The 576,716-nt window shown below is 45.2% G+C and overlaps 1 protein-coding gene across 1 annotated transcript; it reads right to left on the minus strand.

Annotated features, from left to right (window-relative positions):
* Positions 1-29,650: 29,650 nt before the first annotated feature.
* TACR3 (tachykinin receptor 3) lies at positions 29,651-327,057 on the minus strand. Its single transcript, XM_073639389.1, has 5 exons — positions 326,177-327,057; positions 137,859-138,044; positions 123,442-123,592; positions 37,220-37,416; positions 29,651-32,371 (listed from the first exon to the last, which is right to left on the minus strand). The coding sequence occupies exons 1-5, from the start codon at positions 326,617-326,619 to the stop codon at positions 32,050-32,052; spliced, it is 1,299 nt and encodes a 432-aa protein (XP_073495490.1). The 5' UTR covers positions 326,620-327,057; the 3' UTR covers positions 29,651-32,049.
* Between the last annotated feature and the right edge of the window lie 249,659 nt (positions 327,058-576,716).

A 576,716-nucleotide genomic window follows, 5' to 3' on the forward strand; every position in this document is an offset into this window, starting at 1 on the left:
GAAGGTTGAATGAGAAGATGTGGGTGTTTGTTGTGGCACAATTTCAGCTTGCCCACGGCCTCGGCCTCTGCATGCACCATCACCATCATGTCCAGTTCCCCGTTCCTTGCCACGTGCCTTGCCCATTTTAAATGGAGGACAATATTTTCCACGCTCACTACAAATGACTGAATTTGGAGCGAACTTATATGTGATCCGTGTGACGGAGAAAACACAGTTTTAAATACCTGGCCTGTGGGTAACTATTTTGAACAGCAAACTGGTGTCAATAGCTTCACTGACACACTGAAAATTTTTTTTAATGGAGGCCAGAAATGGCAGTATTTTCTGAAAACGCACATGTGATCCGTGTGACAGAGAATACACAGCCTTAAAGACCTGGCCTGTAGGTAACTATTTTGAACAGCAAACTGGTGTCAATAGCTTCACTGACACACTGAATTTTTTTTTTTTAATGGAGGACAGAAATGCTAGTATTTTCAGCGCAATTATATGTGATCCGCGAGACGGACAAACCACAGTTTTAAATAGCTGTATTTTTAGCGCTGTTATATGGAAATGACCTGGCTGTATTCTGCAGTGCCAACAAAGCAAATGGCGCAGAAAAACGGTGTTCTCTGGATTGCTTTTTAAGCAAATAATGAGGATTAAGATCCAAAAAAAAATGATTCCTGGCCCCTGAGACCTGGGCCTATTTCTAGAAATATCTAACAGCAGCAGCAGACAAAACTGGAATGGAGCCTCTTGTGCTAGTTGCACTGCATTCTGCTATATACTCTGCCTGCCTATATACACTGCCTGCCTGATATCTCTGCAGATGGATTAGTCCTCAGAAGGACTGTTTGTTGAGATGGATATGTGTCTCTAATATAGTTTGGTACACCTACACTAACTAGAAACAAGCAAATCTTTCCCTAGCTCAGCAGCACCTCTCCCTACACTGTCAGATTCTGGAGTGACTGTGACGACGAGCATAGCGGCGCCAGGTCTGATATAAACCTGATGACGCTGTGCGGCCAGCCAATCACTGTGATGACACAACCAACATGGCTGCGGCATTACAGTGAGTGGCAGACAATTCCTGCATGTTCATTGGCTCTGTAAAGAGTGCCAAACATGCAGGGAGACGACCCGAGCTCCCGCCGAGCAATGCTGGAAATACTCGGCGAGGGCCGAACACCTTGAGCATTGAGATGCTGGGCGAGCACCGAGCAGTAGCGAGCATGCTCGCTCATCACTAATGTTTAATAAATGCACTCAATACTTGGTTGGGGCTCCTTTTGCATCAATTACTGCATCAATGCAGAGTTGCATGGAGGCAATCAGCCTGTGGCACTGCTGAGGTGTTATGGAAGCCCAGGTTGCTTTGATAGCAGCCTTCATCTCGTCTGCATTGTTGGGTCTAGTGTCTCCCATCTTTCTCTTGACAATACCCCATAGATTCTCTATAGGGTTAAGGTCAGACGAGATTGCTGGCCAATCAAGCACACTGATACTGTTGTTTTTAAACCAGGTATTGTTTTTTTTGACAGTGCCGACAGGTGCCAAGTCCTGCTGGAGATTCATATTTCCATCTCCAAAAAGCTTGTCGGCAGAGGGAAGCATGAAGTGCTCTAAAATTTCCTGGTAGACGGCTGTGCTGACTTTGGTCTTGATTAGTGTTGAGCGAGCACTAAAATGCTCGGGTGCTCGAAGCTCAGGCTGAGCTCACCGTCATACTCGTGTGCTCGACCCGAGCAACGAGCCCAATGTTAGTCTATGGGAGACCCGAGCATTTTTGCGGCAGCACCCCCGGCAGACTGTAGAAAGCCTAAAAAGTGCCAAAAACGATAGTGACAGTGCTCAAAAGACATGGGAACAGCATGGGCATCGCCCCAGGAAGCATTTCTGACCCCCTGGTCACTGCTGTCAACAACATGGTCATTGGTATTAAGCCACTTTAACGGGCTCACAATAAAATGTTCAAAAACGAAACTGAAACTGATTCTTCTGTGAAATATGTTAAGGAACTTCCTTTCCAGGGTAAAGACTTGTGTATAAGGTAAAATAAATAACCAAAAATAAAAATACTCCTCCACACCTTGGGCTATGTTCACAAGTAGCATTTTTTATGCGTTTTTGCACTTTTGTATTGCTTTCAGCCGTGACAAATGCATTCACCGGGAAATGTCATTTTAACATTTTACAATCTTATCTGGCCATGTGCTGTGTGACACATGCATACAGTGCTGAAAAGACTTGGGAACAGCATGGGGAAGACCCCTGGAAGCATCTCTGACACACAGGTCACTGCCTAAAAGTGTGCCCATCAGAAGTGATCCTTTCCGCATCAGAAGATGCAGACTTGCAAATATCACCATGCAAGTCCTTGTCCCAGGGCAGTGTTCAATTGTACCTCCTCCATTTCTTGCAATGCAAGCACAAGTATGCAGCCTGCCACCCACCCACCCCCAGGCTGCAATACCATACTGCTAGCTTGCTTGCACTTGAAATGGGGCCTTTTAGTTTGGAGGAGGCCGAAGCTGGCCACTACCTCATGGCTGCTTCAGCAGCAAGGTATCCACACTCGGTCCCCAGCCGCCAGGGGGCGGCCGGGTGTCCATACTCGGTCCCGCGCTTCCCCGCTGTTGTGTGTCCACACACGGTCCCCAGCCACCTGGGGGCGGCCGGGTGTCCATAAACGGTCCCCAGCAGCCCTTATTTCTCCTTGAAACTTCCCCCACACTTTTCTTAGCCTGGCTTGCTTTAGGGCAGCATTGGACGAGCCCACCAGAGAACCAGACTGCTCCGGTGGGCCCTGGCTTCTCCATCAGGGGAGTTGAGAGTGCCAAGGTGAGGAGCATGATGATGATGATAGAAGTTAGCATCTGCTTTGTTTTCTTGGAATGCAAGCGCATGTACGTAGTAGCGGCTAGGCCTGAGGTGGTCAGTGTTTTGGCGCATATCCTACCTCCTCCGAGGATTGCTGGATGTTTACCTTCTACTATCCCAGTTCTATGACTCCCGTTAAAACAAAGCTTCAGGTGATGAATGATGGATGAGGTGGTGGTAAAGGAGAAAGAGCAAGAGGAACAGGAACCATTCACATCAATATCAGGCCTGTCAACCACACATGTCTTGAAGGATATGTTTCTGTACTAAAAGGATCGGTTCGGCTACACAGTTAAAGGGCTTGCAGTGAGTGCAATGCCTAACAAAAATTTCGAGGCACTCCAATGCCCCTTGGAAGTGACATGGAGGTCAGAGGGACTTAACTTAACCGTTTTTTCCATTTATAGCAACTGGGTCTCCTGTGCACTGTTGGCCTAAGCAGTGAATGGAAGGCTTTCCAAAAATTATGAGGAACTGCAATGCCCCTTGAAACAGACGTGGATTACAGCATACTAAAAACCTTCTACCCATTATTGGGGAGTGGGTCTCCCTTAGTGTTCGCTTATGCATTGAAAAGCAAAAGCTGACTAAAATTGGAGGAAATGCAATGCCCGTTGGAAGAATAGTGGAGGTCGCAGTGGAATAAAAAGACAATATCAATGCCCCTTGGAAAAGTGGTGGAGGTCGCAGTAGCTTAACAAGACGGTTTTAATGCCCCTTGGAAGAATGGTGGAGGTCGCAGTAGCTTAACAAGATGGTTTTAATGCCCCTTGGAAAAGTGGTGGAGGTCGCAGTAGCTTAACAAGATGGTTTTAATGCCTCTTGGAAGAGACGTGGAGGTTGCAGTAGCTTAGCAAGACGGTTTTAATGCCCCTTGGAAGAGACGTGGAGGTCGCAGTGGATTAAAAAGACAATATCAATGCACCTGGGAAAAGTGTTGGAGGTTGCAGTAGCTTAACAAGATGGTTTTAATGCCCCTATGTAAGAATGGTGGAGGTCGCAGTGGAATAAAAAGACAATATCAATGCCCCTAGGAAAAGGGGTGGAGGTCTCAGTAGCTTAACAACACGGTTTTAATGCCCCTTGGAAGAGACGTGGAGGTCGCAGTGGAATAAAAATACAATATCAATGCCCCTGGGAAAAGTGGTGGATGTCACAGTAGCTTAACAAGACAGTTTTAATGCCCCTTGGAAGAGACGTGGAGGTCGCAGTGGAATAAAAATACAATATCAATGCCTCTGGGAAAAGTGGTGGAGTTCACAGTAGCTTAACAAGACGGTTTTAATGCCCCTTGGAAGAGACGTGGAGGTTGCAGTAGCTTAACAAGACGGTTTTAATGACCCTAGGAAGAGACGTGGAGGTCGCAGTAGCTTAATAAGACGGTTTTAATGCCCCTTGGAAGAATGGTAGAGGTCGCAGTAGCTTAACAAGACGGTTTTAATGCACCTGGGAAGAGTGGTGGAGGTCGCAGTAGCTTAACAAGACAGTTTTAATGTCCCTTGGAAGAGACGTGGAGGTTGCAGTAGCTTAACAGGACGGTTTTAATACCCCTTGGAAGAATGGTGTAGGTCGCAGTGGAATAAAAAAGACAATATCAATGCCCCTGGGAAAAGTGGTGGAGGTCGCAGTAGCTTAACAAGATGGTTTTAAGCCACATGGAAGAGACGTGGAGGTTGCAGTAGCTTAACAAGATGGTTTAAATGCCCCTTGGAAGAGCCATGCAGTACAGCATCTTAAAAACATTATTCCCATTATTCGGGAGTGGGTCTCCCATAGTCTTTGCCTATGCCTTCCAAGCAAAAGCTGCCAAAAAATAGGATGGAGGAACTTGCAATGCTGGAAAACAAGAGCCACAGCATCTTAAAAATATTTTTCCCATTATTGGGGAGTGGGTTTCCCATAGTCTTTGCCTATGCCTTCCAAGCAAAAGCTGCCAAAAATTAGGATGGAGGAACTTGCAATGCTGGCAACACGGACCAAGGTCACCCTGATGGTATAGTGGTGGTGGAGGCTGAGGATAAGGAGTAGAGCAAAATGCAGCCAAAATGAGGAAGCGTATACCCATGTGTGGGTGTGAAGCGGTGCATGGGAATACACCTCCTGAAATAACAAAGTGGATTTGACTTTATACTACTCTGCTGTCATTTGGTGGTGATGAGAAGTCTGGCCCAATCCAGCTCTTGTTCATTTAGATAAGGGTCAGCTTGTCAGCATTGTCAGTTGACAGGCGAGTGCGCTTATCTGTTATAATTCCCCCAGCGGCACTAATAACACGCTAGCGGCAGGACAGGCCACGACCTCCAAGGCGTACAGACTGAGTTCATTCCAAGTGTCCAGCTTGGATACCCAATAATTAAAAGGCACAGAGGAATAATGAGGATGCTGGTACAGTCGGCAAGGTATTCCCTCACCATCTTTTGAAACTTTCCACTCCTTGTGAGAGTACATCGCGCCTCAGGGCCTGTAAGCTGGGCGGGTCTCAGAAAACTGTCCCAGAACGTTGACAGTGTTCTGCTGCCTCTGCTGGATTGGAGTTGCATCTCTCTTGCCTGTACGCCTTGGTTGGGAAACGAACTGTGACCTCTGCCACTAGCATGTTCAGATGGGAATTTTTTTAACAGTTCAGCAGCAAGGGACTTCTGGTACTGCCCCAGTTTTGTAGATCTCTCCACCTCAGGAATAAGAGAGTGAAAGTTCTCCTTGTAGCGGGGGTCACCAACCAGTAATGACTGTCACCCAAAATTTTGACAACGCGTGGGTGACAGTTAAGGCAGCGTAACATAAAGTCAGCCATGCGTGCCAGACTGGTAATGCGCAAGACTTCTGTGTCCTCGCAAGATGACGACTGACCATGCTCTCCTCCTCCTCCTCCCTGTCCTCAGGCCACCCACACTGAACCGACAGTATGACAGTTGTACTGGTACGACCGTCTACAGCGCATGATACCAACTCCTGTTCTTCCTCCTCCTCTCCCTCATTGTCCCCCAATGCACGTTTGGATGAGATGAGGCTGGGCTGTGTGTAATCGCCCCCTCTACGGCTTCTTGATCCATTTCATCATACTCTGGCTGCAATGCCTCCTCTTTAATTCTCTGCAGAGAGCGTTGCAAAAGACAGACAAGTGGGATGCTGACGCTAATGATGGTGTCATCGCCTCTCACCATCTTGGTGGACTCCTCAAAGTTTGTCAGGGTGGTACATATGTCAGACATTCAGGTCCACTCCTGAGGTCTTATGTGTGAATTCTGACCTGAATATCGACTGCCTTGTTGCAGCTGGTACTCCACAACTGCTCTCTTCTGCTCACAAATCCTTTGCAACATGTGGAGGGTAGAGTTCCAACGTGTGGGGACATTACACACCAGTCGGTGTGCTGGAAGCTGCAAACGCTGCTGCAACACAGCAAGGGTGGTCGAAGCTGTAGCCGACTTGTGAAAATGAGCTGACAGGTGGCGTACTTTTACGAGCTGATCTCCTAACTCAGGGTACAATTTAAGAAACCGCTGAACCACAAGATTAAGCACATGAGCCAGGCATGGTACGTGTGTGATCTCGCCTTGCCTCAGAGCCGTCACCAGGTTACGGCCATTGTCATCCACGACCATGCCTGGATGTAGGTTCAGCGGTCTCAGCCACAGATCTGCCTGCTCTTTCACAGCTGTCCACAACTCACAAGCAGTGTGAGGTTTATCACCTAAGCTTATGAGTTTCAGCACAGCCTGTTGCTGCTTGGCTGAGGCAGTACTGCAGTGCTTCCAGCTTGTAGCTGATGTGGTTATATCTGAGATGGAGGCTGAACATGAGGAGGAGGAGGAGGAGGATGCGCAGGAGCTGTACACTGTGGGGGCAACTCTGACTGACATACGGCCCGCAATCCTCGGTGTGGGGAGGATGTGTTCCGTCCCAAGGTCCGACTGGGTCCCGGCTTCCACTATGTTTACCCAGTGTGCCGTCAGGGAGATGTACTGTCCCTGGCCACAAGCACTTGCCCACGTGTCCGTTGTCAGGTGGACTCTCCCAGTAACTGCTGAGGGAACGGCAGATGTTTGACACGTGCTTGTGTAGTGCGGGGATTGCACACCGGGCAAAATAGTGTCGGCTGGGGACCGAGTACCGAGGGACGGCCACCGCCATAACGTTGCGGAAGCACTCCATCTCCACCAGCCTAAAAAGCAGCATTTCCAACACAAGTAGTCGTGAAATTTGCGAATTTAGGACTGTGGCCTGTGGGGCATTGGCTGCGAATTTGCGCTTTCATTCAAAGCTCTGGCATATGGACAATTGAACGCTGCGGTGGGATGTGGACGTTGATGCCGTTTCTTGAGAAACTGCCATAACAAGTGAAGACTGAGAGGAGGGGGCATCTTTGCATGCAGTATGGACAGGGCATTGCCTTGCACGCACAACAGGGGGTTCTATCACATGCACAACAGCAGAAGAAGCAGTGGTGACACCCGCTGACACTGGTCATGGTCCCTGGGGTTCACCCCACAAAGTCGGGTGCTTTGCTGCCATGTGCCTGATCGTGCTGGTGGTGGTCAGGCTGGTAGTTTTGTCGCCCCTGCTGATGCTGGCATGGCAGGTGAAACAAATGGACTTTTTGGGTTTATCAGCAGAGTCTTTAAAAAAATTCCAGACTTTGGAAGACCTATCAGTTGTACTGGCAACGTCCCTCGTGTTGGTGTTACGGGGAACAGTTGCCCGCCTTCTGTGTGCGGCCACCACACTGCTTCTTCCTGCTTGTTGGGGTACTCTGCCTCCCTCCCCTTGTGTGCTGCTGGCCTCGCTCTGCGTGTCCTCCTGCCACGTTGGGTCAGTTACTAGATGATCCACCACCTCCTCCTCTTCCACTTGCGCACCACGATCCTCCTCCTCACTTCGTGGCAATTGTGTCTCGTCATCGTTCACCTCTTGTGACAAATTGCGAGCGTCGATTTCCTCTGGCTGTGGCGGTTCAAATATTTGGGCATCGCTTCATGGGATCTCCTCTTCCACCACTTCAAGCGAAGCAGGCGAGGGGCACAAATATGGAAATGGACCAGTGAACAGCTCTTCAGAGTGTCCAAGTGTGGGATCAGTTGCTGTCTGACGACACTCGGCATGGTGGGAGGATGGAGCATCAGGGTGAGGAGGAGTATGCGGTCGAGACTCATGGCTACTAAAACTTGACCGTGTGGAAGACAGACCGGAGGTGGTGGTGCCCAGGTAACTGGAAGTATTATCTGCTATCAATTAATAACCTGTTCACACTGATGAGTTCGCAATACTGGTGTTGTAGTGTGCTTCCCTAGTAACTTGGTCAAGAAGTGGGAGCGAGAAGATGTGGCTGTTGGTTGTGGCACATTTTCAACTTGGCCACGGACCAGTCTTCTACACGCACCATCACCAGAACGTCCAGTTCCACGTCCCTTGCCATGCGCCTTGCCCTTTGTAAATGAAGTAAAATAGCTTACACTCGCACTATCAATGGAAAAAGGGTAATGAAAAGAAGATTAGAACCATGGAAGAGGAAACCCACAGTTCTATTTGTCTGGCCTACACCAGAATCTTTTAAACAGATATATTTGTGACTGAACAGACAGGGAGACTCTATTACTGTTTTTTTTTAACGTAAGACAGGCCATAAGCTGGATAATACAGAGATTTAAACCGTGGAACTGCAAAACCACAGTTCTAATTTACTGATTTATACCAGACTTTTTTAAATAGATATATTTGGGGCTGAACAGTCAGCGACACACTCAATCTGTTTTTTTTATGTAAAAAGGGTCCAAAAGTGGATAATACAGAGATTTGACCCTTGGAACTGCAAAACCACAGTTAAAGTTATGTGGCGTACACCAGAATCTTTCAAACAGATATATTTGTGTCTGAACACTCAGGGAGACTCTATTACAGTTTTTTTTTACAGCAAAAAATGCCAAAAGCAGGATAATACAGAGATTTAACCCGTGGAACTGCAAAACCCCAGTTATAGTTATGTGGCATACACCAGACTCTTTTAAACAGATATATTGGTGTCTGAACACTCAGGGAGACACTATTACAGTTTTTTTTATTAAGGCAAAAAATTCCAAAAACAGGATAATACAGAGATTTGACCCGTGGAACTGCAAAACCGCAGTTCTATTTTTCTGGCCTACACCAGATGCTTTTAAACAGATATATTGTTGTCTGAACAGTCAGTGAGACACTATTACTGTTTTTTTTTATGGCAAAAAATGCCAAAAGCAGGATAATACAGAAATGTGACCTGTGGAACTGCAAAACCACAGTTATATTTATGTGGCGTACACCAGAATCTTTTAAACAGATATATTGGTGTCTGACCAGTCAGGGAGACACTATTATGGGTTTTTTTACGGCAAAAAATGCCCAAAACAGGATAATACAGAGATTTGACCGGTGGAACTGCAAAACCACATTTATAGTTATGTGGCATATACCAGAATCTTTTAAACAGATATATTGGTGTCTGACCACTCAGGCAGACACTATTACAGTTTTTTTTTTAGCGCAAAAAATGCCAAAAACAGGATAATACAGAGATTTGACCCGTGGAACTGAAAAACCACAGTTCTCTTTTTCTTACCTACACCAGACTCTTTTAAACAGATATATTGGTGTCTGAACAGTCAGGGATAGAGATGAGCGTTGTTCTACTCGAACTGTTCGCCAATCTCAAATTCGAGCTGTTTTGGGCGGTGTTCGAGCCGGTCGGCGAACACGAACAATTTGAGAAAAATTCGGCTGTTCGAGGTTATGTTCGATAACTGTTCGTGCACCAAAATCATAACTGGATTTTTTCTCAGTAATGATGAAAATTAATGTTAATACGCAGTTTGAGTTTACAGCGGGGCGGGGGGAGGGGCAGGGGATGGATCTCTGCAGGAACAATGAAGATCTCCATTTTTTTTTCTCTTTCCCGCATTTGCAGTGGGGAGGTGCAATCTGTCAGCCTATCAGCAGCGCACACACGGAGCGAAGTGCTTTTTTTCACACAAGCAAGGGCATGTGTGATTGGCAGTGTATGTCACATGTCCTTGCCCTATAAGACCAAGCCATTTTCCCCGTCGCCACCATTTTCTCACTGCTGCAGCTGCGTGTTAGATGGCACCGCTGTTGCTGTGTGCGCTATACCTTGTTAATTTCAAGCCAATTTTCGCACAAATATACAGATAGCTTGGGAGTAGGGAATAGTTGTGATTGCAGTCCTTTTAAGGACTAGGTTACAGCATTTCCTACGACTTTTATCAGGCAGGTCTGTGCTCTTAAATAGATAGATTGTGGGAGTAAAGACTAATTGTAATTGGAGTCCTTTTCAGGACTAGGTTACATCAGTTCCTATCAGTTTTTGCCAGGCAGGTCTGTGCCAGTGCTGTTCAAGTTTTTTTCACAGCATTTGGCTGAATCTAGCAAAGCTAATCCTTTTTGGCCTATTGCAGAGTGTGTTAGTCAGTGGAGTAGCCTATCTGTGTTGCAAGATATACCACCTGTGTATAGAATACCAATTTTTTTACTGCACCTAGTGAAGTAAAATCTTTTGGGCATAGCATCATTCTATTAGTCCATCTATACTGACCTCCATCAGGTTGCAAACTGAATATAATTTTTTTCTGCATCTAGCTCTGAAAAAATATTTGGGCTTCTAGCAGTGTGTGGGACTTGGTCTATTAGTCCATCTATACTGACCTCCATCAGGTTGCAAATTAAAAATAATTTTTTTCTTCATTTAGCTCTGAAAAAATATTTGGGCTTCTAGCAGCGTGTGGGACTTGTTCTATTAGTCCATCTATACTGACCTCCAACAGGTTGCAAATTAAAAATAATTTTTTTCTGCATCTAGCTCTGAAAAAATATTTGGGCTTCTAGCAGTGTGTGGGACTTGGTCTATTAGTCCATCTATACTGACCTCCATCAGGTTGCAAATTAAAAATAATTTTTTTCTGCATCTAGCTCTGAAAAAATATTTGGGCTTCTAGCAGTGTGTGGGACTTGGTCTATTAGTCCATCTATACTGACCTCCATCAGGTTGCAAATTGAATAAAAAAATTTTCTGCATCTAGCTCTGAAAAAATATTTGGGCTTCTAGCGGTGTGTGGGACTTGGTCTATTAGTCCATCTATACTGACCTCCATCAGGTTGCAAATTAAAAATAATTTTTTTCTTCATTTAGCTCTGAAAAAATATTTGGGCTTCTAGCAGTGTGTGGGACTTGTTCTATTAGTCCTTCTATACTGACCTCCAGCAGGGTGCAAATTGAATATAATTTTTTTCTGCATCTAGCTCTGAAAAAATATTTGGGCTTCTAGCGGTGTGTGGGACTTGGTCTATTAGTCCATCTATACTGACCTCCATCAGGTTGCAAATTAAAAATAATTTTTTTCTGCATCTGGCTCTGAAAAAATATTTGGGCTTCTAGCAGTGTGTGGGACTTGGTCTATTAGTCCATCTATACTGACCTCCATCAGGTTGCAAATTAAAAATAATTTTTTTCTGCATCTAGCTCTGAAAAAATATTTGGGCTTCTAGCAGTGTGTGGGACTTGGTCTATTAGTCCATCTATACTGACCTCCATCAGGTTGCAAATTGAATAAAAAAATTTTCTGCATCTAGCTCTGAAAAAATATTTGGGCTTCTAGCGGTGTGTGGGACTTGGTCTATTAGTCCATCTATACTGACCTCCATCAGGTTGCAAATTAAAAATAATTTTTTTCTGCATCTAACCCAGCCAATAGTTTTGGCCTAATACCACAGTTTGGCCACTCAGCTCTGCTCGGTTACCATCCATTGTTTTTTTGTGCAAACAACTCCAGAGTTGTGAATTAGTTAACCACCAAAATGAGTGGAAAAAGGCCTGCTGCTGGTGGAAAGGGGAATAGGCGTGTTGGGAAGGGGAAAAAAGGTTGTGTCCGTGGGGTAGGTGCAGAAGAAAGACCATCTTCCAGCCAAACTAAAATGTCTACTTCTTTTAGCGGACAATGTGATAAGATCCCTTTCTTACGGCCACGCCAATCGCTACAAATTCCAGATGAGGCACAAAAACAGCAGGTGCTTCAACGGATATCAAGTGCTCCTTTAAGTGGGCTCTCCTCCACATCAACTTCAACATCACAAATACTCCAGTCCTCAAAGGTGTCACCCAAATCGCACTTGCTTCCTCACAGCTCCCAAATCTCCAGCTGCCCGTCTGAGTATGAGGTAGAACAGATGGTTGAGTCTGCAGAGCTGTTTACTCATACTATAGCCTGGGAATCAGAGGTCGACTCCAGCGCTTCTGTGAATCCAGACGAGGAAATGATCTGCACTGATGCCCAGAATCTTTATGAGTCGGATCCAGGACCAGACGCAGAAGGTTCTGACCATAATGTAGACCCTCATTCCCAAACTGTAACTCCTGTTGGTGGAGACAATGAGGAAGACGATGATAAGACTCAAATACCTGATTGGAGCGACAACTTTAGTTTTTTGTCAGGGCAGGAACAGGTTGGCTCTGAGGACGACGGATGTGATAACGCACAGGGTGATGATGATGAGGTCGGAGATCCCACTTACTGTCAACCCCCAGTCAGCCAAGAGATGAGGTCAGCAGAGGAGGTGGAGGAAGATGCTAGTGACGACGAGGTCAGGTTGCGCCTTCCTGGACAGAGACGTAGTACTGGAAGCACGTCAACAACTGCATCCTCAAACACAACTCTGCCTCTCACCACAAGTCGTGGTGGCTCTTCAGGTCGCATGGGTGCTAAGCCTTGCATAGCCTGGGCATTTTTTCAGATCGATAAAGATGACCCAACTCGTGTTATCTGTAACATTTGTCAGCAAAAGCTAAGTAGAGGCCAAAAAATACATAGTTTGAGTACTTCATGCATGAACCGGCACATGGACATGAAGCATAAGTTGCAGTGGGAAGCTCAGTGTGCTACAATGCGGTCTAGCCGGCCGGGCCAACCACTGTCTGCCATATCTTGTGCATCCGCGGCCTCTTCATCCTCTGTGACTGGGGGGACAGCAGTCACACCTGTTTTGGGGCGCAGACCTGCCACCTCTTTACCCGCAACAGCCAGCGTGATTGGCAGGTCATCATTTTCTTTGGAGGTGGTAACACCAGCTGGTCTTGAGCGCTGTCCGACATCGATAGCACCACCTTTGGATCAAGGCAACCTAACATGTCCGCCTGCATCTTCCTCACAGACCGGCAGTTTGCCGGGGACACCCTTATCAACCCCGTCTAAGCACAATAGCCAGCCCTCGGTCCCTCAGATGTGGACAAGTAAAAGACCATTTCCTCCTAGCCATGAGAAAGCTAAGAGGTTGAATTTCACCATCTGCAAGCTCTTGGCTACAGAAATGCTGCCTTTCCGCCTGGTGGACACAGAGGATTTTCGAGACCTTATGTCCGTCGCAGTGCCCCAGTACCAGATGCCCAGTCGGCACTACTTCTCAAAGAAAGGTGTGCCTGCGCTCCACCAGCATGTCGCACACAACATCACCGCTTCTTTGAGAAACTCTGTGTGTGACAGGGTGCATTTCACCACAGACACTTGGACGAGTAGGCATGGACAGGGGCGTTACATGTCGCTGACTGGGCACTGGGTAACTATGGTGACAGCAGGACAAGGGGCTGCTGTCCAAGTCTTGCCGTCCTCACGAGTTGTGCGTCAATCCTCTTTATGTCATTTTTCCTCCACTGCTTCTGCCTCCTCAACCTCCTCTCAGTCTTCCACCTGCACCCAAAGCCTGTCTGGTCATGCCACAAGCTTTCTAACTGCGCAGAAGGGATCCTGCACACCTCCTTACTATGCTGGCAGTAGGGCTCAACGTCATCAGGCGGTTTTTACATTGAAATGTCTGGGAAATGTGAGTCACACAGCTGAGGAGTTGTGGTCAGCTCTGGAGAACCAATTTCATGAATGGTTGTCTCCACTGGACCTGAAACCAGGGAAGGCCGTGTGCGACAATGCTGCAAACCTGGGTGCGGCCCTTCGCCGGGGCAATGTCACACACGTGCCTTGTATGGCTCACGTGTTGAACCTGGTTGTCCAGCAATTTTTAGCCCACTATCCCAGACTAGATGGCCTTCTGCAGAGGGCACGGTCGCTGTGTGCTCACTTCCGCCGTTCGCATCCCGCAGCTCAGCGACTTACATCTCTACAGAAGTCGTTGGGCCTGCCACTTCACCGGCTAAAATGCGATGTGCCTACCCGGTGGAATTCAACTCTGCACATGTTGCAGCGACTGTAACAGCACCGACAAGCCCTGGTGCAATACGTTCTGACGTATAGCCTGGGCCAACGAGATTCAGAGGTGGGGCAAATCACGCTGGAGGAGTGGTCTCAGATCAGGGACCTATGCACCCTTCTGCACAGTTTTGAAATGGCGACGAAGATGTTTAGTGCTGACGATGCCATTATCAGCATGACTATTCCGGTGATTTACATGCTGGAGCACATGTTAAACAGAATTCGGAGTCAGGTGGTGGCACAAGAGGAGGTGGAGGAAGTAGAGGAGGAGGAGTTGTATGCGGAAGGGCTAACATCTGCAAGGTCCAGACGGTCGGCAGCACCAAGGCGGCAGGCATGTGAGGGTGGGGGAGATGATTTTACCAGGGCGCATGGTAGCAGCCAAACTAGTGAGGAAGGTGTAGGAGCCCAGGAAGAAGTGGAGGACGAACTGATGGAAGACTCATCAGATGAGGGAGACCTTGATCACATTTCTGTTGTGCGAGGTTGGGGGGAGAGGACAGAGGAAGGAAGCATGATTGCTACCTCGCCACCAACACAACAGGGACTTGGTGCTCCTGGATGCGCAACACACATGAGTGCCTTCTTGCTGCACTACCTGCAACATGACCCTCGAATTGTGAGAATTAGAAATAATCCTGACTACTGGGTTGCCACACTGTTAGATCCCCGGTACAAAAGTAAATTTGCAGAAATTATTCCTGCCATAGAAAGGGATGCACGCATGCAGGAGTATCAGCAGAGACTGTTGCAGAATCTTACATGTGCTTTTCCACAAAATACCAGTGGTGCACGTAGTGAATCTCACAGTTCCAACTTGACAACCATGGGACCGTCAAGTGTTCAGCACTCAAACCGTAACAGAACCACAGTATCTGCTGGTAACATCAATTTTGCGGAATCATTTCACCACTTTGTTAGCCCATCCTTTGCAAGGCCACAGGAGACAAGAAGTCTGACACATAGTCAACGCCTAGAGACGATGGTACAGGAGTATCTCCAAGTAAACATTGAAGCCACGACTGTGTCACTGGACCCTTGCTCTTTTTGGGCTTCCAATCTTTATAAATGGCCGGAGCTAGCCACTTACGCCTTGGAGATCTTGTCATGCCCCGCAGCCAGCGTTCTGTCTGAACGTGTGTTCAGCGCTGCTGGTGGTGTGCTGACAGATAAGCGCACGCGGCTCTCCACTGATAATGTAGACAGACTCACGTTCATAAAGATGAACAAATCATGGATCCGAAACGACTTTTCTACCCCTGTGTCATCCTGGGGAGAGTAAAAGCTTGATGATTGGTTAAAATCACCCTACCAACCGTTTTAAGCTTTCAAATTACTAATCATGTTTATCTGTATCTTGACTGGAAAATAATTTGGGCTTTGTAGCAGTGTGCAGCACTGATCCTATTAGGCCATCTATAATAAGCTTCACCAGATTTAAAATTAAAAATAATTTTTAGCTGCATCTAGCCCGGAAAATAATTTTGGGGCTCCGAGATGCGCAAGACACATAAGTGCCTTCTTGCTGCACTACCTGCAGCATGACCCTCATATTGTCAGAATTCGAAGTAATCATGACTACTGGGTTGCCACACTCTTAGATCCCCCAAACTTTTCGATCAACCTTTTCATTTTAATAAAGACCAAAAAAATGGTCATTTTTGAAATTATAAGCATTAGCAGGTTGTTAGAAACTGAAATCAAACAGTTTTCAACTCAAAACTTTATTCTAGGTGATGTTACATTTTCACATAGGACCCCTTGTTCGAAAGGAGCTTCTGAACTCTCTCGTCCATTGAATTTGTCAGGTTTTGGATGGTTTCTGCTTCAATTGTTTTGCATGAGGACAGAATACCCTCCCAGAGCTGTTGCTTAGATGTGAACTGCCTCCCGCCATCATAGACACTCCTTTTAATGATGCTCCAAAGGTTCTGAATGGGGTAGAGGTCAGGGGAGCATGGGGGTCACACCATAAGTTTGTCCCCTTTTATGCCCATATCAGCCAGAGATGCAGATGTTTTATGTGCAGCATGAGATGGTGCATTATCATGCAGAAAAATGATTTTGCTGTGAAATACACAGTTCTTCTTCTTGAACCATGGCAGGAAGTGCTGTTTGAGAAAATCCACATACATTATGGAGTTCATCTTTAGCGCCTTCAGGGATACTAAAGGGGCCGACAATCTCTCTCCCCATGATTCCAGCCCAAAACATTACTCCACCTCCTCCTTGTTGGCGCTGTAGCCGTGTTTGCGTGGGGTGTCCATCAACCAGCCATCCTCCACTCCATTCATCTGGACCATCGAGCGCTGCACGGCACTCATCCGTGAACAAAACAGTTTTGAAATCAGTCTTCATGTAATGTTTGGCCCACTGGAGCCGTTTCTGCTTGTGTGAAGTGGATAGAGGAGGTCGACAGGATGGCATATGCACAGCTGCAAACCTCTGAAGGACCCTGCATCTTGTTGTTCGGGGGACGTTGGAGGCACAAGCAGCTTCAAAAACTTGTCTGCTGCTATGACAAGGCTTTTTTGCCGCTGCTGTTTCAACCTGACGTAATTGCCTGTAGGAAAGAGTCCTCAATTTGCCCTTATCAGCACGCACACGTGTGTACTGTGAATCAGCTACATACTTCTTGATTGCCAAGACACTTCATCCTGATCATCGCACAATGTTGATTGTAGTCATGCCTTGACCTAAACACTCCACAATTTGTTGCTTCTCAGCAGCCGACACATCCTTTTTCTTTCCCATTTTGGCAGAAAATGTAGGCTGCTTAATAATGTGAGAGAGCCTTCTTAAGTAGTCTTGCCTTTCATTGGACACACCTGCCAAACTAATTAGCACAGGTGTCTGCAATTGCTTACAGTGATATAAAGAGCCCTGACACACATCACCATCAATGAGTTTAACTGACAAACAAACAAATTCTTCCTTTATCACTCCTAAACACTTTTTGCATAATAATTTGGAACGCGGTGTACATGTGCTTTTCCACAAAACACCAGTGGTTCACGTAGTGAATCTCACAGTTCTAACTTGCCAACCGTGGTCTGTATGGAATTGTTCAATAAAGGGCCCAAAATTAAGATAACATAGATGGGAGAGGTCTCTATGAATAGGAATTCCTAAGTATTTGATACCCTGTGAGGGCCAGGCAAAGGGAAAGTTGGACTGGATGGAATCCTATATGGATTTAGGGAGGGAGACATCGAGGGCCTCAGACTTCGCTGCATTGATTTTAAAATTTTACCATGTAACAAAGTGATCTATTTCAGCCATAACAGCAGGGATGGATATATGTGATTGAGTGATATATACTAGGACATCATCAGCAAATAGAGAGCACTTGTACTCGGTGCCTCCCACCTCAATCCACCTAATATTGGGGTTATGGCGAATTGATGAGAGCAGGTGCTCCGTCACTAGGATGTATAAGAGAGGGGACAGAGGACATCCCTGCCTTGTCCCATTGGTGATTGTGAAAGGTGATGAAAATGTTCTGACGCACCCCCTGGGCCTTGGGACACCCGGAGCCGGACCCTTTTTGGTGGATGCTGGTGGTTGTAGTCTTCGTGGCGGCGATCCGGTTCCGTGGCTCAGGGCGGTCAAACCAGTGGCGGAACTATTTATGTGGTTTTGATGTTTAAATGTCCGACTACGCCACCCGTGGATTGCGGTCAGAGTGAACCGCCGCTACAGGGCAGACCGCTAAGGCTGGTGTTGTGGGTGCAGCAGAGCGTAGCATAACTCCCCACGGGAGGAGTATAGCCTCAGGGCAGTGTATGCGGAGGATGGGGGTGATGGTGCAGGGCAGCAGCAGTAACGACACGGAGTCAGTGATGCAGTTCAGGGCCTTTACTCACAGTTCTTATTATCCAGACCACGTCTGCAGGTAACGGCTGCCCACGTCGTACTGTGCTCACCAGGTGAGGGGCTCAGACAACTCCCAGATAACTTTGGAGCGCTTCACAGGACCCCCTTTGTGTGTCCTTTGTCTGGCCTTTCTTACCAAGACTTCTGTCCGGCTGCCTCGGGCCTCCTCTTGGTAAACTTGGCGCCAGTTTCCCTGACCCTATGTGGTGCCTTCCTAGCGGGTGGAGCAAGGGGCTGCGCCACATAAAATGTCAGAGCCTCCGGTTTCTAGCTGAGGGTCGTTTCCTGCCTCCACTAGTTCGGGGACCGGTCTCCCCCTTTGGCCTGACCCCTCCACGCAGGTGGATTCGGGCGTGCGGTGGCGACTCGCCCATCCGCACCCCTGGGATCCCTTCATTCCTCGTTCCTGGAGCCTTCTCCGCTCCTCTTCCTTCCTTCTCCCTCTTGCAGGCCTGGGCCTCTGTTACTAGGCCCGCCTCCGGAGCAGAGCTCATGCAGAGCCCCTGCTCCCTGCCACTTCTGCTCAGACTTCTCTGCACTGAACTAAGATGGTGCCCACCTTTTATACTCCCTTCTCAATGCACCCAGGAACTGCTTCCTCCCTGCTCCTGCACTGCAGGGTTCCCCTTCCTCAGTGTTCCCTCCCCCCACTCCAGCCAGGGACAGGGACTGTCGTGCCCATCTCAGGGGCATATTGGTCGCCCTGCCCCACGGCAATGTGGTGTAATGCATGCAGGTGTCGGGTCCTGATCCACACTCCATCCTTATCTGAGAGTGAGATATCACACCTCTGGGTGAGGTGCAATACGTCTGTAGCAACCGAGCCCTCGGTGCTACAGTTCCATTTATCTTCAGCCTAGGTGACGTATTTTGATACAGGGCCGTGATTTTGGCTATAAAAGGGTCCCCTAGACCCCTACCCCAAGCTTTTTAAGAGAATCATATATGGCGTGCCAGGAGACTCTATGGAATGCTTTCTCAGCATCCAACGAGAGTATCTACTTACAAATTTTTAACTGCATCTAGCCCAGGAAATACTTTGTGCCTAGTAGCAGTGTCTGCTAGTCAGCGGATTATCCCGGCTGTTAAGCAAGCTACACCACCTGTAGTTTGGACACTTAATTTTTTCAAAGGAAATGCTTCGGGACCACGGGATACTTAGTGAAGAGCATCAGGAGGCACCCCAAGGCATAGGGGCTGGGACTGGCACTAGGATGCCTTGCGGTGGACAGCCGAGCTCGATCCTTATAAAAGCTTTTTAACTGCAGCAGCTTTAGTGGACGCTACTGGAGCTGGAATTACGCGGCTGCTGGCATGAGACTTGCCCTCCAATAGATCCTTGTAAATGGATTTAAAGTGTATTCATTCAAATTAGAGGGACAATTTAAATTAAAAAGCTTAGAGCTGCCTCCACCACACGGGGGCTCTCTCGACCCACCAGCAGACAGGCACCAGTATTGGGAGAGGGGGGCTGGCCGTCAGGGTTCACCGCGGCTCTGGCACAAACCCGGCGACACGGAGGTGGCACGGGCAGGAGCGGACTGGCCGTCTCGGCTTCTCACTTTTTGGATTTTAGAAGGGCATGACATGCCTATATCTGTGTCTCCCCCTCCTTTTACTCCTCCACCTCTTTTCTTTTCGCATGACTATATGTACTTGTCACTTTTCCATGTGTTAGTTGTGTCTTCTGAGCAGTTTGTCAGCTTTTGGACACCTTTGAAGGTGTTTTCTATGTGTTTCTATGTGTTTTTGTTTGCCTGCCATTGGTTTTAACAGTGTTCGAAGGTGTTCGACGAACAGTTCGACGAACAGTTCGGCGAACACAAGGGTGTTCGACGAACCGAACCGAACTCGAACACTACGGGGGTGGCTCAACACTAGTCAGGGAGACACTATTACTGTTTTTTTTACGGCAAAAAATGCCAAAAACAGGATAATACAGAGATTTGACCCGTGGAACTGCAAAACCACAGTTATAGTTATGTGGAGTACACCAGATTCTTTTAAACAGATATATTGGTGTCTGACCAGTCTGGAAGACACTATTATAGTTTTTTTTACGAAAAAAAATGCCAAAAACAGGATAATACAGAGATTTGACCCATGGAACTGCAAAACCACAGTTATAGTTATGTGGCGTACACCAGAATCTTTTAAACAGATATATTGGTGTCTGACCAGTCAGGGAGACACTATTATAGTTTTTTTTTTACAGCAAAAAATGCCCAAAACAGGATAATACAGAGATTTGACCCGTGGAACTGCAAAACCACAGTTCTATTTTTCTGGCCTACACAAGACTCTTTTAAACAGATATATTCGTGTCTGAACAGTCACAGACACACTCAATTTTTTTTGGGGGGGGGAATACCAAAAGGTTAATAAGACGCGTATTTGGACAGTCTGACTGAGGAAAAAAAAAATACAGGATTTAGATGAAAAAAAAATTATTTTTTCCTGGCCGCTGAGACCAGGGTGATAAGTCTAGCAATTTAACCAACAGGAGCACACAGGACTGTAATGCTGCGTTTCCTGGTATAACCACTGCGTCTCCTAAACAGCCTGCCTGCCTGATATCTGGGATGGATATTAGTCCTGAGAAGGACTGTTTGTTTGATTTGGCAGGTTTTAGAGACCCTATACTGCCTATTTCGCACTATATATCTTTCCCTAACTCAGCACCACTGACCCTACAGTGGCTGATCCGGAGCGACTGTGTCCAAGATGGCGGCGCCCGGTTTTAAATACTCGAGGTGACGCTGTGTTGCCAGCCAATCACTGTAATGCCCACAAACAACATGGCTGCGGCATTACAGTGACTGGCTGGCAATCCCTGCATGTTCATTGGCTCTGTAAAGAGCGCCAAACATGCAGGGCGGAGACCCGAGCTCCCGCCCGAGTAACCCGGAAATGCTCGGTGCTCACCGAAATGCTCGGGCGAGTAACGAGCAGTGTCGAGCATGCTCGCTCAACACTAGTCTTGATAAAACACAGTGGACCTACACCAACAGATGACATGGCTCTCCAAACCATCAGTGATTGTGAAAACTTCACACTAGACCTCAGGCAGCTGGATTGTATGCCTCTCCACTCTTCCTCCAGACTCTCGGACATTGATTTCCAAATGAAATGTAAAATTTACTTTCATCTGAAAATAACACCTTGGACCACTGAGCAAGAGTCCAGGTCTTATTCTTCGTGGCCCAGGTAAGACGCTTCTGGCGTTATCTATTGGTCATGAATGGCTTGACACAAAGAATGCGACACTTGTAGCCCATGTCCTGGATACGTCTCTGTGTGCTGGCTCTTGAAGCAATGACTCCAGCAGCAGTCCACTCTTTGTGAACCTCCCCCAAATTTTTGAATGGTCTTTTCTTAACAATCATTTCAAGGCTGCGGTTATCCCGGTTGCTTTCCACTCAACTTTCCTTTAATATGCTTGGATACAGCACTCTGTTTACAGCCAGCTTCTTTAGCAATGACATTTTGTGGATTACCCTCCTTGTGGAGTGTGTCAATGACTGCCTTCAGGACATCTGTCAAGTCAGTAGTCTCCCCCATGATTGTGGAGCCTACTGAAACAGACTAATGGACCTTTTTAAACACTTAGGAAGCCTTTGCAGGTGTTTTATGTTAATTATTCTGATTTACGGAGATAATGACTTTTGTGTTTTCATTGACTGTAAGCCATAATCATCAACATTAACAGAAATAAACACTTGAAATAGATCACTCTGTTTGTAATGGCTCTATATAATATACGAGTTTTACTTTTTGTATTGAAAAACTGAAATAAATTAACATTTTGATGATATTCTAATCTTGTGAGCAGCACCTGTATAGTTCAGCTCAGTTTTTTGGTTTTGCTGTAATCTCTTGTATTTTGTACAAACAGGGGTTGTGACTCCCCTTTCTGAGCTAAGTATTTAATCTGTATAGTTTCCCCAGGATGGGAGTCTCAGTCGGTCCCTGTCCCACTCTGCCCTTATTTACATTGCTGTCATATGATACATGGTAAGATTTTAATATTAAAGACAAGTTGGGACCGTCTCAATGGGTACACCTTGTCGTGGTGTGATGACTTTTATGCTTTTTGGATCAAAATAGCATCAACTAAGTACCCAATGTTATTTACATGTACTATTACTTTTTACTTATTTACTTGCTGTAGGGTATATGCTCATTTTTGTTTTTTTCTCATTTTTTTTTCTGTGAAATGGTCACAGTGCTCTTACACTTTGCACTGATACAAGCTTAGAGTCCAGCTCAGTTTTTTGGTTTTGGAGAAAATTAAGTTATGTTCTCTCTGCAGCCGCTCGCTTTCAGACATCAGGTCAGTATAGGGGGCTGTAACAGTCACAGCTTACAATACAGTCAGTGCGCTCTAATTATTTTCCCTGCCACCTGACTGACAGTCACACCTGCTGCAGAGCTCTCTAATAAAGTGAGTAGCTACAGCGCACTCACAGTATAGTGAGTGGTGACTGTAACAGCTTTTTGCACCGCCCTGATGATTGGAAGTGAGCAGCTGCAGGGAAAATATAACTTAATTTTCTCCCTGTAGCTGTGATTCCAATAAGCCTACCAAACATGAATTAAATACTATTTACCGGCAGATTACCTCTATATCTACAGGAAAATAGTGGATTTGGAGGTTACAGGTTTTCCTTAAGGCTGGATTTACACATTATGATTTACAGTAGTGGGTTAAGTTGCTTGATCAACAGAAGTTGATGAAAAAGAGAAAATATTTCAGACTTTTCTTCCCTACTTTGAAACCATTCCTGGCTGTGAATAAAATAAGCTGTATTAGAAACTTCACCAAAAATCAATGGTTTTCACATTGCATATGTTTATGGTGTAGGGATTCATGCTCTCAGGTAGGCATTAGGTGGCGTACACACATGCAATGCGGTTTGGTCCAAACATGTGCAGGTGTATAGCTTTCATAAAACTCCTCACGTGTGTACAAACAGAAAGTGACAGATGACCTTTATAAGGATCACCCAGGACGTAAACAGCCAAAACAATATAATATGAAAAATAAAAAAATTATACAATGATACATATGTAAGACAATATATTGATAATAAAATGTATCCTCTATTGTAATATAGAATATATGTGCCAAATGCTGTATATAAAAATCTGAGAGTGCCTCTAAAATGTTCCCTCAGATTGTTCCCTTTATTGATGGTGTTTTCAATGCATTCATTGAGGCCCTCAGGTGTTAAGGTTGATAATTTGAAGATCCAGTAGGATTCCCTATTAATGAGTTTTTTCAATTGATTTGGAATTTTTACTGCTATCTGTTCAATGATGATAACTTGTAAACTACTCGGATCTTTTTGTTCTGCTAAGAAATGCCTTGACAAGCTATGATTGCTTATGCCATTATGTATATTATATCTGTGTTTCTTCATCCTTTTGAGAACTGGTTGTATAGTTCAACCAACATATTGAACGTTGCAGTCACATTACAATAAATAAACCACATAACTCATATTGCAATTCAAAATATTTAGTTATATGAAAAATTTGTCCTAGAATTAAATTCGACGCAACCATGTATTATAGTATTGCAACAAAGACATTTGGCTCCCCACAACAGAAGGACCCCATGGTTGCTGTTGGGGAAATGGATCCTTGAGTGGAACTGTTAGGGGATTTAATTGATTTAATCCTATAGAGGCACTGTGGTTTTTCAAATTCATGTTCCTACAAAAAATGATATCTGAAAAAAAAAAAAAATTTCTTAATATTGGCCAATATTTTGACAAAACATTTCTTATATTTTTAAGATCTGCGCATGCTCAAGTGGCCATTTTGCCTAAGCACAGCGCAGGGCTATGTATGGGATAGTGAACCCCGCCTCCGCTCACCACCGACTTCAGAGGATGGGGCCTCAGCATCGCCCCGTCACCACCGGGGCTGCAGCATTGCCCTGCTACCGCCGCCACCACCACTGCCACCATCGCCTTGAATCAGCGATACTTCTGGGGATGGGGCAGACTCCTGCCTCAGCCCATTCACCGCCAATCTCCAGTATGTGTGACCCCCACTCCATCACCGCTGCCCCCAGGAAAAAAGGATTATAAGGAGCACCATTTTATTTAAAGAAAAACCTTTTTTTCCTATTTTGCACCCCAAGATTTGGGGTGCGTCTTATAATTGGCAAAATACGATATATGCTGATGAGATATATAAACTACTGATGCAATATTTTGAAATATACTATTTGAATATATTCATTTTAAATACTAATATACAGTATAGTAAGCAATTTCCATTATGGTAAATAGCCCGAGCATATGACTATACAGTATATAATGTATCAATTGATAGATACTACTATATAGCACCCCAGTCACCAATGTCTTTCACCAGTGACCACATTTTCTAACCTCATTATTTGTTTTTAATTTATTGAAGTAAAATATTGTAATTTTATTGTGCTTTTCCTTACTCCTTTTTCTCCTGTTTTGTTTATGCATAATGGAGTGGCGAAGCTAATACATATTTTCAAACATGCAAATCTGGTACTACATAGAGAACAAAATCGAATTACGCCTGATCCGCTCATTTCTATTAATGGCATAAGATAGGGACACTCTGTGTTCATTAAAACATATTGCTTTCCTATTTCAATTTATTATTTGAATGTTATTAAAATACAATATAGAAAATATTAAATGTAGGTTTACTTCATCATATAACACATTTTCCTTATAGAAGTAATTCTAGCAAATGTTCCTAGAAAAACAATATATTGTGTACACTGAATGTAGAAGGCTCCAATCCTCCTTTAGTGGTGGCTGGAGAAAGCCAGAATATTACCCTTAAGGCTAAGTTCCCACGAGTATTTGGTGCATTTTTCTTGTTTGCAGATTTTTAGATTTTAAATAAGTTAGGTTCCTTTTAGTTTTTCTTTCATTGTATTTTTAATGCTTTTTTACATGTGTTTTTATCTCGTGTTTTTACTCGTTTTTGACTGTTTTTGGAACATCATGTTTTAAATAAAACTTCTTTGTTTTGGAATTTTCCTGTTATGTAGTTTAATAAAACTTTATTAATACAGTCATGTGTAAATTGCATTTTTGTGAGTTTTTAGTGTGTTTCTGCTGTGTAAACGCACTAAAAATGCATGTCCACTTTTTATGTTTAGATAAAAAATTATTCTATGAGGCCACACACATGTCCGCGTTTGATCTGATATTCGAATTGCACTCGGTCATGCAAGTCAATGAGTGCATAGAAATCATTGGACTACACTCGGATGACAACTGAGTGCAATCCGATTGCCACACACTGACACAATGGAGAAGATGGAGAAATTTTGTTCTCCGTCTTCTCCTCACAGTGTGCTCTGATTCTCTTATCCAAGAGAATTGGATCCCACTATACTGTCACTGATCAAACTTTGATCAGAGATTGATCGGTGTGTTATTCACTTAGTCATCCCAATTCTCTCGGATGAGAGAATCTATGGTCATCTGCACCTGCCCTAATACTGTCAGTGATGATTGGACAATGTCTTACTGTGTAATGACATGCCCTCAAGTGGAAATGCCCACTTATCAATTTATTTATACATTTCTAGGAGGAATAACTGAGCAACAGCACAACACCAAGTAATGAACAGATGCCTAACAGCAGTAAATGGTTTAGAAAATTGCTTTTTTGGGGGTCACATTTTGTAGCATACTCGTTTATTCATAGAGTACAGTAACATAATAGTCAAGATAAAAAATGTAGTGCAACCTATATAGTATAGAGTCACAGAGTTCATTTTCATTTAGTTACTCACGTGGTTAAAATTGTTGGTACCCCTCGTTTAATGAAAGAAAAACCCACAATGGTCACAGAAATAACTTGAATCTGACAAAAGTAATAATAAATTAAAAATCTATGACAATGAACAAATGAAAGTCAGGCATTGCTTTTTAACCCTGCTTCCACAGAATTTAAAAAAAAATTAAACTCATGAAATAGGCCTGGACAGAAATGATTCAAGTTATTTCTGTGACCATTGTGGGTTTTTCTTTCATTAAACGAGGGGTATCAACAATTTTGACCACGTGTGTATATACTATTCTTTTTCTATTTTTTAGTGGTACTTAAAGAATTTACGTAAGTGTTTAATAAGTTCTCACAAAACACATTCATACATATTCATCTTTAATTGTGAGGGCGACTACTATCCTAACTATATTCTATGATTGTCTTTGATCAGGAGACATCTGGATTTATGTTTGTTTGTTTTCATCTTCTTTTGAAGTCAGCCTTGCTGTTCTAAATGTGACGGGAATACGACTTCTTCAATCCAATACACATAATTAAATTGACAATTATTTGCTCTCATGAACATTTTGTTCTTTATTTCATTATATCACATTGTTATTAAATGGCACAATATATTCTAAAGCCAATGAACATGTCTGAGTATAGGCTTAGTTACAAATCATATAAAACTTTAACACTAAAATATATAAAAATGCGCTTGCAAATAAAATGCATATAAAACATTAAAATTATAAAGTACACAATGCATTATTTTTGGTGCTTAATCTGAAAAAAATAGCAGATGAATAAAATACACAAACTCGATATTTCTTCTTAACACATAAAATCAAACAGTTCTATACCACTGTATATTCATCAGCAAATATTTGCAAAACATTACAAAGTATACATTTTCTGATGATGTGTCTTTGATATCTAATATTATGAAATATATAACAATGTGCTGTCAGAATTCTTTTTTTTACTATTGATTTATTAAAATGTTTCCATGCTCTTGAAGGCTGATATTGACATTAGAAAATTAAGGAAATAAGCAAGAAAAATGTATGCACCTTTTATTACAATTTGAATATGATTTTCGGGCTGTTGGATTTGCGGTTTAGATAATATTTAGTTACAATTGTACAAATTCATATCACATCTTAAGAAGAAATTGGAAAGAGTTCAGCATGAATGAGCACGAGCTTTTGATTTTACAGAATTTGGAATTTACAAAATGCCAATATACATAAGTATATTCTTTGCACTAAAGCTGAAAGGCAGTTGCTAAAATCTGACAGCAATTTCAAACTAAATTGCCTTTAAAAATACCTTTATGAATGAAGCTAGCTAAGTACAGAGCGGAATTTGATTCAGTTCATGTCACAGTACTCTGTCAAGGGATATGTATTTCTTTGGATCAGTCATCACGTTCTCCTTCCACTTAATAGTATCCTTTGTATATTTTATACTTCTTTTTTCCTTTTCTGATAGTTGGCCATATGAATAAAGAGAAAAGCTATTCAGCTGTTCTACAGGTTTTGTTTGAAATGACATAAAATTTATTGTGAAAACTCAATGTTCTGTTGGGCAATTAATGACAGTTAAAATTACAACTTTATTTTGAATATAACGATTAAATTAGAAGTCTCTCTTCTGGCAGCCCAGATTGTCCAAAATTGTTAAAGCACTGGCATCTTTTTGGTTAAAAAATTTTGTATGGAATGTTGGAACCTGCTCCATTACAGACATATAGAATATATCAGACATATAGAAGACGTTGAGCATGGTATATCAAAATTGTGTCATGTTAGTTATTTAGCTTCCATGATTAGAGATGAGCAGATCTGACAAAATTTGAATTCATCAAATTGTGCAGGTTTCACCAGTAATTTCGATTTACAGCAAAGTTATTCTCTGCAAATTGAATGTTCCCTATTATGCTATCGGATCTCTCTAAACCCCAGAGCATAATAAATGTAAGAGGTAAAAAGATAAAAAAAAAACATACTGACCTCACCGCTCACCTCTCTGACTGCCCCTATCTCTTCCTGCCCACTCTCTATTTTTCTATGCCTCCGTCACTCCACATCTCCGACCCTGTGTTCACTCTACGCCTTGACTTCTGGCCGCAGCTAAGCCCTGGAGGTCATTGAGCATGCACGGTGTCTTCCTGCTTGCAGTGGGAAGTCCAAGCCCACAAAGAACACCAAGTTGGAGATGTGGAGAAATGGAGGTGTGGAGAATTGGGTGGACAGTGGAAAGGGAGCAGCGGGGGCAGCGGAAGAGAAAAGCAATTAAGGTTTTTTATAACCTTTTATCGGTCTTCCACTGTTCAGCTCAAATGCTCATTTTGCTGAATTTGTTCAGAGCAAATTACAAAAAAATCTATATTTTCCAGGATACTGATTTTTTGTTAAATTCAAGTAGAATTCAATTCCTCTCATATAAATATGCCCATCTCTATCCAGGATAAAATCATACAGGGTGATAATGTGATCCATGGCCTGATATATTATCATCTGTCTTATAAGGAACCTGTTATGATTGATGCTGTGTGAACCACAGTCAATATGAATCAAACCTGTCAGTATGAATCAAAGACTTCCTCCTTCAATACTAACATGTATGCTATATATGAATGAAAATGGGGATAGGGATGAAGTGATCAGTAGCATTTCCTCATACGCTAGATTGACTGAACTTTCCCTATGCACACATAAAATTAAACTTAGGGAAGAAATTGTCATTCTAGAAGTATGTGACAGGTCCGAGACTAAGATATTAATGACCTACCTTCACCAATCAGCTGTAGCTATATCCCATGGCTGCTGGAAGTTTATAGTGTATGGAGCCAAAACACCATAGCTCAATACACCGCATAGTGGCCATTCTGGGGGTACTGCAGCTCAGCTACTATTTATTTAATTGGTACTCTACTTATATTGATGACCTAACGTAAGTTTGTTCATTAATATCTTAGTCCTGGACAACTCCTTTCACCACGAAAATTCTCTTTGGGACATTATATAGTTCAGAACTCAAATTCTGTATGTTAACTGTAGCGTTTCTTGTGCCAGAATTTGTGCTGATCTCTCATACTGTTTAATATTTCCTTTTTTGCAAGTGCAGTTGAAAAATGGGAGTTTAAAAGAAAATAAATTCTTCATTAGTGCAAAATAAAGTATTTTCCAGTAAATGAACCTGAAAAGAAACTGAATTGCGTTACCAGAAACTGGAGAACAAAAAACAGGGCACTGTGTCTGGTAAAATGTAGAGGTGGTAGCATATTTTACATTTTGATAGCATATGATAACGATATGCCATCAATTACCTCCAAAAACCTTTGAAAAAGACTTATAATAAGTCAGAACTGAAAAGGGAAAATTGTAAAACAATTATAACAATGTAATATTCTGAACTAGAGAATTTTTTGTTAGCATATTAAATAGAAATGAGCATAAGAAAATCAGTGAAATTGTTATTTCTGGCCTACAATATTTTTCTAAGTCCTTTCTGGGAAAGCAACGTGAAACGCGAGTCAGAGGTGCTACTGGGAGAGACGCTGCATGGTAACAAGAGTTGTTCTTATTTGATAGTTTAAGTGTTTTTTCTAAACTTCTTCCATATTGAAAGCCTGCAAGTGAACATGCATTACTACTTTTTAGCATGTATTACTACCACAACCTAGTGGTTTCTATGCTTAAGGGATTTTTATATAGTATATTGTACGCTCCTCTAATATGGTGGTTTACATTGCACTAAGCATTTTTATTAGTTGTGAGATTATTATTTTTGTACTTTTCAGAAGAATGAAGCTTCTGTATGCAGCTTATCTATTATGTTTACGGGATTATGTATGCATCTGCAATTATTTTGTGGAGAAGGTTATGATATACAGTATATGCACTATGCTTATCTTGACTCATGTAGTTACGTATACACTTGTAATCACTTGACAACACTGCAGTATACCATCAGATCTTATTTTTTTTCTACATCATGTGTGTTTTCCCTGATTTTGATATCTTTTTATTAAGATTGTATTTTGACATTATGAATTAATAAAGACTATTTTTGATGATAAACTGAAATGGAGTCTTGTTCTATGTACTGTACTTCTATACTGCTTTATATGGAATATATTTTAATTGGTAATAAAGACTCTCATTACTTTTTTGGCCAATACGGTTAACTACAACATTGATAACTTATTCTTTGAATGGGCCATCAATATTAGACAAATGAGGGTCCAACACCCAGCCCCCTACAGTGATTAGTTGTTTGCAGCTCTAGTAGCCAAATGTCATAAGTGTACAGAATTGGAACAGAACAGCTCCATGCAGTATGTAGTGATCTTTCTCAGGTGCTGCAGCTTAGCTTCTATTCATGTGAATAGGAGCTGAGCTACAGTACCAGAGACTGGCCATTACACAGTGAACGGAGCTGAGCTGTTCTAGTTTTGTACATTATGCACATCCAGCCATCTTAGTAACTGTAAACAGATGATCTGTAAGGGTTCTGGGTGTCGTACCCCGACCGTTCTGATATTGATGACCTATCGTGTGGATAGGTTATTAATAACGTAAGCTAGGAAATCCCCTTTAAAAAATATATATATATTATATATGAGAGAAAAGGGTGCACTTCGATGTGAAATCAGTAGAAATGTGTGCTTATATGTTGCAAATATATTTTAGTTATGGCTCTTGCAAGTGAATAATCTAGATTATAAGCTGTAAAAATTACCTATATATAAGTTGTATGAAATCCGCTCTTTCCTTCAAATTTGATATTTAAACTTCCTGACACTTTTAAATTAAGCAATTGTACTAATAACAAGAGTAAGATTCAAAAAATTCAATAATTAAATAGTAGCTAAAAAAGTGATTTTTGTGTGCATTTAATATATGTAAGCTGGTGTAACACTCTGTTTTAATTAAATTGATGATATTAATGTTATTTCTAAAATTTGTGTTGTAATATTTTATTATTCAGTCTACAAATGGTATTAAAAAATAACAGTCACAAGGCATGCCGTAAATTTCACTATCAATGCACGTAACAGCACAAAATAGTACACAAGCAGAGAATATGCCATTACATTCACCAAATGACACTTGATGTGTTTAAAAAGTGAGAAGTGACTCACAAGGATCCATTTTCCAAATTGAAACACCAGGCTAAATATGCATGAAGTTAACAAAGCAAACCGATCTTTACAGCTAAATCTCTTAGTATTAAAGGGAACTAGTCTGGTGGTTTTCCCTACATAACCTGTTGCCACCACTTTATAGCCCTGTGTAGCAATGTCCCTAAAAACCCCGTTGCCCTGCATACCCCAATGTACTTTACATTTGTCCTGCACTGTATGCTACTGGAAAGCGAGTGGTCTAATGTGCATCATCTGACCATGTTTAGTACCCCCTCTGCCTTTTGATTGAGTTTAATGATGTCTCTTACATAAGCCACACAGCTCCTATAAATCCTGTGGTTCGGTCTGCCCTGAACCCCCTCATTCTCATGTACAATAGTTGGGCTATGTGTATAACTTATGAGAAGTCATTTATGCCAATCAGAGGAGAAGGAGCAGTGATTGCAGGTAAAGAGGGGATGATGACAATGGTCCAGACTGTACCATTGGACTGTTAGATGCCCATTAGCATACAGTGTGGGACAATATTAAAATATATTTTATGAGGCTTTTGGGCAACTTGGTTTGTAAAATGTGTTATGGAGGGTTGCAACAGTGGACTAAAAGGTGATGGCAACAAATTTTATAGGACAAACTTAGTGGCAAGTTCCCTTTAAATATAATAGCTTTTTTGGAATGCTTATTTCAATAAAAGCTATTCTTACAAGTGGATTAATAATTGGCTGAAAATTAATTTTTAATTTCAGTATTTAGTAGAGATGAGCGAATATAATCGATTGAAAAATCCTTATAGTCACCTTACCTCTCACCTTCGTCCTGACCTAATGTGAGAGGCTTGGGAATTTAAGGGTGATGGTGGTGATAAGAAAATGAGCCAAAGACCTGATAAGTGGGGGGGGGGCTGGAGAGGTTAGCAGTGAGGTGAGTATAAGGATTCTTTTTGTTAAAAAAATCTTACATTTATCATGCTCTGGGGTCTGTAATGACCCTAAATCATAATAAGGGATATTAAATTCACAGAGGAAAAATTCTCTGAGAATCAAATTTCCTGAGAAAATCCACACCAACAGGCAAATTTGAATTTTGCTTGATCCGCTCATCTTTAGTATTTATTTAATTTATAATTTATGAATAGCAATCTACTGAGGTACAAGGTGAACTAATAAAAGTGGAGTTTGTTGAGACATCTGTAGAATTTTTTCGGGAACAACCATTTAAAGTCGAGTCACTAGAAGTAACTCTTTTTTTGTGACTGTGAGTAGATCTAGTGTTTTCACCATCATTTGGATCAAACACAACGGTCATACTGGATTCCATTCTGGATACTGTGTATAGACTGCTCTGTCTTGTTGGGTGAAACCTGGTGGATTTGAGTTCCAGTTCATCATAACTAGATACTTCGATAAATGGACACCATCGGAATGCTCTTTTGAAACCCGCACGAAATCTGTAAAAAAAATAAAACAGGACATAAAGGGAAAAAGTGAAATGGAGATATTACATATTTGGATTTTAGAAGACCAGTAATTTTAGGTTGTTTTCAGACCAAATATAGAAATTATGATCTCAGTTTAGCATAGCCACATATCGTCTGTGTGTTGCAGTTATGGCATGTACTTAAATATCACCCAAGAAAAAAATACAACTCATATCTCCAAACAGTGACAAATTATATATATTTAAATATACAAGCATATTTTATAATGAACATGCACATATACATAAATGATTTTTCACAATCAGTTTTAACACTTCAAACTTTCATATCTTCCAACTGTCCCAGATCCTTGCAGGACAGTCAACAATTTGAGGGTATGTTTCACTGTCCCAAGAGGTTGGGGATATGTTCCTACTTCAACTGTTGTTAGAAATGTGTGTTACAGTTGAATACAATGGTAGAGCAGGGAACGATCACATACCAGTTCAGTTTATGTAGAGAAGTTCTGCATGGATTGTTGGGTCACAAGGCATTTTCAGGTCACATGACTGGCAGCAGAGACAAACTGAGTCAGAGGAGCAGGACACACAGTCAAATAAAATGCTTGCGTGGGTGTATCATATTGTTTTGGGTTCACACTGGTGGAGACGGTGAAGGGGCATCATAATGTGTGTGGGTCATCATAATGTGTGGGGGCATCATACTGTGTGGGGCAATGTACTGTGGGAAGCATTATACTGTTTTTTGTGGTTGTGGGGGCATCATACTGTGCATGGGGGCTATGGGGACATTATTATTTGGAGGGCTGTGAAGGAAATATACTATATATGGGGGCATTATGCTTTGTGTGGGTGATTGTGGGAGCATAATATGTGTTTGAAGCTGTGAGGGTGTCATACTATGTGGAGAGCTGTGGGGCATTAAAATGTGTGGGGGCTCTGTGAGCCATCATACTGTGTGGTGGACATTGAGGGCACTATACTATGTGGGGAAATTTATTGTGAAGACATAATTTTGTGTAGGGGATGTACTGTTGAAGCATCATACTGTGTGAAGAGCTATGGGGCAGAGTATCATATTGTGTGTGGGGAAGCTGAGGGGGCATCTTTCTTTGTGAGAAACTGTGGGGGTATCATATTATGTGGGGTAATCTACTGTGATGATATCAAAGTGTGTGTGATGGGTGCGGTGGGGGGATCATATTATGTGGAGGAATAAACTCTGTGTGTATCATACAGGTAGTATGTGTGATGGATGGTGTGAGGGCATCATTCTGTGTGGTGGACTGGGGGACCATGAATGGGATACCATACTATGTGGGAACACTATTTAAACTTTACTAGGAACAATACTTCAGTATGGGCATATATAATGATTAAAGAAGTTTTCCAATACTTGGACAACCCCTTCTGAGTCCTTGTGCTTCCCCCCACTAAAATATTAACACTTTTACTCACCTCTAATGCCAGCACATGCTCTGCGGGTGCTCACGTGACATTGTTATGTCATGCTATCCCTGCTGCTAATCAACACTGGCTTGACTCTCCTCTCCTATGGATGTAATTTGATCAGCTGAAAGAAAGCCTTCAACTTATTGACTGGGACAAAGTTCTTAATCAAAGGAATACGAATAGTAAATGGGAAACCTTCAAAAGAATTCTGAATACTCAGTGCGAGAGGTATATACCGTATGGGAATAAAAGGGCCAGAAATAAGAGGAAACCAATATGGTTGAACAAGAACGTAAAAGGGGCGTTAAATAGCAAAAAAGAGGCATTCAAGAGATTAAAACAGGAAAACAGTAAGGAGGCACTAATGTGTTACAAGGAAAAAACGAGAACCTGTAAAAAACAAATAAAAATAGCGAAGGAGGAAACAGAGAAACGTATTGCTAGGGAAAGTAGATCAAATCCCAAACTGTTCTTTACGTATATAAATAGTAAAAGGATTAAATCGGATAATATTGGACCGATAAAAAGTGAGGAAGGCAAAATCATAGAGAAAGATGAGGATAAAGCTAATCTATTAAATAATTTTTTTTCGACAACTTTCACAAAGGAAATCGAACTAACAGGAGAAATGAGAAGTGACAAGCTTAATCCTCCACTAAGTATGACAAATCTAACCCAAGCTGGGGTACAGAAACGCCTCAGTAACATTAAAATAAACAAATCACCAGGACCTGATGGCATACACCCACGGGTACTAAGGGAACTAAGTAATGTGATAGACAGACCGTTATATCTTATATTTAAGGACTCTGTTGAGACTGGGTCTGTGCCACTTGATTGGCAACAGGCGAATGTAGTGCCAATATTCAAAAAGGGAGGGAAAAGTGACGCCGGAAACTATCGGCCGGTGAGTCTGACGTCCGTTGTGGGCAAAATTTTTGAAAGCTTCATTAAAGAGGCAATTACGGAGCATCTTGATGCTAATAATCTTTTAATCCCGAACCAACATGGATTCATGAGGAATCGCTCCTGCCAAACAAACCTGATTGACTTCTACGAGGAGGTTAGCTCTCGAGTAGATCAGGGGGAACCAGTGGATGTCGTGTATCTCGACTTCTCAAAAGCGTTCGATAGCGTGCCACATAATAGGTTGGTATACAAAATGAGAATGATGGGGCTGGGGGAAAATGTCTGCAAGTGGGTAGCTAACTGGCTAAAGGATAGAAGGCAGAGGGTGGTTATAAATGGAATATACTCAGATTGGGTAAGCGTCACTAGTGGGGTACCACAGGGGTCTGTACTAGGCCCAATGTTATTTAATATCTTTATTAACGACATAGTCAACGGGATAAATAGTAAAATATCAATATTTGCAGATGACACAAAGTTATGTAAAACAATTAATACAAAAGAGGACAGTGCAGACCTACAGAGGGATTTGGATAAGCTGGGTAGGTGGAGCATTAAATGGCAAATGAGGTTTAACGAGGAGAAATGTAAGGTTATACATATGGGAAGGAAAAATGGAAGTCACCAGTACTCACTGAATGGGAAATCATTGGGGAATTCAGAGATGGAGAAGGACTTGGGCATCTTGATTGATAGCAAACTAAATTGGAGTGCCCAAAGTCAGGCCGCTGCTGTAAGGGCAAACAGGGTAATGGGATGTATAAGAAGAGGTATAGCTGCAAAGGATGAGAACATTGTTCTTCCACTGTACAAAGCACTGGTCAGACCACACTTGGAATACTGTGCTCAGTTATGGGCCCCAATATATAGAAAGGATATAAATGAGCTTGAAAAGGTACAAAGGAGGGCAACAAAATTAATAAAGGGAATGGAGGGACTGCAATACCCAGAGAGGTTGGCAAAACAAGGACTATTCAGCCTGGAAAAGAGAAGGTTGAGGGGGGACATAATAAATGTGTACAAATATGTTAGGGGACAGTATAGAGATCTTGCCCGGGATTTGTTCAAAAGGAGGGATATTACGGTAACAAGAGGGCACTCACTAAGACTGGAAGAGAAAAGGTTTCAACACCAGCATAGGAAGGGGTTCTTTACGGTAAGAGCAGTGAGAATATGGAATTCACTGAGTGAGGAGACGGTAATATCGGATTCACTACACCAGTTCAAGCGGGGACTGGATGCATTTCTAGATACCAGGCAGATTTCAGCATATACTTAAAAATAAAATAAAATAGTAGGTTGATACAGGGATTTATTCTGACTGCTGGTTTCAGAGTCGGGAGGGAATTTTTCCTCAGGTGAAGATTGGCTAAATCATTTGGGGTTTTTGCCCTCCTCTGGATCAACTTTAGCAATTACAGAACTAACAGGTCGAACTTGATGGACGCAAGTCTTTATTCGGCTTTACAAACTATGTTAATTGACATCTAGAGGAAGTGAGAGGGTAGCAGCAGCTTTCACTTCCTCCAGATGTATTTATTTTTCTGAAGGGGGGAGATTAAAGCCAGCATTCGATGACTAAAAATGTCACGGAAGCACGGGAGAGCCAGTGTTGACACCATGGGAACGGCGCTGGCACCAGAGGTTCTGGATTCAGAAAGAGTTGTCCGAGAAGTGAACAACTTCTTAAACATTATATGTGCCCATACAGAAGTGTTGTTTCTATTGAACCTCAATAGGATTCCCACATAGTATGGTATCCCTTTTATGGTCCCACAGTCCCCCACACAGAATGATGCCCACACATCACCCACTACATCCACTAGGATATCCACAGAGTATATTCCCCCGCATAATATGATATCCCTACAGCCCCTTTAAGATACTGGCTTAGCATAAAATAAAAATTGTTATGTATATCACATTATGTTTCCAACTTTCTTATCTTTTAAAGTTAGAAGGATTGTACTTGTGCATGTTTTATTCCATTATAAAGCAGAGCTTTTGTGTACTGAGATTCTTTTAACGCAGTTTAAGAATGTGTTCTGATGACCTTATATATGCGATTCGTCTTTTTATAACTGAATAAATGAGTTTACAATTTCTTTTCTTGGTCACATTAAGCAGATTGCAATCAAATAAGCTCAGACATATCTCTAAAAATAAAGTCCAAATGAAAATTGTGATTTCTAAATAAATGTAAGAAAGATGCAGCTAAGTTCCACATGTAACCTATGGGTTAAAATAAAATAGTGTGCCATGTCTCAGCTTATGATGGCTATGAATCACATGAGACATATTATTTCAGATCATTGGCTCTAAATGCTTCTAACACTAACTATAAGACAGAAATCACAGTCTGGAAATTTTCCAAAGAATTTTCCCCTCCCTATAGAGCAGCTTTTGCTGCCTGATTTCATTCTTGATGGGTGATTGTCATATCAGACTCACTAATTGATAGATCTAAGCACAAGGTCTTCACACATTTTTTTCTTACCTTTTATTTAGACAGCAATATATTATGGGGTTGTACATCGTTGAACTCATTGCCAGCCAAAAAATGGCCAAGTAAATTTGTTGAATATATTTCCATCTTTCCACTTTGATATCGAGTGCAGTTACGATAAAGAATATGTGATAGGGAAGCCAACAAATTGCAAAGGTCACCACCACCACGATCATCATTTTTACTACCTGCAAAATTAAAGAACATCGCCAGCATTACCAACGTATTCTGTCAGACATTGATAAACATTTTATCATAAATAATTTATCATCGATAAACATTTGACAAATATGCACCCTGTTGCAATGTGAATACACCTTTTCTTGGTGCTCAGATTTTAGCAATGTAGTCTTCTATTTATTTATATATCAGCCTATCTTAACAAAAAGTACTCTGGGGGTGGTGACCTTATGATTCCCTGCAACAAAAGGCACATATCCTTATGGAGGTCAAAGACTGATAATGAGGGTAGGGATTTAATTAAACCCCATGTCAAGTCCATTTTCAACCCAGTGTGTCCACATCTTGGATCAGAAACTTTGGATAAGCAAGATGATAATTGTTTCAGCTGAGGAAATTAATTGTCCGAATATGTATGGGTGAAAATATATTGTGTCTTGCCTAGTGGATATTTTGCATAAATGCTTCTTTATCATATAAGAAATAGTGTTGAGCGAGTATGTTCTGTTCCGAGTATGCTCGGGCCGAGCTCCGAGTAGTTACAGCTGCTCGGTGATATTCTTGAATCGCTCCCGTGTGCATGATTTGCAACTGTTTGACAGTGAAATTACATGTGAGGAATGTCTATTTCTTACACATTCCTCACATGTAATAAAGCTGTCAAACAGTCGCAAATCATGCACACGGGAGCAATTCAAGCATATCACTGAGCAGCTGCAAATACTCGGTGCTCGGCCCAAGCATACTCGGCGAAAGGGTTAATAGAACATACTCGCTCAACACTAATAAGAAATTAATATATTTACATAGAGTAATTACAGACAGGTGTTATTCAATCTTGGAGCCATTGATTGTTTCTCCTTACACTTTACATTAGAATTAAAGGGAATTAAGACTAATTTCAAACCAGTGACATGGCTCTATTGTTTAAGATGTTAACATATTCTGATGTGGTTCCGACAGTGGAAATGGTTTTATGCACTTTACGCAATCAGATATTGGCTGTAAGACTCTTTTTTACATTGTAGATGTTGTCCAAGCATGAAAAGTGTCAATGTATTTCTCAAAAGTTTATACTTTTGACCCTGAAAAAATATAATATCTGTACTGTTCTTTATATGAGTTTTATTGATTTTAGTCTTCATAATGATTATTGTTATGACAGACTGATATAAGGCAATTTGCTCTGTACCTGTCTGACCATGTAGATGTACATTTATTATGTTATGTCACTAAACATTTTTGAATAAAAAAAAACTTGAATTACCTGTTGATCAGTGAGGCTCTGGATCCTGAGACCACCACCAAGAGAGCATTATACTGTGTGCCCAATTATTAGGCAAGTGAAGCACTCTTGAAATTGCTAAGATAATGGTGCGTGATCACAGCACCATCAAAAGTTTTGTTGCAAATAGACAATAGGGTCGCAAAAAACGTGTTGAGATAAAAGAAGCACATTAACGTCAAAGATTTGAGGAGAATCAAATGTGAAGTAACTGGAAATGCATTATCCTCCAGTGCTGTCATATTTCGGAACTGCAACTTCCCTGGCATGCCCAGAAGTACAAGGTGTTCAGTGTTCAGATACATGGCCGAGGTAAGGAAGGCTGAACCCAACCACCAGTCAAAAAGATACATAAGTTGAAACCTTAAGAATGGGCCAATACATTTCTGAAGACAGATTTTTCAAAGGTTTTATGGATGATAAGATAAGAGTGACTCTTGATGGACCCGAAAGATGGGTTCATGCCTGGATCAGTAACGGATACAGATCGCTACATCGATTCAGAATCTAACATGGTGGAGGTGGGCTACTGCTATGGGCTGGTATTATTAATGATGAGCTAGCTGAACCTTTTTGGATTGAAGATGGATTCAATATCAACACCCAAATCTACTTCCAGCTTTAAGAAGACACTTCCTTCAAGCAATAGTACAAGAAAAAGTCTGCATCTTTCAGTAAAATCATGATTTCTATTCAGGAAAATGTTCTATTGCATGCATTAAAGTACTCTACTTGCTATTTGTCTAGCCAATTAACACCTTAAAGATTAAATAATAATTATTTGGCCCCCTTTCTCACCTCACCAAAACTTTACTGAGAATAGTACACCTCTCTAAATAGTGTCTGGGAGGCTGCAGTAGGAGCTTGATTGACAGCTGACACTAACAGACTCCATTGGATGGCTTATAACTGTTTGAGAAAGAAAGAGTGCCTACAAGTGCTTCTCACTAAATTAGAATATCATCAAAAAGTTAATTTATTTCAGTTCTTCTATGCAAAAAGTAAAACTCATATATTATATAGAGTCATTACAAACAGAGTGATCTATTTCAAGTGTTTATTTCTGTTAATGTTGATGATTATGGCTTACAGCCAATGAAAACACAAAAGTCATTATCTCAGTAAATTAGAATAATTAACAAAAAACACATACAGGCTTCCGATGCATTTAAAAAGGTCCCTTAGTCTGTTTCAGTAGGCTCCACAATCATGGGGAAGACTGCTGACTAGACAGATATCCAGAAGGCAGTCATTGACACACTCCACAAGCAACGTAAGCCATTAAAGGTCATTGGTAAAAAAGCTGGCTGTTCACAGAGTGCTGTCTCCAACCATATTAATGGACAGTTGAGTGGAAGGAAAAAGTGTGGTAGAAAAAGGTGCACAAGCAATTGGGATAACCGAAGCTTTGAAAGGATTGTTAAGAAAAGGCCATTCAAAAATTTGGGGGAGATTCACAAAGAGTGGACTGCTGCTGGAGTCATTTCTTCAAGAGCCACCACATACAGACGTATCCACGACATGGGCTTCAAGTGTCGCATTCCTTGTGTCAAGACACTCATGACCAATAGACAATGCCAGAAGCATCTTACCTGGGCCAAGGAGAAAAAGACCTGGACTGTTGTTCAGTGGCCCAAGGTGTTGTTTTCAGATGAAAGTAAATTTTGCATTTCATTTGGAAATCAAGGCCCCAGAGTCTGGAGGAAGAGAGGAGAGGCCACAATCCAAGCTGCTTGAGGTCAAGTGTGAAGTTTCCACAATCAGTAATGGTTTTGGGATCCATGTCACCTGTTGGTGTAGGTCCACTGTGTTTTATCAAGACCAAAGTCAGCACAGCCATCTACCAGGAAATGTTAGATCACTTCATGCTTCCCTCTGCCAACAAGCACCTTGGAGATGGAAATTCCAATCTCCAGGAGGACTTGACACCTGTCCACACTGCCAAAAGTACCAATACCTGGTTTAAAAACAACAGTATTACTGTGCTTGATTGGCTAGCAAACTAACCTGAACTTAACCCTATAGAGAATCTATGGGGTATTGTCAAGAGGAACATGAGAGACACCAGACCCAACAATGCAGATGAGCTGAAGGCTGCTATCCAAGCAACCTGGGCTTCCATAACACCTCAGCAGTGCAACAGGCTGATCACCTCCATGCCACGCCGCATTGATGCAGTAATTGATACAAAGGGAGCCCTGACCAAGTATTGAGTGCATTTACTGAACATACATTTAAGTAGGCCAACATTTCGGATTTTAAAAACATTTTTCAAGCTGTTGTTATAAAGTATTCTAATTTGCTGCGGTAATGACTTTTGTGCTTTCATTGGCTGTAAGCCATAATCTTCAACATTAACAGAAATAAACACTTGAAATAGATCACTCTGCTTGTAATGAATCTATATAATATGAGTTTCACTTTTTGTATTGAAGAACTGAAATAAATTAACTTTTTGATATTCTAATTTAGTGAGAAGCACTTGTATAATGGTCACTGATATTTTTCTTTTTTAAATGTCAGAAATGCATTTTTGTACACTTTGAGTTGTTTGATTATTATTCTCACTTGAAAAGATGAAAATAAGCAAATGAGATGGGAAAATTTACATTTTTTATTTAGTTGCATAATAATTCTGCACACTAATAGTTGTCCAATAATTCTACACACAGATATTCTCCTAAGAAAGACAAGACCTCACTTTTACTTTCTTAAATATTGAGGTTTCAGGTTTATTAACCTTTTGGATTGACCAACAGCACTATAGTTGTTCAATAAGAAAATTAATCATGAAAAATACAAATTGCCTAATAATTTTGCACACAGTGTAGACCCCTAAGAAGTGCACACCGCAGCAGGGCAAATGAATTTGAAATTGCTCTTAATAGTGATATATTTTATACAGATTTTTAAACAAGCCATTCTTCTTCACGTTTAAAACAGCAAATTTGTTGCTTTGATTAATAGCTAGTTGTGCCTAAAACATGCAATTAATATTCATATTTCCTGTTTTTTGAATCTCACAGGTTACATGCTTACATTCCAGGTTTTAATTAAGTATTTTTGGATGTTGGCGTTGGTTGTTTCCTTTTGTTTATGCAGTGCCTAGCAAGCAGCCATGCGACTAACTAGGTGCAGGTGAGATGAATATTCCTCTTTTTCCAAACCTGTCGCTGCGTCCAAAAAAAGGGATAATTTTTGGACATTAGCACTGTTTGGTATAAAAATGCATTTTTGTTATCAGTTATGTCATTATATTAATGAAACGTATTTACCTACTATTATTACCACTTATTTGTCAATAATAAAACTAATGTTCTTAAAAAAATAGCCATTGTTTCTTTATTTCCCAAACAGAAAACCTTTTGCTAATCCCAAAATAGGAGCAATATTGGAAGACATTAAAAATCTACTGCTACTGGTTCAAAACAGAGATACTTTTTGGGCCACTATTTGCCAAAAATGCGATGGCTTCTTATATGTAGACTGCCTGTTTATAAACTGTTATGCACATGCATTGGCTCGACAGGGCTCTATGCCCTTTCCCTCTGGTCGCTGTCCTCTGCTGTGCTCCACATTGGGTTTCAGACCCTTGTGTCTAAATATTAAACCAGAAGTGTGAGCTACACAACTGTGTTTGGACTCTGATTTTACCCAAGTCTTCAGTTACTGTTGTCTACTTTGACATCCGTGAACTCTGTAACAGATCCCTTGCTATACGCTTCTTGAACTATTATTGAAGTCTGTCTGCAATACCTGCACCTGCTGCTGTTTAACCTGCTAAAAGCTGTCAACTTCCTGAATTGCTATTAAAGGCCGTTCGCATTACCTAAACCTGCGTGTCTGTTTTTGACCTGCCGTCTGCCTACTTCTGCCATCCTCAATCTGTGGCATCTAGCCTGTCCTGCATTGCCAGATTGTCTGTTCGCATTGATAACTATCTGAGTACTCATCAAACCACAAGTCTGACAGCCTGCTGTGCCGATACCCGGGGTCTATGTCTCCACCCTGACCTCCACCTTTGTGCATCCACCTTACCAGGCAAGCCTAACATAAACACTTGCACGGCAGTCATCTGCCCCCAAAAAAGGATAGTTTTTCAATGATTTTAACATTTTAAAAAACCATAACAATCTGTCAGTGCACTATGCTATGCAATAGTCTATTGGTTGGTTGGAAAGTGTTACACACATCTTTTTCAGGCAATCACAGGCTTTGTAGTATGTGCAATTCAATAGAACCTTTGAGAAAAATTTGACAAAGTGATCATATTCAAACTTAAAAAGATTTTTTAATCTCTATTAGATAGTTTATATATGAATCATATAATGGGTGCATACACATACTCAAAAAGTTTATACGGTAAATAAATCACACCATTGTTAAAATCTTTTATATTGCATTCAGATAAATAGTGCATACTGTGACTAGATAAATAGTATAAATAGTAAAGTGTCAGATAATGGCGAGAGGTTTATGGACACAAATCACTGTATAGGGACATGTTACTGAACATTTGCTATTGCATTTAAGTTGGATTTAAATTGTAAATTGAATCAGAATTTTGATGTATGATATTTTCACAACTTCCAATATAGTAATGCAGCAAAAATGCACAATAAATTCGACAAGCTGAAAACTTTTGCTTTTTTTGCAGTTCAAAAATAGGCATGGCTAGCCTGTGTCTAAATTGAAGACATATTTATATATTTATAAAAAAATGAAATAGGATTTTTCTCAAAAATGTTGGTGCCAACTGATAGGTGGTTTAAACTTAGAATAAGCATAAAAAGCATGAACAGCAGGACACACTTAAGTTTTGCAAATTTTATGACTCTCATCTAAGTTTGCCCTGTCTAAAATGTTAACAGTTTTAGTAAATGTCTCTCAGTGAATGTTGTATTCAGTATCCTTCGTGCCTATGGCTCTGGTGACAACATTTTAGTTGGTCTCATGAGAGTCTATGCCAGGTTACCTCTAGATATGTTTAGAGTGAAATAATGAAATTAAATAGAATAAGCATTCTTCTATTCACAGTGCTTGTATTGCATATATTGAATGGTTTCTGATCATTGAACAAAATGTAAAATTAAACATTGAGAATCTGAGTAATCATGTAAGACAGATTTTTAATTATTACAGAATTTATTTAAGCACTTCTTTTACTCATATAAATAACTACTGCTATGATATTGTGTTATTCTTTGTGGAATTAATTTAATATATATACAGCATTAAGTTTCTGTGTGAGTATTATAACAGAAACTCTGTTATGTATAAGTCCTAAATTTGAATTTAACCTCATTGTTCTCCATTAATTTAAAATTAGGCCATGTTCACACAACATATATACTTTTTCATCCAGATATGCAGAGGAAAAATCTACAGAATACTACAATTGCATGAAAGTTGATAACTAGTAATGAGCAAGCATGCTCGTTTAACCCTTTCACCGAGCATGTTTGGGTGCTTACCGAGTATCTTCGGCGTGCCCGTATATTATGTTCGAGTCCCTACGTCTGCATGATTTACAGCTGCAAGACAGCCTCAACACCTGTGAGGATTCCCTAACAAACAGAAAATCCCTGCATGTGTTCAGGCTGTCTTACAGCTGTAAATCATGCAGACGAAGGGACTCGAACACAATATACGAGCACACCGAAGATACTCGGTAAGCACCCGAGCATGCTCAGTGAAAGGGTTGAACGAGCAAGCTCGCTCATCAATATTGGTAACATTTTAACAGATATCATCCATATGCTGAAGGAAAAATCAGGGCAAGAAACTAATATGCTGTACAGATTAAAAACCTGCAGTTTATCAATTTATGATGCAGATTATTGCACATTTTCCCCATTTAGTTAAATGGGAAAGTCAAAATAAAATTAACAACAAATCCACGCATTACCTACTGATAGGCAGTACAGTTTGAAACTTGGGAAGAAAACCCCCACTAAACTCACTTCCCTGGTACTTTCAAGGCTCCTTTGCATGATCCCCTGCATGTCTCTGTAAAATTGGCCTCTAGGGATCACATCTTGTCCCATGTGACTGCTACAGCTAATTACAGGCTACAGCAGTCACATGGGATGAGATGTCATTTTAGAATGCTGAGATATACAGAGATCAGCAGAGAGCCAGCCGAGAATTTTATTATTTCTTTTTTTATCTTGCGACCTGACTCAAACTGTAGGTATCGCTGTCAGAGGTAACATCATCCAGCTGATGTGCCATATATTTTATAACACCCTCAGCTTCCTACCCACTAATGTGATCGACAGAGGTCAATTATGGCATGCATTTGGTAATGCTGCTGCACAGACAGCTGGCGCCAGTGGTGGTGGTGGAGATGGTGCTTCTACAGTGGTATGGGCTTATATATTTTTTTACACTATCCATTGTCATTGCCACTTTTTCTTTTACCATGCATCTACCATGCAGCAGTGAAATAGATGAGTATAGTAGTCATAATACAGAGATTCAATTGAAAAGGGAAGAGAGCTAGGAAAGGTGCAAGTAGCAGCAGTGACAAACTCAGTGTGATTGATTCGTTTTATGGTGTAGCTGGCTTCTGTCCTGCTGTATTTGTATTACAATTGCACATTTTCTTGTCATAAATGTGGTGCTAAGTTTTTGCATTTCTGCTGCAATCCTTTCTGTGAAGAGGGGAATAATCATTTAAAAAAAAAAAAAAGAAAATTCCCCTTAATCCAGATATTTAACTGTGACTATCTCCCTCACCAATTATTTGAGTTGCAAATAATATTTTTTGCACATCTGTTTTACTACTCAAAGTTTACACATGTGCATGCCATACTTATACAGTGCCCTATTGCAGGCGCCAACTTTATTGCCATGTACCTAGCATTTCTTATCAGGTTATTTTTACGTAAATGATTGAACTTTGTTAAAGAATAGAAAAAAAAGTTTTTAAAAAACGTAGACATTTAACTGTTTATGCATGTTTTTATACACCTTACACAGCTATTCAAGGGCGCTTTCACAAGCAGTATAAAATATAGCCAAGACCAAGGAACACCATTTTATGCTTGTACTGTGTAGGGATAGGAGCTTGTTTAATGCACAGCATTAATGAACACAGCATAGGAATAGGAAAAGGTTTCATGCAATTGTGGTGCCAGATTGAAAATGGGAGTCATAGTTTCAGTCTGTGATTACAAAATCCAAGGTTCAAGTGATATACAGTAAGCTGTTGTAGCGTCTCATCATCACTATTCAGTGTGTTACTATGAATTATTATATCTATGATTTACAGCAGCAATAGCTGTCCCACTTAGGCCACGTGCAGACGTTGAGTATTTGGTGAGATTTTTACTTCACCAGGAGGGAACAGTCAAAGGAAAAGTATAATAGAAACACGTCACCACTTCTGTATTTATCACCCACTCCTGGTTTTGGCTTACAAATACTGATGAAAAAAACTCACCAAATACTGTGTGCACGTGGTCATACAAAGTGTTTTTCCAACTAGATCCAAATTCCAAATTTAAGGTTTGGTTTTGTTTGTAAATGCAAATATGATCCCTGTATTTTGAGGCTCTCAATTTTTTTCTTTTTTTTTTTAAGAGAAAGCTCCCTACTCTTGAAACTCAAACATAAGTGTTTCCAGGAAAGTATGCACTTTGATTAAAACCATTTTTGAACCCACTACTTTGCTCCAACAGTCTAATATTAGATGCACACATGAATCACATCAATACAGTGGTCAGTTGTTGGTGCTTGCTATTGGGTCATGATTCTACATACATTTTTGGGTCCCATCCTATTTTGTAAAGACATGTGGTTTTTTTTTGCCAGTAATATAAAAGTTCTATCATTTTTTTTGCAATACCTGTTTTATTTGTCTACTCTAGATGGTCTACACTCCAAGACCATCCTGATGTTGTTACCACACATTCGCTACCAGTCAAAATCCTACGTGTAGCAACTTCACAGCCTACCATTTTAGATTTCATTAAATTACTTTTCCTTTTAGTTGAAAGGGGGAATTTGTCATTATAAAAAAAAAGTTTAGAAACAAATTAAACGTTATACTGATGTCCAAAATGTATGCTAGACCTAAACCTGGCAGGGGAAGTGCTGGCAGCAACAGTCTCAGTCACAGCAGGATGATGTAAACTCTGACAACAACACTAACAGCTGAAGTCAGCATTTTTCTGAGTCCACCTTCTCCACGAACACAGCAGTTAATGTTCTCCATGGTGAAATTTCCAATCCTTTTATGACACCTGTTTATATTCTGTCCCAAAGAAACCTAACCACAGCACCCTGGAGGCTAAGCGGCATACTACACCAAAAAAACTTCCAGTTGGTATCTTGGAAAGCATGAACAGTCAGCCTTTGTTGTCAGAAGTCACGGTGCCCGAGGAGATGGACAACACAATTCTAATGCCAATCTGTGAGCTGAGGTGTGCAAGGTGCTCTGGCCATTCCACAAACAAAGGCACCTGTCAGCTAAATCATAGATGACAATGAAAATGTTGTTGATGATGATTCTATGTAAGACAAAACCTTTGAATCAGACAGGGGTGATAAGGAATTGAAGTCAGATGAGGAGGTTGCTGGCCTTAATGATACAAATCCCAAATGACATAAGTTAAAAACATCCGATGGGGTCAAATCAACTTTTATTTTGGTAAGCTCTGGAGCAGGTAACGAGGCTCTAAAGCACCTGAAAGGTCTGGTTGTAATAGTGGTGAATCATACATGTAGGCTTCTCATGTGTGAGAATTCCTTCCCATGTAGCCATAGGGCCAACCTATTGCATTGTGCAGGCTATGCTGTTAGAAAATTAACCTGGTACATCCAGGTACACATCAAATAGGAACTATATCACTCTGGCAGCATGTGAAACGGAATCACCTGTTCATGTGGAGAAAGCAAACTAACCAGCAAGATGAGCAAGACTCAGGCTGTTTTCCTTCCTCTCCTTTTGATCACCTTTCTGGTAACCAGTCTGCACCCACAAGTAGTGGCTTGTCTTTACCATCAGACAAATTATCATTCTCACCTACTGCTTTCCATACACTTCCACCTCTACCTCCAGCGCACGATTAGTTCTCCTTTTGTATACCAAAATTTTTAATATTTGCCAAATGCCAGTATAATCAGAGAGAGAGAGAATGTTTTAAGGCATTTTTATTACTTACTGCAAAGTTAAAAGTTTACATAGACTAAGATTACTATGCCTTTAAACAATTATGGACTGCCCATATGATGATGTCATGTGTTTGGAAGCTTTTGTTTTTTGGCAACATCTGAGTTAGAGACACACCTGTGGATGTATTTTTAATGCACACCTGCAACACACTGTTTCTATGTGTAGCATCATGGGAAAGTCTAAAGATATCAGCCAAGATATCAGGAAGAGAATTGTGAACTTGAACAAGTCTGGCTCATCTTTGGGTACTATTTCCAGATACCTGAAGGTGCCTCCTTCATCTGTACAAACAATTATACACAAGTACAAACAAGATGGGAACGTCCAGCCATCATGCTGCTCAGGAAGGAGATGGGTTCTGTGTCCAAGAGATGAACGTGCTTTGGTCCGACGTGCATATCAACCCAAGGACAAATGCAAAAGACCTTGTGAAGATGATGGCGAAGCTGGTAAGATTGTGTCAATATCCACAGGAAGAAGCCATTACTCCAAAAGAAACATAAAAACGCCAGATTAATGTTTGCAAATGCACACAGGAACAAAGACCTTAATTATGGAGACATGTCCTGTGGTCTGATGAAACTAAATTGCACTCTTTGGGCATAATGACCATCATTACATTTGGATGAAAAAGGGAAAAGCTTGGAAGCCTAAAAGCACAATCCCAACTGTGAAACACGAGGTGACAGTATCATGTTGTGGAGTTGTTTTGCTGCAGGAGGGACTGGTGCACTTCACAAAATAGATGGCATCATGAGAAAAGAAGATTACGTGGCAATACTGAAGCAACATCTCAAGACATCAGCCAGGAAGTTAAAGCTTTTTAGGAAATGGGTCTTCCAAATGGACAATGACCCAAAACATACTGCCAAAAAGGTAACAAAGTGGCTTAAGGATAACAAAGTCAATGTTTGGAGTGGCCATCACACAGCCCTGATCTCAATCCTATTGAAAATTTATGGGCAAAGTTGAAAAGCCTGGTGCAATCAAGGCGACCTACAAACCTGGATCAGTTTCATCAGTTTTGTCTGGAGGAATGGGCCCAAATTTTGACCAACTATTGTGAGAAGCTTGTGGAAGGATATCCCAAACGTTTGACCCAAGTCATTGAGTTTAAGGGCAATGATACCAAATACTAATGAAATGTATGCAAACTTTTGACTTTGCAGTAAGAAATAAAAATGCCTTAAAACATTCTCTCTCTCTCATTATTCTGGAATTTGGCAAATATTAAAAATTATGGCAATACTAATTGACCTAAAACGGGAAAGGTTTATTCTGATTTTATGTCAGATATTGAGAAAAACATGCATATGTTACTTTTTATATAGTGTATGTAAACTTCTGGTTTCAACTGTATATTAAGCTTAAGAATGCTTACAAATCTTAACGGTGAGAAAACAAGTTAACAAAACAGTCTTCCTTTAAAAGAGCTCCATGACAAGATCTAGAATGTAATTAAATGTATACAGAGATTAAATAGGCTCAGAGGAAGTAAGAAGAACTATATTGAAAAATACTTCATTATTGTTTCGGTTGGTCACATCTAAGTCATGAATGTAAAAGTAGGATTTTCATTTGCACAGATCACTTCTTCACATTACTGCTAGCAGCAGAAATATCATTTTACAGAAATAAAGTTTGCAAAGCAGGACAGGACAGATAATCCCTGTGTTATGGCTCGGTTTAGAGATTAGAACCAGTGACCTTTTGCTTCGTGATCAGTTCTTCTGCCTGTTGAGCTATAGCTCTTTTACTTCCCTGTCCAAATGTTTATTGTTCCTTTCTCCTGCTTCTCCCTTCTTGGTTTGCTCCTTTCCTGGTGATTTCCATTTTCCCATTGTATTCTTGCAGTAAGTTGATTTGCTTTCTCTCCCAGCACCTTTTCCTTTTATCTCTGTGAAGTTCTTTGGAGGACTTACTGGTTCCTTTTATTTTTGGTACTACTTAACCTTCACTCCTACATCTCATTTGATTGTGTCTTAGTTTCTCACGTTGGGTTCTTGTATCTCTCCTCATACTTTCCTTTCCCCTTGTTGGTAGTGTGTTGTGGCCTCCCCTCTGGTTCCTCAAGAGGTACGAGAAACCCCTTAACGGCCTTTTGGGGAGCTAGGTGCAATAAGAGTGCAGCTCCGCCCGATGGCTGAAACAGACAGGAAAGGCAGACATCGATGTAGTTGTCACTCATTTATTTTACTTGCATATATAGCACCATTAATTTAAAAAGTAGTTTAAAGACATCATAATTTCTGTTCCCATTGGGACTCACAATCTAAATTCCCTATCAATTTGTCTTTGGATTGTGAGAGGCAACCAGAGTACTTGAAGAAAACCCACACAAACACAGAGGGAATATACAAACTTCTTGCATATGTTGTCCTTGACAAGATACTCATAATGTATATAGGGTGTGGAGGCCATCATGCTGTATATACGTAGCTCTGGAGACCATCTTACTCTATATAAGGGGCTGTGTGGACCTTGTACTGCATATTGGGGGCTGTTGGGAAGTCATATTGTATATATGTGAGCAGAGATCAGCCGAGCTCCCAAAACAGAAGTCAATTTTGGGGGTGGGCCTGGTTCTTGTTTACCACCTTCTCTCCTTGCATTATGCACTGACAGTGTGCTCTCTGGCAGCCTCATCACTTCTCATCAGAGCCGTTGAAGCAGCTCACAGTCACTATGCATTGAAAAGAATATCGCACAGTGACAAGGGGGCTTGTACTGCGCATACGTTGGAATTGACAACCGACACATGCTCAGTAGAGTGGAGACTAGCCCTGCCCTTGAAACAGATGTCACTGGTGATGCTTTGCTTCAGGGTGGGAAGAGAGATTGCAGCCTCTGCCCCTTGATGACTTCCCGTTTGAGTATCCCAGCATGAACTGGGGGTTCTCAAAGGAAATATCAAAAAAAAGGAAGTAGGTAAAAAAATAAAGCCGTTCGATTAGAAAGAGAAGGTAGGGACTTTTTAATTAAAGTATATTAGAAAAGCAATTATATTATTACATTAAATAGACAGATATTTAGGATTAAGATCAATGTTATGAAAAAGAAAAGTCCAGCTAACTCACCACCAGGTGCACAGATCACAGAGTTTGTGTGTGATGAGATTAAATAAAAAAAAATCCAGCTCCTACTATCCAAATAAAATAATGAATGGTTTTATTGAATGATCCACAAAAACATGAACAAGACACAAGGTGTAGATATATAACGCATTTCAGATCAATTGTGATCCTTCTTCATGGCATGAAACATACACAGGCAATGACGTTTAAATATACACTAACCCTCATCTTCATTGGATGTCAAAACCACATGGAACAATTAAGGTGTGGATTTAATATGCAAACCAATGAAGGGGGTGTGCACACATTATACAAAATGAGAAACAATTAAAATACAATGTAGTAGTAAAAAAAAAAATGTATATTAACAATGAAAAAAAGATGCAATTAATAATGTAATATGAGATCTTTTGATTTAAACCATGGGGTGTACATGTATTAAGAGAGAATATCCAAAATGCTTCTCTATTGAGAAGCTTACTTTTGAGATCACCACTTCTCAAAGGTGGATTAACCCTTTCTATGCTCTGAAAAGAAACCTCTAAGATATTCCTGCTATTAGCATTAACAACATCAAAAGGATAACTTCGGATAACTTCTGATGTGCATTTTTAAAGAGGAAGTAGTACATTATTGAAGTATTGAAGATGGCATTCTCTCCCGGAGATCAAATAAACAATAAAGGTGGTATTACATATTCCCATGCTGATTTCTCCCTTCCTCTGCTCTTACGTACACATGGTATGTTTTTCAACCAACAACTACTACCCCCACTCTTATTTATGACCTTGTTTACTTGGCCCTTGAATATCCTGCATCTGGCTCAGTTCTAATCAGCTGACCAAGATGAGCACACACCACTCCCCTCTGGTTCACACCTGAATGCATTCTGTAGCAAATATATTGTGAGCAAAGAGTCTGATATAGACTTGTCTGCAGTACATGAATTATACCTTAATTGAACCTGAAGGGAACTGAAGGTAACTGGATACTTGGACACTGTAAACAATGTTTGTGTTTGTTTTCACTCTCACTCCCTTAATCCTTCACTTTATACAACCACCCCTAATCCCTACACCTAGTAAGGAACTGGTCATCTCTCCCTCCATCCTCCCCATTCATCTCACCTCCTCCTCAGAACTATTCCTCAACATTTAATCCTTTGTCTCCAAACACAGACAGCCACCTCACGCTCTCTCCTGCTCCCACCTACTAACACTTTCTCTGTTCCTCTTCACTGCTGGCAATATCTCCCCAAATCCTGGACCTCCTCACCACATCCTGACAGTCACCTCCACCTCCTATCCACGATCTATCACAAACTCTCACAACCCTTCTAACCTTATACACATCCGCCTAGCTCCCGCTTACCTAGTCTCACTAACAGGAGCTCTATGGAATGCTCGCTCCGTCTGCAACAAACCTTTCTACATCCATGATCTTTTCATCACTAACAAACTTTCCTTCCTCGGCATCACCGAAACCTGGCTCATCCCCTCTGACACAACCTCTCCAGCTGCACTTTCGTACGGTGGATTCCACCTTTCCCACACCCCCACCCCATTGGCAAGCATGGTGGAGGGGTAGGTTTTCTCCTGTCAGATAACTGTGTCTTCACCCAATCCCACTGCCACCCTCCATTACTCTCCCCTCTTTTGAGGTGCACTGTGTGCGCATGTACTCCCCCTCCAACCTCCAACTGGCTCTCAGTTACTGCCCTCCAGAACCAAGCAACCACCTTCCTAGACCATTTCACCACTTGGCTACTTCATTTTCCTTTCTGTTGACATCCCCACTATCATCATAGGCGACTTCAACATTCCCATCGACACTTCCCTCTCAGCTTCTTTCCCTCACTTCCTCCTTCAGCCTTGCTCAATGGTCTTCCGCAGCCACTCACAAAGATGGCTACACTCTGGACATCATCTTCACCCGCCTCTGTTCCCTATCTAACCTCTCTAACTCACCTCTCCCTCTTTCTGAACACAAACTACTTACATTCTCTACCCTCTCCTCTCCAGGGCCACAATCCCCAACCCACAAACTTGCACACCCTCGCAGAAATCTTAAACACCTTTAAATACTCTCACTCTTTGAATCCCTTCTCCCTCTTATAGACATTAGTTCCTTACATGATGCAAATGTTTCTGCCACTTTATACAACACCACAACAGCTGCAGCTCTCAATCCAGTCGCCCCCTCACACATACCAAAGTTCGAACAATCAACAGGCAACCCTGGCACACCAGCCTAACCAAAGAACTGCAACGGGCCTCCAGGGCTGCTGAGGGTAGATGTAAAAGGTCCTACTCCAATGAGCCCTTCATCGCATTCAAAAAGTCCCTCACTAACTTCAAGTCCACACTCACTGCAGCAAAACAAACATACTTCTCATCTCTCATATCCTTCCTATCTCACACCCCTAAATAGCTATTCAACACCTTCAATTCTCTCCTCCGTCCCCCAGCGCCTCCTCCCTCTCCTCTCATCTTAGCCGAAGACTTTGCCTCATTCTTCAAGCAGAAGATTGACACCATCAGACAAAGCTTTTGCCTAAAGTCCCCCCAGCCCCTCCTCACACCTACTTAATCCTTCTCCAAAACCAGCTTCTCCACCATTACGGAAGATCAACTTTCCTCTTTACTCTCCAAATCACACCACACCACCTGTGAACTTGACCCCATCCCGTCCCACCTCATCCCCAACCTTACCACTATCCTCATCCCAACCCTAACCCACCTTTTCAACCTGTCACTAACAACTGGTGTCTTCCCCTCATGCTTCAAACGTGCCTTGATCACACCCATCCTCAAAAATCCCTCCCTTGACCCATCCACTCTGACTAGCTAACGCCCCATATCACTTCTCCCTTATGCGTCAGAACTACTGGAACAGCATGTCCACTCTGAACTCTCCTCCTACCTCTCCTCCTGCTCTCTCTTTGACCGCCTCCAATCTGGCTTCCAATCGCACCATTCTACTGAAACTGCCCTGACTAAAGTCACCAACAACCTACTGACCGCTAAATCCAAGCGACACTACTCTGTCCTCCTCCTCCTAGACCTGTCATCTGCCTTCGTCACAGTGGACCATTCCCTCTTACTACAGACTCTCTCATCTCTCGGCATCACAGACTTAGCCCTATCTTGGATCTCTTCATACCTAACAGACAGGACATTCAGTATCTCCCACTCACACACCACCTCCTCATCTCTCCCCCTATCTGTCGGTGTCCCCCAAGGTTCAGTTCTAGGACCCCTGCTCTTCTCTATCTACACCTTTGGCCTAGGATGGCTCACAGAGTCTCACAACTTTCAGTATCACTTCTATGCTGACGACACACAGATCTACCTCTCTGGACCCGATATCACCTCCCTACTAACCAAAATCCCACAATATATGCCGCTATTTCGTCCTTCTTCTCTGCTAGATTTCAAAAACTTAACATGGATAAAACAGAATTCATCATTTTTCCACCATCTCATTCAACCCCCCATCTGACCTATCAACGTCAATGGCTGCTCACTCTCCCTAGTCCCGCAAGCTTGCTGCGTTGGGGTAACCCTGGACTCTGATCTCTCCTTCAAACTACATATTCAAGCCCTTTCCACTTCCTGCTGACTCCAACTCAAAAACATCTCCCGGATCCGAACATTCCACAACCTTGAATCTGCAAAAACACTAGTGCATGCCCTCATCATTTCCCGCCTCGACTACTGTAACCTCCTACTCTGTGGCCTCCCTTCCAACACTCTCACACCCCCCCAATCTATCCTAAACTCTGCTTCATGACTAATCCACCTATCCCATCTCTATTCCCCGGCCTCTCCTTTCTGTCAATCCCTTCACTGGCTCCCCATTGCTCAGAGACTCCAGTTCAAAGCCCTAACCACAGCATATAAAGCCATCCACAACCTGTCTCCTCCATACATCTGTCACCAAGTCCCCCAGTACATACCTGCATGCAACCTCCAATCCTCACAAGATCTCCTGCTCTACTCCCCTCTTATCTCCTCTTCCCACAATCGCATACAAGATTTCTCCCATGCATCCCCCCTACTTTGGAATTCTCTACCCCAACATATCAGACTCTCGCCTTCTATGGAAACCTTCAAAAGGAACCTGAAGACTCACCTCTTCCATTAAGCCTACACCTGCAGTAACCATCGCTGCACCATACTGCTGCATGACCAGCTCTACCCTCACCTATTGTATCCTCACAAATCCCTTGTAGTCTGTGAGCCCTCGCGGGCAGGGTCCTCGCGCCTTCTGTGCCAGTCACCTTCACGTTTTGTTCAAGTTTTTTGTAATTATTTTTGTATGTATCCCCTTTCACATGTAAAGCGCCATGGAATAAATGGCGCTATAATAATAAATAATAATAATATATTATTTTATGTGAAAATTAGAAAAGATGAAAAACGTTAGAACATTTGTAAAAACCAACAACAAATACATTTAGTTTGACAACATTTGTATGTGCCTTTTTGCTGCAACCAGATACTTTCAGATCTGAACAGAAAGGTGAAATTTTTTGCCCTATTGTGTTTGTTTTTTGCCACACACCTGTGTCCATGTCTGTCCACAACTTTGGCCAGTTCTTTATATAGAAAAAGAATATATTTTTGAATGATATCGCATATTTTGCGGTATTGCAAACTATAATGAGTGGAAAACACAATGGTGGTCATTTTTACCTGTTTGACAACTGAAGTGTTTTTATTGTATAAAAGATTATCTTTATTTTTGGCTGCTGCAATACCATGCACTCTACAGAGTTTCCACCCAGGATAACCTTGTAATGTCAAACGTTCTGTAATATTAGTGGCCTCGAGAGTAAAGGACTCAACAGTAGAGTAATTTCTTTTCGCTCTAATCATCTCACCCACCAGAACACTCTTAATGGTGTGGGCTGGGTGACATTAGGATGTGTGTAAAGTGGAATTTCTGTCAGTCTCCTGCAGAAAGTGCAGGAAGAAATGTCCCCAGGAAACAAATCACAGCTCAAAGTCAAAGTCCAAAAAGTTAGTCTGCTTTTGCTTAATATGGCTGACAAATTTTAGTCCAGAGGTACTAGAATTAATGATTGTCAAAAAGGCTGCCAAATTGATGTTCCATATGAATAACAAGTTTCAATATAGTGGCCATACCAGACAACCCCAATACTTCCCCCATTTTTGCCAAACAAAAAGCATTTTCCCAATAGGTCATATAAATATTGGCCAAATATGGAGAAAACTTCACCCCATCGATGTGCTTCGAGTCTGTAAAAAATTATTGTCATCAAAAAAAAAAAGTTGTGTTTAGGTAGAAAAAAAATTGGAGAATAAACAAATTCCTTGAGGTCTGTACCATAGGTACTATATGTTTGAAAAAAACATTTAAGGCCTGTCATAGTCATGTCATGTTCCATGACAGTATAAAACGACACCACCTCTGCTGTAAGCCACATCAAAGATGATTACCATTTTATATCAAGCAAAGCCCTGAGCACAGAGATAGTAACATGTATGCATCCAGGAGTATGAACAATAAGGTTGGAGGAGGCTGTCAATCCAGGAGCAGAGGTCTTCATTTAGGGAGCCAATGCCAGTGGCTCCCTAAATGAGGCAGAGAATGGAAGATCATAGTAATAAGGTGGGTGTTATAAATGAAATTCGCTTGTTTGCAGAAAAGAATTCCTATGTTAACACCCTTCTACATTAAAATGGACAATTCAATGCCAAATATAAGTAGTAACATCAGATAGAAAATTAATATTGACCATTTTATAAAAATCACAAGCAAGGACAACCACTGCCCTCCCTTGTCGTCTTGTCTGAGGATAAGATCTGGGAAATCCACTAACTGTTTCAATGCAGTTTTTTCTTTAGCAGTTAAATCACAATGTGGCTTATCCAGACCCCTACTTTCAGACAGGATGATCAATTCAGACTCAACAAATTTCTGGAAGCAGTCAAGGGAGGTGCAACGGGACTCCAAAGGGTAAAGAAAATGGAGTAGATGTGAAAAAATGGAGTGATACCTCTATGGGAAATTCACAGGGAGATAGTTACGTTGTAAAACATGAAATCCATAATTTGATGTAAAATTTCAAATAGGTTGTGTGTTTTGCGGTCAATAACTGCTTCCTGTCTCAGTCAATGTAGTTAAAAATTTTGAAAAAAAAATGCACTTGATGTTCCTTAGCAAATATAATAAATATTAAGGGAATATCAGGCACTAAATTAAAACATTATGTGTAAGGACTCAAGAGAAATTCTGGGAAGTTTACGGTGATAGGAAAGTAATGGTCCAGCAAGCTAGAACTTATTATAAGGTAAGAGAGTCAGTCTGATGGTAAAATGAAATGAGTTTGTTGCTATTAGATTAGGCAGAGCAACAAAACTTGTTGGAGCTATCATTCTGAGCGAGTTATTTTTAAAGCAGGTTATTACTGTATCTATTAAAACAGCAATTCTCGTTTAAAAAATGCACCTTCTCATTTGGAAGTTATTTTATGAAGCCCACACCTGGTAGGAGAATAAGATTTCTACTGAGCTACACTGTTCAAAGTCTACAATAGTAAAGTGGCAAATGAAATGTGGTTCACTTGCACTCCTACCTAGTCTTTATTTATGCAGAAGGACCATTTAAATTGACTTTCCTGCATACTTTCCAACTCTACAGAAATCTCTGGAAGGAAAACCTACTGGACTCCAGGTGGATTATGCAAATCTCCCAGGCACATAGTCAATCCTCAAAAATAACAACATTTCCTGATGGCTTCTTTACTAGAAGGGGTGTAAAAGAGGTTTAATAGGTCATTGGAGAAGTCTGGGTGAAGGCAATAATAGGCATGGTGAGGTCAGAAGGTGTGTGACCTGAAAAGGGAGCGTGTTTATGATGGGACAATATTGCATACTGTGTACTCTATTGCCAAGATGGGCTTGCCAGAAAAGTTTCAAATTTGTTATACAGACTTCCCCAAAAATATTAAAATACAGTAAACAAGACAAGCACAGTAACTTTCAATAGGACCTAGTTAAGAGTTGCAGTGAATGCTCTGGGGGCAATATTTTTTAAAATGACTTTTCTTGGACATCCACATTCAGCCATGCTAATCTATAGAATATGTGAAAATCTAGAAGTAGAGTTGAGCAAAAATATTTACAGGACCTTGGTCCAACAGGCAAATGAGTAGCTCATGGCCACAGAACGAGATTCCTGCGAACATCCTCATAATGCGGTAAAACGATGACATTGCACTGGAACTACTAAACAGAAGAAGGGATGCCAAAAAAAAATGAAATAGGTTTGCAGGGCTTTGGTCCAGTGACCATGGACTACTAACATGTCCATTGGACCAGGGTCTAGTGAATCTTTTTGCTCAACTCTAGCTCGAATATGCAACCAATGAGTGTGAATCAGTGCATCACAATAAGGACAACTATTGAGGGCCTGTAAGCCATTTACTCAAGTTTACACTGATTGGCACCTCCTTGAAGTACAATAAAGGAGAACTTGTGCCTGTACATTTACAGAACAGTTTTTTCACTTGTGCTACATTTACTACTGTAAATTGCTATACACCTGTGTCAGGATAAGATGCACTTTTGGATATCTGTAAGAATATTTCATTTTTTCTGCATTTTCAGTGTATTGCATGGGGCCCTAACGTTCTGTTTTTTTATATGTAAGGATATGCGTTATCCTAATTTATTATTTAGTTATTTTTCTTTCATTTCAATCTTTTTCCATTTTCAGTTAAATTTTCAAAGGCTACAGAACCAATTATTAATTTTCAAAATAGTTATGGTCTCAGTTGAGAATATTTTTAAGTTTGATCAATGGTCGTCTTGGAACAAATTAATAATATATCTTTTTGACCACTGTATATTTTCTACAAAAAAGTATCATAGAAACTTATAACATATAATTACAAAGCATACAAAAACTGACAGATTCTTCTTAAACTAATTGGAAACTTTAATCTCAAAAGCACAGGACCTTTACATATAACACTCAGTCAGTGACGGCACAAGCTTGAATCCCTTGCACATGGGACTGAAAACCAATTTAATTAAATAGCATATTACAGGAGTTCAAGAAGAGAAGTTCTATCTCCGTTTGCTGTCAAGTGTTTTGTAAGACACATAAAGAGTTTAAAAAAATAGAATGTGCAACTAATACTAATACTAATTTTGTAATGGCGGAGTAGGTAATTTTAATGTACAATATGTAGCTGGGCTACATTCCTAAATTGGAATGGTATTTCAGTACAACTACAATACCAGTCAAATTTTTGGACACACATGTTCATGCAATGGTTTCAGACTAAATGCAGCAAGGGAGTAAATATACAAGAGTGAAACAGACAAGAATTTTTTACCTGGAATAGCTTTTCAATAGTCTTGAAGGCATTTTTCCAGAGGTGCAGAGCACTTCTTGGCTGCTTTGCCTTCACTCTGTGGTCCAACTCATCTCAAACCTTCTCAATTGGGTTGAGATCAGGTGATTGCAGAGGCCTTGTAATCTAATGTAACCTGATGCAGCACTTCATTCTTCTTCTTCTACTTCTTGCTCACACACCATTTACCTCGGTGGTGTATTTTATGCCATTTCTACAGCTACAGCACAAATGGTGGTTCGCACAGGCAGCATGGTAGCTCAGTGCTGGGGTCTGGGGTTCAAATCCCACCAAGGGCAACATCTGCAAGGAGTTTGTATGTTCTCTCTGTGTTTGTGTGGGTTTCCTTCGGGTTCTCCGTTTTCCTCCCACACTACAAAGACATACTGATAGGGAATCTAGATTGTGAGCCACAGTGGGGACAGTTTTGATAATGTCTGTAAAGCGCTATGGAATTAATGACGCTATTTAAGTGAGTAAAATAAACAAATAAATGGTCCCACTGAGTACAACCCAAATAGGATAATATGACATTACAGAATGTGGTGGCAACCATGGTGTGTAAGTGTGCTTTAATTTGGAATAAATCACTTACAGTGACACCAGCAAAGCACTTCCACACCATCACATCTCCTCCTCCATACTTCACAATGGATACTAAACATGTAAAAACCATCTGCTCATCTTTCATGCATCTCATAAATGGCAGTTGGTATCAAAGATATCAAATATGGATTCAGCGATAACTATACAGATTTACACTGATCTAATGTTCAGTACTTGTGTTGTCTGGTCCAATCAAGTCTCTTCTTATCTGTGGTCTCCAGTCCTGGCTTCTTTTTAGCAATTCAAACAAAAAAATATGCGGCTTGCAATCTACTCTCGACAGATAATGTTGAGACGTTTCTGATACTTGATGTCAGTGCATCATTAATGAGGGCTGTTATCTGAGGTGCTGTCATTTTGTTTTTTTCTGACACCAGAAACTGTGATGAATTTATCCTTTGCAGCAGAGGTAATTCTTGGTCTTACTTTCCTAGGGTAGTCCTCATTAAAGCCAATTTCATCACATCGATTGATGGTTTTTATGACTGTACTTGAGGATACTTTCAAGGATCCATCAATTTTCCAAATCGACTGACCTCCATGTCTTAAAGTAATGATGTACTATTGTCTCTCTTTATGAAGTTGAGTGGTTTTGTTAAATTCTGACTTAGAAACCTTGTGGAACAGGGCTCAGTACTGTATGGAACTGTATGCCAACACTGATTCTGCAAAACACACCCAATGACACACCTGAAAACCAGTGATTCCACAAATGAACTCTTGACAAGAAATTCAAGGTGATTACCTGATAAATCTGCATGACAGAATGAAAAGGTAACACCAGACACTAAAGGCTCAGTTATTCATTCAGATTGTAGGTGTAAAAGATGTTATTCTCTGAGTTTACTACCCAAATATCCACAAAATAATATCACATAGAAAACCACTCTTGTGTTCATTTTCTTCCCATGCTCTTTCACCTGTTGACAAGCTGAAAGCACTCAACAGTAATAGGCATAACATAAATGGAACCTGAGCAACTGTACATGGGCAGTGTATTAAATTTTGTTTTTCTAAACAACTTGCCTCAAACTCGTAGGAAGCCAGTATTGCTGACAGATTCCTTTAAAAAATGTTACCATTAACTGTAAAAAAAAACATAATTATAAGAACCTACACAAACTTGTCCAACTTCAAGTAAAAGCACTGACACAGAAAATTGATTTCACTGACAATGGAAAAAAATTGTCTTATTTTATTTCCAGGAATTTACAAATGATTGGTAACACTGCTAGAGGGTCTAGTAGGAAAAGTGGCCGACTACTGCCTTTAAAGGGGTTTTCTCCTGAACAAAAGTTAATTTTAATCAATAGATCTTGGAATGATAATAAGTTCTGCAATTGAATGTAATTATGATAGAATGTATCCTAGGGTACTGAAGGAGATAATAGAGGAAATTATTGAACCACTCTCTATAATCTTGGAGAATTCTTGGAGAACAGGAAAAGTCCCAGAAGACTGGAGAAGAGTGAATATTGTCCCTATCTTCAAAAAGGGAAAGAAGGGGGATGCCCTTGAAGGCCTGTGAGCCGTACTTCTATATCAGGAAAGATCTTTGAACAAATCATTAAACAACATGTACGCAAGTACCTTTATGAGAATGAAGTGATTAACCAGAGCCAGCATGGGTTTGTAACAAATAAGTCATATCAAACTAACTTAATTTCCTTCTATGACAGAATCATTGACTGGGAGGATCAGCGAAAAGCAGTAGATATAGTATATCTTGACTTTAGAAAAGCATTTGACAAAGTATCTCATACTGTACTATACCAAAAAATGACCAACTATGGAATGGACAAGGCAACTGTTAGGTGGATTCATAACTGGCTGAGTGATCGGACTCAAAGAGTGGTCATAAATGGTTGCACATCCAGTTGGAATAATGTTTCAAGTGGGGTACCACATGGCTCTGTCATGGGCCCTGTGTTGTTCAAAATCTTTATCAATGATTTAGATGAAAGAATTGGGGGTAAACAGATTAAATTCGCTGATGACACAAAGCTAGGAAGGATAGCTAACACTAGAGAAGACAGAGAGAGGATTCAAAAAGATCTAAACAAACTGGATCTGTGGGCAGCAAGTAGCAGAATGGTTTTTAACAAGAAGAAATGCAAAGTCCTATATCTGGGAAGAAAAATGAAAAAAGCATATACACAATGGGAGGAATAGAGCTAAGCAACTGCACGTGTGAAAAATACTTGGGTATACTAATAGATCACAGACTGAACATGAGTCAACAGTGTAATGCAGCAGCAAAAATGGCAAACACAATTCTTGGTTGCATTAACAGAAGCATACAGTCTAGATCCCGTGAAGTAAGTATCACCCTCTACTTCTCTTTGGTTAGACCTCATCTGGAATACTGTGTCCACTTTTGGGCACCACATCTTAAAAAAGACATGAATAAACTGGAGCAAGTTCAGAGAAGAGCTACCAGAATGGTGACCAATCTACAAACAATGTCCTATGAGGAATGGCTAAAGGATCTGGGAATGTTTAGCTTTCAAAAGAAAAGACTGAGAGGAGACTTAATATCTCAAGGGATGTCACAGTGTACAGGGATCAGCTTTATTTTCACTTGCACATGAAAACACGAGAAGCAATGCAATGATACTGAATGGGAGAAGAAACAGATTAGATATTAAAAAAAAAAATTGACAGTGAGGGTAATTAACGAGTGGAACAGGCTTCCACGAGAGGCGGTGAGTTCTCCTTCAATGGAAATCTTCAAATAGAGGCTGGACAGACATCTGTCTGAGATTGATTAGTGAATCCTGCATTGGGCAGGGGGTTGGACCAGATGACCCTGGAGGTCTCTTCCAACTCTAACATTCTATGAGTCTATTTAAATAAAATGTTCCTGTGCTGAGATAATCTTATAAATGTTCTCCTGCTGTGTACTGTGTAATGTCTGTGTCTGACCGTGTACGGAACATGGCCTGATCATACCATATCTCCTGGGCAGGGGAGGAAGAAAGAGAGTATACCGACATGTCAGCGGGGTTGCAGCTGATTCTTTCCTTGAAGTAAAAACAGGCAAGGTAATGTTTTACCTCACAGAAAGAATCAGCTGTGATCCCCAGCTGCAATATCTGTATACTCTTTTGCTTCCTCCCCTGGCCAGGAGCTGTGGTATGATTAGACTGTGTTCTATACATGGTCAGACACAGCCATTACACAGTACACAGCAGAGGCAAATTTATAAGATTATCTCAGCACAGGAACATTTTATTTAAACACATCCAATTGTGGAAGTTATTATTATTTCAAGATCTATTGATTAAAATGAACTTTTGTTTGTGGGAAAATCCCTTTAAGGAGGTTGGCCACTACCCTAACTTAGTTACAGCTTTTGTCATAAATGCAGTAAGAAAAATGTCCCTAAAAAACTCACATACCCTTTCTGCAAATGTGAATGTTATTTTACATCTTTCTGCTTCATTTCCTGAGCTCTGGAACCAGCTTTGATGTTCACAGTCTTCATTTCCTCTTCAAAATCCTCTACACCATTCTGACTACATTTTAGATCAGATTTTGTGATGAGCTGCAAGCCATAAGTGAGCACACCCCCTGTAACTCTGCCCAAACACTTCCCACTCCATTCCCAGCTCCATCTTGCTGCCCCTACATCGTCTAAGCACAACCTTCTCTACAGGACAATGATGCAGGAAAATAAACCACTGTGCATACAAGTAACACATCAAAAGCACCAGACATAAGGTTGGAAATAAATTTTATCCGCTACCCTTTCTCATTCTACCCAAGTAATCATGTTCTTCAGTAATGGGAAAGATGTACAGGGATAGGGCTAAGTATGCATATATATGGTATATACAGGGGGTGAAATAAGTATTGAACACGTCACCAATTTTCGAAGTAATTATATTTCTAAAGGTGCTACTGACATGAAATTCTCACCAGACATCGGTAACAATCCATCCAATCTACAAAGGCACAGACACTGGTTTTACTCATGAGATGTTTCTTGTGTGGCACCTTGATAATGAGACACCTTTTTGTGGGACATCAGTTGAACCAGCTGATATTATTTGTCACTAAGTGGCAGGATTGCTTTCTAATTACTGACAGATTTCAGCTAGTGTCATGACTTTCCATGGCTTTTTGCAACGTTCTTTCATCATATGTTCAATACTTTTTCCCTGTGTCATTTCTCATTATTACACATAACTTAATTTATGGACATCTATTGTTTGATTACTTTGCCTGTGTGGATTGGAAGAGTTGTTACCGACATCTGGTGAGAATTTCATGTAAGTAATTTATAAAAATAGTTACTTAGAAAATTGTTAACATGCTCAATACTTACTTCATCCACAATATATATATACTGTACAGACCAAAAGTTTGGACACACCTTCTCATTTAAAGATTTTTCTGTATTATCCTGACTATGAAAATTGTACATTCACACTGAAGGCATCAAAGCTATGAATTAACACATGTGGAATTATATACTTAACAAAAAAGTGTGAAACAACTGAAAATATGTCTTATATTCTAGGTTCTTCAAAATAGCCACCTTTTGCTTTGATGACTGCTTTGCACACTCTTAGCATTCTCTTGATGAGCTTCAAGAGGTAGTCACCGGAAATGGTCTTCCAACAATCTTTAAGGAGTTCCCAGAGATGCTTAGCACTTGTTGGCCCTTTTGCCTTCACTCTGCGGTCCAGCTCACCCCAAACCATCTCGATTTGGTTCAGGTCTGGTGACTGTGGAGGCCAGGTCATCTGGCGTAGCACCCCATCACTCTCCTTCTTGGTCAAATAACCCTTACACAGCCTGGAGGTGTATTTGGGGTCATTGCCCTGTTGAAAAATAAATGATGGTCCAACTAGACGCAAACCGGATGGAATAGCATGCCGCTGCAAGATGCTGTGGTAGCCATGCTGGTTCAGTATGCCTTCAATTTTTAATAAATCCCCAACAGTGTCACCAACAAAGCACCCCCACACCATCACACCTCCTCCTCCATGCTTCACGGTGGGAACCAGGCATGTAGAGTCCATCCGTTCACCTTTTCTGCGTCGCACAAAGACACGGTGGTTGGAACCAAAGATCTCAAATTTGGACTCATCAGACCAAAGCACAGATTTCCATTGGTCTAATGTCCATTCCTTGTGTTCTTTAGCACAAACAAGTCTCTTCTGCTTGTTGCCTGTCCTTAGCAGTGGTTTCCTAGCAGCTATTTTACTATGAAGGACTGCTGCACAAAGTGTCCTCGTAACAGTTGTTGTAGAGATGTGTCTGCAGCTAGAACTCTGTGTGGCATTGACCTGGTCTCTAATCTGAGCTGCAGTTAACCTGCGATTTCTGAGGCTGGTGACTCGGATAAACTTATCTTCAGAAGCAGAGGTGACTCTTGGTCTTCCTTTCCTGGGGCGGTCCTCATGTGAGCCAGTTTCTTTGTAGCCCTTGATGGTTTTGGCAACTGCACTTGGGGACACTTTTAAAGTTTGCCCAATTTTTCGGACTCACTGACCTTCATTTCTTAAAGTAATGATGGCCACTCATTTCTTTACTTAGCTGCTTTTTTCTTTCAATAATACAAATTCTAGCAGTTTATTCAGTATGACTATCAGCTGTATATCCACCTGACTTCTGCACAACACAACTGATGGTCCCAACCCCATTTATAAGGCAAGAAATCCCACTTATTAAACCTGACAGGGCACACCTGTGAAGTGAAAACCATTTCCGGTGACTACCTCTTGAAGCTCATTAAGAGAATGCCAAGAGTGTGCAAAGCAGTCATCAAAGCAAAAGGTGGCTACTTTGAAAAACCTAGAATATAAGACATATTTTCAGTTGTTTCACACTTTTTTGTTAAGTCTATAATTCCACATGTGTTAATTCACAGTTTTGATGCCTTCAGTGTGAATGTCCAATTTTCATAGTCAGGAAAATACAGAAAAATCTTTAAATGAGGTGTGTCCAAACTATTGGTCTGTACTGTATATATATAAATATATATATATATATACTGTGCATTGTGAAAGTATTTGGCCCCCTTGAACTTTTCTACCTTTTGCCACATGTCAGACCTGCCTGGTGTGTTGCTTGGTCTTCATGATGCTCTCTGCCCTTGAAACAGAACCCTGAGACTATCACAGAGCAGGTGCATTTATACGGAGACTTGATTACACACAGGTGGATTCTATTTATCATTACCAGTCACTTAGGACAATATTGGATCATTCAGAGATCCTCACTGAACTTCTGGAGTGAGTTTGCTGCACTGAAAGTAAAGGGGCCGAATAATATTGCACCCCCCACTTTTCAGATTTTAATTTGTTAAAAAAGTATAAAGTATCCAATAAATTTCGTTCCACTTCACGATTGGGTCAAGTTCAAGGGTGCCAAATACTTTCACAATGCACTGTATATATACAGTACAGACCAAAAGTTTGGACACACCTTCTCATTTAAAGTTTTTTATGTATTTTCATGACTATGAAAATTGTACATTCACACTGAAGTCATCAAAACTATGAATTAACACATGTGGAATTATATACTTAACAAAAAAGTGTGAAACAACTGAAAATATATCTTATATTCTAGGTTCTTCAAAGTAGCCACCTTTTGCTTTGATGACTGCTTTGCACACTCTTGGCATTCTCTTGATGAGCTTCAAGAGGTAGTCACCTGAAATGGTCTTCCAACAATCTTGAAGGAGTTCCCAGAGATGCTTAGCACTTGTTGGCCCTTTTGCCTTCACTCTGCAGTCCAGCTCACCCCAAGAGGTAGTCACCGGAAATGGTTTTCACTTCACAGGTGTGCCCTGTCAGGTTTAATAAGAGGGATTTCTTGCCTTATAAATGGGGTTGGGACCATCAGTTGTGTTGTGCAGAAGTCAGGTGGATACACAGCTGATAGTCATACTGAATAGACTGTTAGAATTTGTATTATGGAAAGAAAAAAGCAGCTAAGTAAAGAAAATGAGTGGCCATCATTACTTTAAGAAATGAAGGTCAGTCAGTCTGAAAAATTGGGAAAACTTTGAAAGTGTCCCCAAGTGCAGTTGCAAAAACCATCAAGCGCTACAAAGAAACTGGCTCACATGAGGACCGCCCCAGGAAAGGAAGACCAAGAGTCACCTCTGCTTCTGAGGATAAGTTTATCCGAGTCACCAGCCTCAGAAATCGCAGGTTAACAGCAGCTCAGATTAGAGACCAGGTCAATGCCACACAGAGTTCTAGCAGCAGACACATCACTTCAAGAACTGTTAAGAGGAGACTTTGTACAGCAGGCCTTGATGGTAAAATAGCTGCTAGTAAACCACTGCTAAGTAGAGTTGAGCCACCCCCGTAGTGTTCGAGTTCGGTTCGTCGAACACCCGTATGTTCGCCAAACTGTTCGTCGAACTGTTCGTCGAACACCATCGAACACCGTTAAAACCAATGGCAGCCAAACAAAAACACATAGAAAACAACTTCAAAGGTGTACAAAACCTGACAAACTGCTCAGAAGACACAACTAACACATGGAAAAGTGACAAGCACATATAGTCATGCGAAAAGAGGTGGAGGAGTAAAAGGAGGGGGAGACACAGATATAGGCATGTCATGTCCTTCTAAAACCAAAAAAGTGCGAAGCTGACATGGCCAGTCCGTTCCTGCCCGTGCGACCTCTGTGTCGCCGGGTTTGTGCCAGAGCTGCGGTGGACCCTGACGGCCAGCCCCCCTCTCCCAATACTGGTGCCTGTCCGCTGGTGGGTCGAGCGAGCCCCCCTGTGGTGGAGGCAGGTGTAAGCTTTTTACTTTAAATTGTCTCTGTAATTTGAATGAGTACACTTTAAATCCTTTTGCAAGGATCTATTGGAGGGCAAGTCTGATGCCAGCAGCCGCGGGAATTCCAGCTCCAGTAGCGTCCACTAAAGCTGCTGTAGTTAAAAAGCTTTTATAAGGATCGAGCTTGGCGGTCCACCGCAAGGCGTCCTACCGCCAGTACCAGCCCCTGTGCCTTGGGGTGCCTCCCCAATGCTCTTCACTGAGTGTCCCAGGGGCCCGAAGCATTTCCTTTGAAAAAATTAAGTGTCCAAACTACAGGTGGTGTAGCTTGCTTAACAGGTGGGATAATCCGCTGACTAGCAGACACTGCTACTAGGTCCAAAGTATTTCCTGGGCTAGATGCAGTTAAAAATTTGTAATTAGATCTACAGGCGGTGGCTACTCCGCTGACTAGCAGACACTGCTACTAGGCCCAAAGTATTGCCTGGGCTAGATGCAGTTAAAATTTTTTAATTAGATACTCTCGTTGGATGCTGAGAAAGCATTCCATAGAGTCTCCTGGCACGCCATATATTATTCTCTTAAAAAGCTTGGGGTAGGGGTTTAGGGGACCCTTTTATAGTCAAAATCATGGCCCTGTATCGCAATTCGTCAGCTAGGCTGAAGATAAATGGAACATTTTCATCACCTTTCATAATCACCAATGGGACAAGGCAGGGATGTCCTCTGTCCCCTCTCTTATACATTCTAGTGATGGAGCACCTGCTCTCATCAATTCGCGATAACCCCAATATTAGGTGGATTGAGGTGGGAGGCACCGAGTACAAGTGCTCTGCATTTGCTGATGATGTCCTAGTATATATCACTCAATCACATATATCCATCCCTGCTGTTATGGCTGAAATAGATCACTTTGTTAAATGGTCAAATTTTAAAATCAATGCAGCGAAGTCTGAGGCCCTCGATGTCTCCTTCCCCAAATCCATGCAGGATTCCATCCAGTCCAACTTTCCCTTTGCCTGGCCCTCACAGGGTATCAAATACTTAGGAATTCGTATTCATAGAGACCTCTCCCGTCTATTTTATCTTAATTTTGGGCCCTTTATTGAACAACTCCATAAAGATCTTACTTCTTGGATGGTGAAGGATTTTTCCTGGTTTGGCAGAATAAGTATACTAAAAATGAACGTCCTACCTAAACTCTTATACCTCTTCCAAACCATTCCCGTGGTAATTCCCTCAAATTTTTGGAAAAGACTACGCAGTAGCTTTTAGTCTCACCAGGATGACACAAGTGGGGCAGATGGTGGTTGTCCCGGCCCGCTAGGCCGCATTGTAGCACAGTGAACTTCGCACTGCAACTTATGCTTCATATCCATGTGACGGTTCATGCATGAAGTACTCAAACTATGTATTTTTTGGCCTCTACTTAGCTTTTGTTGACAAATGTTACAGATAACACGAGTTGGGTCATCCTTAGCAATCTGAAAAAATGCACAGGCTATGCAAGGTTTAGAGCCCATGCGACTCTGCTACTAGGAATACTATCAAATGATTGGCTGGGTTAGATGCAGAGTGTCTGGGTTTGGTTGGGGGTCCCCACAGTCTGCCTAGGCTATATGCAGTTAAAAATTCTCATTAGATACACAGGCGGTGCAGCTTGCTTCGCAGCTGGGCTAATACGCCCAAAGTATTGGTAGACTCTATACTAAATAAGGAAGGATTCACTGACTGTGGTGGCCCCTCCATGGGACGTGGCGATTGGTGGAGATTTGGTGGATGATTATAGGAGAAAGCTCCTTAATAGAGAAAGTTGGTGGATTTATACTTTAAATACACATGTACCAGCGGGTTTAAACTTCAGACATGATTTGATGTATTATTATGAGTGATCATTTACAGATTATTATTATATATACGTTCCTTTTTTCTTCTTTTCTTTTTGATTATTTTCATTTATATGCATTGTTTCTATGCTATACGATTTTAACAAGGTACAGTGGTGGCCAAAAGTATTGGCACCCCTGCAATTCTGTCAGATAATACTCAGTTTCTTCCTGAAAATGATTGCAATCTCAAATTCTTTGGTATTATTATCTTCATTTAATTTGTCTTCATTGAAAAAAACACAAAAAGAATTGTCCTAAAGCCAAATTGGATATAATTCCACACCAAACCTAAAAAAGGGGGTGGACAAAAGTATTGGCACTGTTTGAAAAATCATGTGATGCTTCTCTAATTCGTGTAATTAACAGCACCTGTTTCTTACCTGTGGCACCTAACAGGTGTTGGCAATAACTAAATCACACTTGCAGCCAGTTAACATAGATTAAAGTTGACTCAACCTCTGTCCTGTGTCCTTGTGTGTACCACATTGAGCATGGAGAAAAGAAAGAAGACCAAAGAACTGTCTGAGGAGTTGAGAAACCAAATTGTGAGGAAGCATGAGCAATCTCAAGGCTACAAGTCCATCTCCAATGACCTGAATGTTCCTGTGTCTTCCGTGCGCAGTGTTATCAAGAAGTTTTAAAGCCCATGGCACTGTGGCTAACCTCCCTAGATGTGGACGGAAAAGAAAAATTGACGAGAGATTTCAACGCAAGATTGTGCGGATGGTGGATAAAGAACCTCGATTAACATCCAAACAAGTTCAAGCTGCCCTGCAGTCCGAGGGTACAACAGTATCAACCCGTACTATCTGTCGGCGTCTGAATGAAAAGGGACTGTATGGTAGGATACCCAGGAAGACTCCACTTCTTACCCCGAGACATAAAAAAGCCAGGCTGGAGTTTGCCAAAACTTACCTGAGAAAGCCTAAAACGTTTTGGAAGAATGTTCTCTGGTCAGATGAGACAAAAGTAGAGTTTTTTGGGAAAAAGCATAAACATAGAGTGTACAGGAACAAAAAAGAGGCATTCAATGAAAAGAACACTGTCCCTACAGTCAAACATGGCGGAGGTTCCCTGATGTTTTGGGGTTGCTTTGGTGCCTCTGGCACTGGACTGCTTGACCGTCTGCATGGCATTATGAAGTCTGAAGACTACCAACAAATTTTGCAGCATAATGTAGGGCCCAGTGTGAGAAAGCTGGGTCTTCCTCAGAGGTCATGGGTCTTCCAGCAGGACAATGACCCAAAACACACTTCCAAAAGCACTATAAAATGGTTTGAGAGAAAGCACTGGAGACTTCTAAGGTGGCCAGCAATGAGTCCAGACCTGAATCCCATAGAACACCTGTGGAGAGATCTCAAAATGGCAGTTTGGAGAAGGCACCCTTCAAATATCAGGGACCTGGAGCAGTTTGCCAAAGAAGAATGGTCTACAATTCCAGCAGAGCATTGTAAGAAATTCATTGATGGTTACCGGAAGCGGTTGTTCGCAGTTATTTTGGCTAAAGGTTGTGCAACCAAGTATTAGGCTGAGGGTGCCAATACTTTTGTCTTGCCCATTTTTGGAATTTTGTGTGAAATGATCAATGATTTGATTTTTGCTTCATTCTCTTTTGTGTTTTTTCCTTGCAAGCAAATTAAATGAAGATATTAATACCAAAGAATTTGTGATTGCAATCATTTTCAGGAAGAAACTGAGTATTATCTGACAGAATTGCAGGGGTGCCAATACTTTTGGCCACCACTGTATGTGTGTTTAAATTTCTGATTAACTCAGCCTTGAACAGGTGCATAGCAGGACATGACATATAAATACCACTTCCTTGCTGTTTTTTTGGTATGCAATGATTAAGAACTCGTATATATATTGTGCAGAAAGAAGGGTGAAAGTCCGCCCAGGCGGGAGGAAATTGGAGTTTCATAACACATATTTGAACTGGAGAGGTATTAGAGGCCTGCAATGGCCACAGGTACTAATGGAGGTAATCAAGGTAGGGAGAGAGGCAAGAGGTCCGGTCATCTTAGTTATACAGGCCGGGAGAAACGACATAGCTTATCACAAGAGCGCATAACTAATGGCAATAATAAAACTAGACACTGAGCGCTTCAGTGGATTTTTCACAAAACTAACTATGTATGGTCAGAGATTGTGCCGAGAACGGTATGGCAAGGTGCGTGAGACATCACGGCCATTGAATGGACAAGGCAGGTAATAAATATTCGGATGGCAAAATTTATAAGAGACAGAGGCTGTGTAGTGATACGACACCGATGACTGGAAGGAGATAAAGCAGGCCTCATACGGCCCGACGGTGTTCACTTAATGGATATTGGACTGGACATATTACTGTCAGGACTCCAGGACGGAGTGGAACAAGCGTTAAGAGTGATGGATGGGGGTCGGAATCCTGCATACGAGTAAGCAGGATCCTCCGTGGCCTGGAAATAGAAAGGACATGTTGGAGAGTTACACTTGTTGGCCAACTTGATGTTGTGGAGACTGGAGACACAGGGCATGCTGCAACAAGCTGAATTATTTTAGAAATAAAATGCATTTCTAATGGAATGAGTATAAAGAGTTAATAAAGCTGTGACCGATCCTCACCCATCCAATTGTAAGAGTTACATGATTGTATTGTCAATGAAAGGGGGGCGTTAGGGGGCTGAGCGTCTGGGTTTGGTTAGGGGTCCCCACAGTCTGCCTAGGTTAGATGCATTTAAAAATCATTATTAGATACACAGGCAATGCAGCTTGCTTCGCAGCTGGGTTACTACGCTGACTAGCAGACACTGAAGCTTTGGAGCAGACTTCTGAGTAAACAACTCTTCAGACTCAACCATCTGTGTTACCCCAAGCCATAGTGTATGTATTTTCTTACAGTTAAAGGGGGGGGGGGAGACCCGACCCACCTCTAATTGACGATGGCAGCGTCACGTAAAACAAAGCAAGGGGACTCAAAAAAGAGTCTCCATTTTTTCCCAAAATTTGTGGCACAGACACCACTTAAGTGGCATCAATTGCCCCAGAGTTGCTTAAAACGGTTGGTTAGAATGAGTACCACACACTGCTACTATGCCCAAAATTATTTTCCAGACAAGATGCAGCTAAAACTTATTAGTAATTTGCAAGCTGGTGGATCTTAGTATAGATGGCATAATAGAATGAGTACCGCACACTGCTACAGGCCCAAAATTATTTTCCAGGCAAGATGCAGCTAAAAATTATTAGTAATTTGCAAGCTGGTGGAGCTTAGTATAGATGGCATAATAGAATGAGTACCGCACACTGCTATAGTCCCAAAATTATTTTCCAGACAAGATGCAGCTAAAAATTATTAGTAATTTGCAATCTGGTGGAGCTTAGTATAGATGGCATAATAGAATGAGTACCGCACACTGCTACAGGCCCAAAATTATTTTCCAGACAAGATGCAGCTAAAAATTATTAGTAATTTGAAAGATTAAAATGGTTGGTGAGGTGATTTTATGAAATCCTCAAGCTTTTACTATCCCCAGGATGACAAAGGGGTAGAAAAGTCCTTGCGGATCCATGATTTGTTCATCTTTATGAACGTGAGTCTGTCTACATTCTCAGTGGACAGCCGCGTGCGCTTATCTGTCAGCACACCACCAGCAGCGCTGAACACACATTCAGAGAGAAAGCTGGCTGTGGGGCATGACAAGATCTCCATGGCGTAAGTGGCGAGCTCCGGCCATTTATCCTGATTGGAAGCCAAAAAGAGCAAGGGTCCAGTGACACAGTCATGGCTTCGATGTTTACTTGGAGATACTCCTGTACCATCGTCTCTAGGCGTTGACTATGTGTCAGATTTTTTGTCTCCTGTGGCCTTGCAAAGGATGGGCTAAAAAAGCTGTGAAATGATTCCGCAAAATTGCTGTTACCAGCAGATACTGTGTTTCTGTTACGGTTTGAGTGCTGAACACTCGACAGTCCCACGGTTGGCAAGTTAGAACTGTGAGATTCACTATGTGCACCACTGGTGTTTTGTGGAAAAGCACATGTAAGATTCTGCAACAGTCTCTGCTGATACTCCTGCATGCTTGAATCACTTTCTATGGCAGGAATTATTTCGGCAAATTTACTTTTGTACCGGGGATCCAAGAGTGTGGCAACCCAGTAGTCAGGATTATTTCGAATTCTGACAATTCGAGGGTCATGTTGCAGGTAGTGCAGCAAGAAGGCACTCATGTGTTTTGCGCATCCAGGAGCAACAAGTCCCTGTTGTGTTGGTGGCAAGGTAACAATCATGCTTCCTTCCTCTGCCCTCTCCCCCCAACCTCGCACAACAGAAATGTGATCAAGGTCTCCCTCATCTGATGAGTCTTCCATCAGTTCGTCCTCCACTTCTTCCTGGGCTCCTGCACCTTCCTCACTAGTTTGGCTGCTACCATGCACCCTGATAAATCCATCTCCCCCACCCTCACATGCCTGCCACCTTGGTGCTGCCGACCGTCTGGACCTTGCAGATGTTAGCACTTCCGCATACAACTCCTCCTCCTCTACTTCCTCCACCTCCTCTTGTCGCACCACCTGACTCCGAATTCTGTTTAACATGTGCTCCAGCATGTAAATCACCGGAATAGTCATGCTGATAATGGCATCGTCAGCACTAAACATCTTCGTCGCCATTTCAAAACTGTGCAGAAGGGTGCATAGGTCCCTGATCTGAGACCACTCCTCCAGCGTGATTTGCCCCACCTCAGGATCCCGTTGGCCCAGGCTATACGTCAGAACGTATTGCACCAGGGCTTGTCGGTGCTGCCACAGTCGCTGCAACATGTGCAGAGTTGAATTCCACCGGGTAGGCACATCGCATTTTAGCCGGTGAAGTGGCAGGCCCAACGACTTCTGTAGAGATGTAAGTCGCTGAGCTGCGGGATGCGAATGGCGGAAGTGAGCACACAGCGACCGTGCCCTCTGCAGAAGGCCATCTAGTCCGGGACAGTGGCCTAAAAATTGCTGGACAACCAGGTTCAACATTTGAGCCATACAAGGCACGTGTGTGACATTGCCCCGGCGAAGGGCCGCACTGAGGTTTGCAGCATTGTCGCACACGGCCTTCCCTGGTTTCAGGTCCAGTGAAGACAACCATTCATGAAACTGGATCTCCAGAGCTGACCACAACTCCTCAGCTGTGTGACTCACATTTCCCAGACATTTCAATGTAAAAACCGTCTGATGACGTTGAGCCCTGCTGCCAGCATAGTAAGGAGGTGTGCAGGATCCCTTCTGCGCAGTTAGAAAGCGTGTGGCATGACCAGACAGGCTTTGGGTGCAGGTGGAGGACCGAGAGGAGGTTGAGGAGGCAGAAGCAGTGGAGGAACTTCGAGATAAAGAGGATTGACGCACAACTCGTGGGGACGGCAAGACTTGGACAGCAGCCCCTTGTCCTGCTGTCACCATAGTTACCCAGTGCCCAGTCTGCGACATGTAACGCCCCTGTCCATGCCTACTCGTCCAAGTGTCTGTGGTGAAATGCACCCTGTCACACAAAGAGTTTCTCAAAGAAGCAGTGATGTTGTGTGCGACATGCTGGTGGAGCGCAGGCACACCTTTCTATGAGAAGTAGCGCCGACTGGGCATCTGGTACTGGGGCACTGCGACGGACATAAGGTCTCGAAAATCCTCTGAGTCCACCAGGCAGAAAGGCAGCATTTCTGTAGCCAAGAGCTTGCAGATGGTGAAATTCAACCTCTTAGCTTTCTCATGGCTAGGAGGAAATGGTATTTTACTTGTCCACATCTGAGGGACCGAGGGCTGGCTGTTGTGCTTAGACGGAGTTGAGAAGGGTGTCCCCGGCAAACTGCCGGTCTGTGAGGAGGATGCAGAAAAACAACGTGGCACTCAGAAGACTCATGGGTTCTTTTAGTGATTTTTAATAAAGTAATGTAGTAAATAACAAATAAACAGACGTTTCGGTCACAATAGACCTTCATCGGTGTACTACAAAAGCAAAAAAATATAATAGTGAGTACCACATAGAAATATGCAATTCATATAACATAGGTTTGACAGAATGAGATCAAAATTCAATTGGTCATGGATAATGTACATACAGAAAATACAACATCGGGAAAAAATAATAATATAGTAGAGGATCTGGGGAAAGGGGATGGGAAGGAGAACTAGGTTAGGAGGGAAAGGGAAAAATAAAAAGTGACATACCGGTTTTATTAAAGGCGTGATGCATTTGGGCCGCTGTCTGTAGAAATTTGTAAACTAAGGGAACACATATAAAAAAATTTTTAAAAAATTTTTTTGTAAAAAATTTTTTTTAAAGGTCTAGAACAATGTAAGATGTGTGATGACACTTAGTATAATCGGTGGCTATGAGGTTAGAGATACCCCGATAGGTGCTATGGGATGAAGAACAATGAAGAGCACATAAAGTGTGAGGGCAGGGGATGAAAAAAACGTACCCGTTGCTTGCGGTAGGTACTTAAAGGTAATTGCCTGGTCGGTGCCGTAGGCTGTATAGAGGATGGAGTAAATAAATTAATATCTATGGGATATAGGGGCATTAAGTATAGTAGGAGCCAAAAAAGAAAAAAGAAAAAAAAAGAAAAACATACCCGTAGGAGAAAATGAATAACCAGAGGCAGTAGCCCGCTAGGAAGTTGTATGCTAAGGGAAAGAAAAAGGGCACATTAAATGAAGCCCCAATAAGTATTAAGGATAAGGGGACCAGTGTAGGAAGCGTACCTGAATTGTAAAGGACGCAGGACGCGGTATCCACCGTTTGTCCAGAAGCATGTGGCAGGATAAGGCACCAGGGGGCTTTAAATAGGGGATAGGAGGGGTGAAAGGTAAATAGGAACCAATCATTGGTGGTAGTGGTGTGGGAACGCGCTTTACTAGCTTCTGGGATAGGACCTGAAAACCGGAAGTAGCGTCAAATGACGTTATTCAGGTCCTGTAAGGAAAAAAACGGTCACGTGACCGGAAGTGACGTGTGTATGCGTTCCACACAGTGTTCTATGCGTTCCACTGAGCAAGGGGAGCGCTGTAATACTTCTAACAGTGCTGTAGAGCAGAGGAGGCCCACTATTAGATGTGTGGTTGCGTTCCACACAGGTACCATGCGTTCCACAGAGCGGTGGGAACGCTATATTACTTGTGACGGCATAGTAGAACAAGGGAAAGCCAGGATAGGAGTCCAGGAAGGATGGGGATCAGGAGGAGGGATGCCATATTAGGATGGGATCTGGAGAAACAGATAAAGACAGCATAAGTTATTTAGGCAGAAAACACGGTGTATATCATAAAAACCACAATAGAGTGTAGTCATATCATCAGGACCCCCCAAGTAACAAATAAAAGAGGTTCCAACAAATATACCTGTGGTCTTGGTAGTGAATACATGTATATATGTAATCCGTGTTGTGTGGCAAGAATCAGTCAAAGTGGAAGAACTTTATTTAGTTAGGAGGCACACACCCATAAACACACATATACATTTATATATATCCACATGCGCATATGCACACCCATACTGAGGTGGCTCTAGTCGTTTAGGTAAAGGAGCTGAGATCGTATTCCTTATTTAAGCCCCTTGGGGATAACGACTGTAACTCGTGGATCCAAAAAGCCTCTCTATATTTAAGAAGGCGAATATGGTCGCCTCCCCGTCTGGGAGGGGGTACGTGTTCAATCACTTGGAATTTAAGCTGTGCCACTGAATGGCCAGCTGATGCAAAATGTGATGGAACCGGAAGAAGAAGGTTTTTACAACGTATGGTCGATTTGTGTTTCGAGATCCTATCTTTAACACACTGGGTGGTTTCCCCCACGTAAATGAGACCACAAGGACATTTAAGGATGTAAACAACATAGGAGGAGTTGCAGGTAAAGTAGTCCTTAATTTTGTACTGTTTCCCCGAGTGTGGGTGGTAAAACGTGTCGCCTCGGATGATATTGTTGCATTGGTAGCATTGAAGACATGGGAATGTCCCGTTTTTGGGTGTGGACAGAGATCTTTGTCTAGGTTTAGTGATGGGGGTGCCTACGTCGGAATGGACGAGGCGGTCACGGATGTTAGTGGGTCTCTTGTAGCATGGTAAAAATGGAGCTTTGAACTCTTGAACTGTGGGATAGGCTGTTTGGAGTATGTTCCAATGTTGTCGTATTTTCTTGTGTATTATCGAGACTACAGGATGGTAGGTATGGACAAACGGTATACGGTTATTGGTGGAAGGTCTGGGTCTGTTGATGGGTTCTAGGGCTCGAGATAATGTATCAGGTGAGTAACCTCTGTTGAGGAACTTCTCTTTCATCTCGGTGATCCTGATGTCCCGTGTGGTAGGATTGCTAACAATTCGTTCAACGCGGTGGAATTGGGACTTGGGCACCGAGGTGAAGATGGATTTGGGGTGGAGGCTGGTATAATGTAAGAGGCCGTTTCTGTCTGTGGGTTTAACATAAAGGTCCGATGAGAGGTGTCCCAGATTATCTTTTAAAATGGTAGTGTCGAGGAAGTTTATGGATTCCCTGCTAGAGGAAATGGTGAACCGTAGGCCCTCCCAGGATGAGTTAAGGGTCTCAAAGAATCGTGATAGGGTTTCAATGGGTCCCGCCCAGATGCAAAAAATGTCATCAATATAGCGTTTCCACATCCTGGAATAGGTTTGGAAGAGTGGGTTCGTATATACCACCTCTTCTTCAAACGATGACATGAATCAGTTTGCATACGGTGGGGCTACATTGGATCCCATGGCGGTACCCTGTTTCTGTAAGTAGAAGGTATCCTGGAAGAGGAAGAAGTTTTTGGACAGGACCAAACGTAAAAGGTCTAGACAGAGGTGACTAATTTCAGGTGGTGTTTGGGACAACTCCAATAGATTTTTGACGCAAATGATACCCTTTTCATGTGGGATCGAGGTATATAAGTTGTTTACATCTAAAGTGACCAGTAGGGAGTCTGGGTGGACCTATTTGATTTCTCTAATAATGGTAAGAAAAGCTCCTGTATCTAGAATAAAGGATGCAGTTTGTTTAACCAGAGGGGTCAGAACTTTCTCCAGAAAAATGGCTAATGGTGAAAGAATAGAATCAGTGGCGGCGACGATGGGACGTCCCGGGGGATTATCCATGTTCTTGTGTATTTTAGGTAGTATATAGAACACTGGAGTAATTGGGAATTTGTTAGTTAAAAACTCACAGGTTTTGATATCTATCGTCCCGATGTTGTATTTTCTGTATGTACATTATCCATGACCAATTGAATTTTGATCTTATTCTGTCAAACCTATGTTATATGAATTGCATATTTCTATGTGGTACTCACTATTATATTTTTTTGCTTTTGTAGTACACCGATGAAGGTCTATTGTGACCGAAACGTCTGTTTATTTGTTATTTACTACATTACTTTATTAAAAATCACTAAAAGAACCCATGAGTCTTCTGAGTGCCAGGTTGTTTTTCTGTATCTATACGGGCTTGTAACCCTACCTGGGCACCACCACCACTCCAGGAGTGCGGTAGTTTCTTTTTTATATATTTGGTTTCTATATACCAGCACCCTGTGGTGTCATGACAACCAACACCTTCTTCTACAACGCCGAGGAAACTTCCAATATCATCTCCAACTCCAATTTTTCTTGTGACTTTCTGAAAATACCGCCCAGGGAAACAAGAAGCAGGGATTGGGAGAAGGAACTACGCCATTGCACCAATCTTGAATTACACTGTGCGACTCTTTCTGAATACGTTCGAGTTCAACGTATTCCAAGGGGACTTAGGGTCCCATTACGCCCCACTCTTTTTAGCAACCACTACTGTCTAAAATTTGAACGTATTTTGAACAAATGCTCGTTTGATTTGATGACCCTAACAATTGAATCTTTACAGAAGGAAATAGTCATATCGAAGGAACAAATCTCTAACATTGAATCCCAACTGACATCTACGACCTCCGCGGAAGAGTTAAGCTCCTTAAAGATCAAGGTGAACCAGAACCTTGAACAGCATCGTCGAGATACAGAAAACAGGAAAAGGCTGAAATTTATCCGTGATACGGAGGACTACCAGAAAAATCGAGTTTACAAATGGCGCGACTTTTCTACCATAAAACATGGACCGGGGTATCCTGGACGCTCCTCAACCGATCTATCCTCCTCCGGCTCGGAGACGGACAGACGGGATCAACCTTCCACCTCTACCCATCATTTTTTAGGTTACCGGAAGAAATACAACAGAAGAGGAGGAGGACGAGGAGAGGCGGCACCAACAGGAGGGGACAGGAACTTCACCAGAGTCACACGTTCCCAGGTACGACCCCATTGGTTGTGAACATTTCTTCTCGATCGCTTAGTATAGCGGAACTAATGGTATTACAAAAAGGCCTGTCCTTTTGCCCATCATATAAATGTAATACATTTGTCTTAGAAATGGAATTGCAGAGGTTCTTTAGGTCCATCAGACTGAAGACACATTTCTCCCAGACAACTATTACGGACACCACTATACCCACTAACAACTCCGTTAGCATCACAGCAACCAGTTTAGGCTTGAGAAACAAAAGCACATATCGACCCCCTCAACATTATCACGCAGCAGAGACCTTTATCGATTTTATTAATCAATCCTTTCTAAAACTACGGTCGGACATTGACCTGGGCCGGTTACACTACCACCAGAATCTATCTTCTTTGGATAGACAGGCACTCAAAACACTTCAGTCCGACCCCTCAATTACCATAAAACCGGCAGACAAGGGGGGAGCGATAGTGGTGATGGACACATCCTTCTACCTGGGTGAGATCCAGAGACAACTGAATGACAGCTCAGTTTATCAGAAGCTCTCACATGATCCAACTTCCACGATCAGGGGGGCCATTTCCGAAACATTGAAACGCCATTCCCTAAACGGGACGATAGATATCAAAACCTGTGAGTTTTTAACTAACAAATTCCCAATTACTCCAGTGTTCTATATACTACCTAAAATACACAAGAACATGGATAATCCCCCGGGACGTCCCATCGTCGCCGCCACTGATTCTATTCTTTCACCATTAGCCATTTTTCTGGAGAAAGTTCTGACCCCTCTGGTTAAACAAACTGCATCCTTTATTCTAGATACAGGAGCTTTTCTTACCATTATTAGAGAAATCAAACAGGTCCACCCAGACTCCCTACTGGTCACTTTAGATGTAAACAACTTATATACCTCGATCCCACATGAAAAGGGTATCATTTGCGTCAAAAATCTATTGGAGTTGTCCCAAACACCACCTGAAATTAGTCACCTCTGTCTAGACCTTTTACGTTTGGTCCTGTCCAAAAACTTCTTCCTCTTCCAGGATACCTTCTACTTACAGAAACAGGGTACCGCCATGGGATCCAATGTAGCCCCACCGTATGCAAACGGCTTCATGTCATCGTTTGAAGAAGAGGTGGTATATACGAACCCACTCTTCCAAACCTATTCCAGGATGTGGAAACGCTATATTGATGACATTTTGTGCATCTGGGCGGGACCCATTGAAACCCTATCACGATTCTTTGAGACCCTTAACTCATCCTGGGAGGGCCTACGGTTCACCATTTCCTCTAGCAGGGAATCCATAAACTTCCTCGACACTACCATTTTAAAAGATAATCTGGGACACCTCTCATCGGACCTTTATGTTAAACCCACAGACAGAAACGGCCTCTTACATTATACCAGCCTCCACCCCAAATCCATCTTCACCTCGGTGCCCAAGCCCCAATTCCACCGCGTTGAACGAATTGTTAGCAATCCTACCACACGGGACATCAGGATCACCGAGATGAAAGAGAAGTTCCTCAACAGAGGTTACTCACCTGATACATTATCTCGAGCCCTAGAACCCATCAACAGACCCAGACCTTCCACCAATAACCGTATACCGTTTGTCCATACCTACCATCCTGTAGTCTCGATAATACACAAGAAAATACGACAACATTGGAACATACTCCAAACAGCCTATCCCACAGTTCAAGAGTTCAAAGCTCCATTTTTACCATGCTACAAGAGACCCACTAACATCCGTGACCGCCTCGTCCATTCCGACGTAGGCACCCCCATCACTAAACCTAGACAAAGATTTCTGTCCACACCCAAAAACGGGACATTCCCATGTCTTCAATGCTACCAATGCAACAATATCATCCGAGGCGACACGTTTTACCACCCACACTCGGGGAAACAGTACAAAATTAAGGACTACTTTACCTGCAACTCCTCCTATGTTGTTTACATCCTTAAATGTCCTTGTGGTCTCATTTACGTGGGGGAAACCACCCAGTGTGTTAAAGATAGGATCTCGAAACACAAATCGACCATACGTTGTAAAAACCTTCTTCTTCCGGTTCCATCACATTTTGCATCAGCTGGCCATTCAGTGGCACAGCTTAAATTCCAAGTGATTGAACACGTACCCCCTCCCAGACGGGGAGGCGACCGTATTCGCCTTCTTAAATATAGAGAGGCTTTTTGGATCCATGAGTTACAGTCGTTATCCCCAAGGGGCTTAAATAAGGAATACGATCTCAGCTCCTTTACCTAAACGACTAGAGCCACCTCAGTATGCGTGTGCATATGCGCATGTGGATATATAAATGTATATGTGTGTTTATGGGTGTGTGCCTCCTAACTAAATAAAGTTCTTCCACTTTGACTGATTCTTGCCACACAACACGGATTACATATATACATGTATTCACTACCAAGACCACAGGTATATTTGTTGGAACCTCTTTTATTTGTTACTTGGGGGGTCCTGATGATATGACTACACTCTATTGTGGTTTTTATGATATACACCGTGTTTTCTGCCTAAATAACTTATGCTGTCATTATCTGTTTCTCCAGATCCCATCCTAATATGGCATCCCTCCTCCTGATCCCCATCCTTCCTGGACTCCTATCCTGGCTTTCCCTTGTTCTACTATGCCGTCACAAGTAATATAGCGTTCCCACCGCTCTGTGGAACGCATGGTACCTGTGTGGAACGCAACCACACATCTATTAGTGGGCCTCCTCTGCTCTACAGCACTGTTAGAAGTATTACAGCGCTCCCCTCGCTCAGTGGAACGCATAGAACACTATGTGGAACGCATACACACGTCACTTCCGGTCACGTGACCGTTTTTTTCCTTACAGGACCTGAATAACGTCATTTGACGCTACTTCCGGTTTTCAGGTCCTATCCCAGAAGCTAGTAAAGCGCGTTCCCACACCACTACCACCAATGATTGGTTCCTATTTACCTTTCACCCCTCCTATCCCCTATTTAAAGCCCCCTGGTGCCTTATCCTGCCACATGCTTCTGGACAAACGGTGGATACCGCGTCCTGCGTCCTTTACAATTCAGGTACGCTTCCTACACTGGTCCCCTTATCCTTAATACTTATTGGGGCTTCATTTAATGTGCCCTTTTTCTTTCCCTTAGCATTCAACTTCCTAGTGGGCTACTGCCTCTGGTTATTCATTTTCTCCTACGGGTATGTTTTTCTTTTTTTTTTCTTTTTTCTTTTTTGGCTCCTACTATACTTAATGCCCCTATATCCCATAGATATTAATTTATTTACTCCATCCTCTATACAGCCTACGGCACCGACCAGGCCATTACCTTTAAGTACCTACCGCAAGCAACGGGTACGTTTTTTTCATCCCCTGCCCTCACACTTTATGTGCTCTTCATTGTTCTTCATCCCATAGCACCTATCGGGGTATCTCTAACCTCATAGCCACCGATTATACTAAGTGTCATCACACATCTTACATTGTTCTAGACCTTTAAAAAAAAAATTTTTTTTAATTTTTTTATATGTGTTCCCTTAGTTTACAAATTTCTACAGACAGCGGCCCAAATGCATCACGCCTTTAATAAAACCGGTATGTCACTTTTTATTTTTCCCTTTCCCTCCTAACTTAGTTCTCCTTCCCATCCCCTTTCCCCAGATCCTCTACTATATTATTATTTTTTCCCGATGTTGTATTTTCTGTATGTACATTATCCATGACCAATTGAATTTTGATCTCATTCTGTCAAACCTATGTTATATGAATTGCATATTTCTATGTGGTACTCACTATTATATTTTTTTGCTTTTGTAGTACACCGATGAAGGTCTATTGTGACCGAAACGTCTGTTTATTTGTTATTTACTACATTACTTTATTAAAAATCACTAAAAGAACCCATGAGTCTTCTGAGTGCCAGGTTGTTTTTCTGTATCTATACGGGCTTGTAACCCTACCTGGGAACCACCACCACTCCAGGAGTGCGGTAGTTTCTTTTTTATATGTGAGGAGGATGCAGGCGGACATGTTAGGATGCCTTGATCCAAAGGTGGTGCTCTCGATGTCAGAGAGCGCTCAACACCAGCTGGTGTTTCCACCTCCAAAGAAAATGATGACCTGCCAATCACGCTGGCTGTTGCGGGTAAAGAGGTGGCAGGTCTGCGTCCCAAAACAGGTGTGACTGCTGTCACCCCAGTCACAGAGGATGAAGAGGCCGCGGATGCACAAGATGGGGCAGAGGGTGGTTGGCCCGGCCAGCTAGGCCGCATTGTAGCACAGTGAGCTTCCCACTGCAACTTATGCTTCATATCCATGTGACGATTCATGCATGAAGTACTCAAACTATGGATTTTTTGGCCTCTACTTAGCTTTTGGTGATAAATGTTACAGATAACACGAGTTGGGTCATCCTTATCGATCTGAAAAAATGCCCAGGCTATGCAAGGCTTAGCACCCATGCGACCTGAAGAGCCACCACGACTCGTGGTCAGAGGCAGAGTTGTGTTTGAGGATGCAGTTGTTGACGTGCTTCCAATACTACACCTCTGTCCAGGAAGGCGCAACCTGACCTCGTCGTCACTAGCATCCTCCTCCACCGCCTCTGCTGACCTCATCTCTTGGCTGACTGTGGGTTGACAGTAACTGGGATCTGCAACCTCGTCATCATCACCCTGTGTGTTCTCACACCCGTCGTCCTCAGAGCCAACCTCTTCATGCCCTGACAAAAAACTCAAGTTGTCGCTCCAATCAGGTATTTGAGTCTCATCATCGTCTTCCTCATTGTCTCCACCAACGGGAGTTACAGTTTGGGAATGAGGGTCTACATTATCGTCAGAACCTTCCGCGTTTGGTCCTGGATTCGACTCATAAAGATTCTGGGCATCAGTGCAGATCATTTCCTCGTCTGGATTCACAGAAGCTCTGGAGCCGACCTCTGATTCCCAGGCTATAGTATGAGTAAACAGCTCTGCAGACTCAACCATCTGTTCTACCCCATACTCAGACGGGCAGCTGGAGACTTGGGAGCTGTGAGGAAGCAAGTGCGATTGGGGTGACACCTCTGAGGACTGGAGTATTTGTGATGTTGAAGTTGAGGTGGAGGAGAGCCCACTTAAAGGAGCACTTTATATCCGTTGAAGCACCTGCTGTTTTTGTGCCTCATCTGGAATTTGTAGCGATTGGCGTGGCTGTAAGAAAGGGATCGTATCACATTGTCCTCTAAAAGAAGTAGACTTCTTAGTTTGGCTGGAAGATGGTCTTTCTTCTGCAGATGTTACTGTTGCTTTAACACCTACCCCACGGACACAACCTTTTTTTCCCTTCCCAACACGCCTATTCCCCTTTCCACCAGCAGCAGGCCTTTTTCCACTCATTTTGGTGGTTAACTAATTGACAACTCTGGAGTTGTTTGCACAAAAATCGATGGATGGGAACCGAGCAGAGCTGAGTGGCCAAACTGTGGTATTAGCCCAAAAGGATTGGCTGGGTTAGATGCAGTAAAACAATTTTATTACATACACAGGTGGTGGAGCTTAGTATAGATGGACTAATAGAATGAGTCCCACACACTGCTGCAAGCCCAAAATTATTTTCTGAGCTAGAAGCAGATAAAAATTATTTGTAATTTGCAAGCTGGTGGAGCTTAGTATAGATGGACTAATAGAATAAGTCCCACACACTGCTACAAGCCCAAAATTATTTTCCGAGCTAGATGCAGATAAAAATTATTTGTAATTTGCAAGCTGGTGGAGCTTAGTATAGATGGACTAATAGAATGAGTCCCACACACTGCTACAAGCCCCAAATTATTTTCAGAGCTAGATGCAGCTAAAAATTATTTGTAATTTGCAAGCTGGTGGAGCTTAGTATAGATGGCCTAATAGAATGAGTACCACACACTGCTACTATGCCCAAAATTATTTTCCAGACAAGATGCAGCTAAAAATTATTAGTAATTTGCAAGCTGGTGGAGCTTAGTATAGATGGCCTAATAGAATGAGTCTCACACACTGCTACTATGCCCAAAATTATTTTCAAGACAAGATGCAGCTAAAAATTATTTGTAATTTGAAAGCTGGTGGAGCTTAGTGTAGACGGCCTAATAGAATGAGTACCACACACTGCTACTATGCCCAAAATTATTTTCCAGACAAGATGCAGCTAAAAATTATTTGTAATTTGCAAGCTGGTGGAGCTTAGTATAAACGGCCTAATAGAATGAGTACCACACACTGCTACTAGCCCAAAATTATTTTCCGAGCTAGATGCAGAAAAAAATTATTTGTAATTTGCTAGCTGGTGGAGCTTAGTATAGATGGACTAATAGAATAAGTCCCACACACTCCTACAAGTCGAAAATTATTTCCGAGCTAGATGCAGCTATCAATTATTTGTAATTTGCAAGCTGGTGGAGCTTAGTATAGATGACCTAATAGAATGAGTACCACACACTGCTACTATGCCCAAAATTATTTTCCAGACAAGATGCAGCTAAAAATTATTTGTAATTTTTAAGCTGGTGGAGCTTAGTATAGATGGACTAATAGAATAAGTCCCACACACTGCTACAAGGCCAAAATTATTTTCCGAGCTAGATGCAGATAAAAATTAAAAGTAATTTGCAAGCTGGTGGAGCTTAGTATAGATGGCCTAATAGAATGATGCTATGCCCAAAAGGTTTTACTTGGCTAGGTGCAGTAAAAAAAATTGTATTCTATACACAGGTGGTGTAGCTTGCAACACAGATCCTCTACTCCACTGACTAACACACACTGCAAGAGGCCAAAAAGGATTTGCTTAGCTAGATTTAGCCAAATGCTGTGAAAAACACTTGCACAGCACTGGCACAGACCTGCCTGGCAAAAAGTCCTAGGAAATGCTGTAACCTAGTCCTCAAAAGGACTGCAAATACAACTAGTCCCTACTCCCAAGCTGTCCATTTAAGAGCACAGACCTGCCTGCTAAAAGTCGTAGGAAATGCTGTAACCTAGTCCTCAAAAGGACTGCAATTACAAATAGACCCTACTCCCTACCTATCTATTTAAGAGCACAGACCTGCCTGCTAAAAGTCGTAGGAATTGCTGTAACCTAGTCCTCAAAAGGACTGCAATCACAACTACTCCCTACTCCCAAGCTATTTGTATATTTCTGAGAAAATTGGCTTGAAATTAACACTGAAAATATAGCGCACACAGCAACAGCGGTGCCGTCTAACACGCAGCTGCAGCAGTGAGAAAATGGTGGCAACGGGGAAAATGGCTGGGTCTTATAGGGCCAGGATATGTGACATACACAGCCAATGACACATGCCCTTGCTTGTGTGAAAAAAAGCAGTTCGCTCCGTGTGTGCGCTGCTGATAGGCTGACAGATTGCACCTCCCCACTGTAAATGCGGGAAAGAGAAAAAAAAATGGAGATCTTCATTATTTATGCAGAGATCCATCCCCTGCCCCTCCCCCCGCCCTGCTGTACACTCAAACTGCGTATTAACATTGATTATCAGCATTACTGTGAAAAAATCCAGTTATGATTTTGGTGCACGAACAGTTATCGAACATAACCTCGAACATTCAGATTTTTTTTAAATCGTTCGTGTTAGCCGAACGGCTCGAACACCGCTCAAAACAGCTCGAATTTGAGATTGGCGAACAGTTCGAGTCGAACACCGCTCATCTCTACTGCTAAGGACAGGCAACAAGCAGAAGAGACTTGTTTGGGCTAAAGAACACAAGGAATGGACATTAGACCAGTGGAAATCTGTGCTTTGGTCTGATGAGTCCAAATTTGAGATCTTTGGTTCCATCCACCGTGTCTTTGTGTGACGCAGAAAAGGTGAACGGATGGACTCTACATGCCTGGTTTCCATCGTGAAGCATGGAGGAGGAGGTGTGATGGTGTGGGGGTGCTTTGCTGGTGACACTGTTGGGGATTTATTAAAAATTTAAGGCATACTGAACCAGCATGGCTACCACAGCATCTTGCAGCGACATGCTATTCCATCCGGTTTGCGTTTAGTTGGACCATCATTTATTTTTCAACAGGACAATGATCCCAAACACACCTCCAGGCTGTGTAAGGGCTATTTGACCTAGAGGGAGAGTGATGGGGTGCTACGCCAGATGACCGGTCCTCCACAGTCACCAGACCTGAACCCAATCGAGATGGTTTGGGGTGAGCTGGACAGCAGAGTGAAGGCAAAAGGGCCAATAAGTGCTAAGCATCTCTGGGAACTCCTTCAAGATTGTTGGAAGACCATTTCCGGTGACTACCTCTTGAAGCTCATCAAGAGAATGCCAAGAGTGTGCAAAGCAGTCATCAAAGCAAAAGGTGGCTACTTTGAAGAGCCTAGAATATGACATATTTTCAGTTGTTTCACACTTTTTTGTTAAGTATATAATTCCACATGTGTTAATTCATAGTTTTGATGCCTTCAGTGTGAATGTACAATTTTCAAAGTCATGAAAATACAGAAAAATCTTTAAATGAGAAGGTGTGTCCAAACTTTTGGTCTGTACTGTATTTATATACTGTATATATATAGACATTATAGAGGGTACACTGCAAAGTGGATATATATTACACAGGGTATACAGTAAGGTGCGTGGATATGAATATATATACTCTGCTGAATACCTACAGATAGGAGAGAAACCTCTGGAAAAAGATATGTCAGAAAGATGGGTAGATTTGAGAGAGCAAGGCATTTACAAAATAACCCATATGTTGCATCTAGTTCACATGAAAGGGTGATATAAAGTAGTGGCTAACCTCTTTAAATAATAAAAAAGTGGTTATACAGCTTACCAGAACATTCACAAGGGAATATGCAATAAAATGATCCTGTTGAAAGCTCAAAACATAATGAATTAATGGCAGATACATTTAAAATCAAACCTACTCATTAAATTTGTGTTATACAGCAAGATAGGTATAAAAACCCCAACTAAAACGCATCAATAGCACAGCACAATACTAGAGCTAAAATACAACGATATAGAAGTATGGTTGTAATTTTTCTGCAGGATTCCAATTAGCACATTTCTACATTGGGAGGTGGACAAAAAGTGTCAAATTAAAACAGTAATCTTGATCATCCAAGAACATTATTCCAAAATGTTATGTTGAAGTTGGTTTGTATGCCCTTTTCTAGCAGAAACAAAGATATAAAGAAAATATTTTCTTTTTATTATCATTTTCCCTTTTATCAGATTTATAGAGCAAGAGTAGAAATACTCAGACAAAAGCGCTACTCAAAATAAAAACAAGATCAAACTCAATTTATTTTATTGTATCTGGAGTATCTGAGCCTTTTTTTACATGTTCAGTAGTGTCTCACTACTTCATAGCCTAATAAATGATGAAAGCAAGTAAATGTGCAGCACTCACAGAATAGATATTCAGTCTTCTCAGCACCAACTGCTTACACATTGGAACGATTCGTGATCAGACATAAAACATCATCATGGTATTGACCACTTTAAAAGGCTGATGATGTCTGAAAGGAAGTATAAATAGTTCACATATTTTACTTAATTCATGTTGCTGCATCGTTTGTATTATCCAGAAGAAGGGAAAACTATAGTCATTGTGAATAGATAGAGTGAAGATACTTACCTGGGTCCTAGAGGATTCCTCTTCTTAATGCATTATGAGAACATAGTAAAAGTACAAAAAGAATGTAGCAAGTCTGTAAATAGTGTAATTGCATGGAAGGGATATTTCTTGGTACATAGGTTCATAATTACAAAATGAGTATTGTTTGAAATGCAAATGTCACTTTTGGAATACAATCTTTATCCCTAAGCAATAAAGAGGAGACAACAATCAGCAACCAATGGTCATTGTTGACACCAGACACTTGGACCCTCCTGGATAGCAGGTGTTGGGGAACTGAACCCCAAACTGCAAATGAAAAAGACAGGAATATATATAGAAATGAGAACTATATTAATGGAAACCAGTAATAATGCACCATATTCCTTAGAGTGGATCTGTCACCAGGTTTACAATACAAACAACACAATTTATTAAATAGATCTCTATGTCTTGATGAGACTGGTGTACTTTGGAAGTCTATTTCAGAATAGCTGTATTATCCTGATAATGTAGCATGCTATGAGTAAAGAGAATGCATAAAAATTCAAAAGCCTTAATAGCAAAGGATTAATCCCCCCCCCCACCCCATGGATTACCAGCTGCCTTTTAAATGACCTGGTAGATTCCCAAGATTGTGGTGCAGAGATCCAAATGAGTGTGAAAGGGGCTCTGTTGTTTAACCAGTTAGATGCCATGGTTGCTATTCACCACTGCAACCAGTCATTCTGTCCCTGCAGCTGAAAAACACCCCCATAGCATGATGCAGCCACCACCTTATTTCACTGTTGGGATTATATTGGGCAGGTGATGAGCAGTGCCTGGTTTTCTCCACATATATCGCTTAGAATTATGAGCCAAAAATTCTATCTTTGTCTCATCAGGCCAGAAAATCCTATTCCCGATAGTCTGGGAGTCCTTCATGTGTTTTTGAGCAAACTCTATGCAGGCTTTCATATGTCTTGCACTGAGGAGAGGCTTCCGTCGGGCCACACTGCCATAAAGGCCCGACTGGTGGAGGGCTGCAGTGATAGTTGACTTTGTGGAACTTTTTCCCATCTTCCTACAGCATCTCTGGAACTTAGCCATAGTGATCTTGGGGTTCTTCTTTACCTCTCTCACTAAGGCTCTTCTCCCATGATTGATCAGTTTGGCTGGACTGCCAAGTATAGGAAGACTTCTGGTGGTCCAAAACTTCTTCCATTCAAGGATTAGGGAAGCCACTGTGCTCTTAGGAACCTTGAGTAATGCAGAAATTCTTTTGTACCCTTGGCCAGATCGGTGCCTTGCCATAATTCTGTCCCTGAGCTCCTTGGGCAGTTCCTTTGAGCTCATGATTCTCATTTGGTTTGACATGCACTGTGAGCGGTGAGGTCTTATACAGACAGGTGTGTGCCTTTCCAAATCAAGTCCTATCAGTTTAATTAAACACAGCTGGACTCCAATGAAGGAGTAGAACCATCTCAAGGAGGATTGCAAGGAAATGGACAGCATGTGACTTAAATATGAGTGTCTGAATAGTTATGACCATGTGATATTTCAATTTTTCTTTTTTAATAAATTAGCAAAAATGTCTACATTTCTGTTTTTTTTCAGTCAAGATGGGGTGTAGAGTATACTTTAATGAGAAAAAAATGAACTTTTTTAGAATTTACCAAATGGCTGCAATGAACCAAAGAGTGAAAAAAAGGGGTCTGAATACTTTCCGTACCCACTGTATGTTAAATAACAAATTTAGTTAAATTCATCTCTAGTTATAAAATGCTTATCATAATATCAGGATTATACAGTCATTCTGACATGGATTCTCAAAGTAATTTCACCAACATCATCAGGTCTGAGATATCAATTCAATCATATGTGAAGTTTATTTTGTGATATCAAATGACAGATACACTTTAGTTTCATTTAATTAGGAATCAAAAGTGATGAGCCACTCAATATAGGGGGGTAAACTATTATTAAAACCATGACATAAAAACTATTCTATAGAGGAATCAAGTATAAAAAAAGTGTATAAAAATATATAAAGTGAAAAACACAAATTGCAATTTGCTATTGTGCATTTCTAAAGATGTTACATACCTGAAGAGTGTTCCTGAATATTGTAACAACTGCAAAATGACAGTGCTAATGTCTTAAACATGCTTTGTGAGAACTACTGTACATTATGAAACACTCTAGACAAACCTAATATACTGTGCTATGTGTATTGCAGGGATTTAGGGGATTTTGTGTGAATCGGAGAGTCAAAGAAAACAAAATGTCTGCCATGCCCATTCAAGACATGCAGTAGACTTACCACAGCGGGTGGATATACTTATTCTCTTTAATATTTAGATAGCAGAAACCTAGGGTAGACAATTGGAAAACATGCCAAAATTATCACAGTGGCTCATACTGGATATTACATTTGCTTAGACATTATTGGTTGGCTTTATTTATGTCAAAATGTTGGATAATACTGTATTGTTGCTCCTTCTTGGTAAGCCACAATTCTTTTTGAGTAGCCGTGCTCACGTGCCAAATAAGGCACAAATAGTGCCTAAAACACACAATAAATGAAGGACAGGGCATGTACATCAGGGTTTTTTTTCGCTCAAATTGAGCCAAAATTCTCTCATATTTATCTTAGCAAATTTCCTTGAGTATACCTATAAAAATGCTTACAATGAAAGATAGTAATTCCATTCATGGACGCTTTTTACACAAGAGCTCCAGTGTTTGCAGATTTTGTGCTCTCTACATTCACTGTTAAAATATGTTTTCTACAATTCAACAGCTAGTTGCTCTAGAAGCTGGTTTCAGTGATAAAAAATTACAATACAATTAGAGATGCGCAAATAGTTTGTATCTAAGATGTGCCAGATTCAACAAATTTACCCCTAAAGGCTGCGTGCCCACTATGCATTTTTCATGCGCTTCTGCTGCGAAATTTCCGCAGCGGAAACGCATCAAAAACGCATGGTAATCTGCACCCCATGGAATCCGCAGCGTTTCGGCAGCGCTCATAAATCCGCAGCATGTTCATTAATTTTGCGGAAGCGCAGCGGATGCGCCGCCATTGACTTGCATTGAGACGCATAGAATCCGTGTCTGTACATTTGTACACGCGGATTATATGCGTTTCAATGTGCGTATGGTACCCAGTTCTGGAGGAGAAAAGACTCTCATCCAGACCTGGGTACCATTGTACCTGTAAAAAAAATAATAAAATAATAAATAAAGTTTATATTCACCTGTCCGGCGGCCCCTGCAGCGCTTCTCCTTCCAGGACCCGAGATGACGTTGCGGTCATGTGACCGCAGGCTATCTCGCGAGAGCCCGGCAACCAGGAAGAAGCCAGGACGAGCGCGACAGCACACGCGCCAGGGCATCGGGGGGTAAGTATAGCTTTATTTTTTTATTTTTACGGTCACACTGTATAAATCCATGCCTTTTGCATGGATTTATACAGTGTGACCTAGTTGTCAAGCACTTTCCAAGTGATGCTATCGCCTGGAAAGTGCTTGTCAGTCCGCATGCGGATACTCATGCGTTAACGCATGTGAATCTGCATGTGAATCCGCATGTATTCTGCAGGAAAAACGCATGCACAATCTGCATGAGTTTTTTCTGCCAGAGAGATGCAGAAATGCTGCAGAAATTTTCTGCTTCATTTCTGCATCATGGGAACATAGCCAAAAACTGATTCATGTTAAGTAAATTTGTTGCAAATCTCAATTCTGTAAAACCTCTAATTGTCCCAAAAAAAGATGTGTATAACACTACTTAGTCTTCGATTAAAGTATGGAACCCCTTTTTAGCTCTTTAGCACAAACACAGCCTTATTACTGTCCAAGTGACCTAAATCTATCTAGCTAGAGCAGATCTGTCAAATTAAATGCCCGTGGGCCGAATCCGGCCCACCATGTCATTGTCTGTAGCCCGCAAGGTCAGAGCACAGAAGGACCAGCTCTCCACTTTCCCCTGTATGGAGAACCAGTTGGAGCAGTGTTGAAGTCTGCACTGTAGCTCAAAATCTAAGATGGCACCTGTCCCCTATGCCGCCTCCACCCCCTCTACGAAGGAATGGCTGCCTTCTTAGTTTACAAAGCCAGTGCTTAGCAGAGGGGGCAGTGCCGGCTCAGGGAGCTGATGCCATCTTGGAATCTGACAATATGCAGTGAGCGGTAAAAATAGGGGGCGCTGACAGCACAAGGAATGGGTGCCATCTTTGTGAGTGAACAATGCGTGCAGTGATAGCAGTCAGCCTGCATAAATGGTGAATGTAATGATGGTAGTCAGCCTGCACAAATAGTGAACGCAGTGATAGCAATCAGCCAGCACAAATAATGAATGATGTGAACGCAGTTAGCCAGCTAAAATATTGAATACAGTGAACTCACTCAGCCGAAATGTTTTTGTGGTTCGATATTTGAATCAGAGCAGACACAGTCATTACTTAGCATAGAGAACAGTCCGTCTTGGACTCTGAAGTCTGGCACAGCTCTCTTAGCACCATTACCCAGAAACAGCTCTCTTATCCCTACTACCCAGGGACAGCTCTCTTAAAGCATCACTCCCATGTATTTTTTTTCTTCAGTGCTGGAGTGGTGCTTTAAGTGTAAGCCCCTTGCCCTTGGTGATATACTCACCCTCCAGCGTCTTCCCCAGTTTTCAGCACCGTGCCATCTTATGAGCGCAGCTTCTGACTGGCCAGAAGTCAGAAGCTCCACTCACAAGCTCTCAATACAAGTCTATGAGAGGCAGGACGAGGCCAGATCGAGGCTCCCATAGACTTGTATTGAAAAGTGACCTGAGGTGCGCTCCACCAGAGATTATTGAATACATTTGATGAGTATCTAACTTGAGTCGAATTTCCTGTAATTTGCAGGTTCTGACGAATTTAAACAATGAGCAAGTCGATTTGCTCAACAGCATTCACCATTTTATATATTGTAGTAAATTGCATAGTTGATTGCATAGTCACTTTTCAGTTCCATTGTAAAAAGTCACTTTAAGGGCTCACTCACACTAGCGTATAACACAGCCGAGTGCTCTCTCATGTTTTATCGAACAGTACTCAGCCCAATGTTAGTGCAGATCTGCAATTTTTTCTCATGTCAATTTGGCACATGAAAACAATTGCAGCATGCTGCAAGTGCATTGAATAATTGGATCACAGGCACCCATACAAGTCTATGGGTGCATGTGAAACATTGGACTGTACTCGGATGTCATCCGAGTGCAGTCCGATGTTCGTGCAAGGAGACAATGGAAAAGATGGAGAAACTAAGCTGTACTTCTTCTACGCACCTGTGCTGTGATTCTCTCATGCAAGAGAAACGGATCACAGTAAGATGACACTTGGTTCTAACTCTGACTGAGTTTGAACCGGGTGTCATTAGCATAATCGGCCCTATTCTCTCGGGTGAGAGAATCTACGGCAGTGTGAGCAAGCCCTAAATGTTTAACCAGTCACAGGAGCACATTCAGTGTAAAGTTACATTGCTTGAATGATAGCTTTCTGTTCTGACATTGTTGGTGGTCAAGTGGTTCGCCCTTGAATAATAGATGTAGGATCTCTTACAAATAACATGATTAAACCTTGATGCTCTAGAGTAATCTCAGCTCCATTTCAATGGTTGACATGAAAATGTTTCATCTATTACCTAGATAAATGACAGTGACAGCGGCTTTCAGGGTAAATTGGTAGTTCATTCAGTGAAAAGTGAAAGCCCTTAAAACAAAGTTAATCGTGTAAGATTTACACTCAGAAAAGTCAATAAACTGTACGTTAGAATTCTGTGGATAGTCAATTCTGAAAGACAGATCTTCGGGAATTTTATTGTGGCAAATGTGAAACTTAACTTTCGTGAAAGAAAATGTATGGAAAATTAAATGTGGTACCTCCACATTTCTACTCAGAGATAACCTACCTATGCGGAAAACCATATTATAGTACATCTGTTGTTGCTAGTCATTTTCTTTCTATGTCAGCCATGTATGTTGCACAAGCATCTGGATAGTCTGTAGAATACAGCTTTGTGTTATTTGTTTAGATTTTCAGCTTACACAAGAATTATCAGCATTCTGACATTGTCAGGGAATTAACTTTTTATTTGGGCATACAACCATTATCTGCACCATCACATCATGGAGGATACAGAAAAGGACTGCCATTAACAGAAGTGAGAGGTTATTCAATGCAGTTTAGAGGAACTTTACACTTTATAGAGGATCTTTCACCAAACTTTTAATGTTGAACTGGACACATGATGTAATAGTGGTTGCAAAATGGAATAACATTTCTTTTTCTTTTTCTCTTTAATGTTGTCTCTCTGTTGAGGAGATATTAGTAATCAAACTATTTACCACCTAAAGAGTTAACTTTTGTTAAGTCCAAGTGGGTGTTATCAGATAGATTTCACTGGGGCCATGTAGTTGTCAACCTGTACACTCAGGGGAAGGAAGAAAACGGCCCCTCACCACCATAGTTTAGAGCCGGTTTCTCAGTGTGTGAGATGTAATAACACTATGTCTACTGTGAGAGCAGTGAGAGCTGGCTGTCATTACATCTCAAACAGAAGCAGTCCTGGGTTAGATATAATGAGACCCTGCTCTGCTCTAACTGGAGAGCGATTACAAGTTGACTGTTGCAAGTTACATCAGACATACAGTAAGTGTGATTACTGACACATCTTTGGACAGGCAGTGTGGGGAAGGGCAGTATAGCAGAAGTGACCATGCTATGAAAGGAGAAGAGCTGATAAATGACTTTGTAATGTGACACAGCTAAACTCAGCAGTGCTGCCCTGCTACCCAATAAGGACTTTATCTGTGTTAGTCTTCTGTGCTTTCTTATCATGCAGGAGGTTAAGATAAGAGGTCAGGGCTATCTGTCACATTTCTCACACACTGAGAAACCTGCTTTAAGCTATTGTGGGACATGTTCTTTTTCTGCTGGGTTGCTGCTTGCTTATGATTGGTCAGCATCATACAGGGATAAACGCCTCCAGTGAAAACTATCTGAAAAAATCCACTTGGTTGCTAACATCTCTGCAACAGTGATACAGAAAATAGATTAAAAAAAACAAACATTTTATTCAGCTCTGCAGCTACATTTACATTGTGTGTTCTGTATATTTAACAGTTCAACTTGAAAAAATTGGTGAAATGTCATTTTTAAAAAACTCTAGCAGTGAAAATAATGCCATCGGCTGTCTGCTTAATGCAACTCTAGTATTAGTCTGCAGCTGTTGCTATTACTCCAACATTTTTTACTGGCACAAGCAAATTGTTTGGCCATAAGGTCAATCAGTGGATTTGCTGCAGTATAGTTTTGGATATTCCATATAGAAGCCATGCCATAAATCTATAACTATGCGCGTACAGTGGAAAAAAAATCTGCCAATATTAGAGGATATGCTCAGGATATTAAAATCCTTAACATGCCCTCTTGGAGTCAAGCTCTGGAGTTAGCAATGGAGAGTTGTCTATCAGACACCCCCATTACTAACCCAGTAATCAATAATAAAAACACGCACACAGAAAAAATAGTTTATTTAAAAAAGCACTCCACCACACTTTCCCTGGTTCTCCAATTTATAAAAAAAAATGCAGATCTGGCGTAGTCCATGGAATCAGCTGTAGTCCACTGTATCCGCCATAGTTCATAAATGGATAACTGAAAAGCATAAGGAGAGAGAAATAAAGCCAAGACACTGTCCTTCGTTTACCAATTTATCAGACAACAAAAAGTTCCCACACAGGTCTGATGTAGTCCTTGGGCTCCCACGATTTTTTTTTCTTTCAATAGATTTTCATTTATTTTTCCAAAAAAAAGAAAAGAAAAAACAAAAACAATTTTTTTTAACAACAATAACAAAATCTGCATGTGGCTTATCACTTCTATCGTTTAAGTATATCTTGTCTTAATATTTTACTATACTTAAGACTTATTATTTATTGTAATTGGAGAGACAGACAGGGGAAGGGAAAGAAGGACAACAGCAAATTTAATAAGGAGGGGGGATTAGAAGGGTAAAGGGATATATCCAAATCTAGCAGTTCCCATGATTTTTGACAAATCACAGCTGTCATCAACCCCTATTACCATTACCCCGATTTCCATCGCACCAGGGAAACAAGGAAGAGCTGGGCAAAGCGCCAGAATTTGGGCATGTAATGTGATGCGCCACTTCTGGGGTGGCTGTGGGCTTGTATTTTTAGGCTGGGAAGGGCCCAATAACCATGGACCTTCCTAGCCTGATAATATAAGCCCACAGCTGTCTGCTTATCTATCTACTAGATGGAGGCCCGATGCTATTGCATCGAGAGAGCAGTAATGTCACGATGGGGGCAGGCTTTGCAGCATTAAGAATCTGTCCCCCCCCGTGTGCTCACCCACCTATCCACTCTCTCTTTCCACCATGTGATGACTTCTTCCATCTGTGCTCTCTTCTGTGACCTGTCTACCCCATGTGCTCTCCCCTTTGTCTGCTCTCTCTCTCCACCCCTGTCCTGTCTTCTTCCCTCATGTGTTCTCTCATTTGAGCTGTCTCCCCGCGCACTAAATCAGACCGCCACCATCTTTGTGCAGGCAGATAGCGGCGGTCACATTAAAATTGCGCATGCGCTCCTCCTGTACAAAGATGACGGCGGTCAGTAAATAATTTGGCTGATCCCGGCGGCGCCATGTGTGGTGTGTATGGCGTGTTCGCGATGGTGTTCCGCTGGTGGTACCGGTGCAAGAGGCTGGTACCACCAGTGGTTTCCATATTGAGACACCCACCACTTTGGTGTCCCAATATGGTGGTCAACGAACTTCTGCCGCTTGGAATTCTGGGATCCAGACACATCTGGATGGAACAGGATGTGAAGATATTACAAGGTAAGTATATTATAGATCAGGGTTCCCCAACTCCAGTCCTCAAGGCCCACCAACAGGTCATGTTTTCAGGATTTCCTTAGTATTGCACAGGTGATGGAATTATTGCCTGTGCAGGTGATGCAATTATCACCTGTGTAATACTAAGGAAATCCTGAAAACATGACCTGTTGGTGGGCCTTGAGGACTGGAGTTGGGGAACCCTGTTATAGATCATCTATCTATTCAGAGGGTTCTGGCTGTGAATTTACTGTACTTGGCTGATGTCATTTCATGGTTCTTTTTGAGATGTGTGTGAGAACAAAATCAGACGACAAACACATGCTCCAGGTGCCATCCATTTTTTTTCTAACACCCATTGACTTGCGTTGGCGAGTCTCGGCCGTTCGACATGGCCATATGCAGCATGTTGTGATTTTTTTCCTCAGCCTGATTCCATCTGGAAAAAAACTTGCAGATGAACACTGTCTCGTTTAATAACATTGGTGTGACTGCAATGTGATTTTTTATCATATTGCACTCTGTGATCTTTTGCGCAGATGTGAGCGAACCCTAAGAGAGATGAAGGTCTAGGACAGTTTAGCATAATGTATTTTATTATTTTCCAACTTTGCAAAGAATCTAGTAAAATGTTGGTTAGATGGAAATCATTTCACCTACACATACCAATCAAATCTCAAAAAGTTTGGATTCACCAGAAGTTAATTCCTGTAAAAGTATGAATTACACCTGGTCTATATAGAAACTGTTTGGAATGCAATTTGCTGATTACAACATTGGAGACACAGCTGCAGTAAACAGTGTGTTGCATCTAATCTTGAGGTTGGCAGGTGTCACTCAATAGTTAAATTAAGTAATGCTACAAATAGTCTCAGTGTAATTCTGGTCTAGTTGGGAATTGAGTATTTCTATTTTGTGGGGAATACAAATATTTAACAAGAGAGGTGCTAAAGGGACCCAACAGATCCCCCATGCCCTCCATCCCACCATTATTTGTATATTTGTTGCTAAATTCCATGCCTAAACAGCCCTTTATAGTGGTTACATGTTAAAAAAAAAAGTTTTTATAGACTGCTTTTTATACGCCAATCAGCCTTTTGACTAATTAATGGGGCGTTTGTTTGGCCAGACAAATCGTCCAACTCAGCATGTTATAACACCCTGGTGGGCATGATAACATGATTTGCAAAAACCGGCTTCATCGCCAGCTCTATGCAAATCTGACACATACGTTTGACTTTCTTCACCCACGTCATTTCACCTCTGAAGCTGGGTGTAGGCTTCTCGGCCTAAGAAGCACACTGCGCATGTCCAGATGTGAGGAAGACACTAACCTGTTAAATGCCGCTGTCAATCTTTGACAGCGGCATTTAACATGTACCGGCAGGGAATGTGTCATTCTACCCACCCATCGATGAGCCCGTGACATGATCTTGGGCAGCCGGTGGGTTATCAAGATAGCAGGGGATCTGCTGATGACCCAGTTTCCTGTCATTACTATAACACTGTGAAAGATAGCATTTAGCTGGCATTCATAGGAGACTGTGATTTTAGTTGTACATAGCAGTGCTGATGCGCTGCTATGTATAGTACAAGCAATCACACAATTGGAGCTTCAAGTCCCCTAAAAGGACTATTAAATACAGTAAAAAGTGATATTCAGTGCTTGCGATAAGGACTGGATGGGTGACAGTGCGGAGTGCAGGGGTCTGAGAGGTGAATGGTAAGTTGAGTACTTTTTTTTTCATTTTTAACCATTTAGTGACCAATAGACATCTTTTTACTGACCTGAGATATAAGAGACCATTGTTCCCCGACAGGTGACAATCCTGTAACTGTCACATGTACACTATAGCTGTCAACTTGCTGCATCAGCCACGATTATTGTTTGTACCGACCATGGAAATTTAACCACGTAGATTAGATTGTAGTCAATAGTGACTAAAGAATCTAAATAGTTAACACAGTGTGGGGGCTTCCTCTTTAACCTCATTGGCTCATCGGATCTTGATTGTGTGGTCCTGATGTTTGCCTTGGCAGTTCATGGGCAAATAACGGCCTTAGAGTCTGCCGGCTATAGTGGCCTGTTCAGAAATCATCAAAATTTAGGTGGTAAAAATAAACTTTTTCATTCTTGTAATGCCACTTTCCATTATTTCCTGAAAATAACCAGAAGGGTTAATGAACTACCTGAAAGCAGTTTTAAATACGTTAAGGCGTGCAGTTTTTAAAATGGTATGACTTTTGGGTGTTTTCCAAAATATAGGACCCCCAAAGTCACTTCAAATATGAACTGGTCCCTATAAAAATACGTTTTGTAAATTTCCATGAAAAAATGAAAAATTACTGCCACATTTTTAAACCTTCTAAAATGTTAACAAAATAAAACAATGCTTTACAAATGGTGCTGATGTAAAGCAGACATGAGGGAAATGTTATTTATAAATGTTTTTGTGTGGTATAACTATTGGGATTAAAGGGATAGTCAATCAAAGTTTGAAAATTGCAATTTTTAAAACATTTTTGTCAAATTTCTGATATTTATATAAATAAACGCAAAACATATCAATCTAAATTTACCATTATTATAAAGTATCATGTGTCACAAAAAACAATCTCAAAATCAATGGGATATGATGAAGCATTCCGGAGTTATTACCACATAAATTAACACTAATCAGATTTAAAAAAAATTGGTTCAGTCACTAAGGGGCTAAACTTTTGATGGCTCTTTACTGTTCACCAGAATGGTGGTCAGGAGCCGCCATTTTGCAGAATCTGCACAGAAGCGAATTACAAAAAATCCACATTTTGAGGAATGCAGATTTTTGTTATGTTCCATTAGAATTTGATTCCTCTTAAATATCAAAAAATTTAATTACAAAAGTCCACATTTTGGCAACTGCTGATTTTTGTAATATTCCAGTAGAATATTCCTCTTGCTCATTCTAGTACTGACTATTTTAGACTATTAACAATGTACTAAGTAGAGATGGGCGAACCCAAACAATAAAGTTCGGGGTCCATACCAAATATCTACTGTTTGGGCACTGATCCCGAACACGGACTTCACCAGGTAGTCCGTGTTACTGTTCGGGTTTGGCACCCCTAACACCGAATATCGAGTGTTCCTCACGCTGTCATCTGCATGAAAGTGCGAGAAACACCGGTGGCTCTGAGATTAATACCACCACTACCACACCCATCAGCCTACGTCTGCTGTCGCAGATAAGAGAGTGGGGTCCCCCCCATTTTTGACAACCAGTCAAGCTAAAGCAGACAACTGGGGGCTGGTATTCTCAGGCTGGTAAGTGGCCATGGATATTGGCCCCTCCAGCTTAAAGATAGCAGTACGCAGCCACCCCAGAAAAGTCGCATCTATTAGCTGCATCAATTCTGGCTCTTTGCCCAGCTCTCCCCACTGGTCTGTGGTGATGGCAAGTGGGGTAATATTTGTGGGATTGATGGTGCCTTTGTATTGTCCGGTGACATCAACCCCACATGATCTATAAGATGCTTCTCCATTACTATTCCTATAGTTACATTGTAAATTGTGGCATCGGCGTCTCCGCCTCCTGCCCGGCAGAGATGCTGATCCACTTACTGCCGCGGCCCCGGTTCGGCGTCCTCCACCTCCCAATCTATCTCCTTCGCCGCGCACAGATCACCGGGCACAGTACTTAGGGTGCGAGCGCTCCTTACCTCTTAAATAGGCCGCATGCGCCGTCCTGAAATGTCCCCTGCCAATGACTGGAGGATTTCTGATATTTAAGGCACCTCCTCTAAAATGGATGTGCCCGTGCAAAGTTGTTGTTGGTGTTCTTACACTCTCTCCAGCTCTCAGATACCAGTGTTGCCCGCCAGCCTGTCTATCATGCGACCCCACCAGCCTGTCTATCAGCCGTGCCTGCCAGCCTGTCTATCTGCCATGCCCACCAGCCTGTCTATCTGCCATACAAACACAGTTATATTCACCTAACGCCCTTTCTATTCATGCCCTTGTCTCTTGTAAGAAAACAAAAATAAAAATCAACAATACCCCTCACCTGTCCGAAGTTCTGTTCCATGCCGTAATACATGTCTGCGATAAATAGATGCGCCTTTTCTGGGGTGGTTGCTATTTTTAGGCTGGGGGGAGCTATATCCATGGCCCCTTAACAGCCTGAGAATGCCACCCCCAGCTGTCTGCTTTAGCTTGGCTGATTGTCAAAAATGGGGGGGGCCCACGCCATTGTTTTTTTATTTATTATTTATTTAAATAATTTTAAAAAATGGCATGGGGGCCCCTCTATTCTTGATATCCAACCTTGCTAAAGCTGACAGCTGAGGGTTGCAGCCGCAGTTGTCAGGTTTGCCTGGCTGGTTATCAAAAATACAGGGGAACCCACGCCATTTTTTTAAATGTATCTATTTTTTTATTTATATATTTATAGCGCAGGTGTCAGTAGCTGAATATGCACATCAGCTGCGCCTGCAGGCGTAGGCTGATAGGTGTAGTAGTCCCATCTACAGATGCATGTGACTGGAGGTAAACTTTTTACCTCCGTTCACATCTGCGGACTCACGCTGTCATCTAACAGTGTGGGAACCGCAGTCCTCTGATCGGTGGTATTAATCTTACCGCCGATCAGATGATGCAGTGTTTGCCGGTGCTGTTATGAACATGACAGCGTGGCAAACACCTGATGTTAGGGCCCCCCATTATCACGCTGTCATCTGACAGCATGGGAACTGCTCTCTAATCGGTGGTAATGATCATACTGCTGATTAGAAGCATTGTTTGTCGTGCTGTCAGCCAAGCTTTTAATAAACTGTTTGGCGTTTGGCTGAACCCGCCGCACCCGAACAGTCAGGGGTTCGCCCATCACTACTACTACGTTTATTTAGAAGGGTTGCACTAAAACAAACATTGAATGTTGTTGTAAAGTGATTTGTTTAGTTGTGAAATGAAAGGAAAAGTAAATATCTCAGGCTGTGGGATTTTAATATTCCTGCTATTTTATAAGAAAGGGCCAGTGTGAATTCTGTAATTTTTGTATACAGTCTTGCAATATAAACAAAAACGCTCCTTTATAAAGAAGCTCAGGAGTCTTGTGAAAGCATTATCACAGTGGGCGACTATATATGCTTTTCTGCATTATGTTTGAATTGGGACCATTTGCTTATGTTGTTAGAGCTGTTGTTAGAACTTACTTTACAGAATACTGTTTTTTGCTCTTTCTATTGTTGGCATTTATGGTTTAGACTAAAAAATGCTATTAATGTATTGAGTGAAAAAAGTTAATTTACTTTCATTGATAAATCTAGCAAATAACGCTTAGAAACTATTTGTGAAAAGCATTAAAACAGTTTTCTGAATGAGATTTAAGTATACTAATTATCGCTTAATGAGGCAGACAAACAACAAGTAAATTGTCTGAAACAGACAAACACGTTAGTATTTAATTGCTATAGTTTTGAGTGCTCTGTTAGAATTGAATTGCTAAACAGCCTTAGATTTTGAACAGTCCCAAATCTAGTCCTTATAATTTAAATTGGATTTCAGTTATCAAAGGAAACACAAGCAAGCATTGAAATTCATTTACAGTTTACAATGTCATTGAACAATTTTATTTTTCAAATCTGAGGATTGGGAAAGCATTTACCTATTTTTTTCACTTAATGATGATGTCCAGTAGTTTGTTCAGCATTATATTGAAGGGATTTACTGCACAACAATTATACATTTTTAAAGCATGACTGAATGCATGAGTTGGCTACTTCATTTACTACTAATTTTGTGCACTCATTTCCAAATGCATATGACTAGGGATGAGCGAACCCGAATTGTAAAGCTCAGGAGTCGAACCCCAAACCCAGACTTCTTATTGTACATGGACGTGTTACTGTTCAGGTTGATAAGCCTAATAACGCTTGTTGAAAGGCTGCAGCACAGTCATTCAACAAGCTTTAAGCTGTGGGCACTTTCAAGTATTGGCATTGCTGTGATTGGCCAGCACAGCACGTGACCCAGCATGATGTTGTGAAATAAATAAATAATTTTAAAACACAACGTGCTGTCCCCCCTATTTTTATAACCAGCTAAGGGAAATAAGAAAGCTGTGAGCTAGTCTTCATATGCTGGGAAGGGGCCTATATCCATGTACCTTCCTAGCCTATTAATATCAGCCCCAAGCTGTCTGCTTTGCCTTAGCTGGTTATTAAAAATAGGAGGGACCCCATATAATTTTTTTAAGGTCTTCCATTTTTAATAACCAGTTAAGGCAAAGCATAAAGCTGGGGGCTGATAGTTATAGGCTGGGAAGCTCCATGGATATTGGCCCTTTCCCAGCATCATAAGACCAGCTCACAGCTGTCTGCTTTCCCTTGGCAGGTTATAAAAATAGGGGGGACCTCACGTAATTTTTTTCATTTATTTATTCATTTATTTCTTAAAAACTACAGTAAAACACGCAAGGCACTGCTCCACTCCTCCTCTTAGACCTTCACCTCCTTGATCAAGTTAATTTTTTTTTTATTCTATGTAATTTAAGCCATTTTTCAATCCACATTTGTTTGCAGGGCTATTGTCCTGCTATTACCCCCATTTTGCTTCCTTTTGCAGCCCCCTAGCCCTAATTATGACCATTTTACAGCCATTTTACCACACCAAAGTCATTGACTTATATGGGGTTCGGGTCCTGGGTCAAGTTGAACTCAAGTTCAGTTGAACCCGCTGAATCCAAATTTCCACGGGTCCGCTCATCCCTACATATGACACATTTATCAGTTTAAAACTACCATATTTGGTGTTTTTTTCAAGAATTGGTTCATACACTTCTGGCAGCAAAATTTGCTTATTATACTGTAGAGAGTTTTCAACATTTTGCGAAATTTCCTTTTCATTATAAAATAATTCTCTTTTTTTCGGCAACCCAACAAAATGATGACTTGAAACATTTCACTTGCTTTTAAGTTACTGAAGAAGCAAAATCTCACGAACAGTCCAGGAACTAAGTCTTTGAGAAATAAATTGCTACTCTTAAATAGCAGTCTGTATGGCGATGATGAATTCCGAGGTCAATACATTATAATCTTCAGTATCTTTGAAGCCATGTTATTAGAACACTTCTAAGGACTAAGGCCTTTCAGATAGTAAACCTATCTTACGAAAACTTTACACAGCAAACTCATAAATATATTCGATATTTCCATTTACAGTTCTAAGTGGAAATCTGTTTAGAAGTTCACACTTGATAATTAGAAAAAATAATGAAAATTGAGAGTCCTCTACAGTAACTGATAGCTATTAATGACTAGCTCAACAGGTGATGACAAATAGCAGCTTTCAAAAATTCTTTAGTCTCTGCATCTGGCATGGTGTAACACAAAATCTAAAGAATCATGTATTTATAAACAACAGGACACAGGCATAATGCAGTAAATAAGATGTTGTGCAAAACTGTGGAGAGGGATGAAACCAGTTGTGGCAGTAAATATTGGTGCAGTTCATACATAAACACGTGGTCAAAATTGTTGGTACCCCTCGTTTAATGAAAGAAAAACCCACAATGGTCACAGAAATAACTTGAATCTGACAAAAGTAATAATAAATTAAAAATCTATGAAAATGAACAAATGAAAGTCAGTCATTGCTTTTCAACCCTGCTTCCACAGAATTAAAAAAATAATTAAACTCATGAAATAGGCCTGGACAGAAATGATGGTACTCTTAACTAAATATTTTGTTGAACAACCTTTTGAGGCAATTACTGCAATCAAACGATTCCTGTAACTGTCAATGAGACTTCTGCACCTCTCGACAGGTATTTTGGCCCACTCCTCATGAGCAAACTGCTTCAGTTGTCTCATGTTTGAAGGTTGCCTTTTCCAGACGGCATGTTTCAGCTCTTTCCAAAGATGCTCAATAAGATTTAGATCAGGGCTCATAAAAGGCCACTTCAGAATAGTCCAATGTTTTCCTCTTAGACATTCTTGGGTGCTTTTAGCTGTGTGTTTTGGGTCATTATCCTGTTGCAAGACCCATGACCTGCGACTGAGACCAAGCTTTCTGACAACGGGCAGCACATTTCTCTCTAGAATCCCTTGATAGTCTTGAGATTTCATTGTTCCCTGCACAGATTCAAGATACCCTGTGCCAGATGCAGCAAAGCAGCCCCAGAGCATAACAGAGCCTCCTCCATGTTTCACAGCAGGGACAGTGTTGTTTTCTTGATATGCTTCATTTTTCCATCTGTGAACATAGAGCTGATGTGCCTTGCCAAAAAATTCCATTTTTTGTCTCATCTGTCCATAGAACATTCTCCCAGAAGCTTTGTGGCTTGTCAACATGTAGTTTGGCAAATTCCAGTCAGGCTTTTTTATGATTTTTTTTCAACAATGGTAATCTCCTTGGTCATCTCCCATGAACTCCACTTTGGATCAAACAAAGAGGGATGGTGCGATCTGACACTGATGTTCCTTGAGCTTGAAGTTCACCTTTAATCTCTTTAGAAGTTATCCTGGGGTCTTTTGTTACCGTTCGTATTATCTGTCTCTTTGATTTGTCATTAATTTTCTTCCTGCGGCCATGTCCAGGGAGGATGGCTACAGTCCCATGGATCTTAAATTTCTGAATAATATGTGCAACTGTAGTCACAGGAACATCAAGCTACTTGGAGATGGGCTTATAACCTTTACCTTTAACATGTTTGTCTATAATTTTCTTTCTAATCTCCTGAGACAACTCTTTCCTTTGCTTCCTCTGGTCCATGTTGAGTGTGGTACACACCATGTCACCAAAGAGCACAGTGAGTATCTGTAGCTCTATATACAGGCCCACTGACTGATTACAAGATTGTAAACACCTGTGATGCTAATTAGTGGACACAACTTGATTTAACATGTCCCTTTTGTCACATTATTTTCAGGGGTACCATCATTTCTGTCCAGGCCTATTTCATGAGTTTAATTTTTTTTTTTAATTCTGTGGAAGAAGGGTTGAAAACAATGACTGACTTTCATTTGTTCATTTCCATAGATTTTTAATTTATTATTATTTTTGTCAGATTCAAGTTATTTCTGTGACCATTGTGGGTTTTTCTTTCATTAAACGAGGGGTACCAACAATTTTGACCACATATGTATGGAGTGTGAAAGTTTTATTGTCCACTGATTGAGGTTTGGTCCAGGATTGTGACGCCCTTACAAGGTGTAGTCCATGTTTGTGATGACCTAAAAGAGGTCTGAGGGGCACATTTCTTATGACAAATGCATGTGACACATCCATTCCTGCTCTGAGTTTGTCATAGTTTGTCCCTCCAGACTCTTCTGTCTTTCTGGGATTTATACATAAGTTGCTTTTCAATACTATTATTTTTATGTCCATGATGTTATCATCACAGCTACAAAAATGTTTTCCATTGATCTTCTGATCTTTTCTGTGTTTTTTTAATTACTGTGCCAATTAGAATATTTTTTTATTTTAAGTTTTTGCTCTATTTAACCTACATATAGGCCCTCAACAAGACATTTATTATACACACTCAAAGGGAATCCGTCATCAAGTTTTTGCCACGTAATCTGATAGCAGCATAATGTGGGGACCCTGATTCCAGTGGTGTCACTTACTGGATTGCTTAGCAGGAGATTATTACTGGAGGACTAGTAAACCTGCTGCCATGTAGTTCTCCATACTCATGAGCTCTGTATAACCCTGCCTCCACCACTGATTGGCAGCGTTCTTCCTATACACAGAATGCTGTTAATGAATGGCGTGAGTGGGGTTTTACAGATCTCAGCATTAAAATAGCTTGTTCATCTGCAGGAGTTGAAACAGTGACTTTATCATGACTTTATAATGACTATATATAACTCAGTAAGTTATATATTACTGTAATCAGGGTGTCTGCTCGTGATTCATGCTGCTCTCAAGGGAGCAAAATCCTAGGGACAGATTCCCTGCAAAGAGAATCTGTCAGCAGGATATCACACCCAAAGCTATGCATACACGCATGTAAATTTTTGGACTTTATTTCTTCGTTATTGAGAAATCAGTGTTTGAATTGATAAACAAATGAGGCTGTAGACCTGAGGCCTCTGTCAATCTTGAATTGATATGCAAATGAGGCTGGAGACCTGAGGCCTCTGTCAATCTCTATTTCCAACCGAGCATTGCCTCCTCCTGCTTGACTGACAGCTCATTTGGCGGAAGTCTTCCACCATAGAGGCTGTCAGTCAAGCACAAGGAGGTGGCACTGGGTTGGGATTAGAGTTGGAGTAACAGAGGATTCAGATCTACCTATAGCCATTTGCATATCAATTCAAATGCTGAAAGATACTGCTGGATTTTTCTTTGAAAGAGCTACATGCCTATGTAAATAGTTTGGAGCCTGAAATTCTGCCATCTAATTTCTCTTAAGTGGAAAAAGACTATATTGGGTGTTGTAAAGTTACTTGGAATTTTGTAGTCCTGATATGTGTTGGGACTTTAGAATTTCCATCTTGTCCATGGTCATGATATATGGACAGGTTTTACTTTTTTATGATTGCAGGGAATCATTCCTTTTGTTGATGAGGATTGGGAGCATTTGACAAAATGACAACAAATGTTTCTTATATTAGGGGGCTGCCTAAAACACAGCACAGAGGAGACTGGAAATATGAATTTCAAGCGTGCATATTTTTATGATAATGGTTGTAGTTCCTTGCAGCTCCCCTTATCACCTCTAGATGTGGACTGTAGGTCCACAGATACCTGTGGCTTATTGTTTTGTTTTGTATTGTAGTAGATGATTTCTTGGTATTTTGGTGGCTCTAGCAAATTGGCTTTCAATTGATCTCATATGGTAGCTCTGATTCATAAATGTCTTTCTGAGGCAGCTCAGGTATTAATCTCTATCTTTGAGGTTGGAACATATACAGATATAATTAATAGCTTGACTTTTTATGCATTTGGGATGAAAATTGACCCATATTAAGTATGTTGTGCTGTGAGTGAGCTTCTAGTACAGTGATGGATTTATTTTATTGTTCTGTATCTTTATAATGGTGTCTAAAAAATTTAGTTCAGTCAAGGAGTACATAAGTAGTTGAGTATCAGTAGGATAGTGGGATGAAACTGGTGGTATTCATGGAATATCTTTAACTGTTAATAATGTTGAATAAAACAAATGTCTATCAAGTTCAACAAAGGATAGGAAAGGAAAAAGAGAAGGGGCACATGTACAACCACAACGCATAATACAATCTGCCTCAAAAGAGTCAATCTTTACCTCCTGATCATATTTTTCGATCCACTGGACCAAACATTCAAGTAATTTTGTTATTGTTTTCTAAAAAGCTTTCAAGCCTTTTTGAAACCACTAATTTCAGATTATAAAAATATCATGTAACAATAATAGACCAGATGCCTGGTGAGGATAAGAAAGAAAAGTCACATTCAAGCGTGGCCATGAAAAGATTTGCAAATTGTGGTGATATTATATTTTTTATCGCTGTACCAGTGTGCTGTAAATAAATGTTACCAAATGCAAAGTAATCATGGGTAAGAATGAATTTAATAAGCTTTAACACAGATTCTGTGCCAATTCCTGTATTTTCCAAAAATACTCTGCAGGACTCGAATCCATCCTGGTGTAGTATATTAGAAAACAAAGATTATACATCCATGGTGGCTAGCATGGTTCCTTTTGGAAGATGACCTAATTCTGATATTTTTTTCAATAGGTCAGTTATCTCCTGAATGTAACTGGGTGTATCCTTTACCCAGGGCTTAAGAACACCTATCCAGAAATTTGCTCAGTAAGGGTACCTGCCTATACATAAAATTATAAGAATCTTCTGGATTTCCAGATTTGTGGATTTTTGTAAGTATGTAAAATTTCCCTATTACTGGACTGTCTGGTATAAGGTAATCAGCTGTTATCGACTTGTTAGGAAGACGAGTCTATGTTTTAGCTACTTGAGGAATTCCTGTGCAGGGTCATACCCCAATTTTGATTAGTGGGGTGTTTCCTTCAATTGTCTGCTTGCTTCCTCTATGAAATATGTGTTCATAATGACTTTTTCAGTACTCTTTGCTAGTTTAACGATGATTCCCTTATTGCTTTTGAAAGACTCTATGACCCTTCTCACCTGGGTACGGATGTTGGTTGGCTGTTTGCTTATTTGTATCTAGTATGGTGAATTTTACCAGGTATTTAAAGGACTACATAGATTTATCCAAATGGAAGTTGCATCCATTTTAGATGTCCAGTCTAACTTTTGTTTGGCTTCCCACTTTCTTCTGTCATGGTGGGTTCTAATTCTTCTGTGTCATGAAAATATTCCTTCAGGCATAGCCTGCTGAAGTGATTTTGTATGTCACAGCTGAGTTCGCTTTTATCTAGGGCTTTTGAAGACTAAATGAAAGTCCACTAGGAGGCATTAGTGATGAGCGAGCACTAAAATGCTCGGGTACTCGTTGCTCGGGTCGAGCAAATTGGAATACTCGGGAGCGCGACCCGAGCAACGAACCCATTGTAAGTCTATGGGAAACTCAAGCATTTTTCAGGCGGCTCCCCCCGGCGGTCCGCAGAGGGCCTAAAAATTGTCCAAATCGATGGGAACAGTGCTCAAATGACATAGGAACAGAATGGGGAAGATGCCTGGAAGCATCTCTGACTCCCAGATCACTGCTGTCTACAACGTGGTCAGAGTATTACGCCACTTTTACGGACTCACAATAAAATATATAAAAAACGAAACCAAAATGGATTTTCCTGGGAAATATGTTAAGGAACATCCTTTCCAGGGAAATGACTTGTATATAAGGCAAAATAAATAACCAAAAACAAAAATACTCCTCCATAACTTGGGCTATGTTCACAAGTAGCGTTTTTGATGCGTTTTTTGCAATTTTGCGTTGCTTTCAACCAAGACAAATGCATTCACGAGGAAATTTCATTTTAACATTTTACAACCTTATCTGGCCATGTGGTGTGTGACACATCATCAGAAACATGCATACAGCATCTCTGACTCCCAGGTCACTGCCTAAAAGTGTGTCCATCATAAGTGTTCCTTGGCGCATGCGAAGATGCCTCCCGCCATGCACCTGTCATTGCAGACTTGCAACAATCACCGTCCACGTCCATGTCCCACTGCAGCGTTCAGTTGTCTCTACCCCATTCCTTGGAATGCAAGCGCAAGTATGCAGGCAGCCACACACCCACCCACAGGCTGCAATACTATACTGCCAAATTTTTGACAGCTACTAGCACTTGAAATGTGGCTTTTTAGGCTCGTGGAGGTGGAAGCTTTTCATAACCTCATGCCGGCTGCGGTCGGGTGTCCATACTCGGTCCCCAGCCGCCACTATATTTCCCAGTATCGCCTCCACCTTACACAAGCATGGGTCCCACAACATTACCCGTGCCCTCCCCAGTGCACTTACTGGGAAGGACCGCCTAACCACAAACACGTGGACAGGTGAACATGGCCAGGGATGGTACGGAGCCAGTCCACAACTTATTTTGCTGAGCATTGTATTTAGCTCGGTGAAAGGACTGGCAGAGAGGGAAACCGTATCTACCTTGCATGTCATTTCTCCCAGGAAGTCCTGTAATTGAGCTTGTTGCAGAAGCAATGGCAGCCCGTCCAAAATCAACTCGCACTTGTCGGTAGTGCTTTGATACACACACATCTTTCTTTGCTCATTTAATTTCTTGAATACAGAGTAGGACAATGGCCTGATCTGTAATGCGTTTTGAGAAATAACTTGATAAGCATGGCCGATCCACATTAAAAAAGCAGCCAGAGAGTGTCTGGGAACTTTCCCCCACACTTTTCTTAACCAGGGCTGCTTTGCGGCAGGGTTGGACGAGCCCACCAGAGAACCAGAGACTCCTCCAGCGTGCCCTGGCTTCTCCTTCAGGAGAATTCATAGTGCCGAGGTGAGGCCATGATGATGATAGAGGCCACCATCTGCTTAGTTTTCTCTCACTTGGAATGCAAGTGCAAGTATGCAGCCAGCCACCCACCCACCCACAGGCCGCAACACTAAACTGCCAGATTTCTGGGCAGCTCTTTGGACTTAAAATATGGCCTTTTGAGCACGTGGAGGCGGAAACTTTTCACAACCTCATGCCGGCGGCGGCCGGGTGTCCTTACTCGGTCCCAAGCCGCCACTATATTTACCGGTATCGCCTCCGCCACAAGCACGGGTCCCACAACATTACCCGTACCCTCCCCATTGCACTTATTGGGAAGAACCGCCTTATCACAAACACGTGGACAGGTGAATGTGGCCAGGGACTGTAAGGAGCCAGTCCACAAATTTTTTTGCTGAGAGCTGTATTTAGCCCAGTGAAAGGACTGGCATAGAGGGAAACTGTATCTACACTGTGTGTCATTTCTCCCAGGAAGTCCTCTAATGCTGCTTGCACTTGCAATGTGGCCTGAACATTACTGCTGGTACTTTTCTGTGGGAATTTGCTTGCCTCCTACCAGCCTGGAATATTTCCAGCAAACTATGGTACGACGCCATGGTATTAGCACTGCCCCCAGTACCAGCAGCGAAGCCATCCCCAATTTCCTTCTCAGGAATTTTATTTGGTAGACTGAGTGGCTGCCCAACTACATTTTCTCACAAAGGAGTTGAAGATAGAGTGGCAGTAGGTGCAAGCTTCTCCAGCCTGTTAGATATTAGAGGGTGAACGGCAGCACATTGGATCAGTGGTTAGCACTGAAGCCTTGCAGCGCTGGGATCCTGGATTCAAATCCCAGCAAGGACAACATCTGCAAGGACTTTGTATGTTCTCCCCGTGTTTGCGTGTGTTTCCTCATCAGTAAAAATAGAGTGTCCGGGAACCTTCCCACACACTTTTCTTAGCAAGGACTGCTTCTTGGCAGGGTTGAACGTCCCACCAAAGAATCCTATGGTGTGCCTTGGCTTCTACCTCAGGAGAGTTCATGATTGCGCTAACTTTGCAGCTGCTATGGGGCTCTTGAGCGAGTGAGAAAGGTTATCCCTCAGAATCAAATCCTCTGGTAGGCACAATGATTTTCAATCTGAAACAGCTTCTCAGTGGGAGTTGTATTTCACCGCAGCCATATTCTTTAGCTCGGTGAAAGAAATGGCAAAGAGGGAAACCGTATCTACCCCGGCTGTCATTTCTCCGTCACCAGGTTCCGCCCATTGTCACACACGACCATGCCTGACTGTATGTTCAGCGGTGAGAGCCACAGATCAGGCTGCTGTGTTACAGCATTCAACAACTCTGCAGCGCTGGGCGGTTTGTCAATTAAGCATTAAGCATGTTATCTTCAGCATAGCCTGTTGCCGCTTGGCCAAGGCAGTGCTGCAGTGCTGTCAGCTTGTGACTGATGTAGTCATTTCGGAGATGGAGGAGGAGGTGCATGAGCTGAACAATGTGATTACATTGAGGCTAAATTGGTGACACTGTTTTTTATACTAAAGAAAGATCCTATTGTTTTGTTTTTTTTACGTTATTTTTTAAGACAAATGCATTCACCGGGAAATGTCATTTTAACATTTTATAACCTTATCTGGCAATCTGGTGTGTGACACATCATCAGACACATCCTGTTTTATTTATGATGGAGGGACTCTGAAAGTCATAAAGCCTATTTTTATAGGGCCATCAGACGGCCCTTACTATTCTTAAAAGGCCAGCAGTGGGCACTTGCTATTGTTAGAGAGCCATCAGCCGGCTATGCTTTGTTGTTCCCATTATTAACAAGTGAGTCTCCTATACTGTTATTGCATATCCAGAGACTGCAAGGGCAGCCAAAAATTTGGACGCAACCCAATACCCCTTTGAAGAGACATAGAGGAGGGTCTCAGTAAAAAAAATGTTCCCATTATAAAGGAGCGGCTCTCCAATAGTGGTAATGCCCATGCTGTGACTGCAAGGGCTGCCAAAATTTTGGAAAAAACCCACTAAGAATTTAAAGACACAGAGCAGGGCCACAGTAACGACAAATTCCCATTAGAAAGGAGAGAGTCTGCTATACAGTTATAGAGTATGCAGTGAGTCCCACGGCTGACCAAATTTAGGAAAAACCCCACTAAGAATTTAAAGATACATAGAGCAGGGCCAAAGTAACAAGGTATGACATGTTCTCATTAGAAAGGAGAGGGTCTGCTATACAGTTATAGGGTATGCAGTGAGTCTAACGGCTGACCAATTTTAGGAAAAACACCACTACGAATTTAAAGACGCAAAGAGCAGGGCCACAGTAACAAGGTACAACATGTTCCCATTAGAAAGGAGATGGTCTGCTATAAAGTTATAGGGTATGCAGTGAGTCCAATAGCTGACCAAATTTAGGAAAAACCCCACTAAGAAAATAAAGACACATAGAGCAGGGCCACAGTAACGACAAATTCCCATTAGAAAGGAGAGAGTCTGTTATACAGTTATAGGGTATGCAGTGAGTTCAACGGCTGACCAATTTTAGGAAAAATCCCACTAAGAATTTAAAGATACACGGAGCAGGGCCACAGTGACAAGGTACGACATGTTCCCATTAGAAAGGAGAGAGTCTGCTATACAGTTTTAGGGTATGTAGTGAGTCCAAGGGCTGACCAATTTTAGGAAAAACCCTACTAAGAATTTAAAGACATGTAGAGCAGGGCCAGGGTAACGACAAATTAACATTAGAAAGGAGAGAGTCTCCCATAGTGTTGGCCTGTGCAGTGAATGCAAGGGCAGTCAAAAATTTGGAGGCACTTCAATGACCCTTGGAAGAGACGTGGAGGAAGGCCTCATAAAAAAATGTTCCTATTAGAAATGAGCGGGCCTCCTATACTTGTAATGCCCATGCACTAAGTGTATGAGCTGACAAACATTTACCCCTGGGGGGTATACATGAGCATACTGTATAAAAAATTTTTTTTACGGCCATCATAAATACCCTTTAAAAAAATTATGTGGGTGTTGCATCACGGACCACAGTCTCCCTGGTGATATGGTGGTGGAGGATGAGGAGAAGGAGGAGGACAAGAGCAAATAGACAAAATCAGGAAGCGTATACCCATGTGTGGGTGTGAAAAGGTGCATGAGATTACACCTCCCAAGAAAAGACACTGGATTTGAGTTTATGTTATGCTGCTATCATTCGGTGGTGTTGAGAAGTCTGGCCCAATCCAGCCCTTGTTCATTTTTATAAGAGTCAGTCTGTCAGCATTTTCAGTTGACAGGCGGATGCGCTTATCAGTTATAATTCCACCAGCGGCACTAAAACCCGCTCTGATAAAATGATGGTGTCAGGGCAGGCCAGGACCTCCAAGGCGTAGAGAGCCAGTTCATTCCACATATCCAGCTTGGATACCAAATAGTTATAAGGCACAGAGGAATCACGAGGACATTGGTACGGTTGGCAAGGTACTCCCTCAGCATCTTCCCAAACTTTGCACTCCTTGTGAGAGTACCCCGTGCCTCAGGGCCTGTGCGATGGGAGGGTCTGAGAAAACTCTCCCAGAACTTTGACAGTGTTCCTCTGCCTCTGCTGGATTGAAGTTGTGTCTCTCTCGCCTGTACTCCTTGGTTGTCCAACGAAGTGTGCCCTCTGCCGCCAGTGTTTACAGATGGGAATTTTTTTAATAGTTCCGCAACAAGGGCCTTCTGGTACAGCCCCATTTTTGTAGACCTGTCCGCCTCAGGAATAAGAGATATAAAGTTCTCCTTGTAGCTTGGGTCTAGAAGTGTCACCAACCAGTAATGACTGTCACCCAAAATTTTGAGAATGTGAAGGTCATGGGAAAGGCAGCGTAACATAAACTCAGCCATGCGTGCCAGACTACTAACAGGCAAGACTTCCGTGTCCTCACCAAGAGGATGACTATCCTCCTCCTCCTCCTCTCTGTCCTCTGGCCATCCACGCTGAACAGATGGTTTGACAGTTGTGCAGGTAGTACCGTCTATAGTGCATGAAACTAGCTCCTGTCCTTCCTTCTCCTCCTCCTCTTCCTCATTGTCACCCAATCCACATTGGGATAAGATGAGGCTTGGCTGTGTGTAATCACCCTGTACGGTTCCTTGCTCCATCTCTTGCATCCTCTTTAATTGTGAGCAGAGAGCGTTTCAGAAGATAGAGAAGCGGGATGGTGATGCTAATTATGGCGTCATCACCGCTCACCATCTTGGTGGAGTCCTCAAAGTTTTGGAGGATGGTACATACAGTTATATGAAAAAGTTTGGGCACCCCTATTAATCTTAAGCTTAATGTTTTATAAAAATTGGTGTTTTTGCAACAGCTATTTCAGTTTGATATATGTAATAACTGTTGGACACTGTAATGTTTCTGCCTTGAAATGAGGTTTATTGTACTAACAGAAAATGTGCAATCTGCATTCAAACAAAATTTGACAGGTGCATAAGTGTGGGCACCTCACCAGAAAAGTGACATTAATATTTAGTAGATCCTCCTTTTGCAAAAATAACAGCCTCTAGTCGCTTCCTGTAGCTTTTAATGATTTCCTGGATCCTGGATGAAGGTATTTTTGACCATTCCTCTTTACAAAACAATTCTAGTTCAGTTAAGTTTGATGGTCGCCGAGCATGGACAGCCCTCTTCAAATGATCCCACAGATGTTCAATGATATTCAGGTCTAGGGACTGGGATGGCCATTCCAGAACATTGTAAATTGTTCCTCTGCATGAATGCCTGAGTAGATTTGGAGCGGTGTTTTGGATCATTGTCTTGCTGAAAGATCCATCCCCTGCGTAACTTCAACTTTGTCACTGATTCTTGAACATTATTGTCAAGAATTTGCTGATAATGAGTGGAATCCATGCGTCCCTCAACTTTAACAAGATTCCCAGTGCCAGCATTGGCCACACAGCCCCAAAGCATGATGGAACCTCCACCAAATTTTACTGTGGGTAGCAAGTGTTTTTCTTGGAATGCTGTGTTTTTTTGCCGCCATGCATAACGCCTTTTTGTATGACCAAGCAACTCAATCTTGGTTTCATCAGTCCACAGGACCTTCTTCCAAAAAGAAATTGGCTTCTCCAAATGTGCTTTTGCATACCTCAGCCGACTCTGTTTGTGGCATGCTTGCAGAAACGGCTTCTTTCGCATCACTCTCCCATACAGCTTCTCCTTGTGCAAAGTGCGTTGTATAGTTGACCGATGCACAGTGACACCATCTGCAACAAGTTGATGCTGCAGCTCTCTGGAGGTGGTCTGAGGATTGTCCTTGACTGATCTCACCATTCTTTTTCTCTGCCTTTCTGATGTTTTTCTTGGCCTGCCACTTCTGGCCTTAACAAGAACTGTCCCTGTGTTCTTCCATTTCCTTACTATGTTCCTCACAGTGAAAACTGACAGGTTATATTGCTGAGACAGCTTTTTGTATCCTTCCCCTGAACAACTATGTTGAATAATCTTTGTTTTCAGATCATTTGACAGTTGTTTTGAGGAGCCCATGATGTCACTCTTCAGAGGAGATTCAAACAGGAGAACAACTTGCAAGTGGCCACTTTAAGTAGCTTTTCTCATGATTGCATACACCTGGCTATGAAGTTCAAAGCTCAATGAGGTTACAAAACCAAAAAAAGTGCTTTAGTAAGTCAGTAAAAAGTAGGTAGGAGTATTTAAAACAAGAAAATGATAAGGGTGCCCATACTTATGCACCTGTCAAATTTTGTTTGAATGCAGATTACACATTTTCTGTTAGTACAATAAACCTCATTTCAAGGCAGAAACATTACTGTGTCCAACAGTTATTACATATATCAAACTGAAATAGCTGTTGCAAAAACACCAATTTTTATAAAACATTAAGCTTAAGATTAATAGGGGTGCCCAAACTTTTTCATATAACTGTATGTCTGACATCCATGTCCACTCCTGAGTTGTTATGTGTAGAGTCTGAACTGAATACCGACGGACTTGTTTATGCTGGTACTCAACAACTGCCCTCTTCTGCTCACAAATCCTTCTTAACATCTGCAGTGTAGAGTTCCAAGGCGTGGGGACATCACACACCAGTCTGTGAACCGGAAGCTGCAAACACTGCTGAAACACTGCAAGGGTGGCGGAAGCTGTAGCTGACTTTCTAAAATGGGCACACAGGTGGCGTACTTTAACAAGCAGATCCGGCAGCTCCGGGTAGGATTTGAGAAACCGCTGAACCACAAGGTTAAACACATGGCCAGGCATGGTACGTGTGTGAGCTCGGCCCGCCTCAGAGCCGCTACCAGGTTCCGGCCATTGTCGCACACGACCATGCCTGGCTGTAGGTTCAGTTGTGTGAGCCAGAAATCTGCCTGCTCTTTCAGAGCTGTCCACAACTCTTCAGCATTGTGCGTTTTTTCACCTAAGCATATTAGCTTCAGCACAGCCTGTTGCCGCTTGGCTGAGGCAGTGCTGCAGTGCTTCCAGCTTGTGACTGATGTCATTTCGGAGATGGAGGCTGAAGAGGAGGAGGAGGCTGAGGAGGATGAGTTGCAGGAGCTGTAGACCGTGGGGGAAACCCTGATTGACCAAGGGCCCGCAATCCTTGGCGTCGGGAGGACGTGTTCTATCCCAAGGTCTGACTGGGCCTGGCTTCCACTATGTTAACCCAGTGTGCCGTCAGCGAGATGTACAGTCTCTGCCCAGAAGCACTTGTCCACGTGTCCATGGTTAGTTGGACTTTACCGGTAACTGCATTGTTGAGAGCACGGCTAATGTTTTGGGACACGTGCTTGTGTATTGCGGGGATGGCACACTGGGAGAAATAGTGGCGGCTGGGGACTGAGTACCGAGGGACAGCCGCCGCCATCAGGTTGCGGAATGCTTCCATCTCCAAAAGCCTAAAATGCAACATTTCAAGCGCAAGCAGTCGTGAAATGTGAGAATTTAGTAGAGTGGCCTGTGGGGCGTTGGCTGCATATTTGCACTTGAAAAGGACTGGGGTATAGACAACTGAACGCTTCCTGATGCTGCTACTTGAGATTGTGCAACGACAGGTGCAGGGCAGGAGGCCTCTTTGCATGCACCATGGACAGGGGATTGGCTTGCATGCACAACAGTGGAAGAAGCATTGGTGCCACCCGCATACACTGTTCCTGGACCCTGGGATTCGGCCCACAAAGTCGGGTGCTTTGCTGCCATGTGCCTGATCATGCTGGTGGTGGTAAGGCTGGTCGTTTTGCCGCCCCTGCTGATGCTGGCCTGGCAGGTGGTGCAAATTGCCTTTTTGGGGTTATCAGCAGAGTCTTTAAAAAACAACCAGACTCGGGAAGACCTAACAGTTGTACTGGCAACTTCCTTCGTGTTGGTGTTATGGGGAACGGTTGCCTGCCTTCTGTCTGCGGCCACCACACTGCTACTTCCTGCCTGTTGGTGTGCTCTGCCTCCCTCCCATTGTGTGCTGCTGTCCTCGCTCTGCATGTCCTCCTGCCAGGATGGGTCAGTTACTATATCATCCACCACCTCGTCTTCCACTTCCGCACCCTGGTCCTACTCTTGACTTTCTGGCAATTTTGTCTCATCATCGTCCACCTCTTGTGAAACTTTCCCACCGTCACCTTCGTGTGACCGTGGTTGCTCAAATATTTGGGCACCGCTACACGCAATCTCCTCTTGCCCCGCTTCAAGTGGACCGGTCGGGAGGCCCGAATCTATAAATGGAAAAGTGAATAGCTCCAAGTGTGGGATCAGTTGTCTCTGGGTACTCGGCATGGTGGGAGGAAGGAGGATGAGGGAGAGGAATATGCGGTCCAGACTCACGGCTACTGAGACTTGACCGCGTGTAAGACAGGGTGGTGGTGGTGGTGGCTAAGTGACTGGAAGTATTATCAGCTATCCAACCAACAACCTTTTGACACTGCTCTGGGTTCAATAGTTTTGTGCTGCGGTCCCCTAGAAATTGGGACAGGAAGGTCAGGTGAGAAGATGTGGGTGTTTGTTGTGGCACAATTTCGGCTTGCCCACAGCCTTGTCTTCGGCCTCTGCATGCACCATTACATCCAGTTCTCCGTCCCTTGCCACGTGCCTTGTCCATTTTAAATGGAGGACAGTTTCTTCCACACTCACTACAAATGACTGAGTTTGGAGCGAACTTATATGTGATCCGTGTGATGGAGAAAACAGAGTTTTAAATACCTGGCCTGTAGGTAAGTAGTTTGAACAGCAAACTGCGGTGAATGGCTTCACTGACACACTAAAGGAAAATTTCAATGGAGGCCAGAAATGGCAGTATTTTCTGACAACATATATGTGATCCTTGTGATGGAGTAAACAAAGTTTTAAATACCAGGCCTGTAGGTAAGTAGTTTGAACAGAAAACTGCAGTGAATTGCTTCACTGACACACTAAAGGAAATTTTTAATGGAGGCCAGAAATGGTAGTATTTTCTAACAACGTATATGTGATCCGTTTGACGGAGAAAACATAGTTTTAATTAGCTGGATTTCTAGCGCTCTAATATGGAAAGGACCTTGCTCTATTCTGCAGTGCCAACAAGCAAATGGCGCAGAAAAAATTGTGTTCTCTGGATTGCTTTTTAAGCAAATAATGAGGATTAAGATCCAAAGAAAATTATTCCTGGCCCCTGAGACCTGGGTCTTTGTATAGAAATATCTAACAGCAGCTGAAGGCAGAATTGGAATGGAGCCTCTTTTGCTATATGCACTGCAGTCTGCTATATACACTGCCTGCCTATACACCCTGCCTGCCTGATATCTCTGCAGATGGATTAGTCCTCAAAAGGACTGTTTGTTAAGATGGATAAGTGTAATTTACGGTTTTTCTCCCTACACTACCTAATACACAAGCAAATCTGTCCCTGACGCAGCAGCACCTCTCCCTACACAAGCAAATGGCGCAGAAAAATGGTGTTCTTTGGATTGCTTTTTAAGCAAATAATGAGGATTAAGATCCAAAGAAAAGTATTCCTGGCCCCTGAGACCTGGGCTTCTGTATAGAAATATCTAACAGCAGCAGAAGGCAGAATTGGAATGGAGCCTCTTTTGCTATATGCACTGCAGTCTGCTATATACAATGCCTGCCTATACACCCTGCCTGCCTGATATCTCTGCAGATGGATTAGTCCTCAAAAGGACTGTTTGTTAAGATGGATAAGTGTAATTTACGGTTTTTCTCCCTACACTACCTAATACACAAGCAAATCTGTCCCTGACGCAGCAGCACCTCTCCCTACACAAGCAAATGGCGCAGAAAAATGGTGTTCTTTGGATTGCTTTTTACACTGCCTGATCCGGAGTGACTGTGACGAGCATGGCGGCGCCAGGTCTGATACAGACCTGATGACGCTGTGCGGCCAGCCAATCACTGTAATGCTCACAACCAACATGACTACTGCATTACAGTGCATGGCAGGCAATCATTGCATGTTCATTGGCTCTCTAAAGAGCGCCAAACATGCAGGGAGGGGACCCGAGTTCCCGCCCGAGCAACCCGGAAATACTCAGCGAGCGCCGAGCATCTCGAGCAGTGAGATGCTTGGGCGAGCACCGAGCAGTAGCGAGCATGCTCGCTCATCACTAGGAGGCATATCAAGTCCTGCTTTCTTGGGTTCATAAGCTGAGAGTTTGATGACACAAAAGTTTTTGTGTTTAAAAGGGAGTAGCTGTCCACATTATTACGTTTTGGCTTTGTTTTCGAATTGTTTGTATTGAGTCCTGAATCGAGACACAATCCATAGAGTCTCTTTTCCTTGTTATAGATTAGAAAGGTCAGTAGTTTGCAGTAATATTGTTATAATTTCGTTTTGTGCTTTCTATAAGTGCGTTCCTTAGTGTTCCAAACTCCACTTTGACTTTACTCTTGATGATGCAGAAAACATGCAAAAGGTGGTTCCTTAGTCTTTCATAAGCCCTGTTACACTGGTTTTGTGCATAACAAGTATTGTAAGTATGCATATTAAAATCCTTTAAAAATAAATTTTCCCTTTTTGAATTCGGATAAGAAAAAAAAAAGTTGCCGTACAAAAGTACATGTTTCTTACAAAGTTTTCTATGAAGATGCAGGGAAATCTGGTATCCTTCATTTTGTTACAGGATTATATTTAACTTTGTATGGTTGTATTGTGTTAATCAGAAGATAAAAAAAATAATTAGCAAAAAAAAAAAAATTGAAAACTATTTTTTCTGTCTAATGGTTAAAAATATAAAAAGATTTTAAATACATTTTCCCAGTAACACTTGATAGTGGGGTTACCTTTTGCACTTTTCCAACTGATGTGAGTCCCGGTGCCTGCTTGTGATCCATTTGGCTCGGTGACAGCTGTCAGAATATCCAAGACAGCATCCGTAATGAAAATAATACAAGTGAGTAAACTAATAATCAGTATGCAGTTTTCATAGAATATAGGATGTTCTGTATCGGATACTTTCACAGCTGACAATAAAAGGGTCCCACAATGCAAAAAGTGTCAGGACTTTCTTTAAAAAAAGAAACTTAAGCCTTTATTGCTCTTCCGGAAATAATGGAATATCGAATGGTGACTGTAGAAGGAGACAGTTCACAAACATATGCAGACACAAAACCTGTAGTACAGTTGTCATTCCATCATACTGCAATAATGTTCTAAGTGTCATCAGAACATGAAACAGAAATCAGTATTCAGTACAACTGCCAATGTCTGATGGCAGGGGACTGGAGTTTTTTTTATTATTCTCATAATTTAGGGTATTCCCAGGCAGTCCTGTTGCCACTGAAGGGCGAGTAGTTGCCTTCTAGAGGCCATTCTAATCTTTGTATCTCTTAGTATCTCATTTAGGTAAAATAGCCAAGTAAACAGAAATTAAAATGGAGACTGAATATGCAGACATGTAACCAAACCCTGGGCAATTTCTTCCTATTGAGACATAAAACATTTTCAACATCAATCAACAGCAAAGTGCTTATTACAATGAATTGTCGTGTTTGTAAACTGAAGCAAGAGTCTTGCCTCAGGGATTAAAACTGATGCTTCATTTATTAGTCTGCAGCCTTTTGATATATTAACCATCGTATTACATTTCTCCTTCATACTATGTATCAAAATAAAATTTCTAAACAATATGATATAAACATAATTTTTCTATTATGCAAAAGTTGTCTTTTTTTAAATAAAAGAGCACAAACAAAATAGGATAGAAGAAAAACAAACATTACCTTTCTTTTTGCTCTAAGTTGTTCATGATATTTGTCAGATGTGTCTCCAGGTATTTCTCCTCCCCACAGCGTAATTCCAACAATTGTGTACGTTATGCCCATGACAAGTAATGGGAAGCAATACACAAACAGTACAACAATGATCTGGTACCTAAAATGTAGAAAACAAGCAAAAGAGTAGTCATTTGTTTATTATTTCCTAATAAAAGGATAAACTCAGCTCCTATGCCACCTCAAATGATTATGATAGATGGTCTACTGATTACTGTTTGAGAAACAAGTAGAAAATCATATCATATGACAAACTTTATCTACTATTTTACCTTTAGCATTCATTACTAGGCTTACTATTTCCTTAAAGGGAATCTGTCAGCAGGTTTTTGCTATGTAATCTGAAGACAGCATAAGGTAGGGGTTAAACACAGATTTCAGCAATGTTTCTCTTATCAAGCTTGAGGTTTTGCTTGCTTACAATGATTGTTGCTGTGACTAGCTGGTCTTGTGAGCCTTGGTCCAACATGCCCCCTCCTGTGACAGGCACCTCACTGTCTATGGACATTGTATATGGAGAGCATGGTGTCGGCAGGGTTAGCTTTCTCAGTTCTGCTTCATTGCTAAATCTAAAAACTATGTGTTAAAACGGCTGCACCCAGTAACCAAAGTGATACATCGTTAGATTCAGCTTCTCTTTGCCTACCTACTCAGTATTAAACATTCTCCAAGCCATGTTCCAAATAGCATTAGAAAGGCAACAGGCTAAATATTTTATTAATTATGAACAGAGTTGTGTGGATCATTTTATCTCTGAGTTTGCCAGCTTTGACAATTTTTTTCTAAGAAATTAGATATTTGGGACTCTCACTACTGAAAACCACTAATATCACTTAATGGTGAAAGAGGTCTATCCCTAAGTGGAATAAACTGTGTGCTATTACCTCCTCTTTCTCCATTGTATAACCTTATTTTTTTATATTGCCTATGATAGCATATGAGATGTGATAATTATAGGGCATGATGGGGAACCCCGAAAAGGCTGCACTAGACACTATTATCCCTCTCTCTGAGTCTTCTATAGCATGTGAAATGGTAGTGGGCATTTTTTTTATGATTCTAATGAATCAAATCACAGAGGTTTAAATTTGCAGTGATCCTCTGTTGATCGATCTGCTCATCATTGATGATGAAATATGGAGGAAAAAAAATTCTTGTGTTAAGAAAAGACATTACTCATTTTAGAACTTTTAAAGAAAATATACTACATATACAAAACTATTATATATTTATGTGGGAATAAAAACATGGTATGACCAACAATTGTTGCTTCTCCAGTAAGCCAGGGTTTGGTCTAAATCTATATGGGAAGATGGCTTCAAATAGAAAATAATTCATTCTATAGAACAGTAATGCCATGTTGTAGCGTCGGCGTCTCTGCCTCCTGCTAGGCAGGGACGCTGTTCCCCTCACCTCTCCGCTCCGTGCCCGGCGTCTTCCTCCCGCTCTGCTGGCAGCGCGCGCTGCTTCCCGGCCACGGTGCTTAGGGCGCGCGCGCGCTCCCCCTCTTTTAAAGGGGCCACGCGCGCCGTCCTAAGGAGTCCTCGGCCAATGGCCGGAGGACTTCACCATATATAAGGCACCTCCTCCAAAATGGAGGTGCCCGAGCAATGTTGTTGCAAAGCCTTCACTCTGCTTCAGCCCTCAGGTCCCGTTACCAGTTACCTGCCAGTCACCTGCCAGATTCCTGCTTGTTACCTGCCAGTCACCTGCCAGATTCCTGCCTGTTACCTGCCAGTCACCAGCCAGATTCCTGCTTGATACCTGCCTGATATCCGCTTACCTGCTTGCAAGCCTGCGGTCCGACGGTCTGCCTTCCGACACCTGTCAGTCTGTCTATGGACCAGCCTGCCCGCTCACCTGGGAGCGCTCACCTGCTACCTGCCTGTTAGCCTACCTGGAGGCTCTACTGTCACTTGCCGTGACCTCCTGCCTGTCCAGAGACTCTTGCCCGCTCACCTGGGAGCGCTCACCTGCTACCTGCCTGCTAGCCTACCTGGAGGCTCTGCCGTCACTAGCCGTGACCACCTGCCCGTCCAGAGACTCTTGCCCGCTCACCTGGGAGCGCTCACCTGCTACCTGCCTGCTAGCCTATCTGGAGGCTCTGCCGTCACTTGCCGTGACCACCTGCCCGTCCAGAGTCTCTTGCCCGCTCACCTGGGAGCGTCCACCTGCTACCTGTCTGCTAGTCTACCTGGAGGCTCTGCCGTCACTTGCCGTGACCACCTGCCTGTCCAGAGACTCTTACCCGCTCACCTGGGAGCATCCACCTGCTACCTGTCTGCTAGTCTACCTGGAGGTTCTGCCGTCACTTGCCGTGACCACCTGCCTGTCCAGAGACTCTCGCCCACTCACCTGGGAGCGCTCAACAGCCACCTGCCTGCTGTCCTTCTACCCAGAGACTGTCCCTGTCACTTGCCGTGACTACCTGCCCTTCTACCCAGAGACTGTCCCTGTCACTTGCCGTGACTACCTGCCCTTCTACCCAGAGACTGTCCCTGTCACTTGCCGTGACTACCTGCCCGTCTTCCCTGGGAGCCACCCGCTTCCTTAAAAGGACCGCCCCCTTGTATAGTTGCTCAGAGGTTCCACCTCCCAGACCCGTTACAGTTTGCTCGGGCCATGGAATCCGGTGGCACCCAAGCTCCCTCGCTCTCGGACCTATGTCATGAACTTTCCCGTCAGAGGTCCCAACAGGAGTCCATCCTGAGTCACCTGCATAGTGTTAACTCCCGCCTGGACACTTTGACTACCTCTTCGGGAGCGGCCTCCACTCGCACACTTACTACCCCGGCACCGCCGCAGCCCATCAACACCATGGCATCTCTTCCCGGTCCCCGCCTCTCCGCTCCTCCTCATTTTGGCGGAGATCCCAGCCAGGCATGGGGCTTCATTAACCAGTGCACTCTGCACTTCGAACTGTTGACACACCAGTTTTCCACCGACCAAGCCAGAGTAGCCTTTATCATGTCCCATCTCAAGAGAGAGGCACTGGCTTGGCTAAATCCTCTATGGGAGAGAGGAGACCCCCTGGTGTCCAACCTGCCAGCCTTTCTCACGGCCTTCCGGAAAGTCTTCGACGAACCAGGACGGAAGACCTCATCCGCATCATCTCTGCTACGCCTCCGTCAAGGAAATCTCACCGTGGGCCAATATGCCATACGGTTCCGTACCCTTGCTTCGGAGCTGGCCTGGGATAACGACGCCCTGGTGTCTGTTTTTTGGGAGGGTCTGTCCGGCCGTATTAAAGATGAACTCGCCGGTCGGGACATTCCTACCACTCTCGACGACTTAATAACCCTTGCCACCCGGATTGACATCCGGTTCCAGGAGCGCGCCAAAGAGGTCACCCGTGAGAGGAGGTTTCCACGTCTAGCTCCTACCTTCCAGAAATCCGTCATTTCTCCCGTTACTCCCCCGGCGCACTCTCCCGAGCCTATGCAGGTCGACCAGACCAAGATGGTCAAAACCCGTCAAGAGTTACGCCGAGCCGAGGGGAGCTGCTTCTACTTTGGCAGTAAGGAGCACTGGATCCGTTCCTGCCCGGAGAGGTCGGGAAACGCCTGTGTCTAGGATCGCTCAGAGATGTCGTCCTAGACAAGAGTAAACCCTCTCCATCTCTGTTGCTGTCGGTCTCTATCATCTGTGGGGAGAACCGTTATTTTGAACTTGCCCAACTTGACTCTGGAGCTGCCGGAAATCTCATTTCTCAGTCCCTGGTAGAGAAATACCGCATTCCCACCAAATCTCTAGCTGTACCCTTATCTGTTGCTGCCGTGGATGGGGGCCTCTTACCACATCCCATCCAACTCATCACCGAATCCATAACCCTGCAGGTGGGAATGCTGCACTCAGAGAGCATCATCTTTCATGTTCTGCCTGGACTCTCTCACGCCCTCTTACTAGGCCTACCTTGGCTTCAGAAACATGCACCCGTGCTTGATTGGCAGACCGGAGAAGTCCTTCGCTGGGGACAGGACTGCCATAAGACTTGTTTAGTTCCCGTCCATCCTGTCCGTCCTTCTCCTACTCCAGCCAACCTACCTGGTCTTCCGGTTCCTTATTGGTCTTATGCGGATGTCTTTAATAAAAAGGAGGCAGAGACATTACCCCCTCATAGACCATGCGACTGCCCAATCGACCTGATGCCCAGCGCCACTCCTCCCCGTGGGCGCATTTACCCTTTGTCCGCTGCTGAGACCCGGTCCATGTCTGAATATATTGAGGAGAATCAGGCCCGGGGATTCATCCGGAAATCTACCTCCCCGGCGGGAGCAGGCTTCTTCTTCGTCAAAAAGAAGGACGGCTCACTCCGTCCCTGTATAGACTATAGAGGCCTTAACCAGATCACGGTGAAGAATAAATACCCCCTTCCGCTTATTCCGGAATTATTTGACCGTCTGAGGGGGGCTAGAATCTTCACCAAGCTGGACCTCCGTGGGGCGTATAACCTGGTCCGTATCCGTCAGGGGGATGAATGGAAAACGGCATTCAACACCCGGGACGGCCACTATGAATACCTGGTAATGCCTTTCGGTCTCTGTAACGCTCCTGCCGTCTTTCAAGAGTTGGTCAATGACATCTTCCGGGACCTTCTCTACTCCTGCGTAGTGGTGTACCTGGAAGACATCTTGGTCTTTTCTCCGGATCTCCTCACACACCGGAGGGACGTTCGTCAGGTCCTGCTCAGGCTCAGGCAGAACCACCTCTACGCTAAATATGAGAAGTGCCTCTTTGAGCAGACCTCGCTTCCGTTTCTGGGCTACATAATCTCTCAGACCGGCCTACGAATGGATCCTGAGAAACTGTCTGCCATCCAGTAGTGGCCTCGACCAGAGGGGTTGAAAGCTATTCAGCGGTTCCTGGGTTTCGCCAACTACTACCGCCTCTTCATACCGCACTTCTCTTTCCGGACAGCCCCAATCTCTGCGCTCACCCGTAAGGGTACTAATCCCAGAGAATGGCCGCCCGAAGCAGAGGAGGCCTTTCTTTCCTTAAAACAGGCTTTCTATTCCGCCCCGGTGCTGCATCGTCCAGACAGCAACAAACAATTCTTCCTGGAAGTTGACGCCTCCTCCTCTGGAGCCGGAGTGGTACTTACCCAAAAGTCGCCTTCCGGAAGAATGGTAACCTGCGGCTTCTTCCCCAAACTCTTCTCCTCTTCTGAGCGCAATTATTCTATTGGAGACCGAGAATTGTTAGCCATTAAGCTGGCACTGAAGGAGTGGCGTTACCTGCTCGAGGGGGCTCTTCACCCGGTAATAATTTACACGGACCACAAGAACTTGGCTTACCTTCAGAGCGCCCAGAGACTTAACCCGCGCCAAGCCCGGTGATCCTTGTTTTTTGCCCGCTTTGATTTCGTTCTTCATTTTCGCCCGGCAGACAAAAACATCAAAGCTGACGCCTTGTCCCGATCCTTCCTGGTGTCTGATCTAGAGGAGGAACCTAAGCACATCATTGATCCCGCCAGAGTAATGCAAGTGGCCCCCGTGAATCTAAATCGTCTCCCTCCCGGTAAGACGCTCGTAACAGTACCTGATCGGAAGAAGGTCCTACACTGGGGTCACTCGTCTAAGCTAGCTGGCCACGCCGGTCAGAAAAAGACCCTCCAGCTCATTACCCGGCATTACTGGTGGCCTACCCTGCACGAGGATGTATTAGACTTTGTTTCAGCCTGTGTGTCCTGCGCCCGCAACAAAGTTCCGAGACACCTGCCAGCCGGTCGCCTTCTTCCTCTTCCAGTACCTGCTGCCCCGTGGCAGCATATAGCTATGGACTTTATAACGTATCCCCCTGTCTCTGCCAGTTGTACGGTCATTTGGGTGGTCGCTGATCGCTTTTCCAAGATGGCGCACTTCATTCCCCTGCCGGGCCTCCCGTCTGCACCAGAACTGGCTAAAGACTTTATCCGCCACATCTTCCGTCTCCATGGCCTGCCCCTCCACATCGTGTCGGATCGTGGGGTTCAGTTCACCTCACGCTTCTGGAGAGCCACATGTAAGTTGCTTGACGTCACTCTGGACTTCTCCTCCGCTTACCACCCACAGTCCAATGGTCAAGTGGAGCGGATCAATCAGAACCTGACCAGTTACCTCCGGCACTTCGTTAATGCCCACCATTCAGACTGGGTGGATCTCCTACCATGGGTCGAGTTCTCTTACAATAATCACGAGAGCGAATCTTCCTCCAAATCCCCGTTTTTTGTAGTCTTCGGTCAGCATCCTCGGATCCCATTTCCCGTCTCCACCTCGGTGGACAATTCGTCTGCGGAATCTCTCATTAGCAAATTCTCCTCCATTTGGGAGAGTTACCGATCCGCACTCCTTCAGTCGTCCGAGGGGATGAAAAAACACGCTGACAAAAAACGCCTGGATCCTCCACAATTCCGTCCTGGAGATAAAGTCTGGCTCTCGTCCAAGTATGTCCGGCTCAAGATTCCCTCCTACAAGTTAGGGCCTCGGTTCATCGGCCCACTGGAAGTTATCAAACAAATCAATCCGGTGGCCTATAAATTGAAACTCCCAGCCAACTTACGGATCCCTAACTCCTTCCATGTATCTCTCCTCAAACCCGTGGTACTTAACTCTTTTTCCAAGTCTACAGGTACGCCTCCTGCTCCGGTTTCCGCTGAGAACGAGTTTGAGGTAAAGAACATTCTGGCCACCAAAAGGGTAAGAGGAAAGACCTTTTTTCTGGTAGATTGGAAGGGGTTTGGTCCTGAGGAGAGAACGTGGGAGCCCCGGGAGAACATCCATGCCCCTCTCATCCTTGATAAATTTCTCTCTGGCCTAAAAAAGGGGGGGCCTAAAGGGGGGGTACTGTAGCGTCGGCATCCCTGCCTCCTGCTAGGCAGGGACGCTGTTCCCCTCACCTCTCCGCTCCGTGCCTGGCGTCTTCCTCCCGCTCTGCTGGCAGCGCGCGCTGCTTCCCGGCCACGGTGCTTAGGGCGCGCGCGCGCTCCCCCTCTCTAAAAGGGGCTGCGCGCGCCGTCCTTGGGAGTCCTCGGCCAATGGCCGGAGGACTTCACCATATATAAGGCACCTTCTCCAAAATGGAGGAGCCCGAGCAATGTTGTTGCAAAGCCTTCACTCTGCTTCAGCCCTCAGGTCCCGTTACCAGTTACCTGCCTGTCACCTGCCAGATTCCTGCTTGTTACCTGCCAGTCACCTGCCAGATTCCTGCCTGTTACCTGCCAGTCACCAACCAGATTCCTGCTTGATACCTGCCTGATATCCGCTTACCTGCTTGCAAGCCTGCGGTCCGACGGTCTGCCTTCCGACACCTGTCAGTCTGTCTATGGACCAGCCTGCCCGCTCACCTGGGAGCGCTCACCTGCTACCTGCCTGCTAGCCTACCTGGAGGCTCTGCTGTCACTTGCCGTGACCTCCTGCCTGTCCAGAGACTCTTGCCCGCTCACCTGGGAGCGCTCACCTGCTACCTGCCTGCTAGCCTACCTGGAGGCTCTGCCGTCACTTGCCGTGACCAACTGCCCATCCAGAGACTCTTGTCCGCTCACCTGGGAGTGCTCACCTGCTACCTGCCTGCTAGCCTACCTGGAGGCTCTGCCGTCACTTGCGGTGACCACCTGCCCGTCCAGAGACTCTTGCCTGCTCACCTGGGAGCGTCCACCTGCTACCTGTCTGCTAGTCTACCTGGAGGCTCTGCCGTCACTTGCCGTGACCACCTGCCTGTCCAGAGACTCTTACCCGCTCACCTGGGAGCATCCACCTGCTACCTGTTTGCTAGTCTACCTGGAGGTTCTGCCGTCACTTGCCGTGACCACCTGCCTGTCCAGAGACTCTCGCCCGCTCACCTGGGAGCACTCACCAGCCACCTGCCTGCTGTCCTTCTACCCAGAGACTGTCCCTGTCACTTGCCGTGACTACCTGCCCTTCTACCCAGAGACTGTCCCTGTCTCTTGCCGTGACTACCTGCCCTTCTACCCAGAGACTGTCCCTGTCACTTGCCGTGACTACCTGCCCGCCTTCCCTGGGAGCCACCCGCTTCCTTACAAGGACCGCCCCCTTGTATAGTTGCTCAGAGGTTCCACCTCCCAGACCCGTTACACATGTCCTCTGGTGTCTATAGCTATGAATATTATTTCTTATAAGACAGGCACACATTCCATGTTATTGAAACTGAATAATAGTGTCTTTAAAAATATCTCCCTATTGTGTGGGTTAAATCCTAGCTCAGCAGGTCTTGATTAGAATGCACCTGCAGTGTTTTATATATAAACAGGATGTGAACTATCGATGGGAGGTCCAGCCAGGGCAGATTCTGCTCAGCATCGCCATTGGTCCCAACGCCTAGCTAGTGCACGAGATGTACAAGCTGTCTCTTGGGTCTTTGTTCCTAGAAGCGTTAAGCATAGGTTGCGGAGAGGAACAGGGCTGCTACAGCCTAAGTCCAGGGTGCACTGAACTGAACATGCCCGTGACATGGCAGACCGTGATTGGTTGTTTAGTGTCTGCTGATCCGGTGACCTGGTACTGCCGCGGGTGACGTCATCAGTAGTGCAACCAATAATGCGACTGTGGGCAGGGCTTAGTCTTTATATAGCCCGAGCACAAGCATGGTGGTGCCCTCTGACCATTCCGTTTAGGTTGTATTTTTGGACGCTTGCCTGTTTGGGCTCAACGTGCTCCCTAGCTTCTCTCTCCGTGACCTACCGATGCCAGAGTTCGCTCGGCTGATTAGCACAGGTCGCTTAGGCAGGCTCCACGTGCTCCCTAGCTGCTCTCTCCGTGACCTGCCGATGCCAGAGTTCGCTCGGCTGATTAGCACAGGTCGCTTAGGCAGGCTTAGATATGCTTAGGCAGGTAGTTCCCGTGTGGCAATCTGGCTCCGGCACGGGGGTTGCTATACACCCGAGCAGACTGCGGGTTTCGTATCCCCGGCACCGCCTGTTAACCATTTGGAGAGTTACTCCGCAGGACGGTCACACACCGACTGGGAGTACATACACCCCAGCGTGAGTCACACACACTTCTTAGCGCCTGTTGCGTGGTCTCTGTGCAGTCAACAGAGCTACGGCTATGTTAAATGTCGCAGATCTCCCGTGCAGTTAACGGAGATAGTGCGAATCCTTTCCCGTTCCGTGGTGTAGTAACACTGGAGGGAGTTATACTTTAGTTGGTTGTTTTTCATTCTTACCCGGTGGGTGTTCGGCCGCAGTCTTCTAGGCTGCATCGCGGACCCCAGGGTCGGTTGCTTTCCATTTTAATAAAGTTGTTGCAACCATCCCCTTAACACTGTGTGCCTGTGTGAACGCTGCCAACTGTCAAAGAACTAAATCTCCATGCTATGTTGATGGTGAAATTGCCTTTATTCCACTAGCAAGAGAAAGATTCTTGACACTTAGTCATCGGTGGAAAAAAAATCTTTCTGTTGTCCTTGAATACATTGTACACATGTATTTACCTCTGCATTCTTTCAGGGGTTACAGTGTCTTGTGAAAGTATTCACCCCATTGGCATTTTTTGTGTTTTGCTACCTCACAACCTGGAATTTAGCTTTTTTTTTAAGGTTTGCATAATTTCATGTAAAACATACCTACAACTGTGAACAATTGGTTTTATTTTTAATGTGAAGGAAACAACATATAGGACAAAATAACTGAAAATGTCAGTGTGCATAACTATTCACCCCCTTAAAGTCAGTACTTTGTAGAGCCTCCTTTTGTGGGAATTACAGCTGAAAGTTGCTTTGGATAAATCTCTATGAGCTTTCCACATCTTGCCACTAGGATTTTTGCCCTATCCTCAAGGCAAAACTGCTCCAGCTCCTTCAAGTTAGATTGTTTCCTCTGGTGACAAACAATCTTCAAGTCTAACCACACTTGGTGGTCTTAATTGGATTAAGGTCTGGGCTTTGACTAGGTCACTCCAAAACATTTACACATTTCCCCTTAAACCACTCGACTGTTGCTTTAGCAGTATGCTTTGGGTCATTGTCTTGTTGAAAGGCTAACCTCCATCCCAGTTGCAAATCACTAACAGACTGAAAAAGGTTTTGCTCAAGAATATCCCTGTATTTTGCACCATCCATCTTCCCCTTGACTCGGCCCATTTTCCCTGCATCTGCTGTCAAAAAACATCCCTACATCATGATGCTGCCACCACCATGTTTCACTGTGGGATGGTGTTCTTGGGGTGATGAGCTGTGTTGGTTTGGCACCAGACATAGCGTTTACCTTAGTGGCCAAACAGTTCAATTTTAGTCTCATCTGACCACAACCCCTTCCTCCATACATTTGGGGAGTCTCCCACATGTCTTTTGGCAAACTCGCACTATTGTAGTTGTATGGACAGATACTCCAGTCTCTTCTTGGTAATTCTGCAGTTCCTTCATAGTTACCTTTGGTCTTTGTGCTGCCTCTCTGCTTAATGCCCTCCTTGCCGGGGCTGAGAATTTTGTTGGGCAGCCCTCCCTTGGCAGGTCTGTTGTGGTATCGTGTTCTTTCCATTTGATGATAATGGATTTGATGGTGCTCTGGGGGATCATCATAGATTGGGATTAGTGATGAGTGAGCATGCTCGTTATTCAAGATTTATGAGCATGCTCGGGTGTTTTCCGAGTATCTTTGGCGTGCTCAGGTGTTATGTTTGAGTCACACCGTGTGCATGATTTGCGACTTTTTGACAGCTTTAATACAGTGCTGGCCAAAAGTATTGGCACCCCTGCAATTCTGTCAGATAATACTCAGTTTCTTCCTGAAAATGATTGCAATCACAAATTCTTTGGTATTGGCCAGCACTGTACATGTGAGGAATGCCTGTCTCTTAGGCATTCTTCACATGTATTAAAGCTGTCAAACAGTCACAAATCATGTACACAGAGTGACTCAAACATAACACCCGAGCACGCTAAAGATACTCGGCGAGCACCCGAGCATGCTCGCCGAAAGGGTTAACAGAACAAGCTCGCTCATCACTAATTGGGATATTTTTTATAACCCAACCCTGACTTGTATTTTTCAACAACATTTGTCCCTTACTTGTTTGGAGATCTCCTTGGTCTTCATGATGTTGTTTGGTTAGTGGTGCCTTTTGCAGCCTCTGTGGCCTTTCAGAAAAGGTGTGTATATACTGACAGACCATGGGACACTGAGATTGCACACAGGTGGACTTCTTTTCATTAAGCATGTGACTAATGAAGGTAATTGGTTGCACCAGAAATTTTTAGGGGCTTCATAGCAAAAGGGGTGAATACATAGAGTATGTGTGATGAGTAATGGGGGAGGTGTCAGGTGTTGCCGAGATGCCAGCTGGTATATGTAGTTCCACTGGCAGTGGATTTTAATGTCACAGTAGCTGAATTGGGTCGCTGGACCACTAAACACTTCCCTCATGTTCTCAACAATTGTCAATAGCGGGAGGTGGCACTTATGGAGATGGTATAAGACCCCCTGGGGGCACTCCTGAAGTAGTGATGTCTGGGTGCAGGAGTTAGAGCACCCAAGATGTTCATGCAATTTCAAGCAGCCAGACACAAGTGTGAACTTGTAAATGTAACACTTTACTGAAGGGGAAAACAGGGTACAGTCTCTCTCACTTAAAGTGGTATTAGTTCACAGTATATGTTACACTATATATTGTGCATATGAAAGAAGGTGTCTTCTCCTTATGAAACATGCAAAGTTAGGGCCTCTCAGGGCAGCTGGAGCACAGTTCTTTTCACTAGCTATTGGAGGAAATATTATGCACAGTCCAAGTAATGCTACACTGATGGAGGGACGTTCACTAGTTGGCTCTCCACCGCGACACACTAGTAGTGTTGAAGTACTTATGGTTTAGGCCCTACCATTCCCTATTACAGGTGTTAGGTCGGACACAGTTGGTGGCGTGGCAGATAAATGGATCTGGTCTCTGGCGGAAAGCACATTGGATAACCGGCATGCAGGAGAGCACTTACTCAGCCGTATCTCTCCCAATTGTGTGAGGCTTCACTCCTTTGTGGAGGCAAGTATGTGGGGAATGATGTTCTATCAGTATGGACTGTGGCAATGGAGATTCCTTCCTCTGCCTTGACTAGGCAGGAACAGACTAAACTGTTTTTTAACAGCTTACAGTAAGGGTGTTAGAATTGAGCTAGGTACCTCCTCCCAGTTGTTTCTATGGCAGCTTGTTGTGAGAAAATTAATCACCTAACTTTCATACGCATACATTGACCAGTAGATGGCATCAAAGTACAATTGACAATGCATTTATGAATTCTCAGAGTATGCACATTACAGCACTCAGTGTATTACATCTCCTAACTCACAGTGTGTCAAGACTCAAACCCAGCAGCTCTTGTGCACCAGGCAGCAGTTCTTCCTTCTGAGCTATTCAGCTCACTGGACAGTTCCTTGCTAACCCAGATACAAGTAACTGTGTTGTTCCTTAGTGACTCCACCCTGTGTTGTTCCCGATTGGCTTCATCCTGTGGTTTCCTGATTGAACATCCTATATAAACCTGGCCTGGCACCTCCTTCCTTGCGAGATTATAGAGCTCCCAGCCTTTAGTCAAGCTCTCCTTTCACCTGCTGCTTCATCCAAGACTATACTGCTGCTCCCGTTTACCGACCTCTGGCTCATTCCTTACTATGCAACCTGCTTATCCTTCAAACTATACTGCTGCTCCCATGTACCGACCTCTGGTTATTCCTGCTTCCTGACTACGCAACCTGCTAATCTTCAAACTATACTGCTGCTCCTGTGTACCGACCTTTGGTTATTCCTGACTATGCTACCTGCCGGTGCTGCTCCTAGTGGTTGCAATACCGCTACTCCAACCCAAGTCAGTTCATAACACAGTGGCAAACTGGAACAAATTCACTGCCACACGACAACTGTTTCACTCAGCAGCAGTATACCGGGTACTGGGATGCCACTTATGCACATGACAATTTTTTGTTGTTTGATCCCAAAAATTTAATTTATGCCTTTATTATTCTCACTTCACTTCACCAACTTAGACTATTTAGTGCTGCTGATGCATCACAAACAAATCAGATTACAAAAATATTTAAACACTGGTTGTAATGTAAAAATCCAAAGGGGGTGAATACTTTCACAAGCCACTGTAGCAGAAGAGAGAAGTACATATGGAAGAGAATAAAAGTGTCCCACTACAGAGAGTGAGAAGAATTTCTGATGATTGGATAAGCAAAGTGCATGATCATGATTGAGCAAATCTGGAGAGAGCAAGGAGAAGAGTGCCATGCTAGTGAGGTCTGAGAAAGCAAAGGCCATGAGGTTGGAAGGTGCCAGGCTCCTGATAGAAATTTTACCCAAGAACTCTACAGAAAAAAAGGACAACCCGTTTGGAAAAGAATATGGCCTGACTGTGAGTAGTGTGTCACCTTTTGGCATGGTGTAAAATTATAGAACAACACTAAGCTGTGAGTGGCACAAAATCAAAGGAAGCGCTATGTTAGATGTGCTATTGGCTGAGGGGAAAGTCTGTTTGGACTACCATTCCTGTCTTCTATAAATATGTTTTGAAATGTTCAAGCTTCCTGCCTCTCAGGGTCAGTTCAAGATAAGTAACTCAATGTGTAGACTAAGTTAAATGTAGCAGAATTCTGGAATAATAAAACTAATATATGTCGCGAATCCAAATTATTATGTAGTTTAGACACTACCTTGCTCAACATGGTTTACAATTAAAGGAACATAGCTTAAGATGCACCATTGTGCTCTCAAATTGTAGAGTAAGCTATTGTAGTTTATTGGTGTACAGATAGGCTAGCAAGTCTAAAGATATTACACATTTATCAAAGAAAAGGAGCCACTGTAATAAATGTGGCACATTTCAAGAATATCCAGTCTAAGTTAACACTATCTAAAAATTAGACAGTTTTAGTAAATCTTGTAAGAGGGTTTAAAGTATAACAATGAACTAGACAAAGATATACTTTGAAATGGTCATAGAGGCATCTATAATATTCAATAATAGAAAATTGGAAGGGTACAATAGTTCAGTTCTTATCTTATTGATGAATCAGACCAAACTGTGGCACTGTGTGTGAATAGTTATGCAGACATTATGCACTGAAATAACCTATCATTGTTATTTAGCTTGTATTTTGCAATAATAAAGTGGAAATTCATTCTACTAGCTGATAATGGATAACCCTAATTTTCTATAAAAATGTTTTGAGAGTGACAAGTTAATAAGTTCTATATTTTTGTTGTGCATGTCATTTTTTTTAAATTATAAGTACTGTGAAAAAAAGATTGCAGTTCCGCTTAACATTAATTAAAGAATAAATTACATTTCTATTTGCTTGTCAGTTACTCTGGTGAGAGATATTTCAACTTAATTAAACAAATCTAATATTTTTTGTTAGAACAGAAAATTAAAAGCATACGTACGTTAATTTTTTCCCGAACCCTGGCCAAACAAGTAAACATAGTGTCCTTCTTGGTGTCACTTTGATTTCTGAATAAAGGCACTGAGGAAAAGCCAGCACAAATGCAAATACCCAGATACTTCCAATGACCACTTTAGTCGAAGTAGCAGATAGACGTGGCTTCAGTGGATTAATAATAGCCATATATCTATAATAGAAGCATATTAAACAATAATTGTCAAAATTTTCTAATAAAATAAATAACATTTTCTGTTTATCAGCAAAAATCCACTTGTATTAAAAAATAATAAAAAATAATAATTACTTGTATATACATATGCATTTACTTTACATGGAAAGTAACTACTTTGAAACTCAGTATCTATCTAAAAGCCTTTGATTTATACAACTATTTTTCGATGGAAGCGCCGTGCCATCTTGCTGATGGTAAGGCTTCTTGTTGATCCCACTGCACCATGCATGCAGCTAATGCACATGCGAAATCAAAAGAAACAGAAAGCACGCTGGTGTTAGGACATTGTTTTACTTCTTTAGGGCAGGTGCAGATGACTGTAGATTTTCTCATCCGAGAGAATTGGGCCGCTTATGCATATGACACTCTAATAAAACTCTGAGTTTGATCAGAGTGTGAGCATTGAGTGCTACGATTCGCTCGTAAAAGGAGAAGATGGAGAAAAAAAATTCTCCATCTTCTTTATTGTGTCAGTTCACGGAGATCGGACTGCAATGAGATGTCATCTGAGTGCAGTCTGATGCTTCCACGCACTCATTGACTTGCACGGGCATGCAGCAATTTTTTCCTTGGCTATACTCTGTCCAAAGTAAAAATCAGACATCTGCATGGTCCTATAGACTAACGAAATTGCGGTCCTCTGCACGTGCCCTTGGAAGAATTTTGCCTCCTGCTCTGCAGCGCTTCCCTGTCCATGCATGTCATGCTGCTCTCTGCTAAAATCGGAGTGTTCTCACACTGATTAGAGCTAGTGTGAATGTGATATAGAGTGAAGTGCTGTGGAGTGGCAGGGAATACTCTTCTAATAAAGTAAAACTATGTCCTAACAGACAATATCACTTATGCCACACCACAGAACCTGATTTATTTGCTATAAGCAGCAAAATCAGGGCAGATAGGTCACTTCTGTGCTGTAAAGTGACATAGTGTCACAAGGCATGCTGAGAGCTTGCTGTGACTTTTAACAGTTAGTTGCATTTGCATACCATACACTCCTTTTGCATGATACGCAAATACCTTTACCTGACAATTTTTTAATCAATTGTATTTAGACAACTGTCTAAAGTACACTAGTGTTCAAAATAATACCAGTGTGTTCAAAAACGTGAGTTAAGCACAACATTTTTATACTAGTTTTTATTTCCATGCACTGGGAACATTGCACACTGTTTTCTACTTCAAAACATGAAGAGAAATGTATATAATTCTTAACTACTTTACAGAAAATAACAAAAAATAAACATTGGGCTTTTCTAAAAAATAGCAGTGTCTGCATTTGTCTTTACAAACTCACAATACGTACTCTTTTTTGAGGATTTAGCATTCCTGTGAATAACTAACCTAATATTTAGTTGTAAAATGTAGTTGTATACCCACAGTTTTTTAGAACTGCTTCACATCTAGAGTCAACCAAATTCTGGCACCTGTCAACTGTTATTCCAGCCCAGGATGCTTTGACTACATCCCACAATTTGCTGGCATTTGTTGGCTTTGCCTCAGAAACTGCATTTTTGATGTCACCCCACAAGTGTTGTATCGGATTAAGGTTCGGAATTGGGCTGGCCACTCCATAACCTCAATTTTGTTGGACTGGAACCAAGATTTTGCTCATTTACTGGTGTGTTTAGGGTCATTGTCTTGTAGAAACACCCATTTCAAGGGCATATTCTCATCAGCGTAAGGCAGCATGACCTCTTAAAGTATTTTAATATATACAAACTGGTCCATGATCCCTGGTATGCGGTAAATAGGTCCAGCACCATAGTGAGAGAAACATGCCCATATCATGATGCTTGCACCACCATGCATCACTGTCTTCAGAATGTACTGTGGCTTGAATGCAGAGTTTGGGCGTCGTTTGACGAACTATCTGCGGCCATTGGACCCAAAAAGAACAATTTTACTTTCATCAGTCCACAAAATGTTTCTCCATTTCTCTTTAGGCCAGTTGATGTGTTCTTTGGCAAATTGTATCCGCTTCAGTACATGTCTTTTCTTAACAGTGGGACTTTGCGGGGACTTCTTGCTAAGAGATTAGCTTCAGACAGGCGTCTTCTAACTGTCACAGCACTCACAGGTAACTTGAGACTGTCTTTGATCATTCTGGAGCTCATCATTGGCTGAGCCTTTGCCATTGTGGCTATTCTTCGATCCATTCGAATAGTATTCTTCCATTTCCTTCCACGTCTCTTTGGATTGCTTTCCATTTTAAAGCATTGGAGATCATTTTAGCTGAATAGCCTATCATTGTCTGCACTTCATTATAAGTTTTACCCTCTCCAATGAACTTTTAAATAAAAGTACGCTGTTCTCCGGAAAAATGTCTTGAACGACCCATATTCCTCAGGCTTTCAAGGAGAAATGCACGTACAATATGTGCTGGTTTCATCCTTAAATAACGGCCACCTGATTCACACTTGCTTCTTCACACAATGATTGACCTCACTAATTGAACTTCACACTGCTATTATTTTGAACACACCCCCTTTCAATTAATTATTCAAATACACAGACAAAAAAACATGCAGATCATGAATGCTTTGTCTGTTGGTTTTCTTAGATTCTATTGCACCAACTGGTAAATTGTTTGACATGTGGTAATATAATTTATACCAAAAACAGTGATTAATCTAGTTATTCATATTGGACTACTATTATTTTGAACACTACTGTAAGTATTTATTTTTATGTGTAATATATTAAAACAATATAAAGAGTTGGGATTGTTATAAGTACTCTTTAAGGGGTTAATCCCACCATAGCAATCATAGTTCTGGGGCTTAAAATCATAAAATAAATAAATTTGTCAAATGCAGTCAATTTCCAATTTTCGAGTTCTCAAAAGCAATCAATTTCAGAAACTGCTAGCTGCTCCAGATATCACCATGTCAGAGGTTTTGGCCTACTTAGTTGTCTATAGCTACAGCCTGTAGTTCAAGTTGCACATACTCAGTAGATATCTGCTATTCTATTTTGCTTACTTTGCAATGAGACAGCATATGGATGTTTGCACAATCCTCAGAAGAGATGCGCGAACCTTTCAAGGTTCGGTTATGATAGGTGAACTTCCCGATGTTCATGAAACAGTTCATTGAACATACTCGAACCCCAATGAATTCAATAAGAGGCAAAACCAAACGCAACACTTGACAACACTTTCAAATGGGCCCAAAAGCTGCCAAAACAGCTCAAATTAGGGGTAGACACCAGGAAAAGTGGCAATCAATTGACCCTCAGTGCAAATTTTATAATGGCACAGCAGCAGTCAGTCATGGATCATGCATGAGGTATCAGGGTCTGGGCCTGCATTCACACCTTTGAATTTAAGTTCAAATTAAAACGAGGTGGGTGAAGGACCAGTGTAGGGCTTATGTGCTGGGAGGTCTGATACCACATGCAACACCTCAAGCTGCTTTTATGCTCGGCCACACTCAAGTGGCACAAATATCAGTTTTGTAGACTACTATTGGTAGAAAGGATAGTAACACACTGGTCAACAAATTTTAACTTTTTTTCTGTTTCCTGTTTTAAAATATGTTATCTTTATGTATTTTGAGGTGCTGATTTCAGAAATGTAATTAGAATTTCTGTAGCACATACCATTTCCGAGATATTTTCATTTTACTATTATAATGATAAGGACTGTACATAGTGCATAAAAAATTGGCACTTATATTAGACTTTTTATTTCAGAAGTGTATTTTTGGTAGAAATATCCAATGAATTCATAATATGGACTCTCTTTATTATAATATACAGCACTTAAGCACTGTCCAATCATGCATTGCATTAGTTGTCACTCTCAGGCATGCCCAGACACAACTGTCAGACTTTGGTCTATTTCCAAGTAGCATTATACAACCCCTGGTAAAAATTATGGAATCACCGGGCTCGGAGGATGTTCATTCAGTTGTTTAATGTTGTTGAAAAAAAGCAGATCACAGACATGGCACAAAACTAAAGTCATTTCAAATGGCAACTTTAGGGCTTTAAGAAACACTAAAAGAAATCAAGATTAAAAATGTGGTACTCAGTAAGGGTAAATTTTTTCAGACCAAGCAGAGGGAAAAAATTATGGAATCACTCAATTCTGAGGAAAAAATTATGCAATCATGAAAAACAAACACACAAAAGAACACTCCAATACATCACTAGTATTTTGTTGCACCACCTTTGGCTTTAATAACAGCTTGCAGTCTCTGAGGCATGGACTTAATGAGTGACAAACAATACTCTTCATCAATCTGGCTCAAACTTTCTCTGATTCCTTAGAAATTGGGAGAACAGCTGAGTAGAATGGCATAGAAAAACTTTATTGTATAAATATTAAAAGACAGTACATCACTTCAGTAACAATGACATATAGATAGGACAAGCGGACATATAATCCCTCATATTGCATATAAATAAGTCTAAAGAGAAGGTTCACCCCGAGGATCAGGACATGGTGCTAAAATTAAGACAGGGAGAGGGACATGTAGTTGAAATAATTAGGAATCACTCCCATGTGGGTTGTATACTCCCAAAAGTCCCAAAAATCATGTTGCACCAGACTCAACCGGATAGAGAGGGACCCCAGACCAGCAAAAGGTGGTGCAGGGATAGGACGCAGAGTTAGAAAAAGCCTCGACGCATGTTTCGCCAATGTTAGGACCTGGCTTTCTCAAGATTCTCTGATTGCTGTTGCCAGATCACCTTTGCAGGTTGGAGCCTTGTCATGGACCATTTTCTTCAACTTCCACCAAAGATTTGCAATTGGATTGAGATCCGGACTATTTTCATGTCAATGTAGCAGAGCTAAAGCCATCCTGGGAACCATGGAAAGGTAAGGATGAGGATGGTTTATTATTTTACTTTTATTGCAGGAGATCGTTGGCTTCAGCTGAAATGGGCGATACGGTAAGTAGAGTTTAATTTAGAACATTAAAGAATTGTGTGTTTATTGCAATTAAAGGATTTTATTCTGGATGTTGGTGTTTTTTTTAACTTTCACTATGGGGTTAGTAATGGGGGCATCTTATAGATGCCTCTCCATTACTAACCTGGGCTTGATGTCAGCTGGCACTATAAGCTGACTTCAACCCCAGCCCTATTACCCCACTGCCACTGCTACAGGGCAGTGGGAAGAGCGAGGCTAAGTGCCAGAATTGGCACATCCTATGGATGGATGCGCCATTTCTGGGGCGGCTGACGGCTGGTGTTTCTAGCCAGGGAGGGGGCCAATATTCATGGCCCCCAGCTGTCTGCCTAGCCTTTGCTAGCTATTAAAATAGGGGGGACCCCACGTAATTTTTTTTTGGGGTCCCCCATTTTAATAGCTAGTAAAGGCTAGGTATTCAGCTGGGGGCTGATATTAAAAGCCTGGGAAGCTCCATGGGTATTACCCCCTTCCCAGGCTTCAAACATCTGCCCCAGCCGTCTGCTTAACCTCCGCTAGAGACTAAAATTACGGGGAACCCCATGCCAATTTTTTTTTTAATAAATCCTTTATTTTAACACTAAATGACAAGTACAGTAACCAACACTGTCACTGTACTTATTATATATGTGACTGACATGTTTCTATCTATCTAATCTATGTGTGATGCTCTATTCTTTCTGTTCTAAATTGTCGGGTACCGGTGTATGCCACTGATGAATTGTCGGCCGGCATTTTTAAAGAGACGGGTGCATGAAAATCAGAAGGCACTAGTGTGTTCTGAGTGCCCTGCTATGTTTTTCATGCACCCTCCAATATACACTGCCTGCCTGTCTGCCTATATATTCTGCCTGCCTGATGTTTAATTGAACACTTTTCCCATCGATTTGGGAAATTTTTGACCTTCTGCAGACCGCCGGGGGGGGACCGCCAGAAAAATGCTCGAGTTTCCCATAGACTTGGGCTCGTTGCTCGGGTCGAGCACCCGAGTATTCCAATGTGCTCGACCCGAGCTTCGAGTACCCGAGCATTTTCGTGCTCGCTCATCACTAGTCTTCATGTATTTCTTCTGTTTTGCAGAAAATTTCATAAGGAGCAAAACTGTTTAATAAGTAATGAGTTGCAGAATGTCACGTCAATGTCGCAATAGCAGTGACCTCTTTTGTTATGTATGTGGAGATTATACCCTTTAAGCCCAGAAAAGGAGTATAACTGCAGTTGTTAAGAAGACGTATGAGTTATATTTTGGATGCAAAATTGGTGACCAAGACAGAGCATGGTCTCCTCATATATGCTGCTTATCTTGCGCTACGAGTTTGAGGTCTAGGCTGAAGGGTGTGCGACCATTAATGCCGTTTGCCATTCCAATGATCTGGAGGGATCAGAAGGACCATATAACCAATTGTTACTTCTGCATGATGAACGTATCCGGTTTTTCTTCTAAGAACAAGAGGTCTATTGAATATCCCAACCTTGCTTCTGCAATTAGACCAGTGGCACACGATGAAAGTCTGCCAGTTCCAAAACCATCGCCGGTGTAGAGAATAGAAGATGACGATGAAATGACGGTTGATTCATTAGAGATGGAAGCTGCTGCTGATTCATCTTTCTAACCATTAATATCAACTGCTCCATGTTTAATATCTCAAGCAAGACTCAACGATCTGGTCAGAGATTTGGGTTTATCAAAGAGTCAGGCAGAACTTCTTGGATCAAGGCTGCAAGGGTGGAATCTGTTGCAGCCAGGAACAGAAATTTCAGTATTTCGCAGTCGTCATGAAGATTTGACCAAATATTTCAGTCAAGCTGACAGTCTCACTTTTTGCAGTGATATTACTGGATTGTTTTCTGTCCTTGGAGTTGACCATGACCCAAGGGAATGGCGACTGTTCATTGATTCATCGGTCTTAAGTTTCAAGGCTGTCTTGCTAAACAATGGCAATATCTACCCTTCGATACCTATCAAAGAACAGGTTGAAAGTCTTCTTCAGGCTTACAAATCAATGAAGTGCAACATGTCACTTAAAATATATTTCCTTCATTCACACATTGACTTTTTCCCACTAATCCTCAGCACTGTAAGTGATGAACATGCTGCCTTGGAGTCTCCACATTTCAAAAAATTATTCCACACACCACTAAAGTGGCATCAATTTCCCTAGAGTAGAAATAGTATAATGGGGCTCTGACACCCCTTCCACTACAGGCAACCCATCAGATGGAGACCCAACTTGGAGTCTCCACATTTAAAAAACTTGTTAGTAACGTCAGCAGCAATAGCAACAGCAGGTACAGAAGTCTCGACAAAGGTGTCACAGACTGCAATAACGCAAGATCAATGCAGCACACTAAAAAATACAGCATCGCCTAGTCTGTCCAGTCTGCGACTGGGTACAAAAGTCCTTGGAGATCCATGACTTGTTCATCTTGATGAAAGTTAGGCGGTCTACACTTTCAGGGGACAGCCGGATGCCCTTATCTGTCAGGACACCACCAGCAGCGCTGAAGACACATTCTGAGAGAACGCTGGCTGCCGGGCATGACAAAACATCCAAAGCGTTAGAGGCGAGCTCAGGCCACTCTTCCATATTTGAAGATCAAAATGCAGAAGGGTACAAATCCCCCCCTAATGGCATTGATATTGAGCTTGAGTTACTCCTGCACCATCCTCTCCAGTCGCTCACCACGTGTCAGACTTGTACTCTGTTCTGCTGGTGCACAGGCTGATCTAAAAAATGTGGGAAATGACTCACAGAAATAGCTTCTGCCACTTACACTGCTGCAAGGCTGTTAATGTTTTTGCGTTAAAGACTCAATGCTCCCCGGGTTAGAAGTCTACAACTGCGGTGCACACTGTGTGCCTCACTACTGTATTGGGGAAAACAACTCTAAAGATTTTCTACAAATGTGTTGAGATACTCCAGCATGCGTGTGCCTCTTTCCAGAGAGGGAAGCATCTGGAAAAATTTAATCTTGTATTGATGTTATCAGAGTGGCAACCCAGTAGTCAAAACAATTTCTAATCCTAACAATACAGGCTTCATGTTCTAGATAGTGCAGCAAGAAGGTGCTCATGTGTCGGGCGCTCCCATAAGGTCCAAGTCCATGGTGTGTTGGTGACGGGGTAACACTTAAGCTTCCTCCTCTTCCTCTGGGACCACCACTTCCTCCTGCAGACTACTCAAAGTGTGTTCCAGCATGTAGATGACCTGAATAGTGATGCTGATGATGGCATCGTCAGCGCTAACCATCTTAGTAACCATTTTAAAGCTGTGCAGATGGGTGAAGAGTAGAGATGAGCGGTGTTTGACTCAAACTGTTCGCCAATCTCAAATTCGAGCTGTTTTGAGCGGTGTTCGAGCCATTCGGCGAACACGAACGATTTGAAAAAAATCCGTCTGTTCGATGTTATGTTCGATAACTGTTCGTGCACCAAAATCATAACTGGATTTTTTCACAGTAATGCTGATAATCAATGTTAATACGCAGTTAGAGCGTACAGCGGGGCGGGGGGAGGGGCAGGGGATGGATCTCTGCATAAATAATGAAGATCTCCATTTTTTTTTCTCTTTCCTGCATTTACAGTGGGGAGGTGCAATCTGTCAGCCTATCAGCAGCGCACACACGGAGCGAACTGCTTTTTTTCACACAAACAAGGGCATGTGTCATTGGCTGTGTATGTCACATGTCCTTGCCCTATAAGACCCAGCCATTTTCCCCGTCGCCACCATTTTCTCACTACTACAGCTGCATGTTAGACGGCACTGCTGTTGCTGTGTGCGCTATACTTTCAGTGTTAATTTCAAGCCAATTTTCTCAGAAAATACAGATAGCTTGGGAGTAGGGAATAGTTGTGATTGCAGTCCTTTTGATGACTAGGTTACAGCATTTCCTACGACTTTTAGCAGGCAGGTCTGTGCTCTTAAATAGACAGCTTGGAAGTAGGGAATAGTTGTAATTGCAGTCCTTTTGAGGACTAGGTTACAGCGTTTCCTAGGACTTTTTGCCAGGCAGGTCTGTGCCAGTGCTGTGCAAGTGTTTTTCACAGCATTTGGCTAAATCTAGCTAAGCAAATCCTTTTTGGCCTCTTGCAGTGTGTGTTAGTCAGTGGAGTAGCGTATCTGTGTTGCAAGCTACACCACCTGTGTATAGAATACAATTTTTTTTACTGCACCTAGCCAAGTAAAACCTTTTGGGCATAGCATCATTCTATTAGGCCATCTATACTAAGCTCCACAAGCTTGCAAATTACTAATAATTTTTATATGCATCTAGCTCGGAAAATAATTTTGGGCTTGTAGCAGTTTGTGGGACTTATTCTATTAGGCCATCTATACTAAGCTCCACCAGCTTTGAAATTAATAATAATTTTTAGCTGCATCTTGCCTGTAAAATAATTTTGGGCATTTTAGCAGTGTGTGGTACTCATTCTATTAGGCCATCTATACTAAGCTCCACCAGCTTTCAAATTACTAATAATTTTTAGCTACATCTTGCCTGGAAAATAATTTTGGGCATAATAGCAGTGTGTGATACTCATTGTATTAGGCCATCTATACCAAGCTCCACCAGCTTTGAAATTAATAATAATTTTTAGCTGCATCTTGCCTGTAAAATAATTTTGGGCATATTAGCAGTGTGTGGTACGCATTCTATTAGGCCATCTATACTAAGCTCCACCAGCTTTCAAATTACTAATAACTTTTAGCTGCATCTTGCCTGGAAAATAATTTTGGGCATAGTAGCAGTGTGTGGTACTCATTGTATTAGGCCATCTATACCAAGCTCCACCAGCTTTGAAATTAATAATAATTTTTAGCTGCATCTTGCCTGTAAAATAATATTGGGCATAGTAGCAGTGTGTGGTACTCATTCTATTAGGCCATCTATACTAAGCTCCACCAGCTTTCAAATTATTAATAATTTTTAGCTGCATCTTGCCTGGAAAATAATTTTGAGCACAGTAGCAGTGTGTGGTACTCATTGTATTAGGCCATCTATACCAAGCTCCACCAGCTTTGAAATTAATAATAATTTCTAGCTGCATCTTGCCTGTAAAAAAATTTGGGCATATTAGCAGTGTGTGGTACTCATTCTATTAGGCCATCTATACTAAGCTCCACCAGCTTTCAAATTACTAATAACTTTAAGCTGCATCTTGCCTGGAAAATAATTTTGGGCATAGTAGTAGTGTGGTACTCATTGTATTAGGCCATCTATACCAAGCTCCACCAGCTTTGAAATTAATAATAATTTTTAGCTGCATCTTGCCTGTAAAATAATTTTGGGCATATTAGCAGTGTGTGGTACTCATTCTATTAGGCCATCTATACTAAGCTCCACCAGCTTTCAAATTACTAATAATTTTTAGCTGCATCTTGCCTGGAAAATAATTTTGGGCATAGTAGCAGTGTGTGGTACTCATTGTATTAGGCCATCTATACCAAGCTCCACCAGCTTTGAAATTAATAATAATTTTTAGCTGCATCTTGCCTGAAAAATAATTTTGGGCATATTAGCAGTGTGTGGTACTCATTCTATTAGGCCATCTATACTAATCTCCACCAGCTTTCAAATTGCTAATAATTTTTAGCTGCATCTTGCCTGGAAAATAATTTTGGGCATAGTAGCAGTGTGTGGTACGCATTGTATTAGGCCATCTATACCAAGCTCCACCAGCTTTGAAATTAATAATAATTTTTAGCTGCATCTTGCCTGTAAAATATTTTTGGACATAGTAGTAGTGTGTGGTACTCATTGTATTAGGCCATCTATACCAATCTCCACCAGCTTTGAAATTAATAATAATTTTTAGCTGCATCTTGCCTGTAAAATAATTTTGGTCATAGTAGCAGGGTGTGGTACTCATTCTATTAGGCCATCTATACTAAGCTCCACCAGCTTTCAAATTACTAATAATTTTTAGCTGCATCTTGCCTGGAAAATAATTTTGGGCATAGTAGCAGTGTGTGGTACTCATTGTATTAGGCCATCTATACCAAGCTCCACCAGCTTTGAAATTAACAATAATTTTTAGCTGCATCTTGCTGTAAAATAATTTTGGGCATATTAGCAGTGTGTGGTACTCATTCTATTAGGCCATCTATACTAATCTCCACCAGCTTTCAAATTACTAATAATTTTTAGCTGCATCTTGCCTGGAAAATAATTTTGTGCATAGTAGTAGTGTGTGGTACTCATTGTATTAGGCCATCTATACCAAGCTCCACCAGCTTTGAAATTAATAATAATTTTTAGCTGCATCTTGCCTGTAAAATAATTTTGGGCATATTAGCAGTGTGTGGTACTCATTCTATTAGGCCATCTAAACTAAGCTCCACCAGCTTTCAAATTGCTAATAATTTTTAGCTGCATCTTGCCTGCAAAATAATTTTGGGCATAGTAGCCGTGTGTGGTACTCATTGTATTAGGCCATCTATTCCAAGCTCCACCAGCTTTGAAATTAATAATAATTTTTAGCTGCATCTAGCCTGGAAAATAATTTTTCTTCCCAATAGTGGTAGCAATAGAAATATGGGGCGCGCACCTGGCTAACAAAAATATACGCTTCATATCAAAAAACACCAGCCTAGCGCACTGCATTAATAAGATGGCATCATCGTCTCTCCCAGTGCTAGGCCTACTACTCCGGCTAGCATTCCTGTGCCTAAAACACAATGTATGGGTCCACGCTAGCCACGATGCTGAGGGGTCTAAAGCTGCTGCTAACGCTTTATCACAATTCAATTGGCAAATTTTCACAGAGCTCCTCCCCAAGCCCACCCATAGGGCAACAGTTGCCCACCCTCCCTATGGGATCTAGTGGCGAATAGTTGATGCCATTAATCAGAGCGTCAGTTGCCCCGTCGACGTGGCAAGCATACGGTAAGGCATGGGAAGAGTGGACACGACTAGTAGCAGGCAGACGCGTTGACCAATCTGAACAAGCCTGATTACAAGTCACCATAGAATTTCTCCACCAGATAATGATGAGGGGCATATCAGGGGCGTCAGCGCAGCGGTATCTGACCGCAGTAGCATTTCACATCCAACTACTGAATTGGGGAGATGTGACAAAGAGATTCATCATCAGACAATCCATAAAAGAGTGGAAAAGGGGTCAGCCAAGTCAGGAGTGTAGACGTCCCGTCCCGTGTCACTAAAACTGATTTCTCACCTCATATCCCTAACACCATTAACATGACACTCACAATTTGAAGCAACACTATTGTCTCCTGCATTTGCGATCGCCTTTTTCGGGGCGCTATGCATAAGCGAATTAGTCCCTCAATCCAAAATTACCACCAGTGGAGGCTTATTACACCAGGACGTAGTCATAGCCAATAATGCAATACGTTTACGCATACGCCAATCGAAAACGGTTCCAGCGGGCAGGGGCACTTGGGTACTTCTACAACCCACAAACGGTACACTGAGTCGGGTAACAATACTAAAAACTTATATAACCATCAGATCACAAAGTAATTTCTTCCTATCACACATTGATGGAATGCCATTATCAAGTTACCAGTTCCAAGCTATATTTCATAAATGCATAACATCGGCAGGGAACCACCCCAAAGATTATGGGACACACTCATTCCGCATAGGCGCGGCCACGGAAGCAGCAACAGCAGGACTGTCAGAAACGGAAGTTCAGAGGATAGGGAGATGGCGATCCACGTGTTTGGCGAGATACATAAGACCGGACTTGTTATCCTAACGTGGTTTGTTTCTTTTACAGGTGACGCTAAGCCAACAGTGTGGGTGATAGGCCACTCGCATATATATTGGGCAGAAAAAAGGGCGAAAGTCCACCCAGGCGGGAGGAAATTAGAGTTTCATAACACATATTTCAACTGGAGAGGTATTAGAGGCCTGCTATGGTCACAGGTACTAATGGAGTTAATCAAGTTAGGGAGAGAGGCAAGAGGTCCGGTCATCTTAGCTATACAGGCCGGGGGAAACGACCTAGGTCATCACAAGAGCGCATAACTAATGGTAATAATTAAACTAGACACTGAGCGCTTCAGAGAATTTTTCACAAAACTAACTATAGTGTGGTCAGAGATTGTGCCGATAGGTGCGCGAGACATCACGGCCATCGAACGGACAAGGCGGGTAATAAATATTCGGATGGCAAAATTTAGAAGAGACAGAGGCGGTGTAGTGATACAACACCAACAACTGGAAGGAGATAAAGCAGGCCTCATACGGCCCGACTATGTTCAATTAATGGATATTGGACTGGACATATTCCTGTCAGGACTCCAGGACGGAGTGGAACAAGCGTTAAGAGTGATAGATGGGGGTCAGAGTCCTGCATACGAGTACGCAGGATCCTCCGTGGCCTGGAAATAGAAAGGACATGTTGGAGAGTTACACTTGTTGGCCAACTTGCCGGTGTGGAGACCCAGGGCATGCTGCAACAAGCTGAATTATTTTAGAAATAAAATGCCTTTCTAATGGAATGAGTATAAAGAGTTAATAAAGCTGTGACCGATCCTCACTCATCCAGTTGTAAGAGTTACATTATTGTATTGTCAAGGAAAGAGGAGCGGTAGGGGGGCTGAGCGTCTGGGTTTGGTTGGGGGTCCCCACAGTCTGCCTAGGCTAGATGCATTTAAAAATTCTTATTAGATACACAGGCGGTGCAGCTTGCTTCGCAGCTGGTCTACTACGCCCAAAGTATTGCCTAAGCTACATACAGTTAAAAATTCTATGCTGACTATCAGACACTGAAGCTTTGGAGCAGACCTCTGAGTAAACTGCTCTTCAGACTCAACCATCTGTGTTACCCCAAGCCATAGTGTATGTAGTTTCTTACAGTTAAAAGGGGGGGGAGGGGCGACCCAACCCACCTGGAATTAACGATGCCAACGTCACGTAAAACACAGCAAGGGGACTCCAAAAAGAGTCTCCATTTTTTCCAAAAATTGTGGCACAGACACCACTTAAGTGGCATCAATTGCCCCAGAGTAGCTTAAAACGGTTGGTGAGGCGATTTTACCAAATCCTCAAGCTTTTAGTCTCCCCAGGATGACACAGGGATAGAAAAGTCCTTTCGGATCAATGATTTGTTCATCTTTATGAACGTGAGTCTGTCTACATTCTCAGTGGACAGCCGCTTGAGCTTATCTGTCAGCACACCACCAGCAGCGCTGAACACACATTCAGAGAGAACGCAGGCTGCAGGGCATGACAAGATCTCCATGGCGTGAGTGGCGAGCTCCGGACATTTTTACAGATTGGAATCCCAAAATGAGCAAGGGTCCAGTGACACAGTCATGGCTTCGATGTTCACTTGGAGATACTCCTGTACCATCCTCTCTAGGCGTTGACTATGTGTCAGACTTCTTATCTCCTGTGGCCTTGCAAAGGATAGTCTAAAAAAGTGGTGAAACGATTCCACAAAATTGCTGTTACCAGCAGATACTGTGTAACTGTTACGGTTTGAGTGATGAAGACTCGACAGTCCCACGGTTGGCAAGTTAGAACTGTGAGATTCACTACGTGCACCACTGGTGTTTTGTGGAAAAGCACATGTAAGATTCTGCAACAGCCTCTGCTGATACTCCTCCATGCGTGAATCCCTTTCTATGGCAGGAATTATTTCGGCAAATTTACTTTTGTATCGGGGATCTAAGAGTGTGGCAACCGAGTAGTCGGGATTACTTTGAATTCTGACAATCCAAGGGTCATGTTGCAGGTAGTGCAGCAAGAAGGCACTCATGTGTCTTGCGCATCAAGGAGGACCAAGTCCTTGTTGTGTTGGTAGCGAGGTAAGAATCATGCTTCCTTCCTCTGCCTTCTCCCCCCAACCTCACACAACAGAAATGTGATCAAGGTCTCCCTCATCTGATGAGTCTTACATGCCCATCGCCAGTTCGTTCTCCACTTCTTCCTCGGCTCCTGCACCTTCCTCAAGAGTTTGGCTGCTACCATGCGCCAAGGCTCAACTAGAAACCGGAGGCTGCAGCATTTCATGTACTGCAGGCCAAAGTCCACACCAGTCTCACTAAGAAGGTAGCCACATAGGACCCAGGGGACGGAACACACGTCGCCCGCCAAGGCCCGAGGATACCGGATAGAAGTGTCACTGGGTGTGAGGTGCAGGGAGAAGGCCAGAGAAAGGACACACATAAGGGGGTCCTGATATGTACTCCAGAGCTAACGGGGGTGGACTGAGCCCCTCACTGAGTACGCACAGCACGACGGGGGAGATTGCTCTGGTACCTCTAATTTGAACTGCAACATCTGTGAGTAAAGATCTTGGGAATGCATCACACGGACTCTGTGTTCATTACTGACTCCCTGCATTACAACCACCATCATCCACCCACACTGCCCTGAAGCTACACTCTTCCTGTGGGGAGTAATAATACCATTGCTGCAAAACCACCAGCTTCAGAGGACTGTTCCGCAGCGGCGGCCCCCTTGGCCGCACTCCACAGGTGGCGTAGTCAGACATTATAAAACCCATATATACAAATTACCCTTGGATTGACAACCCTGGGTCCAGGACCGGGTCACCGCCACAATGACTAGTTACATAGTTACATAGTTACATAGTTTATAAGGCCGAAAAAAAACAAGCGTCCATCCAGTTCAGCCTATTTCTTGTGCATTGCAGCTATTCCGCAGCGTTGATCCAGGGGAAGGCAACAAAAAAACATGCGGTTTAGGCCAATTTACATCATTGAGGAAAAATTCACTTCCCGACACCAATCTGGCAGTCAGATTAAATCCCTGGATTAATTAACTAAGCATAAGATGTAATTTTATTGTTCTCAAGAAAGGCGTCCAGGCCTCTCTTGAACTCTTTAAGTGAGTTGGACATCACCACTTCCTCTCCCAGAGAGTTCCAGAGTCTCACGGCTCTGACCGTAAAGAATCCCCTTCTATGCTGGTGCAGGAACCTCCTTTCCTCCAGACGCATAGTGTGCCCCCTCGTCTTTGTCACCATCCTTGGTATAAACAGGTCATGGGAGAGATCTCTGTACTGCCCCCTGATGTATTTATACATGTTTATGAGGTCTCCCCTAAGCCTTCTCTTTTCCAATGTAAATAGGCCTAATTTTGACAACCTCTCTGGGTATTCTAGTCCCTCCATTCCCTTTATTACCTTAGTCGCCCTCCTTTGTATCCTCTCTAGCTCCAATATGTCTTTCCTGAGCACCGGAGCCCAGAACTGTGCACAATATTCTAAGTGCGGCCTTACCAGCGCTTTATACAGAGGAAGAACAATGTTCTCATCATATGCCCCTATTCCTCTTCTGATGCATGCCATGACTCTATTTGCCTTCGCAGTTGCTGCCTGACACTGGGCACTCCAATTTAATTTGCTATTAACCAAGACGCCCAGGTCCTTCTCCATGTCAGATTTCCCCAACGGTTTCCCATTTAATATGTGTGGGTGACTGCTGTTTTTCTTTCCCATGTGCATGACCTTACATTTATCGGCATTGAACCCCATTTGCCATTTTTTGGCCCAACTCCCCAATTTATCTAAATCCTCCTGTAGCTGTGCCCTGTCCTCATCTGTATTAACTACTTTACAAAGTTTAGTATCATCTGCAAATATTGCTATTTTACTATGCAACCCTTCCAGTAGATCATTAATAAATATATTAAATAATATAGGGCCCAAGACAGACCCTTGAGGCACCACGCTAGTAACCCTGACACACCCTGAGCTTACTCCATTCATAACCACCCTCTGCTTTCTATCACTCAGCCAGCTATTTACCCACTTGCACACATTATCCCCCAGACCAAGCATTCTCATTTTATATACCAACCTTTTGTGTGGCACGGTATCAAACGCTTTGGAGAAGTCAAGGTATACAACATCCACTGACTCTCCCCACTCCAGCTGTGAGCTCACCTCCTCGTAGAAGGCGATCAGGTTTGTTTGGCAGGAGCGATCCCTCATGAATCCATGTTGATATGGAGTTAGACAGTTATTATCATTAAGATATTCTACAATAGCATCTCTAAGAAATCCTTCAAACAATTTACCCACAACAGACGTTAAGCTGACTGGTCTATAGTTCCCAGGGTCACTTTTAGACCCCCTTTTGAATATTGATACCACATTTGCTTGGCGCCAGTCTAGTGGGACAGTCCCTGTCCATAAAGAGGTCCCTGATCTGAGACCACTCCTGCAGCGTGATTTGCCCCACCTCTGGATCTCGTTGGCCCAGGCTATACGTCAGAACGTATTGCACCAGGGCATGTCGGTGCTGCCACAGTCGCTGCAACATGTGCAGAGTTGAATTCCACCGTGTCGGCATATCGCATTTCAGCCGGTGAACTGGCAGGCCCAACGACTTCTGTAGAGATATAAGTCATTGAGCTGTGGGATGCGAACGGCGGAAGTGAGCACACAGCGACCGTGCCCTCTGCAGAAGGCCATCTAGTCCACGATAGTGGGCTAAAAATTGCTGGAAAACCAGGTTCAACATGTGAGCCATGCAAGGCACGTGTGTAACATTGCCCCGGCGAAGGGCCACACCCAGGTTTGCAGCATTGTCGCACACGGCCTTCCCTGGTTGCAGGTCCAGTGGAGACAACCATTCATGAGACTGGGTCTCCAGAGCTGACCACAACTCCTCAGCTGTGTGACTCACATTTCCCAGACATTTCAAAGTAAACACCGCCTGATGCCGTTGAGCCCTGCTGCCAGCATAGTAAGGAGGTGTGCAGGATTCCTTCTGCGCAGTTAGAAAGCGGGTGGCATTACCAGACAGGTTTAGGGTGCAGGTGGAGGACCGAGAGGAGGTAGAGGAGGCAGAAGCAGTAGAGGAACTTCTAGATAAAGAGGATTGACGTACAACTCGTGCGGACGGCAAGACTTGGACAGCAGCCCCTTGTCCTGCTGTCACCATAGTTACCCAGTGCCCAGTCAGCGACATGTAATCCCCCTGTCCATGCCTACTCGTCCAAGTGTCTGTGGTGAAATGCACCATATCACACACAGAGTTTCTCAAAGAAGCGGTGATGTTGTGTGCGACATGCTGGTGTAGCTCAGCCACACCTTTCTTTGAGAAGTAGTGCCCACTGGGCATCTGGTACTGGGGCACTGCGACGGACATAAGGTCTCGAAAATCCTCTGTGTCAACCAGGTGGAAAGGCAGCATTTCTGTGGCCAACAGCTTTCAGATGGTGAAATTCAACCTCTTAGCTTTGTCATGGCTAGGAGGAAATGGTCTTTTACTTGTCCACATCTGAGGGACCGAGGGCTGGCTGTTGTGCTTAGACGGGGTTGAGTAGGGTGTCCCCGGCAAACTGCCAGTCTGTGAGGAAGATGCAGGCGGAAAAGTTAGGTTGCCTTGATTCAAAGGTGGTGGTCTCGATGTCGGAGAGCGCTCAGCACCAGCTGGTGTTTCCACTTCCAAATGAAATGATGACCTGCCAATCACACTGGCTGTTGCGGGTAAAGAGGTGGCAGGTCTGCGTCCAAAAACATGTGTGACTGCTGTCCCCCCAGTCACAGAGGATGAAGAGACCGCGGATGCACAAGATGGGGCAGATGGTGGTTGGAGCTTCCCACTGCAACTTATGCTTCATATCCATGTGACGGTTCATGCATGAAGTACTCAAACTATGGATTTTTTGGCCTCTACTTAGATTTTGGTGACAAATATTACTGATAACACGAGTTGGGTCATCCTTATCGATCTGAAAAAATGCCCAGGGTATGCAAGGCTTAGAGCCCATGCAACCTGAGAGCCAGCACGACTTGTGGTCAGAGGCAGAGTTGTGGTTGAGGATGCCGATGTTGACGTGCTTCCAGTACTCCGTCTCTGTCCAGGAAGGCGCAACCTAACCTCGTCGTCAATAGCATATGTGACACCCAGCTGCGCTTGGTATCACAGATCCTAGAAGAGTGCATTGATGGAATCCTCCACTAGAGGCCCCCATAAACATTCACACATCTCCACCTTCCACCTCAGACCAGCAGAGGGAGCCCGTTAGGGATATAAATAGGGAAGGTGGAGCTAGGCAGTTCACCTCCTCTGAAGAGTTCCTGCAGTTGAGAAGCCTAAGAGAGGTCAGTCTTCAGTGGAGCTCAGTCTAGTCTAGAGAACTCAGTTAATAGTTCAGCAGTGGAGCACGAGGCTCCTGTTAGCTAGATTCAGGGAGCCCAGTTAGAGCTTAAGGTGTTCCGGCGCCATAAGATCTGTGAAGCGCGGCAAGTTGCCGTTAGTGTGTTTAGCCTAGTGAGGGCCCAAGTAGGCCAAAGGCGAGTGGAGAGTTAGTACATAGGGGGCAGAGGAGCTTAACCAGCTCACCCCGAAGCATTTACCGGACACCGGATCCGAGCTTACCGGGATCTCTATGACCCAGTAAGGCATAACCGGAATCCCTGGAGAACTACAAGTCCCAGGATCGCTAAGGTGCTGATACGTAACAGAGCCAGGAGAAGCTTAGGCCCCGCATACTGGGAGCGTGAACTCCAAGACAAGGCCCTACCACAAGGTCAGCCAGCGCAGGACAGAGACAAAGTTAGGCCTAGCTCCAGGCAGGTCAGAAACTTACTACGCAGAGGCAAGAAACAGGAGGCCCTACACCCGCTCATTGGGGAGGATCCTGATATGCACCCTTCACCCTACAGTGCTCCGGGATGTGCCTGAATTTCCACCAGTAAAAGGTACTAAAGTGACAACCGTGTCCGTTCCCGTTCTTGCTCTGACCCAGCTGGGTCTCGCCTGTCCTGCATTGCCCCTGCATACGCTTTTCTAAGGCCTAGTTCCACCTGTGGGGAGCTATACCATCGAGCTGCCTTATCACCGGCCTCAGTGGACTGCTGTAGCGCTGGTGCTTCTCACCAGATACCACAGGTGGCATCACGAACTCTTATAAAATTACCAATTATCCACCCTTTTAAAGAGTGACCCCAGGGTACGGGCCCGGGAGCTGACCACCGCGACATCCCCAAGGCCAGGCAAAGGCCCGCGTACCGAGTCATCCCCATCCCCTGGGCTAGTCACATCTTCCTCCACCTCCTCTGCTGACCTCATCGACTGGCTGACTGTGGGTTGACAGTAAGTGGGATCTCCAACCTCGTCATAATCACCCTGTGTGTTCTCACACCAGTCGTCCTCAGAGCCAATCTCTTCCTGCCCTGACCGAAAAGTCAAGTTGTCGCTCCAATCAGGTATTTGAGTCTCATCATCGTCTTCATCATTGTCTCCACCAACAGGAGTTACAGTTTGGGAACGAGGGTCTACATTATGCTCAGAACCTTCTTCATCTGGTCCTGGATCCGACTCATAAAGATTCTGGGCATCAGTGCAGATCATTTCCTCATCTGGATTAACAGAAGCTTTGGAGCAGACCTCCGTTTCCCAGGCTATAGTATGAGTAAACAGCTGTGCAGACTCAACCATCTGTGTTACCCCATACTCAGACGGGTAACTGGAGACTTGGGAGCTGTGAGGAAGCAAGTGCGATTGGAGTGACACCTCTGAGGACTGGAGTATTTGTGATGTTGAAGTTGAGGTGGAGGAGAGCCCACTTGAAGGAGCACTTGATATCCGTTGAAGCACCTGCTGTTTTTGTGCCTCATCTGGAATTTGTAGCGATGGGCGTGTCCGTAAGAAAGGGATCGTGTCACATTGTCCACGAAAAGAAGTAGACATCTTAGTTTGGCTGGAAGATGGTCTTTCATCTGCAGATGTTACTCCCCCCCCACCACGGGGGGGCTCGACCCACCAGCGGACAGGCACCAGTGGTGGGAGAGGGGGGCTTGCCGTCAGGGTCCACCGCGGCTCTGGCACAAATCCGGCGACACGGAGGTCGCACGGGCAGGAACGTACTGGCCTTGTCGGCTTCGCACTCCAGCGTAGTCCCTCTGCCCGCTCGCGACTGTAACCTCAAAGTGTTGCGCAAGCGGCTTTTATTCCCAGGGCTGTTCCCCGCCCAGCAGGAACGTGGGGGAGCTCAGGTCGGCCTTCCACTGTACTCCCTTACCTCCCTCGCCCTCTTTCCTTCTTCTGTTCTCCATCTAACCCCTCGGCTCTGTGGTGTCCGCTCTCCCTCCAGCTCTCTCCTTCTCACAGGTGGACTACCGCGTGTATTCACACTATGGCGAATCTTTTGGGCCCAGGCATAAGAAGTTGTCAAGGTAATGGATAATATGTGCCCCCTTAGAAACGTCCATTACAACCCATTCGAGGAAGCAACTAAACGCCTCAAATAGTGACCAGGATCTGGACCACCCCATGGGCAAACAGCGATCTATATAGTATGCTCCTTCCTAGAAGCAGCCCAATAGGTGGACACTATTCGGAGGCACAGGTAGTAAGTAACCGGAGCGCCGCATCAATGTCTGTTTTGGCCATTAGGGTGACCCTTCCCAACTTCTTGATCTGCCTGATTGCCTTGTCAAAGGATGTACAGTATATACTACTGTACTTGGTTCCACGTCGATGTTGTCGTTTACGGACCTGCCCCTTGGATATGACAAATGGTGGATTAGTCCGAATGTATTGGGTTCCATTTTTGGCACAACTCACAACGGGGATACCACTACATCTTGTAAGGAAAGTGTTCTGAATGGAACCGCCATTCTACCTAAAGATATTTATTTTTTTAATTTTCTTGTCACGACGTCTGGGTGTTGGTAGGCTGATTTTAGATTTTTACTCCAGCCTTTCTTGATTTTAGAAGGGCATGTCATGCCTATATCTGTGTCTCCCCCTCCTTTTACTCCTCCACCTCTTTTCTTTTCGCATGACTATATGTACTTGTCACTTTTCCATGTGTTAGTTGTGTCTTCTGAGCAGTTTTTCAGCTTTTGGACACCTTTGAAGTGTTTTCTATGTGTTTTCCATGTGTTTCTATGTGTTTTTGTTTGCCTGCCATTGGTTTTAATGGTGTTCGAAGGTGTTCGACGAACAGTTCGACTAACAGTTCGGCGAACATACGGGTGTTCGACTAACCAAACTTGAACACTACGGGGGTGGCTCAACACTAGTGAAGAGGTCCTTTATCTGCGCCCACTCCTCAAGTGTGATTTGCACCACTTCTGTACTGCGTTGGCCCAGGCTATGCAAAATGAGATACTGCATCAGGGCTCATCACTGCTGCCACAGTTGCTACAACATGTGCAGAGAGGAATTCCACTGTGTCAGCACATTCTATATCAACCAGTTGACTGGTAGGCCGAAAGACCTCTGTAGCAATGCAAGCCAATAACCCGCGGGGTGTGAACGGCAAAAGTGAGCACACAACTACCATGCTTCCTGCAGCAGCACATCCAGGCCAGGATAGTGGCAGAGGAATTTCTGTATTACTAGGTTGAGAACGTGAGCCATGCAAGACGCATGTGTAAGGTTGCCCCGACATAGGGCCGCAGCCAGGTTCGCACGTTATCGCACACGGCCTTCCCTAGCTCCTGGTTCAGTAGAGACAGCCACTGCTCAAACTTAGCCTGGATAACTGTCCACAGTTTTGTGACTGCAATCTCCAAGACATATTCATTTTAACACTGCCTGATTGCGGTGAGCCCTGGCTGCACAGTATAGAGGTGGGGAGGATTCTCTCTGCACTGTTGTAACTTGTGTCTCATTAAGGCAGAGGTTGATGATGCAGTTGGAGGCCCTAGAGGAGGTGGAGGAGGCAGAAGCAGTGAAGGAAGTGATCAATACAGAGGTTTTTCCTGCAAGCCTTGGGGATTCCAAGACATGTGGAGTAGCCCCTTCCCCGTCAGCCCCCACAGCCACCTGAGTCACCCAATGCCCAGTCAGCGATATGTAATGCCCCTGGCCATGCTCGCTTGCACAGGTGTCAGTGGTGAAATGCACCCTGGAAGACATAGATTTTTTTCAAGGAACGAGTAATGTTGTCTGCAACATGCTGGTGGTGCGCAGGCACAGTTTTCTTAGAGAAGTAATGGCAACTGGGCAACTGGTACTGGGGGACAGCCACGGCCATCATCTTTCAGAAACCATCTGTATCCACCAGGCGGAAAAGCAGCATTTCCTTGGCCAACAGATAGGAGATGGTGGAGTTCAAGCTCTTAGCTATGGCATGTGTAAGAGGAAACAATATTTTATGTGACCATAACTGCGGGACCAAGGGTTAGCTGCTGTGCTGAGTGTTATGATCTGCAACATGAACTAAGGAAAGATAAGGGAAAACTGTCCCTACAGGAAAACTAAGCTGAATCCCTATGATGTAGCAGGCTGCCTGTTCCTAGCGAACAGACCCGCCTTATTCCTCGGCTAGTCTGAACGAAGACATATAGCATTAGGGGAGGGGTCACTAAAAGAACTAAGAACTGGAACAAAAAATGGGACACCTCCTAAACAGAGAAGTTGTTGCAGAACACAAAAAGACAAACAGACAAAAAGGTACTAGAGGTCCCAGAAGGACAAAACAAACTGACAGAAAGGCAGAGAAGCACCTAGCTAGAGAAACAGTCAAACACTGAAGTCCAGCAAAGCCAAAAGGGCGGAGCTGGAATATAAAGGCAGATGGTCACGTGACCGCAAAACACAAGAAGGAAAAAACAAACAGGAGGGTTCTAACACCGGGAACCTTCCCACACACTTTTCTTAGCCAGGGCTGCTTCTCGACAGGGTTGGACGAGCCCTGGCTTCTCCTTCAGGAGAGTTCATAGTGCCGAGGTGAGGCCATGATGATGATAGAGGCAACCATCTGCTTAGTTTTCTGTTACTTGGAATGCAAGTGCAAGTATGCAGCCAGACACCCACCCACAGGCCGCAACACTAAACTGCCAGTTTCATGGGCAGCTGCTTGCACTTGAAATATGGCCTTTTAGGCTCGTGGAGCCGGAAGCTTTTCACAACCTCATGTCGGTGGCAGCCGGGTGTCCATACTCGGTCCCCAGCAACCACTATTTCTCCCGGTATCGTCTTCACTAGAGATGAGCGTTGTTCTACTCGAACTGTTCGCCAATCTCAAATTCGAGCTGTTTTGGGCGGTGTTCGAGCCGGTCGGCGAACACGAACAATTTGAGAAAAATTCGGCTGTTCGAGGTTATGTTCGATAACTGTTCGTGCACCAAAATCATAACTGGATTTTTTCTCAGTAATGATGAAAATTAATGTTAATACGCAGTTTGAGTGTACAGCGGGGCGGGGGGAGGGGCAGGGGATGGATCTCTGCAGGAACAATGAAGATCTCCATTTTTTTTTCTCTTTCCCGCATTTGCAGTGGGGAGGTGCAATCTGTCAGCCTATCAGCAGCGCACACACGGAGCGAAGTGCTTTTTTTCACACAAGCAAGGGCATGTGTGATTGGCAGTGTATGTCACATGTCCTTGCCCTATAAGACCAAGCCATTTTCCCCGTCGCCACCATTTTCTCACTGCTGCAGCTGCGTGTTAGACGGCACCGCTGTTGCTGTGTGCGCTATACCTTGTTAATTTCAAGCCAATTTTCGCACAAATATACAGATAGCTTGGGAGTAGGGAATAGTTGTGATTGCAGTCCTTTTAAGGACTAGGTTACAGCATTTCCTACGACTTTTATCAGGCAGGTCTGTGCTCTTAAATAGATAGATTGTGGGAGTAAAGACTAATTGTAATTGGAGTCCTTTTCAGGACTAGGTTACATCAGTTCCTATCAGTTTTTGCCAGGCAGGTCTGTGCCAGTGCTGTGCAAGTTTTTTTCACAGCATTTGGCTGAATCTAGCAAAGCTAATCCTTTTTGGCCTATTGCAGAGTGTGTTAGTCAGTGGAGTAGCCTATCTGTGTTGCAAGATATACCACCTGTGTATAGAATACCAATTTTTTTACTGCACCTAGTGAAGTAAAATCTTTTGGGCATAGCATCATTCTATTAGTCCATCTATACTGACCTCCATCAGGTTGCAAACTGAATATAATTTTTTTCTGCATCTAGCTCTGAAAAAATATTTGGGCTTCTAGCAGTGTGTGGGACTTGGTCTATTAGTCCATCTATACTGACCTCCATCAGGTTGCAAATTAAAAATAATTTTTTTCTTCATTTAGCTCTGAAAAAATATTTGGGCTTCTAGCAGTGTGTGGGACTTGTTCTATTAGTCCTTCTATACTGACCTCCAGCAGGTTGCAAATTGAATATAATTTTTTTCTGCATCTAGCTCTGAAAAAATATTTGGGCTTCTAGCGGTGTGTGGGACTTGGTCTATTAGTCCATCTATACTGACCTCCATCAGGTTGCAAATTAAAAATAATTTTTTTCTGCATCTAGCTCTGAAAAAATATTTGGGCTTCTAGCAGTGTGTGGGACTTGGTCTATTAGTCCATCTATACTGACCTCCATCAGGTTGCAAATTAAAAATAATTTTTTTCTTCATTTATCTCTGAAAAAATATTTGGGCTTCTAGCAGCGTGTGGGACTTGATCTATTAGTCCATCTATACTGACCTCCATCAGGTTGCAAATTAAAAATAATTTTTTTCTGCATCTAGCTCTGAAAAAATATTTGGGCTTCTAGCAGTGTGTGGGACTTGGTCTATTAGTCCATCTATACTGACCTCCATCAGGTTGCAAATTAAAAATAATTTTTTTCTGCATCTAGCTCTGAAAAAATATTTGGGCTTCTAGCAGTGTGTGGGACTTGGTCTATTAGTCCATCTATACTGACCTCCATCAGGTTGCAAATTGAATAAAAAAATTTTCTGCATCTAGCTCTGAAAAAATATTTGGGCTTCTAGCGGTGTGTGGGACTTGGTCTATTAGTCCATCTATACTGACCTCCATCAGGTTGCAAATTAAAAATAATTTTTTTCTGCATCTAGCTCTGAAAAAATATTTGGGCTTCTAGCAGTGTGTGGGACTTGGTCTATTAGTCCATCTATACTGACCTCCATCAGGTTGCAAATTAAAAATAATTTTTTTCTTCATTTAGCTCTGAAAAATTATTTGGGCTTCTAGCAGTGTGTGGGACTTGTTCTATTAGTCCTTCTATACTGACGTCCAGCAGGTTGCAAATTGAATATAATTTTTTTCTGCATCTAGCTCTGAAAAAATATTTGGGCTTCTAGCGGTGTGTGGGACTTGGTCTATTAGTCCATCTATACTGACCTCCATCAGGTTGCAAATTAAAAATAATTTTTTTCTGCATCTAGCTCTGAAAAAATATTTGGGCTTCTAGCAGTGTGTGGGACTTGGTCTATTAGTCCATCTATACTGACCTCCATCAGGTTGCAAATTAAAAATATTTTTTTTCTGCATCTAGCTCTGAAAAAATATTTGGGCTTCTAGCAGTGTGTGGGACTTGGTCTATTAGTCCATCTATACTGACCTCCATCAGGTTGCAAATTAAAAATAATTTTTTCTTCATTTAGCTCTGAAAAAATATTTGGGCTTCTAGCAGTGTGTGGGACTTGTTCTATTAGTCCTTCTATACTGACCTCCAGCAGGTTGCAAATTGAATATAATTTTTTTCTGCATCTAGCTCTGAAAAAATATTTGGGCTTCTAGCGGTGTGTGGGACTTGGTCTATTAGTCCATCTATACTGACCTCCATCAGGTTGCAAATTAAAAATAATTTTTTTCTGCATCTAGCTCTGAAAAAATATTTGGGCTTCTAGCGGTGTGTGGGACTTGGTCTATTAGTCCATCTATACTGACCTCCATCAGGTTGCAAATTAAAAATAATTTTTTTCTGCATCTAGCTCTGAAAAAATATTTGGGCTTCTAGCAGTGTGTGGGACTTGGTCTATTAGTCCATCTATACTGACCTCCATCAGGTTGCAAATTGAATAAAAAAAATTTCTGCATCTAGCTCTGAAAAAATATTTGGGCTTCTAGCGGTGTGTGGGACTTGGTCTATTAGTCCATCTATACTGACCTCCATCAGGTTGCAAATTAAAAATAATTTTTTTCTGCATCTAACCCAGCCAATAGTTTTGGCCTAATACCACAGTTTGGCCACTCAGCTCTGCTCGGTTACCATCCATTGTTTTTTTGTGCAAACAACTCCAGAGTTGTGAATTAGTTAACCACCAAAATGAGTGGAAAAAGGCCTGCTGCTGGTGGAAAGGGGAATAGGCGTGTTGGGAAGGGGAAAAAAGGTTGTGTCCGTGGGGTAGGTGCAGAAGAAAGACCATCTTCCAGCCAAACTAAAATGTCTACTTCTTTTAGCGGACAATGTGATAAGATCCCTTTCTTACGGCCACGCAAATCGCTACAAATTCCAGATGAGGCACAAAAACAGCAGGTGCTTCAACGGATATCAAGTGCTCCTTTAAGTGGGCTCTCCTCCACATCAACTTCAACATCACAAATACTCCAGTCCTCAAAGGTGTCACCCAAATCGCACTTGCTTCCTCACAGCTCCCAAATCTCCAGCTGCCCGTCTGAGTATGAGGTAGAACAGATGGTTGAGTCTGCAGAGCTGTTTATTCATACTATAGCCTGGGAATCAGAGGTCGACTCCAGCGCTTCTGTGAATCCAGACGAGGAAATGATCTGCACTGATGCCCAGAATCTTTATGAGTCGGATCCAGGACCAGACGCAGAAGGTTCTGACCATAATGTAGACCCTCATTCCCAAACTGTAACTCCTGTTGGTGGAGACAATGAGGAAGACGATGATAAGACTCAAATACCTGATTGGAGCGACAACTTTAGTTTTTTGTCAGGGCAGGAACAGGTTGGCTCTGAGGACGACGGGTGTGATAACGCACAGGGTGATGATGATGAGGTCGGAGATCCCACTTACTGTCAACCACAGTCAGCCAAGAGATGAGGTCAGCAGAGGAGGTGGAGGAAGATGCTAGTGACGACGAGGTCAGGTTGCGCCTTCCTGGACAGAGACGTAGTACTGGAAGCACGTCAACAACTGCATCCTCAAACACAACTCTGCCTCTCACCACAAGTCGTGGTGGCTCTTCAGGTCGCATGGGTGCTAAGCCTTGCATAGCCTGGGCATTTTTTCAGATCGATAAAGATGACCCAACTCGTGTTATCTGTAACATTTGTCAGCAAAAGCTAAGTAGAGGCCAAAAAATACATAGTTTGAGTACTTCATGCATGAACCGGCACATGGACATGAAGCATAAGTTGCAGTGGGAAGCTCAGTGTGCTACAATGCGGTCTAGCCGGCCGGGCCAACCACCGTCTGCCATATCTTGTGCATCCGCGGCCTCTTCATCCTCTGTGACTGGGGGGACAGCAGTCACACCTGTTTTGGGGCGCAGACCTGCCACCTCTTTACCCGCAACAGCCAGCGTGATTGGCAGGTCATCATTTTCTTTGGAGGTGGTAACACCAGCTGGTCTTGAGCGCTGTCCGACATCGATAGCACCACCTTTGGATCAAGGCAACCTAACATGTCCGCCTGCATCTTCCTCACAGACCGGCAGTTTGCCGGGGACACCCTTATCAACCCCGTCTAAGCACAATAGCCAGCCCTCGGTCCCTCAGATGTGGACAAGTAAAAGACCATTTCCTCCTAGCCATGAGAAAGCTAAGAGGTTGAATTTCACCATCTGCAAGCTCTTGGCTACAGAAATGCTGCCTTTCCGCCTGGTGGACACAGAGGATTTTCGAGACCTTATGTCCGTCGCAGTGCCCCAGTACCAGATGCCCAGTCGGCACTACTTCTCAAAGAAAGGTGTGCCTGCGCTCCACCAGCATGTCGCACACAACATCACCGCTTCTTTGAGAAACTCTGTGTGTGACAGGGTGCATTTCACCACAGACACTTGGACGAGTAGGCATGGACAGGGGCGTTACATGTCGCTGACTGGGCACTGGGTAACTATGGTGACAGCAGGACAAGGGGCTGCTGTCCAAGTCTTGCCGTCCCCACGAGTTGTGCGTCAATCCTCTTTATGTCATTTTTCCTCCACTGCTTCTGCCTCCTCAACCTCCTCTCGGTCTTCCACCTGCACCCAAAGCCTGTCTGGTCATGCCACAAGCTTTCTAACTGCGCAGAAGGGATCCTGCACACCTCCTTACTATGCTGGCAGTAGGGCTCAACGTCATCAGGCGGTTTTTACATTGAAATGTCTGGGAAATGTGAGTCACACAGCTGAGGAGTTGTGGTCAGCTCTGGAGAACCAATTTCATGAATGGTTGTCTCCACTGGACCTGAAACCAGGGAAGGCCGTGTGCGACAATGCTGCAAACCTGGGTGCGGCCCTTCGCCGGGGCAATGTCACACACGTGCCTTGTATGGCTCACGTGTTGAACCTGGTTGTCCAGCAATTTTTAGCCCACTATCCCAGACTAGATGGCCTTCTGCAGAGGGCACGGTCGCTGTGTGCTCACTTCCGCCGTTCGCATCCCGCAACTCAGCGACTTACATCTCTACAGAAGTCGTTGGGCCTGCCACTTCACCGGCTAAAATGCGATGTGCCTACCCGGTGGAATTCAACTCTGCACATGTTGCAGCGACTGTGGCAGCACCGACAAGCCCTGGTGCAATACGTTCTGACGTATAGCCTGGGCCAACGAGATTCAGAGGTGGGGCAAATCACGCTGGAGGAGTGGTCTCAGATCAGGGACCTATGCACCCTTCTGCACAGTTTTGAAATGGCGACGAAGATGTTTAGTGCTGACGATGCCATTATCAGCATGACTATTCCGGTGATTTACATGCTGGAGCACATGTTAAACAGAATTCGGAGTCAGGTGGTGGCACAAGAGGAGGTGGAGGAAGTAGAGGAGGAGGAGTTGTATGCGGAAGGGCTAACATCTGCAAGGTCCAGACGGTCGGCAGCACCAAGGCGGCAGGCATGTGAGGGTGGGGGAGATGATTTTACCAGGGCGCATGGTAGCAGCCAAACTAGTGAGGAAGGTGCAGGAGCCCAGGAAGAAGTGGAGGACGAACTGATGGAAGACTCATCAGATGAGGGAGACCTTGATCACATTTCTGTTGTGCGAGGTTGGGGGGAGAGGACAGAGGAAGGAAGCATGATTGCTACCTCGCCACCAACACAACAGGGACTTGGTGCTCCTGGATGCGCAACACACATGAGTGCCTTCTTGCTGCACTACCTGCAACATGACCCTCGAATTGTGAGAATTAGAAATAATCCTGACTACTGGGTTGCCACACTGTTAGATCCCCGGTACAAAAGTAAATTTGCAGAAATTATTCCTGCCATAGAAAGGGATGCACGCATGCAGGAGTATCAGCAGAGACTGTTGCAGAATCTTACATGTGCTTTTCCACAAAATACCAGTGGTGCACGTAGTGAATCTCACAGTTCCAACTTGCCAACCGTGGGACCGTCAAGTGTTCAGCACTCAAACCGTAACAGAACCACAGTATCTGCTGGTAACATCAATTTTGCGGAATCATTTCACCACTTTTTTAGCCCATCCTTTGCAAGGCCACAGGAGACAAGAAGTCTGACACATAGTCAACGCCTAGAGACGATGGTACAGGAGTATCTCCAAGTAAACATTGAAGCCACGACTGTGTCACTGGACCCTTGCTCTTTTTGGGCTTCCAATCTGGATAAATGGCCGGAGCTAGCCACTTACGCCTTGGAGATCTTGTCATGCCCCGCAGCCAGCGTTCTGTCTGAACGTGTGTTCAGCGCTGCTGGTGGTGTGCTGACAGATAAGCGCACGCGGCTCTCCACTGATAATGTAGACAGACTCACGTTCATAAAGATGAACAAATCATGGATCCGAAACGACTTTTCTACCCCTGTGTCATCCTGGGGAGAGTAAAAGCTTGATGATTGGTTAAAATCACCCTACCAACCGTTTTAAGCTTTCAAATTACTAATCATGTTTATCTGTATCTTGACTGGAAAATAATTTGGGCTTTGTAGCAGTGTGCAGCACTGATCCTATTAGGCCATCTATAATAAGCTTCACCAGATTTAAAATTAAAAATAATTTTTAGCTGCATCTAGCCCGGAAAATAATTTTGGGGCTCCGAGATGCGCAAGACACATAAGTGCCTTCTTGCTGCACTACCTGCAGCATGACCCTCATATTGTCAGAATTCGAAGTAATCATGACTACTGGGTTGCCACACTCTTAGATCCCCCAAACTTTTCGATCAACCTTTTCATTTTAATAAAGACCAAAAAAATGGTCATTTTTGAAATTATAAGCATTAGCAGGTTGTTAGAAACTGAAATCAAACAGTTTTCAACTAAAAACTTTATTCTAGGTGATGTTACATTTTCACATAGGACCCCTTGTTCGAAAGGAGCTTCTGAACTCTCTCGTCCATTGAATTTGTCAGGTTTTGGATGGTTTCTGCTTCAATTGTTTTGCATGAGGACAGAATACCCTCCCAGAGCTGTTGCTTAGATGTGAACTGCCTCCCGCCATCATAGACACTCCTTTTAATGATGCTCCAAAGGTTCTGAATGGGGTAGAGGTCAGGGGAGCATGGGGGTCACACCATAAGTTTGTCCCCTTTTATGCCCATATCAGCCAGAGATGCAGATGTTTTATGTGCAGCATGAGATGGTGCATTATCATGCAGAAAAATGATCTTGCTGTGAAATACACGGTTCTTCTTCTTGAACCATGGCAGGAAGTGCTGTTTGAGAAAATCCACATACATTATGGAGTTCATCTTTAGCGCCTTCAGGGATCCTAAAGGGGCCGACAATCTCTCTCCCCATGATTCCAGCCCAAAACATTACTCCACCTCCTCCTTGTTGGCGCTGTAGCCGTGTTTGCGTGGGGTGTCCATCAACCAGCCATCCTCCACTCCATTCATCTGGACCATCGAGCGCTGCACGGCACTCATCCGTGAACAAAACAGTTTTGAAATCAGTCTTCATGTAATGTTTGGCCCACTGGAGCCGTTTCTGCTTGTGTGAAGTGGATAGAGGAGGTCGACAGGATGGCATATGCACAGCTGCAAACCTCTGAAGGACCCTGCATCTTGTTGTTCGGGGGACGTTGGAGGCACAAGCAGCTTCAAAAACTTGTCTGCTGCTATGACAAGGCTTTTTTGCCGCTGCTGTTTCAACCTGACGTAATTGCCTGTAGGAAAGAGTCCTCAATTTGCCCTTATCAGCACGCACATGTGTGTACTGTGAATCAGCTACATACTTCTTGATTGCCAAGACACTTCATCCTGATCATCGCACAATGTTGATTGTAGTCATGCCTTGACCTAAACACTCCACAATTTGTTGCTTCTCAGCAGCCGACACATCCTTTTTCTTTCCCATTTTGGCAGAAAATGTAGGCTGCTTAATAATGTGAGAGAGCCTTCTTAAGTAGTCTTGCCTTTCATTGGACACACCTGCCAAACTAATTAGCACAGGTGTCTGCAATTGCTTACAGTGATATAAAGAGCCCTGACACACATCACCATCAATGAGTTTAACTGACAAACAAACAAATTCTTCCCTTATCACTCCTAAACACTTTTTGTATAATAATTTGGAACGCAGTGTACATGTGCTTTTCCACAAAACACCAGTGGTTCACGTAGTGAATCTTACAGTTCTAACTTGCCAACCGTGGTCTGTATGGAATTGTTCAATAAAGGGCCCAAAATTAAGATAACATAGATGGGAGAGGTCTCTATGAATAGGAATTCCTAAGTATTTGATACCCTGTGAGGGCCAGGCAAAGGGAAAGTTGGACTGGATGGAATCCTATATGGATTTAGGGAGGGAGACATTGAGGGCCTCAGACTTCGCTGCATTGATTTTAAAATTTTACCATGTAACAAAGTGATCTATTTCAGCCATAACAGCAGGGATGGATATATGTGATTGAGTGATATATACTAGGACATCATCAGCAAATAGAGAGCACTTGTACTCGGTGCCTCCCACCTCAATCCACCTAATATTGGGGTTATGGCGAATTGATGAGAGCAGGTGCTCCGTCACTAGGATGTATAAGAGAGGGGACAGAGGACATCCCTGCCTTGTCCCATTGGTGATTGTGAAAGGTGATGAAAATGTTCTGACGCACCCCCTGGGCCTTGGGACACCCGGAGCCGGACCCTTTTTGGTGGATGCTGGTGGTTGTAGTCTTCGTGGCGGCGATCCGGTTCCGTGGCTCAGGGCGGTCAAACCAGTGGCGGAACTATTTATGTGGTTTTGATGTTTAAATGTCTGACTACGCCACCCGTGGATTGCGGTCAGAGTGAACCGCCGCTACAGGGCAGACCGCTAAGGCTGGTGTTGTGGGTGCAGCAGAGCGTAGCATAACTCCCCACGGGAGGAGTATAGCCTCAGGGCAGTGTATGCGGAGGATGGGGGTGATGGTGCAGGGCAGCAGCAGTAACGACACGGAGTCAGTGATGCAGTTCAGGGCCTTTACTCACAGTTCTTATTATCCAGACCACGTCTGCAGGTAACGGCTGCCCACGTCGTACTGTGCTCACCAGGTGAGGGGCTCAGACAACTCCCAGATAACTTTGGAGCGCTTCACAGGACCCCCTTTGTGTGTCCTTTGTCTGGCCTTTCTTACCAACACTTCTGTCCGGCTGCCTCGGGCCTCCTCTTGGTAAACTTGGCGCCAGTTTCCCTGACCCTATGTGGTGCCTTCCTAGCGGGTGGAGCAAGGGGCTGCGCCACATAAAATGTCAGAGCCTCCGGTTTCTAGCTGAGGGTCGTTTCCTGCCTTCACTAGTTCGGGGACCGGTCTCCCCCTTTGGCCTGACCCCTCCACGCAGGTGGATTCGGGCGTGCGGTGGCGACTCGCCCGTCCGCACCCCTGGGATCCCTTCATTCCTCATTCCTGGAGCCTTCTCCGCTCCTCTTCCTTCCTTCTCCCTCTTGCAGGCCTGGGCCTCTGTTACTAGGCCCGCCTCCGGAGCAGAGCTCATGCAGAGCCCCTGCTCCCTGCCACTTCTGCTCAGACTTCTCTGCACTGAACTAAGATGGTGCCCACCTTTTATACTCCCTTCTCAATGCACCCAGGAACTGCTTCCTCCCTGCTCCTGCACTGCAGGGTTCCCCTTCCTCAGTGTTCCCTCCCCCCACTCCAGCCAGGGACAGGGACTGTCGTGCCCATCTCAGGGGCATATTGGTCGCCCTGCCCCACGGCAATGTGGTGTAATGCATGCAGGTGTCGGGTCCTGATCCACACTCCATCCTTATCTGAGAGTGAGATATCACACCTCTGGGTGAGGTGCAATACGTCTGTAGCAACCGAGCCCTCGGTGCTACAGTTCCATTTATCTTCAGCCTAGGTGACGTATTGTGATACAGGGCCGTGATTTTGGCTATAAAAGGGTCCCCTAGACCCCTACCCCAAGCTTTTTAAGAGAATCATATATGGCGTGCCAGGAGACTCTATGGAATGCTTTCTCAGCATCCAACGAGAGTATCTACTTACAAATTTTTAACTGCATCTAGCCCAGGAAATACTTTGTGCCTAGTAGCAGTGTCTTCTAGTCAGCGGATTATCCCGGCTGTTAAGCAAGCTACACCACCTGTAGTTTGGACACTTAATTTTTTCAAAGGAAATGCTTCGGGACCACGGGATACTTAGTGAAGAGCATCAGGAGGCACCCCAAGGCATAGGGGCTGGGACTGGCACTAGGATGCCTTGCGGTGGACAGCCGAGCTCGATCCTTATAAAAGCTTTTTAACTGCAGCAGCTTTAGTGGACGCTACTGGAGCTGGAATTACGCGGCTGCTGGCATGAGACTTGCCCTCCAATAGATCCTTGTAAATGGATTTAAAGTGTATTCATTCAAATTAGAGGGACAATTTAAATTAAAAAGCTTAGAGCTGCCTCCACCACAGGGGGGCTCTCTCGACCCACCAGCGGACAGGCACCAGTATTGGGAGAGGGGGGCTGGCCGTCAGGGTTCACCGTGGCTCTGGCACAAACCCGGCGACACGGAGGTGGCACGGGCAGGAGCGGACTGGCCGTCTCGGCTTCTCACTTTTTGGATTTTAGAAGGGCATGACATGCCTATATCTGTGTCTCCCCCTCCTTTTACTCCTCCACCTCTTTTCTTTTCGCATGACTATATGTACTTGTCACTTTTCCATGTGTTAGTTGTGTCTTCTGAGCAGTTTGTCAGCTTTTGGACACCTTTGAAGTTGTTTTCTATGTGTTTCTATGTGTTTTTGTTTGCCTGCCATTGGTTTTAACGGTGTTCGAAGGTGTTCGACGAACAGTTCGACGAACAGTTCGGCGAACACACGGGTGTTCGACGAACCGAACCGAACTCGAACACTACGGGGGTGGCTCAACACTAGTCTTCACCTTCCACAAGCATGGGTCCAACAACATTACCTGTGCCCTCCCCAGGGCACTTACTGGGAAGGACCGCCTAACGACAAACACGTGGACAGTTGAATGTGGCCAGGGATGGTACGGAGCCAGTCCACAGCTTTTTTTGCTGAGAGTTGTTTTTAGCTCGGTAAAAGGACTGGCATAGAGGGAAATAGTATTTACCCTGGGTGTCATTTCTCCCAGGAAGTCCTCTAATGCAGCTTGTTGCAGAAGCAATGGCAGCCCATTCAACATCAACTCGCACTTGTCGGTGGTGCTTTGACACACACACATCTTTCTTTGCGCATTTAATTTAATGAATACAGAGTTGGACAATGGCCTGATCTGCAAGGCGGTTTAAGAAACAACATGCATAAGCATGTCCGATCCACATTAAAAAAGGAGCCATGGAGTGTCCGGGAACCTTCCCCCCACACTTTTCTTAGCCAGGGCTGCTTCTCGGCAGGGATGGACGGGCCCACCAGAGACCCGGAGATTCCTCCGGTGGGCCCTGGCTTCTACTTCAGGAGAGTTCATAGTGCCGAGGTGAGGCCATGATGATGATAGAGACCACCATCTGCTTAGTTTTCTGTTACTTGGAATGCAAGCGCAAGCATGCAGCCAGCCACCCACGCACCCACAGGCCGCAACACTAAACTGCCTGATTTCTGGGCAGCTGCTTGCACTTGAAATATGGCCTTTTAGGCTCGTGGAGGCGGAAGCTTTTCACAACCTCATGCCAGCGGCGGTCGGGTGTCCATACTGGTTCCCCTGCCGTCACTATTTCTCCCAGTATTGTCTCCGCCTTCCACAAGCACGGGTCCCACCATATTACCCGTGCCATCCCCAGTGCACTTACTGGGAAGGACCGCCTACCTTTAAACACGTGGACAGCTGAATGCGGCCAAGGATCGTACGGAGCCAGTCCACAGCTTTTTTTGCTGAGAGTTGTATTTAGCTCGGAGAAAGGACTGGCATAGAGGGAAACCGTATATACTACGGCTGTCATTTCTCCATCACCAGGTTCCGCCCATTGTCACACACGACCATGCCTGGCTGTATGTTCAGCGGTGAGAGCCACAGATCAGGCTGCTGTATTACAGCTTTCAACAACTCTGCAGCGCTGGGCAGTTTGGCAATTAAACATTAAGCATGTTATCTTCAGCACAGCCTGTTGCCGCTTGGCCAAGGCAGTTCAGCAGTGCTGTCATCTTGTGACTGATGTGGTCATTTCGGAGATGGAGGAGGAGGTGCAGGAGCTGAACAATGTGATTACATTGAGATTAAATTGGTGACGCTGTTTTTTAAACTAAAAAAAGATCCTATTGTTTTGGTTTTTTTACGTTATTTTTTAAGACAAATGCATTTTTTTGGAAATGTCATTTTAACATTTTACAACCTTATATGGCAATGTGGTGTGTGACACATCATCAGACACATCCTGTTTTATTTATGATGGAGGGACTCTGAAAGTCATAAAGCCTATTTTTATAGGGACATCAGATGGCCCTTACTATTCTTAAAAGGCCAGCAGTCGGCCCTTGCTATTGTTAGAGAGCCATAAGTCGGCAATGCTTTGATGTTCCCATTATTAACAAGTGGGTCTCCTATACTGTTATTGCGTATCCAATGACTGCAATGGCTGCCAAAAATTTGCATGCAACCCAATACCCCTTTGAAGAGACATAGAGGAGGGTCTTAGTAAAAAAAATGTTCAAATTATAAAGGAGCAGGTCTCCTATTGTGGTAATGCCCATGCTGTGACTGCAAGGGCTGCCAAAATTTGGGAAAACCCCACTAAGAATTTAAAGACACATAGAGCAGGGCCACATTAACGACAAATTCCATGTAGAAAGGAGAGAGTCTGCTATATAGTTATAGGGTATCCAGTGAGTCCAATGGCTGACCAATTTTAGGAAAAACCCCACTAAGAATTTAAAGACACATAGAGCAGGGCCACAGTAGCGACAAATTCCATTTAGAGATGAGAGAGTCTGCTGTACAGTTATAGGGTATGCAGTCAGTCCAACGGCTGACCAATTTTAGGAAAAACCCCACTAAGAATTTAAAGACACACAGAGCAGGGCCACAGTAACAAGTAAGACATGTTTCCATTAGAAAGGAAAGGGTCTGCTATACAGTTTTAGGGTATGCAGTGAGTGCAACGGCTGAACAGTTTTAGGAAAAACCCCACTAAGAATTTAAAGACACATAGAGCAGGGCCACAGTAACGACAAATTCCATTTAGAAAGGAGAGAGTCTGCTATGCAGTTATAGGGTATGCAGTAAGTCCAATGGCTAACCAGTTTTAGGAAAAACCCCACTAAGAATTTAAAGACACATAGAGCAGGGCCACAGTAACAAGTACGACATGTTCCCATTAGAAAGAAGGGGGTCTGCTATACAGTTATAGGGTATGCAGTGAGTCCAACGGCTGACCAATTTTAGGGAAAAACCCACTAAGAATTAAAAGACACATAGAGCAGGGCCACAGTAATGACAAATTCCATTTAGAAAGGAGAGAGTCTGCTATACAGTTATAGAGTATGCAGTAAGTCCAACAGCTGACCAATTTTAGGAAAAACCCCAATAAGAATTTAAAGACACACAGAGCAGGGCCACAGTAACAAGTACGACATGTTCCCATTAGAAAGGAGAGGGTCTGCTATACAGTTATAGGGTATGCAGTGAGTCCAACGGCTGACCAAATTTAGGAAAAACCCCACTAAGAAATTAAAGACACATAGAGTAGTGCCACAGTAACGACAAATTCCCATTAGAAAGTAGAGAGTCTCCCATAGTGTTGGCCTATGCAGTGAATGCAAGGGCTGCCAAAAATTTGGAGGCACCTCAATGCCCCTTGGAAGAGATGTGGAGGAGGGCCTCATAAAAAACTGTTCCCATTAGAAAGGAGCGGGCCTCCTATACTTGTAGTGACCATGCACTAAGTGTATAGGCTGACAAACATTTACCCCTGGGGGGTATATATGAACATACTGTATAAAAAAATTTTTTTACGGGCATCATAAACACCCTTTAAAAAAATTATGTGGGTGATGCATCACGGACCACGGTCACCCTGGTGATATGGTGGTGGAGGAGGAGGAGAAGGAGGAGGACAAGAGCAGCTGCTATCATTCGGTGGTGTTGAGAAGTCTGGCCCAATCCAGCCCTTGTTCATTTTTATAAGAGTCAGCCTGTCAGCATTTTCAGCTGACAGGCGGATGCACTTATCAGTTATAATTCCACCAGCGGCACTAAAAACTCACTCTGATAAAACGCTGGCGGCAGGGCAGGCCAGGACCTCCAAGGCATAGTCAGTTCATTCCACATATCCAGCTTGGATACCCAATAATTATAAGGCACAGCGGAATCACAGAGGACGTTGGTACGGTCGACAAGGTAGTCCCTCAGCATCTTCCCAAATTTTGCACTCCTTGTGAGAGTACCCTGCGCCTCAGGGCCTGTGCGATGGGAGGGTCTGAGAAAACTCTCCCAGAACTTTGACAGTGTTACCCTGCCTCTGCTGGATTGAAGTTGTGTCTCTCTCACCTGTACTCCTTGGTTGTCCAACGAAGTGTGCCCTCTGCCGCCAGCGTTTTCAGATGGAAGTTTTTTTTAATAGTTCCACAACAAGGACCTTCTGGTACAGCCCCATTTTTGTAGACCTGTCCGCCTCAGAAATAAGAGATATAAAATTCTCCTTGTAGCGTGGGTCTATAAATGTCACCAAAGAGTAATGACTGTCACCCAAAATTTTGAGAACGCGAGGGTCATGGGAAAGGCAGCGTAACATAAACTCAGCCATGAGTGCCAGACTACTAACAGGCAAGACTTCCATGTCCTCACCAAGAGGATGACTGACCATGCTCTCCTCCTCCTCCTCCTCTCTGTCCTCTGGCCATCCACGCTGAACAGACGGTATGACAGCAGTGCAGGTAGTACCGTCTATAGTGCATGAAACTAGCTCCTGTCCTTCCTCCTCCTCTTCCTCATTGTCACCCAATCCACATTGGGATGAGATGAGGCTTGGCTGTGTGTAATCACCCTGTATGGTTCCCTGCTCCATCTCATCGTGCTCTGCCTGCAATGCATCATCTTTGATTGTGAGCAGAGAGCATTTCAGAAGACAGAGAAGTGGGATGGTGACTCTAATTATGGCGTCATCACCGCACACCATCTTGGTGGAGTCCTCAAAGTTTTGGAGGATGGTACATATGTCTGACATCCATGTCCACTCCTGAGGTCTTATGTGTGGAGTCTGAACTGAATACCAACGGCCTTGTTGATGCTGGTACTCAACAACTGCCCTCTACTGCTCACAAATCCTTCCCAACATCTGCAGTGTAGAATTCCAATGCGTGGGGACATCACACACCAGTCTGTGAGCCGGAAGCTGCAAAGGCCTCTGAAACTCCGCAAGGGCGGCGGAAGCTGTAGCTGACTTTCTAAGATAGGCACACAGGCGGCGTACTTTAACAAGCAGACCCGGCAGCTCCGGGTAGGATTTGAGAAACGGCTGAACCACTAGGTTAAGCACATGGGCCAGGCATGGTACGTGTGTGAGCTCGCCTCGCCTCAGAGCCGCCATGAGGTTTCGGCCATTGTCATACACGACCATGCCTGGCTGTAGGTTCAGCGGTATGAGCCACAGATCTGCCTGCTCTTTCAGAGCTGGCCACAACTCTTCAGTATTGTGCGGTTTGTCACCTCAGCATATTAGCTTCAGCACAGCCTGTTGCCGCTTGGCCGAGGCAGTGCTGCAGTGCTTCCAGCTTGTGATTGATGTTGTCATTTCAGAGATGGAGGCTGAAGAGGAGGAGGAGGCTGAGGAGGATGAGGTGCAGGAGCTGAAGACAGTGGGGGCAACCCTGATTGACCTAGGGCCCGCAATCCTTGGCGTCGGCAGGACGTGTTCCGTCCCAAGGTCCGACTGGGTCCCGGCTTCCATTATGTTAACCCAGTGTGCCATCAGCAAGATGTACCGTCGCTGCCCACAAGTACTTGTCCACGTGTCCGTGGTTAGGTGGACTTTCCCAGTAACTGCGTTGTTGAGGGCACGGCTAATGTTTCGGGACACGTGCTTGTGTAATGCGGGGACGGCACACCTGGAGAAATAGTGGCGGCTGGGGACCGAGTACCGAGGGACGGCTGCCACCATCAGGTTGCAGAATTGTTATGTTCTGCTACCAGAGCTAAGGAAAGAGAGGAGATCTGTCCCTACGATAGAACTCAGCTGAATCCCTACGATGTAACAGGGAACCTGATCCTGCGATCAGACCTGCTAAAGTCCTAAGCTAGTCTGTACGGAGACCTATAGATGTGGGGAAGGAATCCCTACAAGTACTAAGGACTGGGAGGAAAATGGGACACCTCCTAACAGAAATAGTAGCAGACAGACGAACAAACAAAATATATAGAACATAGAGGTCCGTAGACCAAGCAAACTAACAGAGATAGATACAGAGCACAGGCTAGCTAGAAAGTAGTTATACAATGAAGTCCAGCAAAGCCAGAAGGGCGGAGCAGGATTAAATAGGCCACCAAGGTCATGTGACCAGCAAAGGAAAAAACCTAAGAGCAAGGTTCTAACAGTACCCCCCCTTCTAAGAGGATCCTCCGGATCCCCTAGGACCAGGCTTATCAGGAAATCTCCTGTGAAACGCTCTGATAAGTCTGGACGCGGAAACATCATCTGACCTCACCCAAGAGTTATCCTCGGGTCCGAAACCTTTCCAGGCCACAAGATACTGCAAACTACCTCTATACCGTCTAGAGTTAAGGATGCGAGAAATTTCATATTCCCCGTCCTCCACCACCGGAGGAACAGAGGCAGAGGCGTCACCATCCGACACAACAGCTTTTTTTAACAGAGAGACATGAAATACCGGATTAATTCTCCAGGAGGTAGGAACCTCCAACCTAACAGCAGATTGGTTGACAACCTGAAGCACCTTAAAGGGCCCTACAAACTTGGGACCCAATTTCTTAGAAGGAATCCTCAACAGCAGATTCCTAGAGGACAACCAAACCATGTCACCAACAGCGAACAAAACCTCCTGTCGTTTCCTATCAAAGTAGTCTTTAGATTTTCTGTTGGCCTCCTGAAGATTACCACGCACATCCGTCCAAACTCTCTCCAAATCACCGGAAAAATTCTCCTCCTCAGGCAAGGCAGATCCCAACTTGGAGAACGACCCAAACGACGGATGTCTCCCAGAACAACAAAAAAAAGGCGAACAACCAGCAGAAGAAGATGTATGATTGTTCAGAGCAAATTCAGCAAGTGGCAGAAACTCAGACAACCCCTCTTGATTGTCTGCCACAAAACAACGCAAGAACTGCTCAACATCCTGGTTTTTCCTTTCTGTCTGGCCATTAGATTCAGGATGATATCCGGACGAGAATGACAAATGAACTCCCAACCTGTCACAAAAGGCACGCCAAAAACGAGCCACGAACTGAGGACCCCTATCAGAAACAATGTCAGTAGGAACGCCATGAAGTCTGACAATTTCCTTGACAAAGGCCTTAGCGAGAGTTTTAGCGCAGGGCAGTTTGACGAAGGGAACCAAGTGACACATCTTGCTAAAACGACCACCCAGATGACAGTAAAACCCTCAGAGGGGGGAAGGTCAGTTATAAAGTCCATAGCCAAATGTGTCCAAGGAGCACTGGGAACCTCCAAAGGACAAAGCAACCCCGCAGCAGGAGTATGTGAGGACTTAGATCTAGCACATATAGTACATTGACGCACCCACTTAATGACTTCCTTCTGCCATCCAAGCCACCAAAAACTGCGACCCACCAGTCTCTTGGTCTCAGAGATTCCGGGATGACCTGCCAACCGAGATTCGTGACACTCAACAAACAAATCTCTCCTAAAGGTCCCAGGCACAAACAACCTCCCATGAGGAGTGTTAGATGGGGCATTCTCCTGTGCTTTAAGAATCTCATCTTCCAAAACGGAGTCCAAAGCAGCTATCACAACACCTTCTTGTAAAATGTTCTCCTCTTTCTCAGCACCGACTATGGGAGAAAAACTGCGAGACAAGGCATCCGCCTTAACATTCTTAGTACCAGGGATGTAAGTAACGGAGAAATTAAACCGCGAGAAAAACAGTGCCCACCTAGCCTGACGGGCATTCAGGCGCTTGGCAGCATCAAGATATATCAGATTTTTATGATCCGTAAGAACCTGAATGGGAAATTCCGCACCTTCCAAGAAGTGGCGCCAGTGTTCAAATGCGAGTTTAATAGCCAATAACTCCCGATTACCAATATCGTAATTCAGTTCAGTCTCCGAAAAATTTTTTGAAAAAAAGGCACAGGGATGTAATCCATCCCCGTTATCCTGAGACAATACTGCGCCAACCCCCACAGAGGAAGCATCAACCTCAACCAAAAACGGCTTAGTCACATCAGGCTGCATAAGGATGGGAGCAGAGGTGAACCTCTCCTTGAGATACACAAAAGCTTCAATGGCCTCAGAAGACCACTGAACCGCATCAGCACCTTTCCTGGTGAGATCGGTCAGAGGTTTGACAATACTAGAATTTTTTTTTATGAATTTTCTGTAATAATTGGCGAAACCTAAAAACCTCTGTATCAATTTCAAACCAATAGGCCAAGGCCATTCCTGTACAGCTTGAACTTTAACCGGGTCCATCTCAAAACCTTCGCTGGAGATAATGTAACCCAAAAAACTAATTCTCTGTACAGCGAACTCACATTTCTCCAGCTTAGCAAAAAGCGAATTGTCCATTAATAACTGTAATACCTCACGTACGCTCCGCCAATGAGACTCCAGATCCGGCGAATAAATCAAAATGTCATCCAAATACACAACCACATTTTTGCCGATCAAAGGTCTAAGGATGTCATTAATAAGATTCTGGAAAAATGCAGGAGCATTAGTAAGACCAAAAGGCATAACCAGATTCTCAAAATGACCCACAGGAGTGTTAAAAGCAGTCTTCCATTCGTCACCCTCCTTCATGCGCAACAGATTGTATGCCCCCTTAAGGTCAATATTAGAGAACCACTTGGCCCCCATTAACTGGTTAAACAGATCAGGAATCAATGGCAGTGGGTAAGGATTGAGTACAGTAATTTTGTTAATCTCACGAAAATCCAGACAAGGACGTAAACCGCCGTCCTTTTTTTTTACAAAAAAAAATCCAACCGCCACAGGAGACTTAGAGGGCCTAATGTGACCGGCGGCCAAACTTGTCTGTATGTATTCCTCCAAAGCCTTCCTCTCAGGAATAGTAAGGTTAAATAAACGACTTTTAGGAAGAGTCGCTCCAGGGACAAATTCAATAGAACAATCATAGTCTCTATTGGGAGGCAAAACCTGCGATTCCTTCTCAGAAAAAACTCTCCAAAAATCCTGAATAGGAACAGGCAATTCTCCCCTATCCAAAGCTGCAATACGCCCGTTACAACACTTGTCATAACATTTATGGCTCCAGGATTTAATTTCACTGGTAGACCAATCCAGTACAGGATTGTGAAATTTTAACCAGGGCAATCCCAATATTACTGGAGAAGGCAAGTTATTCAAAACTACCAAATCTAATTTCTCATGGTGAACACCATTAATAGTGAGAGGAAATTCACAGACCTTGAGAGTAATATTCTTCAAAGGGGAACCATCCACAGAAACCACAGCAATGGGGGATGATAAAGGTTCGGGTTTTAAATTGAGTCTTTCCAAGAATCCCCCATCAATTACATTCAGAGTAGACCCACAATCAACAAACACCCGAAATTCCATTAATTTTTCCTGAGCAATCGTGGAAGCAGCTAAAAATACACCCTTGGAATTTAAACAGGCAATACGGGCATGACTGACCATTTTTTTTTCTTTCTTCATACGAAGCTCACAGCCTTTAATCAAATGACCAGATTTTCCGCAATAGAAACACAAGCCTTCAGAAAATCTACGGTCTTTTTCTTGAGAGCGAGGTGCCACCGATCCAATCTCCATCGGTTCACCACTGTTAGTACACACATTCTCATAACCAGAAACTGACATAGCAGAGGATTTGCTCTCATTAACCCTTGCACGCAGTCTCCTATCCACCCGTATAGCTAATTGCATAGCCTGTTGCAAATCTTCAGGTGTAGGATAAGCAATTAGCAGGTCTTTAACCCTTTCATTGAGCCCAGCAAGAAATAGACTTTTCAGAGCAGAATCGTTCCACCCTGTTTGAGTAGACCAACGACGGAAATGAGTACAATATTTTTCCACATTACCTGATCCCTGTTTCAAACGTCTCAACTCAGTCTCAGCTGATGCGACACGGTCAGGATCATCATATAATAGTCCCAAAGCAGAAAAAAAACTTTCCACTGATCTGAAGCATGTATCACTAGGTTGCAAAGAAAAGGCCCACTCCTGAGGCTCTTTGCGCAAAAGTGACATTATGAACCCTATGCGCTGGGATTCATCCCCAGAGGACTTGGGTCTCAAACGAAAATACAATAAGCAAGCATTTTTAAATGAAAAAAATTCTCGGTGTTCACCAAAAAATAAATCCGGCAAACATACCTTAGGCTCCAAGAAATGTGCTCCAGGACAGTTACTCACGTGCTGACGGAGCTCGGCCACCTCCAGAGAGAGTCCCTGCAGGCGATGAGCCAAATCCTGAACCGACACCATGATGGAACAGAAAAATCTTTCCTTAGAGAATTTGCAGGCTGGACTTACTGTTATGTTCTGCTACCAGAGCTAAGGAAAGAGAGGAGATCTGTCCCTACGATAGAACTCAGCTGAATCCCTACGATGTAACAGGGAACCTGATCCTGCGATCAGACCTGCTAAAGTCCTAAGCTAGTCTGTACGGAGACCTATAGATGTGGGGAAGGAATCCCTACAAGTACTAAGGACTGGGAGGAAAATGGGACACCTCCTAACAGAAATAGTAGCAGACAGACGAACAAACAAAATATATAGAACATAGAGGTCCGTAGACCAAGCAAACTAACAGAGATAGATACAGAGCACAGGCTAGCTAGAAAGTAGTTATACAATGAAGTCCAGCAAAGCCAGAAGGGCGGAGCAGGATTAAATAGGCCAACAAGGTCATGTGACCAGCAAAGGAAAAAACCTAAGAGCAAGGTTCTAACAAGAATACTTCCATTTCCACAAGCCTAAAAGGCAACATTTCGAGCGCAAGCAGTCATGACCTAATAGTTGTACTGGCAACTTCCTTCGTGTTGGTGTTACGGGGAACGGTTGCTTACCTTCTGTCTGCGGCCACCACACTGCTTCTTCCTGCCTGTTGAGGTGCTCTGCCTCCCTCCCCCTGTGTGCTGCTGTCCTCGCTCTGCATGTTCTCCTGCCAGGAGAATATGTGATTACAATCATTTTCAGGAAGAAACTGAGTATTATCTGACAGAATTGCAGGGGTGCCAATACTTTTGGCCACCACTGTAAATGGAAAAGTGAACAGCTCTTCAGAGTGTCCAAGTGTGGGATCAGTTGTCTCTGGGCACTCAGCATGGTGGGAGGAAGGAGGATCAGGGTGAGGAATATGTGGTCCAGACTCACGGCTACTGAGACTTGACCATGTGGAAGACAGGGTGGTGGTGGTGGTGGCTAAGTTACTGGAAGCATTATCCGCTATCCAACCAACAACCTTTTGACACTGCTTTGGGTTCAATAGTGGTGTGCTGTGGTCCCCTAGAAATTGGGACAGGAAGGTCAGGCGAGAAGATGTGGGTGTTTGTTGTGGCAAAATTTCTGCTTGCCCACGGCCTTGTCCTCGGCCTCTGCATGCACCATTACCATCATGTCCAGTTCCCTGTCCTTTGCCATGTGCCTTGCCCATTTTAAATGGAGGACAGTATCTTGCACGCACATTACAAATGACTGAGTTTGGAGCGAACTTATATGTGATCCGTGTGACGGAGAAAACAGAGTTTTAAATACCTGGCCTCTAGGTAAGTAGTTTGAACAGCAAACTTCTGTGAATTGCTTCACTGACACACTGAAAGAAATTTTTAATGGAGGCCAGAAATGGCAGTATTTTCTGACAACATATATGTGAACCGTTTGACGGAGAAAACACAGTTTTAAATAGCTGGATTTCTAGCGCTGTAATATGGAAAGCACCTGGCTGTATTCTGCAGTACCAACAAGCAAATGACGCAGAAAAAAGGTGTTCTCTGGATTTCTTTTTAAGCAAATAATGAGGATTAATATCCAAAAAAGTATTCCTGGCCCCTGAGACCTGGGCCCTTGTATAGAAATATCTAACAGCAGCAGAAGGCAGAATTGGAATGGAGCCTCTTGTGCTATATGCACTGCAGTCTGCTATGCCTGCCTGCATATATACACTGCCTGCCTGATATCTCTGCAGATGGATTAGTTAGTCCTCAAAAGGACTGTTTGTTAAGATGGATATGTGTAATGAACGTTTTTTCTCTCTACACTACTTAATAAACAAGCAAATCTCTCCCTGATGCATCAGCACCTCTCCCTACACTGTCTGATTCCGGAGTGACTGTGACGAGCAAGGCGGCGCCAGGTCTGATATAGACCTGATGACCCTGTGCGGCCAGCCAATCACTGTAATGCCACAACCAACATGGCTACAGCATTACAGTGAGTGGCAGGCAATCCCTGCATGTTGATTGGCACTCTAAAGAGCACCAAACATGCAGGGAGGGGACCCGAGCTTCCACTGAGCAACCCCGGAAATACTTGGCAAGCGCCGAGCATCTCGAGCAGTGAGATGCTCGGGCGAGCACAGAGCAGTAGCGTGCATGCTCGCTCATCACTAACTAGTAGTGTTGAGCGAGTATGTTCTATTAACCCTTTCGCTGAGTATGCTCGGGCCGAGCTCCGAGTATTTACAGCTGCTCGATGATATGGTTGAATCGCTCCCGTGTGCATGATTTGCAACTGTTTGACAGCTTTATTACATGTGAGGAATGTCTATTTCTTGCAGCATACTCGGAACAGAACATACTCGCTCAACACTACTAACTAGCAATAGTCAAAACCACTTTAAGGGTCAATGTGTAAATATTAGAATTATGTTGCACATAACACATCTGCATCTCTAGCTGCTATGGGCATAAAAGGGGACAAACTTATGGTGCGGCACCCATGCTCCCCTGACCTCAACCCCATTGAGAACCTCTGGAGCATCATCAAAAGGAGTGTCTATGATGGTGGGAGGGAGTTCACATCTAAGCAACAGCTCTGGGAGGGTATTCTGTCCTCATGCAAAACAATTAAAGCAGAAACCATCCAAAACCTGACAAATTCAATGGACAAGAGAGTTCAGAAGCTCCTTTCGAACAAGGGGTCCTATGTGCAAATGTAACATCACCTAGAATAAACTTTTGAGTTGAAAACTGCTTGTTTTCAGTTTGTAATATCCTGCTAATGCTTATAATTTCAAAAATGACCATTTTTTTGTTCTTTATTAAAATGAAAAGGTTGAAACTCTGCTGTGCATAATAATTTGGAACATGCATTTTGAGTGCAGTTTGAGTTTTTTATTTTTTAAAAAATATACTGTTATCATAGGCAGTTTATACAAAAACCTTTCAATTGTACTCTAATAGTTATTTGACTGGAAAATTACAATGACTGCCATTCATATAGGTAATTTGGGAAAATCTGAGAAAATATTATTTGCATAATAATTTGGAACACAGTGTATAGATATATCTATTCTCTCTATTCTATTCTGATGGGTCACACTGTGAATTTACTGTACTAAGCTGATAAATTGCCGAGTTTTCTAGGAGATGGCGGCATAAAAATCAAATGGCACATGCATGGTTTGTGTGCAGTGAGATTTTTTTCTCCCACCCATTGGCTTTCATTGGTGAGTCACAGCCGACGTACGCAGTCACTCACAGCAAGCTGCAATTTTTTTTTCAGTCCGATCTGAACTGAAAAAAAAATCACAGATGAGCAGGGAAACAATGAATAACATCTGATTTTATCTGATTGCACTCATTCATTTTTCATGCAGATGAGTATGAGCCACCACACAGTATAAACAGGAACAATGGCCACCACACAGTATGAACACCCAGTGAAAGGAGCTGAAAAACTCACCTTTGTCATGTTGTCAGTGTGACGCGGTGGGTTTGGACCCAATGTGCAACTGTCTGAGCTTACCCTGGAGGGGCATAACTAAGTGACTACCTGGTCTTCACTAGAGCTTCTGATAGTGAGGATAGGCTTGGACTGTTAGGGTAGTCACCAGGTGCCACACCAGGATAGTCCCCAGACCTGTAGCTGCTGACCAAAGGGTCAGAGGCACAATATGAAGCACAGAGGGCAAAGACAGATATGTAATCAGCTAGCCCAACATCATTGAGTCGGTAGCTGGAGAGACAAATCAATAATGCACCTAGACAGGTTACTAGGAAGGAACTGCAGCAAGGAACCTAAGTTCAGGCAACCTGTGAAGTAAGAAGCTGCCTAATAGGCTGCCGGCGATGAAAAATTATGCTGAGAAGTGGTAAAAAATACCGAACTTTTAAATTCCTATTTTGCATGTTTTCTCTCAGAAAGTAAATGTAACATAATTGATCTTCACTGTAGTATTGGAGGAATAGAAGATTGAAAACTATCTATAAACAGAGAGATAGTGAGGGAATACTTAGCTAGCATAAATTAATTCAAGTCTCCAAGTCCAGATGAATTGCGTACTGAAGGAGATAGCAAAGGAAATTATTGAACCAATCTCCATAATGTTTGAAAATTCTTGGAGAACAGGAGAAGTCCCAGAAGAATGGAGAAGAGCAAATGTTGTCTCTATGTTCAAAAAGGAGAAGAAGGTGGGCCAAAGGAAGTATAGGCCTGTGAGCCTTACTTCAACACCAAGAAAGATCTTTGAACAAATTATTAAACAACATGTATGCAAATACCTTTATGAGCATGAAGTAATTAACCAGAGCCAGCATGGGTTTGTAACTAATAAGTCATGTCAGACTAACTGTATTTCCTTCTATGACAGAATCACTGACTGGGTGGATCAGGGAAACGCAGTAGATAGAGTATATCTTGACTTTAGCAAAGCATTTGACAAAGTATCTCACACCATCCTTTTTGAAGAAATCACCAACTATGGAATGGACAAGGCAACTGTTAGGTGGATTCATAACTGGCTTAGTGATCAAACCCAAAGAGTGGTCATAAATGGTTGCATATCCAGTTGAAAAAATGTCTCAAGTGGGGTGCCATGAGACTCTGTCCTGGGCCCTGTGTTGTTCAACATCTTTATCGATGATTTAGATGAAGGAATTGAGGATAGACTGATTAAAATTGCTGGTGACACAAAGCTAGGAGGGATAGCTAATGCTAGAGAAGAGAGAGAGGATTCAAAAAGATCTAAATAAACTGGAGCAGTGGGCAGCAACTAATAGAATGGTTTTTAACAGGGAGAAATGCAAAGTCCTACATCTGGGCAAGAAAAATTAACCCTGCTGTTCTGTTCGGTCAAAAATGACTGAATTTGAAATTTGATATTTTTTTAAATATTCATTATGCGGTTCTGAAACTTGTGGTTAATTGACATTTCCTCATTTGAGGGGTTCTTACTATGGGTATTTTTTTTTTTGCTCACTTTTTGTTCCACGTTTCTTTTTACACTTGTACTGTTCGGTCAAAAATGACCGATCGCCTTTTATGCAAATCTCCATCCATTTTTAGAGTAAAATAAAGGAGTTATAATCTCATTTTGGACTATATATTGCATCTACTACTATTTATCAATTTATCTACGTCCTTTTGGTCTGTGCAGATTTACACATACATACATTTTCAAATTTCGATACAGCAGATGGAATCGCTTCCAGTATAGTTATGTGCAATTTTTTTTCGCTGTATCTTATTTACCCTGCTGTTCATATAGAAATAGTTCAATTCAGTTGCAAACATTTCACATTGTAAATGTGTAGTAGAGGCAAGATAGCATTTAAGAGAATTCTTACAGGATGCTTCAAAGATGGAGAGAGATTGCCATCTGCTGGTCAGGCACAGTCAAGCGGAACCAAGATGTGCAAGGGAAGTTGAAGGGGGAGCAGATTTAGACGCTGGACCCAGTGAGGTGACTTCCAGGAAGGAGTTCCTGGGTATAGAAGGCAAGCGCGCCAAGCCTGAGGTAGTTTTTGGCGCCAAGCAGCAGAGAGGAACAGACGTGCTCCCTACATGCTGAGAAGCCCAGTGTGGCAGGCCTAAGCCAGAGGCCTGTGAGGTGCCACAGCTGCACACCTGTGGATGAGCTCCGAATCCCTCACAGATGTGCCCCGAGTGCTGTGCCTACTGAGGAGAGTCAGAACCTGCTTGCAGTGCTGAGTGAGTTTGCAGAACCCGACGTCGCCCGCCGACAGACGAAGTCTTGACCCCCCTATCCACGGCTTGAGAGGCTGCCTCCAACGGCCAGGAAGAGAGGAGTTGGGAGATGGCTGCGCCAGGAAAGTCACACCAGTGAAAGCAGAGGAGCTGCATACGTGAACAGGGCCGTCACTTCTACTGTTCACTCACGGTACCGGGGCGGGACCAGTTGGGTTTAGGTACTTAGGTTAGGAGGGGAACGGTTGGGGCAGAAGAAGCTAACTGTGATTTAATTGACTTTGTCCACAAAAGCCTTTCGGCCTAGCAGGAATAACCAGTGACCCCTGCTAGGGCCATATACAGAGTTAAAGAACTGACGTGGTGATTCCCATGATTGGGTGCACCACACTACCTTGAGAGACTTCGCATTTTATTACTATTTCAAATTACCGTTCATTACCCCTGTTGCCATTCCTTGTTTAGAATACCTGTTATATCTACATATAAACTGTTTATATTCATCTCTGCCTGTCCTCGCCTTGTGTCTCTGTGTGCTGCATTCCGGTACCTGCATTACAAATGAAAGGATTTTCTTATTTTCAACAGTAGTTTCGTACATTCCCAAAAAACACAAAAAGGTCATTCTGATGAGCACAATGCACCATGATAGTGCAATCTGTAATCGAGACGACAGAAAGCCGGACATGATTTTACATTACAATGCCACAAAAGGGGCTGTTGATACTCTAGATCAACTCATAGGCACTTACACCTGTAAATGCAAAACAAATCGGTGGCCAATGGTTGTTTTTTACAACATTCTTGATGTGTCGGCATACAATGCATTCGTGTTATGGCGTGAAATACACCAAAATTGGAACAAAAATAAAGTATATAAAAAAAGAATTTTTATAGAGGAGTTGGGAAAATCTCTGGATAGTCCATATATCGAAGAAAGAAATGTAACACCCAGAGATAATGGAGCGGCAGCCGTTGTCCACAGGATCCAACAGCATGCTAAAGAAAGTGAACCAACGGCTTCCACCGGCACTGCTATGATACCCACAGCCTCCACCAGCAACGCAACCAGCCTAAAATGGAAACAATGTGCCTTCTGTCCAACATCAAGTAATCACAAAACAAATGTGATATGTTGCAGTTGTGCAAAGTACTTATGCAAAAGACATGTAAATTATTCTTGTGACGAAAGCAAACAGTAAATTTAGCACCGTGAACCTTATTTACCATTTTATATAGAAAAAACTGAACTTTCTATTTTTTTTCGACAAAAAATTTATTTACATACAGCTTGATGTTATTAGTTATAGTTTACAGTTATATAAAGAACATTTTTTTTATGTGCAAATGTGCAATATGCATGAATATTGCAATAAGGCCATGTAACATTTTTTGATACAAAAAAAATAATAATTAAAATTTTGATTTAATTTTTCATTTGTTTATAAACAACCATGTTCACATACAGTCTAATAATGCAACAGGTATTCAAATAAAACACTTAAATTAGCTTAAATTCAAGACTTTAATAGGTCCGGTCAAAAATGACCGGAACATTATAAGTGTATAGTAGACCCGACCAGAGCAGCAGGGTTAAAAAAGCATATATAGAATGGGAGGAATAGAGCTAAGCAACAGTGCATGTGAAAAAGACTTGAGTATACTAATAGACCACAGACTGAAAATGAGTCAACAGTGCAGCAGCAAAAAAAGACAAACACAGTTCTGGGTTGCATTAAAAGAAGCATACAGTCTAGATCACATGAAGTAATTATCCCCCTCTTCACCTCTTCGGTCATACCTCATCTGGAATACTTTGTCCAGTTCTGGGAACCACATCTTAAAAAAGACATGAAGAAACTACAACAAGTTCAGAGCAAAGCGACCAGAATGGTGACCGGTCTGGAAACAGGAAGGGTTAGATAATTTGGGAATGTTTAGCTTGCAGCTTGCATAAGAGAAGACTGAGAGGAGACTTAATAGTGGTCTACAAATATCTCAAGGGCTGTCACACTGTAGAGGGATCAGCTTTAATCTCATTTGCACAAAGAAAGACTAGAAGCAATGGGATAAAACTGAATGGGAGAAGATACAGATTAGATATTAGAAAATAACTTTTTGATAGTGAGTGAGATTAACGAGTGGAACAGGCTACCACAAGAGGTGGTGAGTTCTCCTTCAATGGAAGTGTTCAAAAAGAGGCTGAGATGATTTAGTGAATCCTTCATTGAGAATGGGGTTGGAATAGATGACTCTGGAGGTCCCTTACAACTCTACCTTTCCATGTTTCTATGTTAATATATCACCTGCTAGCAGGGGATAAGACAGGGAAGTACAACTCTGCAGGACACAACGGGTTAAATTACTGCAGCGTTTTGCCAAGCCTCCCTATATCTAGGTGGAGACTCGCCTGCAATAGGAGGATGAAGCAGTGCTGGAAATGCGGCAAGAGGCAGCTCAGTGAAATAGCTTGACACTGGGAAGTGCAGAGCGGCAAATTCAGTGATTAGGATGACACCCACTAACCATGCGAGTCATCGGTGGAACATTCAGACAGTGAACTGACTGCAAAAATAGGCTGAACCCCTCTTGCAGTCTCCTGCTAATTAAAACGCCTGGACTAAATGGGAGGAGTGCTAGTTCAAGTAACACAACAAAGAGGGAAAACACAATGCAATATACCATAGCTGTAGAGAAAGACATGGAGTGCACATCCAAAAATCAAACATTGATCCAATGCCGCTAGGCAAAAATTTACACAACTGAACAGGAGGTTTTTAGTTTAATATTCTGATGAGATTGTATGAAACTATTAAGGCAAGGAAATCTATTAAGGCCAGGGACCCACTGTGAGGTTCGCCGTGACGTGGCATTGAGGTTAATACAGTCTGATCAGAATATTAAACTAAGAACCTCATGTTCAGTTTTGTATATTTTTGCCTATCAGCATTAGATCACTGTATGATTTTTGGACATGCGATCCATGACTTTCTTTACAGCTATGGTATACTGACTCAAAGTGCATTTTTACTGCATGATTATTGTGAAACAATCATTCCTAAGAATGCTCATTTCACAATAATAATACAGTTTAAACAGACTGCCAATCACCCAATGAATAAGAAAATTGCTTGCTCATCAGGTAAAATAATATTTTAGTTTGCCAAAAAGATCATCATTCCTGGCAGCACATCAACGTTTAAACACGACCTGCACTGCCAAGAACAATTGCAGCTTATTCACACTGAATGATCTATTACTAAATGCTCAGTGCACATCTGAAGAGTGGTCTGCCTGTGTAAATGACTGGTGATCAGCAAACAAGTATCTGATCAGTGGTTGTTTAGTGCCCGTAGTGTAAAGAATTTGCACACTCTGGTACTGACAGGATATACATTCCGAGATTTATGTTTTGATTTTCATGATCCTTTGTGTATATAGTGGAGTATTTGTCCCATGCACAGTCTAAAAGTGAAGAATGAGATATGTCCTAAGACAAGATATAGCTCCCAACCATACCAGATTCAGCTGGACTGTCCCAATTGGAGGGCTCAGCCCCAATGTCTAATACTCATCTCTCTCCAACGTCTTCACCGCTCCGTGGCTCCTCCTCAGGAACGATCTCTCTGCACTGACATAAATTAAATTATAAAATTCACTTCTTCTCTTGTGATGAGATCTCCCCAGGACTCAAGCTTGCATCTCCATGTTCTCAGGAAGTAGCTCTAGCCATGAGCCACAGCCCACAATGATACAGATAGGAGAATTTGGTAATGTTGAGATGTAGTGCAGGCAGTGAAGCTAGAAACAGATTATACATGTACATTGTATACAGCAGTGCATTTTTTTGCACTTGTATACTGAGGTGGTGAAAAAGTCAGAGTTTTTTATTTCTATAAAACTACTAAAAATAATAAAAAAAAATTCCACTTTTTCTTTTTTGGGAGTCTCCCCAGGTTTCAAACCCACAACCTTCAACATTACAGGCAGATTCTAAAGCAACTGAGAGAGCAGCATACTCTGGTGTTGTTACTGTGATAATTTTGTGTACTTGATCTTTATTGAAGGCTCTAATTCCACAGGCAGATTATACATTCAGTGAAGGAAATAATTATTTGATCCCTTGCTGTTTTTGTAAGTTTGCCCACTGACAAAAACATGAACAGTTTATAATTTTAAGGGTAAATTAATTTTAACATTGAGAGATAGAATATCCAAAAAAAAAATCAAGAAAATTGTATAAATTAGATACATTTATTTGCATTTTGCAGTGAGAAATAAGTATTTGATTCCTCTTGCACCTACACTTAAAACTTGGTGGCAAAACCCTTGTTGGCAAGCACAGAAGTCAGACATTTTTTGTAGTTGATGATGAGGTTTGCGCACATGTCAGGAGGAATTTTGGTCCACTCCTCTTTGCAGATCATCTCTAAATTATTCAGATTTTGAGGCTGTCGCTTGGCAACTCGGAGCTTCAAATCCCTCTATAGGTTTTCTATGGGATTACGGTCTGGAAACTGGCTAGGCCACTCCATGACCTTACTGTGCTTCTTTTTAAGCCACTACTTTGTTGCCCTGGCTGTATGTTTTGGGTCATTGTCTTGCTGGAAGGCAAAGTCACGACCCATTTTTAATGTCCTGGCGGAGGAAAGGAGGTTGTCACTCAGGATTTTACAGTACATGGCTCCAACCATTCTCCCATTGATGTGTTGAAGTAGTTCTGTGCCCTTAGCAAAGAAAAACACTCAAAACATAATGTTTCCACCTCCATGCTTAACAATGGGAATGGTGTTCTTTGGGTCATAGGCAGCATTTCTCTTCCTCCAACCACAGCGAGTTGAGTTAATGCTAAAGAGGTCAACTTTTGGCTCATCTGACCACAGCACCTTCTCCCAATAACTCACAGAATCATCCAGGTGTTCATTGTCAAACTTCAGATGGGCCTGCACATGTGCCTTCTTGAGCAGGGGGACCTTGCGGGCACTGCAGGATTTTAAACCTTTAAGGCGTAATGTGTTACCAATGGTTTTCTTGGTGACTGTGGTCTCAGCTGCCTTGAGATCATTAACAAGTTCCCCCCATGTAGTTTTAGGCTGATCTCTCACCTTCCTCATGATCAAGGATACCCCACTAGGTGAGCTTTTTCTCGTGGTGTTCCAGATCAATGTCGATTGACAGTCATTTTGTATTTCTTCCATTTTCATACTATTGCATCAACGGTTGTCTCCATCTCACCCAGCATCTTACTTATGGTTTTGTAGCCCATTCCAGCTTTGTGCAGGTCTATGACATCCTTAGAAAGCTCTTTGGTCTTGCCCATGTTGTAGAGGTTAGAATCTGACTGACTGATTGAGTCTGTGGATAGGAGTCTTTTATACAGGTGATTATGTAAGACAGCTGTCTTTAATGCAGGTAACAAGCTGATTAAGAGTGGCTAACTGGTCTGTAGGAGCCAGAAGTCATAGTGGTTTGTGGGGATCAAATACTTATTTCTCACTGCAAAATACAAATAAATTTATCAAATTTATACAATGTGATTTTCTTGATTTTTTTTTATATTCTATCTCTCAATGTTAAAATTAACCTACCCTTAAAATTATAGACTGTCCATGTCTTTGTCAGTGGGCAAACTTACAAAAACAGCAAAGGATCAAATAATTATTCCCTTCAGGGTCCGTGCCCATGATGCGTTTTTCAAGCATTTATGTTGCGGAATTTTTGCAGCGTAAACGCTTGTGAAATGCTTGGTAATCCGTCCCCCATGGTCCCCAATGAAATTCCGCAATTTCAATGCCCATGCTGCAGAATTTTCCGCAGCGTTTTTGATGTGCGGAAAATTCCACAGCATGTCCATTATTTGTGCCTTCTTCAATGCATTAGAAAATGCAAGGCAATTCCACATGTGCAAAATGCTTCAAAAACTCGCGAAAAATGCGTGTCAAATTTCGCACGCATTTTTCCGGGCAAGGAGATGCAGAAATGAAGCAGAAATTTTCTGCTTCATTTCTGCATCGTGGGCACATAGCCTTACTGCAGATAAATCTGTACATAGCAGTGTATTTTTATGTGTCTGTATTCTAGAGGAAGAATTAAAGAGTAGAGATGAGCGTTGTTCTACTCGAACTGTTCGCCAATCTCAAATTCGAGCTGTTTTGGGCGGTGTTCGAGCCGTTCGGCGAACACGAACAATTTGATAAAAATTCGGCTGTTCGAGGTTATGTTCGATAACTGTTCGTGCACCAAAATCATAACTGGATTTTTTCTCAGTAATGATGAAAATTAATGTTAATACACAGTTTGAGTGTACAGCGGGGTGGGGGGAGGGGCAGGGGATGGATCTCTGCAGGAACAATGAAGATCTCCATTTTTTTTTCTCTTTCCCGCATTTGCAGTGGGGAGGTGCAATCTGTCAGCCTATCAGCAGCGCACACACGGAGCGAAGTGCTTTTTTTCACACAAGCAAGGGCATGTGTCATTGGCAGTGTATGTCACATGTCCTTGCCCTATAAGACCAAGCCATTTTCCCCGTCGCCACCATTTTCTCACTGCTGCAGCTGCGTGTTAGACGGCACCGCTGTTGCTGTGTGCGCTATACCTTGTTAATTTCAAGCCAATTTTCGCACAAATATACAGATAGCTTGGGAGTAGGGAATAGTTGTGATTGCAGTCCTTTTAAGGACTAGGTTACAGCATTTCCTACGACTTTTATCAGGGAGGTCTGTGCTCTTAAATAGATAGGTTGTGGGAGTAAAGACTAATTGTAATTGGAGTCCTTTTCAGGACTAGGTTACATCAGTTCCTATCAGTTTTTGCCAGGCAGGTCTGTGCCAGTGCTGTGCAAGTTTTTTTCACAGCATTTGGCTGAATCTAGCAAAGCTAATCCTTTTTGGCCTATTGCAGAGTGTGTTAGTCAGTGGAGTAGCCTATCTGTGCTGCAAGATATACCACCTGTGTATAGAATACCAATTTTTTTACTGCACCTAGTGAAGTAAAATCTTTTGGGCATAGCATCATACTATTAGTCCATCTATACTGACCTCCATCAGGTTGCAAATTAAAACTAATTTTTATCTGCATCTACAGTACCTCTGAAAAAATATTTGGGCTTCTAGCTGTGTGTGGGACTTGTTGTATTAGTCCATCTATACTGACCTCCATCAGGTTGCAAACTGAATATATTTTTTTCTGCATCTACCTCTGAAAAAATATTGGGCTTCTAGCTGTGTGTGGGACTTGTTGTATTAGTCCATCTATACTGACCTCCATCAGGTTGCAAACTGAATATATTTTTTTCTGCATCTACCTCTGAAAAAATATTGGGCTTCTAGCTGTGTGTGGGTCTTGTTCTATTAATCCATCTATACAGACCTCCATCAGGTTGCAAACTGAATATAATTTTTTTCTGCATCTACCTCTGAAAAAATATTTGGCCTTGTAGCAGTGTGTCGGACTTTCTCTATTAGTCCATCTATACTGACCTCCATCAGGTTGCAAACTGAATATATTTTTTTCTGCATCTAACCCAGCCAATAGTTTTGGCCTAATACCACAGTTTGGCCACTCAGCTCTGCTCGGTTACCATCCATTGTTTTTTTGTGCAAACAACTCCAGAGTTGTGAATTAGTTAACCACCAAAATGAGTGGAAAAAGGCCTGCTGCTGGTGGAAAGGGGAATAGGCGTGTTGGGAAGGGGAAAAAAGGTTGTGTCCGTGGGGTAGGTGTTAAAGCAACAGTAACATCTGCAGAAGAAAGACCATCTTCCAGCCAAACTAAAATGTCTACTTCTTTTAGCGGACAATGTGATAAGATCCCTTTCTTACGGCCACGCCAATCGCTACAAATTCCAGATGAGGCACAAAAACAGCAGGTGCTTCAACGGATATCAAGTGCTCCTTTAAGTGGGCTCTCCTCCACATCAACTTCAACATCACAAATACTCCAGTCCTCAAAGGTGTCACCCAAATCGCACTTGCTTCCTCACAGCTCCCAAATCTCCAGCTGCCCGTCTGAGTATGAGGTAGAACAGATGGTTGAGTCTGCAGAGCTGTTTACTCATACTATAGCCTGGGAATCAGAGGTCGACTCCAGCGCTTCTGTGAATCCACACGAGGAAATGATCTGCACTGATGCCCAGAATCTTTATGAGTCGGATCCAGGACCAGACGCAGAAGGTTCTGACCATAATGTAGACCCTCATTCCCAAACTGTAACTCCTGTTGGTGGAGACAATGAGGAAGACGATGATAAGACTCAAATACCTGATTGGAGCGACAACTTTAGTTTTTTGTCAGGGCAGGAACAGGTTGGCTCTGAGGACGACGGGTGTGATAACACACAGGGTGATGATGATGAGGTTGGAGATCCCACTTACTGTCAACCCACAGTCAGCCAAGAGATGAGGTCAGCAGAGGAGGTGGAGGAAGATGCTAGTGACGACGAGGTCAGGTTGCGCCTTCCTGGACAGAGATGTAGTACTGGAAGCACGTCAACAACTGCATCCTCAAACACAACTCTGCCTCTCACCACAAGTCGTGGTGGCTCTTCAGGTCGCATGGGTGCTAAGCCTTGCATAGCCTGGGCATTTTTTCAGATCGATAAAGATGACCCAACTCGTGTTATCTGTAACATTTGTCAGCAAAAGCAAAGTAGAGGCCAAAAAATACATAGTTTGAGTACTTCATGCATGAACCGGCACATGGACATGAAGCATAAGTTGCAGTGGGAAGCTCAGTGTGCTACAATGCGGCCTAGCCGGCCGGGCCAACCACCGTCTGCCATATCTTGTGCATCCGCGGCCTCTTCATCCTCTGTGACTGGGGGGACAGCAGTCACACCTGTTTTGGGGCGCAGACCTGCCACCTCTTTACCCGCAACAGCCAGCGTGATTGGCAGGTCATAATTTTCTTTGGAGGTGGTAACAGCAGCTGGTGTTGAGCGCTGTCCGACATCGATAGCACCACCTTTGGATCAAGGCAACCTAACATGTCCGCCTGCATCTTCCTCACAGACCGGCAGTTTGCCGGGGACACCCTTATCAACCCCGTCTAAGCACAATAGCCAGCCCTCGGTCCCTCAGATGTGGACAAGTAAAAGACCATTTCCTCCTAGCCATGAGAAAGCTAAGAGGTTGAATTTCACCATCTGCAAGCTCTTGGCTACAGAAGTGCTGCCTTTCCGCCTGGTGGACACAGAGGATTTTCGAGACCTTATGTCCGTCGCAGTGCCCCAGTACCAGATGCCCAGTCGGCACTACTTCTCAAAGAAAGGTGTGCCTGCGCTCCACCAGCATGTCGCACACAACATCACCGCTTCTTTGAGAAACTCTGTGTGTGACAGGGTGCATTTCACCACAGACACTTGGACGAGTAGGCATGGACAGGGGCGTTACATGTCGCTGACTGGGCACTGGGTAACTATGGTGACAGCAGGACAAGGGGCTGCTGTCCAAGTCTTGCCGTCCCCACGAGTTGTGCGTCAATCCTCTTTATGTCAAAGTTCCTCCACTGCTTCTGCCTCCTCAACCTCCTCTCGGTCTTCCACCTGCACCCAAAGCCTGTCTGGTCATGCCACAAGCTTTCTAACTGCGCAGAAGGGATCCTGCACACCTCCTTACTATGCTGGCAGTAGGGCTCAACGTCATCAGGCGGTTTTTACATTGAAATGTCTGGGAAATGTGAGTCACACAGCTGAGGAGTTGTGGTCAGCTCTGGAGAACCAATTTCATGAATGGTTGTCTCCACTGGACCTGAAACCAGGGAAGGCCGTGTGCGACAATGCTGCAAACCTGGGTGCGGCCCTTCGCCGGGGCAATGTCACACACGTGCCTTGTATGGCTCACGTGTTGAACCTGGTTGTCCAGAAATTTTTAGCCCACTATCCCAGACTTGATGGCCTTCTGCAGAGGGCACGGTCGCTGTGTGCTCACTTCCGCCGTTCGCATCCCGCAGCTCAGCGACTTACATCTCTACAGAAGCCACTTCACCGGCTAAAATGCGATGTGCCTACCCGGTGGAATTCAACTCTGCACATGTTGCAGCGACTGTGGCAGCACCGACAAGCCCTGGTGCAATACGTTCTGACGTATAGCCTGGGCCAACGAGATTCAGAGGTGGGGCAAATCACGCTGGAGGAGTGGTCTCAGATCAGGGACCTATGCACCCTTCTGCACAGTTTTGAAATGGCGACGAAGATGTTTAGTGCTGACGATGCCATTATCAGCATGACTATTCCGGTGATTTACATGCTGGAGCACATGTTAAACAGAATTCGGAGTCAGGTGGTGGCACAAGAGGAGGTGGAGGAAGTAGAGGAGGAGGAGTTGTATGCGGAAGGGCTAACATCTGCAAGGTCCAGACGGTCGGCAGCACCAAAGCGGCAGGCATGTGAGGGTGGGGGAGATGGTTTTACCAGGGCGCATGGTAGCAGCCAAACTAGTGAGGAAGGTGCAGGAGCCCAGGAAGAAGTGGAGGACGAACTGATGGAAGACTCATCAGATGAGGGAGACCTTGATCACATTTCTGTTGTGCGAGGTTGGGGGGAGAGGACAGAGGAAGGAAGCATGATTGTTACCTCGCCACCAACACAACAGGGACTTGGTGCTCCTGGATGCGCAACACACATGAGTGCCTTCTTGCTGCACTACCTGCAACATGACCCTCGAATTGTGAGAATTAGAAATAATCCTGACTACTGGGTTGCCACACTGTTAGATCCCCGGTACAAAAGTAAATTTGCAGAAATTATTCCTGCCATAGAAAGGGATGCACGCATGCAGGAGTATCAGCAGAGACTGTTGCAGAATCTTACATGTGCTTTTCCACAAAATACCAGTGGTGCACGTAGTGAATCTCACAGTTCCAACTTGCCAACCGTGGGACCGTCAAGTGTTCAACACTCAAACCGTAACAGAACCACAGTATCTGCTGGTAACATCAATTTTGCGGAATCATTTCACCACTTTTTTAGCCCATCCTTTGCAAGGCCACAGGAGACAAGAAGTCTGACACATAGTCAACGCCTAGAGACGATGGTACAGGAGTATCTCCAAGTAAACATTGAAGCCACGACTGTGTCACTGGACCCTTGCTCTTTTTGGGCTTCCAATCTGGATAAATGGCCGGAGCTAGCCACTTACGCCTTGGAGATCTTGTCATGCCCCGCAGCCAGCGTTCTGTCTGAACGTGTGTTCAGCGCTGCTGGTGGTGTGCTGACAGATAAGCGCACGCGGCTCTCCACTGATAATGTAGACAGACTCACGTTCATAAAGATGAACAAATCATGGATCCGAAACGACTTTTCTACCCCTGTGTCATCCTGGGGAGAGTAAAAGCTTGATGATTGTTTAAAATCACCCTACCAACCGTTTTAAGCTTTCAAATTACTAATCATGTTTATCTGTATCTTGACTGGAAAATAATTTGGGCTTTGTAGCAGTGTGCAGCACTGATCCTATTAGGCCATCTATAATAAGCTCCACCAGATTTAAAATTAAAAATAATTTTTAGCTGCATCTAGCCCGGAAAATAATTTTGGGGCTCCGAGATGCGCAAGACACATAAGTGCCTTCTTGCTGCACTACCTGCAGCATGACCCTCATATTGTCAGAATTCGAAGTAATCATGACTACTGGGTTGCCACACTCTTAGATCCCCCAAACTTTTCGATCAACCTTTTCATTTTAATAAAGACCAAAAAAATGGTCATTTTTGAAATTATAAGCATTAGCAGGTTGTTAGAAACTGAAATCAAACAGTTTTCAACTCAAAACTTTATTCTAGGTGATGTTACATTTTCACATAGGACCCCTTGTTCGAAAGGAGCTTCTGAACTCTCTCGTCCATTGAATTTGTCAGGTTTTGGATGGTTTCTGCTTCAATTGTTTTGCATGAGGACAGAATACCCTCCCAGAGCTGTTGCTTAGATGTGAACTGCCTCCCGCCATCATAGACACTCCTTTTAATGATGCTCCAAAGGTTCTGAATGGGGTAGAGGTCAGGGGAGCATGGGGGTCACACCATAAGTTTGTCCCCTTTTATGCCCATATCAGCCAGAGATGCAGATGTTTTATGTGCAGCATGAGATGGTGCATTATCATGCAGAAAAATGATCTTGCTGTGAAATACACGGTTCTTCTTCTTGAACCATGGCAGGAAGTGCTGTTTGAGAAAATCCACATACATTATGGAGTTCATCTTTAGCGCCTTCAGGGATCCTAAAGGGGCCGACAATCTCTCTCCCCATGATTCCAGCCCAAAACATTACTCCACCTCCTCCTTGTTGGCGCTGTAGCCATGTTTGCGTGGGGTGTCCATCAACCAGCCATCCTCCACTCCATCCATCTGGACCATCGAGCGCTGCACGGCACTCATCCGTGAATAAAACAGTTTTGAAATCAGTCTTCATGTAATGTTTGGCCCACTGGAGCCGTTTCTGCTTGTGTGAAGTGGATAGAGGAGGTCGACAGGATGGCGTATGCACAGCTGCAAACCTCTGAAGGACCCTGCATCTTGTTGTTCGGGGGACGTTGGAGGCACAAGCAGCTTCAAAAACTTGTCTGCTGCTATGACAAGGCTTTTTTGCCGCTGCTCTTTCAACCTGACGTAATTGCCTGTAGGAAAGAGTCCTCAATTTGCCCTTATCAGCACGCACACGTGTGTACTGTGAATCAGCTACATACTTCTTGATTGCCAAGACACTTCATCCTGATCATCGCACAATGTTGATTGTAGTCATGCCTTGACCTAAACACTCCACAATTTGTTGCTTCTCAGCAGCCGACACATCCTTTTTCTTTCCCATTTTGGCAGAAAATGTAGGCTGCTGAATAATGTGAGAGAGCCTTCTTAAGTAGTCTTGCCTTTCATTGGACACACCTGCCAAACTAATTAGCACTGGTGTCTGCAATTGCTTACAGTGATATAAAGAGCCCTGACACACATCACCATCAATGAGTTTAACTGACAAACAAACAAATTCTTCCCTTATCACTCCTAAACACTTTTTGCATAATAATTTGGAACACAGTGTACATGTGCTTTTCCACAAAACACCAGTGGTTCACGTAGTGAATCTTACAGTTCTAACTTGCCAACCGTGGTCTGTATGGAGTTGTTCAATAAAGGGCCCAAAATTAAGATAACATAGATGGGAGAGGTATCTATGAATAGGAATTCCTAAGTATTTGATACCCTGTGAGGGCCAGGCAAAGGGAAAGTTGGACTGGATGGAATCCTATATGGATTTGGGGAGGGAGACATCGAGGGCCTCAGACTTCGCTGCATTGATTTTAAAATTTGACCATGTAACAAAGTGATCTATTTCAGCCATAACAGCATGGATGGATATATGTGATTGAGTGATATATACTAGGACATCATCAGCAAATAGAGAGCACTTGTACTCGGTGCCTCCCACCTCAATCCACCTAATATTGGGGTTATGGCGAATTGATGAGAGCAGGTGCTCCGTCACTAGGATGTATAAGAGAGGGGACAGAGAACATCCCTGCCTTGTCCCATTGGTGATTGTGAAAGGTGATGAAAATGTTCTGACGCGCCCCCTGGGCCTTGGGACACCCGGAGCCGGACCCTTTTTGGTGGATGCTGGTGGTTGTAGTCTCCGTGGCGGCAACCTGGTTCCGTGGCTCAGGGCGGTCAAACCAGTGGCGGAACTATTTATGTGGTTTTGATGTTTAAATGTCCGACTACGCCACCCGTGGATTGCGGTCAGAGTGAACCGCCGCTCCAGGGCAGACCGCTGAGGCTGGTGTTGTGGGTGCAGCAGAGCGTAGCATAACTCCCCACGGGAGGAGTATAGCCTCAGGGCAGTGTATGCGGAGGATGGGGGTGATGGTGCAGGGCAGCAGCAGTAATGACACAGAGTCAGTGATGCAGTCCAGGGCCTTTACTCACAGTTCTTATTATCCAGACCACGTCTGCAGGTAACGGCTGCTCACGTCGTACTGTGCTCACCAGGTGAGGGGCTCAGACAACTCCCAGATAACTTTGGAGCGCTTCACAGGACCCCCTTTGTGTGTCCTTTGTCTGGCCTTTCTTACCAACCCTTCTGTCCGGCTGCCTCGGGCCTCCTCTTGGTAAACTTGGCGCCAATTTCCCTGACCCTATGTGGTGCCTTCCTAGCGGGTGTAGCGAGGGGCTGCGCCACATAAAATGTCACAGCCTCCTGTTTCTAGCTGAGGGTCGTTTCCTGCCTCCACTAGTTTCGGGGACCGGTCTCCCCCTTTGGCCTGACCCCTCCACGCAGGTGGATTCTGGCGTGCGGTGGCGACTCGCCCGTCCGCACCCCTGAGATCCCTTCGTTCCTCGTTCCTGGAGCCTTCTCCGCTCCTCTTCCTTCCTTCTCCCTCTTCCAGGCCTGGGCCTCTGTTACTAGGCCCGCCTCCGGAGCAGAGCTCATGCAGAGCCCCTGCTCCCTGCCACTTCTGCTCAGACTTCTCTGCACTGAACTAAGATGGTGCCCACCTTTTATACTCCCTTCTCAATGCACCCAGGAACTGCTTCCTCCCTGCTCCTGCACTACAGGGTTCCCCTTCCTCAGTGTTCCCTCCCCCCACTCCAGCCAGGGACAGGGACTGTCGTGCCCATCTCAGGGGCATATTGGTCGCCCTGCCCCACGGCAATGTGGTGTAATGCATGCAGGTGTCGGGTCCTGATCCACACTACATCCTTACCTGAGAGTGAGATATCACACCTCTGGGTGAGGTGCAATACCTCTGTAGCAACCGAGCCCTCAGGGTGCTACAGTTCCATTTATCTTCAGCCTAGGTGACGTATTGCGATACAGGGCCGTGATTTTGGCTATAAAAGGGTCCCCTAGACCCCTACCCCAAGCTTTTTAAGAGAATCATATATGGCGTGCCAGGAGACTCTATGGAATGCTTTCTCAGCATCTAACGAGAGTATCTAATTACAAATTTTTAACTGCATCTAGCCCAGGAAATACTTTGTGCCTAGTAGCAGGGTCTGCTAGTCAGCGGATTATCCCGGCTGTTAAGCAAGCTACACCACCTGTAGTTTGGACACTTCATTTTTTCAAAGGAAATGCTTCGGGACCACGGGATACTCAGTGAAGAGCATCAGGAGGCACCCCAAGGCATAGGGGCTGGGACTGGCAGTAGGATGCCTTGCGGTGGACAGCCGAGCTCGATCCTTATAAAAGCTTTTTAACTGCAGCAGCTTTAGTGGACGCTACTGGAGCTGGAATTACGCGGCTGCTGGCATGAGACTTGCCCTCCAATAGATCCTTGTAAATGGATTTAAAGTGTATTCATTCAAATTAGAGAGACAATTTAAATTAAAAAGCTTAGAGCTGCCTCCACCACAGGGGGGCTCGCTCGACCCACCAGCGGACAGGCACCAGTATTGGGAGAGGGGGGCTGGCCATCAGGGTTCACCGCGGCTCTGGCACAAACCCGGCGACACGGAGGTGGCACGGGCAGGAGCGTACTGGCCGTGTCGGCTTCTCACTTTTTGGATTTTAGAAGGGCATGACATGCCTATATCTGTGTCTCCCCTCCTTTTACTCCTCCACCTCTTTTATTTTCGCATGACTATATGTACTTGTCACTTTTCCATGTGTTAGTTATGTCTTCTGAGCAGTTTGTCAGCTTTTGGACACCTTTGAAGGTGTTTTCTATGTGTTTCTATGTGTTTTGTTTGCCTGCCATTGGTTTTAACGGTGTTCGAAGGTGTTCGACGAACAGTTCGACGAACAGTTCGGCGAACACACGGGTGTTCGACGAACCGAACCGAACTCGAACACTACGGGGGTGGCTCAACACTATTAAAGAGCTATTTTTTCTTCCTATACAATCACTAAAAATGAATGAAAAACAATTACAATAATGTCAGTTTTAATTAGCTTTTTAAAAAAATAATAAACATCACAAATCAGCAAATAACATTGACATATTTGGTGTCCCTGTGATCATAACGACCCACGCACCACAGCAATCATATTATTTACTGGGATTGGTAAATAGAGTAAAAAAAATTGTATGATTGATATTTTTTCTCTATTTCATCCATAAAAAATTTAAATAAATAAAATTTAAAATAAAACTGTAATGCTGAGGCCGTGTTCACACGTAACATAAATGCTGCATTTTCTTCAGGTGTCTGCACCACATGACGCAAAAACAATCTTCTCTCATTATTGCGTTTTTGTTGCATTTCTTTTATGCCTTTTTCCTTTGATGCATTTTTGGTGCAGATGTGGATCCGCGTTTTTAATGATTTTTAATACTTCAAAAAAGCTTTGGTTCTGGACTTAAAAATGGAATAGTCTTTTTTTCTTTGTGTTTTTTTTTAGGTCCAAGTTAAGTTTGTATGGAAAAAAAGCACCCAAACCCCATAGTTCAGTAGTTCCTTTAGATGCCCCAAGGGTGGAGATTTCATGAACTTTGCTTGAACATTTAGGACGTGATCAAATGTAGCGTAAATCTTGTGTTTTTCCTGCTGCTCTTTTTGCACAGAAATTCTGTTGTGTTTATCTGTTCAAGCAAAGTGGATATGACTTCATGAAAACTGCGTCCTTTGTGCTTCTAATGATGCTGCTGAACTGTGTGGTTTTAGGGATTTTTTTCTCTAGCGGCTTCTATGTGGAGCCTAAAAAAAAATGCATGACATCCCCTCCTGCCAGAGTAGAAATAACAGGTAAAGGCATGGCATTGGGCTGTGACCAGGGGCCAAAATTTGCTGTGGCACACCAATTGGTCCTTATTTCTATTCTACAAAAGTTGGGAGGTATGCTTAAGGCAGTGATTTTGCTATTCTTTAATATTTAATGTTTACTATAATTAGAAAAACTAAATATAATAAAAATAGTTTTAGTTAAAAGTATTGATACAAGAGGAAATGTAATTAATAGTGTTGAGCGAGTATGTTCTATTAACCCTTTCGCTGAGTATGCTCGGGCCGAGCTCCGAGTATTTACAGCTGCTCGGTGATATGGTTAAATCGCTCCTGTGTGCATGATTTGCAACTGTTTGACAGCTTTATTACATGTGAGGAATGTCTATTTCTTACACATTCCTCACATGTAATAAAGCTGTCAAACAGTTGCAAATCATGCACACGGGAGCGATTTAACCATATCACCGAGCAGCTGTAAATACTCGGACAGAACATACTCGCTCAACCCTAGTAATTAACAGTATATTCTGGTCAGTATAGAATATTTTTCTCTTTCTCTTGCTTATAATGTCCAGTACATTTTATTGTCAGGAGCTCTGACAGTGGTATACCATGAAGGTGAAAGGTGGTAGGAGTGTACAGGATGACTAATTCCTTCTTAGGTTTACAATAATCGTAGGAGACTTGATTACGCCAGAGCTGTGACCTCAGCTCATCTCCAAGTGACACTGAAGCTAATGGGACAACTGGCAAACAAGCTTCTTCTCCCAGAGAAAGATCACACTAGAAGTCCTTTTTCATCTCAATAAATAAAACAAATAAAGACTAAATACTGAAGATATATCATTTGAGGTGTATTGTTGGATACATACCTATACACTGTAAAATGAGCATTTATTGTTTTTTGTCCATGTTGTGCAGTGTTATTTTACATTCACAGTAAATAAAACATGCCCCACACATGCATAGCACAATTTCAGATTTATATTTTTAAAAATAATTAGAAAACCATGTATAACTTCCTTTACACTTCACAAATACTTGCTACTTTGTGTTGGTATATCGCATAAAATCCCAATAAAATAAATTTAAAGTTTGGGGTGTAACGTGAATAAATCTGGAAAAGTTCACGGGGTATCAATACTTTTTCAAGGCACTGTAGGTCATAGGAATTTGAATAAAATGATAAATTTATATCCAATGTCGTATTCCAGAAAAATCCACCTTTCTATATGCAAATGCACTGTTTCTTTGTTTTATGTTACTGAGTTCACCTACTTATACAGTACAGACCAAAAGTTTGGACACACCTTCTCATTTAAAGATTTTTCTGTATTTTCATGACTATGAAAATTGTACATTCACACTGAAGGCATCAAAACTATGAATTAACACATGTGGAATTATATAATTAACAAAAAAGTGTGAAACAACTGAAAATATGTCTTATATTCTAGGTTCTTCAAAGTAGCCACCTTTTGCTTTGATGACTGCTTTGCACACTCTTGGGATTCTCTTGATGAGCTTCAAGAGGTAGTCACCGAAAATGGTTTTCACATCACAGGTGTGCCTTCTCAGGTTTAATAAGTGGGATTTCTTGCCTTATAAATGGGGTTGGGACCATCAGTTGTGTTGTGCAGAAGTCTGGTGGATATACAGCTGATAGTCCTACTGAATAGACTGTTAGAATTTGTATTATGGCAAGAAAAAAGCAGCTAAAGAAAAACAAGTGGCCATCATTACTTTAAGAAATGAAGGTCAGTCAGTCCGAAAAATTGGGCAAACTTTGAAGGTGTCCCCAAGTGCAGTTGCAAAAACCATCAAGCGCTACAAAGAAACTGGCTCACATGAGGACCGCCCCAGGAAAAGAAGACCAAGAGTAACGTCTGCTTCTGAGGATAAATTTATCCGAGTCACCAGCCTCAGAAATTGCAGGTTAACAGCAGCTCAGATTAGAGACCAGGTCAATGCCACACAGAGTTCTAGCAGCAGACCCATCTCTACAACAACTGTTAAGAGGAGACTTTGTGCAGCAGGCCTTCATGGTAAAATAGCTGCTAGGAAACCACTGCTAAGGACAGGCAACAAGCAGAAGAGACTTGATTGGGCTAAAGAACACAAGGAATGGACATTAGACCAGTGAAAATCTGTGCTTTGGTCTGATGAGTCCAAATTTGAGATCTTTGGTTTCAACCACCGTGTCTTTGTTCGACGCAGAAAAGGTGAACGGATGGACTCTACATGCCTGGTCCCCACCGTGAAGCATGGAGGAGGAGGTGTGATGGTGTGGGGTGCTTTGCTGGTGACACTTTGGGGGATTTATTCAAAATTGATGGCATACTGGACCAGCATGGCTACCACAGCATCTTGCAGCGGCATGCTATTCCATCCGGTTTGCGTTTAGTTGGACCATCATTTTTTTTTCAACAGGACAATGACCCCAAACACACGTCCAGGCTGTGTAATGGCTATTTGACCAAGAAGGAGAGTGATGGGGTGCTACACCAGATGAACTGGCCTCCACAGTCACCAGACCTGAACCCAATCGAGATGGTTTGGGGTGAGCTGGACCGCAGAGTGAAGGCAAAAGGGCCAACAAGTGCTAAGCATCTCTGGGAACTTCTTCAAGATTGTTGGAAGACCATTTCCGGTGACTACCTCTTGAAGCTCATCAAGAGACTGCCAAGAGTGTGCAAAGCAGTCATCAAAGCAAAAGGTGGCTACTTTGAAGAACCTAGAATATGAGACATATTTTTAGTTGTTTCACACTTTTTTGTTAATTATATAATTCCACATGTGTTAATTCATATTTTTGATGCCTTCAGTGTGAATGTACAATTTTCATAGTCAAGAAAATACAGAAAAATCTTTAAATGAGAAGGTGTGTCCAAACTTTTGGTCTGTACTGTATATATATGTTCTCCCAGTCTATGAAGTTTTATTTTATATATCAATCTATTTCGCAACATACTGTATCAAATGCTTTTAAAATCAAGATACATGACATCCATTGACTCATTCTAGTTCTTACCTTTGAACTTATTTATCTATTTTACCTGCTTATATAGCACCATTAATTCCTCAGCACTTTACAGACATTATTAGCACTGTCCCCATTGGGGCTCACAATCTAAATTCCCTATCAGTATGTCTTTGGAGTGTGGGAGGAAACAGGAGAAACCAGAGGAAACCCACGCAAACACGGGGAGAACATACAAACTACTTTCGAATGTACCAGGACTCCAGTGCTGCAAGGCTACAGTGCTAACCACTGAGCCACCATGCTGCCCATCCTCATCAAAGCTGATTTGGTTAGTTTGACCTGACCAATTCCTTATAAACACATGTTAATGCTGAGTCATGATGTTATTTTTAGTGAGATCCTCCAGGATAGCATCTCTTTGAAAATCCTCAAAGATTTTGTCCATAATATAAGGTTCCTGGCCCTATGGATTCAAGATTTAGTTTTGACACCTTTTGGAATACTGACACCCCATTTGCTGCATGCCAATCCTGTGGAACAGATCCTGTCATTATGATATTTTGATATATTACAGATAATAACCTATCACGGTACTCAACTCCAGCACAATTGGGAGTGTAGATCATTTGGATTTTAATCGATCTTAATCCTATTACATTTTTTCTGATGTAGTCCATAAAAGTAATGTGAGTAGTGATTAATTGCTATGCTGTAAAATAGGCACATTTTTGATTTCACCACAACAGTCAATTTAACATCATATTGTGCTTTCAAAGAATAAGCATGCATTTTCTGGCCAAAACTGTGACTGCATTACAACACGAAATGTCATTTTATAATGTAGTTCAAATCATGTCTTAAAAAAAAAAAATCAAAATGTATAATAAGATAGCAAACACTTTTCAAGACTCTCCACCTGTGCGTATTAGCATAGCCATTACTAGTCTTGTAGCTCAAGCCTTAAAGAGGTTGTACACTACTGTAACTCAGTTACCAGTTTTGCCATAAATGCTTAAGGGAATCTACAATCACTCTGAGCCCTTGGCAGATGTGCACTTCACCAACATTACAATGATCCAAAACACACATCTGTTGCATTTCTGAAGAGAAACAGGTTTAAAGTGATTCAGTGGCCAAGTATATCTCCTGATCTGAACCCAACTGAAACACTTATGGGGAATTCAGAAGGGGCAAGTTGAGCATCACACTCCATCCAGCATCCAGGCTATAAAAGAGGTCATTCTTGAAGAATTGGAAAAGATAGAGGTTGCAATATCTCACCACTTGTTCATTCACTTGTTGTTCATTCCATGCCTAGAAGACTTGGTACTGTCCTTAAAAATAATGAAGCTCATTCAAAAAACTAGATGTATTAGTTTTGATGTGAGGTGTATTCATTTTTGCATCAACTAGTTTGAGTAAAGCTTAAGATTTTGTAATGAAAGTTATAGTATTAACCTTACTTTCGTATTATGGGTTAAAACATGTTCAAAGAAACTCAGCCTTGTCAAAATTTTGGAAATTATTCTTTCACTAAGTGAGATACTGATCAAAATATTACTTTTCAAAGGGGGTGTACTCATTTATGCTGAGCACTATTAATACATACTGTGGTTGCATTATTACATTGCTTATCAGTTGAAAAAAACATAAATGTCCATCAAAATTATTACAAGATAATCATTGTCCCTTTCACTGTACTTCAATTACTGCAAGATAAAATTCCTGGAATTCAACCATTTCACTTAGTTGAAAGAAACTTGATCTGTTTGTGTGAACTCTTAAAAAATGAGTCAAATTATTAATCAAGTAAGAGGCTTTTTACTATTCATTTGAGAGTTCCTATCTCGCGGAGAGCACAACTCACTGATTATTAGAAAATTATTTCCCAGATTTTAAAATCATTTTGCCACTTAGAAAGCCAATACTACTGACCGCAATTTGAACAAATGGATTTTATATGTATTTGATTTCTTTTTACCAATTAGTCTTGTTTTAACTTAGATATTAATTTAACTCTTTCATTAAAACAAGCTGTATTTTCTTCACAAACAATTGGCAGTTATATAGATTAATATACAGTGTGGGGTATAATTTAATATTAAACTAATATATTGTATAATGCTGAGATGCTGTCATTGTTTACACAGACACATTGACATATCCGTAGTCAAACGCATTATATGGGTATGACGCGCCCCCTGGGCCGTAGGGTATCCGGTGCCGGGCCGGTGGATGCTGGGGAATGTCACAGTGGCGGTGACCCGGTCCGTGACCCAGGGCGGTCAATAAAAGGGGTTATGGATAGGGGATTTATAGTTTTTAAAGCGTTTGTGACGCCACCTGTGGAATGCGGCTAAAGGGAGCCGCCGCTGCGGAGCAGTCCTCTGAAGCTGGTGTTACTGCCGCAGGGATGGTGTGGCTCTCCACAGGAAGAGCTAGCTCCAGGGCAGTGTAGATGATGTTGCAGGTTGTGCTGGGCGTTGTAGTGCAGGGTTGATGGCGCAGCAAGAATCACAGAGACAAGGAAGTGCAGTCTCAGGGTCTTTACTGGTGCTGATTAAACAAGCCGGGACTAGGGTACTGGCTAGAAGTGGAAGTCCGGGCAGCCTGGAAGCAAGTAAAGAATCCTCCTTGCCAGGTGAAGTTGGAGGCCTTTCATTTCCACTAAACTCTTTGGCCCTGAGTGCGGCGTTTCTGTGCTCACCCGTATGGCAGGCAGCTCGAGCCTTGCTGGCGCGTCGCTCCAACGTGGCGGTGCTGGACCCTGCGGTGCTGCTGAGCCTCCGAGCGTCTAATGGGGCCAGGAGACCTGCAATCTCCTGCCCTCCGGTTTCTGCGGCTGGGCCTTCAGTGCCCCACAGCCTCGGACTCCGGTGTCCGGTTCTTCAGTGCTGGTGCTTCTTTTGGAGTGAGCTGCCGTGCAGCTCCAGTCCCCAGCTCCTCTCTCCTCGACTTCCTCTCTTCAACTCCTCACACTAAGACTTACTAACCCCGCCCCCAGATCCCAGTTGCCAAGGGGAGGTGCTCCCCTTGCTGGTCTGGAGCCAGGAAAGTGTTGCATGTTTAGTATACCTGACTAGGGAATCCCTGCTTGCTTCCAGGCATGGCATTACCTCTTTTGAGGGAGGCAATGCCACTGTGGCAACCGGATCCCTGGGGTGCCACATTCCCCCCTAGTTAACTTCAGTACTCCCGGACTGAGGATACTTTTCAAAATTAACAAATAGCAATAACAGTTCACATTACAAGATTATGAATTTAACATTTCTTGAACGTTACTGGTTATCAAAACATTATAAAACACTGTTATTAACATTCTTCAACAGGTTACAGTACATTCTGTAACCGGGTGTCCATTCTTCTTTAATAAGGTGCAATTTTGAGCAACATGAGGGACCCGTCCGAAAACCCTCAACGTAGGCCCTGGGCGTGGCTGCAGGGCATAGATGATTTAGGTGTTGGACCACGTCTTCGGCCACGCCAAACGAGTTTTTGTTCTGAGGTCATTTGTTGTAACCATAAAACCAATAAGGGGCACTCTAATAAGTGCAACTATTTACAATGGAAAGTTCTTTGGTTATTCACCGTCCATAACCTACAAGTCTTTATACCCTTACCGGGTAACTAAATGCACACATGACCAACTTTTGCAATTCACTTTGAAAACACAACTTTTCTGCTTTACCCTTACCCCTTACGGGTAACTATATACAGCATACATTTTAGTTCTCTTATGCTTTAATTCTTTACATTTTAGTTTCTCCAATGGGCAGGGAGCTGACCTTTTGTACTCCTGGTCGATCTACGTAGTTACATAGTTACATAGTTTATAAGGCCGAAAAAAGACAAGTGTCCATCCAGTTCAGCCTATTTCTTGTGCACTGCAGCTATTCCGCAGCGTTGATCCAGGGGAAGGCAAAAAAAAACCATGCAGTATAGGCCAATTTACATCATTGAGGAAAAATTCACTGGCAGTCAGATTAAATCCCTGGATTAATTAACTATCACTAAGCATAAGATTTAATTTTATTGTTCTCAAGAAAGGCGTCCAGGCCTCTCTTGAACTCATTAAGTGGGTTGGACATCACCACTTCCTCTCCCAGAGAGTTCCAGAGTCTCATGGCTCTGACCATAAAGAATCCCCTTCTATGCTGGTGCAGGAACCTCCTTTCCTCCAGACGCATAGTGTGCCCCCTCGTCTTTGTCACCATCCTTGGTATAAACAGGTCATGGGAGAGATCTCTGTGCTGCCCCCTGATGTATTTATACATGTTTATGAGGTCTCCCCTAAGCCTTCTCTTTTCCAACGTAAATAGGCCTAATTTTGACAACCTCTCTGGGTATTCTAGACCCTCCATTCCCTTTATTACCTTAGTCGCCCTCCTTTGTACCCTCTCTAGCTCCAATATGTCTTTCCTGAGCTCCGGAGCCCAGAACTGTGCACAATATTCTAAGTGCGGCCATACCAGTGCTTTATACAGAGGAAGAACAATGTTCTCATCATATGCCCCTATTCCTCTTCTGATGTATGCCATGACTCTATTTGCCTTCGCAGCTGCTGCCTGACACTGGGCACTCCAATTTAATTTGCTGTTAAACAAGACGCCCAGGTCCTTCTCCATGTCAGATTTCCCCAACGGTTTCCCATTTAATATGTATGGGTGACTGCTGTTTTTCTTTCCCATGTGCATGACCTTACATTTATCGGCATTGAACCCCATTTGCCATTTTTTGGCCCAACTCCCCAATTTATCTAAATCCTCCTGTAGCTGTGCCCTATCCTCATCTGTATTAACTACTTTACAAAGTTTAGTATCATCATTTAGTATCATCTGGTACACTGGTAGTTACTGCTCTACCCTGGTCCCTTGTGTCTACCCGTGGTGTGGTGGGTACAGTGTGAACTACTCTACGGGTAGTCAGAGGTAACACTGGTAGGCTGGGTAATTTCCTACGAACTTTTTGGCTTACCATGGGTACAACAGGTTCACTGCTAGCAGAGGGTTGATTCTCCTGGTCTGCTGATGATGAAACTTCTGTCTCTGAGGCCGACTGGTCTTCCAGCTGTTCTGGGACTTCTGCAGCTTCCAGTGAGGCCGCTTGGAGAAAGGTAAGGATTGGTGCTACAATTGCATTGTTTACCTGCGTCCACGACCGGTGAAATTCTCCGAGTACTGTTTGAACCACTTCCTCCACTCCTTCTGTGGGATGAGAGTTGTCTTGATCTTCTTCTGTGTGTTTCAACTGTTCAGGACATATCTTCAAGTGATCTCTTGAGACTGCCGCTGAAGTTTCCCTTCCATCTTTGCTGATGAGGCACACTTTGGTGTTGTCGTAATTCGAGGATAGGACGGTGTATGGCTCAACCTCCCACTGGTCATCTAATTTATGGAGTCGTCTCTTTCTCTTAAGTACCTGCTCTCCAGGTGACAAGGGAACGGCAGGTGCGTGCTGATTGTAAGTCTTATCTTGCTTCTGTCTTGCTTGGGACAAACTTCTTTCAACACACTCTTGCACCTTGCGATATTGTTGCTGCCGCTCGGTATGTCCAAGTCAATGGGTAGCTTACCAGGTCTTGCTTTCATCAGGTAAGCGGGTGTACAGTTTGTGGAGTACACCGGGATGTGGTTATACAGGTCCACCAAATCTGGTAACTTCTCTGGCCACAGGCTACGTTCTTCAAGGGGCAACGTCTTCAACAGGTCTATTACCACCTGGTTCATCTTCTCACACAACCCGTTGGTCTGGGGATGATACGGCGTCGTCCTGATTTTCTTGCAGCCGTACAAGTTACAGAATTCCTGGAACACCTCTGTTTCAAAGGCTGGACCTTGGTCGGTAAGCACCCATTCAGGGTAACCATGCGGGCGACAAAAGTGCTGTTGGAATGCTTTGGCTGCCGTCTGAGCCGTCTGGTCTTTCACTGGGACTACTACCAGGAACCGGGAGTAGTGGTCTACTATAGTTAGAGCGTAGGCATAGCCTGACCTGCTTGGGGCTAGCTTCACGTGGTCCAAGGCTACCAGTTTTAGTGGCTGTTTGGTGATGATGGGCTGCAGGGGAGCCCTCTGGCTGTCACGGTCTTTTAGTCTCAGGTTGCATGGACCACATTCTCGACACCATCTCTCGATTGCCTTCCTCATGCCAACCCAGTAGAATCACTCACGAAGCAGGACTTCCAACTTCTTCCACCCAAAGTGTCCTGCTTCATCGTGGTATGTTTCTAAGACCATTGACGCATCCCGCCTCGGGACTACCACCTGCCAGACCAGTTCATGTGTCCGGGAGTTGATGCTTCTTCGACACAGCTTTCCTTCGTAGATGAACAGTTTGCCCTTCTCCTTCCACAACTGTTAGGTCTCTTGTGGAGCATCTGGATCAGGGTACGAGTGAGCTTGCGTCAGCAACTCCTTGACTAGGCGGACAGCCGGGTCGCTATCCTGCGTCTCTGCCCATCCATGGTGGGGCAATGGGTTGAACGTGGCCTCTCTGTTGACGGAGCACTTGTCCCTCACACGGTGGGAGCACTGAGTCACCCCATGACGATGGAAAGCGGGTATGTCTATCTCTTCCAGCTCTTCTGGGTCTTCTCCCCCATCTGGCAAGTTGGGCATCCTGGACAGCACATCAGCATTTGCATTTTTATGTCCCGCCCGATACTTGATGGTGAACTCATATTTAGACAGTCGGGCCATCCATCATTGCTCTAGGGCACCAAGCTTCGCAGTCTCCAAGTGCGTCAGAGGGTTATTATCTGTGAAGACTGTAAATTTGGAGGAGGCGAGATAGTGCTTGAAGTGCTCTGTTACAGCCCAGACTATGGCGAGAAACTCCAATTTGAAGGAACTGTAGTTGTCGGGGTTCCTTTCCGTGGGCCGGAGCTTCCTGCTGGCGTATGCAATTACTCACTCTCTGCCTTGCTGTACCTGGGACAGCACCGCTCCCAATCCCACGTTGCTGGCATCTGTATGGAGTATAAACGGTTGGCCATAATCGGGGTAGGCCAGGACTTCGTCTCCGGTCAGAGCCATCTTCAGTCGGGTGAAGGATTCGTCTTCTGGTTTACCCCATTTGAACGGAGGTTTCGGGTTCTTGGCCTTCTTGGACTGGCCTACCAGGAGATCCTGCATGGGTGCTGCTATCTTGGTGAAGCCCTTGATAAATCTTCTGTAGTAGCCTACCAGCCCGAGGAACTGCCGCACTTCCTTGATAGTGGAGGGTCTTGGCCAGTCCTTGATTACGGTGACTTTTTCAGGGTCTGGCGCTACACCTTCGGCGCTTACCACTTGACCTAGGTACTGCACCTTGGGCTTCAACAGGTGGCATTTTGATGGCTTTACCTTCAGGCCAAAACCAGATAGGGCTTCAAACACCTCGGCCAGGTGCTCCAGGTGGTCTTCATATGTCTTCAAGTAGACAATTACGTCGTCCAGGTACAGCAGGACAGTTTCGAAGTTCTTGTGTCCTAGGCATCACTCCATTAACCGCTGGAAGGTTCCTGGGGCGTTGCAGAGCCCGAATGGCATGCAGTTGAACTCGCTGAGGCCCATTGGTGTTGTAAACGTGGTGTTTTCTTTGTGCGCCTCTGCCACAGGAACCTGCCAGTACCCACTGGTGATATCCAAAGTGGAGAAATAATTAGCAGATCTTAATGCAGCTAGTGACTCCTCAATTCTGGGTAATGGGTAGGCATCCTTATGTGTAATGCGGTTAATATGCCTGTAGTCAACACACATCCTCATTGTACCATCCTTCTTTCTCACGAGAACTAATGGAGCTGCCCAAGGGCTACAACTATCTATGATCACTCCAGCCTCCTTCATCTCCCGTAACATTCCCTTGGCACATTGATAGTGAGCTGAAGGTACAGGCCGGTACCTCTCTTTAATGGGTGGATGATCTCCCGTGGGTATATGATGTTGAACCCCTTTTACCTGCCCAAAGTCTAATGGGTGTTTACTGAAGACCCGCTCATACTCTTGGACCACCCGGTATACTCCATGCTTTTGGTGCAAAGGGGTGGAGTCAGTGCCCACTTGTAACTTCTGACACCAATCCTCCATCTGCCCCTTGGAGCCATTATCCTCCGCCAGTTTGGATGGAGGCAAGGGTTCCATTGTCTTTATTGAGTTGTTACTGAGAGTGAATAACTTAGCAAGGGTAGCATACCGGGGTAAATGGACCTCTTTCTCCCCACAATTCAGGATGCGGATCGGCACTCTCCCCTTGCGGACATCGACTACCCCCCTGGTCAAGATGGTGGGCCTACTGTCAGAGTATACGGGTTCTACCAGGGCTTGATAATCTTGACCCCTGAGACCAATTGCTGCCCGACACCATATCAACATTTCGTTCCTAGGGGGCATTGCAATGGGGAATGGATCACTCATCCTGACACTGCCAATTTCTCCACCAGACAGTTCTATCTGTTGTCTTTTCATCAGGGCTCTGATTTCTTTCTGTAGAACCCGCTGCTGACTGGAACTGGCAGTCTCTGCGACCTGTTGTAACAAAACAATAATTTCTCCAAGACAAATTTCTATCACATTAGTGCATAAGGTTATCATGGGATGACTTTCTCAGCGATCAATATCAACAATAATCATTCCTTGTGATGGCAATTCTACTTTGCCAACTTTTATGGTCACCTCTTTATACCCCACCTGAGGCAAGGGCTGACCATTGCTGGCATAGATACTAAGATGTTCATCTGGACGGCGGGTAATGTCTGAATCAGTCCAGTATTGCTTATAAAGGATATATGGCATCGTGGTCACCTGGGACCCAGTGTCCAGCAGTGCATTCATTGAGATGCCATTTAGCACGACAGGTAGGACCGGTCGTCCACCCACGTACTTGTCTCGCCAGCTTTGTGGGCCTTTTCGCCTTCTCCTGGAGGTTGGCCCTCTGCCCCAGGTGTTGCTCGTTTAAATTGCAGAATCTTGCGTAGTGTCCCGCCTTTTGACAGCGGCGGCAGATGGGTTGTCCGTCCTGGTCGCAGCGATTGCTGTTCCTCCCTCTGATCGGTGGAATTCTCTTCAGTCACTGCCATGGGACGTCATTTGGACTGGAAGCCAGCTGGATCTTTTTCTTGGGGGACACTTGAATGGCCTGCACGGTTTTGGTTAACGCAGCCACATTTTTGGTCAGCTCCTGGACCTAAAGGCGCAGGTCTGCAGGCGGGTCATTGTCCAGAGTCTGCGCGTTAGCCCCAACAGGTTCTGGGGAAAAGGATGCCACCTCCTGGTGGTAGGTGATAGCTGGGCGCCGGCGGGATGCAGCGCCTCCTGGTGTTGATTCCCGCAGCACCTGGATGGCTCTGTCTTTAAATTGCGCAAAGTCCAGATCAGGGTTTTGCAGAGCCATAATGCGCAGCTGTGTCCTGTGAGCCCTGGACAGGAGCCCCTCAATAAACTGCTCAGTTGGCAATCTGTCCTCATCATGCACACTGTCAGGGTCTACCTGTTTTATGGCCCGCAGGTTTAGAGCATAGTCCCGTACACTGTCCTGCACCGTTTGTTTGTGTTTGAACCCTCCTGTTAGTTTATGCTATCTTGTGTTTTGCGGTCACGTGACCAGCTGCCTATATATTCCAGCTCTGCCCTTCTGGCATTGCTGGACTTCAGTGTTTTTTGCCTGTCTCTCTAGCCAGGTGCTTCGGTGCCTATCTCTGTCTAGTTTGCTTGGTCCTCTGGGACCTCTAGTACTTTTTGTCAGTTTGTCTTTTTGCTCTGCAACAACTTCTGTTAGGAGGCGTCCCGTTTTTGTCCCAGTCCTTAGTTCTTTTAGGGACCCCTCCCTTTATTCTATAGGTCTCCGTTCAGACTAGCCGAGGACGAAGGCGGGTCTGTTCACAAGGAACAGGCTGCCCGCTTCATCGTAGGGATTCAGCTTAGTCTTACTGTAGGGACAGCTTTTCCCATTCTTTCCTTAGTTTATGTTGCAGATCATAACAGTTTGCACCCGTAAAACTTCATTTTAATTTCTGCTGCAGTGCGGGTGTCAAAGGTATCCTTCAATCGGGCCAGTATTTCTTTTACAGTGCCTTTATCTCTGCCTGGCCAGGACTTCACTTCTCTCTGGGCTGCACTGATTAGCTGGCCTACGAGGATGTTGACTTTTTGCTCCTCAGACAGGGGGTATACTTTAAGCAAACTGCGCAATCTTTCCTCAAAGTCATTCAGGGTGTGCGACTCCCCTGAGTACTGGGGCAACCACGCCGCCCCCGGTATATATGGCATTGATAACGGCATCACAGTGGCAGCGACCGCGCCTGCGGCCGAACCCTCCTCCATCTTGGGCATCTTCCTTCCCCCTAGTGAACCTCAGCAAGGTCCTGGGTGTCTCCTGACGTAGCAGTATGCTGCTCTGCAGGCGGAAGGATCTCTTACCCGGCTGTTCCGGATCGGGGCTTCTTTCTTCCCTCTCGGCAAACCACATCATAACACCGTTCAATAAAGTCTATGGCACACAGGACCCGGTTATACCGGGCTTCGTGAATCCTGTTCATGACGCCGAGTTGATGCGCCCCCCCCTGGGCCGTGGGGTACCTGGTGCTGGGCCGGTGGATGCTGGGGAATGTCACAGTGGCGGTGACCCGGTCCGTGACCCAGGGCGGTCAATAAAAGGGGTTATGGATAGGGGATTTATAGTTTTTATAGAGTTTGTGACGCCACCTGTGGAATGCGGCTAAAGGGAGCCGCCACTGCGGAGCAGTCCTCTGAAGCTGGTGTTACTGCCGCAGGGATGGTGTGGCTCTCCACAGGAAGAGCTAGCTCCAGGGCAGTGTAGATGATGTTGCAGGTTGTGCTGGGCATTGTAGTGCAGGGGTTGATGGCGCAGCAAGAAGCACAGAGACAAGGAAATGCAGTCCCAGGGTCTTTACTGGTGCTGATTAAACAAGCCGGGACTAGGGTACTGGCTAGAAGTGGAAGTCCGGGCAACCTGGAAGCAAGTAAAAAATCCTCCTTGCCAGGTGAAGTTGGAGGCCTTCCCTTTCCACTAAACTCTTTGGCCCTGCTACTTGTAGTGGTGCGGTTGCCCTCATCCCTGAGTGTGGCATTTCTGTGCTCACCCGTATGGCAGGCAGCTCGGGCCTTGCTGGCGCGTCGCTTCAACGTGGCGGTGCTGGACCCGGCAGTGCTGCTGAGCCTCTGGGCGTCTAATGGGGCCAGGAGACCTGCAATCTCCTGCCCTCCAGTTTCTGCGGTTGGGCCTTCAGTGCCCCACAGCCTCGGACTCCGGTGTCCTGTTCTTCTGTGCGGTACTGCTGGTGTGAGCTGCCGCGCAGCTCCAGTCCCCAACTCCTCTCTCCTCGACGTCTTCGCTTCAACTCTCCACACTAAGACTAGCTAACCCCGCCCCCAGATCCCAGTTGCCAAGAGGAGGTGCTCCCCTTGCTGGTCTGGAGCCAGGAAAGTGTTGCATGTTTAGTATACCTGACTAGGGAATCCCTGCTTGCTTCCAGGCATGGCATTACCTCTTTTGAGGGAGGCAATGCCACTGTGGCAACTGGATCCCTGGGGTGCCACAGGTATACAGACATCAAAGAGAGATTTCTGTCACTCAAAGCACCCCCTTTTTATAAATCCTAATGGACTCACAGAGTAACTGTCATTTAAATTTTCACTTCATAAACAATAATGTACATGAAAATAAGAAACTTTATAATATCTTATCAGAGAAATCTGCATTTTCTCCTCTTGGACTAATGATTCATTTTCAAAATTCTCAATTTCCTGGTTAAATCTGTCTTTAGTGAATACAGACTTTCTCAATACTGAGATAAGAGATGACGGCTGCTACTAAGAAGATTCTATTCTATTCTACATAGAATCCTATTAGTAGCAACTGTCATGTCCTATCGCAGTTATGTAACAATCACTGTCTTCATTGAATACAGATTTTACCCATGACTTGAGAATTTTGAGAGCGAATAATCAGTCTAGGCGGAGAAGAAAGCTAATTTCTTTGATAAGCTATACCACAGTTTCTTATTTTCAAGTGTACTATTGACTTATGCAATAAGAATTATAACAACGGTTACGTTTTAACTAGTGTTGAGCGAGTATGTTCTGTCCGAGTATGCTCGGGCCAAGCTCCAAGTATTTACAACTGCTCGGTGATAAGGTTAAATCGCTCCTGTGTGCATGATTTGCAACTGTTTGACAGCTTTATTACATGTGAGGAATGTGTAAGAAATAGACATTCCTCACATGTAATAAAGCTGTCAAACAGTTGCAAATCATGCACACGGGAGCGATTTAATCTTATCACCGAGCAGCTGTAAATACTCGGAGCTCGGCCCGAGCATACTCGGCAAAAGGGTTAATAGAACATACTCGCTCAATGTTAGTTTTAACCCATTCACCCCTGAGACTGTTTTCTCCCTCCTGACTAGGCCAAATTTTACAATTCTGACCAGTGTCACTTTATGCGGTGTGACAATACAGCATTTAATCTTAATTATCCATGCATAAATTCAGTAGGCCTAGAGGCATATGCTATTATCTTTATGTTGACTTTTGAATTTATGTGTTTTTCTTTGGTCAAGAAGGACAGAATATTATTTGTATAAGCCTGAATGTTGACACTTGAGTTTTTATTTACTGCAACTTATTGTCTGCTAACTTTGCAAGATAGGGACTCAGGGTCTTTGAGCAATGGATGTTTGCTAAATATGTTGATTTCCATTGTATAAGTCCATGTGGCTTGTTGACCTGCAGAGCAATGGAGGACAAACTATGCAAATTGATTAAATGCTCAAACAAAGAGACATGAGCCCCTGCCACCTTCCCTCCTGCCCTGTGGATGATCACCTGAGCAACAGATGTAAGTATAAAAAGGGATTTCAATCATTCTCAAGAGGAATCAGAGTGAATTGCCAGTGCAACAGCTAGGATAACATAGATACACCAAGAAGGACACAGATTTGCATTCTACAGGATGCCAGCTTAAGGAACCACGGCCCTGGCTGGAGGAATGTACATCTGCTCCATTGACTATCAAAGAACCCATGGATACATTTGGGGAAACCAGGTTGGCACCCTCCAGTCTCCTGGTCCCATGGAGATGTTTGGGGTAGCCAGGTTGGGACCCTCGAGTCACCTGGACCCCATGGATACACTCAGAGAAGCCAAGTTGGAACCCTCCAGTCACCTGATTCCATAGATATGTTCCGAGAAGCCAGGTTGGGACCCCCGGGTCTCCTGGCCATGTACTTCAATGGACTGTCAGCTTCCTAAGCTTGTGATTGCCTCCTCTCTGTGAGTGCCCACCAAAAGCGGGGTGCCACTGGTGGGGTTAGTCAGCCCTGGAAGCCCCAAAGTCACAGCTACTCTAATCCCAGTGAGGCTGTGGAAGGTTGAGACTCTGTAATTTGCACCATCTTGGGTATTTTGCTGGGACTGTTCTATATGTTTATTTTCTGTTTGGTAGTTCAATAAAGTATTGCCACACTGTTTTAACCTGTATTGTCTGAGTAGTATTATGCCCACGGGAGTCCCCAAAGTCTTCACATTTTGGTGGCAACAGTGGGATATTACTCAGTCCGGAGGATCCGGGGGAGCTGCAGGGGACTGTTGTTCGCAGACACCATCCAAGGGCTCCGTAACCAGGGAGACATATAGACAGACCCAGCAGACCATAGGTGAGGCATACACAGAATATTCTGGATGCTACCTTTTCCAACCCCACCAACTCTGCCCTGGGAAGAGGACCAGAGTGGATGTATAACAGCAACAAGAAACGGCAACTACAGGAGCTGTGCCAGCTTAGATGGATTGAATCCCAGGCCACCGACACCCGATTGGGTTTAATCCAGGAACCACAGGATGCAGAGGACGCTATGTGTGGATGCAATGGAAATGAGTCAGTTCTCTTTAATTATGTGTGGAGTTTACTCACAAGGAAGACATGGAATATGCTCTGAGGAAACTGGATGATACAATATTGTGTTCTCATGAAGGTGAGACATTTTGCATCAGTGTCTGAGCTTAATGACATGCTGATGGACTGTCCACAATAAGTGAAGAAGGGTTATTAGAATCCTATCACGTCAGGCTAATTAATATGGGGGAGCAATGTTATGACACAGCATTTAATCTTAATTATTCAGACGTAAATTCAGCAGGTCTGGAAAATGTGCTATTATCTTTATGTTGACTCTTGAATTCCTGTGTTTTTCTTTGATTGGTCAAGAAGGACAGGCTATTATTTATTTAAGCCTGTATGTTGACACTTGAGTTGATATTTACTGCACCTTATTGTCTTCTAACTTTGCAAGACAGGGACTCAGGGTCTTTGAACAATTGATTTTTGCTAAATATGTTGATTTCCATTGTATACGTCCTTGTGACTTGTTGATCTGCAGAGTAATGGAGGACAAACTATGCAAACTGATTAAATGCTCAAAAACTGAGACTTGAGTCCCTGCCACCTTCCACCCTGCCCTGTGGATGATGACCTGAGCCACAGATGTAAATATAAAAAGGGATTTCAATCATCCTGCAAGAGGAATCAGAGTGAATTGCCAGAGAAAATAAACAGTACAATTTGTTACTCAATTTACACGAATACCCAATCTACACACCTACAATTAATTTATCTAGGGGTGCAGTGAGCATGTGTACACCACATGTGCCTCACAGAATTTTATACCATTGGGGGCTGAAGAAAGAATAATTAAATTTTTACTACTAAAATGTTGCTTTAGCCCCAAGTTTTTAATTTTTATAAGGGCTATTAGGAAAAATGGACCTCAAAGTTTGTTGTACAATTTCTCTAGAGTGTGTCAATACCCTACATGTAATCAGGAAACACTTTTCAGGCACAGTCTAAAGCTTAGTAGGAAAGAAGCTCTATATTACAGTGCAAATTTTGTTGTTATGATTGCGGATGCCATGACTAGTGTTGAGCCACCCCCGTAGTGTTCGGGTTCGGTTCGGTTCGTCGAACACCGGGATGCTCGAGGAACTGTTCGTCGAACTGTTCGTCGAACACCTTAGAACACCGTCGAACACCGTTAAAACCAATGGCAGGCAAACAAAAACACATAGGAACACATAGAAAACACCTTCAAAGGTGTCCAAAAGCTGACAAACTGCTCAGAAGACGCTTTCTTTAAAAAAGCCGGCCGGCAATTCAGCAGCGGCATACACCGGTACCCAACTATTTAGACATGAAGGAATAGAGCATCACACATAGATTAGATAGATAGAAACATGTCAGTCACATATATATGAAGTACAGTGACAGTGTTGCTTACTGTACTTGTCATTTAGTGTAAAGGATTTATTAAAAAATATAATAGTGTTTTCGTGCACCGTCTCTTTAAAAAAGCCGGCCGGCAATTCAGCAGCGGTACCCGACAATTTATAACAGACAGAATAGAGCTTCACACATAGATTAGATAGATAGAAACATGTCAGTCACATATATATGAAGTACTGTGACAGTGTTGCTTACTGTACTTGTCATTTACTGCAAAGAATTTATTTAAAAAAATAATAGTGTTTTCATGCACCGTCTCTTTAAAAAAGCCGGCTGGCAATTCAGCATCTGTACCCGACAATTTAGAATAGAAGGAATAGAGAATCACACATAGATTAGATAGATAGAAACATGTAAGCCACATATATACGAAGTACAGTGACAGTGTTGCTTACTGTACTTGTCATTTAGTGTAAAGGATTTATTAAAAAATATAATAGTGTTTTCGTGCACCGTCTCTTTAAAAAAGCCGGCCGGCAATTCAGCAGCGGTACCCGACAATTTATAACAGACAGAATAGAGCTTCACACATAGATTAGATAGATAGAAATATGTCAGTCACATATATATGAAGTACTGTGACAGTGTTGCTTACTGTACTTGTCATTTACTGCAAAGGATTTATTAAAAAAAATAATAGTGTTTTCATGCACCGTCTCTTTAAAAAAGCCGGCCGGCAATTCAGCATCTGTACCCGACAATTTATAACAGACAGAATAGAGCTTCACACATAGATTAGATAGATAGAAACATGTCAGTCACATATATAATAAGTACAGTGACAGTGTTGGTTACTGTACTTGTCATTTAGTATTAAAATAAAGGATTTATTATTAAAAAAAATTGGCGTGGGGTTCCCCGTAATTTTAGTCTCTAGCGGAGGTTAAGCAGACAGCTGGGGCAGATGTTTGAAGCCTGGGAAGGGGGTAATACCCACGGAGCTTCCCAGGCTACTAATATCAGCCCCCAGCTGAATACCTAGCCTTTACTAGCTATTAAAATGGAGGACCCCCCCAAAAAAATGACGTGGGGTCCCCCCTAATTTAATAGCTAGCAAAGGCTAGGCAGACAGCTGGGGGCTGATATTAATAGCCCAGGAAGGGAGCCATGAATATTGGCCCCCTCCCAGGCTAGAAACACCAGCCCTCAGCCGCCCCAGAAATGGCGCATCCAACACTATTATTTTTTTTGATAAATCCTTTACACTAAATGACAAGTACAGTAAGCAACACTGTCACTGTGCTTCTTATATGTGTGACTGACATGTTTCTATCTATCTAATCTATGTGTGATTCTCTATTCTTTCTGTTCTAAATTGTCGGGTACCGGTGTATGCCGCTGCTGAATTGCCGGCTTTTCATGTTTCACTGTGAGCACTGTTCCCATCGATTTGGGCAATCACTGTAATGCCACAACCACCATGGCTGTGGCATTACAGTGAGTGGCAGACAATCCCTGCATGATTGGTGCTCTAAATAGCGCCAGACATGCAGGACACGCTTTTGGTGCACGAACAGTTATCGAACATAACCTCGAACAGCCGAATTTTTTGCAAATCGTTCGGGTTCGTCGAACAACTCGAACACCGCCCGAAACAGCTCGAATTTGAGATTGGCGAACAGTTCTAGTCGAACACCGCTCATCTCTAGCCATGACCCATTGGAAGAGGTCCTGAGCTTCCACAACAGTAGAACTCCCCTTATAAGTGACCCCATTTTACAAGCTACTTCTCTCAATGAATTCATCTAAGGGTGCAGTGATAATATTGACACCATGAGTGTGCCACAGAATTTTATACCTTTGGGCAGTGAAGAAAAAATAATTACATTTTTACCACAAAAATTTAGTTTTAGCGCCAAATTTTACATTTTTAAATGGGGAAATATGGGTAAAAATGGCAACAACATTTGTAAAACAATTTCTGCTGAATGTGGCGATACCCATATGTGGCTGTGCAGTACTGCTTAGCCACATGGTGAGACTTCAGAGGGAAGGAGTGCTATTTTACTCTTGGAGAACAAATTATCATAGAATAATTTGTGGACTCCATACACAGAGCCCATAAGTGCCAGAAGAGCATAAACCCCTCTCAAGTGACCCCATTTTAGAAATTACACCCCTCTAGGAATTTATCTACAGGTGTAGTGACGATTTTGACTCCATGGGTGTTTTCCTGAAACAAGCAGCAGTCAATGTTTCCGAGTGAAAATTGCAAATCTGCCAGTGTAGTCCCCAGTAAATTTTAGAACCCAGTACATTGTAGTGCCTGTATATTATATTCAGCTCATGGTTCTGGAGACATGCATGTGTAAATTATGTGGGCTCTCAATGCTACAGAAATGACAACATGTGAATGCTAAATGTGGTTTAGGCCCACTGTGGGGCTCAGAAGGCAGAGGGGCATTTGAATTTGGGAGAGCAAAGATTGGCAAGGGGCCATTGTGCTTTTTCAGAGCTTTTTTGCTACCAGTAACATGGAAGCCCCCTATATTTTCATTGACAGATCACGGAATTTAACCGCTTCCCGACTGCCCACTGTACATAAACGTCGGCGCTGCCTGGGCTCTGTGCTCAGCCTGTTATCCTTATGATAATGCAAAATTAGAGGATGAAAAACATTTTTTGTGGGAAAAATGTGAAAATTTTATTTTTACGGCTCAATATTATAAACTTCTGTGAAGCACCTGGGAGTGCAAGGTGCTCACCACACATCTAGATAAGTTCCCTAAGGGGTCTAGTTTCCAAAATGGTGTCATTTGTGGTGGTTTCCACTGCTTAGGCACATTAGGGGCTCCCCAAATGCGACATGGTGTCCGCTAATTATTCAAACAAATTTTACATTCAAAAAGTCAAATGGTGCTCCTTCCCTTCCGAACACTGCAGTGTACCCAAATAGTTATTTTCCCCCACATATGGGGTATTGGCATACTCAGGAAAAATTGCACAGCAAATTTCATGGTGCAACGTCTCCTGTTACCCTTATGATAATGCAAAATTAAGGGATGAAAAATGTTTTTGTGGAAAAAATGTGAAAATTTTATTTTTATGGCTCAATATTATAAACTTCTGTGAAGCACCTGGGAGTGCAAGGTGCTCACCACACATCTAGATAAGTTCCATAAGGGGTATAGTTTCCAAAATGGTGTCACTTGTGGGGAGTTTCCACTGTTAGGCACATCAGGGGCTACCAAATGCAACATGGCGTCAGCGAATTATTCAAGCAAATTTTACATTCAAAAAGTCAAATGGCGCTCCTTCCCTTCCAAACCCTGCCGTGCGCCCAAACAGTGGTTTTCCTCCACATATGGGGTATTGGCGTGTTCCGGAGAAATTGCACAACAAATTTCATGGTGCAATTTATCCTATTACCCTTATGATAATGCAAAATTAAGGGATGAAAAATGTTTTTGTGGAAAAAATGTGAAAATTTTATTTTTATGGCTCAATATTATAAACTTCTGTGAAGCACCTGGGGGTGCAAGGTCCTCACCACACATCTAGATAAGTTCCCTAAGGAGTCTAGTTTCCAAAATGGTGTCATTTGTGGGGGGTTTCCACTGTTTAAGCACATCAGGGGCTCCCCAAATGCAACATGGCGTCCGCTAATTATTCAAGCAAATTTTACATTCAAAAAATCAAATGGCGCTCCTTCCCTTCCGAACCCTGCAGTGCGCCCAAACAGTGGTTTTCCCTCACATATGGGGTATCAACGCGCTAATGAGAAATTGCACTACAAATTGAAGATTCCATTTTTTCCAGTTACCCTTGTGAAAATAAAAAAATTGGGTCTAAAGTAACATTTTTGTGAAAAAAAGTTAAATGTTCATTGTTTTCTTCCACATTCCAAAAATTCCCGTGAAACACCTGAAGGGTTAATAAACTTTTTGAATTTGGTTTTGAGCACCTTGAGGGGTGCAGTTTTTAGAATGGTGTCACTTTTGGGTATTTTCTGTCATAAAGGCCCCTCAAAGTCACTTCAAATAAGATGTGGTCCATAAAAAAATGATTTTGTCAATTTTATTGGAAAAATAAGAAATCGCTGGTCAACTTTTAACCTTTATAGCTTCCTAAGAAAAAAAAATTTGGTTCCAAAATTGTGCTGATGTAAAGTAGACATGTGGGAAATGTTATTTATTACCTATTTTGTGTGACATATCTCTCTGATTTAAGGGCATGAAAATTCAAAGTTTGAAAATTGCAAAATTTTCAAAATTTTTGCCAAATTTCTGATTTTTTCACAAATAAACAAAAGTGATATCGAAGAAATTTCACCACTATTATGAAGTACAATATGTCACGAAAAAAAAATCTGAGAATCAGGGGAATCCATTGAAGAGTTCCAGAGTAATTACTTCATAAAGTGACAGTGGTCAGAATTGAAAAAATTGGCCTGGTCACGAAGGCAAAAACAGGCTCTGGCGCGAAGTGGTTAATGGAATTAGTTTTTTTTGTGGATTGAGTTAAAGCTTTTATTGGGAAGAATCTCTGAATTACTGGATTCAAATTACACCCCTGATGGATCCATTCACTATAGAGTCAGTCTGGCCTCTGTTCAGTGGAGTCCTTCTTTTCAGAGGCGCACAAAACTGTTGCTGATTGCGCTTTTAAACCAGCTGAAAAAGACCGACACCTCTTGATCATAGGCCTAACAGAGACCACAGTGTCTCCATTTGTCTCATTATAGGTAATCTTCCACTATCTGAATTATGTATTTCAGAGATTTACACGGAAACCCCAGTGTAAGTGTAGAGCACAGGATCAATGTGAGATGACCCTTACTGTGATCTTTGGGAGGCAGAATGCGCAATTTTTTTACGCCGTTCCTCCTGCGGTATAAGTGATAAGGCTGCTTTGTTCTTCAGGTCGGTACGATTACAGTGATATCAGATTTATATAGTTTTTTTATGTGTGGCTCTTATCACACACTAAAATATGCTTTTTTTTGCAAAAAAAAGTTTTTGCAGCATCACATTTTGAGAGATATGATTTTTATATATTTTTGCTGACAGAGTCATTTGAGTGCTTGTTTTTTGCGGGACGAGTTGGTGTTTTTATTGGTACCATTTTCGGGCACATAACATTTTTTGATCGCTTTCTGCTTCCAATCTTTGGGAGGCAGAATGAAAATTAAACAGCAATTCAGGAATTGTTGTTTTTTTTTTTTTTAATCCGTTCACCATGTGGTAAAATTGATAAGGTAGATTTATTCTTCGGGTCGGTACGTTTACAGCGGTACCACATTAATATAATTGTTTTATGTTTTGCTGCTTTTACACAATAAAAACAATTTTATAGAAAAAAGAATTGTTTCTGCATCGCTAATATATTCTGAGAGCTAGAACTTTTTTATTTCTTCATTGATGGAGCTGAATTGCAGCTTGTTTTTTTCGAAACAAGATGACATTTTTAGTTATACCATTTTTATTTACATTCGATTCCGTTTTAGTCCACTATTTTAGCAGTATGATGAAAAAGCTTAGTTTTTTCCACGTTTTATATAATTTTTTTATGAATCTTACTGAAGGGGTTAAACAGTGTGACAGTTTTATAGGTCAGGTAATTCTGGGCGTGGTGATATCAAACGTGTATTATTTTTATTTATTTTTTTACATAAATATGGTTACTTTTTTTCATTTTTTGCTTATTTATATTCTGAGTTTTGTAAAAATGTTTTTACCATTTTTTTTAAACTTTTTTACTTAGTTACTCTACGAGAGTTTAACGTTTATTACTCTGATCTCTGGTATAATGCATTGCAATGTACCAGCATCCCGACGCATTATACCTGTTAGTGCTGCACTGACAGATTGCCTTTTAGACCATGCCCCAGGCATGGTCTAAATAGGCCTCCATAGGTGGCCGACCTGGAAGTCGTCATGATGACCTTGGGTTTCCATGGCAACAATCAGGCCCTCGCGATGAAGTTGCGTGGTGCCGATTGCATGGGAGAGGTAGCCCCCTCCCTCTGTTAGTGTTCTAAATGTTGCAATTGCTATCGATCGCTGTATGTAGGGGGTCTAGTGGCCCGGGGTGGTGCGGACACTGCACTTGGCCGTGACAGCCAGAGCTCGGCTATTACTTATGCTGAGCTGCCGGCGGTGATTGTCTGGGCACAGCTCCTGTGCCCTCATGATCACCATGAAGTGAATTTTTGGCATCTTGCTGGAACCCCTTTCCGACCATGACGCATACCTAGGGTTAAACCGTCCTTGAATCAAATGGTGGACTACTCAGATGACTGGTCATTGGTGTCTGGTTATGCCATGGCTATCTCCATGAAAATCAATGAGACGATCCTTTTGAACAAATGATTCCCGCAATCAAAACCAGTTTAAACTGCACCCTCAATCCAGCAATAATAACACTACTTAAGAAACTACTATCACTGAAAGGGTTATCTCAATTCACTTTTACTATCTTACATAATATGGAGACAAGACATACAAATGAAATAAACATGGCACACAGTGAAATGTATGGGATCATATTGAAGAGTTTAAAAAGGAAAAAAACAGGGATTTCTGTATCCAATAAAACAGCACAACACCCAAATCAGTTATGCCCTTTATATGAATCAGATGGCCCTATGCCATGCCTGAAAAGGATTTGTACCAATCAACCTTGCTGTTAAAACCCTACATCAACAGAAAAACTCAGGCCTATTATGGCTAAAACACTTTACCTATACTTTTCTTCTGGCAGCTGCCTTTAGTGGTGAGGAATCATCATGGGAAAAAAGTACACAACAGCTAGGATAAGAGATACATGTGGTTAGACAAAATGGTCTAACTATCAGGAATAACAAAAGTTAAAAAAAAATTCTAATGTTTTTTTCCAGCACTATTTCAGTAGTCACAATGACTCAATGACAAGGGAAATAAACACAAGTTACTATTCTAATGTGATCTAAATCATATACTGAATATAAAGGGGTTTGGATACAATTTACATGTAAGTGTTCAGCCATAATAGCATATTCATCATGGTGTGCAGTTCAGGATCATTTTCTGCTACATAAACAAGGGATTAAATTGCTTCATCAGACGTAATATAGCTATTTTGGAGTTTTTGTATGAGACCTTCTGCTATTAAATATAATTATAGTGCGTACAGTAAGTCTACCTTTATTAGTTGTATTCAGGTGTTACTGTCATATGTCAGCTATTGAGACTAATTATTAGGAGATATTTTAGAATTATAGTGTATTTATTATTTCTGTCTTCATACTATAATTTATTTACAATATCTACCTACCCATCTTTTCAGTAGCACAGGAAAGCATGAATAAAATTCTTAATTTCTGTCATTTTTCACATTAATTAAGCTATAATTAAGTTATATATAGCAATTTTATTATTTAATTCAAAACATCATTCCTTGCGTAATATACTGAATGCTGTAGGAGAGCTGTAGCACCTGTCATTAGATTAGTAGGTTTAAAAACATCAGATATTCCTATGGAGGAAATTATGACAGTAGGCTTCTTCTAAATCCATTAAGACTAGGTTGAAATGGTGTCTCTTAAAAACCCTAAATTTAAGGGATTGTTTGATTTAAAACTGTCTTATTAAGCATTCTGAGTTAATGGAGGGAAATGGAGTTGGATGGCTGCTAGAATGTCCTTCCAGTCATACCCAAGACCTTAAGCTTAGGAGGGCCTTAAAGAACTCTTTGGACCATTTGAGAATACTAATACTATTAAAGATCAGTGATAGTGGGGGACCCGTTGGAAAGTTTGCAATGGGGCCCATGAGTTTCAAGTTACACCACTAAGCATTAGACGATTAGTTCGCTGGTTTTAATGAACACCAGGTAATACTTAATTTTCTATGTGGTGATGATGTACTGCAGTTAAACTGTACCTGTTGTTTCAGGTGCCTTTTCAGAATTAAATATTGTCAATAAATGAGAAATAGCAGAAATTTTTGACCATTATTTTACTTGTACTTACATTTATCACCAGACTTTTCCCTCTGAATGCTGTATTTCCAATTTTATCAGATGCTATGATGTCTCAGATACACAGCACACACAAAGAAGGTCTAACTCCCCTAACACAGAAGCAGCAAGGTCAGCATGAGGACATTATATATAATTGCAATCAAAATTATTCAATCCCCATTGTAAAATATGTTTATTAGCAAAATTTACTTTTTGCAATAAACCAATCAAACAAGAACAATTTAAATAGTTCAACACAACTGATATAACCAGTGGTTTCTCCAAATACACATGTGATTATCAATGGGTTACATTCAGCCTAAGACTAACCCACAGGTGAACAGGTGATTTCCCTATTGGGCCCCTGTCAAGCAGTGGGACCACTATCACTTATATGAGAAATAGTTGGTGCAGAGAGATGAACAAGAGAGACTAAGTAACTGTAAGCGAGCACCACCCTCTGCTGGAACAAACTGAAAGTGAAAGTTAAAACAAAGAATTGTATTAGCAGGAACCAAATGGTGCTAGGAGATTTGCAGGGGGAGTGACTTTGTGTGCTGGACCTGATCAGGTGACTCAGAGGGTTTCCTGGGTATAAAACCCCTGTGTGCCAGATTGCAGGGGGCTTGTGGCGGCAAGAGAGTGCCAGGTGCGGATGTGAACGGGAGAAGACGCTGCAGCCAGAGATTTGGCGCCAGTCTGCAGAGTGGAGTAGATGTGCTCCAGAGGTGCTGCAAAGCCCAGCGTGACAAGCCTCAGCCAGAGGCTTGCATCCCCAGAGTGCCAGACGCCGCTTGATAAGGTCCGGACAGGTCCAGGTCCTTCACAGAAGTGCCCCAAGTTCTGCGCATGTTGGCCAGAGATAGAACCTGCGCTCTGCACTGATTAAGTTCCCGGAACACGATGTCACCTGTCAAGAGCTGAGGTCTGGACCCGCTTACCCCAAGCCTGAAAGACTACCATCAACGGTCAAGCTGAGAAGAGCTGAGAGAAGACTGTGACAGGAGAGATGTGCCAGCAGTAGCAGAGGAACCGTGCAAGTGAACAGGGCCGTTACTTCCAACTTCCACCTAAGGTAATGGGGACAGTTGGGATTAGGACTTCAGGTTGGGAGGGGGCCGGTTGGTTCGTGGGAGGCTAAACGGGATCTAATAGACTTTATCCTGAAGAGACTTGCGGGCTAGCTGGAAGAACCAGTGACCCCCCCTAGGGCTATATAATGAGAACTCGCATGTGACTCCCATGACTGGGTGCATCACATTTCTGAAAAGTACTTTACTGTAACTTACTGAAAAGACTGTTAATTGTTATTCCAAGTTATTGTTGATTCCATTGTTACTACTAACCCCTTTTAAATACTTGTTATATCTACAGTGGGTACGGAAAGTATTCAGACCATCCACCATCCATCCTGATGGAACTGGAGAGGATCTGCAAGGAAGAATGGCAGAGGATCCCCAAATCCAGGTGTGAAAAACTTGTTGCATCATTCCCAAGAAGACTCATGGCTGTACTAGCTCAAAAGGGTGCTTCTACTCAAAACTGAGCAAAGGGTCTGAATACTTATGACTATGTGATATTTCAATTTTTCTTTTTTAATAAATTTGCAAAAATTTCTACATTTCTGCTTTTTTTCAGTCAAGATGGGGTGCAGATTGTACTTTAATGAGAAAACAATGTAATTTTTAGAATTTACCAAATGGTTGCAATGAAACAAAGAGTGAAAAATTTAAAGGGGTCTGAATACTTTCTGTACCCACTGTATAAAGTGGTTGAATCAATCCCTGACTGCATCTGTCTCGTGGTTTCTATGCGTTGCATTCCGGCACCTGTGTTACCTTGGCACAATAGACTTGATTCTCTATGTACAGACAAAGGCAGAATCTAATCATTCATTTTAAGAAACTACAGTTTATTATTATATAGAAGCATAGGTAAATTTGTGAATTAAGTTAATGTGGCACCCCAGGGGTATGGTTTTCCACAGTAATGTAATGTTATGTCTGAGAGCAGGTGGGAGGTCCTTTGGTCAGGGATCCTGTGCATGCCACACCTCCTGCCCAGTCTTGGGAGGGGAAGAACTTCCCCTGTATAAACCCGGGGCTGAGGCAGGGTGAGTCAGACAAGGAGAGTGGAGACAAGAAGCAGCATAGGAAACAGCAGAGTTACAAGGAGTCAGGGGCTGGCAGCTGCAGAGCTCGCCCTGACTAAGAAGATTCTTTACCGGACCCGGAGTCCGAGGCTGTGGGGACTAACTCCTACCCAGCAGCAGAATCCGTCAGGCAGGGGATTTCAGGCCCTCTGGCCCAGAAGCCCGAAGGCACGGTCACACGCGTGGGACCAGCACCGCCATCGTGGAGCGGAAGCCATTAGAAGGCCCCGAGTCACCGGCCATACGGGTGAGCACCACACGGTACACTCAGGGACATGGGCTACTTACATCAGCTTCTAGCAAGGTAGCCAGAAGAGTACAGTCAGTTTGGGAGGCCTACAACTACGCCTGGCCAGGGGAGATCCCATCTGCTCAAAGACTGACCAGGCCCCGTTTGCTAGCAAGTACTCCGGGAGGGTCTGTCGTTGTTACCAGTAAAGACCCAGAACTACACCGTACCGTCTCTGAGTGGTTCCTGCTACCCCCATCATCCACGTCGGCTGCCCTGAGGCCATACCCCTCCCGTTGGGGGTTATACTATCACGCTACACAATCCTACCACCGGCCTCAGCGGTCTGCCCTGCAGCAGCAGCTTCCTGGCTGCACTCAACGGGTGGCGTAGTCATCAACTATTTACTACTAATAGACTGCCGTCTAGTTTGACTCCCTGGGCACGGACCGGGTCACCGCCACGAGACTACAACCCTCCACTGATCCGGCTCCGGGTAGGCTCCCGCGTGCGCAACGCAGCGCGACACAGGCCCAGGGGCGCGTCAACTTTGGCGTAGTCGGCAGGATTTCGTGCCCGCAACCACCGGGTACTGCGTGCCTGAAAAGCAAAGACTGTTCAAACTTACCAGTGGTGAAGGTTTCCCGCCATCCGGCGCCATTTTCTACCTTCTTCCCGCCATCCGCGAAGTTTTCCCGCCATCCGGCGCCATCTTCGACCTTCTTCCCGCCATCCGTGGAGTTTTCCCGCCATTGGACGCCATCTTGAGGACGCCGCGCGGGAAGAAGAGGGGCGTGGACTCCGAAAGCGCGCGAGAACTGAAGCCCCGCCTCACGTCCGGACGTTGCGTAAGGTCCTGGAAGGAGCCCAGCAGACGCCGACGTCACAGGAGCGCGACGGAAGGTCCTCAACCCTGACGATCCACTGCGGAGCCGCGGCCTACGGAAGAGGATCATCGCAAGGTAGGCCACGGTCCACTAGGGGGGAGGAAGATGTCGGATACGGAGGAGAGCTTCACTGCCTCAACCCCCGCCAGCGCTACCGCTGCTGCAGTTATGCCCTTCACCATGCCCTATATCCCGGGAGCAGCTTGGCTACCCCAGTACTCAGGGGAGTCACATACCCTGCATGACTTTAGAGAAAAGCTGGATAGCCTCTTCCAGGTGTACCCCCTCACAGAAGAGCAAAAAGTGAGCATCCTGGTGGCCCAACTAACCGGGGCAGCCAAAAGGGAAGTAAAATCCTGGCCACCTGGGAGGAAGACTGTCGCAGGGATACTAACCCGGCTGAAGGACACCTTTGATACCCGCACCTCAGCCGAGATTAAGCTTAGATTCTACGGGTGCAAGCAGCGAGCGCATGAGAGTATAAGGGACTATGCACTAAACCTACAAGAGGCCCTGAGGGCCATAAAGCAGACCGACCCTGATGGGGTGGGAAACGAGGACAGGCTATTGACTGAACAATTTATAGAGGGTTTATATTGCAATGCCCACCGAACCCAGTTGCGGGCAATGGCCTTACAGGATCCCCATCTGGACTTTGCACAGTTCAAGGATAGAGCTATCCGGGTGCTCCGAGAACCAGCACCGGGTGGCGTTGTTACCCACAGGCGCCCAGCTATCACTTACCACCAGGAGGCGGCGCCCTTGTCGGCAGGGCCTGTGGGAGCTGATGCGCAGGCTTTGGACAATGACCCGGCTCCAGACCTACACCATCAGGTCCAAGAGCTAGCTAAGAGCGTTGCTGCGCTAACCCGAACTGTGCAGTCTTTACAGGTTTCCACCCCAGGGAAGATCCAGCTGGCATCCGGACCGGAGGACATCCCGTGGCGTCGACCAAGAAGGACCCCACCGGCCAGAGGAAGACCCAGTGACCGATACAGCGAGGACGGACGACCCATCTGCCGCCGCTGCAATCAACCCGGACATATGGAAAGGTACTGTTCTTTAAACGGGCACAACCTGGGGTAGAGGGCCAACCCCCAGGAAAAAGATCACCAGGCCCATCGAACTGGCGCGACAGATATGTGGGAGGACGTCCAGTCTTGCCTGTGGTACTGGATGGCATTCCCATGAGTGCCCTACTGGATACCGGGTCACAGGTCACCACCATCCCGTACGTGCTCTTCAAGCAGTACTGGAATGACTCGGATATTACCCGCTACCCTGACGACGACTTGAGTATCATCGCCAGCAATGGCCAGCCCGTGCCACAGATCGGATTTAAAGAGGTGACCCTCAAAATCGGTAGAGTCGAACTGGCCGCACAGGGACTGCTCATTGTAGATATTGATAAACATGAAAGTCACCCAAAAATAACTCTAGGAACTAACGTAATTGAAAATTGTCTTGCAGAGGTGATTTTCCTTTTACAGCAGGTTGCCAAGAACGCCAGCTCCGGCGAGCAGCGGGTGCTCCAGAAAGAGATCCGGGCACTGATGCAACGGCAACAAGTGGAACTCTCCGGCGGTGAGATTGGTAGCGTAAGAATGTGTGACCCTTTTCCTATTGCCATGCCCCCAAAAAGTGAAATGATGATTTGGTGCCGGGCAGCTATTGGTCTGAGAGGTAGAGATTACCAGGCAATGGTAGAACCAGTTTACTCAGACAGTAGGTCCACCATTTTGACAGCACGGGGGGTGGTCAATGTACGCCATGGGAGGGTGCCCATTCGCATAATAAATATCGGGGAGAGGGAAGTGTACCTGCCCCGGTATGCCACGCTAGCCAAATTATATACCACTAATCAAAATTCTATACAATCTGTGGAACCCTTGCCTCCATCTCACCCGGAGGAAGGTAACGGCTCTAAGAAAGACATGGAGGACTGGTGTCAGCAACTACATTTGGGTACTGATTCCACTCCCTCACATCAGAAACAAGGAGTCTATCGGGTGGTTCAAGAGTATGAGAGAGTGTTTAGTAAACACCCGTTAGACTTCGGGCGAGTCAAGGGGGTAGAACACCGCATCCCCATGGGAGATCATCCTCCCATAAAAGAGAGGTATCGACCCGTACCCCCTGCACATTACCAACACGCCAAGGGGATGCTTAGAGACATGAAGGAGGCTGGGGTAATCCGGGATAGCTGTAGCCCCTGGGCAGCCCCACTAGTTTTAGTCAAAAAGAAAGACAACACCATGAGGATGTGTGTAGATTACCGGAAAATCAACCGTATCACACACAAGGATGCGTACCCCTTACCAAGGATAGAGGAGTCATTGGCTGCTTTAAGATCTGCTAACTTCTTCTCTACCTTGGATCTCACTAGCGGGTACTGGCAGGTTCCTGTAGCAGAGGCGGACCGGGAGAAGACCGCATTCACCACCCCGATGGGACTTAGCGAGTTCACCTGCATGCCGTTCGGACTCTGCAACGCCCCAGGAACCTTCCAACGATTAATGGAGTGCTGTCTGGGCCACAGAAACTTCGAGACGGTCCTGTTGTACCTGGACGATGTCATCGTATACTCCAAAACTTATGAGGACCACCTGAAACACCTGGCGGAGGTGTTCGAAGCTCTGGCGAGTTACGGCCTAAAGGTGAAACCCTCCAAGTGTCACCTCCTGAAACCAAAGGTGCAATACCTGGGACACGTGGTGAGCGCTGACGGAGTGGCTCCCGACCCCGATAAGATCACCGCAATTAAGGGATGGCCAAGCCCCTCCAGCGTAAAAGAAGTGCGACAGTTCCTAGGGTTGGTAGGCTACTACCGAAGGTTTATTCCCGGTTTCACCAAAAAGGCAGCGCCTATGCAGGACCTCCTGATAGGCCAGTCCCGAAAGGCCAAGAACCAGAAGCCGCCCTTCAAATGGGAAGAGCTAGAAGAAGAGTCCTTCCGCCAGCTGAAGATGGCCCTCACGGGGGATGAAATCTTGGCGTACCCGGACTATAGCCAGCCCTTCATCCTCTACACCGACGCCAGTAACATCGGGCTAGGAGCCGTACTGTCCCAGATTCAGCAGGGGAGAGAACGAGTAATCTCCTATGCCAGCCGAAAACTGCGACCCACCGAAAGGAACCCCGAGAATTACAGCTCATTTAAGCTAGAGTTCCTGGCCGTGGTATGGGCAGTCACCGAGCGCTTTAGGCATTACCTCGCTTCTTCCCGGTTCACCGTATACACGGATAACAACCCGTTGACACACCTGGACACGGCAAGACTCGGTGCCCTGGAGCAGAGGTGGATGGCCCGTCTGTCCAACTACGAGTTCACAATCAAATACCGGGCAGGACGCTCCAATACTAACGCGGATGCCCTGTCCAGGATGCCCAACCTGCAGGACGAAGGAGAAGATCCGGAGGGACTGGAAGAAGTTGAACTCCCTGCGTTCCACCGTCATGGGACTATCCAGTATTCCCACCGGGTAAGGGGTAAGCAGGCTGCTACGTTGAACCCCTTACCCCACTACAACTGGGCGGAAACGCAAGACAGCGACCCTGCCGTCCGACTGGTGAAGGAGATGCTGACTCGGCCGGAGGCTCGCCTTGAACCAGACGCTCCGGAGGAAGCCAAACAACTATGGGCGGAGAAGAGTCGACTATTCCTTTACAAGGGGAAGTTGTGCCGCAGAATGGTCAACTCCCGGACGCATGAACTACTCTGGCAAGTAGTGGTGCCACGAAGAGACGCAGCCATGGTGATGGAGGCATACCAAGACGGAGCTGGACATTTCGGGTGGAAAAAGCTGGAGTTCCTGCTGCGCGAGCGGTTCCACTGGGTAGGCATGAGGGGAACCATCGAGAAGTGGTGCAGAGACTGTGGCCCGTGCAATCTGAGAAGGAAGGACCGGGCCAGCCAGAAGACTCCCCTGCAGTCCATCGTCACCCGGCAACCGTTGGAACTGGTAGCCTTGGATCATGTAAAACTGACCCCAAGCAGAAGTGGCTACGTCTACGCGTTAACCATCGTGGATCATTACTCCCGGTTCTTGGTTGTCGTCCCCGTCAAGGACTTAACGGCTCAAACAGCAGCTAGAGCCTTCCAGCAGCACTTCTGCCGTCCACACGGGTACCCGGACCAAGTGCTGACGGACCAGGGACCTGCCTTTGAAGCGGAGGTCTTCCAGGAATTCTGCAATCTGTATGGCTGCCGGAAGATAAGGACGACACCCTACCATCCGCAAACTAATGGACTTTGTGAAAAAATGAACCAGGTGGTAATGGATCTTCTAAAAACATTGCCCCTGGAAGAACGCAGTCTGTGGCCTGAGAAGTTGCCCGATCTGGTGGACCTATACAACCACATCCCGGTAGGTTCCACCAACTGTACCCCGGCTTACCTAATGAGGGCGAGACCTGGTAAGTTACCTGTTGACCTGGAAATGGGAGTCCTGACACCTGAGGACACTTCACCAGAAACAGACTGGGACACAGAGAGGCAGCAGCAGTACCGGAGAGTACAAGAGAGCGTGGAGCGAAGTCTCTGTCAGGCTAGGGAAAGACAAGAGAAGACTTACAACCAGTATGCTCCCGCTGTTCCCCTGGTACCCGGAGAGCAGGTCTTGAAGAGGAAAAGACGGCTCCACAAGTTGGATGATCAGTGGGAGAAGGACCCGTACACCGTACTGCCCTCAAGCCACGAGAACCCGAAGGTCTGTACCATCAGTAAAGACGGAGGGGAAACCACAGCCATTGTATCCCGGGACCACCTGAAGAAGTGTCCCGAACAACTGAGGAACCCTGAAGAGGAACAAGAAGACCATCGACCCGTGGGAGAAAGGGAAGATATGGTTAGTACCGTGCTCGGGGACTTCCCTCGGTCTTGGACTCAAGTCAATGGTGCAGTTGTGGTACCCGTACTCACCTTCCTCCAACCATCATCCCAAGAACCTACAGAGCAACGGGTAGAGCTGGAAGAACAGCCGGTCCAGGAGGCAGAAGACTCCACACGAGTAGAACAGGAGAATCAACCCTCTGCTTATAGTGAGCCTGCCGTACCCCTAGTGAGACAAAGAGCCGGTAGACAGCTGCCCAGTTTACCCTTGACAGCTCCTACACCCTGTAGTTCAGGGCCAGACAGTCAGCTCCGTAGGTCCACTAGGGCCACTAGAGGCCAGTTACCCGCACGCTGGAGAATTTGAAGTGTAAAAATAGTTTTATTTATGTTTATCTGTGTATTGTTGCTTGTGTATAATTTTGTGTTTCCAGTTGTTTTTAGGAGACATTGGTGGATTTACCGGGAATCCTTGTATATAGTTGGAGCGTAACCCAGGATGGACTAGAGACTGTTAAGGACTCGGGGTAGGACAGACCCCTACCTGGTTACGTCTCCCTGTGTTGGTGAAATGGACACCTTTGCTTTTCTTCAAAGACTGCATCCGGTTGCGGACACGCCGTAACCATCTTATGTGTTTTTCTTATAGTATTGTTATTGTTATACTTTGTTATGTTTTTCTAAATGTGTTTAGTCCCGGAGTACTAAATTTCACTAGGGGGGAATGTGGCACCCCAGGGGTCTGGTTTTCCACAGTAATGTAATGTTATGTCTGAGAGCAGGTGGGAGGTCCTTTGGTCAGGGATCCTGTGCATGCCACACCTCCTGCCCAGTCTTGGGAGGGGAAGAACTTCCCCTGTATAAACCCGGGGCTGAGGCAGGGTGAGTCAGACAATGAGAGTGGAGACAAGAAGCAGCATAGGAAACAGCAGAGTTACAAGGAGTCAGGGGCTGGCAGCTGCAGAGCTCGCCCTGACTAAGAAGATTCTTTACCGGACCCGGAGTCCGAGGCTGTGGGGACTAACTCCTACCCAGCAGCAGAATCCGTCAGGCAGGGGATTTCAGGTCCTCTGGCCCAGAAGCCCGAAGGCACGGTCACACGCGTGGGACCAGCACCGCCATCGTGGAGCGGAAGCCATTAGAAGGCCCCGAGTCACCGGCCATACGGGTGAGCACCACACGGTACACTCAGGGACGTGGGCTACTTACATCAGCTTCTAGCAAGGTAGCCAGAAGAGTACAGTCAGTTTGGGAGGCCTACAACTACGCCTGGCCAGGGGAGATCCCATCTGCTCAAAGACTGACCAGGCCCCGTTTGCTAGCAAGTACTCCGGGAGGGTCTGTCGTTGTTACCAGTAAAGACCCTGAACTACACCGTACCGTCTCTGAGTGGTTCCTGCTACCCCCATCATCCACGTCGGCTGCCCTGAGGCCATACCCCTCCCGTTGGGGGTTATACTATCACGCTGCACAATCCTACCACCGGCCTCAGCGGTCTGCCCTGCAGCAGCAGCTTCCTGGCTGCACTCAACGGGTGGCGTAGTCATCAACTATTTACTACTAATAGACTGCCGTCTAGTTTGACTCCCTGGGCACGGACCGGGTCACCGCCACGAGACTACAACCCTCCACTGATCCGGCTCCGGGTAGGCTCCCGCGTGCGCAACGCAGCGCGACACAGGCCCAGGGGCGCGTCATTAACATTTGAAGATTGCTCAACAGTAGTACCCCAGAGTCAATGTTGGTTGGTCCTTGGCACCCCAGTCCAATGTTGGCTCCATTAGGTGAATCACGGGTGATTAACACAAAACTCAGCAAATATAGGGTGTCCCTGTGGATAGTGTATGCGATGTTATCCTTGAATTCATCCAGGGTATGTGGATTGTTGGCACACACTTTCTTTTTTAAATTTCCCTACAGATAAAAATTGCATGTGGACAAGTCCGGGGAACATGGTGGGCATAACTCTTGATCATAATTCAGTCCTCTGTACACAGTTCATGAACCCATGCCAGTGAGGTAGGGCATGTTGCCCCATCTTGTTGAAAAAGCAAGTTATTTGTTTCTTCTGTTGTTAGTTGAACGCCAAATGGGCCAAAGATATCCTGGTAGCCCACAGTATTCACAGTTGATTTGAAAAAAATTGTACCAACTATTATTCCTGACATCATGCAACAAATGGCAATTTTCTGGTCTTGCAGAGTTTTAACAGTGAAATGGGGATTTTTAGTGGACCAGTATCTTGTACATGTTTAACTTTGTTGGGCTCTTTCAGTTCCTGCACACATGCTATTCAGTACAGTTTGAGGTTCAGACATTTCAGCACTCACTAACATGTTGTTCACGATACACCTATTTGCTGAGATAGCATCTGCTGCTGAATTTCATGCATGAATTTCGCCGACCTGATTGATGGAGGAAATGGTTTCTTCATGTTTGCAACAAAGCCAGTTTGATTTTTAGAATTTCCAAACCAAACTCTGAATGCAACTGGTCGACCCCTGGGTACTTGTCAGTGAATACTTCTTGCATTTCCTTAATCGATATGCTTTGTACATAGCCTCCCACTATCAATATTCACAGCTCCAGGGAGGACACCATATTTCTGATACAATGTGCACAGAAGGACTGAACAGGAAGGCAAAATAAAATCGGGATCCTGCACACAGGGCGACACCATATTGCCTGACATAGAGCAACAGGCTATACCATCATTCAAAGGGCATGGAACTGGTATTGGAGATGGCCTATTCTTCCATGGGCTACCCTGTACTTGGACTTGCTAGGGGTTTGTTGACTGTGACATTTCATTTCATGTGGGAAGTTTGACAAATTCCAGAGAGTAGTCCAAAAACTGAAGAGAAAAGATCATTGCCTTGCACAAACAAGAAAAATAATATAAAATGATAGCAAAAGTTTTCAATGTTCCCAGAGATACAACAGGAATTATCGTTCACAAGTTCATAGGTAAAGGAACATTGACTATAATACACTCCCTGGACATGGCAAAAAGAGGAAGGTATCACTTACTGCCACCAGATTCTAAACAAGACAGGCAGTCAAAAAAAACCTCAATTGAGTGAAAACCAAATGCACTGTAAGGCACATACAAAACACATGCCAAAATTCCAAGACTCACACCTTCACTGAATCAAAAGCACAAGAAAGGCTGGCTCTAATACACTCAAAACCATAGAAATAAGCCACATACGTTTTTGGATTCTGTTCTGTGGACAGATGAAACAAAAGTGGAACTTTTTGGTCCTATGGATCAGCGGTATGCCTAGAGGAGGAAAAATGAAGCAGATGCTGAAATTAATTCCTGCCTGCAATGAAGCAGCACAGTGGCTCAGTGATGCTCTACAACTGCTTTGCTTCCTATGGCACTGGAAACCTGCAGTCATCTGTTTACTGCAACAGAGAGGGGCCAAAAGACCGCAGCATCTGGTTTCACATACTCCTGCACTGATCAGAATCACTTCTCGTTCATATTAAACGGTGCAGGTTTCTGTTAGCAGTGCAGGGGTTATACTGTTCAGCTTGAAGTCTCTGAAGCTTCTCAGCTTGAATGATCTCAGTTTTTCAGTATTGGACACTCCCCTCTCCTATATATACACTCCTCTGGCAATCTGGATTGCCAGTGTTAAGTCTTGTACTGCCTTGTGAGTAGTGGAGGAGTCGGTTGTTGGTAGAGGAGTGTTTATCTGTGACTGTTGCTTGGTGTTTCGACTGTGTGCAAATCCTCATCATCTCCTATTTAGTTTCACATCTTTTTGTCCCCAGTGTTCCTGTTTGTCCATATTTGCATAATAGGAATTTTCGTTTTACCCTATACATCTTTCCTTGTTTGTCTGGTTTGTGTATATACATACAGTATTCCTCCCCCACTTCCTTGTGTAGGGGACAGATAGAGAGCTGATTCAGCTAGGTACGTAGCCCCTGAATCTTCACCATCAGAAGTAATCTGTGGAGAAGGAATAGCTAGGGCGCCTCTAGCGCTAGGGACAGGAAGGAGCCCTTGGCCCCGGGTTATCTGACAACAGAATCATGGCAGTAACACTGGCCCTTACTATTTTTTGATCCATCATGGATCCTATTACTGCTCTAGCTGGGCAACTGCAGTCTGGAGGTGGCAGATCTTTGCTCTGTAGTTTTGCAGCAGCTGTACACATTTGGTTTGGGGACTGCGACTCTCAAACAATCCCTGTTGGAGACCAAGGTTGCTTTACGGGACAGGTTCTCTGGGGGGCGTGACAAGTTTGTTGCTTTTAGGTAGGCCTGTAAACTTTACTTTAAATTGAGTCCTTACTTTTGTTTGGAACTGAGGAGCAATGGGTGGGAATCGTAATTTCGCTCCTTTAGGGTGACCCTCAAGCCTGGACATTTTCTTTCCATTGGACTCTCAGTTTCTATGGACAGTTGAGGAATTTTTTCAGGCGCTGGGTCCCATATACGATGATCCTGACTACGTTGCCTTAGCTGAGTCTACACTACGTCAGTTTTGGCAGGGAGACCGGCCGGCGGAGGAGTATTACTCCGAGTTTCAGAGGTGGTTCACTAAATGGATGACTCCGCACTCCGTAGCCAGTTCTATCAAGGATTATCGGTAAGGGTAAAGGATGCCTTTGCCCTGCATGAGGCTTTAGTCTCCCTTGAGGTGTTATATAATGTGTTATGGTACAGCATATACGTCATGCAAAGTGTTAATGTACATTGTGAGAAGTGTATAGTGGAACGTAAGCATAGGACTAGCTTTAGGATAGCATAAGTACGGTTTATAAAGTAAGTGGTTTAGGAACAGCATAGGGCATAGGATAAGAACAATAGGTTTAGTCTATATGATAGGAAATAGTTAATGATAGAACTAGCCCAGTGGATGGAAACTAGTGCTAATAAAAAGGGGCACTTCCTGATGCGTGGTTAGAGAAGTGCACTGTCAAGGTCAAGTTCAAGTGTAGTGGGCAGCGAGGGGCAGAATGGGCCAATTGTTTGAGGCAGTGGGAGGTCGTACTGAGATTCATGATGGACTTTCCTGTAATGGGTCAGGTACCAAGGAGCGGACCAGGTCTTCTGACATTTTGAAGTCAGTGGATGTGGAATTACATGGCGGACAGGTGGCTGGTCCCGGGTGCACTGCTAAAGGGGGCAGAAAATCCCTGAGTCTGATGGAGTCAGAGGGCTTAGGGGTAGTCCAGGACAAATGAGTGGTAGGGGCTAAAGATGTACTGTACTAAGGAAAGAAGAAACATGAATTGCCTGTTGTAAAGAACTTGGTGTCTCCTGAATTGTGTGTGGCGGCTCCTGATGACAGAAGCCTGGAAGCAGCGGAGGCCTGCGGCCTATATGTGAGTGTGATGCACCCAACACTTGGCAGCACACTGGGACATCATTTATCTGTAAAGTGCCAGAGCGTAACCGGACAGCAACTCGGTCATGACTATTGCTCTCGCGCACTTTACACAATCTGCAGTGAGATTATGTTAAAGGGAATCTGTCACCCCCTGGCACTTATCTGACCTCTAATATGGACATGCAGGTGATAGAAATGTGAATCTATACTTACCTGTATGTCTCATAATAGAGGTCTTGTTGCAGTGAAATGTCTTTTTATTCTTTCAAGTTTTTGATGCTTGCAGGCAGAGGGATAGGAAGAAATCCCCACCTCCTGTTTGAATTATAATTTTCCCCCCTCCCCTGCACGTCACAGTGCCCTGTGACGTGCAGTTTCATAGGCAAATCCCGCGCCTGCGCTTTGTTCAGGCATGTTGTGCGCAGGCGCTGGCGAGTCACTGTGATTTCCGCTCCAGTGACCTCCGATGTGCACAACACTTTTCAGGCGCTTTCCTCCCGAGATTGTTTCCCTGCCTAGAACCAGCCTCTTAAGCTTGGAGTCAGAAGAACTTAATGCGTCATTTGCATATATATTAAAATGTTAATTACTAGGGAATGCAGCAACAGATATAAAAAATATAAACGTGTTGATGGATATACATTGCAAAGACTTTAATGCCCGTATGTGGGCGGAAAAGGATGATCTTACTGACAGATTTCCTTTAGCATTCACAAAAAATGATTTAATCCAAAGCAAAATGAGAGGCAAAAATGTAGCAGCAAACACAGACACGGTTCAGAGCATCCTATAAATCTCCTACATACAGTATATGTCAATGCCCAGGATTTGGTATTGTCTGTCAGTACATTGTAGAAATGTAAACTGAACACACAGAAATCTGAAAAATAATCTCTAAATACAGGAATGTTTCATTTTCAATCTATAGAACAATCTTTAGTGTTTTATAGATGCCATTACCCTCAACTAAATAAATGAAACATTTTATAGAACAGTAGATAAAACTCTACAAATGAAACAAATTATTTTTGTTTCAAGAAAAGAAAGTTTAGATGTATAAATCAGTCAGTCATAACTAATATGTACTTGAAAATACTGCCAAAATTGACTTTCCAAAGTATCTAAAAAAAGATGAAAAGGAATGCCAACATATTTCCCTGAATCTAAAAAGACTTCTAAGGTATCTCTAAGATGTAGTTTGCCATCCATAAAGAAACTTCCTACTGCGTTTTTTTCTATCTTTCATTTAATTGGAGTGCTAAGGGACTACATGGCATACAGGGAGCTTTCCAAACCAAGAAGCTTCTATTCATTACTGAAAACTGACAGGCATGTCATTGAAGGAAAGTGTACTTTTGTATCAGCACCAATACTTTAGGTTATTCCCTAAGCTTTAATGCTGCATCCTCTCCACTGCACCCATGTTGAACAACACTCAGATGACAGGGAACGCCTAGAGAATTCATTCTTTCCTTTGATATGATAATTTAACAGAAGGCTAATGCTCAACCAATCTTGAAGATATTAATCTTAGTCTGAAGGCTTTTCTGGCAGCAACAATTTTGTTTCACGTTCATTTGCACTTTTGTAAACTAACCAAAGTACAGATCGATTTATTTCATATTTTTAAATATTTTTTTAAGGACTTGTTGAATTTTAAATTACATTATGATGTTTTTTTCCAAATCAAAAGTTTACAATCAAATTGAAAATCAATTACCCGGAAAATAAATCCACATAGTTTGCAACTGATGTTAAAATTATTCAAGAGTTATTCCCCACGAATAAAGTTTTTCCGTAGCCATAAGATAGGGGGTAACTTGCTGATTACTTGGGTCCTGATTTTTGGATCCCCCAGTAATCCCAAGGGCTCTGGGTCTCAAAGAATGGGGCTCTGCAGCACTGTCCTGAATGGAGCAGAGGTATGCAGGCACATCATTCACTCTATTTGTTGTCTATTGGACTGCCACTCTTGAGTTTCCAAAGCCCTGATCTTTGGCTTGCTGGGATTTCCAGTGTTAGGACCCTCGGAGATAACCAAGCTCTTACTTATCCTATACATCAAGAAAGTGTGCAAAAAAATATATATTATTATTTTTCAAAATGCACACTTTGAGAGGTGAGACAGACAAGCAGGTACAGGCGGGTGCAGCTGGTAGACAGCCAGGCAGGTACAGGTGGCAATGACTGGTGTATAGACAGGCTGGCGCTGGTGGACAAGGCCAATAGACAGACAGGCAGGTGGGCACGGCTGATAGACAGGCAAGTATACAGAATAGGAACACTGGAACCTGAGAACTAGCAAGCGTGTTAGTAACAGACGTACAACATTGCTCAGGCACCTCCCATGGAGGTGCCTTAAATAATAAGTGTCTCCCAGCCATTGGCTGGGGACACTTTAGGATGGCACGCGCTGTCCCTTTTAAGAGGGTGGGACAGCGCACACGCGTGCCAAAAGCACGGTGCCCAGGGAACTGCGCGTACTGCGCACATCCCAGGCATCAGCAGCAAAATCAGGAAGTGCAGGACTGGGACCACGGTGGTGAATGAGTCGGCTTCTCTGTGAATAGAGGCAGAAGGCAGAGGCGCCGGCATTACAGAATGATAAAAAAAGTGTTATTGAGGTTCTGTACTACAGTATATTATAGATCAGTCGATTCAGTCTGTAAAGATGTGCGGTTGTGGATTTTAATAATCACCTAGGCAGGTTATCGATGCAATTAGTTTTATTCCTTCCGACCACGGTGAACAGCAATTCCAGGAAAATGTCCAACAGGCAATTTAGTCCTCAAATTCCCAATCTAGGTTCAGTAGTTCCACTGGCTTTGTATAAGGCCATACTGACTGTCTCCATCCTCTTCCTTCCATCCTTCCACCCAACTCTCCTAAAACACGTCTGTCCTTTCTTCCACTGGGCTCAGTCCCCTCCCAGGTCAGAAGTGATCACACCCTCCCCCTTAAACATTCACTGTTTGCTAAACAATGATGAATATTCTAGAAGCCTTCATCTGAGACTGCATGTAAGACCCCCTGTGGGAACGGCTCCACTGTGTCTACAATCTACACACACATAACGAGATTATTGGCTATTGGAACAATGGTTAGATACTCCTGAGATACAGATTAGTGGAATGCTGGAAATTTTAAAAGTGAATCTAGTGCACACACTGACAAGTTAGCAGAACTATATAAAACATAACAAGTAAATCACTAATAAAACACAATAATAATACTAACAAAAATGGTTGTCCGTTGCTGGAAAAGTATCATAGTCTTTAGAAAATGGGCAGCTCCTCACACAGTCACACAGACTCTGCAGGTTCTGCAACTGCCTATCGAATATTTGGATTTTTATTATTCACAGTCTGAGTCTGCCACTGCCATTTTCAAAGTGCTTCAGTACTACAGCAGTACGCTACAATCAGATTTTGGCTTTTTCTCTGTGTAAGCTCTGACCTTCTATCCCTAGGCTGCAAAATTCTAAACGGGCAGCTGCTTTCCCTGCCCACATCTATTGTCTTTCTGATAGTCCCACCTGATTGGCTGTGCTAGACCATGTGATGTGATTGCTGAAAAGCATTATGGAGAAGCCTGCACAGCCACAACTGATGACATGAGCCCTCTGTCTGGCTGATGAAATCTTTAATGTGTGGAATGGTGCTGGGTATTTTTTTCTTGCAAGTGTTGCAAATCAAATCACAAATTGTTTGATTGTGCCGAAACCTGAGAACTTAAGGAAATTTGACTTGAAATCAATTTGCAGCAGATCAATATGCTCAACTCTAGTTTTAATATATGATGATACAGTGGTGGCCAAAAGTATTGGCACCCCTACAATTCTGTCAGATAATACTCAGTATCTTCCTGAAAATGATTGCAATCACAAATTCTTTGGTATTATTTGCTTCATTTAATTTGCTTGCAAGGAAAAAACACAAAAGAGAATGAAGCAAAAATCAAATCATTGATCATTTCACATAAAACTCCAAAAATGGGCAAGACAAAAGTATTGGCACCATCAGCCTAATACTTGGTTGCACAACCTTTAGCCAAGATAACTGCGAACAACCGCTTCCGGTAACCATCAATGAGTTTCTTACAATGCTCTGCTGGAATTGTAGACCATTCTTCTTTGGCAAACTGCTCCAGGTCCCTGATATTTGAAGGGTGCCTTCTCCAAACTGCCATTTTGAGATCTCTCCACGGGTGTTCTATGGGATTCAGGTCTGGACTCATTGCTGGCCACTTTAGAAGTCTCCAGTGCTTTCTCTAAAACCATTTTATAGTGCTTTTGGAAGTGTGTTTTGGGTCATTGTCCTGCTGGAAGACCCATGACCTCTGAGGGAGACCCAGCTTTCTCACACTGGGCCCTACATTATGCTGCAAAATTTGTTGGTAGTCTTAAGACTTCATAATGCCATGCACACGGTCAAGCAGTGCAGTGCCAGAGGCAGCAAAGCAACCCCAAAACATCAGGGAACCTCCGCCATGTTTGACTGTAGGGACCGTGTTCTTTTCTTTGAATGCCTCTTTTTTTTCCTGTACACTATATGTTGATGCTTTTTGCCAAAAAGCTCTACTTTTGTCTCATCTGACCAGAGAACATTCTTCAAAAACGTTTGAGGCTTTCTCAGGTAAGTTTTGGCAAACTCCAGCCTGGCTTTTTATGTCTCGGGGTAAGAAATGGGGTCTTCCTGGGTACCCTACCATACAGTCCCTTTTCATTCAGATGCCGATGGATAGAACGGGTTGACACTGTTGTACCCTCGGACTGCAGGGCAGCTTGAACTTGTTTGGATGTTAGTCGAGGTTCTTTATCCACCATCCGCACAATCTTGCGTTGAAATCTCTCGTCAATTTTTCTTTTCCGTCCACATCTAGGGAGGTTAGCCACAGTGCCATGGGCTTTAAACTTCTTGATGACACTGCGCACGGAAGACACAGGAACATTCAGGTCTTTGGAGATGGACTTGTAGCCTTGAGATTGCTCATGCTTCCTCATAATTTGGTTTCTCAAGTCCTCAGACAGTTCTTTGGTCTTCTTTCTTTTCTCCATGCTCAATGTGGTACACACAAGGACACAGGACAGAGGTTGAGTCAACTTTAATCCATGTTAACTGGCTGCAAGTGTGATTTAGTTATTGCCAACACCTGTTAGGTGTAACAGGTAAGTTACAGGTGCTGTTAATTACACGAATTAGAGAAGCATCACATGATTTTTCAAACAGTGCCAATACTTTTGTCCACCCCCTTTTTAGGTTTGGTGTGGAATTGTATCCAATTTGGCTTTAGGACAATTCTTTTTGTGTTTTTTCATTGAAGACAAATTAAATGAAGATAATAATACCAAAGAATTTGTGATTGCAATCATTTTCAGGAAGAAACTGAGTATTATCTGACAGAATTGTCGGGGTGCCAATACTTTTGGCCACCACTGTAGATACTAAGTGTGTATTCCCACATCACGACAGTGAGGACATTGGGTGTTTCACTTCAGTTAGTGTTTCACCATTTTTTAAGTGCAACTTTACTAAAGAGGAAAGTGCTGTAGCTACCAACTGGACAAGCTATGGAAGAACTAATAGTTGGCAAGCATCTTGATCCCCAAAATTCCCTCAAATACACACAAATTAGAGTCATTGCTATCATTCCCACAGACTGAGATTTTATTCCCAACACGTTTGCGCAGGTTATAGTGAGTCAGGGGAATTGCATTAATGTGGCGATATTGGATTTAATCTTACCTTGGTTAAATGTAATAGCACAACTGTCTGTTCTGGTTATAGTATAATTCATGGAAGGGCAAAATGCAATAATGCCGTGGAGTCTTTTAGCAGTAAAGCAAGTGCAGCTGAAAATGTTGAAACAATAATTCTCCATTTGCTAGAGTCAGTCAATAAACACAACTACATTGAAGTGGCTACTAGACCTATTTCATTTTATTATTTTTATTGTTAATAAAACTATTAAGATGGATTGTAGAGCTTACAATGCCCACTCATAAATTAATTGAAAAGTTCTATTCTTCTAAAGCCATTCTCATGCATATATCATAACAAGTCATTCAAGTCCTATCGTGTAGCATATCATGCAATAATTAGTAGATTACAAGAAGCTTATTTCCAAGAAAGCATGACTTGGAATTTTGGATACTGTAGCTAAATGGCTCATAGACAAGGGCGAGTCAAAAAGTATCTGCACATATTGCATATGCTACAGTTGTTGGGGGTGGATTCTCATAGGGCTCATTTATGGTGCCAGGGTTACTAAAACTTGCAAAACATGTATGCAAAACGAAGCATACTTACTTATACGTTGGAAGCAAGAACTTCTACGTTTAACAAACCAGTTAAATGATGTTTACAAAATATGTGCCATGGCAGACAAAACTGCATTAAATATTCTGATATCGCTTAAAATTTTCCTTTTTCTTTTCATTCCGAAAATATCTCATTTTATGGGCAAGGGCATAATGTTCTGAACTAGCTGAATAGATGTCTGTATTTAAGTCCAATGAACTCTTGAACTTAAAAACTAATCAAAGTTAAATAATGTTACTATGGCAGCATCTTATTCCTGGATAGATTTGAGAATGTTCATAAGTAACAAAGTACAGCATATTATTTGATTTATTCATAGAAATGGTTTAAGTGATTTGAGGTTAAATCATGTCTTGATCTGTTTTTCATCAAGATGTTCACATATATTATATGCTAGGAGATTGTAGCTTCTGTGATTTCTAGTTATATTCATACTTGCCTTAGGCTCCTTGCCACCGGTCTTGCCTCTGGCATAAACTTCATAGATTTCTTTTTTGTCAAATGCAGTGCTAAATGTCGGTGGCTTAAGTAGAGTCATTTGGGCTCCATGACAAAATTATGACCTCCCCCACCTTTACACACTTGCGCGCACACACGCGTTGCTCAGCTGTATAGGCTCCAGTATTGTAGTGTCTAAATATAACCATCATACTGTTACTGACAAAGACGGTAGTTATACCACCAATATAATAATATCACATACAATACAAGGGACTAATATCAAGACCCCATGATAAGACTACATATTAGCACCAGACAGTAATCAAATAATACCACCATGTTGATTAGTAATAAAAATCACTACTATTACCCCTATATATTGACTGTTTGCTCAAATGTATCAGTATATACCATACAGGTAGCTCCAGATACTCATTAGTGACTCCAATTGAAATAATTAATTTTCTCTTTTCTTCTTCATCCAGTGCAGACTGCTATGGCTTCTTCCAGCAGTTACTCATTTCTCCATGCCATCTATAGCCAACCACTTTTAGAGCCCATATCCACAGTTTCCCACACTTCTACAATAACAGTGCCTCCCTTTTGTCCCACAGTAATGGTATCCCCAAAAAATACAAGACAGTAGGAATGTTCTCTTAAGTGTCCTCCATACAGTAGTAACACTTATGTTCCTTTTGTGTACAAATACGGACACCCATATAGTATTGTCCCCCTACTCTGCTCTTATACAAATGAAAAGTTCCTTTTTGTGGCCTAGAAATACAGTAGTATTAAAATTCCCCTCTGTGGTCCAATACATACTGTGGGTTGCATTATACTGTGTATAAGGGACTATGGGGATATTGAGATGAAAGGCCTCTTATATGTTGAGAGGTTGGAAAAGTTGGGCTTGTTTAGCTTTGAAAAAGAATGTCTCAGAGGAGATCTCATTTACATGTGTGGTCAATACAAAGGACTGGAACATGACTTATTTCTTCCAAAGACCACACTAAAGACCAGGGGGCACTCACTACTAGAGATGAGTGAATGTTTCAATATTCAATTTGGATTACGATTGCTGGATTTGTAATATTTGCCGATTTATTTGTTGAATGTTCGTTGAACGTTACCAAATGCCATAGGATTCAATGGGTGGCCAAGAAAACCGCACACAACACCTTTAAACACGAGCCCAAAAGCTCCGTGGCACTTTTCATGTCAAAATGAGTCATCGAGAGATTAGTTCAGAGATGTACGGTGAAGAAAGTTTCTGGATGGCTTTGTACGTCATTGTTAGTAGTTTGTACTAGATATGCTGGGCAATTGGGAGCCAGTGTAGGGATCTTATAGATTGCAATCTTATGGATTACTGTAGCCAGTCTACAGTCAAAAAACAGCCATAGTTTGTCCGGGAACCTTCCCACACACTTTTCTTAGCCAGGGATGCTTCTCGTCAGGGTTGGACAGGGCCCACCAGAGGACTGGAGATTCCTCCAGTGGGCCCTGGCTTCTCCTTCAGGAGAATTCATAATGCAAACCTTGCAGCTGCTATGGGGCTCTTTAGCGGGGGAGAAAGGTGGTCCCTCAGAATCAAATCCTCTGGTGGGCCCAATGTTCTTCAGTCTGACACTGCTTCTAGGTGAGAGTTGTATTTCACCACAGCCATATTCTTTAGCTCGGTAAAAGGACTGGCATAGAGGGAAACCATATCTACTTGGCTGTAATTTCTCCCAGGAAATCCTCTAATGCAGCTTATTGCATAAGCAACGGCAGTCCGTCCAACATTAGCTCACACTTCTCAGTGGTGCTTAGTCACAGACAAAGATCTTTCTTTATGCCTTGAATTTAATCACTTGGACAATGGCGTGATATGCAATGTGTTTTCAGAAATAACGTGCTTAAGCAAAGCCACGGCTTACGTCACTGAAGGAGGGGTATCAAGACTTCAAAGACAGCCAAGACTTCCCTGTCCTCCCCAAGAGGATGACTGTCCATGTTCTGCACCTCAACCTCCTCCTCCTCATTATCACCCAATCCGCATTGAGATGAGATGAGGCTGGGCTGCATAGTTCCTTACTCCGCCTGCAATGCCTACTCTTTAACTGTGAGCACTAAGCGATTCAGTAGACAGAGAAGCAGGATGATGACTAATTGTGGAGTCATCACCGCTTACTATCTTGATGGAGTCCTCAAAGTTTTGGAGGACGGCACAGATGTCAGACATCTTTGCCCACTCATCAGTTCTTATGTGCGGAGGCTGACCTGAATGCCGATGGGCGTGTTGAAGCTGGTACTCAACAGCTGCCCTCTGCTGCTCAGAAATCCTTCCCAACATCTGCAGTGGTGATTTCCAACATGTGGTGACATCGCACAACAGACAGTCGGTGAGCTGGAAGCTGCAAATACTGCTGAAGCAGTGCCAGACCGGCGGAAGCTATAACTCGCTTTCTGAAATGGGCAAACATGCGTTGTACTTTCACAAGCAGCTCTGGCAGATCTGGCTAGGTTTTGAGAAACCGCTGAACACAAAATTGAGCATATTTAGATCTCTCTCATTATTATTGTGTACCCCTGTATGGAGAACAATATCAGCACCGAAAAATTAAAAGATGAAATATAGCCTGCTTTATATACCATGGCACTAAGAAAACCAATTTCGATTATATCTTGTGTACCTCTGTGACAAAACTATCTGAACCAAAAGAAATAATTTCACTAGAGTAGAACTAGTATAATTGTGACCGACAACTCTTCCACTACAGCCAAACACAATAGATGGAGACCCAATCAGGATTCTCCACATTTCCAAAAATTAGTGGCAGACACCAGCAAAGTGGCATCAATTTCACCAGAGTAGAAGTAGTTTAATGGAGACCGAAACCTCTTCCACTACAGCCAACCCAACTAGGACATTAAAAAAAAAATAAGGCCTTACACCACCAAATTGGCATCAATTTCAGTAGGTTAGAAGTAGTATAATGAGGACAGACACCTCTTCAACTACAACCAACCCAGTAAATGGAGACTCAATCAGGATTCCCCATATTTCCAAAAAATAGTGGCAGACACCGGCAAAGTGGCATCAATTTCACCAGAGTAGTAGTAGTTTAATGGAGACTGAAACCTTTTCCACTACAGCCAACCCAACAGATGGAGACACAATCAGGAGTGTTCACATTTAAAAAAAATGAGGGCCTAAAACCACCAAAGTGGCATCAATTTCACTAAAGTTTAAGTAGTATAATGGGGACCAACACCGCTTCCACTACAGCCAACCCAATAGATGGAGACCCAATCAGGATTCCCCACATTTCCAAAAATGAGTGGCAGACAGCAACAAAGTGGCATTCATTTCACTACTGTAGAAATTGTAGAATTAGGAACGACACCTCTTCCCCTACAGCCAACCCAATAGATGGAGACACAATTAGGAGTGTTCACATTTAAAAATATGAGGGCCTAAAACCAACAAAGTGGCATCAATTTCACTAGAGTTTAAGTAGTATAATGGGGACTGACACTGCTTCCACTACAGCCAACCCAATAGATAGAGACCCAATCAGGATTCCCCACATTTCCAAAAAATAGTGGCAGACACCAGCCAAGTGGCATCAATTTCACCAGAGTAGAAGTAGTTTAATGGAGACCGAAACTTCTTCCACTACAGCCAACCCAATAGATGGAGACACAATCAGAGGAGTGTTCACATTTAAAAAAAGTGAGGGCCTAAAACCACCCAAGTGGCATCAATTTCACTAAAGTTTAAGTAGTATAATGGGGACTAACTCCGCTTCCACTACAGTCAACCCAATAGATGGAGACCCAATAAGGATTCCCCACATTTCCAAAAATTAGTGGCAGGCAGCAACAAAGTGGCATTCATTTCACTATAGTAGAAATTGTAGAATTAGGAACGACACCTCTTCCCCTGCAGCCAACCCAGTAGATGGAGATCCAATCAGTAGTGTTCACATTTTAATAAATGAGGGCCTAAATCCACCAAAGTAGCATCAATTTCACTAAAGTAGAAGTAGTATAATGAGGACCAACATCGCTTCCACTACAGCCAATCGAATAGTTGGAGACCCAATCAGGATTCCCCACATTTCCAAAAACTAGTGGCAGACACCAGCAAAGTGGCATCAATTTCACTACAGTAGAAATTGTAGAATTAGGAGCGACAGCTCTTCTCCTACAGCCAATCCAGTAGATGGAGACCCAATCAGGATTCCCCACATTTCCAAAAATTAGTGGCAGACACCAGCAAAGTGGCATCAATTTCACCAGAGTAGAAGTGGTTTAATGGAGACCGGAACCTCTTCCACTAAAGCCAACCCAATAGATGGAGACACAATCAGGAGTGTTCACATTTAAAAAAATGAGGGCCTAAAACCACCGAAGTGGCATCAATTTCACTAAAGTTTAAGTAGTATAATGGGGACCAACACCGCTTCCACTACAGCCAACCCAATAGATGGAGACCCAATCAGGATTCCCCACATTTCCAAAAATTAGTGGCAGACAGCAACAAAGTGGCATTCATTTCACTACAGTAGAAATTGTAGAATTAGGAACGACACCTCTTCCCCTACAGCCAACCCAGTAGATGGAGATCCAATCAGTAGTGTTCACATTTGAATAAATTAGGGCCTAAAACCACCAAAGTGGCATAAATTTCATTAGAGTAGAAGTAGTATAATGGAGACCAAAACCTCTTCCACTACAGCCAACCGAGCAGATGGAGACTCAATCAGGAGTGCACCATCCTCTCCAGTTGTTCACCACATGTCAGACTTGTACTCTGTTGTGCAGGTGCATGAGCTGGTCTGAAAAATGTGTGAAAGGACTTACAGAAATTGCTTCTGCCACTTACACTACTGCTGCTAATACTTTGGGATTGACAAATTGACGTGCAGGAGGTTGGAAGTGTAGAGCTGCGATGAACTCTGTGTGCCTCACTGCTGGCTTGGGGAAAACCTATCTTAAGGTTGTGTAAAAGCATGTTTCAACTCTCCATCATTCGCGGGTCCCTTTCCCGGGCAGGAAGCATCTGGCAAAATTTACTGTTATAAAGTGAATCTAACAGAGTGGCAACCCAGTAGTCAGCACTATTTCGAATCATAATTATACTGGGATCATGTTGCAGTGCAGCAAGAACACATTCATATGTCAGGCTCTTTCATGAGGTTCAAGCCCAAGTGGTGTTGGTGGCTGGGTAATTCTGATGCTTGTTTCCTTCGTCCCCTCCCACCAAACACGAACAGAGAGGGGATGATTATCCTCTTCATGTTCTGACTGTTGCTCGCCCATCACCTCTTCCTCTTCCATTTGTTCCTCACCTTCGCTAACACATTCACTAACAGTTTTTCTGGTATCGCCAACCCCCTTCGACTGCAGTGATCCACCCTCCCTTGGCACCCTGAGATGTTCCCTAGTGTATGACATTAGTAACAGAAGAAAGTATTTTTTTAATGTGGATGAGGCCTGTATAACATAGGAGATATATATAGATATATTTTTTGACTCTGCACAATCTCTGAATACAGCTGAATTTAACTGCAACTAAAAGGACTAGGTGGCTTATAGCAGAGTGTAACACGTTTGCGACAGAAAAAAATATTTTTTGGACTGTTGCTAGCAAGACAAAAAATCTATTTTTTTACTTTGAAAACAGCTGAGGTTCACCGCCACTAAGATAGTAGGTGGCTTTTAGCAGACTGTATCACGTTTGCCACACAAAAAAATCTTTGGTGGACTGTGGCTAGCAACAGAAAAAAAAATTGTTTTACTGTGCATAAAGCTGAAGTTCATCCACCAAACAAATGACAAACTGTGCTAACACAGATTGCACTATCACACTAGCAAATGAAAAAATAGGCTTTTGTGCTCTGCACTTAGAAGCTCTGCACTGACAAGCTCTGCAGCTGAATTTCAACCCCACAACATCAAAAAGTGGCCTACAAGGGCTTGCTTGCTTACTTTATCACATTAGCAAGTGCAAAAATAGATTGAAGGTATACCCCTGCATGGAGGACAGACAGTACAACCGGTGCACAACACTGTTCTATGCCATAGACCCTGGTCTTTCTGTCAAAATCTCCGTAATTGCACAAAAACAAAAAAAAGTGCTGCAAGGTCGACTGAACAGGTACACAGCACAGGACTTATCTACACTATCTGACTTCCACAGAAGCACCCATCTATCTAGATAATATCTCTCATTACAGGAGCTGGGTGCAGGAGCAGCGTCTGTCTCCAGCAGTGACATGGCCAGTTATTATATGGAGAAGACATGTGATTTTAGCAGCCACTTGCAGAAGCCCTTGAGTCTGGTACACTGTGGATGCTTCCTGCGCTCTGATTGGCTAGCTGTGCTTTCCTGACTTAAAGTTACCGCCTACAGGAAAGAAAAAAACAGCACGCCGCTGATCTGATCTGTTCTGAGCTATCACCAGCCCCTCCACTCATCTACTACTTCTCCCCGCTCATCATACACAAGCACTATGCTAGCAAAACTGTTAAAAATGCTGTAGTTGCCCCGCAATCACGTAACCACAGAAATTCGCCGAAAGTTACAGATTTTTCCAAATGTAACAAATTTTGCTCGCCTTTCCGATCATGAATCCGAATGTGCCACATTCGTGTTGAACTTAAGTTTGGAGATCGGATTTCGAACATATTCGCTTATTGCGGGTGGAAGAAAGGTGATTCCAGCAGCTAAATAGGAAATGATTCTTTACAGTCAGAGCAATCGGACTGTGGAATGCACTACCATAAGAGGTAGTAATGGCAGATACTATAACAGCTTTCAAAAAAGGGCAGGATGATTTCCATAGTACACATAAAATTGTGGGTTAAACATAATTTAGTGACAAAAATGTATACAGTTATATGAAAAAGTTTGGGCACCCCTATTAATCTTAAGCTTATTGTTTTATAAAAATTGGTGTTTTTGCAACAGCTATTTCAGTTTGATATATACAATAACTGTTGGGCACAGTAATGTTTCTGCCTTGAAATGAGGTTTATTGTACTAACAGAAAATGTGCAATCTGCATTCAAACAAAATTTGACAGGTGCATAAGTATGGGCACCTCACCAGAAAAGTGACATTAATATTTAGTAGATCCTCCTTTTGCAAAAATAACAGCCTCTAGTCACTTCCTGTAGCTTTTAATGATTTCCTGGATCCTGGATGAAGGTATTTTTGACCATTCCTCTTTACAAAACAATTCCAGTTCAGTAAAGTTTGATGGTCGCCGAGCATGGACAGCCCTCTTCAAATGGTCCCACAGATGTTCAATGATATTCAGGTCTGGGGACTGGGATGGCCATTCCAGAACATTGTAATTGTTCCTCTGCATGAATGCCTGAGTAGATTTGGAGCGGTGTTTTGGATCATTGTCTTGCTGAAAGATCCATCCCCTGCGTAACTTCAACTTTATCACTGATTCTTGAACATTATTGTCAAGAGTCTGCTGATACTAAGTGGAATCCATGCGTCCCTCAACTTTAACAAGATTCCCGGTGCCGGCATTGGCCACACAGCCCCAAAGCATGATGGAACCTCCATCAAATTTTACTGTGGGTAGCAAGTGTTTTTCGTAGAATGCTGTGTTTTTTTGCCGCCATGCATAACGCCTTTTAGTGTGACCAAACAACTCAATCTTGGTTTCATCAGTCCACAGGACCTTCTTCCAAAAAGAAACTGGCTTCTCCAAATGTGCTTTTGCATACCTCAGCCGACTCTGTTTGTGGCGTGCTTGCAGAAACGGCTTCTTTCGCATCACTCTCCCATACAGCTTCTCCTTGTGCAAAGTGCGTTGCATAGTTGACCGATGCACAGTGACACCATCTGCAGCAAGTTGATGCTGCAGCTCTCTGGAGGTGGTCTGAGGACTGTCCTTGACTGATCTCACCATTCTTCTTCTCTGCCTTTCTGAGGTTTTTCTTGGCCTGCCACTTCTGGCCTTAACAAGAACTGTCCCTGTGTTCTTCCATTTCCTTACTATGTTCCTCACAGTGGAAACTGACAGGTTAAATCTCTGAGACAGCTTTTTGTATCCTTCCCCTGAACAACTATGTTGAATAATCTTTGTTTTCAGATCATTTGACAGTTGTTTTGAGGAGCCCATGATGCCACTCTTCAGAGGAGATTCAAACAGGAGAACAACTTGCAAGTGGCCACTTTAAGTAGCTTTTCTCATGATTGCATACACCTGGCTATGAAGTTCAAAGCTCAATGAGGTTCCAAAACCAAAAAAAGGGCTTTAGTAAGTTAGTAAAAAGTAGGTAGGAGTATTTAAAACAAGAAAATGATAAGGGTGCCCATACTTATGCACCTGTCAAATTTTGTTTGAATGCAGATTGCACATTTTCTGTTAGTACAATAAACCTCATTTCAAGGCAGAAACATTACTGTGTCCAACAGTTATTACATATATCAAACTGAAATAGCTGTTGCAAAAACACCAATTTTTATAAAACAATAAGCTTAAGATTAATAGGGGTGCCCAAACTTTTTCATATACCTGTAATTGGTGGAGAAAGGATGAACTTGATTGAGCTAGGTTTTTTTTTCAACCTATCTATCTATGTAACTATTATATTGTATATATGAAGCATTATACTGCATATAGGGGTTCTTTAGCGGCATTATACTATGTGAGGGTTATTGTAGGTGGCTATCATACAGTGTGGAGGGGGGCATTATCTGTGTATAGGGGCATTATACCGTGAATAGGGAGGCTTTGGGGTCATTATACTGTGTAAGGACTACTGTGGGGGGCATCATACAATGTGGGCAAAATTATACTGTGTATAGAGGGCTGTGCAGGCATTATGTTTGTAAAGTGGGTTAGGGGGGTATTATACTGTGTGTAAGGTGGGTTTGGGGGCATTATACTGTGTGAGGACTAGTGTGTGTGGCTCTTATACTGTGTGAGGGGACATTATACTGTGCATAGGAAGCTGTGGGTTAAGGCATCATACACTGTAGGGGCATTTTAATGTGTATAAGATAGCTTTGGGGGCATTATAATGTGTGAGGATTTCTGCGGCTGGTATTATACTGTGTATTGAGAGTTTCTGAGCAGTATACTATGTATAGGGAGGCTTAGAGGTCATTATACTGTGTGAGAAATTCTGTTTTGCTGATTACACAGCGTGTTTATAGTGGCACATTGAAAATTATCATACTATGTATAGGTAGCTGTGGGGCCATCATACTGTGTACAGGGAGCTGTGGGAAATCATTCCGTATATAGGGGAGGAGTAGGAACATTACACTGTGAATAGGGAGCTGTCAGGCCATATATAGGGAGCTGTGGCCCCATCATAATGCATATTGGGGGCTGTGAAGGACATCATATTGTGTATATGGGAGAAATCAGGAAATTATACTGTGTGGAGGGCTGTGGAACAATTATGCTGTGTATACAAGAGCGGTGGGCCCATCATACTACAGTGGTGTGAAAAACTGTTTGCTCCTTTCCTAATTTCTTATTCTTTTGCATGTTTGTTACACTTAAATGTTTCTGATCAAAAAACAAATTTAAATATTAGACAAAAATGACACAAGTAAGCACAAAATGCAGTTTTGAAATTAAGGTCTTTATTATTAAAGGAAAAAGAAATACAATCCTACAGGGTCCTGTGTGAAAAAGTGATTGATCCCTAAACCTAATAACTGGTTGTGCCACCCTTAGCAGCAACTACTGCAATTAAGCGTTTGCGATAATAGGCAATGAGTCTTTTACAATGATCTGGAGGAACTTTGGCCCACTCATCTTTGCAAAAGATGCATTTTACTAACGTATTTTACAAGGGAATTCTGACTTAAACACCTTAAAGAGTTGGGTACTAAGTCTAACTCTTGTTGCCTTTGTGATTTTTTCACCATTTCTTCCAGTGGTCCCATGATATTATTATGGTAAGCGATGTCTGCAGCCAATCAGTGGCCACTGATCGGGCTTATCTTTTTCATAAGAACAGACTTTATTTTTCAATAATAACAGCTATAGTCTATAGTAATCAGATACATTATTAGGAAGTTGGATTCTTGTTCTAAATTGTTCTGGGTTGGTTCTGAGGCCACCTTTCTACAAATACTGTATATTTTAAGCGACATGTGATATTTGGGTAGGATTGTGCTGCTCATAATCTCGGATATTTTCTTAATAAAATCAGTATTCTTCAGCAGTTGGTAAGTCCTAATTTTTTTGCCCTGTAGTGTCCCACATTTTTTGGCTAACTCTCCTATTCATTTGGTAGCTGTAATGTGTTTTATTGCATTTATTTGTGCTCTCTATTTTGCCACCTACTGCTCTATACTTTCATGGATTTTCTCAGAATAAAAAGAAGAGTCACATAAAGTTGTTATGAACCAGGCAGTTATCATTCATAACACCCGCTCCTATATATTCTGACTCAGAACTCCATTCTGTTGTCTAAGTAATGAGATTCCTTTTACACCTACCTTACATTTGACAATATGTGTACCTATTGTTCTGCTGTTCTCCATATCTGCTTTAACCTATACTCGATTATCTTATATAAAAGAGTATTCTGCCGCAACATAGTTCTGGTTCTAAACAGAAATCTTACAAGTCTAAAATCTTATGTAGTGCCTAATATTGTTCGTGACGAAGACTATTCATGAAACTCATTTAAAGTCCAAACCTCCTTGAGAGGGGTTAGGATGATCAATGTATAATCTAATAGATGTTGTACCAATGGAGAGCTCCAAGCCAAATTCAATACTAACGCAGTAGACTTTGGGTTCCTGACAGTTGGATTTGGAGATCGAGCAGTGAGCTCTTGTTATTCTTTATATATGAGGATTGTATTACTTGGCTGATTCACACACCAATTTAAGTATTGAATACAGAGGTATGTAGCATATGTAATGTATTGAGTAATTGAATTTTATTGATGAGACAAGTTTTAGCAATTGACCACCGGATAAACCAACAACATGTTCGGGGTTTTTTTGTTATTATTTTTGGTCAAAGAGTAACCATTGGTTTACTTTTATTCAGTGAAGACAGACTTTCCCATTACTGAGATAGGAGATGGCAGCTGTACAGATACAATTCTATATAGACCGGAGGAAGAAGGAGCTAGAGGCAGAGCTCCTCCTTCCTCCTCCCTTCTTATCTACATAGAATTGTTTCCATAGCAACTGATATCTCCTATTTCAGTAAAGGGAAAGTCTGTCTTCACTGAATACAGATTTTACCTCAGAATTGAGAATTTTGATAACGACTGATCATTTTTTTGCAGAGAAAGAAGCAGATTTCTCTGATAAGATATATTACAAAGTTGCTTATTTTAATGTATACTATTGATTTATGAAATTAAAAAATTATACACCCGTTACAGGAGGATTTGCCTGGAAACCCTATATTTGATTACAAATATGAACCTCCAGATCTAATTGATCACTAGATAGAAAATTGAAAGAATAGGGGAATTTGAGGAGTATCTGGTATTTTTTAAGTTTAGCTAAGAATATCTATGGACATCTTTTGCAAAACACTTGCCATTGCTTGGTGATTACTCTGCGTGCATCGGTCAAATTCCATATTTCTGTGCTTTCAACTCTTCGATATTGTTCCAAAAAGTTGCAATTTTAGCACTGTTTCATTCAGATACTGTTGCTGCTATAATAAGCTAAGACACAAAATGACAGTGTTTTACTGCTCTAACTGTAATTTCTATCCTGCAGCATTTATAGAACTCATTTTCCTCATTGCTTTCTAATTAAAGCCAATTATAACAAAGTTATAATACATATATAAAATAATTACCTAAATGTATTTTTTTTTGCAAAAAAGACACTGAAGAATCAAGAGTTACATTGTATAGCACACAATGAAGACAGAATCCACCGTTAGCACATTTGAGAACTAGGTGGCCCTTAGTCAAAATAAAAATAGACAGGCATATACAGTGCCTTGTGAAAGTATTTGGCCCCCTTGAACTTTTCTACCTTTTGCCACATTTCTGGCTTCAAACATAAAGATATAAAATTCTAATTTTTTGGGGAAGAATCAACAACAAGTGGGACACAATCGTGAAGTGGAATGAAATTTATTGGATATTTTAAACTTTTTAAAAAAATTAAAAACTGAAAAGTGGGGCATGCAATATTATTTGGCCCTCTTGAGTTAATACTTTGTAGCGCCACCTTTTGCTGCCATTACAGCTGCTAGTCGCTTGGGGTATGTCTCTATCAGTTTTGCACATCGAGAGGCTGAAATTCTTGCCCATTCTTCCTTGCAAAACAGCTCGAGCTCAGTGAGGTTGGATGGAGAGCTTTTGTGAACAGCAGTTTTCAGCTCTTTCCACAGATTCTCTATTGGATTCAGGTCTGGACTTTGACTTGGCCATTCTAACACCTGGATACGTTTATTTTTGAACCATTCCATTGTAGATTTTGCTTTATGTTTGGGATCATTGTCTTGTTGGAAGATAAATCTCTGTCCCAGTCTCAGGTCTTTTGCAGACTCCAACAGGTTTTCTTCCAGAATGGTCCTGTATTTGACTCCTTTCATCTTCCCTTCAATTTTAACCATCTTCCCTGTCCCTGCTGAAGAAAAGCAGGCCCAAACCATGATGCTGCCACCACCATGTTTGCCAGTGGGGATCATGTTTTGAGGGTGATGAGCTGTGTTGCTTTTACGCCAAACATATAATTTTGCACTGTGGCCAAAAGTTCGATTTTGGTTTTATCTGACCAGAGCTCCTTATTCCACATGTTTGGTGTCTCCCAGGTGGCTTGTGGCAAACTTCAAACGAGACTTTTTATGGATATCTTTGAGAAATGGCTTTCTTCTTGCCACTCTTCCATAAAGGCCAGATTTGTGCAGTGTACGACTGATTGTTGTCCTATGGACAGACTCCCACCTCAGCTGTAGATCTCTACAGTTCATCCAAAGTGATCATGGACCTTTTGGCTGCATCTCTGATCAGACTTCTCCTTGTTCAAGATGAAAGTTTAGAGACGGCTGGGTCTGATACTCCTTCCATTTCAATATGATTGCTTGCACAGTGCTCCGTGAGATGTTTAAAACTTGGGAAATCTTTTGTATCCAAATCCAGCTTTAAACTTCGCCACAACATTATCTCAGACCTGCCTGGTGTGTTCCTTGGTCTTCATGATGCTCTCTGCACTTGAAGCAGAACCCTGAGACTATCATAGAGCAGGTGCATTTAAACGGAGACTTGATTACACACAGGTGGATTCTATTTATCATTACCAGTCATTTAGGACAACATTGGATCATTCAGAGATCCTCACTGAACTTCTGGAGTGAGTTTGCTGCACTGAAAGTAAAGGGGCCGAATAATATTGCACGCCCCACTTTTCAGTTTTTCATTTTTTAAAAAAGTTTAAAATATCTAATAAATTTTGTTCCACTTCACAATTGTGTCCCAATTGTTGTTGATTCTTCCCCCAAAAAAATAGAATTTTATTCATTATGTTTGAAGCCAGAAATGTGGCAAAAGGTAGAAAAGTTCAAGAGGGCCAAATACTTTCACAAGGCACTGTAACACTGAAATATGGGTGCTAGTCAATACGAGAAATACTTCAAATTGCCTGCACATGTGCAGTTAAAGCGTAGGTAAATAAAAACATTAAAGGGAATCTGTCAGTAGGATCAACCCTCTTAAGCCATCTATATGGACATGCAGTCCATAGGAAGCTGAAGTACATGATACCTTGATATCTGCGATCTGATGTCTTATTCCAGAGAAATCCACATTTTTATTACAAGTAAATGAGCTGTTCCAGGCTATGGGCTGGACACTGATCTGCATGAGAATCTGCCTCCAGAGCTTATTATAAATGAAAGAGGGAGTTATCAGTGTGATGTGTAATGGTCGCTCACTACTCTCCTGATCTCACTGCAGAGCTGTGTGTGATTATAACTGTCACATCTGCAGGTTCTTCTCAGCTTCAATATTGTTGCAATACAGCAGAGCTGTGAGAGCTCCAGCAAATTTGTTTGTAAGGAGAGTAAGTTCAGTTCTACTGTTCTGTGCTAGTTACATGTGTCAAAATGGTAACTACATGGTAACAGTAACTGGTAATGGCTTAGGAGGGTTGACCCTACTGACAGATTGCCTTTAAAACAATAAGCATAGTAGAGATCAATATGAATGAATATTTACAGATATATCAATGAGATAAGATGACATATACGAAATCCATATACAACATAGATATGATAAGTGGATTAATACAAAAAAGAAACAAAAAGCTAAACCACAAAAACCTGTGGATCATACTACTGTTTAAAACATCAATAATAAATTCTTTCTGAGTTCACAGGTTTTCAACATAAACATCTAGAGAGATCCCCAATTTACATGAATTTTCTATTTTGGATAACAAAACGTAATAAAATATTACAAAAATAAAAGAAATAATAACTGAAACAAAACACTAAATCCCGTGGATTTTACAAGGAAGTTTGTTTTGTAGCAAAGTTATTGTCAGTGAATTGAATGTTCTTCATTATTGTCCAGACTCCAGAATCCAAAGAGATAGAGTGCTACAGGAGATGAGCTAAAGAAAAGGGTGTAGTGGAAAAAAAAAAGTGGGTACATATTTTTGTAAAATTCAAGGAGGATTCTATTCTATTCTTAAAAATTTGCTCTTCTCTGTTCTTCACTGATGATACCTCGCTACTTGTCTTTGATCTTTTAACTAAAATTAGCTAAATTAAGTTAATTCTAGAGAAACAAGGGTGACAATACAAGCCCAATAGAGTCTTATATGATAAACCAATGAAGGACTAGAGGATGCAGCAATTGCTCACCTTGTGAGGCTGTGTGAACCACAACAAAAGTTTACGCTTTGGAAAGCAGTTGTACCAGCTGCTGCAACACCAACAGGTTGTAGGATCTAATGTGGTAATTAAGCAGTAGAAAAAAAGCTGGTAAAACAGCTCTGCTGGTTCTGTATTCACAATAAAGATCTCATATGCAGTTTCAGATCATCTATGTGGTTTTATTCTCTACACATTTTGAAGTTAACAAACTTCTTCCTCAGGAGAACGTGGGATATTTATTTTGATTACAGAACCAGCAGCGCAGTTTTACCAACTTTTTTCCACAACTAAATTAGGTTACCGTATTTTTCGGACTATAAGGCTGTGTGCCCACGATGCGTTTTTTAAGCGTTTCCGCAGCGGCAAAAATGCTGCAGAAACGCTTAAAAACGCATGGTAGAAGGCCTGCCATGTTCCCCAATGATAATCCGCATGTGCTGTGCACATGCTGTGGAGATTTCCGCTGCGGATTGTCATTGCGGAAAAAAACGCAACACTACCAATTATTTTGTGGAAGTGCTGCGTTTTCACCGCCATTGACTTGCATTAGACCGCATGGATTGCGCATCACTGTATATGTAGATGCGCATTCCATGCATAGCCTTAGACACACTTTTTTACTCCCAAATTTTAGAGGAAAATAGGGGGTGCGTCTTATAGTCCAAATGTTGGGGGGGGTGTATATATGTGGGGTGTGGGGGGAGCGGTACGGTGGAGGAGCGGGGCACAGGAGGCAGCAGCCGCCCGCTGCAGCCTACACTGTCCCCGCTGCTAAAGAAAATGAATATTCACTGCTCCTCACACCTATGGGGCATGGGGAGCACTGAATATTCATGCTCCTTAATAGCAGCACACAGTATAGCCGCAGTGCGGCTCCTGCTGCTGCCGGAATTGCCTGTCCCCTCTGTTAAAGGGCACGAATATTCAACCTCTCTCCACGCCCATGGGAGTGGAGGAGGGGGGAATATTTATGCCCTTTAATAAGCGGGCACACGCGATAGCCCGGCAGCAGCAGGAGCCGCAGCGCGGCTACACTGTGTGCCGGCTATTAAGCAGCATGAAGTCTCTGCTCCCCGTGCACACAGTCCCGGCGTGGGGAGCAGTGACTTCCGGCAGCTGATCTCTCCATGTGAGCTGCGCATGGCAGTGACATCATGCGCGGCTCACATGGAGAGATCAGTGTGGGCAGACAGGACGCAGCGCTGGAGGAGAGAGAAGAAAGGTGAGTATGAGTGTTTATTTTTTTTTTATGTGCAGCCTGATGGGAATTAGGGGGACCATGCATACTAGGATAAGGATGAGGGGGCCATACATACCAGGGTAATGCTGAGGGGGCCATACATAACAGGATAAAGATGAGGGGGCCATACATAACAAGATAAAGATGAGGGGGCCATTCATACCAGCATAACTCTGAGGGGGCATACATAACAGGATAAAGATAAGGGGGCCATACATACCAGGATTAGGATGAGGGGCCATACATACCAGGATAAGGATGAGGGTTGCCATGCATACCAGGATAGGGATTATGGGTGCCATGCATTTCAGGATAGGGATTAGGGGTGCCATGCATACCAGGATGGGGATGAGGGGTGCCATGCATACCAGGACAGGGATGAGGGGTGCCATGCATATCAGGAGAGGGATGAGGGGTGCCATGCACACCAGGACAGAGATTAGGAGTGCCATGCATACCAGGATGGGGATTAGGGGTGCCATGCATACCAGGACAGGGATGAGGGGTGCCATGCATACCAGGACAGGGATGAGGGGGCTATGCATACCAGGACAGGGATGAGGGGTGCCATGCATATCAGGAGACGGATGAGGGGTACCATGCATACCAGAATAGGAATAAGGGGTGCCATGCATACCAGGATGGAGGGTTTCCATGCATACCAGGATGAAGAGATGCCAGGCATACCAGAATGGGGATGGGGACCACGTCTAAAACCTAGGTGCGTCTTATGGTCCGGTGCATCTTATAATCCGAAAAATACGGTAATTGTGTTTTTTCATTTAATTTTCAATTGTGGCTTTTTTAAATTTGTTTTATGTGTTTTTTTTCTGCTGTTATTTTTGCCTATTTTGGCTTTATTTTGGAAACTTTGTGTTACCAAGCTTTGATATACTGTAACTCTATTGATAAAACCATTGTAAGGCAGCGCTATTCATCATGCTGAGGGGCACTCGCTTCACCGGGTCAATTAAAGCACACATGCAACGTCTTTCCGGTATTTCACAATCCAGCAGTTTATTATTTATCATAAACCGCTCATAACCGAGTCCGTCTCAGTGGCTCGCTGACATATTACACATATAATGTCCAAGAGCCTTTCCAGTGACAGATATGTCCACTTGGCTCCAGATTCAGCCTTTAGCAAGGTAACAATATAAATGTCCACATCAAGCAGCGTTTTTTCCTTTGCGGGGTTTTAGCTGCTTCTCTCTGCTCGGTTCTGCCACCGCTGTGGCTTCACGGCTTCCCAGATGGGCCTCCGGGCCTCATACCTTCAAAGGCTACTGGTATCTAAAAACACAGGGGAGATCCAGCCTCTGCCTTCCAGGCTAGTGGAGTCCCACACAGTGACTAGGCCTCTCGCCCTCCAAGGCTACTGGCATCCTAAACACAGGGGGATCCAGCCTCTGTCTTCCAGGCTTCACCAGGCCTCTCTTTCTAGGCCTCACCAGGCCAACGGTGTCCCACACACAGAGAACAGGCCTCACACCTTTTTCTCGCCTCTCCAAAAGCACCAATATTTATATATCCTTCAGTGCATACAGGACCTGTGCTGATGTCACAGTCATGTGATCAGTCCTTCTGTGTGCACAGGACCTGTGCTGATGTCACAGTCATGTGATCAGTCACCTGAGGGAGAGGTACATGGTCATCCAGAACACACCCTGGACCATTACAATAATGCCGCAAGCCGCTGCATTACACCATGTACATATCACATGCGTTTTTACTTAGTTTCCACTGTGGAAACAAAATAAAAATGCATATGCATTTTTTATCTGCAGATTTTCCTCATCTCATTCAAGTCTATGGGAAAAATCCGCAAATAAAACATACTTTTACTGCAAGTGAAATTGACATGTTGCAAATATCAAAATCACACTTCAAAACAGTTTCTGTAGCATATAAAAAGCACAGTGGGCATGAAACATACAGTGGTATAAAATGTTTATGCACACCAGTTAAAATGCCAGAATTGTTAAAAAATCATACCAAAATTGATTATTTTAGGACATTTTCCACCTTTAATGTCACCCATAATCTGTAAAAATCCATTGGAAAATAAACTGAAATCATTTGGAGGGGAAAATACAAATAACAAAAATAAACTAATATGGTTGCATAAGTGTAAAAACCCTATTACGATTAGGGATGTGGTTGTGTTCACAATTAGTCAATCACATTTAAACTAATTTTAAAGCCTCAGAAGTTCATTTTTGCCACATACAAAAAATACAGACCGATTATTTGTATCAAAATTTGATCAGCGTTTGAACAGAGTGTTGTCTGAGTGTCATCCGATTTTCTTGCACTTGAAGGAAAAAAGTTTCTCTACTTTCTCCTATGTGACAGTCCATGAAAATCGAACCATGCTCAGATGGTATCCAAGTGCAGTCCGATTTTTCTACGGACCTATAGAATTTCATTGCTGATTTCGATATGACCCTCGGATCAAAGTCTGACAAGTCTCTGCAATTTTCCGAGGACCACTCGGTTCATGAAAAATCATAGCCATGTGAATTGCCCCATAGACTATCACAGGTACGAGTGCTATCTGTGAAATTCACGGATAGCACTTGTCTGTGAAAAACAGACATCTGAATGAGACATAAATAGTAGTCAGCACATAGCTGCCTTAATATTGATTCTGATTAATGAATTATAAAATTTGCTAATCTAGTAGAATTTTTTTAATTTAATTTTACAGCATAAGTCATGATATGTAAACAGCTTACATCACAGCAAAGGAATCTCATTGTTGAAAGTTACTGGTCAGCAGAAGGGTACAAATACATTTCCAAGTCATAAAATATACCATGGAACATTGGGAAGATGGTCATCAATCAGTGGTTTAAATTTGGCACAACTGTGACGTTACCTAGAACTTGACGACCCTGAAAAATTGATGACGCTTTTTCTTGTAAAAAAAACAAACATCCCAGGCCAACTATGTTTTGCCAAAACCTACATCAAGTCTGACAAAAGCATGTGTTATGGTCTGATGAGAACAAGTTTGAACTTTTTGGCTATAATTCCAAATGTTAAAATATGAGTCAACTTAGCGTCAAAAATATTAGGCTCACCTTGTCAGGTGGATTCACTAAAGCTCAGGTCCAGGTGTGCACATGGACACCTGGCATTGGTTTAGCAGGCAGGAAGGCACGTGGGGAGTGAGAACTTGGAACATGCTGGAAACTCATGATCAGTAGTAAATGTGAGGTGTAGCAAAGCAAGAATGAATGTAATAGGAACTGAGCACAGCAGAAGTTTGTTTGTTTGCTACATCCAATGGATAAATGCAGAGATGGATGAGCGAGGGTTAACCTGCTAAACTGTAGGTATGCAGGATCAGAGAGTTGGATAACTAATAGTGGAGCACACCAAACACAGGATACTAGAGTCTTAATCAGACAAACAAAAAAAGAAAAAGGAGAGAAAGTGTGCAATTAATGATGTTTTTAATGTGATGATTACATAATCATGCTTTTGGCAGCTTCTATTGGAGAACAGAGATAGGTGCATAAAGGGGAAAATCATTGCATGGCACATGCAATTGTGAAACCACATGATACAACCATAAACCCATATATCATTATAAACATATGATGATACGTATTACAAAAACATACCGGTATGTCAAGGTAGATCATGCAGAAATAGAGAAATGACACCATGTCACCACTCCATGTGGGAATAGGTTAATATAACAAATGGATATATGGAACTATACATCACTGCAGTGACAAACATCATGCAAGAAAAAACTTAAGGCAGGTAGAAATAGCAAATTGTGACCAGTCTCAAGGTGATGAACTGCAGTGTTACAAATGCACAGAATATTGCATACATCTCATGCCTAAATGGGCATAGGTAAACGCCATGCAAGACCCCCACAGTGGAAAAAAAACCCCGCTTACAGACCACAACGTACATATATTATTTAAGTTATAGCTTCATCAGGGGTAGTGTGATGTGCCCCAAACCGCAGCCTCTTTACATATCCCATGGTACTTGTGCACTGCCACACAGACTGGATGCGCGGCAGCGCTACGTCACTTCCTGTCTCTCATCTCCATACCTGAAGTCCACCCGCGTCATCGCGGCAAACAGTGCGCGCACGTCCGGGAGCAGGGACTCGTCACCATGACTCCCGGACATGCGCACTCACGATCTAGGACCCCGTGTCTCCCAGAGGAGGGGGCAGGGAGTGACGGAGCGCAGGTCACAGCAATGAATATAACGGGGTAGATCACAATCCTATCTGGACCTGAGCAAAATAGCAACACTTGTATTGGCCCAGGATAGGTCGACCATACGAACAGTAAGCATATAAAATGTCCAAAAGATGGTCACAATAATTCAATAATTTTCTGCCTATGCCAAGTTTTGTCCAGGAGGTAGAATCGCTTCACATGGGTCATGCTGAGGATGAGGAAGGAGGCCACATCAGACGAACAAAAGAACTGTTAAAAAATTTTTTGGGGAAAAAATATATATAATTAAAAAGTTTTATAGGTGTATAAAACAGAAGATACAGGGGGCAACAATCACAAAAAAGGGGTAAAACTAAAAGATTCATTGAAACCCCCTGGGGTCATCGTCCCCAGGGTTACAATCCAGCGTGTTTCACGTTGGGCCAGGATCCTTCTAACATTACCACCGCGGATCCCACCATGTACGACCTCAATCCCCCTAATTTTGAGGGAGACAGAGTCGCAACCATGGTGGGTCCTAAAGTGACTGGGCAAAGTTTTCAACAAAGAGGGGTCCTCCACTGTCCGAGCCGCAGCAATGTCCCTTACATGCTCCCTCACCTGTTTACGTAACTCTCTAGATGTCAAGCCGACATATATAAGTTGGCACCCGCAAGTGGCATAATATACCACATTGCGGGTGCCACAGTTCACATAATCCTTAATGTCGTATATTTTATTCCCATCTGTTGACGAGAAAGAGGCAGTGCGTAGGACATTGCTGCAGGCCAGACAGTGTCCACACTGGAAACAGCCCCTCAAGGATCCAGTGGATGGTGTTTGGGGCACATAGTGACTCCGAATAAGTATGTCGCGCAAATTTCTCGACCTACGAGCTGTCATTTGTGGATAATGCATTAGAGAGTCCCCCAAATGAGGATCGGTTTGGAGAACCGGCCAATGACGCTTGAGAATGGACATCATATTCTCCCACTCCTGGTTATAAGTAGTGATGAATCTAACATGCAACTGATTGATAGTTGTTCTCCTGGACATCTTAGTACGAAGCAACTCAATACGGGGAGTATGTTTAGCCCTGAGATAACCCTTCTTGATACTATGATTACTGTAGCCTCTTTCTCTGAAACGTAATGCCAAATCGGCCGCCCGCTCCTCGAATTGAACATCCGAGGAGCAGATGCGTTGCATGCGTAAAAACTGTCCGGTAGGGATGGCGTGGATCGTAGACTTGTCACGGGCAGATGATACATGTAGAAGGGCGTTGACAGAGGTGGGTTTATGATACACATCAGTTGTGATCAAACGGTCTGACCCCACTTCTATCAAAATATCCAAAAATTCCACTTTCCTAACATCAAATTTATATGTTAGCTTGATATTATATGGATTCACGTCCAATCTGTCCATGAATATACCGAGCTCCCCCGCCGTGTCCTGCCAAAAAACAATAAATCATCAATATAGCGGAACCAGCACTGCACATGTTCGCTGCCCGACACACCCCCATCACCAAATAACCATCGTGCCCAGTAACCCAGGAAGAGGTTGGCGTATGAAGGTGCACAGGCCGCGCCCATGGTAGTGCCGCATTCCTGCAAATAAAAAACATCCTTAAATGCAAAAAAAATTGTGGGTCAGGGGAAAGCGGAGAAGCTCGAGTATCAGGTTATTCAACGCGCCATCCCGACCGGCAGCCGTCAAAAAGAATTTCACGGCCTCCAGGCCATCATCATGTCGGATGCATGTGTACAGGGACTCTATATCAGCTGTAACAATCAGCACATCATGTTCCACAAAGATGCCATCGATCCTCGCCAGGACGTCCGTCGTGTTACGTACGTAGGAGGGAAGAGTCTCAACAAGTGGCTTTAAATAAAAGTCAATGAACTGACAAATTGGTTCACATAGCCCCCCAATGCCGGACACGATTGGACGCCCCGGCGGGGCCATAGCATCCTTGTGGATTTTTGGTTGCAAATAAAAAGTCGGGACTTTGGGAAACCTAACTGTCAGTCCCTCAACCGTCTGTTTATTAATAATTCCCTGCTCACATGCATCCCCAAGGATGGACTGGAGTTGTTTAGCGAAAGAGGCAACAGGATTGAAATGTAGTCTGACATAGATGTCACGATTACGTAATTGGCGAAGTGACTCCGGCTCGTACATATCAACAGGCCAGATCACGATATTACCCCCCTTATCTGCCGGTTTTATGACAACATCAGTAAGATGTTCTACTTCAGACAGTGCCTGCCTCTGCTGATGTGTGAGATTATCATGTCTGCGTTTAGTCAACACCTTCAGGAAATCTTCAGTCACCAACTTAGTGAAGATGTCGACTGCAGGGCAGATAGACAAGGGAGGAAATTTCGTTGATCTGGCCTTGGTACAAGGAGGAATCTCACCCCGTGGGTCTGGAGGAACATCATTCGCCAGATGCTCAAGATTCTCAAGAGCCTCCATTTCATTTGTCTCGAAGGTGCCAGGGGAAGAAAGTTTCTTGGTATGTAATTTTTTAAAAACCAGTTTGTGGGAAAATAAGTATAGGTCCTTCATAGCTGTAAAAAAATGGAAAGAATTAGTCGGCGAAAAAGAAAGACCCTTGGTAAGTACCTCAATGTGTACTGGAGACAGTATGTGAGTAGATAAATTGATCACCTGTAAGGCCCTTCCATCCTTGTTAGGATGACTCATGGGGGGAACCCTAGGCGTCTCTGTCTTGGCTTTATAACGTGTGACCACACCAATATTGGACATGTCACAATCAGACTCGTCTGTACCGCTTGGAGTAAACACCCCAGTGGTGCATTTAGCGGGCGGACATGATGATGACTTTTTAGATCTAAAGGTAGGACGCAATGAAGAGTGGCCTCTTTTGTCATTATTTCTCCATTTATATGCCCGATTAGTTTGAAAGTGGGTCAGGTCACGCTGAAATTTTTTAAGTTTGTAAGTCCGAATCTCCTTCTCCATTTTGACCAATTCATTATTGATATCTTCCTTAAATTTAGCCAGGGACTCACTAGATGATCGTTCTTTAATTTTCGCCGACAATTCATCCATCTCACTCTCTATGACATTCAGAGATTCAGTGTTGAGTAGCCACCTCCTCCCACCGCCCTCTAAAAGATTCATTGTCAATAGGAATGGATGGAAAAATTTGAATCCTAAGTCCTCTTGGTATAAGGTTTTTCTCAACATACTTGTTCAGAAAGGCCCAGTTCCACCAAATCCTAGTACGTTTTATGAGGAGTTACCGATATCTCTTAGTGTGCCCCTGAAATGAGTCATTGCCCCCCAAATCCACTGATGCACCATCCTCCTCATCCAAAGCTAGACTCAGCTGCGAAAGCCAGGCATCATCCTGGGCACGGAAGTCCATATTGCACATTAGGGACACTGTGGAAACCACAGAAATAAATATTAGGTATACAATTCCCATACAATCCATAAATTATGTCCTGTGGACAATAGTCGACAGGCACATAAAACCTCCAACCATGAGATAGACAAACAAGAAAAAAAAAAGGAGAGAAAGTGTGCAATTAATGATGTTTTTAATGTGATGATTACATAATCATGCTTTATGGCAGCTTCTATTGGAGAACAGAGATAGGTGCATAAAGGGGAAAATCATTGCATGGCACATGCAATTGTGAAACCACATGATACAACCATAAACCCATATATCATTATCAACATATGATGATACGTATTACAAAAACATATACCGGTATGTCAAGGTAGATCATGTGTGTTATAGCAGAAGATGGAGTCGCTCAAGTTTAAGGGCCTCATCTATGCTATATAAGTCTGACAGTTATTTTAGGTGAAAACAACAGCTATGAATGTTCCTTCTTGTAACAATAGCGTGTCCTTGCTAAAAGATAACGTGATTCTCCCTGGCCAGATGTTTCTTCTTGTAGCAATAATGTGTTCTTGCAGAAAGATGAAATGACCTTGCTAACTAGATAAGTCTAATTAAATATTTTAAAGCATACAGAAACTAGCTTTTTTCGCTTGTTCAGCTAAACTGTATAATCGAACCATATATGGCAAATCCGTTTCCTGTCTTCAGGGTGTATATTAGCCCTGTGTTTTGTAATAAAGTTTTTAGAGTATGTTTAGACACAAACATCCTGTCCTGTGTCTTCATTCTCTCCGAGCTCGTAATCCAAAGGATAGAAGACCCAAAATTCAGTGACGACAGCTGGCGCCCGAACAGGGACCTTGAGTTAATCTACCCAAGGGTGCTCGACCGGTCCGAGACGTGGGACGAGTGAAGCTCTCTGTTGGTGATATAAACAGTGCTGAGGTAAGAATAACTGTTATATTCTACCTAATTATATCACTGCATAGAAGAGACTCCCTCACCCCCGAGCGGTCGGCTCCCCAGGTAATTCAACAGATTGTTGTCTGGCTCAGGTCCCTTTGAACCAGTAGAATCCCTCAGATAAATTGACAGTCCTGCCTTCTATCCTTTGGAGAATTTAAGAATGAAAGTATGGATCCAATGATTGTGTTGTGGATGTGTCCCGGGATTGATGTTTTTGGTCTGTTTTTCTGGTTGGCGTATAAGTCCTAGAGAGGCTAGTAGTGGAATGGTTCAGAAACCTTTGTGGCCCATTGTCTAAGTGACCATTGTCTAAGTGACTGAGGAGTCTCTTCTAGGTGAGGAGAACCGAAAAAATGGGGAACCAAAATGCCAAGGAAGGCATTATAGCCAAAGACTTAGTGGTACGCAGAGAAGGGAAACAGGCACTGATTGGAATTGACAAAATATTGTGTAAAGCGGGAATGAATGAGAATGGAGAGATGAATGGAGAGAAATGGAAATCCTTCTTTAACTCCTATCATGGATGGCTGAAAGATAAGGGTCTGTTGAAGACAGTAGATGTATGGATGAATGCATGCGCTTATTTTGAAGGAAAGATTGAAGAATTAGGAGACGGACGTTACAGACTGACAAAAACTGGAATGACAGATTTTCCTCCCTGTCCGCTCCCGACGTCACCCCCACCCCAGTACCAGAATTCCCAGGAACCTAAATGTTGGGTTTGCCCCAGATGTGGACAGCAGAATCCCTTGACAGTAGACATCTGTGTGGCATGTGGAGGACTGAGACCCCACCCAGCTAGACAATTCCCAATGAGGACGGTAGTTGTGCCAGGAGCACCGGGAGCAGCAGCAGCAGCAGCAGCAGCAGGGGGGGATGCAGTGGTTCCAGGTCAGGAAGCTCGTACAATGTTAATGTATAGACCATGGAGCCCTTCAGAGCAGTTGGCACTGATCTCCCAGCTGCCAGATCCGTCCCAGTCCCCTATGGGTTTTGCTAGAATGATCACCACCATACAGGATACGTACCATGCCACTAGAATAGATCTGCAGGGGGTAATTAAGGGAAAATTGGCAGATGAAGCCCGCTATGATAGGTTGATAGATGAGACAAAAAAAAAACAGTATGCCAATAGGACCGGACCCGTAGATGCAGAATCTAATGATGCAGCAGCTGGAGTCCTATTCGCAGCAGCATTGGTAAAAGCATGTCAAGACAGGCAAGCAGAAAAGCAAGTTACACTAGAAGATAGAGTGCAAGGAAAGGAGGAAGATCCTAAGGATTATTTCTATGCACTAAAGAAAACCTGGTCAGAAATGGGGTTCAACCCCGGGAATAAGACTAGTGAGAGGGTATTAGCAAGTGCTTTCATGAATGGACTAAAGAAAGAGATTGCAGAGAAGGTAAAAGCAAGTAGACCGGACAGGAGATCAGTGAAGGCAGAAGATTTAGCTAGAATAGCTCAGGGGGCACAGCATGACATAGCGCAGGCAAAAAGAGCTGCTAGAATACATATAGTAGAGACCACCCCCAGAAACAACAGAGGCAGAGGACGGACTGAAGGAGGAGGACAGAAACTGTGTTACGGATGTAAAAAGCCAGGACATTTTAGAAAGAACTGTAGGACCAACCCGTATCCAAATGCTCAGAGTACGGGTCCTCCAGCCAACCAAACAACGCCCCCATAGGATGAGGGTAGCTTGCACATGAACCCCCTCATCTCCTTACCCCCAATTCCCAGTTGTATAGTGCAGGTGAACCTACCAGGGGGACATGAAATCGATTTCCAAGTAGATACGGGGGCCGACAATTCAGTAATTACGCAAAGTGATTGGCCATACACTGACACTGATTTTTCACATCATGTCATTGCCACCCCCTTCAATTCCCCGTCTGTCCTGCTTCCTGTCACTAAAAGAATTCCCCTGCAAATTCAAGGAGCTACTGTACATAGCCAGCTCATGGTATCGCCCCGAGGCCAATGTAACCTTTTGGGAAATGATGTGTTGTCCCAATTACAAGCACATATTGAGTATCATTCCGATGGCACTGTCACCATGACCCCAGGTTTAAAACCAAGTACCCTTTGCAAAATGATGTCACTAGATATTGCAGCATAGAAGAGACAAATGAGTTTCCCCCGATATTGGAGCAGGCTGTACCACATGATTTTTGGGCCTCAGACAAAACAGATGTTGGCAGGTTAAGAGTTCAACCAGTAATGGTGAAATTAAAACCAGGAGCCATCTTGCCTCAACAGAGGCAGTATCCCCTTAGCTCGGCTCAGGAGAATGCCATAGCCCAGCAGGTCCAAAAATTACTACAGAGAGGAGTCCTAGTCAAAACCCAGTCCCCTTGCAACACTCCCCTGTTCCCAGTAAAGAAAAAGAGTGTGCCAGGACAACCAGCCGCATATAGAATGGTCCATGACCTCCGGTTGGTTAACAAAGCCACAGAACTTCTAACACCAGTTGTGCCCAACAAGCATACTCTTCTGTCACAGATACCTTCTAACTCTCTTTGCTTTTCAGTGGTTGATTTGGCAAATGCATTTTTCAGTGTACCATTACATCCTGACTGCCAGTACCTGTTTGCTTTCACATTCCAGGGCAGTCAATATACATGGACAGTGTTGCCACAGGGTGCCCAGAATTCACCCACAATGTACACTGCAAGTCTGCAGGAAATACTGGAGGGATGGTCTGAACCACATATCGTTGTTTTGCAATATGTCGATGACCTGCTCATTTGTGCCCCCTCCAGGAAACAATGTCATAGTGCAACTATATCGCTTATGTTGTTTCTCTATCACGCTGGCTGCAAGGCATCAAAAGATAAGCTTCAGTTTTGTAAATCTTCAGTCACCTTTTTGGGACATTGCATTACACCAGGAGCTCGTCATTTAACAAATGCACGCAAACAAGCAGTACAGGCATTCACCGTCCCCATTAATGTTGCAGCCCTCAGAACTTTTCTTGGACTTGTTTCCTATTGCAGACAGTGGATTCATGCCATCTCTATTTTGATGCAGCCCCTCTATGACTGTCTTACCCCAACACCTTTTGTACTAACATCAGAGGCAATAGACTGTTTTTATTCTCTCAAGAACCGTATTTTGGCCGCTCCAGCTTTGGGTAACCCTAATTATGAGCTCCCATTTACTCTGTACCTTCATGAACAAGCTGGACATGCAGCAGGAGTTTTAACTCAAACACACGGTGATAATCAGAGACCTGTTGCCTACTTTAGTGGCAGATTGGATGCGGTAGCCAGAGGTGCACCATCCTGCGTACGTGCTCTGCATGCTGTTGGACTATTACTCCATAAATCTGCAGACATTGTTCTTGACCACCCGCTCACCGTTCTAACACCTCATGATGTCTACACTATATTGAATCAAGTGCAACCCGCTCACCTCTCAGCAGCACGTCATCTCAGGTTACAATGTGCACTGTTAATGCCTCCCAATGTTTCTTTACAGAGGTGTACTACCCTGAATCCAGCAACTTTGTTACCTCTCTCTGATCTAAAGGAGGAGTCAGGTACTGTGCTTTTTAAGGAAGATCCAAGAGAGGAAGTTCCTCATGACTGTGTACAAATGATGGCATAAGAAACGATCCAGATCAAGACTCTAGCAGCCATACGCTGCAACCTGGAGACTGGGTGGTTATAAAAAGACACGTGAGGAAAAGCCTAGATCCACGGTTTGACGGACCCTTTCAAGTTCTGCTGACCACAAGTACAGCCGTTAAGCTAGAGGGAAAAGAGACCTGGATCCACGCGTCCCATTGCAAAAAGATACTAGGAGAACCAGCTGACAAAGAATGATGACATTGTTTATACTTACCTGCATACTTGCGACCACAGGTGCATGGACTAGGTTAGGCACCATGGATGGAGACGACAATAGATTCATTAGACACCATCTTGCTCTAATCGATGGACTAAAGGAGCAAAACCAGACCATTGCTAATTGTTGGATATGTACACATGCCCCTGTGACGTCCACTAGCATACCCTTTCTCGCTGTCCCAGTCTCATGGGAAGAGATAAACTTTTGGGTGAACTGTTCAGATACTTTGGCCAATAATTCCACACAGAGATTTTCCTTTCTAAATCCCGCAAATTGGTTTAAAGGTATTGGTGGGTGGTTGGCTGGTATAGTACAAGCTATTTTACAGGTTTTGCTAATGTGTCTTGCGGTTTATTTGGTTTTTAAGCTTTTTTTTAATGTGTATTCAGCGTTGTACTAAAAGAAAACATAGAAATTCGTATTGATAAATGAAGAAACAAAAGGATGGAATGTTATAGCAGAAGATGGAGTCGCTCAAATTTAAGGGCCTCATCTATGCTATATAAGTCTGACAGTTATTTTAGGTGAAAACAACAGCTATGAATGTTCCTTCTTGTATCAATAGCGTGTCCTTGCTAAAAAGATAACGTGATTCTCCCTGGCCAGATGTTTCTTCTTGTAGCAATAATGTGTTCTTGCAGAAAGATGAAATGACCTTGCTAACTAGATAAGTCTAATTAAATATTTTAAAGCATACAGAAACTAGCTTTTTTCGCTTGATCGGCTAAACTGTATAATCGAACCATATATGGCAAATCCGTTTCCTGCCTTTAGGGTGTATATTAGCCCTGTGTTTTGTAATAAAGTTTTTAGAGTATGTTTAGACACAAACATCCTGTCCTGTGTCTTCATTCTCTCCGAGCTCGTAATCCAAAGGATAGAAGACCCAAAATTCAGTGACGACAATGTGGAAATAGAGAAATGACACCATGTCACCACTCCATGTGGGAATAGGTTAATATAACAAATGGATATATGGAACTATACATCACTGCAGTGACAAACATCATGCAAGAAAAAACATAAGGCAGGTAGAAATAGCAAATGGTGACCAGTCTCAAGGTGATGAACTGCAGTGTTACAAATGCACAGTACATTGCATACATCTCATGCCTAAATGGGCATAAGTAAACACCATGCAAGACCCCCACAGTGGAAACCCCCCCCCCGCTTACAGACCCCAATGTACGTTTCTTCTTTAAGTTATAGCTTCATCAGGTGGAGTGTGATGTGCCCAAAACCGCAGCCTCTTTATATATCCCATGGTACTTGTGCACTGCCACACAGACTGGACGCGTGGCAGCGCTACGTCACTTCCTGTCTCTCATCTCCATACCAGAAGTCCACCCGCCTCATCGTGGCAAACAGTGAGCGCACGTCCGGGAGCAGGGACGCGTCACCATGACTCCCGGACATGCGCACTCGCGATCTAGGACGTGTCTCCCAGAGGAGGGGGCAGGGAGTGACGGAGCGCAGGTCACAGCAATGAATATAACGGGGGTAGATCACAATCCTCTCTGGACCTGAGCAAAATAGCAACACTTGTATTGGCCCAGGATAGGTCCACCATACGAACAGTAAGCATATAAAATGTCCAAAAGATGGTCACAATAATCAATAATTTTCAGCCTATGCCAAGTTTCGTCCAGGAGGTAGAATCGCTTCACATGGGTCATGCTGAGGACGAGGAAGGAGGCCACATCACACGAACAAAAGAACTGTTATAAAAAATTTTGGGGGAAAAAATAAATATAATTAAAAAGTTTTGGCACAAGTACCATGGGATATATAAAGAGGCTGTGGTTTGGGGCACATCACACTCCCCCCTGATGAAGCTATAACTTAAAGAAGAAACGTACGTTGGGGTCTGAAAGCGAGTTTTTTTTTCCACTGTGGGGGCAGTGATGTATAGTGATGTATAGTTCCATATATCCATTTCTTATATTAACCTATTCCCACATGGAGTGGTGACAAAGTGTCATTTCTCTATTTCCGCATGATCTACCTTGACATATCGGTATTTGTTTTTGTAATACGTATCATCATATGTTTATAATGATATATGGGTTTATGGTTGTATCATGTGGTTTCACAATTGCATGTGCCATTCAATGATTTTCCCCTTTATTCACCTATTTTTGTTCTCCAATAGAAGCTGCCATAAAGCATGATTATGTAATCATCACATTAAAAACATCATTAATTGCACACTTTCTCTCCTTTTTCTTTTTTTGTTTGTCTGTCTCATGGTTGGAGGTTTTATGTGCCTGTCGACTATTGTCCACAGGACATAATTTATGGATTGTATGGGAATTGTATACCTAGAGTCTTAATCATATGACACAGGTGTGTACAGTGGGTACGGAAAGTATTCAGACCGCTCTAAATTTTTCACTTTTTATTTCATTGCAGCCATTTGGTAAATTCTAAAAAGTTCATTTTTTTTCTCATTAAAGTACACTCTGCACCTCATCTTGACTGAAAAAAACAGAAATGTAGAAATTTTTGCAAATTTATTAACGAAGAAAAACTGAAATATCACATGGTTATAAGTATTCAGACCCTTTGCTCAGACACTCACATTTAAGTCACATTTTGTCCATTTCCTTGAGATCCTCCTTGAGATGGTTCTAATCCTTCATTGGAGTCCAGCTGTGTTTAATTAAACTGATAGGACTTGATTTGGAAAGGCACACACCTGTATATATAAGACCCCACAGCTCACGGTGCATGTCAGACCAAATGATGAGCTCAAAGGAACTGCCCAAGGAACTCAGAGACAGAATTGTGGCAAGGCACAGATCTGGCCAAGGTTACAAAAGAATTTCTGCATTACTCAAGGTTCCTAAGTAGTGTTGAGCCACCCCCGTAGTGTTCGGGTTCGGTTCGTCGAACACCTTAGAACACCGTCGAACACCGTTAAAACCAATGGCAGGCAAACAAAAACACATAGAAACACATAGAAAACACCTTCAAAGGTGTCCAAAAGCTGACAAACTGCTCAGAAGACACTCTGTTTAATTAAAAAAAAATAATAGTGTTTTCATGCACCCGTCTCTTTAAAAAAGCTGGCCGGCACTTCATCATCGGTACCCGCCAATTTAGACAAGAAGGAATAGAGCATCACACGTAGATTAGATAGATAGAAACATGTCAGTCACATATATAAGAAGTACAGTGATAATGTTGATTAATGTACTTGTCATTTAGTGTAAAATAAAGGATTTATTAAAAAAAAATTGGCGTGGGGTTCCCCGTAATTTTAGTCTCTAGCGGAGGTTAAGCAGACGGCTGGGGCAGATGTTTGAAGCCTGAGAAGGGGGTAATACCCACGGAGCTCCCCAGGCTACTAATATCAGCCCCCAGCTGAATACCTAGCCTTTACTAGCTATTAAAATGGGGGACCCGCAAAAAAATGACGTGGGGTCCCCTCTATTTTAATAGCTAGCAAAGGCTAGGCAGATAGCTGGGGGCTAATATTAATAGCCCAGGAAAGGTGCCATGAATATTGGCCCCCTCCCAGGCTAGAAACACCAGCCGTCAGCCGCCCCAGAAATGGCACATCCATTGGATGCGCCAATTCTGGCACTTAGCCTCGCTCTTCCCACTGCCCTGTAGCGGTGGCAGTGGGGTAATAGGACTGGGGTTGATGTCAGCTTATAATGCCAGCTGACATCAAGCCCAGGTTAGTAATGGAGAGGCGTCTATAAGACACCCCCATTACTAACCCCATAGTCAAAGTTAAAAAAAACCACAACACCCAGAATAAAGTCCTTTAATTGAAATAAACACACAATTCTTTATTGTTCTAAATAAAGCCATACTTACCGTCACGCCCATTCCAGCTGAAGCCAATTTCTTCTGCAATAAAAGTAAAATAATAAAGCATCATCATCCTTACCTTTCCATGGTTCCCACGACAGCTTCAGCTCGGCTACATTCATATGACAGGCTGGACCGCAACAGAACGCTGCCATTCAGCTTACCATGCTGCAGACACTGAGAAGCGCAGGCATGCTTGCGCTCCTCAGTGTCTCGCTGTGACGGCATAAAGATGAGCCGAGGTCATGTCCAATGAACTCAGCTCACCTCATGCACGTCACTGACAGCGTGGGAAAATTCTCCTGCGCATGCGGTGAGTGCAAGAGAATTTCCCTACGCTGTCAGTGACGTGCATGAGGTGAGCTCATGTCCAATGAACTCAGCTCACCTCATGCACGTCACTGACAGCGTGGGAAAATTCTCAGCGCTTCAGCAGGAGAATTCTCCCACGCTGGGATGGCATTGAGATGACAGGCTGGATCACAGCTGAGCGCTGCCATCCAGCTTGTCATCCTTCAGAGACACTGCAGAGCACAAGCATGCCGCTAGGTTCTGAAATGATTCATTATGGTATGATTTTTTGACAAAAATCTGCTATTTTAACAAGGGTGTGTAGATTTTTTTTCATTCATTGTACATATCTTATATACTTTTCTAAAACTGTAACATGCTGGACATGAAAATATGCAGCAAAAAAAGTACATCAAATGCTCATTGTGGACATTTAGCGAGTGCATCATAACAATAGACTTTTAATCAGCTAGGCTTTAAAGTCCCATACACATTAGAAAAAAAGTCAACGAAATCCACATTTTCAGTTCTGGCTGATTATATTGTGTGTATGGCAAATGTTCCACAATGGCAGTCATAATCTGATGAGTTATTATTAGTATTACTATTTATTATTATAGTGCCATTCATTCCATGGCGCTTTACATGTAAAGTATGAAGGATCAAAGATTATTACTTTCAACTCCTGATCGTTTTGTTCTCGGAAGAGATAAGTCTCCAATTGAGGTGTCTGTCAATGGCTTAGTCCATTCTCCCCATCGTATGTACTATATGTGGAGGGGGGAAGGGGAAAGTTAGGAGGAATAGTGGTCAGATGCATGAATGCTTGGCTGCCAAATATTAAAGGTTTATGGGCTCCTTTAGTATCAAAGTATTGATGGACTATAATTTAGTAAAAAGGGGTATTTTACAAATTTATTTAATATCAGCTTGTCTATTATTCCAAAATAATTAAAGTTTCAGTACACTTTCTGTTTCCGCAATGAAAACATCTACATCTTTTCTTCTGTTATATTACCACTTAGTTCTCCTAGTGTCTCAAAATTCAATTTGGCAGAAAATACAAATTGTTGAGTAATTTTAAAGGAGTTAGCTTTATATATTTATTTTATCAAACATGCTGGTGTCATGATTCTATTACTATTACGGTAATTATATTAGTATTGTGAGGTTTTTTTTTTTTACTGCACTTGTTCGAACATCCTTCCTCACAAACTGCACAGCAATCCTGCCTTCAAAATGGCTTCTGATGGAGGTGGAAATGGATGATGTAACCAAACCTGACCGCCAACCTCATTCAATTAAAAAAAAAATACACCCGTCTAAAAGCTGTTTTTAAATTGGAGGAGGCTGATGGACTGGTTTGGTCACATGTTCTTCCACCAGCAGCCACTTTGTGGACAAGAGAACTTTTCAGTCTTGGAGAAAGGCTGTACTAACAAATCCAGGGTAAGAAAGCTTAATATTTATGTTGGTAAGTGCCACAAAATCAAGTTCCTAAGGCATTTGTTACAATAAAGCTAAAGTGGCCAGCAACCTTAAAGATGCTTGTAATATGAACTTGCTGAATAACAACATGTAGGTAATAATTAGCACACAATATGTGGCTAATATATTTTGTCCCCTTGGTCTAAATTGGATGAACCAAAACTAAACTATCTCTCATCCTTTTCAGAACTATGCCACCTACTAGCAAACAGTAACTGGTAAAACAGACAAATTGCTAAACAATGCTCTGCTTTTAGGACATTGTGAGAAAAGCTGTATGTACAAGAATAGAAGAAAGCTAATGGTAGAAGACTTGGGGATGGGATTGAGAGTAACTATGTAGGATATTAAAATCTGATCTTCTGATCTTGACATTACAATATTACAAAACGATGAGGCTAAGATGTCTGAATGGAAAAACGCTTGGCATATGAGATTTAATGTTGATAAATGTAGAGGAATGCACGTAGGACGGAGTAATCCTATTACTGCACATACAAGATTTTAGAATGCATAAAAATTGAAGTAAAATCCTGCAATCCCAACGTACTGTTGCCCCTCTATAAATCACTTGTAAGGTCACATCTAGAATATGGGATCCAGTTTTGGGCTCCATATTTTAAAAAAGATATTTGGAACTTAGAGTCAGTTCAAAGGTGGGCATTTAGAAAATTACAAGGGATGAAAGGCCTCTCATATGATGAGAGGTTGAAAAAGTTGAGCTTGTTTAGCTTAGAAAAACGACGTCGCACAGGGGATCTCATTTACATGTATAACATGGTCAGTACAAAGGACTAGCACATGACTTATTCCTTCCAAAGGCCATACTAAGGACCACGGGGCATTCATTACGGGTGTAAGAAAGGCAATTCCAGCACCTAAACAGGAAAGGTTTCTTTACAATCAGAGCAGTCAGACTGTAGAATGCCCTACCACAAGAGGTGGTGATGCCAGACATTATAATAGCTTTTAAAAAAGGACTGGATGCTTTCCTCAGCAAAAATGGAGTTGTGGGTTATAGATAATTTAGTGAGAAAAAATGAATAATTGGTGGAGAAAGCTTGAACTTGAAGGACCTAGGTCTTTTTTTCAACCTATGTAACTATATGTAACTACAGTATGTCTAGAAAAGATACAAAATAAAGGCATCATAGCCACATGGTTCATGAGCCATATAACGTTTTCAAGCCTGCTTTGTGTTATTCCTTACTACCAAAATCCTTGATAAGTATTCAGAATATAATAAGCCAGTTCTGAATTTCTTGAATTGACCTGGATTAACATACTTCTGACCTAATAGCAGAGATTGATCATAGATTGCTTTTGCGTGGCATAGTTGTTGGTATGATTGCTCCTGTGATATAAATGAAATGTTAACTTTTTTTTGCGGGATAGAATAATTACTGTAATACCACATTTATATATGTTTTTTTTAATAACTATTTATGTTTTACAACTTTTGCACAATAAAAAAATGAGATGAGTGCTGCAGATGTGCCAAATTCATTAACAGGCTTGTGACTCTTAAAGAAAATCTTTCAGCAGGTTTTTGTATGTAATCTAAGAGAGTCAAGAGACTGTAGGCACCTACCAGACCCCTCGAGCTAGGGGCACTCTAGTCTATCCCTGTCTCCGGGATTACTCCTGAAGGTAGAGACGCCGGGTTCTCATACCTATCTATGCTCCTTACTTAACCCTTATCTGATCCCTTCCTCACCCAGGGAGGTGAGGGGCTGAAGTGTATAGGCAAACACTAACCAGATGGACAGGGGTAAACCAACAGGGATAAAAGAAAACTACAATCATACAAATACATTCACAAAACAGAGTGGGAAACAGAGGAGTTATAGGAAGGGAAACCAAATGTGAGAGGATAAGGAAAAATATGCAAACCAACTCCACGCAGCAATCTCCAGAAAAACTCTCCAACCGCATACTTCAAACATCGAACTTTCACCTTCACTACCAAATCAGGAAGGAGAACTATCACTGGCAACTCTCAAGTGCCAGTGGCGAGCATATATACCAGAGGGGAGTGGCCAAGATTGAACAGCTGAGACAATTCAGAATGGAGAGCTCCAGGAGATCAACTGAACTGATTAACTCTTGCCATGACAGAAAGTAAAGCTGAACTGTTTAATAGAATGGTGTTTAATAGAATGGTGAAGCAATACTAATACGTGTAGGAGATCATGTAATCAGACGCCATGATCGTCTGACCCAACTCTGTCACGGCATCCCTGTGACAACCATGATGTAGGGAAGACAGCCTGATTATATTGATGTGTCACTTGCCGGGCTGTGTTTTGCTACATCAGTAGAATCAGTGTTTTATCAGCAGGAGATTATCACTAGAAGACAAACTGCCTCATGTATCCTAACTATTCTCTCGCCACTGATTTGCAGCTGCTAAATCTGCAACGGAGAAAACTGTGATTCTATCATAACCGCTGCACCCAGTAAACTAAGTGAAGCATCACTGGAATCAGGGTCTCTGCTAACAGATTACCTTTAATTAATTTTTCATATTATGCACCTTCCGTGCACCGGCATCAGTAATGCATTCTAGTCAGTTTTATTACTATCAGTTTGGTGTAAATGTGACTTGATAATTTTATAGTTTTGGCTAATACTGCTTCTTCATTTCTTAACATACGTAGTTTTTGTTTTATTTTTATCTTTTGATCGCAAAAACAATTTTTGTTCATAATTTTACAATTTTATTTGTAATCCTGCTACTGGACTTTACCATTCTTTACTTCTATACTTCTTGTAGTGAAATATGACTGCTAAAACTGAAAGGAATCCTAATAAATGTTCAAAAATGTTAGACATAGGGGCCTTTGGTTGCCATATAAACCTACCACTGCCCTTTGATCGAAATTGCATGTGCTCTGAAGGGGCAATCTTATCAGTATGAAAGAGGGGGGGGACTTCCTCTCTCTCCCCTTCAGAGCACCTGCAATACGATCACAGGGCAATGCTGGGTTTATATGGGAACCAAAGACCCCTAGGTCTAACATTTATTAGGATACCTTTCAGTTTTGGCAAAGTCATATTTCACTACAATAAAAAAGTATTGCAGTGCTGTTGTACAAACAATTATACAAAAGAATGGAAAAGTGCAGTAGCAGGATTAAAACAGTTGTAAAATAAAGAAAAAAAAATGTTTTTGAGATCAATAGATAAAAAGTAAAACAAAAACTACATTATTACTATTATCAGTGATGAGCGAGCACTTAAATGCTCAGGTACTCATTGCTCAGGTCGAGCAAATTGGAATGCTCAAGTGCTCGGTCCGAGTAACGAGCCCAATGTAAGTCTAAGGGAAACTCGAGCATTTTTTCCGGCTCCCCCCACAACCCCGGTGGTCTGCAGAGGGCCTAAAAATTCCTTAAATCAATGGGAAAATTGCTCAAATGACATGGGAACAGCATGGGGAAGACCCCTGGAAGCATTTCTGACTACCAGGTCACTGCTGTCAACAATGTTGTCAGAGGTATTACGCCACTTTTACGGACTCACAATAAAACATACATCCTGGGAAAAATGTTAAGGAACATCCTTTCCAGGGTAATGACTTGTATATAAGGCAAAGTAAATAACCAAAAACAAAAATTCTCCTCCACACCTTGGGCTATGTTCACACGTAGCATTTTTGATGCGTTTTTGCACATTTGCATTGCTTTCAATGGAGAAAAATGCATTCACCAGGAAATGTCATTTTAACATTTTGCTACGTTGTCTGGCCATGTGGTGTGTGAGACATCATCAGACACATCCTGTTTCAATTATGAAGGAGGGACTCTGAAAGTCACAAACACTATTTTTATTTTTACAGCCTTACTATTGTTAAAGGGCAAGAAGTTGGCTATGCTTTGCTGTTCCCATTATTAAAGAGTTGGTCTCCTATACTGTTATTGCATATGCATTGACTGGATGGGCTGACAAAAATTTGGACGCAACCCAATACCACTTTAAAGAGTCATAGAGGAGGGTCTCAGTAAAAAAAATGTTTCCATTATAATGGAGTGGGTTTCCTATAGTGGTAATGCCCATGCTGTGACTGCAAGGGCTGCCAAAATTTGGAAAAAACCTTACTAACAATTTAAAGACACATAGAGCTGGGCCACAGTAATGACATGTTCCCATTAGATAGGAGAGGGTCTGCTATACAGTTATAGGGTATGCAGTGAAACCACCTGCAGCCAAAATTTAGGAAAAACACCATTAACATTTTAAAGATACATAGAGCTGGGCCACAGTAACGACATGTTCCCATTAGAAAGGAGAGGGTCTGCTATCCAGTTATAGGGTATTCAGTGAGTCCAACGGCTGCCAAAATTTAGGAAAAACCCCACTAACAATTTAAAGACACATAGAGATGGGCCACAGTAATGACATGTTCCCATTAGAAAGGGGAGGGTCTGCTATCCAGTTATAGGGTATGCAGTGAGTCCAACGGCTGCCAAAATTTTGGAAAACCCTAAAAATTTAAAGACACATGGAGCTGGGCTACAGTAACGAGTATGACATGTTCCCATTAAAAAGGAGTGGATCTCCCATACTGTTTGCCTATGGAGTGAATGCAACGGCTGCCAAAAATTGGAGGCACTCCAAAGCCCCTTGCAAGAGACGTAGAGGTCAGAGGGCCTCCTGAAAACAATGTTCCCATTATTAGGAAGTGGGTTTCCCATACTGTTTGCCTATGCAGTGAATGCAACAGCTGCCAAAAATTGGAGGCACTCCAAAGCCCCTTGCAAGAGACGTAGAGGTCAGAGGGCCTCCTGAAAACAATGTTCCCATTATTAGGAAGTGGGTCTCCCATACTGTTTACCTATGGAGTGAATGCAATGGCAGCCAAAAATTTGGAGGCATTCCAATGCCCCTTTAAAGAGACGTAGAGGTCAGAAGGCCTCCTGAAAACAATATTCCCATTATTAGGAAGTGGATCTCCCATACTGTTTGCCTATGCAGTGAATGCAATAGCTGCCAAAATTTTGGAAGCACTCCAATGCCCCTTGCAAGAGACGTAGAGGTCGGAGGGCCTCCTGGAAACAATGTTCCCATTATTAGGAAGTGGGTCTCCCATACTGTTTACCTATGGAGTGAATGCAATGGCTGCCAAAAATGTGGAGGTACTCCAATGCCCCTTGCAAGATACGTAGAGGTCAGAGGGCCTCCTGAAAACAATGTTCCCATTATTAGGAAGTGAGTCTCCCATACTGTTTGCCAATGCAGTGAATGTAACAGCTGCCAAATATTTGGAGGCACTCCAATGCCCCTTGCAAGAGACGTAGATGTCCACTCCTGAGGTCTTATGTGTGGAGTCTGACCTGAATACCGACAGCCTTGTTGATGCTGGAAGTCAACAACTGCCCTATTCTTCTCACAAATCCTTCCCAACATCTGCAATGTAGAGTTTGCGTGGGGACATCACAGATAAGTCGAAGAGCTGGAATCTACAAACACTGCTGAAGCATGACAAGGGCAGCGGAAGCTGTAGCTGACTTTCTAAAATGGGCACACAGGTGGTGTACTTTGACAAGCAGATCCGGCAGATCAGGGTAGGTTTTGAGAAACCGCTGAACCACGAGGTTAAGCACATGCGCCAGGCGTGGTACGTGTGTGAGCTCGCCTCACCTTAGAGCCGCCACCAGGTTCCAGCCATTGTCACACACAACCATGCCTGGGTTGTAGGGTCAGCGGTGTCAGCCACAGATCTTCCCGCTCTTTCAGAGCTGTCCATAACTCTTCAGTGTTGTGCGGTTTGTCACCTAAGCATATTAGCTTCAGCACAGCCTGTTGCCGCTTGGCCGAAGCAGTGCTGCAGTGCTTCCAGCTTGTGACTGATGTGGTCATTGGATGGAGGCTAAAGAGGAGGAGGAAGAGGTGCAGGAGCTGTAGAATGTGGGGGCGACCCTTATTGACCCAGGGCCCGCAATCCTCAGTGTTGGGAGGACGTGTTCCTTCCCAAGGTCCGACTAGGTCCCGGCTTCCACTATATTAACCCAGTGTGCCGTCAGCGAGATGTACCGTCCCTGCCCACAAGCACTTGTCCACGTGTTCATAGTTAGGTGGACTTTCCCAGTAACTGCGTCGTTGAGGGCATGGCTAATGTTGTGGGACATGTGCTCGCGTAATGTGGGGACGGCACACCGGGAGAAATAGTGGTGGCTGGGGAGCGAGTACCGAGGAACAGCCGCCGCCATCAGGTTGCGGAAAGCTTCCATCTCCACCAGCCTAAAAGGCAATATTTTGAGCTTAAGCATTCGCGAAATGTGTGAATTTAGTAGTGTGGCCTGTGGAGCATTGGCTGCTTATTTGCATTTGCGTTCCAAGGACTGGGGTAGGGACAACTGAACGCTGCGTTGGGACAAGGAAATGGACATGCTAGCTGATGGTGCTAGTTGAGAGTGTGCAAAGACAGGTGCAGGGCGGGAGGCATCTTTGAATGCTCCATGGACAGGGGATTGGCGTGCATGCACAACAGCAGAAGAAGCAGTGGTGTCACTCGCAGTCACTGTTTCAGGACCCTGGGGTTCGGCCCACTTACTTGGGTGCTTTGCTGCCATGTGCCTGATGATGCTAGTGGTGGTCAGGCTGCTAGATTTGTTACCCCTGCTGATGCTGGCCTGGCAGGTGGTGCAAATGGCCTTCAGGGGGTTATCTGCAGAGTCTTTAAAAAACAACCAGACTCAGGAAGACCTAACAGTTGTACTGGCAACTTCCGTCATGTTGGCGTTACGAGGAACGCTTTCACACCTTGTGTCTGTGGCCACCACACTGATTTTTCATGCCTGTTGTGGTGCTACGCCTCCCTCCCCCTATGTGCTGCTGTCCTTGCTCTACATGTCCCCCTGCCATGATGGGTCAGTTACTATATCATCCACCACCTCGTCTTGCACTTCCGCACCCTGGTCCTCCACCTGATTTTCTGGCAATTGTGTCTCATCATCATCATCCACTCCTTGCGACAGTAATTGCACTTTCCCTCCATTGCCTTCATGTGACTCTGGCTGCTCCAATATTTGGGCATCGCTACACGCGTTCTCCTCTTGACTTGCTTGAAGCTGGCTGGTGAGAAGCCCAAATCTACAAATGGAAAAGTGAACAGCTCTTCTGAGTGTCCAAGTGTGGGATCAGTTGTCTCCGGGCACTCAGCATGGTGGGAGAAAGGAGGATTAGGGTGAGGAATATGCAGTCCAGACTCACGCCTACTGAGACCTGACCGTGTGAAAGGCAGGGTGGTAGTGGTGGTGGCAAAGTGACTGGAAGCATTATCTGCTATCCAACCAACAACCTTTTGACACTTGTCTGGGTTCAATAGTGGTGTACTGCAGTCCCCTAGTAATTGGGACAGGAAGGTCAAGCGACAAGATGTGGATTTTTGTTGTGGCACAAATTCAGCTTGCCCACGGCCACGTCCTTGGCCTTTGCCTTTGCATGCACTATCACGTCCACTTTCCCGTCTCTTGCCATGCACCTTGCCCATTTTAAATGGAGGACAATATTTTCCAAGTTCACGAGAAATGGTTGATTTTGGAACGCAGTTATATATGATACGTCTGACAGAGAACCATGGATTTAAATAGCAGGCCTGTAATTTACTAATATTATTCTACACAGAGACCTAGTGTGAAAAGCTTGAGCGACACAGTGCAACAAAATGAAAATGGAAGAAATGGCTGATTTTGGAACACTGTTATAGGTGATATGTGTTATGCTCTGCAACTAGGAAGGGAAAAGCTGTCCCTGCACTGAGACTCTGCTTAAACCCTACTCTGGGGTTGGTGCCCTATTCCTTGTGAATAGCCCCACCGACGATCCTGCACTGAACTCAAACAAAGACCTAAAGGAGGGGAAAGGCTGTCCCTAAAAGATCTAAGGACTGGGAGCAAAAACAGGAGACCTCCTAACAGAAAAGTTAGTTGCAGAAGCGAAGATTAAATTAAACTAAACTGGTGGAACAAGAAGTCCCAGGATATCAATTGTCCTAAGGACAAAGAACTAACAAGGCAACTTAGCCAGAGAACAAGCATAACAACACTGATGTCCAGAAAGGAATGGGTGACAGGTGCTCAGTAATAAAGAGTGAGGAGATCACGTGACCAAGACACCCAGCACCAGAGGAAAAGACTAGAAGCCAGCAAACCACAAAAAGATGGCCAAAATGTAAAACAACATAGATTCTAACAATATGTCTGACTGAGAACCACGGTTTTAAATATCAGGCCAGTAATTTACTAATACTATTCTTCTCAGACACCTAGTGTGAATAGCTTGACCGACACACAGCAACAGAATGGAAAAGGAGGCCAATATTTTCCACGTTCAGTTCAAATTTCTGGATTTTTACAGCTGAAAAATGGAACAGATCTGGCTGTATTCTGCAGTGCTAACAAGCAAATGGAGAAGAAAAATGGTGTACTCTGGAATGCTTTTTAAGCAAATAACCAGGATTAAGATAAAAAAAAATTGCCCTGGCCCCTGATATCTGGGGCTATGTCTACAAATATCTGTAATTATTACAGCAGCAGCAGACAGGACGTTCAATGGACCTTCTTGTGCTATATGTACTGCAGTCTGCCACATACACTGCCTGCCTAACTCCTGCCTAGCACTGATTATATGTAGCTGGATTAGTCCTCAGAAGTACTATTAGTTCAGATGGATATATATATATATATATATATATATATATAGAGTATATACTGTATGTGTTGTGGAATATGAACTGCAGTCTGCCACAAACCCTGCCTGCCTGCCTAACTCCTGCTATCACCACTGAATTTATGCAGCTGGATTAGTCCTCAAAAGGACTGTTAGTTCAGATGGATATATATATTTGTTGTGGAATATCTATAGTAACAATAAACAAGCAAATCTCTCCCTTACTCAGCAGCACCTCTCCCTACTCTGATTCCAGGGTAGACTGTGACAAGCATTGCGGCGCCAGGTCTTATATAGACCTGATGATGCTGTGCGGCCAGCCAATGACTGTAATGCCCACAACCAACATGTCTACGGCATTACAGTGCATGGCAGGCAATCCCTGCCTGCTCATTGGCTCTCTAAAGAGCGCTAAACATGCAGGGAGGGGACCTGAGATCCCGCCCGAGAAACCCGGAAATACTCGCCAAGCACCCAGCTTGTCGAGCACTGTGATGCTCGGGCGAGTACCGAGCAGTGGCCAGCACGTTCGCTCATCACTAATTATTATTATTATTATTATTATTATTATTACACCTACTACATATTGGGATAGAATGTTAGAGATAGAAATACCCCTTTAAAACTTAAACTGGTATTTAAGTTTTAAAAACGATCCAAAAAGTATTACTTTTTTGAGGCAGATGCTCGTCTTGCTGGTGTTTATGCACAAGCAGTGAAAATCTAAGGAATTGTGGCTTTTTCAAATGGGGGTGCAAACATTACCTTTGTTTTGGGAGTATAAAGAGTTTTATTCTTTGCTAGAGGAAGAAGTGATAGTTTGTTTACAATTCAAACCATCCAAAAAGTATCTCTTAATTTAGGAAGCTGAAACAGTTGTGCTTTTTTGTTTAGAAAGAGAAGGGAAAGTGTAATATTTTTCTCATCTAAGAGTGAAAAAAAAATTACAATGACTTTTTATCAAGCCATCCAAAAGTTATTGCTTTATTTCGAGAACAAGAACAGGTTAGTTGTTTTCAAAGTGAATAAGCAATGGCTTGGCAACCAGCTGTGCAAAAAAATTAGCCTTATTTTGAAAGCGGTTTCAGGTTTGTGTACCCTCAAGAAAGTTCACTTCCCTGCATCATTATAGCAGTATAAAACAGAGTGTACAGACAAAAGATATGTGGCTGGTGTTTCTGGGCATTAGCCGCGGCAGAAGTTGCAATGGTAAACAAAATTAAGGGTCAGAAAAGGAGATGTCTGACAGTGTAGAACTAACAACAGCAGCCCCAGCATCAGCTGTACAGTTTCATTATAAAACATGGTGAGCGGCTAAGAAATATGTGACTGTGCAGCAGCAGTGGCAATGACAGAAGCTGCATAATAGGAAAATAGGTAGGATAGGGCAAAGAAAGAGATATCTGGCAATGTAGAGCCAGCACTGGCAGACTTAGCAGCAACAGTACTATAGTATAGATGACATAGTAAACAGCTGACGATGGGACATCGACAGTGGCAGCAGCAGAACACTGTAGAAAACAGACAACAAACAGTCAGGTAGATTGTACAGACGAGCTAATCATTGGCATCAGGTGTAAACTAATAAAAGTCAGCACAGATCCATGTCTGGTTTGATGCTTATGGCAGATTACCTGTTTCCCTTCGGTGTTACAAAGCCACTGGCAGTGCTGAATACTAGTGTTGAGCGAGTACTAAAATACTCGGGTGCTCGAAACTCGGGCCGAGCTCGCCGTGATACTCGGGTGCTCGACCCGAGCAACGAACCCAATGTTAGTTTATGGGAGACCCGAGCATTTTTGTGGCGGCACCCGCGGCAATCTGTAGAAAGCATAAAAAGTGGGGACAGCTTGGGGATCACCCCTGGAAGCATTTCTGACCCCCTGGTCACTGCTGTCAACACCGTGGCCAGAGGTATTAAGCCACTTTTACGGGCTCACAATAAAATGTTCAAAAACGAAACTGAAACTGCTTTCCTGTGAAATATGTTAAGGAACATCCTTTCCAGGGTAAAGACTTGTGTATAAGGTAAAATAAATAACCAAAAACAAAAATACTCCTCCACACCTTGGGCTATGTTCACAAGTAGCATTTTTTATGCGTTGTTGCACTTTTGTATTGCTTTCAACCGTGACAAATGCATTCACCGGGAAATGTCATTTTAACATCTTACAAACTTATCTGGCCATGTGCTGTGTGACACATGCATACAGTGCTGAAAATACATGGGAACAGCATTGGGAAGACCCCTGGCAGCATCTCTGACTCCCAGGTCACTGCCTAAAAGTGTGCCCATCAGAAGTGATCCTTGCCGCATCAGAAAATGCAGACTTGCAACTATCCCCGTGCAAGTCCTTGTCCCAGGGCAGTGTTCAATTGTACCTCCCCCATTCCTTGCAATGCAAGCGCAAGTATGCAGCCTGCCACCCACCCACCCCCAGGCTGCAATACCATACTGCTTGCTTGCACTTGAAATTGGACCTTTTAGGCATGTGGAGGCGGAATCTGGCTACCACGTCATGGCTGCATCAGAGGCCTGGTATCCATAATCAGTCCCCAGCCGCCCTGCGGCCGGGTGTCCATGTTAGGTCCCTAGCCGGCAGGGGGCGGCCGGTGTCCTAACTCGGTCCCCAACCGCCCCTATTTGTCCCAGAAACCTTCCCCACACTTTTCTTAGCCTGGCCTGCTTTAGGGCAGCATTGGCCGAGCCCACCAGACAAACAGACTCCTCCGGTGGGCCCTGGCTTCTCCATCAGGGGAGTTGAGAGTGCCAAGGTGAGGAGCATGATGATGATGATAGAAGTTAGCATCCGCTTTGTTTTCTTGGAATGCAAGCGTAAGTGGGCAGCCTGCCACCCACCCACCCCCAGGCTGCAATACCATACTGCTAGCTTGCTTGCATTTGAAATGAGGCCTTTTAGGCTTGTGGAGGCAGACACCGGCCACCATGTCATGGCTGCCTTGGCGGACTAGTATTCATACTCAGTTCCCAGCCGCCCAGCGGTCGGGAGTCCACACTTGGTCCCCAGCCACCAGGGGGCAGCAGGGTGTCCATACTTGGTCCCCAGCTGTCCCTATTTGTCCCGGTAACCTTCCCCACACTTTTCTTAGCCTGGCCTGCTTTAGCGCAGCATTGGCCGAGCCCACCAGACAAACAGACTACTCCGGTGGGCCCTGGCTTCTCCATCAGGGGAGTTGAGAGTGCCAAGGTGAGGAGCATTATGATGATGATAGAAGTTAGCATCTGCTTTGTTTTCTTGGAATGTAAGCGTAAGTGTGCAGCCTGCCACCCACCCACCCCCAGGCTGCAATACCATACTGCTAGCTTGCTTGCACTTGAAATGAGGCCTTTTAGGCTTGTGGAGGAAGACGCCGGTCACCATGTCATGGCTGCCTTGGCGGCCTAGTATCCATACTCAGTCCCCAGCCGCCCGGTGGCCAGGTGTCCACACTCGGTCCCCAGCCGCCAGGGGGCAGCCAGGTGTCCATACTCAGTCCCCAGCCGCCCCTATTTGTCCTGGTAACCTTCCCCACACTTTTCTTTGCCTGGCCTGCTTTTGGGCAGCATTGGCCGAGCCCACCAGGCAACCAGACTCCTCCGGTGGGCCCTGGCTTCTCCATCAGGGGAGTTGAGAGTGCCAAGGTGAGGAGCATGATGATGATGATAGAAGTTAGCATCTGCTTTGTTTTATTGGAATGCAAGCGTAAGTGTGCAGCCTGCCATCCACCAACCCCCAGGCTGCAATACCGTACTGCTAGCTTGCTTGCACTTGAAATGAGGCCTTTTAGGCTTGTGGAGGCAGACACCGGCCACCATGTCATGGCTGCATCGGCGGCCTGGTATCCATACTCATTCCCCAGCCGCCCGGCGACCGGGTGTCCACACTCGGTTCCCAGCCTCCAGGGGGCGGCCGGGTGTCCATACTCGGTCCCCAGCCGCCCCGTGGCCGGGTGCCCACACACAGTCCCCAGCCACCTGGGGGCGGCAGGGTGTCCATAAACGGTCCCCAGCCGCCCCTATTTGTCCCGGTGCTCCTTATACATGAGCGCGCATACCAAAACATTACCTATGCAATCCACAGTGCATTTAGTGGTAAGGACAGTCTAACCACAAACACGTGGACAAGTGAATGAGGCCAGGGATGGTCCATCTCACTGACACCTTCACACTGGGTTAATATTGTGGAAGCCAGGACACAGTTGGACACTGGGATGCAACACGTCCTCCAGACATAGAGGATTGCGGGTCCTGGGTCAATCAGGCTTCAACACAAAGTTCAGAAGGTAGACAGCAGCAGTGGACGGTTCCTACACAACGAGTAAATTATTCATGATCATGAGGCCATCCATCTCCTTAGATTTCTGTTGCTTGGAATGCAAGAGCATGGATGTAGTAGCGGCTAGGCCTGAGGTGGTCAGCGTTTTGGTGCATATCCTACCTCTTCCGAGGATTGCTGGATGTTTTCCTGCTACTATCCCAGTTCTATGACTCCCGTTAAAACAATGCTTCAGGTGATGAATGATGGATGAGGTGGTGGCAAAGGAGAAAGAGCAGGAGGAACAGGGACCATTCACATCAATATCAGGCCAGTCAACCACACATGTCTTGTAGGATATGTTTCTGTACCAAAAGGAGCGGTTCGGCTACACAGTTATAGGGCATACAGTGAGTGCAATGCCTACCAAAAATTTCGAAGAAGTCCAATGTCCCTTGGAAGTGACATGGAGGTCAGAGGGCCTTAACTTAACTGTTTTTCCCATTTATAGCAATTGGTTCTCCTGTACACTGTTGGCCTAAGCAGTGATTGGAAGGCTTTCCAAAAATTCTGAGGAACTGCAATGCCCCTTGAAACAGACGTGGATTACAGCGTACTAAAAACCTTCTACCCATTATTGGGGAGTGGGTCTCCCTTAGTGTTAGCCTATGCATTGAAAAAAAAAAGCTGACTAAAATTAGGAGGAAATGCAATGCCCGTTGGAAGAGTCGTGGAGGTTAGAGGTAATTAAAAACAACATTTCAATGGCCCTTGGAAGAGCTGTGTGGAGTTCAGAGTAATTTAACAAGATGGTTTTAATGGCCCGTGGAAGAGACGTGGAGGTCACAGTAGCTTAACAAGACCGTTTTAATGCCTCTGGGAAGAGTGGTGGAGGTCGCAGTGGAATAAAAAGACAATATCAATGCCCCGTGGAAAAGACGTGGAGGTCACAGTAGCTTAACAAGATGGTTTTAATGCCCCTTGGAAGAGACGTGGAGGCTGCAGTGGAATAAAAAGACAATATCAATGCCCCTTGGAAGAGTGGTGGAGGTTGCAGTGGAATAAAAAGACAATATCAATGCCCCGTGGAAGAGATGTGGAGGTCACAGTAGCTTAACAAGACGGTTTTAATGCCCCTTGGAAGAGTGGTGGAGGTCGCAGTGGAATAAAAAGACAATATCAATGCCCCTTGGAAGAGTGGTGGAGGTTGCAGTGGAATAAAAAGACAATATCAATGCCCCTTTGAAGAGTGGTGGAGGTCACAGTGGAATAAAAAGACAATATCAATGCCCCGTGGAAGAGATGTGGAGGTCACAGTAGCTTAACAAGACGGTTTTAATGCCCCTTGGAAGAGTGGTGGAGGTCGCAGTGGAATAAAAAGACAATAACAATGCCTCTTGGAAGAGTGGTGGAGGTCGCAGTGGAATAAAAAGACAATATCAATGCCCCTTGGAAGAGTGGTGGAGGTCACAGTGGAATAAAAAGACAATATCAATGCCCCGTGGAAGAGCCGTGGAGGTCACAGTAGCTTAACAAGATGGTTTTAATGCCCCTTGGAAGAGTGTTGGAGGTCGCAGTGGAATAAAAAGACAATATCAATGCCCCTTGGAAGAGTGGTGGAGGTTGCAGTGGAATAAAAAGACAATATCAATGCCCATTGGAAGAGTGGTGGAGGTTGCAGTGGAATAAAAAGACAATATCAATGCCCTTTGGAAGAGTGGTGGAGGTCGCAGTGGAATAAAAAGACAATATAAATGCCCCGTGGAAGAGACGTGGAGGTCACAGTAGCTTAACAATATGGTTTTAATGCCCCTTGGAAGAGTGGTGGAAGTCGCAGTCGAATGAAAAGACAATATCAATGCCCCGTGGAAGAGACGTGGAGGTCACAGTAGCTTAACAAGACGGTTTCAATGCCCCTTGGAATAGACGTGGAGGTCACAGTGGAATAAAAAAACAAAATCAATGCCCCTTGGAAGAGTGGTGGAGGTCGCAGCGCAATAAATAGACAATATCAACGCCCCTTGGAAGAGTGGTATAGGTCGCAGTGGAATAAAAGACAATATCAATGCCCCTTGGAAGAGTGGTGGTGGTCGCAGTGGAATAAAAAGACAATATCAATGCCCCGTGGAAGAGACGTGGAGGTCACAGTAGCTTAACAAGACGGTTTTAATGCCCTTTGGAATAGACGTGGAGGTCGCAGTGGAATAAAAAACAAAATCAATGCCACTTGGAAGAGTGGTGGAGGTCGCAGTGGAATAAATATACAATATCAATGCCCCTTGGAAGAGTGGTGGAGTTCGCAGTGGAATAAAAAGACAATATCAATGCCCCTTGGAAAAGTGGTGGAGGTCGCAGTGGAATAAAAAGATAATATCAATGCCCCGTGGAAGAGACATGGAGGTCACAGTAGCTTAACAAGATGGTTTAAATGCCCCTAGGAAAAGTGGTGGAGGTTGCAGTGGAATAAAAAGACAATATCAATGCTCCGTAGAAGAGACGTGGAGGTCACAGCAGCTTAACTAGCCGGTTTTAATGCCCTTTGGAAGAGTGGTGGAGGTTGCAGTGGAATAAAAAGACAATATCAATGCCCCTTGGAAGAGACGTGGAGGTCACAGTAGCTTAACAAGACGATTTTAATGCCCCTTACAAGAGACATGCAGTACAGCATATTAAAAACATCATTCCCATTATGGCGGAGTGGGTCTCCCATAGTTTTTGCCTATGCCTTCCAAGTTAAAGCTGTCAAAAATTAGGACGGAGGAACTTGCAATGTTGGCAACACGGACCACGGTCACTCTGGTGGTATAGTGGTGGTGGAGGCTGAGGATAAGGAGAAGAGCAAAAAACAGCCGAAATGAGGAATCGTATACCCATGTGTGGGTGTGAAGCGATGCATGGGAATACACCTCCCGAAACAAGACAGTGGATTTGACTTTATGTTACTCTGCTGTCATTTGGTTGGTGATGAGAAGTCTGGACCAATCCAGCCCTTGTTCATTTTGATAAGGGTCAGCTTGTCAGCATTGTCAGTTGACAGGCGAGTGCGCTTATCAGTTATAATTCCCCCAGCGGCACTGAAAACATGCTCCGATAACACGCTAGCGGCAGGGCAGGCCAGGACCTCCAAGGCGTACAGAGCAAGTTCATTCCAAGTGTCCAGCTTGGATACCCAATAATGAAAATGCACAGAGGAATCACGGAGGACGCTGGTACGGTTGGCAAGGTACTCCCTCACCATGTTTTGAAACTTTCCACTCCTTGTGAGAGTACCCCGCGCCTCAGGGCCTGTATGCTGGGCGGATCTCAGAAAACTGTCCCAGAACATTGACAGTGTTCCCCTGCCTCTGCTGGATTGGAGTTGCGTCTCTCTTGCTTGTACGCCTTGGTTGGTCAACGAACTGTGACCTCTGCCGCTAGCGTGTTCAGATGGGAATTTTTCTAACAGTTCTGCAGCAAGGGCCTTCAGGTACTGCCCCATTTTTGTAGACCTCTCCACCTCAGGAATAAGAGAGTGAAATTTCTCCTTGTAGCAGGGGTCTAAAAGTGTCACCAAATAGTAATGACTGTCACCCAACATTTTGACAACGCGAGGGTCACAGTTAAGGCAGCGTTACCTAAAGTCAGCCATGCGTGCCAGATTGGTAATGGCAAGACTTCCGTGTCCTCACCAAGATGACGACTGACCATGCTCTCCTTCTCCTCCTCCTCCCCCCTGTCCTCAGGCCACCCACGCTGAACCGACGGTATGACAGTTGTACAGGTACTACCGTCTACAGCGCATGATACCAGCTCCTGTTCTTCCTCCTCCTCCTCCTCCTCTCCCTCATTGTCCCCCAATGCACGTTGGGATGAGATGAGGCTGGGCTGCGTGTAATCACCCGCTAAGTCTTCTTGATCCATCTCATCATACTCTGGCTGCAATGCCTCCTCTTTGATTCTCTGCAGAGAGTGTTGCAAAAGACAGACAAGTGGGATGCTGATGCTAATGATGGCGTCATTGCCACTCACCATCTTGGTGGACTACTCAAAGTTTGTCAGGATGGTACATATGTCAGACATCCAGGTCCACTCCGGAGGTCTTATGTGTGGAGTCTGACCTGAATATCGACGGCCTTGTTGCAGCTGGTACTCCACAACTGCTCTCTTCTGCTCACAAATCCTTTGCAACATGTGGAGGGTAGAGTTCCAACGTGTGGGGACATCACACACCAGTCGGTGTGCCGGAAGCTGCAAACACTGCTGCAACACAGCAAGGGCAGCGGAAGCTGTAGCCGACTTGCGAAAATGAGCTGACAGGCGGCGTACTTTGACGAGCAGATCTGGCAACTCGGGGTACGATTTAAGAAACCGCTGAACCACGAGGTTAAGCACATGAGCCAGGCATGGTACGTGTGTGATCTCACCTCGCCTCAGAGCCGCCACCAGGTTACGGCCATTGTCACACACGACCATGCCTGGATGTAGGTTCAGCGGTTTCAGCATCAGATCTGCCTGCTCTTTCACAGCTGTCCACAACTCACAAGCAGTGTGAGGTTTATCACCTAAGCTTATGAGTTTCAGCACAGCCTGTTGCCTCTTGGCTGAGGCAGTACTGCAGTGATTCCAGCTTGTAACTGATGTGGTGATATCTGAGATGGAGGCTGAACATGAGGAGGAGGATGATGCGCAGGAGCTGAACACTGTGGGGACAACTCTGACTGACATAGGGCCCGCAATCCTCGGTGTGGGGAGAATGTGTTCCATCCCAAGGTCCGACTGGGTCCCGGCTTCCACTATGTTTACCCAGTGTGCCATCAGGGAGATGTACCGTCCCTGGCCACAAGCACTTGTCCACGTGTCCGTTGTCAGGTGGACTCTCCCAGTAACTGCGTTGTTGAGGGCACGGCAGATGTTTTGGGACACGTGCTTGTGTAGTGCGGGGATGGCACACTGGGCAAAATAGTGTCGGCTGGGGACCGAGTACTGAGGGATGGCCACCACCATAAGGTTGCGGAAGGATTCCGTCTCCACCAGCCTAAAAGGCAGCATTTCCAACGCAAGCAGTCGTGAAATGTGCGAATTTAGGACTGTGGCCTGTGGGGTGTTGGCTGTGAATTTGCGCTTTCATTGAAAGGTCTGGGATATGGACAATTGAACGCTGCCGTGGGACATGGACGTTGATGCTGTTTCTTGAGAAACTGCCATAACAAGTGAAGACTGAGAGGAGGGGGCATCTTTGCATGCAGTATGGACAGGGGATTGCCTTGCACGCACAACAGGGGGTTCTCTTACACGCACAACAGCGGAAGAAGCAGTGGTGACACCCGCTGACACAGGTCGTGGACCCTGGGGTTCGCCCAACAAAGTCGGGTGCTTTGCTGACATGTGCCTAATCATGCTGGTGGTGGTCAGGCAGGTAGTTTTGTCACCCCTGCTGATGCTGGCCTGGCAGGTGGTACAAATGGCCTTTTTGGGGTTATCAGCAGAGTCTTTAAAAAATTCTTCTGGAAGACCTACCGGTTGTACTGGTAACGTCCCTCGTGTTGGTGTTACGGGGAACGGTTGCCCGCCTTCTGTCTGCAGCCACCACACTGCTTCTTCCTGTCTGTTGGGGTAGTCTGCCTCCCTCCCCCTATGTGCTGCTGGCCTCACTCTGAGTGTTCTCCTGCCACGTTGGGTCAGTTACTAGATCATCCACCACCTCCTCCTCTTCCACTTCCGCACCACGGTCCTCCTCCTCACTTTGTGGCAATTGTGTCTCGTCACCGTCCACCTCTTGTGACAAATTGCCAGCGTCGCCTTCCTGTGGCCGTGGCTCTTCAAATATTTGGCCATCACTACATAGGATCTCCTCTTCCACCACTTAAAGCGGAGCAGGCAAGGGGCCCAAATATGGAAATGGACCAGTGAACAGCCCTTCAGAGTGTCCAACTGTGGGATCAGTTGCTGTCTGACAACACTCGGCATGGTGGGAGGAAGGAGTATCAGGGTGAGGAGGAGTATGCGGTCGAGACTCACGGCTACTAACACTTGACCGTGTGCCCAGGTGACTGGAAGTATTATCTGCTATCCAATTAATAACCTGTTCACACTGATGAGTTCGTAATAGTGGTTTTGTAGTTGTGTGCTTCGCTAGTAATTCGGTCATGAACTGGGAGCGAGAAGATGTGGCTGTTGGTTATTGCACATTTTCAACTTGGCCACGGCCCCGTCCTCGGCACGCACCATCACTAGAATGTTCAGTTCCACGTCCCTTTCCACGCACCTTGCCCATTGTAAATGAAGTAAAATAGCTTACACTTGCACTATCAATGGCAAAAAGGTAATAAAAAGAAGATTAGAACCATGGAAGAGGAAAACCACAGTTCTATTTCTCTGGCCTACACCAGAATCTTTTAAACATATATATTGGTGTCTGAACAGTCAGCGAGACACTGAAAATGGTTTTTTTTTATGGAAAAAAGACCAAAAAGTGGATAATACAGAGATTTGAATGGTGGAACTGCAAAACCACAGTTATAATTTCCTGGTGTATACCAGACTTGATAAAATAGATATATTTGTGTCTGAACAGTCAGCGACACACTCAAACTGTTTTTTTTTATGGAAAAAAGGCAAGCAGGTTGATAACACCCAGATTTGAACCGTGGAAGAGGAAAAACACAGTTCTAGTTATCTGGCCTATACTAGACTCTTTTAAACAGATATATTTGTGTCTGAACACTCACAGACACACTAAATTTTATTTTTTTTTGGGGGGGGGGATGCCAAAAGGTTAATAAGACGCGTATTTGTACAGTCTGACTGAGGGAAAAAAAAAATACAGGATTTAGATGAAAAAAAAAAAGGATTTTTCATGGCCCCTGAGACCTGGGGATAAGTCTAGCAATTTGACCAGCAGGAGCACACATGACTGTAATGCAGTGTTTGTTGGTATAGCCACTGCGTCTCCTATACAGCCTGCCTGCCTGATATCTGGGAGGGATATTAGTCTTGAGAAGGACTGTTTGTTTGATTTTGCAGGCTTTAGAGATGCTACACTACCTATTTTGCAGTATAAATCTCTCCCTAGCTCAGCAGCACTGACCCTACACTGGCTGATCTGGAGCGACTGTGTCCAAGATGGCGGCGCCCGGTTTTAAATACTCGAGGTGACGCAGTGCGGCCAGCCAATCACTGTAATGCCCACAAACAACATGGCTGCTGTAATGGGTCTGGGAGGCGGAACCTCTGAGCAACTACACAAGGGGGCGGTCCTTGTAAGGAAGCGGGTGGCTCCCAGGGAAGACGGGCAGGTAGTCACGGCAAGTGACAGGGACAGTCTCTGGGTAGAAGGGCAGGTAGTCACAGCAAGTGACAGGGACAGTCTCTGAGTAGAAGGACGGGTACTCACGGCAAGTGACAGGGACAGTCTCTGGGTAGAAGGACAGCAGGCAGGTGGCTGGTGAGCGCTCCCAGGTGAGCGGGCGAGAGTCTTTGGACAGGCAGGTGGTCACGGCAAGTGACATCAGAGCCTCCAGGTAGGCTAGCAGACAGGTAGCAGGTGAGCGCTCCCAGGTGAGCAGGCAGGAGTCTCTGGACAGGCAGGTGGTCACGGCAAGTGACGGCAGAGCCTCCAGGTAGGCTAGCAGACAGGTAGCAGGTGAGCGCTCCCAGGTGAGCAGGCAAGAGTCTCTGGACAGGCAGGTGGTCACGGCAAGTGACGGTGGAGCCTCCAGGTAGGCTAGCAGACAGGTAGCAGGTGAGCGCTCCCAGGTGAGCAGGCAAGAGTCTCTGGACAGGCAGGTGGTCACGGCAAGTGACGGCGGAGCCTCCAGGTAGGCTAGCAGACAGGTAGCAGGTGAGCGCTCCCAGGTGAGCGGGCAGGCTGGTCCATAGACAGACTTACAGGTGTCGGAAGGCAGACCGTCGGACCGCAGGCTTGCAAGCAGGTAAACGGATATCAGGCAGGTATCAAGCAGGAATCTGGCAGGTGACTGGCAGGTAACTGGTAACGGTACCTGAGGGCTGAAGCAGAGTGAAGGCTTTGCAACAACATTGCTCGGGCACCTCCATTTTGGAGGAGGTGCCTTATATATGGTGAGGTCCTCCGGACATTGGCCAGGGACTCCTTAGGACGGCGCGCGCGGCCCCTTTAAGAGAGGGGGAGCGCGCGCGCGCCCTAAGCACAGTGGCCGGGAAGCAGCGCGCGCTGCCAGCAGAGCGGTAGGAGGACGCCGGGCACGGAGTGGAGAGGTGAGGGGAACAGCGTCCCTGCCTAGCAGGAGGCAGGGACGCGACGCTACAGTGCCCCCCCCTTTAGGCCCCCCCTTTTTTAGGCCAGACAGAAATTTATCAAGGATGAGAGGGGCATGGATGTTCTCCCGGGGCTCCCACGTTCTCTCCTCAGGACCAAACCCCTTCCAATCTACCAGAAAAAAGGTTTTTCCTCTTACCCTTTTGGTGGCCAGAATGTTCTCTACCTCAAACTCGTTTTCAGCGGAAACCGGAGCAGGAGGCGTACTTGTAGACTTGGAAAAAGAGTTAAGTACCACGGGTTTGAGGAGAGATACATGGAAGGAGTTAGGGATCCGCAAGTTGGCCGGGAGCTTCAATTTATAGGCCACTGGGTTGATTTGTTTGATAACTTCTAGTGGGCCGATGAACCGAGGCCCTAACTTGTAGGAAGGAATCTTGAGCCGGACATACTTGGACGAGAGCCAGACTTTATCTCCAAGATGGAATTGTGGAGGATCCAGGGGTTTTTTGTCAGCGTGTTTTTTCATCCGCTCGGACGACTGAAGGAGTGCGGATCGGGTACTCTCCCAAATGGAGGAAAATTTGCTAACGAGAGATTCCGCAGCCGGATTGTCCACCGAGGTGGAGACGGGAAATGGGATCCGAGGATGCTGACCGAAGACTACAAAAAACGGGGATTTGGAGGAAGATTCGCTCTCGTGATTATTGTAAGTGAACTCGGCCCATGGCAGGAGATCCACCCAGTCTGAATGGTGGGCATTAACGAAGTGCCGGAGGTAACTGGTCAGGATTTGATTGATCCGCTCCACTTGACCATTGGACTGTGGATGGTATGCGGAGGAGAAGTCCAGGGTGACGTCTAGCAGCTTACATGTGGCTCTCCAGAAGCGTGAGGTGAACTGAACCCCACGATCCGAAACGATGTGGAGGGGCAGGCCATGGAGATGGAAGATGTGGCGGATAAAGTCTTTAGCCAGCTCGGGTGCAGACGGGAGGCCTGGCAGGGGAATGAAATGAGCCATCTTGGAAAAGCGGTCAGCGACCACCCAAATGACCGTACAACCGGCAGAAACAGGGAGATCTGTTATGAAGTCCATAGCTATATGCTGCCAGGGGGCAGCAGGTACTGGAAGAGGAAGGAGGCGACCGGCTGGCAGGTGTCTCGGAACCTTGTTGCGGGCGCAGGACACACAGGCGGAAACAAAGTCTATTACGTCCTTGTGCAGGGTAGGCCACCAGTAGTGCCGGGTGATAAGCTGGAGGGTCTTTTTCTGACCGGCATGGCCAGCAAGCTTAGATGAGTGACCCCAGTGTAGGATCTTCTCCCGATCAGGTACCGTTACAAACGTCTTACCGGGAGGGAGATGATTTAGACTCACGGAGGCCACCTGCACTACTCTGGCGGGATTGATGATGTGTTTAGGTTCCTCCTCAAGATCAGACACCAGGATGGATCAGGACAAGGCGTCAGCTTTGATGTTTTTGTCAGCCGGGCGAAAATGAAGAACAAAATCAAAGCGAGCAAAAAACAAGGACCACCGGGCTTGGCGCGGGTTAAGTCTCTGGGCACTCTGGAGGTAAGCCAAGTTCTTGTGGTCCGTGTAAATTATTACCGGGTGAAGAGCCCCCTCGAGCAGGTAACGCCACTCCTCCAATGCCAGCTTAATGGCCAATAACTCTCGGTTTCCTATAGAATAGTTGCGCTCGGAAGAGGAGAAGAGTTTGGAGAAGAAGCCGCAAGTTACCATTCTCCCGGAAGATGATTTTTGGGTAAGTACCACTCCGGCTCCAGAGGAGGAGGCGTCAACTTCCAGGAAGAATTGCTTGTTGCCATCCGGGCGATGCAGCACCGGGGCGGAAGAGAAAGCCTGTTTTAAGGAAAGAAAGGCTTCCTCAGCTTCGGGCGGCCATTCTCTGGGATTAGTGCCCTTACGGGTGAGTGCAGAGATTGGGGCAGTCCGGGAAGAGAAGTGCGGTATGAAGAGGCGGTAGTAGTTGGCGAAGCCCAGGAACCGCTGAATAGCCTTCAACCCCTCTGGTCGAGGCCACTTCTCGATGGCAGACAGTTTCTCAGGATCCATTCGTAGGCCGGTCTGAGAAATTATGTAGCCCAAAAACGGAAGCGAGGTCTGCTCAAAGAGGCACTTCTCGTATTTAGCGTAGAGGTGGTTCTGCCTGAGCCTGAGCAGAAGCTGACGAACATCCCTCCGGTGTGTGGGGAGATCCGGAGAGAAGACCAAGATGTCGTCCAGGTACACCACTACGCAGGAGTAGAGAAGGTCCCGGAAGATGTCATTGACCAACTCTTGAAAGACGGCGGGAGCGTTACAGAGACCGAAGGGCATTACCAGGTATTCATAGTGGCCGTCCCGGGTGTTGAATGCCGTCTTCCATTCATCCCCCTGACGGATACGGACCAGGTTATACGCCCCACGGAGGTCCAGTTTGGTGAAGATTCTAGCCCCCCTCAGACGGTCAAATAATTCCGGAATGAGCGGAAGGGGGTATTTATTCTTCACCGTGATCTGGTTAAGGCCTCTATAGTCTATACAGGGACGGAGTGAGCCATCATTCTTTTTGACGAAGAAGAAGCCTGCTCCCGCCGGGGAAGTAGATTTCCGGATGAATCCCCGGGCCAGATTCTCCTCAATATATTCTGACATGGATCGGGTCTCAGCAGCGGACAAAGGGTAAATGCGCCCACGGGGAGGAGTAGCGCTGGGCATCAGGTCGATTGGGCAGTCGTATGGTCTATGAGGGGGTAAAGTCTTTGCCTCCTTTTTATTAAAGACGTCCGCATACGACCAATAAGGAGCCGGAAGACCAGGTAGATTGGCTGGAGTAGGAGAAGGACGGACAGGATGGACGGGAACTAAACAAGTCTTATGGCAGTCCTGTCCCCAGCGAAGGACTTCTCCGGTCTGCCAATCAAGCACGGGTGCATGTCTCTGAAGCCAAGGTAGGCCTAGTAAGAGAGCGTGAGAGAGTCCAGGCAGAACATGAAAGAAGATGCTCTCAGAGTGCAGCATTCCCACCTGCAGGGTTATGGATTCGGTGATGAGTTGGATGGGATGTGGTAAGAGGCCCCCATCCACGGCAGCGACAGATAAGGGTACAGCTAGAGGTTTGGTGGGAATGCGGTATTTCTCTACCAGAGACTGAGAAATGAGATTTCCGGCAGCTCCAGAGTCAAGTTGGGCTAGTTCAAAATAAAGGTTCTCCCCGCAGATGATAGAGACCAACAGCAACAGAGATGGAGAGGGTTTACTCTTGTCTAGGACGACCTCTCTGAGCGATCCTAGACACAGGCGTTTCCCGACCTCTCCGGGCAGGAACGGATCCGGTGCTCCTTACTGCCACAGTAGAAGCAGCTTCCCTCAGCACGGCGTAGCTCTTGACGGGTTTTGACCATCTTGGTCTGGTCGACCTGCATAGGCTCGGGTGAGTGCGCCTGGGGAGTAGCGGGAGAAGTGACAGGTTTCTGAAAGGTAGAGGCTAGACGTGGAAACCTCCTCTCACGGGTGACCTCTTTGGCGCGTTCCTGGAACCGGATGTCAATCCGGGTGGCAAGAGTTATTACGTCGTCGAGAGTGGTAGGTATGTCCCGACCGGCGAGTTCATCTTTAATACGGCTGGACAGACCCTCCCAAAAGACAGACACCAGGGCGTCATTATCCCAGGCCAGCTCCGAAGCAAGGGTACGGAACCGTATGGCATATTGGCTCACGGTGAGATCTCCTTGATGGAAGCGTAGCAGAGATGATGCGGATGAGGTCTTCCGTCCGGGTTCGTCGAAGACTTTCCGGAAAGCCGTGAGAAAGGCTGGCAGGTTGGACACCAGGGTGTCTCCTCTCTCACATAGAGGATTTAGCCAAGCCAGTGCCTCCCCCGTGAGATGGGACATGATGAAGGCTACTTTGGCCCGGTCGGAGATAAACTGGTGGGACAGGAGTTCAAAGTGCAGGGTGCACTGGTTTATGAAGCCCCGAGCTTGAGCGGGGTCGCCTCCGAAGCGTGGAGGTGCAGAAAGCCGGGGTCCGGGGCAGGAAGCCATGGTATTGGTGGGCAGCGGCGCTGCCGGGCTGCGAGTCATGACACTAGCGGTGGTTGCTGGTGGAGCAGTCAGAGTGTCCAGGCGAGAGTTGACATTCCGCAGATGACTCAGGATGGACTCCTGTTGGGACCTCTGACGGGACAGTTCATGACATAGGTCCGAGAGCGAGGGAGCTTGGGTGCCACCGGGTTCCATGGCCCGAGCAAACTGTAACGGGTCTAGGAGGCGGAACCTCTGAGCAACTATACAAGGGGGCGGTCCTTGTAAGGAAGCTGGTGGCTCCCAGGGAAGACGGGCAGGTAGTCACGGCAAGTGACAGGGACAGTCTCTGGGTAGAAGGGAAGGTAGTCACAGCAAGTGACAGGGACAGTCTCTGAGCAGATGGACGGGTACTCACGGCAAGTGACAGGGACAGTCTCTGGGTAGAAGGACGGGTTCTCACGGCAAGTGACAGGGACAGTCTCTGGGTAGAAGGACAGCAGGCAGGTGGCTGGTGAGCGCTCCCAGGTGAGCGGGCGAGAGTCTTTGGACAGGCAGGTGGTCACGGCAAGTGACAGGGACAGTCTCTGGGTAGAAGGGAAGGTAGTCACAGCAAGTGACAGGGACAGTCTCTGAGCAGATGGACGGGTACTCACGGCAAGTGACAGGGACAGTCTCTGGGTAGAAGGACGGGTTCTCACGGCAAGTGACAGGGACAGTCTCTGGGTAGAAGGACAGCAGGCAGGTGGCTGGTGAGCGCTCCCAGGTGAGCGGGCGAGAGTCTTTGGACAGGCAGGTGGTCACGGCAAGTGACGGCAGAGACTCCAGGTAGGCTAGCAGACAGGTAGCAGGTGAGCGCTCTCAGGTGAGCAGGCAAGAGTCTCTGGACAGGCAGGTGGTCACGGCAAGTGACGGCAGAGCCTCCAGGTAGGCTAGCAGACAGGTAGCAGGTGAGCGCTCCCAGGTGAGCAGGCAAGAGTCTCTGGACAGGCAGGTGGTCACGGCAAGTGACGGCGGAGCCTCCAGGTAGGCTAGCAGACAGGTAGCAGGTGAGCGCTCCCAGGTGAGCAGGCAAGAGTCTCTGGACAGGCAGGTGGTCACGGCAAGTGACGGCAAAGCCTCCAGGCAGGCTAGCAGACAGGTAGCAGGTGAGCGCTCCCAGGTGAGCAGGCAAGAGTCTCTGGACAGGCAGGTGGTCACGGCAAGTGATGGCGGAGCCTCCAGGTAGGCTAGCAGACAGGTAGCAGGTGAGCGCTCCCAGGTGAGCAGGCAAGAGTCTCTGGACAGGCAGGTGGTCACGGCAAGTGACGGCGGAGCCTCCAGGTAGGCTAGCAGGCAGGTAGCAGATGAGCGCTCCCAGGTGAGCGGGCAGGCTGGTCCATAGACAGACTGACAGGTGTCGGAAGGCAGACCGTCGGACCGCAGGCTTGCAAGCAGGTAAACGGATATCAGGCAGGTATCAAGCAGGAATCTGGCAGGTGACTGGCAGGTAACTGGTAACGGGACCTGAGGGCTGAAGCAGAGTGAAGGCTTTGCAACAACATTGCTCGGGCACCTCCATTTTGGAGGAGGTGCCTTATATATGGTGAGGTCCTCCGGCCATCGGCCGGGGACTCCTTAGGACGGTGCGCACGGAGCGGGAGCGGGAGGAGGACGCTGGGCACGGAGTGGAGAGGTGAGGGGAACAGCGTCCCTGCCTAGCAGGAGGCAGGGACGCCGACGCTACAGCTGCAGCATTACAGTGACTGGCTGGCAATCCCTGCATGTTCATTGGCTCTGTAAAGAGCGCCAAACTTTGAGGGCGGAGACCCGAGCTCCCACCCGAGTAACCCGGAAATGCTCGGTGCTCGCCGAACATCCCGAGTAGTGAGATGCTCGGGCGAGTACCGAGCAGTGTCGAGCATGCTCGCTCAACACTACTGAATACCCTTTCGAACATTACATCGGAATCTTCACAAAACAGTTCACCTATACCAGACTGGGCTAATTCTTGCCACTTGTCCAGTCTACTCACCTAAAACTCCTTGGGATCAGGGGTCAGCATATCTGCATGAGAAAGCACACAGTCTAGGTACACTACTGATGAACCTTGCTGTTCAGCCAGTGCATCTCTGTTTTCTTAAGTGCATCAGGTTGACACAATGGCAGATAAAACATCTGGTCCATCGCTTCATATAATCTGTCATCGCTGATGCTGCCTTAGTTATTTGCTTTAGCTGTAGTGCTGCAATCAAGGGCAGGCTGGGCCTAGGGGCAGAGGCCACTCCTCCAACAGCTGTTGCTTCTTTGGCCTGGCCAGCACAGTGCTCATGGACGAGGAGACCTACTAGCACCAGTGCCTATTTCATCTGAATATGCATCTGAGGATGCAGCAGAAATAATCTGCAATGCAGGCTCCCTGTACTGCAGTGCATGGCGCAAGCCAATCAGCGGCTGGCAACTAACAACGGCATGCCCATCACAGGTGGCACATGGCTGTGACATCATGAGCTGGCAAAGTGAAGCCAGCTGTTGGCCTCTGTGCTGACTAGAAAAGAGGATGCTGCATGTCATGGGGGAAGGGGAACATAAGAAGAATAATTTTTTTTAAATGTGTTGGAGAACAGCGAAGGACAATAGTTTTGGAAGAGACCGAGGATGGAGAACATGGGCCTAGGATGAGAGACAATATTACTGGAAGAGGCCCAGGATGAGGGACTTTTTACCAGTAAGGGGCCCAGGATGGAGGACATTATACCAAGAACGAGTGCTGGATGGGGAACACTATTACTTTAAGGGGCCCAGGACATGGGAACAGTATTACTGGAAGGGGCTCCGGATGGAGAACATCATACCAGGAAGGGGCCCATGGTGCAGGACATTACTACTGTAAGAGACATAGGATGAGGGACATTATTACTTGAAGTAGCCTAGGATGGGGTACATTATTACTGGAAGGGACCTAGGATGGAGGACATTATTACAGGGAGGGTCCCAGGATTGGGGACATTATTACAGGAAGGGGCCCAAAAGGGAGGACATTATTACAGAATAGGGGACATTAATACAAGAAGGAATTCGGGACATTATTACAGGAAGGGGCCCATTATGGGGGACATTATTACAGGATGGCCCAGGATGGGGGATATTATACCAGAATAGGGCACATTATTACAGGAAGGAGCTCAGTATCGGGGACATTATTAAAGGAAGTGGCCCAAGATGGAGGTCATTATTACAGAATGGGGGACATTTGTTATGTTCTGCTACCAGAGCTAAGGAAAGAGAGGAGATCTGTCCCTACGATAGAACTCAGCTGAATCCCTACGATGTAACAGGGAACCTGATCCTGCGATCAGACCTGCTAAAGTCCTAAGCTAGTCTGTACGGAGACCTATAGATGTGGGGAAGGAATCCCTACAAGTACTAAGGACTGGGAGGAATATGGGACACCTCCTAACAGAAAAAGTAGCAGACAGACGAACAAACAAAATATATAGAACATAGAGGTCCGTAGACCAAGCAAACTAACAGAGTTAGATACAGAGCACAGGCTAGCTAGAAAGTAGTTATACAATGAAGTCCAGCAAAGCCAGAAGGGCGGAGCAGGATTAAATAGGCCAACAAGGTCATGTGACCAGCAAAGGAAAAAAAAACCTAAGAGCAAGGTTCTAACACATTATTACAAGACGTGGCTCAGGATAGAGGACATTTTTGTTGTCAGGGACTCAGGATGGAGGACATTATTACAAGATAGACTATGATGGGGGACATTATTACATGGGCAGTGAATATGCTTGTGTTTATAGGCTCTAGAACGCCACAAGTGCTCATACTTCTAACCAACATGCAGGTATGGGTCCATCGGACTCTAGTTACTTCATTGAATGTGTTTGTGTGTTGACCCAGCTGTGTCAGTTACCAGACAAGGCTGCACAGGACGCTGTGTGTGGCTGTGTCTGCTAAAGTGACGTCACGCAGTGTGCTCTGCACTGACACTCTCCCACCGGAGAGAACTTAAACTAAGCATGTGACGCGCCCCCTAGGACCGTGGGGTAGTCGCCACTGGGTCGGTCGGTTCCTTGGGATTGTCACGGGGGCTTGACCCGGTCCAGGGCCCTAGGTGGTCATTAAAAAGCAAGGACAGTTTGTTTAGGGGAAAAGTTTTGTGATGCCACCAGTGGTAGGCGGCTATAGGTGGCGGCCGCTGCTGAAAGAGACCGCTGGGGCCATTGGTGACGCAGCTGGGATGGATTTGCTCCCCACTGGTAGAGCGGGGCCCCAGGGCTACTGGTACGGTTTATGTAGAAGGGGCTGTGGATGTTGGGGTGCAGGACTGAGGGTGCAGATAATGACCAGACGACACAAGAATGGCGGTTTACTCTACCTTTTCTTGAGGTTTGATGGTGTAGACCGGGGCACTGGTAACAGAAGGTAATGGAGATCTGGGCGGCCTAGAAGCAATATGTGGATCCACCTCGCCAGGTGGAGTTGTAGGCCTTCCTTCTGCACTGCCCTCTTTGGCCCTGCTGCCTAAAGCTATGGTGCGGCCCTCTTTCCTGAGCAATCGTTTAATCCTTGCCCATATGGCAGGCAGCTCGAGTCCTTTTCAGGTGTCGCTCCTTCATGGCGGCTCCAGGCTCTAGTGTGCTGCCGAGCTGCCGGGCGTTTGGTGAGGCCAGGAGACCTGCAGTCTCCTGCCCTCAGGACTTAGACTTCCACGGACTCCGGTGTCTGGTTTCTCGTGCTTTTTTCTGGGGCGAGCTTGGTCACAGCTTCCCTCCCCAGGTTCTCCCTTGTTGCTCTGCTGTCTCCAACTGACTTTTTTCACTCCAACTGACTTTTCTAAACCCCACCTCCAGGCTCCAATTTAAAGGGGAAGCTCCCCTTTCTGGTTTGGAGCCAGGAAATATGTTGGATGCTGGTGTTACCTGATAAGGGGACCCCTCCTTGCTTCTAGGCATGGCATCACCCCCTGTGAGGGAGGCAATGCCCATGTGGCAACCGGACTCCTGGGGTACCACACGTGCGTGCCAAACACAAGACAAGCTGGAAAAAGGTGAGCATAGTTCTGGCAGCTTCTCCGATGTAAAAAATACCCCTATTATGTGTGTATGTCTCTGTTGTGCATATATGATTGTGTATATGTATGTCTGTGTTTATTTATATCCAAATTCATCTGTTTTTATGTATTTTTGTGTATATGTCTCCAAATATCTATAGGTCTGTATTTGTACAGAACTGCATAGGTGTGCACGTCTGCGTGGGTGTGCACATCTGCGTACTGTACAGTACAGACCAAAAGTTTGGACACATCTTCTCATTTAAAGATTTTTCTGTATTTTCATGACTTTAAAAATTGTACATTCACACTGAAGACATCAAAACTATGAATTAACACATGTGGAATTATATACTTAACAAAAAAGTGTGAAACAACTGAAAATAGGTCTTACATTCTAGGTTCTTCAAAGTAGCCACCTTTTGCTTTGATGACTGCTTTGCACACTCTTGGCATTCTCTTGATGAGCTTCAAGAGGTAGTCACTGGAAATGGTTTTTACTTCACAGGTGTGCCCTATCAGGTTTAATAAGTGGAATTTCTTGCCTTATAAATAGGGTTGGGACCATCAGTTGTGTTGTGCAGAAGTCAGGTGGATACACAGCTGATAGTCTTACTGAATAGACTGTTAGAATTTGAATTATGGCAAGAAAAAAGCAGCTAAGTAAAGAAAAACGAGTGGCCATCATTACTTTAAGAAATGAAGGTCAGTCAGTCCGAAAAATTGGGCAAACTTTGAAAGTGTCCCCAAGAGCAGTTGCAAAAACTGTCAAGCGCTACAAAGAAACTGGCTCACATGAGGACCGCCCCAGGAAAGGAAGACCAAGAGTCACCTCTGCTTCTGAAGATAAGTTTATCCGGTGTGTCCAAACTTTTGGTCTGTACTGTATATGTACAGATCATTGTTTGCATGTCTGTGTACTGTATGTGTACATGTCAGCGTATGTGGCACGGTTTGCATGTCTGCGTACCATACGTATACAGGTTTGTGTATGCGTGCAGGACTGTGTACTTTATTTATACAGGTCTGCATGTGTGTTCACGTCTGCATGTGTGTTCATGTCAGCATACTGTAAGTTTGCATGTCTGCATACAGTACAGACCAAAAGTTTGAACACACCTTCTCATTTAAAGATTTTTCTGTATTTTCATGACTATGAAAATTGTACATTCACACTGAAGGCATCAAAATTATGAATTAACACATGTGGAATTATATAGTTAACAAAAAAGTGTGAAACAAATGAAAATATGTCTTAGATTCTAGGTTCTTCAAAGTAGCCACCTTTTGCTTTGATGACAGCTTTGCACACTCTTGGCATTCTCTTGATGAGCTTCAAGAGGTAGTCACCGGAAATGGTCTTCCAACAATCTTGAAAGAGTTCCCAGAGATGCTTAGCACTTGTTGGCCCTTTTGCCTTCACTCTCTGGTCCAGCTCACCCCAAACCATCTCGATTGGGTTCAGGTCTAGTGACTGTGGAGGCCAGGTCATCTGGCGTAGCACCCCATCACTCCCCTTCTTGGTCAAATAGCCCTTACACAGCCTGGACGTGTGTTTGGGGTCATTGTCCTGTTGAAAAATAAATGATGGTTCAACTAAACGCAAACCAGATGGAATAGCATGCCGCTGCAAGATGCTGTGGTAGCCATGCTGGTTCAGTATGCCTTCACTTTTGAATAAATCCCCAACAGTGTCACCAGCAAAGCACCCCCACACCATCACACCTCCTCCTCCATGCTTCACGGTGGGAACCAGGCATGTAGAGTCCATCCGTTCACCTTTTCTGCGTCGCACAAAGACACGGTGGTTGGAACCAATGATCTCAAATTTCGACTCATCAGACCAAAGCACAGATTTCCACTGGTCTAATGTCCATTCCTTGTGTTCTTTAGCCCAAACAAGTCTCTTCTGCTTGTTGCCTGTCCTTATCAGTGGTTTCCTAGCAGCTATTTTACCATGAAGGCCTGCTGCACAAAGTCTCCTCTTAACAGTTGTTGAAGAGAAGTATCTCCTACTAGAACTCTGTGTGGCAATGACCTGGTCTCTAATCTGAGCTGCTGTTAACCTGCGATTTCTGAGGCTGGTGACTCGAATAAACTTATCCTCAGAAGCAGAGGTGACTCTTGGTCTTCCTTTCCTGTGGTGGTCCTCATGTGAGCCAGTTTCTTTGTAGCGCTTGATGGTTTTTGCAACTGCACTTGGGGACACTTTCAAAGTTTTCCCAATTTTTCGCACTGACTGACCTTCATTTCTTAAAGTAATGATGACCACTCGTTTTTCTTTACTTAGCTGCTTTTTTCTTGCCATAATACAAATTCTAACAGTCTATTCAGTAGGACTATCAGCTGTGTATCCACCAGACTTCAGCACAACACAACTGATGGTCCCAACCCCATTTATAAGGCAAGAAATCCCGCTTATTAAACCTGACAGGGCACACCTGTAAAGTGAAAACCATTTCCGGTGACTACCTCTTGAAGCTCATCAAGAGAATGCCAAGAGTGTGCAAAGCAGTCATCAAAGCAAAAGGTGGCTACTTTGAAGAACCTAGAATATAAGAAATATTTTCAGTTGTTTCACACTTTTTTTGTTAAGTATATAATTCCACATGTGTTAATTCATAGTTTTGATGCCTTCAATGTGAATGTACAATTTTCATAGTCATGAAAATACAGAAAAATCTTTAAATGAGAAGGTGTGTCCAAACTATTGGTCTGTACTGTATGTGTTCACGTCTGTGTATCTGGAATTATATGTATTTTTGTAAGATGCCTGTATATAATAGTGTATTATGGTGTATAAAAATAATCGTATGTAAAACATTTACTGAATCTATAAGTGCTCGTTCATATCTGTATTAGGGAATTACATTTGTCTTTCTATGTCTAGGAACAGAGATGTAAAATTAACCCATTGATGTAACTATTTCATGGATGTGCTTGTATGGAGCAGGATTAGGAGCTGAATCCACTTCATATCAGGCAGGTGTCGGCTGTGATACAAAGCCGGCATCTGCCTGTAACAGCAGCAATCAAAGCTCGCCTCGATTACTGCTGTTTTAAGTATTTAATTGCCCTTGTCACTGACAATGATTTTTAGAATAGTGCGATGGCCGGTGCTTGCATCAGCCACCTGTGACGCGGTTATGTGTTTCCATATGTTGCTGCCATCTTGGTTGTTTTATGAAGCACATTCTGAGGCTTGAGCTCCTTGGAAGATGTCACAAAATATCATTAGTAGTGATGAGCGAGCACTAAAATGCTCGGGTGCTCGAAGCTCGGGTCGAGCACATTGGAATACTCGGGTGCTCGACCCGAGCAACGAGCCCATTGTGAGTCTATGGGAAACTCGAGCATTTTTCTGGCGGTCCCCCCCGGCGGTCTGCAGAAGGTCAAAAATTGCCCAAATCGTATGTAGCGGTGGCAGTGGGGTAATAGGGTTGGGGTTGATGTCAGCTTATAATGCCAGCAGACATCAGCTTCTCTGTGTCTGCGGCATAGCAAGCTGGATGGCAGCATTCTGCTGCGCTCCAGCCTGTCATGTCAAGCTGGCATTATAAGCTGACATCAACCCCAACCCTATTACCCCACTGCCACCGCTACAGGGCAGTTGGAAAAGGGAGGCTAAGTGCCAGAATTGGCACATCCTATGGATGCGCCATTTCTGGGCCAGCTGACGGCTGGTGTTTCTAGCCTGGGAGGGGGCCAATATTCATGGCACCCTTCCTGGGCTATTAATATCAGCCCCCAGCTGTCTGCCTAGCCTTTGCTAGCTATTAAAATAGGGGGGACCCCACGTCATTTTTTTGGGGGGTCCCCCATTTTAATAGCTAGTAAAGGCTAGGCATTCATTTGGGGGCTGATATTAGTAGCCTGGGAAGCTCCGTGGGTATTACCCCCTTCCCAGGCTTCAAACATCTGCCCCAGCTGTCTGCTTAACCTCCGCTAGAGACTAAAATTACGGGGAACCCCACGCCAATTTTTTTTTAAATAAATCCTTTATTTTAACACTAAATGACAAGTACAGTAACCAACACTCTCACTGTACTTATTATATATGTGACTGACATGTTTCTATCTATCTAATCTATGTGTGATGCTCTATTCTTTCTGTTCTAAATTGTCGGGTACCGATGATGAATTGCCGGCCGGCTTTTTTAAAGAGACGGGTGCATGAAAACACTATTATTTTTTTTTTATAAATCCTTTATTTTAACATTTAATGACAAGTACAGTAACCAACACTGTCACTGTACTTATTATATATGTGACTGACATGTTTCTATCTATCTAATCTATGTGTGATGCTCTATTCTTTCTGTTCTAAATTGTCGGTACCGGTGTATGCCGCTGCTGAATTGCCGGCTTTTCATGTTTCACTGTCAGCACTGTTCCCATCGATTTGGGCAACCACTGTAACGCAACAACCACCATGGCTGTGACATTACAGTGAGTGGCAGACAATCCCTGCATGATTCGTGCTCTAAATAGAGCCAGACATGCAGGACGGGGACCCGAGCTCCCGCCCGAGCATCTCGAAAGTACTCGGTGAGCTCCGAGCATCTCGAGTACTGAGATGCTCGGGTGAGTACCGAGCAGTGACGAGCATGCTCGCTCATCACTAAATTAGCAATTATGACAAAGTATGAGACTTTTGTTAAAAAAATTTTCATTTTATTTTGTGAGCCTCGCAGATCGAAATGCAAACTGTTCAGAAAGGAGAACAGCAAAGGATTCCAATAAATTCAACTCAAAGTCAATCTGCAGCAGATCGTCCCGCCCGTCTCTAAGAGCTAGCTGTCACAGCTGACACCTACTTCTGTATGTCCCACTTACCCACACCACACTTGTACTATGCAGCACAGGAAGGGGTTATTAGAAGTATTACAGGATAATAAAGGTGGCCAGTATGTGGTATTGTATCACCATGTATGACTACAATCTCTATTATGTGATGATCACAATATTATATACAAATCTATGCAGGAGAAAATTCTGTTTTGAGATAACAAGTATACCTTGCAAGCATAATTTTTTCATGAAGAAAACAGTTCACCAAAGGTAATAAAGTGGTTGTCTACTTATTTTTTAAATTAAGTAAACTAAAAATAACAAATACTCAACTCCCGAGTCCCCCAGGGCTCTTGTAACATTGCTATGCCACTACTTCTTTTTGTCTGACATTTGTTTGAGGGAAGTGACAGCTCAGCAGTCCAGTAACAGCTGCTGATTGGCTGCAGGGCTCACTTGGCATAATAATGTCACACAAGTCTCATGGAGACTCAGTGCTGACATCACTGGACCTGAGAAAACTTGCTAATTGCTCAAAATAATTGAGTTCATCCTGCCACACTTTTGCAATTTAAACTTCATCACTCCATTGCAGAGATATTCACATTTAATGCTTTTTGTTGAGCAGTATGTCAATTTTCTGCTTGCAGCCAAGTGGGCGTTTCTTCCCCCCTTCACGCTGACTGCTAGATCTGTGATCTGCTGAGCTGTGATTGGCAGTGTCTGGGAGGCCAGAATGAAAGTGCTCACTCCCAGAGAAGAATCTGAACAAACGCCCCCCTGGTAGACTAAAGGTATGTGCACACGGTGTGTTTTTTATGTGTTTTTGATGCGGCGAATCCGTGCGGAATTGGCCCCAAAAATGCATTGCAAACCATATCTCAGCATTTTCTATGAGAATTTGGAAGATCTGTGCACATGATCAGGAATTTTCCTCACAGGATTTCATGTGCATTTAAATAAGCAGCATGTCCATTCTTTGTGTGGATTTGCCTGCATTTTTCCTTTACAATGCATTGGAAAAAATGCATGGGAAATCCGCAGGCAAAAACACACAAAAAACACAAGAAAACGTAAAAAACACATCAAAACCGTGCAGAATTTCCGCAGCGTTTTTGCTGCCAAGCGGTGCATAACCTTGCAGAAACGCTGCAGAAATTTCTGCAAGCAAATGCTGATCATGTGCACATACCCTAAAGCACCACTCCAGTGTTTCTTTGTTTTTGGAGTGGTAACAGCAATGTAAGTTCAGCTCTTTCCGGTGCCGCTCAGGTCCCAATCCGCCATCTTGTGACCACAATTTCTGACTGACCAGAAGTAAAGGAGCAATCTGGCAGAGCTCAGCCTGGAGTACAGGAACAGAACAGGAACAGAGTGGCGCCAATAACAGATGAAGACGGCAGCTGGTGAGTATATTACTAGGGCAGGAAACTTAGATTAGTGACACTGTTCTACCGGTAAAATAAAAAAAGAAGCTGCACTGGTGTTTAATATGATGAAATCCAAAGCAACAAATGTGAGTAAATTTGTAATGGAGTAATGCAGCATAAAATGGAAAACAGCGGCACAATTAGGAGAGCTCAGGCATTTTTACAAGGTATTTACAAGCTCAAATTTTTTGAACAAGTGACTCGTCCTCTTTTAAATGGGGGATGCGTATCAAAGTAACATCCACATGAATATTTGAACTTTTTCCAGCAGAACATTTCCTCTGTCAGCTTGCTTTTTAGTACAGTCTATCGCCATTAGTGATGAGCCTACATGCTCGGATAAGGGGTTATCCCAGCACGGGTGCTAACAGAGTATCTTCGGTGTGCTTGAAAAATAGGTTTGAATCGCTGCAGCTGCATGTTTTGTGGCTATTAGACACCCACACCACATGCAAGGATTACATTTTTGTTAGGCAATCCCTGCATGTGTTGCAGCTGTCGAACAGCCGCAAGACATGCAGCTGCGCTGCGGCAACTCGAACCTATTTTTCGAGCACACCGAAGATACTCTGTTAGCACCCGAGTGTGCTCGGATAGTCCCTTATCCGAGCACGTTCGTCACTAATCGCCATCCATTGCCATGGTAATGTGCACACAGCTGTCTGTCTACATAATATAAAAGAAAATGTGATTCCCTAGTCAAGACCACCTTTTTCTATTGCTTCATGGTCAAACATGCCCATTATAGGTGTTTACAAAGGTTTACATGGGTCAGCATTGGCACCATGACTAATCTGTGGCTACACTGCTCAATATTCAGCGAGCTGCTATGCACTGTGACACCTGACAGCTGTCCATCATTGTGAGCAATAGCAACAATGTCTCCTACAGTAGCACCTCTGCAGGATCTGACCAGACAGGTTCACCATTGCTCCCCAATAACACAATTGATCATTAGGCACTTATTACCCTGTTACTGGTGCAACCAGTTGTCCATCTTTGTACTACTTTTGGTAGGTATTAACAACTGCATACTAGGAACTTCCAACAAGATCAGCAATTTCGCCCTTGTCAATGTAACTCACATCATTACGCTTGTCAATTTTCCTGCTTCCAACTCATTAACTTTCATAGCTGAGTGTTTATTTACATCCTAATATTTCCCTCTCCTTTATATGTGTCATTTTCATAAGATGATCATTGTTATTTACTTCACCTGTCTGTGGTTTTTAATATTATGGCTAGAATATATGCATATGACTAAGATACCCCAATATCAAGAGCAGGGTCGTCATAATTTTTGCTTTAATTATTGCATTAACTTAAACTTTGGTACTTATGACTGTTGAATATGAACCTCTGAATTGTAAAGCGCTGCGGAATATGTTGGCGCTATATAAATAAAGATTATTATTATCATTGATATTAATGTAATCACTAAATATTTCACCTACAAAAAATGCTTAGTACAGTGGCAATTTACACATAAATAGCGTTTTAATCATATGTGCTAGGTGTAACTGGAGGAACGGCTCAACTCCTGCCAACAGGGCGGTGCAGGGAGCTGTAACAGTCACTGTTCTCTACATAGTGAGCCCGCTGTAATCACTCCTCCTGCACCTTAACTGACAGCCAGCTCAGTGGCATATGTGGGCAGAGATGCCTGACACACAAGGTGCAGGGGAAGTGATAACATCATGCTAAGGCCTGGATCACACGAGCGTAGGTTCTCTCATGCCAGATAATCGGATTGATTATGTCAATGACTCTTAGGCTATGTGCCCACGATGCAGAAATGCTCCGGATTTTTCCTGAGCGTTTCTGCATCTCCCTGGCAGAAAAAATGCATGCGAATTGTACATGCGGATTGTACATGCGGATTTCACATGCGTTTTTCCTGCCAGGGACAAGCGGAAGTGAAGCGTTCTTCACATGCATTTCCGCATGCGGGTTGACAAGCGCTTTCCAAGCCATTTTAGCATCACTTGGAAAGTGCTTGAGAACTTGGTCACACTATATACTGTAAATCCATGCAACCGGCATGGATTTATATAGTGTGACCGTAAAGAATGGTAAAAAATAAAAAATAAATATTTTACTTACCTTCTGATGGCCCCCGGTGTCCTTATCCGATCCGTCTTGGCTTGCCGGCAGCTCGCAGTGGACTAAAAGGACCTGCCATGACGTCATTTAGTCATGTGACGGGTCACTTGACCGCCGACGTCAGCGGTCGTGAGACCCGTGACATGACTAAATGACGTCATGGCAGGTCCTTTTTAGACCATAGTGAGCTGCCGGCAAGCCAGGACGCATCGCTTCTGATGACCGGGGGCCATCAGAAGGTAAGCATAATGTATATTTTTTATTTTATTCTTTTTTTACAGGTACTATGGTACCCGGGTCTGGAGGAGAGTCTCCTCCTCTCCAAACCCGGGTACCATCCGCATGTTGAACCGCATGTAATCCGCATTTTCAGATCCAGTGATGCAGATGTCATGCGGCGAAAACGCAGCGATTCCACAAAATAATTGGTAGTGCTGCGGATTTTTCCGCAATGATAATCCGCAGTGGACATTTCCGCAGAATGCAATTAAAACATCTGACTTGTCATCATGATATGTCAAATGTTTTTTAGATGGTGGCCTAACAAAAAAATAATCATAGGGTGTGTAACTGCTGGGACCCTCATCAATGACTTGAGCAGGAACTAAGCAACAAGTATACAATTTACCTACAGCACCTCTGCAGGAGAAAGAAAGTATTACACAGAGCTCATGTACATCAGTGTTATAAATGGTTGTATTAGGTCCAAAAGAATTAGAGACATTTTTTGTATCTTCTAGAGGACAGTCCCAAATAATAAACCTTCATTCATTAACACAGAATTCCTTGGATCTGAAAAATGTATTTTTATACCAAATAACTCCCTTAAGCATATATACATATGGATGAAGCTAGAGTACATGCAGCAATATAACTTATTAACGTGATGGCTCATTCAGTTATTCAAAAATGTCACAAATGCCACATTTGTTAAAAAATGTATAATGTTAAACATGCAAAATAATAGCAACACTAATATCCATATGCAAAGTTTTAAATTTCCTAAAGGCTCATCTTACTTTCTGCAGTTCATTCATAAACATATACGATCTGCAATACCACTTTACGAATATCTCTACAGCTCACAACTTCATCTACAAAGGTTGAGATCTAATATTGCTTCTCAATATCAGATGTCTGGAAATTGCTTGAAGGGGACAAAGTGGATTATCAGTGGTCTCGTAGTAGTCTATTACAGGTGCTAGAGTGGTTCACATACTTTAATGCATGGTAAGCTTTTATTTATCCTGCAATCCTTGCTACGGTTTATAGTATGTTACAAGAATGAAATTAATGGGAATTTTATAATTGTTCTTTTTATTTGCAAACTAATATATTATTATAGACATTGAGATCCATGCACCATTTTGACTTCAACAGAATAATGTATACCATATATTACAAAATACATTGTTGCCCGCCATATTTATCAATGTATTGCCTAATTTTTCCATATGTCAGCTATATTGTAATGTGGAATACAATTACACATATCTCTGGTAAAAAAAATAAAATGCATGTAGAGTCAGCACATGTGAAGTATACATTTTTAGAATATTTTTTAAATTATTATCTTAAGCTGTGAACATTCTGAAATGAAAACTAACTTATCATTTGACAAAAATTATACATAATACTTGTTGCAATAATCTTAACTACGTCCCATAATTTTCATTTTATTTTTTAATATATATAGATATATATATCTATATATCTATATATATATATATCTATATATATATCTCTATATATATATATATCCAGGTGTATTCTAATAAATATGATCCATTCATGTATTTCCCAATCAAACTATAACTTTATTTTTTCACATACATAACTGCTTCTGTATAGTATCTGAATCTTATCAATATTTGTGATGGTTACAATATAATATTTGTGATGGACGACATTAGTATCAATGTAAAATGTTAGATAATCATGAAGTTATTACATTTGTCTCATAGAAGTGCACTCTTTTTCAAGTGGAGCTGTGTTAGCTAACTCACCTGTCCACAGCTATAGCAGACATGGAGTAGATGCTGGCAAAGATAGCTGTAATTGGGAAGAAGTTGTGGAATCTGCAATATGCCTCTCCGAAATACCATTCATTGTGAAGAGCATATATGAAATTCACCAAGGTATTGAAGGCAGCCATTGATGCATCAGAGAAAGCCAAGCTGACCAGAAAATAGTTTGTCACAGTCCTCATTCTTTTGTGAGCCAATATGATCCACATGACAATGATATTACCGAATACAGCTACGGCCACCATTGATCCATATGCCAATGACCAAAGGGCTATACGCCAGGGAGGTTGCACAAATCTATGGGGAACCGGTGAAGTGACATTAGAAGTTTGAGTCACATTCTTCTGCCAAAGCAAACCTTCTCCAATAGGAGCAAAAATCCCCACTCCATCTTCTGTCACATTTATTGGAGAGGAGGTCATTTTTTTAACTCTTCTATAAATGGAAAGGTCTTCAAACAGTTCAGATATTCAGCAAAGCACTGATAAGTTCAAGCAAAGGTCCATCATAAAGTCAGCTCAGAGCTGGCTTACACATTTTCAGTAACAGAAAAGCAACTCAGTTGAAAACAGAAGGTGTGAACTTCTTGTCAAGTTCCTTCCAGCCTGCAGAGAAGAAGTGAAGGGATAGACAGCCAGTACAGGGCTTTTATAGAAACAGCTCCTCCAATGTCTAGGAAAATGTCTGTGACATCACAGTAGGGAGGGGGTGAGTGAAAGACCAGAGGGTACACTTACACACAGGTAGTCTCAGCAATGCTTACAAACCTCTATGGCACAGAGGAGACATAATACCAGTCAGTCTTTGTCACTGGTGTCACCATGCCTGGAGGAGGCTGTGATGCTGCGCTGTTTACTGTGTGCAGCAGAGGGAACATGAGGTCTATGGTGCTGAAATGTCTCTGGTGCTGCTGCTCAGCACACATCACATTCATACTATGCAGAGCCTTCTCCATTCTTCGTGGTAAGCACCAGCCCATGCTATCTGTCCAATCATTCATCCATCAGGGTCCATGCTGAAGTTACTGAGCTCATTCTTTTTTTCTCAATGAATCTGATAGTAGCTGACTGTAAACTGCGCAGTTGGCACTAACATCATTGAGATTGCTGCCTGGCTGAAGACGAGCTATAGTATACAGATAATCCGCCTCTTGAGGGCAGAGACTGGTTCAGAGCACAATTAACCCTTGCATACACTGAAATTCAGCTAAAAGTATCAGCAGAAAGAAACTAGTTGGCAATTATTGCTAATCTGAAAGTAAATAATATCTGATGTGATGTACTTGGTCACATATCAGCAGTGATCTAGTACTTTTCCAGCATCTACACTAATGCCTCTCTGCAAAGTACAGTGTGGCACCCCAGGGGTCTGGTTTCCACAGTAATAGCAATATTATGTCTGAGAGCAGGTGGGAGGTCTCTTGGTCAGGAATCCTATGCATGCCACACCTCCTGCCCAGTCCTGGGAGGGGAAGAACTTCCCCTATATAAAACTGGGGCTGAGGCAGGGTTAGTTGGTTAAGAAGAGGAGAAGCAGCTATAGGAAAGAGAGATCAAGAGCTCTGGGGAAGTCGTGCTAAAAGGAATCAGGGGCTGGCAGCCGTAGAGCTCGCCCTGATTGAAGAATTATCACCGGACCCGGAGTCCGAGGCTGTGGGGACGAATCCTTACCCAGCAGCAGAAACCGACCGGCAGGGGATTTCAGGTCCTCTGGCCAAGAAACCCGAAGGCACGGTCACACGCGTGGGACCAGCACCGCCGTCGTGGAGCGGAAGCCACTAGAAGGCCCCGAGTCACCGGCCATACGGGTGAGCACCACACGGTACACTCAGGGACGTGGGCTACTTTTACCCGCCTCTAGCAAGGTAGCCAGTAGAGTACAATTAGTTGGGGAGGCCTACAACTCCGCCTGGCCAGGGGAGATCCCATCTGTTCAAGGACTGATCAGGCCCCGACCGCTAGCCAGTACTCCGGGAGGGTCTATTTTTGTCACCAGTAAAGACCCTGAACTACACCGCATCGTCTCTGAGTGGTTCCTGCTACCCCCATCATCCACGTCGGCTGCCCTGAGGCCATACCCCTCCCGTTGGGGGTTATACCATTCACGCTGCACAATCCTTCCACCGGCCTCAGCGGTCTGCCCTGCAGCGGCAGCTCCATAGCTGCATTCAACGGGTGGCGTAGTCGTCCAACATCTACTGCTAATACTCAGCCACACAGTTTGACTCCCTGGGCACGGACCGGGTCACCGCCATGAGACTACTACCCCCAACAGGCCCGGCTCCGGGTAGTCCCCGCGTGCGCAACGCTACACCAAGTAGGCCCAGGGGTGCGTCAACAGCACATTATATAGGTGAGGGAAGCTGCAAGTATGGTCCAAAGCTTACTGACTATATCCATCCATTATACTGAATGCACCCTGCAAACTGCTCATCTACAGATGAAGCAGAGCCAACATCAATAATGCAGCAGAGGGGAGTCGTTCATTAGCTTTTGTCATGTGACCCTTAAATAAAAGAGATCTATCTATCTATCTATCTATCTATCTATCTATCTATCTATCCTTCTGTGTCACCCTGGCCTGGATGCCACAAGTGTAATTAAAGCTGTGTCTGAGAGCAAGGGGGAGGTTCTCTAGTCAGGGGAACATTAGCATGCAATGCCTCCTGTCTCAGGCCAGTAGGGGGAGCTGGCTGCCCCTATAAAAGCTGGTACTGGGGGCAGGGTTAGAGAGAACTTGATGGCCTGTCTCAGCACTGAGACTTGTCCCAGAGCAGAGCAGGGACAGACAGTTGCACTGCACCTAAGAGGAAGTGTGGCAGGAGGAGGGCCACAAGCCAGAGACAAGAGGCGAAGCAAGCCTGTCTTGGCAGATAAGAGACTGACTTTACCAGACTTTGGTGTCTGAGGCTGAGAGGATTCTACATCCTCCAGCAGATAATCAGTCCGCAAGGGACTGTATATTCCTTGGCCTAAGAAGCCTGGAGGCCCTGCCACAACAGAAGGGACCAGTAAAGCCGTACAAGGCTGGGAGCAGAAAGGAACCCATGTCGCAGGCCATACAGGCGAGAATACACGGAAAGCTCGGAAACGTGGGCTGTTACCCTATAACGAGGAGATAGCCAGAAGGAGCGCAGAAAGCACAAAGGTGCTCCGTGAATCTGCAACCAGTAGGCCTACACCCTCACCCTGACCAGGGCCAATTTCCCGTTGCTCTCAGACATCCAGGTCACCTCCTAGCTGGGACTGTTTATGGGTCAGTTTACCTGTTTCAGTAAAGACCCTGGACTGCAACCTATTGTCTGTGTGCTCCTTCGCGCCTCCAGCACTACCAGTACTGGGACTCTCACCACCATCACTCCCACCATCCACTACACTGCCCTGGGGCCGCACTCTTCCCGTGGGGAGTCACACCATCCCAGCTGCACACCTCATCAGCCCCAGCGGTCTGCCTTGCAGCGGCGGTACCTAATGACCGCAAATCCACGGGTGGCGTAGTCGGACATTATCAATAGCACATAACGGACTACCATTGGCCTGACCACCCTGAGCCACGGAACCGGGTCGCCACTACTACCCCCATCGTCTCCCTATTGCCCGGATCCGAGTGCCCCACGGCCCAGGGGGCGAGTCAGCTTTGGCGTAGTCGGCAGGATCTCGTGCCCGCAACCACCGGGTACTGCATGCCTGAAAAAGACTTTTGTAACTTACCTGTGGCGAAGTTTCCCGCCGTCCGGAGTCGTTTCCCGCCATCCGGAGCCGATTCCCGCCATCAGACGCCATCTTGGACCGTTTCCCGCCGTCTTCTGCCGTCTTCCCGCCATCCGCAGCTGTTTCCCGCCATCGGACGCCATCTTCAGGACGCCGCGCGGGAAGAAGAGGGGCATGGACGTCAAAACCGCGCGAGATCCGAAGCTCCGCCCCACGCACCGACGCTGCGCAAGGTCCTGGAAGGGAGAGAGAGCGACGCTGACGTCATCAGGATGCGACGCAAGGTCCTCGTCCAGAGCAGCAGCAGCGGAGCCGCGGCCTACAGAAGAGGATCGTCGGAAGGTAGGCCACGCTTAACTAGGGGGGAGGAAGATGTCGGACACAGAGGCGCCCACTACCACCAACGCAGCTGCAGCAGCGGTGATGCCCTTTTCCCTGCCCTACATCCCTGGAGCGGCCTGACTGCCCAAGTACTCAGGGGAGCCCCATGCCCTAACTGACTTTAAGGAAAGGCTGTACAGTTTGTTCCACGTTTACCCCCTGACAGAGGAACAGAAGGTCAGCATATTAACAGGGCAGTTAACTGGCGCAGCCCAGAGGGAGGTAAAATCATGGCCCACTGAGGAGAAAAGAACTGTGAAGGGTATTCTGGCCTGGCTGCGGGGTACCTTTGACACACGTACCTCCGCTGAAATTAAAATGAGGTTCTATGGGTGTAAGCAGCGGGCACAGGACAGCATCAGAGACTATGCCCTAAATCTGCAGGAAGCCCTAAGGGCCATCCAACAAACTGACCCTGGCAGTGTGCAGGAAACGGATAAGCTGCTAACAGAACAATTCATAGAAGGTCTGCTGTCCAGTGCCCACAGGGCCCAGCTGCGCCTCATGTTCTTTCAGAACCCCTACCTGACCTTTGCCCAATTTAAGGACAGGGCCATAAGGGTGCTCCGTGAATCTGCAACCAGTGGCGCTATAAACCCCCGGCGCCCTGCTCTCACCTACCACCAGGAGGGGACGCCCTCCTCTATGGACCCCGTGGGGGCTGATGCACAGGCCCTGAACCAAGCCCCGTCGAAAGACCTGCACCACCAAGTCCAGGAGCTGACCAGGAACGTTGCGGCGTTGCAAGTGGACCCGTCAAGACCCATCGAGCTGGCTTCAAGTCCGGAGGATGTCCCGTGGCGTCGACAGAGGAGGATCCTGTCGTTCCGAGGGAGGCCCACAGACCGCTACACAGAGGATGGACAGCCCATTTGCCGTCGATGCAACCAGCCCGGACACATTTCCAGGTACTGTAATTTAAACGGGTCCAACCTGGGGCAGAGGGCCAACCCCCAGGCATAAGATCACCAGGCCCTTATAATTGGCGTGATAAGTACGTTGGGGGGCGCCCGGTTTTACCCGTGGTGCTGGACGGTATCCCCATGAGCGCCTTGCTGGATACTGGGTCGCAAGTATCCACTATCCCTTATGTACTTTTTAAGCAGTATTGGACTGATGCTGATATCACACGGTATCCAGACAGTAACTTGAGCATCATCGCCAGTAATGGCTTACCCGTGCCGCAGATGGGGTTCAAGGAGATGACCATTAAAATTGGTAAAGTTGAACTACCGGCACAGGGAGTGATTATTGTGGACATTGACCGTCGTGAAAGTCACCCTAAAATAACTGTGGGTACTAACGTAATTGAAAATTGTCTTTCAGAGGTAATTGCAATTTTACAACAGGTGGCGGTGAATGCTAGTTCCAGCCAACAGAGAGTCCTCAACAAGGAGATAAAAGCCCTGATGAGACGGCAGCAGGTAGAACTGTCTGGTGGTGAGATCGGTAGAGTAAGACTGAGTGACCCATTCCCCATTTCCATGCCTCCCAAAAGTGAAATGATGATCTGGTGTCGGACTGCAATCGGGTTGAGAGGTAGAGACTACCAAGCCATGGTAGAACCCGTGTACTCAGACAGCAGGCCCACCATTTTGACAGCCCGGGGGGTGGTTGATGTCCGTCATGGGAGGGTGCCCGTCCGCATCCTCAACATTGGGGAGAGGGAAGTACACTTACCCAGGTACGCTACACTCGCCAAACTGTTTGTTGTCGAACACAAAGCTATCAGGGCCGTGGAACCCTTGCCTCCATCTCCTCAGGCGGAGGGTAATGGCTCCCAGAAACAAAAGGAGGACTGGTGCCAGAAACTCCATGTGGGTGCTGACTCCACTCCCCGGCACCAAAAACAAGGAGTCTACCGGGTGGTACAGGAGTACGAGAGAGTCTTTAGTAAGCACCCGCTAGACTTCGGTAGAGTAAAAGGGATAGAACACCACATCCCCACAGGGAGCCACCCACCAATAAAAGAGAGACACAGGCCTGTACCCCCTGCACATTATCAGAATGCCAAGGGCATGCTAAGAGAGATGAAAGAAGCTGGGGTCATTAGAGACAGCTGTAGCCCCTGGGCAGCCCCCTTGGTTCTGGTCAAAAAGAAAGACGGCACCATGAGAATGTGCGTCGACTATAGACAAATCAACCATATCACTCACAAAGACGCATATCCGCTGCCTAGAATAGAGGAGTCTTTAGCCGCACTAAAATCAGCTAACTTCTTTTCTACTTTGGACCTTACTAGCGGGTACTGGCAGGTTCCTGTGGCAGAGGCTGACAAGGAGAAGACCGCCTTCACCACCCCGATGGGAGTGAGCGAGTAGAACTGTATGCCTTTCGGGCTCTGCAACGCACCAGGGACCTTCCAGCGGCTGATGGAATGCTGTCTAGGGCACCGAAACTTCGAGACGGTCCTTCTTTACCTGGACGACGTGATCGTCTATTCGAAGACCTACGAGGACCATCTCAAACACCTGGCTGAGGTGTTCGAAGCCCTGGCAGGCTATGGCCTGAAGGTGAAACCATCGAAGTGTCACCTGCTGAAACCAAAGGTCCAGTACCTAGGGCACATGGTAAGCGCGGAAGGAGTGGCCCCCGACCCTGACAAGGTCACGGCAATCAAGAGCTGGCCAAGCCCCTCGAACATCAAAGAGGTGAGACAGTTTCTCGGGTTGGTAGGCTACTACCGAAGATTCATCCCCGGGTTCACCAAGATTGCAGCTCCTATGCAGGACCTCCTGATCGGACAGTCTAAGTCCAGAAGTCAAAAGCCACCCTTCAAGTGGGATAAACCGGAAGAGGAGTCCTTCCGCCAGCTAAAGATGGCCCTCACGGGGGATGAGATCCTGGCCTACCCTGATTATGGCCAGCCTTTCATTCTCCACACAGATGCCAGTAATGTGGGACTGGGAGCCGTACTGTCCCAAAACCAACAGGGCAGAGAACGGGTGATCGCATACGCCAGCCGGAAGCTGAGGCCCACCGAGAGGAACCTGGAGAATTACAGCTCCTTCAAGCTAGAATTCTTGGCAGTGGTGTGGGCCGTGATGGAACGCTTCAAGCATTACCTGGCCTCCGCAAAGTTCATCGTGTACACGGACAACAACCCGTTGACACACCTGGACAATGCAAGACTGGGTGCCCTAGAACAGCGGTGGATGGCCCGTCTCTCCAACTATGACTTCGTGATCAAGTACCGGGCAGGCAAAACCAATGCCAACGCGGATGCCCTATCAAGAATGCCTCACTTACCTGAGGGTGACGAAGACCCAGAAGAGCTGGAGGAGGTAGAACTCCCCGCGTTTCACCGGTATGGAGCCGCTCAACACTCTCACCGCGTGAAGGAGGAGGATTTAACAACTGTGATTATCAATCCCCTACCTCACCACAGCTGGGCCGGGACCCAAGATAGTGACCCTGCAGTCCGCCTGGTGAAAGATCTGCTGACCTGGGAAGACGCCCGCCTAGATCCAGATGCCCCAGAGGAAGCCAAGCAGCTATGGAAGGAGAAGAGCAAGCTGTTCCTCTACGAAGGCAAGTTGTGCAGAAGGATTGTTAACCACCGGACGCACGAGCTGACCTGGCAAGTCGTGGTCCCAAGGCGGGATGCAGCTATGGTCCTGGGGGCTTACCATGACAGAGCGGGACACTTCGGTTGGAAGAAACTGGAGTTCCTGCTAAGAGGAAGGTTCTTTTGGGTCGGCATGAGAGGAGCTGTAGAAAAATGGTGCAGAGACTGTGGCCCTTGTCACCTGAGGAGGAAGGACCGCACCAGCCAGAAGACACCCTTGAGGCCCATCGTCACCACGCAGCCTCTTGAGCTGGTAGCTCTGGACCACGTCAAATTGGCTCCAAGCCGGTCTGGATACATCTATGCCCTGACAATCGTGGACCACTCTTCCCGTTTTCTAGTGGTGGTCCCGGTAAAGTACTTGACAGCCCAAACAGCGGCCAGAGCCTTCCAGCAATATTTCTGCCGTCCACACGGGTATCCGGAACAGGTCCTGACAGACCAGGGTCCAGCGTTCGAGGCTGAAATCTTCCAGGAGTTCTGCAACCTCTATGGCTGTAAGAAGATTCGTACAACGCCTTACCACCCCCAAACCAACGGGATGTGTGAGAAGATGAACAATATAGTCATTAATCTCCTGAAGACGTTGCCCCTGGAGGAACACAGTCTGTGGCCAGAAAAACTGCCGGACCTGATAGACCTATACAACAATATCCCGGTGAATGCTACAAACTGCACCCCGGCTTACCTGATGCGAGCTAGAACAGGTAGGCTGCCCGTAGACCTGGAGATGGGAGTCCTAATACCTGAGGACACCTCCCCGGATGCGGACTGGGATACGGAAAGGCAACTGCAGTACAAGAAGGTACAGGAGAGTGTGGAGAAGAGCCTGGCCCAGGTGAGAGAGAGGCAAAAAAAACTCTTCAATCAACACGCCCCTGCTGGTCCCCTAGAACCTGGTGAGCAAGTCCTAAAGCGAAAAAGAAGGCTACATAAGTTGGACGACCAGTGGGAAAGGGAACCCTACACCGTACTGCAGTCTGACCACGACAACCCAAAGGTGTGCGTAATCACCAAGGACGGAGGAGAAACCACTAGTGTCGTCTCCAGAGACCACCTCAAAAGATGCCCCGAGCAACTCCGTAGTGCAGAAGAGGATCAGAGTGACCTTGAACCCGCAGAGGACAAGGAAGAAATGATCAGCACTGTTCTCAGAGAGTTCCCTTACTCCTGGACTCGCATAAATGATGCCATAGTGGTACCCGTCCTGCATTTCCTGCAACCGGCACAGCAACAACCAACACCAGAGCCGGAAGGTGAAGAGGAGCAAGCGGTTCCAGAGGCAGAAGAGCCTGTACCAGCAGCCCAGGAGAGTCAACCCTCTGCTGACAGTGAGCCTGCCATGCCTGCGGTAAGCCAAAGAACCCGCAGACAGCTGCCTGCCCTACCTGTACACCCAGCTGGTAGCTGTACCCCTAACGCTAGTGGGGAAAGCCAGGTTGGTCCACCACCAGACAGTGGGCTACGTAGGTCAACCAGGAGCACAAAGGGGCAGATACCCGCTCGCTGGAGAACATAGAGCGCGCAAAAATTGTAAATAACCCTGTTACCAACTGTTGAAAGGTTTGCCTAGTTACATGCTTGTTTGGTAATTCTGTGTTTCAGTTTCTTGCAGTTACCGTAAGGACTCACAGGTTATGGACTTTTTATAACCGGGACCTTGTATGGACTGCGTTCGGAGCCTAGCCCAGGAATGAACAAAGACTGTAAAGGACTTGGGGTAGGACAGACCCCCACCTGGTTAAGGCTCCCCGTTGTGCTGGTGATATGGACACCCGGTCACAGACCACACTGTGACCTTAAGAACTCAATCTGTGCGTCGTTTGTCTATTAATGTTTTATAGTCATGTATATTATCTTTGTTTACTGTTTAGTCCCGGAGTACTAAATTTTACTAAGGGGGAATGTGTCACCCTGGCCTGGATGCCACAAGTGTAATTAAAGCTGTGTCTGAGAGCAAGGGGGAGGTTCTCTAGTCAGGGTAACATTAGCATGCAATGCCTCCTGTCTCAGGCCAGTAGGGGGAGCTGGCTACCCCTATAAAAGCTGGTACTTGGGGCAGGGTTAGATAGAACTTGATGCCCTGTCTCAGCACTGAGACTTGTCCCAGAGCAGAGCAGGGACAGACAGTTGCACTGCACCTAAGAGGAAGTGTGGCAGGAGGAGAGCATCAAGCCAGAGACAAGAGGCGAAGCAAGCCTGTCTTGGCAGATAAGAGACCGACTTTACCAGACTTTGGTGTCTGAGGCTGAGAGGATTCTACATCCTCCAGCAGATAACCAGTCCGCAAGGGACTGTATATTCCTTGGCCTAAGAAGCCTGGAGGCCCTGCCACAACAGAAGGGACCAGTAAAGCCGTACAAGGCTGGGAGCAGAAAGGAACCCACGTCGCAGGCCATACAGGCGAGAATACACGGAAAGCTCGGAAACGTGGGCTGTTACCCTATAACGAGGAGATAGCCAGAAGGAGCGCAGAAAGAACGGTAAGCCTACACCCTCACCCTGACCAGGGCCAATTTCCCCGTTGCTCTCAGACATCCAGGTCCCCTCCTAGCTGGGACTGTTTATGGGTCAGTTTACCTGTTTCAGTAAAGACCCTGGACTGCAACCTATTGTCTGTGTGCTCCTTCGCGCCTCCAGCACTACCGGTACTGGGACTCTCACCACCATCACTCCCACCATCCACTACACTGCCCTGGGGCTGCACTCTTCCCGTGGGGAGTCACACCATCCCAGCTGCACACCTCATCAGCCCCAGCGGTCTGCCTTGCAGCGGCGGTACCTAATGACCGCAAATCCACGGGTGGCGTAGTCAGACATTATCAATAGCACATAACGGACTACCATTGGCCTGACCACCCTGAGCCACGGAACCGGGTCGCCACTACTACCCCCATCGTCTCCCTATTGCCCGGATCCGAGTGCCCCACGACCCAGGGGGCGAGTCACTTCTATCTATCATCTGTCTATCCATCCGTCCATCTATTATCTACCCATCTATTATCTATCCATCCTTCCATATATCATCTATCTATCTATCTATCTATCTATCCATATATCAATCTATGATCTATCCATCCATCCATCCATTTATCCATCCTTCCATCTATCATCTATCTATCTACAGTATTTATCTATCTATTTAGTTATCTATCTATCATCTGTCTCTCTTTTCTATAATTACTAAGTGTGTGATAATAAAATGCACTTTAATTTTCAAGAATAAGACTGGATTGCTGTTTATTGAATTTTATCCCAGTTATAATGTTTTCATGTAGATGGCTTAACAAAAATGTCTTCTAGAAATATAGAGATCAGATACTGTGCCAAGTTCTTACTTTCTTCTTCCCTTGGCATCATTTTTTCAGATGATATGAATCCAGAAACCTCTTCCACTTTTCTTTGGCACTGTTCTGTTTTAGGCTCCTTCACACGTCCATAAAATACCGATAAGGCCTCGCTCACACAAGCGTATAAGACGGCCGAGTGTTATCCGATGTTTAATCGGATAGCACTCGACCCAATGTTATACTATGGGGCACTGCAGATCAGCGATTATGAGACAAGCAATGGGGAGATGAAGAAATTACTTTCTCCATCTCCTCTGCACCTGTGCTGTGATTCTCTCATGAGAGAAGATCAGAGCACAGTGCACTGATATTGCACTCATGCTCGACACAGAGCTGGAGCCGAGTATAATTAGCTATTGCATCAGATGCTATATGCTCATGTGACTCCAGCCTTATGAATAAAACAGTACGAGTGTTATCAGTGTTTTGGATCAATGTGCCATCAGTGAGCCATCAGTAAGCCATCAGTGTGCCATGTGTATGCCATCCATTTTTTTCCGGTATGGCTTAAGAAAAACAATTCCAAAGCTTCTCCTATACTTTGCTACATTAAACACATACAGAACACAGATAGCACACAAATGGCACATGGATGCCATCCTTGTGCTGTACAACCATGACCAAAAGTTTTGAGAATGACACCAAAATTATATTTTCACATGATCTGCTGGCCTCTGGTTTTTATTAGTGTTTGTCTGATGTTTATATCACATACAGAAATATAATTGCAATGATATTATGAGTACCAATAGGTTATATTGACAGTTAGAATGAGTTAATGCAGCAAGTCAATATTTGCAGTTTTGCCCCTTCTTCTTCAAGACCTCTGTAATTCTCCCTGGCATGCTCTCAATCAACTTTTGGACCAAATCCTGACTGATAGCAGTCCATTCTTGCATAATCAATGCTTGCATTTTGCCAGAATTTTTTTGTTTTTGTTTTATCCACCCATCTCTTGATGATTGACCACAAGTTCTCAATGGGATTAAGATCTGGGGAGTTTCCAGGCCATGGACCCAAAATCTCTATGTTTTGTTCCATGAGCCATTTAGTTATCACTTTTGATTTATGGCAAGGTGCTCCATCATGCTGGAAAAGGCATTGTTCGGCGCCAAGCTGCTCTTGGACGGTTGGGAGAAGTTGCTCTTGGAGGACATTCTGGTACCATTCTTTATTCATGGCTGTGTTTTTAGGTAAGACTGTGAGTGTGCCGATTCCCTTGGCTGAGAAGCAACCCCACACATGAATGGTTTCAGGATGCTTTACAGTTGTCATGAGACAAGACTGGTGGTAGCGCTCACCTCTTCTTCTCCGAATAAGCTGTTTTCCAGATGTCCCAAACAATGGAAAAGGGGATTCATCAGAGAAAATGACTTTGCCCCAGTCCTCAGCAGTCCACTCCCTGTACCTTTTGCAGAATATCAGTTGGTCTCTGATGTTTTTTCTGGAGAGAAGTGGCTTCTTTGCTGCCCTCCTTGAAACCAGCCCTTGCTCAAAGAGTCTCCACCTCACAGTGCATGCAGAAGCACTCACACCAGCCTGCTGCCATTCCTGAGCAAGCTCGGCACTGCTGGTAGTCCGATCCCGCAGCTGAAACAGTTTTAAGATACGGTCCTGGCGCTTTCTGGTCTTTCTTGGGCGCCCTGGAGCCTTTTTGACAACAATGGAAGCTCTCTCCTTGAAGTTCTTGATGATGCGATAGATTGTTGACTGAGGTGCAATCTTTGTAGCTGCGATACTCTTCCCTGTTAGGCCATTTTTGTGCAGTGCAATGATGGCTGCACGTGTTTCTTTAGAGATAACCATGGTTAACTGAAGAGAAACAATGATACCAAGAACCAGCCTCCTTTTAAAGTGTCCAGTGATGTCATTCTTACTTAATCATGACTGATTGATCGCCAGCCCTGTCCTCATCAACACCCACACCTGTGTTAATGGATCAATTACTAAAACGATGTTAGCTGCTCCTTTTAAGGCAGGACTGCAATGATGTTGAAATGTGTTTTGGGGGTTAAAGTTCATTTTCAGGGCAAATATTGACTTTGCAAGTACAGTAATTGCTGTTAAGCTGATCACTCTTTGATATTCAGGAGTATATGCAAATTGCCATTACAAAAAATGAAGCAGCAAACTTTGGAAAAATTACTATTTGTCTCATTCTCAATAATTTTGGCCATGACTGTACAGTACATGTGTTACACAGACCCATAGACTTGTGTTAGCCCTTGTCATTCACGCTGTTGGTAAAAAACGGACATGTCTCTATGTGGTTTGCACGGACACACAGTCCATGAAAACACAGAAACATGTGTGCAGCACCATAGATTATAATGGGTACATGTGGCATCCGTGAAAAAATGGATACCATACGTACCTAAAACACAGACATGTCAGGGGGCCTTAGCGACTCTTTAATTTTAAACCTGTTTCCTCTTTTTCTTGGCATTTCTTTGCTTTCATTATATCTCTAGGTTCTCTGAGTCCATGATCTGTTCCCACTTTTTTTCTAACATTTATTCTTGTTCCACTGTTCCTTCAATTAGTTAATTTGAATCCATTATCTGCTTCCCTTTTTAATAGTAATTTAAAGAAGCACTCCAAATAAAATTATATGAATGTGAAATTTATGTGAATGTAGTGTCTGTGAATTACCATATTTTTCGGACAATAAGACGCACCCCAAATGTTCAAAAGGAAAATAGGGAAAAGAAAATTTAATGCGTCAAATGGGGTTCTGTATTACAGTCCGAATTCAGCTTACTGGCGAGGGGCGGCGGCGGTGGTGCAGCGGGGACCCAGGAGGTGTTTGGAAGTGCGACACTGCGTGGTGATACTGGGAGTCCCATCCCAGGTTGGAAGAAAGGGCTGCTCAGTGGTGCTCGGCAGCAGGAGTCGGGCAATACTGCGGGCGATGCTGTCACCTGAGATCTCAGTGCTGAGATCTCAATCTGTGCAAGCGCCGCCTCCGGAGGCCATTTTCCCGGAGTCCACCGCATAGAGAATATGGAAGTGTGGGGGCTCCGGACTTTCACAAAATGTTGGCAGAGCCCCCGCACTGCCGAGGACTGTCAAACACCCCCTCTTACTACCCTGGGACACGCAGCGTCGCACCTCCAGACATCCCCTCCTCCAAGTGCAGGACTCGCAGCATGGCCCGCAGTATCGCCCGACTTACTGTGTGGAGATTCTGGAAGCCAATCAAGGTGCAGAAACCATCCACAGCGTCCAGACACAAGGGCTTTTGTCATTGGCTGCTGAAGTCACATGTCCCTTTCCATATAAAGAGCGGACATGTTGTTTTGGTGCCATTTTGTCAGTATAACAGAACCGATAACTCTTTTGTGCTGCTGATATTGTGCTTCAGGCATGAGTCTACATTTGAAACTATAAATTCTTTGTGGTAATAGCGCGGTCCTGAAAAAAGGCCACATTTGTGCATATAAATACTTTGTTCTACTAGTTTTGCTTCATTCAGGAGTCCACATTTCTGAATCTAAATTTTTTATGCTAATAGTATTTCTGCTTATAAATATTTTGTGCTACTAGTTTTGCTTTAACCAGGAGTCCACATTTCTGAATCTAAATTCTTTGAGCTAGTAGCATGCCACAGAAAGCAGGCCACGTTTCTGCTTATCAATATTTTGTGCTACTAGTTTTACTTCAGCCAGGAGTTCACATTTTTTAATCTAAATTCTTTGTGCTAATAGTGTGCTACAGAAAGTAGGTCACATTTCGGTATATAAATATTTTTTGCTACTAGTTTTTCTTCAGCCAGGAGTTCACATTTCTGAATCTTAATTCATTGTGCTAATAGCTTGCTACAGAAAGCAGTACACATGTGTGCATATAAATATTTTGTGCTACTAGTTTTGCTTCAGCCAGGAGTTCACATTTCTGAATCTAATTTTTTGTTGTTTTTGTTTGCTAATAGCGTGCTCCAGTGACACTATCACAGCAAATAAATACTGATTGTAAATTTAGTGACAGATGACTGACAAGTCTGGGCCTAGGGTGAAACAGCTGGTTTAAAGAGGGGAAGGGTACATCCAACATGAGTGGGAAAAAGCGAGGTTGTGGTGGAAGGGGGAATAGTCTTAGTGTTCAAGGTGTATGTGGAGTAGGTTGTAATGTTAGTGAAAGCTCTACTGAACAAAAACCGTCTTGTCCTATCCAAAGAAAACTGACAACTGGATGGGCTAATCTACTCCCTTTCTTTGGCAGCTGCACAGCAGTACTCCTTGTAGATGAGGACCAGAAAAGGCATATGCTCCAGTGGATGGCAAGCGCTGCATCAAGTGGCTTCTCCTCCTCTTTCTCCACCTCAACATCACACACAGTACAGTCCTTAGAGGAGGCACCCCAAATACCCTTGTTTCCCCCAATGTCACAACTCTAAAACCGCCCAACTGACTGTGACTGCAGTGCTGTTCACACATTCTATTCCATGGGCATCACAGGTCTGCTCCAAAGATTCACAGACTCAAGAGGAGAAAAGCATCTGCCGTGATGCCCAAACTTTTTTCAGTTGGATCCGGGACTGGACGAAGTAGGGTCTGAGCAGAATCCAGACCCTCATCACCAGACAATAAGCCCCGGGGGCGGAGGTGATCCTGATGAGACTCAGATACCTGAGGCGCTCACAGACTGCAATGTGCAATCTGTCAGGGCAGGAAGAAGAGGAGGGTGACTCTCAGGACGTGGAGTGGGCAAACAGAGAGGATGACGATGAGGTTGTAGATCCCACTTGGTGTGAACCCAGAGGCACACAGCTGAGTAGATGAGCAGAGGAGGTGGAGGACGAGGAAGACGAGGATGTTACGTTGCGGCATCCCACACAGACACAGAGTGATGCCACCACGACAAGCTCTGCACCTCAGCTACAGCTTTGTCTGTGACCAACAGCAGTCATGGGTCTGCAGTTCGCAGGGGTGGCAAGGGTTGCCTAGCCTGTTCCTTTTTTGAGACCGCAAAGGATGACCCAGCTAAAGTTATCTGCCTACTTTGTAAAAAACTACTCAGAAGAGGCAAAAATTGCAATAATTTCACTACTACATGCATGAGCCCGCACATGAGCGATCAACCTGCGTTAGTCTGGGAATCTCACTGCGCTAAAATGCAGACTACCACATCTGCTGCTCTTCCTGCTCCGTTATCATAGCAAGTGTTCTCACACAGGTCTCCATCCACAGAACCTCCACTTGTTTACCCACTACAGTCGGGGTGAGTGAGAACCCATCAGCTATTACAGAAGTGGATATACCTGGTGTTTTTATTTCACCGAGCACAACACATGTTTCTCAATCCACCATAACATCTCCGCCTGCACTTCACTCACTTTCCAGCAGTTTGTCGTGTTCAGCCTACTCCACCCTCTCTCAGCACAGCAGCCAGCCCTCGGTCCTGCAGTTGTGGTCACGTAAAAGATTGTTTCCTTCTACACATGCCAAAGCTAAGAGCTTGAACTCCATAATCTCCAATCTGTTGATCACGGAAATAATGCCTTTCTGCCTGGTGGATACAGAAGGTTTTCAAAAGCTGACGGCCATCGTAGTGTCCTAGTACCAGTTGCCCAGTCACCATTACTTCTCCAAGAAAGCTGTGCCTGCGCTACACCAGCATGTCACAGACAACATTACCCATCCCTTGAAAAATATCTATGCCTGACAGGGTTCATTTCACCACAGACATCTTGGCGAGCAAGCATGGCCAGGGGCATTACATCTCGCTGACTGGGCACTGGGTGACTCTTGTGCCTGGGGGGGCAGGCAGGGAAGGGGCTGCTTCACAAGTCTTGGAATCCCCAAGGCTTGAGAGACAATGCTCTGTTTTAAACACTTCCTCCACTGTTTCTGCCTCCTCCACCTTCTCTAGGGCCTCCACCTGCGCCCTCAACCTCTGTCTTAGTGAGACACGCGTTCCAACAGTGCAGAGAGAATCCCCCCTACCGCCGTACTGTGCAGCCAGAGCTCACCGCAATCAGGCAGTTAAAATTAAAATGCCTTGGAGATCATAGTCACATAGCTCAAGAGTTGTGGACAGCTATCCAGACCGAGTTTGAGCAATGGCTGTCTCCACTGAACCTGGAGTCAGGGAAGGCCATGTGCAATAACAGTGCAAACCTGGTGGCGGCCCTACGTTGGGGCAATCTCACACACGTGCCTTGCATGTATCACGTCCTCAACCTGGTAGTACAGCAATTTCTCCACCATTATCCTGACCTGGATGCACTGCTGCAGAAAGCATGGTTGCTGTGTGCTCTCTTTCACCATTTGCACATAGTATAAGTCTGACATGTAGTGAATGACTGGAGAAGATGGTGCAGCAGTTTATCGAGCTCAATATCATTGCCATCAGGGGGGTTTGGACCCTTTTGCATTTTGGTCTTCAAAAAAGAGAGAGTGGCCTGAGCTCGTCTGTCACTCCTTAGAGGTTTTGTCATGCACGGCAGCCAGCGTTCTCTAATAATGTGTCTTCAGTAATGTTGAACGGCGGGCCGAGCTCGCCGTGATACTCGGGTGCTCGACCCGAGCAACGAGCCCAATATTAGTCTTTGGGAGACTCGAGCATTTTTGCGGTGGCACCCCCGACAGTCTTTTAAAAGCCTAACAAGTGCCCAAAACGATAGTGACAGTGCTCAAATGACATGGGGACAGCATGGGGATCGCCCCAGGAAGCATTTCTGACCCCCAGGTCACTGCTGTCAACAACGTGGTCAGAGGTATTAAGCCACTTTTACAGGCTCACAATAAAACGTTCAAAAATGAAACTGAAACTTTTTTCCTGTGAAATATGTTAAGGAACATCCTTTCCAGGGTAAAGACTTGTGTATAAGTTAAAATAAATGACCAAAAACAAAAATACTCCTCCACACCTTCGGCTATGTTCACAAGTAGCATTTTTTATGCGTTTTTGCACTTTTGTATTGCTTTCAACTATGACAAATGCATTCACCGTGAAATGTCATTTTAACATTTTACAACCTTATCTGGCCATGTGCTGTGTGACACATGCATAAAGTGCTGAAAAGACTAGGGAACAGCATGGGGAAGACCCCTGGAAGCATCTCTGACTCCCAGGTCACTGTCTAAAAGTGTGCCCATCATAAGTGATCCTTACCGCATCAGAAGATGCAGACTTGCAACTATCCCCATGCTAGTTCTAGTCCCAGGGCAGTGTTCAATTGTACCTCCCCCATTCCTTGCAATACAAGCTCAAGTATGCAGCCTGCCACCCACCCACCCCCAGGCTGCAATACCATACTGCTTGCTTGCTTGAACTTGAAATTGGGCCTTTTAGGCATGTGGAGGCGGAATCTGGCCACCACTTCATGGCTGTGTTGGCGGCCTGGAATCCATACTCAGTCCCCAGCCGCCCGGCAGCCGGGTGTCCATACTCAGTCCCCAGCCGCCCCGCGGCCAGGTGTCCACACACGGTCCCCAGCCGCCTGGGGGCAGCCGGGTGTCCATAAACGGTCCCCAGCCGCCCCTATTTCTCCTTGGAACAACCCCCCACACACTTTTCTTAGCCCGGCCTGCTTTAGGCAGCATTGGACGAGCCCACCAGAGAACCAGACACCTCCGGTGGGCCCTGACTTCTCCATCGGTGGAGTTGAGAGTGCCAAGGTGAGGAGCATGATGATGATGACAGAAGTTAGCATCTGCTATGTTTTCTTTTAATGCAAGTGTAAGTGTGCAGCCTGCCACCCACCCACCCCCAGACTGCAATTCCATACTGCTAACTTGCACTTGAAATGGGGCCTTTTAGTTTGGAGGAGGTCGAAGCTGGCCACTACCTCATGGCTGCTTCGGCAGCGAGGTATCCATACTCAGTCCCCAGCCGCCCATATTTTTCCTGGTGTGCCTTATACATAAGATTAAGCGCGTATACCAAAACATTACCTGTGCCCTCCCCAGTGCATTTAGTGGGAAGGAGAGCCTATTCCGCTGTAGTGTGTGCATGCCAAACCCATGTTCATGGTACTTGCGAAGATGCCTCCCACCTTGCACCTGTCGTTGCAGACTTGCAACTATCCCCATTCAAGTCCTTGTCCCAGGGCAGTGTTCAATTGTACCTCTCCCATTCCTTGCAATGCAAGCGCAAGTATGCGGCCTGCCACCCACCCACCCACCCCCAGGCTGCAATACCATACTACTTGCTTGCTTGCACTTTAAATTGGGCCTTTTAGGCATGTGGAGGTGGAATCTGGCCACCACGCCATGGCTGTGTCGGCGGCCTGGTATCCATACTCAGTCCCCAGCCGCCTGGTGGCTGGGTGTCCCCGCTTGCTCCCCAGCCTCCAGGGGGTGGCCGGGTGTCCATACTCGGTCCCCAGCCACCCCTATTTGTCCCGGTAACCTTTCCCACACTTTTCTTAGCCTGGCCTGCTTTAGGGCAGCATTGGCCGAGCCCACCGGACTATCAGACTCCTCTGGTGGGCCCTGGCTTCTCCATCAGGGGAGTTAAGAGTGTCAAGGTGAGGAGCATGATGAGGATGATAGAAGTTAGCATCTGCTTTGTTTTGTTGTAATGCAAGCGCATGTATGTAGGAGCGGCTAGGCCTGAGGTGGTCAGCGTTTTGGCGCATATCCTACCTCCTCCGAGGATTGCTGGATGTTTTCCTGCTACTATCCAAGTTCTATGACTCCCGTTAAAACAATTGCAAAAAGAACTTCGGCACTCCATACATGAAAATATAAGAAATATTGTATCTGGACTAATGTCACTTTGAAAAATGAAGGTTTTTTGCACATAATTTGGCCAATTTATGTGTGCCCATCAACCACGACAAGGTCACCTTCGTATGATGGGAAACTACGCTACACTACCACTGGATATGCCACTCTTGGGCTGTAAGCCTGTATGGACAATATGTCTCTGCTTGGGCTTTTAACCTACAATGTATGGGCTGGTAGAGCTAGTTAAAACCACCTGTGACTGAATGGGAGGGACACATGGTCAGAAAAAAGGCTGTCAAACTTCTAATAGTGTGAACACGTACCTGCTGCAATGCTCCAGGAGCGGGATCCCAAAAATGATTAATAGAAAAAAGAGAGGGGTCGCTCACTGGTCTATTCGGGTGCTCTGAAGAAAAAAGTAATCTCAATTGCAAAAAGAACTTCGGCACTCCATACATGAAAATATAAGAAATATTGTATCTGGACTAATGTCACTTTGAAAAATGAAGGTTTTTTGCGCATAATTTGGCCAATTTATGTGTGCCCATCAACCACGACAAGGTCACCTTCGTATGATGGGAAACTACGCTACACTACCACTGGATATGCCACTCTTGGGCTGTAAGCCTGTATGGACAATATGTCTCTGCTTGGGCTTTTAACCTACAATGTATGGGCTGGTAGAGCTAGTTAAAACCACCTGTGACTGAATGGGAGGGACACATGGTCAGAAAAAAGGCTGTCAAACTTCTAATAGTGTGAACACGTACCTGCTGCAATGCTCCAGGAGCGGGATCCCAAAAATGATTAATAGAAAAAAGAGAGGGGTCGCTCACTGGTCGATTCGGGTGCTCTGAAGAAAAAAGTAATCTCAATTGCAAAAAGAACTTTGGCACTCCATACATGAAAATATAAGAAATATTGTATCTGGACTAATGTCACTTTGAAAAATGAAGGCTCTACCAGCCCATACATTGTAGGTTAAAAGCCCAAGCAGAGACATATTGTCCATACAGGCTTACAGCCCAAGAGTGGCATATCCAGTGGTAGTGTAGCGTAGTTTCCCATCATACGAAGGTGACCTTGTCATGGTTGATGGGCACACATAAATTGGCCAAATTATGCGCAAAAAACCTTCATTTTTCAAAGTGACATTAGTCCAGATACAATATTTCTTATATTTTCATGTATGGAGTGCCGAAGTTCTTTTTGCAATTGAGATTACTTTTTTCTTCAGAGCACCCGAATAGACCAGTGAGCGACCCCTCTCTTTTTTCTATTAATCATTTTTGGGATCCCGCTCCTGGAGCATTGCAGCAGGTACGTGTTCACACTATTAGAAGTTTGACAGCCTTTTTTCTGACCATGTGTCCCTCCCATTCAGTCACAGGTGGTTTTAACTAGCTCTACCAGCCCATACATTGTAGGTTAAAAGCCCAAGCAGAGACATATTGTCCATACAGGCTTACAGCCCAAGAGTGGCATATCCAGTGGTAGTGTAGCGTAGTTTCCCATCATACGAAGGTGACCTTGTCGTGGTTGATGGGCACACATAAATTGGCCAAATTATGCGCAAAAAACCTTCATTTTTCAAAGTGACATTAGTCCAGATACAATATTTCTTATATTTTCATGTATGGAGTGCCGAAGTTCTTTTTGCAATTGAGATTACTTTTTTCTTCAGAGCACCCGAATAGACCAGTGAGCGACCCCTCTCTTTTTTCTATTAATCATTTTTGGGATCCCGCTCCTGGAGCATTGCAGCAGGTACGTGTTCACACTATTAGAAGTTTGACAGCCTTTTTTCTGACCATGTGTCCCTCCCATACAGTCACAGGTGGTTTTAACTAGCTCTACCAGCCCATACATTGTAGGTTAAAAGCCCAAGCAGAGACATATTGTCCATACAGGCTTACAGCCCAAGAGTGGCATATCCAGTGGTAGTGTAGCGTAGTTTCCCATCATACGAAGGTGACCTTGTCGTGGTTGATGGGCACACATAAATTGGCCAAATTATGCGCAAAAAACCTTCATTTTTCAAAGTGACATTAGTCCAGATACAATATTTCTTATATTTTCATGTATGGAGTGCCGAAGTTCTTTTTGCAATTGAGATTACTTTTTTCTTCAGAGCACCCGAATAGACCAGTGAGCGACCCCTCTCTTTTTTCCCGTTAAAACAAAGCTTCAGGTGATAAATGATAGATGAGGTAGTGGCAAAGGAGAAAGAGCAGGAGGAACAGGGACCATTCACATCAATATCAGGCCAGTCAACCAGATATGTCTTGTAGGATATGTTTCTGTAACAAAAGGAGCGGTTCGGATACACAGTTATAGGGCATACAGTGAGTGCAATGCCTACCAAAAATTTCGAGACACTCCAATGCCCCTTGGAAATGACATGGAGGTCAGAGGGCGTTAACTAAACCTTTTTTTCCATTTATAGCAACTGGGTCTCCCGTGCACTGTTGGCCTAAGCAGTGAATGGAAGGCTTTCCAAAAATTATGATGAACTGCAATGCCCCTTACAAGAGCCATGTGTGGCACCCCAGGGGTGTGGTCACCACAGTAATAGAGATATTACGTCGGAGAGCAAGTGGGAGGTTTCCTGGTCAGGATCCCTTAAACATGCAACATCCTCCTGCCCCAATCCTGGGAGGGGAGAATTCTGCCCTTATAAACTGGATCTGGGGCGGGGTTGAGTGAGTCAGAGAACAGTCAGAGTCAGAGTGAGAGCAAGGGAAAGTAACAGCAAGGAGCTCTGTAGGAGCTAGGAGCTAAAGACCAGGGGCTGGAAGCTGAGCGGAGCTCGCCCTGGCAGAAGACAATAGGAACCGGACACAGGAGTCCGAAGCTGTGAGGACTTATATATCCAGCAGCAGAAACCAGCCGGCAGGGGATTTCATGTCCTCTGGCCATAGAAGCCCGGAGGCTCAGTCACAAGCAAGGGACCAGCACCGCCGTCGTGGAGCGGAGGCTAACAGAAGGCCCCAAGTCACCAGCCATACGGGTGAGCACTACACGGTACACTCAGGGACGTGGGCTACTTCTACCCGCTTACAGCAAGGTAGCCAGGAAGAGTGCAGACAGACGGGGAGGACTACAACTCCACCTGGCCAGGGGAACTCCTGCTTGCTCACAGACTGACCAGGCCTCTTATGCTAGCCAGTACTCCCGGGAGGGTCTACCTTATAATCATCAGTAAAGACCCTGAACTGCACTGCAAAGACTCTGAGTCATTCCTGCTGCACTCGTGCACCATCACCCCCATCAACCACACTCACTGCCCTGAGGCTATACTCCTCCCGAGGGGAGTTATCCCATTCTATGCTGCGCACACAACACCAGCCTCAGCGGTCTGCCTCGCAGCGGTGGTACTCCCTGACCGCAATCCACGGGTGGCGCAGTCGGACAATTAACCTCAAAACCTAAGAAAGACTGCCACTGGTTTGACCAGCCTGAGCCACGTGACCGGGTCACCGCCACGGAGACTACAGACCCCAGAGACCGGGCACCGGGTATCCCACACACGTGTACACACGGCCCAGGGGGCGTGTCACATGCAGTACATCATATTACAAACATAAGTCCCATTATTGGGGAGTGGGTGTCCCATGGTATTTGCTTATGCTTTCCAAGCAAAAGCTGCCAAAAATTAGGACGGAGCAACTTGCAATGCCCCTTACAAGAGCCATGCAGTACAGCATATTACAAACATAAGTCCCATTATTGGGGAGTGGGTGTCCCATAGTATTTGCTTATGCTTTCCCAGCAAAAGCTGCCAAAAATTAGGACGGAGCAACTTGCAATGCCCCTTACAAGAGCCATGCAGTACAGCATATAACAAACATAAGTCCCATTATTGGGGAGTGGGTGTCCCATAGTATTTGCTTATGCTTTCCAAGCAAAAGCTGCCAAAAATTAGGACGGAGCAACTTGCAATGCCCCTTACAAGAGCCATGCAGTACAGCATATTACAAACATAAGTCCCATTATTGGGGAGTGGGTGTCCCATAGTATTTGCTTATGCTTTCCCAGCAAAAGCAGCCAAAAATTAGGACGGAGCAACTTGCAATGCCCCTTGCAAGAGCCATGCAGTACAGCATATTACAAACATAAGTCCCATTATTGGGGAGTGGGTGTCCCATAGTATTTGCTTATGCATTCCCAGCAAAAGCTGCCAAAAATTAGGACGGAGTAACTTGCAATGCCCCTTACAAGAGCCATGCAGTACAGCATATTACAAACATAAGTCCCATTATTGGGGAGTGGGTGTCCCATAGTATTTGCTTATGCTTTCCAAGCAAAAGTTGCCAAAAATTAGGACGGAGCAACTTGCAATGCCCCTTACAAGAGCCATGCAGTACAGCATATTACAAACATAAGTCCCATTAATGGGGAGTGGGTGTCCCATAGTATTTGCTTATGCCTTGCAAGCAAAAGCTACCAAAAATAAGGACGGAGGAACTTGCAATGCTGGCACCCTGGTGGTATAGTGGTGGTGGAGGCTGAGGATAAGGAGAAGAAAGATTAAACAGCTGAAACGAGGAAGCGTATACCCTGTGTGGGTGTGAAGCGGTGCATGTGAATACACCTCCCGAAATAACACAGTGGATTTGACTTTATGTTACTCTGCTGTCATTTGGTGGTGATGAGAAGTCTGGCCCAATCCAGCCCTTGTTCATTTTGATAAGGGTCAGCTTGTCAGCATTGTCAGTTGACAAGCGAGTGCGCTTATCAGTTATAATTCCCCCAGCGGCACTAAAAACACGCTCCGATAACACGCTAGCGGCAGGGCAGGCCAGGACCTCCAAGGCGTACAGAGCGAGTTCATTCCAAGTGTCCAGCTTAGATACCCAATAATTAAAAGGCACAGAGGAATCACGGAGGACGCTGGTACGATCGGCAAGGTACTCCCTCACCATCTTTTGAAACTTTCCACTCCTTGTGAGAGTACCCCGCGCCTCAGGGCCTGTAAGCTGGGCGGGTGTCAGAAAACTGTCCCAGAACATTGACAGTGTTCCCCTGCCTCTGCTGGATTGGAGTTGCATCTCTCTCGCCTGTACGCCTTGGTTGGGCAACGAACTGTGACCTCTGCCGCTAGCGTGTTCAGTTGGGAATTTTTTTAAGAGTTCAGCAGCAAGGGCCTTCTGGTATTGCCCCATTTTTGTAGACCTCTCCACCTCAGGAAAAAGAGAGTGAAAGTTCTCCTTGTAGCAGGGGTCTACAAGTGTCACCAACCAGTAATGACTGTCACCCAACATTTTGACAACGCGAGGGTCACGGTTAAGGCAGCGTGCCAGACTGGTAACGGGCAAGATTTCCGTGTCCTCACCAAGATGACGACTGACCATGCTCTCCTCTTCCTCCTCCTCTTCCTCCTCCCCCCTGTACTCAGGCCACCCACGCTGAACCGACGGTATGACACTTGTACAGGTACTACCATCTACAACGCATGATAGCAGCTCCTGTTCTTCCTCCTCCTCCTCCTCCTTCTCCTCTCCCTCATTGTCCCCCAATGCACGTTGGGATGAGATGAGGCTTGGCTGTGTGTAATCGCCCGCTACGGCTTCTTGATCCATCTCATCATACGCTGGCTGCAATGCCTCCTCTTTAATTCTCTGCAGAGAGCGTTGCAAAAGACAGCCAAGTGGGATGCTGACACTAATGATGGCGTCATCGCCACTCACCATCATGGTGGCCTCCTCAAAGTTTGTCAGGATGGTACATATGTCAGACATCCAGGTCCACTCCTGAGGTCTTATGTGTGGAGTCTGACCTGAATATCGACGGCCTTGTTGCAGCTGGTACTCCACAACTGCTCTCTTCTGCTCACAAATCCTTTGAAACATGTGGAGGGTAGAGTTCCAACGTGTGGGGACATCACACACCAGTCGGTGTGCAGGAAGCTGCAAACGCTGCTGCAACACAGCAAGGGCGGCGGAAGCTATAGCCAACTTGCGAAATTGAGCTGACAGGCGGCGTACTTTGACGAGCAGATCTGGCAACTCGGGGTACGATTTAAGAAACCGCTGAACCACGAGGTTAAGCACATGAGCCAGGCATGGTACGTGTGTGATCTCACCTCGCCTCAGAGCCGCCACCAGATTACGGCCATTGTCACACACGACCATGCCGGGATGTAGGTTCAGCGGTCTCAGCCACAGATCTGCCTGCTCTTTCACAGCTGTCCACAACTCACAAGCAGTGTGAGGTTTATCACCTAAGCTTATGAGTTTCAGCACAGCCTGTTGCCGCTTGCCGGAGTCAGTACTGCAATGCTTCCAGCTTGTAACTGATGTGGTGATATCTGAGATGGAGGCTGAACATGAGGAGGAGGAGGAGGATGCGCAGGAGCTGTACACTGTGGGGGCAACTCTGACTGACATATGGCCCGCAATCCTCGGTGTGGGGAGGATGTGTTCCGTCCCAAGGTCCGACTGGGTCCCGGCTTCCACTATGTTTACCCAGTGTACCGTCCCTGGCCACAAGCACTTGTCCACGTGTCCGTTGTCAGGTGGACTCTCCCAGTAACTGCGTTGTTGAGGGCACGGCAGATGCTTTGGGACACGTGCTTGTGTAGTGCGGGGATGGCACACCGGGCAAGATAGTATCGGCTGGGGACCGAGTACCGAGGGACGGCCACAGCCATAAGATTGAGGAAGGATTCCGTCTCCACCAGCCTAAAAGGCAGCATTTCCAATGCAAGCAGTCGTGAAATGTGCAAATTTAGGACTGTGGCCTGTGGGGCGTTAGCTGCGAATTTCCGCTTTCATTCAAAGGTCTGGGATATGGACAATTGAACGCTGCGGTGGGACGTGGACGTGGACGTTGATGCTGTTTCTTGAGAAACTGCCATAACAAGTGAAGACTGAGAGGAGGGGGCATCTTTACATGCAGTATGGACAGGGGATTGCCTTGCACACACAACAGGGGGTTCTATTGCACGCACAACAGTGGAAGAAGCAGTGGTGACACCCGCTGACACTGGTCGTGGACCCTGGGTTTCGCCCCACAAAGTCGGGTGCTTTGCTGCCATGTGGCTGATCATGCTGGTGGTGGTCAGGCAGGTAGTTTTGTCACCCCTGCTGATGCTGGCATGGCAGGTGGAACATATGGCCTTTTTGGGGTTATCAGCAGAGTCTTTAAAAAAATTCCAGACTCTGGAAGACCTACCGCTTGTACTGGCAACGTCCCTCGTGTTGGTGTTACGGGGAACGGTTGCCTGCCTTCTGTCTGCGGCCACCACACTGCTTCTTCCTGCCTGTTGGGGCACTCTGCCTCCCTCCCCCTGTGTGCTGCTGGCCTCACTCTGCATGTCCTCCTTCCACGGTGGGTCAGTTACTAGATCATCCACCACCTCCTCCTCTTCCACTGGCTGTTCAAATATTTGGGCATCGCAACATGGGATCTCCTCTTCCACCACTTCAAGCGTATCAGGCGAGGGGCCCAAATATGGAAATGGACCAGTGAACAGCTCTTCAGAGTGTCCAAGTGTGGGATCACTTGCTGTCTGACGACACTCGGCATGGTGGGAGGAAGGAGCATCAGGGTGAGGAGGAGTATGCGGTCGAGACTCACGGCTACTAAGAGTTGACCGTGTGGAAGACAGACCGGAGGTGGTGGTGCCCAGGTAACTGGAAGTATTATCTGCTATCCAATTAATAACCTGTTCACACTGATCAGTTCTCAATACTGGTGTTGTTCTGTGCTTCCCTAGTAATTCGGTCAAGAAGTGGGAGCGAGAAGATGTGGCTGTTGGTTGTGGCACATTTTCACCTTGGCCACGGCCCCGTCCTCTGCACGAACCATCACCAGAACGTCCACTTCCACGTCCCTTGCCACGCGCCTTGCCCATTGTAAATGAAGTAAAATAGCTTACACTTGAACTATCAATGGAAAAAGGGTAATAAAGAGTAGATTAGAACCGTGGAAGAGGAAAACCACAGTTATTGTTTACTGGGGTATACCACACTTTTTTAAATAGAGATATTTGCGGCTGAACAGTGAGCGACACACTCAAACTGCTTTTTTTTTAGATACCAAAGGCCCAAAACTGGATAGTACAGCGATTTGACCCGTGGAACTGCGAAACCACACTGGGATGTCGGGCCTACACAAGACTATTTTCAACAGATATATTTTTGTGTCACAACAGTCAGGCGACACTACTGTTTTTCTTTACGGAAAAAACTACCAAAACCTGAATAATAGAGATTTTTTACCGTGGGATGGCAAAACAACAGTTATTGTTTACTGGGGTATACCACACTTTTTTAAATAGAGATATTTGCGGCTGAACAGTGATTGACACACTCAAACTGCTTTTTTTTTAGATACCAAAGGCCCAAAACTGGATAGTACAGCGATTTGACCCGTGGAACTGCGAAACCACACTGGGATGTCGTGCCTACACAAGACTATTTTCAACAGATATATTTTTGTGTCACAACAGTCAGGAGACACTACTGTTTTTCTTTACGGAAAAAACTACCAAAAGCTGAATAATAGAGATTTTTTACCGTGGGATGGCAAAACCACAGTTATTGTTTACTGGGGTATACCACCCTTTTTTAATAGAGATATTTGCGGCTGAACAGTGAGCGACACACTCAAACTGTTTTTTTTTTTAGAGACAAATGGCCCAAAATGGATAATACAGAGGTTTGAACCGTGGAAGTGCAAAACAACACTTCTGTTTCTCTAGCCTACACCAGACTATTTTCAACAGTTATATTTGTGTCTGAAAAATCAGAGACACGCTTTTTTTTGGGGGGGGTGGGGACAGACCAAAAGGTTAATAAAACGGGTATTTGTACAGTGTGAAGGAGGAAATAAAAAGGTGGATTTAGATGAAAAAAAAAGGATTTTTCCTGGCCCCCAACACCTGGTGCTAAGTCCAGCAATTTCAGCAACAGGAGCACACAGGACAGTAATGCAGCGTTTGCCAGTATAACCACTGTGTCTCCTATACAGCCTGCCTGCCTGGTATCTGGGATGGATATTAGTCCTGAAAAGGACTGTTTGTTTGTTCTGGCAGCCTTTACAGACCCTACACTAACTATTTCACAGTTTATATCTCTCCCTAAATCAGCAGCGCTGTCCCTACACTGTCTAATCCGGAGCGACAGTGTCCAAGATGGCGGCGCCCCGTTTTAAATACTCGAGGTGACGCTGTGCAGCCAGCCAATCACTGTAATGCCCACAACCAACATGGCTGCAGCATTACAGTGACTGGCTGGCAATCCCTGCATGTTAATTGGCTCTGTAAAGAGCGCCAAACATGCAGGGCGGAGACCCGAGCTTCCGCCCGAGTAACCCGGAAATGCTCGGTGCTCGCCGAACATCCCGAGTAGCGTGATGCTCGGGCGAGTACCACGCAGTGTCGAGCATGTTCGCTCAACACTAGTCTTCAGCTGTGCTGGTGGTGTCCTGACGAATAAGAGCATTTGGCTGTTCCCTGAAAGTGTAGACCAGCGAACTTTCATCAAGATGAACAAGTCATTGATCTTTAAGGACTTTTGCACCCCAGTCGCACACTGTGCAGAGTAGGCAGTGGTTTAGTTTTTAGTGTGCTGCATTCATCTTGCGTTATTGCGGTGTATGACATCTTTGTCATGGATTCTGTGCCTGCTGTTGCTACTGCTGCTGATGTTATCAATAATTTTTGAAATGTGGAGATTCCAAGTTGGGTCTCCATCTGGTGGGTTGCCTGTAGTGAAAGGGGTGTCAGTGCCCCATTACACTATTTCCACTCTGGTGAAATTGATACCACTTTAGTGGTGTGTGGCAATATTTTTTGAAATGTGGAGAATCCAAGTTGGGTCTGCATCTGGTGGGTTGCCTGTAGTGGAAGAGGCATCAGAGCTTCATTATACTATTTATACTCAAGGGAAATTGATGCGACTTTAGTGGTGTGTGGCAATAATTTTTTGAAATGTAGAGACTCCAAGTTGGGTCTCCTTCATGTGTGTTGCCTGTAGCAGTAGGCATGCACTTACTTTCAGTCAATTACTTGTGTTACTATCCTTAAATTTTTCTAGCAATAGTAGTCTACAAAACTGATATTTTTGCCACCTGAGTGTAGATAAGCAGAAAAGCAGTTTGAGCTGTTGCATGAGGTATTAGGGCTCCCAGCACAGCAGGTCAACACCAGTCCCTCGCCCACCTCATCTTAAATTTACCTTATTTTCAAAGCTGTAAATGCTGGCCAGGGAGTCTGATACCTCATGCATGGCCCATGGCTGACTGCTGCTGTGCCATTATAAAATTTCAACTGTGGGTCAATTGATCAGTCGACTACCTGTGACATGCAGAAGTAGTGCTGTTGCTTTAAAAGCATTCAGCAACTATTAGAAGTAACACAAGCACATGAGACAGGAAATGTTGTTCTCCAGAAGCATCCAGCAACTAGAGGGGTTAACACAGTCACAGGAGAAGGGGAGTGTTTTAGCAGAGCCCCAGGGGGATTGTGGGGAAGTTGTTTACTGTCTGGCTGGAGCTGAAGAGAAAGGTGGTATGTGTGTTCTGTATCTCTTAGAAGCGCCCCTGCAAGTGAAAAGGATTCTAGTCAGGAGTGAAGCTAAGCACAGGTCAGGTAGAGTTCCTGAACTAGTAGTGCAGAGTACTGTCAGGTAGAAAGATAAGGACTAGAAGAAATGGTGTCACAGGGATCATCTCCCTCAGCAAACCCCCCCCCCCCACTCCATCTCATTGTACTGTAAATAATGCTGTGTTCATTAATGTGCCTTTGCATTAGAACTGTGCTGTCCTGTACTACTGGTAAGACTGTGAACTGCTGTGCTGCTAAGGAAACTGTTCTGTTTGTCACTGGAGCCTGTTGCTCATAAGACTTAACTTGCACTGGCTGTGCGGCTTCTAATTAAATGCTACTGTTCAACCGTTTATGAAGACTCTTGTCAAGTGTGTCTGGTCAGCAAGTGAAACAACCTATGTGTCTGTGCTTGAGGGTTAATACCCCTGTGTGCCTGAGAGAAGCAGCAACACATGGTCTATGGTCGCCCTGAGTAATGGTTCCCCCAGGATTCCAAAAAATTCATGTAACCTGTCTCACCCCTGTCTGAAACTAGTGGCGTGCGTGTAACATACCTGTGCTACTATTCTTAAATTTTTGCAGCAATTGTAGTCTGCAAAACTGATATTTTTGCCACCTGAGTGTGGCTGAGCAGAAAAGCACCTTGAGCTGTTGCATGTCGTATCAGAACTCCCAGCACAGCAGGCCTACACCAGTACCTCACCCACCTCGTCTTAATTTGAATTTAAATTCAAAGCTGTAAATACTGACCCAGACCCTGATACTTCATGCATGCCCCATGGCTGACTGCTGCTGTACCATTATAAAATTTCGACTGTAGGTCAATTGATGCCACTTTTCCTGGTATCTGCCTCTAATTTGAGCTGTCTTGCCAGCTTTTGGGCCCCCTTGAAGGTGTTGTCTTTGCATTTGGTTTTGCCTCCCATTGAATTCAATGGAGTTTGGATATGTTAGACGAACTATGCGGTGAACATCGGGAACTTCGCCGGTCAGAACCGAACCAAACCTTGAACCTTTGTTCGTTCATCTCTAGTAACAATGTTTCCAACTTTCTAGCTCCCATTGGGATTTATGTGTGAGCCAGACGTTGCTACACAATGTAAGTCTACAGAGCCTCAGAACTTCAGTCACGTGATTTAGAAAAGGACTGGAGTGCCTCTGAACACTGGAGAAGATGACGATTAGTGAGTGTATTAATACACTACGCTACATATACATTCACACAGGTTTTGCCCAGGTTTATTCTGCCAATAATTGTAAGGATATGTTTACACATAACAGCAATTCATTCTTTTTTCCATCTCGATATGAAAGTGAAAAATCCCCACTGCTATTCTTTTCCAGCACAGTATATTCATATTTACTGCCAATGTGATACATATATACTGTGGGGAAAATAAGTATCTGATACACTGCTGATTTTGCATGTTTTTCCTAGAAAGAATGGAGAGGTTTGTCATTTTTATCGTAGATGCACTTCAACTATGAGATATAGAATCTAAAAATAAAAAACAGAAAATCACATTGTATGATTTTTAAATAATTAAATTGCATTTTATTGCATGAAATAAGTAAATGATCACCTACTAACCAGCAAGAATTCTGGCTCTCACAGACCTGTTAGTTTTTCTTTAAGAAGCCCTCCTACTCTGCACTCATTACCTGTATTAATTGCAACTGTTTGAATTCATTACCTGTATAAAATACACTTGTTCACACACTGAACCAATTACCCTCCAACCTCTCCACCATGTCCAAGAACATAGAGCTATCTAAGAACATCAGGGAAAAAATTGTAGACATGCACAAGGCTGGGATGGGCTACAGGACAATAGGCAAGCAAACATTATCGTTATTAACACACTATGTCGTCATGGATTAAAATCCTGCAAGGCAAGTGTGAAGACCCGGGGTCTTCTATGGGCATAATACTACTTAGACAACACAGGGTGAGGGTAAAACAGTGTGGCAATATTTTATTGAACCACTAGCAATGACTAAACTATAGAATAGTCCCAGCAAATACCCAAGATGGTGCAAAATTACACAGTCTCATTCTGCCGCTGGCCTGGCGGGAATAAATCAGCTGCAACTTTGGGACTCCCAGGGCCAACTACCTCAACCAATTGCACCCCGCTTTGGGTGGACACCCACAGAGAGGAGGTAACGGCAAGCTTAGGAAGCTGTTAGTACATTGAGGTACAAGGCCAGGAGACTCTAGGGTCCCACCCTGGCCTCTCCGAACAACTCAATGGGTTCCAGGTGACCTCATTGTCAAAACCTGGCATTCTCCGAGTGTCTCCAAGGGTTCCACGTGACCAGATGGTCCCAACCTGGCAGCCCAAAACAACATATCCATAGGGCCAGGTGACCTCATTGTCCCAACCTGGTTTCCCCAAATGAATCCATGGGTTCTCTGATTGTCAATGGAGCAGATCTGTATCTGACGCACCCCTGGGCCTACTTGGTGTAGCGTTGCGCACGCGGGGACTACCCGGAGCCGGGCCAGTTGGGGGTAGTAGTCTCGTGGCGGCGACCCGGTCCGTGCCCAGGGAGTCAGACTAAGCGGCGGTATATTAGCAGTAGATGTAGGACGACTACGCCACCCGTTGAATGCAGCTATGGAGCTGCCGCTGCAGGGCAGACCGCTGAGGCCGGTGGTAGGATAGTGCAGCGTAGATGGTATAACCCCCAACGGGAGGGGTATGGCCTCAGGGCAGCCGACGTGGATGATGGGGGTAGCAGGAACCACTCAGAGACGATGCGGTGTAGTTCAGGGTCTTTACTGGTGACAAAGATAGACCCTCCCGGAGTACTGGCTAGCGGTCGGGGCCTGGTCAGTCCTTGAGCAGATGGGATTCCCCTTGGCCAGGCGGAGTTGTAGGCCTCCCCAACTAATTGTACTCTTCTGGCTTCCTTGCTAGAGGCGGGTAAAGGTAGCCCACGTCCCTGAGTGTACCGTGTGGTGCTCACCCGTATGGCCGGTGACTCGGGGCCTTCTAGTGGCTTCCGCTCCACGACGGCGGTGCTGGTCCCACGCGTGTGACCGTGCCTTCGGGTTTCTTGGCCAGAGGACCTGAAATCCCCTGCCGGGCGGTTTCTGCTGCTGGGTCTGGGTTAATCCCCACAGCCTCGGACTCCGGGTCCGGTGGTAACTCTTCAATCAGGGCGAGCTCTTCAGCTGCCAGCCCCTGATTCCTTTTAGCACTGCTCCCACAGAGCTCCTGATCTCTCTTTCCTATAGCTGCTTCTCTTCTTCTCAACTCTTCTTCTCCCTAACCCTGCCTCAGCCCCAGCTTTATATAGGGGAAGTTCTTCCCCTCCCAGGACTGGGCAGGAGGTGTGGCATGCATAGGATTCCTGACCAAGAGACCTCCCACCTGCTCTCAGACATAACATTGCTATTACTGTGGAGACCAGACCCCTGGGGTGCCACATTCCCCCCTAGTGAAAGTTAGTACTCCGGGACTAAACATATTTTTGTAACATAACAAATTACAAACAGAAACAACGCAATAAAGAAAAACATTAGGATGGTCACGGCGTGTCTGCAACCGGGTGTAACTTTTGAGGAAAACAAGGGTGTCCATTTCACCAACACAGGGAGACGTAACCAGGTAGGGGTCTGTCCTGCCCCGAGTCCTTAACAGTCTTTCAGTCCGTCCTGGGTTACGCTCCAACTATATACACAAAGGATTCCCGGTAAATCCACCAAAGACTCCTATAAATAACTAGAAACACATAATTATACACAAGCAACAATAACAGGTAAACATTAATAAAATAACTTGAACATTTAGATCCTCCACCGTATGGGCAGCTGGCCTCTAGTGACCCTAGTGGACCTACGGAGCTGGCTGACCGGTCCTGAGCTACAGGGTATAGGAGCTGTCAAGGGTAAACTGGGCAGCCGTCTACGGACTCTTTGGCTCACTAGGGGTATGGCAGGCTCACTATAATCAGAGGGTTGATTCTCCTGGTCTGCTTGTGTGGGGTCTTCTGCCTCCTGGACCGGCTGTTCTTCCAGCTCCACCTGTGTCTCCGTAGGTCCTTGGGATGCTGGTTGGAGGAACGTGAGGACGGGTACCACAACAGCACCATTGACTTGAGTCCAAGACCGAGGGAAGTCTCCGAGCACAGTACTAACCATATCTTCCCTTTCCTCTATGGGTCGAGGGTCTTCTTGTTCCTCTTCAGGGTTCCGTAGCTGTTCGGGACACTTCTTCAGGTGATCCCGGGATACAATGGCTGTGGTTTCCCCTCCGTCTTTACTGATTGTACAGATCTTTGGGTTGTCGTGGCTTGAGGGCAGTACGGTGTACGGGTCCTTCTCCCACTGGTCGTCCAACTTATGGAGCCGTCTTTTCCTCTTCAAGACCTGCTCTCCGGGCACCAGGGGAACAGCGGGAGCATACTGGTTGTAAGTTTTCTCTTGTCTTTCCCTAGCTTGACAGAGACTTCGCTCCACGCTCTCCTGTACTTTCCGGTACTGCTGCTGCCTCTCTGTGTCCCAGTCTGCTTCTGGTGAAGTGTCCTCGGGTGTCAGGACTCCCATCTCCAGATCAACAGGAAGCTTACCAGGTCTTGCCCTCATTAGGTAAGCCGGGGTACAGTTGGTGGAACCTACAGGGATGTGGTTGTATAGGTCCACCAGGTCGGGCAGCTTCTCAGGCCACAGACTGCGTTCCTCCAGGGGCAATGTTTTCAGGAGATCTATCACCACCTGGTTCATTTTCTCACAAAGTCCATTAGTTTGCGGGTGATAGGGTGTTGTTCTAATCTTCCGGCATCCATACAGGGTGCAGAACTCCTGGAAGACCTCCGCTTCAAAGGCAGGCCCCTGGTCCGTCAGCACCTGCTCCAGGTATCCGTGCGGACGGCAGAAGTGCTGCTGGAAGGCTCTAGCTGCTGTTTGAGCCGTTAAGTCCTTGACGGGGACGACAACCAAGAACCGGGAGTAGTGATCCACGATGGTTAACGCGTAGACGTAGCCACTTCTGCTTGGGGTCAGTTTTACATGATCCAAGGCTACCAGTTCCAACGGCTGTCTGGTGATGATGGACCGCAGGGGAGTCTTCTGGCTGGCACGGTCCCTCCTTCTTAAGTTGCATGGGCCACAGTCTCTGCACCACCTCTCGATGGTTCCTCTCATGCCTACCCAATGGAACCGCCCGCGCAGCAGGAACTCCAGCTTCTTCCATCCGAAATGCCCAGCGCCGTCGTGGTATGCCTCCATCACCATAGCTGCGTCTCTTCTTGGCACCACTACTTGCCAGATTAGTTCATGCGTCCGGGAGTTAACCAATCTGCGGCACAACTTTCCCTTATAAAGGAACAGTCGACTCTTCTCAGCCCACAGTTGCTTGGCTTCCTCCGGAGCGTCTGGTTCAAGGCGTGCATCTGGCCGAGTCAGCATCTCCTTTACCAGACGGACGGCAGGGTCACTGTCTTGCGTCTCCACCCAGTTGTAATGAGGTAAGGGATTGAACGTAGCGGTTTGCTTACTTCTTACACGGTGGGAATACTGGATAGTCCCATGACGGTGGAACGCGGGGAGTTCAACTTCTTCCAGTTCCTCTGAATCTTCCCCTACGTCCGGTAGGTTCGGCATCCTGGACAGGGCGTCTGCGTTGGTATTGGAGCGTCCTGCCCGGTATTTGATTGTAAACTCATAGTTGGACAAGCGGGCCATCCATCTCTGCTCTAGGACACCGAGTCTTGCAGTGTCCAGGTGTGTCAACGGGTTGTTATCCGTGTACACGGTGAACTGGGAAGCAGCAAGGTAGTGCTTAAAGCGTTCGGTGACTGCCCACACCACTGCCAGGAACTCTAGTTTAAATGAGCTGTAATTCTCAGGGTTTCTTTCGGTGGGTCGCAGTTTTTGGCTGGCGTAAGCAATTACCCGTTTCTTCCCCTGCTGGATCTGGGACAGTACGGCTCCTAGCCCGATGTTACTGGCGTCGGTGTAGAGGATAAAGGGCTGGCTATAATCAGGGTACGCCAGGATTTCATCCCCCGTGAGGGCCATCTTCAGCTGGCGGAAGGACTCTTCTTCCAGCTTCTCCCATCTGAAGGGTGGCTTCTGGTTCTTGGCCTTCCTGGACTGGCCTCTCAGGAGGTCCTGCATAGGAGCTGCCTTTTTGGTGAAACCGGGAATGAACCTTCGGTAGTAGCCTACCAACCCGAGGAACTGCCTCACTTCCTTTACGCTGGAGGGGCTTGGCCATTCCTTAATTGCGGTGATCTTATCAGGGTCGGGAGCCACTCCATCAGCACTCACCACGTGTCCCAGGTACTGCACCTTTGGCTTCAGGAGGTGACACTTGGAAGGTTTCACCTTTAGGACGTAACTTGCCAGAGCTTCAAACACTTCCGCCAGGTGCTTCAGGTGGTCCTCGTAGGTCTTGGAGTAGACGATGACATCGTCCAGGTATAACAGGACCGTCTCAAAGTTCCGGTGTCCCAGACAGCACTCCATCAATCGCTGGAAGGTTCCTGGTGCGTTGCAGAGTCCAAACGGCATGCAGGTAAACTCGCTAAGTCCCATCGGGGTGGTGAATGCGGTCTTCTCCCGATCCGCCTCTGCTACAGGAACCTGCCAGTACCCGCTAGTGAGATCCAAGGTGGAGAAGAAGTTAGCAGATTTTAAAGCAGCCAAAGACTCCTCTATTCTTGGTAAGGGGTACGCATCTTTGTGTGTGATACGGTTAATTTTCCGGTAATCTACACACATTCTCATGGTGTTGTCTTTCTTTTTGACCAAGACTAGTGGAGCTGCCCAGGGGCTACAGCTATCCCTGATTACCCCAGCCTCCTTCATGTCTCTAAGCATCCCCTTGGCGTGTTGGTAGTGTGCAGGGGGTACGGGCCGATACCTCTCTTTTATGGGAGGATCGTCTCCCGTGGGGATGTGGTGTTCTACCCCCTTGACTCGCCCGAAGTCTAACGGGTGTTTACTAAACACTCTCTCGTACTCTTGAACCACCCGGTAGACTCCCTGTTTCTGGTGGGAGGGAGTGGAGTCAGTACCCAAATGTAGTTGCTGACACCAATCCTCCATTATTTTCTCAGAGCCATTACCTTCCTCCGGATGAGATGGAGGCAAGGGTTCCACAGACTGTATAGAATTTTGGTTGATAGTATATAATTTGGCTAGCGTAGCATACCGGGGCAGGTATACTTCCCTTTTCCCAATATTTATTATGCGAACGGGTACCCTCCCATGGCGTACATCAACTACCCCCCGTGCTGTCAAAATGGTGGGCCTACTGTCTGAGTAGACTGGTTCTACCATGGCCTGGTAATCTCTACCTCTCAGACCAATAGCTGCCCGGCACCAAATCATCATTTCACTTTTCGGGGGCATGGCAATAGGGAAAGGGTCACACATTCTTACGCTACCAATTTCACCACCGGAGAGTTCCACCTGTTGCCGTCGCATCAGTGCCCGGATCTCTTTCTGGAGCACTCGCTGCTGGCCGGAGCTGGCGTTCTTGGCAACCTGCTGTAAAATGAAAATCACCTCTGCAAGACAATTTTCAATCACATTAGTTCCTAGAGTTATCTTTGGGTGACTCTCGCGCTTGTCAATGTCCACAATGATCAGTCCCTGTGCTGCCAGTTCGACTCTACCGATTTTAATGGTCATTTCTTTAAATCCGATCTGCGGCACGGGTTGACCATTGCTGGCAATGATACTCAAGTCGTCGTCAGGGTAGCGGGTTATATTCGAGTCATTCCAGTACTGCTTGAAGAGCACGTACAGGATGGTGGTGACCTGTGACCCGGTGTCCAGTAGGGCACTCATAGGAATGCCATCCAGTACCACAGGCAAGACTGGACGTCCTCCCACATATTTGTCGCGCCAGCTCGATGGGCCTGGTGATCTTTTTCCTGGGGGTTGGCCCTCTACCCCAGGTTGTGCCAGTTTAAAGGACAGTACCTTGCCATATGTCCGGGTTGATTGCAGCGGCGGCAGATGGGTTGTCCGTCCTCATTGTATCGGTCACTGGGTCTTCCTCTGGCCGGTGGGGTCCTCCTTGGTCGACGCCACGGGATGTCCTCCGGTCCGGATGCCAGCTGGATCTTCCCTGGAGTGGAAACCTGTAAAGACTGCACAGTTCGGGTTAGCGCAGCAACGCTTTTAGCTAGCTCTTGGACCTGATGGTGCAGGTCTGGAGCCGGGTCATTGTTCAAAGCCTGCGCATCAGCCCCCACAGGCCCTGCCGACAAGGGCGCCGCCTCCTGGTGGTAAGTGATAGCTGGGCGCCTGTGGGTCACAACGCCACCCGGTGCCGGTTCTCGGAGCACCCGGATGGCTCTGTCCTTGAACTGTGCAAAGTCCAGATGAGGATCCTGTAAGGCCATTGCCCACAACTGGGTTCGGTGGGCATTGCAATATAGTCCCTCTATAAATTGTTCGGTCAACAGCCTGTCCTCGTTTCCCACGCTGTCGGGGTCGGTCTGCTTAATGGCTCTCAGGGCCTCTTGTAGGTTTAGTGCATAGTCCCTTATACTCTCAGGTGCTCGCTGCTTGCACCCATAGAATTTAAGCTTAATCTCGGCTGAGGTGCGGGTATCAAAGGTGTCCCTCAGCCGGGTTAGTATCCCTGCGACAGTCCTCCTCCCAGGTGGCCAGGACTTTACCTCCCTTTGGGCTGCCCCGGTTAGTTGGGCCACCAGGATGCTCACTTTTTGCTCTTCTGTGAGGGGGTACACCTGGAAGAGGCTATCCAGCTTTTCTCTAAAGTCATTCAGGGTATGTGACTCCCCTGAGTATTGGGGTAGCCAGGCTGCTCCCGGGATATAGGGCATGGTAAAAGGCATGACTGCAGCAGCGCTGGCGCTGGCGGGGGTTGAGGCAGTGAAGCTCTCCTCCGTATCCGACATCTTCCTCCCCCCTAGTGGACCGTGGCCTACCTTGCGATGATCCTCTTCCGTAGGCCGCGGCTCCGCAGTGGATCGTCAGGGTTGAGGACCTTCCGTCGCGCTCCTGTGACGTCAGCGTCTGCTGGGCTCCTTCCAGGACCTTACGCGACGTCTGGACGTGAGGCGGGGCTTCAGTTCTCGCGCGCTTTTGGAGTCCACGCCCCTCTTCTTCCCGCGCGGCATCTTCAAGATGGCGTCCAACGGCGGGAAAACTCCACGGAAGGCGGGAAGAAGGCTGAAAATGGCGCCGGATGGCGGGAATCTTCACCGATGGCGGGAAGAAGGCTGAAGATGGCGCCGGATGGCGGGAAACCTCCACGGATGTCGGGAATCTTCACCACTGGTAAGTTTGAACAGTCTTTTTCAGGCACGCAGTACCCGGTGGTTGCGGGCACGTAATCCTGCCGACTACGCCAAAAGCTGACGCACCCCTGGGCCTACTTGGTGTAGCATTGCGCACGCGGGGACTACCCGGAGCCGGGCCTGTTGGGGGTAGTAGTCTCGTGGCGGCGACCCGGTCCGTGCCCAGGGAGTCAGACTAAGCGCCGGTATATTAGCAGTAGATGTAGGACGACTACGCCACCCGTTGAATGCAGCTATGGAGCTGCCGCTGCAGGGCAGACCGCTGAGGCCGGTGGTAGGATAGTGCAGCGTAGATGGTATAACCCCCAACGGGAGGGATATAGCCTCAGGGCAGCCGACGTGGATGATGGGGGTAGCAGGAACCACTCAGAGACGATGCGGTGTAGTTCAGGGTCTTTACTGGTGACAAAGATAGACCCTCCCGGAGTACTGGCTAGCGGTCGGGGCCTGGTCAGTCCTTGAGCAGATGGGATTCCCCTTGGCCAGGCGGAGTTGTAGGCCTCCCCAACTAATTGTACTCTTCTGGCTTCCTTGCTAGAGGCGGGTAAAGGTAGCCCACGTCCCTGAGTGTACCGTGTGGTGCTCACCCGTATGGCCGGTGACTCGGGGCCTTCTAGTGGCTTCCGCTCCACGATGGCGGTGCTGGTCCCACGCGTGTGACCGTGCCTTCGGGTTTCTTGGCCAGAGGACCTGAAATCCCCTGCCGGGCGGTTTCTGCTGCTGGGTCTGGGTTAATCCCCACAGCCTTGGACTCTGGGTCCGGTGGTAACTCTTCAATCAGGGCGAGCTCTTCAGCTGCCAGCCCCTGATTCCTTTTAGCACTGCTCCCACAGAGCTCCTGATCTCTCTTTCCTATAGCTGCTTCTCTTCTTCTCAACTCTTCTTCTCCCTAACCCTGCCTCAGCCCCAGCTTTATATAGGGGAAGTTCTTCCCCTCCCAGGACTGGGCAGGAGGTGTGGCATGCATAGGATTCCTGACCAAGAGACCTCCCACCTGCTCTCAGACATAACATTGCTATTACTGTGGAGACCAGACCCCTGGGGTGCCACATATCCTTACAGCCAGCACCATGTAGCCTTAGGCTGGAATCCTGTAGAATCCAAATCTGTGTCTCTCTGGATGGAGCCATGCTACCAAATTTCTGTCCTGAAGAGTCTCTCTGATTCTATTTGCAGCAGGATAGAAAACCCTTTTTATATTTTCATCTGTGGCGAAAGTCAGAATTCAAAGGTCAGGGGGAAAGGTGCAGGGCTCAGGTCTCATTTTTTGAACATTTAATAAATTTTGTATAGTTTGTATACCCCTTACTCTTTAAATCAACAACTACCTGGCTTAGTACAATATGCAAGTAGCATATTAACAAATATTATTGTTCCCCAACACTGAGTCGTTGCCCTCCAAGAGTGTGCAAAGCAGTCATCAAAGCAAAAGGTGGCTACTTTGAAGAACCTAGAATATAAGACCTATTTTCAGTTGTTTCACACTTTTTTGTTAAGTATATAATTCCACATGTGTTAATTCATAGTTTTCATGCCTTCAGTGTGAATGTACTGTACAATTCTCATAGTCATGAAAATACAGAAAAATCTTTAAATGAGAAGGTGTGTCCAAACTTTTAGTCTGTACTGTAAGTCTATCTGAAATTCATTTTTCCAGTGGCCCCCCCTCCCCCGGCGGTCTGAAGAGGGACTAACAATTCCCCAAATCGATGGGAACAGTGCTCAAATGACATGGAACAGCATGGGGAAGACCCCTGAAAGCATCTCTGACTCCCAGGTCACTGCTGTGAACAATGTTGTCAGAGTATTACGCCACTTTTACGGACTCACAATAAAACATACAAAAATGAGACTAAAATGGATTTTCCTGGGAAAAATGTTAAGGAACATCCTTTCCAGGGTAATGACTTGTATACAGTGGGTACGGAAAGTATTCAGACCCCTTTACACTTTTCACTTTTTGTTTCATTGCAGCCATTTGGTAAATTGTAAAAAGTTCATTTTTTTCTCATTAAAGTACACTCTGCACCCCATCTTGGCTGAAAAAAAAACAGAAATGTAGAAATTTTTGAAAATTTATTTAAAAAGAAAAACTGAAATATCACATGGTCATAAGTATTCAGACCCTTTGCTCAGTATTGAGTAGAATCATCGTTTTGAGCTAGTACAGCCATGAGCCTTCTTGGGAATGATGCAACAAGTTTTTCACACCTGGATTTGGGGATCCTCTGCCATTCTTCCTTGCAGATCATCTCCAGTTCCGTCAGGTTGGATGGTGAACGTTGGTGGACAGCCATTTTCAGGTCTCTCCAGAGATGCTCAATTGGGTTTAGGTCAGGGCTCTGGCTGGACCAGTCAAGAATGGTCACAGAGTTCTTCTGAAGCCACTCCTTTGTTATTTTAGCTGTGTGCTTAGGGCCATTGTCTTGATGGAAGGTGAACCTTCAGACAAGTCTAAGGTCCAGAGCACTCTGGAAGAGGTTTTCAGCCAGTATATCTCTGTACTTGGCTGCATTTATGTTTCCTTCAATTGCAACCAGTCATCCTATCCCTGCAGCTGAAAAAGACCCCCATAGCATGATGCTGCCACCACCAGGTTTCACTGTTGGGATTGTATTGGGCAGGTGATGAGCAGTACCTGGTTTTCTCCACACATACCGCTTAGAATTATCACCAAAAAGTTCTTTCTTCGTATCATCAGACCAGAAAATCTTATTTTTCATAGTCTGGGAGTCCTTCATGTGTTTTTGAGCAAACTTTATGCGGGCTTTCATATGTCTTTCACTGTGGAGAGGCTTCCGTCGGGCCACTCTGCCATAAAGGCCAGACTGGTGAAGGGCTGCAGTGATAGTTGACTTTGTGGAACTTTTTCCCATCTCCCTACTGCATCTCTGGAGCTCAGCCACAGTGATCTTGGGATTCTTCCTTACCTCTCTCACCAAGGTTCTTCTCCCACGATTGCTGAGTTTGGCTGGACGGCCAGGTCTAGGAAGACTTCTGGTGGTCCCAAACTTCGTCCATTTAAGGATTATGGAGGCCACTGTGCTCTTAGAAAACTTTAGTAATGCAGAAATTCTTTTATAACCTTGGCCAGATATGTGCCTTGCCACAATTCTGTCTCTGAGCTCCTTGGCAGTTCCTTTGAGCTCATGATTCTCATTTGGTCTGACATGCACTGTGAGCTGTGAAGTCTTATATAAACAGGTAAATGCCTTTCCAAGTCACGTCCTATCAGTTTAATTAAACACAGCTGGACTCCAATGAAGGAGTAGAACCATCTCAAGGAGGATCACAAGGAAATGGACGGCATGTGACTTAAATATGAGTGTCTGAGCAAAGGGTCTGAATACTTATGACCATGTGATATTTCAGTTTTTTTTTTAAATAAATTTGTAAAAATTTCTACATTTCTGTTTTTTTCAGTCAAAGAAGGGGTGCAGAGTGTACTTTAATAAGAAGAAAAATGAACTTTTTAGAATGTATCAAATGGCTGCAATGAAATAAAGAGTGAAAATTTTAAAGGGGTCTGAATACTTTCCGTACCCACTGTATAAGGCAAAATAAATAATCAAACACAAAAATGCTCCTCCACACCTTGTGCTATGTTCACACGTAACATTTTTGATGCATTTTTGCACTTTTGCATTGCTTTCAACGGTGAAAAATACATTCACCGGTAAGTGTCATTTTAACATTTTATAACCTTATCTGGCCCTGTGGTGTGTTAGACATGATCAAACACATCCATACAGTGCTGAAAAGACATGGGAACAGCGTGGGGAAGACCCCTGGAAGCATCTGACTCCCAAAGTCACTGCCTAAAACCGTGTTCATCAGACGTGATCCTATATTACTGCGGTAATAATACAGACATTTTTGGCAATGTGGCAAACAAACTCCATTTAAAATGGGCAAGGGACGGGGAAGTGGACGTAATGGTTATGGTGACGGTGCACGCAGAGGCCGAGGCCGTGGGCAAGATGAAACTGTGCCTTCTGAGGGAGCACAACAAACACCCACGTCATGTCGAACTACCTTCCTGTCCCAATTTCTAGGGGGCCAAAGAACACCACTCTTGAAGGCAGAGCAGTGTGAAAAGGTTGTTGGGTGGATAGCAGATAATGAGATAATACTTCCAGTCAGTTTACCACCACCACCTCCCTGTCTTCCATATGGTCCAGTCTCAGTAGCCGTGAGTCTGGACCACAATATTATTATTTCTTTAGCATCATTTATTCCATGGCGCTTTGCATGTGAAAAAGGAGTATACATATCACAAAAACAATTACAATAATCTTGAACAAAAATGTGACAGTGACTGCTACAGGAGAGGAGAGGATCCTGCACGCGAGGGCTCACAGTCTGCAAGGGATGTTTGAGGATACAGTAGGTGAGGAAAGAGCTGGTTGTGCAATGGTATGGTGGAGCTAGGGTTACTGCAGTTTGTACGCTTATCGGAAGAGGTGGGTCTTCAGGTACCTTTTGAAGGTTTCAACAGTAGGCGAGAGTCAAAAATGTTGGGGTACAGTGTTACAGAGAAAGGGGGATGCATGGGAAAAATCATGTATGTGAAGGTGGGAAGAGGAGATAAGAGGGGTGTAGAGAAGGAGATCTTGTGAGGATCGAAGGTTGCGTGCAGGTAAGGCACGGGAGACTAAATCACAGATGTATGGAGGAGACAGGTTGTAGATGGCTTAGCCTGCAAAGGTTAGAGTTTTGAACTGGGAAATGGGGAGCCAGTGAAGGGATTGACAGAGAGAAGAGGCCAGGTAATAGTGAGGGAACAGGTGGATTAGTCGGGCAACAGAGTTTAGGATAGATTGGAGGAATACGAGAGTGTTAAAAGGGAGGCCACAGAGCAGGAGGTTGCAGTCGTCGAGACGGGACATGATGAGGGCGTGCACTAGTGTTTTTGTAGATTCGTGTTTGAGGAATGTGCAGATCTGGGAGATTTTTTTTACTTGGAGTCGCCATACTCCTCAAGTGGAAAGAGCTTGGATATGTGGTTTGAAGGAGAGATTAGAGTCCAGGGTTACCCCAAGAGCTGTTCACTTTTCCATTAATAGATTCTGGCCTCTCGCCCAGCCAGTTTCAACCAGGGCAACAGAAGATCACATGTAGTGATTCGAACAGCCATGGTCAACCAAAGGTGAAGTGGGAAAGTGAAATTACTGTTGAAAGAGGTGGATAATGATGAGACACAATGGACAGAAAGTCAAGAGGAGGACAGGGTGCGGAAGTGGAAGATGAAGCAGTGGACGATAAAGTCACTGACCCAACCTGGCAAGGGAACATGCACAGCGAGGACAGCAGCACACATGGGGAGAGAGGCGTAGCACCGCAACAGGCAGGAATGAGAAGTGTGGTGGCCACAGACACAAGGTGGGCAACTGTTCCCCAGAACACCAACACGACGAAAGTTGCCAGTACAACTGTTAGGTCTTCCCGAGTCTGGTTCTTTTTTAAAGACTGTTGTTTAGATAACCCCAAAAAGGCCATTTGCAACATCTGCCAGGCCATCAAGAGCATCAAAACTACCAGCCTGACCACCACCAGCATGCTCAGGCACATGACGGCAAAGCACTCGACTAGCTGGGCCAAACGACAAGATCCAGAAACAGTGTCTGCAGGTGACACCACTGCCTCTTCTGCTGTTGTGCATGTGTGGTGCTCCTGCGGGTTCAGTCACCACAGAGGTACTGCATCTCACCCAGAGGTGTGGTATCTCACTCTCAGGTAAGGATGGAGTACTGCCTGGAACCCAAACACCTGCATCCAACACTACACCACTCCAGACCAGCAGGAGGGGCAAGATGCACTGCTGAGCTGCTGAGCCTTGTCCTTGGCTGGAGTGGGGGGAACCAAGAGTGGGGGAAGCAGATCAGGGGAACACTTGAGAAGGAGGATATAAAAAGGATAAGCCATCTTGGGAGAGGTCAGAACAGTGAGGAAAGAGTGTGTGGAGCAGGAGCTCTGCAGGAGCTCTGCTCAGGAGGAGATGGCCTGAGTGAGAGAGGCTCAGGATGTGAGACTGACTGAAGAGAGGAGAGGAGCAGGAAGGAAGGCTCCAGAAGGAAAGAGTGGATCCTAGGGTTCCGGGGAGTGCAGGAGGCCACCCGTACGCCCGAATCTACCAGGAGTGGAAGGATCAGGCCGCAAAGGGGACCGGCCCCTAACTAGTGAGAATTCCAATATTCAACAAGAAACCGGAGGCTTCCACATTTCCATGGTGTAGTTGCCACAGCCGCAATTAATCGCCAAAAGGTAGCCACACAGGATCCAGGGAATTCCAGGTTGCCCGCCAAGATCTGAGGTTACCGGCTTGGGACACTGTTTGCGAAGCACAGGGCAGGAGGGTGAGAGCCAGCGCAGGAAGACGACCAGGAGAGGCACACAGAAAGGGGTTCCTCTAAGTGCTCTTGAATTACCTGAGGGTTTGCTGAACCCCTCCTAGAGTAAACACCGGACGATGTGGGTGGTTATGAACTGCATTTGTAACCAGGAACAACGTGATAATCGTGAGTAAACCCTGAAGACTGCACCCCACTGTCTCTGTGAATTATTGCTGCGCCATCATCCCCTGCACCACACTGCACAACAACATATACCTCATCTATAATCACCACAGCAACGCCCTGGAGCTTAGCTCTACCTGTGGAGAGCTGAACCAACTCTGCTGCTTTACCAACAGCTCCAGAGGACCTGCTCCGCAGTGGCGGCTCCCTTTAGCCGCATACCACAGGTGGCTTCACGAACATTATATAAAAACTTTATTTCCTTTTCACTTAACTCCCTTTTATTGACCGCCCTGGGTCACAGATCAGGTCACCGCCACTGTGACATCTCTCCTAGCAATGAACAGCCCGGCTATCGAGTACCCCATGGCTCAGGGGGCGCGTTACGTGCACGCCAATCCCCTGTCCAAGGCACATGCGAAGATGCCTCCCGCCCTGCTCCTGTCATTGCAGACTTGCAACTATCAAGGACCGCATAACCACAAACACATAGACAAGTGAATGTGGCCAGGGACGGTATATCTCACTGACGCATTCCACTGGGTTAATATTGTGGAAGCCAGGGACCCAGTGGGACCCTGGGACAGAACACATTCTCCCGACGCAGAGGATTGTGGGCCCTGGGGCAATCAGGGTTGCCCCTACATTCTCCAGCTCCTGTACCACCTCCTCCTCATCCTCTTCAGCCTCCATCTCCATCATTTGATTCATTTTTTCAGGCGATATTCCAGATTATGTACTTAAAGTTACTATGTGCCAATAACAATAAGCAGGACTGTATGCTTAGGCGCCAAACTGCACACCGTTGCAGAGTTGTTGAAAGCTGTATCAGAGAACCTGGTGGCGGCTCTGAAGCTAGGCAAGCTCGCACCCATAACATGCCTGGCCCATGTGCTCAACTTAGTGGTTCTGCGGTTTCTCAAAACCTACCGGATCTGCCAGAGCGTTTTGTGAAAGTACGCCGCGTGTGTGCCCATTTCAGAAAGTCAGCTACAGCTTTCGCCGCACTGGGAAGGCTTCAGCAGTGTTTGCAGTTAACAGCTCACTGACTTGTGTGTGATGTGACCATGCGTTGGAAATCAATGTTGCAAATGTTTGGAATGATTTTGAGCAGCAGAGAGCAGTTGTTGAGTACCAGCTTCAACACGTCCGTCGGCATTCAGGTCAGCCTCCGCACATAAGAGCTGATGAGTGGGCACGGATGTCTGACATCTGTGCCATCCTCCAAAATTTTGAGGACTCCACCAAGATGGTGAGCGGCGATGATGCCATAACTAGCGTCACCATCCCGTTTCTCTGTCTACTGAAACGCTCGCTGCTCACAATTAAAGAGGAGGCATTGCAGGCGGAGCAAGGAACTATACAGGGTGATGCTACTCAGCCCAGCCTCATCTCATCTCAATGCGGATTGGGTGATAATGAGGAGGCAGAGGAGGAAAAGAACATGGACAGTCATACTCTTGGTGAGAACAGGGAAGTCTTGGCTGTTCACAGTCTGGCACGCATGACTGACTTTATGTTCCGTTGCCTCTACCATGACCATCGCGTTGTACGCATTTTGGACATTACATAAAACTGGCACAGCAGAAGAGAATTCTTGGAGATGGAGGTGTGAGGTTCTGATTAAAGAGGATGTCAGTCTTAGATCAGTTGCAGAATGGAGGGCACAGGAGGGGTGATACACAGAAATGAGGGGTGAGATATAGAGTGGTGCAGAACTGTGGAGAGCTTGGTGGGTGAGAGAGATGAGTTTGTATTGTATTCTGTAGTGATTGATTGTTTAACCAGTGCAATGACTGGCACAGGGTAGAGGTGTCGGTGAAGCGGCTTGATAGAAATATGACCCTGGATGCTGCATTCAGAAGGGATTGGAGAAGAGACAGTTTGTTTAGAGGGAGACCGATTAGAAGAGAGTTGCAGTAATGAATAAGAGTGGCAGTAAGTGTTTTTGCAGTATCAAAGGTGAGAAAAGGTCAAATTCTGGAGATGTTTTTAAGGTGCAGGTGACATGAGCGAGTGAATGATTTTCCACGTTGAATAAAGGAAAGTTGTGTGTCAAATATTACTCCAAGACAGCAGGCATGTCAAGTGGGAGTTATGGTGGCACCACCTAAAGAAAATTGCAAAGTCAGGTATAGATAGGTTAGGAGAGGGAAGAAACCAAAGGAGTTCATTTTTGGAGATATTAAGTTCAGGCTCTTGTTGAAGAATTATAACAAAAAAAAAATTCCCATCTGACAATGCTGGTGGCAGAGGTCACACTCAGACAGTTCATTGGACAACCAAGGAGTACAAGCAAGGGAGACACAAACCATATGCGGCAGAGGCAGGAGAACGCTGTCAAAGGTCTGGGACAGTTTTCTCAGACCCTCCCAGTGCCCAGGCCCTGATACACGGGGTACCCTGACAATGAGAGAGAAGTTTTGGAAGATGTTGAAGGACTACCTTGGTGACCATACCAGCATCCTTCATGATTCCTCTCTATCTCTGTGCCTTACAACTGTTGATTATCCAAGCTGGACATGCGGCATGAACTGTCTCTCTATGCCTTGGAGGTCCTGGCCGCTAGCGTTGTGTCAAAGATGGTTTTTAGTGCTGCTGGGGGTATTATAACTGGTAAAAATGATAGGTGCATCCGCCTGTCAATTGAAAATGCTGACAGGCTGACTCTTATAAAAATGAACAAGGGCTGGATTGGCCAGAATTCTCAACACCACCAGATGATAGCATCAAACATAAACTCAAATCGAGTGGTTATTTTTTTGGGGGTCTATTCCCATGCACCCCTTCACACCCAGACATGTGTATACACTTCACGAATTGTTCTATTTTATGTCACCTTCCTCCTTCTCCTCATCCTCCACTACCATATCACCAGGGTGACGGTGATGCAACACGTACATAATTTTTTTAAGGATGTTTCTGATTAGAGCGAATATTTCAATATTCTTTTCTGATTACAATCGCCGTTTTTGCAATATTCGCCAATGTAATTTTCGAATATTCTCCGAACATTGCCGAACGCCATTGCATTCAATGGGTGCCAAAACCAAACGCATACACAACACCTTCAAACGGGACCAAAAGCTGCCAAAACACATCAATTTAGGGGAAGACACCAAGAAAGTTCAATCAATTGACCCAGAGTACAAGTACTATAATTATTATTCTTTATTATTATACTGGGCATTACATGTGAAAAGAGGTTACTGATTGGTACAAGAGCAGAGAGGACCCTGCCTGTGAGGGTGCACAAACAGTCTATTAGGGATGGGTGAGGATACAATAGGTGAGGGTACAGCTGATCATGCAGCGGTATGGTGGAGCAAGGCTTACTGAAGGTTGTAGGCTTGTCGGAAGAGGTGGGTCTTCAGCTTTCTTTTAAAGGTTTCAACAGTAGGCAAGAGTCTGATATGTTGGGGTACAGAGTTCAAGAGTAGAAGTGATGCATGGAAAAATCTTGTATGCGATTGTGGGAAGAGGAGATAAGAGGGGTGTAGAGAAGGAGATCTTGTGAGGATCGGAGGTTGCAGGCAGGTATGTACCGGGAGACTAGGTCACAGATATAAGGAGTAGACAGGTTGTGGATGACTTTGCATGTCATGGTTACGGTTTTGAACTGAATTCTCTGGCCAATGGGGAGCTAGTGGAGGGAACTTATAGATTGCTGGAGACAGTCCACAGTAAAAAAAAAACAGCCATAGAGTGTTTCCGGGAACACTTTTCTTAGCCAGGGCTGATTCTCGGCAGGGTTGGACGGGCCCACCAGAGAACCAGAGACTCCTCTGATGGGCCCTGGCTTCACCTTCAGGAGAGTTCATAGCGCAAACTTTGCAGGTCATGATGATGACAGAGGCCACCATCTCCTTAGTTTGGTTCTGGTACTTTTCTGTGGGAATCAGCTAGCTTCCAACCAGCCTGGAATATTTCCAGTGGTTTGGTATTGGCACCCTGTACCAGAAGCGAAGCCATCCACAATTTGCTTCTCAGGAATTTTATTTGGTAGACTGAGTGGCTGCCCAAATACATTAGTAAGGAGCTGAAGATACTGAGTGGCAGTAGGTGCAAGTTTCTCCAGCATGTTAGATATCCGAGGGATAACAGAGAGGGCAGCACAGTGGCTCAGCGGTTAGCACTGAAGCCTTGCAGCGTTTTGGTCCTGGGTTCAAATCCCAGCAAGAACAACATCTGCAAGAATTTTGTATGTTCTCCCTATGTTTGTGTGGGTTTCCCCGTCAGTAAAAAAGCACCCATAGGGTGTCTAGGAACCTTTAAACACACTTTTCTTAGCCAGGGCTCCTTCCCGGTAGGGTTGAACGGACCCACCAGAGAATCATCGCGTGGGTCCTGGCTTCTCCATCAGGAGAGTTCATGATAGCTTAAACTTTGAAGCTGATATGGGGCTTTTGAGCAGGGGAGAAAGGTGGGCCCTCAGAATCAAATCCTCTGGTGGGCCAAATATTTTTCAATCTGACACTGCTTCTCGGTGAGAGTTGTGTTTCACCTCAGCCATATTTTTTAGCTATGTGAAAGGACTGGCATAGAGGGAAACCGTATCTACTCCAGCTGTTATTTCTCCGCCACCAGGTTCCGGCCATTGTGAAGGACGACCATGCCTGGCTGTATGTTCAATGGTGAGGGCCACAGATCTGCCTGCTGTGTTACAGCTTTCAAAAACTCTGCAGCGGTGTGCGGTTTGTCATCTAAGCATTAAGCATATTATCTTCAGCACAGCCTGTTGCCGCTTGGCCAAGGCAGTGCTGCAGTGCTTCCAGCTTGTGACTGAAGTGGTCATTTCAGAGATGGAGGCCGAGCAGGAGGAGGAGGAGGAGGTGCAGGAGCTGAACATTGTGATTACATTGAGGTTACATTGGCGAGTCTGGTTTATATACTAAAGAAAAATCCTACTGTGTTTTTATTTATTTATTTATTTATTTTTCTTACGTCTCTTCAAATGTGTATTGGAGTGCGTCCTAATTTTTGGCAGCCCTTGAAATTGCTGCATATGCAATAACAGTATAGGAGACCCACTCCTTAATTATGGGAAGAAGAATTCAAATAGACTCTATATTCTAGAATATTAACTGTCTTATATGAAATTCTTTTACGGGTGAGGTATCGCAGTATGGATAGCGTATTACACAGATCCAGCCAGGTAATATTGCCTTATACTGCGTGCTGCTGGTGCTGCCCCCAAAAATTTAAAATCTATTCTATTCCCTATCGATAACACTGTTAGATGCATTTACATTAGGGACAGGTGCTGCTAGGTGGTATCATCACCAGCTACAGATGAGTGTTCAATCTTGTCACATCAATGTCTTCCACGGTCCATAATGTTTTTTTTTTATTTCCTTGTCCTTATATACAAGTAAGAAGTAGATTAGAAAAACTCCAGCACCTTTTCCATATCCATCACAAGAGATGTAAAGTTAAAACGTCCATTTTATTAGTTCCATTAAAAAAGCGCCATATGTAAGGCAGACCTTACTCATTTTGAACCAAACAGGGGTTCTTAATCATAGGTTACATTGCTGTAGTTAAAAGACATATATACTGTACATATGGACTGAAAACAAAAGAGAAAATAGGGTGGAGACCAACAAAGAACAGGAAGTTCATTAATGAATGAAAAACCTCCTGTAACATCCCTGGCGGCATGCTTGCATAGTTCACCATCTCCCACTATGCAAGATCACAATCTTACCTTTCAGTCCAGCTTGCAAATCTTGCTCCTGTTCATATTGTGTGCATGCCTCTGTTCTGACTGCTTAGGGCGGCGGCCCGGTTACTTCCTGATTCTTGTAGCTGCTGTGGGCACACCCCTAATGCGTCCCCAGCCTATTGCTGTGGGTCACTGGATATTTAAACCTCCTTCTCCCAGAAGAAGGTGCCTTAGCAACTCTTACCTTCAGAGGGCTCCTTGCCTCTGTGGTGCCAGGTCCCGTTCTGTTTCTTGCCTGTCCGCCAACCTGGGGGCTGTATTCCCAGGCCTGTCTGAACTATCTCCTAGCCTGTTTGTCCGCCTCTCTGGGGGCCGTATACCCAGACTTGTTCCTGTATCTTGTTGCAGTGTCAGTTCCTGTCTGAACACTCTCCTAGCCTGTTTGTTCGGCTCTCTGGGGGCCGTATACCCAGACTCGCTCCTGTATCTTGTTGCAGTGTCAGTTCCTGTCTGAACACTCTCCTAGCCTGTTTGTCTCTGTATCCATACCTTCCCTTTTCCTGCAGTCTCTGAACCTGCACCTAACTCCTAATCGTTGTCTCTGTACTTCTGTTGTGAGTTTAGAGTCCACTCGCTACTTCATTGCAAGTACCTTGTGTGTATCTGGTTCTGCTTTTCCCTTCCAGTCTATTTAGTGTGAACAGAGCCCTGTCCTCTCTGCTTTGCCTTGTTCACCGCTCTGGCGGTTCCTTCCTGCTCTGCCTTGCTCACCGCTCCGGCGGTTCCTTCCTGCTCTGCCTTGCTCACCGCTCCGGCAGTTCCTTCCAGCTCTGCCTTGCTCACCGCTCCGGCGGTTCCTTCCTGCTCTGCCTTGCTCACCTCTCCGGCAGTTCCTTCCTGCTCTGCCTTGCTCACGACTCCGGCGGTTCCTCTCTGCACTGCTTTGCTCACCGCTCCGGCGGTTCCTCCTGCTCTGCCTTGCTCACCGTTTCGGCGGTTCCTCCTGCTCTGCCTTGCTCACCGCTCTGGCGGTTTCACCCTGCTCTGCCTTGCTCACCACTCTGGCGGTATCTCTCTGCTCTGCTTTGCTCACCGCTCCTGCGGTTCCTCCTGCTTTGCCTTGCTCACCGCTCCGGCGGTTTCACCCTACTCTGCCTTTCTCACCGCTCTGGCGGTATCTCTCTGCTCTGCTTTACCCACCACTCCGGCGATTCCTCTCTGCTCTGCTTGTCTACCGCACCTGCGGTTCTGTTCCTGAATCCCAGTCTGTACTGGACCCTATCCAGCCTGCGCTCCAACCTGCTAGTGCCTCCCTGTCGGCACTCCAGCCATGCTTGCCAGTACCCCCCTGTCTACATACCTGCCATGCTTGCCAGTATCCTCCTGTATGCACTCCAGCCGTGCCTGCCAATACCCACCAGTCTGTGTGCCAGCCTAACCTGCCTGTTCCTGTATTCCCCGGTGTGGGTCAACAGCTGTGACAGAGGTCTGACCTGGAGTAGCACCTGGTCCCTCTGCTCGGTTCCTCCTTGGTTCATGGGGTCGTTAGCCGCTGTGCGACCTTGGTCGGATCGGGTAGATACTTAGTTACGCATCTCCAGCCACTCCTCGGTTCATGGTACAGTGGGATCACTAATCCCGCACACGCCAGTCAGTCCGGGAGTGTGAGTAACACCTCCTGAGGATAATTGCTCAGTAATATGCATAAATTAACCATTGGGAATGTGAGAGTTAAGTTTAAGAAGAAAGTATAGATAAGGTGCAAAGACAAATAGGTGGAGGAGATAGAGGCAAGCTTCTCTTAGCCAGAGAAGCCTCATGGATTCTTAAACTTAACTTTCGCATTCCCAATGGTCTCAATTTTCGCAATGATCTAATGTCCATTTCTTGATACTTTTTTCTAATGGTGTACATAATTTGTTAGCATGCCATGCACATAAGTTTAATTTATGCATATTACTGAGCAATTATCCTCAGTAGGTTTTTCATTCACTAATGAACTTCCTGTTCTTTGTTGGTCTCCACGCTATTTTCTCTTTTGTTTTCAGTCCTTATGTATATATATATATATGTCTTTTAACTACAGCAATGTAACCTATGATTAAGGTTTGGTTCAAAACGCGTAAGGTCTGCCATACATATGGCGCTTTTTTAATGGAACTAATAAAATTAACGTTTTAACTTTACATCTCTTGTGATAGATATGGAGAAGGTGCTGGAGTTTTTCTAATCTACTTCTTCCGGATTTGCTACCAAGGATTTCTGTGCACCAGTGGACCCGTATGGCATATGTATGGTATGCTGAAATTTTCCTTTTTTTTTTTTCTTTATACACTTATATACAAGTTATTACTCTGGAAAGAATGTTTCTTAACATTTTTTCCAATTTAGCTTCTTTTTTGTATGTTTTTTTTGTCAGTCCGTAAAAGTGGCGTAATACTCTGACAGCATTGTTCACAGATATGCTATTTGTCAGTGGCCAACTGAGAATAGGTTTGAACCCTCAACTGCAATACATTAAATGGAGTGTAATATTTGACGCGCTCACAAAAATTGCTGGATTATTAGGGCAGTCATATGGGATAATGTCTGATGACCACGGTTTCAGGCAGTCGCCTAATAGTATGGTATTTGTCCACGACCAAGTGTCAATTTGTTCAACAAAACATAGGTGGCTGACTTTAAATGGAGTGGAATATTTGGCACGCGCCACAAAATTTCTGTATTATTATGGCAGTCATATGGATCACGTGCGTCTGATCATTGAAAAAAGTTCTTCTGCTTCCACAATGCAGTAATGTGAATAAAAGTAAAAAAAATCTGGCTGTATTCTGCAAGCAAAAAGAGCAGTAAAATGGTGTATACTGACACACTGCTACAAACTGTAAATGGAGGATAATATTTTCCACGTTCACTACAAATGGCTGGATTTTTACCGCAGCTTTAAATAGTGGCCCTGTAGATTACTAATACTATTCTTCACAGCAACCTCGTGTGAATAGCTTCACTGACACACTGCAACAAAATGTAAATGGAGGCCAGAAATGGCTGCATTTGGACCGCAGCTATATTTGATACGTCTGGCGGACAATCACAGTTTTAAATAGGTTACTATTCTTCACAGCTACAATGTGTGAATAGCCTCACTGACACACTGCAACAAACTGTAAATGGAGGCCAATATTTTCCATGTTCACTACAAATTTCTGGATTTTTATCGCTGTAATATGGAAAAGATCTGGCTGTATTCTGCAGTGCTAACAAGCAAATGGAACAGAAAAATGTTGTACTCTGGATTGCTTTTTAAGCAGATAATCAAGATTAAGATAAAACAAAATTAGCCCTGGCCCCTGATACCTGGGGCTATGTCTACAAATATCTGTAACAGCAAGATCAGTCAGAATGTGCAATGGACCCTCTTGTGCTGTATGCACTGCAGTCTGCCACATACCCCACCTGCCTTGCTTTTCAAGTGAATAACCAGAATTAAGATCCAAAAAAAATTAGCCCAGACCCCTGCTACCTGAGGCTATGTCTACAAATATCAGTAACAGAAGGATCAGTCAGAACATGCAATGGACCCTCTTGTGCTGTATGCAATGCAGTCTGCCACAAACTCTGCCTGCCTAACTCCTTCTATCACCACTATATACTATACTATACCATATTATATGCAGCGGAATTGGTCCTCAGTAGGACTGTTAGTTCAGATGGATATATAGATATGCTGTGGAATACTTTTACTAACAATAAACAATGCATTTATGCATACTTTATCGAAGTGCCATAATTTATCAAAGTGCCCTGGCAGTTAGAAAATGGCAGTTGGACAGGGCAGGAGACAGGTAAGACATGCAAGACAAACAAACAAACTTGCTTCCAGGTCATCTTTTTGGCAAACAGTATTCACCATTTGTATCTGTGCCATTTATACTCTGGTTGCTACAATCATCCACATTCACCGTTCTCCCACAAATGCGGCACACTTCATCCATATTAATCCCTCACTCCTCTCTTCTCCTATGTACAGTTGTCATGCTCTCTTCACAATGTTATACCATGCAGATCCATTCATTCCCACCATACAACGCAGGAAACGCTCTCACAAATCACTCAATCATCTGCTCACTCTCTGTATCTTCCTTCTATTAGTCGCGGGTGATATTTCTCCCAACCCAGGACCCTCCAGTAATAATAACACTAACTCTTTCCCTGTTACATTCAGAAACCCTGCTAATCTCATTAATATTCCCTGCATATCTTCTGTCTCATTCAACTGTGCCCTTTGGAATGCACGCTCAGCATGTAATAAACTCTCTTACATCCATGACTTTTTCCTCTCTAATTCCCTCAACCTTCTGGCTCTCACTGAAACCTGGATCCAGCAGTCGGACACCACCGCCGCTGCAGCTCTCTCCTATGGTGGCCTACATTTCTCTCATGCTCTGCGACCTGACAACAGATCAGGTGGAGGTGTTGGTCTGCTTCTTTCAACAAAATGTACTTTTCAGGTTATCCCCCCTGTACCTTCCCTTATCTTCCTTTCTTTTGAGGCCCACACAGTCAGACTCTACCGGCCCTTCTCCCTGCGAGTGGCAGTTGTCTTTCGCCCTCCAGGTCCCCCCGTCAATTCCTGGATCACTTTGCTGCCTGGCTTCCAAATTTTCTATCCTGCGACATCCCCACGATAATCATGGGAGACTTTAACATCCCAATTGGCGATCCTCTTTCCCCATCTACAAAGCATCTTTTATCACTAACCTCCTCCTTTGGCCTTTCACAGCTTGCTAATTCTCCTACACATGAGGACGGGAACACATTGGACCTGATCTTCTCCCGGCTTTGCTCAGTACATGACTTTACTAACTCTCCCCTTCCACTCTCTGACCATAATCTTCTTTCATTCTCTGTCAAGAACTGTGACTCTACTCAAGACACTCCCACCGTCCACACTTATAGAAATTTACGCTCCGTTAACACCCAGAAATTTATAAAAAGGTTGCAATCATCATTGGCCCCAATCTCCTCTCTCTCATGTCCCGACTCTGCATTGAAGCATTATAACAAAATAATGCTATGCGCCCTGGATGAAGCCGCACCTCCTACACAAAGAAAAATTCGGCATAGACGGCGACAACCCTGGCACACGCCTCAAACACGTCTTCTCCAGAGGTACCCCAGGTGCGCTGAACGGCTGTGGAGAAAATCAAATCTGCCCGAAGATTTCCTCCACTATAAATTTATGCTGAAAACATATAACTCTGCCCTTCACCTCTCCAAACAAACCTACTTTAACAACCTCATAATCTCACTTTCCAATAATCCTAAACGACTCTTTGACACGTTTCATTCTTTCCTCAATCAAACAACACAGGCCCCGACCACCGACCTCAGCGCTGACGATCTGGCCAATTATTTCAAAGAAAAAATTGACCATATCCGACAGGAAATTTTCTCCCAATCCCCAAATGTTATGCATGCTCTCCTGCGCCACATTGTATCTTGCTCATTTTCTGACTTCGAACCAGTCACGGAAGATGAAGTGATCAGGCTCCTTGCATCTTCTCGCCCTACCACCTGCACCAGTGACCCTATTCCCTCACATCTCCTTCAGTCCCTTGCTCCAGCTGTCACCACTCACCTAACTAAAATTGTCAACCTTTCCCTCTCATCTGGTATCTTTCCCTCTTCTTTTAAACACGCCAGCATACAACCATTACTTAAAAAAACATCCCTCGACCAGAACTGCACGGCCAACTACAGACCTGTTTCCAATCTTCCCTTTATCTCTAAACTCCTGGAACGCCTGGTCCATTCCTGTCTAATCCGCTATTTCTCAGACAACTCTCTTCTTGACCCTTTACAATCTGGTTTCCGCTCTTTACATTCTACTGAAACTGCCCTCACTAAAGTCTCTAATGATCTACTAACAGCTGAATCTAGTGATCACTACTCCCTGCTGATTCTCCTGGATCTCTCTGCAGCATTCGACACTGTGGATCACCAGCTCCTCCTCACTATGCTCCGCACTATTGGCCTCAAGGACACTGTTCTCTCCTGGTTCTCCTCTTATCTCTCTGACCGCTCCTTCTCTGTGTCTTTTGCTGGCTCCTCCTCCTCCCTACTTCCTCTTACTGTCGGGGTTCCTCAAGGATCAGTCCTAAGCCCCCTTCTTTTCTCCTTATACACCGCTCCTATTGGACAAACAATCAGTAGATTCGGTTTTCAGTACCATCTCTATGCTGATGACACCCAATTATACACCTCTGCTCCGGACATCACCCCTGCATTACTACAAAAGACCAGTGATTGTCTTTCTGCTGTGTCTAACATCATGTCCTCCCTCTGCCTAAAACTGAATCTGTCAAAAACTGAACTACTCATCTTTCCTCCCTCCACTAACCTACCTGTGCCCAATATTGCCATTTCCGTTTGTGGCTCAACCATTACTCCCCAGCAACAAGCCCGTTGTCTTGGGGTCATTTTTGATTCAGATCTTTCTTTCACTCCTCACATCAAATAACTCGCTAGTTCATGTCATTTACACCTCAAAAACATCTCAAGAATCAGGACTTTTCTCACCTTTGACTCAGCAAAAACTCTTACTGTAGCTCTTATTCATTCTCGTCTTGACTATTGCAACGCTCTACTAATCGGTCTCCCTCTTACTAAACTCTCCCCTCTCCAATCCGTCCTGAACGCAGCAGCCAGGATCATATTCCTCGCCAACCGCTACTCCGATGCCTCTTCCCTGTTCCAGTCATTGCATTGGTTACCCATCCAATATAGAATTCCGTTTAAACTTATCACGCTTACTCACAAAGCGCTCCATGCTTCAGTACCCCCCTACATCTCCTCCCTTGTCTCAGTCTACCACCCTACACGTGCCCTCCGTTCTGCAAATGACTTAAAACTAAAATCCTCCATAATCCGAACTTCCCTCTCCCATCTCCAAGATTTCTCGCGTGCTGCGCCAATTCTTTGGAATGCACTACCCAGGACAGTTCGATTAATTCCCAATTCCCACAGTTTCAAGCGAACCCTAAAAACACATTTCTTTAGACTGGCGTACCGCCTAAACACACTCTGTCCATCCCAGTTTTTCCCCATTTTAAAATCTAATTCAATTTCGGATTCATACCAACCATGCACAAAATAGCCTCTGTCAGGACTGCACACATACTGGCTGATGACCAGTCCATGTATTATTATTTATCCTATTCAGTATATCAAGGCTGCATTATACAACATATGTACTTTTTACCTTTTGTGTCTCCCCCACTTCCTCATAGACAGTAAGCTCGCGAGCAGGGCCCTCCCTCCTTTCGATATGAGATATGCTTATTCTGTATTGTCTGTATATGTACCCCCTAAAATTTGTAAAGTGCTGCGGAATATGTTGGCGCTATAAAAATAAAAACTATTATTATATTATTATAAAACTCTCCCTGACTCAGCAGCAGCTCTCCCTACTGCCTGTTTCCGGGGTAGACTGTGACAAGCATAGTGTCACTGGGTCTTAAATAGACCCGATGATGCTATGCAGCCAGCCAATCACTGTATTGCCACAACCAACATGGCTACGGCATTACAGTGCATGGCAAGCAATCCCTGCATGTTCTTTTTCTTTCTAAAGAGTGGCAAACATGCAGGGCAGGGACTCGAGCTCCCGCCCAAACAACCCGGAAATACTCGCCGAGCTTTTCAAGCACTGTGATGCTCAGGCAAGCACAGAGTAGTGGCGAGCACTTTCGCTCATCACTAGTTGTCAGGTCACACAAGTGTATAAAGAAATGGTCTAATTTTCAACCAGAAAAAATGGACTATTTTTCTTCTGTGTTATCATATTTATGGAATCGATATAACATCTTTATGCCATTTTTTTATCAGCAGTCATTAAAATTTACAAGACCAAATTTAATTTCCTATGTTAAAGATTTGCAATGTTTCTACAAATACTGGAAGTTATATGGTGATCTGTATGGGATCCAATTCTTTTATGCACCCATGGACTTCAATAGGTGAGTTTCATCTGAAACACAGAAATGAACCCCTTCACCACTGACCCTGTTTTCACCTTCATGACCGGGCCAAATTTAACTATTCTGATCAGTGTCATTTTATGAAGCAATAACTCTGGAACGCTTCAACGGATCTCACTGATTCTGAGAATGTTTTTTCGTGACATATTGTGCTTCATGATAGTGATAAAATTGATTTGATATGATGAGTTTATTTGTAAAAAAAATCTAAAATTTGGTGAAAATTTTGAAAATTTGGGCATTTTCAAACTTTGAATTTTTATGCCCTTAAATCAGAGAGATATGTTGCACAAAATAGTTAATAAATAACATTTCCCGCATGTTTACTTTACATCAGCACAATTCTGGAACCAAAATTTTTTTTGTTAGGTAGTTAGAAGGGTTAAAAGTTGACCAGCAATTTCTCATTTTTCCAACCAAATTTACAAAACCATTTTTTTAGGAACCACATCACATTTGAAGTGACTTTGAGGGGCCTTTCTGACAGAAAATACCCCAAAATTACACCATTCTAAAAACTGCGCCCCTGAAGATGCTCAAAACCACATTCAAGAAGTTTATTAACCCTTCAGGTGCTTCACAGGAATTTTTGGAATGTGGAAAAAATTAAATATTTAACTTTTTTTCATAAAAATTTTAATTTAAACCCAAATTTTTTTATTTTCACAAGGGTAACAGGAAAAAATGGACCCCAAAATTTGTTGTGCAATTTCTCTTGAGCACGCCGATACCCCATATGTGGGGCATGGCTTGGAAGGGAAGGAGCACAATTTGACTTTTTAAATGTAAAATATACTGGAATAATTAGCGGATGCTGTGTCGCTTTTGGAAAGCCCCTGATGTGCCTACACAATGGAAACCCCCCATAAGTGACCCCATTTTGGAAACTAGACCCCCTCAGATAACTTATCTAGATGTGTGGTGAGCACATTGAACCCCCAGGTGCGTCACAAAATTCACCCCAAAATTTGTTGTGCAATTTCTCCTGAGCACCCAGATACCCCATATGTGGGGGAAAACTATTGTTTGGGCACACGGCAGGGCTCAGAAAGGAAGGAGCAACATTTTAGAATGCAGTCTTTGATGGAATGGTCTGCAGATGTCAAACCACGTTTGGAGAGCCCCTGATGTGCCTAAACAGTGGAAAACCCCACAAGTGACCCCATTTTGGAAATTAGACCCCTCATGGAATTTACTTAGATGTGTGTTGAACACTTTGAACTAACAGGTGCTTCACAGAATTTTACAGTGTAGATCTGTAAAAATGAAAAATATATATTTTTCCCACAATAATCTTTTTAGGCCCAAATTTTTTCATTTTCACAAGGATAGCAGGAGAAAATGGACCCCAAAATTTGTTGTGCAATTTTTCCTGTTTAAGCTGATACCCTATATGTGGTCAAAAACTACTTTTATTGCACAGTGCAAAGCTCAGAAGGGAAGAATCACTATATTGGAGTTCAGATTTTACTGGACTGGTTTAAGGGTGCCATGTCACATTGGCAGGGCCCCTGAGGTGCCAGAACAGCAGATCCCCATAAGAGACCCCATTTTACAAACTACACCTCTCAATTAGTTCATCTAGGGGTGCATTGATCATATTGACACAACAGCTGGGTCACAGAATTTTATACCATTGGGCAGTGAAGAAAAATATAATTACATTTTTACCACCAAAATTTTGTTTTAGCCCCAGATTTTAAATTTTCTCACTGGGAAATGGGTAAAGAATGGCACCAAAATGTGTCCCACAATTTCTGCTGAATGTAAAAATACCCCATATGTGGCTGTACAGTACTGCTTAGCCACTCGGTGAGACTCGGGAGGGACGGAGGGCTATTTGCCTCCTGGAGCACAGATTTTTCTAGAATAGTATGCGGACTTCATATAAAGAGCTCCTAAGTTTAAGAATAGCAGAATCCCCCCTCAAGTACCACATTTTGGAAATTCCTCTTTGGGAATTTATCTACAGGTATGGTGAGGATTTTGACTCCATGGGTGTTTTCCAGAAACAAGCAGCAGTGGATATTGCTGAGTGAAAACTACAAACTGACGTTGTAGTGATCAGTATACTGTAGTGCCCGTTTGTTGTAGTGACCAGTACGTTGTGCCCAGCTCATGCTTCTAAAGACATCTACCCTGTAAATTAGATGGGCTCTCATCGCTACAGAAATGCCAAACATGTGGAGGCTAACTGCTGTTTAGGCACACGGGGCTTAGAAAGGAGGGGTGGCATTTGGATTTGGGAGTGCAGAATTTGCTCACTTTCTTTTGGGGGCGAGGATCCATGGGGCTTTTCCGGAGCCTTTATGCTACCAGTAACGTGGAAGCCCCCTATATTGATGATGAACCTGAGTGAGGACTTTCTTTTTTTTTTTTGATTGAGCTGAAGCTTTTATTAGGAACATTTTACATGACATTTTGGATTACATTTATTCGGCGCTCTTATCTGAGCACTTATGTCGAGGTTTCCGTCTAAATCTCCGAATGACGTGATTCAGATGAAGCCCCCGAGGAACCCATTTACTATACTGAGGCAGCAGAGTTACTCTGGACTCCGTCTGGCCTCTGTTCAGCAGTGTCCTTCTTTTCAGAAGTTTACAAAACTGTGGCCGACGGCAATTTTATGCACGCCTAAAAAGGCGGACACCACTGGATTACCGGATCACAGGTCAGACGGCGTCCACAGTGCCTCCGTGTGCCTTATTATAGGAAATCATCCACCAAAGGTTCCGTCTGAATCACGTATTTCAGAGATTTACACTGAAACCTTGTTGTAAGCGCTCAACATAGAGCGCAGGATAAATGTGAGCTGAGCCTTACTGCGATCTTTGGGAGGCAGAATGTTCAATTCAATAGCAGGTGAAGATTGGGTTTTGTTTATTTTTTACATCATTTCTCATGCGGTACAAGTGATTAGATGACTTTATTCTTCGGATTGGTGTGATTACAGCGATACCAGACTTATATCGGGTTTGGCAACTGTCGCACACAAGAGAATGCTTTTTGTTGCGCATCGCCATATTTTGAGAGCTATAATTTTTCCATAGTTTGACCGACAGAGTCATGTGAGGGCTTGTTTTTTGCAGGACGAGTTGACATTTTTATTTGCACCATTTTCGGGAACGTGGCATTTTGTGATCGCTTTCTATTCTGATTTTTGAGCGGCAGAATGAACAAAAACCAGCAATTCAGGAATTGATTTTTGTTTTTTTTTATGCTGTTTCGCGTGTGGTAAAATTGATAAGGCAGCTTTATTCTTCAGGTTGGTACGATTACAGCAATACTACATTTATATCTTTTTTATGTTTTGGCGCTTTGACACAATAAAAACTATTTTATAGAAAAAATAATTATTTTTGGAACACTTTATTCTGAGAGTTATATATTTTTTTATTTTTCTGCTGATGAAGCTGGATCATGGCTTGTTTTTTGCTGGACAAGAAGATATTTTCAGCAGTATCATTTTTATTTACATTCACCTTTATGATCGCATTTTATTCCACTTTTTGTTCGGCAGTATCATGATAAAACATCAGTTTTTGCCTCATTTTTATTATTTTTTTTTACCGTGTTCACTGAAGGGGTTAACTAGTGGGACAGTTTTATAGGTCTGGTCGTTCTGTACATGGTGATACCAAATGTACTTTTTTTTCATAAAAATATTTATTTATGGGTACAATATATGTAAATATAGATTTACTATTTTGTGAGATTTTTTTAAAATTTTTTTTTACAATTTTCTTTTCATTTTCTTTCTATTTTTTTTTACTTATTCACTTTGTCCCACTATGGGAATTACACTTTTTGCAGTCAGATCACTTGTATAGCATAAGGATGCAGCAGCATTCACATGCTATACAAACTGTCAGCCCTGCACTGACAGGTAAACTTGTTAGATCATGGACTGCACATGATCTAGCAACTTTGCTAGCTCTGATGACCCAGATGTCATCATGATGACATCAGGTCACCATAGAAATGATCAGGCCAGGTGATGAAGTCGCCGGGTTTCCGATCCAAGGACAGAGGGGCTGTTTTCCCTCTGCAGCCCCTCTGCCTGCACGCTAGATGCTGCGATTGCAGAGATCTCAGCATTTAATGAGTTAAAGTGGTGCCAGGAGAGGTGTGCGCAACGCTCCTGGCACAGAGTCTCAGGTGTCAGCTGTCAGAATCAGCTAACACTCAGCGGCAATCGCCCACTCACAGCCCCCGGTGCGCAGGCGATCGCCATAATGTATATATACTGCATCGGTCGGGAAGTCCTTCTCAACGATGACTTATATATACTGCAAATGTCGGGAAGGGGTTAATAGTGCTTGCTGTGATTTTTTTCCACATTCAGTCGATGAAAAAATGGTCATCTGAACCACTGAATAACTGCCCTGTTGAATAACATTGCTCCGAGTGCTAGTAATATTTTTTTAACGGTCAATACTCAGACTGAAAATATAGTTGTGTAAACATAGTCTTAAGAAGTAACTCAACTTTTAAGCCTTTTTATTTTGTAAGCCCTTAAATGTTCTGCAATTTGATGGAACTGCAGATTCTGAGACACCCATGGATCACTCATAATGCTATACAGAATTGCACAGCTAAAAGTCAGACGCTTTTATCTGAGTATACACACAGAAAATCTATAGAAAATCGATAGAATCTATAAGACTCTTTGTACCTGGATTTCCCGCAATGTGAAGTACAATAAAGGGCTTACAAAATTTAAAAAAAGGCTTCAGAGTTTCGATTGATTTTAATTATGGTGTTAATTAAGCTGTACCTGTCAGTATTCATGTATTAATATTTTTGAAAATAAGGCATTTCATAGAATGACCTTTTCTTCAACCTCCTCCACAATTCCAAATGGACTTTTACTGAGGGATCAATAGTTTCAGTTGTCAGTTTTGGTATTACTTCAGCTGGATTCACAAACACATTGTTTTGTTGCTTTTCTATGGCATTTCCATTGGAATATATTTTTTACTATATTAAAGTATATTTTTACTGTATATTTGTTGTGCTTTTTGGATAAGTAGTATTTTTTTTCAGAAGGCAGCAAACTTTACAGGTCTAGTTTTTTTATTGTGGCTGTCACATTGTCTGAAAAAATGCATATGCAAAATAAAAAAAAGCCACAAACAATCTTGCTAAAAGTTATTTTTCAGATACAGGAAATGGCATTTTTTACAGACTTTTAAAAATACTAAAAAAGTGTATGTGAGGGTGTAGAGAAAAACAATTCTTTGTTTTAACATTTGCTGCTATTTGTTTTTAACTTACCTTGATTTTTTACATTTCATTAAAAATGTCTGGCTTTAGGCTATGTGTAGTGTTGAGCCACCCCCGTAGTGTTCGGGTTCGGTTCAGTTCGTCGAACACCAGTATGTTCGCCGAACTGTTCGTCGAACACCATTAAAACCAATGGCAGGCAAACAAAAACACATAGAAACACATAGAAAACATCTTCAAAGGTGTCCAAAACCTGACAAACTGCTCCGAAGACACAACTAACACATGGAAAAGTGACAAGTAAATATAGTCATGTGAAAAGAAAGAGGTGGAGGAGTAAAAGGAGGGGGAGACACAGATATAGGCATGTCATGCCCTTCTAAAACCAAAAAAGTGAGAAGCCGACACGGCCAGTCCGTTCCTGCCCGTGCGACCTCCATGTCGCCGGGTTTGTGCCAGAGCTGCGGTGGACCCTGATGGCCAGCCCCCCTCTCGCAATACTGGTGGCTGTCCGCTGGTGAGTCAAGCCCCCCCGCGGTGGAGGCAGGTCTAAGCTCTGTAATTTAAATTGTCTCTGTAATTTGAATGAGTACACTTTAAATCCTTTTACAATGATCTATTGGAGGGCAAGTCTGATGCCAGCAGCCGTGGTAATTCCAGCTCCAGTAGCGTCCACTAAAGCTGCTGCAGTTAAAAAGCTTTTATAAGGATCGAGCTTGGCGGTCCACCGCAAGGCGTCCTACCGCCAGTCCCAGCCCCTGTGCCTCCACCGATGCTCTTCACTGAGTGTCCCGGGGGCCCGATGCATTTCCTTTGAAAAAATTAAGTGTCCAAACTACAGGTGGTGTAGCTTGCTTAACAGCAGGGATAATCCGCTGACTAGCAGACACTGCTACTAGGCCCAAAGTATTGCCTGAGCTAGATGCAGTTAAAAATTTGTAATTAGATCTACAGGCGGTGGCTACTCCGCTGACTAGCAGACACTGAAGCCTTGCAGCAGACCTCTGATTCCCAGGCTATAGTATGAGTAAACAGCTCTTCAGACTCAACCATCTGTGTTACCACAAGCCATAGTGTATGTACTTTCTTATGGTTAAAAGGGGGGGTAGAGACCCGACCCACCTGGAATTGACGATGCCAATGTCATGTAAAACACAGCAAGGGGACTCCAAAAAGAGTCTCCATTTTTTCCAAAAATTGTGGCACAGACACCACTTAAGTGGCATCAATTGTCCCAGAGTTGCTTAAAATGGTTGGTGAGGTGAATTTCCAAAATCCTAATGCTTTTAGTCTCCCCAGGATGACACAGGTGGGGCAGATGGTGGTTGGACCGGCCCACTTGGCCGCATTGTAGCACAGTGAGCTTCGCACTGCAACTTATGCTTCATAACCATGTGATGGTTCAAGCATAAAGTACTCAAACTATTGTTTTTTTGGCCTCTACTTAGCTTTTGGTGACAAATGTTACAGATAACATGAGTTGGGTCATCCTTAGATATCTCAAAAAATGCCCAGGCTATGCAAGGTTTAGAGCCCATGCGACTCTGCTACTAGCAATACTATCAAATGATTGGCTGGGTTAGATGCAGTAAAAAATTCTTATTAGATACACAGGCGGTTCAGCTTGCTTCGCAGCTGGGCTACTACACCCAAAGTATTGGTAGACTCTATACTAAATAAGGAAGGATTCACTGACTGTGGTGGCCCCTCCGTGGGCCGTGGCGATTGGTCATCCACTTTCGCTGCCCCTTACTCAACGAATTCACAAACATCTCCCGTCAGTTTGGAGTCCCATTATACCCAACCAAAACCATAGGCCCCACAACAAAGATATCGTTCTTTTGCATCGAAATCGACACCACAGCAAGGTTGTTCCGCCTCCCATGGGAAAAATACCAAAACATTACACCTGATCTAGTTTTTTTGCGCAGTATGGAAAGTAACACTACAGCAGATACAAGTATTACTAGGTCTCATCGTGTTTGCGAGCCGGGTGATGCCAGTCGGAAGGGTTTTTTCTCTTCATTTATCGCCCGCAACAAAACGGGCATCTAAACCGAGTCATACAATCAGAATCAGCAGGCAGCTACGGGCGAACTTAGAGGTGTGGAAAACCTTCTTATAATCATTCAACGGTCACACGTTATTTATGTCAGCAGAACAGTCCAACATTGAACTAAGATTATTCACCGGGGCGGAAGAATCAGGCGGATATGCAGCGATACTAAATAACCAATGGTGCACAAGCTTATGGCCTCTGTATTGGGCAGAACAAGTGCTGACAAAAAAACAGACAGTCCTGGAACTGTTTCCCATAGTGGCAGCAATAGAAATATGGGGCGCGTGCCTGGCTAACAAAAATATACGCTTCATAACAAAAAACACCAGCGCACTTCATTAATAAAATGGCATCATCGTCTCTCCCAGTGCTAGGCCTACTAGGCCGGCTAGCATTCCTGTGCCTAAAACACAATGTATGGGTCCGCGCTAGCCACTATGCTGAGGGGTCTAACGCTGCTGCTAACGCTTTATCACAATTCAATTGGCAGATTTTCACAGAGCTCCTCCCCAACGCCCACCCATCGGGCAACAGTTGCCCAGCCTCCTTATGGTATCTAGTGGCGAATAGTTGATGCCATTAATCAGAGTGTCAGTTGCCCCGTCGATGTGGCAAGCATACGGTAAGGCATGGGAAGAGTGGACACGACTAGTAGCAGGCAGAAGGGTTGACCAATGTGAACAAGCCAGATTACAAGTCACCATAGAATTTCTCCACCAGCTAATGATGAGGGGCATATCAGGGGCATCAGCGCAGCGGTGGCTGACCGGAGTAGCATTTCACTTCCAACTACTGAATTGGGGAGATGTGACAAAGAGATTCATCATCAGACAATCCATGAAAGGGTGGAAAAGGGGTCAGCCAAGTCAGGAGTGTAGACGTCCCGTCCCGTGTCACTAAAACTGATTTCTCACATCATATCCCTAACACCATTAACATGACACTCACAATTCGAAGCAACACTACTGTCTACTGCATTTGCGATCGCCTTCTTCGGGGCGCTATGCATAAGCGAAATTAGTCCCTCAATCCAAAATTACCACCAGTGGAGGCTTATTACATCAGGATATGTCATAGCCAATAATGCAATGCGTCTACGCATACGCAAATCGAAAACAGTTCCAGCGGGCAGGGGCACTTGGTTACTTCTACAACCCACAAATGGTACGCTGAGTCGGGTAACAATAGTAAAAACATATATAACCATCAGATCACAAAGTAATTTCTTCCTATCACACATTGATGGAACGCCATTATCAAGATACCAGTTCCAAGCTATATTTAATAAATGCCTAACATCGGTAGGGAACCACCCCAAAGATTATGGGACACACTCATTCCGCATAGGCGCGGCCACGGAAGCAGCAAGAGCAGGACTGTCAGAAATGGAAGTTCAGAGGATAGGGAGATGGTGATCCACGTGTTTGGCAAGATACATAAGACCGGACTTGTTATCCTAACGTGGTTTGTTTCTTTTACAGGTGACGCTAAGCCAACACTGTGGGTGATAGGCCACTCGTATAAATATTGTGCAGAAAAAAGGGCGAAAATCCGCCCAGGCGAGAGGAAATTTGAGTTTCATAACACATATTTCAACTGAAGAGGTATTAGAGGCATGCAATGGCCACAGGTACTAATGGAGGTAATCAAGGTAGGGAGAGAGGCAAGAGGTCCGGTCATCTTAGTTATACAGGCCGGCGTAAACGACATAGGTTATCACAAGAGCGCATAACTAATGGCAATAATGAAACTAGACACTGAGCGCTTCAGAGAATTTTTCACAAAAAATAACTATAGTATGGTCAGAGATTGTGCCGAGAGCGGTATGGCAAGGTGCCCGAGACATCACGGCCATTGAACGGACAATGCGGCTAATAAATATTTGGATGGCAAAAATTATAAGAGACAGAGGCGGTGTAGTGATACAACACCGACAACTGGAAGGTAAAGCAGGCCTCATACGGCCCGACGGTGTTCACTTAATGGATATTGGACTGGACATATTCCTGTCAGGACTTCAGGACGGAGTGGAACAAGCATTATGAGTGATGGATGGGGGTCAGAATCCTGCATACGAGTATGCAGGATCCTCCGTGGCCTGGAAATAGAAAGAACATGTTCGAGAGTTACACTTGTTGGCCAACATGCCGGTGTGGAGACACAGGGCATGCTGCAACAAGCTGAATTATTTTAAAAATAAAATGCCTTTCTAATGTCATGAGTATAAACAGTTAATAAAGCTGCGACCGATCCTCACCCATCCAGTTGTAAGAGTTACATGATTGTATTGTCAATGAAAGGGGGGAGGTAGGGGGGCTGAGCGTCTGGGTTTGGTTGGGGGTCCCCACAGTCTGCCTATGCTAGATGCAGTTAAAAATTATTATTAGATACACAGTGCAGCTTGCTTCACAGCTGGGCTACTACGCTGACGAGCAGACACTGAAGCTTTGGAGCAGACCTCTGAGTAAACAGCTCTTCAGACTCAACCATCTGTGATACCCCAAGCCATAGTGTATGTAGTTTCTTGCGGTTAAAAGGGGGGAGGGGGGAGACCCAACCCACCTGTAATTGATGATGCCAATGTCACGTAAAACACAGCAAGGGGACTCCAAACAGAGTCTCCATTTTTTCCAAAAATTTGTGACACAGACACCACTTAAGTGGCATCAATTGCCCCAGAGTTGCTTAAAATGGTTGGTGAGGTGATTTTACCAAATCCTCAAGCTTTTACTCTCCCCAGGATGACAAAAGGGTAGAAAAGTCCTTGCGGATCCATGATTTGTTCATCTTTATGAACGTGAGTCTGTCTACATTCTCAGTGGACAGCCGCGTGTGCTTATCTGTCAGCACACCACCAGCAGCACTGAACACACGTTCACAGAAAACGCTGGCTGCGGGGCATGACAAGATCTCCAAGGCGTGAGTGGCGAGCTCAGGCCATTTTTCCAGATTGGAAGCCCAAAATGAGCAATGGTCCAGTGACACAGTCATGGCTTCGATGTTCACTTGTAGATACTCCTGTACCATCGTCTCTAGGCGTTGACTATGTGTCACACTTCATGTCTCCTGTGGCCTTGCAAAGGATAGGCTAAAAAAGTGGTGAAATGATTGCACAAAATTGCTGTTACCAGCAGATACTGTGTTTCTGTTACGGTTTGAGTGCTGAAGACTGTGAGATTCACTACGTGCACCATTGGTGTTTTGTGGAAAAGCACATGTAAGATTCTGCAACAGTCTCTGCTGATACTCCTGCATGCGTGAATCCCTTTCTATGGCAGGAATAATTTCTGCAAATTTACTTTTGTACCGGGGATCTAAGAGTATGGCAACTCAGTACTCAGGATTATTTCGAATTCTGACAATCCGAGGGTCATGTTGCAGGTAGTGCAGCAAGAAGGCACTCATGTGTCTTGCGCACCCAGGAGCACCAAGTCCCTGTTGTGTTGGTGGCGAGGTAAGAATCATGCTTCCTTCCTCTGCCCTCTCCCCCCAACCTCGCACAACAGAAATGTGATCAAGGTCTCCCTCATCTGATGAGTCATCCATGCCCATCGACAGTTCGTCCTCCACTTCTTCCTCAGCTCCTGCACCTTCCTCAACAGTTTGGCTGCTACCATGCGCCCTGGTTAATCCTTCTCCCCCACCCTCCCATGCCCGCCACCTTGGTGCTGCCGACCCTCTGGACCTTGCAGATGTTAGCCCTTCTGCATACAACTCCTCCTCCTCTACTTCCTCCACCTCCTCTTGTCCCACCACCTGACTTCTGTTTAACGTGTGCTCCAGCATGTAAATCACCGGAAAAGTCATGCTGATAATGGCATCGTCAGCACTAAACATCTTCGTCGCCATTTCAAAACTGTGCAGAAGGGTGCATAGGTCCCTGATCTGAGACCACTCCTCCAGCGTGATTTGCCCCACCTCTGGATCTCGTTGGCCCAGGCTATACATCACAACGTATTGCATCAGGGCTTGTCGGTGCTGCCACAGTCGCTGCAACATGTGCAGAGTTGAATTCCACCATGTCGGCACATAGCATTTCATCCTGTGAAGTGGCAGGCCCAACGACTTCTGTAGAGATGTAAGTCGCTGAGATGCGGGATGCAAACGGCGGAAGTGAGCACACAGCGAACGTGCCCTCTGCAGAAGGCCATCTAGTCCGGGATAGTGGGCTAAAAATTGCTGGACAACCACGTTCAACACGTGAGCCATACGTGTGTGACATTGCCCCGGCGAAGGGCCACACCCAGGTTTGCAGCATTGTCGCACACGGCCTTCCATGGTTTCAGGTCCAGTGGAGACAACCATTCATGAAACTGGTTCTCCAGAGCTGACCACAACTCCTCAGCTGTGTGACTCACATTTCCCTGACATGTCAAAGTAAAAACCGCCTGATGACGTTGAGCCCTGCTGCCAGCATAGTAAGGAGGTGTGCAGGATTCCTTCTGCACAGTTAGAAAGTGGGTGGCATTACCAGACAGGCTTTGGGTGCAGGTGGAGGACCGAGAGGAGGTTGAGGAGGCAGAAGCAGTGGAGGAACTTCGAGATAAAGAGGATTGATGCACAACTCGTGGGGACGGCAAGACTTGGACAGCAGCCACTTGTCCTGCTGTAACCATAGTTACCCAGTGCCCAGTCAGCGACATGTAACGCCCCTTTCCATGCCTACTCGTCCAAGTGTCTGTGGTGAAATGAACCCTGTCACACACAGAGTTTCTCAAAGAAGCGGTGATGTTGTGTGCGACATGCTGGTGGAGCGCAGGCACACCTTTCTTTGAGAAGTAGTGCCGACTGGGTATCTGGTACTGGGGCACTGCGACAGACATAAGGTCTTGAAAATCCTCTGTGTCCACCAGGTTGAAAGGCATCATTTCTGTAGCCAAGAGCTTGCAGATGGTGAAATTCAACCTCTTAGCTTTCTCATGGCTTGGAAGAAATGGTCTTTTACTATTCCACATCTGAGGGACCGAGGGCTAGCTCTTTTGCTAAGACGGGGTTGAGTAGGGTGTCCTCGGCAAACTACCGGTCTGTGAGGAAGATGCAGGCGGAAAAGTTAGGTTGCTCCAAAGGTGGTGCTCTCGATGTCGGAGAGCGCTCAACACCAGCTGTTGTTTCCACTTCCAAATGAAATGATGACCTGCCAATCACACTGGCTGTTGCGGGTAAAGAGGTGGCAGGTCTGCGTCCAAAAACATGTGTGACTGCTGTCCCCCCAGTCACAGAGGATGAAGAGGCCACGGATGCACAAGATGGGGCAGACGGTGGTTGGCCCGGCCCGCTAGGCCGCATTGTAGCACAGTGAGCTTCCCACTGCAACTTATGATTCATATCCATGTGACGGTTCATGCATGAAGTACTCAAACTATGTATTTTTTTGGCCTCTACTTAGCTTTTGGTGACAAATGTTTCAGATAACACGAGTTGGGTCATCCTTATCGATCTGAAAAAATGCCCAAGCTATGCAAGGTTTAGAGCCCATGCGACCTGAAGAGCCACCACGACTTGTGGTCAGTGGCACAGTTGTGTTTGAGGATGCAGTTTTTGACGTGCTTCCAGTAGTACGTCTCTGTCCAGGAAGGCGCAACCTAACCTCGTCGTCACTAGCATCCTCCTCCACCTCCTCTGCTGATCTCATCGACTGGCTGACTGTGGCTTGACAGTAAGTGGGATCTCCAACCTCGTCATCATCACCCTGTGTGTTCTCACACCCGTCGTCCTCAGAGCCAACCTCTTCCTGCCCTGACCGAAAAGTCAAGTTGTCGCTCCAATCAGGTATTTGAGTCTCATCATCGTCTTCATCATTGTCTCCACCAACAGGAGTTACAGTTTGGGAACGAGGGTCTACATTATGCTCAGAACCTTCTTCATCTGGTCCTGGATCCGACTCATAAAGATTCTCGGCATCAGTGCAGAGTATTTCCTCGTCTGGATTCACAGAAGCTCTGGAGCCGACCTCTGATTCCAAGGCTATAGTATGAGTAAACAGCTCTGCAGACTCAACCATCTGTGCTACCCCATACTCAGATGGGCAGCTGGAGACTTGGAAGCTGTGAGGAAGCAAGTGCGATTGGGGTGACACCTCTGAGGACTGGAGTATTTGTGATGTTGAAGTTGAGGTGGAGGAGAGCCCACTTAAAGGAGCACTTGATATCCGTTGAAGCACCTGTTTTTGTGCCTCATCTGGAATTTGTAGCGATGGGTGTGGCCGTAAGAAAAGGATCGGATCACGTTGTCCACGAAAAGAAGTAGACATCTAAGTTTGGCTGGAAGATGGTCTTTCTTCTGCAGATGTTCCTGTTGCTTTAACACCTACCCCACGGACACAACCTTTTTTTCCCTTCCCAACATGCCTATTCCCCTTTCCACCAGCAGCAGGCCTTTTGCCACTCGTTTTGGTGGTTAACTAATTGACAACTCTGTAGTTTTTTGCACAAAAAAAGATGGCTGGAAACCGAGCAGAGCTGAGTGGCCAAACTGTGGTACTAGCCCAAAAGGATTAGTTGGGTTTGAAGCAGTAAAACAATTTTATTACAAACATAGGTGGTGGAGCTTGGTATAGATGGCCTAATAGAATGAGTACCACACTGCTACAGGCCCAAAATTATTTTCCGAGCTAGATGCAGCTAAAAATTATTATTAATTTCAAAGCTGGTGGAGCTTGGTATAGATGGCCTAATACAATGAGTACCACACACTGCTACTATGCGCTAAATTATTTTCCGGGCTAGATGCAGCTAAAAATTATTTTTAATTTCAAAACTGGTGGAGCTTGGTAAGATGGCCTAATACAATGAGTACCACACACTGCTACTATGCCCAAAATTATTTTCCGGGCTAGATGCAGCTAAAAATTATTATTAATTTCAAAACTGGTGGAGCTTGGTATAGATGGCCTAGTACAATGAGTACCACACACTGCTACTATGCCCAAAATTATTTTCTGGGCTAGATGCAGCTAAAAATTTATATTAATTTCAAAGCTGGTGGAGTTTAGTATAGATGGCCTAATAGGTTGAGTACCACACACTGCTACAGGCCCAAAATTATTTTCCGGGCTAGATGCAGCTAAAAATTATTATTAATTTCAAAACTGGTGGAGCTTAGTATAGATGGCCTAAGAGATTGAGTACCACACACTGCTACAGGCCCAAAATTATTTTCCGGGCTAGATGCAGCTAAAAATTATTATTAATTTCAAAGCTGGTGGAGCTTGGTCTAGATGGCCTAATACAATGAGTACCACACACTGCTACTATGCGCAAAATTATTTTCCGGGCTAGATGCAGCTAAAAATTATTTTTAATTTCAAAACTAGTGGAGCTTGGTATAGATGGCCTAGTACAATGAGTACCACACACTGCTACTATGCCCAAAATTATTTTCTGGGCTAGATGCAGCTAAAAATTAATATTAATTTCAAAGCTGGTGAAGTTTAGTATAGATGGCCTAATAGGTTGAGTACCACACACTGCTACAGGCCCAAAATTATTTTCCGGGCTAGATGCAGCTAAAAATTATTATTAATTTCAAAACTGGTGGAGCTTAGTATAGATGGCCTAAGAGATTGAGTACCACACACTGCTACAGGCCCAAAATTATTTTCCGGGCTAGATGCAGCTAAAAATTATTATTAATTTCAAAGCTGGTGGAGCTTAGTATAGATGGCCTAATTGTGGCGCCTCTGAGGGTTCGACCCCCACAGGTATGATGCACTTCTCTAATGGAGGGTAGTGTTCCTCCTCTAAGGTAAGACCAGTGTGATGGTCAGGAACCCACCTCCACATACAACACCACACTTCTCCCACCAGAGATCTCTGGCATTGTGATCTCCCACGCTGAACGTGGATCCTGTGTGGGCCTGCAGCGGAGGGAGACACGGCCCTCGTACCCTGACCTTGGTTCGAAGGCAGGCTGCAGATAATGTATGTCTCAGCCCGGTCAAGGACCATGACCAAGAAGGCCCGGAGCTTAAGAGTGTATCTCCACCGCAAAAGGATCCCAGGGAGGATGCAGACGGAGCGGTATACTCCACCTGTCCTCGCCGACCTGATCTATTCTGAGGGATTCCGGCTGCAAGAGGGGTACCGGCCCCCGACACCCGACCTTGCTGCTCCACGTCCTGGTCGGGAAAGCCCGGTAGGCCCTCAGGATCCCACCGGGTATCGGAAGGAGCGGAGCTGCCACCCATACCCTTTTTCTGAGAGAAGTTCAGAGGGAGACCCGGCCTATCTACACACACACAGACAGGAAAGGACTCGGTCTGAAGTCTAGGAACACTCTGGTGCGGGGTCCTGATTGAACGCTGGACTTACTCTGAGGTTGTCGGACACCCCTCGTCTCTGGTGAGCGCAGAACTCCGCGAGGAGCAGGGAGACGCCTTCCTACTGCCATCTCCATCGTGAGTAAAAACCATGGAAGTTAACCCCTATGGCCTCCGGACTCTTTATTCTGCATTACACCGCGCTACGCAGCACCAGACCTCCTAGACTACTACCCCCGTCATCCTGTCCCTCTGCCCTGAGGCCCTGCACCACCTGTGGGGAGTAGTAACAACGACGGCTGCCATAACACCATGCCTCATCGAACTGCAGCAGCGCTGGTGGCCTTCACCCGGTGCCACAGGTGGTGTAGTCGAGATCAGCCACTCAACCCGGATAAGCCCATACCATTTCTTTTGTATTAGTGTGACGACCCTGGGCACGGAGCGGGTCCGGGCCACAGCTGCACCCATCTCTACATCACAGGACCCGACTCAGAGTCCCCCATCTCCCAGGGTAGGGTTTACAGAAGGCGCGCGTGAGTCACTCATAATAAATTGAGTATCACACACTGCTACAGGCCCAAAATTATTTTACGGGCTAGATGCAGCTAAAAATTATTATTAATTTCAAAGCTGGTGGAGCTTGGTATAGATGGCCTAATACAATGAGTAACACACACTGCTACTATGCCCAAAAGGTTTTACTTGGCTAGGTGCAGTAAAAAATTCGTATTACATACACAGGTGGTGTAGCTTGCAACACAGATAGGCTACTCCACTGACTAACACACACTGCAAGAGGCCCAAAAGGATTTGCTTAGCTAAATTTAGCCAAATGCTGTGAAAAACACTTGCACAGCACTAAAACAGACCTGCCTGGCAAAAAGTACTAGGAAATGCTGTAACCTAGCCCTCAAAAGGGCTGCAATTACAACTATTCCCTAATCCCAACCTATCTGTCTATTTAAGAGCAAATTCGCTTGCAATTCACACAGTTAGAAAGTATAGCGCCCACAGCAGCAGCGGTGCCGTCTAACACTCAGCTGCAGCAGTGAGAAAATGGTGGTGACGTGAAAAATGGCTGGGTCTTATAGGGCAAGGACAAGTGACATACACAGCCAATGACACATGCCCTTGCTTGTGTGAAAAAAAGCAGTTTGCTCCGTGTGTGATAGGCTGACAGACTGCACCTCCCCACTGTAAATGCGAGAAAGAAAAAAAAAATGGAGATCTTCATTATTTCTGCAGATATCCATCCCCTGCCCCTCCCCCCGCCCACTGTACACTCAAACTGTGTATTAACATTGATTAACAGCATTGCTGTGAAAAAATCCAGTTACGATTTTGGTGCACGAACAGTTATCGAACATAACCTCGAACAGCCAGATTTTTTTCAAATCGTTTGTGTTCGTTGAACGGCTCGAACACCGCCCAAAACAGCTCGAATATGAGATTGGCGAACAGTTCGAGTCGAACACCGCTCATCTCTAGCTATGTGCCCACGATGCAGAAATGCTCAGGATTTTTTCCTGAGCGTTTCTGCATCTCCCTGGCAGAAAAAAACGCATGCGGATTGTACATGCGGATTGTACATGCGTTTTCCTGCCAGAGACATGCGGAAATGAAGCGTTCTTCACTTGCATTTCCGCATGCGAGTTGACAAGCGCTTTCCAAGCGATTTTAGCATCACTTGGAAAGTGCTTGTCAACTTGGTCACACTATATAAATCCATGCAAACAGCATGGATTTATATAGTGTGACCCCAAAGAATGGTTAAAAATAAAAAAATAAATGTATACTTACCCTCCGATGGCCCCCGGTGTCCTGCTTTACACTCCGTTCTCCCTTGCCGGCAGCGGTGAATTGAAGGACCTGCCGACATCAGCGTCGTGTGACCCGTCACATGATTCTGACGTCAGCGCAGGTCCTTCATTCCATCGTGAAGTGCCGGGAAGCAAGGAGGAGCGCAGCGCGGGCCGCCGGAAGGTAAATATATATTTATTTTTTATTTTATTCTTTTTTACAGATTTTTTAATGGTACCTGGGTGTGGATGAGACTCTCCTCTCCTCTACACCCGGGTACCATCCGCACATTAGAACGCGCCAATTACGCAAGTACAGATGCAGTCTTGCGGAATTGGTGCGTTCTAATGTAAGTCAATGGCGGCGAAAACGCAGCAGTTCCGCAAAATAATTGGTAGTGCTGCGTTTTTTCCGCAATGATAATCCGCAGCGGAAATTTCCGCAGCATGTGCACAGCACATGCGGATTATCATTGGGGGACAAGGCAGGCCTTCTACCTTGCGTTTTTTAAGCGTTTCTGCAGCGTTTTTGCCACTGCGGAAATGCTTAAAAAACGCATCGTGGGCACACAGCCTTAGAATAAAAAAAGTTATAATACTTACATGTTGTCATTTAATGAAAGTATTATGGAGAGCAATTTTCTATGCTGTTTCCCTTATTCTATTTAAGTATGTAAACCGTATTTTTGAGATTGTAAGATGCATTTTTTAACAAGAAAACTCTTGCTAAAAAGTGTATGCATCTTATAATCCAGAGGCAGCTTCCTGAGATACAGGAGAACCGAGACACCACATCCTTCACAATTACAGATAGAGCTTCTTTCTCTCCTCCAGTCCCACACTGATATATGAGTGTGATCAGTGCAGAGCAGGAGAGGAAGCAGCCAGGACCTGTGTGGAGGTGCACGCGCTGAGCAACTGAAGGACTTTCTAGGTTATGAGGCTGATCACATCACCTGAAAGGTCCTTGAGTTAATTGAGTGGAAAGTTCTTCAGCTGCTCAGCTCATGCAGCCTCCGTTCAGATCCCAATCAGGAGCTGCAAGATGTGGTAATGTATATTTGTGTGTGTGTGTCTGTAACTGTGCATGTAGCAGAGCTGTGTGTCTATATGTGCGTGTAGCAGAGCTGTATGTGTCTGTAAATGTTTATGTAGTACAGCTGTGCATGTGTCTATGTGCATGTAGTGTGCATGTAGCAGAGCTGTGTGTGTCTATTTGTGCATGTATCAGAGCTGTATGTGTCTATATCTGCATATGTAGCCGAGCTGTGGGTGTATAATACACACACTGCAGATAAACACTAACAATAGATGTATTACTTCCCTATTCTATTCTAGTGCATTAAAATTACTTTACATCATCCACTTTACATCATCAAGTAAGTTTTAATAGGAAAATGTTTTCCTATTTTCTGCTATACCTGAGGTGAGTTTTATGCTAAGGTGTGTCATTTAGTCTGAAAAATCCGGTATATGTTTAATTTCCTTTTAAATAGTGATGAACGAATATGTTTGAAATCCAATCTCCAAACTTAAGTTCGACACGAATGTGGCACATTCGAATTTGTGATCGGAAAGGCGAGCATTTTTACTTAAAATAGGCACCGTTCAGCGAATAAGTGCAGGAACGTGATTGCGGGGTGACTACAGCGTTTTTAACAGTTTTGCTAGCCTAGTGCTTGTGTACGATGAGCGGGGGGACATGATAGATGAGTGGGGGGGCTGGTGATAGCTCAGAACAGGTCAGATCAGCGGCACGCTTGTAATTTTTTTTTCCCCTGTAACTTTAAGTGAGGAAAGCGCAGCTAGCCAATCACAGCGCAGGAAGAATCCACACTGTCCAGACACAAGGGCTTCTGCCATTGGCTGCTGAAATCACATGTCCTCTCTATATAAAAAGCGCCCATGTTCCCTCAGCGCCATTTTATCCATGTCACTACTGGAGACAGACGCTGCTCAGTATGCTCCTGTGTAATGAGAGATATTAGCTAGATAGATGGGCGTTTGTTTGGAAGTCAGATAACGCAGCTAAGTCCTCTGCTGTGTACCTGTTCATTCAACATTGCAGCACATTTTTTTTTGTGCAATTACTGACATTCTGAAAGAAAGAGCAGGGCCCATGCCATAGAACAGTGTTGTGCACCGTTTGTATTGTGCTCCATGCACGAGTATACCTTCAATATATTTTTGCACTTTCTAATGTGATAAAGTAAGCAAGCCCTTGTAGGCCACTTTTTGTCTTTGTGGGCTTGAAATTCAGCTGTCTGCAGACTCTGCAGAGCTTCTCAGTGCAGAGCACAAAAACCTTTTATTTTCATTTGCTAATGTGATAGTGCAAGTTGTGTTAGCCCAGTTTGTCATTTTTTTGGTGGGTGAAATTCAGCTGTATGCACTGTAAAACACATATATATTTTTATGTTGGTAGGCAGAGTCCACAAAAGATTTTTTTTGTGTCGCAAACGTGATACACTCTGTTTAAAGCCACCTAGTACATTAATAGCGGTGAAGTTCAGCTGTTTTCAGAGTACAAAAATAGATTTTTTGTCTTGCTAGGCAGAGTCCACAAAAGATATTTTTGTGTTGCAAACGTGATACACTCTGCTAAAAGCCACCTAGTACATTAATGGCGGTGAAATTCTGCTGTATGCAGAGCTCATACAGAGTAAAAAAAAATCTATGTTTTACTGTGACTACCGTGATACAGCAGGCTAGATCTGAGTTTGAACTATCTTGGAGAATATATCCTATGTTATACAGGCCTCATCCACAGACATAAAATACTTCCTTCGATTCCTAACGTTATACAGGAGGGGATATCTCAGTTTGAATTAGTTTAGAGAATATCTTGTATGTTATATAGGCCTCATCCACACTAAAAAAATACTTTCTTCTGTTACTAATGTGATAGAGTAAGGGACATCTCAGTTTGAAATTGTTCATAGTATATCTCCTATGTTATACAGGCCTCATCCACACTAAAAAAATATTTTCTTCTGTTACTAACGTCATACACTAGGGGACATCTCAGTGTGCCAAGGGAGGGTGGTTCACTGCGATCAAGGGGGGTTGGTGATACCAGAAAAACTGTTAGTGAAGATGCAAGAGGTGAGCAACAAATGGAAGAGGAAGAGGTGATGGGTGAGCAACAGTCATAAAATGAAGAGGATAATCATCCCCACTCTGTTCATGTTTGGCAGGAGGGGACCGAGGAAACAAGCTTCAGAATAACCCATCCACCAACACAGCATGGGCCTGAACCTCATGAAAGAGACCGACATATGAGTGCATTCTTGCTGCACTATCTGCAACATGATCCCCGTATAGTTATGATTCAAAATAGTGCTGACTACTGGGTTACCACTCTGTTAGATCCACATTATAAGAGTAAATTTTGCCAGATGCTTCTAGCCCTGGAAAGGGACCCTCGAATGCTGGAGTATCAAAACACGCTTTTACACAACCTTAAGATAGGTTTATCCTCAAGCCAGCAGTGAGGCACAGAGAGTGCATCACAGCTCTACACTTCCAACCTCCGGCACGTCAATTCGTCAATGCCAAAATATTAGCAGCAGCAGTAATGTAAGTGGCAGATGTAATTTCTGTGAGTCCTTTCACACATTTTTTAGACCACCTTTTACATCTTCACAACAGAGTACAAGTCTGACACGTGATGAACGACTGGAGAGGATGGTGCACTCCTGATTGAGTCTCCATCTGCTCGGTTGGCTGTAATGGAAGAGGTTTTGGTTCCTAATAAATGAAATTGATGCCACTTTGCTGGTGTCTGCCACTAATTTTTGGAAATGTGGAGAATCCTGATTGCGTCTCCATTTGTTGGGTTGGCTGTAGTAGAAGAGTTGTCGGTCCCCATTATACTACTTCTACTCTAGTGAAATTGATGCCACCTTGTTGGTGTTAGGCCCTAATTTAGGGAAATGTGAACACTCCTGGTTATGTCTCCATCTACTGGGTTGGCTGTAGTGGAAGAGGTTCGTCCATTTGTATAGTTATACTCTGGTGAAATTAATTATTTGGTGCAAATATTGTTGTCCACAAAGGGGTACACAAACAGGATAAACTCATAATTGGTTTTCAATAAAAAAAACATCAGCCGCCCCAGCAAACGCATTTGCTGCTTCTTCCTCCTCCTCTGTTACCGTGCCAAGTATTGTCATGCAGGTCTCCGACTGCAGAACCTATGGTTCTGTTCCCGCTCCAGTCAGGCTGTAACAGAAGAGGACATGCCTGCTGTGTTTGTTTCACCGAGCACACCACATGTTTCTCAATCCACCGTAACATCTCCGCCTGCACCTCAATCACGGTTTAGTAGTTTGTCCGTTTCATCGTACTCCGCCCTCTCTCAGCACTGCAGCCAGCTCTCAGTCCCACAGTTGTGGTCAAGTAAAAGATTGTTTACTCCTACACATGACAAAGCTAAGAGTTTGAACTCCACCATCTCTAATCTGTTGGCCACGGAAATAGTGGTCTTGGGCCCTAATTTTTTTAAATGTGAACAGTTCTGATTGTGTCTCCATCTGCTGGGTTGGCTGTAGTGGAAGAGGTGGTGGTCCCCATTATACTACTTAAACTCTAGTGAAATTGATGCCAATTTGGAGGTTTTAGGCCTTAATTTATTAAAATGTGAATACTCCTGATTGGGTCTCCATCTATTGGGCTGACTGCAGTGGAAGAGGTTTCGGAAGAGGAGAAGAGGCCACTTGATGCAGCGTTTGTCATCTACTGGAGCACATGTTCTCCCTGCCCCTCATCTACAAGGTGTTCCACTGTGCGACAGCCAAAGAAAGGGAGTGGAGTCCAGTAACAGAAGTTTTCAAAATGCTGCACAATTGCTCACTGCAGCAAAACAAACTTACTTCTCATCTCTCATATCATACGTGTCTCACAACCCTAAACAGCTATTCAGTACTTTCAAATCCCTCCTCCGTCCACCAGCTCCCCCTCCTTCTCCTCTTCTCTCAACTCAGCTGAAGACATAGCCTCATTCTTCAAGCAGAAGATTGAAAATATTGGGCAAAGCTTTTGCTTAAAGTCCTCCTCCAAAACCAGCTTCTCCGCCATCATGGAAGATCATCTTTACTCTCCAAATCACATTTTGCCACCTGTGAACTTGACCCAATACCATCCCACCTCATTCCAAACCGTGCCATAGTCCTAATCCTCATCTTCAACCTGTCACTAACAACTTGCGTCTTCCCCTCATGATTCAAACATACCTCGATCACACCCATCCTCTAAAAGCCCTCCTTTGACCCATCCTATGTTTAGCTATCGCCTCATCTCACTTCTCCCCTATGCCTCCAAACTACTGGATCAACATGTCTATTTTAAACTGTCCTCCCACCTCTTCTCCTGCTCCCTCTTTGACCACTTACAATCAGGCTTCCAACCTCACCATTCCACTGAAACAGACCTGACTAAAGTCACCAACGACCTACTAACTGTCAAATCCAAGAAAGACTACTCTGTCCTCCTCCTCCTAGACATGTCATCTGCTTTCAACTCAGTGGACCATACCCTCTTACTGCAGACTCATCTCTCAGCATCACAGACTTGGCCCTGTCTTGGGTCTTTGCATACCTAACCGACAGGACATTTAGTGTCTCCCACTTACACACCACCTCCTCATCTCACCCCCTAGGTGTCAGTGTCCCCCAATGTTCAGTTCTAGGACCCAAGCTCTTCTCCATCTACACCTTCTGCCTGGGACAGCTCATAGTCTCACAGCTTTCACTATCACCTCTATTCTGATGACACACAGATCTACCTCTCTGGACCTGATATCACCTCCTTACTAACCAGAATCCCACAATGTGTGTCCTCTATTTCATCTTTCTTCTCTGCTAGATTTGTAAAAATTAACATGGATAAAACAGAATACATCATCTTTCCACCATCTCATTCATCCCCCCAACTGACCTATCCATCAAAGTGACTGGCTGCCCACTCTCCCCAGTCCCGCAAGCTTGACTCTGATCTGTCCTTCAAACATCAGATCCAAGCCCTTTCCACTTTCTGCTGACTCCAACTCCAAAGTATCTCAAGGATCCGCACATTCTTCAACCATGAGTCTAGAAAAACACCTGTGCACGCCCTCATCTCGCGCCTCGACTACTACAAGCTCCTGCTCTGTGGCTTCCTTTTCCCACTTTCGCACCTCTCCAATCTATCCTAAACTGTGCTGGCTGATTAATCCACCTGTCACTTCTCTTTTCCCAGGCTTCTCCCCTCTGTCAATCCCTGTGCTGGCTCCCTGACTCCTGTTGAAAAGCCTAACTTTGGCATACCAAGCCATCGAAAACCTGTCTCCTCCATACATGTGTGACCTAGTCTCCCTGTACTAGATACCTGCACGCAACCTCCCATCCTTCTTGTCTTATCTCTTCTTGTCACAATCTCATACAAGATTTGTCCCGCTACTGTGTATTGCTGTACCCCAACATATCAGACTGTTGCCTATTGTAGAAACCTTGAAAAGGAAGCTGAAGACCCACTTCTTGTGACAAGCGTACAATCTGCGGTAACCCTCACTCCATGATACCGCTTCACGACTAGCTGTACCCTGACCTATTGTATCGTCACCCATCCCTTGTAGATTGTTTGTGCACCCTCTCATGCAGGTTCCTCTATCCTCTTGTACCAGTCGGCGAGTCCTGGATGGTGACACTTTTGACATGTAAAGCGCCACGGAATAAATGTTGCTGTGATAATAATAATAAAAATTATAGTACTTGTACTCTGGGTCAATTGATGGCACTTTCCAAGTGTCTACCTCTAATTTGATGTGTTTTGGCAGCTTTTGGGCCCATTTGAAGGAGTTGCAAATACATTTTTTTTTTTGCCCTCCATTGAATCCTATGGCTTTTGGTAACGTTCGGCGAATATTCGACGAATAAATCGGCAAATATTGTAGATAGGAAGATAAATGACATGATACTCTGATATCTGTGATCGAATATCTTATTCAAGAGAAATCAGTGTTTTTCTTATATGCAAATGAGCTGTTAAGATCTATGAGCTTGTCACTGATCTCAATGAGAATATGCCTCCATAGCTTATGTTAACAGGTACGCGGATGCAACCGCAAAGAATGAGGAGACAGTGGCACTTAAACCAACAACTAATCATTCAGTGAACACAATCAAAGGGGTGTCTTCAGCATAATATCGGAGATAGCACAAACGGTGAAAATAAAACAGGTTGTGTTACAAAAACAATACGGTAATTCAGATGAACAGGATATTGACAAAATGCTATTTATATACTATCGTTCTATTATTATTAAAGAACTGCTATCATCAGTGATGTTTTAGTCCTAATACCCCAACCTAAAGGGCGTCACTGTCACTACTGGGCCCTTCACCATCATCACTCTTTAGGCAACAAAAACATCACACAGTCATTAACGGAAGTCAGCGTAGTACCCTCTAGGCCGTAAGTCCCAGATTGGTGAGTTACTCGGTACAGTCGTCACAGTGGCCGCCTTGATTCCCTGTACCATACGTCTATACTGGAAGCGATGGCTCACACGAATGTCCCTCCGCTGTGGCTAAGTCGTCTTTCTTTCTGCCCTAGTTCTGCTTGCTCTGCTCAGCTCTCCCAGCTCTGGTCTCTCTCGGGCCTTTACTTGGATGTGGTCTCTCAGTTCCTTTATTCGGATCTAGTCTCTCAACTCCTTTACTCGGACCTAGTCTCTTGACTCCTTTACTCGAATCTAATCGTTCGACTCCTTTACTCAATCTGGTCTCTTGTAATGGCAGCTATAAACTAGCTCACTGTACTGCACATCTATCCTGCTACAGGTTCGCGTGCAAACTCCTCCCCTTCACTGCCCTCCTGAGCCTTTTATAATTACTATCTGCGCCACAGCTATCACACGACCTGGTGACTCTTCCAATCTCTTCACTGAAGGAACATGCGCTTCACATTTGAGTTCCTACTAAAGCAATTCTTTCAGCTTTCACTTTCTCTATTCTCTTTAACCAGCAGATGGCGGTGTCCATTTGCAACCACTCTGTTAAGCATTAACTGTGTGCATCTTGTCACTAGAGATCAGCGGTGTTCGACTCGAACTGTTCGCCAATCTCAAATTCAAGCTGTTTTGGGCGGTGTTCGAGCTGTTCGGCGAACACAAACAATTTGAAAAAAATTCGGCTGTTCGAGGTTATGTTAGATAACTGTTCGTGCACCAAAATCATAACTGGATTTTTTCTCAGTAATGCTGAAAATTAATATTAATACGCAGTTTGAGTGTACAGCGGGGCGGGGGGAGGGGCAGGGGATGGATCTCTGCATAAATAATGAAGATCTCCATTTTTTTTTCTCTTTCCCGCATTTACAGTGGGGAGGTGCAATCTGTCAGCCTATCAGCAGCGCAAACACGGAGCGAACTGCTTTTTTTCACACAAGCAAGGGCATGTGTCATTGGCAGTGTATGTCACATGTCCTTGCCCTATAAGACCCAGCCATTTTTCACGTAGCCACCATTTTCTCACTGCTGCAGCTGCGTGTTAGACGGCACCGCTGCTGCTGTGTGCGCTATATTTTGAGTGTTAATTTCCAGCCAATTTTCGCACAAATCTACAGATAGCTTGGGAGTAGGGAACAGTTGTGATTGCAGTCCTTTTGAGGACTAGGTTACATCATTTCCTACGACTTTTATCAGGCAGGTCTGTGCTCTTAAATAGATAGGTTGGGAGTAAAGACTAATTGTAATTGCAGTCCTTTTGAGAGCTGGGTTACATCAGTTCCTATCACTTTTATCAAGCAGGTCTGTGCTCTTAAATAGATAGGTTGGGAGTAAAGACTAATTGTAATTGCAGTCCTTTTGAGGGCTAGTTTACATCAGTTCCTATCACTTTTATCAGGCAGGTCTGTGCTCTTAAATAGATAGGTTGGGAGTAAAGACTAATTGTAATTGCAGTCCTTTTGAGGGCTAGGTTACATCAGTTCCTATCACTTTTTGTCAGGCAGGTCTGTGCCAGTGCTGTGCAAGTTTTTTTCACAGCATTTGGCTAAATCTAGCTAAGCAAATCCTTTTTGGCCTCTTGCAGTGTGTGTCAGTCAGTGGAGTAGCCTACCTGTGTTGCAAGCTACACCGCCTGTGTATAGAATACAAATTATTTTACTGCACCTAGCCAAGTAAAACCTTTTGGGCATAGCATCATTCTATTAGTCCATCTATACTAACCTCCATCAGGTTTCAAATTCAAAATAATTTTTATCTGCATCTAGCTCTGAAAAAATATTTGGGCTTGTAGCAGTGTGTGGGACTTGTTCTATTAGTCCATGTATACTAACCTCCACCAGGTTGCAAATACATAATAATTTTTATCTGCATCTAGCTCTGAAACAAAATTTGGGCTTGTAGCAGTGTGTGGGACTTGTTCTATTAGTCTATCTATACTAACCTCCACCAGGTTTCAAATTCAAAATTATTTTTATCTGCATCTAGCTCTGAAAAAATATTTGGGCTTGTAGCAGTGTGTGGGACTTGTTCTATTAGTACATGTATACTAACCTCCACCTGGTTGCAAATTCAAAATTATTTTTATCTGCACCTAGCTCTGAAAAACTATTTGGGCTTGTAGCAGTGTGTGGGACTTGTTCTATTAGTCCATCTATACTAACCTCCACCAGGTTGCAAATTCAAAATAATTTTTATCTGCATCTAGCTCTGAAAAAATATTTGGGCTTGTAGCAGTGTGTGGGACTTGTTCTATTAGTCCATCTATACTAACCTCCACCAGGTTGCAAATTCAAAATAATTTTTATCTGCATCTAGCTCTGAAAAAATATTTGGGCTTGTAGCAGTGTGTGGGACTTGTTCTATTCGTCCATCTATACTAACCTCCACCAGGTTTCAAATTCAAAATAATTTTTATCTGCATCTCGCTCTGAAAAAATATTTGGGCTTGTAGCAGTGTGTGGGACTTGTTCTATTAGTCCATCTATACTAACCTCCACCACCTGTGTATGTAATAAAATTGGTTAACTGCATCTAACCCAGCCATTCCTTTTGGGCTAATACCGCTAATACCACAGTTTGGCCATTCAGCTCTGCTCGGTTCCCATCCATTGTTTTTTGTGCAAACAGCTCCAGAGTTGTCAATTAGTTAACCACCAAAATGAGTGGAAAAAGGCCTGCTGCTGGTGGAAAGGGGAATAGGCGTGTTGGGAAGGGAAAAAAAGTTTGTGTCTGTGGGGTAGGTGTTAAAGCAACAGTAACATCTGCAGAAGAAAGACCATCTTCCAGCCAAACTAAGATGTCTACTTCTTTTAGCGGACAATGTGATAAGATCCCTTTCTTACGGCCACGCCAATCGCTACAAATTCCAGATGAGGCACAAAAACAGCAGGTGCTTCAACGGATATCAAGTGCTCCTTTACATGGGCTCTCCTCCACCTCAGCTTCAACATCACAAATACTCCAGTCCTCAGATGTGTCACCCCAATCGCACTTGCTTCCTCACAGCTCCCAAGTCTCCAGCTGCCCATCTGAGTATGGGGTAGAACAGATGGTTCAGTCTGCAGAGCTGTTTACTCATACTATAGCCTGGGAATCAGAGGTCGGCTCCAGAGCTTCTGTGAATCCAGACGAGGAAATGATCTGCACTGATGCCCAGAATCTTTATGAGTCGGATCCAGGACCAGACGCAGAAGGTTCTGAGCATAATGTAGACCCTCGTTCCCAAACTGTAACTCCTGTTGGTGGAGACAATGAGGAAGACGATTATGAGACTCAAATACCTGATTGGAGCGACAACTTGAGTTTTTTGTCAGGGCAGGAAGAGGTTGTGCCTTCCTGGACAGAGACATAGTACTGGAAGCACGTCAACAACTGCATCCTCAAACACAACTCTGCCTCTGACCACAAGTCGTGGTGGCTCTTCAGATCGCATGGGTGCTAAGCCTTGCATAGCCTGGGCATTTTTTCAGATCGATAAGGATGACCCAACTCGTGTTATCTGTAACATTTGTCAGCAAAAACTAAGTAGAGGCCAAAAAATACATAGTTTGAGTACTTCATGCATGAACCGGCACATGGATATGAAGCATAAGTTGCAGTGGGAAGCTCACTGTGCTACAATGCGGCCTAGCCGGCCGGGCCATCCACCGTCTGCCATATCTTGTGCATCCGCGGCCTCTTCATCTTCTGTGACTGGGGGGACAGCAGTCACACCTGTTTTGGGACGCAGACCTGCCACCTCTTTACCCGCAACAGCCAGCGTGATTGGCAGGTCATCATTTTCTTTGGAGGTGGAAACACCAGCTGGTGTTCAGTGCTGTCCGACATCAATAGCACCACCTTTGGATCAAGGCAACCTAACCTGTCCACCTGCATGTTCCTCACAGACCGGCAGTTTGCCGGGGACACCCTTCTCAACCCCGTCTAAGCACAACAGCCAGCCCTCGGTCCCTCAGATATGGACAAGTAAAAGACCATTTCCTCCTAGCCATGAGAAAGCTAAGAGGTTGAATTTCACCATCTGCAAGCTCTTGGCTACAGAAATGCTGCCTTTCTGCCTGGGGGACACAAAGGATTTTCGAGACCTTATGTCCGTAGCAATGCCCCAGTACCAGATTCCCAGTCGGCACTACTTCTCAAAGAAAGGTGTGCCTGCGCTCCATCAGCAAGTCGCCCACAACATCACCGCTTCTTTGAGAAGCTCTGTGTGTGACAGGATGCATTTCACCACAGACACTTAGATGAGTAGGCATGGACAGGGGCGTTACATGTTGCTGACTGGGCACTGGGTAACTATGGTGACAGCAGGACAAGGGGCTGCTGTCCAAGTCTTGCCATCCCCACGAGTTGTCCGTCAATCCTCTTTATCTCGAAGTTCCTCCACTGCTTTTGCCTCCTCAACCTCCTCTCGGTCCTCCACCTGCACCCAAAGCCTGTCTGGTCATGCCACAAGCTTTCTAACTGGGCAGAAGGGATCCTGCACACCTCCTTACTATGCTGGCAGCAGGGCTCAACGTCATCAGGCGGTTTTTACTTTGAAATGTCTGGGAAATGTGAGTCACACAGCTGAGGAGTTGTGGTCAGCTCTGGAGAACCAGTTTCATGAATGGTTGTCTCCACTGGACCTGAAACCAGGGAAGGCCGTGTGCGACAATGCTGCAAACCTGGGTACGGCCCTTCGCCGGGGCAATGTCACACACGTGCCTTGTATGGCTCACGTGTTGAACCTTGTTGTCCAGCAATTTTTAGCCCACTATCCCGGACTAGATGGCCTTCTACAGAGGGCACGGTCGCTGTGTGCTCACTTCCGCCGTTCGCATCACGCAGCTCAGCGACTTACATCTCTACAGAAATCATTGGGCCTGCCACTTCACCGGCTAAAATGCGATGTGCCTACCCGGTGGAATTCAACTCTGCACATGTTGCAGCAACTGTGGCAGCACCGACAAGCCCTGGTGCAATATGTTCTGACGTATAGCCTGGGCCAACGAGATCCAGAGGTGGGGCAAATCACGCTGGAGGAGTGGTCTCAGATCAGGGACCTATGCACCCTTCTGCACAGTTTTGAAATGGCAACGAAGATGTTTAGTGCTGACGATGCCATTATCAGCATGACTATTCCGGTGATTTACATGAAGGAGCACAAGAGGAGGTGGAGGAAGTAAGGGGTAGGAGTTGTATGCAGAAGGGCTAACATCCTCAAGGTCCAGACGGTCGGCAGCACCAAGGTGGCAGGCATGTGAGGGTGGGGGAGATGGTTTTACCAGGGCGCATGGTAGCAGCCAAACTAGTGGGGAAGGTGCAGGAGCCCAGGAAGAAGTGGAGGACGAACTGATGGAAGACTCATCAGATGAGGGAGACCCTGATCACATTTCTGTTGTGCGAGGTTGGGGGTAGAGGGCAGAGGAAGGAAGCATGATTGTTACCTCACCACCAACACAACAGGGACTTGGTGCTCCTGGATGCGCAAGACACATGAGTGCCTTCTTGCTGCACTATGTGCATCATGACCCTCAAATTGTGAGAATTAGAAATAATCCTGACTACTGGGTTGCCACACTGTTAGATCCCCGGTACAAAAGTAAATTTGCAGAAATTATTCCTGCCATAGAAAGGGATGCACGCATGCAGGAGTATCAGCAGAGACTGTTGCAGAATCTTACATGTGCTTTTCCACAAAACACCAGTGGTGCACGTAGTGAATCTCACAGTTCCAACTTGCCAACCGTGGGAACGTCGAGTGTTCAGCACTCAAAACGTGACAGAAACACTGTATCTGCTGGTAATATCAATTTTGTGGAATCATTTCACCACTTTTTTAGCCCATCCTTTGCAAGGCCACAGGAGACAAGAAGTCTGACACATAGTCAACGCCTAGAGACGATGGTACATGAGTATCTCCAAGAAAACATTGAAGCCATGACTGTGTCACTGGACCCGTGCTCTTTTTGGGCTTCCAATCTGGATAAATGGCCGGAGCTCGCCACTTACGCCTTGGAGATCTTGTCATGTCCGGCAGCCAGCGTTCTGTCTGAACGTGTGTTCAGTGCTGCTGGTGGTGTGCTGACAGATAAGCGCATGCGGCTCTCCACTGATAATGTAGACAGACTCACGTTCATAAAGATGAACAAATCATGGATCCGAAAGGACTTTTTTACCCCTGTGTCATCCTGGGGAGAGTAAAAACTTGATGATTTGTTAAAATCACCTCACCAACCGTTTTAAGTTTCAAATTACTAATCATGTTTATCTGTATCTTGGCTAGAAAATAATTTGGGCCTTGTAGCAGTTTGCAGTACTGATTCTATTAGGCCATCTATACTAAACTCCACCAGATTTAAAATTACTAATAATGTTTATCTGTATCTTGGCTGGAAAATAATTTGGGCCTTGTAGCAGTTTGCAGTACTGATTCTATTAGGCCATCTATAATAAGCTCCACCAGCTTTCAAATTAATAATAAATTTTAGCTGCATCTAGCCCGGAAAATAATTTTGAGGCTCCTAGATGCGCAAGACACATGAGTGCCTTCTTGCTGCATTACCTGCAACATGACCCTCAGATTGTCAGAATTCGAAATAATCCTGACTACTGGGTTGCCACACTCTTAGATCAACCACACTCTTCGGTCAACCTTTTCATTTTAATAAAGAACAAAAAATGGTCATTTTTGAAATTATAAGCATTAGCAGGTTATTAGAAACTGAAATCAAACAGTTTTCAACTCAAAACTTTATTCTAGGTGATGTTACATTTGCACATAGGACCCCTTGTTCGAAAGGAGCTTCTGAACTCTCTCATCCATTGAATTTGTCAGGTTTTGGATGGTTTCTGCTTCAATTGTTTTGCATGAGGACAGAATACCCTCCCAGAGCTGTTGCTTAGATGTGAACTGCCTCCCGCCATCATAGACACTCCTTTTGATGATGCTCCAGAGGTTCTCAATGGGGTTGAGGTCAGGGGAGCATGGGGGTCACACCATAAGTTTGTCCCCCTTTATGCCCATATCAGCCAGAGATGGAGATGTGCTATGTGCAGCATGAGACGGTGCATTATCATGCATGAAAATGATCTTGCTTCGGAATTCACGGTTCTTCTTCTTGAATCATGGCAGGAAGTGCTGTTTGAGAAACTCCACATACATTATGGAGTTCATCCTTACCCCTTCAGGGATCCTAAAGGGGCCGACAATCTCTCTCCCCATGATTCCAGCCCAAAACATTACTCCACCTCCTCCTTGTTTTCGCCGTAGCCGTGTTTGCATGGGGTGTCCATCAACCAGCCATCCTCCACTCCATCCATCTGGACCTTCGAGCGTTGCACGGCACTCATCGGTGAACAAAACAGTTTTGAAGTCAGTCTTCATGTATTGTTTAGCCCACTGGAGCCATTTCTGCTTGTGTACAGTGGATAGAGGAGGTCGACAGAATGGCTTATGCACAGCTGCAAACCTCTGAAGGACCCTGCATCTTGTTGTTCGGAGGACGTTGGAGGCACCAGCAGCTTCAAAAACTTGTCTGCTGCTATGACAAGGATTTTTTGCCGCTGCTCTTTTAACCAGACGTAATTGACTGTAGGAAAGAGTCCTCAATTTTCCCTTATCAGCACGCACACGTGTGTACTGTGAATCAGCTACATACTTCTTGATTGTGCGATGATCAGGATGAAGTGTCTTGGCAATGTTGATTGTAGTCATGCCTTGACCTAAACACTCCACAATTTGTTGCTTCTCAGCAGCCGACACATCCTTTTTCTTTCCCATTTTGGCAGAAAATGTAGGCTGCTTAATAATGTGGGACAGCCTTCTTAAGTAGTCTTGCCTTTCATTGGACACACCTGCCAAACTAATTAGCACAGGTGTCTGCAATTGCTTTCAGTGATATAAAGAGCCCTGACACACCACCATCAATGAGTTTAACTAACAAACCAAAAAATTCTTCCCTTATGACTAGTGTTGAGCCACCCCCGTAGTGTTCGAGTTCGGTTCGGTTCGTCGAACACCCGTGTGTTCGCCGAACTGTTCGTCGAACTGTTCGTCGAACACCTTCGAACACCGTTAAAACCAATGGCAGGCAAACAAAAACACATAGAAACACATAGAAAACACCTTCAAAGGTGTCCAAAAGCTGACAAACTGCTCAGAAGACACAACTAACACATGGAAAAGTGACAAGTACATATAGTCATGCGAAAAGAAAAGAGGTGGATGAGTAAAAGGAGGGGGAGACACAGATATAGGCATGTCATGCCCTTCTAAAATCCAAAAAGTGAGAAGCCGAGACGGCCAGTCCGCTCCTGCCCGTGCCACCTCCGTGTCGCCGGGTTTGTGCCAGAGCCGCGGTGAACCCTGACGGCCAGCCCCCCTCTCCCAATACTGGTGCCTGTCCGCTGGTGGGTCGAGAGAGCCCCCCTGTGGTGGAGGCAGCTCTAAGCTTTTTAATTTAAATTGTCCCTCTAATTTGAATGAATACACTTTAAATCCATTTACAAGGATCTATTGGAGGGCAAGTCTCATGCCAGCAGCCGCGTAATTCCAGCTCCAGTAGCGTCCACTAAAGCTGCTGCAGTTAAAAAGCTTTTATAAGGATCGAGCTCGGCTGTCCACCGCAAGGCATCCTAGTGCCAGTCCCAGCCCCTATGCCTTCTGGTGCCTCCTGATGCTCTTCACTAAGTATCCCGTGGTCCCGAAGCATTTCCTTTGAAAAAATTAAGTGTCCAAACTACAGGTGGTGTAGCTTGCTTAACAGCCGGGATAATCCGCTGACTAGCAGACACTGCTACTAGGCACAAAGTATTTCCTGGGCTAGATGCAGTTAAAAATTTGTAAGTAGATACTCTCGTTGGATGCTGAGAAAGCATTCCATAGAGTCTCCTGGCACGCCATATATGATTCTCTTAAAAAGCTTGGGGTAGGGGTCTAGGGGACCCTTTTATAGCCAAAATCACGGCCCTGTATCACAATACGTCACCTAGGCTGAAGATAAATGGAACTGTTGCACCGAGGGCTCGGTTGCTACAGACGTATTGCACCTCACCCAGAGGTGTGATATCTCACTCTCAGATAAGGATGGAGTGTGGATCAGGACCCGACACCTGCATGCATTACACCACATTGCCGTGGGGCAGGGCGACCAATATGCCCCTGAGATGGGCACGACAGTCCCTGTCCCTGGCTGGAGTGGGGGGAGGGAACACTGAGGAAGGGGAACCCTGCAGTGCAGGAGCAGGGAGGAAGCAGTTCCTGGGTGCATTGAGAAGGGAGTATAAAAGGTGGGCACCATCTTAGTTCAGTGCAGAGAAGTCTGAGCAGAAGTGGCAGGGAGCAGGGGCTCTGCATGAGCTCTGCTCCGGAGGCGGGCCTAGTAACAGAGGCCCAGGCCTGCAAGAGGGAGAAGGAAGGAAGAGGAGCGGAGAAGGCTCCAGGAACGAGGAATGAAGGGATCCCAGGGGTGCGGACGGGCGAGTCGCCACCGCACGCCCGAATCCACCTGCGTGGAGGGGTCAGGCCAAAGGGGGAGACCGGTCCCCGAACTAGTGGAGGCAGGAAACGACCCTCAGCTAGAAACCGGAGGCTCTGACATTTTATGTGGCGCAGCCCCTTGCTCCACCCGCTAGGAAGGCACCACATAGGGTCAGGGAAACTGGCGCCAAGTTTACCAAGAGGAGGCCCGAGGCAGCCGGACAGAAGTGTTGGTAAGAAAGGCCAGACAAAGGACACACAAAGGGGGTCCTGTGAAGTGCTCCAAAGTTATCTGGGAGTTGTCTGAGCCCCTCACCTAGTGAGCACAGTACGACGTGGGCAGCCGTTACCTGCAGACATGGTCTGGATAATAAGAACTGTGAGTAAAGGCCCTGAACTGCATCACTGACTCCGTGTCGTTACTGCTGCTGCCCTGCACCATCACCCCCATCCTCCGCATACACTGCCCTGAGGCTATACTCCTCCCGTGGGGAGTTATGCTACGCTCTGCTGCACCCACAACACCAGCCTTAGCGGTCTGCCCTGTAGCGGCGGTTAACTCTGACCGCAATCCACGGGTGGCGTAGTCGGACATTTAAACATCAAAACCACATAAATAGTTCCGCCACTGGTTTGACCGCCCTGAGCCACGGAACCGGATCGCCGCCACGAAGACTACAACCACCAGCATCCACCAAAAAGGGTCCGGCTCTGGGTGTCCCAAGGCCCAGGGGGTGCGTCAGAACATTTTCATCACCTTTCACAATCACCAATGGGACAAGGCAGGGATGTCCTCTGTCCCCTCTCTTATACATCCTAGTGACGGAGCACCTGCTCTCATCAATTCGCCATAACCCCAATATTAGGTGGATTGAGGTGGGAGGCACCGAGTACAAGTGCTCTCTATTTGCTGATGATGTCCTAGTATATATCACTCAATCACATATATCCATCCCTGCTGTTATGGCTGAAATAGATCACTTTGTTACATGGTAAAATTTTAAAATCAATGCAGCGAAGTCTGAGGCCCTCGATGTCTCCCTCCCTAAATCCATATAGGATTCCATCCAGTCCAACTTTCCCTTTGCCTGGCCCTCACAGGGTATCAAATACTTAGGAATTCCTATTCATAGAGACCTCTCCCATCTATGTTATCTTAATTTTGGGCCCTTTATTGAACAATTCCATACAGACCACGGTTGGCAAGTTAGAACTGTAAGATTCACTACGTGAACCACTGGTGTTTTGTGGAAAAGCACATGTACACCGCGTTCCAAATTATTATGCAAAAAGTGTTTAGGAGTGATAAGGGAAGAATTTGTTTGTTTGTCAGTTAAACTCATTGATGGTGATGTGTGTCAGGGCTCTTTATATCACTGTAAGCAATTGCAGACACCTGTGCTAATTAGTTTGGCAGGTGTGTCCAATGAAAGGCAAGACTACTTAAGAAGGCTCTCTCACATTATTAAGCAGCCTACATTATCTGCCAAAATGGGAAAGAAAAAGGATGTGTCGGCTGCTGAGAAGCAACAAATTGTGGAGTGTTTAGGTCAAGGCATGACTACAATCAACATTGTGCGATGATCAGGATGAAGTGTCTTGGCAATCAAGAAGTATGTAGCTGATTCACAGTACACACGTGTGCGTGCTGATAAGGGCAAATTGAGGACTCTTTCCTACAGGCAATTATGTCAGGTTGAAAGAGCAGCGGCAAAAAAGCCTTGTCATAGCAGCAGACAAGTTTTTGAAGCTGCTTGTGCCTCCAACGTCCCCCGAACAACAAGATGCAGGGTCCTTCAGAGGTTTGCAGCTGTGCATATGCCATCCTGTCGACCTCCTCTATCCACTTCACACAAGCAGAAACGGCTCCAGTGGGCCAAACATTACATGAAGACTGATTTCAAAACTGTTTTGTTCACGGATGAGTGCCGTGCAGCGCTCGATGGTCCAGATGAATGGAGTGGAGGATGGCTGGTTGATGGACACCCCACGCAAACACGGCTACAGCGCCAACAAGGAGGAGGTGGAGTAATGTTTTGGGCTGGAATCATGGGGAGAGAGATTGTTGTCCCCTTTAGGATCCCTGAAGGCGCTAAAGATGAACTCCATAATGTATGTGGATTTTCTCAAACAGCACTTCCTGCCATGGTTCAAGAAGAAGAACCGTGTATTTCACAGCAAGATCATTTTTCTGCATGATAATGCACCATCTCATGCTGCACATAAAACATCTGCATCTCTGGCTGATATGGGCATAAAAGGGGACAAACTTATGGTGTGACCCCCATGCTCCCCTGACCTCTACCCCATTCAGAACCTTTGGAGCATCATTAAAAGGAGTGTCTATGATGGCGGGAGGTAGTTCACATCTAAGCAACAGCTCTGGGAGGGTATTCTGTCCTCATGCAAAACAATTGAAGCAGAAACCATGCAAAACCTGACAAATTCAATGGACGAGAGAGTTCAGAAGCTCCTTTCGAACAAGGGGTCCTATGTGAAAATGTAACATCACCTAGAATAAAGTTTTGAGTTGAAAACTGTTTGATTTCAGTTTCTAACAACCTGCTAATGCTTATAATTTCAAAAATGACCATTTTTTTGGTCTTTATTAAAATGAAAAGGTTGATCGAAAAGTTTGGGGGATCTAAGAGTGTGGCAACCCAGTAGTCATGATTACTTCGAATTCTGACAATATGAGGGTCATGCTGCAGGTAGTGCAGCAAGAAGGCACTTATGTGTCTTGCGCATCTCGGAGCCCCAAAATTATTTTCCGGGCTAGATGCAGCTAAAAATTATTTTTAATTTTAAATCTGGTGAAGCTTATTATAGATGGCCTAATAGGATCAGTGCTGCACACTGCTACAAAGCCCAAATTATTTTCCAGTCAAGATACAGATAAACATGATTAGTAATTTGAAAGCTTAAAACGGTTGGTAGGGTGATTTTAACCAATCATCAAGCTTTTACTCTCCCCAGGATGACACAGGGGTAGAAAAGTCGTTTCGGATCCATGATTTGTTCATCTTTATGAACGTGAGTCTGTCTACATTATCAGTGGAGAGCCGCGTGCGCTTATCTGTCAGCACACCACCAGCAGCGCTGAACACACGTTCAGACAGAACGCTGGCTGCGGGGCATGACAAGATCTCCAAGGCGTAAGTGGCTAGCTCCGGCCATTTATCCAGATTGGAAGCCCAAAAAGAGCAAGGGTCCAGTGACACAGTCGTGGCTTCAATGTTTACTTGGAGATACTCCTGTACCATCGTCTCTAGGCGTTGACTATGTGTCAGACTTCTTGTCTCCTGTGGCCTTGCAAAGGATGGGCTAAAAAAGTGGTGAAATGATTCCGCAAAATTGATGTTACCAGCAGATACTGTGGTTCTGTTACGGTTTGAGTGCTGAACACTTGACGGTCCCACGGTTGGCAAGTTGGAACTGTGAGATTCACTACGTGCACCACTGGTATTTTGTGGAAAAGCACATGTAAGATTCTGCAACAGTCTCTGCTGATACTCCTGCATGCGTGCATCCCTTTCTATGGCAGGAATAATTTCTGCAAATTTACTTTTGTACCGGGGATCTAACAGTGTGGCAACCCAGTAGTCAGGATTATTTCTAATTCTCACAATTCGAGGGTCATGTTGCAGGTAGTGCAGCAAGAAGGCACTCATGTGTGTTGCGCATCCAGGAGCACCAAGTCCCTGTTGTGTTGGTGGCGAGGTAGCAATCATGCTTCCTTCCTCTGTCCTCTCCCCCCAACCTCGCACAACAGAAATGTGATCAAGGTCTCCCTCATCTGATGAGTCTTCCATCAGTTCGTCCTCCACTTCTTCCTGGGCTCCTGCACCTTCCTCACTAGTTTGGCTGCTACCATGCGCCCTGGTAAAATCATCTCCCCCACCCTCACATGCCTGCCGCCTTGGTGCTGCCGACCGTCTGGACCTTGCAGATGTTAGCCCTTTCGCATACAACTCCTCCTCCTCTACTTCTTCCACCTCCTCTTGTGCCACCACCTGACTCCGAATTCTGTTTAACATGTGCTCCAGCATGTAAATCACTGGAATAGTCATGCTGATAATGGCATCGTCAGCACTAAACATCTTCGTCGCCATTTCAAAACTGTGCAGAAGGGGGCATAGGTCCCTGATCTGAGACCACTCCTCCAGCGTGATTTGCCCCACCTCTGAATCTCGTTGGCCCAGGCTATACGTCAGAACGTATTGCACCAGGGCTTGTCGGTGCTGCCACAGTCGCTGCAACATGTGCAGAGTTGAATTCCACCGGGTAGGCACATCGCATTTTAGCCGGTGAAGTGGCAGGCCCAACGACTTCTGTAGAGATGTAAGTCGCTGAGCTGCGGGATGCGAACGGCGGAAGTGAGCACACAGCGACCGTGCCCTCTGCAGAAGGCCATCTAGTCTGGGATAGTGGGCTAAAAATTGCTGGACAACCAGGTTCAACACGTGAGCCATACAAGGCACGTGTGTGACATTGCCCCGGCGAAGGGCAGCACCCAGGTTTGCAGCATTGTCGCACACGGCCTTCCCTGGTTTCAGGTCCAGTGGAGACAACCATTCATGAAATTGGTTCTCCAGAGCTGACCACAACTCCTCAGCTGTGTGACTCACATTTCCCAGACATTTCAATGTAAAAACCGCCTGATGACGTTGAGCCCTACTGCCAGCATAGTAAGGAGGTGTGCAGGATCCCTTCTGCGCAGTTAGAAAGCTTGTGGCATGACCAGACAGGCTTTGGGTGCAGGTGGAAGACCGAGAGGAGGTTGAGGAGGCAGAAGCAGTGGAGGAAAAATGACATAAAGAGGATTGACGCACAACTCGTGGGGACGGCAAGACTTGGACAGCAGCCCCTTGTCCTGCTGTCACCATAGTTACCCAGTGCCCAGTCAGTGACATGTAACGCCCCTGTCCATGCCTACTCGTCCAAGTGTCTGTGGTGAAATGCACCCTGTCACACACAGAGTTTCTCAAAGAAGCGGTGATGTTGTGTGCGACATGCTGGTGGAGCGCAGGCACACCTTTCTTTGAGAAGTAGTGCCGACTGGGCATCTGGTACTGGGGCACTGCGACGGACATAAGGTCTCGAAAATCCTCTGTGTCCACCAGGCGGAAAGGCAGCATTTCTGTAGCCAAGAGCTTGCAGATGGTGAAATTCAACCTCTTAGCTTTCTCATGGCTAGGAGGAAATGGTCTTTTACTTGTCCACATCTGAGGGACCGAGGGCTGGCTATTGTGCTTAGACGGGGTTGATAAGGGTGTCCCCGGCAAACTGCCGGTCTGTGAGGAAGATGCAGGCGGACATGTTAGGTTGCCTTGATCCAAAGGTGGTGCTATCGATGTCGGACAGCGCTCAAGACCAGCTGGTGTTACCACCTCCAAAGAAAATGATGACCTGCCAATCACGCTGGCTGTTGCGGGTAAAGAGGTGGCAGGTCTGCGCCCCAAAACAGGTGTGACTGCTGTCCCCCCAGTCACAGAGGATGAAAAGGCCGCGGATGCACAAGATATGGCAGACGGTGGTTGGCCCGGCCGGCTAGACCGCATTGTAGCACACTGAGCTTCCCACTGCAACTTATGCTTCATGTCCATGTGCCGGTTCATGCATGAAGTACTCAAACTATGTATTTTTTGGCCTCTACTTAGCTTTTGCTGACAAATGTTACAGATAACACGAGTTGGGTCATGTTTATCGATCTGAAAAAATGCCCAGGCTATGCAAGGCTTAGCACACATGCGACCTGAAGAGCCACCACGACTTGTGGTGAGAGGCAGAGTTGTGTTTGAGGATGCAGTTGTTGACGTGCTTCCAGTACTACGTCTCTGTCCAGGAAGGCGCAACCTGACCTCGTCGTCACTAGCATCTTCCTCCACCTCCTCTGCTGACCTCATCTCTTGGCTGACTGTGGGTTGACAGTAAGTGGGATCTCCGACCTCATCATCATCACCCTGTGCGTTATCACACCCGTCGTCCTCAGAGCCAACCTGTTCCTGCCCTGACAAAAAACTAAAGTTGTCGCTCCAATCAGGTATTTGAGTCTTATCATCGTCTTCCTCATTGTCTCCACCAACAGGAGTTACAGTTTGGGAATGAGGGTCTACATTATGGTCAGAACCTTCTGCGTCTGGTCCTGGATCCGACTCATAAAGATTCTGGGCATCAGTGCAGATCATTTCCTCGTCTGGATTCGCAGAAGCGCTGGAGTCGACCTCTGATTCCCAGGCTATAGTATGAGTAAACAGCTCTGCAGACTCAACCATCTGTTCTACCTCATACTCAGACGGGCAGCTGGAGATTTGGGAGCTGTGAGGAAGCAAGTGCGATTTGGGTGACACCTTTGAGGACTGGAGTATTTGTGATGTTGAAGTTGATGTGGAGGAGAGCCCACTTAAAGGAGCACTTGATATCCGTTGAAGCACCTGCTGTTTTTGTGCCTCATCTGGAATTTGTAGCGATTGGCGTGGCCGTAAGAAAGGGATCTTATCACATTGTCCGCTAAAAGAAGTAGACATTTTAGTTTGGCTGGAAGATGGTCTTTCTTCTGCACCTACCCCACGGACACAACCTTTTTTCCCCTTCCCAACACGCCTATTCCCCTTTCCACCAGCAGCAGGCCTTTTTCCACTCATTTTGGTGGTTAACTAATTCACAACTCTGGAGTTGTTTGCACAAAAAAACAATGGATGGTAACCGAGCAGAGCTGAGTGGCCAAACTGTGGTATTAGGCCAAAACTATTGGCTGGGTTAGATGCAGAAAAAAATTATTTTTAATTTGCAACCTGATGGAGGTCAGTATAGATGGACTAATACACCAAGTCCCACACACCGCTAGAAGCCCAAATATTTTTTCAGAGCTAGATGCAGAAAAAAATTATATTCAATTTGCAACCTGCTGGAGGTCAGTATAGAAGGACTAATAGAACAAGTCCCACACACTGCTAGAAGCCCAAATATTTTTTCAGAGCTAAATGAAGAAAAAAATTATATTCAGTTTGCAACCTGATGGAGGTCAGTATAGATGGACTAATAGACCAAGTCCCACACACCGCTAGAAGCCCAAATATTTTTTCAGAGCTAGATGCAGAAAAAAATTATATTCAATTTGCAACCTGCTGGAGGTCAGTATAGAAGGACTAATAGAACAAGTCCCACACACTGCTAGAAGCCCAAATATTTTTTCAGAGCTAAATGAAGAAAAAAATTATATTCAGTTTGCAACCTGATGGAGGTCAGTATAGATGGACTAATAGAATGATGCTATGCCCAAAAGATTTTACTTCACTTGGTGCAGTAAAAAAATTGGTATTCTATACACAGGTGGTATATCTTGCAACACAGGCTACTCCACTGACTAACACACTCTGCAATAGGCCAAAAAGGATTAGCTTTGCTAGATTCAGCCAAATGCTGTGAAAAAAACTTGCACAGCACTGGCACAGACCTGCCTGGCAAAAACTGATAGGAACTGATGTAACCTAGTCCTGAAAAGGACTCCAATTACAATTAGTCTTTACTCCCACAATCTATCTATTTAAGAGCACAGACCTGCCTGATAAAAGTCGTAGGAAATGCTCTAACCTAGTCCTTAAAAGGACTGCAATCACAACTATTCCCTACTCCCAAGCTATCTGTATATTTGTGCGAAAATTGGCTTGAAATTAACAAGGTATAGCGCACACAGCAACAGCGGTGCCGTCTAACACGCAGCTGCAGCAGTGAGAAAATGGTGGCGACGGGGAAAATGGCTTGGTCTTATAGGGCAAGGACATGTGACATACACTGCCAATCACACATGCCCTTGCTTGTGTGAAAAAAAGCACTTCGCTCCGTGTGTGCGCTGCTGATAGGCTGACAGATTGCACCTCCCCACTGCAAATGCGGGAAAGAGAAAAAAAAATGGAGATCTTCATTGTTCCTGCAGAGATCCATCCCCTGCCCCTCCCCCCGCCCCGCTGTACACTCAAACTGCGTATTAACATTAATTTTCATCATTACTGAGAAAAAATCCAGTTATGATTTTGGTGCACGAACAGTTATCGAACATAACCTCGAACAGCCGAATTTTTCTCAAATTGTTCGTGTTCGCCGACCGGCTCGAACACCGCCCAAAACAGCTCGAATTTGAGATTGGCGAACAGTTCGAGTAGAACAACGCTCATCTCTACTTATGACTCCTAAACACTTTTTGAATAATAATTTGGAACACAGTGTACATGTGCTTTTCCACAAAACACCAGTGGTTCACGTAGTGAATCTTACAGTTCTAACTTGCCAACCATGGTCTGTATGGAGTTGTTCAATAAAGGGCCCAAAATTAAGATGACATAGACGGGAGAGGTCTCTATGAATACGAATTCCTAAGTATTTGATACCCTGTGAGGGCCAGGCAAAGGGAAAGTTGGACTGGATGGAATCCTGTATGGATTTTGGGAGGGAGACATCGAGGGCCTCAGACTTCGCTGCATTGATTTTAAAATTTGACCATGTAACAAAGTGATCTATTTCAGCCATAACAGCAGGGATGGATATATGTGATTGAGTGATATATACTAGGACATCATCAGCAAATGCAGAGCACTTGTACTCGGTGCCTCCCACCTCAATCCACCTAATATTGGGGTTATGGCGAATTGATGAGAGCAGGTGCTCCGTCACTAGGACGTATAAGAGAGGGGACAGAGGACATCCCTGCCTTGTCCCATTGGTGATTATGAAAGGTGATGAAAATGTTCCATTTATCTTCAGCCTAGGTGACGTATTGCGATACAGGGCCGTGATTTTGCCTATAAAAGGGTCCCCTAGACTCCTACCCCAAGCTTTTTAAGAGAATAATATATGGCGTGCCAGGAGACTCTATGGAATGCTTTCTCAGCATCCTACGAGAGTATCTAATTACAAATTTTTAACTGCATCTAGCCCAGGAAATAGTTTGTGCCTAGTAGCAGTGTCTGCTAGTCAGCGGATTATCCCAGCTGTTAAGCAAGCTGCACCACCTGTAGTTTGGACACTTAATTTTTTCAAAGGAAATGGTTCGGGCCCCCGGGACACTCAGTGAAGAGCATCTGGGAGGCACCCTAAGGCACAGGGGCTGGGACTGGCGGTAGGAAGCCTTGCGGTGGACTGCCAAGCTCGATCCTTATAAAAGCTTTTTACCTGCAGCAGCTTTAGTGGACGCTATTGGAGCTGGAATTACCGCAGCTGCTGGCATGAGACTTGCCCTTCAATAGATCCTTGTAAAAGGATTTAAATTGTACTCATTCAAATTAGAGAGACAATTTAAATTAAAAAGATTAGACCTGCCTCTACCGCAGGGGGGCTCGCTCGACCCACCAGCGGACAGGCACCAGTATTGGAAGAGGGGGGGCTGGCCGTCAGGGCCCACTGCGGCTCTGGCACAAACCCGGCGACACGGAGGTCGCACGGGCAGGAACGGACTGGCCGTGTCGGCTTCGCAGTGTTTTGGTTTTAGAAGGGCATGACATGCCTATATCTGTGTCTCCCCCTCCTTTTACTCCTCCACCTCTTTTCTTTTCGCATGACTATATGTACTTGTCCCTTTTCCATGTGTTAGTTGTGTCTTCTGAGCAGTTTGTCAGCTTTTGGACACCTTTTGAAGGTGTTTTCTATGTGTTTTCTATGTGTTTCTATGTGCTTTTGTTTGCCTGCCATTGGTTTTAACGGTGTTTGACTGTGTTCGACGAACAGTTCGGCGAACATACGGGTGTTCGACGAACCGAACCGAACTCGAACACTACGGGGGTGGCTCAACACTACTTGTCACTTGTCTTTCTCCTTACATTTATTTAAAATGGGGGCATTACCAGTATGAAACATGTAGATCCGATGAACAGACTGTCTGTCTCACACTAGTAGTACCATCTTTCATTTAAAATAAACCCTAGAGGCACCATCTCAGGGAGATGTATGTATATTCTCATAGATCTTAACAGCTCATTTACATGTTAAGAAAAACCTGGATTTCTCTGGAATAAGACATCTGGTCACTAATATCAATGTATCATTTTATTCAACTTTCTATGACCTACAAGTAGATATAGAGAGCTTATACTGTAGATCCTAATGACAAATGCCATTTAACATGTGCATTACACTGTGTTCCAAATTATTATGCGAATAATATTTTCTCAGATTTTCCCAAATTACCTATATGAATTGCAGTCATTGTAATTTTCCAGTCAAATAACTATTAGAGTACAATTGGAAGGTTTTTGTACAAACTGCCTATGATAACAGTATATTTTTAAAAAAAATTAAAACTCAAACTGCACTCAAAATGCATGTTCCAAATTATTATGCACGGAAGAGTTTTCAACCTTCTCATTTTAATAAAGAACAAAAAAATGGTCATTTTTGAAATTATAAGCATTAGCAGGTTATTACAAACTGAAAACAAGCAGTTTTCAACTCAAAAGTTTATTCTAGGTGATGTTACATTTGCACATAGGACCCCTTGTTCGAAAGGAGCTTCTGAACTCTCTCGTCCATAGAATTTGTCAGGTTTTGGATGGTTTCTGCTTCAATTGTTTTGCATGAGGACAGAATACCCTCCCAGAGCTGTTGCTTAGATGTGAACTGCCTCCCGCCATCATAGACACTCCTTTTGATGATGCTCCAGAGGTTCTCAATGGGGTTGAGGTCAGGTGAGCATGGGGGCCACACCATAAGTTTGTCCCCTTTTATGCCCATAGCAGCCAGAGATGCAGATGTGTTATGTGCAGCATGAGACTGGGCATTATCATGCATGAAATGATCTTGATGGTCCAGATGGATGGAGTGGAGGATGGCTGGTTGATGGACACCCCTTGCAAACACGGCTACGGCGCTAACAAGGAGGAGGTGGAGTAATTTTTTGGGCTGGAATCATGGGGAGAGAGATTGTCGGCCCTTTTAGGATCCCTGAAGGGGTAAAAATGAACTCCATAATGTATGTTGAGTTTCTCAAACAGCACTTCCTTCTATGGTTCAAGAAGAAGAACTGTGCATTCAGCAGCAAGATCATTTTCATGGCTGCTATGGGCATAAAAGGGGACAAACTTATGGTGTGGTACCCATGCTCCCCTGACCTCAACCCCATTGAGAACCTCTGGAGCGTCCTCAAAAGGAGTGTCTATGAATTAACACATGTGGAATTATACACTTAACGAAAAAGTGTGAAACAACTGAAAATATGTCTTATATTCTAGGTTCTTCAAAGTAGCCACCTTTTGCTTTGATGACTGCTTTGCACACTCTTGGCATTCTCTTGATGAGCTTCAAGAGGTAGTCACCGGAAATGGTCTTACAACAATCTTGAATGAGTTCCCAGAGATGCTTAGCACTTGTTGGCCCTTTTGCCTTCACTCTGCGGTCCAGCTCACCCCAAACCATCTCGATTGGGTTCAGGTCTGGTGACTGTGGAGGCCAGGTCATCTGGCGTAGCACCCCATCACTCTCCTTCTTGGTCAAATAGCCCTTACACAGCCTGGAGATGTGTTTGGGGTCATTGTCCTGTTGAAAAATAAATGATGGTCCAACTAAACGCAAACCGGATGGAATAGCATGACGCTGCAAGATGCTGTGGTAGCCATGCTGGTTCAGTATGCCTTCAATTTTGAATAAATCCCCAACAGTGTCACCAGCAAAGCACCCCCACACCATCACACCTCCTCCTCCATGTTTCACGGTGGGAACCAGGCATGTAGAGTCCATCCGTTCACCTTTTCTGCGTCGCACAAAGACACGGTGGTTGGAGCCAAAGATCACAAATTTGGACTCATCAGACTAAAGCACAGATTTCCACTGGTCTAATGTCCATTCCTTGTGTTCTTTAGCCCAAACAAGTCTCTTCTGCTTGTTGCCTGTCCTTAGCAGTGGTTTCCTAGCAGCTATTTTACCATGAAGGCCTGCTGCACAACGTTCCTCTTAACAGTTGTTGTAGAGATGGGTCTGTTGCTAGAACTCTGTGTGGCATTGACCTGGTCTCTAATCTGAGCTGCTGTTAACCTGTGATTTCTGTGGCTGGTGACTCAGATAAACTTATCCTCAGAAGTAGAGGTGACTCTTGGTCTTCCTTTCCTGGGGCGGTCCTCATGTGAGCCAGTTTCACACTGACTGACCTTCATTTCTTAAAGTAATGATGGCCACTCATTTTTCTTTACTTAGCTGCTTTTTTCTTGCCATAATACAAATTCTAACAGTCTATTCAGTAGGACTATCAGCTGTGTATCCACCAGACTTCTGCACAACACAACTGATGGTCCCAACCCCATTTATAAGGCAAGAAATCCCACTTATTAAACCTGACAGGGCACACCTGTGAAGTGAAAACCATTTCTGGTGACTACCTCTTGAAGCTCATCAAGAGAATGCCAAGAGTGTGCAAAGCAGTCATCAAAGCAAAAGGTGGCTACTTTAAAGAACCTAGAATATAAGACATATTTTCAGTTGTTTCACACTTTTTTGTTAAGTATATAATTCCACATGTGTTAATTCATAGTTTTGATGCCTTCAATGTGAATGTACAATTTTCATAGTCATGAAAATACTGAAAAATCTTTAAATGAGAAGGTGTGTCCAAACTTTTGGTCTGTACTGTACATTTTATGATCCCATATGATTTTGTAAAGACACATGGTCTTTTTTCTATTCCACTCTACTATAAAAGATCTATTTATTTTTGGAATACCTGTTATAATTGTCTACTCTAGATACTGTACTCCCCATGGCAATACTGATGGTGCTGTGATGTATTTGTAATCATCATGAATCTACATGTAGCAACTTTGCACATAGCATTTTAGGCTTCACTAAAGTCATTTTCATTTTGATTGAATGTCATTATTTAAAAAAAAAACAACAACAACAAGAGGTTAAGATTTTACAACTGATTAACTAGTCGCATTTAATAATCGTAGGTGTTACAGCAATGCTGGTGGCTATTGACGCAAATTACTTTACATACGTGTACTTATGTAGTAACCTTTTTATTCAGATTAAAGCTTTTTTTGTCAAGGATGGGAGAATTTTAAACCAAAAATTGGTTAAGTCTGTTAAAAAAGTTTATAAGCAAATTAAATGTTATACTTTTATCCAAAATGTATGCTAAACTTAAACATGGCTTGGGTGATGGACATTGCAGAGTGATAGAAAAAAACCTAATATCCTAATGGATAAGAAGTGGTTGCCACAAGCAGCAGCTCTAATACCCCTGGTAGTGGTGTCACAAACCGTACTGGCAGTAGTAGTACCAAATGCAAGTCCTTTGCAAACTCTGGAAAGCACATTAACTCAGGAAGCAAAGAGTAATGAAGTATATGTTCCATTGCTCTTGATCACCTCAATTACAGCAAGCTGATTTAGTCTCTGACAGTGACACCATCAGCTGGAGTCAGCCTTCTACTCAGCACACCGCTGCCGCTGCCATAACAGTTAATGTTGTGCAGAGCAAAATTTTTAATCTATCAATAACAGCTTTTTCTATTCTGCCCCAAATTCTCCTAACCAACAGCAACCTGGGGGCTAAATAACATAGCTCCCCGGTAAAACTTCTTCCAGCTGATATTTTGGAAGACATGATCAGTCAGCCTTTTTTCTAGAGAAACATGGTGCCAGAGGAGATGCCAATCTGTGTTGCATACTCTGTGAGCCGAAGTGGAATAGATAATGTCCAAAGTTGTAGAACTTTGAGCCATTTCAAACCTTGGGGTGGGAATCAGACAGGAAGAACAAGGAGCACTGTCTACTTCACACACACATGCACTTGTCAGCTGAATCGTGGATGACGATGAAGATGATGATTCTGTGTTGGACAAAATCTGATAAACAGAAACAGGTGATGTGGAGTTGAGAACATCAGAGGAAGATGTAGCTGGCATTGGTGATAAATAGCATGGGCAATGTGCATTAAAAACATCCTCTGCGGATATACAGCTTTTTTTTTATAAGCTATGGAGCAGATAATGCTGCACATGGTGTTGGTAGAGGAGGCTCTACAGCACCTGATAGGTCTAGTTGCAGTTGTGGTAAGTCATGAGTGCGGGCTTCTCGTGTGTATAAGTTCTTTTGTACATTACTGCCAAATGATTCTTTAGCTCTCTGCAGGCTCTGCAAGAGGAAAATAAGCCCTTAGAGACTAGGAACTACAGCTCTCCATCAGCACACAAAGCGATATCACCTGCTCATTTTACAATCAGAGCAAGCTTGAAGTTGTCTATTTCTCACTTCTTTCCATGCTCCTCTTTCTGTGATCCAACCCACACCCTGGGGAAGTGTGGCGCCCCTGAGGGTTCAGTCGCCACAGGGGTACTGCACCTCAGAACGAGGTGTGGTATCTCCTCTCCAAGGTAAGGATGGAGCACCACACAGGACCCCTACCAACACACTCAACACTACACCACTCCAGTTCTGAAGGGGGCCTAAAAGCACCATAGTGCTGCCCCATTCCGGAATGGAGGAGTTGGGGGGAACCAAAGTTATGGGAACCAAGTAGTGAGTGAGGGTGGAGGAAGCACTTTACTTTAGCACTTAATAGAATCATATATAACTGGAGGCCATTTTAATAACCGGGTCTTTAGTCGTGGGTCTTTGGGACGGCAAGTCAGCAGTAAGCTGCAACCGGCTGAGGGGTCCACGATTCCCGGTCTCAGGCCTCGAGATGGGGGATTGGGGCAGAGTCATACCCGGCTCTGTCCCCGGTCAGAGTCCAACTAAGAAGGCCCAGGAGGGGAGCAGAGGAGTTAAGCTCCACAGGCGAAAGGATCTCAGGGGGTGCGGACGGAGCGGAGTCGCCACCTGCATACCTTATTCTGGCCCTGCCAGAGAGACCCTGCTGCAAGAGGGGGTACCGGTCCCCGATAATCTGACTTTGCACTTCACGTCTCTGTGGGAAAAGTCCGGAGGCTTATGTGGATCCCAGGGGGATATGGACGGAGTCGCCACCTGTATTCCTTAATCTGAGTTCATCCAGAGGGACCCGGCCTTACGCCAAGTTCTCACCGCTAGTAACCAAGAAGGGCACCCAGTCGGTCCGGGAGCTACAAGCTACCCATCAAGGACATCGCAGTACCCGTACGGGACACAGTGCGGAACATAAGGCGGGAAAAGCTTCACAAGGAGAGGAACACTTTACAAGGGGGGGCATGTCAAGCGCTCCTGAACTACCTGGAGTGTGCTGAACCCCACTCTGGCGGCCGCAGCTCACCGTGTGACAGTGACTCGCCCCCTTGGCCGTGGGGCACCCGGAACCAGGCTTCAGTGCAATGTTGGGGGCAGTAGTGGAAACCCGATCCCGTGGCTCAGGGTGGTTAGACCAAATGCTGTGGCAGTCTATTTGTAGGGTTTTGAATGTCCGACTACGCCACCCGTGGATTGCGGTCAGGGATGACCGCCGCTGCAAGGCAGACCGCTGAGGCTGATGTTGGTATGCAACACAGGGATAGGGTAACTCCCCACGGGAAGAGTGTAGCCTCAGGGCAGTGTAATAGGATGCTGGGGGTGATGGTCCAGGCCGCAATAATAAAGGTTCAGAGTCTGCTTCAAACAGTCCAGTGTCTTTATTGTAGTTAGTACTAATGACCCAACAGGAGTACAGGGTAGGAATGGGCCTGGGTGTCTGAGAGCATTCGGGTGAGCCCCACTGGTCAGGGTGAGTGGGTAGGCCTACCGTTCTCTCTCTACCCTTGCTGACTATCCCCCTTTTCGTGGTGTGATAGCCCACGTCCCTGAGCTGGCCGTGTACTTCGCCTGTATGGCTTGCGACTCGGGCCTTAGGTACCTGTTACTTCTCCGTGCTGTACTGGTCCCTCCGTGTGGTGGAGCCTCCAGGCTTCTTAGGCCAAGGAACCTGAAACCCCTTGCGGGTTGGTTATCTGCTGCAGGGCTTGCAGCCCTGACAGCCTCGGACCCCAGTGTCCGGTTGTGTAGTTCTCTCTCAGCCAGGACCGGCTCTCGTCACCTCTGTCCCTGGCTTGCTGTTCCTCCTCTGCCTCCCGGACTCCTCAGCTGCTGCTGACCTGTCCCTTTCCTCTGGGAACCCTTCTGGATGCTTCAGAAGTGGGTTCTGGTCTCTCTAACCCTGCCCTCAGTTCCTGATTTATAGGGGCAGCCTGCTCCCCCTACTGGCCTAGGACAGGAGGTGCTGCATGCTAATGGTCCCTGACCAGGGAACCTCCCTCCTGCTCTCAGACACAGCCTTTGATATTTGTGGCATCCAGGCCTGGGGTGACACATTCCCCCCTAGTAAATTTTAGTACTCCGGGACTAAACAAGAAACACAAATAAAGGGTATAAATGCATGACCATAAGCACAACAGGGAAGGGAATAACAAACAACACCACATATTGAGTTCTTTAGGTCACAGTATGGTCTGTGACCGGGTGTCAAATTTCACCAACAAAAGAAGAGGGTCACAGTATGATCCGTGACTGGGTGTCCATTTTACCAACACAACGGGAGCCTTAACCAGGTGGGGGTCTGTCCTTGCCCCGAGTCCTTGACAGTGTTTATTCACTCCTTTGGTTAGGCTCCGAACATATTTACAAGGAAGTCCCGGTTATTCAAAGTTCATAACCTGTTAGTCCATATATCTAGAAAAACTGGGAAAACTGTATTAATAACCAGGGTACAAACATAAAAACATTAAATATATACACTGTGCATTTTAGACCTTCCAGCGAGCTGGTATTTGACCCCTAGTGCTCCAGGTTGACCTCCGTAACCCACTGTCTGGTGGTGGTCTAACCTGGCTTTCCCCACTATCATTTAGGGTACAGCTACTAGCTGGGTTTACAGGCAGGGCAGGCAGCTGTCTGCGGGTTCTTTGGCTTACCGCAGGCATGGCAGGCTCACTGTCAGCAGAGGGTTGACTCTCCTGGGCTGCTGGCATGGGTTCTTCTGCCTCTGGGGCTGCTTGTTCTTCTTGTTCTTCCTGCTCTCCTGTAGGCTCTTGCTGGTAGGCTGAAGGAAGTGTAGGACGGGTACCACTATGGCATCGTTTATTCGAGTCCAGGTGCGGGGGAACTCTCCGAGAACTGTGCTGATCATTTCTTCCTTGTCCTCTGCGGGTTCAAGGTCATCTTGATCTTCACTTGGACTCTGTAGCTGCTCGGGGCACCGTTTTAGGTGGCCTCTGGAGACGATGCTAGTGGTTTCTCCTCCATCCTTGGCAATCACACATACCTTCGAGTTGTTGTGGTCGAACTGCAGTACTGTGTACGGGTCTCTCTCCCACTGGTCGTCCAGCTTGTGAAGCCTTCTCTTCCGCTTCAGGACCTGCTCACCAGGTTCCAGGGGACCAGCAGGGGCATGTTGGTTGAAGAGCCTCTCTTGCTCTTCTCTCGCTTGAGCCAGACTCCTCTCCACACTCTCCTGTACCTTCTTGTACTGTAGCCGCCGTTCCGTATCCCAGTCCGAGTCTAGGGAGGTGTCCTCGGGTGTCAGGACTCCCATCTCCAGGTCTATCGGCAGCTTACCTGGTCTTGCGCACATCAGGTAAGCCAGGGTGCAGTTTGTAGCATTCACCGGGATATGGTTGTACAAGTCAATCAGGTCTGGCAGCTTCTCCGGACACAGGCTGCATTCTTCCAGGGGCAACGTCTTGAGGAGATCAATGACGATATTGTTAATTTTCTCACACAGCCCGTTGGTTTGCGGGTGGTAAGGCGTTGTCCGAATCTTCCTACAGCCGTAGAGGTTGCAGAACTCCTGGAAGACTTCGGCCTCAAACACTGGACCTTGATCTGTCAAGACCTGTTCCGGATACCAGTGTGGATGGCAGAAGTATTGCTGGAAGGCTCTGGCCGCTGTTTGGGCTGTCAGGTCTTTAACCGGGCCAACACCAAGAACCGGGAGTAATGGTCCACAATCGTGAGGGCATAGATGTAGCCGGACCGGCTTGGAGCCAACTTCACATGGTCCAGAGCTACCAGCTCAAGAGGCTGCCTGGTGACGATGGGCCTCAAGGGTGTCTTCTGGCTGGTATGGTCCTTCCTTCTGAGGTGGCATGGGCCGCAGTCCATGCTCCACTTCACTACGGCCCCTCTCATACCGATCCAGTAGAACCGCTCTCTCAGTAGGAACTCCAGTTTCTTCCACCCGAAGTGTCCCGCTCTGTCATGGTATGCCTCCAGGACCATTGCTGCATCTCGTCTTGGGACCACTACCTGCCAGGTCAGCTCGTGCATCCGGTGGTTGACAAGCCTTCTGCACAGCTTACCTTCGTAGAGGAATAGCCTGCTTTTCTCCTTCCATAACTGCTTGGCTTCCTCTGGGGCGTCCGGGCCAGGGCTAGCGTCTGCCTGGGTTAACAGGTCTTTCACCAGGCGAACTGCAGGGTCACTATCTTGCGTTTCAGCCCAGCCATGGTGGGGTAAGGGGTTGAACATGACGGTGGTTAGGTCTTTGTCTTTTACCCGGTGAGAATACTGAGTGGCCCTATGCCGGTGGAACGCAGGGAGCTCTACTTCCTCCAGCTCTTCCGAGTCTTCTTCTCCTTCGGGAAGGTGAGGCATTCTTGATAGGGCGTCTGCTTTGGCGTTGGTTCTGCCTGCCCGGTATTTGATTGTGAAGTCATAATTGGATAGCCGGGCCATCCACCGCTGTTCTAGGGCACCTAGTCTTGCATTGTCCAGGTGTGTCAGCGGGTTGTTGTCCGTGTACACAGTGAACTTTGCGGAGGCCAGGTAATGCTTAAACCATTCTGTGACGGCCCACACCACTGCCAAGAATTCTAGCTTGAAGGAGCTGTAATTCTCCAGGTTTCTCTCGGTGGGCCTCAGCTTCCGGCTGGCGTACGCGATCACCCTTTCTCTGCCCTGTTGGTTTTGTGACAGTACGGCTCCCAGCCCCACATTACTGGCGTCGGTGTGGAGGATAACAGGCTGGCCATAATCGGGGTAGGCCAGGATCTCATCCCCCGTGAGGGCCATCTTCAACTGGCGGAAGGACTCCTCTTCCAGCTTGTCCCACTTGAAGGGTGGCTTGTGACTTCTGGATTTAGACTGGCCTATCAGGAGGTCCTGCATTGGAGCTGCCATCTTTGTGAACCCGGGGATGAACCTTCAGTAGTAGCCTACCAACCCGAGGAATTGCCTCACTTCTTTGATTTTAGAGGGGCTTGGCCAGCTCTTGATGGCTGTAACTTTGTCGGGGTCGGGGGCTACTCCGTCAGCACTCACCACGTGTCCTAGGTACTGGACCTTCGGTTTCAACAGGTGACACTTTGAGGGCTTCACCTTCAGGCCATAACCTGCCAAGGCTTTGAACACCTCTGCCAGGTGTTTTAGATGGTCCTCATAGGTCTTCGAATAGACGATCACGTCGTCCAGGTAAAGTAGGACCGTCTCGAAGTTTCGGTGCCCTAGACAGCATTCCATCAGCCTCTGGAAGGTCCCTGGTGCGTTGCAGAGCCCGAAGGGCATACAGTTGAATTCGCTCAATCCCATCGGGGTGATGAAGGCGGTCTTCTCCTTGTCAGCCTCTGCCACAGGATCCTGCCAGTACCCGCTAGTAAGGTCCAAAGTAGAGAAGAAATTAGCTGATTTTAGAGCTGCTAAAGACTCCTCTCTCCTAGGTAATGGGTACGCGTCTTTAAGGGTGATATGATTGATTTGTCTATAGTCCACGCACATTCTCATGGTACCGTCTTTCTTTTTGACCAGAACCAAGGGGGCTGCCCAGGGGCTACAGCTATCTCTAATGACCCCAGCTTCTTTCATTTCTCTCAGCATGCCCTTTGGGTTCTGATAATGTACAGGGGGTACAGGTCTGTGTCTCTCTTTTATTGGTGGGTGGCTCCCTGTGGGGATGTGGTGTTCTACTCCCTTTACACGGCCGAAGTCTAGCGGGTATATACTAAAAATTCTCTCGTACTCCTGAACCACCCGGTAGACTCCATGTTTTTGGTGCAGGGAAGTAGAGTCAGCACCCACATGGAGTTTCTGGCACCAGTCCTCCTTGTGTTTCTGGGAGCCATTACCCTCCACCGGGGAAGATGGAGGCAAGGGTTCCACGACCCTGATAGCATTGTGCTCGACGGCAAACAATTTGGCTAGTGTAGCGTACCGGGGCAAGTGTACTTCCCTTTCCCCGATGTTTAAGATCCGGACGGGCACCCTTCCATGGCGGACATCAACCACCCCCCTGGCTGTCAAAATGGTGGGCCTGCTGTCTGAGTACACGGGTTCTACCATGGCTTGGTAGTCTCTCCCTCTTAACCCGATTGCAGTCCGACACCAGATCATCATTTCACTTTTGGGAGGCATGGCAATGGGGAACGGGTCGCTCATCCTCACGCTACCGATCTCACCACCAGACAGTTCTACCTGTTGCCTTCTCATCAGGGCTCTTATCTCTTTCTGAAGGACCCTCTGTTGGCTGGAGCTCGCATTCATCTTCACCTGCTGCAAAATCACAATTACTTCTGAAAGACAGTTTTCAATCACATTAGTACCCAAGGTTATTTTACGGTGACTTTCACGACGGTCAATGTCCACAATGATCACTTCCTGTGCCGGCAGTTCCACCTTACCAATCTTGATGGTCATCTCTCTGAACCCCACCTGCGGCACGGGTTGGCCATTGCTGGCGATGATGCTTAAGTCATCGTCTGGATAACTGGTTATATCCGCATCACTCCAGTACCGCTTGAAAAGTACGTAGGGGATGGTAGTCACTTGCGACCCAGTGTCCAGTAGTGCACTCATGGGGATACCGTCCAGCACTACGGGTAAGACCGGGCATCCCCCCACGTACTTACCACGCCAATTAGACGGGCCTGATGACCTTATGCCTGGGGGTTGGCCCTCTGCCCCAGGTCGGACCCATTTAAAGTACAGTACCTTGCTATGTGTCTGGCTGACTGCAACGGCGGCAAATCGGCTGTCCATCCTCAGTGTAACGGTCGGCGGGCCTCCCTCTGAACGACGGGATCCTCCTCTGTCGACGCCACGGGACATCCTCCGGACTGGAAGCCAGCTTGATTGGTCTTGACGGTTCCACCTGCAACGACTGTACGGTCCTGGTCAGTGCAGCCACACTCTTTGTTAGCTCTTGGACCTGATGGTGCAGGTTTGCAGGCTGGGTGGATTTAGGGCCTGTGTATCAGCCCCCACAAGGTCTGCGGGGTAGGGCGCCGCCCCCTGGTGGTAAGTGATGGCAGGGCGCCGGGGAACTACAGCGCCACTTGGTGCGGGTTCTCGGAGCACCCGGATGGCCCTATCCTTGAACTGCGCAAAAGTCAGATCGGGGTTCTGTAGGGCTATGAGGCGCAGCTGGGTTCTGCGGGCGCTGGACAGCAGACCTTCTATGAACTGGTCAGTCAACAGTTTATCGGTGTCCTGCACGCTGCCAGGGTCAGCTTGCTTGATTGCTCCCAGAGCTTCTTGCAGGTTCAAGGCATAGTCTCTGATACTATCCTGGGCTCGCTGCTTACAGCCATAGAACCGCATTTTGATTTCTGCTGAGGTACGGGTATCAAAGGTACTCCGCAGCCGGGTAAGAATGTCCTTTACAGTCCTTTTCTCCTCATCTGACCATGATTTCACTTCCTGCTGGGCTGCACCGTTTAGCTGCCCCGTCAGAATGCTCACTTTCTGTTTTTCTGTCCGGGGATAAACTTTAAATAAACTGTGCAGTCTTTCCTTAAAGTCAGATAACGTATGGGATTCCCCTGAGTATTGGGGCAGCCAGGCTGCTCCGGGGATGTAGGGCATGGAGAACGGCATCACCGTTGCTGCAGCCACGCTGGTGGTAGAGGGTCCCTCCGTGTCCGTCATCTTCCTCCCCCCTAGTTAACCGTGGCCTACCTTCCGACGATCCTCTTCTGTAGGCCGCGGCTCCGCTGGTGCAGCTCCGGGCGAGGACCTTGCGTCGCGTCCTGGTGACATCAGCGTCTCTCTCTCTCCTTCCAGGACCTTGCGCAGCGTCGGTGCATAGGGTGGGGCTTCAGGTCTCGCGCGGTTTGGACGTCCGCGCCCCTCTTCTTCCCGCGCGGCGTCCTGAAGATGGCGTTAAATGGCGGGAAAACGGCTGAAGATGGCAGGAAACGACTGAAGATGGCGGGAGACGACTGAAGATGGCGGGAAATGGCTCACAATGGCGGAAAACTTCCTTTTGAGGTATGTGTACAGTCTTTTTCAGGCGCGCAATACCCGTTTGTGGTGGGTTGGTCACTATCCTGCCGACTACGCCAAAGCTGACTCGCCCCCTGGGCCGTGGGGCACCCAGAACCGGGCTTCAGTGCAATGTTGGGGGTAGTAGTGGCAACCCGATCCCGTGGCTCAGGGTGGTCAGACCAAATGCTGTGGCAGTCTATTTGTAGGGTTTTGAATGTCCGACTACGCCACCCGTGGATTGCGGTCAGGGATGACCGCCGCTGCAAGGCAGACCGCTGAGGCTGATGTTGGTATGCAGCACAGGGATAGGATAACTCCCCACGGGAAGAGTGTAGCCTCAGGGCAGTGTAATAGGATGCTGGGGGTGATGGTGCAGGCCACAATAATAAGGGTTCAGAGTCTGCTTCAAACACTCCAGGGTCTTTATTGTAGTTAGTACTAATGACCCAACAGGAGTACAGGGTAGGAATGGGCCTGGGTGTCTGAGAGCATTTGGGCGAGCCCCACTGGTCAGGGTGAGTGGGTAGGCCTACCATTCTCTCTCTGCCCTTGCTGACTATCCCCCTTTTCGTGGTGTGATAGCCCACGTCCCTGAGCTGGCAGTGTACTTCGCCTGTATGGCTTGCGACTCGGGCCTTAGGTACCTGTTACTTCTCCATGCTGTACTGGTCCCTCTGTGTGGCGGAGCCTCCAGGCTTCTTAGGCCAAGGAACCAGAAATCCCTTGCGGGTTGGTTATCTGCTGCAGGGCTTGCAACCCTGACAGCCTCGGACCCGAGTCCAGCTGTGTAGTTCTCTCTCAGCCACGACCGGCTCTCGTCGCCTCTGTCCCTGGCTTGCTGTTCCTCCTCTGCCTCCCGGACTCCTCAGCTGCTGCTGACCTGTCCCTTTCCTCTGGGAACCCTTCTGGATGCTTCAGAAGTGGGTCCTGGTCTCTCTAACCCTGCCCTCAGTTCCAGCTTTTATAGGGGCAGCCTGCTCCCCCTACTGGCCTAGGACAGGAGGTGTTGAATGCTAATGGTCCCTGACCAGGGAACCTCCCTCCTGCTCTCAGACACAGCCTTTGATATTTGTGGCATCCAGGCCTGGGGTGACACAACAGCAGACAGAGAAACTCTGGGCTGAGAAAGCACTACCGTGAGTAAAGACCTGGATGACTTCAAATCCTGCCTCTGTCTGTTCTTTCCTCCTGCGGCTCTGCACCCGCCAGCGCTCTGTTCTGCATCTCTTCTCCTATGCTGCCCTGAGGCCCCGCTCCACCTGTGGGGAGCCGTGCCAACTAAGCTGCCTGACCACCGGCCTCAGAGGACTGTAGCAGCGCTGGTGATCCTCACCAGACACAACGGGTGGCGTCCCATACACCTTTTTCTTCATTCCTTTCTTGCTTTTAAGAGTGACCCCAGGGTACGGCCCTGGGAACCGGCCACCGCGGCATCACCAAGGTCCAGCACCATCAACAAGGCCTGGGCGCCGAGTCGTCCCCATCCCCTGGGCGCGTCAGAAGCACCTGATTGGTGTCATCATCACCATTATCATCATTGTCATCCTCCAAGTACACTTCCTCTTTTTCCATTGAAATGGCAAAGTTCTGGCGAGTCATATCTGTAGACTTCTCATGTGTGGGAGTTCAGTTGCGTGTTGCTGCCAGATGATTATTTGGCACTCTGCAGGCTCTATAAAATGAAAAATAAGTGTTCTGGCTCTAATAGACTGGGAGCTATGGCTCACCATCAGCACATAAAGTGACATCACCTGCTCATTTAGCACAGACAAGCTGCCCAGCAGTAAGAGCAAGCCTCAAGTTGTCCACCTCACCCTTCTTGCCACGCTTGTCTTTCTATCACCCAATCTGCACCCTTAGGTAGCACCTGTTTGGTGTCATCCTCACCACCATGACACCACCTTCTCCTCTACTGCATTTGCTTCTCCAAGTATGGCGAAATAGTAAATATTCATCACTGATTGTATGGTGAGGAAACAACGTATGCTCCCACTCATCGGCTGCTTTGTCATCTTAACTCGCATTTTCTCAACATGCTTGCAGTGCAATAACTGCCTTACTAGCTTGTGGATTCTGCTGCTTTTCCAGAAATGATGGCATACACTCAGCCTCACTGGAAGATACCAAGCTGCCATTATTAACGGTATCTTGTAGTGCTCTGCTAATATGCTCGAGTCCCCGGGGTAGCATGTTTTGTGGCAGTAGACAGACGCAACACATGCAGGAATTGCTTGTTTGTTAGGTAATCCCTGCATGTGTTGCGTCTGTCTACCGCCGCAAAACATGCTACCCCGGGGACTCGAGCATATTAGCAGAGCGCTACAAGATACTCGGATAACACCGGAGCATGCTGGGATCACACCTTATCCGACCACGCTCGCTCAGCACTAGTAGCCAGGTACGGCTGCCATGTTAGTCATTCAATGAAGCTCAGCCTGAGGTTGGGCTCCATGGAAGTGTCACAATTAAGGTGCCGGATGTTATTGCAGCATGCTCACTTTGTAGCTCGCGGTGACTGTAATGTCTCTTATCCGACCACGCTCACTCAGCACTACTGGCAACCCATCATCAACCTGCAACTGCGTCACAGGGGGCTGAAGGGAACAGGTGACTGCATGCACCGGCCATCGTGCTATCTAAATGCCGCTGTCAGTGATTGACAAGGGCACTTAAATACTCAAAACAGCAGCAATCAAGGCGAGCTCTGATCACTGCTGTTACAGGCAGATGCCGGCTATGTAACACAGCCGACATCTGCCCAGTATGGAGCAGGCTCAGCTCCTGAACCCGCTCCATACAAGCACATCCCAATGGTGACAGTTATGTCAGGGTTAGCAAATTTCACTTGTCTGTTCCTAAATGTGGAAAGACAAATGGAATTCCCTAACACATGTGAGTGAGTCCTAACAGATTTAGTAAAGGTGCCTCAAGCATATGAATGTTATTACACACCACAATGCACAGTTACATACACGCATCTTACAAAAATACATATTATTCCAGATACGCAGACGCGCACAAACACGCAGACACGCACAAACACGCAGAAGCCCACAAACACATCAGTACACGAATACATCATCTGAACCACCATCAATTGTAATATCAGGTCAGACCCATATATCTTTGTATCGCATAAACCTACAACTCCCAGTATGTAATTAACAATAGAGATACTGGGAGTTGTTATCAGTCATCATCAGACTGCGGACCATACAGGAACCACAGTACTGATGAGACACAGGCAGGATCACAAATGAACATTTACATCCAGGTATCTTGCCCGAGACGTCTTCTCTGATTAGAGTCATTCTCTTTCTGTTCTTCCTCTTGTCCAGACTCCATGATGAGTTTTCTCATCCACAGCTCGTCTCTGCAGACTTCCATCTTCTCCGGTATTCTGCAGCACATCCCGACACGATACCCTTAAAGATAGCAGAGTCATTATAATGCTCCTGAATAAAAATATCTACACTGAGCCCCTGAATAAACCTAACTCTTACAATGCTCCCTGCACAAAAAACATGACATACACTTTACCACTGTTATGGTGGATGCTCTCCACACTGTCCTCTCCTTACCATACTGGGCCCCCTCTTCACACTGTCCTCTCACACTGTGTCCCCCGTATACTGCCCTGTCTCTATACTGTGCCTCTTCATCACACTCCCCCTCCTCAGCATACTGTTACCTCCTTTCTGTGCCCTCACACTGTTTCCCCTATCCGCATCACTATACCTTCCCCCTCACTATCTAGTCTCTGTGCTGTGTCACCTCACACTTTTCTCCCTCCATACTGTCTCCTCACACTATTCCCCCACTCTCCATACTGTTTCCTTATACATCCCCCTTCCCCATTCTGTTCCTGCACTCATTCCCACCCCTCCTCTAGTTCACCAAATCTCCCCATTCTGTCTCCTAAAATTTCTCTCCCCAAATATAATAAATCTTTGGAAGAGCACACAGACATGCAGAAGCGCGCTTACACACACGAAAACAAGCGCACACAGACACATACTAAGGGCTCTTTCACACGTCAGTACGTGCGGTGACAGTTTCCACACGTACCAGAGACATTGGTACACGTAGACCCATTCAAATGAATGTGCACACGTCAGTGTGTTTCCACTTTCCACAGACCATGTGGTGTCCGTGGGCAAAACACGCTGACATGTCTGTTTTTTACCGGCTGCACAGGCCGCAAAACGTCCCGCACACCGATGACAGTTAGTGCTTTTCCCAAGCACCGGGTGCTGAGCGCTGCCTTCATCATAGATCCCTGCCGGCACTGCGATCAGCAGCAGCAGGGTCAATGATGAGAGTAGCAGTCTACTCCCGCCGTGTCCAACTGTAAAAATAGGAATAAAATTAAAAAAATCCTTATACTCACCTCTCCTAAGTGTCACCCGCTGAAATCTGTGCGAGCGCTCACGCCGAGGAGAATGACTCCTGCAGCGAGCGGGCCCGGAGCTGCGCTCAACAAGCGGTGCCCTGTCAATCACTGAGCGCAGCACCGGGGTCCGCTCGCTGCAGAAGTCATTCTGCTCAGCGTGAGCGCTCGCACAGATTACAGCGGGTGACACTTAGGAGAGGTGAGTATAAGGATTTTTTTTATTTTATTCTATTTTTACAGTTGGACACGGCGGGAGTAGACTACTACTCTCATCATTGACCCTGCTGCTGCTGATCGCAGCGCCGGCAGGGATCCATGATGAGGGCAGTGCTCAGCACCCGGCTCTTGGGAACAGCACTAACTGTACACTGATTCCCAAGCGCCGGTATGTGTCACACGGATGACACACAAGTGGACACATCTCCAGTCTGGTAAATATCAGGACATGTGAAAGAGCCCTAATATACACACGCAGATACAGATACTCTCAGAAATGGGGACACGTACACATACAGGCAAGCACACGCAGAAATGCACACGCAGTCATGCACACACACTCAGACAATTACACACAAAAATGCAGACACGCAGGGAAACACGCACACACGTGTGAAGACACATATACACACGTAGACATGCAGGCACTCAAATACACACACACACACATGCTGGCATATACACACACTACACACATGCATGCAGGCATATACACACACACATGCATACACACACATGCAGGCATATACACACACACACAGGCATATACACACACACACGCAGGCATATACACACACACACACGCAGGCATATACACACACACACGCAGGCATATACACACACTGTACACACATGCAGGCATATACACACACACATGCAGGCATATGTACACACATGCAGGCATATACACACACTGTACACATGCAGGCATATACACACACTGTACACATGCATATAAACACACACGCAGGTATATACACACACACGCAGGCATATATACACACACACGCAGGCATATACACACACTGTACACACATGCAGGCATATACACACACACATGTAGGCATACACACACACAAAGGCAGGCATACACACACACACACACATGCAGGCATATACACACACACACACATGCAGGCATATACACACACACACACACACACATGCAGGCATATACACACACACACGTGCAGGCATATACACACACACACATGCAGGCATATACACACACACATGCAGGCATATACACACACACACACATGCAGGCATGCAGGTATATATACACACACATACAGGCATATACACACACACACACACTGTACACACATGCAGGCATACGCACACATGCAGGTATATACACACACAGGCATATACACACACATGCAGGTATATATACACACACATACAGGCATATACACACACACACTGTACACACATGCAGGCATATACACACACACACACATGCAGGCATGCAGGTATATATACACACACATACAGGCATATACACACACACACACACACACTGTACACACATGCAGGCATATACACACACATGCAGGTATATATACACACACATACAGGCATATACACACACACTGTACACACATGCAGGCATATACACACACACACACACACATATGCAGGCATACACACACACACATGCAGGTATATACACACACAGGCATACACACGCAGGCATATATACAGGCATATACACACACACAGGCACATACACACAAAGGCACATACACACACAGGCAGCATATACATAAAAATTCATACAAACACACAGAAATATTACACTACCTGTACAGTACAGAAGCGCTCCTAAGGCGGGAGACTGAAGTGCAGGGCGCGCTGTGACGTCACTTTCAGCAGACATGCGGACCTGTCTGCTAAGTGTGACGCTGCAGTGCAGCCCCTGCTCTGCTCTTCGGCTCGCCTGCTCCCAGGCCCCTCCCATTACTGTCCTGGGCATCGCGGCGGCGGTGAGAGTGCGTGCGCGCGCCCTTAAAGGGCCCGCAACCACTTTTTTTTTTTTTAAATTCTCCTCTGTCTTCTCTGCAGGGGGCCCGGGGCCCACCGGGAAATTTCCCGGCACCCCGCCAGACCTGTCCGAGCCTGTACACTGTGTGTGCGAACATTTCCACAAGCCAGCTACAGCTGCCGCCAGTCAAGCAGTGCTGTAGCAATGCTTGCAAGGGCCATCTAACCAACTGGTGTGTGACATGACCACACGCTGGAACTACACACTACACCTGTTGGCAATAGTGATGAGCAAGCATGCTCGTTTAACCCTTTAACCGAGCATGCTCAATTAAAGGGTTAAACAAGCACGCTCACTCATCACTAGCTGACAAGGCTTTGTGAGCAACAGAGGGCAGTAGTAGAATACCAGCTACAACATGTCCCTCAGTATTCTGTTCAGCTACCGCACATAACAACTGACGAGTGGACCTTGATGTCTGACATCTGCAAGGTTCTACAAAACTTTGAGGAATCAACCAAGATGGTGAGTGGTGATGATGTCATAATCAGTGTAATCACCCCACTTCTGTGTCTACTCAAACACTTGCTGCTCACAATTAAAGAGGAAGCATTGCATGTGGACCAGGTGGAGATGGAGGAAGAACGTACACAGAGTGATACTACCCAGCCCAGCCTCATCTCATCTTTTAGTGCGGATTTCATGATAATGAGGAGGAGGCTGAGGAGGAGGCGGAAGAGGAGATGGTTGTCTGCGCTACAGAGGGTAGTACCCACACCAGCTTCATCCTGTCTGTTCAGAGAGGATGGGCTAAAGATCAGGAGGAGGAGAGGGAGGAGGAGATTGCGAGTCATCCTCCTAGTGGGGACAGGAAAGTCTTGCCTATTGGGAGTCTAGCACACATGGCTGACTTTATGACCCGCTGCCTTTCCCGTGACCCACGCGCTATACGTATTTTGGCAAACATTGATTGTTGGTTGTTCACCCTTCTCGATTCAGACTACAAGGAGAACTTTTCAACTCTCCTTTTTGCAGCAGAGAGGGCTAGTAAAATGGTGCAATACCAGAAGGCCCTTGTCGAGCAATAGTACAAAAATTCCCATGTGACAATGCTGGTGGCAGAGGTCATAGATAGTGATGAGCGAGCATGCTCGTCACTATTCTTTACTTGTCCGAGCATCACAAAACTCGAGATGCTCCTTACTCGGCAAGTATTTTTTGAATGTTCGGGTGGGAGCTCGAGTCCCCGCCCCGCATGTGGGGCACATTTTTGGTAGCCAATTAACATGCAGGGATTGTCTGACAGTCACTGTAATGCCGTAGCCATTTGGTTGTGGCATTACAGTGATTGGCTGGCCGCATAGTGTCATCGTGTCTATATAAGACCTGGAACTCTATGTTCATCACAGTCTACCAGTAAAAGACACAGAGTAGGGAGAGCTGCAGCTGAGCGAGGGAGAGAATTGGGGGTTATTTGAAACAGAGATTCCACACCACTATTATAAATTTACTCTAACAGTCCTTGTAAGGGCTCAATGTGAAGAAAATATTAATCCTGCTGATAGCACTAGTTAGGCAGAGCTTGTGGAGAGCTAGTATAGTACAGAATAGAGACCATTGCATGTTCTTTCTCCTGCTGGAACTGCTCTAGATATCGGGGCTTATAATATTTTCTTGCTCTTAATCCTGCTAATTTTGGTGAAACGCAATACACCATTTTTACTGCTACATTTGCTTGTTGGCAGAATACTGCCAGATTTGGTTGATTTGAATAGCATTGCAGTATTGTGGAATCAGAGAAACTTGTATATCAACTCATGTGGTCAAATATTACTGCAGTATTAATCCAGATATTTTTTGCAATCCGCAAAAGATTATGCTCCATTTAAAGTCTGCTACTTGTGTGTCCAAAATAAATTCACACTTGTTCGCTGACCAGTAGCATCAGTATACCATCACTGGGGAAAGGAATTGGTCATCAGACATGATCAAATACTGCGGTATTAATTCAGATTTTTTATTCTGGTCCATGTGCTCAACCTAGTGGTTTAGCAGTTTCTCAAAACCTACCCAGATCTGCCTGAGCTGCTTGTGAAAGTACTTTGCATGTGTACCCATTTCAGAAAGTCAGCTACAGCTTCCGCTGCGCTGACAGCACTTCAGCAGCGTTTGCATCTTCCAGCTCACCGACTGGTGTGCTATGTCATCAACGTGGATTTGGTGATAATGAGGAGGAGGAGCAGGAGTAGGAGGAACAGGAGCTGGTTATTTGCACTACAGACAGTACTACCCACACCACATTCATACCGTCTGTTCAGTGTGGATGGCCTGAAAAAGAGAAGGACCAGAAGGAGGACCAGGAGGAGGATGAGAAGGAGAACATGGACAATTGTCATCTTAGGGGGCAGGGAAGTCTTGGCTGTTGGCAGTGTGGCCCACATGGCTAAGTTTATGTTCTGCTGCCTTTCCCATGACCCTCGCATTGTACGCAATTTGGGCAATAGTAATTACTGGTTGGGCACACTTCTAAACCCACGCTACAAGGAGAACTTTCTATCTCTCCTTCCCATGATGGAGAGGTCTAATAAAATCTTGCAGTACCAGAAGGCCCTTGTTGAAGAATTATTAAAAAAATTCCCATCTGACAATGCTGGCGGCAGAGGTCACAGTTCCTTGGACAACCAAGGCGTACAGGTGAGGGATTCACAAACCAGATGTAGTAAAGGCACTGGAACACTGTCAAAGGTCTGAGACAGTTTTCTCAGACCCTCTGTAACATACCTGGCGGCGTCTTTGCATAGTGGTCCATCTCCCACTGTGCAAGAGCGTGCACTTGAGAATGTCTCTCTGGCTTCCCTCCATTCTGTCTGTTTGTGTCTGTTTCTGCTGCTTAAGGGCGGCGCCCGATCACTTCCTGCTTTTTGTACCTGCTGTGGGTCACACCCCTTGTGCGTCCTCAGCCTATTGCTGTCTGTCACCTGGTATTTAACCCAGCTGCTCCAATCAATCCCTGCCTGAGCATCTTGCCCTGTCAGTTGGCTTTTGTCTCTGACATGCCAGGTCCTGTCTATGTTACCTGTCTTGCAGTATCTGTTCCCATGTCTGTACTGTGTCCTATCTGTGTACCCTAACCTGCAGTCTGTACACGTTCCTTGCCTCTTGTCTGCCTATCCTGGAGGCTGTATTTCCAGGCCTGTCTGAACACGCTCCTAGCCTGTTCCTCCCGCCTTCAAGGGGCCGATTACCTAGACCTGCTCCTGTATCTTGTCTGTCCTGTCTGAACACGCTCCTTGCCTGTTCGTCCCGCCTCTCTGGGGGCCGTATTCCCAGACCCGCTCCTGTATTCCGCTGCAGTGTCGGTCTCCTCCGTACACTCAGTTCCAGTCTGAACTCTCTCCTATCTTTTACCTGTTTTTTCTCTATGTCCGTTCCTTTCCTTTTTCTGCAGAGTCTGAACTCGTACCTAACTCCTGCTTGTTGTCTCTGTACTCCCGTTTGTGAGTTTGTGGTCCACTCGCTACTTCTCTGCAAGTACCCTGTGGGTATCTGGCTCTGCCTTTCCCTTCCTGTCTGTTCCGTGTGAACAGAGCCCTGTCCCCCCTGCTCTGCCTTGCTCTCCGCTCCAGGCGGCCTCGTCCTGCTCTGCTCTTGCTCACCGCTCCAGGCGGTCTCGTCCTGCTCTGCTCTTGCTCACCGCTCCAGGCGGTCTCGTCCTGCTCTGCTCTTGCTCACCGCTCCAGGCGGTCTCGTCCTGCTCTGCTCTTGCTCACCGCTCCAGGCGGTCTCGTCCTGCTCTGCTCTTGCTCACCGCTCCAGGCGGTCTCGTCCTGCTCTGCTCTTGCTCACCGCTCCAGGCGTCTCGTCCTGCTCTGCTCTTGCTCACCGCTCCAGGCGGTCTCGTCCTGCTCTGCTCTTTCTCACTGCTCCGGCAGTCTCGTTCAGCTACCTCTTTCTCACTGCTCCGGCAGTCTCGTTCTGCTCTCTCCTTCTTTCTCACTGCTCCAGCAGTCTCGCTCTGCTCCTTCTTTCTCACTGCTCCGGCAGTCTGCTCTTACCCTTTGCTCGCTGCTCCGGCAGTCTCGCTCTGCTCTGACCCTTTGCTCGCTGCTCCGGCAGCCTCGCCCTGCTCCCTCTTGCTCGCTGCTCCGGCAGTCTCACCCTGCTCCCTCTAGATTGCTGCTCCGGTAGTTTGCTCTGACCCTTTGCTCGCTGCTCCGGCAGTCTCGCTCTGTTTCCTCTTGCTCACTGCTCCGGCAGTCCTACCCTGCTCTTACCCTTTGCTCGCTGCTCCGGCAGCCTCGCTCTGCTCTGACTCTTTGCTCCGCTCCTGGCGGCCTCGTCTTGCTCTCAACCTGCTGTGTTTGTATACCGCTTCTGCGGTTCTGTTCCAGAAGTCCCAGTCTGTACTGGGTTCTATCTTCTCTGTGCTCCAACCTGTTGTACCTGCCAGTACCTCCCCGTCTGCATACCAGTGTGCCAGCCTAAACCTTCCAGTTCCTGTATTCCCCGGTGTGGGCCAACAGCCGTGTCCGGAGTCTGACCTGGAGTAGACCCTGGTACCTCTGCTCGGTTCCTCCCTGGTGCACTGGCGTCGTATGCCGTCGTGCGATCTTGGTCGGATCGGGCAGACACTTAGTTACGCCCCTCCAGGCACTCTCCGGTACGGTACAGTGGAATCTCTACAATCACACGCACACGCCACTCAGCCCGGGCGTGTGCATTACACCCTCCAAGCTCCCAGGCCCTGATGCTTGGGTTACTCTGGTAAGGAGGGAAAAGTTTTAGAAGATGCTGAAGGACTACCTTGCTGACCATACCAACTTCCTCTGTGATTCCTCTGTGCCTTACAACTATTGGGTATCCAACTGGACATGTGGCATGAACTGTCTCTCTATGCCTTGGAGGTCATGGCCTGCCCTGCCGCTAGCGTTTTATCAGTGCGGGTTTTTAGTGCCGTTGGACCTATTATAACTGATAGGTGCATCCACCTGTTAACTGAAAATGCTGACAGACTGACTCTTATCAAAATGAGCAAGGCCTGGATTGTGCCAGACTTTTCGACACCACCGGATGTTAGCAGTGGAACATAAACTCAAATCCACTGCACCCCTTCATATATGCTTCAGGATATTGTCTATTTAATGTTGTCCTCCTTATCCTTCTCCTCATTCTCCACCACCATATCACCAAGATGACCATCATGCAACACCCACATAATTTTTTTAAGGGTGTTTATGATGCTTGTAGGAACTATTTTTAGTGGCCTACATCTAATTTTATATACAATATATATGTATACCCCCCAGGGGTAAATGTTTTTCAGCACATGCACTTAGTGCATGGGCATTACCAGTCTAAGATACCCACTCCTTGATAATGGAAAATATTTTTTTTTTACTGAGGCCCTCCACTACATCTCTTCAAATTGATATTGGAGTGTGTCCTAATTTTTGGCAGCCCTTCAACTTGCTGCATATTCAATAACAGTATAGGAGACCCCTTAATAAGGGGGGGGGAAATACTGAGGCCCTTCACTTCAGTAATTCAAAGTGGTATTGGAGTGCATCCTAATTTTTGGCAGCCCTTGAACTTGCTGCATAAGCAATAACAGTATAGGAGACCCACTCCTTAATAAAGGAAAATACATTTTTAACTGAGGCCCTCCACTACGTCTCTTCAAATTGGTATTGGAGTGCGTCCTAATTTTTGGCAGCCTTTGCACTTACTGCATGTGCAATAATAGTATAGGAGACCCACTACTTAATAAGTTTTAAAAAAAAGTACTGAGGCCCTTCGCTACGTTTATTCAAATTGATCCTTGACTGCATCATAATTTTTGGAAGCTCTTGAAGTTGCTGTATAATTTTTGGCATCCCTTGCACTTACTAGATATGCAATAATAGTATTGGAGACCCACTCATATGTTGTATGTTGCAGTACCTGATGTCCCTTGTTGAAGAATCATTAAAAAAATTCCCACCTGACAATGCTACCGGCAGAGGTTACAGTTTCTTGGACAACTAAGGAGTACAGGAAAGGGATAAACACATCAGATGCAGCAGAGGCAGGGGAACGCTGTCAAAAGTCTAGGATAGTTTTCTCAGACCCTCCCAGAGGCCAAGCCCTGATGCGCAGGTTACTCTGACAAGGAGGAAAAAGTTTTGGAAGATGCTGAAGGACTACCTTGGCTCCCGTATAAGCGTCCTCCATGATTTCTCTGTACCTTACAACTATTTGTTATAAAAGCTGGACACTTGGCATGAACTGGCTCTCTATGCCTTGGAAGTCTTGGCCATCAGCGTTTTGTCAGAGAGGGTTTTTAGTCCTGCCCGGGGTATTATAACATATTTGTAATAACATTATAGGAGACTCACTCCTTAATAATGGGAAGGCCAATTCAAATCGATTCTATATTCTACAATATTGCCTCTTTTATCCAAAATTCATTTACGGGTGATCCAGACAGGTATTATTGCCTTATACTGCATGCTGCTGCTGAAAAAAAAAGTTAAAAATCTATTCTATTCCCTATTTATACCGCTGTTAGCTGCATTTACAATAGGGACAGGTGCAAGGTATCATCAGCTAGAGATGAGTGTTGTTCATTGTCATCTAATACATCTCTCCCACAGTGCATTACTTGATTGATATTTTCCAGGCACTTTTGACTGATTCGTATTTTTTAACGGTGATCTTTACTCTTCTTGGCTGGTTAAAATATATTTTTTATTGTGCAATATTATCTCTCTTATCTGAGATTTGTATATGGGTGACCTATATCAGTTGGGATAGTGTCTTACAGGCATCTAGCCAGGGATAATTGTATTATAATTAGTGTTGAGCATTCCGATACTGAAATATCGGGTATCGGCTGATATTCGCGGTATCGGAATTCCGATACTTAATTCCGATACTTTTACAATATCGAATACCGGAATCGGAAGTTCCCATAATGCCTGAGCTCTGCAGTGTCTGTGAAGGATGACAAGTTGGATGGCAGCGCGATCCAGCCTGTCATCAGAATGCCATCCCAGCGGGGGAGAATTCTCCTGATTGTTTAAAAGCCGGCGCGCGGTAAAAAGCCGCCGGCTTTTAAACAATCACACAGCCCCATACTGCTTCCCCGCAGCCTCCCACCCCGATCCTCCGCTCCCCTCGCCACCTCCCATCCCAATCGTAAATTAGGACCAGGCGGGGAGCGCAGCACCAAGGAGCGAAGGACCCGGGCGGGGAAGCCGGCAGTGAAAAGATTTCACCGCCGGCTTTCCCGTTCTGTGCTGCGCTTTCCCGCCGGTTATTTCAAATGAACAGCTGAGGTATCAGGTGATGCTGATCAGCTGTTCATTTGAAGTAGCCGCGGTGCCCTCAGAGGGTTCATGTGAGTTCATGCTTGACTGCATTGCATGAACTCACATGAACTTTCCCACGGCCGCACAGGTCAGCCTCACCTCCCAGACCATCAGACCGGTCATGATTAGTGTGTGTGCGGGTGTCTGTGCGTGTGTGTGCGGGGTGTGTGTGCGATGTCTGCGTGTGTGTGCGTGGTGTCTGTGCGATGTTTGTGCGGGTGTGCGCGGTGTCTGTGCGTGCAGGCAGACATAGGCCGATGTGACACTACTACTCCCATCGGCCTATGTCTGTCCCCGGTCCACTCGTGCTAGCAGGATCAGCTCGATGGGAGCAGTAGTTCCCATCAGCCTGATCCTTCTATTTAAATTGCCCTACTGTGTCCCCAATAAATTTTAAATACATGTCATTGGTGGCCAGTGGTTACCTACAATAAATTAGTTCATACATTACCTGTCCCCGCCGATCGCCACCTAAAATAAAGTAAAAAATAAAAAACTACACCTATACTGACCTAGACACCTAATTCCCCGAAGCCATCGATCTCCTGTAATAAAATATAAAATAATAAACCACAACCTGATCCTTACCCCTCCGTAGTAGTCCACGAGTGTCCCACGAAGATCTCCAGTTTAGAGCAGCCACATAGAATGTGACCGCTCTGAACCGCCGCCGCCGCTAGAATGACGGGGCCGTAAGGGTTCACCGGAGTTCAGGCAGCGCTGCTCCGGTTAGCTCCTTTACGGCCCTGCTGTATCGTGAGAAATTCCCACGGTACAGCACTGCCGTAAAGGAGGTCTCCGGAGCAGCGCTGACTGAATGCACTCCGGTGACCTCAGTCAGGGGCTTCCGCTGCCGGGAGCGGACGTGTTCCCGGCAGCGTGAGCTTACAGCAGTCAGCAGTCATGCACAGCTGTCACCATCTCCAGATGTGACAGCTGTGCATGGGAGATCAGCGCAGGAATGTGGACAGGTAACTATTATTTTTAGTAAACTAAGAATTAAATAAAATGGTCTGTTTTATTTCAAATAAATTATTTTTTTCTGAGTGTAGTGTGTGTTTTCTTTTTAACACTTTGTAGGTTAGTAATGGGGGTGTCTTATAGACGCCCATCATTACTAACCTGGGCTTCATGGCAGCTGGCGCTGACATGAACCCCAACCCTATTACCCCCTGCCACCGCACCAGGGCAGCGTGGAAGAGCGAGGCTAAGTGCCAGAATTGGCGCATCATATGGATGCGCCATTTCTGGGGCGGCTGACGGCTGGTGTTTCTAGCCTGGGAGGGGGCCAATATTCATGGCACCCTTCCTGGGCTATTAATATCAGCCCCCAGCTGTCTGCCTAGCCTTTGCTAGCTATTAAAATAGGGGGAACCCCACGTCATTTTTTTGGGGGGGGTCCCCCATTTTAATAGCTAGTAAAGGCTAGGTATTCAGCTGGGGGCTGATATTAGCAGCCTGGGAAGCTCCGTGGGTTTTACCCCCTTCCCAGGCTTCAAACATCTGCCCCAGCCGTCTAGAGACTAAAATTATGGGGGATCCCACGCCATTTTTTTTTTAAATAAATCCTTTATTTTAACACTAAATAACATTTGAGGAGTTAATAAAGATGCAGTCCCTAAATTATTATTTATTTTTTAATTAATTTTTCCCAAAACTTTTGACGTGGGCTTCGCCATATTTTTGTATGCCAGCCAGGTACAGCATCCAGCTTCTATGAACGCGCTGGATGCTGTACCTGGCTGGCATACAAAAAAAAAAATACGTGAAGCTTCTCCCTATTTTTGTGTCCAGCCAGGTACAACTAGGCAGCTGGGGGATGGAATCTGCAGCGCAGGGAGGCCCAAGCTTTCTGCCCCCCCTACCCCGCTGAAAATTGCAGTCCGCAGCCACCCCGGAAAATGACGCGTTCATAGAAGCTGGATGCTGTACCTGGCTGGCATACAAAAATATGGCGAAGCCCACGTCAAAAGTTTTGGGAAAAATTAATTAAAAAATAAATAATAATTTAGGGACTGCATCTTTATTAACTCCTCAAATGTCATTTAGTGTTAAAATAAAGGATTTATTTTAAAAAAAATTGATGTGGGGCTTCACCCTATATTTGTGTCCAGCCAGGTACAGCAGGCAGGAACGGGCTGCCCCCAACCACCAGCTGCCTATTTGTACCTGGCCGGACACAACAATATAGGGAAGCCCTTTTTTAAAAAAATTATTTCATGAAATAATTAAAAAAAAATTGACGTGGGGCTTCGCACTATATTTGTGTCCAGCCAGGTACAGCAGGCAGGAGCGGGCTGCCCCCAACCACCAGCTGCCTATTTGTACCTGGTTGGACACAACAATATAGGGAAGCCCTTTATTTCTTAATTATTCCATGAATTTCATGAAATAATTAAAAAAAAAAATGCGTGGGGCTTCGCCCTATTTTTGTGCCCAGCCAGGTTCAACTAGGCAGCTGGGGGCTGGAATCCGCAGCGCAGGGAGACCCAAGCTTTCTGGGCCACCCCCGCTGCAAATTGCAGTCCGCAGCCGCCCCAGAAAATGGCTCGTTCATAGAAGCGCCATCTTCTGGCGCTGTACCCAACTCATCCAGGGCCCTGGTGCGGTGGCTCACTGGGTAATAAAGGGGTTAAGGCCAGCTTGGCATTATCAGCTGGCCCTAAGCCCGAAATTCATGGGGTCACGCCAATATTAGACATGACCACCATGAATTTCTAGTAAAGTATTTAAAAAAACACAACACCCAGAATAAAGTCCTTTAATTGAAATAAACACACAATTCTTTATTGTTCTAAATTAAACCATACTTACAGTCACGCCCATTCCAGCTGAAGCCAACGATCTCCTGCAATAAAAGTAAAATAATAAAGCAACCTCATCCTTACCTTTCCATGGCTCCCACGACAGCTTCAGCTCTGCTACATCGAGATGACAGGCTGGACCGCAGGAGAAAGCTGCCATCCAGCCTGTCATCCCGCAGACACTGAGAAGCGCAGGCATACTTACACTCCTCAGTGTCTGGCTGTGACGGCATAAAGATGAGCCGAGGTCATGTCCAATGAACTCAGCTCACCTCATGCACGTCACTGACAGCGTGGGAAAATTCTCACGCTGAAGCGCTGAGTGCAGGAGAATTTTCCCACGCTGTCAGTGACGTGCATGAGGTGAGCTGAGTTCATTGGACATGACCTCTATGTTGTGTGTTTGACTTTTACTGCTACAATTTCTGCTAGGAGGTGTCCAACTTTATCCCAGTCCCTAGATCTTGTAGGGATCCCTTCCTTGCATCTATAGGTCTTCGTACAGACTAGCTGAGGACTTTAGCGGGTCTGATCGCAGGATCAGGTTACCCGTTACATCGTAGGGATCCAGTTTAGTTCTATTGTAGGGACAGATCTCCTGTCTTTCCTTAGTGCTTGTAGCAGATCATAACAAGTATGTTTTATTGTCAGTCCGAAAAAGTGGTGTAATACTCTGACAACATTGTTCACAGCAGTGACCTGTGATTCAGAGATGCTTCCAGGTGTATTCCCGTGCTGTTCCCATGTAATTTCAGCACTGTTTCCATCGATTTGACCAATTTTTAAGCCCCCTGCAGACCCCCGGGTGATGCCATCGGAAAAATGCTCGAGTTTCCCTTTGATTTATATTGGGCTCGTTGCTCGGGTCGAGCACCTGAGCATTACAATTTACTCGAACCGAGTAATGTGTACCCAAGCATTTTAATGCTGGCTCATCACTAGTCATAGATCCTTGGGCAACAAAGGAAGAGAGACTGGGAAAACACACACCAGGTTCAACAGAGGAAGAGGAACACCGTCAAAGGTCCGGTCAGTTTTATTAGACCCTCCCAGCACCCATGCCCTGATGAGCTTTTGAAGATGGTGAAGAGAAGCTAGCCAACCGTATCAGCATTCTTCGTGATTCCTCTGTGCCTTACAGCTATTGGATATCCAAGCTGGACACGTGGCATGAACTGTCCCTCTACGCCTTGAAGGTGGCATAATAACTGATAGGTTCATCCACCTGTCAATTGAAAATGCTGACAGTCTGAATCTTATCAAAATGAACAAGGCCTGGATTGGCCAAGACTTCTCAACCGCACCAGATTACAGCAGCGGAATATAAAGCCAATTTCAATGTTCCTTTTTTTCTGGTGTACTCCAATGCATCCTTTCCCACTTGAAAAAGTTTATATGGTTCATGGTTTCTTCTTTTTATTGTCCTCTTTCTCTTCTACCATATCAACAGGGTCATCAAGTGATCCTCACTCAAAATCTTTAGAGGGTCATCAGGCGGCCCTCACTCAAAATCTTTAGAGGGTCATCAAGCAGCCCTCACTCAATCTTTATAGAGTCATCAGGTAACCCTCACTCAAAATCTCTATAGGGTCATGTGTCATACACGGTGTGGGTAAGACTAAGTACAACACGAAGGGATGAAGGGAAGGAAGCCAAAACGCTAGGGAAAGGAGAGTGAAGACCCCTAGGCAGATTTAATATCAACCTACCTATCCTATTGTCCCTATATAGGTTCTGCACCTATCGCCGAACAGGAAACCTTATCCCTGGAGTTAGGCCCTAGATAGGGAGGAGGGGGTGAACACTGGTCAGGCCCCACTATAAAATAAAGACAACAAAGTAGTGAAACAAAGGGCAAAAAACCTAGCTTGCACAGACACCAGAGAGATAACACCAAATGTCCTCCAAGGGCAACAGAGAGGAAGCTAGCCGACTGCTGTTATTCCAAGCCTTCACAAGGGAAAATGGAAATATCACCGGTCACTCCCTGAAGCAGACTGAGAGTTTTTAAACACCCAGACCAGGGTGTGTCAGTCAGAGCAGGAGGGAGGTTGGCGCTAGGTCTAAAAGTAAGAAAGATTAAGATGGCGTCTGCAATGCCAAACGCTGTGACCTTCTGCAACCAGATCCAGAGCGACTGTCTGTTACACCTGACACACTCATGACATCATGTCACAAATGCAGGTGGTGCACGTGGTTCGTGGACCCACTGTGCCACAGGGCCGGGCTTTCAGAGTCTCTCCTACATAAATTAAACAGAATGTGTCTGACCATGTCACACATACCACATGCGCAGATAAGGTAATAAAATGTTAAAATTACATTTACCACTGACTACCGGTGGGTATAGTTTTATTTCCCACTCTGCTATATCATCTACTGTAGTCGTAGGCGACAAGGAGAGATGGCCTGGCTATTAAGGGGTGGTGGAGGCGTTTTTTTAATCTTTTTAATTTTCCCTTTTATATAAGCAGGTCGATACTGGGAACAATGTTGTCAGAGTATTACTCCACTTTTACAGACTGACAATAAAACATACAAAACTGAAAAGAAAATGGATTTTACAGGAAAAATGTTAGGAAACATTCTTTCCTGTATAATGAAGATGCATCCAAGTGTCTTTCCAATGCTGTTCCCATTCCATTTGAGCATAGTTTCCATCCATTTCAGAGATTTTCCTGCCCCTTCAGTCCTCCTGTTTGGGTCTTTGGGAAAAATGCTTAAGTTTCCCATTGACTTCTATTATACTCGTTACTCAAGTCGAGCCCATCCGAGCGTCCGACCTGCTCGATTCAAATGCTGAGCACTCAAGCATTTTAATGCTTGCTCATCACTGCCTGTCACCTCTGACTAACAGGAACTGCAGGCTCCAGGAGGGTAAAAACATGAACTACAGTACATTTTTCACACGTTAAACAACAGGGGGTGTTACGCCATTGTCTCCACCTTTACAGGCCCACTTCACCAATATGCAGAAATATGTCATTAACTGCAAGCCAAAATATGGTGAAAATGGCAACAAAACTGTGTGTAAAAATAGTTTTTTTTATATATCTACCTTTATTGAACATACTCTAGAAGATTAACTATTCTGAAAAACTCTAACACTAGTGTCTATCCAGGCACTGCTGGCAGGTACTGAGAAACATCTAAATCTTCACGATATATGGAGGCAAAAGGTTTGAACTTGTGTAATTTGGCAAGTACTTTGATGAAAGAGTGTTTTTTCACACATAACAACAGTAGTGAACAAGTTCAGATTTAAACTTTTACTGAAACTAATTTAAATATTTTTGTCAAATGCTTGTGTGTTGTTATATTTGAGTATGTTTTTATATGTTGCAAATTCAATGAACCACAATAAAACAAACATGTAAACAGCGGTCTAAAGTCATGTTCTAAATGTATGAACCATAAGATTAAATAGAGTATAAAAGAGAATGTTATATTCATGACTCTACACTGAAGAATCTACCAAATTATTCCAGGTGAAGAACTCACAAGCCAATTAGTATTCTCTGCAATAACTGAATTTAAACTAATTTGAGTTTAAAAATACATTTATGCAAACTGCAGTGAATTCAGAATGCTGTATGTACACAGATACTGATTTCTGATGTTAGCATATTGATTATTCTGTTAATGTACCCAAGTTTAACCCTTTAGCGATCTGTGACATCAACAGCTGAGTCCGCTCCATACATGGCAGTTGCCTGCTGTGTTAGACCTCCTTCACACATCCATTTTGTATTTCCGTATTAGGCCCGTTTTTAAAGGGCCACAAATATGGACATACGCACACCCATTGAATTCAATGGCTGTGCACACAAGTCACATGTCAGGTTTTTTACAAGGACCTTGTTTCCTAGTAAAAAACCCTCAGACATGTAATTTTTTTAAGTGCTGCACACTGATGACACACAGATGACATTTGTGTGTCATCAGCATGACTCATACAAGAGTCTGGGAATCAGCAGTACTGTTTATGCTGATCCTCGGGCGGCTGCTGGAGGGAGCTTTTATCATTGTCCCGTGATGCGCTGAGATCAGCACGAGCAAGGGACAGTGTTGAGAGTTGTAGGCAGCCCCCACTGTCTACACCCATTGTAAAATTAATAATTAAATTAAAAAACACAGTATACTCACCTTAACACATAATCTAGAAGCCATTGTCCCCTGTAAAAAAAGGGGTAGAGTTGTACTTGGCAGTGTAGGTGGAAGAGGCGGAGGAGGAGGTAGCAAACACTTTTCTTTATTTGGGGAGGCCTCAAAACATTGAACCTGGCAAAAAGAACGAACAACTGTGGCGGAGTGTAAAAATGGCTGGGTGCAGCTGGTCTACTTCTCTAGTCAATCAAAGGTGCAGACAAGTTCGGTGGGATCCATGCCTGGTTCATTTTAATGAATGTGAGCTTGCCCACATTGTGTGGGGATATGCAAATGCACCTGTCTGTGCTCACATCCACTGCCCTGCTAAACACACATTCCGACAGTACACTTGCCACAGGGCAGGGCAGACCAGCACCTCCGAGCCGTAAAGGGCAAGCTCAGACCATGTGTCCAATTTGGAGACCCAGAAGTTAAAAGGGGCAGACCCATAACTCAGTACGTCGAGACTTGTGAATACGTACTCGTCCACCTTGTTATGGAAATGCTGCCCTCTCTTTTGAGGTGGTGTCGGTGCCCCAGCTGCATTGGCAACTTCCTCCTCCACCACTGCCTTGGGCTTCCGATGAGCCTCCGCTGTCAGGTGAGAATGCCATAAGTAGCATGCGTTTATATTCCCCCATTTTCCGATCCCGCTCCAGTAATGTAAGTAAGGATGGTACATTGTCCTTATAGCAGGGATCCAGCCGCGTGGCCACCAGTAATTAGCACTGGTAAAAATGCGGACAACTTATCGTTCATTGCGCAGGCGCAGCAGCATGTATTGGCTCATGTGTACCAGGCTGCCCAGAGGCAATGACAAGCTGTCCTTGGTGGGAAGTGTATCGTCTGGGTCCTCTGTATCCCCCCAGCCACTCTCGTGATGCCCGTGAACACCTGCCACCCTGCTGTGAACACAGTTCCTCTGTCTCCAAACCTGCCCTCTGGCTGTTGGTTCAGGAACTCACCCTCCGAGCCATGTGTGGACGACTGACCTTATAATGGTGTGCATGGCCCCTGTTCCTCCTCGTCTTCCTCCTTTGCCACCAACTCATGTATCATCGGCTGAAGATTTTTTTCAAGGAAGAGTAGAAGTGGTATAGTAATGCTGATGATGGCATCATCAGTGCTTGCCATGTTCATGGAGTACTAGAAACTACACAACATGGCACACACATCAGTGGTGGTAGGACATGCGTCAAAATGCTTTCCGCCTCAGTCCCAGTCACCACTACATTTACCCAGTTTGTGCCAGAGGCACGGTGGACCCTAATGGCCAGCCCCCCTTTCCCAATCCCAGTGCGTGTCCACTGGTGGGCTGAGGTCCCCCATGGCAGAGGCAGCTCTAAGACTGACGGAGGTGCTGCATAGGCCCCACGCCCTTGCCCGTCTCCCAAGCGACCCTGTGCATCACCTTGGGTGTAGTGGGTTATGAGATAGGGCAGCTATGGTGTACTATGAAGGTCAGACACCTTGCCCTCCCCATGAAAGGGGTGTTTTCCAGAAGCCTGATGCTTCAGAAGCTGCCCACATAGTGAGCCGCTCTCTCTTTCGACCACCTCTCCATGCCAAGCAGGCTTCCTTACATGGTGACCATGAGTAATGAAAAATTAGGGTTCAATTCTGAAGAGGGAGACAGAGAAATGGCTACCACATCCAAAGAAGACAGCAGTCGTGCAAATTACCCACTCCCGAGCAGGTGATGTAGTGAGAAAAAATAACCATCCATGACTCTTTAGGGGCTCTGTAATTGGAATGAGTACTTTAAATTCTTTATCAAGGAGCTATTGGAGGGCAAGTCTGGTGACAGAAGCTGTGGTAATTCCAGCTCCAGTAGTATACAGTAAAGTCTCCCATGACTACCACGTACACACGGATGGTACAGTCTACCTGTGAATGGTCATTAAATCAGTTCATTTTGCCTGGTTTTTTGAATTTCTGTCTACAGATCACCATATAAAGCATGAATCTGTCAATGAGTATATGAAAAAAACCTCTCAAGTTCTGGACTGTGGAAGAGATGTATGTGATCAGAATGAACACTCATTTCTAACAGATGATACCAATATGAGACAACAAGAAACAGAATAAGATGACAAAAAGCAAGAACTTGACTTGGCTTCTGAAAAATTTTGGGACAAATTTAATATGCAAATTGCCTCTTCAGAGAAAAAGAGGACTTGTACTCTACAGCACCACCTATTGGAAGCAGCAATCCTACAAGTCACAATCAACCCTTTAACGAGTCGTGCAATATGACTTAGGATAAAAGCCAAATCAGAATCTCAATCTGCAGCCACGGTGTTTCGGGCTGTTGGCCCTCATCAGTGCAGAGTATGAGAACTGATTTGGCTAGGTGAGAGGCTCTGGACTGAGGTCTAAGGGGTAACGTTTCCCCTTATGGAGAGTGACACACCAGCTCTGGCACGTCAAGGTGAGGAGGCTTATTCGCCATGCAATGCTCCTCTGGGAAATTTAATATGCAAATTGCCTCTTCAGAGAAAAAGAGGACTTGTACTCTACAGCGCCACCTATTGGATGCAGCAATCCTACAAGTCACAATCAACCCTTTAATGAGTCGTGCAATATGACTTAGGATAAAAGCCAAATCAGAATCTCAATCTGCAGACACGATGTTTCGGGCTGTTGGCCCTCGTCAGTGCAGAGTATGAGAACTGATTTGGCTAGGTGAGAGGCTCTGGACTGAGGTCGTGCCAGAGCTGGTGTGTCACTCTCCATAAGGAGAAACGTTACCCCTTAGACCTCAGTCCAGAGCCTCTCACCTAGCCAAAACAGTTCTCATACTCTGCACTGACGAGGGCAATGCTGGCATAAGGATTAACATGCGTTTTTGGAGCCAATTTTGCCCGGAAACAAACGCATAAAAAATGCACCGTGTGCACATACAACCCCTGGCAAAAATGACTGTGGAAATTTGCATGTTCTCTTCATGCAGTCATCTTTATAAATCTCATTGGAATTGGAACGGCACCAAACAAAAGTTCCAGCATCATCACCTTGCCCAATGCAGATTCGCGATTCATCACTGAATATGACTTTCATCCAGTCATCCACAGTCCACGAATGCTTTTCCTTAGCCCATTGCAACCTTGTTTTTTCTGTTTAGGTGTTAATGATGGCTTTTGTTTAGCTTTTCTTTATGTAAATCCCATTTCCTTTAGGCGGTTTCTTACAGTTCGGTCACAGACATTGACTCCAGTTTCCTCCCATTCATTCCTCATTTGTTTTGTTGTGCATTTCCTGTTTTGGAGACATATTTCTTTAAGTTTCCAGTCTTGACACTTTGATGTCTTCCTTGGTCTACCAGTATGTTTGCCTTTAACAACCTTCATATGTTGTTTGTATTTGGTCCAGATTTTAGACACAGCTGACTGTGAACAACCAACATCTTTTGCAACATTGCATGATGATTTTCCATCTTTTAAGAGTTTGATAATCCTCTCCTTTCTTTCAATTGACATCTCTCATGTTGGAGCCATGATTTATGTCAGTCTACTTGGTGCAACAGCTCTCCAAGGTGTGATCACTCCATTTTAGATGCAGACTAATGAGCAGATTTAATTTGATGCAGGTGTTAGTTTTGGAAATGAAAATTTACACGGTGATTCCATATTTTTTTCCTCAGAATTGGGTGATTCCATAATTTTTTCCCTCTGCTTGGTCTGAAAAAAATTACTATTACTGAGTACCACATTTTTTTTCTTGATTTCTTTTAGTGTTTCTTAAAGCCATAAAGTTGCCATTTGAAATGACTTTAGTTTTGTGCCATGTCTGTGATCTGCTTTTTTTCAGTAACATTAAACAACTGAATGAACATCCTCCCAGCCCGGCGATTCCATAATTTTTGCCAGGGGTTGTAGCCTAACTTTTTCCCTCACTCCAGCTGCATACTGTCCCTCACTCCAGCTGCATTTTGTTTTTACACTAATCAGAGCAGAATGTTGGCGGCACCCGTGATCCAGAATTTATACAGACCGGGTAATGTGGTGCACTGGCCAATCACAGCCATGTCAATACTTGCCAAGAGCCTAAAAGCTTGTTGATTCGCTGCGTCTCAGTCTTTAACAAGCTTTATTCAGCATTTGAACCCAAACAGTAAACTGGACATCAGGCAAAAAGTTCTCGTTCGCGGTTCGGTACTGGACACTAGCTCATCCATAATTAGAACTATAAAACTCTGGGTAATAATTATTATAAACAAGGTATCAATGCCTGTTACACATAACAAAGATCAGACTTAGCTACAACAGTTTAGGAAGCAGTATCCCATAAAGTATGATATTGATTAGTGTGTTTTAACACTGAGTCTTTTTGTTTAGTTTCTGGAGTAAAAACTTAAAATTTTTGAGAACTTTTGAGTTGTTGACATTTTCATATGGATTCTGCCAGAAAAACTCAAAAGACAGAATAAATGCATTTCTTTGTAAAAACTACCTGTTTTGCATGTGTTTATTCTCTTAAATGTCTTTCAATTAGTTCAGGTTTCTAAAAATGCCAATTGGTTAAAAGGAGTGAGATATCCATTCTTCTGGCATTTTCTTCTCATAAGATGCTTCATACTTTACATTAGAAGTCAATGCAAAAGCTCAAAAGATGCATGGAAGACATCAGGATGCTTTTTGGAGAGTTTTCATATCATTTTGCATACAAAACTAATAGCAGTTTCTTAATTATTCAATGGAATAAAAAATGACAGGAGAAGACAGCAAAAAAGACTTCATAAAAGTCATAGGAAACCCGTGAAAAAATCCATCAGCCTCCAAAACTGTCAGAAAATGACTGAAAAAAGAAAAGGAAAAAAAATCCAGAGTCTCTTGAAGTACCATCTGCTTCAAAAACTTGTTGGTTTCGTTTGAGTTTAAAACCATCATATGCAAATAGCCAATAAAGAAGATTTTGGCTTGTTTCTGCTAGAACTCTCAGCAAAAAGAATCTGAGTACACCCTTTGGGTATTCCACATAGAGGTTTTGTCCCCTGGATTACTCCTGAAGGTGGAGACGCCGGGTTCACATGTCTTACTTTGCTCCTATATCAACCCTTATCCAGGGTAGTGGGAAGCTGAAGTGTACATGAACACACTAACCAGATAAACAAGGGAAGATGGATAGAGATAAACTAAAATATCAACCATACAAAATACATACACAAAAAAAAAACAGAATGTGACACAGGGGAGTTAAAAGAAGGAGAAACCAAATAGGCGAGAATGAGGATGTGCACACAAACAAACTCCAAGCAACAATCTCCTGAACAAATTTCCAAATGCCAACTCTAACCATGAACTAGCCAGAGGTGAGCATATATAGCAGAGTGGAGTGGCCAACACTGAACAGTTGAGACAATCCACTGAACAGATTAACCCTTGAAAAGCTAGCAAGGAAAAAAAACCTGCACTATTTAATAAGATGGTAAAGCACTTCTAACCAGTGCATGAGTCCTTGAAACCAGACACCGCAGTCTTCTGGCCCCTCTCTGTCATGATAGCCCTGTGACACTCTCTTTGCTATTGATTTCTATAGTAAAATCATCTTGCTGTTCATACGTTCAATTTTTTAAGCATTGATTTTATCACTTAAGGTTTTGAAAAGCTACTAATGGGTGAAAAAAAGAACAAATCACTTATTTGAAACAGCTCCTGGTGGAATCCACTCGAAACTAGACACTGTCCAATCAAAAGGCTGCAGAGAACACTTGAAGAAAAATAATCATCCAAAACTTTTCAAAATCGCTAAAAGAAACTCCCTAAAAACTAAATATTACCTGAAAGAGTTTGAACATAAAAACTTGGCATTTTTGCTCAATCGAGCTGCCCAACACTTTATACGTGCACCCCACAGGACAGAAGCCTCAATTCACCAAACCAACAACAAAGGGCCTGGCTGCATCCTGTAAAAAATGGAAAATGTGCAATAAAAAGTTGAAAAATAATGTATAATAAGATAGATATATTACACAAGGTATTGGTCGATATTTTGGCCAAAATACGCAAGCTCGCAACTCGTGTCAAGGGACCTCATATTATTGTTGGTTGGGAGAATTGGGGCATCTGTCCTGTGGAGTGCATGTATATAGCGGTAGGCAGCCCGCTTGATTTTAAATTTTGTGCGTCATTAATAGACTGTAAGCCAGACACTGCGCATCACGCGTATCTGTGTGACTGGCGTCCTATGCAAGCCGCATTTGTGTGCATTTATAATACTACACAGCCACTCAAATATCTACCAATTAATGGAGGGGGTGGCTGTCGCATCAGTATTTTGCACCTGGGCTGCCCCCGACTTTATCATAGGGGTCTGCTGCATCCTGCTTGTGCACTGGTAATTCATTTGACCTGGTGTTGGTAAGGTTGGTTGTTTTCTGTGATGTTTTTTGAATTCATGTCCTTTCTGTGAACCATTTTTAATTTCAGCAGCTACAAGAGAAGCAGACCTCAATTCCATACACAATGTAATGGTTTCTCTCATTAAAAAATAATTAAAGTTTAACTTTAACTATTATCAAAATACAAAAAATAAAGAAAAAAACCATGATAGTGTGTCAGTTACTGCAGCGAACTCACATTTTGCATTTCAGTGAGGATCTTCATGATTTTGATCAATGGGAGATAACTAAATGGGGATTGCCTATAAAAAATAAAAAGGTGGGTCTCAATGTCATATGCACTATTGCTTTTGTCACACATAGACCTTTGTGACCCTTGTTATCATTATCATTCTTGATTCCTCTGGATGGGCCTCCAGCAATCAGATATTTATCAGCTATCCTATGGTAAACCACTTCAGGTTATGTTCCTACTTTGAGTTTATGGTTAGTTTTTGGTGCTGTGCATTCTTGCTAAGCAAAAAGCACAGCATCTTAAGCCATGTGCACACTGTGAGTATTTGGTGTGTATTTTACCTCAGTATTTATAAGTAGGGATGAGCGTACCTGTGGAAGTTCGGGTTCGTCAGGTTCAGCCGAACTTTAGTCAAAAGTTCAGTTTGGGTAACAGAACCTGACCCAAATTTGACCATGGACCTGAATCTCATATAAATCAATGGGGAACCGAACTTTGGTGCTGTAAAATTGCTGTAAAATGGTCATAGCAAGGACTAGGAGGCAGAAAAATTATGCAAAATGGGGGTAAGAGCAGGAAAATTTCCCTGCAAACAAATGTGGATAGGGAAATTTGTTAAAATAACATAGAAAAAAAATATAAAAAATAATAATATTGAACCAAGAGGCGGAGTTCCAAGTGGAGGAGTGGAGCAGTGCCTTGCGTATGTATTTTAGTGTACTTGTTAATAAATAAATGAAATAAACAACATGAGGACCAGCGTATTTTTTATAACCAGCCAAGCAATAGCAGACAGCTGTGAGCTGGTCTTATTATGTTGGGAAGGGGCCAATATCCATTGATGTTCCAAACCTATTAATATAAGCCTCCAGCTGTCTGCTTTTCCTTTGTTGGTTATTAAAAATGGGGTGATGCCCAAAAAAATGATGTGGGGCCTTTTTAATAACCAGCTAAGGCAAACCTGGCAGCTGGGGGCTGATATTAATCGGCTGGGAAGGCCTTCCCAGCCTAATAAGACAAGCTCTCAGCAGCCCCAGAAATTGGGCATCTATTAGATGTACCAATTCGGGCACTTAACCTCAGTTCTTCCCGAGTGCCACGGTGCAGTGAAAATCGGGGTAATATTTTTTTAGGTTCATGTCAGCTGTGTATTGTCAGCTGGCATCAAGCCCAGGGATTAGTATTGGAGAGATGTATATAGGACACCCCCACCCCGTTAATATGTCTGTATTTAAAAAAAAAAAAAAAGACACAGAGTAAGAAAAGTTTATTTGAATAAAGTTCTCTCTTTCACAGTTCCTGGCCACGTGCACATGCTGAGTATTTGATGAGTTTTTTACCTCAGTATTTGTACATGTGGCTAATTGGCGCTTTGGGTATGTATCCAAAGTTTCCTTAAAAAATGAGTCTTCAAACACATGTAAAACTGGGATTATTTGAAGCCAACCTAATTCACATGCAGCATATCCCACAGAATGGATGCAGCACTGGAGAAGGCAGAAAGTTGCAGGTTATTGCCACAAGTGAGTTAGTAGATGACGATGACTATAAAACTGTATCATGGTGTAATTTTGTAGACTAACAGGAGTTGTTTGAATCAAATTTACAAGAAACATGAAACCAAAGTAATGAGTGGCAGAAAGCAAAGGAAATAGAGCAATGCCTTGAGAAAAAAAATCAATCAGGCTGATGCATTAGTGATTGAGCAGATAATCAGGATTAGTGTTTTAGTAGTGCTGGTCAGAAAGTATACAAATTATGCTTTTTTTTAAATGGAGGTGAAAATGTTTGACAATGGTTTGAATGTCAAGCGGAAAGTACAGATCTGATTCAAGTATACAGACTCTTACAGTAATGATTTATTCAATTTGTTTAAATGACAGTGGTGGGGGGGGGTAGATGAACAGGGGTCGAGGGTTGGCTCATTGCTAAGTGAAGTGAGTAGAACATACTAGGCCTGCTGTGTGGAGACTTCTTTCCATGCCATCAATTTAGGAAATGTAATGGCTTAGGGTTGCAAAAGTGCTGGTAAAGTAAAAGATTTACACAGGGGTAATTTTAATAGCATTTAGAAAAAAGAGAGGACACTATAAGGCAATTTGCATATTTGAAATGAATATCCAACTGATAATACAATACAATACTTAATGTAACTATCTTATAAAATTACATTTTATTACGATACAATGACTGATTTTTACCACCATACAGTCATTAAATAACACCACTATTCGGATGCTAAATAATATTCATAATACAGTAATTAAAGGGAGCGTGTCATATAAGAAAACGCTATTATCCTCCAGGCATGGGTTTAATCTGCAGTTTAATAGCATTGTAAAGATGCCTGGCATCCGCACTGAAAGCCCCTCTGCTGGGAGTAAAAATAACTTTATTCCTCCCGATAGTGTAGGGCTTTCAGTCCTAGGGGTGGGCCAGCACTGATTCAGTCACTGATCAGTACATAGTGAGCAGCGGCTGTAATCACCCCGCAGCACTGACTGAGAGCTGGTTCAGCATTAGACCTGGCTATCAGTCAGTGCCAAAGTTCCAGTTACAGCCGCCACTCACTGTGCACTGACCCACCCCTATGATTGAAAGACTGAGACTGCCAGGAGGAATAAAGTTCATTTTATTCCCGGTTGCAGGGCTCTTAATGCGGAACCCTGAGCAACTTCAGATCTCTATTAACATGCAGATTATCCCCACATCTGCAGATTAGTAGTATTTTTTTTAGTGGTGGCAGGTTCCCTTTAAATACTTGTTGCAGTATGACCACATGCTATGCCTTAGATTATCTTACTCTCGTATTATGACTCAACACTCTTTTTTTTTTTTAACTGGGTACATTCCTACATTTAATTTAAGATACAAATATGAATGAGAGTGATCTTCCAAAGGTAGAGTGAAAACAACACTATACAATGTATAATAATAAAACAGTTGGCGGGGACTCCATTGGTCTAAGTAGGTGAAGGGTGTACTGCCATACTCCCTAGTGATCCAAGTAGTGAAGGCATAAATAACATCCCTATAGTATAAGCTTCAAATATGGCTAATATTACATTCCCATTAGTCTTATTTTTGTGGGACTGTCTGATAAACCAGACCATAAAAGTGACATGATTAATATATTAAAAGATGTGGCAATATAGCATGCTTGGAGGTCAAGGGTATTGAAGAGGATATTGTTAGATGCTTTCAGCTCTAGGGTAAGGTCTTAATGCTTGGTGTCCAGAGGATTACACATTTCCCAAACTCCAGTGATGTCTTCTTTGTTCTGTGTCTGAAAAAAAAAAAAGTTATGAATTCATGAAATTCAACTTCCTCTTTTTCTTCATCTTGAAGATATTGTAATGTGCAAGTATATATACATAATATAAATAAAACATGGCATAAAAAATGGTAAAGGAAAGCAAAAAAGGACAAATAGAACATATCTAAGATATTTTTATAGTCAAAGGGTGAATTTAATATTTTGATTTTGAATTTTGCAATCTGATTTTGGTATCTAAATTTAGCTATCTTTAAAAGTTCTGTACACCAATATGACATTTTTAATGAGAGATTTCAGTAAGATTTTCTAAGGAATGTGTTTCTCATTATGCCTTTCTAGCCATTTACATTTTTCCATATGTATCTGTCATGACTGTATGCTGTAATGAGCCTCATTTATGAAAATGCTGTCAAAAAGAGAAGTTATTCATAGCAGCCAATCAGATACCTGATGTTATCTTCCCCTTACAAGTTTTAAAATAAAAAAATATGTGATCTCATTGGTTACGAGAGTTAACTCATTAGTATTATGCTTGTTAGTGTACTTATGGATTACCAGAAAATTGTTTTGAATATGAAATCTTGCATTTAGTGATATATTTTACACACATTAACTGCATAAGGCCAAGCAGATGTGCTAATTAAAATATATATTATAGCTTTCATTAAATTTATTTGGTCGTCTAAACATTGCAGCAGTTAAGGAAAAATCCAAGTTTTAATGCCATCATATAGGCTGATAGTTCAATTAACAAAGTACCGACTCTTCTTTTCAGTCAGCAGAATTTATTAACCTCCTTTAAAATAAACGTGCTAACATTTCCTGAACTATACAAAGCAAAATTGTCTCATTAAGAAAATTACCTATTCAAAGAAATTAACCTTTAAAGACCATATTTTACAGTATATTTCTCTGTTAAGTTTAGTCTGTGGTTCAATCAGGCCAAATTGTATAGTATGTAAAGATTCAGGCTAATAAAGAATGTAGAGGTCTTTCCACCCAATCCTTCCTTGATCATTTCTACTCATAAAATAAATACAGTACCAGAACTAACCTTATGACAAATATACAATACCTGAACCAAACAAGTATATAAATATGGAACTGCCAACAGAAAAAAACATAAATATAGTCCAATAGAAAAACATGTCATACTGTGCTTGGTGTCTAAGATTAAAATCCATGATTCTGTTTTGATGTATTAAAAACATCAAAGATTGATCGTAGATAGAAATTTTGCATGTTTTAATCCATTAGATTATTTTATTAGATAATCTCTTAGTTAACATTCTGTGAATAATGGGATACCTAATGCTTTGAAATACAAAAAGTTTTTGTAGGATGCATCTTTGGTGTTATTATTTTGTAATAAAATTGCAGATTTTAATAATAAGGACGTAGTGTTAGATTGCTAATTTTTCTATTGGATTAGTCACTTGCTGAAGAGCATTTATTGTACCAACTCTAATACTGGAACATTGCTAATGAGGAACAGTAGGATGAGCTGAATTGCTGTTTAATTTGCATAGTGTTTCATGACAAATATATAGTACCAAATCTAGGGTCAGTACATAATTAAAGAACCTTAAACAGATTCAGTAATTGACTCTAATTTTAAAACTGAGCTTATTATATAGATATGGTAGCAGAACAAACATACATAAAAACAATACCAAGTACATAAATGTTGTACCAAAACTCAATTGTGCACCTAAAAAACTAAACACCATATATAAATACAGTAGTAAAACTAAGCTGTGTAAATATATACAGTTTTGGAACAATGCTCAGTTTGTAATAACAAAGCACATTACTTTAATTCTTTACCTAAATTAAGGCAACCCATTACTTCCATCTACTTCTTAGAACTCCATCCTGGATTCATAGAGGAAACATGCGTCTTATTTGTGATATATATATATAATATTGCACTGTATGAGGAAACGTGGCAGCTCAAAATTGGGCTTACATGAATAGGTTTGGCACAAGTCACTCCATGCTGGCATTTGGGATTTGAACTTAGCCTATGCTTGCCAGCACCATCCAGTCTTCCACACAGTCCAGTCTCATCAACCAAGAGTCTAAACCACTTAATACTCACCCTGATCATCCTTCTTCCCACCATGTTGAATCCCAAGAGACCAGTAATCCCACTAGGACACTCCAAGGTGCTCTTTACATCATAATTTCTTGATTGTGGCCTCTCACCCTGCATGTTCCCATAGGAACAGGAGGACATGCTGTTTAGTAATGCCCAAAACTTAGAGCAGCCATGATGTCACGCAAGGTGTGGGAAAGACTTAGTGCAACACAAAGGGAAAAGGGAAAGGGAGCCCAGACTCTAGGGAAAGGGGGTAAGCGGAAACCTCCTAGGTTGATCTAGCATCACCCTGTCTCCCCTAACGTCCCTGTATTGGCTCAAGCTAGGGAAGGGAGGAGAGGAGCACTAGTCGATCTCCACTATACACTCTAGACAACAAGGTAGGACAAATGGGGAAATAGCTTAGCTTTAGACATCTCCAGACAAATGTGCAGACGTCCTAAATAGTGATGAGCGAGCATGCTCGCTACTGCTCGGTGCTCGCCCGAGCATTCTCGAGATGCTCGGCACTCACCGAGTATTTCTGGGGTTGCTCGGCAGGAGCTTTGGTCTTCTCCCTGCACGTTTGGCGCTCTTTACAGAGCCAATGAACATGCAGGGATTGCCTGCCACTCACTGTTATGCCATAGCCATGTTGGTTGTGGCATTACAGTGATTGACTGGCCCCACAGCATCATCGGGTCTATATCAGAACTGGCGCCGTCATGTTCATCACAGTCACTCCGGAATCAGACAGTGTAAGGAGAGGTGCTGCTGAGCTAGGGAGAGATTTGCTTGTTTCTAGTTAGTGTAGGTTTACCAAACTATATTAGAGACACATATCCATCTCAACAAACAGTCCTTCTGAGGACTAATCCATCAGCAGAGATATCAGGCAGGCAGTGTATATAGGCAGACGGGCAGGGTGTATAGCAGACTGCAGTGCACATAGCACAAGAGGCTCCATTCCAGTTTTGTCTGCTGCTGCTGTTAGATATTTCTAAAAATAGGCCCAGGTCTCTGGGGACAGGAATATTTTTTTTTGGGATCTTAATCCTCATTATTTGCTTAAAAAGCAATCCAGAGAACACTTTTTTTCTGCGACATTTGCTTGTTGGCACTGCAGAATACAGCCAGGTCCTTTCCATATTACAGCACAAAAAATCCAGCTATTTAAAACATATAATTGCGCTGAAAATACTGTCATTTCTGGCACCCATTAAAAATATATTTCAGTGTGTCAGTGAAGCAATTGACACCAGTTTGCTGTTCAAAATAGTTACCTACAGGACAGGTATTTAAAACTGTGTTTTCTCCGTCACACGGATCACATAAATGTTTTCAGAAAATACTGCCATTTCTGACCTCCATTAAAAATTTGTTTCAGTGTGTCATTGAAACAATTGACACCAGTTTGCTGTTCAAAATAGTTACCTACAGGCCAGGTATTTAAAACTACGTTTTCTCCGTCACACGGATCACATATACGTTTTCAGAAAATACTGCCATTTCTGACCTCCATTAAAAATTTGTTTCAGTGTGTCAGTGAAGCAATTGACACCAGATCAAAATAGTTTCCCACAGGCCAGCTATTTAAAACTGTGGTTTGTCAGTCACACGGATCACAAATAAGTTCGCTCCAAATTAAGTCATTTGTAGTGAGCGTGGAAGATATTTTCCTCCATTTAAAATGGGCAAGGCAAGTGGCAAGGGACAGGGAACTGGACGTGATGGTGATGGTACATGCAGAGTCCGAGGCCATGGGCAAGCAGAAATTGTGCCACAACAAACACCCACATCTTCTCGCTCGACCTTCCTGTCCCAATTAATAGGGGACCGCAGAACACCACTATTGAACACAGAGCAGTGTGAAAAGGTTATTGGTTGGATAGCAAATAATGCTTCCAGTCACTTAGACACCACCACCACCACCTTGTCTTCCACATGGTCAAATCTCAGTAGCTGTGAGTCAGGACCGCATATTCTTCACCCTGAACCTCCTTCCTCCCACCATGCCGAGTGCCCAGAGACAACTGATCCCACACTTGGACACTCCGAAGAGCTGTTTATTTTTTCATTTAAAGATTTGGGCCTCTAGCCCGGTCTACTTGAAGAGGGGCAAGAGGAGATCGCATGTAGCGATGCCCAAATTTTTGAGCATCCACGGTCACACGAAGATGACGGAGGGAAAGTGTCACAAGAGGTGGATGATGATGAGACACAATTGTCAGAACATCAGGAGGAGAACCAGAGTGCGGAAGTGGAAGTCGAGGTGGTGGATGATATAGTAACTGACCCAACCTGGCAGGAGGACACAAAGGGGGAGGGAAGCAGGGCACCCCAACAGGCAGGAAGAAGTAGTGTGGTGGCGCACAAAGAAGGCAGGCAACCATTCCCCGTAACATCAACACAAAGGAAGTTGCCAGTATAACTTTTAGGTCTTCCCGAGTCTGGTTGTTTTTTAAAGACTCTGCCAATAACCTGAAAAAGGCCATTTGCACCACCTGCTAGGCCAGCACCAGCAGGGGTGGCAAAACGACCAGTCTGACCTCCACAAGCATGATCAGGCACCTGGCAGCAAAGCACCCGACTTTGTGGGCTGAACCCCAGGGTCCAGGAACAGTGTCTGCGGGTGACACCACTGTTTCTTCCGCAGTTGTGCATGCAAGCCAATCCCTTGTCCATGGTGCATTCGAAGATGCCTCCTGCCCTGCACCTGTCATTGCACACTCTCAGCTAGCAGCATTAGGAAGCACATCCACGTCCTTCTCCCAGCGCAGCGTTCAGTTGTCCATACCCCAGTCCTTGTAACGCAAGCGCAAAAGCGCAGCCAACACCCCATAAGCCACACTACAAAATTCCCACATTGCGCAAATGCTTGCGCTAGAAATGTTGCATTTTAGGCTCATGGAGATGGAAGCATTCCGCAACCTGATGGCGGCGGCTGCTCCTCGGTACTCGGTCCCCAGACACCACGATATCTCCTGGTGTGCCATTCCCGCATTACACAAGCACGGGTCCCAAAACATTAGCCGTGCCCTCAACAACGCAGTTACCCGGAAAGTCCACCTAACCACGGACACGTGGACACTTACTTGTGGGCAGGGACGGTACATTTCGCTGACGGCACACTGGGTTAACAAAGTGGAAGCCGGGACCCAGTCGGACCTTGGGATGGAACACGTCCTCCCGACGCCAAGGATTGCAGGCCCTAGGTCAATCAGGGCTGCCCACACAGTCTACAGCTCCTGCACCTCATCATCCTCAGCCTCCTCCTCCTCTTCAGCCTCCATCTCCAAAATGACCACATCAGTCACAAGCTGGAAGCACTGCAGCACTGCCTCGGCCAAGCGGCAACAGGCTGTGTTGAAGCTAATATGCTTAGGTGACAAACCACACAATGCTGAAGAGTTGTGGACTGCTCTGAAAGAGCAGGCAGATCTGTGGCTCACAACGCTGAATCTACAGCCAGGCATGGTCTTGTGTGACAATGGCTGGAACCTGCGGGTGTCTCTGTGGCGAGGCGAGCCCACACACATACCATGCCAGGCCCATGTGCTTAACTTCGTGGTTCAGTGATTTCTCAAATCCTACCCGGAGCAGCTGGATCTGCTTGTCAAAGTACGCCGCCTGTGTGCCCATTTTAGAAAGTCAGCTACAGCTTCCACAGCCCTTGCCGTGCTTCAGCAGCGTTTTGCAGCTTCCAGCTCACAGACTGGTGTGTGATGTCCCCACGCGTTGAAACTCTACACTGCAGATGTTGAGAAGGAATTGTGAGCAGAAGATGAAAGTTGTTGAGTAACAGCGTCAACAAGGCCATCAGTATTCAGTTCAGACTCCACACATAAGACCTCAGGAGTGGACATGGCTGTCAGACATATGCACCATCCTCCAAAACTTTGAGGACTCCACCAAGATGGTGAGCGGCGATGACGCCATAATTAGCGTCACAATCCCCCTTCTCTGTCTTCTGAAACGCTCTCTACTCACAATCAAAGAGGATGCATTGCAGGCGGAGCACGATGAGATGGAGCAAGGAACCATACAGGGTGATTACACACAGCCCAGCCTCATCTCATCCCAACGTGGATTGGGTGACAATGAGGAAGAGGAGGAGGAGGAAGAACAGGAGCTAATTTTATGCGCTATAGACGGTACTACCTGCATAACTGTCATACTGTCTGTTCACTGTGGATGGCCTGAGGACAGATAGGAGGAGGAGGAGGAGGAGAGCATGGTCACTCATCCTCTTGGTGCGAAGACGGAAGTCTTGCCTGTTAGCAGTCTGGCACGCATGGCTGAGTTTATGTTACGCTGCCTTTCCCATGACCCTTGCATTCTCAAAATTTTGGGTGACAGTCATTACTGGTTGGTGACACTTCTAGACCAACGCTACAAGGAGAACTTTATATCCCTCGTTGCAGAACTATTAAAAAAATTCCCATCTGAAAACTCTGGCGGCAGAGGTCATAGTTCGTTGGACAAACAAGGACTACATGTGAGAGAGACACATCTCCAATCCAGCAGAGGCAGGGGAACACTGTCAAAGTTCTGGGAGAATTTTCTCAGCCCCTCCCATCACACAGGCCCTGAGGAGCGGAGTACTCTCACAAGGAGTGCAAAGTTTGGGAAGATGCTGAGGGAGTACCTTGCCGACCGTACCAACATCCTCTGTGATTCCTCTGTGCCTTATAATTATTTGGTATCCAAGCTGGATGCGTGGAATGAACTGCCTCTCTACGCCTTGGAGTTCCTGGTCTCCCCTGCCGCTAATGTTTTATCAGAGCGGGTTTTTAGTGCCTCTGGTGGAATTATAACTGATAAGTAGAGATGAGCGTTGTTCTACTCGAACTGTTCGCCAATCTCAAATTCGAGCTGTTTTGGGCGGTGTTCGAGCCGGTCGGCGAACACGAACAATTTGAGAAAAATTCGGCTGTTCGAGGTTATGTTCGATAACTGTTCGTGCACCAAAATCATAACTGGATTTTTTCTCAGTAATGATGAAAATTAATGTTAATACGCAGTTTGAGTGTACAGCGGGGCGGGGGGAGGGGCAGGGGATGGATCTCTGCAGGAACAATGAAGATCTCCATTTTTTTTTCTCTTTCCCGCATTTGCAGTGGGGAGGTGCAATCTGTCAGCCTATCAGCAGCGCACACACGGAGCGAAGTGCTTTTTTTCACACAAGCAAGGGCATGTGTGATTGGCAGTGTATGTCACATGTCCTTGCCCTATAAGACCAAGCCATTTTCCCCGTCGCCACCATTTTCTCACTGCTGCAGCTGCGTGTTAGACGGCACCGCTGTTGCTGTGTGCGCTATACCTTGTTAATTTCAAGCCAATTTTCGCACAAATATACAGATAGCTTGGGAGTAGGGAATAGTTGTGATTGCAGTCCTTTTAAGGACTAGGTTACAGCATTTCCTACGACTTTTATCAGGCAGGTCTGTGCTCTTAAATAGATAGATTGTGGGAGTAAAGACTAATTGTAATTGGAGTCCTTTTCAGGACTAGGTTACATCAGTTCCTATCAGTTTTTGCCAGGCAGGTCTGTGCCAGTGCTGTGCAAGTTTTTTTCACAGCATTTGGCTGAATCTAGCAAAGCTAATCCTTTTTGGCCTATTGCAGAGTGTGTTAGTCAGTGGAGTAGCCTATCTGTGTTGCAAGATATACCACCTGTGTATAGAATACCAATTTTTTTACTGCACCAAGTGAAGTAAAATCTTTTGGGCATAGCATCATTCTATTAGTCCATCTATACTGACCTCCATCAGGTTGCAAACTGAATATAATTTTTTTCTGCATCTAGCTCTGAAAAAATATTTGGGCTTCTAGCAGTGTGTGGGACTTGTTCTATTAGTCCTTCTATACTGACCTCCAGCAGGTTGCAAATTGAATATAATTTTTTTCTGCATCTAGCTCTGAAAAAATATTTGGGCTTCTAGCGGTGTGTGGGACTTGGTCTATTAGTCCATCTATACTGACCTCCATCAGGTTGCAAATTAAAAATAATTTTTTTCTGCATCTAGCTCTGAAAAAATATTTGGGCTTCTAGCAGTGTGTGGGACTTGGTCTATTAGTCCATCTATACTGACCTCCATCAGGTTGCAAATTAAAAATAATTTTTTTCTGCATCTAGCTCTGAAAAAATATTTGGGCTTCTAGCAGTGTGTGGGACTTGGTCTATTAGTCCATCTATACTGACCTCCATCAGGTTGCAAATTGAATAAAAAAATTTTCTGCATCTAGCTCTGAAAAAATATTTGGGCTTCTAGCGGTGTGTGGGACTTGGTCTATTAGTCCATCTATACTGACCTCCATCAGGTTGCAAATTAAAAATAATTGTTTTCTGCATCTAGCTCTGAAAAAATATTTGGGCTTCTAGCAGTGTGTGGGACTTGGTCTATTAGTCCATCTATACTGACCTCCATCAGGTTGCAAATTAAAAATAATTTTTTTCTTCATTTAGCTCTGAAAAAATATTTGGGCTTCTAGCAGTGTGTGGGACTTGTTCTATTAGTCCTTCTATACTGACGTCCAGCAGGTTGCAAATTGAATATAATTTTTTTCTGCATCTAGCTCTGAAAAAATATTTGGGCTTCTAGCGGTGTGTGGGACTTGGTCTATTAGTCCATCTATACTGACCTCCATCAGGTTGCAAATTAAAAATAATTTTTTTCTGCATCTAGCTCTGAAAAAATATTTGGGCTTCTAGCAGTGTGTGGGACTTGGTCTATTAGTCCATCTATACTGACCTCCATCAGGTTGCAAATTAAAAATAATTTTTTTCTGCATCTAGCTCTGAAAAAATATTTGGGCTTCTAGCAGTGTGTGGGACTTGGTCTATTAGTCCATCTATACTGACCTCCATCAGGTTGCAAATTAAAAATAATTTTTTTCTTCATTTAGCTCTGAAAAAATATTTGGGCTTCTAGCAGTGTGTGGGACTTGTTCTATTAGTCCTTCTATACTGACCTCCAGCAGGTTGCAAATTGAATATAATTTTTTTCTGCATCTAGCTCTGAAAAAATATTTGGGCTTCTAGCGGTGTGTGGGACTTGGTCTATTAGTCCATCTATACTGACCTCCATCAGGTTGCAAATTAAAAATAATTTTTTTCTGCATCTAGCTCTGAAAAAATATTTGGGCTTCTAGCGGTGTGTGGGACTTGGTCTATTAGTCCATCTATACTGACCTCCATCAGGTTGCAAATTAAAAATAATTTTTTTCTGCATCTAGCTCTGAAAAAATATTTGGGCTTCTAGCAGTGTGTGGGACTTGGTCTATTAGTCCATCTATACTGACCTCCATCAGGTTGCAAATTGAATAAAAAATTTTCTGCATCTAGCTCTGAAAAAATATTTGGGCTTCTAGCGGTGTGTGGGACTTGGTCTATTAGTCCATCTATACTGACTTCCATCAGGTTGCAAATTAAAAATAATTTTTTTCTGCATCTAACCCAGCCAATAGTTTTGGCCTAATACCACAGTTTGGCCACTCAGCTCTGCTCGGTTACCATCCATTGTTTTTTTGTGCAAACAACTCCAGAGTTGTGAATTAGTTAACCACCAAAATGAGTGGAAAAAGGCCTGCTGCTGGTGGAAAGGGGAATAGGCGTGTTGGGAAGGGGAAAAAAGGTTGTGTCCGTGGGGTAGGTGCAGAAGAAAGACCATCTTCCAGCCAAACTAAAATGTCTACTTCTTTTAGCGGACAATGTGATAAGATCCCTTTCTTACGGCCACGCCAATCGCTACAAATTCCAGATGAGGCACAAAAACAGCAGGTGCTTCAACGGATATCAAGTGCTCCTTTAAGTGGGCTCTCCTCCACATCAACTTCAACATCACAAATACTCCAGTCCTCAAAGGTGTCACCCAAATCGCACTTGCTTCCTCACAGCTCCCAAATCTCCAGCTGCCCGTCTGAGTATGAGGTAGAACAGATGGTTGAGTCTGCAGAGCTGTTTACTCATACTATAGCCTGGGAATCAGAGGTCGACTCCAGCGCTTCTGTGAATCCAGACGAGGAAATGATCTGCACTGATGCCCAGAATCTTTATGAGTCGGATCCAGGACCAGACGCAGAAGGTTCTGACCATAATGTAGACCCTCATTCCCAAACTGTAACTCCTGTTGGTGGAGACAATGAGGAAGACGATGATAAGACTCAAATACCTGATTGGAGCGACAACTTTAGTTTTTTGTCAGGGCAGGAACAGGTTGGCTCTGAGGACGACGGGTGTGATAACGCACAGGGTGATGATGATGAGGTCGGAGATCCCACTTACTGTCAACCCACAGTCAGCCAAGAGATGAGGTCAGCAGAGGAGGTGGAGGAAGATGCTAGTGACGACGAGGTCAGGTTGCGCCTTCCTGGTCAGAGACGTAGTACTGGAAGCACGTCAACAACTGCATCCTCAAACACAACTCTGCCTCTCACCACAAGTCGTGGTGGTTCTTCAGGTCGCATGGGTGCTAAGCCTTGCATAGCCTGGGCATTTTTTCAGATCGATAAAGATGACCCAACTCGTGTTATCTGTAACATTTGTCAGCAAAAGCTAAGTAGAGGCCAAAAAATACATAGTTTGAGTACTTCATGCATGAACCGGCACATGGACATGAAGCATAAGTTGCAGTGGGAAGCTCAGTGTGCTACAATGCGGTCTAGCCGGCCGGGCCAACCACCGTCTGCCATATCTTGTGCATCCGCGGCCTCTTCATCCTCTGTGACTGGGGGGACAGCAGTCACACCTGTTTTGGGGCGCAGACCTGCCACCTCTTTACCCGCAACAGCCAGCGTGATTGGCAGGTCATCATTTTCTTTGGAGGTGGTAACACCAGCTGGTCTTGAGCGCTGTCCGACATCGATAGCACCACCTTTGGATCAAGGCAACCTAACATGTCCGCCTGCATCTTCCTCACAGACCGGCAGTTTGCCGGGGACACCCTTATCAACCCCGTCTAAGCACAATAGCCAGCCCTCGGTCCCTCAGATGTGGACAAGTAAAAGACCATTTCCTCCTAGCCATGAGAAAGCTAAGAGGTTGAATTTCACCATCTGCAAGCTCTTTTGGCTACAGAAATGCTGCCTTTCCGCCTGGTGGACACAGAGGATTTTCGAGACCTTATGTCCGTCGCAGTGCCCCAGTACCAGATGCCCAGTCGGCACTACTTCTCAAAGAAAGGTGTGCCTGCGCTCCACCAGCATGTCGCACACAACATCACCGCTTCTTTGAGAAACTCTGTGTGTGACAGGGTGCATTTCACCACAGACACTTGGACGAGTAGGCATGGACAGGGGCGTTACATGTCGCTGACTGGGCACTGGGTAACTATGGTGACAGCAGGACAAGGGGCTGCTGTCCAAGTCTTGCCGTCCCCACGAGTTGTGCGTCAATCCTCTTTATGTCATTTTTCCTCCACTGCTTCTGCCTCCTCAACCTCCTCTCGGTCTTCCACCTGCACCCAAAGCCTGTCTGGTCATGCCACAAGCTTTCTAACTGCGCAGAAGGGATCCTGCACATCTCCTTACTATGCTGGCAGTAGGGCTCATGTCATCAGGCGGTTTTTACATTGAAATGTCTGGGAAATGTGAGTCACACAGCTGAGGAGTTGTGGTCAGCTCTGGAGAACCAATTAATTTCATGAATGGTTGTCTCCACTGGACCTGAAACCAGGGAAGGCCGTGTGCGACAATGCTGCAAACCTGGGTGCGGCCCTTCGCCGGGGCAATGTCACACACGTGCCTTGTATGGCTCACGTGTTGAACCTGGTTGTCCAGCAATTTTTAGCCCACTATCCCAGACTAGATGGCCTTCTGCAGAGGGCACGGTCGCTGTGTGCTCACTTCCGCCGTTCGCATCCCGCAGCTCAGCGACTTACATCTCTACAGAAGTCGTTGGGCCTGCCACTTCACCGGCTAAAATGCGATGTGCCTACCCGGTGGAATTCAACTCTGCACATGTTGCAGCGACTGTGGCAGCACCGACAAGCCCTGGTGCAATACGTTCTGACGTATAGCCTGGGCCAACGAGATTCAGAGGTGGGGCAAATCACGCTGGAGGAGTGGTCTCAGATCAGGGACCTATGCACCCTTCTGCACAGTTTTGAAATGGCGACGAAGATGTTTAGTGCTGACGATGCCATTATCAGCATGACTATTCCGGTGATTTACATGCTGGAGCACATGTTAAACAGAATTCGGAGTCAGGTGGTGGCACAAGAGGAGGTGGAGGAAGTAGAGGAGGAGGAGTTGTATGCGGAAGGGCTAACATCTGCAAGGTCCAGGCGGTCGGCAGCACCAGGGCGGCAGGCATGTGAGGGTGGGGGAGATGATTTTACCAGGGCGCATGGTAGCAGCCAAACTAGTGAGGAAGGTGCAGGAGCCCAGGAAGAAGTGGAGGACGAACTGATGGAAGACTCATCAGATGAGGGAGACCTTGATCACATTTCTGTTGTGCGAGGTTGGGGGGAGAGGACAGAGGAAGGAAGCATGATTGTTACCTCGCCACCAACACAACAGGGACTTGGTGCTCCTGGATGCGCAACACACATGAGTGCCTTCTTGCTGCACTACCTGCAACATGACCCTCGAATTGTGAGAATTAGAAATAATCCTGACTACTGGGTTGCCACACTGTTAGATCCCCGGTACAAAAGTAAATTTGCAGAAATTATTCCTGCCATAGAAAGGGATGCACGCATGCAGGAGTATCAGCAGAGACTGTTGCAGAATCTTACATGTGCTTTTCCACAAAATACCAGTGGTGCACGTAGTGAATCTCACAGTTCCAACTTGCCAACCGTGGTCTGTATGGAATTGTTCAATAAAGGGCCCAAAATTAAGATAACATAGATGGGAGAGGTCTCTATGAATAGGAATTCCTAAGTATTTGATACCCTGTGAGGGCCAGGCAAAGGGAAAGTTGGACTGGATGGAATCCTATATGGATTTAGGGAGGGAGACATCGAGGGCCTCAGACTTCGCTGCATTGATTTTAAAATTTTACCATGTAACAAAGTGATCTATTTCAGCCATAACAGCAGGGATGGATATATGTGATTGAGTGATATATACTAGGACATCATCAGCAAATAGAGAGCACTTGTACTCGGTGCCTCCCACCTCAATCCACCTAATATTGGGGTTATGGCGAATTGATGAGAGCAGGTGCTCCGTCACTAGGATGTATAAGAGAGGGGACAGAGGACATCCCTGCCTTGTCCCATTGGTGATTGTGAAAGGTGATGAAAATGTTCTGACGCACCCCCTGGGCCTTGGGACACCCGGAGCCGGACCCTTTTTGGTGGATGCTGGTGGTTGTAGTCTTCGTGGCGGCGATCCGGTTCCATGGCTCAGGGCGGTCAAACCAGTGGCGGAACTATTTATGTGGTTTTGATGTTTAAATGTCCGACTACGCCACCCGTGGATTGCGGTCAGAGTGAACCGCCGCTACAGGGCAGACCGCTAAGGCTGGTGTTGTGGGTGCAGCAGAGCGTAGCATAACTCCCCACGGGAGGAGTATAGCCTCAGGGCAGTGTATGCGGAGGATGGGGGTGATGGTGCAGGGCAGCAGCAGTAACGACACAGAGTCAGTGATGCAGTTCAGGGCCTTTACTCACAGTTCTTATTATCCAGACCACGTCTGCAGGTAACGGCTGCCCACGTCGTACTGTGCTCACCAGGTGAGGGGCTCAGACAACTCCCAGATAACTTTGGAGCGCTTCACAGGACCCCCTTTGTGTGTCCTTTGTCTGGCCTTTCTTACCAACACTTCTGTCCGGCTGCCTCGGGCCTCCTCTTGGTAAACTTGGCGCCAGTTTCCCTGACCCTATGTGGTGCCTTCCTAGCGGGTGGAGCAAGGGGCTGCGCCACATAAAATGTCAGAGCCTCCGGTTTCTAGCTGAGGGTCGTTTCCTGCCTCCACTAGTTCGGGGACCGGTCTCCCCCTTTTGCCTGACCCCTCCACGCAGGTGGATTCGGGCGTGCGGTGGCGACTCGCCCGTCCGCACCCCTGGGATCCCTTCATTCCTCGTTCCTGGAGCCTTCTCCGCTCCTCTTCCTTCCTTCTCCCTCTTGCAGGCCTGGGCCTCTGTTACTAGGCCCGCCTCCGGAGCAGAGCTCATGCAGAGCCCCTGCTCCCTGCCACTTCTGCTCAGACTTCTCTGCACTGAACTAAGATGGTGCCCACCTTTTATACTCCCTTCTCAATGCACCCAGGAACTGATTCCTCCCTGCTCCTGCACTGCAGGGTTCCCCTTCCTCAGTGTTCCCTCCCCCCACTCCAGCCAGGGACAGGGACTGTCGTGCCCATCTCAGGGGCATATTGGTCGCCCTGCCCCACGGCAATGTGGTGTAATGCATGCAGGTGTCGGGTCCTGATCCACACTCCATCCTTATCTGAGAGTGAGATATCACACCTCTGGGTGAGGTGCAATACGTCTGTAGCAACCGAGCCCTCGGTGCTACAGTTCCATTTATCTTCAGCCTAGGTGACGTATTGTGATACAGGGCCGTGATTTTGGCTATAAAAGGGTCCCCTAGACCCCTACCCCAAGCTTTTTAAGAGAATCATATATGGCGTGCCAGGAGACTCTATGGAATGCTTTCTCAGCATCCAACGAGAGTATCTACTTACAAATTTTTAACTGCATCTAGCCCAGGAAATACTTTGTGCCTAGTAGCAGTGTCTGCTAGTCAGCGGATTATCCCGGCTGTTAAGCAAGCTACACCACCTGTAGTTTGGACACTTAATTTTTTCAAAGGAAATGCTTCGGGACCACGGGATACTTAGTGAAGAGCATCAGGAGGCACCCCAAGGCATAGGGGCTGGGACTGGCACTAGGATGCCTTGCGGTGGACAGCCGAGCTCGATCCTTATAAAAGCTTTTTAACTGCAGCAGCTTTAGTGGACGCTACTGGAGCTGGAATTACGCGGCTGCTGGCATGAGACTTGCCCTCCAATAGATCCTTGTAAATGGATTTAAAGTGTATTCATTCAAATTAGAGGGACAATTTAAATTAAAAAGCTTAGAGCTGCCTCCACCACAGGGGGGCTCTCTCGACCCACCAGCGGACAGGCACCAGTATTGGGAGAGGGGGGCTGGCCGTCAGGGTTCACCGCGGCTCTGGCACAAACCCGGCGACACGGAGGTGGCACGGGCAGGAGCGGACTGGCCGTCTCGGCTTCTCACTTTTTGGATTTTAGAAGGGCATGACATGCCTATATCTGTGTCTCCCCCTCCTTTTACTCCTCCACCTCTTTTCTTTTCGCATGACTATATGTACTTGTCACTTTTCCATGTGTTAGTTAGTTGTGTCTTCTGAGCAGTTTGTCAGCTTTTGGACACCTTTGAAGGTGTTTTCTATGTGTTTCTATGTGTTTTTGTTTGCCTGCCATTGGTTTTAACGGTGTTCGAAGGTGTTCGACGAACAGTTCGGCGAACACACGGGTGTTCGACGAACCGAACCGAACTCGAACACTACGGGGGTGGCTCAACACTACTGATAAGCTCATCCGCCTGTCAACTGAAAATGCTGACAGGCTGACTCTTATTAAAATTAACAAGGAATGGATTGGGCCAGATTTCTCAACTCCACCGAATGATAGCAGCGTAACATAAACTCAAATCTAGTCTCTTTTTTAGGGAAGTGTATTCCCATGCACCTTTTCACCCCCACACATGGGTATACGCTTCCTGATTTTGGCTATTTGCTCTTGTCCTCCTCCTTCTCCTCATCCTCATCCTCCACCACCATATCACCAGGGTGACCGTGGTCCGTGATGCAACATCCACATAATTTTTTTTAAAGGGTGTTTATGTTGCCCGTAAAAAAAAAATTTAAACATTATGTTCATGTATACCCCCCAGGGGTAAATATTTGTCAGCCCATATACTTACTGCATGGGCATTACAAGTATAGGAGATCCGCTCCTTTCTAATGGGAATTTTTTTTTATGAGGCCCTCTAAGTCTCTTCCAAGGGGCATTTGAGTGCCTCCCAAATTTTGGCAGCCCTTGCATTCACTGCATAGGCCAACACAATGGGAGACCCTGTCCTTTCTAATGGGAATTTGTTGTTGCTGTGGCACTGCTCTGTCTGTCTTTAAATTGGTAGTGGGGTTGTTCCTAAATTTGGTCAGCCGTTGGACTCACTGCATACCCTATAGCTGTATAGCAGACTCTGTCCTTTCTAATGGGATAATGTTGTACTCGTTACTGTGGCCCTGCTCCATGTGTCTTTAAATTCTTAGTGGGGTTTTTCCAAAATTTTGACAGCCCTTGCAGTCACAGTATGGGCATTACCACTATAGGAGACCCGCTCCTTTATAATGGGAACATTTTTTTTACTGAGACTTTCCTCTGTCTCTTCAAAGGGGTATTGGGTTGCGTCCAAATTTTTGGAAGCCCTTGCAGTCACTGCGTACGCAATAACAGTATAGGAGACCCACTCATTAATAATGGGAACAACAAAGCATAGCCGGCTGATGGCTCTCTAACAATAGCGAGGGCTGACTGCTGGCCTTTTAAGAATAGTAAGGGCCGCCTGATGGCCCTATAAAAATAGGCTTTGTGAATTTCAGAGTCCCTCCACCATCAATGAAACAGGATGTGTCTGATGATGTGTCACACACCACATTGCCAGATAAGTTTGTAAAATTTTAAAATGACATTTCCCGGTGAATGCATTTGTCTTAAAAAATAACTTAAAATAAAACCAATAGGATCTTTCTTTAGTATAAAAAACATAGTCACCAATGTAACCTCAATGTAATCACATTGTTCAGCTCCTGCACCTCCTCCTCCATCTCTGAAATGACCACATCAGTCACAAGCTGAAAGCACTGCAGCCCTGCCTTGGCCAAGCGGCAACAGGCTGTACTGAAGATAACATGCTTATTGCTTAGGTGACAAACTGCCCAGCACTGCAGATTTGTTGAAATCTTTAACACAGCAGCCTGATCTGTGGCTGTAACCGCTGAACATACAGCCAGGCATGGTCGTGTGTGACAATGGGCAGAACCTGGTGATGAAGAAATGACAGCCGGAGTAGATGCGGTTTCCCTCTATGCCAGTCCTTTCACCGAGCTAAAGAATATGGCTGTGGTGAAATACAACTCCCACTGAGAATCTGTTTCAGATTGAAAAACATTGGGCCCACCTGTAACATCCCTGGTGGTGTGCTTGCATAGTGCACCACCTCCCGCTATGCAAGACCGCAATCTTACCCATCAGTCCAGCCTACAAACCTTGCTCCAGTTCATCCTGTGTGCATGTCTCTTTTCTGATTGCTTAGGGCGGCGGCCGATTACTTCCTGATTCTTACAGCTGCTGTGGGCGTGCTCCTAATGTGTCCTCAGCCTATTGCTGTGAGTCACTGGAAATTTAAACCCCCTCCACCCAGAAGGAGGTGCCTGAGCAACACCTTCACTCAGTTTGTCTTTGCAACTGAATTGCCAGGTCCTGTCTTGTATCTTGTCTGTTTCTGCCACCCTGGGGGCTGCATACCCAGGCCTGTTATCTCTGACTTCTAGTCTGTTTCCGCCACTCTGGGGGCTGCATACCTAGACCTGTTATCTCTGACTTCTAGTCTGTTTCTGCCACCCTGGGGACTGTATACCCAGGCTCGTTCTTATATCTCGTTGCAGTATCAGTTCCTGTCTGAACTGTCTCCTAGCCTGTTACCTGTTTGTCTCTATGTCCGTACCATCCCTTTTCTTGCAGTGTCTGAACCTGCACCTAACTTCAACTCGTTGTCTCTGTACTTCTGTTTGTGAGTTTTGTGTCCACTCGCTACTTCATAGTAAGTACCTTGTGTGTATCTGGTTCTGCTTGTCCCTTTTCCCTTCCTCCGTATCTACCTCCTGTGTTCTAGCCATCTTCCTGTATTTTCCAGTCTGTTCCATGAGAACAGAGTCCTGTCCTCTCTGCCTGCACCTTCAGCCCAGTTCGGCTCTGCTTGCTCACCGCGTCAGCGGTTTCCCTCTGCTCTGCCTTGCCCACCACTCCGGCGGTTCCGCTCTGCTCTGCCTTGTCCACCGCACCTGCGGTTTCGCTCCACTCTGCCTTGTCCACCGCACCTGCGGTTTCGCTCTACTCTGCCTTGTCCACCACACCTGCGGTTTCGCTCTGCTCTGCCTTGTCCACCGCTCCGGCGGTTCCGCTCTGCCTTGCCCACCGCACCGGCGGTTCCTCTCTGCTCTGCCTTGTCCTCCGCTCCGGCGGTTTCGCTTTACTCTGCTTGTCTACAGCATCTGCAGCTCTGTTGCTGTCTCCCAGTCTGTACTGGACCCTATCCAGCCTGCGCTCCAACCTGCTAGAACCTCCCTGTCTGCACTCAAGCCGTGCTTGCCAGTATCTCCCTGTCTGCACTCCAGCCGTGCTTGCCAGTATCTCCCTGTCTGCACTCCAGCCGTGCTTGCCAGTATCCACCTGTCTGCAAACCAGCCGTGCTTGCCAGTGCCCACCTGTCTGCATACCAGCCATGCTTGCCAGTGCCCACCTGTCTGCATACCAGCCATGCTTGCCAGTACCCACCTGTTTGCATACCAGCCGTGCCTGCCAATACCCACCGGCCTGCATTCCCCGGTGTGGGTCAACAGCTGTGACCGGGGTTTGACCTGGAGTAGCGCCAGGTCCCTCTGCTCGGTTCTTCCTTGGTTCACGGAGTCGACTGAGCCGCCGTGCGACCTTGGTCGGATCGGGTTGATACTTAGTTACGCCCCTCCAGGCACTCCTCGGTACATGGTACAGTGGGATCACTAATCACGCTCCCGCCAGTCAGTCCGGGTGCGAGCGTAACACCACCAGAGAATTTGATTCTGAGGGCTCACCTTTCTCTCCTGCTCAAGAGCCCCACAGCAGCTGCAAAGTTAGCGCTATCATGAACTCCGCCGCCGCCGGCATGAGGTTGTGAAAAGCTTCAGCATCTACGAGCCTAAAATGCCACATTTCAAGAGCAAGCAGTTGCCCAGAAATCTGGCAGTTTAGTATTGCGGCCTGTGGGTGGGTGGCTGGCTGCATAATTGCTCTTTTATTCCAAGTAACAGAAAACTAAGTAGATGGTGGCATCTATCATCATCATGGCATCACTTCGGCACTATGACCTTTCCTGAAGGAGAAGCCAGGGCTCACCGGAGGAGTCTCTGGTTCACTGGTGGGCCCGTCCAACCCTGCCGAGAAGCAGCCCTGATGTTCCCGGACACTCTATGGCTGCTTTTTTAATGTGGATTGGACGTGCCTATGCATGTTATTTCTCAAACCGCATTGCAGATCAGGCCATTGCCCAACTCTGTAGTCATGAAATTAAAGGCGCAAGGAAAGATGTTTGTGTGTCAAAGCACTACCGACAAGTGCGAGCTGATGTTGGAAAAGCTGCCATTGCTTCTGCAACAAGCTCAATTACAGGAGTTCCTGGGAGAAATGACATACAGGGTAGATACGGTTTCCCTCTATGCCAGTCCTTTCAACGAGCTAAAGAATATGGCTGTGGTGAAATACAACTCTCAGCAAAAAAAGCTGTGGACTGGCTCTGTACCATCCCTGGCCACATTCACCTGTCCACGTGTTTGTAGTTAGGCGGTCCTTCCCAGTAAGTGCACTGGGGAGGGCATGGGTAATGTTGTGGGACCCGTGCTTGTGAAAGGCGGAGACAATACCGGGAGAAATAGTGGCGGCTGTGGACCAAGTATGGACACCCGTCCACTGCCGGCATGACGTTGTGAAGAGCCTCCGCCTCCACGAGCCTAAAAGGCCACATTTCAAGTGAAAGCAGCTTTAGAAGACTTCCTGGGAGAAATGACAGCTGGAGTAGATATGGTTTCCCAAGTCCTTTCACCAAGCTAAAGAATATGGCTGTGGTGAACTACAACTAAGCAAAAAAATCTGTGGACTGGCTGTGTACCGTCCCTGGCCACATTCACTTGACCACGTGTTTGTGGGTTGGTGGTCCATCCCAGGAAGTTCACTGGGTAGGGCACGGGTAATGTTTTGGGACCCGTGCTTGTGGAACATGGATATGACACCGGGAGAAATAGTGGCGGCTGGGGACAGAGTATGGAAACCCGGTCACCGCCGCCATAAGATTTTGGATAGCTTCTGCCTCCACGAGCCTAAAAGGCCACATTTCAAGTGCAAGCAGCTGTCAAAAATTTGGCAGTATAGTATTGCAGCCTGTGGGTGGGTGGCTAGCTGCATACTTGCGCTTGCATTCCAAGGAATGGGGTAGGGACAACTGAACGCTGTACTGGGACAAGGACGTGGACGGTGATTGTTGCAAGTCTACAACGACAGGTGCATGGCGGGGGGCATCTTCGCATGCGCCAAGGATCACTTATGATGGGCACACTTTTAGGCAGTGACCTGGGATGCTTCCAGGGGTCTTTCCCATGCTGTTCCCATGTATTTTCAGCACTGTATGCATGTGTCTGATGATGTGTCATACACCACATGGCCAGATAAGGTTGTAAAATGTTAAAATGACATTTCCCAGTGAATTCATTTGTCTTGGTTGAAAGCAATGCAAAAGTGCAAAAACGCATCAAAAACGCTACGTGTGAACATAGCCCAAGGTGTGGAGGAGTATTTTTGGTTTTGGTTATTTATTTTGCCTTATGTACAAGTCATTAACCTGGAAAGGATGTTCCTTAACATATTTCCCAGGAAAATCAATTTTGGATTTGTTTTTGCATGTTTTATTGTGAGTCCGTAAAAGTGGCGTAATACCTCTGACAACGTTGTTGACAGCAGTGACCTGGGAGACAGAAATGCTTCCAGTGGTCTTCCCCATGCTGTTCCCAAGTCATTTGAGCACTGTTCCCATAGACTTGGGCAATTTTTATACCCTCTGCAGACCGCCAGGAGGAGCCGCCTGAAAAATGCTTGAGTTTCCTATTGACTTACATTGGGCTCGTTGCTCTAGTCGAGCACCCGAGTATTCCAATTCGCTCGACCTGAGCATCGAGCACCCGAGCATTTTAGTGCTCACACATCACTAGTCCTCAAGCTCCTGAGAGGACAAGGTACTACTCTTGCTTAAGCCTTCATAAGTAGTAATGAATATCGCCGTCACCTCCCTCTAGAACACACCAGGTATATATACACGCAGTCCAGGGAGTTAATTAGCCAGAGGGAGGTAGACGCTGGGTCCTAGAGACAGCCTCTAAGAAGATGTCTGTAATGACAAACGTAGAGATCTCCTGCAACCAACTGCAGGGCGACTGTCTGTCACTTCTGATACACCCGTGACAGTTATCCCCCCTCTACGAGTGGCCTCTTGACACTCAGGACTGGGTTTCTCAGGATAAGAGGTGTGTAATGAGCGAACTAACCTGGGAGCATTTACCTCTGACGCTGAAACCCACATCCTCTCCTCTGGACCAAAGCCTTTCCAGTGCACCAAGTATTGTAGATAACGACGTTGGAGACAAGAATCTACAATCCTCGAGAACTGGAACTCCAGATTTCCTTAACCGCTACTGGGGGCGGTGGTAGAGGCGCGGGCTCAAGAGGTTCCACATACTTTTTTGAGTAAGGACCTATGGAACACTTGTGGACCTTAAGGGCCTGAGGAAATTCAAGACGAAACACTGCTGAGTTAATGATGGCGGTTATTTTATAGGGACCAATAAATCCAGGTCCCAGTTTCCAAGAAGGAACTTTCAATCTCATATTCCTGGTAGACAACCACACAAAGTCATTCACATTCAAGTGGGGACCTGGCAAGCATTTTTTGACAGCCATACGTTTATACCTGTCTCCCATGATCTTTAAATTACTCAGAACACTCTGCCATACTGAGGAGAGCGATGAAGCAAACCGTTCCTCCTCAGGAACTCCTGAAGTTCCTCCAATACTAAATGTACCAAACTGTGGGTGATAACCGTATGCACCGAAGAACGGTGACCTGCCAGTGGATTCTTGATGATGATTATTAATGGCAAATTCTGCCAGTGGTAGGTAGCATCCCCAATCCTCCTGATTTTCAGATACGAAACACCTGAAGTAGGTCTCCAAATTCTGATTGACACGCTCAGTCTGTCCATTCAACTGAGGGTGGAAGGCAGAGGAAAATGACAGACACACCCCCAGTCGAGAACAGAATGCCTTCCAGAACTTGGAAACAAAGTGGGTTCCCCAATCCGACACCACATCGGAGGGAGCCCAGTGAAGCTTCACTATCTCATTTATGAATAGAGATGAGCGGTGTTCGACTAGAACTGTTCGCCAATCTCAAATTCGAGCTGTTTTGGGCGGTGTTCGAGTTGTTCGACGAACCCGAACGATTTGCAAAAAATTCGGCTGTTCGAGGTTATGTTCGATAACTGTTCGTGCACCAAAAGCGTGTCCTGCATGTCTGGCGCTATTTAGAGCACCAATCATGCAGGGATTGTCTGCCACTCACTGTAATGCCACAGCCATGGTGGTTGTGGCATTACAGTGATTGCCCAAATCGATGGGAACAGTGCCAACAGTGAAACATGAAAAGTCGGCAATTCGGCAGCGGCATACACCTGTACCCGACAATTTAGAACCGAAAGAATAGAGCATCACACATAGATTAGATAGATATAAACATGTCAGCCACATATATACGAAGTACAGTGAAAGTGCTGCTTACTGTACTTGTCATTTAGCGTAAAGGATTTATCAAAAAAAATAATAGTGTTTTCATGCACCCTCTCTTTAAAAAAGCCGGCCGGCAATTCAGCAGCGGTACCCGACAATTTATAACAGACAGAATAGAGCTTCACACATAGATTAGATAGATAGAAACATGTCAGCCACATATATACGAAGTACAGTGACAGTGTTGCTTACTGTACTTGTCATTTAGCGTAAAGGATTTATCAAAAAAAATAATAGTGTTTTCATGCACCGTCTCTTTAAAAAAGCCGGCCGGCAATTCAGCAGCGGTACCCGACAATTTATAACAGACAGAATAGAGCTTCACACATAGATTAGATAGATAGAAACATGTCAGTCACATATATATGAAGTACAGTGATAGTGTTGGTTACTGTACTTGTCATTTAGTATTAAAATAAAGGATTTATTATTAAAAAAATTGGCGTGGGGTTCCCCTTAATTTTAGGCTCTAGCGGAGGTTAAGCAGACGGCTGGGGCAGATGTTTGAAGCCTGGGAAGGGGGTAATACCCACGGAGCTTTCCAGGCTACTAATATCAGCCCCCAGCTGAATACATAGCCTTTACTAGCTATTAAAATGGGGGACACCCCAAAAAAAATGACGTGGGGTCCCCCCTAATTTAATAGCTAGCAAAGGCTAGGCAGACAGCTGGGGGCTGATATTAATAGCCCAGGAAGGGAGCCATGAATATTGGCCCCCTCCCAGGCTAGAAACACCAGCCGTCAGCCGCCCCAGAAATGGCGCATTCATAGGATGCGCCAATTCTGGCACTTAGCCTCGCTCTTCCACGCTGCCCTGGTGCGGTGGCAGGGGGTAATAGGGTTGGGGTTGATGTCAGCTTATAATGCCAGCTGACATCAAGCCCAGGTTAGTAATGGAGAGGCGTCTATAAGACACCCCCATTACTAACCCCATAGTCAAAGTTAAAAAAAACACAAACACCCAGAATAAAGTCCTTTAATTGAAATAAAGACACAATCCTTTATTGTTCTAAATTAAACCATACTTACCGTCACGCCCATTCCAGCTGAAGTCAACGATCTCCTGCAATAAAAGAAAAATAATAAAGCAACCTCATCCTTACCTTTCCATGGTTCCCACGACAGCTTCAGCTCTGCTACATCGAGATGACAGGCTGGACCGCAGCAGAACGCTGCCATCCAGCCTCTCATCCCGCAGACACTGAGAAGCGCAGGCTTGCTTGCGCTGCTCAGCGTCTCTCTGTGACGACATCCAGATGAGCCGAGTTCATGTCCAATGAACTCGGCTCACCTCATGCACGTCACTGACAGCGTGGGAAAATTCTCACGCTGAAGCGGTGAGTGCAGGAGAATTCTCCCACGCTGTCAGTGACGTTCATAAGGTGAGCTCATGTCCAATGAACTCAGCTCACCTCCTGCACGTCACTGACAGCGTGGGAGAATTCTCCTGCACTCAGCGCTTCAGCGTGAGAATTCTCCCACGCTGAAGCGCTGAGTGCAGGAGAATTTTCCCACGCTGTCAGTGACGTGCATAAGGTGAGCTCATGTCCAATGAACTCAGCTCACCTCCTGCACGTCACTGACAGCGTGGGAGAATTCTCCTGCACTCAGTGCTTCAGTGTGAGAATTCTCCCACGCTGAAGCGCTGAGTGCAGGAGAATTTTCCCACGCTGTCAGTGACGTGCATGAGGTGAGCCGAGTTCATTGGACATTAACTCGGCTCATCTGGATGCCCTCACAGAGAGACACTGTGGAGCGCAAGCAAGCCTGCGCTTCTCAGTGTCTGCGGGATGAGAGGCTGGATGGCAGCGTTCTGCTGCGGTCCAGCCTGTCATCTCGATGTAGCAGAGCTGAAGCTGTCATGGGAACCATGGAAAGGTAAGGATGATGTTGCTTTATTATTTTTCTTTTATTTCAGGAGATCGTTGGCTTCAGCTGGAATGGGCGTGATGGTAAGTATGGTTTAATTTAGAACAATAAAGAATTGTGTGTTTATTTCAATTAAAGGACTTTTTTCTGGGTGTTGTGTTTTTTTTAAATACTTTACTAGAAATTCATGGTGGTCATGTCTAATATTGGCGTGACCCCATGAATTTCGGGCTTAGGGCCAGCTGATAATGCCAAGCTGGCCCTAACCCCTTTATTACCCAGTGAGCCACCGCATCAGGGCCCTGGATGAGTTGGGTACAGCGCCAGAAGATGGCGCTTCTATGAACGCGCCATTTTCCGGGGTGGCTGCGGACTGCAATTTGCAGCGGGGGTGGCCCAGAAAGCTTGGGCCTCCCTGCGCTGCGGATTCCAGCCCCCAGCTGCCTAGTTGTACCTGGCTGGACACAAAAACAGGGCGAAGCCCCACGTCAATTTTCTTTAAATTATTTCATGAAATAATTAAGAAAAAAAGGGCTTCCCTATATTGTTGTGTCCGGCCAGGTACAAATAGGCAGCTGGTGGTTGGGGGCAGCCCGTTCCTGCCTGCTGTACCTGGCTGGACACAAATATAGTGCGAAGCCCCACGTCAATTTTTTTAAAATTATTTCATGAATTTCCTGAAATAATTTAAAAAAATTGAAGTGGGGCTTCGCACTATATTTGTGTCCAGCCAGGTACAGCAGGCAGGAACGGGCTGCCCCCATCCACCAGCTGCCTATTTGTACCTGGCCGGACACAACAATATAGGGAAGCCCTTTTTTTCTTAATTATTTCATGAATTTCATGAAATAATTAAAAAAAATTGAAGTGGGGCTTCGCACTATATTTGTGTCCAGCCAGGTACAGCAGGCAGGAACGGGCTGCCCCCAACCACCAGCTGCCTATTTGTACCTGGCCGGACACAACAATATAGGGAAGGTCTTTTTTTCTTAATTATTTCATGAATTTCATGAAATAATTAAAAAAAAAGTACGTGGGGCTTCGCCCTATTTTTGTGTCCAGCCAGGTACAACTAGGCAGCTGGGGGCTGGAATCTGCAGCGCAGGGAGGCCCAAGCTTTCTGGGCCCCCCCCCGCTACAAATTGCAGTCCGCAGCCACCCCGGAAAATGGCGCGTTCATAGAAGCGCCATCTTCTGGCGCTGTACCCAACTCATCCAGGGCCCTGGTGCGGTGGCTCACTGGGTAATAAAGGGGTTAGGGCCAGCTTGGTATTATCAGCTGGCCCCAAGCCCAAAATTCATGGGGTCACGCCAGTATTAGACATGACCGCCATGAATTTCTAGTAAAGTATTTAAAAAAAACACAACACCCAGAATAAAGTCCTTTAATTGAAATAAAGACACAATTCTTTATTGTTCTAAATTAAACCATACTTACCATCACACCCATTCCAGCTGAAGCCAACGATCTCCTGCAATAAAAGAAAAATAATAAACCAACCTCATCCTTACCTTTCCATGGTTCCCACGACAGCTTCAGCTCTGCTACATCGAGATGACTGGCTGGACCGCAGCAGAACGCTGCCATCCAGTCTGTCATCCCGCAGACACTGAGAAGCGCAGGCATGCTTGCGCTCCTCACTGTCTCGCTGTGACGGCATCCAGATGAGCCGAGGTCATGTCCAATGAACTCGGCTCACCTCATGCACGTCACTGACAGCGTGGGAAAATTCTCACGCTAAAGTGCTGAGTGCAGGAGAATTCTCCCACGCTGTCAGTGATGTGCATGAGGTGAGCTCATGTCCAATGAACTCAGCTCACCTCCTGCAAGTCACTGACAGCGTGGGAAAATTCTCCTGCAATCAGCGCTTCAGCGTGAGAATTTTCCCACGCTGTCAGTGACGTGCATGAGGTGAGCCGAGTTCATTGGACATGAACTCGGCTCATCTGGATGTCGTCACAGAGAGACGCTGAGCAGCGCAAGCAAGCCTGCGCTTCTCAGTGTCTGCGGGATGACAGGCTGGATGGCAGCGTTCTGCTGCGGTCCAGCCTGTCATCTCGATGTAGCAGAGCTGAAGCTGTCGTGGGAACCATGGAAAGGTAAGGATGAGGTTGCTTTATTATTTTTCTTTTATTGCAGGAGATCGTTGGCTTCAGCTGGAATGGGCGTGATGGTAAGTATGGTTTAATTTAGAACAATAAAGGATTGTGTCTTTATTTCAATTAAAGGACTTTATTCTGGGTGTTTGTGTTTTTTTTAACTTTGACTATGGGGTTAGTAATGGGGGTGTCTTATAGACGCCTCTCCATTACTAACCTGGGCTTGATGTCAGCTGGCATTATAAGCTGACATCAACCCCAACCCTATTACCCCCTGCCACCGCACCAGGGCAGCGTGGAAGAGCGAGGCTAAGTGCCAGAATTGGCGCATCCTATGAATGCGCCATTTCTGGGGCGGCTGACGGCTGGTGTTTCTAGCCTGGGAGGGGGCCAATATTCATGGCTCCCTTCCTGGGCTATTAATATCAGCCCCCAGCTGTCTGCCTAGCCTTTGCTAGCTATTAAATTAGGGGGACCCCACGTCATTTTTTTTGGGGGGTCCCCCATTTTAATAGCTAGTAAAGGCTATGTATTCAGCTGGGGGCTGATATTAGTAGCCTGGGAAGCTCCGTGGGTATTACCCCCTTCCCAGGCTTCAAACATCTGCCCCAGCCGTCTGCTTAACCTCCGCTAGAGCCTAAAATTAAGGGGAACCCCACGCCAATTTTTTTAATAATAAATCCTTTATTTTAATACTAAATGACAAGTACAGTAACCAACACTATCACTGTACTTCATATATATGTGACTGACCTGTTTCTATCTATCTAATCTATGTGTGATGCTCTATCTTTCTGTTCTAAATTGTCGGGTACCGCTGCTGAATTGCCGGCCGGCTTTTTTAAAGAGACAGTGCATGAAAACACTATTATTTTTTTAAATAAATCCTTTACACTAAATGACAAGTACAGTAAGCAACACTATCACTGTACTTATTATATATGTGACTGACATGTTTCTATCTATCTAATCTATGTGTGAAGCTCTATTCTTTCTGTTCTAAATTGTCGGGTACAGATGCTGAATTGCCGGCCGGCTTTTTTAAAGAGACGGTGCATGAAAACACTAATATTTTTTTTAATAAATCCTTTACACTAAATGACAAGTGCAGTAACCAACACTGTCACTGTGCTTCTTATATGTGTGACTGACATGTTTCTATCTATCTAATCTATGTGTGATGCTCTATTCCTTCTTGTCTAAATTGTCGGGTACCGGTGTATGCCGCTGCTGAATTTGCCGGCCGGCTTTTTTAAAGAGAGTGTCTTCTGAGCAGTTTGTCAGCTTTTGGACACCTTTGCAGGTGTTTTCTATGTGTTTCTATGTGTTTTTGTTTGCCTGCCATTGGTTTTAACGGTGTTTGACGGTGTTCTAAGGTGTTCGACGAACAGTTCGACGAACAGTTCCTCGAACATCCCGGTGTTCGACGAACCGAACCGAACCCGAACACTACGGGGATGGCTCAACACTATTTATGAACACCTGAGCAAGTGTCTTGGCATTTGGAAGTGCAGGTAATGCGACGAAGGGAACCATTTTACTGAGCCTATCTACTGCCACCAAAACCACCGTTTTGACTGCAGAAACTAGTAGGTCAGTAATAAAATCCATGGACAAGTGTGTCCATGGCCTACTAGGGATAGGTAGCGGAAGAAGAGTACCAGACGGATGGGTATGCGAAACCTTAGAACACGCGCAAATACTACAAGCAGCTACGTGTTTAATCGCATCCCGATGCAACCCCAGCCACCAAAATGACGAAAGTGGAGGTCAGCGGTTGCCTTACCATCTGGATGCCCAGCAAGCACAGCTATGATGTTCCTTAATTACTTTGCGGTGCAGATCAGATGGTACAAATAAACTTCCTGAAGGGCAGGAGGCACGGGCGTCCCCCTGAGCATCCAACACCCCACACATCAAATGGTAAAAATAACCCTCCTGAAGGGCAGGGGGCAGGGGGCAGGGGCGTCCCCCTGAGACTCCAACACCCCACCCTCCAGTTCAGGAAACAGTGTCGAAATGACTACTCCTTTCTGTAATATCGGGGCAGGGTGCTCATGGTCACCACTGTCAGAGAAGGTCCGGGACAAAGCATCAGCCTTGAAATTTTTGACCCCTGGACAAAAAGTGACAACAAAATTGAACCTAGTAAAAAACAGGGACCATCTGGCTTGCCTAGGGGTGAGACGTTTAATTGACTGGAGGTATGACAGGTTCTTATGGTCAGTAATAACAGTAATAGGATGGACAGCCGCCTCCAACCAATGTAGCCATTGTTCGAACGCCAATCTGAACTTCAAAAGTTCCCTATTACCCACGACTAGTGTTGAGCCACCCCCGTAGTGTTCGGGTTTGGTTCGGTTCGTCGAACACCGGGATGTTCGAGGAACTGTTCGTCGAACTGTTCGTCGAACACCTTAGAACACCGTCGAACACCGTTAAAACCAATGGCAGGCAAACAAAAACACATAGAAACACATAGAAAACACCTGCAAAGGTGTCCAAAAGCTGACAAACTGCTCAGAAGACACTCTCTTTAAAAAAGCCGGCCGGCAAATTCAGCAGCGGCATACACCGGTACCCGACAATTTAGACAAGAAGGAATAGAGCATCACACATAGATTAGATAGATAGAAACATGTCAGTCACACATATAAGAAGCACAGTGACAGTGTTGGTTACTGCACTTGTCATTTAGTGTAAAGGATTTATTAAAAAAAATATTAGTGTTTTCATGCACCGTCTCTTTAAAAAAGCCGGCCGGCAATTCAGCATCTGTACCCGACAATTTAGAACAGAAAGAATAGAGCTTCACACATAGATTAGATAGATAGAAACATGTCAGTCACATATATAATAAGTACAGTGATAGTGTTGCTTACTGTACTTGTCATTTAGTGTAAAGGATTTATTTAAAAAAATAATAGTGTTTTCATGCACTGTCTCTTTAAAAAAGCCGGCCGGCAATTCAGCAGTGGTACCCGACAATTTAGAACAGAAAGATAGAGCATCACACATAGATTAGATAGACAGAAACATGTCAGTCACATATATATGAAGTACAGTGATAGTGTTGGTTACTGTACTTGTCATTTAGTATTAAAATAAAGGATTTATTATTAAAAAAATTGGCGTGGGGTTCCCCTTAATTTTAGGCTCTAGCGGAGGTTAAGCAGACGGCTGGGGCAGATGTTTGAAGCCTGGGAAGGGGGTAATACCCACGGAGCTTCCCAGGCTACTAATATCAGCCCCCAGCTGAATACATAGCCTTTACTAGCTATTAAAATGGGGGACCCCCCAAAAAAAATGACGTGGGATCCCCCTAATTTAATAGCTAGCAAAGGCTAGGCAGACAGCTGGGGGCTGATATTAATAGCCCAGGAAGGGAGCCATGAATATTGGCCCCCTCCCAGGCTAGAAACACCAGCCGTCAGCCGCCCCAGAAATGGCGCATTCATAGGATGCGCCAATTCTGGCACTTAGCCTCGCTCTTCCACGCTGCCCTGGTGCGGTGGCACGGGGTAATAGGGTTGGGGTTGATGTCAGCTTATAATGCCAGCTGACATCAAGCCCAGGTTAGTAATGGAGAGGCGTCTATAAGACACCCCCATTACTAACCCCATAGTCAAAGTTAAAAAAAACACAAACACCCAGAATAAAGTCCTTTAATTGAAATAAAGACACAATCCTTTATTGTTCTAAATTAAACCATACTTACCATCACGCCCATTCCAGCTGAAGCCAACGATCTCCTGCAATAAAAGAAAAATAATAAAGCAACCTCATCCTTACCTTTCCATGGTTCCCACGACAGCTTCAGCTCTGCTACATCGAGATGACAGGCTGGACCGCAGCAGAACGCTGCCATCCAGCCTGTCATCCCGCAGACACTGAGAAGCGCAGGCTTGCTTGCGCTGCTCAGCGTCTCTCTGTGACGACATCCAGATGAGCCGAGTTCATGTCCAATGAACTCGGCTCACCTCATGCACGTCACTGACAGCGTGGGAAAATTCTCACGCTGAAGCGCTGATTGCAGGAGAATTTTCCCACGCTGTCAGTGACGTGCAGGAGGTGAGCTGAGTTCATTGGACATGAGCTCACCTCATGCACATCACTGACAGCGTGGGAGAATTCTCCTGCACTCAGCACTTCAGCGTGAGAATTTTCCCACGCTGTCAGTGACGTGCATGAGGTGAGCCGAGTTCATTGGACATGACCTCGGCTCATCTGGATGCCGTCACAGCGAGACAGTGAGGAGCGCAAGCATGCCTGCACTTCTCAGTGTCTGCGGGATGACAGACTGGATGGCAGCGTTCTGCTGCGGTCCAGCCAGTCATCTCGATGTAGCAGAGCTGAAGCTGTCGTGGGAACCATGGAAAGGTAAGGATGAGGTTGGTTTATTATTTTTCTTTTATTGCAGGAGATCGTTGGCTTCAGCTGGAATGGGTGTGATGGTAAGTATGGTTTAATTTAGAACAATAAAGAATTGTGTCTTTATTTCAATTAAAGGACTTTATTCTGGGTGTTGTGTTTTTTTTAAATACTTTACTAGAAATTCATGGCGGTCATGTCTAATACTGGCGTGACCCCATGAATTTTGGGCTTGGGGCCAGCTGATAATACCAAGCTGGCCCTAACCCCTTTATTACCCAGTGAGCCACCGCACCAGGGCCCTGGATGAGTTGGGTACAGCGCCAGAAGATGGCGCTTCTATGAACGCGCCATTTTCCGGGGTGGCTGCGGACTGCAATTTGTAGCGGGGGGGGGCCCAGAAAGCTTGGGCCTCCCTGCGCTGCAGATTCCAGCCCCCAGCTGCCTAGTTGTACCTGGCTGGACACAAAAATAGGGCGAAGCCCCACGTACTTTTTTTTAAATTATTTCATGAAATTCATGAAATAATTAAGAAAAAAAGGCCTTCCCTATATTGTTGTGTCCGGCCAGGTACAAATAGGCAGCTGGTGGTTGGGGGCAGCCCGTTCCTGCCTGCTGTACCTGGCTGGACACAAATATAGTGCGAAGCCCCACTTCAATTTTTTTTAATTATTTCATGAAATTCATGAAATAATTAAGAAAAAAAGGGCTTCCCTATATTGTTGTGTCCGGCCAGGTACAAATAGGCAGCTGGTGGATGGGGGCAGCCCGTTCCTGCCTGCTGTACCTGGCTGGACACAAATATAGTGCGAAGCCCCACTTCAATTTTTTTAAATTATTTCAGGAAATTCATGAAATAATTTAAAAAAAATTGACGTGGGGCTTCGCACTATATTTGTGTCCAGCCAGGTACAGCAGGCAGGAACGGGCTGCCCCCAACCACCAGCTGCCTATTTGTACCTGGCCGGACACAACAATATAGGGAAGCCCTTTTTTTCTTAATTATTTCATGAAATAATTTAAAGAAAATTGACGTGGGGCTTCGCCCTGTTTTTGTGTCCAGCCAGGTACAACTAGGCAGCTGGGGGCTGGAATCCGCAGCGCAGGGAGGCCCAAGCTTTCTGGGCCACCCCCGCTGCAAATTGCAGTCCGCAGCCACCCCGGAAAATGGCGCGTTCATAGAAGCGCCATCTTCTGGCGCTGTACCCAACTCATCCAGGGCCCTGATGCGGTGGCTCACTGGGTAATAAAGGGGTTAGGGCCAGCTTGGCATTATCAGCTGGCCCTAAGCCCGAAATTCATGGGGTCACGCCAATATTAGACATGACCACCATGAATTTCTAGTAAAGTATTTAAAAAAAACACAACACCCAGAAAAAAGTCCTTTAATTGAAATAAACACACAATTCTTTATTGTTCTAAATTAAACCATACTTACCATCACGCCCATTCCAGCTGAAGCCAACGATCTCCTGAAATAAAAGAAAAATAATAAAGCAACATCATCCTTACCTTTCCATGGTTCCCATGACAGCTTCAGCTCTGCTACATCGAGATGACAGGCTGGACCGCAGCAGAACGCTGCCATCCAGCCTCTCATCCCGCAGACACTGAGAAGCGCAGGCTTGCTTGCGCTCCACAGTGTCTCTCTGTGAGGGCATCCAGATGAGCCGAGTTAATGTCCAATGAACTCGGCTCACCTCATGCACGTCACTGACAGCGTGGGAAAATTCTCCTGCACTCAGCGCTTCAGCGTGGGAGAATTCTCACACTGAAGCGCTGAGTGCAGGAGAATTCTCCCACGCTGTCAGTGACGTGCAGGAGGTGAGCTGAGTTCATTGGACATGAGCTCACCTTATGCACGTCACTGACAGCGTGGGAAAATTCTCCTGCACTCAGCGCTTCAGCGTGGGAGAATTCTCACGCTGAAGCGCTGAGTGCAGGAGAATTCTCCCACGCTGTCAGTGACGTGCAGGAGGTGAGCTGAGTTCATTGGACATGAGCTCACCTTATGCACGTCACTGACAGCGTGGGAGAATTCTCCTGCACTCACCGCTTCAGCGTGAGAATTTTCCCACGCTGTCAGTGACGTGCATGAGGTGAGCCGAGTTCATTGGACATGAACTCGGCTCATCTGGATGTCGTCACAGAGAGACGCTGAGCAGCGCAAGCAAGCCTGCGCTTCTCAGTGTCTGCGGGATGAGAGGCTGGATGGCAGCGTTCTGCTGCGGTCCAGCCTGTCATCTCGATGTAGCAGAGCTGAAGCTGTCGTGGGAACCATGGAAAGGTAAGGATGAGGTTGCCTTATTATTTTTCTTTTATTGCAGGAGATCGTTGGCTTCAGCTGGAATGGGCGTGACGGTAAGTATGGTTTAATTTAGAACAATAAAGGATTGTGTCTTTATTTCAATTAAAGGACTTTATTCTGGGTGTTTGTGTTTTTTTTAACTTTGACTATGGGGTTAGTAATGGGGGTGTCTTATAGACGCCTCTCCATTACTAACCTGGGCTTGATGTCAGCTGGCATTATAAGCTGACATCAACCCCAACCCTATTACCCCCTGCCACCGCACCAGGGCAGCGTGGAAGAGCGAGGCTAAGTGCCAGAATTGGCGCATCCTATGAATGCGCCATTTCTGGGGCGGCTGACGGCTGGTGTTTCTAGCCTGGGAGGGGGCCAATATTCATGGCTCCCTTCCTGGGCTATTAATATCAGCCCCCAGCTGTCTGCCTAGCCTTTGCTAGCTATTAAATTAGGGGGGACCCCACGTCATTTTTTTTGGGGTGTCCCCCATTTTAATAGCTAGTAAAGGCTATGTATTCAGCTGGGGACTGATATTAGTAGCCTGGGAAGCTCCGTGGGTATTACCCCCTTCCCAGGCTTCAAACATCTGCCCCAGCCGTCTGCTTAACCTCCGCTAGAGCCTAAAATTAAGGGGAACCCCACGCCAATTTTTTTAATAATAAATCCTTTATTTTAATACTAAATGACAAGTACAGTATCCAACACTATCACTGTACTTCATATATATGTGACTGACATGTTTCTATCTATCTAATCTATGTGTGAAGCTCTATTCTGTCTGTTATAAATTGTCGGGTACCGCTGCTGAATTGCCGGCCGGCTTTTTTAAAGAGACGGTGCATGAAAACACTATTATTTTCTTTGATAAATCCTTTACGCTAAATGACAAGTACAGTAAGCAACACTGTCACTGTACTTCGTATATATGTGGCTGACATGTTTCTATCTATCTAATCTATGTGTGAAGCTCTATTCTGTCTGTTATAAATTGTCGGGTACCGCTGCTGAATTGCCGGCCGGCTTTTTTAAAGAGACGGTGCATGAAAACACTATTATTTTTTTTGATAAATCCTTTACGCTAAATGACAAGTACAGTAAGCAGCACTTTCACTGTACTTCGTATATATGTGGCTGACATGTTTATATCTATCTAATCTATGTGTGAAGCTCTATTCTTTCGGTTCTAAATTGTCGGGTACAGGTGTATGCCGCTGCTGAATTGCCGGCTTTTCATGTTTCACTGTGAGCACTGTTCCCATCGATTTGGGCAATCACTGTAATGCCACAACCACCATGGCTGTGGCATTACAGTGAGTGGCAGACAATCCCTGCATGATTGGTGCTCTAAATAGCGCCAGACATGCAGGACACGCTTTTGGTGCACGAACAGTTATCGAACATAACCTCGAACAGCCGAATTTTTTGCAAATCGTTCGGGTTCGTCGAACAAATCGAACACCGCCCAAAACAGCTCGAATTTGAGATTGGCGAACAGTTCTAGTCGAACACCGCTCATCTCTACCCACGACATAATTTCTCTCAGCCGAAGACAATTTTTTTAGAAAAGAAGGCGCAGGGACACAATGTACCAGGGGGCGGACCCTGAGACAACACAGCCCCAACCTCGACATCCAACACATCAACCTCCACAATAAAGGGTTGGGAAACATCGGGTTGACTGAGTATAGGTGCAGTGGCAAAATGATTCTTTAAGGAAGAAAAAGCCTGGAGAGAAGCATCCAACCATTTGGAAAAATCAGACCCCATCTAAGTCATGTCAGTACGGGGTTTTACAATAACAGAGTAATTTTGGATGAATTTCCGGTAAAAATTAGTAGAGCCCAGAAAACGTTGTAGAGCCTTCATGTTCTCGGGATGTTCCCAATTAAGGATTGCACATATCTTCTACTGATCCATCCGAAAACCCGAAGATGATAACAAGTACCCCAAAAACTGCACCTCCTGTACAGCGAAAACACATTTTTCCATTTTGGCATAAAGTTTGTTATCCCTTAACCGCTTCCCGACCGCCCACTGTACATAAACATCGGCGCTGACTGGGCTCTGTGCAGCGCCGATGTTTATGAACGGTTGGTGGTCACGCAGGCCTCAGAACCCCCACGGTCCTGCAAGTGCTGCGGTTGCGGTTCAGAGCGACAGCTCTGACAGGGGACATCATCTGGACCTGATTGGATCAGGTCTCAATGATGCTAACCCTTTGCTATCTTCTATATGCCACGATCTATAGTGATCGCGGCATAGAGAAGATAGTGAGAGGAGAGGGGGTCGTCAACTTACCTCTCCGATGCCCCCCTGATGTCTTCCAGGACCTGCCATTGTTATGGCAGCTGGAGGTCACATGACCGCCACCAGATCTGCCATATATGGTATCCTGCTGAGCTTAGCCTGCAGCTGAGTCCAGCAGGAGACAGACAGTGTGAAACTGTCAGCAAAGTTCTCATGCAATGCAATACATGTCTATTGCATTGCATGAGAACAGTGATTAGAAAAATAAAAATTAATGTCCCATACAGGGACTAAGTAAAAATGTAAAAAAAAGTCAAAAAAATGTTTTCAAACAGTTAAAAAAAATCACAAAATAAATAAAAATAAATAAATAAAATATTAAACCAATAAATCCGTATATTTATGCAAAAACAAAAAGAGTACACATATTTGGTATCGCCGCGTCCAAAACAACCCGATCTATAAAACTGTCACACTAATTAACTCCTTCTAATTAACGGAGCAAAAAACTATGCTTTTTCACCATATTGCCAAACAAAAAGTGGAAAAAAATGCGATCAAAAAGCAAAATGGAAATAAAAATGGTACCGCTGAAAACGTCATCTTGTTCCGCAAAAAAAAGCCGCCATACAGCTCCATCAGCCAAAAAATAAAAAAGTTATAGCTCTCAGAAAAAAGCGATGCAAAAAAATATTTTTTCTATAGTATTGTTTTATTGTGTAAAAGCGCCAAAACATAAAAAAATATACAGTAAGTGTAGTATTGCTGTAAACATACTGACCCGAAGAATAATGCTGCCTTATAACTTTTACCACACGCAGAACGGCATAAAAAAAAAACTCAGAAAACAATTCCTGAATTGTTGTTTTTTGTTAATTTTACCTCCCATAAAACGGAATAGAAAGCGATCAAAAAATGTCACGTACCCAAAAATGGTACCAATAAAAATGTCAACTCGTCCCGCAAAAAACAAGACGTCAAATGACTCTATCGGCCGAAATATGGAAAAATTATAGCTCTCAAAATATGGCGATGCAAAAACTAGATTTTGCAAAAAAAAGCGTCTCTTAGTGTGTGACCGCTGTCAGTCATAAAAGCCCGATATAAATCAGGTATCTCTGTAATCGCACCGACCTGAAGAATAAAGTAATCCCATCACTTATACCGCACGAGGAAAGGCGTAAAAAATAAATAAAACCAATTCTTCACCTGCTACTGATTTGTTTATTATGTCCCCCTAAGATCGCAGTAAGGCTCTGCTCACATTTATCCTGCGCTCTGAGCTGAGCACTTACACCATAGTTTCCATGTAAATCTCTGAAGTACGTGATTCAGACGGAACCCATGACGGAAGATTCCCTGTAATGAGGCAGATATAGGCCACTGTGGATGCCATCTGGCCTGTGATCCCACAGTGTCAGTTTTTTTAGGCATGCATAAAAGTGCGGTTGGCCACAGTTTTGTGCACTTCTGAAAAAAAGGACACCACTACATAAAGGCCAGACGGAGTCCAGAGTAACTCTGCTGCCTCATTATAGTGAATGGATCCTGCAGGGGCTTCATCTGAATTACATCACTTGGAAATTTAGATGGAAACCCCGATGTAAGTGCTCAGCCTAGAGCGCTGGATAAATGTTATGTAAAATGTTCCCAATAAAAGCTTCAACTCGGTCCTCAAAAAAAACTAGTCCCCACTCAGGTCCATCATCTGTTAAAAATATAAGGGACTTCCAAGTTACTGGTAGCAGAAAGGCTCTGGAAAAGCGAAATGGCCCTTTCCCCCCAAAAGAAATTCAGAAAATTTTGTGCTCCCAAATCCAAATGCCTAATCTACAATAATTTGTTCTCCAATTGTCAAATAGCGCTCCGTCCCTCCCAGATCTCGCCGTATGGCTAAGCGGTACGATACAGCTACATATGAGGTATTGCCACTTTTAGAAGAAATTGTGTGACACATTTTGGCACCATTTTTACCCATTGTCCTGTGTGAAAATGTAAAATCTGAGGGTAAAACATTTTTTTGTGGTAAAAATACAATCATGTTTTCTTCACTGCCCAATGGTATAAATTTAAAAATTAAAAAATACTCACTACTTACCTAGACGAATTCCTTGAGAGGTGTAGTTTACAAAATGGGGTCACTTGTGGGGGTTTCTGCTGTTTCGGCATGTCAGCATCTCTTGACATAGTGTCTGCAACCTATCCCAGCCAACATAGCGCTCCTTTCTCTTCCAAACCATGCCGTACACCAAAGCAGTGGTTTTCCCCCACATATGGGGTATTGGCGTACTCATGAGAAATTGCACAACAAATTTCATGGTTCAATTTCTCCTGTTATCCTTATGATAATGCAAAATTAGGGGATAAAAAACATTTTTTTGTGGGAAAAATGTGAAAATTTTATTTTTACGGCTCAATATTATAAACTTCTGTGAAGCACCTGGGGGTGCAAGGTGCTCACCACACATCTAGATAAGTTCCCTAAGGGGTATAGTTTCCAAATTGGTGTCACTTGTGGGAGGTTTCCACTGTTTAGGCACATCAGGGGCTCCCCAAATGCAACATGGCGTCCGCTAATTATTCAAGCAAATTTTACATTCAAAAAGTCAAATGGCTCTCCTTCCCTTCCAAACCCTGCCGTGCACCCAAACAGTAGTTTTCCTCCACATATGGGGTATCAGCGTGTTCAGGAGAAATTGCACAACAAATTTCATGGTGCAATTTATCCTATTACCCTTATGATAATGAAAAATTAAGGGATGAAAAATGTTTTTGTGGGAAAAATGTGAAAATTTTATTTTTACGGCTCAATATTATAAACTTCTGTAAAGCACCTAGGGGTGCAAGGTGCTCACCACACATCTAGATAAGTTCTCTAAGGTATATAGTTTCAAAAATGGTGTAATTTGTGGGGGGTTTCCACTGTTTAGGCACATCAGGAGCTCCCCAAATGCAACATGGCGTCCGCTAATTATTCAAACAAATTTTACATTCAAAAAGTCAAATGGCACTCGTTCCCTTCCAAACCCTGCCGTACGCCCAAACAGTGGTTTTCCTCCACATATGGGGTATCGGCGTGTTCAGGAAAAATTGCACAACAAACTTCATGGTGCAATTTATCCTATTACCCTTATGATAATGCAAAATTAAGGGATGAAAAACGTTTCTGTGTGAAAAATGTGAAAATTTTATTTTTACAGCTCAATATTATAAACTTCTGTGATGCACCTGGGGGTGCAAGGTGCTCACCACACATCTAGATAAGTTCCCTAAGGGGTCTAGTTTCCAAAATGGTGTCATTTGTGGGGGGTTTCCACTGTTTAGGCACATCAGGGGCTCTCCAAACGCAACATGGCGTCTGCTAATTATTCAAACAAATTTTACATTCAAAAAGTCTAATGGCGCTCCTTCCCTTCCGAACCCTGCAGTGTGCCCAAACAGTGGTTTTCCCTCACATATAGGGTCTCAGCGCGCTAATGCGAAATTGCACTACAAATTGTGCATTCCATTTTTTCCTGTTAGCCTTGATAAAATAAAAAAATTCGGTCTAAATTAACATTTTTGTGAAAAAAAGTTAAATGTTCATTGTTTTCTTCCACATTCCAAAAATTTCCGTGAGACACCTGAAGGGTTAATTAACTTCTTGAATGTGGTTTTGAGCACCATGAGGGGTGCAGTTTTTAGAATGGTGTCACTTTTGGGTATTTTCTGTCTTAAAGGCCCCTCAAAGTCACTTCAAATAAGATGTGGTCCCTAAAAAATGTTTTTATAAATTTTGTTGGAAAAATGAGAAATCGCTGGTCAACTTTTAACCCTTATAGCTTCCTAACAAAAAAAATTTTGGTTCCAAAATTGTGCTGATGTAAAGTAGACATGTGGGAAATGTTATTTATTAACTATTTTGTGTGAGATATCTCTCTTAATTAAGGGCATGAAAATTCAAAGTTTGAAAATTGCAAAATTTTTTAAATTTTCGCCAAATATCAGATTTTTTCACAAATAAACGCAAGTGATATCGAAGAAATTTTACCACTATCACGGAGTACAATATGTCACGAAAAAAAAAAATCTCAGAATCAGGGGAATCCGTTGAAGCATTCCAGAGTAATTACTTCATAAAGTGACAGTGGTCAGAATTGAAAAAATTGGCCTGGTCACGAAGGCAAAAACAGGTTCTGGCGCGAAGTGGTTAATATCTGGAGCACCTGCTTAACATGCCCCCAATGTGTCTTAAAATCAGGTGAGTAAACCAAAATATCGTCTAGATAGACCATCACAAACCTCCCCACCAAATGATGGAAAATATCATTTATGAAATGATGAAATACCGCAGGTGCATTGGTCAAACCAAAAGGCATAACCAGACTCTTGAATAGAGATGAGCGTTGTTCTACTCGAACTGTTCGCCAATCTCAAATTCGAGCTGTTTTGGGCGGTGTTCGAGCCGTTCGGCGAACACGAACAATTTGAGAAAAATTCGGCTGTTCGAGGTTATGTTCGATAACTGTTCGTGCACCAAAATCATAACAGGATTTTTTCTCAGTAATGATGAAAATTAATGTTAATACGCAGTTTGAGTGTACAGCGGGGTGGGGGGAGGGGCAGGGGATGGATCTCTGCAGGAACAATGAAGATCTCCATTTTTTTTTTCTCTTTCCCGCATTTACAGTGGGGAGGTGCAATCTGTCAGCCTATCAGCAGCGCACACACGGAGCGAAGTGCTTTTTTTCACACAAGCAAGGGCATGTGTCATTGGCAGTGTATGTCACATGTCCTTGCCCTATAAGACCAAGCCATTTTCCCCGTCGCCACCATTTTCTCACTGCTGCAGCTGCGTGTTAGACGGCACCGCTGTTGCTGTGTGCGCTATACCTTGTTAATTTCAAGCCAATTTTCGCACAAATCTACAGATAGCTTGGGAGTAGGGAATAGTTGTGATTGCAGTCCTTTTAAGGACTAGGTTACAGCATTTCCTACGACTTTTATCAGGCAGGTCTGTGCTCTTAAATAGATAGATTGTGGGAGTAAAGACTAATTGTAATTGGAGTCCTTTTCAGGACTAGGTTACATCAGTTCCTATCAGTTTTTGCCAGGCAGGTCTGTGCCAGTGCTGTGCAAGTTTTTTTCACAGCATTTGGCTGAATCTAGCAAAGCTAATCCTTTTTGGCCTATTGCAGAGTGTGTTAGTCAGTGGAGTAGCCTTTCTGTGTTGCAAGATATACCACCTGTGTATAGAATACCATTTTTTTTACTGCACCTAGTGAAGTAAAATCTTTTGGGCATAGCATCATTCTATTAGTCCATCTATACTGACCTCCATCAGGTTGCAAATTGAATATAATTTTTTTCTGCATCTAGCTCTGAAAAAATATTGGGCTTCTAGCTGTGTGTGGGACTTGTTGTATTTGTCCATCTATACTGACCTCCATCAGGTTGCAAACTGAATATATTTTTTTCTGCATCTACCTCTGAAAAAATATTGGGCTTCTAGCTGTGTGTGGGACTTGTTCTATTAATCCATCTATACAGACCTCCATCAGGTTGCAAACTGAATATATTTTTTTCTGCATCTACCTCTGAAAAAATATTGGGCTTCTAGCGGTGTGTGGGACTTGTATTAGTCCATCTATACTGACCTCCATGAGGTTGCAAACTGAATATATTTTTTTCTGCATCTACCTCTGAAAAAATATTGGGCTTCTAGCTGTGTGTGGGACTTGTTATATTAATCGATCTATACAGACCTCCATCAGGTTGCAAACTGAATATATTTTTTTCTGCATCTACCTCTGAAAAAATATTGGGCTTCTAGCTGTGTGTGGGACTTGTTGTATTAGTCCATCTATACTGACCTCCATCAGGTTGCAAATTAAAAATAATTTTTATCAGCATCTACAGTAACTCTGAAAAAATATTTGGGCTTCTAGCTGTGTGTGGGACTTGTTCTATTAGTGCATCTATACTGACCTCCATCAGGTTGCAAATTGAATATAATTTTTATCTGCATCTAGCTCTGAAAAAATATTTGGCCTTCTAGCAGTGTGTGGGACTTTCTCTATTAGTCCATCTATACTGACCTCCATCAGGTTGCAAATTAAAAATAATTTTTATCTGCATCTACCTCTGAAAAAATATTTGGGCTTCTAGCTGTGTGTGGGACTTGTTCTATTACTCCATCTATACTGACCTCCATCAGGTTGCAAACTGAATATATTTTTTTATGCATCTACCTCTGAAAAATTATTGGGCTTCTAGCTGTGTGTGGGACTTGTTGTATTAGTCCATCTATACTGACCTCCATCAGGTTGCAAATTAAAAATAATTTTTATCTGCATCTAGCTCTGAAAAAATATTTGGCCTTCTAGCAGTGTGTGGGACTTTCTCTATTAGTCCATCTATACTGACCTCCATCAGGTTGCAAATTAAAAATAATTTTTATCTGCATCTACCTCTGAAAAAATATTTGGGCTTCTAGCTGTGTGTGGGACTTGTTCTATTAATCCATCTATACAGACCTCCATCAGGTTGCAAAATGAATATAATTTTTTTCTGCATCTAGCTCTGATAAAATATTTGGCCTTCTAGCAGTGTGTGGGACTTGTTCTATTAGTCCACCTATACTGACCTCCATCAGGTTGCAAATTCAAAATAATTTTTTGTCTGCATCTAGCTCTGAAAAAATATTTGGCCTTCTAGCAGTGTGTGGGACTTTCTCTGTTAGTCCATCTATACTGATCTCCATCAGGTTGCAAATTAAAAATAATTTTTATCTGCATCTACCTCTGAAAAAATATTAAGGCTTCTAGCTGTGTGTGGGACTTGTTCTATTACTCCATCTATACTGACCTCCATCAGGTTGCAAACTGAATATATTTTTTTCTGCATCTACCTCTGAAAAAATATTGGGCTTCTAGCTGTGTGTGGGACTTGTTGTATTAGTCCATCTATACTGACCTCCATCAGGTTGCAAATTAAAAATAATTTTTATCTGCATCTAGCTCTGAAAAAATATTTGGCCTTCTAGCAGTGTGTGGGACTTTCTCTATTAGTCCATCTATACTGACCTCCATCAGGTTGCAAATTAAAAATAATTTTTATCTGCATCTACCTCTGAAAAAATATTTGGGCTTCTAGCTGTGTGTGGGACTTGTTCTATTAATCCATGTATACAGACCTCCATCAGGTTGCAAAATGAATATAATTTTTTTCTGCATCTAGCTCTGATAAAATATTTGGCCTTCTAGCAGTGTGTGGGACTTGTTATATTAGTCCACCTATACTGACCTCCATCAGGTTGCAAATTCAAAATAATTTTTTGTCTGCATCTAGCTCTGAAAAAATATTTGGCCTTCTAGCAGTGTGTGGGACTTTCTCTATTAGTCCATCTATACTGACCTCCATCAGGTTGCAAATTAAAAATAATTTTTATCTGCATCTACCTCTGAAAAAATATTTGGGCTTCTAGCTGTGTGTGGGACTTGTTCTATTACTCCATCTATACTGACCTCCATCAGGTTGCAAACTGAATATATTTTTTTCTGCATCTACCTCTGAAAAAATATTGGGCTTCTAGCTGTGTGTGGGACTTGTTGTATTAGTCCATCTATACTGACCTCCATCAGGTTGCAAATTAAAAATAATTTTTATCTGCATCTACAGTACCTCTGAAAAAATATTTGGGCTTCTAGCTGTGTGTGGGACTTGTTCTATTAGTCCATCTATACTGACCTCCATCAGGTTGCAAATTGAATATAATTTTTATCTGCATCTAGCTCTGAAAAAATATTTGGCCTTCTAGTAGTGTGTGGGACTTTCTCTATTAGTCCATCTATACTGACCTCCATCAGGTTGCAAACTGAATATATTTTTTTTCTGCATCTACCTCTGAAAAAATATTGGGCTTCTAGCTGTGTTTGGGACATTCTCTATTAGTCCATCTATACTGACCTCCATCAGGTTGCAAATTAAAAATAATTTTTATCTGCATCTAGCTCTGAAAAAATATTTGGGCTTCTAGCTGTGTGTGGGACTTGTTCTATTAATCCATCTATACAGACCTCCATCAGGTTGCAAACTGAATATATTTTTTTCTTCATCTACCTCTGAAAAAATATTGGGCTTCTAGCTGTGTGTGGGACTTGTATTAGTCCATCTATACTGACCTCCATCAGGTTGCAAACTGAATATATTTTTTTCTGCATCTACCTCTGAAAAAATATTGGGCTTCTAGCTGTGTGTGGGACTTGTTCTATTAATCCATCTATACAGACCTCCATCAGGTTGCAAACTGAATATATTTTTTTCTGCATCTACCTCTGAAAAAATATTGGACTTCTAGCTGTGTGTGGGACTTGTTGTATTAGTCCATCTATACTGACCTCCATCAGGTTGCAAATTAAAAATAATTTTTATCTGCATCTAGCTCTGAAAAAATATTTGGCCTTCTAGCAGTGTGTGGGACTTTTTCTATTAATCCATCTATACAGACCTCCATCAGGTTGCAAAATGAATATAATTTTTTTCTGCATCTAGCTCTGATAAAATATTTGGCCTTCTAGCAGTGTGTGGGACTTGTTCTATTAGTCCACCTATACTGACCTCCATCAGGTTGCAAATTCAAAATAATTTTTTGTCTGCATCTAGCTCTGAAAAAATATTTGGCCTTCTAGCAGTGTGTGGGACTTTCTCTATTAGTCCATCTATACTGACCTCCATCAGGTTGCAAATTAAAAATAATTTTTATCTGCATCTACCTCTGAAAAAATATTTGGGCTTCTAGCTGTGTGTGGGACTTGTTCTATTACTCCATCTATACTGACCTCCATCAGGTTGCAAACTGAATATATTTTTTTATGCATCTACCTCTGAAAAATTATTGGGCTTCTAGCTGTGTGTGGGACTTGTTGTATTAGTCCATCTATACTGACCTCCATCAGGTTGCAAATTAAAAATAATTTTTATCTGCATCTAGCTCTGAAAAAATATTTGGCCTTCTAGCAGTGTGTGGGACTTTCTCTATTAGTCCATCTATACTGACCTCCATCAGGTTGCAAATTAAAAATAATTTTTATCTGCATCTACCTCTGAAAAAATATTTGGGCTTCTAGCTGTGTGTGGGACTTGTTCTATTAATCCATCTATACAGACCTCCATCAGGTTGCAAAATGAATATAATTTTTTTCTGCATCTAGCTCTGATAAAATATTTGGCCTTCTAGCAGTGTGTGGGACTTGTTCTATTAGTCCACCTATACTGACCTCCATCAGGTTGCAAATTCAAAATAATTTTTTGTCTGCATCTAGCTCTGAAAAAATATTTGGCCTTCTAGCAGTGTGTGGGACTTTCTCTATTAGTCCATCTATACTGATCTCCATCAGGTTGCAAATTAAAAATAATTTTTATCTGCATCTACCTCTGAAAAAATATTAAGGCTTCTAGCTGTGTGTGGGACTTGTTCTATTACTCCATCTATACTGACCTCCATCAGGTTGCAAACTGAATATATTTTTTTCTGCATCTACCTCTGAAAAAATATTGGGCTTCTAGCTGTGTGTGGGACTTGTTGTATTAGTCCATCTATACTGACCTCCATCAGGTTGCAAATTAAAAATAATTTTTATCTGCATCTAGCTCTGAAAAAATATTTGGCCTTCTAGCAGTGTGTGGGACTTTCTCTATTAGTCCATCTATACTGACCTCCATCAGGTTGCAAATTAAAAATAATTTTTATCTGCATCTACCTCTGAAAAAATATTTGGGCTTCTAGCTGTGTGTGGGACTTGTTCTATTAATCCATGTATACAGACCTCCATCAGGTTGCAAAATGAATATAATTTTTTTCTGCATCTAGCTCTGATAAAATATTTGGCCTTCTAGCAGTGTGTGGGACTTGTTATATTAGTCCACCTATACTGACCTCCATCAGGTTGCAAATTCAAAATAATTTTTTGTCTGCATCTAGCTCTGAAAAAATATTTGGCCTTCTAGCAGTGTGTGGGACTTTCTCTATTAGTCCATCTATACTGACCTCCATCAGGTTGCAAATTAAAAATAATTTTTATCTGCATCTACCTCTGAAAAAATATTTGGGCTTCTAGCTGTGTGTGGGACTTGTTCTATTACTCCATCTATACTGACCTCCATCAGGTTGCAAACTGAATATATTTTTTTCTGCATCTACCTCTGAAAAAATATTGGGCTTCTAGCTGTGTGTGGGACTTGTTGTATTAGTCCATCTATACTGACCTCCATCAGGTTGCAAATTAAAAATAATTTTTATCTGCATCTACAGTACCTCTGAAAAAATATTTGGGCTTCTAGCTGTGTGTGGGACTTGTTCTATTAGTCCATCTATACTGACCTCCATCAGGTTGCAAATTGAATATAATTTTTATCTGCATCTAGCTCTGAAAAAATATTTGGCCTTCTAGTAGTGTGTGGGACTTTCTCTATTAGTCCATCTATACTGACCTCCATCAGGTTGCAAACTGAATATATTTTTTTTCTGCATCTACCTCTGAAAAAATATTGGGCTTCTAGCTGTGTGTGGGACTTTCTCAATTAGTCCATCTATACTGACCTCCATCAGGTTGCAAATTAAAAATAATTTTTATCTGCATCTACCTCTGAAAAAATATTTGGGCTTCTAGCTGTGTGTGGGACTTGTTCTATTACTCCATCTATACTGACCTCCATCAGGTTGCAAACTGAATATATTTTTTTCTGCATCTACCTCTGAAAAAATATTGGGCTTCTAGCTGTGTGTGGGACTTGTTGTATTAGTCCATCTATACTGACCTCCATCAGGTTGCAAATTAAAAATAATTTTTATCTGCATCTACAGTACCTCTGAAAAAATATTTGGGCTTCTAGCTGTGTGTGGGACTTGTTCTATTAGTCCATCTATACTGACTTCCATCAGGTTGCAAATTGAATATAATTTTTATCTGCATCTAGCTCTGAAAAAATATTTGGCCTTCTAGTAGTGTGTGGGACTTTCTCTATTAGTCCATCTATACTGACCTCCATCAGGTTGCAAACTGAATATATTTTTTTTCTGCATCTACCTCTGAAAAAATATTGGGCTTCTAGCTGTGTGTGGGACTTTCTCAATTAGTCCATCTATACTGACCTCCATCAGGTTGCAAATTAAAAATAATTTTTATCTGCATCTAGCTCTGAAAAAATATTTGGGCTTCTAGCTGTGTGTGGGACTTGTTCTATTAATCCATCTATACAGACCTCCATCAGGTTGCAAACTGAATATAATTTTTTTCGCATCTAGCTCTGAAAAAATATTTGGCCTTCTAGCAGTGTGTGGGACTTGTTCTATTAGTCCACCTATACTGACCTCCATCAGGTTGCAAATTCAAAATAATTTTTTGTCTGCATCTAGCTCTGAAAAAATATTTGGGCTTCTAGCTGTGTGTGGGACTTGTTCTATTAGTCCATCTATACTGACCTCCATCAGGTTGCAAATTGAATATAATTTTTTTCTGCATCTAACCCAGCCAATAGTTTTGGCCTAATACCACAGTTTGGCCACTCAGCTCTGCTCGGTTCCCATCCATTGTTTTTTTGTGCAAACAACTCCAGAGTTGTGAATTAGTTAACCACCAAAATGAGTGGAAAAAGGCCTGCTGCTGGTGGAAAGGGGAATAGGCGTGTTGGGAAGGGGAAAAAAGGTTGTGTCCGTGGGGTAGGTGTTAAAGCAACAGTAACATCTGCAGAAGAAAGACCATCTTTCAGCCAAACTAAAATGTCTACTTCTTTTAGCGGACAATGTGATAAGATCCCTTTCTTACGGCCACGCCAATCGCTACAAATTCCAGATGAGGCACAAAAACAGCAGGTGCTTCAACGGATATCAAGTGCTCCTTTAAGTGGGCTCTCCTCCACATTAACTTCAACATCACAAATACTCCAGTCCTCAAAGGTGTCACCCCAATCGCACTTGCTTCCTCACAGCTCCCAAATCTCCAGCTGCCCGTCTGAGTATGAGGTAGAACAGATGGTTGAGTCTGCAGAGCTGTTTACTCATACTATAGCCTGGGAATCAGAGGTCGACTCCAGCGCTTCTGTGAATCCAGACGAGGAAATGATCTGCACTGATGCCCAGAATCTTTATGAGTCGGATCCAGGACCAGACGCAGAAGGTTCTGACCATAATGTAGACCCTCATTCCCAAACTGTAACTCCTGTTGGTGGAGACAATGAGGAAGACGATGATAAGACTCAAATACCTGATTGGAGCGACAACTTTAGTTTTTTGTCAGGGCAGGTACAGGTTGGCTCTGAGGACGACGGGTGTGATAACGCACAGGGTGATGATGATGAGGTTGGAGATCCCACTTACTGTCAACCCACAGTCAGCCAAGAGATGAGGTCAGCAGAGGAGGTGGAGGAAGATGCTAGTGACGACGAGGTCAGGTTGCGCCTTCCTGGACAGAGACGTAGTACTGGAAGCATGTCAACAACTGCATCCTCAAACACAACTCTGCCTCTCACCACAAGTCGTGGTGGCTCTTCAGGTCGCATGGGTGCTAAGCCTTGCATAGCCTGGGCATTTTTTCAGATCGATAAAGATGACCCAACTCGTGTTATCTGTAACATTTGTCAGCAAAAGCTAAGTAGAGGCCAAAAAATACATAGTTTGAGTACTTCATGCATGAACCGGCACATGGACATGAAGCATAAGTTGCAGTGGGAAGCTCAGTGTGCTACAATGCGGCCTAGCCGGCCGGGCCAACCACCGTCTGCCATATCTTGTGCATCCGCGGCCTCTTCATCCTCTGTGACTGGGGGGACAGCAGTCACACTTGTTTTGGGGCGCAGACCTGCCACCTCTTTACCCGCAACAGCCAGCGTGATTGGCAGGTCATCATTTTCTTTGGAGGTGGTAACACCAGCTGGTGTTGAGCGCTGTCCGACATCGATAGCACCACCTTGGGATCAAGGCAACCTAACATGTCCGCCTGCATCTTCCTCACAGACCGGCAGTTTGCCGGGGACACCCTTATCAACCCCGTCTAAGCACAATAGCCAGCCCTCGGTCCCTCAGATGTGGACAAGTAAAAGACCATTTCCTCCTAGCCATGAGAAAGCTAAGAGATTGAATTTCACCATCTGCAAGCTCTTGGCTACAGAAATGCTGCCTTTCCGCCTGGTGGACACAGAGGATTTTCGAGACCTTATGTCCGTCGCAGTGCCCCAGTACCAGATGCCCAGTCGTCACTACTTCTCAAAGAAAGGTGTGCCTGCGCTCCACCAGCATGTCGCACACAACATCACCGCTTCTTTGAGAAACTCTGTGTGTGACAGGGTGCATTTCACCACAGACACTTGGATGAGTAGGCATGGACAGGGGCGTTACATGTCGCTGACTGGGCACTGGGTAACTATGGTGACAGCAGGACAAGGGGCTGCTGTCCAAGTCTTGCCGTCCCCACGAGTTGTGCATCAATCCTCTTTATGTCAAAGTTCCTCCACTGCTTCTGCCTCCTCAACCTCCTCTCGGTCTTCCACCTGCACCCAAAGCCTGTCTGGTCATGCCACAAGCTTTCTAACTGCGCAGAAGGGATCCTGCACACCTCCTTACTATGCTGGCAGTAGGGCTCAACGTCATCAGGCGGTTTTTACATTGAAATGTCTGGGAAATGTGAGTCACACAGCTGAGGAGTTGTGGTCAGCTCTGGAGAACCAATTTCATGAATGGTTGTCTCCACTGGACCTGAAACCAGGGAAGGCCGTGTGCGACAATGCTGCAAACCTGGGTGCGGCCCTTCGCCGGGGCAATGTCACACACGTGCCTTGTATGGCTCACGTGTTGAACCTGGTTGTCCAGCAATTTTTAGCCCACTATCCCAGACTAGATGGCCTTCTGCAGAGGGCACGGTCGCTGTGTGCTCACTTCCGCCGTTCGCATCCCACAGCTCAGCGACTTACATCTCTACAGAAGTCGTTGGGCCTGCCACTTCACCGGCTAAAATGCGATGTGCCTACCGGGTGGAATTCAACTCTGCACATGTTGCAGCGACTGTGGCAGCACCGACAAGCCCTGGTGCAATACGTTCTGACGTATAGCCTGGGCCAACGAGATCCAGAGGTGGGGCAAATCACGCTGGAGGAGTGGTCTCAGATCAGGGACCTATGCACCCTTCTGCACAGTTTTGAAATGGCGACGAAGATGTTTAGTGCTGACGATGCCATTATCAGCATGACTATTCCGGTGATTTACATGCTGGAGCACATGTTAAATAGAATTCGGAGTCAGATGGTGGCACAAGAGGAGGTGGAGGAAGTAGAGGAGGAGGAGTTGTATGCGGAAGGGCTAACATCTGCAAGGTCCAGACGGTCGGCAGCACCAAGGCAGCAGGCATGTGAGGGTGGGGGAGATGGTTTTACCAGGGCGCATGGTAGCAGCCAAACTAGTGAGGAAGGTGCAGGAGCCCAGGAAGAAGTGGAGGACGAACTGATGGAAGACTCATCAGATGAGGGAGACCTTGATCACATTTCTGTTGTGCGAGGTTGGGGGGAGAGGACAGAGGAAGGAAGCATGATTGTTACCTCGCCACCAACACAACAGGGACTTGGTGCTCCTGGATGCGCAACACACATGAGTGCCTTCTTGCTGCACTACCTGCAACATGACCCTCGAATTGTGAGAATTAGAAATAATCCTGACTACTGGGTTGCCACACTGTTAGATCCCCGGTACAAAAGTAAATTTGCAGAAATTATTCCTGCCATAGAAAGGGATGCACGCATGCAGGAGTATCAGCAGAGACTGTTGCAGAATCTTACATGTGCTTTTCCAAAAAATACCAGTGGTGCACGTAGTGAATCTCACAGTTCCAACTTGCCAACCGTGGGACCGTCAAGTGTTCAGCACTCAAACCGTAACAGAACCACAGTATCTGCTGGTAACATCAATTTTGCGGAATCATTTCACCACTTTTTTAGCCCATCCTTTGCAAGGCCACAGGAGACAAGAAGTCTGACACATAGTCAACGCCTAGAGACGATGGTACAGGAGTATCTCCAAGTAAACATTGAAGCCATGACTGTGTCACTGGACCCTTGCTCTTTTTGGGCTTCCAATCTGGATAAATGGCCGGAGCTCGCCACTTACGCCTTGGAGATCTTGTCATGCCCTGCAGCCAGCATTCTGTCTGAACGTGTGTTCAGCGCTGCTGTTGGTGTGCTGACAGATAAGCACACGCGGCTCTCCACTGATAATGTAGACAGACTCACGTTCATAAAGATGAACAAATCATGGATCCGAACGACTTTTCTACCCCTGTGTCATCCTGGGGAGAGTAAAAGCTTGATGATTGGTTAAAATCACCCTACCAACCGTTTTAAGCTTTCAAATTACTAATCATGTTTATCTGTATCTTGGCTGGAAAATAATTTGGGCTTTGAAGCAGTGTGCAACACTGATCCTATTAGGCCATCTATACTAAAGCTTCACCAGATTTAAAATTAATAATAATTTTTAGCTGCATCTAGCCCGGAAAATAATTTTGGGGCTCCGAGATGCGCAAGACACATAAGTGCCTTCTTGCTGCACTACCTGCAGCATGACCCTCATATTGTCAGAATTCGAAGTAATCATGACTACTGGGTTGCCACACTCTTAGATCCCCCAAACTTTTCGATCAACCTTTTCATTTTAATAAAGACCAAAAAAATGGTCATTTTTGAAATTATTAGCATTAGCAGGTTGTTAGAAACTGAAATCAAACAGTTTTCAACTCAAAACTTTATTCTAGGTGATGTTACATTTTCACATAGGACCCCTTGTTCGAAAGGAGCTTCTGAACTCTCTCGTCCATTGAATTTGTCAGGTTTTGGATGGTTTCTGCTTCAATTGTTTTGCATGAGGACAGAATACCCTCCCAGAGCTGTTGCTTAGATGTGAACTGCCTCCCGCCATCATAGACACTCCTTTTAATGATGCTCCAAAGGTTCTGAATGGGGTAGAGGTCAGGGGAGCATGGGGGTCACACCATAAGTTTGTCCCCTTTTATGCCCATATCAGCCAGAGATGCATATGTTTTATGTGCAGCATGAGATGGTGCATTATCATGCAAAAAAATGATCTTGCTGTGAAATACACGGTTCTTCTTCTTGAACCATGGCAGGAAGTGCTGTTTGAGAAAATCCACATACATTATGGAGTTCATCTTTAGCGCCTTCAGGGATCCTAAAGGGGCCGACAATCTCTCTCCCCATGATTCCAGCCCAAAACATTACTCCACTTCCTCCTTGTTGGCGCTGTAGCCGTGTTTGCGTGGGGTGTCCATCAACCAGCCATCCTCCACTCCATCCATCTGGACCATCGAGCGCTGCACGGCACTCATCCGTGAACAAAACAGTTTTGAAATCAGTCTTCATGTAATGTTTGGCCCACTGGAGCCGTTTCTGCTTCTGTGAAGTGGATAGAGGAGGTCGACAGGATGGCGTATGCACAGCTGCAAACCTCTGAAGGACCCTGCATCTTGTTGTTCGGGGGACGTTGGAGGCACCAGCAGCTTCAAAAACTTGTCTGCTGCTATGACAAGGCTTTTTTGCCGCTGCTCTTTCAACCTGACGTAATTGCCTGTAGGAAAGAGTCCTCAATTTGCCCTTATCAGCACGCACACGTGTGTACTGTGAATCAGCTACATACTTCTTGATTGCCAAGACACTTCATCCTGATCATCGCACAATGTTGATTGTAGTCATGCCTTGACCTAAACACTCCACAATTTGTTGCTTCTCAGCAGCCGACACATCCTTTTTCTTTCCCATTTTGGCAGAAAATGTAGGCTGCTTAATAATGTGAGACAGCCTTCTTAAGTAGTCTTGCCTTTCATTGGACACACCTGCCAAACTAATTAGCACAGGTGTCTGCAATTGCTTACAGTGATATAAAGAGCCCTGACACACATCACCATCAATGAGTTTAACTGACAAACAAACAAATTCTTTCCTTATCACTCCTAAACACTTTTTGCATAATAATTTGGAACACAGTGTACATGTGCTTTTCCACAAAACACCAGTGGTTCACGTAGTGAATCTTACAGTTCTAACTTGCCAACCGTGGTCTGTATGGAGTTGTTCAATAAAGGGCCCAAAATTAAGATAACATAGATGGGAGAGGTCTCTATGAATAGGTATTCCTAAGTATTTGATACCCTGTGAGTGCCAGGCAAAGGGAAAGTTGGACTGGATGGAATCCTATATGGATTTGGGGAGGGAGACATCGAGGGCCTCAGACTTCGCTGCATTGATTTTAAAATTTGACCATGTAACAAAGTGATCTATTTCAGCCATAACAGCATGGATGGATATATGTGATTGAGTGATATATACTAGGACATCATCAGCAAATAGAGAGCACTTGTACTCGGTGCCTCCCACCTCAATCCACCTAATACTGGGGTTATGGCGAATTGATGAGAGCAGGTGCTCCGTCACTAGGATGTATAAGAGAGGGGACAGAGAACATCCCTGCCTTGTCCCATTGGTGATTGTGAAAGGTGATGAAAATGTTCTGACGCGCCCCCTGGGCCTTGGGACACCCGGAGCCGGACCCTTTTTGGTGGATGCTGGTGGTTGTAGTCTCCGTGGCGGCGACCCGGTTCCGTGGCTCAGGGCGGTCAAACCAGTGGCGGAACTATTTATGTGGTTTTGATGTTTAAATGTCCGACTACGCCACCCGTGGATTGCGGTCAGAGTGAACCGCCGCTCCAGGGCAGACCGCTGAGGCTGGTGTTGTGGGTGCAGCAGAGCGTAGCATAACTCCCCACGGGAGGAGTATAGCCTCAGGGCAGTGTATGCGGAGGATGGGGGTGATGGTGCAGGGCAGCAGCAGTAACGACACGGAGTCAGTAATGCAGTCCAGGGCCATTACTCACAGTTCTTATTATCCAGACCACGTCTGCAGGTAACGGCTGCCCACGTCGTACTGTGCTTACCAGGTGAGGGGCTCAGACAACTCCCAGATAACTTTGGAGCGCTTCACAGGACCCCCTTTGTGTGTCCTTTGTCTGGCCTTTCTTACCAACCCTTCTGTCCGGCTGCCTCGGGCCTCCTCTTGGTAAACTTGGCGCCAGTTTCCCTGACCCTATGTGGTGCCTTCCTAGCGGGTGTAGCGAGGGGCTGCGCCACATAAAATGTCACAGCCTCCTGTTTCTAGCTGAGGGTCGTTTCCTGCCTCCACTAGTTTCGGGGACCGGTCTCCCCCTTTGGCCTGACCCCTCCACGCAGGTGGATTCGGGAGTGCGGTGGTGACTCGCCCGTCCACACCCCTGGGATCCCTTCGTTCCTCGTTCCTGGAGCCTTCTCCACTCCTCTTCCTTCCTTCTCCCTCTTCCAGGCCTGGGCCTCTGTTACTAGGCCCGCCTCCGGAGCAGAGCTCATGCAGAGCCCCTGCTCCCTGCCACTTCTGCTCAGACTTCTCTGCACTGAACTAAGATGGTGCCCACCTTTTATACTCCCTTCTCAATGCACCCAGGAACTGCTTCCTCCCTGCTCCTGCACTACAGGGTTCTCCTTCCTCAGTGTTCCCTCCCCCCACTCCAGCCAGGGACAGGGACTGTCGTACCCATCTCAGGGGCATATTGGTCGCCCTGCCCACGGCAATGTGGTGTAATGCATGCAGGTGTCGGGTCCTGATCCACACTCCATCCTTACCTGAGAGTGAGATACCACACCTCTGGGTGAGGTGCAATACCTCTGTAGCAACCGAGCCCTCAGGGTAATACAGTTCCATTTATCTTCAGCCTAGGTGACGTATTGCGATACAGGGCCGTGATTTTGGCTATAAAAGGGTCCCCTAGACCCCTACCCCAAGCTTTTTAAGAGAATCATATATGGCGTGCCAGGAGACTCTATGGAATGCTTTCTCAGCATCCAACGAGAGTATCTAATTACAAATTTTTAACTGCATCTAGCCCAGGAAATACTTTGTGCCTAGTAGCAGTGTCTGCTAGTCAGCGGATTATCCCGGCTGTTAAGCAAGCTACACCACCTGTAGTTTGGACACTTAATTTTTCCAAAGGAAATGCTTCTGGACCACGGGATACTCAGTGAAGAGCATCAGGAGGCACCCCAAGGCATAGGGGCTGGGACTGGCAGTAGGATGCCTTGCGGTGGACAGCCGAGCTCGATCCTTATAAAAGCTTTTTAACTGCAGCAGCTTTAGTGGACGCTACTGGAGCTGGAATTACGCGGCTGCTGGCATGAGACTTGCCCTCCAATAGATCCTTGTAAATGGATTTAAAGTGTATTCATTCAAATTAGAGAGACAATTTAAATTAAAAAGCTTAGAGCTGCCTCCACCACAGGGGGGCTCGCTCGACCCACCAGCGGACAGGCACCAGTATTGGGAGAGGGGGGCTGGCCGTCAGGGTTCACCGCGGCTCTGGCACAAACCCGGCGACGCGGAGGTGGCACGGGCAGGAGCGGACTGAACGTGTCGGCTTCTCACTTTTTGGATTTTAGAAGGGCATGACATGCCTATATCTGTGTCTCCCCCTCCTTTTACTCCTCCACCTCTTTTCTTTTCGCATGACTATATGTACTTGTCACTTTTCCATGTGTTAGTTGTGTCTTCTGAGCAGTTTGTCAGCTTTTGGACACCTTTGAAGGTGTTTTCTATGTGTTTCTATGTGTTTTTGTTTGCCTGCCATTGGTTTTAACGGTGTTCGAAGGTGTTCGACGAACAGTTCGACGAACAGTTCGGCGAACACACGGGTGTTCGACGAACCGAACCGAACTCGAACACTACGGGGGTGGCTCAACACTACTCTTGAAATGTCCTTCCGGGGTATTGAACGCTGTTTTCCATTCGTCCCCCTCTCTGATTTTCACCAGATTGTAGGCTCTCCTTAAATCCAACTTGGAAAATACCTTAGCTCCTACAACCTGGCTGAACAAATCAGGAATCAGAGGATGAGGGTATGGATCACAGATGGTAATTTGATTTAACTCCCGGAAATCTAAACAGGGATGTAGACCGCCATCTTTTTTCTTCACAAAGAAGAGCCCTGCCACCACGAGTGAAGATGAGAGTCTGATATGTCCCTTCTAAAGACTTTCCGCAATACAATCCTTCATGGCTTGTCTCCCAGGGCCAGAAAGGTTATACTGTCTGGACTTCGGTAATTTAGTTCCGGGGTCAGGTTAATAGGACAGTCATAAGCACGATCAGTAGGCAAATCCTGACACTCTCTCTCAGTTAAAACGTCCTCAAAACCAGACAGAAAAGCAGGTAATATTTTCATAGAGACAGTAGCAAGGGAAATATTTAAACAGTTCTCATGGCAGTAATATCCCCTTTCAATAATCTCCCCGGCTTGCCAATCCACCAATGGATTATGTTTAACAAGCCAAGGAATACCCAAAACAATCGGTGTGGGAAGATTGTCCAGGACATAGCAAGGGATTTTTCACAATGAACTGACCCCACCCTCAGTTTTACATTATGTTAAATCTGAGTAAATGCTTTCTGTTCAAGTGGTGCAGAGTCGATGGCAAAGATGGAAATAGGTTCAGCTAAAGCACAGCAAGCAAGACCATGAGTTTTCACAAACTCAGCATCAAACATGCTGACTACGGGTCCACTGTCAACAAACACAGATGTTTTCTCAGTTTTGCTCTCTAGCACCACCTCTGCTGACAGGATAAAGCGAGAACAGCAGGTTGGTAACAAATGCACCCCTCTTTTATCCAACTCCAGACTACCAAGAGTTAATTGAGTCTCCTTTTGTTTAGGAATTGAAGGACAGGTCCCAACAAAATGTCCCTTTTTCCCCCAAAAAAACCATACGCCTTTTTTCCTGAGAATCTCCGGGGAGATGTATGACATGGAGACACCCTCTAACTTCAGGGATTTCTCCACCTCCACCAGTACTGGTTCACCTCCAGACCGCTCCACCGGCAGTGGTACACAACCCCGACAAGAAGGACCCAGAGAAGGAGGTCTCACCCATCTATCCCATAGGCGTCTATCAAGACGTATGGCCAATGACATGGCAGCTTTCAAAGACTGAGGGGTTTCATATACTGACAAGGCATCTTTCAACCTTTCAGTATGCCCCTCACAAAATTGACTTCTAAGGGCTGAGTCATTCCACTTGGAATCCATGGCCCATCTACGGAATTCCGAAATGTACGTCTCCACTGACCGATTTCCCTGCTGAAGGTGACGTAGCCAAGGCGACTCGGTCAGGGTCATCATAGATGAGGGCCAGAGCCCTGAAAAACCCCTCCACAGACTGGAGACAAACCGAGTCCTGCAGTAAGAAAATGCCCATGACTGAGGATCTCCCTGCAATAGAGAGATCACAATACCAATCCGTTGCTCCTCATTTCTGGAGGAGTAAGGACGAAGTTTAAAATACAATTTGTATGCCTCCTTAAATACAAAAAACTTGTCCCTACCTCCTAAAAACCTGTCCGCGAGGGCAACCTTGAGTTCAGGCTGGACAAGCCTACCTGCAGAGACCCCCACATTGGCGACCTGTAACCGCTGATGCTGCTGCTGAACCTCACTTCCAGAGACAGATGGCGGAACTGCTCTGCGCGCTCTGCAACTGAACCCATACTAAGGGAGAAAGGAAAAAAAAAGGTCCACGTACAAAAACACAGAGAGAAAAAAGCAAAGTGTCAGTTTTTTTTTCCTTTTCAAAATGTGCTCGGCTGGCGAAAATGTCACGCAAAGTGTGGTAAAGACTTAGTGCAACACAAAGGGAGGAGGGAAAGGGAACCCAGACTCTAGAGAAAGGGGGGAAGTGGAGACCTCCTAGATTGATCTAGCATCACCCTGTCTCCCCTAATGTCCCTGTATTGGCTCTAAACCAATCTCCGCATGTGTACCTCGCCCTGTCTTTCCCTGGCATTAGGCCCAGGCTAGGGAAGGGAGGAGATGAGCATTAGTCGATCTCACCTAAACACTATAGACAACAAGGAAGGACAAACGGGGAAATAGCTTAGCTTTAGATGACTCCAGACAAATGTGCAGACGTCCTCAAGCTCCTGAGAGGACAAGGTACTGCTCTTGCTAAAGCCTTCACAAGTAGTAATGAATATCGCCGGCACCTCCCTCTAGAACACACCAGATATTTATACAGCCAGGGAGTTAATTAGCCAGAGGGAGGTAGCCGCTGGGTCCTAGAGACTGCCTCTAAGAAGATGTCTGTAATGCCAAACGTAGAGATCACCTGCAACCAACTGCAGGGCGACTGTCAGTCACTTCTGATACACCCGTCACACATGGTTACAAGACGATGGGGAACAGCAAACTTTGTCTAAGGAGAAAGATGATGATGAGACAGTTACCGATAAGACAGGTTGTTGCTAAGTCACCAAGTCAGGAGGACCCGGGTGCGGTGGTGGAAGACAAGGTGGTGAATGCCTAAGTCACTGACCCAACCTTGGAAGCTGGCATGCAGAGCAAGGTCAGCAGCATTGAGGGGGAGGGATCGGCAGAAACCAAATCAGGCATTGGCATGACCAGAGGGAGAAGGCGGGCAACTGTTCTGCAGAGCACTGACACTCATGAATTTCTCCGTCAAATAGCTGGGTGTTCCCCAGTCTGGGACTTTTTTTAATGAGAGTTTTGAGACAAAAAAATGGTCATTTGCAACCTGTGCAAAGAACCTGACTTGGTGGGCCATATGCTTGGGCCCACAATTGGTGCCAGCGGGTAACACCACTGCCTCTTCCCCTGTGCTAGGTGCTTGCCAATCCCCTGTACATGACACTGGCGCAGAAACCTCTCATCCTGCACCTGTCCTTGCACATTTTGAGACACCATCATCAGGTACTTCCAAATCCTTGTCCCAGCACCGCATTCAGCTGTCACTACCCCAGGCCTTGGAACTAATATCCCAGCCATGGTGAGCAGCGATGACGCCATAATTGCTTCTGTGACAACTTAAACAGTCAATGCTCACAATTAAACATGAAGCCTTGCATGCGGACCAAGTGAAGATAGAGGAAAACATGGACAGAGAGATACTACCCAGCCCAGCCTCATCTCATCTGCTCAGCGTTGATTGGCTTTCAGTGTGGAGGTGGAGGCTGAGCAGGAGGAGAAACAGGAGCTGGTTCCTAGTGCAACAGAGGCTAGTACCCACACAAGCTTCGGCCCATCTCTCATATGTGGATGGACTGAGGAGGGGAATGAAGAAGAAGAGAGGGAGGAGGAGATGGAGAGTCGTCAACATGGTGGAGACAGGGAAGTGTTGGCTGTAGGAGTTTGATACATATGGCCGACTTTATGTACCGCTGCCTTTTCCGTGACCCTCGCGTTATATTCATAAAAAAGAATACTGGTTCTTGTTCACCCTGCTAGCCCCATGCTACAAGGTCCATTATATAATGCAGCAACAGATGTTGAATAATCAGGCAGAATTTGCGGCACATGCATAAAGGCATTGAGTGCTGGAAGTTACATCACTTCCTGGCTGCCCATGTGACACGGAGGGTTGGGGGAAATCCCCCTATGACATCAATGACCCACATGCGTCACACAAAAGGCGCCGTCGGCAATGTTCCGGAATGCAGCGCGTCATAGGCATGCACTCAAGCCAGATCGCAAAGTGTCTCAAGATAGAAGAAGGGACAATGGAAAGCATATGAACACGGATATCAAGTATATATATAGATCTACATGGGGCAATATAAGATGTCATGTAATGACATATCATTTAGCAGTGATCATAGATAAAACTAAAGCGTCAAGTGCAATTATAGTGAAACTAATATCCAGTAAACCCATATGGTTCTACAGAGAAAAATACTAATATAATAACAAAAAAGAAGATATCCAGATAAGGATGAAACAGCGAACCTAATATTAGGTATACTATGCAAACAGGTATAATGTATAAAGTATAACTATAGTAAAGTGACAAGTGCAAAAAAATCTCATGCACACAGTAGCACCAATAGATAAAGACTATTCTCATGATGAATATATCTATAATAATGTCAACATTGAGATGCATCATGAGACCTGGGCCTGCATTATCTTGCGAGTACCTAAATTAAATTTAAAAACAAGTGTAGGTACTCCCTTGCGAGCTTTTGTATTTTGACCAAAATATCGACCAATACCTCAAATATTATATACATATTTTTTGCTAATTTTTTATGCAGGGTGAAGGCCGGGTCCCTCCAGTGGTGGCTGGGTAATATGGGGTGTCTGGCCTGTGGGTGCACATATGGTATTGGCTGTCCACCTGATGTAATAGTAGGGGCATTTGTTATAGGCTATTATATAGAAATGCATCTCAAGTAATGGTGTGAATGATACCCTATACAAGCCTGAGTGCAATTAGAATAATAGGCGGTCATCCTGCAGATGTCTGATGGGTTTGTAAGTGGTTGTATTCAGTATTTTTCCCCCGCCTTTATCATGTGGGACCTGCTGCATCCTGTTTGTGCATTTTTGTCTGGATGTGGTATTGCAAGAATGACTACAAAAATTAGCAGAAGCAATTACAGTGTATATGACCAGATTAGGGTACTCTCAGAGAGGGTATTAGTCATAGAATGTGGCTGATAGGTGTCATGCATTTTCTGGATTTGATAACCATCAGTGGATTCTGGGGTCTCCCATTCCATTCCAGCTGGGGCAGATGTTGCTCAGCATCATTGTCGGTCCCAACGCCTAGCTGGTGCATAAGATGTACAGGTTGTCTCTTTGGTCTTTGTTCCTAGCAACATGAAGGATAGGTTGCGGAGGGAAACAGGGCTGCTGCAGCCTAAGTCCAGGATTCTCTGCACTGAGCATGCCCATGACATGGCAGACCGTGATTGGTGGTTTGGGAGTCAGCTGATCCGGTGACCTGGCACCGCCTGATTGGTCGCGAGTGACGTTACCAATAGTGCGATGGTGGGCAGGGCTTAATCTTTAAAAAGGCCGCCCACAAACATGGCGGTGGCTCTGATCATTGAGTAGTGATGGTGTTGTGTGGACGCTTGGTCGTTTGAGCTCCACGTGTGCTTTAGCTTGATTCAGGCAGGTTTAGCGGGGGATAGGCAGCCTTAGATGGAGGGAGGCAGGTAGCTTCGTCTGACAGCCTGGCTTCGACAAAGGGGTCGCCATACACCCCGAGCAGTCTGCAGACGCCGTATTCCCGGCACCGCCTGTAAGCCACATGGAGAGATACTCCTCAGTCCGGTAGCATGCCGGCTAGGAGCACTTATACGCTGGCGTGTACCACCCACACATCCTACCGCCTGCTGTGTAGTATCTGTGCTGTAACAGGACTAAAGATACATTATTTATCGCACATCTCTCGTGCAGTTAACGGAGATAGTGTGAATCCCTATTCCCATTCCGGTGTGCAGCAACACGGAGGGGATTGTTATTTAAGTTGGTTGTTTTACCTTCTCACCCGGAAGGAGTTCGGCCGCAGTCATCCAGGCTGCATCGCGGACCCCGGGTTCGGTTGCTTTCCATTATTTAATAAAGTTGTTTGCAACCATCCCCTTAACAGTGGCTTTATCATGCCCAAGTGGTACAGATAACTGTGGAAAGCCTTACATTTGTCAAAATAAATCAGGCATGTATCACTGAGAATTTTCATTCACCTATGATCTATGATTTGATTGGTTGTGTCATCTGTCTACTTTTCCACTATGTTTAATACTGTTCTGCTGCTGGGGCTGTCACTCCCTAAATATAAGAAACCTGCAACTTCCCCCAAAAAGGGATACTTTTTATATGTCTTCTTAAAAAGCCATTTCTTCTTCACTTTCCAAACAAATTTGTTAAAATCAACTTGTTTAATGGCCATTGGTTTTTCATTTTGTAACAAAAAACAACAAATCTCTTGCACATCCCAAAAATGGAAAACCTTTTTAATGCTTTGTTTAGAGCCATTGTCTTTGTGCAGAAGACAAGAAATGTTACAATTTTTAAAACAAAAATGTTATTGTTGAAAAAAAAAGTTTGTTTTCATGGTTAAAAATAGCTGTTTTTTTATCCTCTTGTTTTATCCACTGTTACTAAAATACAAGTTTCTTTCACTATTTTAGTTAACTTTACTGCCAAGAAAAAAATATATATATGATTTTAAACTTATAAGCTTGCTAAAATAAGCTATTGCTTTTTTTGTGGTGTACACTGTGCTCAAGAAAATTTACATTTTTTCCAAACAAAAATGTATCGCTCTGACGTCCAAATATCAGAATATTGTTGTTACGGGCAACTGAAAGAAGCAATTTCTTTTTTTATCATCATTTTTAAGGCAGGCAAGGAAAGCAATTTAACAAACTACTGTTGCCTAAAAAAATGTTTCGGAAAAGTACCTGACTAAAATAATAATAACAACAAGCAAGTGTTTTTCATAGGTCATTCTTATCTGGTTCATGGTGGTTTCCCATTGCTTGTTCACTTTATGAACCAACACCAAACCTGTTACTGTAACGGGTCTGGGAGGCGGAACCTCTGAGCTACTATACAAGGGGGCGGTCCTTGTAAGGGAGCGGGTGGCGACCAGGCAGGCAGTCACAGCAGGTGACCGGGACAGTCTCTAGAAGAACGGGCAGGAGGTCACGGCAAGTGACCGGGGCAGTCTCTGGATGAACGGGCAGATGGTCACGGCAAGTGACCGGGGCAGTCTCTGGGTGTACGGGCAGATGGTCACGGCAAGTGACCGGGGCAGTCTCTGGGTGAACGGGCAGATGGTCACGGCAAGTGACCGGGGCAGTCTCTGGGTAAAGGGTTGGTACGACCTGTAGCGGCTGATGGTAGACGTGAGCTCCCAGGTGAGCAGTCGAGAGTCTCTGGATAAACGGGTGGTCACAGCATGTGACGGCGGAGCCTCCAGGAAGACCAACAGACAGGCGGCAGATGAGCGCTCCCAGGTGAGCGGGCAGAAGTCTCTGGACAGGCGGGTGGTCACAGCACGTGACGGCAGAGCCTCCAGGTAGGCTAGCAGACAGGCAGCAGATGAGCGCTCCCAGGTGAGCGGGCAGGAGTCACTGGACAGGCAGGTGGTCACAGCACGTGACGGCAGAGCCTCCAAGTAGGCTAGCAGGCAGGTAGCAGATGTGCGCTCCCAGGTGAGCGGGCAAGCTGGTCCATAGACAGACTGACATGAGTTGGAAGGCAGACCGTCGGACCTCAGGCAAGCAGGCAGGTAGTTGATGTGCGCTCCCAGGTGAGCGGGCAAGCTGGTCCTTAGACAGACTGACAGGAGTAGTAAGGCAGACCGTCGGACCTCAGGCTAGCAGGCAGGTAGCAGAATATCAGGCAGGAATAAGACAGCAAGCTGGCAGGAATCTGGCAGGTATCTGGCAGGTAACTGGCAACGGGACCTGAGGGCTGAAGCAGAGTAGTGAACAGTGCAACAACATTGCTCGGGCACCTCCAATTTGGAGGAGGTGCCTTATATATGGTGAAGTCCTCCGGCCATTGGCCGGGGACTCCTTAGGACGGCGCGCGCGGCCCCTTTAAGAGGGAGAGCGCGCGCGCCCTAAGCACAGTGGCCGGGAAGGAGCGTGCGCTGCCAGCAGAGCAGGAGGAGGACGCCGGGCACGGAGCAGAGAGGTGAGGGGAACAGCGTCCCTGCCTAGCAGGGACGCCGGCGCTACAGTACCCCCCCCTTTAGGCCCCCCCTTTTTTAGGCCAGACAGAAATTTAGCAAGGATGAGCGGGGCATGGATGTTCTCCCGGGGCTCCCACGTTCTCTCCTCAGGACCAAACCCCTTCCAATCTACTAGAAAAAAGGTCTTTCCTCTTACCCTTTTGGTGGCAAGAATGTTCTCTACCTCAAACTCGTCCTCAGCAGAAACCGGAGCAGGAGGCGTACCTGTAGACTTGGAAAAAGAGTTAAGTACCACAGGTTTGAGGAGAGATACATGGAAGGAGTTAGGGATCCGTAAGTTGGCCGGGAGTTTCAATTTATAGGCCACCGGGTTGATCTGACTGATGACCTCCAGAGGACCGATGAACCGAGGCCCTAACTTGTAAGAAGGTATCTTGAGTCGGACATATTTAGATGAGAGCCAGACTTTATCTCCAGGACGAAATTGTGGAGGATCCAGGCGTTTTTTGTCAGCGTGTCTTTTCATCCGTTCGGACGACTGAAGGAGTGCGGATCGGGTACTCTCCCAAATGGAGGAAAATTTGCTAACGAGAGATTCCGCAGCCGGGTTGTCCACAGAGGTGGAGACAGGAAAAGGAATCCGAGGATGCTGACCGAAGACTACAAAAAACGGGGATTTGGAGGAGGATTCGCTCTCGTGATTGTTATAAGAAAACTCGGCCCATGGTAGGAGATCCACCCAGTCTGAATGATGGGCATTAACGAAGTGCCGGAGGTAACTGGTCAGGTTCTGATTGATCCGCTCCACTTGACCATTGGACTGTGGGTGGTAAGCGGAAGAGAAGTCCAGGGTGACGTCTAGCAGTTTACAAGTGGCTCTCCAGAAGCGTGAGGTGAACTGTACCCCACGATCCGACACGATGTGGAGGGGCAGGCCATGAAGACGAAAGATGTGACAAATAAAGTCTTTAGCTAGCTCGGGTGCAGACGGGAGGCCTGGCAGGGGAACGAAATGAGCCATCTTGGAGAAGCGGTCAGCGACCACCCAAATGACCGTACAACCGGCAGAGACTGGGAGGTCAGTTATAAAGTCCATTGCTATATGCTGCCAGGGGGCAGCAGGTACAGAAAGCGGAAGGAGGCGACCGGCTGGCAGATGTCTCGGAACCTTGTTGCGGGCGCAGGACACACAGGCAGAAACAAAGTCTATTACGTCGTTGTGCAGGGTAGGCCACCAGTAGTGTCGGGTAATAAGCTGGAGGGTCTTTTTCTGACCGGTGTGGCCAGCCAGTTTAGACGAGTGACCCCAGTGAAGGATCTTCTCCCGATCAGGTACTGATACGAACGTCTTTCCGGGAGGGAGACGATTTAGACTCACGGGAGCCACCTGCATTACTCTGGCGGGATCGATGATGTGTTTCGGATCTTCCTCGAGATCAGACACCAGAAAGGATCGAGACAAGGCGTCCGCCTTGACGTTTTTGTCAGCCGGGCGAAAATGAAGAACAAAATCAAAGCGAGCAAAAAACAAGGACCACCGGGCTTGGCGCGGGTTAAGTCTCTGGGCATGCTGGAGGTAAGCCAAGTTCTTGTGGTCAGTGTAAATTATTACCGGGTGAAGAGCCCCCTCGAGCAGGTAACGCCAATCCTCAAATGCCAGTTTGATGGCCAATAACTCTCGGTCTCCTATGGAATAATTGCGCTCTGAGGAGGAGAAGAGTTTAGAGAAGAAGCCGCAAGTTACCATCCTCCCGGAAGATGATTTTTGAGTAAGTACCGCTCCGGCTCCAGAGGAGGAGGCGTCAACTTCCAGGAAGAACTGCTTGTTGCCGTCCGGGCGATGCAGCACCGGGGCGGAAGAGAAGGCCTGTTTTAAGGAAAGAAAGGCCTCCTCTGCTTCGGGCGGCCACTCTTTGGGATTAGTACCCTTACAGGTGAGCGCGGAAATTGGGGAAGTCCGGGAAGAGAAGTGCGGTATGAAGAGACGGTAGTAGTTGGCGAAGCCCAGGAACCGCTGAATGGCCTTCAACCCCTCCGGTCGAGGCCATTTCTCGATGGCAGACAGTTTCTCTGGATCCATTCGTAGGCCGGTCTGAGAAAAAATGTAGCCCAAAAACGGAAGCGAGGTCTGCTCAAAGAGGCACTTCTCGTATTTAGCGAAGAGGTGATTCTGCCTGAGCCTGAGCAGGACCTGACGAACGTCCCTCCGGTGAGTCTGGAGATCCGGAGAGAAGACCAAGATGTCGTCCAGGTACACCACTACGCAGGAGTAGAGAAGGTCCCGGAAGATGTCATTGACCAACTCTTGAAAGACGGCAGGAGCGTTACAGAGACCAAAGGGCATTACCAGATATTCATAGTGGCCGTCCCGGGTGTTGAATGCCGTCTTCCATTCATCCCCCTGACGGATACGAACCAGGTTGTACGCCCCACGGAGGTCCAGTTTGGTGAAGATCCTAGCCCCCCTCAGACGATCAAATAACTCCGGAATGAGCGGAAGGGGGTACTTATTCTTCACCGTGATCTGGTTAAGGCCTCTATAGTCTATACAGGGACGGAGAGAGCCGTCCTTCTTTTTGACGAAAAAGAAGCCTGCTCCCGCTGGGGAGGTAGATTTCCGGATGAATCCCCTGGCCAGATACTCCTCAATATATTCGGACATCGACCGGGTCTCAGCAGCGGATAATGGATAAATACGCCCACGGGGAGGAGTAGTACCAGGTAACAGGTCGATAGGGCAGTCGTATGGTCTATGAGGGGGTAGTGTCTCTGCCTCCTTTTTATTAAAGACATCAGCATAAGACCAATAAGGAATCGGAAGTCCAGGTAGATTAGCTGGGGTAGGAAAAGGACGGATGGGATGGACGGGAACCAGACAGGTCTTATGGCAGTTCTGTCCCCAGCGAAGGACTTCTCCGGTCTGCCAGTCAAGCACAGGTGCATGTCTCTGGAGCCAAGGTAGACCTAGCAAGAGGGCGTGAGAGAGTCCAGGCAGAACATGAAAGGAGATACTCTCAGAATGCAGCATTCCCACCTGCAGAGTAATGGATTCGGTGATGAGTTGGATGGGGCGTGGTAAGAGACCCCCATCCACGGCAGCAACAGACAAGGGTACAGCCAGAGGTTTGGTGGGGATGCGGTATTTCTCTACCAGGGACTGTGAAATAAGATTCCCGGCTGCTCCAGAGTCAAGTTGGGCTAGTTCGAAATAACGGTTCTCCCCGCAGACGATTGAGACTGACAGCAGCAGAGATGGAGAGGATTTATTCTTGTCTAGGTCGACCTCTCTGAGCGAACCTAGACACAGGCGTTTCCCGACCTCTCCTGGCAGGCACGGATCCGGTGCTCCTTACTGCCACAGTAGAAGCAGCTCCCCTCGGCACGGAGTAAGTCCTGACGGGTTTTGACCATCTTGGTCTGGTCGACCTGCATAGGCTCAGGAGAGTGTACCTGGGGAGAGACGGATTTCTGAAAAGTAGGAGCTAGACGTGGAAACCTCCTCTCACGGGTGACCTCTTTGGCACGCTCCTGGAACCGTAGGTCAATCCGGGTGGCAAGAGTTATTAGGTCATCGAGAGTGGTAGGAATGTCCCGACCGGCAAGTTCATCTTTAATACGGCCGGACAGACCCTCCCAGAAGACGGATACCAGAGCGTCGTTATCCCAGGCCAGCTCCGAGGCAAGGGTACGGAACCGTATGGCATATTGGCCCACGTTGAGACTTCCCTGACGGAGGCGTAGCAGAGATGATGCGGATGAGGTCTTCCGTCCGGGTTCGTCGAAGACTTTCCGGAAAGCCATGAGAAAGGCAGGCAAGTCGGACACCAGGGGGTCTCCTCTCTCCCATAGAGGATTTAGCCAGGCCAGGGCCTCCCCGGTGAGATGGGACATGATGAAGGTAATTTTGGCCCGGTCGGAGTTAAACTGGTGGGACAGGAGTTCAAAGTGCAGGGTGCACTGATTTATGAAGCCCCGAGCCTGGGCGGAGTCGCCTCCGAAGCGAGGAGGTGCAGAAAGCCGGGGTCCGGGGTAGGATACCATGGTATTAGTGGACAGCGGAGCTGCCGGATTGCGAGTCATGGCACTGGCGGAGGTTGCTGGCGGAGCAGTCAGAGTGTCCAGGCGAGAATTGACATTCCGCAGGTGACCCAGGATGGACTCCTGTTGGGACCTCTGACGGGACAGTTCATGACACAGGTCCGAGAGCGAGGGAGCTTGGGTGCCACCGGGTTCCATGGCCCGAGCAAACTGTAACGGGTCTGGGAGGCGGAACCTCTGAGCTACTATACAAGGGGGCGGTCCTTGTAAGGGAGCGGGTGGCGACCAGGCAGGCAGTCACAGCAGGTGACCGGGACAGTCTCTAGAAGAACGGGCAGGAGGTCACGGCAAGTGACCGGAGCAGTCTCTGGATGAACGGGCAGATGGTCACGGCAAGTGACCGGGGCAGTCTCTGGGTGAACAGGCAGATGGTCACGGCAAGTGACCGGGGCAGTCTCTGGGTGAACGGGCAGATGGTCACGGCAAGTGACCGGGGCAGTCTCTGGGTAAAGGGTTGGTACGACCTGTGGCGGCTGATGGTAGACGTGAGCTCCCAGGTGAGCAGGCGAGAGTCTCTGGATAAACGGGTGGTCACAGCATGTGACGGCGGAGCCTCCAGGAAGACCAACAGACAGGCGGCAGATGAGCGCTCCCAGGTGAGCGGGCAGAAGTCTCTGGACAGGCGGGTGGTCACAGCACGTGACGGCAGAGCCTCCAGGTAGGCTAGCAGACAGGCAGCAGATGAGCGCTCCCAGGTGAGTGGGCAGGAGTCACTGGACAGGCAGGTGGTCACAGCACGTGACGGCAGAGCCTCCAGGTAGGCTAGCAGGCAGGTAGCAGATGTGCGCTCCCAGGTGAGCGGGCAAGCTGGTCCATAGACAGACTGACAAGAGTTGGAAGGCAGACCGTCGGACCTCAGGCAAGCAGGCAGGTAGTTGATGTGCGCTCCCAGGTGAGCAGGCAAGCTGGTCCTTAGACAGACTGACAGGAGTAGTAAGGCAGACCATCGGACCTCAGGCTAGCAGGCAGGTAGCAGAATATCAGGCAGGAATAAGACAGCAAGCTGGCAGGAATCTGGCAGGTATCTGGCAGGTAACTGGCAACGGGACCTGAGGGCTGAAGCAGAGTAGTGAACAGTGCAACAACATTGCTCGGGCACCTCCATTTTGGAGGAGGTGCCTTATATATGGTGAAGTCCTCCAGCCATTGGCCGGGGACTCCTTAGGACGGCGCGCGCGGCCCCTTTAAGAGAGAGGGAGAGCGCGCGCGCGCGCCCTAAGCACAGTGGCCGGGAAGGAGCGCGCGCTGCCAGCAGAGCGGGAGGAGGACGCCGGGCACGGAGCAGAGAGGTGAGGGGAACAGCGTCCCTGCCTAGCAGAGGGCAGGGACGCCGGCGCTACAGTTACTACACCTAAAAAAGGAAGAATTTTTGGATTACAGCTTGATAAAAAAGCCTTGGATTCTTCCGTACCCTCAGTTTGTGTATAAACACCTGCAAAGCTAGCATTTGAAACTGGATCACTTTTTGAAATGTTTTTTTAATTTTAAAAAGTAGATTAAGAACAAAATCGCAACGTGTTATCAAATAGACTGTTGATTACCACTTGTTGCCATCCGATTAACAACAGCTATATATGTTGAGGCCACTTTGATATTACTAAGATTGTGTTTGCATTAAAGAGCTTGACAAGGGTTGGATAAAGTCCTAGAAAACCCCAGAGAGTCTTACATGTATTTTTAGGAGAATTGGAAGCTTCCCCGGAAAAATTCAGTGAAGCTGGAGAAATTCAAATATAAAAAGAAACACTCATCTCTAATATAAACTCCATAACACCTCTGAATATCTTTCTAACATATTTTATGTGAATCCCAGAAATGAATATTCAGTACTAATATCTAGTACACTCAGAAATATGATATGAACTCATACTTTTTTTTGTGGACAATAGACAAAATACGAGTCTGTACAGTATGGATCGCTAAATAGACTGCCTTTTTAGATCTATTTTCTCAAGAAAGAATGCTTAATTTATACATCGTACAAATGAAAACCACCATATAGTTTAAAGCAAAATAGGTTGAGACTGATTTTCACTCCTGTGTTGAGGATTTCTAATCCTATAACTACGGATCAGAGCTCACAAAAGTGCAGCAGATAATACATTTATCCATACAAAGAGACTCAAGTCAAATATCCTCCATTGCCCTGTAAAAACCAATGTATTGATTAGGGACCAAAACATAGGATGTCCTATAAAGTGCCATCCTCTCAATCGTGATGTCCTAAGTCACTCGCAGTAAATAGATTCCTATTTATTCACATACAGTTAGCATTATATTTTAGGTAAAATGTATTTTGTATGAGTGTTTCTATATAGATTCCTTTTTGACAATATTTTACTTTTAACATAAACTATAACCTATCAAAAATGCTTTTCTGTTACTGTCATCAGAAAAAAATTGCTTTAGAGACATATTGTGTGGTAATTTATTCATTTATTTGGTTTAAAGGTTGGCCTGACTTTTTTTTATCAGTATCCAATTTTAAAGGTGTAATACATGCCAAAGATGGGACAGCTTTGGTGTGGGATGATGGTCGATAATTTAAATTCTACGAGAAAGATTATGAGACCACTGGCATGAAATGCATGAGGATAAATTAGATGCTAATAGAGTATTCTCCAGATGCATGCAGTATATGAGCAATCCTCCTTGACTTTTATTTCCATCCATTTTATTTCTTTTTATTCTGATGATTCCCTCGTGTATAGTGATTTAACTTTAAACCTTTTTGCTCCAAGTTAATAGTGTAAGATCAAAATATTAGTTGATGAGTATCTTCACTGCACATTTTTAGGTGAAATTAAACAATGCTGAACTATAAAATTTATTGGAATTTCAGCATAAATTGCAAAAAAAATAATGTACTTGGAATATGTCAGATTATGTATGGCCAATGACCTTGAATCACTTTAAAAACTCAAAAGCTTCTCCAAGCAAAAATACCATGGAGGTCTCCAAGGTTTAGTTTTCATAAGGCTTTTTCACTAGATGTCCAGTGTGTGGTCTTAATTCTTGAATTCTCATAGGCAGAAGAATTATGTATAATATCTACATGTACAGGTACATAGTAGGTACAGTTGTGCTCAAAAGTTTACATACCCCGGCAGAATTTATCTTTTTTGGCTTTGTTTCAGAGAATATGAATGATAACAAAAATACTTTTTCTCCACTCATGGTTATTGGTTGGGTGAAGCCATTTATTGTCAAACTACTGTGTTTTCTCTTTTTAAATCTTAATGACAACCAAAAACATCCAAATGACCCAGATCAAAACTTCACATACCCTGTTGATTTTGGCCTGATAACATGCACAGAATTTGACAGAAATGGGTTTGAATGGTTACTAAAGGTAACATCCCCACCTGTGACCTGTTTGCTTCTAATGAGTGTGTGTGCATAAAAGCTGAGTGAGTTTCAGGGATCCAGACAAACTCTTGCATCTTTCATCCAGCCACTGATGTTTCAGTATTGTCAGCGGTGTGGCTGTTTCAAGATGCACAATAAGGAGGCACTTGAAGAAAAGTGGGCTGCATGGTCGAGTAGCCAGAAGAAAGTCATTACTGCGCAAATGCCACAAAGTATCTCGCCCCACAATACGCCAAACAGCACAGAGACAAGCCTCAAAACTTCTGGTGCAAGGTAATTTGGAGTGATGAGACCAAAATTGAACTTTTTGGCCACAACCATAAACGTTACATTTGGAGAGAGGTCAACAAGGCCTATGATGAAATGAACCCCATTCCTACTGTAAAGCACGGAGGTGGATCGTTGATGTTTGAGGGATGGGGATGTATGAGCTACAAAGGCACAGGAAACTTGGCAAAAGTTGAAGGAAAGATGAATGCAGCACATTATCAGCATATTCTGGAGGCAAATTTGCACTCATCTCACTGGAAGCTGCGCATGGGACGTACTTGGACGTTCCAACATGACAATGATCCAAAACACAAGGCCAAGTTGACCTGTCATTGGCTACAGCAGAACAAAGTGAAGGTTCTGGAGTAGCCATCTCAGTCTCCTGACCTCAATATCATTGAGCCACTCTGGGTAGATCTATAGCGCGCAGTTCATGCCAGACAGCCCCGGAATTTACAGGAACTGGAGACTTTTTGCCAAGAAGAATGGACAGCTTTACCATCGGAGAAAATAAAGAACCTCATCCGCAACTATGACAAAAGACTTCAAGCTGTCATTGATGTTAGAGGAGGCAATACACGGTATTAAGAACTGGGGTATGTGAACTTTTGATCAGGGTCATTTGGATGTTTTTGGTTGTCATTAGGATTTAAAAAGAGAAAACACAGTAGTTTGACGATAAATGGCTTCACCCAACCAATGACCATAAGTGGAGAAAAAGTTTTTTGTTATCATTCATATTCTCTGAAGCAAGGCCAAAAAAAGGAAAAATTCTGCCGGGGTATGTAAACTTTTGAGCACAACTTTATATAGTATATCATGTTTGGTGTCTTAAAAGGATATTTACAACTTAAAGACATTTATAGCATATAAACGGGATATGACACAAATGTCTGATTGATACAGGAACCATGCTGGGACAGGTACATGTGATGTGGCAGAGAATGAATGAAGTGGGAGCTGCCACATACACGGCTATCTCTCTATCCATTCTTTAGCTGGATGTGGGAGGTCAGAGACAACAGTTTTTTACATAGGTTCCACCTCTGTAACTCACCTCATATCTCACAGACATTTAACTCTATGTTCAACAGAAAAAATAGAAAAATCAGTACTCACCATTTAATTAATAATAGTGTCCTTTATTTCATGTGGCGGGACAATCCTTTTAGAAAACGGAGGGAACAGGGAGATGGATCAGGACAACAGCAGTTTCACGCCTATCCAAGCGCTTCTGTGGGTCCAAAGATACCAGAACACACACCTAATTCCTTTTTAACATGTGTGCAGAAAGGTATGAGTCATAATGCAATTAAAATTAAAAGCAATACATACAATTTTATAAAAACAATACATACAAATTCATAAAAACATAGATAAATCAGACCTGTCATTGAGACCCATTGGGCCTTTTGCATTCATTCTAATAATCCATTTTGCCTCTCTTTTGCACAATATTTATTGTGGTTTCCTCCACAAAAAATGACATACACTATGTATTTTGATCTGCAGGAAATGAAATCTCTAACTTCATGAAAAACGGAGCCAATTTTCAATGGGTTATTAAACAAGTGAAGATCTCAAAAGGAACAAGCCCCACATTTATAATTCCCTTTAAGAAGAAATTTGTCAAGCCAATTATTTGTGTCCGGGCATAACCTATGCTATATTAATATATCCCTGATAGTTTTACATCTTTTATATGATACAATGGGTCTGTTTGCAGCTAAACTTCTCAAATCCTTATCATTCTCTTACAGGTGCCAATTCCTATTTATTTGTGGTAACCTTGTTTTATTAAGAAAAGAGGATTCTATAGCAGAAGCAACAAGGCAATTGTCAGATTTATCAACATATAAGATGCTTGATAGTGATCCAACTCAAAGATTTAAAAATCATCTAGGAACATTACTGAGGAAATAAGTAGAGACAGGTACACTTTCAAAAAAAATCAGCTGAAAAGTTATTACCTGAATATCGAAAAAAAACACATTGGTATTACATACCAAAAATTCACAAGTCACTAATCAACCCTCCTGGCCGCCCAATAATCTTTGGGGCGGGTTCTCTCACTGAACCTTTGTCAGAGTATACAGATCGTCTACTAAAACCGTTGCTAAGTAATATTCCATAATTTATAAACAATACTTGTGCCTTTTTATCAGCTATTAATGCTCTAAAATGCTCGGGTACTCGCTGCTCGGGTCGAGCACATTGGAATACTCGGGTGCTCGACCCGAGTAACGAACTAATGTAAGTCTATGGGAAACTCGAGCATTTTTCAGGCGCCTCCCTCCGGCGGTCTGCAGAGGGCCGAAAAATTGCCCAAATCAATGGGAACAGTGCTCAAATGACATGGAAACAGCATGGGGAAGACCCCTGGAAGCATCTCTGACTCCCAGATCACTGCTGTCAACAACGTTGTCAGAGTATTGCGGCACTTTTACGGACTCACAATAAAACATACAAAAACGAAACCAAAATGGATTTTCCTGGGAAATATGTTAAGGAACATCCTTTCCAGGGTAATGACTTGTATATAAGGCAAAATAAATAACCAAAAACAAAAATACTCCTCCACACCTTGGGCTATGTTCACACGTAGCGTTTTTGATGCATTTTTGCACTTTTGCATTGCTTTCATCCAAGACAAATGCATTCACCAGGAAATGTCATTTTAACATTTTACAACCTTATCTTGCCGTGTAGTGTGTGACACATCATCAGACACATGCATACAGTGCTGAAAAGACATGGGAACAGCATGGAGAAGACCTCTGGAAGCATCTCTGACTCCCAGGTCACTGCCTAAAAGTGTGCCCATCATAAGTGATCCTTGGCGCATGCAAAGATGCCTCCTGCCATGCACCTGTCATTGCAGACTTGCAGCAATCACCATCCAAGTCCTTGTCCCAGTGCAGCGTTCAGTTGTCCCTACCCCACTCCTTGGAATGCAAGCGCAAGTATGCAGCCAGCCACCCACCAACCCACAGGCTGCAATACTATACTGCCAAATCTTTGACTGCTGCTTGCACTTGAAATGTGGCCTTTTAGGCTCGTGGAGGCGGAAGCTGTCCACAATCTTATGGCGGCGGCGACCGGGTATCCATACTCGGTCCCCAGCCGCCACTATTTGTCCCGGTATCGTCTTCACCTTCCACAAGCACTTCTCCCACAACATTACCCGTGCCCTCCCCAATGCACTTACTGGAAAGGACCGCCTAACCACAAACACGTGGACAGGTGAATGTGGCCAGGGACAGTACGGAGCCAGTCCACAGCTTTTTTTGCTGATCTGTATTTCACCACAGCCATATTCTTTAGCTTGATGAAAGGACTTGGGAAACGATATTTACTCCAGCTGTCATTTCTCCCAGGAAGTCCTCTAAAGCTGCATTCACTTGAAATGTGACCTTTTAGGCTCATGGAGGTGGAAGCTTTTTATAACCTCATGCCGGTGGCTGGGTGTCCATACTCGTTCCCCAGCCGCCACTGTTTCTCCCAGTGTCGTCCCCGCCTTCCACAAGCACGGGTCCCACAACATTACCTGTGCCCTCTCCAGTGCACTTTGTAGCATCAGCGTCTCTACCTCCTGCCAGGCAGAGACGCCGTCCCCCTTACCGTTGCGGTCCTGGTCCGGCGTCTCCTGGCCTCCCTGCTGCTGCTGCTGCTGGTGCACACAGCTTCCCGGGCACTGTGCTTACGGAACGCACGCTCCCTCTCTCTTAAAGGGGCCGCGCGCGCCATCCTAAAGAGTCCCCGGCCAATGGCCGGATGACTTCCCATATATAAGGCACCTCCTCCAAAATGGAGGTGCCTGTGCAAGGTTGATGCTCTGTCTGCTTACTGTTGCTTCAGCCCTCAGGTCCCTCTGCAAGTCAGTCCTGTCCGCCAGTCTGTCTATCAGTCCAGCCCGCGTCTGACTACTATCCAGCCTGACAGTCTGTCTACAATCCAGTCCGCCAATCTGTCTATGGGCTCAGCCCGCCTGCTTACCTGGAAGCACCTGCCAGTTACCTGTTGTGCCCGCCTGCCTGCTTACCTGGAAGCATCAGCCAGTTACCCATTGTGCCCGCTAGCTTGCCTACCCGGAGCTCCCATCTGGCTATCTGCCGAACCAGCCTGCTTATCAACCCGGACCACCCGTCTGCCTTCCTGCCGTGCTCATCCGCTGTAGTGGTCAGTTCCTGCCATCTGACCCATGGGAGTCACCTGCTCTCATACAAGGTCGGTCCCAGAGTGGCACCTGGTCCCTCTGCTCCGTCCCTCCCTGGCTCACAGAGTCAACTGAGCCGCCGTGCGACCTTGGTCAGGCCGAGTAGATACTTAGTCATGCCCCTCTGGTCCCTCCTTGCACCGAAGCACAGAGGTTCCATCAGCTGGATCTGTAACAGTTTGCACGGGCCATGGAACCTGGTGGCCCCCAGGCTCCTTCGCTCTCTGACCTGTACCAGGAGGTCTCACGTCAGAGGTCCCAACAGGAGACTATCCTGTCCTATCTGCGGACTGTCAACTCCCGCCTGGACACTCTGTCCACCCTCCCTGTGTCTGTCTCTAGCCGAGCGGCACCTGCTCCGGCAGCACCTCAACCTACTGGTGCTATGGCACCCGGCCCTGGAACCCGGCTATCTGCACCTCCACGTTTTGGTGGTGACCCTGTCTTGTGTCGGGGCTTCTTAAATCAGTGCACTCTGCACTTTGAACTCCTGGCAAATCAGTTCCCCTCCGACCGGGGCAAGGTGGCGTTCATCATATCTCACCTCACCGGGGAGGCCTTGGCATGGCTTAACCCTCTGTGGGAAAGAGGGGACCCCCTGGTGTCCGATCTTCTGGCCTTCCTCACTGCCTTCCGGAAGGTCTTCAACGAGCCCAGACGAAAATCTTCTACTGCCTCCTCACTTCTCCGCCTCAACCAAGGGAGTCTCACCGTGGGCCAGTATGCCATACGTTTCTGAACCCTCGCATATGAGCTTGCCTGGAACAATGAGGCCCTGGTGTCCACCTTCTGGGAGGGTCTTTCCAGACGGATAAAGGATGAGCTAACCGGTCATGACATTCCTACCACCCTGGACGACCTGGTGTCATCAGCTACCCGGATTGCCATCTGTTTTTCAGAACGTGCTAAGGAGACTACCCGGGAGAGAAGATTTCTGCGTCTCGCTCCCTTATTCCAATGCCCAGCCTCACCTCTTGCAGCACCTCAGGCACGTTCCCCAGAGCCTATGCAAATTGACCAAACCAAGATGGTCAAGTCTTGCCTGGAAACGCGCTGAGCTGAGGGGAGTTGCTTCTACTGTGGCAGTAAAGAGCAACTGATCCATTCCTGCCCGGTGAAGTCGGGAAACTCCAGTGTCTAGGACCACTAGGAGAGGTCGCCCTAGGCAAGAGTAAATTCTCTTGACTCTATCTGTTTCTATTTCCAGTGGCGAGACCCACTTCTTTGAGACTGCCCATCTGGATTCCAGAGCCGCTGGGAACCTCATTTCACAGACTGTAGTGGAGCGGTATCAAATCCCTACCATACATCTGGCTGAACCTTTGGCGGTCGCCTCTGTGGATGGGAGGCTTCTTTCGGAGAACATCCTGCTCGTCACAGAGCCTGTAACCCTTCAGGTGGGAATGCTGCACTCGGAGAAGATCTCCTTTCATGTGCTGTCCGGTCTCTCTCACTCCCTCATGCTTGGTCTACCCTGGTTACAGAGACATGAACCCGTCCTGAATTGGAGTTCCGGTGAAGTGCTCCATTGGGGTCAGAAATGCCATGAGTCCTGTCTGGTTCCAGTCCGTCCAGCTCGACCCCCGTCTACTCCGGCTAATTTACCTGGTCTGCAGGCACCTTACTGGTCCTATGCAGACATCTTCGACAAAAAGGAGGCAGAGACTCTACCACCTCATAGGCCATATTATTGCCCCATTGACCTGGTACCTTGAACTTCTCCACCCCGTGGGTGTATCTACCCCTTGTCGCCGGCCAAGACTCGGGCCATGTCTGAGTACATAGAAGAATATCTTGCCAGGGGATTCATCCAGAAATCTACCTCCCCAGCTGGAGCAGGATTCTTCTTCGTGAAGAAGAAAGATGGTTCACTACGTCCCTCTATCGATTACAGGGGCCTTAACCAGATTACCATCAAAAATAAGTACCCCCTGCCACTCATCTCTGAGCTGTTCGATCGCCTTAAAGGCGCGAAGATCTTAACCAAGCTCGATCTTCATGGGACGTACAATTTGGTCCGGATTCGTCAGGGAGACGAGTGGAAGACGGCATTCAACACCCAGTACGGTCACTATGAATACCATGTGATGCCCTTTGGTCTTTGTAATGCTCCAGCTGTCTTCCAGGAGCTGGTTAATGACATCTTCCATGATCTCCTGTATTCTTGCGTGGTGGTATACATGGACGATATCTTTGTCTTCTCTCCGGATCTGCTCTCATACCGGAGGGATGTTCGTCAGGTACTGCTTAGGCTCCGGCAGAATCGCCTATATGCAAAATCTGAGAAATGCCTGTTCAAGCAGTCCTTCCTTCCATTCCTGGGCTATATTATTTCTGAGACTGGTCTGCGGATGGACACCGAGAAGGTCTCTGCCATCTTAAAGTGGCCCCGACCGGAAGGGTTGAAGGCAATTCAGCGATTCCTGGGCTTCGCAAATTATTGCCACCTCTTCATTCCTCATTTCTCCTCCCAGACTGCTCCCATCTCCCCGCTCACCCATAAGGGAGAAAATCCCAAGGAATGCACTTCCAAAGTGGAGGAGGCCTTCGTCTCCCTAAAACAAGCTTTCTCCTCCACTCCTATGCTGCACCGTCCGGATTGCAACAAGCAGTTCTTCCTGGAGGTTGATGTATCCTCCTCCGGAGCCGGAGCTGTCCTCACCCAGAAATCCCCGTCCGGGAGAATGGTAACCTGCGGCTTTTTCTCCAAGCTCTTCTCCTCGTCCGAGCGCAACTACTCTATAGGAGATCGTGAGCTGCTAGCCATCAAGTTGGCACTGGAGGAGTGGCGTTACCTGCTTGAGGGGGCTCTGCACCCGGTGGTCATCTACACTGACCACAAAAACCTGGCCTATTTACAAAACACCCAAAGACTCAATCCGCGTCAGGCCCGGTGGTCTCTGTTCTTTGCCCAATTCTGCTTTACTCTGCACTACTGCCCGGCGGACAAGAACATTAAAGCTGACGCTCTATCCCGCTCATTCCTGTCTTCCAACCAAGAGGAGGAGCCTCTACATATCATCGACCCCTCCAAAGTAATGATTGTGGCTCCGTTTGACCTGTCTCATCTTCCACCCGGTAAGACCTTTGTAGCGGTTCCGGATGGCAAGAAGATTCTACTCTGGGGCCATTCATCCAAACTAGCTGGTCATGTTGGCCAGCGAAAGACCTCTCTGCTCATCTCCCAACATTACTGGTGGCCTTCCCTACGCAACGATGTAGCAGACTTTGTCATAGCTTGTTCCTCCTGTGCCCGTAACAAGGTTCCCAGGCACCTTCCATCCGGCCGTCTTCTTGCTCTTCCCGTGCCCTCCGCTCCGTGGCAACACATTCCAAAGGAGTTCATTATGGATCTCCCTGTCTCTGCCGGTTGCACTGTCATTTGGGTGGTCGCTGTCCGCTTTTCCAAAATGGCCCAATTCATCCCTCAGCCTGGTCTCCCATCTGCATCTGTGTTGGTTAAGGACTTCATCCATCACATCTTTCTTCTCCACGGCCTACCCCTCCACATTGTGTCTGATCGCGGGGACCAGTTCACTTCGCGCTTCTGGAGAGCTATGTGCAATTTGCTGGATGCCTCCTTCGATTTCTCCTCCGCTTATCATCCTCAGTCCAGTGGTCAAGTGTAACGTATCAACCAGGTCCTTACCAGCTTTCTTCGGCACTTCATCAACGCTCACCATAACAATTAGGTTGAGCTCCTACCCTGGGCTGAGTTCTCCTTTAGCAACCATGAGAGCGAGTCTTCTTCCAAATCCCCGTTCTTTGTGGTCTATGGTCAACACCCCCGGATTCCATTTCCCATCTCCTCTTCAGTGGACAATCCTGCCGCGGAGTCTCTGGTCAGCGAATTTTCTGCTATTTGGGAGGACACTAGAGCCGCACTTCTTCAGTCCTCCGAGCGGATGAAGAGACATGCTGATAAGAGATGTCTGGATCCGCCTCAATTCCGTCCGGAAGACAAGGTCTGACTCTCCTCCAAATATGTTCATCTCAAAATACCATCGTATAAGTTGGGTCCGCGGTTCATCGGCCCGTTCGAGGTTCTGAACCAAATCCATCCCATGGCTTACAAGCTAAAACTCCCAGCCACCTTACGGATTCCCAACACTTTCCACGTATCTCTTCTTCAACCAGTTGTTCTTAATTCCTTCTCTGACGATACAGGTACCAACCCAGCTCCGGTCTCCACTGAGGACGTCTATGAGATAGAGAACATTTTGGCCACCAAAAGGGTAAGAGGAAAAACCTTTTTTCTGGTGGATTGGAAGGGGTTTGGCCCAGAGAAGAGGTCTTGAGAACCCAGGGAGAACATCCATGCCCCTCATCTTCTTAAGGAATTTCTTGCAGGCCTAAAAAAGAGGGGGCGTAAAGGACATTGTACTGTACATCATACTGTAGCATCGGCATCTCTGGATCCTGCCAGGCAGAGACGCCGGACCAGGACCGCGGTGGTAAGGGGGATGGCGTCTCTGCCTGGCAGGAGGCAGAGACGCTGATGCTACAGTACGATGTCCTGGCCTCCCCGCTGCTGCTGCTGGTACACGCAGCTTCCTGGGCACTGTGCTTAGGGCACACACGCGCTCCCTCTCTATTAAAGGGGCCGCACGCGCTGACCTAAAGAGTCCCCGACCAATGGCCAGATGACTTCCCATATAAGGGCACCTCCTCCAAAATGGAGGTGCCCGTGCAAGGTTGTTGCTTACTGTTGCTTCAGCCCTCAGGTCCCTCTGCAAGTCAGTCCTGTCCGCCAGTCTGTCTATCAGTCCAGCCCGACAGTCTGTCTACAATCCAGTCCGCCAGTTTCTCTATGGGCTCAGCCCGCCTGCTTACCTGGAAGCACCTGCCACTTACCTGCTGTGCCCGCCTGCCTGCTTACCTGGAAGCACCTGCCAGTTACCTGCTATGCCCGCCTGCCTGCTTACCTGGAAGCACCAGCCAGTTGATTGTTGTGCCCGCCAGCTTGCCTACCCGGAGCACCCATCTGGCTATCTGCTAAGCCAGCCAGCTTATCAACCCGGACAACCCTTCTGCTTTCCTGCCGTGCTCATCTGCTGTACCGGTCAGTTCCTGCCATCTGACCCATGGGAGTCACCTGCTCTCATACAAGGTCTGTCCCAGAGTGGCACCTGGTCCCTCTGCTCGGCCCCTCCCTGGTTCACGGAGTTGATTGAGCCGCCGTGCGACCTTGGTCAGGCCGAGTAGATACTTAGTCGCGCCCCTCTGGTCCCTCCTTGCACCGAAGCACAGAGGTTCCACCACCCGGATCCGTAACACACTTACTGGGAAGGACCGCCTAACCACAACACGTGAACAGGTGAATGTGGCCAGGGACGGTACGGAGCCAGTCCACAGCTATTTTTGCTGACAGTTGTATTTCACCACAGCCGTATTCTTTAGCTCGGTGAAAGGACTGGCATAGAGGGAAACCGTATCTACTCTGGGTGTCATTTCTCCCAGGAAGTCCTCTAAAGCAGCTTTTGCAGAAGCAATGGCAGCCCGTCCATCAACTCACACTTCTCGGTGGTGCTTTGACACACAAACATCTTTCCTTGCGCATTTAATTTCAAGACTACAGAGTTGGGCAATTGCCTGATCTGCAATCCGGTTTGAGAAATAACATGCATAAGCACGTCCGATCCACATTAAAAAGAACCTTCCCCCACACTTTTCTTAGCCAGGGCTGCTTCTCGGCAGGGTTGGACGGACCCACCAGAAAACCTGAGACTCCTCCGTTGGGCCCTGGATTCTCCTTCAGGAGAGTTCATATTGCCGAGGTGAGGCCATGATGATGATAGAGGCCACCATCTGCTTAGTTTTCTGTTACTTGGAATGCAAGTGCAACTATGCATCCAGCCACCCACTCACCCACCCACAGGCTGCAATACTATACTGCCAGATTTCTGGGCTGCTGCTTGCACTTAAAATGTGGCCTTTTAGGCTTGTGGAGGCGGAAGCTTTTCACAACCTCATGCCTCATGCCTAGTGTCCATACTTGGTCCCCAGCCATCACTATTTCTCCCGGTGTTGTCTCCGCCTTGTACAAGCGTGGGTCCCTGAACATTACTGCTGGTACTTTTCAGTGGGAATTTGCTTGCCTCCGACCAGTCTGGAATATTTCCAGTAAACTATGGTACGATGCCATGGTATTAGCACTGCCCCCTGTAACAGTAGCGAAGCCATCCCCAATTTGCTTCTCAGGAATTTTATTTGGTAGACTGAATACCAAATACATTAGTTTCTCACAAAGGAGCTGAAGATAGAATGGCAGTAGGTGCAAGTTTCTCCAGCCTGTTAGATATTAGAGGGTGAACGGCAGCACATTGGATCAGTGGATAGCACTGAAGCCTTGCAGCACAGGGATCCTGGGTTCAAATCCCAGCAAGGACAACATCTGCAAGGACCTCTATGTTCTCCCCATGTTTGTGTGGGTTTCCACCTCAGTAAAAAAAGAAGCCATAGAGTGTCCAGGAACCTTCCCACACACTTTTCTTAGCCAGGATTGCTTCTCAGCAGGGTTGGACGGTCCCACCAGAGAATCCTCTGGTGTGCCCTGGCTTCTACATCAGGAGAGTTCATGATAGCGCTTACTTTGCAGCAGCTATGGGGCTCTTGAGCTGGGGAGAAAGGTGAGCCCTCAGAATCAAATCCTCTGGTGGGCACAATGTTTTTCAATCTGAAACAGCTTCTCAGTGGGAGTTGTATTTCACCACAGCCATATTCTTTAGCTCGGTGAAAGGACTGGCATAGAGGGAAACTCTATCTACTCCAGCTGTCATTTCACCATCATCAGGTTCCGCCCATTGTCACACACGACCATGCCTGGCTGTATGTTCAGAGGTGAGAGCCACAGATCAAGCTGCTGTGTTACAGCTTTCAACAACTCTTCTGCGCTGGGCGGTTTGTCACCTAAGCATTAAGCGTGTTATCTTCAGCACAGCCTGTTGCCGCTTGGCCAAGGCAGTGCTGCAGTGCTTTCAGCTTGTGACTGATGTGGTCATTTCGGAGATGGAGGAGGAGGTGCAGGAGCTGAACAATGTGATTACATTGAGGTTATATTGGCGACTCTGTTTTTATACTAAAGAAAGATTCTACTGTTTTTTTTTTTACGTCATTTTTTAAGGCAAATGCATCCACCGGGAAATGTCATTTTAACATTTAACAACCTTATCTGGCAATGTGGTATGTGACACATCATCAGACACATCCTGTTTCATTGATGATGGAGGGACTCTGAAAGACACATACAGCAGGGCCACAGTAACGAGTACGACATGTTCCCATTAGAAAGGAGTGAGTCTGCTATACAGTTATAGGGTATGCAGTGAGTCCAACGGCTGACCAAATTTAGGAAAAACCCCACTAAGAATTTAAAGACACATAGATCAGGGCCACAGTAACAAGTACAACATGTTCCCATTATAAAGGAGAGGGTCTGCTATACAGTTAATGGGTATGCAGTGAGTCCAACGGCTGACCAAATTTAGGAAAAACCCCACTAAGAATTTAAAGACACATAGAGCAGGGCCACAGTAACAAGTACGACATGTTCCCATTAGAAAGGAGACGGTCTGGTATACAGTTATAGGGTATGCAGTGAGTCCAGCGGCTGACCAAATTTAGAAAAAGCCCCACTAAGAAATTAAAGACACATAGAGCACGGCCACAGTAATGACAAATTCCCATTAGAAAGGAGAGAGTCTGCTACACAGTTATAGGGTATGCAATGAGTCCAACGGCTGACCAAATTTAGGAAAAACCCCGCTAAAAAATAAAGACACATAGAGCAGGGCCACAGTAACGACAAATTCCCATTAGAAAGGAGAGAGTCTCCCATAGTGTTGGCTTATGCAGTGAATGCAAGGGCTGCCAAAAATTTGGAGGCACTTCAATGACCCTTGGAAGAGACAAGGAGGTCAGAGGGCCTCCTCAAAACAATGTTCCCATTAATAGGAAGTGGGTCTCCCATAGTGTTGGCCTATGCAGTGAATGCAAGGGTTGCCAAAAATTTGGAGGCACTCCAATGCCACTTGGAAGAGACGTGGAGGAGGGCCTCATAAAAAAATGTTCCCATTAGAAAGGAGCGGTCCTCCTATACTTGTAATGCCCATGCACTAAGTGTATGGGCTGACAAACCTTTACCCCTGGGGGGTATACATGAACATACTGTGTAAAAATTTTTTTTTACAGGCATCATAAACACTCTTTAATAAAATTATGTGGGTGTTGCATCACAGACCACGGTCACCCTGGTGGTATGGTGGTGGAGGATGAGGAGAAGGAGGAGGACAAGAGCAAATAGCCCAAATCAGGAAGCGTATTCCCATGTCTGGGTGTGAAAAGGTGCATGGGAATACACCTCCCAAGAAAAGACACTGGATTTGAGTTTATGCTATCATTCGGTGGTGTTGAGAAGTCTGGTCTAATCCAGCCCTTGTTCATTTTTATAAGAGTCAGCCTGTCAGCATTTTCAGTGGACAGGCGGATGCACTTATCAGTTATAATTCCACCAGTGGCACTAAAAACCCGTTCTGATAAAACGCTGATGGCAGGGCAGGCCAGGACCTCCAAGGCATGGAGAGCAAGTTCATTCCACGTATCCAGCTTGGATACCCAATAATTATAAGGCACAGATGAATCACAGAGGTCGGCAAGGTACTCCCTCAGCATCTTCCCAAACTTTGCATTCCTTGTGAGAGTACCCTGCGCCTCAGGGCCTGTGCGATGGGAGGGGCTGAGAAAACTCTCCCAGAACTTTGACAGTGTTCCCCTGCCTCTGCTGGATTGAAGTTATGTTTCTCTCGTACTGCTTGGTTGTCCAACGAAGTGTGCCCTCTGCCGCCAGCATTTTCAGATGGGAATTTTTTTAATAGTTCCGCAACAAGGGCCTTCTGGTACAGCCCCATTTTTGTAGACCTGTCCGCCTCCGGAATAAGAGATATAAAGTTCTCCTTGTAGCGTGGGTCTAGAAGTGTCACCAACCAGTAATGACTGTCGCACAAAATTTTGAGAACGCGAGGGTCATGGGAAAGGCAGCGTAACATAAACTCAGCCATATGTGCTAGACTACCAACAGGTAAGACTTCCGTTTCCTCACCAAGAGAATGACTGACCATGCTCTCCTCCTCCTCCTCCTCTCTGTCCTCTGGCCATCTACGCTGAACAGACGGTTTGACACCTGTGCATGTAGTACTGTCTATAGCGCATGAAACTAGCTCCTGTCCTTCCTCCTCCTCCTCCTCTTCCTCATTGTCACCCAATCCACATTGGGATGAGATGAGGCTGGTCTGTGTGTAATCACCCTGTATGGTTACTTGCTCCATCTCATCGTGCTCCGCCTGCAATGCATCCTCTTTGATTGTGATTAGAGAGCGTTTCAGAAGACAGAGAAGCGGGATGGTGACGCTAATTAGGGCATCATCGCCGCTCACCATCTTGGTGGAGTCCTCAAAGTTTTGGAGGATGGTACATATGTACAGTACAGACCAAAAGTTTGGACACACCTTCTCATTTAAAGATTTTTCTGTATTTTCATGACTTTGAAAATTGTATATTCACACTGAAGGCATCAAAACTATGAATAAACACATGTGGAATTATATACTTAACAAAAAAGTGTGAAACAACTGAAAATATGTCTTATATTCAAGGTTCTTCAAAGTAGCCACCTTTTGCTTTGATGAGTGCTTTGCACACTTTTGGCATTCTCTCGATGAGCTTCAAGAGGTAGTCACCGGAAACGGTCTTCCAACAATCTTGAAGGAGTTCCCAGAGATGCTTAGCACTTGTTGGCCCATTTGCCTTCACTCTGCGGTCCAGCTCACCCCAAACCATCTCGATTGGGTTCAGGTCTGGTGACTGTGGAGGCCAGGTCATCTGATGTAGTACCCCATCACTCTCCTTCTTGGTCAAATAGCCCTTACACAGCCTGGAGGTGTGTTGGGGGTCACTGTCCTGTTGAAAAATAAATGATGGTCCAACTAAACTCAAACCGGATGGAATAGCATGCCGCTTCAAGATACTGTGGTAGCCATGCTGGTTCAGTATGCCTTCAATTTTGAATAAATCCCCAACAGTGTCACCAGCAAAGCACCCCCACACCATCACACCTTCTCCTCCATGCTTCACGGTGGGAACCAGGCATGTAGAGTCCATCCGTTCACCTTTTCTGCGTCTCACAAACACACGGTGGTTGGAACTAAAGAGCTCAAATTTGGACTCATTAGACCAAAGCACAGATTTACACTGGTCTAATGTCCATTCCTTGTGTTCTTTAGCCCAAACAAGTCTCTTCTGCTTGTAGCCTGTTCTTAGCAGTGGTTTCCTAGCAGCTATTTTACCATGAAGGCCTGCTGCACAAAGTTTCCTCTTAACAGTTGTTGTAGAGATGTGTCTGCTGCTAGAACTCTGTGTGGCATTGACCTGGTCTCTAATCTGAGCTGCTGTTAATCTGCAATTTCTGAGGCTGGTGACACGGATAAACTTATCCTCAGAAGCAGAGGTGACTCTTGGTCTTCCTTTCCTGGGGCAGTCCTCTTGTGAGCCAGTTTCTTTGTAGCGCTTGATGGTTTTTGCAACTGCACTTGGGGACACTTTCAAAGTTTTCCCAATCTTTCGGACTGATTGACCTTCATTTCTTAAAGTAATGATGGCCACTCGTTTTTCTTTACTTAGCTGCTTTTTTCTTGCCATAATACAAATTCTAACAGTCTATTCAGTAGGACTATCAGCTGTGTATCCACCTGACTTCTGCACAACACAACTGATGGTCCCAACCCCATTTATAAGGCAAGAAATCCCACTTATTAAACCTGACAGGGCACACCTGTGAAGTGAAAACCATTTCCGGTGACTACCACTTGAAGCTCATCAAGAGAATGCCAAGAGTGTGCAAAGCAGTCATCAAAGCAAAAGGTGGCTACTTTGAAGAACCTAGAATATAAGGCAGATTTTCAGTTGTTTCACACTTTTTTGTTAAGTATATAATTCCACATGTGTTACTTCATAGTTTTGATGCCTTCAGTGTGAATGTACAATTTTCAAATCATGAAAATACAGAAAAATCTTTAAATGAGAAGGTGTGTCCAAACTTTTGGTCTGTACTGTATGTCTGACATCCATGTCCACTACTGAGTATTGTTGAGCCACCCCAGTAGCGTTCGGGTTCGGTTCGATTCGTCGAACATAGGGATGTTCGTGGAACTGTTCATCAAACACCTTAGAACACCGTCGAACACCGTTAAAACCAATGGCAAGCAAACAAAAACACATAGAAGAAACCTTCAAAGGTGTCCAAAAGCTGACAAACTGCTCAGAAGACACTCACTTTAAAAATGCTGGCCGGCAATTCAGCACTGGTACCCGACAATTTAGAGCAGAAAGAATAGAGCATCACACATAGATTAGATAGATAGAAACATGTCAGTCACATACATAATAAGTACAGTGACAGTGTTGGTTACTGTACTTATCATTTAGTGTTAAAGGATTTATTTAAAAAAAATAATAGTGTTTTCATGCACCCGTCTCTTTAAAAAGCCGGCCGGCAATTCAGCATCGGTACCCGACAATTTAGAGCAGAAAGAATAGAGCATCACACATAGATTAGATAGATAGAAACATGTCAGTCACATATATAATAAGTACAGTGAGAGTGTTGGTTACTGTACTTGTCATTTAGTGTTTAAAATAAAGGATTTATCAAAAAAAAATTTGGCGTGGGGTTCCCCGTAATTTTAGTCTCTAGCGGAGGTTAAGCAGACGGCTGGGGCAGATGTTTGAAGCCTGGGAAGGGGGTAATACCAACGGAGATTCCCAGGCTACTAATATCAGCCCCCTGCTGAATACCTAGCCTTTACTAGCTATTAAAATGGGGGAACCAAAAAAAAAATGACTTGGGGTCCCCCCTATTTTAATAGCTAGCAAAGGCTAGGCAGACAGCTGGGGGCTGATATTAATAGCCCAGGAAGGGTGCCATGAATATTGGCCCCCTCCCAGGCTAGAAACCCCAGCCGTCAGCCGCCCCAGAAATGGCGCATCCATAGGATGCGCCAATTCTGGCACTTAGCCTCGCTCTTCCCACTGCCCTGTAGCGGTGGCAGTGGGGTAATAGGGCTGGGGTTGATGTCAGCTTATAATGCCAGCTGACATCAAGCCCACGTTAGTAATGGAGAGGCGTCTATAAGACACCCCCATTACTAACCCCATAGTCAAAGTTAAAAAAAACACAAACACCCAGAATAAAGACCTTTAATTGAAATAAACACACAATTCTTTATTGTTCTAAATTAAACCATACTTACCGTCACGCCCATTCCAGCTGAAGCCAATGTCTTCTGCAATAAAAGTAAAATAATAAACCAACCTCATCCTTACCTTTCCATGGTTCCCAGGACTGCTTCAGCTATGCTACATTCACATGACAGGCTGGATCACAGCCGAAAGCTGCCATCCAGCTTGCCATGCCGCAGACACTGAGAAGCGCAGGCATGCTTGCGCTCCTCAGTGTCTCGCTGTGACGGCATCCAGCTGAACCGAGTACATGTCCAATGAACTCAGCTCGCCTCAAGCACGTCACTGACAGTGTGAGAGAATTCTCCTTCGCATGCGGTGAGCGCAGGAGAATTCTCTCACGCTCACCGCTTGCGCAGGAGAATTCTCCCACGCTGTCAGAGACGTGCATGAGGTGAGCTGAGTTCATTGGACATGAACTTGGCTCATCTGGATGCCGTCACAGCGAGACACTGAGGAGCGCATGCATGCCTGCGCTTCTCAGTGTCTGCGGCATGGCAAGCTGGATGGCAGCTTTCGGCTGCGATCCAGCCTGTCATGTGAATGTAGCATAGCTGAAGCCATCCTGGGAACCATGGAAAGGTAAGGAAGAGGTTGATTTATTATTTTACTTTTATTACTGAAGACATTGGCTTCAGCTGGAATGGGCGTGATGGTAAGTATGGTTTAATTTAGAACATTAAAGAAATGTGTGTTTATTTTAATTAAAGGACTTTATTCTGGGTGTTTGTGCTTTTTTAAATACTTTACTAGAAATTCATGGTGGTCATGTCTAATATTGGCATGAACCCATGAATTTCGGGCTTAGGGCCAGCTGATAATACCAAGCTGGTCCTAACCCCTTTATTACCCAGTGAGCCACCGCACCAGGGCCCTGGATGAGTTGGATACAACGCCAGAAGATGGCGCTTCTATGAACGCGCCATTTTCTGGGGTGGCTGCGGACTGCAATTTCCAGCGGGGGGGCCCAGAAAGCTTGGGCCTCCCTGCGCTGCGGATTCCAGCCCCCAGCTGCCTAGTTGTACCTTGCTGGACACAAAAATAGGGCGAAGCCCCATGTATTTTTTTTTAAATTATTTCATGAAATTCATGAAATAATAAAAAAAAAATGGCTTCCCTATATTGTTGTGTCCGGCCAGGTACAAATAGGCAGCTTCGCCATATTTTTGTATGCCAGCCAGGTATACAAAAGGATGCGCCATTTCTGGGGCGGCAGACGGCTGGTGTTTCTAGCCTGGGAGGGGGCCAATATTCATGGCACCCTTCCTGGGCTATTAATATCAGCCCCCAGCTGTCTGCCTAGCCTTTGCTAGCTATTAAAATAGGTGGGACCCCACATCATTTTTTTTGGGGTCCCCTATTTTAATAGCTAGTAAAGGCTAGGTATTCAGCTGGGGGCTGATATTAGTAGCCTGGGAAGCTTCGTGGGTATTACCCCCTTCCCAGGCTTCAAACATCTGCCCCAGCCGCCTGCTTAACCTCTGCTAGAGACTAAAATTACAGGGAACCCCACGCCAATTTTTTTTTTAATAAATCCTTTATTTTGAAACTAAATGACAAGTACAGTAATCAACACTATCACTGTAATTATTATATATGTGACTGACATGTTTCTATCTATCTAATCTATGTGTGATGCGCTATTCTGTCTGTTCTAAATTGTCGCGTACCGATGCTGAATTGCCGGCCGGCTTTATCAAAGAGACGGGTGCATGAAAACACTATTATTTTTTTTTAATAAATCCTTTAACACTAAATGACAAGTACAGTAACCAACTGTTAGTCGTCAGGCATTTGCCTGATTTGAAATGGGTTCAGAGTCATCAGAGAATTCTATGGTCTCCCATTCGGGTCCAGCTGGGGCTGATGCTGCTCAACATTTTCATCAGTCCCTACACCTAGCTGGTGCACGAGATGGACAAGTTGTTTCCCAGGTCTTTATCCCTAGCAACATGAAGCGTAGGTTGCAGAGGGAAACGGCTGCTACAGCCTAAGTCCAGGATTCTCTGTACTGAGCATGCCCGTGACATGGCGGACCGTGATTGGTGGTTTGGGAGTCAGCTGATCCGGTGACCTGGCAGCGCCTGATTGGTCGCGGGTGACGTCACCAATGGTGCGACGGTGGGCAGGGCTTATTCTTTGAAAAGTCCGCCCACAAACATGGCGGCACGCTCTGATCATTGAGCAGTGATGCTGTTGTGTGGACACTTGGTCGTTTGAGCTCCACGTGTGCTATAGTTGAAATAGGCAGGTTAGTGGAAATAGGCAGGCAGTTTGGTCTGGCAGTCTGGCTCTTAAAAGGGGGTCGCCATACACCCCGAGCAGTCTGCAGATGCCGTATTCCCGGTACCGCCTGTGAGCCACGTGGAGCCGTTCTCCTCAGTCTGGTAGCACACCGGCTGAGAGCACGTATACCCGGCGTGTATCACACATGCATCCTAGCACCTACAGCGTAGTCCCTGTGTAGTTAACACGGCTACAGCTACTTCCCGGTTGCACATCTCCCGTGCAGTTAACGGAGATTGAGTGAACCGCTATACCCGTTCCCGTAGTCCCTGTGTACTTAACAGGGCTTCAGCTACTTCCCCGGTCGCACATCTCCCGTGCAGTTAACGGAGATTGAGCTAACCGCTATACCCGTTCCCGTGTGCAGTAACACGGAAGGGTTTATCATTTAAGTTGGTTGTCTTCCTTCTCACCCGGAAGGTGTTCGGCAGCAGTCCACCAGGCTGCATTGCGGACCTCGGGGTCGGTTGCGTTCCAGTATAATAAAGTTGTTTGCAGACGTCCCCTTAACACCAACACTGTCACTGTACTTCATATATACAGTACAGACCAAAAGTTTGGACACACCTTCTCATTTAAAGATTTTTCAGTATTTTCATGACTTTGAAAATTGTACATTCACACTGAAGGCATCAAAACTATGAATTAACACATGTGGAATTATATACTTAACAAAAAAGTGTGAAACAACTGAAAATATGTCTTATATTCTAGGTTCTTCAAAGTAGCCACCTTTTGCTTTGATGACTGCCTTGCACACTCTTGGCATTTTCTTGATGAGCTTCAAGAGGTAGTCACCGGAAATGGTCTTCCAACAATCTTGAAGGAGTTCCCAGAGATGCTTAGCAATTGTTGGCCCTTTTCCCTTCACTCTGCGGTCCAGCTCACCCTAAAGCATCTCGATTGGGTTCAGGTCTGGTGACTGTGGAGGCCAGGTCACCTGGCGTAGCACCCCATCACTCTCCTCCTTGGTCAAATAGCCCTTACACAGCCTGGAGGTGTGTTTGGGGTCATTGTCCTGTTGAAAAATAAATGATGGTCCAACTAAACGCAAACCGGATGGAATAGCATGCCGCTTCAATATGCTGTGGTAGCCATGCTGGTTCAGTATGCCTTCAATTTTGAATAAATCCCCAACAGTGTCACCAGCAAAGTACCCCCACACCATCACACCTCCTCCTCCATGCTTCACGGTGGGAACCAGGCATGTAGAGTCCATCCGTTCACCTTTTCTGCGTCGCACAAAGACACGGTGGTTGGAACCAAAGATCTCAAATTTGGACTCATCAGACCAAAGCACAGATTCCCACTGGTCTAATGTCCATTCCTTGTGTTCTTTAGCCCAAACAAGTCTCTTCTGCTTGTTGCCTGTCCTTAGCAGTGGTTTCCTAGCAGCTATTTTACCATGAAGGCCTGCTGCACAAAGTCTCCTCTTAACAGTTGTTGTAGAGATCTGTCTGCTGCTAGAACTCTGTGTGACATTGACGTGGTCTCTAATCTGAGCTGCTGTTAACCTGCGATTTCTGAGACTGGTGACTCGGATAAACTTATCCTCAGAAGCAGAGGTGACGCTTGGTCTTCCTTTCCTGGGGTGGTCCTCATGTGAGCCAGTTTCTTTGTAGCGCTTGATGGTTTTTGCAACTGCACTTGGGGACACATTCAAAGTTTGCCCAATTTTTCGGACTGACTGACCTTCATTTCTTAAAGTAATGATGGCCACTTGTTTTTCTTTACTTAGCTGCTTTTTTCTTGCCCTAATACAAATTCTAACAGTCTATTCAGTAGGACTATAAGCTGTGTATCCACCTGACTTCTGCACAACACAACTGATGGTCCCAACCCCATTTATAAGGCAAGAAATCCCACTTATTAAATCTGACAGGGCACACCTGTGAAGTGAAAACCATTTCCGGTGACTACCTCTTGAAGCTCATCAAGAGAATGCCAAGAGTGTGCAAAGCAGTCATCAAAGCAAAAGGTGGCTACTTTGAAGAACCTAGAATATAAGACATATTTTCAGTTGTTTCACACTTTTTTGTTAAGTATATAATTCCACATGTGTTAATTCATAGTTTTGATGTCTTCAGTATGAATGTACAATTTTCAAAGTTATGAAAATACAGAAAAATCTTTAAATGAGAAGGTGTGTCCAAACTTTTGGTCTGTACTGTATGTGACTGACATGTTTCTATCTATCTAATCTATGTGTGATGCTCTATTCTTTCTGTTCTAAATTGTTGGGTACCAGTATATGCCGCTGCTGAATTGCCAGCTTTTCATGTTTCACTGTGAGCACTGTTCCCATTGATTTGGGCAACCACTGTAATGCCACAACCACCTTGGCTGTGGCATTACAGTGAGTGGCAGACAAACCCTGCATGATGTGAAAAAATCCAGTTACACTTTTGGTGCACGAACAGTTATCGAACATAACCTCGAACAGCTGAATTTTTTGCAAATCGTTCGCGTTCGTTGAACGACTCGAACACCGCCCAAAACAGCTCGAATTTGAGATTGGCGAACAGTTCTAGTGGAACACCAATCATCTCGACTCCTGAGGTCTTAAGTGTGGAGTCTGAACTGAATACCGACGGCCTTGTTTATGCTGGTAGTCAACAACTGCCCTCTTCTGCCCACAAATCCTTCTCAACATCTGCAGTGTAGAGTTCCAATGTTTGGAGACATCACACACCAGTCTGTGAGCCGGAAGCTGCAAATGCTGCTGAAACATGGCAAAGGCGGAGGTAGCTGTAGCTGACTTTCTAAAATGGGCACACAGGCGGAGTACTTTAACAAGCAGATCCAGCAGCTCCAGGTAGGATTTGAGAAACCATAGAACCACAAGGTTAAGCACACGGGCCAGGCATGGTTCATGTGTGAGCTCGCCTCGCCTTAAAGCTGCCACCAGGTTCTGGCCATTGTCACAAACGACCATGCCTGGCTGTATGTTCAGCGGTGTGAGCCACAGATCTGCCTGCTCATTCAGAGCTGTCCACAACTCTTCAGAATTGTGCGGTTTGTCACCTAAGCATATTACCTTCAGCACAGCCTGTTGCCGCTTGGCAACCGCCATCAGGTTGCGGAATGCTTCCGTCGCCACAAGCCTAAAAGGCAACATTTCGAGCACAAGCAGTCGTGAAATGTGAGAATTTAGTAGTGTGGCCTGTGGGGCGTTGGCTGCATATTTGCGCTTGCGTTCTAAGGACTGGGGTATGGACAACTGAACGCTGCGCTGGAACAAGGACATAGACGTGCTTCCTGATGCTGCTACTTGAGAGTGCGCAACGACATGTGCAGGGCAGGAGGCATCTTCGCATGCACCATGGACAGGGGATTGGCTTGCATGCACAACAGCGGAAGAAGCAATGGTGCCACCTGCAGACGCTGTTCCTGGACCCTGGGGTTCGGCCCACAAAGTTGGGTGCTTTTCTGCCATGTGCCTGATCATGCTGGTGGTGTTCAGGCTGGTCATTTTGCCACCCCTGCTGATGCTGGCATGGCAGGTGGTGCAAATGGCCTTTTTGGGGTTATCTTCAGAGTCTTTTAAAAACAACCAGACTCATGAAGACCTAACAGTTGTATTGGCAACTTCCTTCGTGTTGGTGTTACAGGGAACGGTTGCCTGCCTTCTGTCTGTGGCCACCACACTGCTTCTTCCTGTCTGATGGGGTGCTTTGCCTACCCCCCCCCCCTGTGTGCTGCTGTACTCGCTCTGCATGTCCTCCTGCCAGGTGGGGTCAGTTACTATATCATCCACCACCTCGTCTTCCACTTCGGCACCCTGGTCCTCCTCCTGACTTTCTGGCAATTGTGTCTCATCATCGTCCACCTCTTGTGACACTTTCCCACCGTTGCCTTCATGTGACCGTGGCTGCTCAAATATTTGGGCATCGCTACACGCAATCTCCTCTTCCACCGCTTCAAATGTACCGGGCAAGAGGCCCGAATGTATAAATGGAAAAGTGAACAGCTCTTCAGAGTGTCCAAGTGTAGGATCAGTTGTCTCCGGGCACTCGGCATGGTGGGAGGAAGGAGGATCAGGGTGAGGAATATGTGGTCCAGACTCACGGCTACTGAGATTTGACCATATGGAAGACAGGGTGGTAGTGGTGGCTAAGTGACTGGAAGCATTATCCGCTATCCAATCAACAACCTTTTGACATTGCTCTGGGTTCAATAGTGGTGTGCTGCGGTTCCCTTGGAATTGGGACAGGAAGGTCGGGAGAGAAGATGTGAGTGTTTGTTATGGCACAATTTCAGCTTGCCCACGGCCTTGTCCTCGGCGTCTGCATGCAACATCACCATCACGTCCAGTTCCCCGTCCCTTGCCTCGTGCCTTGCACATTTTAAATGGAGGACAGTATCTTCCACACTCACTACAAATGACTGAGTTTGGAGCGAACTTATATGTGATCCGTGTGATAGAGAAAACAGAGTTTTAAATATCTGGCCTGTAGGTAACTAGTTTGAACAGCAAACTGGTGTGAATTGCTTCACTGGCACACTGAAAGAAATTTTTAATGGAGGTCAGAGATGGCAGTATTTTCTGACAACGTATATGTGATCCGTGTGACGGAGAAAACAGAGTTTTAAATACCTGGCCTGTAGGTAACTAGTTTGAACAGCAAACTAGTGTAAATTACTTCACTGACAAGCTGAAGGAAATTTTTAATGGACGCCAGAAATGGCAGTATTTTCTGACAAAGTATATGTGATCCGTGTGATGCAAAAAACTGAGTTTTAAATACCTGGCCTGTAGGTAAGTAGTTTGAACAGCAAACTGGTGTGAATTGCTTCACTGACACGCTGAAGGAAATTTTTAATGGAAGTCAGAAATGGCAGTATTTTCTGTCAAAGTATATGTGTTCTGTGTGACGAAGAAAACACAGTTTTAAATACCTGGCCTGTAGGTAACTAGATTGAAAAGCAAACTGGTGTGAATTGCTTCACTGACACACTGAAGGAAATTTTTAATGGTTGCCAGAAATGGCAGTATTTTCTGACAACGTATATGTGATCCGTTTGATGGAGAAAAAAGAGTTTTAAATACCTGGCCAAGAGGTAACTAGTTTGAACAGCAAACTGGTGTGAATTGCTTCACTGAGACACTGAATGAAATTTTTAATAGAGGCCAGAAATGGCAGTATTTTCTGACAACATATATGTGATCCATGTGACGGAGAAAACAGAGTTTTAAATACCTGGCCTGTAGATAAGTAGTTTGAACAGCAAACTGGTGTGAATTGCTTCACTGACACGCTGAAGGAAATTTTTAATGGAGGCCAGAAATGGCAGTATTTTCGGACAACGTATATGTGATCCGTGTGACGAAGAAAACACAGTTTTAAATACCTGGCTTGTAGGTAACTAGTAGTGTTGAGCCACCCCCGTAGTGTTCGAGTTCGGTTCGGTTCGTCGAACCCCCTTGTGTTCGCCGAACTGTTCGTCGAACTGTTCGTCGAACACCTTCGAACACCGTTAAAACCAATGGCAGGCAAACAAAAACACATAGAAACACATAGAAAACACCTTCAAAGGTGTCCAAAAGCTGACAAACTGCTCAGAAGACATAACTAACACATGGAAAAGTGACAAGTACATATAGTCATGCGAAAATAAAAGAGGTGGAGGAGTAAAAGGAGGGGGAGACACAGATATAGGCATGTCATGCCCTTCTAAAATCCAAAAAGTGAGAAGCCGACACGGCCAGTCCGCTCCTGCCCGTGCCACCTCCGTGTCGCCGGGTTTGTGCCAGAGCCGCGGTGAACCCTGACGGCCAGCCCCCCTCTCCCAATACTGGTGCCTGTCCGCTGGTGGGTCGAGCGAGCCCCCCTGTGGTGGAGGCAGCTCTAAGCTTTTTAATTTAAATTGTCTCTCTAATTTGAATGAATACACTTTAAATCCATTTACAAGGATCTATTGGAGGGCAAGTCTCATGCCAGCAGCCGCGGTAATTCCAGCTCCAGTAGCGTCCACTAAAGCTGCTGCAGTTAAAAAGCTTTTATAAGGATCGAGCTCGGCTGTCCACCGCAAGGCATCCTACTGCCAGTCCCAGCCCCTATGCCTTGGGGTGCCTCCTGATGCTCTTCACTAAGTATCCCATGGTCCCGAAGCATTTCCTTTGAAAAAATTAAGTGTCTAAACTACAGGTGGTGCAGCTTGCTTTACAGCCGGGATAATCCGTTCACTAGCAGACACTGCTACTAGGCACAAAGTATTTCCTGGGCTAGATGCAGTTAAAAATTTGTAATTAGATACTCTCGTTGGATGCTGAGAAAGCATTCCATAGAGTCTCCTGGCACGCCATATATGATTCTCTTAAAAAGCTTGGGGTAGGGGTCTAGGGGACCCTTTTATAACCAAAATCACGGCCCTGTATCGCAATACGTCACCTAGGCTGAAGATAAATGGAACTGTAGCACCCTGAGGGCTCGGTTGCTACAGAAGTATTGCACCTCACCCAGAGGTGTGATATCTCACTCTCAGGTAAGGATGGAGTGTGGATCAGGACCCGACACCTGCATGCATTACACCACATTGCAGTGGGGCAGGGCGACCAATATGCCCCTGAGATGGGCACGACAGTCCCTGTCCCTGGCTGGAGTGGGGGGAGGGAACACTGAGGAAGGGGAACCCTGTAGTGCAGGAGCAGGGAGGAAGCAGTTCCTGGGTGCATTGAGAAGGGAGTATAAAAGGTGGGCACCTTCTTAGTTCAGTGCAGAGAAGTCTGAGCAGAAGTGGCAGGGAGCAGTGGCTCTGCATGAGCTCTGCTCCGGAGGCGGGCCTAGTAACAGAGGCCCAGGCCTGGAAGAGGGAGAAGGAAGGAAGAGGAGCAGAGAAGGCTCCAGGAACGAGGAATGAAGGGATCCCAGGGGTGCGGACGGGCGAGTCGCCACCGCACACCCGAATCCACCTGCGTGGAGGGGTCAGGCCAAAGGGGTAGACGGTCCCCGAACTAGTGGAGGCAGGAAACGACCCTCAGCTAGAAACCGGAGGCTCTGACATTTTATGTGGCGCAGCCCCTCGCTACACCCGCTAGGAAGGCACCACATAGGGTCAGGGAAACTGGCGCCAAGTTTACCAAGAGGAGGCCCGAGGCAGCCGGACAGAAGTGTTGGTAAGAAAGGCCAGACAAAGGACACACAAAGGGGGTCCTGTGAAGTGCTCCAAAGTTATCTGGGAGTTGTCTGAGCCCCTCACCTGGTGAGCACAGTACGACGTGGGCAGCCGTTACCTGCAGACGTGGTCTGGATAATAAGAACTGTGAGTAAAGGCCCTGAACTGCATCACTGACTCCGTGTCGTTACTGCTGCTGCCCTGCACCATCACCCCCATCCTCCGCATACACTGCCCTGAGGCTATACTCCTCCCGTGGGGAGTTATGCTACGCTCTGCTGCACCCACAACACCAGCCTCAGTGGTCTGCCCTGTAGCGGCGGTTCACTCTGACCGCAATCCACGGGTGGCGTAGTCGGACATTTAAACATGAAAACCACATAAATAGTAACGCCACTGGTTTGACCGCCCTGAGCCACGGAACTTGTTCGCCGCCACGAAGACTACAACCACCAGCATCCACCAAAAAGGGTCCGGCTCCGGGTGTCCCAAGGCCCAGGGGGTGCGTCAGAACATTTTCATCACCTTTCACAATCACCAATGGGACAAGGCAGTGATGTCCTCTGTCCCCTCTCTTATACATCCTAGTGACGGAGCACCTGCTCTCATCAATTGGCCATAACCCCAATATTAGGTGGATTGAGGTGGGAGGCACCGAGTACAAGTGCTCTCTATTTGCTGATGATGTCCTAGTATATATCACTCAATCACATATATCCATCCATGCTGTTATGGCTGAAATAGATCACTTTGTTACATGGTAAAATTTTAAAATCAATGCAGCGAAGTCTGAGGCCCTCGATGTCTCCCTCCCCAAATCCATATAGGATTCCATCCAGTCCAACTTTCCCTTTGCCTGGCCCTCACAGGGTATCAAATACTTAGGAATTCCTATTCATAGAGACCTCTCCCATCTATGTTATCTTAATTTTGGGCCCTTTATTGAACAACTCCATACAGATCACGGTTGGCAAGTTAGAACTGTAAGATTCACTACATGAACCACTGGTGTTTTGTGGAAAAGCACATGTACACTGCGTTCCAAATTATTATACAAAAAGTGTTTAGGAGTGATAAGGGAAGAATTTGTTTGTTTGTCAGTTAAACTCATTGATGGTGATGTGTGTCAGGGCTCTTTATATCACTGTAAGCAATTGCAGACACCTGTGCTAATTAGTTTGGCAGGTGTGTCCAATGAAAGACAAGACTACTTAAGAAGGCTCTCTCACATTATTAAGCAGCCTACATTTTCTGCCAAAATGGGAAAGAAAAAGGATGTGTCGGCTGCTGAGAAGCAACAAATTGTGGAGTGTTTAGGTCAAGGCATGACTACAATCAACATTGTGCGATGATCAGGATGAAGTGTCTTGGCAATCAAGAAGTATGTAGCTGATTCACAGTACACACGTGTGCGTGCTGATAAGGGCAAATTGAGGACTCTTTCCTACAGGCAATTACGTCAGGTTGAAAGAGCAGCGGCAAAAAAGCCTTGTCATAGCAGCAGACAAGTTTTTGAAGCTGCTTGTGCCTCCAACGTCCCCCGAACAACAAGATGCAGGGTCCTTCAGAGGTTTGCAGCTGTGCATGCGCCATCCTGTCGACCTCCTCTATCCACTTCACACAAGCAGAAACGGCTCCAGTGGGCCAAACATTACATGAAGACTGATTTCAAAACTGTTTTGTTCACGGATGAGTGCCGTGCAGCGCTCGATGGTCCAGATGGATGGAGTGGAGGATGGCTGGTTGATGGACACCCCACGCAAACACGGCTACAGCGCCAACAAGGAGGAGGCGGAGTAATGTTTTGGGCTGGAATCATGGGGAGAGAGATTGTCGGCCCCTTTAGGATCCCTGAAGGTGCTAAAGATGAACTCCATAATGTATGTGGATTTTCTCAAACAGCACTTCCTGCCATAGTTCAAGAAGAAGAACCGTGTATTTCACAGCAAGATCATTTTTCTGCATGATAATGCACCATCTCATGCTGCACATAAAACATCTGCATCTCTGGCTGATATGGGCATAAAAGGGGACAAACTTATGGTGTGACCCCCATGCTCCCCTGACCTCTACCCCATTCAGAACCTTTGGAGCATCATTAAAAGGAGTGTCTATGATGGCGGGAGGCAGTTCACATCTAAGCAACAGCTCTGGGAGGGTATTCTGTCCTCATGCAAAACAATTGAAGCAGAAACCATGCAAAACCTGACAAATTCAATGGACGAGAGAGTTCAGAAGCTCCTTTCGAACAAGGGGTCCTATGTGAAAATGTAACATCACCTAGAATAAAGTTTTGAGTTGAAAACTGTTTGATTTCAGTTTCTAACAACCTGCTAATGCTTATAATTTCAAAAATGACCATTTTTTTGGTCTTTATTAAAATGAAAAGGTTGATCGAAAAGTTTGGGGGATCTAAGAGTGTGGCAACCCAGTAGTCATGATTACTTCGAATTCTGACAATATGAGGGTCATGCTGCAGGTAGTGCAGCAAGAAGGCACTTATGTGCCTTGCGCATCTCGGAGCCCCAAAATTATTTTCCGGGCTAGATGCAGCTAAAAATTATTTTTAATTTTAAATCTGGTGAAGCTTTAGTATAGATGGCCTAATAGGATCAGTGCTGCACACTGCTACAAAGCCCAAATTATTTTCCAGTCAAGATACAGATAAACATGATTAGTAATTTGAAAGCTTAAAACGGTTGGTAGGGTGATTTTAACCAATCATCAAGCTTTTACTCTCCCCAGGATGACACAGGGGTAGAAAAGTCATTTCGGATCCATGATTTGTTCATCTTTGTGAACGTGAGTCTGTCTACATTATCAGTGGAGAGCCGCGTGCGCTTATCTGTCAGCACACCACCAGCAGTGCTGAACACACGTTCAGACAGAACGCTGGCTGCGGGGCATGACAAGATCTCCAAGGCGTAAGTGGCTAGCTCCGGCCATTTATCCAGATTGGAAGCCCAAAAAGAGCAAGGGTCCAGTGACACAGTCGTGGCTTCAATGTTTACTTGGAGATACTCCTGTACCATCGTCTCTAGGCGTTGACTATGTGTCAGACTTCTTGTCTCCTGTGGCCTTGCAAAGGATGGGCTAAAAAAGTGGTGAAATGATTCCGCAAAATTGATGTTACCAGCAGATACTGTGGTTCTGTTACGGTTTGAGTGGTGAACACTTGACGGTCCCACGGTTGGCAAGTTGGAACTGTGAGATTCACTACGTGCACCACTGGTATTTTGTGGAAAAGCACATGTAAGATTCTGCAACAGTCTCTGCTGATACTCCTGCATGCGTGCATCCCTTTCTATGGCAGGAATAATTTCTGCAAATTTACTTTTGTACCGGGGATCTAACAGTGTGGCAACCCAGTAGTCAGGATTATTTCTAATTCTCACAATTCGAGGGTCATGTTGCAGGTAGTGCAGCAAGAAGGCACTCATGTGTGTTGCGCATCCAGGAGCACCAAGTCCCTGTTGTGTTGGTGGCGAGGTAACAATCATGCTTCCTTCCTCTGTCCTCTCCCCCCAACCTCGCACAACAGAAATGTGATCAAGGTCTCCCTCATCTGATGAGTCTTCCATCAGTTCGTCCTCCACTTCTTCCTGGGCTCCTGCACCTTCCTCACTAGTTTGGCTGCTACCATGCGCCCTGGTAAAACCATCTCCCCCACCCTCACATGCCTGCCGCCTTGGTGCTGCCGACCGTCTGGACCTTGCAGATGTTAGCCCTTCCGCATACAACTCCTCCTCCTCTACTTCCTCCACCTCCTCTTGTGCCACCACCTGACTCCGAATTCTGTTTAACATGTGCTCCAGCATGTAAATCACCGGAATAGTCATGCTGATAATGGCATCGTCAGCACTAAACATCTTCGTCGCCATTTCAAAACTGTGCAGAAGGGTGCATAGGTCCCTGATCTGAGACCACTCCTCCAGCGTGATTTGCCCCACCTCTGAATCTCGTTGGCCCAGGCTATACGTCAGAACGTATTGCACCAGGGCTTGTCGGTGCTGCCACAGTCACTGCAACATGTGCAGAGTTGAATTCCACCGGGTAGGCACATTGCATTTTAGCCGGTGAAGTGGCAGGCCCAACGACTTCTGTAGAGATGTAAGTCGCTGAGCTGCGGGATGCGAACGGCGGAAGTGAGCACACAGCGACCGTGCCCTCTGCAGAAGGCCATCTAGTCTGGGATAGTGGGCTAAAAATTGCTGGACAACCAGGTTCAACACGTGAGCCATACAAGGCACGTGTGTGACATTGCCCCGGCGAAGGGCCGCACCCAGGTTTGCAGCATTGTCGCACACGGCCTTCCCTGGTTTCAGGTCCAGTGGAGACAACCATTCATGAAATTGGTTCTCCAGAGCTGACCACAACTCCTCAGCTGTGTGACTCACATTTCCCAGACATTTCAATGTAAAAACCGCCTGATGACGTTGAGCCCTACTGCCAGCATAGTAAGGAGGTGTGCAGGATCCCTTCTGCGCAGTTAGAAAGCTTGTGGCATGACCAGACAGGCTTTGGGTGCAGGTGGAAGACCGAGAGGAGGTTGAGGAGGCAGAAGCAGTGGAGGAACTTTGACATAAAGAGGATTGACGCACAACTCGTGGGGACGGCAAGACTTGAACAGCAGCCCCTTGTCCTGCTGTCACCATAGTTACCCAGTGCCCAGTCAGCGACATGTAACGCCCCTGTCCATGCCTACTCGTCCAAGTGTCTGTGGTGAAATGCACCCTGTCACACACAGAGTTTCTCAAAGAAGCGGTGATGTTGTGTGCGACATGCTGGTGGAGCGCAGGCACACCTTTCTTTGAGAAGTAGTGCCGACTGGGCATCTGGTACTGGGGCACTGCGACGGACATAAGGTCTCGAAAATCCTCTGTGTCCACCAGGCGGAAAGGCAGCATTTCTGTAGCCAAGAGCTTGCAGATGGTGAAATTCAACCTCTTAGCTTTCTCATGGCTAGGAGGAAATGGTCTTTTACTTGTCCACATCTGAGGGTCCGAGGGCTGGCTATTGTGCTTAGACGGGGTTGATAAGGGTGTCCCCGGCAAACTGCCGGTCTGTGAGGAAGATGCAGGCGGACATGTTAGGTTGCCTTGATCCAAAGGTGGTGCTATCGATGTCGGACAGCGCTCAACACCAGCTGGTGTTACCACCTCCAAAGAAAATGATGACCTGCCAATCACGCTGGCTGTTGCGGGTAAAGAGGTGGCAGGTCTGCGCCCCAAAACAGGTGTGACTGCTGTCCCCCCAGTCACAGAGGATGAAGAGGCCGCGGATGCACAAGATATGGCAGACGGTGATTGGCCCGGCCGGCTAGGCCGCATTGTAGCACACTGAGCTTCCCACTTCAACTTATGCTTCATGTCCATGTGCCGGTTCATGCATGAAGTACTCAAACTATGTATTTTTTGGCCTCTACTTAGCTTTTGCTGACAAATGTTACAGATAACACGAGTTGGGTCATCTTTATCGATCTGAAAAAATGCCCAGGCTATGCAAGGCTTAGCACCCATGCGACCTGAAGAGCCACCACGACTTGTGGTGAGAGTCAGAGTTGTGTTTGAGGATGCAGTTGTTGACGTGCTTCCAGTACTACGTCTCTGTCCAGGAAGGCGCAACCTGACCTCGTCGTCACTAGCATCTTCCTCCACCTCCTCTGCTGACCTCATCTCTTGGCTGACTGTGGGTTGACAGTAAGTGGGATCTCCGACCTCATCATCATCACCCTGTGCGTTATCACACCCGTCGTCCTCAGAGCCAACCTGTTCCTGCCCTGACAAAAAACTAAAGTTGTCGCTCCAATCAGGTATTTGAGTCTTATCATCGTCTTCCTCATTGTCTCCACCAACAGGAGTTACAGTTTGGGAATGAGGGTCTACATTATGGTCAGAACCTTCTGCGTCTGGTCCTGGATCCGACTCATAAAGATTCTGGGCATCAGTGCAGATCATTTCCTCGTCTGGATTCACAGAAGCGCTGGAGTCGACCTCTGATTCCCAGGCTATAGTATGAGTAAACAGCTCTGCAGACTCAACCATCTGTTCTACCTCATACTCAGACGGGCAGCTGGAGATTTGGGAGCTGTGAGGAAGCAAGTGCGATTTGGGTGACACCTTTGAGGACTGGAGTATTTGTGATGTTGAAGTTGATGTGGAGGAGAGCCCACTTAAAGGATCACTTGATATCCGTTGAAGCACCTGCTGTTTTTGTGCCTCATCTGGAATTTGTAGCGATTGGCGTGGCCGTAAGAAAGGGATCTTATCACATTGTCCGCTAAAAGAAGTAGACATTTTAGTTTGGCTGGAAGATGGTCTTTCTTCTGCAGATGTTACTGTTGCTTTAACACCTACCCCACGGACACAACCTTTTTTCCCCTTCCCAACACGCCTATTCCCCTTTCCACCAGCAGCAGGCCTTTTTCCACTCATTTTGGTGGTTAACTAATTCACAACTCTGGAGTTGTTTGCACAAAAAAACAATGGATGGTAACCGAGCAGAGCTGAGTGGCCAAACTGTGGTATTAGGCCAAAACTATTGGCTGGGTTAGATGCAGAAAAAAATTATTTTGAATTTGCAACCTGATGGAGGTCAGTATAGATGGACTAATACAAATAGTCCCACACACTGCTAGAAGCCCAAATATTTTTTCAGAGGTAGTTGCAGAAAAAAATTATTTTTAATTTGCAACCTGATGGAGGTCAGTATAGATGGACTAATAGACCAAGTCCCACACACTGCTAGAAGCCCAAATATTTTTTCAGAGCTAGATGCAGAAAAAAATTATTTTTAATTTACAACCTGATGGAGGTCAGTATAGATGGACTAATAGACCAAGTCCCACACACCGCTAGAAGCCCAACTATTTTTTCAGAGCTAGATGCAGAAAAAAATTATATTCAATTTGCAACCTGCTGGTGGTCAGTATAGAAGGACTAATAGAACAAGTCCCACACACTGCTAGAAGCCCAAATATTTTTTCAGAGCTAAATGAAGAAAAAAATTATTTTTAATTT

Source organism: Phyllobates terribilis, unplaced genomic scaffold (genome assembly GCF_046119375.1).
Source record: "Phyllobates terribilis strain yellow unplaced genomic scaffold, ASM4611937v1 Scaffold_1__5_contigs__length_1240528914, whole genome shotgun sequence".
Lineage (NCBI taxonomy): Eukaryota > Metazoa > Chordata > Amphibia > Anura > Dendrobatidae > Phyllobates > Phyllobates terribilis.

Bases quoted from the DNA above. Each gene is read 5' to 3' on its own strand.
- TACR3 (XM_073639389.1), bottom strand. From the start codon at position 326,619: ATGACCTCCTCTCCAATAAATGTGACAGAAGATGGAGTGGGGATTTTT. The intron at 138,045-326,176 runs GTGAGTTAGCTA...CTTCTATTATAG, and splicing joins TCTGCTATAGCTGTGGACAG to ATATATGGCTATTATTAATC. The intron at 32,372-37,219 runs GTAAGAAAAAAA...TTTTTTTTACAG, and splicing joins TATTGCTGTCTAAATAAAAG to ATTTCGTGCGGGTTTCAAAA.